This window comes from Vipera berus, assembly GCF_964194415.1.
Source record: "Vipera berus genome assembly, chromosome: 1".
Classification (NCBI taxonomy): Eukaryota; Metazoa; Chordata; class Lepidosauria; order Squamata; family Viperidae; genus Vipera; species Vipera berus.
Genome location: NC_138202.1, coordinates 257,890,754 through 258,397,860, shown reverse-complemented (window position 1 = coordinate 258,397,860; position 507,107 = coordinate 257,890,754). Strand labels below are relative to the sequence as shown.

Here is a 507,107-nt window from a genome sequence, read left to right as displayed (position 1 = left end):
TTTCAGCCATTGTAAGCGCGGCTTAATGTGGTGTGTATACCAGTTATTGTGGTCTGCAAACCATTGTTTATGGCATAGCAGAATGTGAAACATGCATTCACCTATTGCAAATAAGACTATTTTCATAAACATAGGTACATAAAGACTATTTAAACAACATGTAAATGGTACTTCAACAAACCACAATAAGTCCAACTTCAGTTTTGTGTGACACATAAACCAGATTAATGAAAGGGAATAGGAATTTATGTTGGAGCAGAGGAAGAAATCATATAGCTGGCTTTTGTTTTATGAAATGATTGTTATAATGAAGTTGGACATTGTATCCTAACAGCAGCCAGTTTTTTCTTACTCATATGCATCAGTGATTACAAAGTATGATGATGTGATAGCAATGATATGATAGTTTTGCTGCTGCATTGATGTTTGCTTGGACCTTCCTACAGCACTGAGCAGAACTTCAGCACAGTGAACCCATCCTTAGGGGTGTCTGCAAATCAAAATGTTATCAAAACGATGAAATGGACATCATAATGTCATAATGTAAGTCCACTTGCTATGTACTTGCACATGAAATTGTGCTGCAAGTGCAAAAGAGTAAAATGTATTTGTGATGTTACAGAGCATGTTTCTTCAATGCTCCCTCTTTGCCCCCTTCCCCCATGCACATCATGGAGTTAAGTACATGAATTCAAGTGAGCTTAGCTCTCCTTTGGATTGAGAGTGCTGAAGATAAATGAATATATCTAAGCAAGTAAGAAATCTCTTGAATTCTGAAATGAGTTAAATGATGTGTTCTCATACTTCCATACAAATAAACAAGGCTGCTTTCAAAGTTGCAATGGGACTGTATTTGAAGCACAAGTTTTTTCCGTCTCTTTCCAAAGATCTGAACGAATTGCACCATCAGCAATATTGTTTTCTGCTTCTTCCCGCTGTGCTGCACTCTCACAGTTGCATAAATATTATTCCTGAATTTTCATTTTTGTGCATAAAAATCAGGAGGAGTCAGGAGGCATTGAATTATCTTTCATGAAATTAAAACAGGAAATTATTGCTGATCTAATCAAAGTTATGTCATTCCAAAGTATAAGAAGTGATTGGAAAGTAGCTGCAAATAACATGTACTAAAATACTTACGCTATCTCCTTGTCAAATTTATATTAACATGGGTGGAATTGTGTATTAACAGATGGATATCTCCTTTAGCAGTAGCCCTAATACATCTAACAATAGGGTGAACTAATGACCTCACTGAAACAAAGAGGGGTATTTATCATAACTTTTTCAGATGTCAGCTTTACATCCATTAGTCTTGGTGCAAAACCATGCATCTCTTTTTTGTCAAGAATACACACACAGAGAGACAGAGAGATTAATATTTATAAAATAATTCATATAACTTCTGTTGAAAAACCTCTGTTGTGATATGATGGGTGGAGCTCAAAGGGATTTACTTTTGGAAGGGATTACACTGTGGGCATATTCTTTTCACCTTTGAAACATTCTCTCTCTCTCTCTCTCTCTCTCTCTCTCTCTCTCTCTCTCTCTCTCTCTCTCTCTCTCTCTCTCTCTCTCTCTCTCTCTCTCTCCATATTTGTGTGGTACATATGCATGTGCATGTGTGTATCATTACATACAGATACAGACACATAAGCAGAAACATTTGATTGTATATACGTACATGCTTGTAAATATTTGTAAATGCTGTTACCAATACTTCACAAGTCTTCAGTGTTAAATATTTGCTGTTCAAAGCTAAACTGCCTGAAATCTGAACTTGTGGTTTCGAAGCAGAGCCTCACATTTAATAAAATGGCTATTCTTTCATCATTGTTGGAATGGATATTTTTGTGAACAGAAACTTCTCGTTATAAAAGAAAGAGTATAATTACTCTCCCATTAAAGATTTAAATTTATCTTTTTCTGGAATACTTTTCTCTGGAGAGGGGAATGATGAATAAGCAATAACTGCATTGTTTTTATAGTAATGCAAAAAAAAATTCCAGTGCTTTGTTGTAGTGTAAGGTGACACATCACTTTGGGGATGAAAAATAGATTAAATTGGAAATTTCTGTGGATCAACTCAGTGGTTAGGAATTCTACAGGTATTTGTTTACAAGCAAGATGTTTGCAAGATCAAGGAATTTGATTGAACCATTAGGAGACAGGATATGATCAATAAGGACTATATATCCAATGGGTCAACAATGTGATCTTTTGTCTTTTTCACAGTAGAAAAAAATGAGCTAAAGCAGAATGTTTTAAGTTGTGAAAAGAGAATGGGTTGTACAGTTTGTTCACACAATTCCCCCCCCCAAAAAAAAAAGTTTGTGCAGATTCATTCCTGTTTGGGGTACTTCTGTTGATGTCACACTCCTTGACAGTTTTGTTTCCAAATGACCTCCCCACAATAGCCACCATTTTAGTCCCATACAAACTTGCAGCAGCCAATACAAGTGCAAGCCGAACCAGCTACTTAGCAATATGGGTAAAGATTTAATATCAAGCTCATCTTTAACAGGGATTTTATTAATGTCTTCAGATGTAAGAAACAGTGTGGGCTGGTTTGCAAAACAGTACCAGTTCTCTGTAATCCGAAAGTGAAGGATTGTAGCAGAAAACAATTGCAAGATTTATTGAACACTGCCCTCTTATGGACAAAGTACAAATTGCTGCTAGGTTGGCGGTGGGAAAATTGTACATATCTATATAGCCACTTGTCTTTAATGCTAGATAGTGTACTATCATAATACACTATTCCATTGTATTTCAGCCTCAGTGATCCTTTTTCTAGTACTTTGAGGCAGCAGCTTCAGTGATAAGTAAAAATCTTGCCTGGTTTCCCATCTAAATCCCTAGGAGACTCTTAGTTAAAAGACTTACCAATATATTGGCCACTCATCTTATGCAACACAACTCTTGCAGCTCACAATAGCATTGGCCATCCATTGCTTATAAGAAACAGCAACAATTGGGTGAAGTTGCATGCATAACTGCACATTTATCTACTATTATATAGCAACTATCCCACGACTCATTGTGGTGCACTGTTAACAGTTGTTGGATTTGCAAGACCCTGATAAGCCCTCTGGATGAATCCTTTGGGTTTCTCATCAGTCTGCTGCCTCTGTTCTTAGATCAGAGAATCATCCAAGATGGGTCTCAAATTATGAGGTTGTTCTTGACCCACAGATAACAAAAAAAATATTACCTTATCTTGCAAGTAGGTATGGTTTATGCTTTTGTTATGTGCTTTAGATTGTAAGCCACCCTGAGTCTTCGGAGAAGGGCGGGATATAAATGGGATTTTTTTTTTAAAAGGCATCAGGCAAAGTTAAGATGATGCAATGCAGTGGGTATAAATTATACCTTAAATAATTTTTAAAAAATCAAATAGGGCAGAGTTGAAAGTGAGTTGCAGAGAACTGATTGCTTTCAGTAGTTCTATGTTTAGGGGAATCTCAGCATTTCACCCCAGGAAATAAAAAAAGAATCTGTGCTGGGGACAGATCAGGCAATATTATTTATTCCCATATAGCCTTTTTAGGAGAGTTTCTTTCAGAGTCCCACATAGGCTGCAGGGCTTTTAAAGTTAACAGAAATACCCCTTCCTTATATCTTACACAACTATAAAATAAAATCATAGGGCTGGAAGGGACCTTGGAGGTGTTCTAGTCCAATCCCCTGCCGATAAGCAAATCTTGTGTACCTTATATTTTATATACCCTATATAATTATATATCTTGTATAGAGGGAGGGTGGGAGGGACGGAGAGAGATTGAGATTTTCCACTTTATGTCCAATCTAATTTGGCATGTTTGGCATTGCCAACCACAAGCCTGTTTCTAAGGCAGTTGGAAAACTCTGCAGTAAGAAATTGTTTCCTCATGTATCAGCAATTAAATTCTACTGAGATCAATCAGAGGTTCTCACAAGTTTGCACAGGAGTCTGAATCTGCCAGCCAAAATAAATATACACAATGTGTATAATGTAAAATACATTTATTTTGCATTGTAGTGTTAACATTCCCTAATATTGCATACTGTTCATATTTGTAGATTTGCTCAGTCTGTAGTTTGTCAAAGATGCAATAAATTACAGGTGATCATTTGAAACACAATAAAAAGTATTGTGTATTTTTATAGATCTCAATTCTCTAGCAGTTTCATAATACACATTTTCTAAATACATTTTAGTTCATTAATATAACAACATGTAAATAAGGCGTCAGCAAATAAATACGAGATAATATGTAAAAGTAATTGTACTTTGCTTTAAGACCATAATCCATGTATTTTCTAAATGTAAACCTGCTTGAGTAAAAGCACATTATATTTTGTATCTGAAATACATACTTGGCATGGTTGCATAGTTTAAAATCTTGTCAAATTCAGGCCATTACATAAGAATGTGTCAACTTGAATTAGGAAGGAATTCTTAAATCTGAAATCTTTTTTAAATTTAAATTGTTCAAAGATGTACTATTTAGGATTATTATTCTTTTGTAATCCTGCACATCTTGTAGATGTTGTTGATATCTCCTCTATTAAAGGGCCAATTCCTGAAATCTTTCTAAATCATGCAATGTTTTTAAATGTCATTTGTAAGAGAATTTGATGGTGACCCAATACTAATATATATTAAGCATTCAAAATTAAGGTCAAAATTATGCCTTTAGCAATATACAGAAATTATCATACTCATGATCTATACGATGAAATTTCAAAACAGTTGTGTTAATTCACATTTGGGATTTTTGCTTTTTCTAAATCATAGGTAATCTTACATTTTGTTTCGATAAAAATGCTTTGATAGCATTTATTTATTCATTCGGAAAATAAGAGCAGGCACAAATGGTAATTTGTGTAATGCAAATAAACAAACAATGGTATACCCTGTCACAACCTTTTTAAAAAAACGTTCTAGAGTAATTCTGATAAATTCAGTTTCAATTGGCAAATTTAAACTGTACTTGGAATGAATGATACAAATGGTTATAAAACATCCCTAATGCTCAAATCCTATTATCCTTTGATAGATACAGGACATCTAGCTGCAGATTTCCAGCTTTCCAAATGAGGTGGCTTCCTCAGTTATGATCCTCTATTCATACATATCCATTTTTAACTAATAAGCTTATATTTTCCAAGGCAAGCGGTACTTCCACAATTCTTTGTGAGTAAATATTATTGTTATACTGCCTTTGTGAAGGCTATGGGTCATGTTGCATGAACCTTGTATGTAGTAGAAATATATGTTAGCTACTACAAAGGAAATCTAGAACAAGTTCCAGAGGCCATTGACATTAGAGCTACTGCAGAAAGCAGCTGAAATGAGCACTTTAGTCTTTTATTCCTGACCCATATGAAAATTGCTAAGTAATCTAACAGCTTCATTCAGAAACCCCTAATATTGATCTAGCACTGAAAGAAAGGGGTATCTGTAACAATGACATAAGATGCATGGCACAATGGCCAATTATGACTTATTTTCCTTGGCAAATCATTCTTGGAGAACTTGAATATATAACAAAAAGAACAGTATTTTAACTCAAATACACGTTCATGAATGAACATGTATTTCATTGAATGCAAAATACTTTTTGAAAATTTGATACATGAATTTGAAATTTACACAGTATTTTAAAAAGGCAATCACTTCTAGGAATTATACATAACTTTTTAAAAAGTATTATACAGACCAAGACATTTCTGATAAGCAAAATTATCAGAGTACTTGAACTGGGCTATACCTTTCCCAATTCATATAAGATTCAGACTTTAAAACAAACGGTCTCAAGTGTTCATTCTAGTGTAAAATAAAATTGACCAGTATTATATAAACTTATTTTACATATGTTGTCACAGATAATTGTATATTCAAGTGCTTTCCGTCAATTAATTGGAAAATGATTTTTCCCACTGCTACTGCTGTGTTAGAAAATATACTTTTGGCAATCTGTTTTCAATAAATTAGAAAAAATTGCCGAACATTTAAAAAGGGGTTTTTATAATGAATTCATATATTTGGTCAAACACAATACATTGTGTAAATAAATAATCTAATTTTGTTCTTTAAAAGATATATTGCAGCCTCACACACTTTAGTAGCTTTTAAGTTAAACATGGAAATTTCAGTTCAGAATTCCTAGTATAGAAAGTTCCCTTACAATAATCGTTACAATATAAACATACTTTTCTAATTGATAAGTTCATACTAGGTAGAAAAAAAACTCCAGCAATTTAACGGCAAATATTAGCAGATAAAGCTTTCCACATCATGTCATCAACCTGTCATTAAAAAAATTAGCTGTAGTAGTTAGTTCAAGCACTGGCAACTTTTGCAATTCCACAGAAATTAAAAGGATGACGGAACTTCATTTACATAACTAGGAACAAGTCTGGATGAACTACAAATTGAAACTGGAAACCTCTTTTTAAACAGCAGAAATACTGTATTTTTCACATAACACTTAATGTTATGGTACGTAACCAGCAATGTGCTCCTAGAAGTGTTGTTTTAAAATATATTTCACCAGTTTGTCTCAAAGTGTCACAATAAAACTATATTTTCACTATTTAAATAAATAATTTTCACATTCTAAATATAACATTTACTAGGAGCTCATGTCTATAGTTCTGAAACGTCTTTTTGGCTCCAAGGAATAGAGGTAGATTTTAGTGTAGCTTGGGCATATAAACCACACCGCCAAAATCCAAAATATCACAGCTGTTTATGGATAATGGTGCAATTTTAACAAGTGCTTGAAAACTCAGAATCTGCCGTCTGCTTTAAGGTGAGAATTCAAGCTAGGTAACATTATTTTGTAACTTGTGAATAGTTGGTATTCCTGGAAACGAGACAATGGCAACACACAATAGAAAAAAAAAATAAGCACATGTTTGAGTCCATGAGTTGCTCCTTTATCTTCTTCCGCAAAACATTCCCCCTCAGGGCAGCAAATGAAGGCCACCACAAAAGTGCTCCTGTCCTTTGAGCCAATGGTTACAGCTGGAACCCCTCCATGGGCGCTTCCTGTTGCTGGAACACAAATTGCTGCTCGTTTTCATCCACTTGGGGCACAATGTTTGCATCTTCCTCTTCCACACCAAAATAATGTTCAATGAGATCAAAAGCTTTTTGGTAGATTTCTTGGTTTTCATGACTTTGAAGGATTTCAATTTTATCCAGTCCTAGAATTAAGAGACAAGTAAGATCTATGCTGCTCAATATAGTCAAGCATTGCTCAGTAATAAACAGCTCTTTATTCCATAAATGGGAAAAATAAAGACATTTCTTGACAACTCCCAGAATAGCAAACAAGAGACTTGCAAATCCAAACTTATATATTGTTACTTAACAGTAAATCTTATGTTTATTAGGAATCATTTCCCTACACAAAAGTCTACAGCATTGCACTGCAGTTGACAGTTTTTGAATACAAATATTCCCGTATTAATACTTGCTGTGGCACTGAGTTATCACTTCTTACCATATGCTTCCTCTATACGGGCACAGTAAGGATTCACTCCAATTCCATTTTGCTTTGATTCTTGTTCTCCATGTCGCAATATGTTTTCAAGTCCATTCAAGGCTACCTGGACTATTTTAGAGTCCATCACAGTCAGAAGATCACATAGAGGTTTGGTACAACCTAATGCCACTAAATAACTTTTATATAGAAGGGGGAAAAAAGAGAATGGAATATAACTAATCAGGTTTTTCTTTTTGTTGACCGTAGTAATCTACATACAAGGATGCTTTCAATAAAAAAATATTTAAAATATAACTTTGAAAACATGCTATTAAAAGAAACACACTCCTTATGTGGTTAACATATAATTTTATTCCAAAACCCAACAATGCATCTTTTCTTAAACTGACTGATCTGAAATCCGAATGATTTATGAACAAACTTTCATTTCCAACATGAGCTCATGTTATATAATTTTGTACTCATACAAAAATGTTGACACTTTAACACTGTTCCAATTGAATCAACCTATTATCAAGCATGTAAAAGTAAGAAATTAAACAAAACATTGGTTTTTCTTTTGAAGATACGTTTTTGCCAAATTGCTGTTCATGAAAATATTGAGGGGGGGGGGTAAGTATTTGCCTACCCAAGACAAGATTTCTTTTCTTTCTAGCTACTCGCATAGACAGGTTTGATTCACACATTCCCTAAGACATAGAGTGGTAATTTGTTTTTGGCTTAATATGATGCACTATGGTTTGTAAACCGTGGCGTTTGAGATAACTACATATGGGCCAGGTTTCTATTCCAGGTTTAAATGAACAATGACTGAGCAGGGGGTTGGACTAGATGACCTCCAAGGTCCCTTACAACTACTACTACTACTACTTCTTCTTCTTCTTCTTCTTCTTCTTCTTCTTCTTCTTCTTCTTCTTCTTCTTCTTCTTCTTCTTCTTCTTATTATTATTATTATTATTATTATTATTATTATTATTATTATTATTATTATTATTATTATTATTATTATTATTATTAATTAATGTGTAAGTCTAGCCAATTAGGGATTAGGTATTATTTATACTGCATTGTTACACAACAGAACTCCCAAGAAGCAGCAGGAGTAATTTGGGGGGGGGGTCCTCTGTTCTGTAATTGTGGGAACAGACAGACCTTCATGGTACTGGACAGCACCAAAAACATCCTCCCCAGGATATCTTTGGGCCACTTGCTGCCTTCAGGCATATATCAAAAATGTTTTTAATATCAGTAAATCTAGGAAGATGCAGTTTTGGCAAGTTTGAATTAATATTATTCTATTTCATGGCACATTGCATTCTTAACATGCTGCTCCTTTTTATTGTTTTATTTTGATTACTTTTTATGTCAATTGTGTATATTTTACATCATTTTTCATTTTGGTTTTTTAACTTATTTTTATAATTATGTTAAAATCTACTTGGTGGTATTTAAAACAAAGAAATATGAATATACAATATGCTGTACATATGTATGTATGTATATATGCATATATATGTATGTGTGTATATGTATGTATATACATGTCTGTGTGTGTGCACACATGTTGAGAAAACTACTCGAACAACTGGATAATATAAAAACCAACAACTGTTTAATAAACTTAGCTTTTGTCAGCTAAATGCAGTTAGCTGACAAAAGCTAAGTTTATTAAACAGCTGTTGTTTTTTATATTATCCGTGTTCGACTATTTTTTTCAACTTGAAATATGTGTGTATATATATATATATAGTGTGTGTGTATATATATATACACACACACACAAGCATATACATATATATATATATATATATATATATATATATATATATATATATATATATATATATATATATATATATATATATATAACTTCTGCTTCATTGACTATGCTAAAGCCTTTGATTGTGTGGATCATAACAAACTGTGGCAAGTTCTTAGAGATGGGAGTACCAGACCATCTTTGTCTCTTGAGAAAACTATATGTGGGCCAAGAAGCAACAGTGAGAACTGGACACGGAACCACTGATTGGTTCAAAATTGGGAAAGGAGTCCGGCAAGGCTGTATACTGTCACCCTGCCTATTTAACTTATATGCAGAGCACATCATGAGAAAGGCAGGGCTAGATGAATCAAAAGTTGGAATTAAGATTGCCGGAAGAAATATCAACAACCTAAGATACGCAGATGATACCACTCTAATGGCAGAAGGTGAAGAAGAACTAAAGAGCCTCTTGTTGCGGGTGAAGGAGAGTGCAAAACTTGGGTTGAAACTTAACATTAAGAAAACTAAGATCATGGCATCCGGCCCTCTCAACTCCTGGCAAATAGATGGAGAAGAAATGGAGGTAGTGACAGATTTTATTTTCCTGGGCTCCAAGATCACTGCAGATGGGGACTGTAGCCAAGAAATTAAAAGACATTTGCTCCTCGGGAGGAAAGCTATGGCAAATCTAGACAGCACACTAAAGAGCAGAGACATCACCCTGTCAACAAAAGTGTGTATAGTCAAGGCTATGGTCTTCCCAGTTGCAATGTATGGCAGTGAAAGTTGGACCATAAGAAAGGCTGAGTGCCAAAGAATTGAGGCCTTTCAGCTATGGTGCTGGAGAAGACTCCTGGGAGTCCCTTGGACTGCAAGGCGATCAAACCGGTCAGTCCTAGAGGAGATCAACCCTGACTGCTCTTTAGAAGGCCAGATCCTGAAGCTAAAACTCAAATACTTTGGCCACCTAATAAGAAGGAAGGACTCACTGGAGAAGAGCCTAATGCTGGGGAACCATCCGTCATCCTCAGGCTGGTGGCTTCAGCTTCCTTCTTCTGGGAGAAGCATGCTTGTATATATATGATTGTATATATATGTGTATATATATATATATATATATATATATATATATATATATATATATATATATATATATATATATATATATATATGTGTGTGTGTGTGTGTGTGTGTGTGTGTGTGTGTGTGTGTGTGTATATGATTCCCTCATGCAGCTGGTGACCTGCAGATAAACTGGTGACCTGCAGATTGATTCAGAATTCTAAGTCATTACAGTGCTGGGTGAGAAGAGTGAGGGGTGGTGGCATACAAGTTTAACAAACTATAGTTATCAATTGAATTTGTAAATAATATTCCTAACTATCAGGGAGCATCAGATTGGGAAAAGTTGCCTTACTATATGAAAAAGTTTCAATTATCAGCATTGCTGTGAATCAACTGCAATCTACTACCTAATTTGTTCAGGAGTCCCTCCTGACGTTGCATTCGTGATGGCCCATGCTGCTTCCTTTATAGTACGAAATTCAGCTTTCTGAAGAATTTCAATCAATACTGGAAATATATTTGCATCTATAACAGCCTAAAGCAAAAAATAATAATAATAATGTAATAACTCTGAAATTCTTTAAGTCAATAGACTAACCAAATACTGAACTTATAATAAACTCTCAATTTCATAGACACTCATTCAACGGATCCTGGATGTACCAGGAAAAAAAAATGGAGTTGATCACCATGTAACAAAAATATTATTGCAAAACTGCCTGAATTTATATCATCTACGAAGCAACACATACAAATAATGCAAATTGATACAATTACTTCAATTATGTAAATAAAAAAAACAATAAAAAAGAAAAAATAACAAGAAATTTGCAGTAATTATACAAGCAATCTACGTATGGGTTTACTGGACATCTAAAGGTATGGATATAAAGTTGTATTGGCTGCATAACCTCCAGATAAAGCTGCCTATCCCTTCCCACCCATCCAGCACTATTCATTGCGTGCTGGATAGATTAAACAAAAATAAATGAGGTTGAGGAACAGAACAAGACAAAAAAAAAAGGTTAAGGGTAAAAATAATTATGCGTAACAAAGACAACTGAATACATTACCTGAATTTGTGCTCTGTTTCCTGCAGTGATGTTAGATACTGTCCAGCATGCTTCTTTTCGAATAGATTCCTTGGGACTACTCAGCAAATGTAAGAGACAGGGTAATGCAGAGCAATTTAGAATTACCTAAAATAATTTGAAAGATGAAAAGTTCTGCCTAAACAATGTAAAATAAAGTAAATTCCATAAAGCTGAAACAACATAATACTTACACACTGAATTACTACTGAACACTGTATGTACAGAAAAAAGACATGCTATGCTTTCTGAAAAATCTGCTCCAGATGCCAATAAAAACTAAGCATGAAGGTACACAGATGTAACCCAAAAAGGGGGGGGGGGAAGGTACATAAGAAACTATCATTGTACCTTGGTATTCAGCTGCTTTGAAGCTCATCGATTTTGGTACTCAATACTAATTGTTTGTTTGGTACTCTATGCACAAGCTATAACTTGTCAGCGTTGGGTGCTTTGGGATTTACTTGTAGGAAAAATTTGTTTGGTACTCATCATTTTTGGTATTCCATCCTGCCTTCCAGAACCAACGATGAGTACCAGGGTACCACTGTACTATTAAATTGCTATCTATATTCAAAGAAGCAGGACATATCAAATTTTATGTGAAAGGAAAATAGCTCTAGCCAGTCCTGCAGTGCAAAGGGACTACTGCACACCACAACAGGCGACAACTCTTACAATTACTTTTATGCTTCACATTTTGCAAGTCTACTACTTTGAGATTGCAATACAATAGTTCGACAAAACAAAAAAAAGCAAGCAACAAAGCAAAGCTTGTTGGGGGCAATAAGCTGACTTTGTAATAATGCCGCTTGGGGGGGGGGGCGAAAGCCCTAATAAGCAGGCATATACATAGAATGAAGGCTACTGCTAAGCACATTGATTTGTGCTTAAATTGTAAGTCGCCCTGAGTCTTCGGAGAAGGGCGGGATATAAATGGGATTTTTTAAAAAAAAGCTAAACAAGACCAAAAATGTGCATTAAAAAAACCCCAAACACATAAACTGCCTTCCCAGTTGAATACTGATAAATTTATTTCAAGAATAATAGTTCCCATGCTCTATGTACTTCCTTAGCTTTTGGGTAAATGCCTGAATAAGGCTATGATATACCCTATATCTGATACGTTCAGGCGATAAGATTCTATTCTATCTTTCAAATGACAGAAAGATCACTGAAATAAGTTTAAAAATCTGTTTACCTGTGTTTGAATGTCATCACCAGTCACAATATTTCCCACGGCTCTTAATGCAGGCGACACGACCTTGTAGTCATTGTGCCTAAACAAGGGAATTGTTAAAACATGTTAAAGGTATAGACGCATTCTTCCTGATACCATCAGTCTTTCTACCTCTTCATATGGGGTTGGGGATCCTAATAATTCAATTATCAAAAAACTCTTTATCATATTTTATCTCGGCAGACCAAAAGTCTAGCATCATCATACCGAAGAGGCAGGACTCAATGACTTCTTCAACTGACTTCTTAAAACAGCGACATAGAAGCTGAAGAAAAGTTGGGCTGTTTTAATTAAATGCAGAGAAATCTGTACTCACATGTTAATATAAAGCATTTCTTCTGAACTGAAACACATACAGCTTTTTTAGCTTTTTTTCCAAAATTGTGTGTAATTGTTATATATGAATCTTTTTCTTTTAACATTTTAAAAAAATTAAGTATAGAATTTTTGTATACTTATAACCAAAAGACTTACTATTCAGCACTGGAAAGACAAACATATGATTCCAATCATTCAGTAGTCTGAATTGATAGATTAGCTATGATGACTTATGAATTATGACTTCTCCGTACAATACAACTTTATTTCTCTATGTATAAGAATATATGCCCTGTATGTTTTTATTTCTCTTTTAAGCCTTTTTCTTCTTTTTGTATTTAGTTAATTAACAAAAGAGGGGGGAAAAAGGGGGGGGGGAAATCTGTAGATTTTTTTTTAAGCAAAGGCTACCTCCACTAAACTTCTGAGAAATAAAATCGACAAGGAAGGTGATCAGTGCCTTCTGAATGCTGTAGTTGCATGAAAAGGAAAAAAAGGAAATTGAAGGAAATGAAATGGAAAAAAATCTGTCTGCTTGAAATAATTCAAGTGAGCTCTCAGTCTGGTGCCATACACAAATAGCAATATGTTTTTTATAAAGTCAAAAGAGTAACATCTCTACACTAGAAAACAAAATCAACAATAAAATCAACTAAAAGAAAGCCGTGAATCTCCCTGAATTGTTCAATAAAGACTAATCACTTGTAAAAATCAAGGAAAAAGTCAAGGAAACAATTGGTCCATTAGTGGGAGAAAGTGGCAAGAAGGTGACAAGCAACAGGGAGAAAGCAAAACTGCTTTAACTCATTTTTTGGGGAAAAAGTCCAACATATCAGTATCATAAAAAAGGCAAGAAAATGGTAACTGAGCACCTGGCCACACTGAATGAGTTCAAATCACCAGGACCAGATGGATTACACCCCAAGGTTCTGAAGGAACTGGCAGATGTGATCTCAGAACCTGTGAACTATATCTTTCAAAGATCCTGGAGCACTGGGGAACCATCAGAGGACTGGAAAAGAGTTTTTAAAAAGGGGGGGGGGAATCTAGGAAACTACAGACCTATCAGCCTGACCTCAATCCCTGGGAAGATTCTGGAAAAGATAATCAAGCAACGAATCAGCAAACACCTAGAGGCAAACAAAGTCATTACTAAAAGCCAACATGAATTTGTCAAAACAGATCATGCCAGACAAATCTTATTGCATTCTTTGACCAAGTGACAAAATTAGTGGATCAGAGGAATGCTGTGGATATAATTTACTTGGACTTCAGTAAGGCATTTGATAAAGTAGATCACAACCTACTACTTGATAAGATAGAAAAATGTGGGTTAGACAGCATCACCACCAGATGGATTCGTAGGTGGCTGACCGGCCATACTCAACGTGTAGTCCTCAATGGAACTGCATCTACATGGAGGGAAGTATGTAGTGGGGTGCCCCAGGGCTCTGTTCTGGGCCCAGTGCTCTTCAACATCTTCATCAATGATTTGGATGAGGGGATAGATGGGGAACCCATCAAATTTGCAGACGACACCAAGCTGGCAGGAATAGCCAACACTCCAGAAGATAGGCTTAAGATACAGAAGGATCTTGACAGACATGAACACTGGGCTCTATCTAACAAAATGAAATTCAATGGTGAAAAAAGTAAGGTTCTACATTTAGGCAAGAAAAACCAAATGCACAGGTATACTATAGGTGGTACCTTGCTCAATAATAGTAACTGTGAGAGGGATCTCGGAATCCTACAATCACTTAAATATGAGCCAGCAGTGTGCTGCAGCTGCCAAAAAAGCCAACACAGTGCTAGGTTGCATTAACAGAGGGATAGAATTAAAATCACATGAAGTGTTAATACCACTTTATAATGCCTTGGTAAGGCCACACTTGGAATGCTGCATCCAGTTTTGGTCACCACAATGTAAAAAAGATGTTGATACACTAGAAAAAGTGCAGAGAACAACAAAGATGATCAGAGGACTGGAAGATATAGAACGGTTTATAAAGAACAGTTGCTGGAATTGGGCATGTCTAGTTTAATGAAGAGAAGGGTGAGGGGTGACATGATAGCAGTGTTCCAATATCTCAGGGGCTGCCACAAAGAAGAGGGAGTCAAGCTATTCTCCAAAGCACCTGAGGGCAGGACAAGAAGCAACAGATGGAAACTAATCAAGGAACGAAGCAACCTAGAACTAAGAAGAAATTTCCTGAGAGAACAATTAATCAGTGGAACAACCTGTCTCCGGAAGTTGTGAATGCTCCAACACTGGACGTTTTTAAGAAGAGACTGGACAACGATTTGTCTGAAATGGTATAGGGTTTCCTGGCTAAGCAGGGGGTTGGACTAAAAGATCTCCAAGGTCCCTTCCAACTCTGTTATTCTATTCTATTCTTCCACTGACATAAAATTCTAACCATGCTGTGAGAAGAAAATGGAAAAATTGCTTCTTGTGTGTCTGCCTGTGTGTGAGAGAAAGAAAGTGTGCAAGTGTGTTTGGGGTGGGAAAATAACACAGAATTTTCAAATGGAATTAGTCATCGCTACTTGACTAGACCTTTAACACTGGAACACTCTGTATTGCAACATTTGGTGGCAGACTCCTTGTATCTATATACTACTTAATACAGGCACAAATTAAGCTGATAGATAAAAATAAGATGAACTGGATACGTGCCTATCTTGAATTTGCCAATTGTAGAATTCTTGCTGTCTCAGAGAAGAGAATAGAGGCAAGAAAGACAACTACCACTGCAGGTACTGCTGATATGGTATGGAGAAACTATATCTGACATGCTCCTATCTTATCCAGCATTCTCCTGCTGCAATAATTGTTTGATTTAAAAAGACTTACATCAGAAGTTCTACTAATCTTCTGCAAACCCCAGAATCGATAACTGCTTGTATTTTATCATTCGGTCCATCGGAAAGGTAAGAGAGGGCCCAGCAAGCATCTGCTAATACATCTGAGTCACTGCTAAACAACAGTCTTGATAGAACACCTAAGCAAGGACGAACCTTAAGAGTTTAGAAAGAGAGAATTAAAAATTGTAAATTTACTTTTTACTGCAAGCTTTTCCCAAAGATGAAAACCAAGATCTATTAAATTAAAAAAGCAATGACACTTTTTAAAAACACTGTATTCCTATAATTGTGTCTCTTTGTAGAATGATACATATGCCAAAATCTACAAAACACTTTATTCCACAACAACCATATTAACTTTCAAGTAGAATATCCTTAAACTATAGTCAGGGCAGTTGACCATATACAGAAAAACCAAATGAAAGTGGAACTTAGCTGTAACAAAAATTAAACAAATCTGAAAGTTTTTTTTTAACCTGGAACAAAGCCTGCATCATTCTTTAAAGAATTTTTAATTCTAAATTAAAGATACCTTTACAGAATCAATTCGAATAGATTGCTGAAGAAAAGATTACCAGTTCAAAATAGCAGTCTAACAAAATTCAGATACCTTACTCAATGCACCAAAAACAGGATAAAGTGGAATGCTTAAATCAAATTAAATCCAATATCTGGTAGGACTTATATGGTATTTGGCTTAGAAACTTTTATTTTCTGCCTTAAGAAAATCAATAGAAGAGGATTGGATTAGGCAACAGCTACCTCTTTAAGGAACTTAGTTATATACCGGTAGTAGCAGAGCACACAAATAAACAAAACTATTGCTGTAACTCTCTTCTACTGTATGCTTAGTTAAGTACTTGAAAGTGGTTTTTACATTTTTCTAAACTGTAAGAAGTATTGAAATTCAACTCTTCAAAATTCTCAGGCCATATGGCTAGCAAACTAGAATTCCAATATTAAAAGTCCACTACATTTGACAAGTTCCATCTTAGACAAAGCTGGATTAAGATGTTACTAATCTGATTTCAAATATTGTCTCTCTAACCTAGAACCTAAAGGTGTTTTTTTTAAAATAAAAATGGCAGTTTTTCTGTAGGTCTGTGCAGTATGTGTAGAGCAAACTACAGCCTACTGATGAGACCTAGAGAAATAAAAGTTAGGAATATGCTTTTCAAGTCTCAAGAAGCCCAAGCAAACCTTAGCTGGGCAATGAAAAAAATGGAGTCCATTTGGCTAAAGGGAAAAGGAATTCCTAAGAGCTTTAAAATATTTTGAACACTCTTTTATGTCACAGAACAGTATAATACCCTGGGCTAAATACAAACTAATCGAAAGTGTTATCTCTCATATAAGATAATAGGAGTGAACAGGTACAACTAATGCTGAAACTGATAGCAGAGTGGTAGTTTCTAATTATTATTATTATTATTTTATTATTATTACATTTTTACACCGCCCTTCTCCCGAAGGACTCAGGGCGGTGTACAGGGCAATAAATACAAAAACAGGATACAAAAGTTAAAAGCGAATTAAATAAATGCCCAAGGTTAAAACAATAATTAAGATGTATTTAAAACCCCAACCCTAACCCATCAGACCAGGTCAGACTGCTCAAATAGATACGTTTTTAGATCGCGCCGGAAGGAGCGAAGGTCGGGGGCCGTCCGGAGCTCAACCGGCAAGCGGTTCCATAGGTCTGGCGCGCCCACAGAGAACGCCCTCCCCCTGGGGGCCACCAATCGACATTCTCTGATCGGAGGCACCGAGGAGGCCCTCTCTGTGGGAGCGCACTGGACGGAGGGAAGTTGACGCCGGCCGCAGGTGTTGCCGTAGGTCAGGGGTGTCAAACTCAATTTCACTGAGGGCCACATCAGCGTTATGGTTGCCCTCAGGGGGCCGGGTGGGCGTGGCCAGGTGGGCGTGACCAAGTGGGCGTGACTGGGTGGGCGTGGCCAGCTCAATGCTGCTCACTCAGCGCAGCTTACTCGAAATGCCTGGGTCAGGAGAGAACAAGTTGAACCAGCTAATTTGATGTGGGGACATCTCATTGCCCCACAAGCTCTTCACCTCCCCAAACATCTGCAGCCAAGCATGTGCAGAGGATGAAAAGGGCCTTCTTCCCAAGCCCAGGCATGATTGGTAGTTTGTTAGCTCAGATGTAGATAGCCTCCTAGTCTCCAAGCTTGGAGAGAGAGAGAGTGTGTGTGTGTGTGTGTTCCTTCTTCTGCCTTGACAGATCTCTGGAGAGCAAGAGGAGGCAGGGAGCAGCACTTCCCAGTCCTGCATGAGGGAGGCTGGCCCTTCTTGAAAGGGAATCCCCATTTCCACTCATGCGTGGTAAGGATGCTGGCTTGTTGGAGCAGCCTTCCCTCATGCAGCTTCCCTGCCACCTTATGCTCCTCTCCAGAGATCTTCCCTCAGCAGCGGCCGGCAAAGTAGCTCGCACGCGAAACAAGCCCGGCAGAGGAGCCGGAGCGGCGAGCAAAGACGCCCGGCCTGGATCCTGCAAGGCCCGGCCGAGACGCGTCCCCAGCAGCGGAGCTGCTCCAGCTCCTCTGCCGGGCTTGTTTTGCATGCGAGCTACTTTGCCTGACGCTGCTGGGGGCGCGTCTCGGCCGGGGCCTTGCAGGATCCGGGCCAGGCACCTCTGCTTGCCCTCAGAAGCACCTGGCCCAGAATTGCATGCGAAAGAAGCCCGGCAGAGGAGCCGGAGCGGCGAGCAGAGGCGCCCAGCCTGGATCCTGCAAGGCCCCGGCCGAGATGCACCCCCAGCAGCCTCAGGCAAAGTAGCTCGCACGCGAAAGAAGCCTGGCAGAGGAGCCGGAGTGGCTACGCTGCTGGGGGAGCGTCTCGGCCGGGGCCTTGCAGGATCCGGGCCGGGTGCCTCTGCTCGCCCTCAGCAGCGGCCGGCAAAGTACCGTATTTTTCGGACCATAAGATGCACCGGACCATAAGTTTTTAGAGCAGGAAAACAAGAAAAAAAATTCTTTCTCCTTCTCTCTCTCTCCCTCTCTTTCTCTCTCTCTCTCTTTCTCTCCCTCCCTCTCCCATTGTCCCTTCCTTCCTTCCTTCCAGTCGCCATTAAATGGATTGGACTTCAGGCAATGCTGAGCGTTACTCAAAATACTTTACATGGGTTATTGTTTGAATTATCCTTCATTAATCCCGCAAGATGGGGTACCAGCAACTCTTTATTTTGCATCCCAGAGAAATTACGAGAGAGGATTGCAGCGGGGGTCTTGTAGAGACTCGGTTACACAGACAAAAACTATGGCTGGGCCGCTAACACGTTTATAAGCAAGCATGGCTTGTGGTTTGTCACCATTGCAGATGTAACCTGAGAATTTTCACTTTGTCTGGAATTAAAGAAACAAAACAAAACCATGGATCCCTTTTTAAAGTTCACTTGGTTGACGGCTTCCTTCCATACTCTTCCCAGCAGAGAGAAGAACATGAAACTTAGCTAACTAGATTAGGGACAGTTTGGGAACTTTTTACCAGTCAGGCCCAACTTACTGAGGCTCATTTGTTTTGCTTGTCACTTAAAACAAACTTGTGGCTCCTTGTGATGTGCAGACTTCCTTCTCTCTGAATTGCAGTTCCAGATTGTTTACCAGATGTTAAACGGGATCTCTTCTCAGAAATGCAGCTGGCCCTCTGTTTGCTTTCACTCGTTTTCCCACTGAAAATCTGAGCCACTCACCTTGCTGGTCTTTGTGCAATAGGAAATGCCCCGTGTGTGAAACGGAGCGAGGGAGATTGCCAGAAATGCGAATCGGCTGATCTCGCGCTTCTGCAAACTCCCTCGCTCGGTTTCAGCTTCCCTTGCTACAAGAGAAAGCAGGCTGAAACGAGGCAGATTGCAGCAGCGCGAGATCAGCCGATTCGCATTCCTGGCAATCTGCCTCTTTCGGTTTCAGCCTGCTTTCTCTTGTAGCGAGGGAAGCTGAAACCGAGCGAGGGAGAGTGCAGGAGCGTGAGATCGGCGTTTCTCAGCACGTGCCGATTCGTGCTCCTGGCAATCTCCCTTACTTTCCACTTGCGGAGGTTGGGGCTGGCCATACGGATCACCTTCGGACCATAAGACGCACCCTTGTTTTCCCCCTCACTTTTGGGAAAAAAAGTGCGTCTTATGGTCCGAAAAATATGGTAGCTCGCACGTGAAAGAAGCCCGGCAGAGGAGCCGGAGCAGCAAGCAGAGGCGCCCGGCCCGGATCCTGCAAGGCCTGGCCGAGATGCGCCCCCAGCAGCGGAGCCGCTCCAGCTCCTCTGCCGGGCTTCTTTCATGCACAGGCTCCTCTGCCGGGCCTGTTTCGTGTGCGAGCTACTTTGCCTGACGCTGCTGGGGGCGCGTCTTGGCCGGGGCCTTCCAGGATACGGGCCGGGTGCCTCTGCTCGCCCTCAGCAGCGCCCAGCAAAGTAGCTCACACGCGAAACAAGCCAGGCAGAGGAGCCGGAGCAGCTCCGCTGCTGGGGGCGCGTCTCGGCCGGGCCTTGCAGGATCCGGGCCGGGTGCCTCTGCTCGCTGCTCTGGCTCCTCTGCCGGGCTTGTTTCGCGTGCGAGCTACTTTGCCGGGAGCTGCTGAGGGTGAGCAGAGGTGCCTGGCCCGGATCCTGCAAGGCCCAGCCAAGACGCGCCCCCAGCAGTGGAGCCGCTCCGGCTCCTCTGCCGGGCTTCTTTCACACACGGGCTCCTCTGCCGGGCTTGTTTTGCGTGCGAGCTACTTTGCTTGGTGCTGCTGGGGGCGCGTTTCGGCCGGGCCTTGCAGGATCCGGGCCAGGCGCCTCTGTTCACCCTCAGCAGCCCCTGGCAAAGTAGCTCGCATGCGAAACAAGCCCGGCAGAGGAGCCGGAGTGGCGAGCAGAGGCGCCCGGCTCAGATCCTGGAAGGCCCCGGCCGAGACACGCCCCCAGCAGCGGAGCCGCTCCAGCTCCTCTGCCGGGCTTCTTTCACACACGGGCTCCTCTGCTGGGCTTGTTTCTCGTGCGAGCTACTTTGCTGGGGGCGCGTTTCGGCCGGGCCTTGTAGGATCCGGGCCGGGCGCCTCTGCTCGCTCTCAGCAGCGCCCGGCAAAGTAGCTCGCACGCGAAAGAAGCCCGGCAGAGGAGCCCGTGTGTGAAAGAAGCCCGGCAGAGAAACCGGAGCGGCTCCGCTGCTGGGGGCGCATCTCAGCCGGGCCTTGCAGGATCGGGCGCCTCTGCTCACTCTCAGCAGCGCCCGGCAAAGGAGCCCGTGTGCGAAAGAAGCCCGGCAGAGGCTCTTTCTCCGGCTACCTCAAGTCTGCCTTCCTGCCTGGGCATCTCTCCCCCTCACCGGCTGGGTGTTGCTCGTCCTCCCCCCCCCGCATCCCACCTCACTCCCTCTTACCTCCTACCTCCTCCTCCTCCACTTTTTTTTTGGAGCCGCAGGAGACTAATGAGATGCAAATGGTGCTGGGTTCCACCAGCCCACGTGCACTTGCCTCCTACTGAGCAAGTGCTCAGCCGGGCCGGCGCCAAGGTGGTGGGGGCCGGACCTTTGCAATTTCTGGGAGAGTTGTGCGGGCCGGATTCAATCATGTGGCGGGCCGTTTGTGGCCTGCGGGCCTTGTGTTTGACATGTCTGCCGTAGGTAATCCGGACCCATGCCATGTAGGGCTTTGTAAGTCATTACTAACACCTTGAATCTCACAGGAATGCTGGATAGCTCAGGGACAGATATGGCATGCGAGATTGACAGTGAAGGAAACTTGGACCATGAAGCAACATATCTATACACATACACAGTGTTCATGGGCAATCTGCAATGGGAAAGTGAGCTCATTGGAAGATATGGCTCTTTCATTTGAAGATACTGGAATCTTCTTATTGCTTATTACAGATCCGTGGCATGTCCCATTTCCAAAATGGGTGTGAAACAAGTCAACCCAGTTTGGAAGTATTTCAAACTTGACTTCCTAAAAGACGAATCAGTAAATTGAAAGCTTTGGGGTATTTGATATTAACCTTTAACTATAGCTCTTTAAAAACTATTCTACTAATTCACAAATGGTCATTACAATGTGCCCTATATTTAAATCTCCTTAAGTTACATTGGAACTGCACTGCTGGGTGTGCGCACGTGCCCACGGGAACATATGTGCTGAATCTGTATTTTCCTGAGCTGAGACCAGTGTAAAATAACTTCAGCTGGGACTGAACCAAAAATATTATACATAGCCACTTTCAGGATATTTCAAGTACAGCATTTATTTATTTTTTTACTCTGAAAATGAACATCAGCAGCAGGAAAGTTAATGTAATATATTCAGTCCCACTCTATGACAAAAAGAAATCCTTACCTGGACATAAATAGGTGACACTTTGGAAAAGTTTAATTTATACAAGAAGATACATTTGAACAAAACAACGTATGCTTTTTATTATTATAGCATCTTTATAGAATGAAATATAGGTCTTACCTTGCTAAAATCTGGAGGTGGGTTTTTGCCTCTACAGAGATTTGAAAGTGCCCAGACTGCATTTCTGGTAGTTGTGAGCCTGTTAGAATGTGTTAGGAGCCTGCCAAGATAATAACAATAACAATAACAATAGCAACAACATAATTTGAATGATTATTTTCATCATGTACGTGAAAATCACTTCACTTTAATTAATATAGTTATATTCAATGTTCTTCATGTAATGATGGAATAGCACTTCAGCAGCAGAACAGATACTTTTTATTCCTATTTCCTGGGATAGGAGTCAAACTGGTTTACTTGTGACCTTATCTGAGCAAATTGGGGAATGCGTGGAAGAAAACTGAAAAAGAAAAAGAGGAGTAGCTCTGTTTTGTAAGTACAAAATTGGATATAATCCACAGAAATTATTAATTTTTGGAAAAAGAATAAATTAGAAGAAACATGTTTTATTATTTTTAACCAAATAATTAGGAGAACTTTTATTCTAATAAAAACTGCTATTTAAAATATTCTAGCACCAAGAAGCTTTAGGGTCAGCATACTAACGCCAAATATATATATAACTGACATTTCAAACCTATGCATCCCCATTCAGAGGTTCTGTTGAGTCCAATGGTGCTTAATTCCAAAGAAATGAGTAGACGGTCGAAACCTTATTAATAATTACAAGGGCTGGACGGTGCTTTGGAAATAATACAATATGTTTGCAATTGTGTAAAGCAAGTATGCCTTTTCTCAAGATCACACGCCTGCCAAGGAGTTAGATGTTTAAAAGAATTGCAGATAAGTGCTGTTTCGAATCCTACCCACTCCAAAACACTTTTTTTGGAATTTGAAGCACTGATCATTAGCAACCTACCGTTCATAAATTAGCACTTAACCTGGATGCTTTAATTATGTAGCTAGGCATACCATTCTATTAACTGCCAGAGATGATCTACACTTACTGTAAGAGTGGAGGAAGTATTCCACAGCTTAATACATAATCTCTACATTCTGCATTATCTCCAGCAATATTACCAAGGGCCCACACTGCCTTAGAAAAAAAAATATGTAAATTAATATTCACAATTCTTTTAAGCCTTTTAAATACTCATCTTTACTTCTTATGCATTATACAGTTGAGAACAAAATTACCATTTATGCAGAAGTATATAAACTGTACGCGAGAGAATAGTTAACGTTATTACTTAAATGGCTTGATGTTAATATGAAGAAAAAATAACCACCATGAAAATTTAGGCCTGCCACTGAACCTCAAAACATCTTGTATTGCTAATTGCTAGAACCCCTGCAAAAGATAATGATTATTTGGGCCAAGAGCAACCACTGAAAGAATCAATGTGCCAGTTCTCACTGGTCTCAGGCATAATTGTAAATTGTTACAGATATGGAAATATCTATAACAACATATAATAGTAAACCAATTTATTTTACTCATGGAGTGGGAGAAGCAAAAAGAAATTATTCAATACAAAGCAACCAGTACAAAAGTCTTGTTCTTAATATAAAATAATCATAATTGGAGTCTGTTCAGAGTGGGTAACATCTGAACAGTCTGCATGACCCAAATCCTGCTATCCTTCAGCAACGTTAGGAAGATCAGGCTCTTCCAGCAGGCCCAGGGGCCGTTGAATCTATTAATATGTTATGATTATTTTAATATCTATATCCCTTACGCAGCTTATATTTTCTTTTTATTGCAGTTTTAACTTGTTGTGTACCCCACCTTGACTCATTTTGCCTTACCAACCCAATAAAATAATTTAATAAATAAGCGACAGCAATTTTTCTACTGCAGAATATATCTACTTTCCTGGAAATTCAAAATACTGATAATTAAGCATGAAATATTTGCCTACTGGGACCAATCTAAATAGTTTATAATTACAGGGGGGATTAGTTCATGTGCGAATTGACTTAATTCCAGTGTCCGAATGTATTTATAAACATTCCTGGTAGGGAACAGAGCTGAATCTCCCTACCAACATCACATTCAGAAGCACCAGTGGAGGCAACTTTCTGTAGGACATAAGAATGTGATAAAAGTACAGGTAGTCCTCGATTTACAGCTGCCATAGGGACCAAAATTTAGTTATTGAGTCATCAGATGACCGGACCTGATTTTATGACCATTTTGCTCTGGTCATTAAGCAAATCATGCAGTCATTAAGTGAATCACATAGTCATTAACTGAAATGCTTGTTGGAAGCTGGCTGGGAACGTTGCAGATCATAACCACGTGACCAAAGCCACTGCAACCGTCATAAACGCCAGCCAGTTGCAAAAGGTATGAATTGAAATCTTGCGACTGTGTGAGTGGTGTGAAGGGCATAACTTCGAGAACAGGTCATACGTCACTTTTTCCAAGGCTGTCATAACTTCAAACTATCATAAGTCAAGGACCAGCTGTAATTAGAGCTAATAAGGGATGAATACATAATTTCAGCATAGCAGAATTAGGAGGTGTCAGTTCTATCAAGTTCTCTGCTTGACTTCATGCCAGACTTCTTCCAGACCCAGCATAAGCACTGATTGGTAGCTAAACCCACAGTGAACCAGATCACCCATAATTTGTTTCTTCCATTTGGAAATGTAACTATCTCACAGCAGAAATTAGGCCAATGTCTCATACTTGTGCCTTTGTTTGAGCAAAGCCTCAAAAGAGCTACATCTAAGCTCTAACTGCAGGAGTGTACTTGTGATTGAGGAGGTTATTAAAGACAGATCTTCGAAATTTAGAATGAACTGCTTCCAATATAGCAATATGTTTGTACACAGAACACTGCAAGTCATTGTACAAAAAGCTTGGGGCTTTGGCTTTGAATAATGGGATTATTGCAGATAGATTTATTTCCTTGTAGCTTGAATAATCTGATTATTGTATTAGACAATATATTAGATAATAATTAGACAATTGGTCCTGCAATTTAATATTTGAAGACTCACATTTCTAGGAAAATTGGTAGATACTTGAAAGGTTTCACTTACTCTATTTGGATATTATTAACCTTTTAGATTAGGAATGATTAATGTGATGCTTAGTAAATACAACATGTATTTATTTGTATGGTTGCCCATCTCATAGTAGAAATTCATTCTCATCCATGAGCTTATATAGCAAGTATTCTTTTATTTCTGAGTAGAGAAATAACGGTATTTCATCACATTAAGTACACAGTCACTGATATGAAACAAACATACTGAAATAATACTGTATATCAAAATCCAAAACTACTGCTACATCTGTAAATTCCTAATAATGCAAGCCTAACAATATTTACATAAGTCAGTGATTTGTGTATATTTTGATCCCAAGCAAGCCAGCGTGGGACTGTAGCCTAAACATCTGAAATAAGAAAATACAATGCACAAACAATGTAACTAAAATAGTATATACTTTTTATAATATGCAAGGTATTGCACTTGTCTACGATCTGAAATAGCATTATGCGAGCGTACAAACACTGCATGTTCAACATCGTGTGTGTGTGTTTTGAACTTGTAAAGGTCCTATTCTGTATTCTAGCTTTCAGTACACTACAGATAGGAGGTTGAAAGTATTTGCTTCGAGTTTAAAGTAGCCGCAGTATCTCCAAACTGTCATAGTTTGTGGTTAAGTCAAACTCTTAACTGAGACAATGGAAAAATGGTTTAGATCACCAAGCAGCTGATTCTTTCCCTCTTGCATCCTGGTGAACTAGATGCCATCAGACAACAGTTAAAGGGAAGCACACACACTTGGAGAAGGCCACCACCAAACCCTTCATGTGATGGGTATAGACACTGTCTAGCTTACAAGCTACCCAGAGTAACTGGGTATTTATATTTATTTATGTTTTTATTCAAATATGTATTTTTTTCCTTCCCAAAATTAACTTTGAGGACCAACATTTTACAGCACAATTGAATCTGCATAATAAAAAAAATCACAAAAAGTTACCTGCTCCTGGACATCTTCATGTTCAGAATTTAAGAGTTTAATAAAAATTGGGACTGCTCCGGTTTCAATTACTACTTTGGTATGCAAGAAAGTTCCAGATGCTATATTTGTAAGAGCCCATGCTGCTTCAAACTAGAAGGTAAAAATATGACTTTTAACAGTTTATTTTACAATCAATACTCTATGCTTATTTTCTATGGGCCTTTTTCCCCCCATACCAGATTATAGCCTTCAATTGTATAAATCTCTGTGGTGAAATAACAATTTAGCATTTGCGTGGCATAAAAATCTTAAGCATACCGTACCACTTTGCCTTAATCAATCTCGCAAGATTTTAGCAAGGGTATAAATGCAGTCCTGGAGAATAGTAAAATATGCTCATACTTTAATAACATTTAAATAATTTCAAAAAACAGGAACAATTTACATTTGAAACTTTGGGAGAAACTATGGCAGCAAAACAAGGCAAACGAAAGTCCTAATCCAGTGTTGTCTCAATTTATCTACCTCTTATATCAGGGGTTACCTACCCCAGTCCGTGGACTGGCACTGGTCTGCGGCATGCCAAAAAAATGGGCCGCGCAAACAAGCAAAGTCCCATCCGTGGGATGCAGGCAGCACACCCCCTCCGGTCCATGGAAAACTTCTCTCCAAGGAACCGATTCCTGGTGCCAAAAAGGTTGGGGGGAACACTCTCTTATATTATTCAATATCTTTTTAAAAAATTATCTGCTTGTGGGAATAACATGCTCACTCTGCAACCAAATTTAAATTGTGTTCCCTCTACAAGACATAATATGAATCCGTTTAACTTATGGAACTGTTAAAATATTTAACAGATGATGGGGAAAGAGAAAGAGAGAGAGAGAAGCAAAACCTCCACTCATATTCTACCGGTAAGATATAACATTTTAATTCCTTGTCCTTTCCCCCAAATGTATCTCACATTATTTTATGAACTCACTTGAAGAGTGCAATTATCACTTTTTTCTAGAAACTTGACAAATCTCTCCACAACTCCTGGTTTTTGAATAACTTCATCAATTGGAGGATTAGGTTCTGAAATGAAAGATAAAGTTATCCAATAAAAATAATTTACGTATAAGTTCAGTGCAATGGAAAAAAAAATTAAGAAGCAAAATTAAGAGAGCGCTGAATAGCACAGCTACCATAATGAACTTGCTGGAATATTGCAGATGAATCAAATTAAAGTCCCCATTTTAAACTATGCAAGCTGACTGGTCTTAGGGAAGTCACTCTGTCTCCAAATCTAACCTAATTCACTGATGTATGGTGACATTAAAATTCTGTGAGAAAATCTCTGAGAAATAAAACAGAAAACAAATGTAAACCATCTGTCATACATAGGGAATAAGCCAAAGCACTCTGTCTGACAACTGGCTAATATGCAAGTCAAAAAAATGTGATCAGTGTGATGCTTTTAAGACACAGATGTGAAACTCGCAACGTCATGTGACGTGTGGCGACGTATTGCAACTTTTTTCCCATTGCCTGCAATGGGGTGGGCGCGGTTTCGCCATGACGCATCTGGCCCAGTTTGACACCCCTGTTCTAAGAAGTCCCTAAGCAATAGCTCCTTTTGTGTTGCTCCTTCTCAACTTTAATAATCTGTTAACCTACTATGAATGGGAAGATTTCATTTGTGAATGATGGTAATAGCCATGAAAGCATAGCTTCTAATCTCCTTTGAGCCAATGCTACTGCCATCTGTTGCCCGAATGAATCACCCACATCAATTATTATTGAATGAAGAATTATAAACTGAGGGTACAGACAGGATGCAAGAAAGCTTCAGGATGGTGTGCTCAAGGCTTTCCATACAAATCTCAAGACCTAGCAGAGATCAACAGCAGCTTAGAGGATACACTATCAAACTATACTTTAATAACAGCTGAAAGAAAGTAATCAAAACATGCTTCCCTTTAGTCAAGTGCCAACTTACACAAAAGCCTTAAAAATGAAAAGATCTGTCCTACATTTTACTTGCATTCCTGGCTGTATTTATAAACAAGGGAGGGCATGTAGGTTAATTTGTGAAAACAGACATAAAGATATTGTGCCCTTTGGGGCCAAACTTTATAGAGACTAGAGCACTTGTGTCTTCAAGCACTTATGATTAAACAATGACAATGCCTCTTCAGCCTTTAAAATTACTCTGAGGCTTAGTGCTTGGGGACTGAATCCGAAATTAACTTGTTCTAGTGCACTGCAGATATGTCTGAACTGGTGGGAAGAAGCAGTCTCTCTCTCTCTCTTTCTCTTGCTGTTTCCATCTCCATGATTTCCTCACTAAATATAGTGTTGATTTACCATATACATACTAGAGGAGGAAACCTGTGTCTGTATATATTAATTATTTCCATCAAGCAGTTATTTAATTAGCCTCTTTCCAAATTAGGCTTGCTGAGGCAAAAATCGTTTGAAAACACTTGGTAGATATAACATGGAACAAGCACATTTATTTTTTTCTAAAAAAGTAGCTAAAGAAAGGTAAGCTGAACAATCCTTAAAAAGGATTACTCTTTCCTCAAAAACAAGAGACAGAAACCCAAAAAGGGAAATTAAAAAAAAATCCCAAACCAAACAAAATAAAACTCTATCTTACACATTAAACTTCATCACAATGATAATAGTCACTGCTTTATTAATATCAATTAATATTATATCAAATACAAGATAAATTATAGTACACATTGCTTCATCTTTTAATTAGTAGAGAATATTGCCTTTTCTAGTAGGGTAAGTCACACATTTCCAAAAGCCATTCCTTAATCACTTTTAACTTCCATTTTAACTTTTATCCCACAAACAACAATCAACTTTAATTTGAGTGACATCAACAGCTTTGCCATATTAGCTAAACTAGTGGGACAACAGGAAGGAATCCATACAACGTACAAAGTGGCTCTTCTTTTCCATCTGAGGGTGGGGTTTTTTTTCCGTTTTGTAATTGGACATTTGGCATTAAATTATTCCTGTACCAATACAATCACTTGAGATTAAAAAACAAGTACTCTTAACCTGCATTGTTAAAAACTGTTTTCCAATTTAATGCAAAGACTGAAACTAAAATTTACTAAGTATTAAAAAGAAAATCACGTTTTGCTGGTTTACCTTTAGAAAGTAATTTTCTGAACTTCTGGGTTGCTGCAAGCTGTTGACTAGGATCATCTGAGAAAACCATCTGCACCATGTCACATGTAATCACATCTTCCTAAAAATGGAAAATAATTATAATTTCCTAAAGTTTTAGCCAGATCTGCAAATGTGCTTTAAGGCATGTGAGATTTCCTACCTCTAGAACTGGAACAGTAGAGCTCACATCAGGATCCTGGATTGGACTCTCCTGCATTGACTCTTCACTGGCCAGCAGAGAAACATTTCTACGTTTAAATAACTGAAAAGAAATGCAAGAAAAACACATTGTTGGGGAATTATTTGTGGGAGAGGAAGAGATGTTATATAAATCACACATACCATTTTTTTTTCCTGTTGCTTTCTCACTTTTTGATCAAGCCAAGTTTTCTCTTGAAACATGACTGAATCAACAATGCATTACTACTGTATTAGCTTTAATCCTACTTTGGGTATCCTTTTATAAAGAAGATGCTTGATGAATATTTAGGAGTATGTACTAAATTTAGGAATATACTGTATATACCGGTTGCATTTTAATTCAGTATGATGGCATTTTCAGAAAATATTATATAAGCAAAGGAAAAACAAAGCACCTGAAAGCAGGACAAGAAGCAACGGATGGAAACTAGTCAAGGAGAGAAGCAACCTAGAACTAAGGAGAAATTTCCTGACAGTTAGGACAATTAACCAGTGGAACAACCTGCCTCCAGAAGTGGTGAATGCTCCAACACTGGAGGTTTTTAAGAAGAGACTGGACAGCCATTTGCCTGAAATGGTATAAGGTTTTCTGCCTGAGCAGGGGGTTGGACTAGATGACCTCCAAGGTCCCTTCCAACTTTATTATTATTATTATTATTATTATTATTATTATTATTATTATTATTATTACTATTACTATTACTATTACTATTATTACTATTATTAATAAGTGCAATGGGAAGTATTGTGAAAGAAATAAAGAGTGCTTTGTGATTAAAAAAAAACCTAGCTCTTTTAGAAATAAGTGTTTCCAAAATATGTTAAGCATATTTCAAGAATCATCTTAGTCTCAAATACTTTCATATGCAAGGCTAAAAATGTCCCTTAAAATAAAAACTTTGGGGCAAAAAATAAATTACAGACACATTTTCAGCATAAATAGCCTAAATACAAGCAGAATAACATCTAGATAGATCTCATAGCATCTTTTTCATTCTTTTTGTAATATTATTTTTTAATCCGTTATTGAAAGTTTCAACAAGAAGATAAAAACTATCAAAAACTAATAAGAGAATAAAGGAAAATGAGGAAAAAAACAAAACTGCTGAAAGTACAGATAAAAATAGAAAGAAGCTTCTGATTCCTTTTGTAGCAAATGCAAGTAGAAATACAGTTAATGCTTACTTGATGGGTACTAAAAAAGCTCTCTTTTTCTATTATCTATTTTTTTCTAAATTCTTTTTATTCTCCACCCTCATTTCCTTCTGTATTATGTCTTTTAAGTCCAAGGGCATTTTCAGAACCTTTCAAGTTAAATAGTAAGATATATATAAGAAACAAATAAAATTATTCTGTGTCAGTAGAAAAAAAAGTTATGACAGTACATCTCTAAAGACAAGAATGAATTTAACCACTTTGCATCATCCAAGAGGGCTATTACTACTAGGACTAGGTCAACCTTCCTGTGAAAAGAATTTTAGAAACTTGCTTTCAGTGAAATTTATTGCATTGTATTTATAATGAACTATATTGCTCATATAGGGAGGAATGAATGAAGGTAGATAGCCAGGGATCAGATTTGGACCATAAATCATTTCCCCCAATATAAGCAATTTAACGGGCTTTATGACAGTCATTGCTCAGCTATGATTTAAATGAGGACCTACTTGTTCTTCCCTTTTTTGTTTCCGAAGTTGAATGCCTTCCTCTTCTCTTCGTCTTCGCATTTCTTGGGGATTGAGAGCATTGTTTTTATAACTTTTCATTCTGTAATTATCTTTTTCTGGGCTTGCCATGTTATCTGCAATAAGGAATAATAGGATTTACATCAAGCTAATGACACGGTGGCTCAGTGGGTTAGGACACTGAGCTTGTCGATCAGATGGTCGGCAGTTTGGCAGGTCGAATCCCGAGTGCCGCGTAGCAGAGTGAGCACCTGTTACTCGTCCCAGCTTCTGCCAACCTAGCAGTTCGAAAGCACGTAAAAATGCAAGTAGAAAAATAGGGACCACTACAGTGGGAAGGTAACAGCGTTCTGTGCGCCTTTGGCATCTAGTCATGCCAGCCACATGACCACGGAGACATCCTCGGGCAAGCGCTGGCTCTCGGCTTTGAAACGGAGATGAGCACCGGCCCCTAGAGTTGGAAACGACTAGCACGCATGTGAGGGGGAACCTTTACCTTTACCTTTAGAGAGTGGCAGATTCAGCAAAACTCCAAGAAAGAAGTAAGGATTATCTGAAATTCATGTTTATATTATTTGCATAAGAAAATCCCAAAGAAGCACAGAGTGTATTTTGGTGTTATGTACGTATATTGGCAGCTGATCTCATCATAAGGAGAAAAGGTTTGAATCTTGTCAGATACAACTGAATCATTTAAAAACTTCAGAGGCTCATCATCAAGCATACAGTTAGGCTGGCCAATGTTACACCAACCAGAAGCTTTACATAGATTTGAGAGATCTGTAATACAATGTCATAAATTAATCCTGGGTTAGGAGGCACAGCAACAGAAGCTGGACCAAAATTTTGTAGAGCTATGGATGATTAGTTTCAACAAATGAACCCTCAAAATCAAGAAGGATGCAACCCTCAATGTTAACAGACATGCTCCTTTTTAGGTCTGAAGCAGCTACAATGTGGAGAGAAATAATACTCAAGCCTCACTGTTTCCAAACTTAAGGGTGTTTCTCTGGAAATTCTCTGACTAAAGCATTTGAACAACTTTCACCATTACAATGGAATATACAAACTCTTCTCTCCCTAACTGGTCTTCCCTTGTCTGAACTAGACAGAGCTGGGTACTGCTCCCTAAAAGTGTTAAGCAGAGGCAAGAAAGGTGGGTTGGAGGAGTATTAAAAACTCTGCCATGAACGCTCAGTATAAAAGCTGAATTTGGGGCACTCCAAAGAAGGGTGCCCAAGCTAGTTTTTTTCCCCTTTCGGGGAGGGGGAGAAATTACTGCTAAACTACTATTCCCAGCATCCCCTGGTTTTGGCTATACTTTCTAGGGATGCTGGGAATTGCAGTTCAAGAGTTATCTAGCGCTGCATCAGCTGTTTACAGGAGTGGGGACAGATGCTCACCATTTTTTTGCATTCCTGCCCCTACACTGTAATCCCTGATCACATGTGTGAGGAATTGCTGTTAACTATTGTTTCCAGTGTTTTTTTATTTCTGCCACTGGCATTGCCATGAATTTTCTTGCACGGAGAGCAAGAAACAAAAATGCAGACAGCTGTCCCTACCCGGGTTCATTGGGCTACCTCTAAGTAAACATGCACGATTCCCACTATTACTTGCCAATTCTGCCAGGCACAAAGGCGCCAGGTCGAAGATTTGGGTGAGTGCCGCCGGCCCGGAGGAGATGGAGGGAAAATAATTGCATCGTGTGCTTTGTTATTTCAGAGAAGCTTCTCGAGCGCCGGGGAAAGGCGAAAGAGACGCCCACATCCCTGCCTCTCCCGAATAGGCTTAATTCGATTTTAATGGCCAGGCTTCCCAATTAGACTCAATGAAGCAACGCCATAGTTAATCCCGCGTCTGTCCGTCCTTCACCTCACATCCACAAACGTCCACGTACCCATCGGAGGGCGACCCCCCCAGGCGCCGCTAGCCCTCCGCCGCAGAGAAATCAGGATCGTAATTGAAGATGGAGGCCCAAAGGGCACGGAACTCCAAGCGAGGCACCGCTTCTTTTCCCAGTATGCCCTGCGCGCACGAAAGTGAAGGAGCTGCCAATTGGTTGAACTGCACCGAGTTTCCCCAAAAGCTCCATAGAGATAAGAAAAGGTTAGAGTGAGTAGATCTATAGAGATACACAGATGTAGATAGATAGATAGATAGATAGATAGATAGATAGATAGATAGATAGATAGATAGATAGATAGATAGATAGATAGACAGACAGACAGACAGACAGACAGACAGACAGACAGACAGACAGACAGACAGACAGACAGACAGACAGACAGACAGACTGACTGACTGACTGACTGACTGACTGACTGACTGACTGACTGACTGACTGACTGCTCCAAGCTAGCTCTTGGAAAGACACTTTCGGGAACAGTTGACTTTAGAGTTCATGTCCTAATGTTTTTTAACCTATCCACTCTGAAATGTAAATGCAGAACGCATCGTCTAAATACAGTCGTCTGTATTGACTGTTTCAGTTAATCGGCTTTAACTTTAAAGCCGGCAAGGAACCGAGTGTTTGCAAGCTAAGCTTTTATTGTATAGCCGCCCATCTGCTTCATTCACACAAAAAGGGAGGGTTACGAAGAGGGTTTCCTCTTCGTAACCCTGCCTTTTTGCCGCTTCCGACCGAATATTTTTTTCCTGTCCGTTAAAAACTAAAAATCTGTTGGATGATTATGTGCCTTCGAGTAATTTTCGACTCCTAGCAATCACATACATATTGTCCATGACGTTCTCCAGTGCCTAACTGTTCTTTCAGGTCTCCTAAAAGTGCACTCATCGCCAGTGTCACCGAGTCCTTCCTTCTCGCTCCTGGTCGTTACGGAGTGAAAGATACAAAAATTGCCTTTCATATTTTCCTGGTAATGACCTTTTAAAATAACACGATGGATGTTTTGTCCTAGACCAGGGGTAGGCAACGTCGGCTCTTTTATGACTCGTGGACTTCAACTCCCAGAATTCCTGAGCCAGCCAAGCTGGCTCAGGAATTCTGGGAGTTGAAGTTCACGAGTCATAAAAGAGCCGAGGTTGCCTACCCCTGTCCTAGACCAACATAGTGATTGCTTTTAATATATCATTCTGACAACCATTGATTACGTTATTCTCTTGAACGTGCTTGCTTATTTCAAAATTTATCTTTGCGCGCTGGGTAGAAATGTGGCGTTGTCTATAGAGAAGTACAGCAAGCTCGTGAAGGAGAAACCATAGAAACCCGGTAGTGACAGCTCCCATCACAGAGTAGCGGGTGCACAAGCCAAGAAGCTGTAAACGCAAAGCTATGTGCTCAGCAGTTTTGGGGAAACGAGTTTTGACGCAACGTTATTAACGGGGCCAAAACACACGTGACAGCCCATATTTTTTTAAATATGTGTCAAACTCGATCGCGTCACGTGACCTATCGTGACGTATCGCGATGTTTTTTGTCTTTTCAGAGCAGGGACGGGCGTGGCCTACGCGTGACGCCTCCGGCCCGCGGGCCGCCAGTTTGACACGCCTTATTAAAGGAACGCGCTCGCGCAGTCCCTCCATCTCCGCCTGCTTCGGAACGGCGGGACTCTTTCGGGAGGGTTTGCGATTGTTTGGCTTGGTCTAAAAGGGCGGGGCTTATTTGAATTCCGAGAAGGAGGAGCCACTCGGGGATGTCCAGCGCGCAGCCGGGTAATGGACGTGTCCAGGGGAAGTCGGCAGGGAAGTCCGCCTGTAGGTGCTCTCACTCTTCCTCCGTCTTCCCTTCCTGGTGAGTCAAGCGGGAATGCACAACCGGCCCTCCTTCGTCCTCCGACACTGCGAGGCTTGGCGGTCTGGAAACAACAGCTGAGTTCCATTTGCAGTCTCCTACCTGCCAGCACTTTACTTAAGGGGCGAAGCGCCTGCCGGTTGTTGCAGAGGTGCAAAGTGTGATTGAATTGTGTCTCTAGGGAGTCTAGGTTTTCTCACCGAGCGCTTGGAGTTTGGTGCGTCTTCCTTATGCGTCCTTCTAATGGCAACCGGATCTTGCATTTTAAGCAAAAGATGCATTAAAATAAGACGGTGCTCGGGAAGGCTCAGGGAGTCTTCCCTGTTTCCTTCCCCAAATTTGTATCTCCTCAAAATAGTCATAAGGGTGTGCAAAACACCTGCTTAGTATTGAGTCTTGATCTTGTATCTTTTTACACAGGATACCCACGGCTCCCATTGTCAGTGGACACACATATCTTGCGTCTCTTATGGGACTTTGTGTAAACTGCATCTCGGCACTATATTTTCTGCTGTTGGTTGAAGAGCTCATTGCAATGCACATGACACTCTCTTCATCCTTCTTCTTTTCCTACAGCAAACAACGTTGTGAGGTAGATTTGTGTGGCCCCAAATTTGTGGCTAAGGAAAGACTAGTCTCTTTAATACACTGCCTTGATTCTTTATACAGCAAAACCTGTTCTGTACAGATTAAAATGCCAAACTTTGACTGCCAGCTGTTTCTGGTAGTTAAGTATCAAGTTTGTTTAAGACCATCATTTTAATTGCCATTACTGTATGTCTTTGAGTAACACCATGACTCTTAATACAAAGTTAAGAATTCATGGATTTGGGGGGGTTGTTTGGCTTCTTTGATTTTTATAGGATTGGCCAGTAAAATTGTCATTTAGTCTTTAAATATTTTTTCCAATGCAGAAAGTGGTCTGCCTCTATATGAATGTCCAATATGTCACCTTATTTGTACCGATTATCCAGTTCTGCAAGAACATGTTGAATTGCACCTGGATGAATGCAGCACTTTAGAAGGTAAAATAAAGGATTCTAAAATAAGACATCAAGTAATTCAACGTGTTGATAAAGCAATATATTGTAATTGGAAAAAATGCTTCAGTATTGTCAGTTGGCTGTTTCTTCTAATACTATATGAATCTCATAGACACTGAAATACCATGCACGTAAGATACTCATTTGTGTTCAGAGTAGATAAGTAACCTACAGCTTAAATAGTTTAAATAATAAAATGTCATAGGCAGTGGAAAAAAGTTTTTAAATAACACATGCAAGCCTCTGCCTCAAAACCTTTGAGTCATTGAATCACTGTTTTTTCAATCAAGGGCCACTGAAATAAGACAATATACATTTTTAAAAGCTGTAAATTATTTTGTATATAACATGAAATCTAATAAGACAATACACATGTGATTAGCAGATTTCTAGTATTGAAAGCTAAAAATAACACTCCTTGCCCTATATAACCGTTGAGAACCACATCTCCCAAGTTACCATCCGAAATATCCATTTAAGGTTTTCCTGCTTTATCCAGCTGAGTGATAGCATGTCAGTGCTATAAGAGTTCCATAAATATATCCCTGCCTTTGTCAAATAATAAATACTATTTTTCTTAAACAAGCAATTATATTTTTTAACCTTATGTAAACAAATTGTTTTGCCCAGGAAATGAGTGATGAGTCTTTGCCTCTGAATAGGATAGTTGCATGCTATGCTATACCTTCAGAAATTTTCTAGAATTATTCGGTTCAAAACAACCTTACAAACATTTCTTCTGGAGGAAGAGAAAACATGGCTCATTTTTCTTCCTCCTGGCATCCACTGTATGCTCCCCACACTGTTGCACTGAAGCTTTCTCATATCTGGAACAGAGTTTCAGAGATGTAGGGCACAGATAAATTCCTGAATTCTTTCTCTGCTAGCTGGAATGTTTATCTCACTGAGGATGATAATTGAGCATTACTTAGGATATGAGTTAAGTTCCAGGCATGAGCATTATGGACCTTAGAAACAAACAAAGCAGTTATGACTGTGAAGAATTACATCCTGCAAGTTAACAACAGTGCTTCAAGTGTAAATTAATATAATTTACTGATCAAGTAAACCAGTTTAGATATACCGTATATGAAATAGCATAATTTCAATTTATAATTTTTGTAGTATTACACTGATGAGTAGTAATCAGAATTTGATATAAGCAGCTATATAAATGTTTTTAATAAATACATAAAATTATTTGGATTGTATTGATTGGTTCATCTTTTCATTATGTGTGTTTGAATGTAATGTGCACAATTAAGACTTTAATCCTGTGCCTCAATGAATATAGATTAATTCATACATAGAATTATGCTGCAAATTCGAAACGGTAGCTGTTGCTGAAACTATATGTATATTTTAGGAACATTAGATATTCAATTATTTGAATTGTATTGATTGGTTCATCTTTTCATTATGTGTGTATGAATGTAATGTGCACAATTAAGACTTTAATCCTGTGCCTCAGTGAGTATAGATTAATTCATACATAGAATTATGCTGCAAATTCGAAACTGTAGCTGTTGCTGAAACTATATGTATATTTTAGGAACATTAGATATTCAACATTTTGAAATATGGTAAAACTTAAATATTTTTTCACATAATAGGAAGAAACTTGAATGATCTAGAATTGGCACAACATCTTCAAAATGAAGAGGATAGGCAAAGAAAAACAGAAACGGCAAGACAAGAAAAGGCTGATTTCCAAAAGCTGCAGGTATATTTGTCTTTTAAGTGAGAAATTACATGTGCAGTAAGTATGAGTACCTATTTATTCTTCATAGATAAAGAGGTTGATATTTGGAAGCAACTGATTAAGGTACAGGTCTGTTTCATATTAAGGAACTTATTGGGTCAGTTCCGAGATGGGAGAGCATTTAAAAATTTCATGAATCATGATGGAAGAAAAGCAGAATATAAATTACTATATTAACACACACTTTGGGACGCTATACATCCTCTTCATGTGTTTTCCTTCTTACCTTATGGGAGGAGGCCACAGTTTTGATCCATATAGCATCAACCTTGTGAACTCCCAAGTTTCGTCTTTCCTCTATGTATTCAAAATGGATGTGTGTGTGTGTTTGTGTAGGGGTAGGTTTATATATTTATGTATATAGCATGTGTATAAGTGTGGTATGTATGTGTATGGGTAGATACGTACCTTTTGAGATCAGGCAACAGAATTTCATTTTTAATGTGGACCAGTGTGCTCATAGTAAAAAATGACAATAAAGCTTAAGTTACTAAATTACATGGGTGGTTGATTTTTTTTCATAATTGTTCATACAACATTTCTTCAATCAGAATAGAGCTCGAAGGGACCTTGGAGGTCTTCTAGTCCAACCCCCTATTCAAGCAGGAGACCCTATGCCATTTCTGTCCAGTCTTGTCTTAAAAACTTCCAGTGATGAAGCACCTACAACTTCTGAAGACAAGCTGTTCCGCTGATCTTTTGTGTGTGTGTGTGTGTAATGTGACGCGGTGGCTCAGTGGTTTAGGATGCTAAGCATGTCGATCAGAAGGTCGGCAGTTTGGCGGGTCGAATCCCGAGTGCCGCGTAGCAGAGTGAGCGCCTGTTACTTGTCCCAGCTTCTGCCAACCTAGCTGTTCGAAAGCAGGTAAAAATGCAAGTAGAAAAATAGGGACCACTACGGTGGGAAGGTAACAGCGTTCTGTGCGCCTTTGGCATCTAGTCATGCCGGCCACATGACCACGGAGATGTCCTTGGACAAGCGCTGGCTCTTTGGCTTTGAAACGGAGATGAGCACCGGCCCCTAGAGTCGGAAACGACTAGCACGCATGTGCGGGGGAACCTTTACCTTTAATGTGACCAAAACTGGATGCAGTATTCAGTTGATCTCTTGATTTATTAATAAAGAGGTAGGGCAAGACTTTTTGGGCCAAAGAACTCTATAAAATGCTGATGCACTTTCCAAACATAGCTCTCTATAAATAATATATTGAAGCCTTATACAGTTAATTAACTATTCTGCAATTCAGCTGTAAGTGTTCCTAGCTGTCTGTAGCTTAATACCTCAAGTCTTTTCTAGAGAGAAACGTTTCCAGTCTAATGTCTGTTTACCCCTGGATTCCATTCAGCATTGTCAGTTCTAAGGCAGTAGGGAAGCTATGATCCAAGACATCAGCAATACTGGCCCTTAAAAGAATATTTTTCTCTACCGTAGAGACAATATGGTTTAGATGGTTCTGGAGGGTACAAGCAACAGTCACTAAAAGCCATGGCAAAAGAAGTGGATTTTGGAAGAATGCAACCATCTGAATATCATAGGAGAAGAGCTGATATGCTGGAATCTCTGGCTTTAGGCATTGATGATGGAAAGTCAAAGACTTCAGGTTAGTAAGTTCTTGTTTCAAAACCTGATTCAGATGTCTAAAAAAGATTGTTATTTAAATAGCCATTCATCATTTAATATTGTGATATTCTCTAGATGCATTTAAGAAATCACTGGGTTTTTTTTCCCTCGTGCTCTCAAATTAATACAGTAAGAATACAAAATGTTCTAAAAGTGGGGATTCTTACAAACTATATTAAGGACAGTGTTATCAAAAATATTAATTCCTTGGAAATATAATTATTGCCTTCTGATAAAATAAAATCTATGGCTTAGTTTTTCATTTGATAGTCGTCATATTTATACTCTTCCTCTGAAGAAAGAACTCATTTTTCTTTTTAGTTGTAGGAACAGTGTCATTATTGTTGGGTTGTATGGTAGGGTCATTGTTGGTCTGGAAAGTTACCTTTTATGAATGTGTCTACGTTTCTGTCTAATTTATTTTGCGCCATAACTGAATTGCTGCTTTAAAAATGTAATTGTTTCAAATATGCAACATTCATTTTAAAGATATCCAATGATGGGTTGAGTCAGAAAAAGTTTTTTTTTCCCCTTGCCTAGTCTCCTTAATTAGCCACTTCATATGTTAGCATTATCTTATTATCTATAGTCCATTCCAGTCTGGACCTGAAGTACTGTTCTAAAAGGCTTGTGTTTTTTGTTTAGCATTATAAACTTTCTTACAATTGTTTGCAGTAGGAGTTGGATTACAGCATTGACAGATATATCTTTGGAAAACCTAAAAGGCCAGATTGAGGGCAGATAATCTGAAGAATCTGTGTGTAGGTGCTAAAAGTCAACACTGGCTTGATGGCACATAATCAGTCATATCTTGTAAAACTGCATAATTGAATAAATTGTAAATTAGGCTAACGTAATAATTCTCCACTTCCATCTTTTTCAAACTAGGAATTACTGAAGCATTGTGCCAGTACTATCAGAATGAATGCAAAGACATAAAACATGTATGGCTTTCTGCGGGAGTGGATCACTTTCACTGTTCTCTTGGAGACAAAGGTTGGGGTTGTGGTTATCGGAATTTTCAAATTCAGTTTTCTTCTCTTTTGAGAAATAACTCCTATAAAGACTGCTTGAAAGGTTTGTACTTTGTTACACAGCTTTCACTGTAATTAAAGCAATCTAGTTCAGACTAGATTTGCATAGGATCCTGTGTGATTTAGTATTCTTTTGATTCTGAGGTAGGGAGCATTTACTTTGGGGAAATTTCACAATATTCATAAAGGATTTCCAGGAAGAAATCAGTTCTCATCTCCCACATCAGACCTGTCTGCATGTAGACATCCCTATTCTGACATGACCTTAGCACATGGTGTGACACGTGTTGAATGTAATTGAGTAATAGCAAGAGCCAATACTTAAAAAGAAAAGGGAGTCTTCTAGGCTGAAACTTATTTTATTCATTTATATCCAGAGCCTGCAGACTCTCAACTCTTCTAGAACAATTATCAAATTTTAGATTTTCCACATTCCTTTAATAGTGTAAAGAGTTTATTTAATACTAAGCTTTTATACTGAAGTTGAAACTCAAATACTTTGGCCACCTAATGAGAAGCAAGGACTCACTAGAGAAGAGCCTAATGCTGGGAAAGATCGAGGGCAATAGAAGAAGGGGACGACAGAGAATGAGGTGGCTGGATGGAGTCACTGAAGCAGTAGGCGTGAGCTTAAATGGACTCCAGAAGATGGTAGAGGACAGGAAGGCCTTTCAGGAACGTTATCCATAGGGTCACGATGGGTCGGACACGATTTCACAACTAACAACAACAACAGCAAGCTTTTATAATATTTAATATTATACTAGCATAAATCGCCATTTTGGTCTAGTAGTTAAGGCATCAGGCTAGAAACTAGGAGACTGAGTTCTACTCTTGCCTTAATTATGAAAGCTGGCTGGGTGACCTTGGGCTGGTCACTCTCTCTCAGCCCAACACTCTTCACAGGATGGTCGTTGTGGGGAAAATAGGAGGAGGGTGGAATATTATGTATGTTTAACTTTTTTGAGTTTTGTTTTTTTAAATAAAGGCGAGATTAAAAAATCTAGGGGTTTGTAACTACTACCGCAGAACATAAAGTATTCAAATAATTAGACATTAATTCAGAATATCTATCATAAAACCCTGTTGGAACCAAATGTATTTGAAGACCTTTTTAAATGCAAGCAAGGAGGTCAGTTCCCTCAGTTCTTGAGAGAGTACATTCCAAAACTCAGTTTGAACGAAAGATAAAAAGAAAAGATTGGTAAGCACCATCGTTTTTGCAGCCCCTTTCCCAACTTCCCATTCCTGGGTTAAGATTAAGGCAAACAGCGGCTGCCCTGTCATCAACCTACATGTTCTTAGGGTTAGCAGTTCATTTACCAAAGATGCTTTTTCAGGAGGCAACTGGACTTTCTTGTTTTTCTTTGAAGGCGTTTTGCTTCTCATCCAAGAATCTTCTTCATCTCTTATTGGATGAAAAGAGAAATGTCTTCAAAGAAAAACAAGAAAATCCCGGTGCCTCCTGAAAAAAGCATCTTTGGGATAACTGACCTGGATGACTGAGAATCTCCATAGACTTCACTTACTATTTTTTAAAAAGGGAAGACATTATCCCTATATAACCTTTCCAGTCTTACTCCAAGAGAAATTTCCTCTCTTTGATATTATACCTGCTGACAGAAACATCTATCCATCAAAAGGAAATATTTTCCAAACTAAGGACATTCTACAATCTCTGAGAACAAAAATATGGTAAATTCAAATGTTCCTTTTTGAAAGGTTTTAAATGTTGCCCTCTTTCTTGTCTAGATATTTCATCTGTTCCTTGTATTCCAAAAATACAAACACAGATTGAAGATGCCTGGAAAGAAGGTTTTGATCCCCAAGGAGCTTCTCATTTCAACAGTAGATTACAAGGAACTAAAGCGTGGATAGGAGCATGTGAAATTTATTCTCTCTTAACTTTTCTCAGGCTAAAGTAAGTGTTGACTACCAAGGAAAATCTTAGTTCTGAGCCAAATATTTATATAGCATTCAGTACTAAAGATAAATAAATTTTCTGACATTTTTATGAAGTATATATTTTCAGTTCATTAATAATTGAAGAATATTTTTTTAAAAAAAGTTGAAAACAACGATATTAAAAAATAGTATCAGGATAAAACATTTTATTACATCTACACCGTAGCAGTTTCATACAAAGGGGTGGTGGTGGTATAAATTCTTAAAATAAGAGAAATCCTTTTGTAAATATAAGCTACGAAATGTGGAAATGATCTTAGAAGCCAAGATTAAGGCATTTCCAACCTGCTGACACCCAGTCTTCACAGATAATCAAATTGCGTTTAATAATTTTCTGACCTCTGTCCAGCAAAATATAGACAAGGATTAAAAATGATTACCCCTTATGAACTGGTATGGATCCTTCATTCTCTCTCCACTTAGTTGAAGAACATAAAATAAACAAACATAATACAAAATAAATAAAGGAGAGCCAGTATGGTGTAGTGATTAAGGTGTTGGGCCAGAATCTACGAGATGCTAAGTTCTAGTCCCGCCTTACACATGAAAGCTGGCTGAGGTGACTTTAGGCAGCTCACTCTCAGCCCAGTTCACCTCACAGGGTTATTGTGGAGAAAATAAGAGGAGGAAAGAGTATTAAGCATGTTCACTGCCTTGAGTTTCTTGTAAAAAAGACAGAATAAAAATAATAATAATTAATTTTACCTCCATCTATGCCCATGTTTTATGCATTAGTTTAGTTTTATGCAAGGGTGTGGTGAACAATCAGACCCACCCATGCAGAAATCTAGCTAACTAGTTTATTATGTTCTGCCTATAATACAGGAATCTTTCCAGCATGGCAGCCTATTGAGATGAATTAGATAAGATTCCAAATAACTGGGTGGGGGGGTGTTGATCCTAGCCCTTTTGTCATTGCGCATTTACCCCAGGTTAACTCTGCACTTCATCCCTCATCCTTGCCAGGCTGGGTGCTTTCCAACATCTCTCCCATCCCTTTTTCCCCCCTTCCAATCATTTCCTACCAAGTCACTAGGAGCTGGAGACAGGATGAACCAGAACTCTTTCCAAGTAGAAAAATGAATTGTCCGCAGCCCCTACAGAAAAAGAAAAATTAAAACTGGTATTTGTATCCAGCATGACAACTAAGCCAGAAATAAATGGGCTCAGCCATTGAATATAGTTGACTTTGTAGGATCACAAGGGTCTGATTTTTAATCTAAAGGCAGAATCATTGTGTGCATAGAATTTTAAAAGATGCCAGATGGCACTTATTATCTGGCTATTTATGGAGACAATTTAATTTAATTTATAGGTGTCAAATTATTGACTTCCATCAGCCTACTGGCTCTTCTGGCACACACCCTCGTTTGTTTGAATGGGTGTTAAACTATTATTCTTCGGGTAAAGATAGCAGTGGAAAGGTTATGAGTACTTCCAAGCCACCAATTTATCTACAGCACCAAGGTCAGTAGAACTCTGTCCTGGATTGATATTTTTGTAAAATATTTCTGAAAATAAAGTTCCATTCTAGTAATTTATTCTCCATGACAATTCTCTTACATGTTATGTGAATCATACTTCATCACGTTAGAAGAGCAGAATCTGGAATATTCAAATTTCATTGTTTTAAAAGTTAACATCTCAAATATTCTTGTAGTATTTCATCTAACAACATTGCCCAAGTCACGAGCAATATTTCACATTTAATCATGTCTGCAGTAAATGGAATTTAATTATTTTGCTTGCTTCTCTTTCACCTTCTCCCTGTAGAATAGCATTCAAAGGCTAAGAGCAGTCTTGTCTGAAAATTATTGTGCAATCGTAAAAGACAAAAAAAACCCTTAAGCCTTGTTTTCAGAACACTTTGACCTTGTGCCTATTGGGTTTCATGTGCTGTGTCACTATCAGCATAGTAAAACAGTCTGTTTCTCAGTGCACTTCAAGGTGCTCATAATTTCTTACAAAGCTCTAAATAGCCTTTGATCATAGAGTTGAAAGACTCTTCAACTTAAAGTCTGTTTAGTTTTTTTGAGGGATTGACAAAGACATCTTGAGCAACACTACCTTCCGATCCTGGTTTCACATTTTCTGAACACTTGTGTAATTATGTTGTAATTTATTACATGTCTTATATGGTGTTATTAGCAGCTTTAAACATGATTTGGTGGAAATCATTTCCTGGAAATAGTCAAGTGGTTTTGTTCCAAAAACAAAATGTTTAAATAAGAAGCAATTCTGTATAGCTTATTTCAACTAAGAGGTTTGTAATTGTTGCCTATGTGTGTACTGTGCATTAATATGTTTGGGTTTTGGCACTGAAAACTAGGTCATAGTCGTACCATTGTCGGAATTGAGGAAAGAAAAAACAAAAGTTTATGTCTCCTAATATTTGATCCTGGCTGTCCTTCAGAAGAAATGCAAAAATTGTTAAAAGGCATTGATGGGAACAATCTAAAATTATTTCGAAGACTTCCAGGAGGCTTAAAGCATAAGCAATATCAAATAGTAGCTGTGGATGGTGTGCTGACAGAAGAGGAAAAAGTTGTAAGTATTTCAGAACACAACCACTGGATTAATTTTATTGAGTTAGAATAAATAGACTTGTTTCTTTTAATTACTGTACTGTACTGTACTAACTTATCTATTTTGTGTGTCTCCCACTTACAAGGCTCGTAGGCAGGCTTCTCAATTCTTCACAGCACAGAAAATTCCTTGAAATTAGAATTCCTGAAGAATGAAGGAAATTGAAGGCTACAAAAGAGCTGTTGAGTGATGGGTTGTTGACAGGTTGTTGAGAGATGTACATAGCAGTTTTTAAACATTTCAAAATAAATATTGAATATTTAATTCTTATGTATGATTCCTACATGATGTTGAGTTACAAATATTATATCCTATGCTACTATGTCATTACAGATTTTGTTTTAATTTACTTGGACTGGACATGTGTGTTCAGTCTACATGAACATTAAACGGATCTCTATTCGGTATTCTAGGGGGAGGAAATCTTTTTCTGCAACAGTACCATGAGCCCAAATCAAGACTATTCATAACTCACAGGTTTCCAAATCAGCCTCACTTCTTAATTTTTAATAGCAGGAGAAACCAAAATCCTTTAAATGATTATTGCTAACAGGAAGATGTGTTTGAAAGTTAACCTAGTAGCAACAAAAATTAAATCCCACTTTTCACTGATTATCATGATTATAATGTTTTCCTATATCATGATTCATGTATATCTTATTTAATTAAATATACTGAGGTTATTTTTCCCAATATTGTTTTTAATGGATACATTCAGTATCCCAAACCTAGAAATCTTAAGGCGAGGAAATTAAAACCTTTTAAAGGAGATTCTGCTGTTTAGTTGCTGTTAATGATCTGGAATTCAGTACTTTGTATGTCTCTCTTCAGTTCACTCTCACGTTTTAGAAAACACATAATTGTGCTTTGTTAGCCCTTCCAGGTAGTCCAGACAAGATGTGCAAATATGAGGGTTAACTCTGTTCTGTAGTAAGGTTACATTAATGGAACCTTCCAAAACTGAAATTCTCCCTTCTTCTTTTGCTCTCTGGAGAATCCCTTTTGAAACTTCCCATGCCCTCTCTCCTTCTGAGACATCTTTTACACATTAGTTTACACGCCATCTGCAGCTCTTCTTCCTGACTTCCATTGCCATTCCCACACACCATTACAGCTTTGAGAAGTGAAGGCTCGCAATTGTGGTGGCTGCCAGCTTTCAGCAGTTCTGTAGTTCGATTTTCACCAGCTCAAGGTTGACTCCATCCTTTCATCCTTCTGAGGTCAGTAAAATGAGAACCCAGATTGTTGGGGGCAATATGCTGACTCTAAACAGCTTACATGTTACGTGAAAAGGGACACGGTGGCTCAGTGGGTTAGGATGCTGAGCTTGTCAATCAGAAGATCGGCAGTTTGGCGGGTCGAATCCCGAGTGCCGTGTAACAGAGTGAGCGCCTGTTACTCGTCCCAGCTTCTGCCAACCTAGCAGTTCGAAAGCACGTAAAAATGCAAGTAGAAAAATAGGGACCACTACGGTGGGAAGGTAACAGCGTTCCGTGCACCTTTGGCGTCTAGTCATGCCGGCCACGTGACCACGGAGACATCCTCAGACAAGCGCTGGCTCTTTGGCTTTGAAACGGAGATGAGCACCGGCCCCTAGAGTCGGAAACGACTAGCATGCATGTGCGGGGGAACCTTTAATTTTACTTTAAACAGCTTAGAGAGGACTGTAAAGCACTGTGAAGCAGCATATAAGTCTAGATGTGATTGCTGTTATGTGGGCAGCACTGATGAAAGCTAGGATTCTAGAAGCGTAGAGAGGGATGGAAAATTGCTTGTGTATATAAATGTATCTGATTTCCTACAGTCGGGTGATGAAGGACAGATGCAGAACAGGAAGATTGATTAGATTATGGTTATGTAAAGAAGACAGAAAAATTATTTTGATTGTATGGATAGTCTGTAATAGAGAAGCTAGTCTCTTGAAACATTTCAATTCAAATGCAATAAAACTGCCTATAGTTATTGACTGCTCCCTCCTTCTAAAACAAGTGTATTTGTCTTGGAATCCTTACATTCATGCATGTATGTTGCCTCTATTTCACACAAGCACATATACCCTGAAGATTATACTGCATGAACCTGACAAAGTGGTCTGTAGTCTGTGAAAGCTAATCCTAAAATAATTAGATAATCAAACAACGAATCAGCAAACACCTAGAGGCAAACAAAGTCATTACTAAAAGCCAACATGGGTTTGTCAAAAACAGATCATGCCAGACAAATCTTATTGCATTTTTTGACCAAGTGACAAAATTAGTGGACCAGAGGAATGCTGTGCATATAATTTACTTGGACTTCAGTAAGGCATTTGATAAAGTAGATCACAACCTACTACTTGATAAGACAGAAAAATGTGAGTTAGACAGAATCACCACCTGATGGATTCGTAGCTGGATAACCGGCCGTACTCAGTGTGTGGTCCTCAATGGAACTGCATCTACATGGAGGGAAGTACGTAGTGGGGTGCCCCAGAACTCTGTTCTAGGCCCAGTGCTCTTCAACATTTTCATCAATGATTTCGACAAGGGGATAGATGGGGAACTCATCAAATTTGTAGACTACACCAAACGCAGGAATAGCCAACACTCCAGAAGATAGGCTTAAGATATACATAGGAAGATCTGGACAGACTTGAACACTGGGCACTATCTAACAAAATGAAATTCAATGGTGAAAACAGTAACGTTCTACATTTAAGCAAGAAAAACCAAATATACAGGTATAGTATAGGTGGTGCCTTGCTGAATTTAAGGGACTGCTCTTTTTTCCCTTGCTTTGTTTCTGTCACCTGAGTTCTGTTGATAGCTGTCAAGGAGAAAATAAAATACAATGTTTTTGCTGCAACAGCAAACAAAAATTATACTGAAAGACACTCATATTCCTGGACATAGCGTCATGGCAAATTCTGGGACTGAACAGAAAAATTCAACCAGAATGTCTTAATTTCAAACTAGTTAAATAAGCTACAAGAGAGGAAATGATGAAGATCTTAAATGTACTTGAATTCCTTGACTTACATTATACTCAGCACTTGACTATTAAAATATTAAATTATTCAATTTTCAGATGGCCTTGTTTCAACATGAAGTTGTTGGGTTTTGTTTAGAACCTGTCTGGTTGGTTTTATTAAATTAAAAATAGCAATTAAGTGATTTAATTTACACTCCTATGGTTTCTGGGAAAACTAAGATGCTATAGAATTCATCTCTACAGATGAAGGGATATGTTCTCAGAATGAGATTCTACAGCAAAGATTTCTTCCTTGCTATTGCTGAAACCTCAGTAGCCAATACATTATGTGACTGCAAGATTAGAAAAAAGAAGTTGGCATTCATTTATATCCTGCCTTATTTTTATAAATAACTCAAGTTTTACTATAAAGCTGCCTTTTGCAATTAACTGGTAGTGATTTGTAAATGCTGATGGTGTTCAAGTGGTGTTCCAGATGTTTGAGATTGCACCCAAGGCACCTATAACTATTGGTACTATCTTTGTTTTCTTTTGCCATAGCCGTTCTATTTTTATTCGTATATCTTTTATATTTTGTGACTTTTCCCCACTTCTCTTATATTCTGCTGTCTCCAGGTACTGTCACATCCACTATCCAGACTTTTTTTGTCTTTCTTATTGACAGTTGTTAAGTCTGGGGGTTATGTGGCAGGTGCTTTTCTGTCCCAGAGCACTTGTTTCTTCACTTTCTATTACTTTTTCTATTTTATGGTCCCACCAGTTTTTGTTTTCAGGCAAATGGTATTTCTTGCAGATCTTCCAATGTACTGTTGTTGGTACTTTGTCATGCCGTTGTTTGTAGTCAGTTGGTCCGATCTTGCAGCAACTAAGAGGGTGGTCCATTGTTTCTTCAGCTCTTTGCAGAGGTGGCATTTGCTAAAATGTTGCTGTCTTATTAATTTTGGCTATATGCATTTGTTCTTAAGGCATGGTCTTGTGCAATCAGAATTAGCTCTTCTGTCTCTTCAGTTTTCCTGCTCTTATCCGTTGCCAGGTCTTGTTATCTGCTTGGCCTGTGACTTTATTATTATGGTTTGTTGCACAGTCAGCCAGATTTTCAGATTAGACAGTTTTATCCACCTATTGAATCCTTTCCCAAGGACCCAAAGTAGGCAGTTGTTTAATAATATTAAAGGTAACATTATTATAAGCTGTTCCAAGTAAAGCTGCCTTTCGCAACTGACTGATTTAGCAATTATTTTAGCATTAAGCCTCCACAGCTGCTGAGATTAATTCCACATACCATGTTCACATCTGAATCCCCAAATAAGTTTTAAAATCTATTTTCTAATTATGGTACACAATTTTCAAAAATAGAGCAGGCACAAGAACAATTAGGAGAAGATAATACGGGTATCATAGATATCCTCCTGGTTGTTTTCCCTAGTACAATCTTATAACACCAATTTCCCTCCCCTGTGGCTGTCCCTTACACTTAGGAATATCACCATATTTCATAAATCAATCTTCTCTTATTTTTCCTGGCCCTTAACTATTACATTGGATGAAAAGTGCTAAGCACTGAAGTTGTAACTATTGAAAAAAATCTTTAAGTGGCTACAAGAAAATTTTTTTCAATTTTGAGGTAAAGCAAGAAAATCAAACAGCTAAGTGGTGTGTTTTTTTCAGTTTTATTGATTTGTGGCCACAGAATACAATACTTAACAAGCAAGCATGTACGCACTTTATGAGAAGGATTACATCAGCTTCCTCAAACCTTTTAAGAACAAACAATGGTTGTCTTATGAAAAGAACAATTTTGCTTCTTTGAGAATTATACAGACAGCAAACTGAACAAAGGTGAGGTGTTTCCTATTTTACACACACACACACACACACACAGCCTGTGCTCCTTATTCAGGACTTTGTTTTAAACCCCCTTATCTGTTTCATAATGGTTTTTAGCAAATTTTCTTTCTGGAGAGCTGTCATGTTTTATAGCTTGTTCTTTGTCCACTCTGAGATGGCTCTGATTACATTTGCTAATTTTTGCTGATTGGGTGTCCTGTATGGCTTAATATACTAGTGCAGGGGTAGGCAATTCCAGCTGGCTCAGGAATTCTGGGAGTTGAAGTCCATCAGTCATAAAAGAGCCGAGGTTGCCTACCCCTGTACTAGTGTCTCTGTAGGGTTTTCTTTCATCAGGACTAATTCTGCTAATATTTGACTTTGGAATGAACAGAATTCTGGAATGTCTTGAAGGCTGAAAAAAAGTACAGATAAAAGGATTTCTCCCCAAGTTTTATCTTGGGATTTCACCAGGCTCCAAGAATCCAATAAAACTGAATGGAAGAGAGGAGAGGAACCCCTTTCTTTCAGAGTTTAGATTTTTTGTTTTAAGTAAGCTTCAGAATATCACATACATGCCAAATTGACAATTGTTTTTATGGAAACAAAATATAGAAGGTTCTGGCGGAGTATATAAATGGCCTCAACATAGGTGAAAGCAAAACAAAAAGGCACTTTTTCCAGGTGTCTTAACTTCTTTCAACTATGGTATTCTTAGTTGTAAGTAGCTCCATCACTTTCAAATAGGTGAATGGTTTTTTTGATAAACCTCAAAGCTTTCTTTTTAGATAGGACAGAAATATTAAGTAACTTAGCAGCTAATGCTGTGTCCAAAACACAAAAGCAGATTGTAGCAAATGGTGTCATAAAGCCTTTTTTTTCCCAGAGGGAAATCCTGAAGCAATTCCTCAAGAGTTTTTAGAGGGGTAAACTCCCTGCAAGAACTCAAGTCTTCCTAATTTTCAAGAGAGGAAACAGAACAAAGCAGAGCAATATTTTTTTTCCCACAAAAGAAAGCTTGACCTTGTTGCAAAACATGCTCCTAAGGGGTACGCCAGACGGTTAGTCTTTTTTAGGTGGTTTAAAATCTGCCGGCTGAATGGGAGGGTAGATCGCAAACTTGCTGGAATAAAGAGTAAGGGCCCACTTAGGAAGAGTGATAAAGCGGGGAATGAACCAGAAAAGGTAAGACAGTTTGGGCATCAATTCGGTAAGGATGTCCCGAATCGAAATATAATTATAGACGTCTCGCCCATCCACGTCCTTAAACCCGTAGAGACGGGCAAGGTCTGGGGTGAGGACCACCTTGCCGCTGTGCCGCATGACCTGGGGATCCGAGGCCAAGGCCACCACGCATTTCCCGCTCACTTCGGGACTCTCTGCCTTGGTCAACCGCTCCGGCAGGTCACTGAATACTTTCTCGAAACTCCCCGCTTGCTCCTGGAGCAGTTCGGTACGAACGAGCCCGGGCCAAAGGGCCACGCAGGCCACGCCGAAGGGGCGCAACTCGACGCCACAGTCAGCCGCCAGGCGGTCGCAGGCAGCCTTGCCCACCCCGTAGGGGACGTCGAACATGTAGCGCAGCCCGCCGGGCGAGGAGACGATGACAATGAGCCCGCGCCCGGCCGGCACCATAAGCCGGGCGGCATAAACCGTGCAGAAATAGTTGCCTCTCAGGCCTGCGTTGTTGACCTGGTCCCAGAGGGAGGCCTCGCTTTCCCAGAACGGCACGCCGATCTCTTTGGAGAGGGTGGTCACCGCGGAGAAAGCGCTGTTGACCAAAACGTCCAGGCGGCCGGCTTGCTCCTGCCGGACCCGCTCGAACAGCGCCGCCACCTCCTCCTCTCGGGTAGAGTCGCACACCACCGGCACGCACTTGCCCCCCCGGCCGTGCACCTCCGCCGCCGCTCGCTCCAGAGTTTCCCGGTGCCGGGAGGTGATGTAGACGGTGGCGCCCGCCTCCGATAGCTGCAGCGCGATGCCTTTCCCGATGCCCCGCGAAGCGCCGGTCACCACGCAGACGTGCCCTAGCAGAGGCTTGGTCCCGGAGGCCATGGCGGCGGCGGCGGCGGCGGCAGCAGCAGCAGCGGGGCAGAAAGGGGCAATTTGCTGAGCGGCTGATGAAAACAGGCGAGGCACGTCGCCGGCAGGGCCTTTTGTGGCTCTTGCTCAACTTCGCGACGTTCCGTCCGCATTAGAAAAGGCGGGGCCTGCCGCTGGCGTCTCCTCGGTTTGACGCAAGAGCTTGTAGTAATAGAGACGGACGGTTAAAGCAAAGGGAGCACTTGGAAGCTCGCTGTCGGGAATAACTCAGCAAGTTCTGTAGTAGTAGCACAAGCTTCAGAAGGGTGGCTGCCTTTTGTCATTTATTTAGTTAAAGCCTGCATTTCCAAAAGCCTGGGACGGTATCGGGGAAAATCCCCCTTCATGTTAGCCCCGCAATAATCATCCTGAGTTTCCAAGGCTAGGAAAAAAAACCTGTAGTCTCCAGTGCTAGTAAACCCACCTTAACTCTTAGTTTTTATGTGTTTTATCAACGGCAAGTTTTAGCCGATTTCCTCTCCCCCACCCCCAGCCCCCTATCTGTTCATATTAAATGGGAGCCCTTGGCTGAGTTAAAAAGCTTATGAAGTTTACAGTAACTATTTACCTATCTGTTTATATCCTGCCTTTATAAGTTATAAATAACTCAACATACGAACATACCTAATACTCTTTCCTCCTCCTATTTTTCCCATAATAACAACCCTATGAGGTGAGTTGGGCTGAGCAAGAAAGACTGAGCCAGTCACCCAACTGCCTTTCATACCTAAGTAGGACTAAAACTGACCACTTGCAACTTCTGGTCGAGCCTTAGGCTGACAACTAATTGGCTTACTTTGAGTTAGTCATTCTCTCAGTCCACAACACCTGACTCGAGATAAATAAGCCATTTGGTCAATTCCTATTACAATGAGTGGATTAAGATTTGATCCGAGAAAAGCAAATTCTGAACTTGTAAAAAAAATCCCATACAGAGAAATGAGCAGAATTTGTAAATACAGAAAAAGGAGGAGCAGTGCAGACATGTTATAGAATACAGAAATTGAATTAAAATTTAACTGAATCATAGTGTGGGAAGAATCCAGAGAAAGAAATATTTTGGGAAATATTAAAAAGACACAATATATTTCCCCAAAGGCAGAATATATTTCCCCAAAGGATTTTAAAGGCAGAAACCAATTTCCCCCCCCTCAAAAGTCTCTCTGCCCCAAACAGAAACCAGGTCTGCAGAAATGCTGGTGTGATAATCTTGTCAGAAAGATTGGAGCCAGGAAGCTTGGATTAGAAAGACAAAGATCCCTAGAATCAACAGTCCCTCACACAAAAAAATCCAAGTCATCAGCCACAGCCCCAGGGAACCAGGATATAACTCACCACCATCAGAATACCAGAAAGGCACCCTCAGACACAGGTCAAAATTCATGCCACAGGAACAACTCCAAACAAAAGCTCAAGAAGGTATAAAAACCCACCACTCCCACATACATGTGGTCAGCTTTCCCACAGCCCTCTTTCGTCTGGCTCTGCTCTTTAATAAACCACAACTTTCTTTCTAAAGCAGTGTCCATTTTGCTTATTCCCAGCTTGGACTGGACCCTGAAGAAGATTTTTCTTTCAATAATATTTTTTATCCATGCCTTTTATATTTTCATACTATTAGATCAAGCTGTCTTCCTACTTTGTTCTAGCACTATTATGTTTTTTATTTATGCATGCATCATCATGTACATAATAGGATGCCAGAGGGCTTAGCATGTACTGCTGTGAAAGAAGTTTCATTCATTTCATTTCATTTCATTTATTGGATTTCTATACCGCCCTTCTCCCTAGGGACTCAGGGCGGTTCACAGGGCATATATAAGTTCATCATCGACAGTCTTTTCTGTGTCTTACTAATTCAGCAGAGCAATGGACAGCCTACAATTAAAGCAATAGTCAGTTTTTACTGACAGACATATAGCAAAGAAAGCAGGATTCTAATTACAGGTAGTCCTCGCTTAACAACCATTTGTTCAGCAAAAGTTCAGTTATTGCAGCACTAAACAGATGCCTGTGCTTGAAGTTACAACCATTGCAGCTCCTCTATGGACACATGATTACTCGCATTTATGACAAGGTGCACTTCAATTCTTTTTCCATCTATCTTCTCATCCCATCTCTGCCCTTTTGGTTGCTCTGCATTTCCTCACCCCTGCCACCCCACAGTTGATCTTCACTGTCTTCTTTCTCCTGCTGCTGACTCAGCATATGTTACCTGGCCCTTCACAAGTACAGCTGGGTTAGGGAAAGTTGTTGCTGCATACAGCTTTGTGAGCTTCCCATGACTTGTGACTTCCTGGCAGTTCCTCACTGACTTTGCTTGTTGAAAATTGGTAGGAAATTGTCAGGAGATTCTGGCTTAACAACCCAAAATATTTGCTTAATGACAACAATGAAGACTGCCAAAATTGCCATCACTAAGCAATGCAGTCATGTGATGCTGTGCTTTACAACTGCACTGCTTAGCAGCAGAAATTTTAGTCTCAATTACCATCCTTAACTGAGGACCATCTATAGGTATAAGCTTAATTTGTAGCATTGGTTAAGTTGGCACTGATCCATTTGGAAAAATTTTGCTAGACGCCTTCCAAAATTGCAATATAATATTAGAGAAGTAAGGCTGCCTAAGTATACCAGTGTAAAAGGAACAAGCTTACACTCTTTCTGGTCTTTTATCAGGATAGAGTGTTTGAGGACAATCATGTCACCTGTACAGAATATTTCATGGAAAGATCAGGACACTGAGAATGGTGCCAGTGGACCTTCAGTGTAACTCAAGAATCAGTTTAGTTCTTTGAATTCCTGACCATATTTAGAATGGAATGAAACATTAATTAACCTCAAATCAGTTTCTATCACAACAGCACTTTGGAAATTGGGGTATAAAAATGATAATTGGTTTGATCAGAATTGGGCACAGATGAAAAAGCATGTAGAAAAAGTAAAAACCTCCCTTCAGAGGCCCAAATACATCTCTTAAAGAGCTTAAAGGTCCAATATAAATCTTGTAAAAAAATGGCACTGAGTCTTGATAGACATCAGTCAGAATGAGAGATTCTTCCCCTTTCTTGTATATCACCAGAGGATCAGGAAAATCACTGCCCCGACTCCAGTTAATCTAGTACTAATTCAAGCTTGAAAAAAAATATTCCAAATAGTTTTATGTAGGCCTATTTTGTGACATGAGTGAGAGCCAGCCTGATTTGAGCAAGTGCATACTTGGCCATCAGTTTCAGTGCAAGAGGCATCCTGATTGATTGAATATCTTAAAGCCAATAGGCTCCAGATGCTGATTGTGTTATACCTGAGATCATTAAAAATAATCTGTGGTGGAATGTAATACAGAGTCCCGGAAAGGAGAGGCCCTCTCCCAGAGGGTAAACAGAAAGCAAAGCTCAGAGTCTTTGATATGCAGGAAAAGGGCAAAGGCGGTATCCTTCTTAATATTTCACAAAGTATACATAGTAATGCAGGTTATTGCTTTAATCTGGCAAGATTTATATAAACATTTATGTAAGGAATCAAGAATGACACACAGAGTTACATTTGAGTAGTTTATTATGTTGACCTATTAAGGGAAATCTTATGAAAATAGTCTTTTTATTCTGAACAGTACAATGTATAAATTGCATTACAAAAACCCAACTTTTCATTTTCATTATTGTTACTCATGTAGATCTATATAGCAAGGCAAAAGGAGCAAGTTTCCACTTACAGAAAGTTATATTTACTCTCTCCTTCTTGCACCATATTGGCAGAGACAGGGTAAGGCCATCAAAGAAAATACAGCTTATCCTTAAAGACTGTGATTACCTTCTTTGGTTAATAGCCACAGTGGGCCCCAAGATCCATCATACTCACATACCAGTATTACAACATTGACTTCCTTCTCTCCACAGGACACATTACAGACTGAACAATTTAATAATTTATTCAGTGAAGAGAAGCTAGAATTGAATGGTTGATAGCCAAATGCCAAATGATCTGAAAATTCACAAGCATAAAAAGGATTAAAAAAACAAAAACAAATCATCATTACAATAAGCAAATAAATATTGGGCGTTTAAATTGCAGCCTCTGCTAACACATTTATAGTAATGCTATTATCCATTAAATCCTAAGGAACTCCTTAAATTCCTCACGATCCTTTCCATCAGAGATGATGTCAACATATATCTTTATTTTATTTTTTTTAACATTTAGTTGCACAACCTTCTCCATCTCCCAGGAATATGTAGCAGCTATAACAATTCCAACTTGCTTGTATTTCTTTTGATTAGACTGAAACCCTTAAATGTAACATTTTAAGTTACGGTTTTAACAGTTGTATAAACAATTCCACTTTCTCAAGGTTATTTTTTCTTGGGGATCATTGCTGAATGGTTGAAACAAAGAGCTTATGAAGTGAGGGATCTTGACAATCTGTCTATGCACCAGCTGCTAGCATTAAAATGGAAAAATAGTCTAATTTCTCTTTTATTGCAGATGCTCTTATGTTGGTAGGAAAAAGGCAACATGTAGAATTACTTGATTTTAAAAGGCTTAATTTTGCAGCAAATTTGGTGAGCAAAATTAGCACCTTGAGGCACTAGAGATTCCAAAGTCAGGGATAGTGATATATTCATAGTCACGTACCCAAAATCTGGTAAGAATTCTGTAATATGATACGAGCAATGTATATTTGAATTTTTTTATTATTTTTTATTAGTTTTCCAATATTACAATAATATCTTTAAAAAGCAACGTGGTGTCCGGGTTACAATAGTTCCATTTCAGACAAATACATACTATTACAAATCTCCAAGTTGTTGTAACCAATAATTACTCTTTTTACCTTTAATACATACTATCTCTTATCTAAATTAACATACTTCTCATTGCTACCCATTAGTCATTTAGTAGTTTTTTTATATTTATCAATATTTAGTATATTTTATATTTTAACTTTCCATCTTTAAAACATCAAATACCTTATATATTTTTCTAGCTTTAATTTTACATTGATATTGAAATTAAACATTTAAGATTTCTCATTTTCATATTGCTAAATAACCTCCTTTCCCTTTACACAATTTTCTCCAATACCTAGTAATGTAATCCAGTTCTTATTTATATCATTTCCATATCTATATCAGTCATACAATATTTAGAATAGTAGTCATTAAAATACCAATTGCAAGGGGGAGAAAAAAGAGGTCAATACAATATTCTTGTTTCTCATTTATAGTTTCCACATATTAAAAATTAACCAAAATTTCTTCCATTTCAACATTTAATACATCCTCTCATGTCTCTACATCCAAGTATATTATACATTCTATCACTTTTAGCATATATACATGTTAACCCATATCATTTAAACAACTCAATATTTCAATGTTAGTATTCATACATCTGTATTTTATTTTTATTTTTTTTTATTTTTTTAGTTAATCAGTATTTTTTCTACTCATCGAAACAATCTCTCGTAATCCCAATACAGTCCTGTATATTTTGGTATTATCTATTTCAGGCCTCTTAAAAATGTTCATATTTCTTCAATCTTATTCTTGCTTTCTTCCTTTGCCATGTCATTTTTCGCTTCTTTGCCTCAGGGTCATCAAAGCATTCTTGTGTTGCTATATCATATTGAAGTGGCCCTCCAGTCTCCACTTTTGAAGGATTGAAGAGTCTGCTAACAGCACCAAATCTTCTCATTATTTTCACCTCTTGATATAATTGTACTGGTCTAAATAAAAATTTTTCCATCTTTTCTCCTTTATAATCTTCAAAAGCCTGTATTTGTTGAATATTTAATTCTTCTGCCAATGTATTTGATTGTTCAATTTCTTCTGTTAAGTTCTATCCCAATAAAATATTAGTTGTAGTCACAGTTAGAGTTTGAGTTTGTTTCATTGAGATGCTTTCTAATTCTTTTCCAAAAGCTCTTATTTTGTCGCCAGCTGTAGAAAGGAACTGATAAGTTTGGTAAGATATTTCCCACATAGCATGGATTTGTTTTTGAAACTCTTCCATAGTGAAGTTTCACATCTGGTGTTCAAGGTTACTCTTATCTTGTTTTTCTTAAATATTTTCTTGGGTTTTTTTTTAAAGAGAAAGTCAGATTACAATTTCAAGTTTAGCCACTGGGTGTCCCCCAAGTACTTTGGAAATTCTTTTTTTTAGTCCATTTCTTTCTTCAACTTTTTTTTAAACACCCCTGGGCTTGCTCACCGCTTATTTGAAGGGAGGGTTGAATTTCCCCCTCCCTCTCCACAGGGGGGAAAGTACTTAGCAGCTTAATTAGGTGAAAAGAAGATGATTAAGGTATAAGTGAGGAATCTTACCATCTCTTCCACGCTGCTTTAATGTTGCCTGATGGTAAGTTTGACTTCGGCTGTCTGCAGCCTAGTAACTGGCCATATTCCTATGGCCAGCTTTCGTCCGCCGGTACAAAGGGAATTCAGGCACTAACGTGGGGGTTGCGGCTGCCCCGCATTTCTGCAAAAGCCCCTTCTGTCTGGTCACCCCTCCAGGGCTTCAGTCCTTTTAGGACCCCCCCAGCGATGTGAATCTGGACGTGGAAGACGAGAGCCATCCTCCAGACATCCATAACGGCTGACTTGGTAAACCGGAAGCCTTATATTTGAATTTCATACTGTAACTAAACTTTCTCTTTGGGAAGTTTCATTCTGCCCCTCCATAGGTTTTAAATAACATATCTTGTTGGAATTCATTCTGCAACTAGCAGACATTAATGCTGAAAGGGCATATAATCTGGTAAATTAAAACAAAAGAAAATATCTAAATAATCTTCCATTTTGGTATTCTTTACAGCAAGGGAATGCTGCATGGTTAGAATCTTGCTTTCAGGATGTTTTGAAAGTATTACAAGCAAGTAAGGATCCCCATTCTGGAGTGGGGAAACCCTACCCAGAAACAAAAGATTTATCTCTTCCTTCCCCTACCTTGATGCAAGAGAAAGGATTTTTTTCCCTACACTACAACTTGGTGCTCTTTACTATTCACCTCACCACTTCCTCTGTCTCACATTTTTAAGCAAAAAAAAGAGGTCACTGATAGCTACCTTGATCTCTAGTAGTCTTTTTAGACAGAGGAGTTTCAAAAATAGTTTTTCTGAAAAAAATGCTTTTTCTATAGTTTTATTTATTTACTTATTTATTTTTAAAGAAGAGGTAGGGGGAAATGCTGGTTTCCATCTAAGCAGGAGTTGGACCTTTGTCAGTTATTCTCTTTGCAAGAAGTGCCACATTTTTATCTCGTGAGTAGATAAGTTAGAGTGACTATGTTGATTTAGTTGGGAATTCTGTACATGTGATTATGGCCTTCATTAGTTCTCCTTCTTTCACAAATAAATGTCTCTGTTTTGAACTTCGAAACTTTGTTATAACTGAATATAGGGATTTCTTATTAAAGCCTTGCTCACAGCACAGACTAATTGATTTAATGACTATCTCTCCCACTTTGTTATTTACAAGGTTTTAAAGAATTCTCTATGCTGTGGCTTTGAACAAACAATTCCCAAGCTCCTTTCTTTCTCAAATGCTCTAGAAGGAGAAGAAGGAAAAAATGTATCTAGATAATATCAAAAGGTTAAAGTTCAGTAATGCCACCTACCGTCTTCGTTCCTTCCCTTCTTCTTTCCTCAACAAGGAACCCTTGGAAGAAGAGGTCTAGAAGTAGCAAAATAAATCATGCCTATACTATGAAATGAGTCCTACTCCAACAAGAGATAAACATAAGGCCCAGAGTTTAGAATTTAGTGTATATGGAGAAATATGTTTGAGATGCTAAAAGCTCCAAATCCAGCACTTCAGGATCACAGACTACTCATGAATTGTTGCTGGCTTTAAAATATTTTTAAATGTCAAGTGGACATTTCTAAATTTAAATTTCTAAATTTAAATTTCTAGAATATTTAATGAGAATATTTTATCTCTGGGTGATGTATAGGTATGTGAATTAGCCAAGTTCTGTTCCTGTGATGAAGAGAATCTCAGAATTCACTTGGAAATAAGTTTGACAGCACAGAATGTGCTTAGAATTATAATAAGTTTATTCTCCTCATAGGTCCTATATGAATTATTCCACCCTCAGTCTTAATCTATTTGAAATCAGACAAAATTCAAGTTATTTTTTTCTGATGGTGGTATTGTATTCTATCTTTGGTGGTGTATTGTGAATTCTAGGTAATTCTCTGAAGTTTAAAATAAGTTAATTTTTTTTTCTAGGAACTATCTGGATCCAGAATATTTTATGCTTGATTTTGTATGAAGGCCATTGGAATAGAACAAAAAATATTTCTCTATTAACTCAGGCTCCATTACTAGAGTATAACTTAATATGGATATCACCAGATCCCACTATCATATGTTATCTGCCCTATTACCTAGTTGAGTAACTAAGGTAATAAATAAATGAGTAAGTAGATATTGAATAGATTGAGTAACTAGGTAATAATTAGGTAATAAATAGCTGAGCAACTGAGCAATCGAATAAAGAGGCTGAGGGTCAAAAAGGGAAAAGTTGATCTATCTTGTTACTTTATTCTAACTATAATAGTGAGTTGGCTGATAAACTCAAGGATATTTGTATGTGTGAAAGATAAATTCAAGGATATTTTTATGTTTTCTACTTGAATGAACTGGAAGCTTATTCAGACTTAAGTCTTATACGCTTCTGGTCATGTGCATTGGATTATTCAACCAGAGAGATTTAATTACTTTTATACAAGACATTCTTCTCAACAACATTCCTAGTTTTATTTACTATGTGCTATAAATGAATTTTAAAAGGGACGCGGTGGCTCAGTGGGTTAGGACGCTGAGCTTGTCGATCAGAAGGTCGGCAGTTTGGCAGGTCGAATCCCGAGTGCCGCGTAACAGAGTGAGCGCCTGTTACTCGTCCCAGCTTCTGCCAACCTAGCAGTTCGAAAGCACGTAAAAATGCAAGTAGAAAAATAGGGACCACTACAGTGGGAAGGTAACAGTGTTCCGTGCGCCTTTGGTGTCTATTCATGCTGGCCACATGACCACGGAGACGTCCTCGGACAAGCGCTGGCTCTTCGGCTTTGAAACGGAGATGAGCACCGGCCCCTAGAGTCGGAAACGACTAGCATGCATTTACCTTTATAAATGAATTTATTCTGTTCAGTCTAAATAGAGACCTAATTGAATGAACTGGAGGAGACCAACTAGGCTTGTCTCACCTTTTCTCTTCCCCTCTATAATTCAATTGAAATAGTTTTATGCTACTGGAAGGAAGATAGGAGATTTGAAGTAAATTGTGTTGGGATGTATTAATATTTTGCTGTCTCTGATAGATAGGAGATGGCTGGAAAGTTTAAGATTATTGTCTCATAGTACAGCCAAAATTAGGAATGAAAATGGGCTCTTGCAAACTGACATTTATTATTAATAAATATCCTTTTGGACTATAAGCTTCTGCTTCTGGATTATCTTAAATGAACTTTTATTCATTCATAGGCTGTGCTGTGCTGAATAGAGTCCCCACTGAATGAACTGAAAGATACCAATAAGCTTGTCTCACTTTCCCCACACCCTGATTTTTTGATAAGGGGAGGAGAATTTGACACAGCAATACAAAACCAGCCTGTTGAATCTATAATAGCTATCATTGCATGCAAAGGGCAAACAAGGCAATACATTTATAAGTTTCTGCACATAATATAGTGGACAAGATACAGAACAAGCAATTCTCTGAAAACATTTTTTTTTTGCAAACTCAGATATATAAGGGAAAATAATTCATTACACCCACATTATCTTCTTCTCCATCTCTCTCCTACTTTTCTGACAGAACAATTAACCAGTGGAACAATCTGCCTCCAGAAGCTGTGAATGCTCCAACACTGGAAGTTTTTAAGAAGAGAGTGGACAGCCATTTGTCTGAAATGGTATAGGGTTTCCCGCTTGAGCAGAGTGTTGGACTAGATGACCTCCAAGGTCCCTTCCAACTTTATTATTATATTTTTTGCGGATCTCAGCTATATATATATTAATGGTTTTCAAAAAGTAAAAAGTACTTTCAAAAGTTCTTCCAAAAAGTAAAATGTTCATGATATACAGGTAGTCCTTGACTTACAAAAGTTCATTTAGTGACCGTTCAAAGTTACAATAGCAGTGAAAAAATGACTTATGACCATTTTTCACACTTACAGCATCCCCGTGATCATATCATCAAAATTCAGATGCTTGGCAACTGACTCATATTTATGATGGTTGCAATGTCATGTGATCACCTTTTGCAACCTTGTGACAAGTAAAGTCAACCGGGAAGCCAGATTCACTTAACAAAAGTGCTACTAACTTACCAATTGCAGTGATTAACAACTGCGGCAAGAAAAGTCATAAAATGGGACAAACTCATTTAACAAATGTCTCACTTAGCAACAGAAATTTTGAGCTCATAAGTCCAGGATTACCTGTAGTTGCTTTGAATGCAGAGAATGGGCTTAGTCCAGCTAGCAAAGGAATGCCAACAGACTTTCTTTTATATTTGAAGTAAAAAGTAGATTTATTAAGACAGACATGTCAAACTCGTGATGTCACGTGATGTCATGCAACGTATCGGGAGAGTTTTGCCATTGCCGGCAATGGGGTGGGTGCGGCTTCCGGATGATGCGTCCGGCCCGTGGGCCAGCAGTTTGACATCCCTGCATTAAGACATCTACATGACATGATAGCAGTTTTCCAATATTTGAAGGGCTGCCACAAAGAAGAGGAGGGTCAACTTATTCTCCAAAGCACCTGAGGGCAGGACAAGAAGTAACAGATGGAAAGTTATCAAAGAGAACCAACCTAGAACTGAAAATAATTTTTTGACAGTAGAACCAGTGCTTTTTTTGTAAAAGAAAAAGGTGCCGGAACTCACACATGTCATACAGCCCACCTTGCCTACCCTACAAGGTTCCATCCAAAAACGGTGCCGGAACTCCGTTCTGAGCATTCTGTGACAAAAAAGGCCCTGGTTAGAACAATTAATCAGTGGAACTGATTGCCTCCAGAGGTTGTGGGTGCTCCATCAGTGGAGGTTTTTAAGAAGAAACTGGACAGTCACTTGTCTGAAATGGTATAGGGTCTCCTGCTTCAGTAGGGGGTTGGACTAGATTAGAAGACCTCCAAGATCCCTTCTAATTCTGTTTTGACAGAAGAGAGTCTTGCTTGTATCAGAAAAATCTTCGGAAGATTTGTGACTGCTGCAATTACCATAGGAATCTAAAAGCAGGGTGCTTTGAGCTAATCACTGTCTAGAGAGTGTTAATTCAAAGACTGAAATATAAAACACATCCTGTTAATGCTCTACCACAGGGGTCTTCAAACTTTGCCCTTTTATGACTTGTGGACTCCCAGAATTCCTCAGCCAGACCCCTGGTCTACCAGCATTTACATAGCAATTAATTAAAACTGGTTTCTTTACTCACTCCATGTCCTTTGCTGGGAATTAAAGATGGACTATTAGTAATTTCAGTCTGTCTAGTGAAAATTACAGGATATGTCCTGTTTTCCACTGCTCTTCATCACTAAAATTGCAACATCCATACAAAATCAGTTTGAAGAAATCATTTTATCAACAGGCTTTGTTGCATTCTGTTAGCAGAAACCTTGAATTGCCCAATAAGTTGGTAGTGTCTACGATGTAATTTGCAGAATCATTATCAAACACTGGAATCTGAGGCTGCTGTATTATTTTCAAACATACACATAAGTTTGAGCTTTTGAATTTCACAGTGGCCTGTAAATGTCCTGCCTAGCATGTGTGCAGAATCACTTTAAAGAGATCTGAACATGAATTCTGACATGTCTGGATGTGCCCTGGGCATGCCTGTCACAAACATAAACCACAGTTTTGCATTTACAGTATTTCGTAAGAAGCCTCACGGTGCATGTTTGAACGTTAACATTTCCTGGTTTTGCTTGGAAGGGGAGGAGTAAATTTGATAAACGGGGAGGGGGAGGGGAAAGAAACAAAGAAAAACCTTCAAGGGGTTGTTTGTGTGGAAAGCTGAAGGGAGAAACTGCAAACAATCATGGCAAAAACTGGCTCATCAAAGGAATAAAAAGTAAAAAGCTTTCTAAACTTTTTTTGTTCAACCCCATTTTTAAGCTAAATCCCTGGAAGATTCTTTTCCTCTACTCCTCTACTCTTTAGCCTGCCAGTCACTCATCAAGGTAAGTCCCTTACAGATTTTGTCACCCTCTTTCTAGGCACAGGTAGCAAATTTAGCAAATTAAATTGTTAATGGAGATAGAGATTGGAGGGCAGAGGCCGAGAGTTTAGCTTCGTTCGACCGGTACCAAAACACTGCTAGGGGAGGGGAAGAGAAAGATCAACATGTTTGTTCCTTCCAACAATTTTTAAAATTCTTCACTGAAACAAGTGGGTTTGTGGAGGAGGAAGAGGTTAAAACAAGGGGAAAGTTTTGGAAAGCTTGTCTGGCAGCCGCCACCTTTGCATGCAGCAAGTTCAGTTCCCCAAAACATAGGAAGAGTTAGTCTCCTTACTGCCAATTGGTCAGGGCAGAAGCCTAGCCCACAAGCAACGGTTCAAAACATCAGGGATTCTCACACAGTCAAACATGTAGGCTTGTTTGGGAGCCCCTTCAGCAAGAGAAGGGGATGCTTAGGCCCTAATCCAGCTAAGCAGTTCCTTCCTGCTGGGCTGTTTTTGGCTTTGCAAAGCTTGTCTACCTCCTCTTTGGACTCAGCTGGGTGTCGTACTTCCCAGAGCTTCCTCATCTCCTGAGGCTGTTTGTGCTCTACTTAACAATCCCCATGTTTATTTAATGACCACACCTGAGAAAGCCAGATGTAGTCAAGTTAGATCATGTGGTGACTCAACTTATAACCACGATGACTTACGACCATAATTCAAGCTCAGATGTGGTTTATACACTCTTATTATTGGCCATTTGTGCCATACTTTTACAACTTTTTTACACTGATCTGTGGGTTAGTCTGTGCAGGAGTGTGTAGATATAAAATTTCTCAAATGGGATTATTATTAGTTTTACAGAGCAAGGAGAAAGGATTTTTACTTACTTACTATTTGTTTTATATGTCCACCTATCTCAAACGTATAATTCTGGCAGCTAAGGTAAAGGTAAAGGTTCCCCCGCACATGCGTGCTAGTCATTTCCAACTCTAGGGGCCGGCGCTCATTTCCGTTTCAAAGCCGAAGAGCCAGCACTTGTCCGAGGAGGTCTCCATGGTCATCTGGCCGGCATGACTAGATGCGAAAGGCACATGGAACACTGTTACCTTCACACCGTAGTGGTCCCTATTTTTCTACTTGCATTTTTACGTGCTTTCGAACTGCTAGGTTGGCAGAAGCTGGGACGAGTAACAGGCGCTCACTCTGTTACGCGGCACTTGGGATTCGACCCGCCAAACAGCCAAGGAAAACCGACCAACAATGAACACAGCGATGATATATGCTCAAATCTCATATTCAGGGTCCATGCCATGTTTTGAATTTTCTGTAATTTTTAATGACAGGTTTTTAGGATACAGCCCGACATCCAGGGAACTAGTGCCACTTGAGGCCTGAGTGCCAGAGATGAATTTATACCATTGGGTGGGGGGAGGCACTTATATCAGAATCCAAAATCTACTCAGTTCCTAAATCTATGAGTTAATCTATAGTTCATAGATCTTGAAAAGATCCATGAAGCTAATCTACTGCCACCTTCTCAAGAAGTATGTTTGCTCAATATGATTGTATTTCATCAAGTCTCTTGTCATCCAGGGATGTTCTCATTTGGTTTTCCCAGGGGTAATGCTGTAAAATGCTTTTGGAAGAGTAAAATAAAACAACCCCTGGATGCTATGAGAACTGTTGATAAAACCTGATACTGAAAGAAAGTAAAAAATAATGAAGACTCCCTCAATTTACTTCATAGATATTCCCATGAGACTGAGATAATATAGAAGTGATTTGTCATCACCGTTCGAACTTTTACTTACTACCACAGTCAGAATGTTTTCGCAACCTTTTTATCTGAACTGATGAAGTTTGCAGTGAGATGCAACTACCTGCCAGCATCTATTTGAATAAGTGACAATGCACTATTAAATTATTCCTTGCATAATAACAACGTATATTTTCCCATTCAGTTACACAATACATACTTTGCCCTTCCAAAATCTACAGCATTCATTTTCTGTTCCTGCATAAATGTTTGTATAAAATTGAATCTTCCTTTGAAAAATGTGTAGAACATTACCTTAATATGTAGGGGATCTGAAGGCCTGGCCTATTGGTTTATTAGAGGCTTTTGCAAGTGAGCCATGAATTTACTTCAATTGGAGCTACTCCATGTTAATTACTTTATTTTTGCCTTTGGTGAAATTACGGTAGCAGTCATTCAGCACTGGCTTTGCTATCTGTTAGCAAAGAGGTAAGAGGGCTGACTGCAAATGCTTCTTATGTAAGAAGCTCGCAAGATATGGCTGAAGAATTATTCATGTGGGCCTTTTACTAAAACAAGGAAAGGTGGCATTTAGCTTAAGCTGCTGTCAAGAATTTCCAGGAAAAATCCAGAGATAGAAACTTAATCCTTAGCATGTTAAAAAATACAACCAAGTGGTGGAGAGCTTAGCTAATTAAGTGCACCTTCCATGCTTATTCTGAGATTTATTTAGCAGCATATGTTAAATATTGAAAAATCACTCAACCCAATTTTTAAATGTGATGGTAAAGTTTGACCACACAGAATAATACTGCTCAATCTTTTAATTATAAATTCCTTTTATACATGGAACAGAAACATATATGATTAAAATTGTAAACCAGGCATGAACAATAAGATCTGCATTTCACACTTGGTAAATCCACAATTCTTCATAGACTGCTTGTGGAAACAGGCTGATTCCTCTCTTGATTCTGCTGCCAGGTTCTGCCTCTTCTACAGAAACCAATCTAATAATATATTTGTTGTGATTCCTCGCCAGCCAGTGGATCCGGCAGCTGAGTCTGAGGAATCAGATGAGGAGGAGGGGCCTGGAGTGACATTAGAGTCAGAGGAAGGCTCTGAGGAGCTCCAAGACTTACAGTCGGACGAGGAGCCTGGCCCTTCTACTTGCGCTCAGGCTGAGACACAGCTGTGCCTGAGTTGTAGAGTGATGTGGGAAAAATCCAGGATGCACGAATGCGCAGGCAAAAGAAGCATGTAGGACAGAGGAATGCAATGGGGTGGCTCCAAAGGCAAGGGAGAAGGCATTAGGAAGTCACGCCTTGGCTGAATTATAAAAGGGAAGGTGTGGGAGGTGCTGGGTGCCGAAGGCAACCGTTCGTGTTGAGGATCGAGTTTCTTTGGACTCTGTTTGCTTTGAACATTGACTCAGGTCTGTGAGAATAAAAGGGGTTGTTTTCTTGTGGTTCCTGCCTGTTTCTTGGAAGAGGGGTTTCTCCTTGTGAACATAACAAGGACTCACCTAGGCTGGGACAGAACAATATTTTGTTTTTCTTTATATTTCCAGGAAGTAAGATTTTTTTAAAAATTGATACAATATTGACCATAAACATGGGAAAAATTATCATTTGCTCTATTATATCAACAGGTCACATAATGGAACCAGCAAATACGTTCCTGTATAAACACAAAGGATGCTATTTTGTACCAGAGGTGTCATTACCTGAAAAAATAGATTCACTGGAAAGTTTTGAAATCCGAGATGATGATATATTTATAATCACCTATCCTAAATCTGGTAAGTTTAAATATGTATTCTGAGGAAGAGTTAATCTTATATCTTATAAGTTATTCAGTCCTTCAATATTTTGGTTGCTGCAACTTTGCTATGCTGTAACCAGATTTTTACATTTGGCATTTTTTAAGAAGTTGTAGTAAATGTAGGAAAATAAAGCTGCTAAATCTGAATTTTGATCATTTTTATTTTATTTTACTTTGCAGAGCTAACTTTCTCATACATCCATCAAATATTTTAGAAGAAGCAACTGTTTTTATGTTTCTCTGAAATGTTTACTATCATTTCTGATAGGAAGGTATGCTTTGCATAATTTCAGCATTGTCCAAGTAATAATGACTCTGCATGAATTAATTTAGTGGTTTATTTGCAGGCACAATATGGACTCAGAATATTGTGAGCCTGATTCTTCATGAAGGTCATCGAGATGGAACTGAAAATATTAACTTGCTTGACAGAGCTCCATGGCTGGAGAGTAATGTTTTCCACATAGATTTTTCCAGTCGCCCATCGCCTCGTCTCTTTACTTCCCATCTTCCCTACTATTTGGTACCCAAAGGATTACAAAATAAAAGAGCAAAAGTAGGACCTATTTTGCTACACTATCTGTACCCTGGGATGGACTGGGGAGCTGTCTGTCTTCTTTTAACTCTATATCTGAATGTTTTACTGACAAATATTCAAGGGCAAAAACACAATGCTACATTTTTCCATTGTGTTTGGTTGGTGCTGACAAGATTTGAAGTATGAGAAAAAATACCTCAAGCAAAACAGGGAGCACATAACGTCACGGCCAGCAGAAATAGGTTAAGAACCAAACTGAAGATCCACACAGAGAGATATTTAATCTTATCTTTTCCAAAATGATACCTCTGGATGGATTGTAACTTTTTATGCTGCATGGCTAGCTATAATCTTAACTGTCATGGCCCTGTCAGAGCCCGGATCTGAGGAGGAGGAGATGGAGTCGGGGCCGGCGCAGGGTGATGATGTAGTCCCTATGGCTCAGGAGGAATGACCTGAGGACGAGGCAGTCCCAGGTCCATTGGGCCTCGGAAGAGTAGGCAGGGAGGAAGAGAGGGCTCAGGCTGATCAAGGAAGCGGGGAGGAGATGGAAAGGGCAGGCTGCGGAGCAAAGGAGCAGTGGAACTCCGGAGATGAGCAAATGCCTCCCTCACCCGTTCCCTGAATGTGAAGAATGGAGAGAAGGCAGAGTCGGTGCAGGGCTGCACGACTACTCGGGAGTGAGAGTTAATTGTGTGAGAGCTAATTAATGTGCTCACTATAAGCCTTGCTGCCATTCTGTCTGTTTTCTTGGGTTATCTTGCTTTTCTATTTTAATTTAAAATATGGTTTTTAATCATTTATGTGTGTTTTATTTGTGTCACCATAGGGATACCATAGGGACACGGTGGCTCAGTGGGTTAGGACGCTGAGCTTGTCGATCAGAAGGTCGGCAGTTTGGCGGGTCGAATCCCGAGTGCTGCGTAACAGAGTGAGCGCCTGTTACTCGTCCCAGCTTCTGCCAACCTAGCAGTTCGAAAGCATGTAAAAATGCAAGTAGAAAAATAGGGACCACTACGGTGGGAAGGTAACAGCATTCCATGCGCCTTTGGTGTCTAGTCATGCCGGCCACATGACCACGGAGACATCCTCGGACAAGCACTGGCTCTTCGGCTTTGAAACGGAGATGAGCACCGGCCCCTAGAGTCAGAAACGACTAGCACGCATGTGCGGGGGAACCTTTACCTTTACATTTACCTATGTGTCACCAAATGTGACCAAATGCACGCAACTTAGGCGTCCTCCTGGATACACGACTCAGTTTTGAAGAGCATATAGGAGTTGTGGCCAGGGGGACATTTGCCCAGGTTCGCCTGGTGTGCCAGTTGCGCCCCTATCTGGACCAAGATGCTCTACATACGGTCACTCATGCACTCGTTACCTCCCGTATAGATTACTGCAATGCTCTATACATGGGGCTGCCCTTGAAGACCACCCGGAGGCTCCAGCTGGTGCAGAATGTGGCCGCGCGGGTTGTGATGGGAGCATCCCGATACTCCCATATTACACCCCTCCTGCGTGAGCTGCATTGGTTACCGGTTGCCCTCCGGATGAGATTTAAGGTGCTGGTTCTTACCTTTAAAGCCCTACATGGCTTAGGCCCGGGATATTTGCAGGACCGTCTGCTGCCAGGAATGACTTCCCATCACCCAGTGCCCTCACACAGGGCCTCCTCATTATGCTGTCGCCTAGACAATGTCGGCTGGCGGCCCCCAGGGGGAGGGCCTTCTCTGTGGGAGCACCTGCCCTGTGGAATCAACTTCCCCTTGAGTTCCGGATGGCCCCGGACCTCCGGTCCTTTCGTCGTGGCCTTAAAACATTACTTTTCCATAAGGCTGACCTGGACTGACAATAGGGATTTTTAAAAATGTTTTTAATATTTTATCATTGGGGGTTTAGTTTAATTTTTTTAACATTTGTATTATTGTCTTTTATTGTTGTTAGCTGCCCTGAATCCTTTGGGAAATAGGGCGGCATATAAGTCCGAAAAATAAATAAATAAATAAATAAAATGTCACTATATGAGATGGACAGCTACTCAGATAGATAGATAGATAGATAGATAGATAGATAGATAGATAGATAGATAGATAGATAGATAGATAGATAGATATTATATTCATGAACAGTTAACATATTGTGAAATAAAATAGAAATGGAGTTCTGACTTCCAGAAGACCCCCTTAGGTCTACCCAAGCTTCAAGAAAGACTTTCATCCATCCCAGTTTCTTCCTGCTCCATGAAATTGAAAGCTAGCCCTGCATTCATTCCAGTTGGAATTACTTTTTGACTAGATATTATCATTTTGTTCCTACAGATTATTTATGTGTTGAGAAATCCAAAGGATGTCATGGTTTCTACCTATCATTTTTCCAAAATTACACCTGTAAGGGAAACACCAAAAGATTTTGATACATTCTTGGAGTGGTTTTTGGCTGGCAGAGGTAAGAAGGACTTGATCATGACAATGTTTTGTCAGTTTTTGTCTTGGATAAGAGATTATGAATATATTTCAACCCATTTCCCACAGAGCAAACAACCCACCCTCTCCTCTAAGATAAAATAATAACGATTCTCTATTTTCATGCAATAATTTGTGTAAATTTTATGAAACAGTTTGTAATGGGATGAATCAGTGGAGATAAATGCAGGACTTCTAGGACAACTCATGATGTTAAAGGGTATGGGAAAGAAAAGAGAAAACAGTTTATTAAGGGAGGTGAGAAGAAGTACTAGGATCCATTTAATAAGGAGAAGAAAAATTGAGAAAGGTAAGTGGTGGTTTAAAATCAGGATGTGATTGTGTTGGGAATGGATGGACAGAATTTAAAATTAGCAAAAGTTAATATTCATTTGAAAAGTAGAGAGTTTCATTTCTCTCCTATCAGTGCCTAGTATTTTGTGGCTAAACCATGTAAAAGATGATACGCTCATAAGGGTGATTTCAATATTCTTTTCCTTTCTTATGAAGAAATGAAAAAGGTAAGATGTGTAAATGTGTAATATGAACAACCTACGTAAGGTACAAAACATAAGGTAGCTAAAGACTAACTTGAAATCATATGGAGAACATTTAAAGGTTGGAAATAGAAGAGAGCTAACTGGAATAAGTCTGATATTTGCAAATGTATAAAAAATTAACTCAGATTGCCCCAAAGATCCAAATAAGGAAAAGCAAAAGAAACACAATATAGTAGCATCTTGACAAAACTCTTGTCTTAACAAGTGAGAGTATGCAACTACATTAGTTACGGTTCCCATTCTTCTCTCTCCTCTCCACATTCAGTGTTATTAGCATGGCCCCTCAGTTGAGCTTTAGGCCTATCAGGTCATAAGGATAAATGGAAGAAATTCAAGCATTAAGAATTCAAGAGCCATGGTGGCACAGTGGTTAGAATGCCACTATGTGGGGTATTTCTGCTGACTGCTGGCTGCCAGAAGTTTGGCAGTTCGATTGTCAGCAGCTCAAGGTTGACTTAGCCTTCCATCCTTCCGAGGTCATTAAAATGAGGACCCAGATTGTTGAGGGCAATATGCTGACTGTGTAAACCACTTAGAGAGGACTATAAAAACTGTGAAAGTGGTATATAAGTCTAAGTGCTATTGCTATGCCTGAGACTGTTAGCTGGAACATTGCAGTCCCCAGCTAATCAATTGAACCAAGTGATTTTGAAGACTGCACTTATATTTATGCCAAATTCATTTCTCTCCTATCAGTGCCTAGTAGTTTGTGGCTAGACCATGTAGAAGGCTGGTACGCTCATAAGGGTGATTTCAATATTCTCTTCCTTTCTTATGAAGAAATGAAAAAGGTAAGACAATGTAAATGTGTAATGCACTATGAACAACCTTGAAGCACAGGAGGCTTTAGAAAGTGAGGAATGTGTAGAGTAACTTATTCAGGAAAGGAGCAGACAGTTAATTACAGAACACTCTTAGTTATATTTGTGAACTCCTGAAGGACTGGTGAAATTTCTGAAAAAAAGTAAATGTCATCTCTTCAAAAGAAAGGGGGAGGAAACTAGTCTGTTGTCACCTTAATGAGCAATTAATGAACAATGCGCACTTGTCAAGGTGTGCTAGAGTTCATAGAGCCAGCATGTATCCGTTGGAAACTAATGTTATAAAATTTTTTTATCTCACTCTTTGATAGAGTTACTGACTGGTAAAGGAATCCAATATGCACCTGTAATTCAGCAAAATCTTGGTCAAAGTGTCTCATCATGTTCTACTGTTTTGGCTCAGAAGAGATTGGTTCAACTCAACTGCATTTTCAAGAGAGGTCAAGGCATTTTTTTAACCTAGGTTCAGAATTGGCCAGCCTCTGATGCTGCCAAGATTGCTAAAAATATGAGTCTGAATCTTAGGAAAATTTTGGCATATAAATATATTGAGATCCAAAAATATTTGTCAGTGACTTGTCTCTTGGAAATCTTTAGTAGCAGTCCTAAGGAAGCATTTCTGTATTTAATTCATTGATATTGCTTCCTATGTGCATGTATAGTTTCATTAAAAAAACCCACAAATGACATAATTAGGGTATTTTTTTTTAGTAAGAAGTGAAAGAATTAAAGATCAGGGGAGTGAGTGGCAGCAATGATACGTGAGATATTAACAAACTTTTCCATCTTTTCTCCATTGCTGTGGACGGCCTAATATAAAGCTGTATCAAATTGCAGGATCTGAGAAGGTCTGTACTGAAAATATGCAGCTTCCTAGGAAAAAAACTAACTGAAAAGGAGGTGGATGATGTGGTGGATAAAGCTACATTTGATAACATGAAAGTGGATTCTAGAGCAAACTACACATTCATGCCTTCTGACATTGTAGATTGCAGCAAAGGAGACTTTCTTCGCAAAGGTAAACCAGTAGTAATTCATACTCTGGTTTTCATATACTTGACTTCATCTTAAACAAGGATTACTGCCTTCCTTTGAAAGACACCTCCTTAAATGATATAAACATGTCCTAACAATCACTCTATCTTCTGCTGTTTATTTATTTTATTTATTTATTTATTTATTTATTTATTTATTTATTTATTTATTTATTTATTTATTTGATTTGTATACCGCCCTTCTCCCTAAGGACTCAGGGCGGTGAACAGTGACATAAATAATAGAATGTACAAATACAGATATTGAAAACAAATTAAACCCTAATTTTGCCCAAATGTAGTAGATAGTTACCTTAAGATAATAATTACAAAAGAACCCATCAGACCAGACCGGATTGCTTAAACAGATGTGTTTTTAGGTCGCGTCGGAAGGAGCGAAGGTCAGGAGCCATCCGGAGCTCAACCGGTAAACGGTTCCATAGGTCAGGCGCGCCCACAGAGAATGCCCTCCCCCTGGGAGCCACCAGACGGCATTCTCCGAACGGCGGCACCCTGAGGAGGCCCTCTCTGTGGGAGCGCACTGGACGGAGGGACGTTGATGCTGGCAGCAGGTGATTCCTAAGGTACTCCGGACCCATGCCATGTAGGGCTTTGAAAACCATTACCAGCACCTTGAATCTTACCCGGAGGATAACTGGGAACCAATGCAGCTCACGGAGTAGAGGTGTAACATGGGAGTATCGGGAGACTCCCAACACAACTCTCGCGGCTGCATTCTGTTCTGAGTATCCCGAGATGCAGGTACGTACAGCCACTCAGTCTTGTCAGGGTTGAGTTGAAGCCTGTTCTTCCCCATCCAGACCCGAACTGCTTCCAGGCAACGGGACATCACATCCAGGGCATCACTGCTGTGGTTTGGGGTCGAAATAAAAAGCTGGGTATCATCAGCATACTGGTGATACCCAACTCCAAAACCATGAATGATCTCACCTAGCGGTTTCATGTAGATGTTGAATAGGAGAGGCGAGAGGACCGATCCTTGAGGGACTCCACAAGTGAGAGGCCTCGAACTCGATCTCTGCCCTCCTGTTAATACCGACTGCGAACGTCCCATGAGATAGGAGGAGAACCACTGGAGAACCGTGCCTCCCACTCCCAATCCCCTGAGACGCTGCAGCAAGATACCATGGTCGATGGTATCAAAAGCCGCTGAGAGGTCTAGAAGAACTAGGATGGAGGAACAGCCTCTGTCCCGAGCTCTCCAGAGATCATTTATTAGTGCGACCAATGCCGTTTCTGTGCTGTGTCCGGGCCTGAAACCCGATTGGTAGGGGTCTAGATAGTCAGTTTCCTCCAGAACCGAAGGGAGCTGATGTGCCACCACACTCTCAACAACCTTAGCAAGAAAGCGAAGGTTGGAGACCGGACGAAAGTTGTTTAATATAGTTGGGTCCAAGGTAGGTTTCTTGAGGAGGGGTCTCACCACTGCTTCTTTCAAGACGGAGGGGAAACAACCCTCACTCAAGGAGGTGGATATCACTGCCTGGAGCCAGGTTCGTGTTCCCTCTCGAGCTGAATAAACCAGCCAAGAAGGGCACGGATCTAATAAACACGTGGTGGAGCTCAGCTTCTTCATAATTCTGTCCACTTCCTTTGGGGTCACAGGGTCAAACCCATCCCATATAACATTGACAAGATCACCCATGTTCTGATCGTTAGACTCTGCCCAGTCGGAGTCTAAGCCGGTCCGAATCCGAGTGATTTTGTCCGATAGATGTTGGCAAAATTCCTCGGCATGACCCTGCAAGGGATCCTCCCTCACCTCTTGATTAAGGAGGGAGCGAGTTATCCTAAACAAGGTGGCCGGGCGGTTATCTGCAGATGCAATGAGTGTAGCGAAGTAATTGGACCTCGCTATCCTCATTGCTGCAAGATAAGATCTAGTAAAGGATCTTAGTCTTGATCGGTCGGATTCAGATCGGGTGGATCTCCAACGGCTCTCTAGGCCCCTTCTCCGACGCTTCATGTCCCGGAGCTCCATGGAAAACCATGGAGCGAACTGGGATCTGCATCGGGTCAGGGGCCGCAAGGGGACAACTAGGTTAAGTGCATCCGTGGCAGCCTTTTCCCAGGCTTCCACTAAGGCATCAACCGAGTTGTGAGCAAAGGAGGCAGGTGGAGATCCCAGTGCTGCCTGGAACTTCTCAGGGTTCATTAAGCGCCTGGGACGGAACCATCTTGATGGTTCCACAACTCCACAACGAGGAGTGGCATAGTAGAAGACCAGTCTCAGGAGGTGATGATCAGTCCATGACAGGGGTGTAATAATTGGGGAACCCCCACCAAAATCATCTAACCATCGTTTAGATAGAAAAACCAAATCAAGCGTGTGGCCTCCTACATGAGTCGGTCCCTGAATTACTTATATCAGGTCCATGGCCATCATGGAAACCATGAACTCTCGGGCTAACTCAGATGATCCTCCTAGGGATGGTAGATTGAAATCACCCAAAACTATAAACTTGGGGAATTCAACCACCAGCCCCGAGAGGATATCGAGAAGCTCAGGCAGGGCCGTTGATGTACGACTAGGCGGGATGTATATCAGTAGTACGCCTAGCTGTGACCTAGGGCCACATCTTAGGAGGAGGGATTCACATCCGGTTATTTGGACGATGGTGGCCTCCTGAGGACAAAGAGTCTTTCTTATAACTACTGCCACTCCCCCGCCTCTACCCTGAGTCCGAGGTCGGTGAAGCACTCGGAAGTCTGGTGGGCAGAGATCAACCAGAGGCACGCCACCTTCTGGGCCCAACCAGATCTCCGTAATGCAAGCCAGGTCCGTATGCTCACTTTCAATCAGATCACGAATGAGAGGGGCCTTGTTGATTATGGACCTGGCATTCAAGTACACCAACCGGAGCTCAGGTGGATGTTTATCTTTGCTCCCGGAGCCTTGGGAAGAAACCAGAGGGTTGGAGCGTCTCACCGCTTGTAGATAGCAGGGATGTAATCTTGGATCTTCCCCTTCATGGATTACTGCCTTGTCGTGGCGAAGGGGCTTGCGTAATTCAATGAAGCTATGAGCTATGCCGTGCAGGGCCACCCAAGACGGACAGGTCATAGCAGAGAGTTCTGACAAAACGTGATCCACTGGAGAAGGAAATGGCAAACCACTCCAGTATCTTTGCCATGAAAACCCTATGGACAGTACCAAAGGCAAAACGATATGATGCTGGAAGATGAGCCCCTCAGGTCGGAAGGCGTCCAATATGCTACTGGGGAAGAGCAGAGGGCTAGTACTAGTAGCACCAGAAAGAATGAAGCAACTGGGCCAAAGCCGAAAGGACGCTCAGCTGTGGATGTGTCTGGTGGTGAAAGGAAAGTCCGATGCTGTAAAGATTCTTTCTCCATAGGAACCTGGAATGTAAGATCCATGAACCAAGGAAAGCTGGACGTGGTCAAACAAGAGATGACAAGACTAAACATCGACATCTTAGGTATCAGCGAACTAAAATGGACAGGAATGGGTGAATTTAATTCAGATGACCATCAGGTATAATACTGCGGGCAAGAATCCCTCAGAAGAAATGGAGTAGCCTTCATAGTCAATAAAAAAGTAGGAAAAGCAATATTGGGATACAACCCTCAAAATGACAGAATGATCTCAGTTCGAATCCAAGGCAAACCATTCAATATCACAGTAGTCCAAGCCTATGCCCCAACCACCAGTGCTGAAGAGGATGAAATTGACCGGTTCTATGAAGCCCTACAGCACCTTATAGAACTAGCACCAAAAAATGATGTACTTATCATCATGGGAGATTGGAATGCTAAAGTAGGAAGCCAAAAGATAAGTGGAATAACAGGCAAGTTTGGCCTTGGAGTACAAAATGAAGCAGGGCACAGGCTGATAGAATTTTGTCAAGAGAATACGATGGTCATAGCAAACACTCTTTTACAACAACCCAAGAGACGGCTTTACACATGGACATCACCAGACGGTCAACACAGAAATCAGATTGACTATATGCTCTGCAGCCAAAGATGGAGAAGCTCTATACAGTCAGTAAAAACAAGACCAGGAGCTGACTGTGGCTCAGACCATGAGCTTCTTGTTGCAAAGTTTAGGCTTAAATTAAAGAAAGTAGGGAAAAGCGCTAGGCCAGTCAGGTATGAATTAAATCATATCCCTGTTCAATATACAGTAGAGGTGACAAATAGATTTAAGGAATTAGATCTGATAGACAGAGTGCCTGAAGAACTATGGACAGAGGTTCGCAACATTGTACAACAGGTAGCAACCAAAACCATCCCAAAGAAAAAGAAATGCAAGAAAGCAAAATGGCTGTCTGAGGAAGCTTTGCAAATAGCTGAGGAAAGGAGGGAAGCGAAAGGCAAGGGAGAAAAAGAAAGATATGCCCAATTAAATGCAGAATTCCAAAGAATAGCTAGAAGAGATAAGAATGCCTTCTTAAATGAACAGTGCAAAGAAATAGAAGAAAACAATAGAATAGGGAGGACCAGAGATCTTTTCAAGAAAATTGGAGAGATGAAGGGAACGTTTCATGCAAAAATGGGCATGATAAAGGACCAAAATGGCAGGGACCTAACAGAGGCAGAAGAGATTAAGAAGAGGTAGCAAAATTACACAGAAGAACTATACAAGAATGAGCTTAATGTCCCTGATAATCACAATGAGTTGGTCACTGAGCTCGAGCCAGACATCCTAGAATGTGAAGTGAAGTGGGCCTTAGAAAAGCTGAGCAACAACAAAGCTAGTGGAGGTGACAGTATTCCAGCTGAGCTATTCAAAATCTTAAAAGACGATGCAGTAAAAGTGCTACACTCAATTTGCCAGCAAATTTGGAAAACTCAACAGTGGCCACAGGATTGGAAAAGATCAGTTTACATTCCAATTCCAAAGAAAGGCAGTGCCAAAGAATGTTCAAACTATCGCACCATTGCACTCATTTCTCATGCTAGTAAAGTTATGCTTAAAATTCTACAAGCTAGACTCCAGCAGTATGTGGATCGAGAACTACCAGAAGTACAGGCAGGATTTCGAAGAGGCAGAGGAAGTAGAGATCAAATTGCTAACATACGCTGGATCATGGAGAAAGCTAGAGAGTTCCAGAAAAACATCTACCTCTGCTTCATTGACTATGCTAAAGCCTTTGATTGTGTGGATCATAACAAACTGTGGCAAGTCCTTAAAGAGATGGGCATACCAGACCATCTTATTTGTCTCTTGAGAAACCTATATGCGGGTCAAGAAGCAACAGTGAGAACTGGACACGGAACCACTGATTGGTTCAAAATTGGGAAAGGAGTCCGGCAAGGCTGTATACTGTCGCCCTGCCTATTTAACTTATATGCAGAGCACATCATGAGAAAGGCAGGGCTAGATGAGTCAAAAGTTGGAATTAAGATTGCTGGAAGAAATATCAACAACCTAAGATACGCAGATGATACCACTCTAATGGCAGAAAGTGAAGAAAAACTAAGGAGCCTCTTGTTGCGAGTAAAGAAGGAGAGTGCAAAAGTTGGGTTGAAACTAAACATTAAGAAAACCAAGATCATGGCATCCGGCCCTCTCAATTCCTGGCAAATAGATGGGGAAGAAATGGAGGTTGTGACAGATTTTATTTTCCTGGGCTCCAAGATCACTGCAGATGGGGACTGTAGCCAAGAAATAAAAAGACGCTTGCTCCTGGGGAGGAAAGCCATGGCAAATCTAGACAGCACACTAAAAAGCAGAGACATCACCCTGTCAACAAAAGTGCGTATAGTCAAGGCTATGGTCTTCCCAGTTGCAATGTATGGCAGTGAAAGCTGGACCATAAGAAAGGCTGAGCGCCAAAGAATTGAGGCCTTTGAACTATGGTGCTGGAGAAGACTCCTGCGAGTCCCTTGGACTGCAAGGCGATCAAACCGGTCAGTCCTAGAGGAGATCAACCCTGACTACTCTTTAGAAGGCCAGATCCTGAAGCTAAAACTCAAATACTTTGGCCACCTAATGAGAAGGAAGGACTCACTGGAGAAGAGCCTAATGCTGGGAAAGATTGAGGGCAATAGAAGAAGGGGACGACAGAGAATGAGGTGGCTGGATGGAGTCACTGAAGCAGTAGGCGTGAGCTTAAATGGACTCCAGAAGATGGTAGAGGACAGGAAGGCCTGGAGGAACATTGTCCATAGGGTCGCGATGGGTCGGACACGACTTCGCAACTAACAACAACAACAAATCTTGGATGTCGATAGGGTACTCTGTCTTTACACCTGCTGCCATTCCCCAACGTCGTAGGAATAGGTAATCCTACGATCTGTTCTGGAGCTCCGGAGGCAACCAGCCCTAGCTCCCCCTCCGCGTGATCAATCACAGATCTGGTCTGAATAATAGTTGATGGAATTTCCCTTGTTTCTCTCCAATCATGAAAACCCTCCCCCCTCCCTAACCTTATAAAAAATTTAGCTAAAAAATTAACCAGGGGCCTCTTATTAGGTTTGTAACCAAGGCCCCTATCCCTGCCCAGCCATCTCTCAGGGTCCCAACAATTGGGCCCTTCATCAAGAGGTAGATTGGTAAGTGAGGCGGGTTGCATCCAGGAAGGGGGGGGAACCCCTAAGAGCGAATAAGGCAGTGATGGAGTAGTTGAGATGAGTCATTGATTAAAGAAGTAAGTTCGCAGGAGGTGTCCTGTTTGCTAAAACAATAATCATGTCCGTGTAAGCCATTATTTACAAATGGGGATAGATGTTAGTAAGATGTTGAAGTATTAAGGGACTCAATATTAATTAATATTAGGTATTGATGGACTCAGTCATAGATGTTAAGTGTTCAGAAGGTAAATCTAAGGGTCTCCAGCTCACTATTAACTTATTTCAAGGGTGCTGAAGCTGTTCCAGTTTCATAAGCAAGTCAGCGGGGATCGATTCAGGTCGGTAACGGCGCCCAACAGCTGATTTAGGGTGCCAACTGATCAGCGATAGATCATAAGTCATCTGGTCAGATGGTAATTTTAAGAGTCCACAGGTAACTTTTAGCTAATTTCAGGGCTGATGAAGTTGTTCCAGTTCATATGTAGGTCATCGGGGATCGATTCAGGTCGGTAACAGTGCCCAACAGATGATTTCGGGTGCTTGCTGATCAGCGGAAGACCACAAGTCATCTGGTCAGACCCGGTCATTGCTGCCGTTGCCGCTGCCGCTGCTCTGCTCCGGAGGGGGGAGGCAAGGCTTCACACCGCAAAACGGTGCTAGTCTGCTGTTTTTGCTCTCCCCCTCCGTGTATGCACATCGGATGAAGTTGTTCTAGTCCATATGTAAGGCAGCGGGGATCGATTGAGGCTGGTAACGGCGTTTGATAGTTGATTCTGGTGCCAGCTGATCAGCGGTAGACTCAGTCATTGCTGCCGTTGCCGCCGCCGCTGCTCTGCTCCGGAGGGGGGAGGCAAGGCTTCACACCGCAAAACGGTGCAAGCCTGCTGTTTTTGCTCTCCCCCTCCGAGTATGTACATCGGCTGAAGTTGTTCTAGTCCCATATATAAGGCAGTGGGGATCGATTGAGGCTGGTAACGGCGTTTGATAGTTGTGCTAGTCTCATCACCAGCCTACATCTGAGGCAGCCATAGGTCCTTCACAGCTATACCAACGTTAAAGAAGTGTTCTCCTTGTCATTCTCGCAGATTTTTGGCATGGATATAATCTGACTGTTTCAATGACCAGTCTGTTGCCTGCATAGTCTAATGATCCTTTGGGAGTGAGATTGTTCTAGTTCACACTGGCCACTTTAGGGTGGTGGAGACACAACCTCTTCACTTTCTACCCTGGGCACTGTCCTCCAGTCTTATAACTGCAAGGTGGCAGGCTTAAAGGATGACAAAAATAGCCTCTACTTTAATTGAATACAAAAACTGTTGACATTTTTTTAATTGTTGTTTCCCAGGCACTGTTGGGGACTGGAAGAACATCATGACTGTTGCCCAGAGTGAAAAGTTTGACCGTGTCTTTAAGGAGAGGATGGAAAAGTTGCCCTTCAAGTTCTGCTGGGATATTCAGGAGGATCCTGAGCCTATTTCCAGCTCAGTGTAGGAAAACAATGTGTGATGCACACCTTCAAATGGCTGGAATCAGAGATGACCTTCCAAGAATGGCCTTTATGTAACATGGTAATGTTTAATTCTCAACTCTGCAAAGGTCATCGAACAGAGCAACATTAAATTCTGTGCTATTAATAAAAATAGAAACTGCAGAACACAATTAAAAGTACTTCTCTTTGAAATTCTTACTATCGTTTGTATTTTTTTTTATTCTAGAAATGAGAGCAAATAGACTAGAGTTTCAGCGTTTGATGTTTAGCTAGATACATACTTATCATGTGTTACAATTTGCCACATCCCAGCATGGGTTTTCTTATGCAGCTCAGGGTTTTTCTCCATTGCCTTGAGTCAGAAATAGAACTATACTGGTATAAAGTTTCTGTCCTCGTTGCTGATGCTTACCTGCATCTATTGCTTTTGTTTTGACTTGTTCCTGAATAGTGATGTCCTAATTCCAAAGGGGCCAACTTAGTCGGTGCAATATTTGGGCAGAACCTCTCAGGCATGTTCCTGTGAAAGTTCATACTGTGATTGCTACTTTGCAAGTTCCAACAACAGAAACTGAAGCACAACCTTTGACTTAATGGGCTTCTGGAGACAGCATATTGCCTATGTGGCTCAGATTTTAAGAACCAGTTATAATTTAACTCAAAAGAAAGCTCCTTTTGAGTGGGAAGAACAGCAGCAAAGGCTTTATCTGATGCCAAGGCAGCAGTAGCAGCTGCTACGCCATTAGGACCTTATTAAAGGGTGGGGGTTTTTTGCTAATGAGACTCAGCAAATGAGGAAATAAATCTACGGAGCTTGTGACAAACATAAAAACAAGTTCCTTTGGGGGTTTGGCCTGGAAAATCGCCTCATGTAAGTTATATATCGTTCAAAAGGAGCTTCTAGCATGGTACCAGAGAATGGGCAGTACATGGGGGAAATCCTTGTTCTGTAGGTGCAGCTTCCATAGTAGCCACTAGATGTGAGTTAAGTCACCTTGTTGGGTAGATAGGTGCCATTAAAATTCAATATAGAAAATAAATACTCTCAGATAAAGCACTTGCCTTTGTCAAGGACCCCAATGGGGAAATTGTTTATGGAAAAGAGTCCAGGGCAAATTTGGCAAATAAATTATATTGGACTCCTACCCAAACATGGAAGATGGCAATATACATTATCCATGGTAGATACCTATTTGGGATACCTATTAATTTACCCATGTGCAAGAGCAATCCAGCAGAGTATCTTTCAAATGTTCTGATAAGGGTGCCTGTCCGGATCCAATATGCTAATGGGAACTTTGTTGGGAAAGAGGCCGTAATAGTTTGGATCAATAAGTGGAATATCCATGGATGTATCATACTCATCATCATCTAGAGGCAGCGGGCCTTATCGAATGCCAGACTGGCCTATTAAAGCAGAAAGTGAAACAATTGACCCCCACCATACACTGTCATGGCCCCACGGTAGCCTGATTTGGAGGAGGAGGAGGAGGATTTGGAACCGGAACCATCTGACAGAGATTGCACATCTCCCTTGGCATGTTTGGAGGCCAGGGACTGAGGATGCTGTCTCAGGCTCCTCAGGCATTGGGGGAAGTGGTCAACCAGACGGAGAGCTGCAGGCCTTCACAGACACAGGAGGATCAGCTGCTGACAGGCAGTGATGCTGATAGGCAGCAGATCCCCTCTGAGGAGGAACAGCTGCCTCCTCCACTCGATCCAAGGGCACTGAGAGTAGAGCGTAGGCAAGCTCATAGAAGGGCTGCAAGGCTATTCAGGAGAAGGTCACTCCACCCCTCCTCACAAGGAACACCTGGAGTGGAGTGACTTAAGGAGAAGCCTTGGAGAGTTAGTCTATGCCAGGAACAATTACCGGTATTCGTTTTGGCTTATACTGCCCCAGCTTTGACTTGTGCCTTTTGCCTTGCCTTTTCTTGAAAACTGCTTTGGCTTTTGCTTTGCCTAGCTGTGAGGATTGACTTCTGCCTTTTGTCTTGGACCTTGTCTTGTGCACAAGAATTGCCTTTTGCCTTTTGCCTTGCCTTTGCCCTGAGGATTATCATTCATTTTGTGCCTGGACTTTGCCTGTAGAGTACAGTTTGTCTCGTGACTCACTTAGCCTGGTTGACTGGGCTTAGACCCCTGAACCTTGCCCTGTGAATATGCTCCTACTCTGTGGATCTTCTTTATAATATAGGGGCTGTTATTTGGGGGACTGAGGGTGGCTGCCTTCAGGGTAGTGTAGGGGTGGAGCCTTAGGGTCATTGGAGGGCAGTTTGCTGGAACATTTATTGAGAGTAATAAAGGACTCTCTAGAGGCCTGCCTTGCCTTGACCACCCAGGTCATAACACACTGAAGGGGTGAAGGATAGTTCTCAAACAAGCAGAATTTGAATTAAATAATCACTCTTTGTTCTGGACAAACATCTTTGCAATATATGATTGAGCTAGTTGTTCCTACACCAATAGAGCACCTTAAGGTGCAGAGAATTCAGCCATATGGAAAGCTACCCCTTCAAGCAACATCTGAGAGTGCAAGGGCAGATCTTGTAATGCCAGAAGAGGAAGTGGTGCCAGCTGGAGGGCAGGCAACAGTACCTCTAGGCATAGGGATCACAGTTCCCCATGGCATTTATGGGCAAATTGCACTTAGATCTTGTTTAGCCCTTAAAGGAATACAAGTGTTAGGAGGGGTGATGGGTGCTAATTATCAAGGGCAAGTAAAAATGCTAATGCACAATATTAGTATACTATAGAGTGCAACTAACTGGTAAAAACTTAAGTTTACCAATTGTCTAGGAAGTAGCAGATCCAAGCCAGCTTACAAGCAGAATGGACAAGGGTTTGGACTAACAGATAAATTACCTCTTTCCAGGACAAAAGTTCTGGGTAATGTAATCAACCAAATCAAACTGGAGAGAGTTTAAGTAAATGGCCAGGAGCTATTTGTTGAATTTTGCTGGCCAATAGTACTTCTCCAATATGTTTGGTTGTATCCAAGTTAAAACATAAAGAATAATATATTCATATTTCTGCAGTTAATATATCTTGGAAAAAGCATCTGTGAAAACACCTACTTGAAAATTATACTATGACGAGCCAAATTGATTTTATTTTTTAAACATAGCCAGCAGAGGGAGCTCACAAACCTGATGTGGAGATCATGTGAGGGTAATAGTCCAATGTGGGTGGGAAAGCTCTTGGGAGCTTGTAGCCCTAACTCAAGGACCATGTGAGAAACCTACTTTAGTACACGCTACTGATAAAATGGCCAGATGTGGCAGGATTATGGATAGCCCATAATGTGGAACCATCACTTGGAAGAGAAATTGAGCAGAGAACCTCATCAGATATAGGATTGAATTATCCATGGCAATATCTTGGGTCCAATGAATGAACCTTTATTGTCAAAGTACAACCATGTATACATTGAGATTGGCTGAGCCTCCCCTCGCGCCCCCACCACCACAACTCACAGTGACAACAAACCCACCATCTTGTTACACCATGTGAGCTAATTCCACACAACATTCCTGGCCTCACAAGTCAATCATACATAAAGTTATTTCCCATTCAAGAGCCTGATAGCCCATGGATAGAAGTTGTTCTTCAGCCTGTTGGTACGGCTGGCTATACTCTTGTATCTTCTACTCGATGGTAGGAGAGTAAAGAGGTACTGACCAGGGTGTGAGTCATCTCTGAGAATTTTCCTCACTCTTCCAAGGCAGCGAGCCCTGGCAATGTCATCCAGTGGTGTCAGGGGACAGCCCACGATGTTTTGTGCTATGCTCACCACTCTCTGTAATACTTTCCTATCTGCGGCTGTCAGGCCAGCATACCAAACCACAATGCAATGTGAGAGGATGCTCTCTATAGTAGACCGGTAAAAGAAGGTCATTAGCCATTGTTCTACCCTGTTCTTCTGCAAGACTCTGAGAAAGTGGAGTCTCTGTTGGGCCTTTCTAGCCACCTGGGTTGTATTGACTTTCCAGGTAAGATCTTCACAGAGGTAGACTCCCAGGAATTTAAAGGAGGAAACTCTCTCCACACAGCCCCTCCCCTGATATAAAGTGGGGCAGGTTCCTCTCTTTTCCTCCGGAAGTCTAGCACCATCTCCTTTGTCTTGCTGATGTTCAGGTGCAAGTTGTTTGCTAGACACCATGAGGATATCTTTTGTACCTCCCCCCTATATGCTGTTTCATCTCCACCTGTAATAAGACCCACTATGGTGGTATCATCTGCGAACTTAATGATCACAGTAGATGGGTCGAGTGGGGAATTAGTCTGGAATTTTTACATTGGCACAAGAAGGCAAGGTCACCCTTTAATGCTGTCAGACCTTATCTAGTTTGGGCTAGGACTCAGGGGTAGGCAACCTGGACTCTTTTATGACTCATGGACTTCAACTCCCAGAATTCCTGAGTCAGCTAAGGGTTAGGGTTAGGGTCAGCCCAGGTTGCCTACCCCTGAGTCCTAGCCCAAACTAGATAAGGTCTGACAGCATTAAAGGGTGACCTTGCCTTCTTGTGCCAATGTAAAAATTCCAGACTAATTCCCCACTCAATTCCTACCCCTGGCTTGGCCAGTCTATTTCCAACAGTGAAAAAAAATATTGCAAGAAACAAATGTACTTCATCAAAATATAGAAGTAATACCGGAGTATATCAGTTAAATTTATTGTACTACCAGTGTAACAAATCAAGGATAAGGTATGTTTTCTATGATGACAAAAAATTTCTGTGATGACTTTATTGCAGATAGGAAACATTATGAAATTAGAAGATGACATTCAAAGTTGTCCCAATGGAGAAATTGTTAAGTGGAAAAATATAATTATTGATATTGATATAAATTGGAAATGGATTAGAATAACCTGATGTGAAAAACAATATCCAATGTTAAAATTTTCAGTAATAGTTATAATTAAAGAAGCAATTATAGTTGCCCATGCATATCTTACAATCCTGATTTAATTGCTAATTATTTGTAGATCTCTCACTTTAATTCATGATCTAAATGTGGCTTTATACAGTGGTGGGATTCAAATATGTGAACAACCGGTTCTCTGTGTGGATGCCACTTCCGGAAGTCCATTCTGGGCCTGGGCAACAAAAAATTAGCTACCGGTTCTGCTGAACTAGCTGAATCCCACCACTGGCTTTGTAAAGTTAATTCTGAATTGCAAAATGGTTGTTTATGAAGTGATTGTGCAATATAGGTTTGCTTTCTGATGTCAATGTTTAACTATAAACAGTCTGGATAGAGTTCAAACCCTTCAAAGAAAAATTCCCCATGCATCTTTCCATAATCAAGAGATAAAAAGCCAGCTTCTAAATTTCAGAAGTGTCATTTTCCTTCTGCTCTGTTCAGTGCTTCATTTCTGAAAGAGATATTCAATAATCAGCCAGAAAGAACCGTAAAGGTAATTCTTAAATATATCTTCCTAGCATTAGGACAAATTATAGTAGTTTATTAGAAAAGGTTTGATTAAGATGTTAAATTAATAATTTTAAGCTTTATTTGAAAGTAGTTATGTGACATTTTACTATTAACAGGTATAGCACATACATTATTTCATTTTTTAAAAGCAGTCATGTGGATGCAACAATCAGAAAATTCATACATTTGTTTAGGATTAAACCAGTTTGATTTCATATATTAGAATGTTAAACTGATCAGTGCTATTAAAATGTATGATTAAAGAGACATGCATATAGTCATCTAATAAAATCATTAGAATATTAACTGGCTATGCACAACTATATTTGTAATTACTATAAACTAGGAATCAGAAGGAGCCTATTAGCATCTCACAAAAGTTTATGCCTTCTAATAAAAAGTTTTAATCTGGAAAGATGCTATCAGACGCCTGATTTTTTTTACTATCCCAGACTAACACTGTTCTCATACAATGTAAACAAGGAGTATTTATCCACTAATTTAGTGTAACAGAGTTCCTTTCCAGCAACAGGTCTGAAAAGGAATGGTTGCTAAGTGAACACATGATAGAAAGAAAGAGAGAGAAAATTCTCTTATACAGCTATATCAAGACTTATTCATTTATATTTCACATTTCTGAACTGGGGATTCTGGTTGATGTACAATAAAGCATCAAAATATAAAACAGTATAGAAAAATTAAAATGTTAAAGTTAAATGGTACAATTATTTATTTATTTTAAATTATAACATTTTTCAAGAATAATTGCACCCTGTTAAAATAATTTGACAAAGGCAAAGGGAGGTCTTTCTTTGTTTTTTCTTGAAAACATTTGTTGGATGAGAAGCAAAATGTTTTCAAAGAAAAAAACTAAGGAACTCCATTTGCCTTTTGAACAGCACCTTTGGGACAACCATCATGATTCAGAAATTCCATGGACATTACACTAAGAAAATAAACACTGGGTTTTCTAAATTACATGATCTCCTAGAACATTTTTAACATCAGTCTCCACTAAATTCTGCAGAACACTTTAAAATTCCTCTTTCCAACATGATATTTTTATTACTTTTTGTTAAATTAAGTTCAAAACGTTTCTCCGTCTCCTGGGAATATATAAGAGCAATAAAAATTTCATCTTCCTTGTTTTTCTCTTGATAACATTGTAGACTTTAAATGTAATGTTTTGACTTCCCGTTTCAACAGTTGTAGAAAAAATATCTGAATTTTTCCAGTTTGTTTTCTCTTGGGGATCATCGCTGAAGAAGGCTACCAAGTGTGAATTATTGAAACAAAGGGCTTATATAAAGTGAGAGATCTCAACACTCTGTTTATGCTGGTAGCATTAAGGAGGGGGAAAAACTCTAATTTCTCTTTTATTGCAGCCCTGTTATTATGGAAAAAGCAGTATATTCAGAATTATTCAACTATAAAGGATGCAATATGTCAAAAGAATTAGTGAAACGTGACCTTCTTGAGTCAGTAGAAGATTTTGAAGTCAGGGACAGTGATATATTCGTAGTCACTTATCCAAAATCTGGTAAGAATTCTGTAATATGATATGAGAAATGTATATTTGAATTTCATACTGTAACTAAACTTTCTCTTTGGGAAGTTTCACTCTGTCCCTCTTTATGTTCTAAGTAACCCTTCTTGTTGGAAATAATTCTGCAATTATCAAAAGTTAATAGATCTGCTAAAAAAGCTTTTTAAAATAAAATAAAATAAAATAAAATAAAATAAAATAAAATAAAATAAATCTGGAATTAATAGAGCTAAGTGCATCTAAGTAATCCTCCATGTTGGTATCCTTTTCTGAGCAAGGGAATTCTGTATAATAAGGATCTTGTTCACAGCATGCTTTGAAAGTATTGCAGCCAAGTAAGGATCCCCTTACTTGGAAACCCCACCCAGAAAGAAAATATTTAAGTCTTTCTTCCCCTGCTTTGACCCAAGAGAAAGAAGGAACTTTTTCTATACTACAGTTTGGTGCTCTTTACTATTCACCCCATCACTTCATCCATACTCTGACTCACATCTATCACCTCGGGAAAAAAGAGGTCATGATAGCTACCTTTTTCTTTTGTATCCAAGGGCTTTTTAGACAGAAGAATTTCAAGAATAGTTTATTTTCTCTGGTTTGGGTTTTTTTGAAAGAAGAGGTAGGGAAAAATGCTGGATTCCATCCAAGCAGGAGATGGACCTTTCTCATGCCACATTTCTAACTTGTGAATAGATATATTGCACTGATTATGTTGATTTAGTTTGGAATTTTGTGCATGTGATTGTAGCCTTTGTTAGTTTCTCTCTTCATAAATACATGCCTTTATTTTGGAACTTGGTCTGTATCATTCAAACTAGGCATTTATTATTAAAGCCTTACTCACAGAACAGACCTCATTGACTGCATGGTTCTCCCTCCCCACCTTTGATTTTTTAAGAATTTGGATAATTCTGTATGCTGTGGCTTTGACAGAACAATTTCCAAGCTCCTTTCTGTCTGAAGAGCTCTAAAGCTAAGAAGAAGGAAAAGAATGTATCTATGTAAAACCATGAGGTTGCACTTCAGTAATGCCACCTGCCATTCTCCTTCCTTCCTTCCTTCCTTCCTTCCTTCCTTCCTTCCTTCCTTCCTTCCTTCCTTCCTTCCTTCCTTCCTTCCTTCCTTCCTTCCTTCCTCAATGAGGACCCCTTGGAAGAAGAGGTCTAGAAGTAGCAAAAAACGATACTGTCACCTCCGTCTGCGAAAGCAGGAAAAACGCATAGCCGGAACGGGTGATGATTCTCAAAGGATTGCGTTTATTGTGAAAAAACGGCAAAACAAAGAAAGAGCAAAGTCAGTGTTGGCTGCTACCTGCATCCAACGCTGCTATATAGCCGCCCAGAGCACACACCCACACCCCGCCCAAACAAGCTAACCTCTGCCTCTCCCCCTATTTACACTCCACCCCTCCCCGTCCGCTCCCTTTGGCTCCCACCTTTCCCTGAGGTTCAGCGCGCTCCTCCCGCCAGGTACGTGCCCACCAAACCCTAACACTGCAGCCCCGCATCCCACCATCACCGCTCACAGCAACCACCCCCCACCCAAGGACGTTCCCTTCACGGCCCCAGGCCCCGGGCCCCTGACACCTCACCACCCCCCACGGTCCTCAGCACCACTTCAGTCCCAGTGAAGCAGGCTCGTTCTGTGAGTCCAGGCTCCAGCCACGCAATGTGGGAGGCTGGGGCCAGCAGCCGCTGTTTGGTGTCCCTGCCAGCAAGGCGCTCCTGTGCCGGTGCAGGATCCAGCGCTGGTCACGTTGGTGTGGCCTCCAGTGTCGGGCGAGGGCCTGCTCAAGAGTTCTGAGCAGGCGCGCCCTCCTCATCCAACTGGGAACCCATGGGGTAGTCCAGCACCGGGCGAGGGCCTGCTCGAGAGTTCTTAGCAGGCGCGTCCTCAGCCAGCCAGGAATCCATGGAGTGGTCCAGTGCAGGTGCAGCCAGCCGGGAATGTGCAGGCGGTCCGGGCTTGACGGGTGGCGTGTCTGCAGCAGAAACGGTAAGGTCCGTGCTTGCTGGCTGTGCAGGGTGGGCAGAGAGGGCGGGGCGTTCCAGCCAGCTGCAACCCCCCTGCTGAATGTTTGGCCTGTGGGGGTCGACATGCTGCCCCCCCCTACCAGGGCTTCTCCTGGAAGGGAAGAAGCAAAGGGTAAGTAATCATCCACCGAACCCGCAACCTTGGCTTGTTCCCCGCCCGGTTTTCTGGGGTGTTTCTGGTGAAAGGCCTGTACCAGGCGGGGAGCATGGATGTCCCCCCCACCACCCATGAGGCCTCCTCAATGGGATATCCCCTCCATAGGATTAGATACTGCACGTTACCCCTCCGCAACCTGGAGTCAAGGACCTCTTTTTTAAAAAAAATTTATAAACTTTATTAAATTTATTATTTAAAACATTGGACACGGTACAAACGGACTGACATACCTTCTTGTCTACAATATTCATATATGTATATGTACACATAAAATACACTTAAGATACATATTGATTATATATAATACAATACTTAGAACAATCAACCAATCTATAAATTCTAATAGAGACCTTCCTTTTGTTCCCACCAAAAATAAAATTTATTCCAAATTTTGTAGTAACCTGATTGGTCTTTATTTTTAATTTCCAAAGTTAATTTATCCATTTCTGCGCATTCCCAAATTTTCCTTATTACCTCATTTTCTACTGGAATTTCACTCCTTTTCCAATTCTGGGCAAATGACATTCTTGCTGCTGTAATAATATGAATCATCAGATACAACTCGTCTTTGGGGTATTTCTCTTTTGTTATGCCCAATAGGAAAAATTCTGGACTAAACTCAACTTCTTGTCTTAATATTTCTTTTAGCCATGTCCAAATCATTTGCCAAAATCTTTGTGACTTGCTACAGGACCACCACGTATGAAAATATGTACCTAATTCTTCGGAGCATTTCCAACAATTAGGAGATACTGTCTTATACATTTTGGCTAAATGAGCTGGGGGAAGATGCCATCGGTAGAACATTTTGAATAGGTTTTCTTTGTAAGATGAAGCCAGTGTTATTTTTTTATTTCTGTCCCAGAGCGTTTGCCATGTATCAAGGTCAATGCCATGTCCCAGATTTTTAGCCCAAGTCAACATAGGGTCCTTCACTTGTTCCTCGAACAGCTTATATCCCAGAAGCAAATTATATATTTTCTTTATCTGTTTATTATCTGGGCCCAATAATATTTTGTCCAAGGCCGTTTCCTGGGTGTTTATCCCCCATTCTTTTTTATCTTTCCCGAATCTTGATTGAATCTGTAAATAGGCCCACCAATCTAGTTTTATTCCTTGTAAATCTAATTCATTTCTAGACTTCAATTCCCCCTCATCATTCATGATATCCTTATATGAAATTATGTTGCCCAAGTCGAATAGATTTGGATAGACAATCGCTTCGAGAGTGGATAGCCAGACTGGTACTTTAGTATAATTGTGAGTTCTAATTTTGTTCCAAATGTTAAATAATGCTTGCCTAATCCGATGTTTTTGAAAGTGTGAAAATAATCCTTGTTTCTCAGTCCATAAAAAGGCGTGCCAACCAAATTGTAAATCATGACCTTCTAAAGTCAGTAATCTTCTATTTTTCAAAATTATCCATTCTCTAATCCAATTTAACGCCGCGGCATGGTAATATAACTCCCAGTCTGGCAATCCAAAACCCCTGTTTTCCTTTGTATCCTGCAAGTATTTCATTTTAATTCTTGGTTTTTTCCCTTGCCAAACAAAATTTAATGACAGTTTGTTCAAATTTCGGAAAAAATTTGAGTCAAGTTGTATTGGAATATTTTGGAACAAGAACAAGATTTTGGGCAGGACATTCATCTTGATAACCACAATTCTCCCCAATAATGAAAGGTTCAGGTTTCCCCATCTTTCCAAATCACCTTTTATTTGTTTCACTATTTTATCATAGTTATCTTCTTTAAGTGAAGTGCATCTAGCCGTGATATTGATTCCTAAGTATTTTATTTTTTTGACTATTTCTATGTCCATAATTCCAGCCAATTTTTCTTTTTGTTTATCAGTCATATTTTTAACAATCATCTTAGTCTTATGTCTATTTATTCTCAATCCAGCAACTTCACCATATTTAATTAATTCTTCCAGTAATTTTGGTCCCGTGTGGTATGGATCCTCCATGATAAAGACCAGATCATCCGCAAATGCTTGAAGTTTAAAAGTTTCCTTTTTAATAACTAATCCTTTTATCTGTGGATCATTTCTAATTATTCTCGTTAGGACTTCTAGTGTCAATATGAATAGCAGTGGAGATAAGGGGCAGCCTTGTCGTGTTCCCTTTTGTGTTTGAAATTTCCTAGATGTTTCCCCATTAATAATTACTTTTGCTTCCTGGTTAGTATAGATTGCCTTAATTATGTTTATAAATTTTTCACCCATAGCCATAAAATTAAGTTGTTGATATAAAAATGACCATTTTACATTATCAAAAGCCTTCTGGGCATCTAGAAATAATGCCATCTGTTGTCCGCTGTGTAGTTCGTAATATTCTAACGTATCCAGTATTACTCTAATATTATGTTTAGTTTGCCTCTTAGCAAGGAAACCATTCTGGTCTGCATGTATGAAGTCATTCAGGAATCTTTTAAGTCGTTCAGCTATGATTGTTGTGAATATCTTATAATCCGAATTGAGTAGCGATATAGGTCTATAATTTTGAATTAATGTATGGTCAGTATTATCTTTCGGGATAAGAGCTATATTTGCCTCAGACCAAGATTTAGGCGTTCTTGCATCTTCTAATACCGCATTGAACACCTCCAGTAAGGGTTGTGCTAAAATATTTTGTTGTTCCTTATAAATTTCTATTGGGAGACCGTCAGGACCCGTTGCTTTATTGTTTTTTTGTTCATTAATGGCCATTATCACCTCGGACAACCTAATTTCTTCGTTCAACATATTTCTGATTTCCTCTGTAACCTTAGGTAGTTTAGCTTTTTGGAAACAATCCTCCACTTTCTCCACGTTTACCTGACTATCATCTTTGTATAATTGCTCATAAAATTCCTGGGCTATAGTTTTTTTCTCCTCTTCCTGGTAGTGTATTCTCCCTTTGTCATCACATAGTTTACTAATCCAACTTTTCTCCTTTTGTTTTTTCAATTTATATGCAAGCCATCGGCCCGGTTTGTTTGCATTTTCAAAAAAATTCTGTTTTGTGCCTCTCATCTGTTGTGCTAGTTTCTCTTTATCTAAAATATTAAGTTTATGTTTAATTAAATCCATTGATTGTCTGACATTCTTTTTTTGTGGTTCTTGTTGGAGTATTGTTTCTAACCTTTTATATTCCCCTTCTAACCTTTTCCGTTGTTGTTTTCCCCCTTGTTCTTATTTATCATATATGCCATTGCAACCCCTCTCATTATCGCCTTGGCTGTATCCCAATTATTTTGTACAGAGGTGTCTTCAACTTTATTTTCCTTGAAGAAGAGATCTAGTTCTCTCTCCATCTTTGACTTGAAATCATCTTCTTTTAAGATTGATCTTTGTAAGGTCCATCTAGGTATTTTTTTTTTAACCTTTCCAGCTAAATTTCATGGGGTTATGGTCTGCCAAGGTACCTGTCTCAATACACACCTCTTCAACTTCGGAGTTAATTTCTTTTGTCATCCATACCATATCAATTCTAGACCATGAATTATGTCGATTAGAGTAATATGTATATTGTCTTGCCTTGTGGTTTCTTTCCCTCCAAACATCCTGAATGTTTAAGTCTCTAGCCAAATTAAAGAAGGATCTTGGTAATGTTCTTCTTTTCCTTTTCCTAATCATCTTGCCCATATAGTCCAGATTAATATCTAAAATAGCATTAAAGTCTCCTAGTAAACAAATTTCATCATGATCTATGCTACATATCTTATTATGTAGTATTTCAAAGAACTGTTCTTGATTTTGATTCGGGGCATATATCTCTACCATCATCACCTTCCTATAGTTTATTTCAACCTCAACTATCAATATTCTACCCTCTTTGTCATTATAGATTTGTTTGGCTGCCAATTTCTGATTCACATATAGTGCCACCCCTCTCTTTTTCTTTTGTCAGTCTAATGAAACGAATAGGTTCCCTAGTTTTGGTTGGGCTAGCAAATGTTTTTGTTGTTCCTTTATATGGACTTCCTGGACTGCAACGATATCTAGTTGTTGGCTAATGAGCTTATTAAAAAAATTCCGCCTTTTCATTGGCGAGTTTAATCCGTTGATATTTAAAGACAAAATTCTACACTCTTCTCCCTTTATTTTACTTATTTCTAGTTTTTGTAGATCTCGTAATCCGGGGCACTCTCGCATCTTTGTCTCTAGCTCCATGTGACTCTGTGGGCTCTCCAGGTTTATTCCTTCTATCCTCTACTCCTAAAGCTTTCCCTTCCATAGCTATCCGTCTTGTGTCTCTTTCTCTTACCACCCTTCCATCTTGATCTTCCACTTCTACTTCATCCTGGTTGTTAAAGTGGAGTTTATAGAAATCTTCTGCCTTCTCTATCGAATCCAATCTGTACCTTCTATCCTGCCATGTAACTAATCCTCATCCTTCTAGGTATCTGTTTAAGAATAGTTATTTGTTGTCCTCGAAATTCTAATGGCTCCTCTCTTGATCTATGTAGAAGTTCATTCCGGATCGATTTTTTATCCAGTCTTACATGTACTTCTTTAGGAAGGTTATGTCTCCTCGCATAATTAGTTTGAACCCTGTATGTTTCGTCAATTTCCGCCAGCATTTCCTCCTTCCCTAAACCAAGTGCCTTTGCCATTAATTCTGCCATCATATCCAGCAGATCTTCCCCTCTTTTTTCTTGAACATTTTGGAAATGTAAGTAGTGAGCAGCCTTTTCCGCTTCCAGGAAAATAACTGTTGTCTCTAACTCCTTATTTGCCTGAAGTAGTGTTTCATTTAAATCCTCTACCCTCTTCTCCTCTTTTTCCATTCTAGCTTCCATATCTTGTAACCTTTGTTCATTTTTAATTAATTGTTGTTGAATCCCTTCAAATTTATCATCTATCGCTTGAATTTTCCCCTTAAGTTCACCAGTGTCACTTCTTATTTGACCTATTTCTTTCTTCATCTCCTCATGATTTTTGGTCATTGCCTCATGCATATTTTGTAAGAGAGCATGTAAATCTTTAAAAGAATTTGAATTTGATCTTTCCCTTTGCAACATGTCTTCTATGGACTTCTGACTAGAAGGGCTTGAAGACATCCCTTGCCCCTGTGTTGTCGCCTTCTTGCCTGCGCTAGTCTTAGTTAGGTTCGGAATGCTTGTCATATTTAACCAGATTGCTTAATCACAAATGCGCTTTACAAATATTTAGTTCCTTTAACCTTATATGAACCTTTAACTATATAACAAAGGGTTATATGTAACAATTACAGCCAGATATTTATTACCAACTAAACAGATTATATAATAAAATTATATAATATATTTATCTAGATATGTTCAAAATCACGTTCCTATTTCATTTCCGGCTCCGAGATTAACACCTTTTATGTCTTTCTCTGCCACCAAAGACCAGTAGGTGTCTCACTATCCAGACTTCAGTTCCTGAATTGCTATATCACTTACTCCATCTTAAGTCCGTTAACCACCCGTGTAAACCAGCTAGTTTACAGTCTAATAACTTCCTGGCTTCCTCTTCTTGTCACTCTCGCCTAACGCCTTCTCTCAGTGCTTCTCTCGCCGCACGTTCCCTCTCCGTAAGGCACCCACTTCAAGCCAGTGCCTCTTTCCCAAGCGCTTCCTAATATTTTCAGATATAAATATTTGGATATACTTTCCGTCAGCTCCGTTGTACCGTTGTACTGCTAAGTCAGTGCTAGCTCTGTCCCTCTGTCAGGTCTTCTTGTTGGCCATTACTGGCCTCCTTCTCCCCAGTTTGCTCGCATCAGGTTTTCTCCGGATCTCTGACACGAGCCGCCGCACATGTAGGTTCTCCGGGACGCCTGGAACTTCGGCTGTCCCTACAGGACCTCCTAGGGCTCCGAAAAGCCCTCGCAAACACTGGGTGAGAGGTTGTGTGTGACAGAGAAATCCGTTCACATAGCCGCCCGCTCTGACAGCTGGCTCCGCCCCAGTCAAGGACCTCTTGTACCTCAAAGTGCTTGCCATGGACAGGCCCAGGACCCCCTTCTCCAGCCACCGGAGCAGCCATTGTGGCGGGCTTCAGCAGGCTGCTATGGAAAACCGGGTGGATCTTGCCCAGGAACCTTGGCAAACGGAGCCGTACCATCACGGGATTGATCACCTGTACCACCCGGAAAAGCCCAAGGTATTTGGGACCCAACTTCTTACAGGGCACTTGTAGCCGCAGGTACTTGGTCGATAGGTATACAAGGTCCCCCACCTTAGGGGTGTCAAACGGCCTTCGCTTTTTGTCCACCTGCCCCTTATTTGTTGCCGTGGCTCATTCCAATGCCTTCTTCATTGCGCCCCAGACCTCCTCTATCTGCCTCATCCATTCCTTGGGCTGACAGGGATCTCTGTCCCCCTGGGCACACTCAGCAATGGGTACAAAATTGCACCCGGAGACTACTCTGAAGGGGGAGAATCCAGTACTGCTGTGGACAGCGTTGTTGTAAGCAACCTCGGCAAACACCAACAGATCCACCCAGTTGGTCTGCTGGTAGGACACATAGCATCTTAGGTACCATTCCACGGCAGCGTTGGTGCGTTCTGCTGCTCCATTGGTGCATGGGTGATATGCCGAGCTAAGACCCTGAGATGACCCGATGTAGCGAACAAACTCCCTCCAGAAACGTGCTGTGAACTGCACCCCACGGTCCGATATAGTGCGCCGGGGCACACCGTGCAAACTGTAAATATGCGTAACAAACATCCATGCCAACCGCCAGGCCGATGGCAACCCCTTGCAAGGGACGAAATGCGCCTGCTTAGAAAACAAGTCGACAACCATCCAGATGACATTGTAGCCCTTGCTCTCAGGCAGCTCAATGATAAAGTCCATGGCTATATCCTGCCAGGGCCGGGTGGGGTTGGCTAACTGCTGGAGAAGTCCCAATGGCTTACCGACAAAGGGTTTGGCGGTGGCGCAGACGTGGCACTTCCGCACATAGTCCTCAATGGCGCTCTTCATGTGTGGCCACCAAAATTGCCGGTGCGCCAGATGCAGGGTCTTCAGGAACCCAAAATGCCCCACCTGCTTGGCGTCGTGGCAATGATACAGTATCCATTTTCACATGGACAAAGGTACGTACATTCGTGTCCCGTGCCAGGCCAGACCGTCCTATGCTGTCAGCAAGTTCGGGTGGGCCTGTAGCCATTCGTCCTCCCGAAGGGCCTCCCAGAGATCGTGGCACAGGCCCTCCTCTGCCGCCTGGGCTGTTTCCCCCACCCGGGCTGTCTCCCCCACCTCTGCTGGCATGAGCACCTGTACCACCTCCTCCCTTTTGCTATCGTACTGCGGCATGTGGGACAAAGCATCCGCCAGAAAGTTCCTCCAACCTGGGACGTACTTCAAATTGAAGCGAAAGCGGCGGAAGTACAGCACCCACCGGACGTGATTAGGCGACAACCGCCGAGGCGTTTGTAGGGCCTCCAGATTCTTATGATCCGTCCACACTTCAAACGGATGGGTGGCCCCCTCCAGGTGATGCCGCCACATTTCCAAGGCCCAGTGAACAGCAAAAGCCTCCTTTTCCCAGATCGCCCAGGCCCGTTCGGTGGGGGTTAGTTTTTTGGAGGCATATGCACAAGGCTGGAGCACCCCTTTGCTGTTTCGTTGAAGGAGAATGGCCCCAAGAGCAACATCGCTTGCGTCCACCTGGACCACAAAAGGCAGGTCAGGGTCCGGATGCAGCAGGATGGGTTCTTTGGCAAACAGGGCTTTGAGTGGCTCGAAGGCCCGTTGGCATGTCGTGGACCATGCCAGTTTGTGACCTGGATGTGGCTGTACTGCCAACTGTCGTGTGCGCAATAGGTCCGTAAGTGGCAAGGCAATGGCTGCAAAGCATGGGATGAACTGCCAATAAAAATTAGCAAACCCCAAAAATCTCTGCAACTGGCAACGGGTCCATGGGGCCTTCCATTGCTGAATAGCCTCCACTTTCTTAGGGTCCATTTCCACCCCGGCTGCAGATATCCTGTATCCTAAGTAATCTAGCTGCATCCTGTGGAATTCGCACTTGGACAGTTTGATGTACAGCTGCACCTCCCTTAGTTTGGTCAACACCTGTCGCACCAGAACGACATGTTCCTCCATCGTCGTCATGTAGATGAGGATGTCGTCCAGGTAGACCAAGACCCCGTGGTATAAGAAGTCATGCAAGACCTGTTTGATCAACTGCATAAACACCATGGGGGCTCCCTGCAACCCGAACGGCATCACCCGGAACTGAAAACTACCGAGGGGACAGTTAAACGCTGTTTTCCACTCATCCCCAGCCCTGATCCTGACCCGGTAGTATGCCTCCCTCAGGTCCAGCTTCATAAACACCCGACCCTTGGCCAGGTGTGCCAGCAAATCCTTCATCAAAGGGAGGGGGTAGAGGTGTTCTACACACACCACGTTGACCCCCCGGTAATCAACACACAAACGAAGGGTCCCATCCTTCTTTTCACAGAATAGAACAGGCACCGCCATCCTGGACCACGCAGGCTGAATAAACCCCCTCTCCAGGTTCTTGTTGATGTATCTCCGGAGCTCTTGCATCTCCCTTGGTGACATGGCATACATGCGGGGTTTGGGCAGCCTGGTGCCTGGCTCCAGTTCGATAGCGCAATCCATGGGTCGGTGGGGTGGCAATGTGTTGCATTCTTGCTCATTGAACACGTCCATAAGGTCAGAGTAGTCCTGGGGCACCTGGGCCTCCTGGCTGGGTCCGACCCCACAAGCTTTCTCCTGCTTCCCCGCATTTCCTGGCCCTATGAAGGTTGCTCCGGAGGGGGCTGGGGTCCCAACCCCAGACGGAGGTGCCGACAACCCCCTCCCACCAAATCGTAGGGCCCCATTTGTCACGCCATGTGAGCCCTAGGATGACCGCTTCTGTCATGGAGGGCACTACGACAAAACGCAGGGTTTCCCAATGCTCCCCCATCTCCAATCTGATTGGTACTTTTATGTGCGTTATAGGCACCCCACCCAGGAGAGACCCATCCACTTGTTGGAACCGAAGGGGAGTGGCCAGTTTTTTCAGCGTAACCCCCACTTCAGACTCCACTGCCTGGCTTATGAGGCATCGGGTGCTCCCTAAATCGATTAGGGCCTTGTATGCCCTCTTCCGTCCCATCTGAGGGCTAACCAGCACCACCGGGAACACAAAAGGGCACACCAGAGCACTTACCATCGGGTCCTCCTCCTGCTCTTGTTCCTCGGGGCTCTCATACACCGTAGGCCAGGTAGTCGTCGGTACATGCACCCGGAGGGGGGTTGTCATCCTGGGCACCTCGCTCAATATCTGGTGTGCGGCCCGTGACCGCTCCATGGTTTTCTTGGGGGTTGGGCCCCGTGCTGGAGGAGGAGGTGCTGCCCGGGCCAGTGGCAGTGGGCACTCAGCTGTTCGATGACCCGGCTGGTTGCACCTGAAGCACCGGATCGTAGCTCGTGATGTCTGAGCAGGGGTCCTTGGCAATGTCATCACGGGTTTCTGCTCCTCCGGTCTTGCCCTCTTGGTAGGCTGCCAACCACCAGGCACAGCCTCAGGCCTTCCCTGTATGTCCTGTAGCCTGATGTCCAACTCTATGGCCACCCGAAACCACTCCTGCAACCGAGCTGGAACACCGCGCACCACACACGCCCGACAAAGGGCACCGTCGAGCCCGGCCTTGAAATGGTGCACGAGGAGACGCTCCGGCCATGAGCGCAGTATCCCGGCCACCTTACGGAAATCTCCGACATAGTCTACCACTGGTCTGCCCCGCTGGTGGAGGATCAACACGTCAGCTTCAGCATGGTGCATTCAGGAAATGTCCTCGAACCGGGCTCGTAGAGCCTCCAAGAACAGTCGGACATCCCTGAGCTCACGGGCATGGTCGCTATAAAGGTCGGCTGCCCAGGCTGCAGCCTCTCCCTGCAAACAAGCTGACACCGCCACCACCATTGCCCACTGGGATGCGAAGGTCTGGGCGTACCTGTCCATATGGTTTATGACCTGACCCAGGAACATTGCCAGACGATCGGGGTGGCTGTCGTACGTTGCCGGCAGAGGTGGTGGGCCCCACACTACACCAGGGCCCCAAGGCCCCACCTGAGAGCCCAGGGTCCTGGTACCTAAAGCTGGTCATGTTGCTTGCTGGCTGGGACCTCTGTCCATTCCTGGCCAGGATCCCGGATCACTCCGCACCATGGCCACCGGGGGCCGGGCCTCAGGGGCCCTCATTTGGGACATACTCAGGCTGGGTGGACCCCGGAACCTCGGACTGGCCAACCGGAAACGAGATGGGCCAGACCGCACTGACTGGGTCCCTGCAAGGGACCACCGTCCCACATCTTGCTCGGAGTCGGTGACCGTCCAAGGAGCGGGCTCATGGCTGCCAACCTCCCCGAACCTATCCCGTAGTATGTCCATGGTTTGGCTGCTTGGGGTGGTGGAGTAGCTCCACTCCTCTCCATCATCATCCGTCAGGCGCCGCTCCCTCCATTCCAGCAGAGCCCCACTCGGCCAGGCCGCCTGTCCCTGATTGGGCCCTCTATGCCCTAGGGCGGGGCTCAGCCACCACTCCCCTCCACAGTCCCGGCTACCGGTCTCCTGGGGTTCAGCCGCGGACACCACCAGTGGAAGGGTCCTCACCTTAGGCCTCTCTGTCGGTTGGGTCTCCTCCTCCACCTCCACCACATCAAGAGGCTTTGTAGCAGCATCGGCCACCTCCTCCGTGGCAGCCATTGGAGCAGCCCCTTGCATCCCCTCTGCCATGTCCAACTCACACAGGAGGGCACACAGCAAAAAAACCCAACACTGACTTACTGTCACCTCCGTCCGCGAAAGCAAGAAAAACGCACAGCCGGAACGGGTGATGATTCTCAAAGGATTGCGTTTATTGCGAAAAAATGGCAAAACAAAGAAAGAGCAAAGTCAGCGTTGGCTGCTACCTGCATCCAACACTGCTATATAGTCGCCCGGAGCACACACCCACACCCCGCCCAACAAGCTAACCTCCGCCTCTCCCCCTATTTACACTCCACCCCTCCCAGTCCGCTCCCTTTGGCTCCCGCCTTTCCCTGAGGTTCAGCGCGCTCCTCCCGCCAGGTATGTGCCCACCAAACCCTAACACCACAGCCCCGCACCCCACCATCACTGCTCGCAGCAACCACCCCCCACCCAAGGACGTTCCCTTAACGGCCCCAGGCCCCTGAAATCTCACCACCCCCCACGGTCCTCGGCACCGCTGCAGTCTCGGTCAAGCAGGCTCATTATGTGAGTCCGGGCTCCAGCCACGCAATGTGGGAGGCTGGGGCCAGCAGCCATTGTTTGGTGTACCTGCCAGCAAGGCGCCCCTGTGCCAGCGTAGGACCCAGCGCCGGTCACGTTGGTGCGGCCTCCAGCATTGGGTGAGGGCCTGCTCGAGAGTTCTGAGCAGGCGCACCCTCCTCAGCCAACCGGGAACCCACGGGGCAGTCCAGTGCCAGGCGAGGGCCTGCTTGAGAGTTCTGAGCAGGCGCACCCTCCTCAGCCAACCGGGAACCCACGGGGCAGTCCAGTGCCAGGCGAGGGCCTGCTTCAGAGTTCTGAGCAGGCGTGCCCTCCTCAACCAGCCGGAAATCCACGGAGCAGTCCAGCGCAGGCGCAGCCAGCCGGGAACGCACAGGTGGTCCGGGCTTGATGGGCGGCGTGTCTGCAGCAGAAACGGTAAGGTCCGTGCCTGCTGGCTGCGCAGGGTGGGCGGAGAGGACCCGTGGGCAGGGCGTTCCAGCCAGCCGCAACCCCCCTGCTGAATGTCGGGCCCATGGGGCTCGACATACCTCTATTATTAAATGAATTACTCTCTATTCTTAAAAGGGACAAACGTAAGGCCTAGAGTTTAGAATTTAGTGCATATGGAGACATAGGTTTGATATCTTAAAACTCCCAATCCAGAACTTCAGAACCATAGACTACTTCATACAACTCACAATATAATCAAATACTATTCTTGCTTGCTTTAAGACATTTCTAAAAATCAAATGGGACATTTCTAGATTTTAATGAGTTTTCTCTCTAGGTGATGCATGAGTATGTCATAAGTTACATTCTATTTCTGTGATGAGGAGAATCCCAGAATTCACTTAAAAATAAGTCTGACAGCATAGAATATGGTTGAAATTATAGTAAGTTTATTCTGCTCACAGATCCTATATGAATTATTCCACCCTTGGTCTTAATTGATTTCTACACTTGAAATCAGACCAAACTCAAGTTATTTCTTCTCTTACTGATACAACCTTGGTGATATATGTAATGTGATACCTAGATAATTTCCTGAAGTTTAAAACAAGTTGATTTTCACTTTTAGGAACTATCTGGACCCTGAATATTCTATGCTTGATTTTGTATGAAGGCCATCGGAATGGAACAGAAAATATTCCCATATCACGTCGATGTGCATCCTTAGAATGCAACATATACAATGTGGATATCAGCCAGCTGCCATCACCTCGTGTCCTCATGTCACATCTGCCATATTACCTACTTCCCAAAAAACTGAGGGCCAAAAAGGGAAAAGTAGGCCAATCTTGTTACTCTATTCTAACTATAATAGTGAGTTAGCTGAAAAATACAAGGAATGTATATATATATGCAGCCCAGGATCAGCTGAGCCGCGCTCAGAGGTCGCGCTCAGAAACGCTGATCCCAGGCTCCTGCCCAGCTCACATGCTTGCGGAAAAGAGGCTGCTTGCTAAGCGAACTGGGCAGGAGCCTGGGATCAGCATTTCTGAGCGCGACTTCTGAGCACGGCTCAGCTGATCCTGGGCTGCTGCCCAGCTCACTTAGCAAGCAGCCTCTTTTTCACAAGCATGTGAGCTGGGCAGGAGCCCGGGATCAGCTGAGCCGTGCTCAGAAGTCGCGCTCAGAAACGCTGATCCCAGGCTCCTGCCCAGCTCACTTGCTTGCGGAAAAGAGGCTGCTTGCTAAGTGACATAGAGGGAGAGAAGGAAAGAAAGGAAGGAAAGAAGGAAGGAAGGGACAATGGGAGAGATGGAGGACACCCATCCCAGTCCCACTCCCCTCCACCAGAGATCCACAGATTCCCCCCCCCCCCACAGGCACCCTGCAACCTTAGTGATGAGCTGGCCACGCCTCCCCAGGCCATTGATCACATGACCCTGGCACACTGAATGTTATAAGTATGAATCAGTTGCCAAGCATCCTAATGTAAATCACATGACCCTGGGGATGCTGCAACAGTCATAAGTTTGAAAAATGGTCATAATTCACTTTTTTCAGTGCTGTTGTAACTTTGAACAGTCACTAAACAAATTGTTGTAAGTCGAGGACTACCTGTACTTTATCATTTTTTCCTCTTTTTTTGGACAAGTTTTTGACACATTGCTGGGCGACTGGTGGTACTCAGATATTGCCTTATCCTGAAAGTGGTACAATGGGTGAAAAGGTTGAAAAGCCCTGCACTAGAGAACAGATTATAGGAGACAATTTGACACCCCTGGGCTAGAGCCTTCATAGAGTCCCTTGGGCTGTCCTCAAATGTGGTTTCTTGATCAAGCTGTATGCTTATAGCACTGAAATACAAGATTTAGTAAAACCATACTGGTAATATTGCATCCAGATTTGGACCCCACAATATGAAAAAGATGTTGAGACTCTAGAAAGAGTGCAGAGAAGAGCAATAAAGATGATTAGGGGGCTGGAGGTTAAAACATATGAAGAACTGTTGCAGGAACTGGTTGTGTCTAGTCTAGTGAAGAGAAGGACTAAGAAGACTAAGAACAAGGTAGCAGTGTCCTAATATTTGAGGGGCTGCCACAGACGGGGTCAACCTATTCTCCAAAGAACCTGAAGGCAGGACAAGAAGCAATGGATAGAAACTGATCAAGGAGAGAAGCAACCTAGAACTAAGGAGAAATTTCCTGACAGTTAGACCAATTAATCAGTAGAATAACTTGCTTCCAGAAGTTGTGGGTGCTCCAACATTGGAGTTTTTTAAGAAGAGACTGGACAACCATTTGTCTGAAATGGTATAGGGCAGGGGTAGGCAACCTTGGCTCTTTTATGACTCGTGGACTTCAATTCCCAGAATCCTGGGAGTTGAAGTCCAAAGTCATAAAAGAGCCAAGGTTACCTACCTCTGGTATAGGGTCTCCTGCTTGAGCAGAAGGTTGGACTAGAAGACCTCCAAGGTCCCTTCCAGTTCTGTTAAGACCTTTTCCCTTATTCTCTGCAGAAAGCAAGATAAAGTGCAGATCTTTAACAGAACAAGATGATGAAACAGTATTTAGCAATTTGCCTTTTTTTAAAAAAAGATTGTTTTTTACCTAAATGAAAAATCTTGACATAAACACAAGACAACTTTGAGTTAATTGTGGGATCCTTGGTGCTCTCTAAGTTTGGTTGTTTTCTTGCAGACATTTCATTACCCAACTGGGTAACATCCTGAGTGCTAGAAAGGAGTGGAGTTTGCCCACTTTATGTAGAAGTGGCTTGCCCTGTCAGTGTTGCTAGGACTGTTCTTGGTAGTTCCTCAGTTAGGCTGTTGTTTACTGTAAACAACAGTGTGATTGTTTGTCTAAGTTGGTGGTTCCTTGATTAGGGTATTATTTATTGTTTCATTGCTAATATAGCCAATTACTCTATAGCCAATTACTATATCTCAATGTACTGTAATTCGTGACATGATAGTGAGAATAAAACGTGGGGGCAGTGAAATATACTTTATATCAGGAAAAGAGAAAGATTTAAATAATTTTATAAGAGGAAAAAAGAAAGATTTATATAATTTTATAAGAACATTTTTCAATGTACTTTAGAACGTATCCTCAGTTTATTATAAATAAATGTAATTACAGTATTACAGATTACATATAATATATATTCTTGCAGGTTATTTACGTGTACCGAAATCCAAAAGATATTTTAGTGTCCTATTTTCATTATCGCAACTCATTCCAAGGAATTGAAAATGCAACTAATTTGGAGGAATACATGCAAAATTTTTTATCTGGAAACGGTAAGATGGAAATAAAATCTTTAATTACCACAACACTGTCAAAAAGGGCTAGTGTGCTAGCGTGTCCCCCTGGAGTTATTGAAAGCAACAACACTCAGTTTGAAGCATTTCAGCAATAAGAGACAACTGTAGACTTAATGAATCCAAAGTGTCCTCACCCTCCAATGGGGCACCAGGCTAAATCTCATTTGCACAGTTGCTTCTCATTGTTTTGTGTGGGGGAAAAATGAAACACCCAGGAACCACCACATCTCTCTATTAAAATAAAATCCATGTCAGCCAACATAGCAATAAGAATCTATGCTAACTGTATAAATAAACACTCTGCCTCGTTCAATGCCTAACAAACCGAATATACAACAGTGGCAACGAGGATGGGATGTGCTGCTTCATCGTGAGAGCCTGAAGTCATTAGGGGGTGAGGCCAGCACAAAGCCTGGCAGGAACTACATCCCCCCCTGCCCCTCTGTCTGCCAGCAAGCCATGCTGGAGACCACCACACCCTAAGGATCCATCCTAGGGCCTACACAGAAGCCAGCAGCACAAGGCATTGTGAGCAAGAAACAAAAAAAACCTCAACATGGCAAATGTAGGAAAGCTTGAAGAATGCAACATAACACATCCAGATAGATGGGCATGCTACATTTCACATGTAGAAAACTACTTCTGCACCAACCAGGTTGACGAAGATGGATTGAAGACTGCGACACTCCTTTGTGTGTGCGGTCCCACCACCTTCAACATTGCAGAGAACCTGGTCACCCCGACATCACTTGAGTCGGTCACCTACGCGGACTTGAAGAAAAAGCTCCGAGACCACTTTGAGCCCAAATTATCTGTCATAGCATGGAGGCACACTTTTGAGCAGCGGAAGCAACAGCCCAGCGAGTCTGCAGCAAAATTTATTGCTGCTCTTCATCAAGCATCCCAACTCTGCAATTTTGCAGATTTGGAGGAGAGATTACAAGACCACTTAGTCTGCTGGACTCCAGAATCAAGAGCTCCAACAAAAACTGTTTGCCAAGGAGACTCTCTCGCTACAGGAGGCCTTGAAAGAGGTCATGGCAGTCAAAGCTGCCAGAGGGGCCGTTAAAGCATTGCAGCCCTCCAAAAGCACACCAAGCACTGAAGCCATCCAGCACGAGGACGCCGAGCGGATGGAAGACACCGACTCAGACTACAATGACAATAAGCTACGGAAGCACCCAGAAAAGGGACAGTGGCCAGCTAAGAAGGCAGTTCCATTCCTTAGATGCATGGGCTGCAGAATGCCGATTCCAAACAGCAACGTGCCGGGCATGTGGTAAACCAGGCCACATTGCCGCCAGAGGGACTGTCCACAATAAGATTCATTCAGGAGAGGTACTGGGCCCCTGGGTCAACACTGAGTAGGATTCTGCTCCAGCCGAAGGAGCGCGTTCTGCACTGGTGCCCATCGCCTTCTTAAGCAGAAGCTTAGACTCCAGGTCAAGGCTCAGCCATGTCCATCATTTCACAACGAACATTCAGGCACATATGCCATCACAACAAGAGATGGGCCAAACTCCGGCCGTCTAATCTACTGCTCACAGACTTCCAAAAGTCCCGAGTGGTGGTCAAAGATGAAGCCACACTTATGGTGCAGTTCAAGAGTTTTGAGGGTCCATTAGATGTCATAGTAGTGGAAGGCCAATGCAAAAGCCTCATAGGGTTCGATTGGTTTGATGCATTGGGCATTCAAGTAACAGGCATTCATCATTCAAGGTCATTGCAGCAGTATGCCCCCATTTCGATGATATCCTCATAGCACGGGAATCAGTGGAGATTTTGGCTGAATGGCTTAAAGCCATCCTTCATTGGTTCCACGATGCGGGACTAAAATTAAAAAAAGAGAAGTGTAAGATTGGGGTAGAGTCAACCAAGTTCCTTGGTTTCTGCATTGATGCCGCAGGCATTCATCTGGCTAAAAGCAATCCAGCAGGCCCCTAGTCCAAAATCTAAGGGAGAGCTTCAGGCCTTTCTGGGGCTTTTGAATTTTTACCATGCCTTCCTTCCAGACAAGGCTGCAGTGGCAGAGCCATTACACCGGCTCTTGGATAAAAAGGCACAGTGGCATGGACAAGCATCCACGAGAGAAGTTTAAGGGTAGTCAAATCATTGCGGTTTTTGAATTCAGTCCTCACCCATTTCAATGAGAAGCTGCCTGTCTGCATCATGTGTGATGCATCTCCCTTGTGGTTGGGGCTGTGTTGAGCCACTTAATGGCTTATGGGAGGCAGACTCCCATCGCTTACTACTCTAGGACCCTGTTGTCCACAAAGCACAACTACGCGTAAATTGACAAGGAGGCTCTGGCCATTGTGGCCGGAATAAAAAAGTTCCATGACTACTTGTATGGCCGCCAGTTCACGGTCTTCACAGACCACAAGTCACTTCTAGGGTTGTTCACTATGAACAAACAAACACCTCAAATTCTGTCTCCTCGAATGCTGAGGTGGTCTATGTTCCTTTCAGCCTACAGCTACAGGCTGATTCACAAACCAGGCTGGGAAATGGGCCATGCAGACGGCCTTAGCAAGTTACCCCTGCCACACATAGAGCCAGATCCCGCTACAGCTGCACACATCTTAGCTATACAGGACTTGCCAGAGTCTCCCCTTCATTCTGGGGATGTGGCTGGTGAGACAGCCACTGACAAAATACTTATCCGTGTGTTAAACTGGGTGCACACAGGATGGCCAGATAAATGTCCAGGGCCAGAATTCCAGAGTTTTTACACAAGGATAGATGAGCTCTCAGCTCATAAAGGTTGCATTCTTTGGGGGAGTTGGGTCATAGTCCTGAGCTCTTTAAGGCCCAGAGTTTTAGAGTCTCTGCATGAGGGACATCCAGGAATAGTCTGAATGAAGGCACACATGAGGAGCTACCTTTGGTGGCCAGGACTAGATAAAGCTATTGAGGCCCAAGTACATGGCTGCTACACTTGCCAGCAATCCAGGCCCCCGATCCTGCAAGCCACTGTCCACTGAGGAGAGGACACACACACACCATGGGCAAGAATTCACATTGATTTTGCTGGGCCCTTTCAGGGACAGCTGTTCCTGATTGTGCTGAATCTACCGGGCCTCAGAGTCCTGGTCTACTCAGCTTGGCAGGCGAGCGGGTAGACTGGGAGACCCCAGCAACCCCTAGATGTTTGGTACAGTTGTGAAGGTCACCTAAGTATTTGCAGGACTATGTCAAGCATTTGAGAGTATGAGCTATCTAGAGGGAAGGGGTGTAATGTATTGGCCTCAACTGCTGAAATCAGTTGCACAATGTGTGAAGTTAATTGCTGTACTTAAGTGAAGGATTGCTTAATGGTGTCTGCTACTGCAACCCAGACTATCTGTCTCCAGGCTGTTAATTATGTTTTGAGCAGGAAACTGTTACTTTAAACCTATTGGTTGCCACCTAGAGGTGAACTGTATATATAGCTGTTAAGCAGCTTCTAGGGCAGCATCTGTTGTTAGTTAATAAACATGCTTGCTGTTTCACCGCTCTGCCTTGTCAATGCCTAACCGAACTAAGAACATAACAGTAGCACTTAGCAATTTTTTCCATTTCCAAAGACAGGGCCTTCATAGAGTTCTTATTCTAATTTTATAATGCATGCTGCTTAAAAAGAAGTGATCCTCAAAATCATTATGAATTACTGACATTGGCTTTGTGTATAAAATATTTAAAAAAGAAATATTTCCCACATAACTCATGTGAGGAATCATAATTAACTTAAGCATTACCACTCTTATTTCCATTCTCTGCTTGAACCAACAGTTGCTATCAGTTTGGTCTTCGATCATGTGAAAGGCTGGTATACACATCAAAATGAATTTAATATTCTCATCCTGTGCTATGAGGAAATAATGCAGGTGAGACTATTCACTTCTTTTATCCTCTTACTCTTTGCTCAAGGTCGGTAGGATTGAGGTGATAGGTCTCGACAAGTAGAGATGCAGGTAAGGGCAGAGTTTATTTTTATCTATGGTTGAACATTTGTGAATGTTCTGAACATTCTAACTTTTACATTTCCAACTCTTCCAAGAAGAGTTTGGATTCTACATAAACTATTCCAGTGAGTTTGCCAAGAACTCCAGTGAGTTTGCCAAGAATATAAAAAGTTGAATGGAACTGTAAATAGGTGATGAAACACCTATAGGTGATGAGTTAGCATTAAGATTTAATAAGTGCTGAATGAATTGGATGAAATACTAATGAGAGTAATATATATATGAGAAGCACATTTGTTGAAATGATTTAGTCATATTAATCAAGATCAATTACATAACAAATATGGAGGAACAGCATATGGTTGCAGAAGAAGACAGAGAAAACAATAGTTAGATGAAGCTGATAAGATTGGAAAAGTATAATGCACGATATTGATTTAGTTTAGTTTTAACCATAGTTCTATTTCTTTCTCTCCTGCTTGCCTTATTCCTTTTGTGTGCTTTGCATAACATTGCTTGTTCCCAAAAGAAAAAAAACCATGATGGGAATGGATGCACACTGATTGATCGATTACTTGGTTTATATGGTGCCCAACTCACTGTAACATTTCTATTGAAAAGTTTTAACATACAGTTTATCTTTAACAGTCCCCCCTCCCCCTCCCCTCTCCCTCCCTCCCTACCCCTCCCCCCTCCCCCCCCGACTTCCCAGAGCTAAATACAAGGTATAGGAAAAAAAAACAATCATAAACAACCATATACTAACAACCATAAACTCTAAAATCCATCACTCTCTAGCTTATACAGGATAATACAAACCTTAATGATATTAAATATATATAGAAAAGAAAAAAGAAAAAAAAAGGAAATAAAGAAAGAAAAAGCGAAGGAAGACTTATTCAAATGCTACATGAAACTTCTTAACCCTATATTTGTTCTGGATGTACTCAACCCATTTTCTCCATTCCATAATATAACGTTCTTGCGAGTGATCTTTCAAGTAAGCCGAAATCTTTGCCATCTCTGCCAGGTCGGAAACCTTTAAAGTCCATTCTTCTATAGTCGGCAGTTCCTCTTTCTTCCAATACTGACCTATTAAAAGTCTTGCTGCCGTGATTAAATTCAACATCAGCTTAGTGTCCACAACCGTAGCATCTGTAATTATTCCCAACAAGAAGAGTTGCGGACAAAACTCTATCCTTTGCTTGAAAATCTTCTGCATATTCCACCAAATTTTTATCCAGAAGGCCTTAACCTTTTTACAAGTCCACCATACATGAAAATATGTTGCATCTTCATCACCACACCTCCAACATTTTGGTTGATAATTCGGATACATGCTTGCAAGCTTTTTAGGATCTAAATGCCACCTATAAAACATTTTATAAAAATTCTCTCTTAGATTTTGAGCTTGTGTAAATTTTACATTCCTCACCCAAATCTTTTCCCACGTGTCCATTGTAATAACTTCTTGAATATTTTGGGCCCATTTTATCATACAATCCTTAACAAGTTCTGTTTCTGAGTCAATCTCTATCAATGCAAGATATATCCGTTTAATATGTGCTGGACCCTGATTTCTGATTTGCTTTATCAGATTTTCATCAGTCATTGTAAAACCATTTTTCTGATCTTCTTTCCACCTGGCCCGTAGCTGAGTATATTGAAACCAATTCTGAACAATCTTCTCATCTCGCAAGAGACTATATGGTTTCAAACACCAGACATTTCTTTCCAAGTTTAGAATCTCCTTGTACGTAGTCACATCATGTTTGAAACCGGCATGTATATTTTCTATTGCGTGTTTTGGAATTGCCCACAATGGTATCTTGCAGTCTAGCTTATGTCTGTACTTCTTCCAAACTCTCAGCAATGCCTGTCTTAAAATATGCACTCTAAACACATTATCTACCTTCTTATCATACAACAAATATGCATGCCAACCAAACAACAAGTCGTGGCCCTCAAGATTTAATAATCTCTCTTGTGTCAAATTAATCCAATCACTTATACCTACTAACGCAGCAGCTTCATAATATAATTTAAGATTAGGCATTTTAAGACCACCTCTTTCACGAGTATCCTGCATGATCTTAAGTTTAACTCGTGGCCTTTTCCCTGCCCAAACAAATTTATTGATACCTCTCTGCCATTCCTCCAAGTTAGAATCTTTCTTAAGAATCGGTATCATTTGAAATAAAAACAAGAATTTAGGCAGGACGTTCATTTTTACTGCTGCGATTCACCCCAACAAAGACAATTGCAATTTTTCCCAACTCTCCATTTCTTTTTGGATTTTTCCCCATAATTTTTCATAATTATTTTTATATAATTTTGTATTAGAGGGCGACAAAAGCACCCCAAAATATTTGACCCTTTTGACAATCTCAAATCCAGTTAACCCTTCTAAAAGGGCCTTTTGCGATGCTGTCATGTTTTTGGCCAAAATTTTAGTTTTTTGTACATTAACTTTAAATCCAGAAACCTTCCCATATTGCATTATTATCTCCATCAGGTCCACAACAGAGCTCTCCGGCTGGGTCACTGTAACAACCAGATCATCTGCAAACGCTCTCAATCTATAATCCTGATCTCTAATCCGTATACCCTTAATTCTTTCCGAATTTCGTATTTTTACCAATAATATCTCCAATGTTAACACAAATAACAAAGGCGATAGCGGGCACCCTTGCCTTGTACCCTTCTCAATACTACATACTTCTGACAAACTATTGTTAACTATTATTCGAGCTGTTTGTTTTTGATATAATGCCCTAATTGGTTGCAAAAATTTATCCCCAAAATTCATTTTATCTAAAACTTTCATCAAAAATTGCCAATTCAATTGATCAAAAGCTTTTTCAGCATCTAAAAAAATTAGCGCCGCAGGGATCTGGTTGTTCCTTTCCAAAAATTCCAACACATCAACTATATGCCTCACGTTATTTTTCATTTGCCTACCACTAATAAACCCAGTTTGATCCCCATGAATCACCCGTTGCAGAACCCTCATCAATCTATTAGCCAGCACCTTAGCAAATATCTTGTAGTCTGTATTTAATAGTGATATCGGTCTATAGTTTTTTACTTGAGTAGCATCTTGGTCTTCCTTCGGAATCAGAGAGATAAAAGCAGTTCTCCAAGATGGAGGCACCTTTCCCCCTCTCTGGATTGTCTGGAACAATTCCTTTAACGGTTTAACCATCTCTAATTGTAAATTTTTGTAGTAGGCCGCAGTCAAACCATCTGTACCTGGCGCTTTGTCGACCTTCAACTCCTTAATTGCTGTAAATATTTCTTCTTCTGTAATCAATTGATTAATCTCCTCTTTTTGTACTTGCGTAAGAACCGGGATGCTAGCATTCTCCAAATACTCATCAATATCTTTTTCATTAATCTTCTCCTTAGCATATAATTTAGAATAAAAATCCACAAAGGCCTCCTTAATAAAATCCTGTTGAAACACTACCTTCCCCTTATGTTCAATTTTGTCTATGTTAAAAGCCCTCTGCTTTTTCCTTAGTCTATAAGCTAGCCATCTACCTGGCTTATTAGCATTGCAAAAAGTATTATGCCTGGCAAACCTCAAGTTGGTTGCCACTTGATCAGCCATTAATTTATCAAATTGTCCTCTTAATAGCTTGATAGCCTCCTTAGTCTTCACATCCAATGGATTCAAAATCAAGGCCTTCTCTTTTTCCTTAATTTCATTCTCCAATTCTTTCCTTCTAGCTTCCAAAGTACGTCTGTATTTATTATTCATATATATCAGCACCCCTCTCATATATGCCTTGCTAGCATCCCAAACCATGTCCATAGAAGTATCCTTATTCATATTAATTTCAAAAAAATCCTTCATCCGTTGTTTACATTCTTCCACATTTTTCTGATTTCTAAACAAGTTCTCATTTACGCGCCACGAGCGCCTATCTCTATTGTCCTTATTGATCTCTAACCATACTGGACTATGGTCAGAAATAGCTCTTGCACAGATCTTTACCTTCTTAATCCTAGAAAAAAAGTCGTTAGTCAGCAAAATGAAGTCAATCCTAGAAAAAGATTGATGTCTATCAGAAAAAAAAGTATAATCCTTTTCATGCAGGTGTGTGTCACGCCAAATGTCTCGCAATTCCAAATCATCCTTCATTTCAAAAAAAGACTTAGGCAGTCTGGCATGGCACGGAATACGCTTAAAAAAACCAGCCTTATCCATCTGTACGTCCAAAACGCCATTCCAATCCCCCATAAAAATAAACGATTTGTAATCCAACTGAATAAGCTTTGTATGAAGTGAGCTAAAAAAGTCAGCCTGTTGTTGTCGTTGATTAGGAGCATACAGTCCAACTAAAAGCGTTTTTTTACCTTCTAACAACAAATCTATCATTACGTATCTTCCATGCTTATCTGCTTCAATTAAGTCCGCTGTTATAGCACTTTTAACATAAACAACCACTCCGTTTTTCTTATTCATTGCAGAGGCAACGAATTGCGTACCCAATCTTGAATTCAGTAAAAACTTTTGGTCCATAGCCCTAATATGCGTTTCTTGCAAACATATAACATCAGTCTTAAATTGTTTTAAATATTGAAAAACTTTCTTCCTCTTCTGAGGCGAATTTAATCCATTAACATTCCAAGTTAAAAATTTAGTCGCCATACTTGTCGCCCCGAAGCTTCTGGAGCACCTCTTCAATGGCCCTGTCTCCTTTGGGCCGCGCTCCTCCCACTGCCTCGCTGTAAGTGCGCTTTGAAAGTTCCATAAACTTTTGCTGGTCTTGTTCTTTTATTTGTTTTGCTCTTTTTAAAGCAGCACGCGTCACCCTTAGCTCTCCAGCATCAGCCAACAAAGTTGTAATTTGATCCCTTCCAGCACCATCCTCCTCTGTCTGACCATCTTCAGCCTCATGAGGTTTTTCTTCACCAAATCCCTTTGCCGCTTCCAAAAGTGATAGTGGGGTTGCTTTTAAAACATTATTGTAGAAATCACGCGCCTGTGCCACAGTAACCAGGCGGTATCTTTTACCTTCATACATCACCACCAGCCCAACTGGAATCTCCCATCTAAACCTTATATCACGTTGCTTAAGTTCCTGCACAAGAAATGCAAAGTCCTTTCTTCTCCTTAAAATCTTTGGAGGAATTTCCTTTAAGACCAAAACTTCTTGGTCAGCAACCACTACTTTAGTATCGTAGGCAGCTTGAATAACTTCATCTCTGATTTCTCTCTTTGTAAAATGAACCACCACATCTCTAGGTAACTTCCTCTGTCTGGCAATCCATGAGTTAACACGAAAAACGTTATCCATACATCCCTTTATTTCAGATGCTGGCTGACCCAATACTGCTTCCAGGGCTTCAGAAATCAGCTGCTTTAAGTCTTCTTTAATATTTTCTTTTAAGCCTCTGATTCTAACAGCATACTGCATCTGGTGAAACTGAACAAGGCTTAACTCTCTGTCCATTTTGTCTCTTAAGTCTTCATTCTCCAATACCTTTACTTCTAGTACAGCATTTTTTTGAGTCAAATCTTCCACTTTTTCTTCCAAACCTTGCACACATTCAGCCACACTTTCCACTGTAGACAAAATGTCTACCCTCATCGCACTAAATTTCTCTTCCATCCTCTCTTCTATTCTCTCCTCCATTTTTGCCAATTTATCACCCAATGTTTCTAAAATTACCTGGGCATGTTTTTCAAGGGCATCTTGTAAATCCTTCGATGTCAATGCAGCAGGAGGAAGCAAGGCTTGCAACGATGTCTGTTGCACCGGAGAAGTTCCAGCACTCCGAAGGGTTTTTGAGGGATGTTTAGCCGCCATCTTTTACTTTCACTTGTGACGCACTTTCACTTTAAGTTTAAAAAGTCCATTAAGCTCGAGAGTAAAAATAAAGATCCTCTTCACCTTTTCCTCTTGTACCGCTCTGCCTGCTCCTTTTATTCCAGAGTCTTTCCTTCTGGCAGGGGTGGTCGCAAACGCCTGGCTCTGCTCCAAGAAATCCGGAGCAGAGACGCTGACCAGCTGGGAGCAACCCAGGCTACGGGGGAGTTCGATCCTTCAGCCGCCCAAGCTTTAAACTCAGGCGGCCCCGGAGAACTCAACCCCTACCTGGGGCCTCACCCCCTCCTCTTCTCCCGAGGAGGGGGCTTCAAATTCACCCAAACAGCTGATCGGCGCTGTTTCGGGTGAAATCTACACAGCTGAGCCGCGGGCAGCCCGAAAAGGCTGTCTCCGGCGCTCCGCTGCCACCGGAAGTCACTGTAACATTTCTAGATGAATAACAAGATATAAAACATAATACAGAGCTGAAAATACATTAATAAAACCTATAATTATTGATCTGGAAAAAAGATATAGAAATCTGTATTCGTCTATTAGAAAACTACCAAGAAAGCATTAAGATAACACTGAGCCTATTAGGATAGAGAAAAAAACAGCAGAGTATCATATAACATGTCCCCATTATATAGATACATGTCTCTGTGTGTATGTGTTTACATCTACGGTATGTATGTAAGTACATATAGTAATTTACACACACATAACTTGTTTCATCTGAAATTGATGAAGATGTAATGGGAAGTGTTTGTTGTCCAGGATCTCCATCCTTTTCATTTTCTCTGATGTTTGATTTGCATAAAGAAATGTTACTTCTTTAACCTTTAATGCTATTTTATATAGTGCTTTCACCCAGAAATCAATCCCATGCAGTTCAGTGGAGCTTACTCCAAATTAAGGGTATAGAAGATTCCTGTAGAAATATTCCAAAAGCCAATACTTCTTCTTCCAGGACCTTAGAGGCACAGTACTTCAAATATGCAAATTTGTTGGAAAAGAGCTGAGCAGCCAGGAAGTAGACAAAGTTGTGGAGATGTCTACATTAAAGAATATGAAAGCTGATCCTAGGGCAAATTGTGTGGAAATATATGAAGAATGTTTTGGACTACCAAACGTTAAGCATATACGCAAAGGTAATACTGACAGAAGAAAATCAAAACTTTGGTATTTTTCTCTCTTGCTGCTAACCATGGGACTAAATTGTTTCAGAATCCACTTCTTTTTCTCTTGTGTCCTCAAGACTTCTTGTCCCCAACGTATACCTGAGGTAGCTCTGTATCATCCTTAGCTAAAGTGCTCCAGTATTCAACGAACATTTATTCAGCGGGCAAAATTTGTATTAGTTTACCGTGAGGAGAGGGAAATTCTGCACTCACATTATCCCTGGGGTTGGGTTTAGCTCTGCTACCATTGGTCACTGGAGAGGACATGGTGTCGATTTTCCAGGCCTTGCAGGGCCATTCTGGCTTGGGTAGAGAAGAGTCCAGTTCTTTTTGAGGAGGCTTTCCCCCTGGATCTTCCAGATCTTGAAATGTAGCTTTAAAAGGGGGCTGAACCAGGCTGAGAGGTTGTATTGGTGAAAAGAAAGAGAGAGGGAAAGAAATGGGGGGGGAGAGAGAGGGGGGGAATATGGTGCTCCTGCAGCTTGAGAAATAGCTGGCTTTTCTCTGCCGTGGCCTCCCCACCCCCACCCCCCGTGAGGGGATTCCCTGCTCCTTCAGAAGGGCAGCTTTTTATTTATATAGGAATATACGAATATAGCCAGCCGTACCAACAGGCTGAAAAATAGCTTTTATCCGTGGGCTGTTAGGCTTTTAAATGGGACATAATCTCTGTGAACTTATGCAGATTTGACTTGGGAGGCCGGTGTGTGGTGTAGTTGGTTCACATGGTGTGGTAGGATGGAGGGTTTGTTGTCACTGTGTGTTGGCGGAGAGAGCACGGTGGGGAGGCTCAGCTAATCTCAATGTACACATGTTGTACTTTGACAATAAAGGTTTATTATTATTATTAGGTTTTGATTCCACTTTTATTACTTTATAAGTAAGTCAAGGCAGCAAACATACGTGATACTTTTTCCTCCTCTTCTCCACACAACAACAACCCTGTGAGGTGGGTTGGGCTGAGATACAGTGACTGGCCCAAATTCACCCAGCCGTCTTTCGTGTTGCTACAGAGAGCAACTCCATTGGGCCTTTTAGATATTAACAGAGCCCAACAGTTGACAGGTTGCCTCAAAATTCTCCCTCATGAGACAAGTCACTGTGAGTGAAAGAAAACCAGCTCAAATATTTGAATACCGGTATTAACCCTTTAATATTTCTTGCTAATCTAGAGGATTTATTACAGGTCGTCCTCATTAATTGAACACAACTGGAACGGGCAACTCTGCTTTTAAATGCTGTTAAACTGAAGAATCACACAAACATGACCGACATACAATTTTACAGCTTTTAAATCCTAACAGTTCCTAAATGAACTGAATTCAGCACAGGATAAAATAAATCCCCAATTAGTTTGTCATCCAGTAGGCTGAAACAGTCTTTTTAGAGCTTATTTCACATACCATTACTGGGTTCTGATGTGGGCATTCATAGAACTGTTTGGGCCATGCTAAGGTATGCAGTCCCATGGCCTTTATATAAATAGAAATATTGCTTCCAGATCCAATAATGCAGTAAGAGTCCATTCTGTGACCCCTTGTGCAAGAACTGATTGTTCTTGTTAAGCAAAGAACCATTTAATTTTAATCATGCTTATGTTATATATCCTCTTTCTGCTGAAAAATTGTCCAAACTAATGTATTACTATAAAAATCTCAGTTGTGACTATTGCTGAGTCCAAAACCTACACTTTTATTTACTGCCTGATGAATAAATGTGCTATGAGAGAATAAAGGTAGCAGTTGGATATTTATTTATTTATTTATTTATTTATTTGTTTTTATAAACCGCCCTTCTCCCGAGGGACTCGGGGCGGTGTACAGAATAAGGTAGGTATACAGATTGAACAATAGTGAAAAAACAATAGTAAAAACAAACTGGGACCCCAATTAGAGCTATCAGGCCAGGCCGGACTGCTGGAACAGGTAAGTTTTTAAGTCGCGCCGGAAGGTGCGGAGGTCGGGGGCCATCCGGATTTCGGTTGGCAAGCTGTTCCAGAGGGCTGGCGCACCCACTGAGAATGCCCTCCCCCTGGGGGCCACCAGCCGACATTCCTTGAGCGGTGGCACCCTGAGGAGGCCCTCTCTGTGGGAGCGCACAGGACGGTGGGGTGCTGACATTGGCAGAAGGTGCTCCCGTAGGTAGTCCGGACCCATGCCATGTAGGGCTTTGTATGTCATTGTTAGCACCTTGAACTTCACACGGAAGGCAACTGGAAGCCAGTGCAGCGCACGGAGGAGAGGTGTGATATGGGAGTATCGGGAGGCTCCCAAGAGTGTCCGTGCCGCTGCACTTTGCACCAGCTGAAGCTTCCGAGTGGATCTCAAGGGCAGCCCCATGTAGAGAGCGTTACAGTAGTCTAGGCGAGAGGTCACAAGGGCATGGGTGACTGTACGTAAGGCATCCAGGTCCAGATAAGGCCGTAATTGGCGAACTAGTCGAACCCGGGAGAAGGCCCCCTTGGTCACAGCTCCTATGTGATCTTCCAGGGAGAGCTGCGAGTCTAGGAGGACACCCAGGTTGCGGGCCCTATCAACAGGGGGTAGTAACTTGTCCCCGATGTTAAGGGATGGGATGTTCTGAGTATCCTGGCTTGCCGGTACGTACAGCCATTCAGTCTTGTCCGGGTTCAGTTGAAGCCTGTTCCTCCCCATCCATTCCCGGACCGCTTTCAGGCAGCGGGACATTACGTCGAGGGCATCACTGATGTTGTTTGGAGTTGATATTGTGAGAAGAGGAAGAAAAAATGGTGGTTCCAGAATTGTACTAGATACATAGGGCCGAAAAGATGATCAGCACTGGCAGTCGTGGGACAATCATGGTGGGCAAGTCTGTGAGGATTCAGCATCAATGCTGGGGCTCTTTTCAGGAGAACACACTACAGACTAGGATCGATAATTGATTCTTCAATCTGCTCCTTTTTCATCAGGAACTATTGGAGACTGGAAGAATATTATGACAGTATCACAAAGTGAACGGTTTGACGAAATTCTTGAGGCACATATGAAGGATATATCACTCAAATTCATCTGGGATATAAAGGAAATACAATCTACTCAGAATGGGAAGCTGCAGGAACCTCTCCAGGAGGAAGCAGAGAAGAAATGTCCAACACAACCATAATACGTATATGTAGTTTAAGCTGTTACAGTACACCTATGCATTTTCTGTATGTACCGTACATGTTTATGTGTATTGTGTCCACACTGCTTTCTGCTCAGTGTCCTTTCCTGCTTAATGGAGCAACCTTAAAAAGCATGGCTTTTGGAAACACCATCTTTTTCAAAATGTTGAAAACATCCTATAATTTATCACCACAAATGGGTCAAGATATACCAGAGTGATTTCATAAATATTTTCCAATATTAATGATGAGGTCCAACAATGTGTCCTGCCATTCTGTTGGAGGGGGAGGAAGGTCGGCATTTTTGGGGTGCTTTTGCTGCATGCTTGGGAAATAGAGAGGCAGAGATGTGGCAGACTCCCTCCCAGCTGGTTCCAGACAGGTTCGAAGGCCGTCACGCCCTGAGAGTGATCTGTTATTTGCCTTGCACCTCAGCGTTATCAAACCATCTTCTTGGTTGCCAGTGGACTGGTCAGGGTGGTTGGGATTGGGGAAAATGAAAGAATTGCTTTGTGCTTTGTGTGGGACTTTCAGAGTCTGTCTGACTCTATTGCAATCACTTTCTCTCAGTAAAAATTCTTTTGATTCAACTCAGTGGCTTCAGGAGTCTTATTTCTTGAGGGACTAGCTGGGGCAGGTCCTTACATTAGGGGGAATCTGCAAAATCAGTCAACCCGGAAAGGCGTAGAGCCCTACTGTGGGTACCAGGCACAAGATGTCAGCTCAAGACGGCAACTAGGAGGAAGCTGTGTGCTGGGGGGAATCCAGGACTCCCGCCGGAACTGACCTCTCTGAGTGGAAGTTGGGAGCCTGGGTGACTCATTGAGACCCAGGTGGTCCATAGGTATCAGAAAGAAGGTTGACTAAGAAGGAAGGGCCAATTGGATGAACCTCACACACGTTAGTCACAGTGCCCAATGACAAGAGCAGCAACTGGAGCTGAAAGAGCTCGAGGATGAGGGAGAACGTGGAGAGCCTGACCACACTGACCTACTGATGGAGCAAGCTATAAGATTCATGATGATTGCCTTCCAAACCCTCAAGGCGTGCAAATCCCATGCCAAAGGTGCTGTCAGTGAGGTCTGTCAAACTTAAGGGGAGGACAGCCAAGGGAGAGCATCACCGTTAGACACCACAGTATGGGCGCCTCCCCATTTGCAACACTCACGCCTGCGCAGGCCCATTTGCATGTGCGCATGTGCTTGCACATGGCTGTTTGCATGTGTTTGCACGTGGCTGTTTGCATGTGTGCATGAAATCATGTGCAGCCCATTTGTGCACACGTGTACAAGGCTCATTTTTGTGTGTGCATGCACACAGCCTATTTGCACACATGCAAATAGCGGTGCCTACCTCCCTTTCCTGGTTGCCAAATCAAAAAAGTTGGAGACCTATGGTCTAGACTACCATGAAGAGGTGCCAATTTGCAACTATCTGTTTCTGCATATCATTCACAAACCTTTCATCCTCATTTTTAGCAGCAACAGTTCTCTTACATGGGTTTGTTCTCTTACACAGCCTCTTCCATATCTCATGCCACCAAGTATTCTTTTTCACATTTCCCACATCTAGACACACATGTCATTCACACTTTGTAACCATTTTTTATATCTCGTCATCCACAGATATAGACATCTACTATGTATTATGGCTTTGAAATAATGCTTCTTACTAAGATAGATAAGGCAATTTATGTCTCTGCCTTTCTTGTTAATTAGGTTATTACTCAATCATGTTCTACCACCCCTTTAGCTCTTTTTTTGGAATACAAAAGTACTGATGTAAGAATGAACATTTTGATGATAGGATAGCACAAATAGTCTTAATTTAAGACTACTAATTTAGTTAAACACAAAAACTATTGACATTTTTTAAACCACTGCTTACCAGGCATTGTTGGAAGAACGCCATGACTGTTGCCCAGAATGAAAGGTTTGACTATGTCTTTAAGTAGAGGATGGAAAATCTGCCCTTCAGGTTCTGCTGGGATATTCAGGAGGGTCCTGAGCCTATTTCCACTCAGTGGAGGAAAATAATGTGTGATACACAACTTCAAATGGCTGGAATCAGAGTTGACCTTGTCATGTTTAATTCTCAACTCTGCAGAGATCATAGAACAAAGCAACATTAAATTATGTGCTGTTATTAAATATTGTAGGGCATTTGATTATTGATTTAGAAGATTTCTTTAACTGCTCAATTGTATAATCAGATGATTCCTCACTCCATGCCAGTGAATGACCTCAGCAGGTGCCTTCATGTAACATCTCCACACCAGCCATAACTAGAATTAACCCTAAAGAAAAGAGAACCACTAGAATACTATGCTTCCCATTCCCAATCCCTGAACTGTTTCTGAAGAATGTCATGAAGAGCAATAAGAGATGAAGGTGGATCGGCATCTGTGCACTACCTACATCAATAGTCTGTCTTCCCTGTTCATAGATAGATGCAAAAGATGCATCAGAACTAATGTGTAAGCTAGAATTAGCTTAGTTTATCTTCCATCTCCCACCTAGGGCAGAATAAACAGCACTACCCTAGACAACCCTCTCCTTATAACCCCTCACACTATAATCTTCTCTGAACAAGACTCCATTTCTTTTGTAAGAATCATTGTAAGTGAAGTTAGTTGACTTCCAAGAGTCAACTTCTCAGGGCTACTGATGACTGAATGACCCAGTCATTCAACCAATCATTTTGGTAGCCCCAAGTTCCACAACCACATTTTATAAGAATACCTGCTTATACTATAATATTATGTAATATTTTTAGTAACCCAGTGATTTTCCCTAAATTTAATATATAAGGCAGACATTCTTGTTATTTGGGTTTTTTTCTCCCTTTCCCTTTCCTGTTTTTTTTAGGTTTAAAGATTATTTAGCTTAACTTTGTTATTGCAGGGTATTTTGGTTCAGTTGATCCTTGACCCATTTGTTTAGCAACTGTGCAAAGTTATGAGGACATTGAAAAAAGTGACCTATGGCCAGTCCTTGTGCTTACAATAGTTGAAATGTACTAACAGTCATGTGATCATAATCTGGGCAATTTGTGATTGTACAACATGAATGTGGTCATAGCAACTCTACACTAGGACAAGATATCAGAATGCCTGAATCTACACTAATGTTTTTTAAATTTTTAATTTTGCATTCTATAGCTACTCTTTGTTAACAATAACTGAATTATAACTATATTCCATTTATCCTTTCCTGTAATATTTCATTAATAAACATATGGAAGCTTATGTTTCATATGTTTTATTGTTTGTTTCCATATAGATGGAACCACTACAAGTATTGTACATATACTTGTAGCTTCAAATAGTGCAAATACAGGTAATGCAACCACTTCATGTGATTCTTTATCCATTCTAATCAAGATCTTGCAGAATACAGAATAACAGAGTTGGAAGGAACTGTGGAGGTCTTCTAGTCCAACTCCCTGCTCAAGCAGGAAACCCTGTACTATTTCAGACAAATGATTCTAATTTCTTCTTAAAAACCTTCAGTGATGGTGTATCACAACTTCTGGAGGCTTTTACCTTAATTCTAGATTGAATCTCTCTCCATCCATTACTCTCCCTCCATTGCTGGCAGGAAACTTCTCATAAATTCTAGATTTGGATCTCTCTCCATCTATTATTCCTTATCTTGCCCTTAGGTGCTTTGGAGAATAGATTGAGCTCCTCCTCTCTGTGACAACCCCTCAAATATTTGAAGACTGCTATCACTTTACCCCAGTGCTCCTCTTCATTAGACTAGACATTTCTGCAACCGTTCATTATATGGCTTAACCTCAGTCTCCTAATCATCTTTGTTGCTCTTCTCTGCATTCTTTCTAGAAATTCAATATTTTTTGTGTTGTGATGACCAAAACTGGAAGTAATATTCCAAGTGTGGATTTACCACGTCAGTAAAAAGTGATAATAACACATCACATGATCTTGATACTATACTTCTGTTGATGCAGCTTGGGAGTGCACTGACTTTTTTGCAGCAGCAGCACACTGCAGGCTCGTACCTAAGTGATGGTCCACTAGGATTCCTAGATCTCTCTCATAACTACTGCTGTTGTGCCAAATATTATCTATTCTATACCTGTGCATGTGTTTCTTTCTTGCCTAAGCATAAAATCTTAATTTTATCACAATTGAATTGCATTTTGTTGGATAAGGACCAGAGTTCAAGTCTGTCAAGATCCTTCTGGATCTTGATGCTGTCTTCTAAAGTGCTGGCTATTTCTCCCAGCTTGGTGTCATCTGCAAGTTTGATAAGTTCCCCTTCTATTGCTTTATTTAAAAAAATTATGAAGATGTTTCAAGAGTACTGGGCCTAAGACAAACCCTGGGGGCACCCCACAGCTTGCTTCCCTCCATGCAGATGTAGTTCCATTGATGGCCACACACTGAAATTGACTGGTCAGCCAGTTACAAAACAATCTGGTGGTAATGCTGTCTATTACACATTTTTCTCTTACCAAGAAGTAGGCTGTGGTCTACTTTGTCAAATTCCTTACTGGTGTCAAGGCATCTTGTGTTCATATCATTTCACTGGGTCCACTACTTTAATCACTTTTTTCAAAGAATGCAGTAAGGTTTGTCTGGCATAATCTGTTTTTGACAAAACCATGTTGCCTTTCAGTAATAGCTTTGCTTGTTTCAAGGGGCCCACAGATCTGTTGCTTGATTAACTTTTCAAGGATCCTTCAATTCTTGGAGTAAATGGGTGCTCTATTTCGTAACAAAAGAGGAATGCAACTTCAGTTTAAATATTAGTTCAAATCCTAATCAGTTCAAGGTTTGATGAGCAGTTTTTTCCAGAGTACAAAACTTGCAGGATCAGAGTCCTAAGGAATAAGTTCCCTATTTCTACTTCAATTGTTATATTTATTATTGGAGGGAGATTTGTAAGTAAAAATATTACACTCTCAGTCCACATAAACTACAGCTTCTTTTCCATGATTTGTGGATAAATAATAATAGTATAGGACGCGGTGGCTCAGTGGGTTAGGATGCTGAGCTTGGCGATCAGAAGGTCGGCAGTTTGGCGGGTCGAATCCCGAGTGCCGCGTAGCAGAGTGAGCGCCTGTTACTCGTCCCAGCTTCTGCCAACCTAGCAGTTCGAAAGCACGTAAAAAATGCAAGTAGAAAAATAGGGACCACTACGGTGGGAAGGTAACAGTGTTCCGTGCGCCTTTGGCGTCTAGTCATGCCAGCCACATGACCACGGAGACGTCCTCGGACAAACACTGGCTCTTCGGCTTTGAAACAGAGATGAGCACCGGCCCCTAGAGTTGGAAACGACTAGCACACATGTGCGGGGGAACCTTTACCTTTACCTTTTTAATAATAGTATGGGATGGGATGGGATGGGATGGGATGGGATAGAATAGAATGGAATGGAATGGAATAGAATAGAATAGAATAGAATAGAATAGAATAGAATAGAATAGAATAGAATAGAATAGAATAGAATAGAATAGAATAGAATAGAATAGAATAGAATAGAATAGAATAGAATAGAATAATTTATTGGCCAAGTGTAATTGAACACACAAGGAATTTGTCTCCAGTGCATAAGCTCTCAGTGTACATGCAAGTAACAAGTGATAAATCATGATCCTAATCAGTGCTTTTTTTGTAAAAGAAAAAGGTGCCGGAACTCACGCATGTCATACAACCCACCTTGCCTACCCTACAAAGTTCCATCCAAAAAAGGTGCCGGAACTCCGTTCTGAGCGTTCTATGAGAAAAAAAGTCCTGATCGTAATCATAAAATACAATCATAAATCATAAGATACAATGCTCAGTGACAGTCATAGGATAATAAATAAAGCATCAACATAATTCATCAGATACAAACAAGTTGTAGTTCACATAAATATGAGTACAAGACTCCTTTTTCAATGCCATAGCCCCTTCCCAGTTCCCTTACTAGAAGGAGAAATCTAATCAATTCTGTGTTCAGGAGATCCAGTGGGGACTTATTTTGCAATGGCAGGATGATTATGTTGTCATTTTCCCTCCTTTGCCCATCTGTGGATACTTTTCATCATTGTGAAAGATTCCTGATGGGAAAAGGATGCATCCACAAGGAGGGGGCCAATGGAGAAGCAGTGTCATGCTAAAGGGACACAAGCTCTACCAGTTTTGTGTGGGTATCATCATGTCACCCTTTTGTACAAAAGAGCGGGGAGGCATGGTGTGATCCTGTTTTCTTTGTTCTGATAAAAGTGGTTCATCTTGCAGTTCCGTGTGGGAATCTAAAAAACAAAAAACATTAATATATCAATTTGGCTATATTTGCTAATTACTCTAAACTAGAATCAGAAGGAGCCTAGCAGCACTTCACAAAAGCGAGTACTCCTCCTTAAAAAGCAAGAACAGCAAGCAAATATGCAACGTTGTTGGTATGTACAAACCTAAAGTCTATTTGCATGCATTGTTGCCCTGAGTGGCCTTTATAGCCTATTGGATTTTGGGGGAAAAAGTTGAATGGTAAAGGAATTTTTACCAATTGGGATTAGTGAAACTATTTCCCAACAGCCCTCTTCTTTATGCTGTTTTCATATTTGAAAAATATGCTTCAGAGTGCAGCAGGAGTTTATGTAAAGTAGCTCTAGTCAAAACCTCTTTAAATCGATGCATCTTTTGCTGTGATCATTCAGCTGCCTGTGGAAAACATGTCTTTGCTTAAGGAGAAAAGCCACCATCTGCTTTTTTACCCATCCAAGTTCCAGTATTTATTTCAAATGTTATCATTTTTGAAACTGATATTTCTGTGGCACACTTCTAGAAAACCTGTCCCCCCAAAAAAACCTCACCCCCACCAAAGTCTAATCTTGATAAAAGTGTTTAGATCTTTTAATATAAGAACACGTTATCTAAGATATGAGAGAAGGTGATAGAATCAGCAGTTATAAAACCCTGAATCATTGGTGATTGACATTAGTCTGCATTTAATTTAATAATGAAAGACACAGTGAAACAAAGTAGTCACAATATTTGAATATAGGTATTCAGAATTGAATACAGTGACAGTGGTGGCAAACCTATGGTACGTGTGCCAGAGGCGGCACTCAGAGCCCTTTCTGTTGGCACGCGTGCTGCCACCACCACCAGCAGGTCCATCAGGCCTCCACCGCTGCCCAGAGCAGGAGCCCCGCCCAGCACAAAGGAGGCGAAGAGGCTGTCTCATGACTCACTTAGCCTGGTTGACTGGACTTACACCCCTGAACCTTGCCCTATGTGTTGTATATGTAGATTAGCAGGGGAGTGGTTTTCCACCGGCGGGAAATCCACGACCCTGGGTTGGGTGTTGTTTCTTTGGCGGGAGATCCCAGGCCGGGGGTTGGCTAGTGTCCAGCGGCTGCTGGACATATATATACAGCTACCCGGACCAGACAGTTCAGTTCGCTCCACGTGTAACCAATAAACATCACTGTTGCAACTGCTTCGCTGTGTGTCGTCGATCCGAACACAACAGTGGCGACGAAGGTGGGATACAGCGGCGGAACAGCGAAGGACTAAGCGGAAGAAAGCAACACGCGAACCAGGAGATTTGAATCGCCGTCAGCCGAAACAGCAGCCGATAACCGCAGCACAGAATCGAATATGGCACAGGTCGGCTCTCTGAAGGAATTCGACCCTAACTACCCGGAAGACTGGGAGGAATACATCGGCCAGGTCGAGGGGTTCATGCTTATGAATGGCATAACGGACGACCGAAAGAAGGCGGCAGCTCTCCTTACAATCAGCGGCACACCAGTTTACTGGGTCGCCGTAGGGCTGTGTCAACCGGCGCCGGTGGCAAGCATGTCATACACAGATCTCCTGGCCAAACTAAAGGTACACTTCACCCCCAAGAGGTCGGAACTTTACTGGAGGCGAATATTCGAAAAAAGGAATCAGAAGCCGGGCGAATTGATAACCCAATTCGTAGCTGCCATTACGGAAGCCGCCCTACGTTGCAAGTATGACAATTTAGAAATTCGGATCCGAGATAGAGTGGTCCTTGGGCTACGAGATGAACAATTACAAAATAGAATTATCGCGAAGCCCACAGGAAACTTACAGGAGGTCCTGGACGAACTACTCACGTATGAGTCTACAGGGAAATGTGACCCCCCCCACAATAGCAATGGCGCCACAGCCGAAATTAACATGGAAAGCCATGTGGACGGTGGGGAGGATGACTACCCGTGGGAATCGGACATAGACGAAATCACCCGGAGAGTCGGGAAGATGCCAGCGAGGATCAACTGCCCAGATGGCACAGACCGTTCCAGAAGACAACAAACACCATCACAACAAAGATCCATGAGGGAGAGCTCAACCCGACAGAGAGACCCCGAGGCTAAGTGCGGTAGTTGCGGCGGCATCCACCCCCGAGCAACCTGCAGATTCCGCAACGCAAAATGCAGGAACTGCGGAAAAACAGGGCACATCCAAACAATCTGCAGAAGCAGACCCCGCGACAACCAACTGCACGACATCGATGCGTGGGCCACAGGTAAGGTAACCCCCCGCCATAGTGGCAAAGAGACCCCCAGGCCACAGGCACAATCCTCCAACCGCGGGACGGGGGTGGGGGTCAACCACGTACTGAGCCCTAAATTAAAAATCGAAGTCTTACTACAGGGTATTCCCTGCAGGATGGAAGTGGACTCAGGGGCATCAGTATCAATCATCTCGGGTAGCACCTTGGCACACATCGAAGCCAGGAGTGGGCAAATGGTTCCTCTCAAACAAACACGAATCCAATTAGCCAATTTCCAAAGATCGCCCATAAAAATTAAGGGGAAGGTCACCATCCACGTTAGCTATAAAGGATTTAGGGGCCCTTTAGACCTCCTGGTCACTGAGGGCCAGAGAACCAGCCTAGTAGGCCTCAACTGGTTCAAGGCCCTAGGTATTTGGGTGGGGGGAATTAACACCGTACATCGCCAAACCCTAAAAACCGTCTGCGATAATTTCGCAGACGTATTTGATGGCTCATTAGGTCAATACAAGGGCCCCCCCATTAACTTTAACCTGGATCCAGCAATAAAACCCATCAGGCTTAAGGCCCGAAGGGTACCCTTTGCGCTTAAACAAAAAATCAAGGCCGAGTTAGAAAAGCTAGTAGGCCAGGGCGTGCTGGAACCGGTAGAAGGGGGCCCCTGGGAGACACCAATCGTCACTCCCCTTAAACCTAATGGGGACGTGAGAATCTGTGCCGATTATAAAGCTACGCTAAACTTAGCAATGAAAAATCATGCTTGGACTTCCGGTGGCGACGCGGCGCCAAAGACAGCCGTCTCCGGGCTGTCCGCTCCGCAGCTGTGTTTTTCCATCGTAAACAGCGCCGATCAGCTGTTTAGATGGATTTGAAGCCCCCTCCTTGGGAGAAGAGGAGGGGGTGAGGCCCCAGGTAGGGGTTGAGCTCTCCGGGGCCGCCTGAACTGAGAGTTTGGGCGGCTGAAGGATTGAGCCCCCCCGAAGCCTGGGTTGCTCCGAGCTGCGCAGTGTCTCTGCTCCGTGATTTTTGGAGCAGAGCCAGGCGTTAGCAACCACCCCTGCCAGAAGGAATACTTTTGAGTATAAAGATGCAGGCAGAGCGGTACAGGAGGTCAAGGTGATGTGGACTTTTATTTTTACTCTCTAGCTCAACGGATTTTATAGCTTTAAAGTGAAAGTGCGCAATAAGTGAAAGTGACGAAAGATGGTGGCCAAAACTTCTAAAGCTCTTCGGAATGCGGGGTTTTCCCCGGTGCAACAGACCTTGTTGCAAGCTTTGCTTCCTCCTGTACCTCCTCCGGCGTTGACGCTTAAGGATTTACAAGATGCCCTTGAAAAGCATTCACAATTAATATCTGATATGATGGATGAAAAGTTGAAAAAGCTGGAGGAGAAGTTAGAGAAGAAGATGGAAGAGAAGTTTAGAGCAATGAGGGTAGACATGTTGTCTATGATTGAAAGTGTAGCTGAATGTGTGCAACAGCTGGATGCAAAAGTGGAGGATCTCAGTCAAAGAACTCTATATTAGAAGCAAAGGTATTAGAGAATGAAAATATAAGGGATAAAGTGGACGGAGAATTGAGCCTCGTTCAGTATCATCAGATGCAGTATGCTATTAGAATTAGGGGCTTAAAGGAGAATTCTAAAGAAGATTTAAAGCAGCTGATCTCTGAAGCTTTGGAAGCGGTATTGGGCCAGCCAGCATCTGAAATTGAGGGAAGTATGGATAAAATTTTTCGTGTTAATTCATGGATTGCAAGACAGAGGAAGTTACCCAGAGATGTGGTGGTCTATTTTACAAAGAGAGTAATTAGAGATGAAGTCATTCAAGCTGCTTATGATACTAAATTGGTAGTTGCTGAGCAAGAAATCTTGGTTTTAAAAGAGATTCCTCCAAAGATTTTAAAAAGAAGGAAAGATTTTGCATTTCTTGTACAGGAACTTAAGAAATGTGATATTAAGTTCAGATGGGAGATTCCAGTTGGACTGGTGGTGATGCATGAAGGTAAAAGACATTGTTTGGTTACTGTGGCCCAGGCACGTGATTTTTATAGTAATGTGTTAAAAGCAATCCCCCTACCACTTCTGGAAGCTGCAAAGGGATATGGTGAGGGAAAGCTTCAAGAAGTTGCAGATAGACAGACAGAGGAGAATGGTGCTGGAGGGGATCAAGTTACAGTCTCATCGGTTGCTGCAGGAGAGCAGAGGATGACGCGTGCCGCCCTAAGACGAGCGAGACGAGAGCAAGAGCAAGACCAGCAGAAAGTTATGGAACCTCCAAAGCGTACTTACAGTGAAGCTGTGGGAGGGGCGCGGTCTAAAGAAGTTGAAGGGGTCATTTCAGATATGCTCCAAAAGCTTTGGAGTGTCAAGATTGGTGACTAAATTTCTAATTAGAATGTCAATGGATTGAATTCATCATAGAGGAGAAAGAAAGCTTTTTAATATTTAAAACAATTTAAGACTGATGTTATCTGTTTGCAAGAAACGTATATTAGGGTTGTGGACTAAAAGTATTTGTACGCAAGCTTCTAATCAACAACAAGTTGATTTTTCTTAACTTACTATAAACAAAGGTTACCTAATTGGATTATAATTTTTTTAAATTTTTTATTTTATTCTTATTGGAGATTGGAATGGTGTCCTAGACATATAGATGGATGATCTGGAACTGCGAGATATTTGGCGTGATATATGCAAGAACTATTTTTGATTATAGTTCAGTTTGGTTGGAGATTAATAAGGTTAATAGAGATAGGCGTTTTTGGCGCGTAATTGAGAATTTGTCTAGAGATTAGAGAAATGTGGGAGAATGTAAATAGTAGATGAAAGTTTTTTCTTTGAAATTAATATGAATAAGGATTGGGATTAAGAAATTTTATTTAGCATTTGAGTAAAATTCCTTTTCTGTTTTCTTCCTTTTTTTCTTATCTGTAATATTATTACTGTTTGTAATCATTTTACATGAGCCAGAGGGTGATAGAATTAATAGTTTATTGTTGATAGCATATGGATGCTTATGTTTGTTTTTCGTTTTTATACCCTGTATTTAGCTCTGGGAAGTCGGGGGGGGAGAGGTGGGAATGGGGGAGAGGGATAGGGAGGGTTAGATGGGGTGGGGGAGGGGGGGATTAAAGTTAAAATGTATTGTAAAACTTTTTAAATAAAAAAAAATCATGCTTACCCGGTCCCGACGGTGAAGCAGGTCCTTGCGATGATCCAGGACGGCGCCATCTTTGCCAAGCTCGACTTGGCGCAGGCGTATTTGCAACTCACTGTTTCCAGGGAAGCCGCAGAGGCTCAAACGATTGTTACCCACAAGGGGGCGTTCCGAGTCCACAGATTGCAATTCGGAATTGCTGCAGCTCCAGGCATCTTCCAAGAAGTGATGGAGAGGACATTAAAGGGCATACCTGGAGTATGCCCTTACTTTGATGATGTCCTGATTGCTGGAAAAACTGAAGAGATCCTAGCTGACAGACTTGAAAAGGTATTGGGGAAATTTAGAGATGCAGGACTTAAATTAAAAAAAGAAAAGTGTTTCATAGGGGTAAAATCCACTGAATTTCTAGGCTACAGGATTGATGCCCAAGGCATACATCCGACTGAGGGCAAAATCAAAGCAATCAAATTAGCCCCTGAACCAAAAAATAAAGCAGAACTGCAAGCATTTTTAGGCCTCATAAATTTCTACCACACATTCTTGCCACACAAAGCAGCCTTAGCTGAACCCCTACACAGGCTACTGGACAAAAAAAAACCCTTGGCAGTGGCAAGAAAAACACAAACAGAGTTTCCAAACACTGAAGGACATACTGTCCAGCAAATCCACAGTTACACATTTCATTGAAGGCAAACCAATTTACCTAGCTTGTGACGCATCACCCTATGGGGTGGGGGCTGTAATAAGCCACATGGATGACAACGGGGAGCAAAGGCCAATTGCATACTATTCCAGAACCCTGACCAAGGCAGAGAGGAATTATGCACAAATTGACAGGGAGGCCCTGGCCATAGTGGCTGGGGTAAAGAAGTTCCACGACTACCTTTATGGCAGGAACTTCACAATATTCACAGATCATAAACCACTATTAGGCCTGTTCACTACCGACAAACAGACACCCCAAATCATGTCCCCAAGGATGCTCAGATGGTCAATTTTTGTAGCGGCGTACACATTCACCATCAGGCATAGGCCAGGGAAGGAAATGGGTCATGCAGACGCCTTGAGCAGATTACCCCTATCAGACACAGGTACAGACCCAGCGCCAGTGGGTCAAATTTTAACACTTCAGGAACTTCCGGAATGCCCCTTGACTGCTCGGGACATCGCCAAGGCCACTAGCAAGGACCCAATACTCAGCAGAATAGCAGCATGGGTCCAAGGGGGGTGGCCCAATGAAAACCCAGACCCCAAATTTACGCCGTACTACAGAAGGAAGGTTGAAATGTCATCACACCATGGGTGTCTACTGTGGGGAAACAGGGTGGTGGTGCCAGAGGAACAGAGGGACACAGTCATCACAGAATTACATGAGGGGCACCCAGGGATTGTTCGCATGAAAGCACTAGCCAGAAGCCACATATGGTGGCCGGGGTTAGACAAGGCAATTGAGGACAGGGTAGCAGGGTGTTACCAGTGCCAGAAGTCTAGACCGGAGCAGACACACAAACCAGTACACAGGTGGGAGGCGGCTCACAACCCCTGGTCCCGCATACACATAGACTATGCAGGGCCCTTCCAAGGCCAGATCTTCTTAGTAGTGGTAGATAGTTATTCCCGGTGGTTGGAGGTAGTGTCTGTAAAAAGTATGACATCCGCCAAGACAATACAGGTCTTGCGGGGAATCTTTGCCACCCATGGGTTACCGGACGTACTGGTCTCTGACAATGGCCCTCAATTCACATCTAATGAATTTCAGGATTTCCTCAAGGCCAACTGGATTAGACACGCAACGTCGGCCCCCTTCCATCCCTCCTCCAACGGATTGGCCGAGAGGAACGTCAGGACTACCAAGGAAGCATTGAAGAGAATCATTCTGGGAGACTGGCACCAGAGACTTGCCCAGTTCTTGTTGGCTCAACACACAACGCCATGCACTGCAACGGGAAAAAGCCCAGCGGAAATGAGGTGGGGCAGAAGGTTGTCAACGAAATTAGACAGACTCCACCCTGATAGGCTGGCCGTTGAAACGGAACAGGACAGCTCAACCAGGTCACTGAACATTGGGGATTTGGTGTGGGCCAGGAACTATGGGCAAGGGGAAAAGTGGACACAAGGGGTAGTCATTGACAAAGTGGGGCCACTATCCTATATCATAGAGGGGGAAGGGGAACAACAGATCCGGAGGCACATTGATCAGCTAAGGAAAAGGTCCCCTGAGTTCACCCCGGCGGCGACTGGCGGGAATCACCTAACACATGACAACGACAATAGACTTGACCGGCGAGTCAACTCACCAACAGGCGGGGGCCCAGGGACACAACCAAGCGAGTCTGAACCACCACCTCAGGGGACCACTGAACCACAATCAACGGCCACTATAGTAACACAACAACCAGAAGAACCACAGCCAGCAATAGTTCCTCAACTGGTTGCAAGACCTGACAGGGAAGTGAGCAACAAACCGGACAGTTCACCCAGGAGATACCCTGCCAGGGTTCATAGGCCACCTACACACCTAAAGGACTATATTAGATAATAATTCTCATCTGGGGGGGAAGGGGTGTTGTATATGTAGATTAGCAGGGGAGTGGTTTTCCACCGGCGGGAAATCCACGACCCTGGGTTGGGTGTTGTTTCTTTGGCGGGAGATCCCGGGCCGGGGGTTGGCTAGCGTCCAGCGGCTGCTGGACATATATATACAGCTACCCGGACTGGACAGTTCAGTTCGCTCCACGTGTAACCAATAAACATCACTGTTGCAACTGCCTCGCTGTGTGTCGTCGATCCGAACACAACACTATGAATATGCTCCTACTCTGTGGATCTTCTTTATAATATAGGGGCTGTTATTTGGGGGACTGAGGGTGGCTGCCTTCAGGGTAGTGTAGGGGTGGAGCCTTAGGGTCATTGGAGGGCAGTTTGCTGGAACATTTACTAATAAAGGACTCTCTAGAGGCCTGCCTTGCCTTGGCCACCCAGGTGATAACACACTGAAGGGGTGAGGGATAGTTCTCAAACAAGCAGAATTTGAATTAAATAATCACTCTATTTGTTCTGGACAAACATCTTTGCAATATATGATTGAGCTAGTTGTTCCTACACCAATAGAGCACCTTAAGGTGCAGAAAATTCAGCCATATGGCAAGCTACCCCTTCAAGCAACATCTGAGAGTGCAAGGGCAGATCTTGTAATGCCAGAAGGGGAAGTGGTGCCAGCTGGAGGGCAGGCAACAGTACCTCTAGGCATAGGGATCACAGTTCCCCATGGCATTTATGGGCAAATTGCACTTAGATCTTGTTTAGCCCTTAAAGGAATACAAGTGTTAGGAGGGGTGATGGGTGCTAATTATCAAGGGCAAGTAAAGATGCTGCTGATGCACAATATTAGTATACTATAGAGCGCAACTAATTGGTAAAAACTTTACCAATTGTCTAGGAAGTAGCAGATCCAAGCCAGCTTACAAACAGAATGGACAAGGGTTTGGACCAACAGATAAATGACCTCTTTCCAGGACAAAAGTTCTGGGTAATGTAGTCAACCAAATCAAACTGGAGAGAGTTTAAGTATATGGCTAGGAGCTATTTGTTGAGTTTTGCTGGCCAATAGTACTTCTCCAATATGTTTGGTTGTATCCAAGTTAAAACATAAAAAATAATATATTCATATTTCTGCAGTTAATATATCTTGGAAAAAGCATCTGTGAAAACACCTACTTGAAAATTATACTATGACGAGCCAAATTGATTTTATTTTTAAAACATAGCCAGCAGAGGGAGCTCACAAACCTGATGTGGAGATCATGTGAGGGTAATAGTCCAATGTGGGTGGGAAAGCTCTTGGGAGCTTGTAGCCCTAACTCAAGGACCATGTGAGAAACCTACTTTAGTACACGCTACTGACAAAATGGCCAGATGTGGCAGGATTATGGATAGCCCATAATGTGGAACCATCACTTGGAAGAGAAATTGAGCAGAGAACCTCATCAGATATAGGATTGAATTATCCATGGCAATATCTTGGGTCCAATGAATGATCCTTTATTGTCAAAGTACAACCATGTATACATTGAGATTGGCTGAGCCTCCCCTCGTGCCCCTACCACCACAACTCACAGTGACAACAAACCCACCATCTTGTTACACCATGTGAGCTAATTCCATACAACATTCCTGGCCTCACAAGTCAATCATACATAAAGTTATTTCCCATTCAAGAGCCTGACAGCCCATGGATAGAAGTTGTTCTTCAGCCTGTTGGTATGGCTGGCTATACCCTTGTATCTTCTACTCGATGGTAGGAGAGTAAAGAGGTACCAACCAGGGTGTGAGTTGTCTCTGAGAATTTTCCTCACTCTTCCAAGGCAGCGAGCCCTGGCAATGTCATCCAGTGGTGTCAGGGGACAGCCCACGATGTTTTGTGCTGTGCTCACCACTCTCTGTAATACTTTCCTATCCGCAGCTGTCAGGCCAGCATACCAAACCACAATGCAATGCGAGAGGATGCTCTCTATAGTAGACCAGTAAAAGAAGGTCATTAGCCATTGTTCTACCCTGTTCTTCTGCAAGACCCTGAGAAAGTGGAGTCTCTGTTGGCCTTTCTGGCCACCTGGGTTGTATTGACTTTCCAGGTAAGATCTTCACAGAGGTAGACTCCCAGCAATTTAAAGGAGGAAACTGAAGTATCTCGGACAATGACCAGAGAGACGGCAGGCTGGGGTTCAATCGATTTATTCGCTTCAGCTCCGGACAGCTGACAAGCGGAGAAACATGTCCTTTTATAGTGAACTGTCAACACTAACAATGAATCAGGAAACCGTATTCTCCCGCCTCGAGGGCAGCGACCAATAGTCAGTCGGTAGCTTTGACAGCTCCCGGGCGATTGCGCTTGCGCGGCTTAGCCGGGGAATCCGTCAGCTGGCTGGCTTGCCGGCTGAAGGAAGGCATGTATCGGGAGCCGGCATTCTGACAGCTCACGGCTGTCAGCCAGGCTGGCTCTTGCACCTGCGCAGCCTTTTGACAGCTGTCACTGTCAGCGGCTGCTGTCGGTTGTGCGCGTGTGCGGTTTCTTCCGGCAGCCTTTTGACAGCTGTCATCTGTCAACGGCTGCCGTGTGAGAGATTCCCTGGTTCTTCTTGGGCCGGGAGATTGTTCATAGTATGTAACACCCCTCTCCCCCCCTTGATTTGAACTTTTTAACAATAAACATAGAAGTATTTTTTAACAATAAACATAGAAGTATTTAAACACAATTGTTGATCGTCGGCGTGCTTCCGGCCCATTCGAAGTCCGCGAGGTAGGCGGGAGGCCATTTAGTCCTGCTGGAGCGGCGGAGGATGGGGCCCTCTTCTGCCGCTGGCGTGTCCTCTGGGGGATGGTGGAGGTGGGGATTGTAAGTTCGGGGATGTTTGCGGCACTCCGGGGTTGTCGCCACTGGGTGGTTCAGCATCTCCAGGCAGTGGTCTCAGGGGGAGGTTTTGAAGTGACCTGGGTTGGAGCTGGTCGGTGTGTCTGTGGAGGGTGAGTCCCCTGCCGATGTCTATGGTGTAGGACAAGGGCCCTGTTTGCTCCAGGATGACACCCTGGGTCCATTTAGTCTTTCCCCCATAGTCCCTGGCCCAGACATTTTGTCCTTGGGCGAATGTTCTGGGTGGGGGCTTGTTGGCTTCTTCGGCCGCCGGTCTGTTGGGGTGAAGTCTGTCATGTCTTGTCACCAGCCAACAGCCCCAGCGCAGTTCGGCGGGGGATTTCCCGGTGGTAGAGCAGGGCATGGAGTGGTGAGCTAGGAGAAACTGGGCTAGGCGGCGGTGCCAGTCTCCTGCGATGATCTTTCAGAGGGCATATTTGGTGGCCCTCACCATGACCTCTGCAAACCCGTTGGACGAAGGGTGGAAGGGGGCCGACGTGGTGTGCCTAATACAGTTGTTCCTTGTAAAGAACTGAAATTCACGAGAGGTAAATTGAGGCCCATTGTTGGAAATTAGTACGTCGGGGAGGCCGTGTGTTGCGAAAACTCCCCTGAGAGCCTGAATGGTGGCAGCTGCTGTTGTACTGGAAACCGGGAGAACCTCCAACCACTTTGAATAGCTATCCACAATAATGAGGAAAATCTGTCCCTGGAAGCCAGCAAAGTCAATGTGGACGTGGGACCAAGGATTTCGGGTGGTTTCCCATTTGTGAATAGGGGCCTGGGGCTGTACTGGTCTGGACTGCTGGCATAGGTAACAGCCAGCTACGTGAGTTTCGATGTCCTTGTCAATTGTCGGCCACCAAACGTAACTTCGTGCCAAGGCTTTCATTTTTACGATGCCAGGGTGCCCTTCGTGTAATGGGTGTAGGACTTTGGGTCTGTGTATAGGCAGCACTATCACTCTGCAGCCCCAGAGTATACAGCCTAAGTGAGAGGTTAGCTCATGCCGTCTAGTAAAATATGGTTGGAAATTGGGGCCAGGGCTAACGGACTGCCACCCGGAGGTTACCCATGCTAGAACTCTGCTGAGGGTTTTGTCCTTGCCGGTGGTGGCAGCGATGTCCTTTGCTGTCAAGGGGCACTCTAGGAGTTCTTGAATGGCTAAGATGTGGCCCGCTGGGGCTGGGTCTGGGTCTACTTGGGGCAGGGAGAGCCTGCTTAGGCCGTCTGCATGGCACATTTCCCTGCCCGGTTTGTGAATTAATTGGTAGGAATAAGCTGAGAGGAATGTAGTCCACCGCAGCATTCGAGGGGACAATATTTGGGAAGTTTGACGGTTCCAGGTGAATAGCCCTAGTAAAGGCTTATGATCCATGAAAATAGTGAATGGCCTGCCATAAATATAATCGTGGAATTGTTTTATGCCCGCCACGATGGCCAGTGCCTCTTTGTCGATCTGGGCATAGTTCCTTTCAGCTTTGGAGAGGGTCCTTGAATAGTAAGCAACGGGCGTTTGTTTCCCGTCGCTTAAAAGGTGGCTCAGGACCGCTCCAATCCCGTATGGGGATGCATCGCACGCTATGCAAAGGGGTTTATCTTTCTTGTAGTGGGAAATGGTTGTGTTGCTTGACAGCATCTGTTTTAGTTTTTTGAAACTGTCGTCGTGGACTGCTGTCCACTGCCATGATGCCCCTTTGTCTAGTAGCCTATGGAGGGGTTCTGCTATCGTTGCCTTCCTGGGTAAGAAAGCGTGATAGAAATTTAAGAGCCCCAGGAATTCTTGGAGCTCTGTTCTGTTCTTAGGGGTTGGGGCCGCCTTGATGGCTAGGATTTTTGAAATCGTGGGGTGGATTCCTTGGGAGTCTATTCTATAGCCCAAGAACTCAGTGGAGGGGACTCCAATGGAGCATTTTTCCCGTTTGAGTTTTAATCCTGCTCTGCGGAATCTGGTTAGCACTTCGTGCAGTCTGGCTGCTAAAGTGCTTTCAGAATCCCCTGCGATGAGGACGTCATCGAAGTAGGGGCAGACCCCTGGGATTCCCTTCAGGGTTCTTTCCATGACTTCCTGGAAAATGCCAGGAGCCACTGAAATTCCAAATTGGAGGCAGGTCACCCTGAAAGCCCCTCGGTGTGTGACGATAGTTTGGGCATCAGCTGTTTCCCTACTGACAGGGAGCTGCAGGAACGCGTGCACCAGATCGAGTTTTGCGAAAATGGAGCCTGAACCAATTTCTGACAGGACGTCTTTGACTGCGGGGACCGGGTAAGCGTGGGGGTTCAATGCGCGGTTGAGGGTCACTTTGTAATCCATGCAGATCCTCACGTCCCCATTTGGCTTGACTGGTGTGACTATAGGGGTCTCCCATGTCCCGCTGTCAGTGGGTTCCAGGACCCCTAGGGTGACTAAGCGGTCTAGTTCCCTGTCAATCTTTTGTTTTAGTGCAAAGGGGACCCTTCTGGCTTTGATTCTAATGGGACCGACCTTGGGTTTGAGTTTGAGATCTATGGGGGGGGCTGTGTACCTGCCTAATGTCCCATCGAAAACATCACGAAAGTTTTGCAGACGTTTTCCAGGGTCTGGGACTGGATGCGGTTCGTCCCTTCTAGGCGGATGCCCAGAGCCTCGAACCAGTCCAGGCCGATGAGGCTGGTTCTGGGTCCCTCCGCGATCTGAGCTAGGAGGTTTCCTTGAAATTTTTTGAATTCTACTTTTAACTTAGCCTGTCCCTTTAAGGTAATGGAAGTGCCCTGAAAGTCAGCTAGTAAGATTTTTGAAGGCTGTAGGGGAATGCGGCGTTTGCACTTAGAACTGATTTTTTGGAGAGTGTCCCAGGATAGGATAGAGATGGAGGACCCTGAGTCAACTTCCATCTCGCATGGAACCCCCTGGATCTTAACCCAGATCTTAATCTTGGCCTGTACGTGATGGGTGGCACAGGGCTTCTGGCTGGAGAGAATGGATAGTACGGTCTTTTGGGGAGGGCGGGAAAACTTAGTCCTACCTGACGGAATTTCCTCAAGTTCGTGGAGGGTCTCTTGGTTTTGGCTGCGGCACGCGGAGCGGATTTGCCCGGTCTTCCTGCATCCATGGCACTTTGCATTTCTGAATCTGCAAGTGGCTCTGGCGTGGCCCCCACCGCAGCTGGCGCACCTGGCCCTGATGCCTGCAGGGATGGTTTTTTGGCCGGCGCCCCCTGGCTTGGATGGTCTGCGGCTTCCCTCGCGGCCGGCGGCCATTCGGTTGAAACGGGGAATGATCGCGTCCACGCTGGAATCAACCTCTGGGGGCTCGAAGACTGCCTCCCTGGCTTGATGGACAGATCCGCTGGGGCTGTCGCCGAACGCCGAGGAGTCTTTGCGATGGCTATCTTCGTATGCCATGATCTCCAGGGTGAGTTCTGCGAGATCCATCGTGGGCTTGGCCACCAGCTTCTGCTGAAGCCGTTCATTCTGGAGCCCGGCGATGATCTGGTCTCTGATGCGGTCCTCCAGATCTGGGAATTGGCACCTGCGGGCGGCGTGATGGACCCCTGCGATGAATGCGGTGGACGGCTTACCCGGTTGCTGTCGTCTGCGGGCGAAGTGGAGTCGCCAGTACAATTCTGACCACCTGGGCATAAAGTGCTTGCTGAGGCGTTCAGTCAGCTCTGCATAGGGTATCGTGCCGACCGGGTCCGGGCTGCAGAGTCCTACGGCGATGTCGTAGACGGCCGGTCCACTGAGGCAGAGTAGTGCCGCGGCTTTGTGGCGATCCTCCATGATTTTGTTCACAACGAGATACCCCTCGACCTGCCCCCAGTGCGACTCCCATCCCTCGGGGTGTCGGACGTCGAACTCTCTGATGTGTCCGAGGTTGGCCATAGTCTGGGTCTGCGGTACCGTTCGAGCAATTAGAAGGGTTGTCCTTGCCCTCCGCCAGTGACTTCAGCAGTGACTTGAGCGGCTGGAGGGATGGAGCTCCTTCTAGTCGTGACTTAGCTCAGTGACTAGCTCTGTTGTACTGGTATCCCATCCTCATCGCCAGTGAAGTATCTCGGACAATGACCAGAGAGACGGCAGGCTGGGGTTCAATCGATTTATTCGCTTCAGCTCCGGACAGCTGACAAGCGGAGAAACATGTCCTTTTATAGTGAACTGTCAACACTAACAACGAATCAGGAAACCGTATTCTCCCGCCTCGAGGGCAGCGACCAATAGTCAGTCGGTAGCTTTGACAGCTCCCGGGCGATTGTGCTTGCGCGGCTTAGCCGGGGAATCCGTCAGCTGGCTGGCTTGCCGGCTGAGGGGAGGCGTGTATCGGGAGCCAGCATTCTGACAGCTCGCGGCTGTCAGCCGGGCTGGCTCTTGCGCCTGTGCAGCCTTTTGACAGCTGTCACTGTCAGCGGCTGCTGTCGGTTGTGCGCATGCGCGGTTTCTTCCGGCAGCCTTTTGACAGCTGTCATCTGTCAACGGCTGCCGTGTGAGAGATTCCCTGGTTCTTCTTGGGCCGGGAGATTGTTCATAGTATGTCAGTATGTAACAGAAACTCTCTCCACACAGCCCCTCCCTTGATGTAAAGCAGGACAGGTTCCTCTCTGTTCTTCCGGAAGTCTAGCACCATCTCCTTTGTCTTGCCAATTTTCAGGTGCAAATTGTTTGCTAGACACCGTGAGGATACTTTTTGTACCTCCCCCCTATATGCTGTTTCATCTCGACCTGTAATAAGACCCACTATGGTGGTATCATCTGCGAACTTAATGATCACAGTAGATGGGTCGGATGATAACAATCGTATGTGTACAGTGAGTACAGGTAGGGGCTAAGCACGCAGCCCTGTGGTGAGCCTGTGCAAAGCTTCAGGGGTGGTGGATAAAACAGACCCAACCCTCACTGTTTGTAGCTGGTCCCTCAGGATGTCTTTAACCCAATCGCAGATGGAGGGGGAAAAATCAAGTCAGTCAGCTTTTCAAGAAGGATGCTTGGCAGAATGGTGTTGAATGCCGAGCTATAATCAATGAAAAGCATCCTGACATAGCTTCCAGGATTCTCTAGATAGCTTGCTACAGAGTGTAGAGCAGTAACTATGGCATTGTCTGTTGACCTGTTCCCCCTGTAGGCAAATTGATGTCTATCGATGTCCGGTGGGAGGCATATCCTAAGATGCTACAGAACCAGTCTTTCGAAGCATTTCATCACTACAGACGTTGCAACAGTTCTGTAGTCATTCAGGCACTCAACTGCTGTTTTCTTCGGGACTGGGACAATGGTAGCTGCTTTCAAGCATGATGGTACACAGGCCATTTGCAAGGAGATGTTAAAGATCCTTGTCAGGACCCCTGCTAATTGATTGGCACAGTTCTTAACTACTATCCCCAGCACCCCATCTGGACCTGCAGCTTTACTGGGATTCACAGCCATCAGTACAGCTTTTACTTAATGTGCACACAGGGTGAGTGACTGAGAATCAGAAGGTCGGCCAGCAGAGGCTACGGTGTCTGGTCTTTTCACCTCATAGTGAGCGAAGAAGATATTCAGCTCCTCTGCCAATGAGGCATCGGTATTAACTGTGTTCCTCGTATTGCCCTTGTGGTTGGTTAGGTGCTGCAGTCCCAGCCACACTTGCTTCGGACTGTTGTCTGCTAGGTGTTCTCCACCTTATGTTTATATTGTTGTTTCGCCATCCTAATGCCTCTTCTGAGATTTGCCCTGGCCTCTCTGTATTTGTCCCTGTCCCCTGCTTTAAAGGTAGAATCCCGGGCTCTCAGGAGTGTTCGTACCTCTGCAGTCATCCAGGGTTTGCAATTCCTGCAAACTCTAATGTACTTTTCTGTTGTCACGCTGTCAGTGCATGCTTTGATATAAGAAAGTACGGCATCTGTATATACGTTCAGGTCTTGATCTTCGAATACACTCCAGTCAGTGGTTTCAAAGCAATCCTGCAACTGACTGACAGCACCCGCTGGCCAGGTTTTAACCCTTTTCGTGACTTCTGAGTTCTTTTCCTGAGAGGAACATACTTCAGGCGCAACAGGAGTGAGAGATGGTTGGATGTACCCAGGTGGGGGAGGGGTAATGCTCTGTATGCCTGTTTCAGATTAGAGTACACACGGTCTAGAGTGTTCTTCCCTCTTGTGGAAAATTGCACATACTGCCCAAATGATGCATTTCCTCTTTTATTATTCTTATACTGTCCTTATTGTGCCTGACCCCATATTATTTATATATATTTTTCTGTATGCCTAATTGCTGCAGGGAAATGAATGATTCTTTGGATGTTTCCAAGCGTGCACTGCCAGCAAATTGTCATGAAAGTACATACAACTACTTTGTCCTTGTGTGAACAACCAATCCTTTCACAGAAACAATGACTCCCAAATATCTAAGGCAAATGCAAGAATATAACTGGAAAATGAACTTGGATGATATCAAGTCAGAAATTCTATTTTTCTGTTCCTAGCAACCAAAGTAATTTCATATTAAAGTGGTCTATTAAATAGGAATTGCAGGATATTACTAGGCACTACCACAGTGAAGGAAGATAGTACATGTAACCATACATACAATTCTTTTATATTAATTTAATTATAGCTCATCAAAATACATGCTACATATCCTTCTACAATTATTTGATTAAGAGAATGACCTCATTTAGTAATGGAAGCCTCACAAAAACATTAAATGTTATATACAGTATAACTACCTATAACATATGTTTATTTGAATCTGATTGTAATATGCGGGCAATACCTATAATTTTTGGAAACAAACCAGATACACATAATCTCTCACAGAGGCAATATTAGGTGGAATTGGTACTGGCACAGGGTTTATTAATTCGATAAATATAGTAGCTTTAAAAAAATAAGCTAACATTTTAAAATTATCATATTAAGGTGATGATTATATTGCAGATTGTCAGGCATGAATAGCCAGCTCCACATATAAAAAGTTCAATTAGCTAGTTTATTGGTCATATCTGTTTCATAGGAATTTCCCACGCTTGCGGTTTCTACCTAGACCAGGGGTAGGCAACCTGGGCTCTTTTATGACTCATGGACTTCAACTCCCAGAATTCCTGAGTCAGCTATGCTCACTCAGGAATTCTGGGAGTTGAAGTCCATGAGTCATAAAAGAGCCCAGGTTTCCTAGCCCAAACTAGATAAGGTCTGACAGCATTAAAGGGTGACCTTGCCTTCTTGTGCCAATGTAAAAATTCCAGACTAATTCCCCACTCGATTCCTACCCCTGGCTTGGCCAGTCTATTTTCAACAGTGAAAAAAATATTGCAAGAAACAAATGTACTTCATCAAAATATAGAAGTAATACCAGAGTATATCAGTTAAATTTATTGTACTACCAGTGTAACAAATCAAGGATAAGGTATGTTTTCTATGATGGCAAAAAAAATTCTGTGATGACTTTATTGCAGATAGGAAACATTATGAAATTAGAAGATGGCATTCAAAGTTGTCCTAATGGAGAAATTGTTAAGTGGAAAACATAATTATTGATATTGATATAAATTGGAAATGGATTAGAATAACCTGATGTGAAAAAAATATCCAATGTTAAAATTTTCAGTAATAGTTATAATTAAAGAAGCAATTATAGTTGCCCATGCATATCTTCCAATCCTGATTTAATTGCTAATTATTACAAAGCCAGTGGTGGGATTCAAATATGTGAACAACCGGTTCTCTGTGTGGATGCTGCTTCCGGAAGTCCATTCTGGGCCTGGGCAACAAAAAATTAGCTACCGGTTCTGCTGAACTGGTGCAAACTGGCTGAATCCCACCACTGGCTTTGTAAAGTTAATTCTGAATTGCAAAAAAGGTTGTTTATGAAGCGATTGTGCAATATAGGTTTGCTTTCTGATGTCAGTGTTTAACTATAAACAGTCTGGATAGAGTTCAAACCCTTCAAAGAAAAATTCCCCATGCATCTTTCCATAATCAACAGATAAAAAGCCAGCTTCTAAATTTCAGAAGTGTCATTTTCCTTCTGCTCTGTTCAGTGCTTCATTTCTGAAAGAGATATTCAATAATCAGCCAGAAAGAACCGTAAAGGTAATTCTTAAATATATCTTCCTAGCATTAGGACAGATTATAGTAGTTTATTAGAAAAGGTTTGATTAAGACGTTAAATTAATAATTTTAAGCTTTATTTGAAAGTAGTTATGTGATATTTTACTATTAACAGGTATAGCACATACATTATTTCATTTTTTAAAACCAGTCATGTTGATGCAACGATCAGAAAATTCATACATTTGTTTAGGATTAAACCAGTTTGATTTCATATATTAACCAGAATGTTAAACTGATCAGTGCTATTAAAATGTATGATTAAAGAGACATGCATATAATCATCTAATAAAATCATTAGAATATTAACTGGCTATGTACAACTATATTTGTAATTACTATAAACTAGGAATCAGAAGGAGCCTATTAGCATCTCACAAAAGTTTATGCCTTCTAATAAAAAGTTTTAATCTGGAAAGATGTTATCAGACGCCTGATTTTTTACTATCCCAGACTAACATTGTTCTCATACAATGTAAACAAGGAGTATTTATCCACTAATTTAGTGTAACAGAGTTCCTTTCCAGCAACAGGTCTGAAAAGGAATGGTTGCTAAGTGAACACATGATAGAAAGAAAGAGAGAGAAAATTCTCTTATACAGCTATATCAAGACTTATTCATTTATATTTCACATTTCTGAACTGGGGATTCTGGTTGATGTACAATAAAGCATCAAAATATAAAACAGTATAGAAAAATTAAAATGTTAAAGTTAAATGGTACAATTATTTATTTATTTTAAATTATAACATTTTTCAAGAATAATTGCACCCTGTTAAAATAATTTGACAAAGGCAAAGGGAGGTCTTTCTTTGTTTTTTCTTGAAAACATTTGTTGGATGAGAAGCAAAATGTTTTCAAAGAAAAAAACTAAGGAACTCCATTTGCCTTTTGAACAGCACCTTTGGGACAACCATCATGATTTAGAAATTCCATGGACATTACACTAAGAAAATAAACACTGGGTTTTCTAAATTACATGATCTCCTAGAACATTTTTAACATCAGTCTCCACTAAATTCTGCAGAACACTTTAAAATTCCTCTTTCCAACATGATATTTTTATTACTTTTTGTTAAATTAAGTTCAAAACGTTTCTCCGTCTCCTGGGAATATATAAGAGCAATAAAAATTTCATCTTCCTTGTTTTTCTCTTGATAACATTGTAGACTTTAAATGTAATGTTTTGACTTCCCATTTTAACAGTTGTAGAAAAAATATCTGAATTTTTCCAGTTTGTTTTCTCTTGGGGATCATCGCTGAAGAAGGCTACCAAGTGTGAATTATTGAAACAAAGGGCTTATATAAAGTGAGAGATCTCAACACTCTGTTTATGCTGGTAGCATTAAGGAGGGGGAAAAACTCTAATTTCTCTTTTATTGCAGCCCTGTTATTATGGAAAAAGCAATATATTCAGAATTATTCAACTATAAAGGATGCAATATGTCAAAAGAATTAATGAAACTTGACTTTCTTGAGTCAGTAGAAGATTTTGAAGTCAGGGACAGTGATATATTCGTAGTCACTTATCCAAAATCTGGTAAGAATTCTGTAATATGATATGAGAAATGTATATTTGAATTTCATACTGTAACTAAACTTTCTCTTTGGGAAGTTTCACTCTGCCCCTCTTTATGTTCTAAGTAACCCTTCTTGTTGGAAATCATTCTGCAATTATCAAAAGTTAATAGATCTGCTAAAAAGCTTTTTAAAATAAAATAAAATAAATAAATCTGGAATTAATAGAGCTAAGTGCATCTAAGTAATCCTCCATGTTGGTATCCTTTTCTGAGCAAGGGAATTCTGTATAATAAGGATCTTGTTCACAGCATGCTTTGAAAGTATTGCAGCCAAGTAAGGATCCCCTTACTTGGAAACCCCACCCAGAAAGAAAATATTTAAGTCTTTCTTCCCCTGCTTTGACCCAAGAGAAAGAAGGAACTTTTTCTATACTACAGTTTGGTGCTTTTTACTATTCACCCCATCACTTCCTCCATACTCTGACTCACATCTATCACCTCGGAAAAAAGAGGTCATGATAGCTACCTTTTTCTTTTGTATCCAAGGGCTTTTTAGACAGAAGAATTTCAAGAAAAGTTTTTCTGAAAACGATTTTCTCTGGTTTGGGTTTTTTTGAAAGAAGAGGTAGGGAAAAATGCTGGATTCCATCCAAGCAGGAGATGGACCTTTCTCATGCCACATTTCTAACTTGTGAATAGATATATTGCACTGATTATGTTGATTTAGTTTGGAATTTTGTACATGTGATTGTAGCCTTTGTTAGTTTCTCTCTTCATAAATACATGCCTTTATTTTGGAACTTGGTCTGTATCATTCAAACTAGGCATTTCTTATTAAAGCCTTACTCACAGAACAGACCTCATTGACTGCATGGTTCTCTCTCCCCACCTTTGATTTTTTAAGAATTTGGAGAATTCTGTATGCTGTGGCTTTGACAGAACAATTTCCAAGCTCCTTTCTGTCTGAAGAGCTCTAAAGCTAAGAAGAAGGAAAAGAATGTATCTATGTAAAACCATGAGGTTGCACTTCAGTAATGCCACCTGCCATTCTCCTTCCTTCCTTCCTTCCTTCCTTCCTTCCTTCCTTCCTTCCTTCCTTCCTTCCTTCCTTCCTTCCTTCCTTCCTTCCTTCCTTCCTTCCTCAATGAGGACCCCTTGGAAGAAGAGGTCTATAAGTAGCAAAAACCCGATACCTCTATTATTAAATGAATTCCTCCCTATTTCTAAAAGGGACAAACGTAAGGCCTAGAGTTTAGAATTTAGTGCATATGGAGACATAGGTTTGATATCCTAAAACTCCCAATCCAGAACTTCAGAACCATAGACTACTTCATACAACTCACAGTATAATCAAATACTATTCTTGCTTACTTTAAGACATTTCTAAATATCAAATGGGACATTTCTAGATTTTAATGAGTTTTGTCTTTAGGTGATTCATGAGTATGTCATAAGTTACATTCTATTTCTGTGATGAGGAGAATCCCAGAATTCACTTAAAAATAAGTCTGACAGCATAGAATATGGTTGAAATTATAGTAAGTTTATTCTGCTCACAGATCCTATATGAATTATTCCACCCTTGGTCTTAATTGATTTCTACACTTGAAATCAGACCAAACTCAAGTTATTTCTTCTCTTACTGATACAACCTTGGTGATATACATAATGTGATACCTAGATAATTTCCTGAAGTTTAAAACAAGTTGATTTTCACTTTTAGGAACTATCTGGACCCTGAATATTCTATGCTTGATTTTGTATGAAGGCCATCGGAATGGAACAGAAAATATTCCCGTATCACGTCGATGTCCATCCATAGAATACAACATATACAATGTGGATATCAGCCAGCTGCCATCACCTCGTGTCCTCATGTCACATCTGCCATATTACCTACTTCCCCAAAAACTGAGGGCCAAAAAGGGAAAAGTAGGCCAATCTTGTTACTCTATTCTAACTATAATAATGAGTTAGCTGAAAAATACAAGGAATGTATATATATATGCAGCCTGGGATCAGCTGAGCCGCACTCAGAGGTCGCCCTCAGAAACGCTGATCCCGGGCTCCTGCCCAGCTCACATGCTTGCGGAAAAGAGGCTGCTTGCTAACCGAACTGGGCAGGAGCCTGGGATCAGCGTTTCTGAGCGTGACTTCTGAGCACGGCTCAGCTGATCCCAGGCTGCTGCCCAGCTCACTTGCTTGCAGAAAAGAGGCTGCTTGCTAAGTGACATAGAGAGAGAGAAGGAAAGAAAGGAAGGAAAGAAGGAAGGAAGGGACAATGGGAGAGATGGAAGACACCCATCCCAGTCCTACTCCCCTCCACCAGAGATCCACAGATTCCCCCCCACAGGCACCCTGCAACCTGAGTGATGAGCTGGCCACGCCCCCCCAGGCCATTGATCACATGACCCTGGCACACTGAATGTTATAAGTATGAATCAGTTGCCAAGCATCCTAATGTAAATCACATGACCCTGGGGATGCTGCAACAGTCATAAGTTTGAAAAATGGTCATAATTCACTTTTTTCAGTGCTGTTGTAACTTTGAACAGTCACTAAACGAATTGTTGTAAGTCGAGGACTACCTGTACTTTTTTATTTTTTCCTCTTTTTTGGACAAGTTTTTGACACCTTGCTGGGCGACTGGTGGTACTCAGATATTGCCTTATCCTGAAAGTGGTACAATGGGTGAAAAGGTTGAAAAGCCCTGCACTAGAGAACAGATTATAGGAGAAAAAGCACTGTAATAAAGCAGTATTAACCTTCATCTAGGTGAGAAAAAAAGCCAGAAGTGCACACAAATTCTTAAAAGACAAAACTTCTAAGCTTTATAGTGAAGCATAAATTGGTTGGGGGGTCATACCCATTCTTTCTCAAGGTACTGAGTCATTAAGGATTTAATTATTTTAAGTGATGGCCCTGCCTGAACTGTTTGGAAATGAAATTTCACAAATGATTTTTCATGCTTGTTTTTAATGATAACCTACACAAAAAATGGCATAATTTACAATTGGAGCAGAAAAATTCCATTTTGCTATACATCAAATGATAAACCAAAACCAAATAAGAAAAAAAAGACATAGGTGATATAGGAGCAGAGTTCACAAACAGATGAATATCTACTAAATGAACATTGAATGCAAGAGAAATCTATCCCTGCCATAAACCAAAGTGGGAATAAAAACAGAAGCAAGGCAATAGCTCTCAGGAACCAGAATTATCACTACCCAATGAGAAGTCTAAGGAAGAAGTATCCCTGTCATTGGGTCCAAGAGATGCTGAGAGAAAGTTAGAGTTCAAGGAAAGGCAAGTGGAAGGCATCAAAGCTTTTGAAGGCTTTTCAGGAGCCATCAGGCTAGAGCAGACATGTCAAACTTGTAAAATCACGTGACGTCGTGTGATGTATCAGAGCTTTTTCTCCATTGCCAGCAATAGAGTGGGCACAGTTTCCTGAGGATGTGTCTGGCCCGTGGGGTGACAATTTGATACCCCTGGGCTACAGCCTTCATAGAGTCCCTTGGGCTGTCCTCAAATGTGGTTTCTTGATCAAGCTGTATGTTTATAGCACTGAAATACAAGATTTAGTAAAACCATACTGGTAATATTGCATCCAGATTTGGACCCCACAATATGAAAAAGATGTTGAGACTCTAGAAAGAGTGCAGAGAAGAGCAGTAAAGATGATTAGGGGGCTGGAGGTTAAAACATATGAAGAACTGTTGCAGGAACTGGTTGTGTCTAGTCTAGTGAAGAGAAGGACTAAGAAGACTAAGAACAAGGTAGCAGTGTCCTAATATTTGAGGGGCTGCCACAGACGGGGTCAACCTATTCTCCAAAGAACCTGAAGGCAGGACAAGAAGCAATGGATAGAAATTGATCAAGGAGAGAAGCAACCTAGAACTAAGGAGAAATTTCCTGACAGTTAGACCAATTAATCAGTAGAATAACTTGCTTCCAGAAGTTGTGGGTGCTCCAACTTTGGAGTTTTTTAAGAAGAGACTGGACAACCATTTGTCTGAAATGGTATAGGGCAGGGGTAGGCAACCTTGGCTCTTTTAAGACTCGTGGACTTCAATTCCCAGAATCCTGGGAGTTGAAGTCCAAAGTCATAAAAGAGCCAAGGTTACCTACCTCTGGTATAGGGTCTCCTGCTTGAGCAGAAGGTTGGACTAGAAGACCTCCAAGGTCCCTTCCAGTTCTGTTAAGACCTTTTCCCTTATTCTCTGCAGAAAGCAAGTTAAAGTGCAGATCTTTAACAGAACAAGATGATGAAACAGTATTTAGCAATTTGCCTTTTTTTAAAAAAAGATTGTTTTTTACCTAAATGAAAAATCTTGACATAAACACAAGACAACTTTGAGTTAATTGTGGGATCCTTGGTGCTCTCTAAGTTTGGTTGTTTTCTTGCAGACATTTCATTACCCAACTGGGTAACATCCTGAGTGCTAGAAAGGAGTGGAGTTTGCCCACTTTATGTAGAAGTGGCTTGCCCTGTCAGTGTTGCTAGGACTGTTCTTGGTAGTTCCTCAGTTAGGCTGTTGTTTATTGTAAACAACAGTGTGATTGTTTGTCTAAGTTGGTGGTTCCTTGATTAGGGTATTATTTATTGTTTCATTGCTAATATAGCCAATTACTCTATAGCCAATTACTATATCTCAGTGTACTGTAATTCGTGACATGATAGTGAGAATAAAACGTGGGGGCAGTGAAATATACTTTATATCAGGAAAAGAGAAAGATTTAAATAATTTTATAAGAGGAAAAAAGAAAGATTTATATAATTTTATAAGAACATTTTTCAATGTACTTTAGAACGTATCCTCAGTTTATTACAAATAAATGTATTTACAGTATTACAGATTACATATAATATATATTCTTGCAGGTTATTTACGTGTACCGAAATCCAAAAGATATTTTAGTGTCCTATTTTCATTATCACAACTCATTCCAAGGAATTGAAAATGCAACTAATTTGGAGGAATACATGCAAGATTTTTTATCTGGAAACGGTAAGATGGAAATAAAATCTTTAATTACCACAACACTGTCAAAAAGGGCTAGTGTGCTAGTGTGTCCCCCTGGAGTTATTGAAAGCAACAACACTCAGTTTGAAGCATTTCAGCAATAAGAGACAACTGTAGACTTAATGAATCCAAAGTGTCCTCACCCTCCAATGGGGCACCAGGCTAAATCTCATTTGCACAGTTGCTTCTCATTGTTTTGTGTGGGGGAAAAATGAAACACCCAGGAACCACCACCTCTCTCTATTAAAATAAAATCCATGTCAGCCAACATAGCAATAAGAATCTATGTACACTAGAGGAAATGTAGGTAAACAGTAATGGTGTGAACTTGGCCAAAAACAATTGGCTTGGATGAATGAAAACAATCCCAACTGAATCATTCTTTAACTCAAGGCTATAACTGTAATTGTCTTCACTGCCATGTATTTTAGTCAGCCTCTCTTGAACACAAATGAGTCTGGATGTTAATAAACCTTCCTCGCTCTGAATTCTGCATGTGGGCCTTTTCGTTTATGTTTATCAGCAAATTGTGGGGAAGAAAGACAACCATGCTTTTTTATAGGTTCTGAAAACTAAAATAGGCAATCCCTTCTGGTGTGGCTGCAGCCAAAAGCAGCCACCCCTGTCACAGACTGAAAAAGTGAGCCTCTCCTTAAATTGCTATCTTGACAGCAAAGAAAAGTTTCCTTCTCACAGCAAGCAAAAGTTTCTGAAAAGTGGAGTGTATTCCATTCTGTCAGATGCTAGCCATTTTGAACCTTACTTACAAAGCAAACAGTAAGGTATTTTCCTTGTGGACAAAGATGCAAAGCATGAACAGTTTCCAAGTTTGCTAGTATAATGTATTGGCCACAACTGCTTAAAATCACTTGCCTACATTGCTATATTGTTTAACGGTTGCTGTTACTGAAAGCCAGACTGGCTGTCTCTAAACCGATAATGAGGTTTGGGTGGGAAACTGTTACTTTAAACCTATTAGCTGCCGCCTAGAGGCTAACTGTATAAATAGCTGTGCAGCAGCCTTTAGGGCTGCTTCTGTTCTGAGTTAATAAACTTGTTTGCTGTTTCAACACTCTGCCTCATTCAATGCCTAACGAACCGAAGATACAACAGTGGCAATGAGGATGGGATGTGCTGCTTCATCGTGAGAGCGTGAAGTCACTAGGGGGTGAGGCCAGCACAAAGCCTGGCAGGAACTATGTCCCCCCCCACCGCTCTGTCTGCCAGCAAGCCACGCTGGAGACCACTTCACCCTAAGTATCCATCTTAGGGCCTACACAGAAGCCAGCAGCGCAAGGCATTGTGAGCAAGAAACAAAAGCAACTCAACATGGCAAAAGTAGGAAAGCTCGAAGAATTCAATGTAACACATCCGGAGAGATGGGCGTACCACATTTCCCATGTAGAAAACTACTTCCGCACCAACCAGGTTGACGAAGATGGATTGAAGACTGCGACACTCCTTTGCATGTGCAGTCCCGCCACCTTCAACATTGCAGAGAACCTGGTTGCCCCGGCACCAATTGAGTCGGTCACCTACATGGACTTGAAGAAAAAGCTCCGAGACCACTTCAAGCTCAATATTATCTGTTATAGCATGGAGGCACACTTTTGAGCAGCAGGAGCAACAGCCCAGAGAGTCTGCAGCAGAATTTATTGCTGCTCTTCATCAAGCATCCCGACTCTGCAATTTTGCAGATTTGGAGGAGAAATTACGAGACTGTTTAGTCTGCGGACTCCGGAATCAAGAGCTCCAACAAAAACTGTTTGCCAAGGAGACTGTCTCGCTACAGGAGGCCTTGGAAGAGGTCATGGCAGTCGAAGCTGCCAGAGGGGCCGTTAAAGCATTGCAGCCCTCCAAAAGCACACCAAGCACTGAAGCCATCCAGCACGAAGACGCCGAGCAGATGGAAGACACCGACTCAGACTACAATGACGATAAGCTACGGAAGCACCCAGAGAAGGGACAGTGGCCAGCTGAGAAGGCAGTTCCGTTCCTTAGATGCATGGGCTGCAGAATGCCGATTCCGAACAGCAACGTGCTGTGGTAAACCAGGCCACATTGCCGCCAGAGGGACCGTCCACAAGAAGATTCATTCAGGAAAGGTACTGGGCCCCTGGGTCAACACTGAGTAGGATTCTGCTCCAGCCGAAGGAGCGTGTTCCGCACTGGTGCCCATCACCCCCTTAAGCAGACGCTTAGACTCCAGGTCAAGCTTCAGGGAGTTCCATGCAAAATGAAGCTGGACACAGGCTCAGCCATGTCCATCATTTCACAATGAACATTCAGGCACATATGCCATCACAACAAGAGATGGGCCTAAGTCCGGCCATCTAATCTACTGCTCACAGACTTCCAAAACTCCCGAGTGGTGGTCAAAGATGAAGCCACCCTTATGGTGCAGTTCAAGGGTTTTGAGGATCCACTAGATGTCATAGTAGTGGAAGGCCAATGCAGAAGCCTCATAGGGCTCGATTGGTTTGATGCATTCAAGCAACCGGCATTCACCAGACACAAGCAGCAGACTTGTCTGCAGTCTGCCAAGAATTTGCAGATTTTTTCAGTTCAAGCCTAGGGGAGTACATGGGTCCTCCAATTGCCCTCAAGCTTGATCCCATGGTAACGCCAATATGGATCAAGCCTCATCAAGTGTCTTTCCCTTTAAAACCCAAAATCAACACAGGATAAGCTGGTTAGTCAGGGGGTATTGCAGCCCATAGACAGTGGGTTGTGGGAGACCCCCATAGTAATGCCACTTAAGGCCAATGGAGAAGTGCACATATGCGCTGACTGTAAGTGCACCATCAACAGGGCACTTCAACAGCACACGTAACCAGTGCCAGTTTTCAGCCATATTTTGGTATCATTGCAAGGAGGCCGCCTGTTCGCTAAATTAGATTTGGCATAGGCCTACCAACAACTGCCTGTGGATGAGGCCACAGCAGTAGCCCAAATCATTGTCATCCATCGGGGGGCCTTCAAGTTTAAGTGCCTTCAATTTGGGGTGAGTGTAGCCCCTGGGCTTTTCCAGGGAGTGATTTAGCGCACGCTCAAGGGCATTGCAGGGGTATGCCCCCATTTCGATGATATCCTCATAGCAGGGGAATCAGTGGAGATTTTTGGCTGAACAGCTTAAAGCCGTCCTTCATTGGTTCCGTGATGTGGGAGTAAAATTTAAAAAAAAGAAGTGTAAGATTGGGGTAGATTCAACCACGTTTCTTGGTTTCCGCATTGATGCCGCAGGCATTCATCTGGTGGACTCCAAGCTAAATGGCTTATGGGAGGCAGACTCCCATCGCTTACTACTCTAGGACCCTGTCGTCCGCAAAGCACAACTACATGTAAATTGACAAGGAGGCTCTGGCCATTGTGGCCAGAATAAAAAAGTTCCATGACTACTTGTATGGCTGCCAGTTCACGGTCTTCACAGACCACAAGCCACTTCTAGGGTTGTTCACTATGAACAAAAAAACACCTCAGATTCTGTCTCCTCGAATGCTGAGGTGGTCTATGTTCCTTTCAGCCTACAGCTACAGGCTGGTTCACAAACTGGGCTGGGAAATGGGCCATGCAGACAGCCTTAGCAAGTTACCCCTGCCACACATAGAGCCAGATCCTGCTACAGCTGCACACATCTTAGCTATACAGGACTTGCCAGAGTCTCCCCTTCATTCTGGAGATGTGGCTGGTGAGACAGCCGCTGACAAAACGCTTACCCGTGTGTTAAACTGGGTGCACACAGGATGGCCAGATAAATGTCCAGGGCCAGAATTTCAGAGTTTTTACACAAGGATAGATGAGCTCTCAGCTCATAAAGGTTGCATTCTTTGGGGGAGTCAGTCATAGTCCCGAGCTCTTTAAGGCCCAGAGTTTTAGAGTCTCTGCACAAAGGACATCCAGGAATAGTCTGGATGAAGGCACACATGAGGAGCTACCTTTGGTGGCCAGGGCTAGATAAAGCTATTGAGGCCCAAGTACACGGCTGCTACACTTGCCAGCAATCTAGGCCCGAGATCCCGCAAGCCCCTGTCCACCGAGGGGAGGACACACACACACCGTGGTCAAGAATCCACATTGATTTTGCTGGGCCCTTTTAGGGACAGCTGTACCTGATTGTGGTGGATAGTCACTCCAAATGGTTAGAGGTCGCACCAGTTCCAACTATGACTACTGCCAGGACCCATCCAGGAACTGTGCAGGATGTTTGCAACACACAGACTTCCAGATGTGTTAGTCTCAGACAATGGGGCTTAATTTACCGCTGCAGAATTTCAGTCCTTCCTCAGGGCTAATTTAATAAGGCACACCATTTCGGCTCCCTTTCACCCAGCCTCAAAGGGTCAAGTGGAACGCATGGTCCGAATGGCCAAGGAATCCCTGAAGTGGATCATCACAGGGGACTGGCACCACAGACTGGCAGACTTCTTACTCTGCCAATGCACAACTCCCTGCACTGCCATGGGCAGAAGCCCAGCCAAACTCAGATGGGGCCGACACTTAATCACTAAACTGGATTGGCTGCACCCTGACCAAGTTGCCTTGGACACAGCACAGCCAAAGCCACTGTGGAATTTGCAAGTTGGTGACCGGGTTTGGGCCTGGAACTACAGGCAAGGGGCTTTGTGGGTGGTAGCTGTGGTTGTTAAGGTGTCAGGGCCACTCTCACACGATGTGGTCCTGGAAGATGGGTGAGTCATTTGCTGGCACATTGACCAACTGCGTCGGAGGCTAGAGAACCAGTTACTGGCTCAGGACTCTCAAAAGGGCCATCCACAGGGGCAGCATGACAGCAGCCCAACAGAGGAGCTTGCACACTCTGACAGGACTCTCAGCTGAGGAGATGGGGGAATGGTTGTAGGTGAGTATTCCCTGGACACACAGCCTGTATCCACTGAGCAGAACCAGCAAACAGCCCTGAGCGCCATCCCGGTAGACCTTGCTTTACAACTGGACTTTGGTTTGGACCTACTAGAACAGACCAGCCAAAGGGACTCGAGTCAACCCGAATCTGCTGGGCCTCAGAGTCCTGGTCTACCCAGCTTGGCAGGCGAGTGGGTAGACTGGGGGACCCCAGCAACCCCTAGATGTTCAGTACAGTCATGAAGGCCGCCTAACTATTTGCAGGACTATGTCAAGCATTTGAGAGTATGAGCTATCTAGAGGGAAGGAGTGTAATGTATTGGCCTCAACTGCTGAAATCAGTTGCACAATGTGCGACGTTAATTGCTGTACTTAAGTGAAGGATTGCTTAATGGTGTCTGTTACTGCAACCCAGACTCTCTGTCTCCAGGCTGTTAATTATGTTTGGGGCAGGAAACTGTTACTTTAAACCTATTGGTTGCCACCTAGAGGTGAACTGTATATATAGCTGTTAAGCAGCCTCTAGGGCAGCTTCTGTTGTTAGTGAATAAACATGCTTGCTGTTTCACCGCTCGGCCTTGTCAATGCCTAACCGAACTAAGAACATAACAGTAGCACTTAGCAATTTTTTCCATTTCCAAAGACAGGGCCTTCAAAGAGTTCTTATTCTAATTTTATAATGCATGCTGCTTAAAAAGAAGTGATCCTCAAAATCATTATGAATTACTGACATTGGCTTTGTATATAAAATATTTTAAAAAGAAATATTTTCCTCATAGCTCATGTGAGGAATCATAATTAACTTAAGCATTACCACTCTTATTTCCATTCTCTGCTTGAACCAACAGTTGCTAGCAGTTTGGTCTTCGATCATATGAAAGGCTGGTATACACATCAAAATGAATTTAATATTCTCATCCTGTGCTATGAGGAAATAATGCAGGTGAGACTATTCACTTCTTTTATCCTCTTACTCTTTGCTCAAGGTCGGTAGGATTGAGGTGATAGGCCTCGACAAGTAGAGATGCAGGTAAGGGCAGAGTTTATTTTTATCTATGGCTGAATGTTTGTGAATGTTCTGAACATTCTAACTTTTATATTTCCAACTCTTCCAAGAAGAGTTTGGATTCTACATAAACTATTCCAGTGAGTTTGCCAAGAATTTGAAAATCTCTGTTTGTGCAACTAAGCAAAACTAGAGCTGATTCAGCAGGGCTTTTTTCCCCTGAAAGTGTGTAGAGAAGGGACACGGTTTTGTTCTGAAGCTTTTGGACAGATCAAGTTCCAGAAGAGGAGATACAGCAACAACACACCATTCTTCTATCCCTATTCTCTTTCCATCCTTCTTTAAGGGTTTGACAAGGGAACTATCCGTCAAGCTAGCAAACAACTTTTCAAATTCCACAAAAAGTGCAATAACTTTATTTTATATGAAATAAACTATGATTGACTGTGGCATTGCTATTAGAGGCATGGGGTAAATTAGTGCATTTGATAATTTAGAACATATGTAAATAAAGTGGTATAGCATTGAATTATGGATTTTTTTTACCCAAGTGTGGAACTTTTTCTTAAGAGTGCTAAGGGAATAGTACAAGGTTGAGTGGGGAGTAAGAGAAAGCAACATCCCTTTGAGCTGTTTAATATATTTGTATTAAATATGTTTAAGGAATTTTGTGAAATTTATAATGCATACTAACATAATGGAAGTTTATCAGTAGTTTAATCATTGAGGTACACAGACAAAATCCATATAGTACAGAGGTCACCCTAACAGATATGATGGGTTACCTAATCTGTTAGGAAAGGCTGGTAGCCAGACCTAAAGGGAACAATTATTGTGACCCTCCACATGATTGCATTGATTTTGGGTAACCCTAGGGTAGACATGTCAAACACAAGGCCCAGGGGCCGGATGCGGCCCGTGAAGTGGTTTCATGTGGCCCGCAAAGCCATCCTGGAAACAGTGAGGGAACGGCCCCCACTGCCTTGGCCCTGGCCCAGAGACCCTCCTTCTGCCAGAGACCCTCAGATCTGTCCCACTCCTGCCCAGGCCCCCATAGGCATCCTTGATGCGAACGATGTAGAGCTGGCCACGCCCACCCAGTAGGCCATACACACTCTAGCCACGCCCACTCACTAGGCCACGCCCACCCTGGCCATACCCACCCCGGCCCCCTGAGGGCAACCGCAATGCTGATGCGGCCCTCAATGAACTTGAGTTTGACACCCCTGCCCTAGGGCATGACAGTATTGAACCTTCTTTTGACTGCTTTTGACTGCTAATATAGATTTTTGTGTGTGTTGAGTTTTAACATTAAACTTAAACATGTGTGTGTGGAGGGGAGGGGAACTCATAGTAGATTCACAGAATTAAAAAACAATAAATAAATAAAACCAAATAATTTTATATAAGAAAAGAACATATATACCCTAAGGCAGGAGGGCACAACATAGAACCTGCCAAGCAGCCTTTGCTGCCTGTTGGCACTTTTTAAAAAGTAAATCAATTGACTGCTGCCCCAGAAGACATGCTGTTGAGTGACTCCAATGCTCTGCTAGCTGACAAACAGCTGATCAGTATTCCTTTGCGGTCAACAGTGATTTTTAATTGATCCATGTGGTCTCTTCTCCTCTATAAGTTATGCAGCAGTTTTCCACAACACTTTCCCACATCATTCCCCACATAAAGGGGAGTGCTTAATCCAAGCCTAAAGAGCCAAGTGTTTAGAGTTCACTTCAAAGCAGAAGAAGTTAAGAAGAGCTGAATTTCCAAGAGGATGGTGGTTCAGGGTGCAAATACTATGATAAAAAAGGCCAGCTTCCCTAGTCCTGCCAGATGACATTGCTTGTTCAACAAGTCCCAAAGAGCCAGCTCTGTCTAATCACACAGCACAGGCACTGCAAGAGATTGAGGGTCTCTCAAATACCTGGGTCAAGTAAGGTTTTGTGGGTAATACCAGTAGCCCGAATTATACTTGGGAACTTATCAGTAACCAATGCAGCTGATGAAACTGTGGTGTTACATGGTTATAACAAGGCCTGTTCATTAATGCTTCCACAACTGCAACCCCATGTAGAGTATGTTGCAATCCACAAGGTGATCAAAGCATGAGTGATGGAAGGAGAGGGCCAGTAACTACTTTACCACATGGATTTTGATTGTTTACTTTGATGGTGTCACTGATTAACCCTTATAATGTTCCCATTATAAGTTAGTACATAGGATAACTACTTTTCTGATGATATTCATAGGGATGTGAACATTCCTATACTTAGGTATGTAGACAATGCATACATACATAGATAATGCCATGTTGTTGGATAATAACTCAAATGTTTCTCATTGATTGCTGGAAGAAATGTAGAATGAGAAATATTGATTTGAAAATGAATATAAATATGGATTGAATCCTTAAAACTCTTTGAAATATTTGAATCCATGTAATTAGCAGAATTCAACTAAAGAGCAGAAAAAAAATAAAATGCACAAATGCTGATAGGTATAAAGGTAGGAGATATTATGGTACACTGACAAGAAGGAATATTTGTCAAAGAACAAAATGAAAATGACTGCATATAAGAGCATGCTTTGCTCACTTTGTTAAAAGGAATTGAGATTTGGTCAGGAGAAATATAAAAAGTTGAATGGAACTGTAAATAGGTGATGAAACACCTATAGGTGATGAGTTAGCATTAAGATTTAATAAGTGCTGAATGAATTGGATTAAATACTAATGAGAGTAATATATACGGTAGTTTAGTTTTAACCATAGTTCTATTTCTTTCTCTCCTGCTTGCCTTATTCCTTTTGTGTGCTTTGCATAACATTGCTTGTTCCCAAAAGGAAAAAAAACACCATGATGGGAATGGATGCATAGTGATTGATTGGTTAGTTGGTTTATATGGTGCCCAACTCACTGTAACATTTCTAGATGAATAACATAAGATATAAAACATAATACAGAGCTGAAAATACATTAATAAAACCTATAATTATTGATCTGGAAAAAAGATATAGAAATCTGTATTCGTCTATTAGAAAACTACCAAGAAAGCATTAAGATAACACTGACCATATTAGGATAGAGGAAAAACAGCAGAGTATCATATAACATGTCCCCATTATATAGATACGTGTGTGTGTGTGCATGTGTTTACATCTACGGTATGTATGTAAGTACATATAGTAATTTACACACACATAACTTGTTTCATCTGAAATTGATGAAGATGTAATGGGAAGTGTTTGTTGTCCAGGATCTCCATCCTTTTCATTTCCACTGGTGTTTTATTTGCATAAAGAAATGTTACTTCTTTAACCTTTAATGCTATTTTATATAGTGCTTTCACCCAGAAATCAATCCCATGCAGTTCAGTGGAGCTTACTCCAAATTAAGGGTATAGAAGATTCCTGTAGAAATATTCCAAAAGCCAATACTTCTTCTTCCAGGACCTTAGAGGCACAGTACTTCAAATATGCAAATTTGTTGGAAAAGAGCTGAGCAGCCAGGAAGTAGACAAAGTTGTGGAGATGTCTACATTAAAGAATATGAAAGCTGATCCTAGGGCAAATTATGTGAAAATATATGAAGAATGTTTTGGACTACCAAACGTTAAGCATATACGCAAAGGTAATACTGACAGAAGAAAATCAAAACTTTGGTATTTTTCTCTCTTGCTGCTAACCATGGGACTAAATTGTTTCAGAATCGACTTCTTTTTCTCTTGTGTCCCCAAGACATTGACATCTTCTTGTCCCCAATGTATACCTGAGGTAGCTCTGTATCATCCTTAGCTAAAGTGCTCCAGTATTCAATGAACATTTATTCAGCGGGCAAAATTTGTATTAGTTTACCGTGAGGAGAGGGAAATTCTGCACTCACATTATCCCTGGGGTTGGGATTAGCTCTGCTACCATTGGTCACTGGAGAGGACATGGTGTCGATTTTCCAGGCCTTGCAGGGCCATTCTGGCTTGGGTAGAGAAGAGTCCAGTTCTTTTTGAGGAGGCTTTCCCCCTGGATCTTCCAGATCTTGAGATGTAGCTTTAAAAGGGGGCTGAACCAGGCTGAGAGGTTGTATTGGTGGAAAGAAAGAGAGAGGGAAAGAAATGGGGGGGAGAGGGGGGGAATATGGTGCTCCTGCAGCTTGAGAAATAGCTGGCCTTTCTCTGCTGTGCCCCCCCCCCCATGAGGGGATTCCCTGCTCCTTCAGAAGGGCAGCTTTTTATTTATTTTGATTCCACCTTTATTACTTTACTGTATAAGTAAGTCAAGGCAGCAAACATACATTATACTTTTTCCTCCTCTTCTCCACACAACAACAGCCCTGTGAGGTGGGTTGGGCTGAGATACAGTGACTGGCCCAAAGTCACCCAGCCGTCTTTCATGTTGCTACAGAGAGCAACTCCATTGGGCCTTTTAGGTATTAACAGAGCCCAACAGTTGACAGGTTGCCTCAAAATTCTCCCTCATGAGACAAGTCACTGTGAGTGAAAGAAAACCAGCTCAAATATTTGAATACCGGTATTAACCCTTTAATAGTTCTTCCTAATTTAGAGGATCTATTACAGGTCATCCTCATTAACTGAACACAACTGGAACTGGCAACTCTGCTTTTAAATGCTGTTAAACATGACCGACATACAATTTTACAGCTTTTAAATCCTAACAGTTCCTAAATGAGGCATTTTGAATTCAGCACAGGATAAATAAATCCCCAATTAGTTTGTCGTCCAGTAGGCTGAAACAGTCTTTTCAGATCTTATTTCACATACCATTACTGGGTTCTGATGTGAGCATTCATAGAACTGTTTGGGCCATGCTAAGGTATGCAGTCCCATGGCCTTTATATAAATAGAAATATTGCTTCCAGATCCAATAATGCAGTAAGAGTCCATTCTGTGACCCCTTGTGCAAGAACTGATTGTTCTTGTTAAGCAAAGAACCATTTAATTTTAATCATGCTTATGTTATATATCCTCTTTCTGCTGAAAAATTGTCCAAACTAATGTATTACTATAAAAATCTCAGTTGTGACTATTGCTGAGTCCAAAACCTACACTTTTATTTACTGCCTAATGAATAAATGTGCTATGAGAGAATAAAGGTAGCAGTTCGATATTGTGAGAAGAGGAAGACAAAATGGTGGTTCCAGAATTGTACTAGATACATAGGGCCAAAAAGATGATCAGCACTGGCAGTCGTGGGACAATCATGGTGGGCAAGTCTGTGAGGATTCAGCATCAATGCTGGGGCTCTTTTCAGGAGAACACACTACAGACTAGGATCGATAACTGATTCTTCAATCTGCTCCTTTTTCATCAGGAACTGTTGGAGACTGGAAGAATATTATGACAGTATCACAAAGTGAACGGTTTGATGAAATTCTTGAGGCACATATGAAGGATATATCACTCAAATTCATCTGGAATATAAAGGAAATACAATCTACTCAGAATGGGAAGCTGCAGGAACCTCTCCAGGAGGAAGCAGAGCAGAAATGTCCAACACAACCATAATACGTATATGTAGTTTAAGCTGTTACAGTACACCTATGCATTTTCTGTATGTACCGTACATGTTTATGTGTATTGTGTCCACACTACTTTCTGCTCAGTGTCCTTTCCTGCTTAATGGAGCAACCTTAAAAAGCATGGCTTTTGGAAACACCATCTTTTTCAAAATGTTGAAAACATCCTATAATTTATCACCACAAATGGGTCAAGATATACCAGAGTGATTTCATAAATATTTTCCAATATAAACGCTGAGGTCCAACAATGTGTCCTGCCATTCTGTTGGAGGGGGAGGAAAGTCAGCATTTTTGGGGTGCTTTTGCTGCATGCTTGGGAAATAGAGAGGCAGAGACGTGGCAGACTCCCTCCCAGCTGGTTCCAGACAGGTTCGAAGGCCGTCACGCCCTGAGAGTGATCTGTTATTTGCCTTGCACCTCAGCGTTATCAAACCATCTTCTTGGTTGCCAGTGGACTGGTCAGGGTGGTTGGGATTGGGGAAAATGAAAGAATTGCTTTGTGCTTTGTGTGGGACTTTCAGAGTCTGTCTGACTCTATTGCAATCACTTTCAGTAAAAATTCTTTTGATTCAACTCAGTGGCTTCAGGAGTCTTATTTCTTGAGGGACTAGCTGGGGCAGGTCCTTACATTAGGGGGAATCTGCAAAATCAGTCAACCCGGAGAGGCGTAGAGCCCTACTGTGGGTACCAGGCACAAGATGTCAGCTCAAGACGGCAACTAGGAGGAAGCTGTGTGCTGGGGGGAATCCAGGACTCCCGGCGGAACTGACCTCTCTGAGTGGAAGTTGGGAGCCTGGATGACTCATTGAGACCCAGGTGGTCCATAGGTATCAGAAAGAAGGTTGACTAAGAAGGAAGGGCCAATTGGATGAACCTCACCCACGTTAGTCACAGTGCCCGACGACAGGAGCAGCAACTGGAGCTGAAAGAGCTCGAGGATGAGGGAGAAGGTGGAGAGCCTGACCACACTGACCTACTGATGGAGCAAGCTATAAGATTCATGATGATTGCCTTCCAAACCCTCAAGGTGTGCAAATCCCATGCCAAAGGTGCTGTCAGCAAGGTCTGTCAAACTTAAGGGGAGGACAGCCAAGGGAGAGCATCACCGTTAGACACCACGGTATGGGCGCTTCCCCATTTGCATCACTGACACCTGCGCAGGCCCATTTGCATTTGCGCATGTGCTTGCACATGGCTGTTTGCATGTGCTTGCACATGGCTGTTTGCATGTGTGCATGAAATCACGTGCAGCCCATTTGTGCACACATGTACAGGGCTCATTTTTGTGTGTGCATGCACACAACCTATTTGCACACATGCAAATAGCGGTGCCTACCTCCCTTTCCGGGTTGCCAAATCAAAAAAGTTGGAGACCTATGGTCTAGACTACCATGAAGAGGTGCCAATTTGCAACTATCTGTTTCTGCATATCATTCACAAACCTTTCATCCTCATTTTTAGCAGCAACAGTTCTCTTACATGGGTTTGTTCTCTTACACAGCCTCTTCCATATCTCATCCCACCAAGTATTCTTTTTCACATTTCCCACATCTAGACACACATGTCATTCACACTTTGTAACCATTTTTTATATCTCGTCATCCACAGATGTAGACATCTACTGTGTATTAATGCTTTGAAATAATGCTTCCTACTAAGATAGAGAAGGCTATTTATGTCTCTGCCTTTCTTGTTAATTAGGTTATTACTCAATCATGTTCTACCACCCCTTTAGCTCTTTTTTGGAATACAAAAGTACTGATGTAAAAATGAACATTTTGATGATAGGATAGCACAAATAGTCTTAATTTAAGACTACTAATTTAGTTAAACACAAAAACTGTTGACATTTTTTAAACCACTGCTTACCAGGCATTGTTGGAAGAAAGCCATGACTGTTGCCCAGAATGAAAGGTTTGACTATGTCTTTAAGTAGAGGATGGAAAAGCTGCCCTTCAGGTTCTGCTGGGATATTCAGGAGGGTCCTGAGCCTATTTCCACTCAGTGGAGGAAAATAATGTGTGATGCACAACTTCAAATGGCTGGAATCAGAGTTGACCTTGTCATGTTTAATTCTCAACTCTGCAGAGATCATAGAACAAAGCAACATTAAATTATGTGCTGTTATTAAATATTGTAGGGCATTTGATTATTGATTTAGAAGATTTCTTTAACTGCTCAATTGTATAATCAGGTGATTCCTCACTCCATGCCAGTGAATGACCTCACCAGGCGGCTTCATGTAACATCTCCACACCAGCCATAACTAGAATTAACCCTAAAGAAAAGAGAACCACTAGAATACTATGCTTCCCATTCCCAATCCCTGAACTGTTTCTGAAGAATGTCATGAAGAGCAATAAGAGATGAAGGTGGATCGGCATCTGTGCACTACTTACATCAATAGTCTGTCTTCCCTGTTCATAGATAGATGCAAAAGATGCATCAGAACTAATGTGTAAGCTAGAATAAGCATAGTTTATCTTCCATCTCCCACCTAGGGCAGAATAAACAGCACTACCCTAGACAACCCTCTCCTTATAACCCCTCACACTATAATCTTCTCTGAACAAGACTCCATTTCTTTTGTAAGAATCATTGTAAGTGAAGTCAGTTGACTTCCAAGAGTCAACTTCTCAGGGCTACTGATGACTGAATGACCCAGTCATTCAACCAATCATTTTGGTAGCCCCAAGTTCCACAACCACATTTTATAAGAATACCTGCTTATACTATAATATTATGTAATATTTTTAGTAACCCAGTGATTTTCCCTAAATTTAATATATAAGGCAGACATTCTTGTTATTTGGGTTTTTTTCTCCCTTTCCCTTTCCTGTTTTTTTTTAGGTTTAAAGATTATTTAGCTTAACTTTGTTATTGCAGGGTATTTTGGTTCAGGTGATCCTTGACCCATTTGTTTAGCAACTGTGCAAAGTTATGAGGACATTGAAAAAAGTGACCTATGGCCAATCCTTGTGCTTACAATAGTTGAAATGTACTAACAGTCATGTGATCATAATCTGGGCAATTTGTGATTGTACAACATGAATGTGGTCATAGCAACTCTACACTAGGACAAGATATCAGAATGCCTGAATCTACACTAATTTTTTTTAATTTTGCATTCTATAGCTACTCTTTCTTAACAATAACTTTGAATTATAACTATATTCCATTTATCCTTTCCTGTAATATTTCATTAATAAACATATAGAAGCTTATGTTTCATATGTTTTATTGTTTGTTTCCATATAGATGGAACCACTACAAGTATTGTACATATACTTGTAGCTTCAAAGAGTGCAAATACAGGTAATGCAACCACTTCATGTGATTCTTTATCCATACTAATCAAGATCTTGCAGAATACTGAATAACAGATCCTTCTGGATCTTGATGCTATCTTCTAAAGTACTGGTTATTTCTCCCAGCTTGGTGTCATCTGCAAGTTTGATAAGTTCCCCTTCTATTGCTTTATTTAAAAAAATTATGAAGATGTTCAAGAGTAGTGGGCCCAAGACAAACCCTGGGGGCACCCCACTGCTTGCTTCCCTCCATGCAGATGTAGTTCCATTGATGGCCACATACTGAATGTGACTGGTCAGCCAGTTACAAAACAATCTGGTGGTAATGCTGTCTATTACACATTTTTCTCTTACCAAGAAGTAGGCTGTGGTCTACTTTGTCAAATTCCTTACTGGTGTCAAGGCATCTTGTGTTCATATCATTTCACTGGGTCCACTACTTTAATCACTTTTTCAAAAAATGCAATAAGGTTTGTCTGGCATAATCTGTTTTTGACAAACCCATGTTGCCGTTCAGTAATAGCTTTGCTTGTTTCAAGGGGCTCACAGATCTGTTGCTTGATTATCTTTTCAAGGATCCTTCAATTCTTGGAATAAATGGGTGCTCTATTTTGTAACAAAAGAGGAATGCAACTTCAGTTTAAATATTTGTTCAAATCCTAATCAGTTCAAGGTTTGATGAGCAGTTTTTTCCAGAGTACAAAACTTGCAGGATCAGAGTCCTAAGGAATAAGTTCCCTATTTCTACTTCAATTGTTATATTTATCATTGGAGGGAGATTTGTAAGTAAAAATATTACACTCTCAGTCCACATAAACTACAGCTTCTTTTCCATGATTTGTGGATAAATAATGATAGAATAGGATGGGATGGGATGGGATGGGATGGGATGGGATGGGATGGGATGGAATGGAATGGAATAGAATAGAATAGAATAGAATAGAATAGAATAGAATAGAATAGAATAGAATAGAATAGAATAGAATAGAATAGAATAGAATAGAATAGAATAGAATAGAATAGAATAGAATAGAATAGAATTATTTATTGGCCAAGTGTAATTGAACACACAAGGAATTTGTCTCCAGTGCATAAGCTCTCAGTGTACATGCAAGTAACAAGTGATAAATCATGATCCTAATCATAAAATACAATCATAAATCACAAAATACAATGCTCAGTGACAGTCATGGGATAATAAATAAAGCAATCAACATAATTCATCAGGTACAAACAACAAGTTGTAGTTCACATACACCCGCAACAAGAGGCTCTTTAGTTCCTCTTCACTTTCTGCCATTAGAATGGTATCATCTGCATATCTTAGGTTGTTGATATTTCTCCCGGCAATCTTAATTCCAACTTTTGATTCATCTAGCCCTGCCTTTCTCATGATGTGCTCTGCATATACGTTAAACTGGCTGGGCGACAGTATAGAGCCTTGCCAGACTCCTTTCCCAATTTTGAACCAATCAGTGGTTCTGTGTCCAGTTCTCACTGTTGCTTCTTGACCCGCATATAGGTTTCTCAAGAGACAAATAAGATGGACTGGTACTCCCATCTCTTTAAGAACTTGCCACAGTTTATTGTGATCCACACAATCAAATGCTTTAGCATAGTCAATGAAGCAGAAGTAGATGTTTTTCTGGAACTCTCCATGATTCAGCATATGTTGGCAATTTGATCTCTAGTTCCTCTGCCTCTTCGAAATCCTGCCTGTACTTCTGGTAGTTCTCGATCCACATACTGCTGGAGTCTAGCTTGTAGGATTTTAAGCATAACTTTAGTAGGATGTGAAATAAGTGCAATGGTGCGATAGTTTGAACATTCTTTGGCACTGCCTTTCTTTGGAATTGGAATGTAAACTGATCTTTTCCAATCCTGTGGCCACTTTTGAGCTTAATTATCTGTAGAACAATAATGCAGGTTTAAATAATCTACACATTTCAGTTTTGATAAATAATTAGGAGCTTTAGATGTTGCTGTTGCATTTGACCACACCAAATATAATACTTTGTCACTTTTTTGAACAATCCAAATTCCTCTTATTGTGTCTTAATGTAAATGCTTCAATTTATTTAAACAATAAACCAATTTTGGGGGCCTTATTTCTATAATGGCAGGTGGCAATGACTGTACGAGATGAGCAGACTAAACTGAAAGGTGGGGCTAAACATGTTATCAGTTTGGTATCATTGCATAGCCACAAGAGACTGAAATCTAGACCTCCATGAATTCCATTGACCCTTATTTAGTGCCAATTTAGCTTTGATCATTAGTTGACCAGATTCTTCTGTATAGGTAGCACTATTCAGTGCTTTCAACTCAGCAAGTATTGAGTGTTGAATATTGACATTAATCTGGTCGACTCATTAAACTCTTCATGGACAGCTATGAAAACTCCACCATAGCATTGGATCCACAAGCTGGAATAGTGGTGAACAATTCAGAGATGAAAATTCTGCAGATGCCAAGATGACTTGGAGACTGAGTTGTGAAATATACAGTAGAGACACTATGCACCAATGATCTGTTTCTGCATATCATTCATCCTCATTTTTAATGGATAGAAACTAACCAAGGAGAAAAGCTACCTAGAATTAAGGAGAAAATTCCTAACAATAAGAACAATTAACCAGTGGATTGTGTTGTGGATATCCCATCACTGGGGTTTTTAAAGAAAAGACTGGACCTATCAGAAATAGTATAGGTCTCCTGCGAGAGCAGGGGTGGACTAGATGATGTCCAAGGTCCCTTCCATCTCTGTTACTGTTATTGGTAGTCATTAACAAAATCACAACAGTTGTTTTCAAGGAGATATGTGAACCTGGTTCTCTCTCCCAACCAGTTTGTTGCGAAAGAATGCCCAGAAATTAGGCAACCTCTGCATTTTTACTTCTCCTTTACAACTTTCTGGGTTATTCAATCTCTTTCACTCTGGAGTGTGGTCACCCAGGTTCTGTTTGATATAAATGTGGATTAATGTAGCTAGTTAAGGGTTGCTTAAAATAATAAAAGGGTTGCTTTATTATGCTATTGTGCAGTTAGGTCGGTTTTCTGATGTCTTTGTTTAATTATAAACAGCCTAGAACAGGAAGACTTTAAAGAGAAAAGTTCAGCCTTTGCATCTTTTCGTAGTCACAGACAAAAAGCTGCTTCTAAATTTCAGAAGTATCACTTTTCTTCTGCTCTGTTCAGTGCTTTATATCTGAAAGAGATATTCAATAAGCAGCAAGAAAGAACCATAAAGGTAATTCTTAAATTCTTGTTTCTAAGCTTAGGACTGATATAGCATTTTATTAGAAAAAGTTTGATTAAGATGTTAAAGTAATAATTTTAATGTTTATTTTAAAGTAGTGCTCTGACATTTTACAGTTAACTGTTATAGCACATCCTGTATGTGCTATAGGTCTGCACCAATTTGATTTCTGCATATGCTATTAAAAGAATCTATGAATAAAGATAATAAAGATTATATTAACTAGCTAGTCTGTACTACTATATCTATTTACTGTAAACCAGACATGTCAAATACAAGGCCTGGGGGCCGGATCCGGCCCGCGAAGTGGTTTCATGTGGCCCGCGAAGCCATCCTGGAAACAGTGAGGGAACGGCCCCCACTGCCTTGGCCCTGGCCCAGAGACCCTCCTCCTGCCAGAGACCCTCAGATCTGTCCCACTCCTGCCAAGGCCCCCATAGGCACGCTTGATGTGAACGATGTAGAGCTGGCCACGCCCACCCAATAGGCCATATGTACTCTGGCCACACCCACCCAGTAGGCCACGCCCACCCTGGCCATACCCACCTGGCCCCCTGAAGGCAACCGCAATGCTGATGCGGCCCTCAATGAAATTGAGTTTGACACCCCTGCTCTAAACCGACAATCTGAAGGACCCTAAAGTAGCAGCACTTCACAAAAGCTTATGCCTTTTAATAAAGATGTTGGTCTGAAAAGATGCTACCATTTCCGATTTTTTACTATAACATAGCTCTCCTAATGCAATATAAACTAGAAGTGTTTATTGATCACAGGATTCTGCTTCTACACCTACTCCTCATTTTGTGATGGAGTTACATTTGAACAACCAGATCTTTAAGTAAAATGTTCGCTAAGTGAATACGTGAGTGAAAGAGAGAGAGAAATTAAGAAAGAAAGAAAGAAAGAAAGAAAGAAAGAAAGAAAGAAAGAAAGAAAGAAAGAAAGAAAGAAAGAAAGAAAGAAAGAAAGAAGAATGCTCTCATACAGCTATATAAGTGTTACTGTCACCCTGGTGTACATTGTTTTAAAATGCATGAAATTTGGTCATAAACTGCACACATTGTATTTGTGAATGGTCAGTAACTGAGATAGGCACTAAACAAGAAGCAGGTGTACATCAGAAAAATAAGAGATCAAATATGCAATGTTGTTGTTTGGCACAAAATTAAAGTCCATTGTCTGGCATTGTTGCTCTCAGTTGCCCTTACACCTATCAAATTTTAGACAAAATATTGAATGATTTACAGGCAAAGAAAATTTTTAGCAACTGGGATTAGTGCCAAAACGATACCATTAATTGTTTTTACTACCCAGGGATAATGATTAATGATTTTTCCAAAAAATTGCTGGAGACCTGGTATAGTTGGACTAGGGAAACCTTGAACAGATGATCCTCAACTGACAAGAATTTGTTTAGTGACCACTTGAGGTTCCAATGTCACTGAAAAAACTGCCTTATGATCATTTTTCACACATACGAACTTTCCACATCCCCTATGGTCACATGATCAAAATTCAGACACATGGCAACTGATTGATATTTATGACAGTTGCAGTGTCCCGAGGTCACGTGATCATCCTTTGCGACCTTCTGACAAGCAAAGCCAATGGGGAAACCAGATGCACTTAACAACCTTGTGATAACCTAACAACTGCAGTGATTCACTTAAGCATCTGTGGCAAGAACGTTTGTAAAATCATCATAAAAACCCAACTTTTCATTTTTGTTATTGTTATTCATGTAGATCTATACCAAGGAAGAAGGAGCAAGATTCCTCTTACAGACAGTTAAGGTTACTTTCTCCTTCTTGTACCATATTGGCAGAGTCAGTCAGAATAAAGCCATCAAAGAAAACTACAGCTTATCCTTAAAGACTGTGATTACTTTCATAGTCTCATCATGTTTTAAGATGCCATTATTTTGCCAGTGTCAAAAATGTCTACAATTACTGGTCTCAATGATTACAATCCGGTTGCACTTACATCCGGCAGTATGAAATATTCTGAGAGGCTGATAAAGGACATTATTGTATCTAGCCTCCGACCAGCATTTGACTCACTTCAGTTTGCTTACCGTCCAAATTGCTCTACAGAAGATATTCAAGGTGACAATGAGGGTGCTTACTGCATGGAGGTTGAGGCTTTGGTGAACTAGTGTAAGAAAAACAGCCTAGTTTTAAATGTTGGAAAAACTAAAGAGATCATTTTTTGATCATTTTTTTTTGCCCAAGATGGCGGCGGCCACAGCTTGAGCTCCGTGCACTCCGCAACGGGCTTCAAATGGGTCAGTTTGGGAGGCCCAGCCGAGGCATGACATGGTAGGGCAATTTAAGGGGGAGTTGGACGCAGAGACATCTGCTAGGCGCTGTTTTTGGTGGCGCTAAGCCCTCCCTCCCCTTTGGATAGCAGCGCTGGCCTACCGGCCTGAAGATCAATCGTGGCTGGGCCTTGTTGCCCGGGACTTGCTGGTGGACGCTGAACTTGCTGCAGGCTTCCTCCATTTGCTGCAGGCTCCCTTCGCTTGTTTTCTCGCCGTGGACACTACCCGCTTGTTCGGAGGGGCGGCGGTGACGATTTGACGAGCTGGAGATTCAGTTGGGAGCTGGGATCAGTATCAGCTGGCAGGCGCCATTTTCAGCGGCGCGGAGCCCTCCCTCTGCCCCCGGATGGCGGCAGTGGCTTTCTGGCCTGGAAATCAGCCGCGGTTTTGCCCTGCCACCGTGGATTTGTTGGTGGATGCCTGGACTTGTTGCTGGGAATGCCTTCTGCTCGCCGTTGCACTGTGGGCACCCTCCCTCTGTTTAGAGGAATGGGGGCGACCTGACTCGGAAGATCTGACGGGAGTAAAATGACTTGAAGGTCGTCTGCAGCCCGAACCATCGTTTGGATCAGCTGTCGGATGCTTGTAGGTGGGGATGCTTTTGCCCCCCCAAATGGTGGTAGTGGCCGGTGGCCCGAAGATCGGCCATGGCCTGGCCCACCTCCTTGTGCTGGTTGCCAGGTACTACTATGACCCAAAGATCGACCATGGTTGCATTTCAATGCCCGGTTGGAGTTAAGACCTCCCTATTGATAGTCTGGATTGGACCTGGGACTGGACCGTGGTGGGAGGGCAGTCTTGGATTGGTCATCGACCGCCCCACTGGTATGAGAGACCAGTTGGGGTAGGCTTCCCCAGGATTTCTTACTCTGTCCACCCCAGGTTGGACTCCTCAGCCATAGTGAGAGGACGGTTGGGGTTTCTTTTTTGATTACCATCTCAGGTGAGAGCTGAGCTGGATTAGTGGACTGAGGTATACTTACCGGACCCAATACCACTATCATCTGGATATTATTCTACATCATTGGACTACCCATTGTTAATATTTGCCCTATGTGGATGTTCTTTTGATCATATGGCTCGCCTGCATTATTCTGGAGCCGATTTGTATGCTCTCAGGGGGGTTCCTCCCTCCGGGGTATGACCTGCCACCTTTTCTTGCATTCCCCTTAATGACAGGCCCAATTGTTGGGACCCCAAGAGGTGGTTGGGCTTAGACAGGGGCCTCAGGTGGAGACGTATTAAGAGGCCCCTGATATATTTTTAGCTGGTTATTTTAAAGGGTTAGGGTGGGGAGGGGATTATTAACCGGCACTCAGTCTGGGCCGGTTAGGGATCCTGGCAGGATTGGGTTGGGGATGGAGGCTGCTGGTTCTGTGTGTGTTGGGGTGGGGTTTCAGATCCCCACGATGATAGGGAATGGCAGCATGTGATTGCACGGAGGGCCACATCAACATCTGGGATCGCGCCCCCGATGTCTTCGAGCGGTGGCACGCTCTGACCCTCTGGTTAGTACCCTTTTGCCCGGGGATGAGGGTGATCTGGTCCCTGAGCTTAGGCTGGTCTATTTTAATGCCAGATCCATTGTTAACAAGGCTCCCCTCATTCATGACTTGATCGAGGAGGAATGCGTGGATCTGGCATGCATCACGGAAACTTGGTTGGGCTCGGAGGGAGGGGTTCCTCTGACCGAGTTATGCCCTCCAGGTTTCCATGTGCTACACCGGCCACTGGCTCAGGGTAGGTGTGGAGGGGTGGCGGTGGTTATCCGGGAGACTTTATGCCCGCGGGAGACCACCATTGTCCAGATGGCCGGGAGTGAGTCCCTCCTCCTGAGATGTGGCCCTCGGGCTCAGATGGGCTTGTTGCTCACATACCTAGCACCCAGCTGTGTAGCAACAGCCCTGCCCGAGCGGCTCGACACCCTCTCAGGGTTGGCGGTGGAGTTCCCCAGGCTTATAGTTCTGGGTGACTTCAACCTGCCTTCCCTGGGAGGGTCGTCTGAGTTAGCTCGGGAGTTCATGGCTTCCATGACAGCCATGGGCCTGACCCAAGTAATTCAGGGCCCAACTCATATGGGGGGTCACACTCTCAACCTGGTGTTCCTGTCTGGACAGTGGCTGGATGATTTGGGAGGGGGTTCACCAACTATTGTTCCCCTGTCATGGTCTGATCATCACCTGCTGCCATCCTGGAAACAGTGAAGGAATGGCCCCCACTGCCTTGGCCCTGGCCCAGAGACCCTCCTTCTGCCAGAGACCCTCAGATCTGTCCCACTCCTGTCCAGGCCCCCATAGGCACCCTTGATGCAAATGTTGTAGAGCTGGCCATGCCCACCCAGTAGGCCATACGCACTCTAGCCATGCCCACCCAGTAAGCCACGCCCACCCAGCCATACCCACCCGGCCCCCTGAGGGCAACCGCAATGCTGATGCGGCCCTCAGTGAAATTGAGTTTGACACCCCTGTCCTAAGATGTTGGAGAACCAGTCCTTTGAAGCATTTCATCACTACAGACGTTAATGCAATAGGTCTGTAGTCATTTAGGCACTCGATTGCTGTTTTCTTCGGAACTGAGACAATGGTGGCTGCTTTCAAGCATGATGGTACACAGGCCATATGCAAGGAGATGTTAAAGATCCTTGTCAGGACCCCTGCTAATTGATCGGCACAATTCTTTTCTTTTCTGTGACAGCCCCTCTAGTACTAGAAAAAGTTATCATGTCCCCCTAATCATTCTCCTCAAAAGACTAAACATACCTAACTCCCTCAATCATTCATCTCTAAAAGAATGCAAATTACCAGCTGTCTGCAACAAATATAAATCCTTCCATTTCCCCATCAGCCAGTCAGAGCTGAAGAAGCTTCTTGTAGGAGAAGTGAAACTTCTTCAAAGAAAAAAAAAGTCCAATTACCTCTGGAAAAAAGTTTTTATTTTGAAAACTATTAAAATATTTAGTAGTGATGCAATTGCTTCTATATCAAACTCATCAACATTTCTTACAATAATTTACATATGAGAAAATGAAATTCAAACTAAATAGTATTGGAATTTAACAACAGGGTGTATGATGAATAGATTTCGCTGTATGTATCTATGATTTAGCTGAATAATGAAGCAGAGTTCTTAAGGCCAAAATAATGGATGGATTTACAACTGCTTTGGAACTTTTAAAATAAAAGTCTCATGGCCATTGTCCAAAACCCATTTGAGGATTGTTTTTGTACTGCTGTGGAAAATAAAACACTGTAAAATGGGTAGCATTGTCTCTCGTTTCTTTAAAGCTATGATGAAGAGGTGGAGATGGAATAGAATAAAACAACTGATGGGTTAACCTTCTTATAAAAGGAAAATAACAGGGCCTTTTCTTCAATCTGCTTTCCCTACAGAGAACTTGAGGATGTCTCCATTATTATTAACATCCCCCGCTATCTATTTTTTTTCTTTTCCTCTTTTACCTCAGCTCTTATCGTTTGTAATGATAAGAGCAAACTCTTTTTTTAAAAAGTCATTTTCCATGATGGGGTTGACCATATAAACTTGATTAATAAATAAAATCAATAAACTAGCCTTCTAGAAAGGACATTGAACTTTTGATCCAATGTACTAACCAATTCCAAATTTTTCAAGGCGCTTAGTTAAAAAATTTCTGGATCTTCCTTAAATTGTTTTTAGAGTAAAATGGGCAGCCTATAAATTTAACAAATGAGAAATGTTTTTCACAGGTTCATATTTTCTATGAACAAACCTCAGCAGATAGCTTTAATTCCAAGTCAATTCCCAACTCCTGAAGGCAGAATGGATGGACACCAATGAATCTGACATGACTTCCTAGTTATAGTGTAAGAAGTGAAAATAGCACCTCCTTCAGGCTGGTGCAGGAACAGCTCTTGCTTTTCCTCCGTCCTTGTGCATTTTCATCTTCTGTAGGCAGAAAGAGCTGGGCACAGCTGTCAGTTGCTGCTGTGATTCTGAGCTTCCGTAGATGAGGGTTTTTGAAAGAAAAAAGTATGAATGTCTCACTCTTTCAAAACCTATCAACTCCTTGCCCCCATCATACAGCTTGTGGGTGGGTAGAGTTTTGAAAGAGAGCCAGATCCTGCTCCATAGAAGCCTCCAAAACAACCTGGGGATTTGGCAAATAGACTGCTATCTATAGAAAAACAGGAAAACAGACATGCCACACTCATTATATCTGCAAGCCCACAAACAGCTGCTCATCAAAGCAGGCATGTTCATATGAATATTTCTACCTCACATTGTTGCTCATGGCACAGAATGAAAGGGTTAGAGTTAACCTGTCAGTTCACCACCTTTCCAAAGTCCATCCTACATCACTACCTTGATGTTCTGAAGGAAGAAAGGCAGCAAAACCAGAAAACTGGATTAATAATTTAGCTGAAGACACTCTGAAAATAAGGGCATCGCCATTCAGGGACAAGCCAAAAGAGAGGCAATAGATGCAGGAAAGACAACTATAAGGTAAAGGTAAAGGTTCCCCCGCACAGGCGTGCTAGTCGTTTCTGACTCTAGGGGCCAGTGCTCATCTCCGTTTCAAAGCCGAAGAGCCAGCGCTTGTCCGAGGACGTCTCCGTGGTCATGTGGCCGGCATGACTAGATGCCAAAGGCTCACGGAACGCTGTTACCTTCCCACCGTAGTGGTCCCTATTTTTCTACTTGCATTTTTATGTGCTTTCGAACTGCTAGGTTGGCAGAAGCTGGGACGAGTAACAGGCGCTCACTCTGTTACGTGGCACTTGGGATTCGATCCGCCAAACTGCCAACCTTCTGATCGACAAGCTCGGCATCCTAACCCACTGAGCCACCACGTCCCTTTTTTTTTTTAAAAAAAATTCCATTTATATCCCGCCCTTCTCCGAAGACTCAGGGCGGCTTACAAGCTTAGCAGTAGCCTTCATTCTATGTATATGCCTGCTTATTAGGGCTTTCATACACCCCCCAAGCGGCATTATTACAAAGTCAGCTTAATTGCCCCCAACAATCTGGGTCCTCATTTTACCTACCTCGGAAGGATGGAAGGCTGAGTCAACCTTGAGCCTGGTGGGATGCGAACCTGCACTAATTGCAGGCAGCTGGTGTTACTTAAGGAGGCATTAGCCCACTGCTCCACCAAGGCTCTTTCCTTAGGACAACTATACCCCAGTATAGTTCCACTCCTAACTAAAGGCAATAGAGAAAGCTATATAAGAAAATCTCATGCTGGGACTTGTAAAAAAAATTAAGTGTATGTAGGAATCAGCTGGACATCAAATATCAAAATTCTAGTGCATTTGGCTTCATTTGCAGAATCAAAATACAAATTAGGGTTAGGGTTTCTGCAGATTTTATTATAGTTAAGATTAACACAGAATTTATTGTTGCTGTCTTCTGTGATCTTTAAAGAGTTACATAAAGGTTACAAGGTAACATAAAGACCATTCTTGGAAGGTCATCTCTGATTCCAGCCATTTGAAGTTGTGCATCACACATTATTTTCCTGCACTGAGTGGAAATAGGCTCAGGATCCTCCTGAATATCCCAGCAGAACCTGAAGGGCAGCTTTTCCATCCTCTCCTTAAAGACACGGTCAAACTTTTCACTCTGGGCAACGGTCATGATGTTCTTCCAGTCCCCAACAGTGCCTGGGAAACAGTGGTTTAAAAAAATGTCAATAGTTTTTGTATTCAATTAAACCAGAGGCTATTTATGTCACCCTGTCATCAAAATGTTTGTTCTTATACTGGTATGTGATTACATTTGGGTAGGGATGTATATTTGTAACACTTCATGGTTTCAGGAGGGGGCTATAAAGATGAAGATCAAAAGACTTCCAGATATGGTTTCCACCCTGCAATTACCTTGCTTACTATGGGTTTCTTGGAGCCTGAGAATGAGGATAATAGTTTGTAAAACATAATTAACTTGGAACATTTCACATTTCTCCATTATCAGAGGAATGCCTAGCCACCTCCTTGTCTACCAAACAGTTCTTACAAATCTGCATTGATAGGTTTTGGGCAGGAAGCTGTTACCTTACTATTTTAACTACTGTAGAGCTGGATTACAGAGGGAAGACTTGATAGAAGGGCAAAGATCTCTCTACCTAGAAGGTGTTGACTAATTCGCCTGCCATAGTAATCTCTTATTGGAAAGTCATAGAGCTAATGGTTACCAGTGAGGTTCAAATAATCTTGAATTCACCCTATTGGAACTGGCCCCATGATTAAGTGAAATGACTGATGGTTCTTTGAGCATTGTCTATGTTTGTATAGGTTAAAAAGAGGCATTTCTAAGACTGGAAGACCGTGCCCCAGGTGGAGAGTGGAGAAGTTGTGTCTCCACCACCCAAAAGTGGGTAGTGTCACCCAGAACGATCCCACTCCCAAAGGATTGTTAAACTATGCAAACAGCACATTAGTCATAGAAACCATCAAATTATACTCGTGCCCAAAATTTGTCAGGATGAAAAAGAGGACACTACCTTAACATTGGTACAGCTAAGAAAGACATATGACTGCCTCAGTTACGTGCTGGCAATCAGACTAATGCAAAATCATGGAGAGTCAGTAGAGAGGATGTAAGGACATGTTTATACAATTTAAAAAGTGCCTTTCAGATGAAGTAATTCTGGTTTCAGATGAAGCCTGCCATATTCCACAAGCATAGCCTCAGGAGTATGAATTACTACCGAGTTACCTTTGCGAAGAAAGTCCCCTTTGCTGAAATCTGTCTGATCAGAAGGGATGAATTTGTAGTTTGCTCTAGAATCCACTTTCATGTTATCAAATGTAGCTTTATCCACCACCTCATCCACCTCCTTTTCACTTAGTTCTTTTCATATATATATATATATATATATATCTGCAACTACAAGCTGGATCCTGTAATTTCTAGCATGTCTAGATAAGTATTTACAAATTCACTGTTTGTTAATCTGATGCCACGGTGGCAACAGTCTAATTTTCTGGATCCTCCTCCTTTCTTTTGAAGAAGGGGCACTTAATTTTCTTCAAAACCCCCACCAGTCCTCCAAGATTTCACAGAAATAACCAAGAGTAGTTCTATAATCATCTCTGTAACTTCATTCTACAATATCTGGTTATTCTAAACATCCCCTCATTTCTAAAGGTAAATAGTCATATTGTACTGCATGATATGTACTGTATACAACTTACCTTTTTCATTTCTTCATAAGAAAGGAAGAGAATATTGAAATTATCCTTATGAGTGCACCAGCCTTCTATGTGGTCTAGCCACAAACTATTAGCCACTGATAGGAGAGAAATGAATTTAGCATAAGCATGAGAGCAGTCTTAAAAGTAACCCAATTCAGTTCAATTTCAGTGTTCCAACTGACAGATTGTCTTAGGGATACTGTATATTCTTAATGCTTTAATTTCCTCCATTGATCCTTATGAGCCAGGAGGCCTTCAGATCAAAGCATGATTGAGGGGACCACCCTAATAACACTGGATGTGTAGTGGAGAGACAAGGAATGGGAGCCATAATAAATGTGGTTGAATATTCTCACTTGTTGGGGGGGGCATTCCATCAAGATATCCCTATTTTGTTTTGTTTACTTTTGCTTTTCCTTATTTGGATCTTTGGAGCAATCTGGGCTATTTTTAAATTTCTGCAAATTTATTTATTTGTATTTATTTGTGTTTCACCTTTATTGTTTTTACAAATAACTCAAAGGGGCAAACATATTCAACACACCTTCTTCCTCATATTGTCCCCACAACACTCTTGTGAATTGGGTTGGGTTGAGAGAGAGTGATTGTCACAAGGTCACCCAGCTGGCTTTCATGGTTAAAGTGTGACTAGAATTCAGTCTTCTATTTTCTATTCTGGTGCCTTAATCACTAGACCAAATATCAAATATCAGACTTATTCCTGTTAGGTCTCTTCTGTAATCAACCCTTAAATTCTGCTCATGGAATTACACTTTTAGATATTTAGATATATTGTTTTTTTAGATACTGCATTTAAAAAAAAAAAAACAGGTTAACTGTCAAGCTTTCAAATGAATATTAATTTTTATTAATTTTAGATTCTGTCCATCTATTTCCAACACAATCACCCCCTGATTTTAAACCACCAAACAACTACGCTACATTTTTCTCAATATTAAATGAATCCCAGTATTTCTTGTCCCTGTCTTTTAATAAACTACCTTCTCTTGCCTTACTTGCCTTTTCCAGTCACTTTTACATCATGAGTTGTCCTAGGACTCCTGTATTCTTCTCCACACATTCATGTTTGTCTAGAATTTATACAAATTAGTGAATGAGTGAATCCTTATTCTTATCTTATTTTAGGGGAGAGGTTGCATTCTTTGCTCCATGTGGGAAGTGCATTGAAATAAATTCATACTTTCTTGTCCAAGACAAAAAAAATGACATGGCATTATCACACTCAAGATCTTCTTACCTTTGCCAACCAAAAACTTTTCCAAGAACGTATCAAAGTCTTTTGGAGTTTCTATTGTGACTGAAATTTTGTGAAAATGATACATAGAAACCAAGACATCCTTTGGATTTCTAAACACATAAATAATCTGTAGCAGAAAGAAAGTAAAAAAAAAGAAACAAAAACAAGAAAAAAGACAGACTGCCACCATACATTGAATGCATCGATTAACCCTCATACAGTCATGTAACAGGCACCATTCTATCATGGGATCTTGAAGCCCGTTGATGAAACAATGTTTTCAGGACCTTCCAGAAGGCCAACAGGGCTGGGGGCAGCCTCACCTTGGGGAGAATGATGTTTCATAGGGCAGGGACCATAGCAGAAAATGCTTTCTACTTCGATGCAGCCCAACAAAACTCCCTAGTTGACGAGACCAACAACATGCTTCTCCAGCTGGACTGGATGATAGGGGAGGGGACATCCTTCAAATCACCTGTTCCCAACTCATGAAGGGCTTTAAAGGTCATAATTAACACCCTGAAACGGACCAGGAAGCAAACTGATAGCCAATGCAGTTTGCATAGCAGAAGTATAATATATGTAGTTCTTGGAGAACACACAAAATCCTATGGTGTTAATTTTGTACCAGCTGAAGCATCTCATCATCTTCAAGGGCTGTTGTAAAAAGCAGCTCCATGTTAAAGCTGTTACAATTGCCCATCAAGGAGGTGACAAGGGCATGAGTGACTGAGAGTAGCTGTCTCCTCTGAAGAGATTTGACGGCTAAAGAGATGAGAGTCAGTTTTGTCTATTATTTATGGCACCAGGCTAAAAATAAGAGACTGTGAGTTCAAGTCCCACCTTAGCCATGAGAGCCAGCTGGGTGACCTCAGAGCAGTACTCTCTCTCTTAACCCAACTCACCTCACAGGGTTGTTGTGGGGAAAATAGGAGGAGGAAGTATGTTGGATATACCATATTTTCTGGCGTATAAGATGACTTTTGAACCCCTGAAAATCTTCTCAAAAGTTGGGGGGTCATCTTATACGCCGGGTCATCTTATACGCCGGAAAAAAAACATCAGTCGAGTGTCCCTGTTCTTGCAAAGCAACTTCAAGCCTTAGTCCAGTCCCCCCTCCATCGTGACTCTCCCTTCCCACCCCCAAGAGCCTCTAAGCCCCTTCCCCTCCCCCTTGCAAATGCCAGACCCTGGGAGCGGCATGAAGCCCCTCCCCCTCACCCAAGCGGCATCTGAGCATAAGCAGAGCGCGCCCTGCTACCTGCTATCTCTCCCGGCAGATGCCCGCATCCGGCCTCGCAACCAGCCGCAGAAGCCCGCGCCCGGCTTTCCTTCCCCCCACCCGCACCCGGCTACCTGTTCCTGGGCCCCGGCCGTAGCCGCGGGCCAGCTCGCCAGCGACCAGGCCGACGAACTGGCCACCGCTAGAGGCGGGCGGGAAGAGCTTCGTATATAAAATGCCTCGAGAAGGGGACGAGCCAATCAAACGCATTGGTATTTCGGAGGAGGCGTGGCCGCGGATCAAGGAGCGCTGCCGGGTTTGGGGGGTTGAGAACGTAGTGGCGAGCTCTCGCGAGATTTTTTGGGCACCCGCCCTTGTGGAGAGCGGGCTTCAGCGGACGGGGTCGGGGGGGATCTCGGGGGAGCCGGCCGAGGGTCGCTGTTTCCGCGTGTCGGGGCCCACCGCCCCTGGCTGCCTTCCCGCTCCCTTCGCGATGGATTTGGGAGACGCTCCCCGGCGGATCGGGGAGGGAGCGCCCGTCCGCCGCCAGGCCGTTCCAAGTTTGGGGAACTTCCGGGGACTTCCGGCGGGCCGGGGAAGAGCGTTTCTGCCAGCCCATTCCAGGAACTTCCGGGGACTTCCGGTGGGCCTGGCGCCCCTCTCGCCCGCAGACCACGCAGTGGCCCTCGCCAGCCGGCCTCGGCATGGCCGCCCCAAGCCCGCCTCTCCAGCGCATCTTCCGAGCCCAGCTGGCTGACTGCCTCCTGGGCGGGACTTGGCTCCAGACGCGCGGCTGCTCCGTCTGCAAATGTGCTCTCAAATGGGTGGGTGGAAGGAAAAGCCCCTTTAGGCTTCAAAAGGGAGGCTTTGCACCATCTGCATCAGACGGGGCTGAATCAGGCTTGTGTCGGACACTTGACAACTGGCATGTAAGTGTTTTCCGGCGTATAAGACGAAAAACCTTGAAAATCTTCTTAAAAGTCGGGGGTCGTCTTATACGCCGGGTCGTCTTATACGCCGGAAAATACGGTATTTGTTTCCTTGAGTTATTTGTAAAAATAATGAAGTTGGAGAATATGTGTTACAAAAAGTTCCGCCCCTTTTTGGACCGAGATGCCCTATGCACGGTCACCCACGCCCTTGTAACTTCTCACCTGGATTACTGTAATGCTCTCTACATGGGGCTGCCCTTGAAGTGCACCCAGAGGCTTCAGCTGGTGCAAAATGCGGCCACGCAGGTGCTTATGGGAGGATCTCAATACTCCCATGTTACACCACTCCTGTGTGAGCTGCATTGGCTTCTGGTTGCCCTCCGGGTGCGATTCAAGTTGCTGGTAATTACCTTTAAAGCACTACATGGCTTAGGCCCGGGGTACTTGCGAGACCACCTGCTGCCATTGTCAACCTCCCATCGTCCGGTTCGCTCCCACAGAGTCAGCCTCCTCAGGGTTCTGGCGGCTAGGCAATGCCAGCTGGCGACCCCCAGGGGGAGAGCCTTCTCTGTGGGTGCACTGACCCTCTGTAATAAACTGTCTCCGGAGCTGCAGACAGCCCCTGACCTTCGGTCCTTCTGCCGTGACCTGAAGACATGGATGTTCCAACAAGCGGGCCTGGACTGACTATGGTTTTAAATTTGGCTTTTATTGGGTTAAATTGTCATTTATTTATTATACTCATTGTTTAATTCTTTTTTAAATTTTGTACTTTATGTTTTTCAATTTTTATTGTTGTGAGCCGCCCTGAGTCCTTGGGGAGAAGGGCGGCATATAAATTTAATAAATCTGAATCTGAAAAATGGCCATATTCACCAACTTAGCATCTTCTGGATATGTTAACATTACAACTGGGGATGTGGTACAGATTATTACAATCCACTTGGAAATGTCATTTTGAGAACAATAAGCTTAAGGTTTAAATATCTCTATATATGGATCTTCAATTTGGTTCTTAGCCTGTTTCTGATATATATATATATATATATATATATATATATATATATATATATATATATATATATATATATATATATATATATATATATATATATATATATATATATATATATATAAAGGTAAAGGTAGGTAAAGGTTCCCCCGCACATGCGTGCTAGTCGTTTCCGACTCTAGGGGCCGGTGCTCATCTCCGTTTCATAGCCGAAGAGCCAGCGCTTGTCCGAGGACGTCTCCGTGGTCATGTGGCCGGCATGACTAGACACCAAAGGCGCACGGAACGCTGTTACCTTCCCACCGTAGTGGTCCCTATTTGTCTACTTGCATTTTTACGTGCTTTCGAACTGCTAGGTGGGCAGAAGCTGGGACGAGTAACAGGCGCTCACTCTGTTACGCGGCACTCGGGATTCGACCCGCCAAACTGCCGACCTTCCGATCGACAAGCTCAGCGTCCTAACCCACTGAGCCACCGCGTCCCTAATATATATATATATATATATATATATATATATATATATATATATATATATATATATATATATATATATATATATATATATATATATATATATATATATATATATATATATATATATATACATACATACATACATATATATATATATATATATATATATATATATGTGTGTGTGTGTGTGTGTGTGTGTGTGTGTGTGTGTGTGTGTGTTTTCTGAGGTTTTCGCGGGTGCCTGTATGTGGATCCTTGGTTTTTCGGGTTTTTCCCCGCGTAGAACTAAAGGTGTAGGCGCAACGTTTCGACGGAATCCCATCCGTCATCATCAGGCTGGTGGCTTTAGCTTCCTTCTTCTGGGAGAAGAATGTGGCTGTTTGTTCCTCTTTTTTAAACTGCCAGAGGGGGTGTGTTCTGTGGAGGTGTGCTCTGATTGGGTAGGGGACCAAGTGTGTTCTGATTGGGTGGGAAAAACCCGAAAAACCAAGGATCCACATGCAGGCACCCGCAAAAACCTCAGAAAACAAATATCTTACCTCTACGGGGAGGAAATCTACCAGCTAACCAAGACCTACGAAAAACTCGAAGTACGAAGAGCTTCCATTCTGTGTGACCTCACATTCCTACGCAACTGCCGAGATCAAAATTTAATCCCCACATCCTTCCAATTGAAATTCCACTCCAACTCTGCAGCCATCAAACGCATCCTGATAAGAACTGAACTGGCCCTAATCAGAAACGAACTCCACACAAAAAGATTCCTCCTGGACCGAATCAACAGAGACCTCCTCACATTTCACCTCAAACTCAGCAACAAGATCCACCCCACACTTTGGGACAAATTCAAACAAATCGCCGTCTGGAGAGCTGAAACAGAGACTGCCTACAAAACAGACACACACACCAATAAACTCTGAAGACTAAAGGAACGCCAGAAACAAACCCCTCCTCTCCCACAGCAACACATGAAACAAACTGTGCACAACATCTCAGATAGGATTCTCACCAAAGCCGAAACCAACGTCCTGTCTAAAGGATTTAATTTTGCAGTCGCTCCCAAACACATTCCCACGGAAACCATTATATGCGGAGTCGAATCCAGCCTGACCAAAATTAACCCTGATGACGCCAACAAAATCAGACTCGAAGTTACCAACATCCTCTGCACCAGCAAACCACCCAAAAGCAACTTACCCAAAGAGGAACAGACAGCACTACTTAACCTAAAAAATGACACCAGCATAATCATTCTGCCAGCAGACAAAGGCAACGCCACGGTGGTAATGAACTCATCTGACTACCATACCAAATTATCCAACCTACTCCGAGACTCCACATACAAACTCCTCAAGACAGATCCCACCACCTACCTGGAAAAAACCACAAAATCAAAAATAAAAGCCACCCCCATCAGTGAAGAGATCCAGAAAACTATCATTCCCAGAGAAAAATCATCCAGATGTCCTAAGCTCTATGGTCTGCCCAAGATACACAAAGAAGGAACCCCACTCAGACCCATAGTCAGCTCCATAGGCTCACCTCTACAAAATCTAGCCAAATTTCTTGCCAAACAACTACAGCCTTATGCAAATTCCATCACCTCACACGTACAAAACTCATTCCAATTCATAGAGATCATAAGTAAACTAAACTTACAGCCCTGTGACCTACTTGTGAGCTTCGATGTTGTATCCCTCTTCACCCAAGTGCCAATCAAAGAAGCCTTGACAGCTATCCTAAATAAATACAACCCCCCAAAACACATCCTAGATCTGACCAACCACTGCCTATCTAACACATACTTCATCTACAATGGACAAAGATACAAACAAATGGAAGGAGCATCCATGGGATCACCCCTTTCACCTGTCATCGCAAACCTCTACATGGAACACTTTGAAACCCTCACTCTAGAAAAATCCAACCACAAACCCAAACTCTGGCTCAGATACGTAGATGACACCTTCGTAATCTGGCCACACGGCAAAGAAAAACTGGATGACTTCCTCACACACCTCAATAGCCTACACCCCAAAATACAATTCACCATGGAAACAGAATCTAACAATCAACTTCCCTTCCTTGATGTCTTAGTCTACAAGAAATCCAACGGCTCCCTAGGACACACTATCTACCATAAAAAAACACACACAAACCGCTATCTGAACGCACTCTCACACCACCACCCAGCACAGATCAACTCCATAGCCAAGACACTCATCTCCAGAACAAAATGCCTAGCTGACGAACAACACCTAAAAACCGAACTACACACTCTCACTAATGTACTAACAGCCAATGGATTCCAAAGAAACACGATTACCAACTTAATCCGAAGAGAGACACCCACAAAAACCCAAGACAGAGAACAAGAAAATGGCAAAGCCCTCCTCCCATACTTAAAAGGGACCACAGACAGAATCAGCAAGGTCCTCCAAAAACACAACATCAAAACAGCATTCTACACAGACAGAAAAATATCCACCATCCTAAGAAACCCCAAGGACATAATTGGGTTAGAAAACCAAGGAGTATACGAAATCCCATGCACCACCTGCCCCACCACATACATCGGACAGACCAACAGAAGAATAAGTGCACGCATTGAAGAGCACAAAAACTCACTCAGAAAGGGAGAACAAACTTCATCCCTGGTCCAACACTTTGTAGCCACGGGACATGAAATTGATTTTAAAAAAACCAAAACTATCGCCAAAATTAAACATTTTAACAACAGAATAATCAGAGAAGCCATTGAGATAGAAAAACGCCCCCACAGCATGAATAAACGAGATGATACCTCTCGCCTACCAGCCATTTGGAAACCCGCCTTGATTGACAGACGAGGCCCAACCACCAAGAATGATACCAGACCCAAACTCATGATAACATCACATGACATCACCACCACACAACCATTCAAAAAGCAAATCCGAACCCACAATGATAACGAGGCACAACCACAAAACAGAAACCTAACTACAGCTGCAACATCAGCCACTTTAAACCCCTCCAAACCACACAATAAGCAAACTGACACCCACTATAAAAACATGGCACCACCACAAACACGAAGCCGAACAAAGGCAGCACAACTCACCAGCTCAGGTCTGGAGCTGGCAGCTGAGACCAGCCCATCCACTCAGAACACCCCCCCACCCAATCAGAACACACCCACCATTCAAAACACACTCCCACCCAATCAGAACACACTTGGTCCCCTACCCAATCAGAGCACACCTCCACAGAACACACCCCCTCTGGCAGTTTAAAAAAGAGGAACAAACAGCCACATTCTTCTCCCAGAAGAAGGAAGCTAAAGCCACCAGCCTGATGATGACGGATGGGATTCCGTCGAAACGTTGCGCCTACACCTTTAGTTCTACGCGGGGAAAAACCCGAAAAACCAAGGATCCATATATATATATATATATATATATATATATATATATATATATATATATATATATATATATATATATATATATATACTATACCGCCCTATTCCCGAAGGAGTCAGGGCGGTTTACAGGGCAGCATAAAATACAATATAAAAATAATTTAAATTAAAATAAATTAAATTGATTCAGCCCAACAATTAAAACAATATTTAAAAGCTAAAACCCCTTCAGTCCAGGCCTGATAAATCGAAAAGCCAGGTTTTCAGGTCCCAGCGAAATGAGCGCAGATTGGGGGCAGTCTGGAGTTCCACAGGTAAATCATTCCAAAGGGCAGGCACGTCCACAGAGAATGCCCTCCCTCTGGGGATCACCCGCCAGCACTCCCTAACCGGCGGCACCCTAAGGAGGCCCTCCCTATGGGAGCGCACAGGACGATGGGAAGTTGATGCTGGCAGCAGGTGCTCCCTAAGATAATCCGGACCCATGCCATGTAGGGCTTTATAGGTCATCACCAGCACCTTGAATCTCACCCGGAGATTCATGGCATGGCATTCTGTTTTTAACACCTATTTTGTTTGCGGTATTTCCCCCCCCCCTTACACTTCCCAAACAGATTGAATCAAAATAGCATCTGCTTCTTTGTCCTTGCCTATTTATCAATAAAACATTCAGATACAGAGCTAAAAGAATAGAAGACAGACAGCTCCCCATTCCATTCCATAATGTAGCAGAATAGGTCCTACCTTTGCTCTTTTATTCTGTAATCCTTTGGGTACCAAATAGTAGGGAAGATGGGAAGAAAAGAGACGAGGTGATGGATGATTGGTAAAATCTACCTTGAAAACATTATACTCTAGCCATGGTATTCTGTCAATCAGGGTAATATTTTCAGTTCCATCTCTATGACCTTCATAAAAAATCAAGCTCACAATGTTCTGCATCCATACCGTGCCTGTGAATAAGAAATAATTAAATTAATCCACCCAGAGTCATTATTATTTGGAGAATGCTGAAGTTAGGTAGAGAAAACATTCAGAAAGAATAGTAAAAGTGTCAGAGAAACATAAAAACAATAAGTAAAGGTAAAGGTTCCCCCGCACATGCGTGCTAGTCGTTTCCGACTCTAGGGGCCGGTGCTCATCTCCGTTTCAAAGCCGAAGAGCCAGCGCTTGTCCGAGGACGTCTCCGTGGTCATGTGGCCGGCATGACTAGACGCCAAAGGCGCACGGAACGCTGTTACCTTCCCACCGTTAGTGGTCCCTATTTTTCTACTTGCATTTTTACGTGCTTTCGAACTGCTAGGTTGGCAGAAGCTGGGACGAGTAACAGGCGCTCACTCTGTTACGTGGCACTCGGGATTTGACCCGCCAAACTGCCGACCTTCTGATCGACAAGCTCAGCATCCTAACCCACTGAGCCACCACGTCCCTTCATAAAAACAATAGCCTCTTCTAAAATTTTTGAAGCTTGTATGAGAAAAAATTTGCTCTGTAGAGTAAAATAAAATGGTGAAAATGCAGATTTAGCAGCTTTATTTTACCTACATTTCCAGCTTCTAATAAAATGCCAGACGTTAAAATCTGGTTACAGCATAGTACAGTTGCAGCAACCAAAATACTGAAGGATGAAATAACAGCACTGGATAAAAGATTAAGTCTTCCTTGTAAGACATCTTTGAACTTACCAGATTTAGGATACGTGATTATAAATATATCATCATCTTGGATTTCAAAACTTTCTAGTGATTCTATATTTTCGGGTGAGGTCAGGTTTCATACAAAATAGAATCCTTTGTATTTATATAGGAACTTATCTTCTATCTCCATTATTTGATCTGTTGATAAAATAATAGAGCAACTGACAATCATTTCTACATTTATGATGCATATTGTATTAATTCAGTCATTTAAAAATCATGCTTCCTAGCAACATAAATCAAAATAAAATATATTGTTAGATTTCCTAATTAGTTAATAAGTTTTAGGAACTCAATTTACACCCATGAAAATTCCCATTGCAAAGAGTAAATTTGCTGTTCATCTTAAGAGTTTCCTTTAGAAGAGAAATTTTAATTACAGTGTTAAAAAACACACGTTTCCATTCTCTTTTCTTTTGTTTTCTTACCTTATATAGTCTCTGATAGTAATGTCTTCAAATCAATGTATTTACAATGTTTCCTCAATATTTTTTTGTATTCCCATACTCCAATATTTAAGGAAGGCTGATCTTTAATCAGTCATTGGCTAAAATGTACAATATGTTATCAAAATTGATATGTTTAGATCAGAGGACCCCAAACTTTTGGGCATCAGGGACCGGTTCCATGGAGAGAGGTTTCTCCACAGTTCGGAGGGTTGTGGTTTTGTATGCTACCTGCATTCCCCCAGATGGGGCTTTGCTTGTCTGTGTGGACCAGTTGCTGGCATGCCACGGCCCGGTACCGGTCCAAGAACCGGGGGTTGGGGACCCCTGGTTTAGATTATTTTAAGTATACATTTTTGCTTTATAAGCAATTAATGAGTGTTGATTAAACTAGACACTAGTTATTTGCAGGAACTTTGAAATGAAGAACTGAAATTTCTATACTCTGTCTGAGACCATGGAGTAAATGGAAAAGGCTCAAGGCTCCTCTCTCAAAGGCCTTCTTCATGTTCTTACCTTGGCCTCACCTCCTGCTTTGAGCGAGTTGCTTGGTAGCCCTCATCAAACCCTTCTATCTTGCCTGTCTTTCTTTCTTCCCCTAACTTCTTACACCCCTGCTGCTTTCCTGGATGTAAAATCAAAAAAGGGAAAACTGGAACAACTTCTGTAGCACCACCTTCAGACTGTATAACACTGAGGCATGTGACAGGAGCAATCAACCTTTCATTTCCCCCATGCTATCTTGGGAGCAAGAGCAATCTCTAGAGAGACAATGAGGTAAAATTTCATTTTAAAGAAAGAAAGAAAAAAGTGAAAGTTTTAAATATTAACATGCCAATCATTCTGCAGTGAATGAAATAAATACAACCTGATTTTTTTTCAAAAACCATTTTCAGCAGCTTGATTCATTAATAAGATTTATCCTTCCCTCAATACTTAAAAGGCTCTTGGTTATTTTTCAGATGTTACTTCTAAATAAATAATCAAAATAAGTAAAATATAAAACATACCAAATAAAACAATAATAAATAACAACAAAGTACCAGACTATTAAACATGATGTTGGTGTTGATGAAGCCACTCTTGTCTCCCTGGAAGAGACAATGGAAATGCCTGCCAGAGCTCAGCCTCTTTGCTGTTATGTACATTTGAACTTTTCTTACAAACAGGGAAGTTACATTCAAATCCAAATCAAGCCTGCCTACTGATATGCAACAAACTGTTTTTATACCATAAAACCACATCAGAATTTCCTTATATTTCATTATGTGATCCTGATTTATTGAAGACATGTAACATCCCATAATAAGCATAGAAAGTGCACTTAATTAGCTAAGTTCTTCACCTTTAAAATGTTTTTAACATGTTAATGATTAACTTTCTAGCTCTGGACTTTGCCTGTATAATCTTGATAGCAACTTAAGCTACCGGCATTTACCTTTCCCTCTTCTAGTAAGGGGCCCATAATTGCATAATCCGTCAGCCACAAACTGCTGGCTAGACTGACGCTTCTTACATAACGAAGCACTTGTGGTCAGCCTCTTAAGCTCTTTGCTAACAGATATCCAAACCAGTGCTCAGTGACTGCTAATTTAGCAATAGAGTGATTAACATGGAGTAGCTCTGACTGAAGTTAATTCATGGCTCACTTAGCTTATAGTTTGATGATAAGTTAATAGGCCAGGCGCTCAGATCCTCAATGTATTGAGGGCCAAATCTGGCCCTAGGTTCTGCCTCAGCTTACTTTTTCCAGTAAGCAATGGAGTTGGAAGGACATTTAAAAGCAATTTATTAGAGTACTCTGATAAGTGGGGTGTCCCTATAAAAAGGGAGAACTGGGGGAAATGACTTACATTTACTTTTATAGCTAGCACAACAAAGATATTCAAAGCAAAAGTTAATAGGTTTAGAAATAGTCATCTATTACATCACAAGAATCAAAGCATCCAATAATATGTGAGCATAGCCACAGAAAAGGACATTGTATTCTGCATAAAAGTGAAAGAAACACTTGCAAATGTAAAACATCAAAATGAGTATGGATAAGAGGCATTCTCAGAGCTTCCCAAGATTCAGCACAAATTTTGCTTTGTTCATGGAGATTAGAAAGTGAAACTGTTATCTATATATGGAATGCTCTCCTGTCAGTCCTGTTAATATATGTAAAACTAAGCAGAGGGTGGAAACAGCACTCTTGCCATCTCCTGAAGTCCTGAAACTTTAGACAAATTGTGCTCACAGTGACACACAGATTAGTGTAAGAAAATTGTGGAAGTATGAAATAAATGCCCAGTAATAAGCGTGTATACAGATGTAGTCATTGACTTACAGCCACAACTGTGCCTGGAATTATGGCCATAATTCATAACTCATTGTCACCACTTGACCTAACTCAACTACATGTGGCTTTCTCAGGTGCAGTTATTAGGTAACCATGTAGGTTGATAAGAGAAGCACAAAAACTTTCAGAATGTGTGTGTGTGGGGGGGGGGGAAGTTCTTGGGAGGCCCACCACCAGCTGTGTCCAAAAAGGAGGTAAAAAAGCAGCAAAAAGCTTTGCAAAGTCAAAGCTGAAGAAGCTTCTTGGATGAGAAGTGAAACGTCTTCAAAGAAAAACAAGCAAGTCCAGATGCCTCGTGAAAAAACACCTTTGGGATAACTATGACCTGGATGACTGAGAATCTTCATATATATCAAGCTTTGTAAAGCCAAAAACAGCCAAGCAGGAGGGAAGAGCTTGGCTAGATTTAGGGCATGAGCATCCCCTTCCAACATCAAAGAGGCTCTCAAACAAGTCTATGTGGTTAGTGCAAATGAGAAGCCCTGATCCTTTGAAGCTAGTTTGTGGGCTAGGCCTCTGTCCAGACCAGCTGGCAGTAAGGAGATTGCAGCTCTCCCCTTGCCTTTGATTTTGGGAAGCAAGCTCCATGCATGAAGGGTGACAGCTCCCAGACGAGCTTTCCAAAACCTTTCTCTTGCTTTACCCCCTCCCTCCTCTGTAAACCCATATTTTTTTCAACGAACGAAACCAAAACGAAACAAAAATGCTGGAGGGAAAAGACTTGTTTTCTCCCTTCCTCCTCCTCCAATTAGGTGCTGAAGCTAAACTCTCTGCCTCTGCCTTCCAACCTCCCTCCTGTTTAATAACTGAATTTGCTAAATTGACTATGAACAACCGTAAAGAGGGGGTTAAAATGTGTGACTTACCTTGATAAATGACGTGCAGGTTGAAGAGCAGAGAAAAAGAATTGCCGGGGCGTTGTTGTTGTTTAAGTGGGGGGTAGCTGAATGAAAATCTTTGGAAAGGTTTTTACTGCTTATCTGACTCCCTTTATGACCCAACGTCTGCCACGGCAATGTGCTATGTGTTTTAAGCCTTAACTTGCTTTGTGGGTTTTGTTGTTGTTGTTGTTGTTTCAGCTTCCTTCATCTCCCCTCCCCCAGTATAAAACACCACTCCACCCCTTCCAGCCTTCTTATGGATACATGTCAAGCTGTGATTCTGCACATCATGTTTGTTATATATATATGTATATAGGGGATGTTTCACAGAGATAGCCACTGACACCACCAGGTAGCAGGGTGCCCTGTCAGGATTGGCAGGGCAGTCTTTGGTGGGAAATCCGGACAATGAGATTGGTTCCAAGCATACCTGGCTAGGTATATAAGGGGGGCAGTTGCCCCTTTGTTGCCAAGTCTGTGCTACATCAATAAAGAATGTTATGCTGAACCCTGTTGTCCTGCGTCGTCAATCTTGGCCATGCGGTCCAGAACCCACGATCTAACAATGTTTATGACAGGCATGCCCTGGGCACATCAGTTGTGTCAGAATTCATGTTTGGGTCTGCTTAAAGTGATTCTGCTGAGTTCTAGATGTGTCAGCTACAGGCGGCTTTGAAGTTCATCAGTATAAACTTCTGTGTGCTTTTGAAATAATATAGCATCCTCAGAATCCAAAGTGTTTAATAAAGATTCTGCAGATCTTTTTGCATCATCAGACCTCACCAACATGTGGGTCAACTCAGGGCCTCTGCTAAGAGAATGCAACAAAGCCTGTTGTTGGGGTTTTGATCAAGAAAATGATTTCTTCAGACTTATTTTGTATGGATGTCGTAAACCACATTGTAACTGTAATGATTAGAGCAGTGGAAAACAGAGAACATATTCTATAATTCTCATTAGACAGACTGTGAAATGGAAAATGGTCCATCTTTAGTGCCCAGGAAAGGACATAGAGTGAATAACTGTTTTTTATTTATTGTTATGTAAAATGCCAGTGGTGCAGGTAGCACACTAACAGGATATGTTTTATATTTTACAATCTATGAATCTACATTCCCTCGACAGTGATCAGTCAAAACACCATATTTTTTATATTCCTATAGAAATTGCATGATTACAAATCTTCTGAAGATTTTTGTGATCTAGAATATAATCACAATTCTGTTCTATCAGAGAACATGTTATTTCCGTAGTGAGCTAAAGAGATGTAATTCAAGTGAAGACCGACTTGTTTGAAATTGTTGGCATGAACTGTAGGGTACAAAATGTCCAGAAAGGGCAATGCATTTTAGTTTACAATAGCAAGTTATGACACCTTAACTTTTGATGTTGATAATGATGATGAGAAATATTTTTCCAATGGCCTAAATGTGCCATTCTGAACTCCGAATTACCAATAAAATAATATATTAAAGGACAATGTATATCATTTGTGAATGGTGTTTTCATGGTATGAATCTCCTCTTCCAGGAACGAAGGAACCAATGATGAAAGCCTTCTCAAATGCATTTGGAGGAAAATTGGAGGAAAATAAATGACATTGCTATAGGTGCATATCACCAGTCATCCAACCAAGCAGAGGAAATTGATGAATTTTTCCTTAATGTGTTAGCTAAAATATGCAGAAAACACAGCTGTAGTAATGAGGGATTTTAACTACCCTGACATTCATTGGGAGACAAACTATAGCAAGTGGAAGATCAAACAGGTTCCTGACATATCTAACACTTTTGTTGCCCAAAAGCTAGAGGAAGGAACTACTAGAGCAGACATGTCAAACACAAGGCCCGGGGGCCGGATCCGGCCCGCGAACTGGTTTCATGTGGCCCACGAAGCAATCCTGGAAACAGTGAGGGAACGGCCCCCACTGCCATGGCCCTGGCCCAGAGACCCTCCTCCTGCCAGAGACCCTCAGATCTGTCCCACTCCTGCCCAGGCCCCCATAGGCACCCTTGATGCAAACGATGTAGGGCTGGCCACGCCCACCCAGTAGGCCATATGCACTCTAGCCATGCCCACCCAGTAGGCCACGCCCACCCTGGCCACACCCACCCGGCCCCCTGAGGGCAACCGCAATGCTGATGCGGCCCTCAATGAAATTGAGTTTGACACCCCTGTACTAGAGGGTCAGCTATACTGGACTTAATTCTTACCAATATGAATGAAATGATAGATAATGATAGAAGAGGTAGAAGTTGTTGGAACCATACATAATGAGCATACCATACTATACATTCAACATAATGCAAGGACAGGTAATTGAGCCAAGTCAAACTAGTGTTTTAGACTTTAAGAGAGCTGAATTCAACAAACTAAGAGAGAAATTAAGAAAGATTTCATGCATAGAAATCCTAAAGGGAAAACAATTCAAGATGGGCAGGTGGTTGGACTACTAGAAGGTCCAAGGTCCCTTCCAACTCTATGATTCTAATCTAAGAATCTAACTGACATGACCAGACTTATGTCTGAATGAGTTTCCAGTTCACCCAAGCAGAAAGCAGCTGCAACTGCCCAGTCCATTATGACCTTTATTTCAGATCCACATCACATTTGCTCGAGTTGAGATATGTTCTTGGGTGATCAAATAAAAATACTTCATAATATTTTGTAAGGGTCTTAACCCGCAGAACATATAGGATGTTCTGAATACTTCATGCTTAGCATCTATATGAAATTGCTGGATAAGGTCATCTAAGAGGACATCCTGAAGATGCTTTTTTAAAAGGCAACTGGGTGGGGTTTTTTTGTTTTTCCTTGAAGATGTTTCACTTCTCATCCAAGAAGCTCTTCTTCACTTCTGACTAAATGGTGGAGAATGGAAAGATTTATGTTCCTTGCAGTCATCTGGTTGTTAGCACTCTTTCTGAGAATTGTTGAGTCCTTTCCAACTCTGTTATTCTGTTTTTCTGATATTTCTCCTTTTATCATGAGAACAGAAAGTTCATAGATACAGGCTTTCCAGTACTATTTCTAAGAACTTCTTTCATATTTGGTTTCTTGGATTTTAAATATTCTGTCTAAATATTCTCTCTTAATATTTTAATTAATTTAGTTTAGTGACACACTTGTAAATGTATTTCTCAGTGAATCATTTGGAGGATCCCAACTTTGATTCCCCCCCCCTCTCAACAGAACAAAGTTGCCACATCAAATAGTAAACAGGATTAATGGTGCTGAAAGCTAAATTTCAGAAGATGACCCAATGTGCATTCTATTCTACCTATCCAGGCATGGATAGATTACCTAGGAGAAATTGTAATTCAGTTTAGCACTGACACTTAAGCTAATTTCATGATTGTAATTATTCAGTTTTATGCTATTTATTTTTTAGTATCTGCAAACCATTGAAAGATGTCTAATTGCATCAGACCTATAAAATAAAATAAATTTGATCAGCTTTTTAATTTTTTAAAATAATTTTATTAGTGAAGTATATCAAATGAATGAAGAATAATAATGATAATGTGTGCCAAGAAACTCTACATTGCAGTGATTAAAACGAATAGAAGGGGGGAAAGGAACATGGGAGAAAAAAGGAAAAAAGTAAGCTCCATATGATATCAAATGAAAATTCATTTGGCTCTTAAACTTATTAAACGGTATAGAAACCTCTACATTTTGACTTAGCCCATGCAACAATGTCAGTGGGTACTAGTTACAGTTGTTGAATGTAGATATTGTTGAATACCTTGGGGAGCACCTGCGGCCGGCATCAACTTCCCTCCGCCCAATACGCTCCCACAGAGAGGGTCTCCTCAGTGTGCCTCCGGTCAAAGAATGACGACTGGTGGCCCCCAGGGGGAGGGCCTTCTCTGTGTGCGCGCCGGATTTATGGAACCATCTTCCGGTTGAGCTCCGTATGGCGCCCGACCTTCGCTCCTTCCGGCGCGATCTAAAGACGTATCTTTTTGAACAAGCTGGCCTGGCCTGATGGGAGGGGGTTGGGTTTTTATTACTTTTAAATGCGTTTTAATCTATTTAAGAGTTCTGGGCACTTGTTTAATCTTTTTTTAATTTTTGTATTCTGTTTTTAACATGTATTGCCCTGTTCACCGCCCTGAGTCCTTCGGGAGAAGGGCGGTATACAAATAAAATTAATTAATTAATTAATTAATATATATATAATCAAGTGTGTTATTTCAAGACTTTTTTCCCTAACATCATCTCTTTTTAAAAAAATCAACCAATACAAAATTAGTATATCCAAGAAAAAAGGTGCTGTTCCAAAAGAGTTTTTCATTCATTATTTAAGCAACAGTTGTTTGTTGATGGAAAAATAATTGATTAACATATTTTTGTTCTCTTCTCATTAGAAAAGACATTTCTCCCAGATTCCAAAGTGTTCATTCATCTTGGAAAATATTCTGGTATATCCTGACTCATTTGGGTTGATAAATCAAAGGAAGTTATGCATATGTATACAGAAAATGTGTCAGTATATTGTAACAGCTTAAACTACACATGATTTAGTTCTGTTGTATATTTCTGCTCTGCTTCCTCCTGGAGAGGTTCTTGCAGCTTCCCATTCTGAGTAGGCTGTTTTTCTTTTATATCCCAGATGAATTTGAGAGGTACATCCTTCATATGTGCCTCAAAAATATTGTCAAACCTTTCATTCTGAGACACTGTCATAATATTCTTCCAGTCACCAACAATTCCTGATGGGAAAAAAAACACCAGATTGAAAATATGATTATTGATCCTAGCCTGCCGTGTGCTCTCCTGAAAGGAGCGGCAGCGTTGATGGTCCTGTATGATGGTCCTATCACTGCCCGTGCTAGTCATCTCTTTGGCTCTGCATATCTGACATAATTTCTGCCACCACTGTTCTGTCTTCCCACAAGATCCAGCTGATGCCTTTATCACCTCATAGCACATTCATTCATCAGACAGTAAGTAAAAGAGCAGATTTTGGAATCAGCAATATTTACAACTGAGGTTTTTATAGTAATACGTTACCTTGGAGAGTTTTTCAGCAGAAAGAGGATATATAAGCATAAATAAAAGCAAATAGTTCTTTGCTTAATAATAGAACCCTGTTCTTACACAAGAGATTCCAAAATGGACTCTTATTGCATTATTAGGTCTGGAAGTAATATTTATACTTATATAAGAGTCATGGGATTGCACAACGTAGCGTAGCCCAAACAGTTTAATGCGTGTCCATACCTCAGTTTTGGTACATGAAATGATAAGATCCAAAGCGAAAGGACTATTTCAGTTTACCTAAGTGCAAGCTGATTTTCTGAGTAATAGGGGATTTATTTTAACAAATATGGATTTCAAGATACATTTAGATCAATGGAATTAAACATTGTCCCTTTGGACCTTGTCATACAAGGTGGCCCAGTGGAAATGTCAGGATGGGGCCAGTGTCGGCAGTCTCATGCCATTACATCAGTTTAATTGTCCCATTGAGTTTAAATATCTGAGCCTATCAAGAGGTAGAAGAATTAAACACAGTTTAATCATATATTCCTTCTACAACAAGAAATGTTATAGCCTAAATATAGGAAAAAAAATCTCTCCCATGAGAACTAAATGATTTTGCTGTCAGTCTCCAGCCAAAGATACATAAAGCTGAAATTTAAACAAGCCCAGTCAACCTCAGGGTAAAATAAAGCATACGTATAGGAGGAAACACTTAAGAACAATTAAGAGTTGAAATCAGTATTCAAAAACTTTGATTAATAGTTGACCAGCAGCAGAGAGACTGAATGGTGAATCAGCACAGAGAGCATCATCTCTGACTTTGTCTCTGTCTCTCTGTCTCTCTCTCTCTGCCTCCTCTAACTCAACAGTTCCTCCCAACCTATTAGTCTCGTTCACTTCTTCAAAGCTAAATCTCAGGATGTGGAGGATAAAGGTAAAAGGCACATTGGAAAGAACTACACTATCCACTGCCTAAGCCAGAATGGCCCTGCAAGGCTCAGAGAACTGAAGCTATGGGAGCTGAGTTGATCCCATCCCCAAGGAATAATGTGAGTGCACAACAGAAAGAATGGGATAGAACAGGGGTCTTCAGACTTGACCCTTTTGTGACTTGTGGACTTCAACTTCCAGATTTTCTTAGCCAGGCATGCTGGCTAAGGAATTCTGGGAGTTGAAGTCCACAAGTCATAAAAGGGCCAAGTTTGAAGACCCCTGGGATAGAACATTTGCCTCTTCCCACAACAAACTAACATAGATCTTGCCTGCTTAGGAAGTGGAAAGTTAGTTAAACAGTGGAATAGCTAAGGATGACCTACAGCTCCCTCAGGTTCTGTATATGCTGGGGACAAGAGGAGGTCTTGTCCCCGAATTCATGAGGACACAAAAGAAAAGAGGTTTTGAAGTGTTTTTGTCCCATGGTTAGATGCAGGTGAGGCTAAAGCAGGGGTCTTCAAACTTGGCCCTTTTATGACTTGTGGACTTCAACTCCCAGAATTCCTCAGCCAGGCATGCTGAGGAAGTCATAAAAGGACCAAGTTTGAAGAACCCTGGACTAAAGTCTGATTTTGTTCTGCCAGTATTACCTTTGCGTAAATGCTGCATGTTCTTTAATCCAAAAAGTTGTTCATAGTATTTAACACAGTTTACCCTAGGATCAGCTTTCATGTTCTTGAAGGTAGTCATCTCCACAACTTTATCCACTTCTTGGCTGCTCAACTCTTTTCCAATAAATTTGCATATTTGAAGTACTGTACCTTTAAGATCCTGGAAGAATAATTATTTACTTTTGGAATACTTGTATAGGAGTCATGTATCCTCTTAATTTGGAGTTAGCTGCACTGAATTGAATGGAATTGATTTCTGACTGAAAATGTCATACAAAATAGCATTAAAGGTTAAAAAAGTATCATTTATTTCTTTATGCAGATAGCACACTGGTGGAAATGAACTATGTAAAGACCTTGGATAACAGATACTTCCCACTATATCTTCATCAATTTCAGGTGAAATATATATGTGTGTATGTTTATGTATGTATAAATAATTATATGAACATACAGATATATAAACACATACAAACCCACACACATGGATATGTATATAATGGGACCTTTTACTCTGCAATTTTCTCTCCATCCTAATAGATTCAGTATTATCCTAATGTGTTTTCTTGATATTTTTCTAATACATCAACAGGAATACTTACATGTTTGTCTTTTTGCCTTCAAATCAAATTAAAATGAGGTTTATTTATGTACGGCTAGCTCCCTATAGTGTTTTTTTTAATGTCATGTCTATTGCCTAGAAATGTTACAGTGAGTTGGGCAATATACAAATCAAGTAACTAACCAACCAACTAATCAATATATATCCAAATCTATTGTGCTTTTTCCTTTTTGAACAAGCAATGTTATGTAAAGCAGATAAAAAGAGTCAGAAGTAGTAATCCAAATTATGGTTAAATCTAGGCTATAGCAATAACTGTTTGCTATAGCTCTCCATACTCTTCTCAATCTCATTAGCTTCATTCAAGTACCTCCTCCTCCTCCTCCTCCTCCTCCTCCTCCTCCTCCTCCTCCTCCTCCTCCTCCTCCTCCTCCTCCTCCTCCTCCTCCTCCTCCTTCTTCTTCTTCTTCTTCTTCTTCTTCTTCTTCTTCTTCTTCTTCTTCTTCTTCTTCTTCTTCTTCTTCTTCTTCTTGGGATGGGTTGAGGTCTTTGGGGAAAGGCAATCCCTCAGCCCTGTCCCATGCCATGAAGGGCTTAAAAGATTAAAACCAGCAGCTTGAATTGGACCTGGAAGCAGACTGGCAACCAATGCAGTTTGTATATCAAAGGACTAACATATGTTGTTCTAGGAACATATGTAACTGCTCACACTACTGCATTCTGTACCAGCTGAAGCTTCCATAGACTCTTCAAGGGCAGACCCATGTCAAACACACTGCAGTAGTCCAATCTGGAGGTTATTAGGGCATGAGTGACAGTAAGCAGGGCATACCAGTCCTGGAAAGACTGACAAGAAAACCTGTGAAAAGGTTCAACTGAAGCCTGTTGTTCCCCTTCCAGTCCTCTGAAAAGGACCTTCTAGTCACAACTGCCACCTGTTCCTTGAGAAGGAGTCATGAGTCTAGAAGGAATTTTCAACCACAGATAAAAGTGACATCTCTATATGTCTATGCCTATTCCCTGAATCCCATTGACCTTGACCAAAGAGTGAGAGGAGAAGAGAAGTGAATAGTCTCACCTGAACCGCTTCTTCATAGCACAGGATGAGAATATTGAATTCATCCTGATGCGTATACCAGCCTTTCACATGATCAAAGACCAAACTTGAAATAACTGTTGGTTGAAACAGAGAATGAAAATAACTGGTCATTTATTATTTATTTACTTAAGATAAACTTTTATTTATTTATTTAAAACACACACACACGCGCACGCGCACACACACACACACACACACATATACAGAGAGACAGAGACAGAGAAAGACAAAGAGATATGGTGGCTCTTGAGTGTTTCATGGCACTTTGCACAGAAACCAACGAAAAGCAATTTTGCAGGATGAGATTTAGTCTGGGGGTACATTGGAGGGTGAAGACACTTTGAGTTTATTAGATCTGAAGTTGTATCATCTTTGCTCAATTGCTCCAAATCGGGTGCTCTTATTGTCGATAACTCCAAGGGACGCCATAGGAAACCAGTCCTTGGTCACAAACATCTTACCTTTTCCAGATAAAAAGTTTTGCATAAATGGCTCCAAATCAGAAGATTTTTCTATTCCTTTCATTGAATTGGTGTAATGGAAAAAGGAAACCATAACATCCTTTGGATTTCGGTACACATAAATAACCTGCAAGATACATATTTATATGTAATCTACAATAAATGCATTTATTTTTAATCAATTGGGGACTGTTTTAAAGTACCCTGAAAATATGTTCTTCTAGAATTATCTGAATCCTTACAGTGTTTCATTTTTATCCCCCCTTTCCTCTAAGAATATAAGATGATATAAAGCATATTCCACCGCCCCTCACACTTTATTCTCATTATCCTGCCATGAATTTGAGGACACTGAGATAAAGTTATTGGCTCAAAGCCATCCTGGGTTTTAAAGGGTCATCCTATGTAGTGATTTTTCATTTAAGTAAGAAATTAAAAAACATTAAAACATTAAAAAAGGCAAATCTCCAGATACAATTTCATCATCAGCTGAAGATCTGCACCTTATCTCACTTGCTGCAGAGAACAAGGGAAAGGGCCTTCTTGGATTTCAGGGCTATAAATGTACAGCTTGACTTAGAGCCCACATCTGAGAACAACACAAAGGAGTCTGTGAAGACTCTAGCCTGATGGTTTTTGAAAAGGCCTCAAAAGCTTTGATGCCTGTCATCTGCCTTTCCTTGAAGTCTGACTTTCTCAGTATCTCCTGGACCCATCGGGGGTTACTTCTTCCTTAGAATTCTCATTGGGTAGCCATAATTCCAGTCCATGAGAGCTATTGTCTTCCTTATGTTTTAATTCTTTCTTCATCCCTTATGACAGGGATAGATTTCTCTTGCATTCTATGTTCCTCGGGGACCACCAACTTCCCTCCGCCCTGTGCGTTCCCACAGAGAGGGCCTCCTCAGGGTGCCACCGGTCAGAGAATGTCGGCTGGTGGCCCCCAGGGGGAGGGCCTTCTCTGTGGGCGCCCCGGACTTATGGAATCAGTTGCCGGTTGAGCTCCGGACGGCGCCTGACCTTCACTCCTTCCGACGCGACTTGAAGACCTACCTGTTTGAACAGGCCGGCCTGGCCTGATGGGGGATGCGTTGGGGTTTTTATTGGGGATTTTTTACATTTTTCTACTGTTTTTAGTTTGGACTAGTGTTTAATTCTCTTTTTAATTTTTGTAATTTGTATTTTTATAATTTTTATATATGCCCTGTTCACCACCCTGAGTCCTTCGGGAGAAGGGCGGTATACAAATATAATAAACTTAAACTTAAACTTTAGTAGGGGTACATCGGGTTGTGGAGTCTGCTCCTATATCACCTATGCCCTTTCTTCTCATTTGGTTTTTAGCAAAAGGAATGGATTTTTTTTTGCTGTAATTGTAGATTAAGCCATTTTCCCCTTTAGGTTATCATGAAATCTTACTTACAAAAATTCAAGGATTTCTCTATTTCTTATATTTTTACATATCTATTATAGAGATAGGTAAGGTTTGATCTTACTTAGGATTCATGATAAAGACTGCACTAGTTCTAAGAATAAAATTATACAATGGCATGTCCGATGAAGATATGGGTTTCTACCGCAACTAATACATGACACATATGTTGCCTTAACAGCATGAAAATATTTTCATGAAATTTATTCTCCAAACAGTTCGGATAAGACCATCATTTCAGATAATCAAAACTTTAATGAATTAGTTGTTTGACAGAAAATTCCCAACACCAACACATTTATGCTTCACTGTAAAACTTAAAAGTTTTGTCTTTTAAGAATCTCTGTTCATTCCTGACTTTTCTTCTCAGAAAAGTAAAAAGTTAATAAAATCTCATTACAATGGCTCTTTCTTATAAAATCTGTGCTCTAATGTTTATTCCTATTTTTTCTTATATGAATATAAATATTTTGTTGTTGTTAGCTGCGAAGTCATGTCCGACCCATCACGACCCTATGGACAACATTCCTCCAGGCCTTCCTGTCCTCTACCATCTTCTGGAGTCCATTTAAGCTCACGCCTACTGCTTCAGTGACTCCATCCAGCCAGCTCATTCTCTGTCGTCCCCTTCTTCTATTGCCCTCAATATATTCACACATAAATATCTCTGTACATCTTGTCCTCGATTACAACCATTTATTTAGTGACTCTTCAAATTTACAATGTCACTGAAACAAGTGACTTACAGCCAGTCCTCACACTTAGGATTGTCACAGAATTCCCACAGTCATATGATCAAAATATGGGTGTTTGGTGGACTTCCATGTTGGTGTGCTGTGTGGTGGGCAATTTATTTTCTCCTACCAATAAACAGCTGATTTCCCCCCCCCACCAAAACTGGTTATTTAGTGGCTTGCTCCCTGTTTTTGAAGGAGACACTAGGAAGGAGCCAACATGTCCTTCAGATGATCGTGTACCTAAGGAGAAGAGGAGGTCTTGAAGACTGCAATTCTAGGTAAGGAGCAATTGGAAGGCCAGGTCTCTTATCATCTTTTCCCTTCAGATGTTCATTTTTTAAAGCATACCTGTGTTTTAATTGCACATTCTAAACCTTTTCTATTCTCTGATTTATATTTTAACTGACTAGTTGACTGCTGATCTATCTTATAACCCCTTGCTAGACTTTAGCAACTTTTTTTTCCCTGTTCTGTCATTGTTTATCATTGAAGTCTAAACCACTCTCACTTTTTCTGTAATGAAGTCAGCAGTGAAAATATATTCGCTGGCAGTGAAAGTGATCCAACAGGACTCATATTTATATTATATTTATATATTATACTTATATATTTATACTTCATTTTTTAGCTTTTTTTAAAAAAAAAATACCCTCTGATCTTTAGTTCTTAATTTTTGATGGGAAAAAATTCCCTTTTTCATCATTTTTTTTATTTTTTGGGGGAAAAAAATATCTCAATTTTTCTCCGTGGACACTGGGGTTTGATTTATCTGGTTCTCTTGTCCTTGGAAGGAACAACGTGTTTTTACCATATCCCTAAAAGGAGATAAATAATTTGAAAAACAATGCTCTCCAATATAGGGGTGCTTAACCACCTGGCAGGTATTTATGATGGTTGCAGCATGGGCTCAGGTGATCGCTCCTCTTGACTTTCCCATCCGATTTCTGCAAGCAACGTCAATGGGGGAAGTTGCATTGATCACATGATTCACTTAACTGCTACAGTGATTCATTTTAAAAACATGGCAAAAAAGATCATAAAATTGGGCACAGTGACCCTAACAACCTCCTTGCTTAACAGCAACCATTCATGGTCATAAGTTGAGGACTACTGAATTTATCAAGTAACTCACTATTAAGTTAGAATAGAGAACGAGATTTGCCTACTTTTCCCCTTTTGGCTCTCAGCTCCTTGGAAGCTAGGTAATATGGCAGATGTGACATGATGACACGAGGTGATGGGAGCTGAGCGATATCCACATTGTGTATGTTGTAATCTAGGAATGGAGCCTTAGTCGATAGAGAGATATTTTCTGTCCCATTCAGATGGCCTTCATACAAAATCAAGCATAAAATATTCTGGAACCAGATAGTTCCTAGAAAAGAAAATCAACTTATTTTAAACTTCAGGGGAATTACCCAGTTTTCACAATACTTATATCACCAAAGATGCATCACTAAAAGAAGAAATAAGTTGAATTTCATCTGATTTAAAGGGTAGGAATCAATTAAGAACAGTAGAATCATTCATGTATGAACTGTGAGCAAAATAAGCTAATTATGATACTAAGCATATTCTGTGATGTCAGACTTATTTTCAACTGAATTCCAAGATTTTCTTCAGCAGCAGAACTTGACTGTTTCACATACTGTAGCTATGCATTACCTTGGAAAAACATTCTGATTTAATGATTAGAAATATTCCATTTGAAGTGCAGAAATGTCTTAAAGCAAGTAGGAACATTATTAGATTATATTGTGAATTGCATAAAGAAGTCTGATTCTGAATACAGTCTTGGCCACCTCCCTAAAATATTTTCTTTTTTGGGTTTCCAGTTCCTGTTTTTCAGCAAAGCAGTTGGAAGATTCAGAATGCCGAATCCTTTGGCTGAAATTTCTTTTTGTTGGGGACCCTAAGGGGCCAGAACCCACCCTGAAGAGGTGGAATGAAGGAAGGAAATCCCAGGGACTTAGGAGAGATGGTGGTTTCTCTGAACAGTCCAGGAGAAACTTCCCAGAAACCAACAGAAGAAAAGGCTGGCTAACTCCATGTCCAGCCATAGCTGAAAACAACAATGGAAGCCATAAGCTTTTAAACTAAGTGGATCTTAAACAGCATGCTTGAATTTGGGTAAGAATATTGATTTTCTCTATCCTACCTATTTTCCTGAAGAAGAAAGTCCCCCAAATAATGAGATCTCCAAAGAAGGTAAGGGGGAGGGGGACTCTCCCTTTTAGTTAGCAGCTAAATTTACCCTTTAGAGAAAGAAAAAAAGACTAGAAAGACATGAAAAATGAGCAAATGCTGACACCTTCTGATGAATGAGAATTTTTTTCTCTGAACCTCAAAGTTTTTAGAAAATGCAGCTGTGTAAACAAAGTGAGGATAACAAAGCTGAAGTAAAGAATACTTTACAAAAGGAAACATATGATAAGCGACAACAATATCAAAGGACAATGATTTTAAACTACATAGAAATCCAGAATAACTTTGAGAGCATGAATCAACTTATTTCCAATTTAATTTCACTCCAAGAAATTTCCTAGGAAAATACAGTAAAGATGACTGAACAAAATTCTGAGGATAGAGACTTAAAGAAGGAACTGTATAAAATGATTACTTTACAAAGGGAAACATATGATAAGCAGCAAAAATTTCAAAGGACAATGACTTTAAACTACAAGGAAATGCAGAACAACCTTGAGAGCATGAATCAGCTTATTTTTAACCTAATTTCACTTCAAGAAATTTCTCAGGAAAATACAGTAGAGATGACTAAATATAATTCTGAGAATAGAGATTTGAAGATGGAACCATATAAAATAAAAAATTATGATTTAATCCAAATGGGAAATATTTCAACACGTGTAAGCAACTTTGAAGATAAGGAAAAGAATGAGAAAAAATTCCTTACAGGGAAACAAATGATGCAGCAAAACATATTGATTAAAAAAGGCAATGGCCAGAGAAAAAAGACTAAAATGGAAATTCAGAAAGAAGATGGAGCTTTTCAGAAAGAATACTTTAAAAAGAAACATTTGTTTGAATATGGCTAAAGAAATGGAAAAAACTTTGAAATACACTACTCTTAGAGGGATGGATTTTTTTTCTTAACTACATAATATGTTTTTTTTCCTTCTGAAAAAAGTTGAAATGATTTAAACAAAAGCAAATGTTTTAGTTATTTAAACGTGACGATAAGAAAAGCATAAAAATGTGTTTTGAATGAGAGTTAAAGGATTAGATGATTAGAACTATTGAATGGAATGCTTAATGTTTAAACAGATTAAATACATTCTTAGTTATGGTAAAAAAGAATAAGAAATTGAGGGAATAAATAGATATTAAATTAGGAGGGATACATATTTTAAGTTGTATGTTATTTTTTGTATCTCAGTGCTCTTGTCTCTTTTTCTTGTTTCCCTTTTCTTTCTTCTTTTTCTTCTTTTTTGTCTCTCTATTTTCTTGTCTCTTTTTACTTTTTTACTTATTGATTAAGAAATATAAAAGCATGAGAGGGTTTATATGGAAAAAGCAGAATGAAACCCACCAATGTAAATATAGTTAAGTGCTGAAAAGATTGTCACTTGTAAGAATATCTAGAATTTGGGGGGAGAAATAAGCTGAAATAAACACGGTAACAGGATTTATGATAAGGCAACTAAAATGATAAACAGGATTATAGAAACTATATATTTAACTGTTGTTAATTAAAATAATGAAAATTGTCTTAATCTAATGTTTTGCAAAGAAAGATACTTTGAGGAAAGGGGAAATCAAATGAAATTAACATATGGAATATAGATCATAGAAATTAATTGTTAAGGACTGTCTTATAAATGTTATCCAGACAACATTCTGTTTTACAAATTACTGAATGATTTATGTTATGTTAAAAAATTCTAATAAAATATTTATACAAAAAAAAATCTTTTTTGACTTACCAGATTTTGGGTAAGTGATTATGAATATATCACTCTCCCTGACTTCAAAATCTTCTATTGCCTCAAGGTGCTCAAGTTTTACCTTATCTGAAGCAAAATAACACCCTTTAAAATTCAGTAGTTGTGTATTTTGCTTTGCTTCTTCCATAATAAGATGGCTGCAATAAAAGAGAAATTAGAGGGTGCTTCTTTTCTTAATGCTAGAACCTGCCACATAAGCAGAGTGTCATGATATCTGAGTTTATAAACTCTTTGTTTCAACCATTTAGAGTTAGCAGGCTATTTCAGCAAGGAAGTCCCCAAGGAAAGAGAAACTGAAGAATTGGATTTTTTTTGCACAGTTACTAAAACCATAATTCAAATGTTATAGTTAAGACTTTTAATGTTCTCCAGAGAAAAACAAAGAAGTTGGAATTCTTATAGTTGCTACATAGTCTTAGGAGATGGAGAAGCTTCGGCAATTTAATGTTGGAAAAAGTAATGAAAATATATGCTGTTATCACCACTCTTTGATGGAAAGGAAGAAAGGAATTTAAGGAGTTTTTCAGAATTTAATGAAGAATGACATTAAAGGTATATTCGCAAAGCATCTAATTTAGAAAGCCCAATCATTATTTTCTTACTGTAATGTTGATTTTTTTTTAAAAAAATCCTATTTATGCCGTGTGTTTCCAGAACATTTGGCTATCAGCCCTTCAGATCTAGCTTCTCTTCATTGAAGAAGTTACTGTACTAAACATTTCTGTCCATAATGTGTATTGTGGAGAGTGTGGATTCAATGTTGCAATACATGCATGTGAAGATGATGGATTTTGGTGCCCACTCTAGCTACTAACTATGAAGGTAATCACAGTCTTTAAGGATAAGTTGTACCTTATGGGGATTATAGGGTAAAATTATAGAATAATTATTCTAGCAATAAGGATAGCTTCATTCTGCCTGTCTCTACCAGTATGGTACAAGAAGGAAAAAGTAACCCTAAATTTCTATAAGAGGAATCTTGCTCCTTCTTCCTTGGTACAAATCTACATGAGTAACAATAACAAAAATGAAAAGTTGAGTCTTTATGATGATTTTACAAACTTTCTTGCCACAGATGCTTAAGTGAATCACTGCAGTTTTTAAGTTATCACAAGGTTGTTAAGTGCATCTGGTTTCCCCATTGGCTTTGCTTGTCAGAAGGTCGCAAAGGATGATCACGTGACCCTGGGACACTGTAACTGTCATAAATATCACTCAGTTGCCATGTGTCTGAATTTTGATCATGTGACCATAGGGGATGTGGAAAATTCGTATGTGTGAAAAACAATCATAAGGCAGTTTTTTCAGTGACGTTGGAACCTCAAGTGGTCACCAAACAAACTCTTGTCAGTTGAGGATCATCTGTTCAAGGTTTCCCTAGTCCAACTATACCAGGAATCCAACAATCGTTGGGAAAATCATTAATCATTATCCCTGGGTAGTAAAAACAATTAATGGCATCGTTTTGGCACTAATCCCAGTTGCTAAAAATTTCCTTTGCCTGTAAATCATTCATTGTTTTGGTCTAAAATTTGATAGGTGTAAGGGCAACTGAGAGCAACAATGCCAGACAATGGACTTTAATTTTGTGCCAAACAACAACATTGCATATTTGATCTCTTATTTTTCTGATGTACACCTGCTTCTTGTTTAGTGCCTATCTCAGTTACTGACCATTCACAAATACAATGTGTGCAGTTTATGACCAAATTTCATGCATTTTAAAACAATGTACACCAGGGTGACAGTAACACATTTATTTATTTATTTATTTATTTATTTATTTATTTATTTATTTCCTTTCTTTATTTCTCTTCTCTCTCTCTCTCTCTCTCTCTCTCTCAGTCATGTATTCACTTAGTGACCATTATGCTTAAAGATCTGGTTGTTGAAATGTAATTCTGTCACTAAATGAGGAGTATGTGTAGAAGCAGAATCCTGTGATCAATAATTGGTTAGCTCAACATTTTACTTAATATGCAGAAATCAAATCAGTGCAAAACTATAACACATACAGGATGTGCTATAACTGTTAACTGTAAAAATGTCAGAGCACTATTTTAAAATAAAAATAAAAATTATTACTTTCACATCTTAATCAAACTTTTTCTAATAAAATGCTATAATCTGTCCTAAGCTTAGAAACAAGCATTTAAGAATTACCTTGATGGTGTTAAATGCCATCTGTAAAACATTTCATATAAGTTTTCTTTATATGCCACTGCTTTCATTAACATAGCCCTCCCCACTTTAATAGTAATTCTTTTCTTACCTTACCTTGTATAGTCTCTGACAGTCACTCATGTCATGGTCTTAAGCCAACTTATTTGTAATGATTTCTCAGTGTACTTATATACTTATAGAGTGCTCAAATATTTAAGAAAGCTGATCTTCAGTCAATTATTGTGTAAGCGGTGCTTCTGCATTCTAATCATGAGCAAGAGAGGACATAGAACACAATTAAATAATAACTCAGTTAACAAGACAAAAAACAATCTTCTGCCAGGCAGCTTTATCAAAACATATCTAACCATTCAATCCAATATAGCACAGTCAACACAAGCTGTGGAAAGGCTAACACTGACATTATCTCAGAAACCAGACAACTTTATTACAAACACATGTCATCACAGTAGCACACAAACCACTTAAACTCTAAAATTATACATTTTTGTTCCATAAATAAAAATGAGGAAAACCCTGGAAAGCATTTGAGAACAATTGTCCTATTGCACATATATATTCTTCTTGTTTAAGATACTTGAAAAGGTTGTAGTAAACTGTTTCCCACCGTGGCAACTTTAAGACATGTGGACTTCAATTCCTAGAATTCCACAGCCAACATTCTGAAAATGATGTGGTTGCCGTAGGCCATATTACTTAAGGCTGCTCCATGAAGTAAAGAGCAATACTAATGAAAGAATTATTACAACCCTCCATATATTCCCCCATATTTTCTATAAAAATCAAAAAGGGAAAAGCCTTTTAAAAAAAGAAAAAGCCAAAACACTAATAGAGAACTGCCAGTAGTTATAGTGTATACCTTTTTTTAATGAAAATTATCAGCACTTTTGATCAGTGACATCATCAAAGTAAACAAACCCACGTGGTGTTGATTACGTCAGCAGATCATGGCCCTATGCGGAAGTAACTGCCCTATTTTCAGATAAGGCGAGCGGAAGTGACGTGTTGGCCTAAGCCCATCAGGATAAGCAAGAGTAACCCTAGCAACCCTATTCTAAGATAAGACGTCTTGAACCTAAACCCATCAATAAGTCAAGGCAGTCAAGCCTCTGGGTACATGATTAGCTTAACCCTAGACTAATTCTATGGACATTCAAAACAAACAGAATAAGCTAAATAAAGTAAATAATTAACAGAGTCCTGTGTTTTTGGGAAACAAGCCCTACTTTGGGAAGCTGTGAAATAATAATAATAAAATGCTTTTTATTTCTAATGATGCTTTTAATTTTTGTGGAGTTTTAAAAATCAGTGCCTCAAAAGCAGAGGAAAAAGGAGGCCCTAAAAGGCGGCCAGGGCTTGCATATAACCCCCTTTTTTCTAAAAGGTATTTATTTCTAGGAGGTTTTAAAATCATTTTCTTGAATGCAGGGTGGAGAAAAAAAACATTTAAAACCCGCAGCTGGTTTTTGTAAAAATCTAAAGACACATATTTTGTCAATTGAGCCCTCAAATCCACATGTACATGTAACCGTACAAAGCACGGCCTTAATAAAAAAAATTCTGCACCCCGTACAGCAAAAAGACAAGGAATATTAACAAGAATTAAAATGTTCACAGGGGGCAACCAGCCAGGTGGGAAGTAGAATTGTTTGGGCATGTTAGGGCTGAGGATCTGGGCATTCATGTTTGTGTCTGATAGTAAAAAAGGAGGTTAGGCCTGGGCATGTCATACCCTGTGATTCTGGACAGGCGCAAGGCTTAAGGTCGTGTCACAGCATGTGTGGGGGAGATTGTACAGGCAGCTCTGAACAGCTAGCGATTTAATTCCGGCAGTCTTTGAAGATGGCAAATACTGGTGAAGATTTGTTTGATGTAAATTTGACCCCCAAACTTCCCAAGCGTGGGCGTAGAATAAGAAAAGGACCTGAGTTATATGGCTTCATTGAAGACAACAAACTTATAAAGCCTTGTTGTTACAGATTCTGCAAAACATGAAATGGTAAGTAAATATAAAAATTAAGAAAACAGTATTTTGATCAGTTGAAAAAGCTAGACTAATTCTACCTTATTTCCTGTTTTAGAATGGTGGAATCTCAAAAGGTGGAATCTCAAAATCTTAATATGGAATTTCACAATTCCAACAGAGTGCCAAGGAAGCCAAAAGCCTTCCACAAGCTACGTAGCATGAATGCTGTTAGGAGGTATTTAATATTAAGAAAATGTATTTTTATTGAACATATCAGAAAAAGGATTGTCTGTCAATTTGTTTGGGAAATGTAAAACAAATAAAGGGGTACTTTCTTAGCTGATGTAGAAGACTTCTATCACTCTTGTCTCATTTTCTGTCCATAAACTTATTGAAGTGTTGCTATAAAAATCAGTATGTTTTAAAGATACAAGTATACTTCTAATTTACATGCCAAGTATTTGGAACATATCATTATATGAAGGATTACGATTTACCAATAGGAAATGCAGCAAGAACAATGTTATTGCATTGTTATTGTTCAAACCTGGATTCCAATCTTAGATTGATCATATATGATTCCTTTCCATATATAAACTTACCAGAATTGTAATATTATTGTCCCACTCCAAAGGGAATGGTACTTTTTTTGTGGGGGAAGCCCCTGCGTGCTCTATCTAAGAGTTGTGCTCAATAGGTGCAATCATACCAGAAAGGTCTTAGCTGAAAAGTCAGCCTAAACCTGTTCCATAAAAATCCATTCAATATGGTGAGAATACATAATTAGAATTTCACACTGGATCAACTGTTGGCCATATTAACAAGTGTCGCATTGGATGTCATGGCTTCTGAGTATTCACTGAAAAACATACCATACAGCTCAGCTCCCTCTCTAGACTACCTGGACATGGAGCTGACGGGCTAGTGGAAGGCAACTGAAAGGAAAGAATTTGGCCAAAGGAAGAAAGGAGAATTTTATATATGCATAGAAAATGAAAGCTGTAGAGTGCTGAGGGGCCTAGTGTGGTTATTTTATCATCTGTATGGGACAACATGTGTTTCAGGCAATGTAAGGAATAATTTCATTGTGCAGTGTTGCAGTATTTGATTGAACTGCATGTTCTTGATTTGTGTAGACAATGATGACAGCTTATTTTCTGCAGATATAGCAAAGTTCAATACATTGGGTTAATAATTATAACAAAGTTGCTCATCCTAATTTTATGTAACTGCTCATTTATTCAAACAGATGCTGGCAAATATTTAACTGTCACTGTTGTGATCCCGGTCCCGGAGGGTGTTTTATCTTCACATGCTGACTCGGAGGATGATATGGAAGAGGAGGAAGCTGACACGAACAACGTGCCGGAGGGGCCGACTCCCCTTGTGAGTCAGCAAGAATTGACTGTGGCTGATGTGCTTATGGACCCCAGCCAAACTGAGGAGGAAACAGAACAGCAAGCAGAGGCCAGCAGCAGCGAGGGGGAGCCCCTATTGGATGCAAGAGTAAGATATAGAATGCGTCGTCAGCAGCAGCAGCAATTATTGCAATGTCCCAAGAGGCGTAGCTGGGAGACATAGGGCCACACCCTACAGAGTATAAAAGGCTGCGCAGGAAAGGCGTGGTGAACAATTTGTTGGTGTTTTGAGTACTGTGTAATCAAAAACTGCTCTTGAGATTTGTAAAGTGTCTGCCTCTCTGCATCTGGGCTTCAAAGCTGCTGGCCATCTGCCAAATACCTTGGAACATCACTGGGTAATCATAAAATTGATATATGATTTAACCCTTGGGAAAGAGTTAACTGTTAAAGGACCAGCTTCCGTTTGTTTAGCCTGCATTTGCTGCTGTTGGACTTTTGAGCCTCTTTAAGGCTACTTATTGGGCGGGGACAGAACAGCCACTTTAAACTTTGTCAGTTCAGATAAAATGGTTGCACAAACATTCTGATTATGATAGTCAATAAGGGATCAGAAGGTCATAACAAATCACTTCTATATTATTGTCAGCTTCATGGATATTTCCACGAGCAACTTGAAGGGGTCTACACCATTGTGTGTGAGTGTGTAGGTGGTTGGGTAGGTTGGTGTATGAGTTTTCAGTATAAAAGGTTTGATCAATAGCTCTCATACAACCCAGGGGATGTCTTGGCATGCTTTTCCCAAAGCATTTTACAGCATTAAGAGTCTTGGTGGCTCAGTGGTTAGAATGCTAATTCTGCTGACTGTCAGCAGTTTGATTCTCATTGGCTGAAGGTTGACTCAGCCTTCCATCCTTCCAAGATCAGTAAAATGAGGACCCAGATTGTTAGGGGCAATATGCTGAGTCTGTAAACTGCTTAGAGGGGGTTGTAAAGCACTGTGGAGTGGTATATACTGTATGTCTAAGTGCTATTGCTAATGCTACTACCCACTGGAAGAGCAAATGAGGACAACCCTGGAAAGCATTTGAGAACGATTGTCTTATTGCACACTAATACCACTTTACAATGCCTTGGTAAGGCCACACCTGGAATACTGCATCCAGTTTTGGTCACCACGATGTAAAAAAGATGTCAAGACTCTAGAAAGAGTACAGAGAAGAGCAACAAAGATGATTGGGGGACTGGAGGCTAAAACATATAGGGAACGGTTGCTGGAATTGGGTATGTGTAGTTTAATGAAGAGAAGGGTGAGGGGTGACATGATAGCAGCGTTCCAATATCTCAGGGGCTGCCACAAAGAAGAGGGAGCCAAGCTATTCTCCAAAGCACCTGAAAGCAGGACAAGAAGCAATGGATGGAAACTAGTCAAGGAGAGAAGCAACCTAGAACTAAGGAGAAACTTCCTGACAGTTAGAACAACTAACCAGTGGAACAACCTGCCTCCAGAAGTGGTGAATGCTCCAACACTGGAAGTTTTTAAGAAAAGACTGGACAGCCATTTGTCTGAAATGGTATAGGGTTTCCTGCCTTAGCAGGGGGTTGGACTAGATGACCTCCAAGGTCCCTTCCAACTTATTATTATTATTATTATTATTATTATTATTATTATTATTATTATTATTATTATTATTATTATTATTAATTGTTATTATATCCTTCTTGATCAAGATACCTGAAAAGTTTGTAGTAAACAGTTTCCCGCTCATTGCAACTTTAAGACACGTGGACTTCATCTCCTAGAATTCCACAGCCAACATTCTGAAAATGATGGCGTTGCCATAGGCCATATTACTTAAGGGTGCTCCACGAAGTAGAGAGTAATACTAAGAACAAAAGTGCATGCCATATACACAAGTATATATTCACAGAAATGCAGGCGTATATTGTAACAGCTTCAATCACACATATGTATTACAATGATATCCTACATTTCTGCTCGGTTTCCTCCTGGAGAAATTCTGGCAGATTCTCACACAGGAAGGTTGCATTTCTTTTATTATCCCAATAGAAATAAGACCAAAAAATATATCTTTGTTTAAAACAGTTTACCTCAGCATCTTAACTAAATCTACTCCCCACTTTTCCTTTTTTTTACATTGATACCTTCAAATTCACTTTCAATAATATTTTGCAAACTTTACGAACTACTCAAGCATTATATACAAAAAGAAAGAAAAGCAGAAAAGTGACCCACTTTCAAACCTACTTTATTTGCACAAAACAATGCATTGAAACTTGCTTTAATTACACATGTCAAACCAATAGAAAATGAACAGAACGGAAATGTTAGTTGAACACCGGAATAGCTATGGATTACATAGAGCTGCCTCAGATGCATATCGGGGACAAGAAGAGGACACTATTATGACAACACAAGAGAAAAAGAAGTGGTTTTTGGAGTGTTTTTCTTCATGGTTAGATGCAAGAGAGGAAAAGACCAAAGTTTGATTTTGTTCTATCAGTATTATCTTTGTGTAGATGCTTCACATTTATTCATCCCATAAATTCTTCATATGTTTTATTTATTTATTTATTTATTTATTTATTAGTTTTTATAAACCGCCCTTCTCCCGAGGGACTCGGGGCGGTGTACAGAGGAAGGAAGGTCTACAGATGAACAATAAAAAGTAATAAAAACAATATTGAAAACAAACTGGGACCCCAATTAACGCTATCATGCCAGGCCGGACTGCTGGAACAGGAAAGTTTTTAAGTCGCGTCGGAAGGTACGGAGGTCGGGGGCCATCCGGATTTCGGTTGGTAAGCTGTTCCAGAGGGCTGGCGCACCCACTGAGAATGCCCTCCCCCTGGGGGCCACCAGCCGACATTCCTTGAGCGGTGGCACCCTGAGGAGGCCCTCTCTGTGGGAGCGCACAGGACGGTGGGGTGCTGACATCGGCAGAAGGTGCTCCCGTAGGTAGTCCGTACCCATGCCATGTAGGGCTTTGTATGTCATTGTTAGCACCTTGAACTTCACACGGAAGGCAACCGGAAGCCAGTGCAGCGCACGGAGGAGAGGTGTGATATGGGAGTATCGGGAGGCTCCCAAGAGTGTCCGTGCCACTGCACTTTGCACCAGCTGAAGCTTCCGAGTGGATCTCAAGGGCAGCCCCATGTAGAGAGCGTTGCAATAGTCTAGGCGAGAGGTCACAAGGGCATGGGTGACTGTACGTAAGGAATCCAGGTCCAGATAAGGCCGTAGTTGGCGAACTAGTCGTACCCGGGAGAAGGCCCCCTTGGTCACAGCTCCTATGTGGTCTTCTAGGGAGAGCTGCGAGTCTAGGAGGACACCCAGGTTGCGGGCCCTATCAACAGGGGGTAGTAACATGTCCCCGATGTTAAGCGATGGGACATTCTGAATATCCTGGTTTGCCGGAACGTACAGCCATTCAGTCTTGTCCGGGTTCAGTTGAAGCCTGTTCCTCCCCATCCATTCCCGGACCGCTTTCAGGCAGCGGGACATCACGTCTAGGGCATCACTGATATTGTTTGGAGTTGAGATGAAAAGCTGGGTGTCATCAGCATACTGATGGTACCCTACTCCAAAACTGCGAATGATCTCACCCAGCGGTTTCATGTAGATGTTGAACAGGAGAGGCGAGAGGACCGACCCCTGAGGGACTCCGCAAGCGAGAGGCCTCGGGGTCGACCTCTGTCCCCCTGTCAGCACCGACTGCGAGCGACCCTGGAGAAAGGAGGAGAACCAACGCAGAACCGTGCCTCCCACTCCCAGTCCCCTGAGGCGTCGCAGCAAGATACCATGGTCGATGGTATCGAAAGCCGCCGAGAGGTCTAATAAGACTAGGACAGAGGAATGGCCCCTGTCCCGGGCTCTCCAGAGATCATTCATCAGAGCGACCAATGCCGTCTCCGTGCTGTAGCCCGGCCTGAAACCCGATTGGTACGGGTCTAGATAAACCGCTTCATCCAGGATCTGAGGAAGTTGGTGCGCCACCACGCTCTCAACAACCTTCGCGAGGAAGCGAAGATTGGAGACTGGACGAAAGTTATTCAAAGAGGATGGGTCCAAGGTGGGCTTCTTGAGGAGAGGTCTCACCACCGCCTCCTTCAAGGCAGTGGGGAAGTGACCCTCACTCAGAGAAGCAGAGATGACCGCTAGGAACCAGCCACGTGTCCCCTCTCGAGCTGCATAGGCCAGCCAGGAAGGGCACGGGTTCAGTAAGCATGTGGAGGAGCTCAACCTTCTCATAATCCTGTCCACTTCCTTAGGAGTTACAGGATCAAATTCTTCCCAGATGACGTCGACAAGACTGTCCATGTCTTGTTCTTCCATCTCAGCCCAGTTGGAGTCCAGGCCAGTTCGAATCCGAGCAATTTTATCCAGCAGATATTGACCGAATTCCTCGGCTCGACCCTGCAAGGGTTCCTCCCTCACCTCTTGGTTTAATAGGGAGCGAGTTTTAGAATGGTTAGTCCTGGGATCAGCATTCATCTTCTTGAATGTAGACATCTCCACAACTCAAAGTCAAGCGATGACCCTTCTCTTTATTCTGTAAGAAGCCTATCAATGTTGGCACCCTTAAATTTTTTTGAACAGAGGGAGGGAGCACTTGGCTGGGTGACAAAAGAGGCTTTCACAAATTACATTTAGTGTCTTGGTGAGAGGCACCTCAAGCAACTGCTAAAAGTCATTTGCAAACTTTCCAGCTGGCTTTTTTTGAGCAGAGTCAATGGGGGAAGCTAGGTTCACTTAGCAACCGCAGCAGAAACGGTTGTAACATTGGTGGTAACTCATTTAACAACCACTTCGTTTAGCGATGGAAGTTCCATCCCAATTGTGGTTGTAAGTTGAGAACTACCTGTAGCCATATTTATGTCTCCCCTTTCAATTGTAATGACAGGAGCAAGCAATCCCTGATAAGATTTACTTTTTCATGCACAGGTTCCGCGAAATCTTTTCTCTTGCTCCATTCTGAAGTTTACATTTTCCCAGTGAACATTGTTAAGCTTACCTTTGGCCCCTCAGTCTAAATCTGAGTGGAAGGAGACAATGATACCCATGTCTTAGTGCAATAGCTTTATTGGGCCAACTAAGAGCCTTGGTGGAGCAGTGGGCTAATGCCTCCTTAAGTAACACCAGCTGCCTGCAATTAGTGCAGGTTCGCATCCCACCAGGCTCAAGGTTGACTCAGCCTTCCATCCTTCCGAGGTAGGTAAAATGAGGACCCAGATTGTTGGGGGCAATTAAGCTGACTTTGTAATAATGCCGCTTGGGGGATGTGTGAAAGCCCTAATAAGCAGGCATATACATAGAATGAAGGCTACTGCTAAGTTTGTAAACCGCCCTGAGTCTTCGGAGAAGGGCGGGATATAAATGGAATTAAAATAAAAAAAATAATAATAATGGAGTAGTCCAAAATGTAATCAGCCATATAGCTCAGGATTAAGATATAAATAAGTGCTTTATCATTTTTTTTCAAGCACATACAACTGAAGCCTCCTTACTGTGCTTTATTTTATTTTATTTTTCATCAAGCTGGAAATGGACTCAGTTCATCATGAATATCACAGCAAAATATGAAGGGTGGTTTTGTATTCCTTAAAAAGATTTCACTCAAGACGACCATCAGGTTGCATTTCTCAATTCCCAAGTAGTATTTGTTACAGGGAGCAAAGAGAAAGTGCAGGTAGCAATGAGCAAAAGGACATTTCTTATTTATTTCAGAAAGGACTGGGGCAGCAAGAGATGAAGTGTGCATCATGACATCACAATGCAAATTGTGTGATTTAGATCCTCGGGTTCCAAATGCAAAGATGTGATGACAATGTTCACATCATCACTACAGGTAGTCCTCGTTTAGCAACTGCAATTGGGACCCACAACTTGGGGCTTAAGAGAAGCAGTTGTTAAGCGAAGCATCACAATGCCACAATCTTACTTCAGTTTTCCTTTGCTTTACAAAGGACATAAATGTGAGGATTGTTTGCAAACTTACTTTTTCAGCACTGTGGTAACTGTCTACGGTCACTAGACAAGGCAGTCGCTAAACAAGGCCTACCTATAGTGCACAAGTGTCTATTTTCTATTAATGGGATTATTTCCAGATAAGTTATTCGGTGTCCACTTTGAACAGAGCTGTTTTTCTCATAACAGTCTTAATGGGGAGATGACTTTCAGGGAATTCAGCAGCAGCGTGGTGATTATGCTTGTAGTCTTTTCGGCAGGCTTTTTTTTCACCTTCAGCCTTTACAGGGTAATTGCTCTTAGCAGTAGAATTTTTCTGTGGGTTCAACCATCTGCCATTGCCTAAACCTCTTTCTCCACTACTGATAATATTGACTTTCTTCCCAAGACACTTGCACCAAAGTTTTGAAACCATGAAATTATCACTAAACACAATAGTAGCATCTTCTGGCAAACTTTTTCTTGTTCTGCATCCCTTCATCTTATTGTTTTGCTTTCCAGTTTTAACATTTACCTTTAACATGGGTTTGGGGCTCCTTGGTTCTCAGAAAATTTCCATTGTTGGTCATGGATGGGGTTGCACTGCGTCAGACAGATTCAGTGCGTGATCTGCAGATTGTTCTGGATTTGCAACTCCTGCTCAAGAAGCCGATCGTGGTCATGGCCAGAGGGCCTGTCTGCAATTATGAGTTGTACACCAGTTGCACCCTTTCCTGGACCAACATGCCCTCTTCACAGTCCCCATGCTATAGATGTATCCAGTTTGGAGTACTCTTACGCATTGTACATGGGGCTTCTGGAATCTTATCCAGCAGATTTAATTAGTTCAAAATGCAGGACTTGCATAGTTCCGCACAAATTGAAATTAGTGCATGTGTCACCTGTTGTGATTGAAGGCAAAAGGAGAAGGGGACAGCAGGGGATGAGATGGTTAGATAGTGTCAGCAGTGTAATGGATATGAATTTGGGCAGACTCAGGGAGACAGTGGATGCCAGGAAGCCTGGTACGCTATGGTCCATGGGTCACAAAGAGTCAGACATGACTTAGCAACAACACCTTTTGTGGGAGCTGCATTGATTACTGATCTGTTTCTGGAGGCAGTTATCATCTTTAAACTTCTACATGACCTGGTGCCAGGATGTTTGAAAGGCCACCTTCCCTTTGTTACCCTAACCTACCAGAGCAGGAAGACAAGGTATTGGAGGTACATCTTATGGGACCGAGGAAAAGGGCCTTGTCTGTGGTGACTCCCTCCCTTTGGAATAGGATTCCCTGGAGATAAGATTGGCTCCACCTTGTTACCTTTCTGGAAGGTCCTGAAGACATGATTTTGTCAGTGAGTCTGGGGACCCCCAACTGACCCCCATCATGTATGAATTGGGTGGCTATATGAACTTGTTTAAATAATAAATAATATCACCTGATGAGACCCAGGAGATACACCTTTTCTGTTTTGGTGCCTTCCCCACCCTATCCACAGAGTGCCAAAATTTGTAGGGACGCAGGTCTCTTAGCCCTCAAAAAACAAAGCTTTAAAAACTTGCTTTTTCCCTTAGGAATTGGGCTAAGATAAGATATCAAGCAACATATATCTTCAAGGAGGTGGAAAGTATAATAAATGGCTCTGGCTGTTGTGGATATATTGGTTTTGGATATTGTGTTGTTGATATTATATATATATTTTTATTTGCTATGTTGTCTTTGTATAACACCCAATTTAGATTTCCAGGCAGTTATGGAAATCTAAATCAATAAGCAAATGCCGTACAGTATTTAATAATAACATAGAATTTAATGTTGCTTTGTTCTATGATCTCTGCAGAGTTGAGACTTAGGCATTACAAGGTTACATAAAGACCGTTCTTGGAAGGTCATCTCTGATTCCAGCCATTTGAAGTTGTGCATCACACATTATTTTCCTCCACTGAGCTGGAAATAGGCTCAGGATCCTCCTGAATATCCCAGCAGAACCTGATGGGCAGCTTTTCCATCCTCTCCTTAAAGACACGGTCAAACCTTTCACTCTGGGCAACAGTCATGATGTTCTTCCAGTCCCCAACAGTGCCTAGGAAACAGTGGTTTAAAAAAATGTCAACAGTTTTTGTATTCAATTAAAGTAGAGGCTATTTGTGTCATCCTGTCACTTGATTAGCAGCACTTGGCTGCTACTTAGCTTCTTCATACCAATAGAAGCATTAAGGATGTTCTTAGTTTTTTCCACACATTTGTAAAATAAATGATGACACAGCATAATATGTCATGTGCTGTGGTTCAACTGACTATGTACTGTATATACCTAGTTTAAAGAACTGCTATGGACCAGATGATTGTTACGATGTCCTGATATGTAAAACCTAGAACTCAAAGAGGGTGTACTTTCTTTTTCACATGACTGTATGTAAAACGTTTCAGGACTTCAGGAGGGGACTATTGGGATGAAGATAAAAAGTCTTCCAGAGGTGGTTTCCACTCTCCAATTACCTTGCCTACTATGGGCTTCTATGAGTCTGAGAAAGAGGATAATAGTTTGCAAAACCTGACTAACTTGGAAGATTGCACAGTCCTCCATTATCTTTAGCCACCTTCCTGTCTGTCAAACCATTCTTAGAAATCTGTATTAATAGTTTTGGAGCAGGAAGCTGTTCCATAATATTTTAACTAGAGCTGAATTACAGAATGAAGGCTTAATAGAAGAGCAAAGATCTCTCTAACTAGAAGGTGTTAAATGATTCTCCTGTGCTAAGTACCTTTTACTGGGAAGTCATGGAACCAATGGTCTGCCAGTGAGGTTCTAAATGATCTTGAATTCACCCTTTTGGAACTGGACCCCTGATTGAGTGAAGTGATTGATGGTTCTTTGAGCTTTGGCTATGTCCCTACAGGCTTAAAGGAGACGGTTTCAAGACTGGAGGACGGTGCCCAGGGTAGAGAGTGAAGGCATTGTGTCTTCAGAACCTTAAAATGGCCATTGTGAGCTAGAACAATCCCACTGCCAAAGGATAATTAGACTGTGCAACCAACAGAATGATCATCGAAAATGTCAGCTTATATCCATGCCCAAAATTTGTGAAAAGGAGAACACCACTTGAACATTGGCACAGCTAAGAAAGGCTTATGGCTGCCTCCAATGCAGGCTGCTGATGAGGCAAAGACAACATCCTGGAGAGACAGCAGAAAGAGAGGTTGTTGGAATATGTCCATACCACTTTAGGAAGTGCCTCTCAGAGGAAGGCAGTAATCCCAGTTTCAAATGAAGCCCGGCATGTTCCTAAAGCATAGTCCCAGAATATTAATTATTACTGGTCTACCTTTGCGAAGAAAGTTTCCTTTGCTGAAATCGAGGATATGAGAAGACGCGAATGTGTAGTTTGCTCTAGAATCCACTTTCATGTTATCAAATGTAGCTTTATCCACCACATCATCCACCTCCTTTTCAGTTAGTTTTTTTCCTAGGAAGTTGCATATTTTCAGGACAGATCTTCTCAGATCCTGCAATTTGATAGAGCTTTATATTAGGTCATCCAGAACAATGAAGAAAAGGTGGAAAGGTTTGTTGAGATCTCAGATATCATTGCTATCACTCATTCCCCCTGTCTTTAATTCTTTCTTTTCTTACTGAAAAAATTACCCTGATTAAATGAGTTGTGGGTTTTTTTAATGAAAACTATACATAGATCTAGGAAGCAATATCAATGAATTAAACAAAGAAATGCTGCTTTAGGACTTCCAGTAAATGTTTACAAAGGAACGTTTGGAGAAAAGTTTTTAGTTTACAAATTATTGATGGGACATAATTTCCCTAAGATTCAGAGTCTTATGTTCTTAGCAATCTTGGCTGCATAAGGCTGGCCAGTTCCCAGGCCAGGCTAAAAAGAAATGCCTTGGCCTTTCTTAAAAATGCAGTTGATTTGAGTCAATCTCTTCTGAGCCAAAACAGGAAAATATTACGAGAGACTTTGACTAAGCTTTTGCTAATTACAGATACTTTGTGTTAATTGGATTTCCCTTATCTACTAAGTAAGTCTATCAAAAATTAGATCAACTTTGTTTTGCCAGACTTGTTTACAGCACATGCACCCTGTGAATTTTAGCATGACAAGCCAAGTGCTCAAAAACACACCTTTTATTAACCTTTTTTGATATCAAGGTGACAGCACTCTGGTTTCCCAGATCGTCTTCCTTTTGAAGAGACAGAAACTTACTTTTCTTCAGAAACCTCACCACTCCTACAGGAGTTCATAGAAATAACCTAGAGTGGTTCTGTGATCACCTCTGTTACTCCCTATTGGAATAGGTTATCCACAGTTCACATCATTTCTAAAGCTTTCTGTGCTTAATGGTTGTTCATATTGCACTTCACAACACAAACACATCTTACCTTTTTCATTTCTTCATAAGAAAGGAAGAGAATATTGAAATCATCCTTATGAGCATACCAGCCTTCTACATGGTCTAGCCACGAACTACAAAACACTGGTAGGAGAGAAATGGATTTAGGATAAATATGAGGGCAGTCTTGAAATCACTGACTTTAGTTGTTCAGCTCAGTGCTGCAATGATCCAGCTGACCATCTGTCTCGGGGATACATTCTTAACACTTGAATTTCCTCCATTTATCCTTATGATCCGATGGGCCTACAAATCAAAGCATGATAACTCAAGTAGGGGCTATCCTAATATCACCGAATGTGGAGAGGAGAGAGAAGGAATGGAAGCCATAATTAATATGGTTGTGTACTCCAACTTGTTAAGGGTGGGTTTTTTTTGTCAACGTGCTGCTATATTGTTTCATTTCTTTGCTTTTTGTTATTTGAAACTTTGGGTGGATTGTTTGTTCTTTGTGGGAAGCAGATGGAAATATATTCATAATCTCTTATCCAAAACAAAAACTGACATTACGTTGTTACGATCAAGGTTTTCTTACCTTTGCCAGCCAAAAACCTTTCAAAGAAAGTACTGAAGTCTTTTGGGGTTTCCAGGGTGACTAACATTTTGTGAAAATGATAGCTGGAAACCAAGGCATCCTTTGGATTTCTACTCACATAAATAATCTGTAAGCGAAAGATGATAATAACTAGTAAAAAAAACAAGAAAAAAACAAGAAAAAACAGATTGACAGCAAAGCATACATAGAGTGCATCAAGTATTTCTCACACACTCATCTAACAGGCTCCATTATATCATGGGAACTTAAAGCTTATTAGCAAAACCATGTCTGAAGAACTTCCAGCAGGCCAAAAGAATTGAAGCCAACCTCGGCTTGGAGAGAATGATTTTCCATATGGCAGAGACCACAGAATAAAAGGCTTTCCTCCTAGATCCTGCCTGACAAATCTCCCTAGTTGATGGGTCCCAAAGTTCTTTTCCTGTTGGACTTGAAGGGATGTGCAGCTGCAACTTGGGAGCGGAGGTCTTTCAAACAACATGTTCCCAACTCATAATGGGGTTTAAAGGTCAAAACCAGAACTTGAATCCTGAACCAAACTGGTAGTCACTGTAGTTTCCAAAGCAGAGGTGTAGTGTATGAAGTTCTTAGAGATCACAGAAGTGCTCATGCTGCTGCATTTTGCATCAGCTGAAACGTCTGGTGACTAGGGCGTGAGTGACTGAGAGTAGGGATTGTGGGAAGGGATTTGAGGGCTAGAGATAGCATCCCTCAACTTGACATCATTCAGATATGTTAAGATAGCAAATGGCCATGGAACACAAAGTGGTGCAATCCATCTGGAAATATAAACTTAAGCTGGTCAATATTCAATTTGGTTCTTAATTATTTCTCCTGGACATAATATTCTGACGTTAACACGGTTTTGTTTGTTTTTATTTTCCTCACCCTTCAAAACTTTTAGTGTCCACCAAACATACTGGAACAATATGATATGTGTTTTTGTGCCCTTTGCCTAATTCTTAATAAAACATTCAGGGACAGAGCTAATAGAACAGAAGACAGACAGTTCCCTACACCACCTCACAAGTTAACAAAATATGCCTACTTTTGCTCTTCTATTTTGTAATCCTTTCGGTACCAAATAGTGGGGCAGATGGGAACTAAAGAGACGAGGCGAGGGGTGACTGGAAAAATCTATATTCAAACTATACTCCAGCCATGGTGCTCTGTCAATCAGGGTAATATTTTCAGTTTCATCTCGATGACCTTCATGAAGAATCAGGCTCACAATATTCTGAGTCCATATTGAGCCTGCAAATAAGGAATAATTAATTAATTCATCCATTATCAATTGGGGAACTTTGAACTTATGCAAAGCCAACCTTCCTATCAGGAGAAATAGTAAACATTTCAGAGATGTGTGAACACAATGAAGTCTTCTAAAATTGATAGATTAAACTGATGGATGGATGAGAAAAAACTAGCTATTTGCACATTTATTTCTATCCTGCTTTTATTAGTTTTAGAATTAACTCAAGGTGGCAAGCATACCTAATAATCCTTCCTCATCCTATTTTCCTCACAACTATCCTGGGTGAGCTGAGGGAGACTGACTGGCCAACGTCACCCATCCAGCAATGCATGGGTAAAATAAAAATGATGAAAGTACAGGTTTAGCAGCTTTATTTTCCCCACATTTCCAGTTTCTTATAAAATGCTAAATGTTAAACTCTGGTTATAGCACGACACAGTTACTGCAACCAAAATACTGAGGAACTGAATAACAGCATTGGATATAAGATTATCTCTTTCTTGGAAGACATCTTTGAACTTACCAGATTTAGGATATGAGATTATGAATATATCATCATCTCGGGTTTCAAAACTGTCCAGTGAATCTAAACCTTCGGGTGAAGACAAGCCAGTTGTGAAATAGATTCCTTTGTATTTAAACAGGAAATCTTTCTCTGGCTCCATTACTTTGGCTGTTGATGTAATAATATAGCAATTAAAATACTTCCTACATTTATGGTCAATATTGTATTAATTTCATTGTTTAAAAATCATGAATCCTGCTAACATAAAGAAAAACAATATTAGATTAGTTTCCCTAATTAATTAGTTTCGTGAACTCAATTTTCATCCACAAAAGTTTCCATTTCAAACAGTAAATTTGGTTTTCTCCTTGGAGTTCTGTGTAGAAGAGAAAGTTTTAATTATACTGTTAAAAACATACTAGTTGTCAGAACTTGGCTAGATGCCCAGACATTTCTTACAGACCTATCTCTTTGATATCCTTGAAATCTATGGTCCTGGAGATTGTGGCTGGAAAAAGAGAAGAATCTCTTTGGGTTGTTTTTTTCTGCAGGATGGATGATAATTAAAAGTACAAATTGTTTTGAAGCCATCTGCCTTCCTTGGATTACAAATACAGCTTGACCTGAAATCTTACAGGTCAAGCTGAGACCTTTTTATCTCTCCTATTTGATTGGAGCTTATTGGATTAGATTTTTTTTAAAAAATTGAAATTGGAAAAGAACTATCAACTTTGAACTTCTTGGTGGATTATAAAGTATGATTAAAAGATTTGAGGGCGAGGAACAAAATGACTGTTCCAAATTTAACTGAAGCTGGCAAAAAACTACCTTCTCCCTCTTCCTCTGCTTCTGCAAGTCCAGTTTATCAGAGATCAATTGATACAATGCTTCAACAAGAAAAGGCTAACAATTTCCAGAAAGAGACACAAGCGACATTACAAGGAATTCAAGAGGCAATTGCCATTAATATGGCAGCTACAACGAAAAACCATGAGGAGACAAAAACTGACCTTGAAAAAATGAACCAAAAAAATAATAATATGGACTCTCAATTTGAAAATTTTAAGAAGATGGTCAGAAAAAATGAATAAAGTATTCAAAAAAGAGAAAATAAATCAACAGAGTTCGACCAAAAACTAGAAGAATTAAAAGATGAAAATCAGAAATTGATGCAAATAAACGGAGAACTAGAGGACTCAATAGCAGTCATGGAAATGGAAAAGGCTTCTTACTTTTTATTATTTCAAAACATAATGGAAAACAAGGAAGAGGACCTTGTAGACTAGATAATGGAATTACTGGCTGATGCATTAGAAATTGGGAAACAGGAAATGAAAGGAGAATTAGATCCAATTATACTGAGTTAACTCAAATTACGTGAGAAGAAATAAAGTTCCTAGAGAAGTACATGTTAGATTTCTTAAAAGATCTATAAGAGATGAGATCCTGAGAAGAGCGAGAGATGACCCTTTGAAATACAAAGGAAAAGAAATTGTAGTCCTCAAACAGATCCCTAGGAGAATAAGAGGGTCCCAAAGAGGATATCAATTCTTAACCAGAAAATTAATTGAAAAAGGAGTCAACTTTAGATGGCTGATCCCAGAAGGGATTTTAGTTTATTGGAATATGAAAAGATATAAACTGGACACTCCACTTAAAGCAATGGAATTCTATGACAACCACAGAGCGCTCATGGAAGGGGGTGATTTTGAATATGGTACAATGAGAGAAATAAAGAGACAGGAAGAGACAGTAACAGAAGGACCAGCCAAATCAAGAGAAGAAGGAGAAACTAAAAATTCATATACAGAAGAAGGGGCAAGACCAAGAGAACAGAGACAGATAAAATCGACTAGAAGATTAAGATCCAAATATAATTGAAAGAAATGGAGAAGGAAATGGAATCCTTTGAATGAATATAAATGGACTGAAAATTACCTCAAAAAGGTAATTTTTTTACACGACTACAAAAATTACAAATAGATATAATTTGCCTCCAAGAAACACATATCAAGAGACAACACTATAAATTGTTAGAGCAACCAAAAATTGGCAAACTCCACTTAGCATTAGCACAACAAAAGAAAAGAGTGTTAGCTTTATATATTAAAGAAACAATGAACCCTAAACAAATTTATATGGATAGAGAGGGAAGAATATTAATGGTGGAAATAATGATGGAAGAAAAACAGATACTGATGGTAGCAATATATGCACCAAATGATAAACAAGAAGAATTTTATCAAAAAATACATTAAGAAATATTAGAATTGGAATACCAAAATATTTGTATAATGGGAGACTTTAATGCAATAGCTGATGGAACATTGGAATATAAAAGCACCAAAATAGGGAAGAAAGGAAGAAATATATTACCTAAAGCCTTTTCTAAAATGGCAGAAGAAATTTGCATTTAAGACATATGGAGACAAAAAAAATCCAAAAAACTGCACTATACAATTTATTCAAATGGACACAAATCATGCTCTAGAATTGATCTGATATGGATATCCTCTGAACTCAGCACTATGATACAAGAAATAGAGATAGAAACTGATATGTCGGCAGATCGTAATCCAACAAAGATGATTTGGAGAGGAACCAAGAAAAAATTAAGATGGTCACTAAACAAATCTATATAGAAAGAATTTATAAAACTAGCGACAAAGGAAATGGACTTTTTTTCAAAACAAATAAGAAAGAAGAGACATCACTTCAAAATGTGTGGGATAAAGCTAAAGCATATTTTAGAGGATTGGCTATAACTTATACTACTAAAAAGAACAAAGAAAGAAAACAACAACATTTAAAGGTGAAGGAAGAATATAGGAAATTAGAATTAGAATTACAAATAGACCACAAAAGAAAACACTTAAAAAGCAAACGGAAATAATAAAACATAAATTAAACCTTGTAGAGGCAGAAACAATGGCTCAACAAATTAAAAGGGCTAAACAGAACTTCTTTAAAAATGCTAACAAACATGGGAGATGGTTAACACATACATTGAAAAAAGAAAAAAAGAAAAAAAATGATAAACAAGTTGCAAAATTCAAAAGGTGAATTACAGTTTCATAATAATACAATAAAAAAAATCATCAAATATTTTTATGAGACACTTTATAATACTGAGGAAACTTCAAAAGAAAAAAATACAGCAGTACTTAAAAAAGCAGATCTACCAAAATTTTCAGAGAATATATATTAAATGGAAAAATATCAATGATGGAGATAACAGAAGCCATGAAAAGGCAAAAACATGACAAGACCCTGGGCCCAGATGGACTACCTGCAGCACTTTACAAATCCTTGCAAGATATATTAAGCCCAATAATGAAAGAACTGTGTAATGAAATACGTTTTGAGGCTAAAATACCAAATATATGGACAGAAACTAAAATTACTTTAATACCTAAAGAAGATTCTGACTTGTCGCAAATAAAAAATTATAGACCAATATCGTTATTAAATGTAGATTATAAATTTTTTCTCTCAATAATAGCAGAAAGATTAAAGAAATTTCTGACTGAATTTATACATACAGACCAACATGGTTTTTTTACCTAAAAGACAAATAAAAAAATAACTTAAGAATGATTCTAGATGTTTTGGAGTAATAAAAATGAAACCCACCCAGGGAAGCAGATGGCATTAATATTTCTAGATGCACAGAAGGCATTCAATAACATAAATTGGCAATTCATGTTCCAGCAATTAGAAGAAATGGACTTTGGAGAAAATTGTATAAAGATAAATGAAACAATTTATAATAAATAAACAGCTAAAGTAATTGTAAATGGAGATTTTACAGAAAATATTAATATTAAAAAATGCACAAGACAGGGATGTCCACTATCCCCATTTATATTAACACTGGAAGTATTGAATAGAAACATCAGGCAAGATATAGAAATTAAAGGACTGGAGATAAAAGATGAAAAATATAAACTACAAGCATTTGCAGATGACTTGGTTTTTATATTAAAAGAATCACCTGAAACAAGTGTCAAGCTTATTGAGAAAATAGAAGAATTTGGAGAAATGGCAGAGTTAAAAATAAATAGAGAAAGGACTAAAGTGTTAACTAAAAATCTTACAGAAAAACAAAAAAATCAACTAGCAAAAATACCAAACCAACCGCCAAATATTTAAAAAAGTTAAATATTTGGGAATCCTTCTGTTATGTTCTTAGTTCAATTAGGCATTGACCAGGCAGAGTGTTGAAAAAGCAAATATGTTTATTAACTCACAACAGAACCAGCCCTAGAGGCTGCTGAACAGCTATATATACAGTTCACCTCTAGGCAGCAACCAATAGGTTTAAAGTAACAGTTTCCCGCCCCAAACATAATTATCAGCTTGGAGACAGATAGTCTGGGGTGTAGTCAGTCCAGCTTGGTGATCAAGTGTCAGGCCCATCTGAGTTCGGCTGGGCTTCTGCCCGTGGCAGTACTGGGAGTTGTGTGTTGGCAGAGTAAAAAGTCTGCCAGTCTGTGGTGCCAATCCCCTGTGATGATCTGCTTCTGAGATTCCTTGGTTGTGTGGACCATGCGTTCCACTTGGCCATTCGAGTCTAGGTGAAAGGGAGCCAAAGTGGCGTGCATTATTAGATTAGCCCTGAGGAAGGACTGGAATTCTGCAGCAGTGAATTGGACCCCATTGTCTGAGACCAATACGTCTGGTAACCCATACATTGCAAAGATCCTGTGCAGTTCCTGGATGGTCCTGGCAGTAGTCCTAGTTGTAACTGGTGCAACCTATAACCATTTGGAGTGACTGTCCCCCACAATTAGGAACAGCTGTCCCTGAAAGGGCCCGGTGAAATCAGTGTAGATTCTTCACCATGGTGTGTGTGTATCTTCCCATCGGTGGACAGGGGCTTGTGGCATCTCGGGTCTGGATTTCTGGCAAGTATTGCAGCCATGTACTTGGGCCTCTCAATAGCTTTATCTAGCCCTGGCCACCAAAGGTACCTCCTCGTGAGTGCCTTCATCCAGACTATTCCCAGGTGTCCCTCATGCAGAGACTCTAAAACCCTGGGCCTCAACGAGCTTGGGACTATGACCCAACTACCCCAAAGAACACAACCTTTATGAGCTGAGAGCTCCTCTCTCCTTGTGTGAAAACTCTGGAATTCTGGCCCTGGACATTTGTCCAGCCATCCTGTGTGCACCCAGTTTAACAAGCGGCTAAGCGTTTTGTCAGTGGTTGTCTCAGCAGCCATGTCCTCAGCATGAAGGGGCTTGGGGCCTGTTGGATTGCTTTTAGCTTGGAGTCCGCTGGATGAATGCCTTCGGCATCGATGCGAAAACCAAGGAACTCGGTTGACTCTACCCCAGTCTTACACTTTTCCTTTTTAAATTTAAGTCCTGCGTCATGGACCCGCTGAAGGACGTCTTTAAGCTGTTCAGCCAGAATTTCTAATGATTCCCCAGCTATGAGGACATCATTGACATAGGGGCATACCCTTGGAATGCTCTTGAGCATGCGCTCCATCACTGCTTGGAAAAGCCCTGGGGCTACACTCACCCCGAATTGTAGGTGTTTAACTTGGAAGGTGTCTCTATGGGTGACAATAGTCTGGGCTACCACCATGGCCTCGTCAACGGGCAGTTGCTGGTAGGCTTGCACCAAATCTAATTTGGCAAATATGCAGCCTCCTTGCAGTGATGCCAAAATATGGATGACTACTGGCATTGGATATGTGTGTTGTTGAAGTGCCCTGTTGATGGTGCACTTATAATCAGCTCATATGCGCACCTCTCCATTGGCCTTAAGTGGGGATACTATGGGGGTGTCCCACACCCCACTGTCTACAGGCTGCAATACCCCTTGTCTCACCAGCCTGTCCAGCTCTGCATCGATTTTGGGTTTTAGGGTGAAAGGCACTTACAAGGCTTGATCCATATTGGGGTTACCATAGGATCAAGCTTGAGGGTGATCAGATGACCCTTGTACTTGCCTAGATTTGAGCTAAAGACATCAGCGAATTCTTGGCAGACTGAAGACAGGTCTGCCGCTTGTGTCCTATGAATGCTGGTGATTTGAGTGCCCAATGCATAAAACCAATCGAGGCCTATGAGGCTCGTGCATTGGCCTTCCACCACTACGACATCTAGTGGACCCCCAAAACCCTTAAATTGCACCAGAAGTGTGGCTTTGCCTTTGACCACCACAGTCTGTGACTTAACATAATTATCAGCTTAGAGACAGACAGTCTGGGTTGCTGTAATAGAAACTGTTAAACAATCCTACATTTAAATAGACCAATTAATGTCACACATTAAGCAAGTGATATCAACAGTTGGAGCTAATACATTACACCCTCTAACAGCAAGATGTGCAACTATTAAAGAAGACAACTACATAAGATTATTAAAACAAAACTAAATCTGGAAAAGTGGAAAACTCTACAACTTTCATGCTGGGGAGAATAGCAACAGTGAAAATTAATATCTTACCAAAATACTTTTTTTTATTTCAAACAATACCTGTAAGATTGGAAAAAAACCTTTTTTGATGAACTAAGCACAATAATATTGACATTTATTTAGCAAGGAAAAAAAGCCAGAATTAGACTGAAAATGTTACAAGAAGCGAAGGAAAATGGAGAACTTGGACTGCCAGACTGGACACTATATTACCAAGCAACTATATTAACTTGGGTAAAAGAGTGGATAATGCTTAGAGACAAAAGATTACTATACCTAGAGGGACATGATCTACAAATGGGATGGCATGCCTTTCTGTGGTATGGGAAGAATAAAATACATAGATATTTTCAAAATTATTATATAAGAAATGCACTTTTCTTAGAATGGGAATAAATAAATTTATATTAAATTACCTCGATAGCTTTCAACAATGGAAGCGTTTGCTTACCCAAACTTTACTAATTACAAGAAAGTTGTTACCTATAAAGATATTCTGGACAATGAAGGGAAATTGAAGTATAGACAAGATTTAGAAGAGCATTGATTTATCATGGTGGCCATATTTGCAAATTCAAACGAGATATGAAAAAGATTTTAAAACACTAGCATTTTTCAAAGAACAAACAGAATTTGATCAGATATTGCTGAAAACAGATGAAAAGCTGATTAAAAAACTTATATTTGCTAAGCTTAAAGATGGAAGAGGAACAAGTAAAAGAAACAATGATAATATGGGCAAAGAACTTTGGATATAATATAGAAATAGAAAAGCTTATGGGAAAGAAATGCTAAAATAACGAAAGTGGCAACATATAAAGGAAACTTCTACAAATTGTTTGATAGATGGCATTTAACATCTATAAGATTAGCAAAAATGTTTAAAAGTATGTCTAATAAGTATTGGAAATGTAAACAAAAACCAGGTACTTACTATCATATCTGGTGGACATGCCCCTAAAGAGCCTTGGTGGAGCAGTGGGCTAATGCCTCCTTAAGTAACACCAGCTGCCTGCAATTAGTGCAGGTTCGCATCCCACCAGGCTCAAGGTTGACTCAGCCTTCCATCCTTCCGAGGTAGGTAAAATGAGGACCCAGATTATTGGGGGCAATTAAGCTGACTTTGTAATAATGCCGCTTGGGGGGTGTATGAAAGCCCTAACAAGCAGGCATAGACATAGAATGAAGGCTACTGCTAAGTTTGTAAGCCGCCCTGAGTCTTCGGAGAAGGGCGGGATATAAATGGAATTAAAATAAAATAAATAAATAAATAAAGCAGGGGTGTCAAAGTGCCAGCCCATGGGCCGGACATGTTATCAGGAAACCGTGCCCACCCCATTGCCGGGAATGGAGAAAAAGCTTCGATACATCGCGCGATGTCACATGACATCGCGAGTTTGAAATGTCTGCCCTAAAGCTAAAAGATTTTGGTCAAGAATACACATATGGTTAGAGAAAATGATTAAAAAACATATAGACTTTAAGCCAGAATTGTTTTTGTTAGACATAATAGTAGGAAACTATAACAAAGAATGTATATATATGGTAAAGTGGGCTCAAAATATTCAAGAACAGATTCCATTGGATGTGTGGGAGGTAATTTGGGTTAGAAACGTAAAATTTACTTAAGCCCAAAACTTAAGAGAAAATTTTTATAAAATGTTTTATAGATGGCATTTGGATCCTAAAAAGCTGTCTTGTAGGTATTCTAATTTACAGCCTAAATGTTGGAGATGTGGCAGTTTGGATGCTACCTATTTTCATATTTGGTGGACTTGTAGAAATATAAAAGCTTTTTGGATTAAAATTTGGTGGAACATTCAAAAGATATTTAAGAGAAAGATAAAGTTTACTCCACAATTATTTTTATTGGGTGTTATTATAGACTGTGACACTAAAGAAATTAATTTGATGTTGAATTTGATAACAGCTGTGAGGTTATTGGTAGGGCAATATTGGAAGAAGGATTGTCTGCCTACTATAGAGGAGTGGACGCTTAAAGTGTCAAATCTAGCAGAAATGGCTAAGATTTCTGCTTACTTGAAAGATCATTCACAAGAGAGATACATTTCGGTTTGGAGAAGATGGATAGATTATATTCAGAAAAAATATGGGACTAAAAAGTTCCATTTAGCTTATGAGTAAATTTTAGATTGTTATTGTTATAATTAATTATTATTATTTTTTTTAGAAGTTGGGTATTTTAGAGTGTTGGTAATTATGTTAAAGGCGGGTTAAAGTGTATTATGTATTTGGTTTTTTTATATAGTTGATTAATGTTAGTTAGATTATGATTACTATATATTTGTAACCCTGTAATCAGCTTTGGGAAGTGGGGGAGGGCGGGTTTAGGGGGGGTTTGGGAAGGGGATAATATTGTAACTTTTTATAAAACTTTTCAATAAAAAAAGAAAGAATGTATATACTTAATTTTACATGTATTAACTACAGCAAGAATAGTATTTGCTCAATATTAGAAAAATGAAAACCTACCTATGGAGGGAGAATTAATTAAGAAAATCTTAGATTGTGCAGAAATGGACAGATTGACATTGAATATAAAAGCGAAAGAAGATTCAGTATACTTTAGAACATGGGCATTATTTATCAATGGCTAGAAAAACGAGTTAGAGAGAAAGGAATGTGATATCTCAGTAATCTTCTTCTTACTACTATATATTCAATGTTACATATCACATTCCTTTCTCACTAACTCGTTTTTCTAGCCATTGATAAAAATTATCCCATGTTGTAAAATACACTGAGTCTTCTTTCTCTTTTATCTTTAAAGTCAGTCTATCCATTTCTGCACACTCTAAAATTTTCTTAATTACAGTAGTTCTTCTTCAGCTGGTAAATTTTCATTTTTCCAATTATGGGCAAATGCAATTCTTGCTGCAGTTAGTACATGTAGAATTAAATATATACAGTCTTTCTCATAATTTGCTTCTATTATACTTAACAAAAATAATTCTGCCTTCAAATCTATTTGAGAGTTTGAGCTATCTAGGGGGAAGAGGTGTAATGTATTGGTTTTTGAGTCATTTTATCCAACCATAAGTGTATTTTTTTTTACCAGATATGGTAATGGGTACCTGGCTTTTGTTTAGATTTCCAACACTTGTTTGAAGTATTTTTAAACATTTCCGCTAATCTCACTGGTGTTAAATGCCATCTGTAAAACATTTTATATAAGTTTTCTTTATATGCCACTGCTTTCATTAACATAGCCCTCCCCTCTTTAATAGTAATTCTTTTCTTACCTTACCTTGTATAGACTCTGACAGTCACTCATGTCATGTTCTTAAGCCAACTTATTTGTAATGATTTCTCAGTGTACTTATATACTTATAGAGTGCTGAAATATTTAAGAAAGCTGATCTTCAGTCAATTATTGTGTAAGCGGTGCTTCTGCATTCTAATCATTAGCAAGAGAGGACATAGAACACGATTAAGTAATAACTCAGTTAACAAGACAAAAAACAATCTTCTCCCAGGCAGCTTTATCAAAACATATCTAAGCATTCAATTCAATATAGCACAGTCAACACAAGCTGTGGAAAGGCTAACACTGACACACTTCAAAAAATCTCAGAAACCAGATGACTTTATTACAAACACATGTCATCACAGTAGCACACAAACCACTTAAACTCTAAAATTATACATTTTTTTATTAAAAAGTTGTACAATACATTTTATTTTTAACAAACGAAACACAACCCCACCCCACCCCCTTCCCACTCCCCAACCCTCCCCAACCCCTCCCTCCCTTCCCCCTCCCCCCTCCCCGACTTCCCAGAGCTAAGTACAGGGTATAAGAATACAAACAATCATAATCTACCTTATGCAAACAATCATAAACTATTAAAACTATTGCACTTTAACTCTTATAAATTAACTCCAAACAGTATAAATATCACATCAATAATTATTCAAATGCTGGATAATACTTTTTAGTCCCATATTTACTCCACAGTATTTCTCTGTTGCAAATAGTCTTTCAAGTACACTAAAATCTTTGCCATATCCTCCAAGTTGGGAACTTTTACAGTCCATTCTTTTATAATCGGCAGTTCTTCCTTCTTCCAATATTGCCCTACTAAAAGTCTTACTGCCGTAATTAAATTCAACATCTGCTTGATATCCATAACAGTAGTGTCAATAAAAATACCCAATAAGAACAATTACAGACAAAACAAATTTACATCAATCATTAAAAAACCAATTTTCTAATCTTTTTTCCACCTGGTCTGTAATTTTCCATACTAAAACCAAGTTTATACAATCTTTCCTTCTCTTAAGATATTATACAGCTTCAAGTACCATACATTCCTTTCCAAACATAAAATTTTCTTATATGTAATCACATCATTTTTATATTTTCTATTACGTGTTTCATTATTGCCCATAAAAGTAGTTTACAAGTTAACTTGCATCTATACTTTTTCCCAAACTCGCAACAGAGCATGTCTTAAAATATATACCTTAAACACATTATCCACCTTCTTATCACACAATAGATATACATACCAACCAAATAACAAATCATGACCTTCAAAATTTCAGTAAGCACTACTACAATTCTTCCCAATTATGTTTTCATAATTATTTTAAAATTAAAACAACATAAAATATTACAAAACATAATTACATTTGAGGGTGAAAAATATATCCCCAAATATTTAACCCTTTTAACAATTTCAATTCCCGTTTACTCTTCTAAAGCCGCCTTTTATGATCCTTATTACATTATTATATCCTTCAGTTCTACAACTAAATCTTCAGGCTCGTCTCATTCGTCTAGAAGCAGCACGCCTCCTCCAATTTCTGGCCTCCTCCAATGATACTGAAATTTGATCCACTCCTGTAACTTTCTCATCTGTCTGCATTGTTCCTTCAGAACCTTGTAAATTCTCTCTGTGTCGTTGAGACTCTCCCTCACCTTTCTTCTTTGCAGATTCCAAAAGTGGTATGGGGGCTGCTTTTAAAACATTACTATAAAAATCACGTGCCTGAATCACCGTAGTAAGACGATGCCTCATACCTTCATAGGTCACCACCATACCCTCTGGTATCTCCCATCTGAACTTGATATCACGTCGTCTTAATTCTTGTGCCTAAAAAGCAAATTCCTTCCTTCTACTTAAAATTCTTGGAGGGATCTCTTTTAAAATCAAGACTTCTTGCTCAGCAATTGCAAATTCAGTATTGTAGGAGGCTTGAATAACCTCATTTCTAATCGCTCTCTTTGTAAAATAAAGCACCACATCTCTGGGTAATTTCCTTTGTCTTGCAATCCACGAATTAACACGGAAAATTTTATCTATATCTTCCATTATTTCATCTGCTGATCGCCCCAGCACTCCTTCCAGGGCCTCAGAAACTATTTTCTTCAAATTTTCTTTAGGATCTTCTTTTAAGCCTCTGATTCTAATGGCAAACTCCATCTGATGATACTGTACCAAGGTCAAATCACAATCAATTTTCTCCACCACATTTTCGATTTCTGTCATTTTTACTTCTAATCTAGTATTATTTTGACTGAGATCTTCCACTCTTTCGTCCAAACGCTCAATGCCTCCTGAGCTCCGGCTGGTGTACCTGAATGCCAGGTCCGTGGTTAACAAAGCTCCCCTCGTTAGGGATTTAGTTGAGGGTGAGCATGCAGACCTGGCTTGCATCACGGAGACTTGGTTGGGCCCAGAGGGTGGGGTCCCTTTGGTTGACCTTTGCCCACCAGGCTTCTGGGTGCTACACCGGCCACGAGCTCAAGGTAGGGGTGGGGGTGTGGCGGTGATTATCAGGGAGACCTTATGTCCACGGGAGACTACCGTTCTTCAGATAGTCGGGTGTGAGTCTCTCTTTGTGAGATTTGGTTCTGGGGCGCAGTTGGGCTTGCTGCTGGTGTACATTTTGCCTAGTCGCGCAGCGGCAGCCCTGCCTGAGCTGCTCGATATCCTCTCGGGGTTGGTGGTTGAGTTCCCCAAACTTATAGTTTTGGGAGACTTCAATCTACCATCCCTGGGAGGCTCATCTGAGCTAGCTCGGGAGTTCATGGCTTCCATGACGGCCATGGACCTGACGCAAGTAATTTCTGAACCAACTCATGAGGGAGGCCACACCCTTGACCTGATTTTCTTATCTAGACGGTGGTTGGATGATCTTGGTGGGGGTTCTCCATTTATTATGCCCCTGTCATGGACCGATCATCACCTCCTACGGCTGGTCTTCCATCTTGCCACCCCCCGCCGTGGGGGTACGGAGCCAATTAGATGGTACCGCCCCAGACGCTTAATGGATCCTGATAGATTCCAAGCGGCGCTGGGGTCCCCACCTGCCTCCATTGCTCACAACTCGGCGGATGCCTTAGTGGAAGCCTGGGAAAGGGCAGCCACTGAGGCACTTGACCGGGTTGTACCCTTGCGGCCCCTGACCCGGTGCAGATCCCAGCGAGCTCCATGGTTCTCCGCGGAGCTCCGGGAGATGAAGCGTCGGAAACGGGGCCTAGAGAGCTGCTGGAGGTCCAGCCGATCTGAATCTGACCGGTTGCGGTTAAGAACCTACATTAGGTCTTATCTCGCAGCGATGAGGGCGGCGAGGTGTAATTACTTCTCTACCCTCATCGCGTCCGCAGATAATTGCCCGGCCGCCATGTTTAGGGTGACTCGCTCCCTTCTTAATCAGGAGGTGAGGGAGGATCCCTTGCAGGGACGTGCAGAGGAATTTAGTCAACATCTGTCGGATAAAATCGCTCGGATTCGGACCGGTTTGGACTCCAGCTGGGCAGAGTCTGGCGATCAGGTCACGGGCGGTCTTGTCAATGTTATCTGGGAGGAGTTTGATTCTGTGACCCCTGATGAAGTGGACAGGATTATGGGGAGGCTGAGCTCCACCACATGCTTATTGAACCTGCCCTTCTTGGCTGGTTTATGCAGCTAGGGAGAGGACACGAGGCTGGCTCCAGGCGGTGATATCTGCTTCTTTGAGTGAGGGTTATTTCCCCACCGTTTTGAAGGAGGCGGTGGTGAGACCTCTCCTCAAGAAGCCTGCCTTGGACCCAGCTGTATTGAACAACTTTCGTCCAGTCTCCAACCTTCGCTTTCTTGCGAAGGTTGTTGAGAGTGTGGTGGCGCATCAGCTCCCTCTGGTCCTGGATGAAGCGGATTATTTGGACCCTTACCAATCGGGTTTCAGGCCCGGGTACAGCACGGAGACGGCATTGGTCGCTCTGGTGAATGATCTCTGGAGGGCTCGGGATAGGGGATATTCCTCTGTCCTAGTCCTATTAGACCTCTCGGCGGCTTTCGATACCATCGACCATGGTATCTTGCTGCGGTGTCTCAGGGGATTGGGAGTGTGAGGCACAGTTCTTCAGTGGTTCTCCTCCTATCTCCTGGGACGCTCGCAGTCGGTGTTGGCAGGGGGGCAGAGGTCGACCCCTAGGACTCTCGCTTGTGGAGTTCCTCAGGGGTCGGTCCTCTCGCCTCTCCTGTTCAACATCTACATGAAACCGCTGGGTGAGATCATTCGTGGTTTTGGAGTTGGGTATCATCAATATGCTGATGATACCCAACTTTTCATTTCGACCCCAAACCACCCCAGTGATGCCCTCGCTGTGATGTCCCGTTGCCTGGAGGCGGTTCGGGTCTGGATGGGGAGGAACAGGCTTCAACTCAACCCTGACAAGACTGAGTGGCTGTACATTCCGGCATCCCGGGACATTCAAAATGTTCCATCGCTTTCTATGGGGGGTGAGCTCTTACCCCCCGTGGATAGGGCTCGCAACTTGGGAGTCCTCCTAGATTCACGACTTACTCTGGAAGATCATATAGTGGCCGTGACTAGGGGGGCTTTCGCCCAGGTTCGCCTGGTGCGCCAGTTGCGGCCCTATCTGGACCGGGATGCCCTGTGTACGGTCACTCATGCGCTCGTGACCTCTCGCCTAGACTATTGTAATGCTCTCTACATGGGGCTTCCCTTGAAGACTACTCGGAGGCTCCAACTGGTACAGAATGTGGCCGCGAGAGTTGTCTTGGGAGTTTCCCGGTACTCCCATGTTACACCTTTGCTCCGCGAGCTACATTGGTTACCAGTTGTCTTCCGGGTGAGGTTCAAGGTCTTGGTTATGATCTTTAAGTCCTTACATGGCATGGGTCCGGGATACCTCGAGGACCACCTGCTGCCGGCGTCAACTCCCCTCCGCCCTGTGCGTGCCCACAGAAAGGGCCTCCTCAGGGTGCCTCCAGTCAGGGAATGTTGACTGGTGGCCCCCAGGGGGAGGGCCTTCTCTGTGGGTGCTCCGGCATTATGGAACCAACTGCCGGTTGAGCTCCGGACGGCATCGGACCTTCGATCCTTCCATCGCGGGCTGAAGACCCATTTATTTGAATTAGCTGGTCTGGCCTGATAGGGGTATATGGGTTTTTAATTGGTTTTTATTATTCTATCATTGTTGTATTTTAATTGGGCATTGGTTTAATTTTCTTTTAATTTTTGTACTGCTATTTATATATGCCCTGTGAACCGCCCTGAGTCCCTTGGGGAGAAGGGCGGTATAGAAATCAAATAAATAATAATAATAATAATAATAATAATAATAATAATAATAATAATAATAATAATAATAATAATAATAATAATAATAATAATAATAATAATAATACATATAGCCATGCCTTGAAATGCAGATAAGATGTCTGCCCTTATTTCTGTTAGTTTCTCTGTGATCTTTTCATCCATAACCTCAGCTAGTTTTTCTGTTAACTTCTCATCCAGCTTTTCATCCATTATCTCAGCTAGTTGTTGCAATTGCTTTTCCATAATCTCTTGCATCACATTCTGCAAATCTTTAACTGTAAGGGCTGGTGCAGGTACAGGTGCAGGGGGCAATAAAGCTTGCAATGAAGACTGCTGCACCAGAGAAGCCCCGGCACTTCTTGAAACTTTAAAAGATGTAGCCGCCATTTTCACCCACTATTGTCTGCTACGCACTTTCACTTTCAGACAAGCTTGATTGAAGTCCCCAGCCATGACAAGAGCACCCTCTGGGTGAGTTTGCTGCTGCCTGGTGATGACATCATACAGCTTAGAAAGTGTCATGTTGATATTGGCATCAGGTGGAACATAAACAGCTATAATAATTACCACAGTAATTTCTCTAGGCAGAGAGAAAGGCCTACATATAACAGTCATCAGTTCCACATCTGGGGAGCAATACGTGTATACCAATCTGCTGTTAACACACCATTCACAGTGTATATACACACACAGTCCTCCTCCTTTACTCTTTTCAGAGCCTTTATCTCTGTCAGAGCAGTGAATGACTCGACTTATCAACTCCACAGCTGCATTTGGTATCTCTGAATGTAGCCAGGTCTCCGTGAAAACCATCACACAACATTCACGGAGAAGCCTGCTTGCTGCTAACTGCAGCTGTAATTCATCAATTTTATGGATGAGGGATCTGGCCTTGCTCAAAAAAAGACTCGGCAATGTTGGTCTAAAAGGCTACCTTTGAAGTCGAATCAGAATCCCGGCTCTGCAGCCACGTTTTTGCTTTCGCTCCTTTCTCTTTCGCTTACGTCGTCTCCTCCCTCTCCCAAAGACAATCCATGGAGATCCTGGAGGCCTCACTACGCAGTTCGGTATGTTATGTGACTGCTGAAAATCACTAGTAATTTCAGATTGCCTTGCAAGCCCAATGTTTAACAGCTGTATACGTGTATAGGCTATTTTAGCCCCTTGCACTACACTGTGCACATTCATCCATATGCACATTAATCCAATCACCACACACCAGTACCGGGAGCTCAGAGCTGCTGCGTGTGAACGCGCCGCCATCTTGTGGGGGAAAAAAGAATTTCTCCTGAAGAAATTCTGGCAGATTCCCACACAGGAGGGTTGTATTTCTTTTATTATCCCAATAGAAATAAGATATATAAGAGGACTGTGAGATCTCTGAAGAAAAATAAGTTTCTGTCTCTTCAGAAGGAAGGAGGAGGATCCATAAAATTAGAGTGCTGTCAAGTTACTATTAAAAAAGATTAATAGAAGGTGTGTTTGTAGGCACTTGGTTTGTCATGCTAGAATTCACAGCATGCATTCTTGCAAATAGTTTCGGCAAAACAAAGTTGATCTAATTTTTGATAAACTTAGTAAATAAGGGAAATCCAATAAGCACAATGTACCTGTAATAAGCAAAATCCTGGCCCATGTGGTTTTGAATGCTAGAAGGTTGCTTAAGCAAGGAGCTGGCTAACAGCTCCCAGCTCCTCAGACAACCCGTCTCCAGAGCTGCCATTGGCTGCCTCTATGGCGGCAATAGGTTGCTTTAAACCTATTGGCTGCCACCTAGAGGCCAGGGTATAAATAGCTGCATTCACAGCCTTGTTTCTCGTTTCAGTTCCTGTTCTCAATAAAATCATGTTCCTGCCTGAAGTCACTTGCCTCGTCTCTTCACTCAAGCAAAGAGCCCAGTACACAACAGTACTTCCTTCTGAAATTCTTACTATCCTTTGTATTTTGATTCTACAAATAAGGCCAAATGCACTATAGTTTGTATTCATCTGAATAATGTTCTTACACAGCCTATCTTGTGGGTGGTCGAGTTTTTACTCTGGAAATGGTGTATTTTGTTTATTATCAATAGACTTGCATTTCTAATTTGCTGTTATTTACTCTGCTGATGAAGATATCAAGTAAGAGTAGTATGTTGTTTTTCTTTTTCCCTTCTGAATTTTATTCTTTCAAGATGTTGTTGATAGTGTCATCTGACTTCACTAATTGTTCCACTCTTTAGTATAATGAAGGTATTATCCACACACCAGATTCATACTTTTGCTTGTATGTGTGGGAATGCTATAGTTTCCAGATATTGCATTACAGCAGGGGTGTCAAACTTGCAACATCACATGACGTGTCCTGACGTATTGTAACTTTTTTTCCATTGCTGGCAATGGGGTAGGCACGGTTTCGCCATGACGCATCCGGCCCACAGGCCTGCAGTTTAACACTCCTGCATTACAGCATCTGCTATGACTCCTGAGAGTGGTGAGCCCAGAGTCAACAGTCAAACAAAAAACAAGCAATATCTTCAATGGCTGGGACATCCCATATATACAACTGATGATGACATGGCAGATGATGGAAGCGTCCGTATTTGGTTATGGAATCCAACAATTCAGTTCTTGGTCTAGAATAGGCCCTTCTGAGAAATTGCATCACAGGCAGTTGTCAATTTGAAAAATGATCTTGTTCTTAGCCAGCCAATTTAAAGATGTACTTTTTCCAATAGCTCCCTGTCTGTTGGGTACTGATATCTAAGACTCTCTGTTTAAATATTTCCTTTGCCTGGGGAGCCATTGAAAATAAATATCGTGTGGAAAACTCAAGCTATTAAATAATTTATATTTTTTTAGATTTTTAATTATTGAATGGCTCTGTATGGAGCAGATACCTGCTTCTTCTTTGACCATGGGGATTGACATGTTTGCATCAGTTCCTAACATGCTTCTTAAAATATGTGTCTGAACTTATTTTTTTGTAAGATCCCACAATTTCACATCATAGGCCATTGTTGGGATTATTTTTGTCCTAATCCTTTCAATACCAGGGTCTAGGGTACACGGGCAATTTTAATTAAATCATCTATATAAAGTTTTTGGTACTTGCCTTAGCTTTCATCAAACTTCTTTTAAAATGATTTGCCTTCAAACCTCTGTTGATAAAGTTTACTCCTAAATAATGAAAGAATTCACTTGTTCAACAGGCACCCCATTCAATGGCCAGTTGTATCTCACCCTTTTTTTTGCTACACACCTTCACTTTAGATTAAATTTTATTGATATCTAGAATTGAGAATGTGACAGTTTTCTCAGACCTAACTGACAAGGCACTACTTAAGCCATATCTTCAGCATTTAAAAGAATATTAATAGGTTTACCATGGATCTTTGACATATGATGTCTGATCCATACAGGAATCTTGGAATATTTTTGACATTGAGATTAAAAAGCAACCCTTTCTAATATTTTTATGAGTAAGCATACTGTGATTTAGAGAACCGTTTATACCCATGTACACTTTCAAATGGTATTTGAGTAGAGGGTCTTAACCAGGAGTAAGATTCTGGGTGCAAAAGGCCTCCTCCATTTGATAGAATGACCAGGCCCTAATTGTTTGCTTGAAACTCAGAACAAATGAAGCAAACTGTGGCTCTCTATGGGGAGGAAATTCCTATGTATGGTGATTGTGATTAAAAAATGTCCTCTTCCTTGTCCCAGTCAGATGGCATTCCTGTGGGAGATGGGTCCTAGAGGAAATTGGATGAAGATGATGAGATTGGAAAGAGTATGGAGATGTATTGTAAACTGTATATATGTAGCCTAGATTTAACCATAGTTCTATTTCTTGTTTCCTGCTTGGCTTATTATTTCTTATTCCTTTCATACGCTTTGCATAACAAGCTTCTGCGTATGTCCAAGATGGCTCTCCACTGGTTTTGAGCTTTTTAGTACGGTACGGTTTTCGGCTCTGCTGGGTGGCCATGGGGCTTTCTGCTATCGTTTTGGCCCTGTTCAGTCGGCTGAATTTCTGGTGGAGCACTGGCACCCTCCCCCATCTGGATACACCTTAGAATAACAAAGGACGGAGGAGGAGAAGCTGACCATTTAACACATTGGTGAGAGGATGCTGGAGGCTGGGCGGGGCCAACCTGACTGCTTCCTTGTTATGCCAAGCCGAGTGGAGCTGGACCGAGTGAATTTGAGCCGGAATTTGGGCTCTGCTCGTGCTGTTTGCTCTGTTGTGAGCCCCGGGTTATGGTGGACCTGGTGGTGCTGTGGTGGCTGTGGGGTCTGCCGCTACTGCTGTTCCTTCTTCTTGCCACCGCGGAGGTTGCAACTGTCCCTGTCGTTGTGCTTGAACCTGTTGGCTTGGGTCCATCGGAATTGTCATTGGGCTGCCCTCCCCCCTTCTGGACTTGTCATCTTTATTTCATTATAACTTTTGCTGGCGCCACTGTTGATTATTTTATTATCATCATGATTGTGGCTTTGGGACCTGCCACTGGCCGACTGAACTTTTCATCGATTCTATCTACTGCCACCCTCCATTGCCCAATGTTACCGCTACCGCTTTCCTTTGTATGCCAGCGTACACCTTTGAAGAAATTTACTTGCTGTGAGATTCCCCCCTCTCGCAGGAATGTCCATCTGTCTTACATAAGAACTTTCTTGATGATGGGTTGTGGGACCCTGAGAGATGGCATGCTTTAAAGAAGAGGCTGAGGGGATTTTTATTAAGATTTTTACATAAAATTTTAAGGGGACCCGGGAGTGGGGAGGCTTTAGGGATCCAATATGAACTTGGGGGAGTTCGACCTGGACAGCAGTCCAGACCATCGGACGGTCATGGGGGGAGAGTAGGGGTCTGGGGGTGGACTCAGCTCTGAGTGAGGAGGGTCTTCTTATTTTGACAGTGATTGGGAGGGGCAGAGAGTGTGGGAGCAGAGGGCTTTATCGCAATTGGGGAACGGGCAACCGCTGTCTTCAAGCGGTTGCCTGTTCCCACCCTCGTGGCTTTTCTTTCTTCCCTGGGGGCATAGGATTGCAGGGCCCTGGGCTCAGGTTGGTTTATTTCAATGCCAGGTCCATGGTGAACAAGGGTCCCCTCATACATGATCTTATTGAGGAGGAGAATGCGGGCCTGGCCTGCATCACGGAGACCTGGTTGGGCCAAGAGGGGGGTGTCCTCCTCTCAGAACTATAGGGCAGGGGTGGGGGGTGGCAGATATTATTAGGGAGAGTCTTTGTCCGTGAGTGGACACTGTCCCTCTGATAGGCGGGTGTGAGTCTCTCCTTTTGAAGTGGGGTCCTGGAGTTCAGTTGGGCCTATTGATTACATACCTGTCTCCCAGCTGTGTGTCGTCGGCCCTGCCCAAGCTCCTCGAAGTCTTGCCTGGGTTGGCGATTGAGTTCCCCAGGCTTAAAGTTCTGGGGGATTTCAATCTGCCTTCCATGGGTGAGGCTTCTGAGTTGGCCCGGGAGTTCATGGCTTCCATGACAGCCATTGACCTAACTCAAATAATTCAAGACCCAACCCATAATGGAGGGCACACACTCAACCTGGTTTTTATCTCTGGGTAGTGGATTAATGATCTGGGCAGGGGGGATTTAACTGTCCATCCCCTGTCATGGTCTGATCATTTCCTTCTCTGGCTAGACTTTCAGTACGCCACCGCCCCCCACTGCTGGGAGGCAGAACCGACCAGGTGGTTCTGCCCCAGGCACCTGATGGACCCTGAGAGGTTCCAGACGGAGCTTGGGACATTTCCTGCTCCCCTTGCCCACGACTCTGCCAAGGCCCTAGTAGAAGCCTGGGAGAGGGCGGCTGCTGGGGCCTTGGATCGAGTTGTGCCTTTGCGGCCTCTGACCCAGCGCACATCCCGGGTGGCCCCCTGGTTGACCGAGGAGCTCCGGGAGATGAAGCGCTGGAAAAGACACCTAGAGAGCTGTTGGAGGTCAAGCAGATCCGAATCTGATCAAACACGGCTAAGAACTTGCCTTAAATCTCACCTAGTGGTGATGGAAATGGCAAAGCGTGTTTACTTTTCCGCTCTCATTGCGTCTGCAGATAATTGCCCAGTCGCCCTGTTTAGAGTGACCCACTCACTGCTTAACCAGTGACCGAGGGATGACCCCTTGCAGGTAGGGCTGAGGAATTTGTTCAGTGTCTGCAGGACAAAATCGCTCAGATCCGGACTGGTTTGGATTCCGACTGGGCAGAATCTGACGGAGTGGAGAGGGCAGGTCTTGGTCATACCATTTGGGATGAGTTTGACCCTGTGACTTTGGATGATGTGGACAGGATTATGCATAAGCTGAGTGCTGCAACTTGTTTATTGGATCCATGTCCCTCCTGGCTGGTTTTGTCTGCTAGGGAGGTGGCAGGAGGCTGGCTCCAGGCAGTTATCAATGCTTCATTGACAGAGGGTGGCTTCCCCTCCGCCTTAAAAGAGGCAGTGGTAAGGCCCCTCCTCAAGAAGCCTGCTCCGGACCCAGCCTCATTGAATAACTATCATCCTGTCTTCAACCTTCGCTTTGTAGCAAAGGTGGTTGAGAGTGTTGTGGCACATCAGCTTCCACAATTCCTGGATGAAGCGGACTATCTGGACCCGTACCAGTCTGGTTTGAGACCCGGTTACAGCACGGAAATGGCATTGTTCACACTGGTAGGTGATCTCTGGCCGGCCCGGGACAGGGGTTGCTCCTCTGTCCTGGTCCTACTTGACCTCTCAGCGGCTTTTGATACCATTGATCATGATATCCTGCTGCGATGGCTCAAGGGGTTGGGAATGGGAGGCACTGTTTTACAGTGGTTCTCCTCCTACCTCTCAGGCTGTTCGCAGTTTGTAGTGGCAGGGGGGCAGAGATCTACCCCGAGGCCACTGTCTTGTGGGGTACCTCAAGAGTCAGTTCTCTCCCCCCTCCTGTTCAACATCTATATGAAGCCGCTGGGTGAGATCATCTGTGGCTTTAAGGTCGGGTATCACCAATATGCCGATGAAACCCAGTTGTTTATCTCCACCCCGAGCCAACCTAGTGATGCGCTTGACATAATGTCCCAGTGCCTGGAGGCGGTGCAGGTCTGGATGGGAAGGAACAGGCTCAGGCTGAACCCCTCCAAGACTGAGTGGCTGTGGATATCGGCATCTCGTACTGTCCAACAGGTTCCATCTCTTCAGATGGGGGGGCAGCTATTGCCCCCCTCAGAAAGGGACTGCAACTTGGGTGTCCTCCTGGATTCATGGCTTAATTTAGAAGATCATCTAACTGCCGTGACCAGGGGGGCTTTTGCACAGGTTCGCCTGGTATGCCAGTTGTGCCCCTTTTTGGACTGAGATGCCCTAGGCACAGTCACCCATGCCCTTGTCTCCTCTCACCTGGATTACTGCAATGCTGTCTACATGGGGCTGCCCTTGAAGTGCACCCGGAGGCTTCAACTGGTGCAAAATGCGGCCGTGCGGGTGCTTATGGGAGTATCACGATATTCCCATGTTACACCACTCCTGCGCGAGCTGCATTGGCTTCCAGTTACCCTCCAGGTGCGATTCAAGGTGCTGATAATCACCTTTAAAGCCCTACATGGCTTAGGCCCGGGGTACTTGCGAGACCACCTGCTGCCAATGTCAACCTCCCATCGCCCGGTCCACTCCCACAAAGTCGGCCTCCTCAGGGTGCCGTTGGACAGGCAATGCCGGCTGGCGACCCCCAGGGGGAGAGCCTTCTCTGTGGGCACACCGACCCTCTGAAACGAACTGCCCGTGGAGCTGCGTATGGCCCTTGACCTTCGGTCCTTCCGCCGTGACCTAAAGACCTGGTTATTCCAACAAGCGGGCCTGGACTGATCAAAGTTTTTAAATTTGGTTTTTTATTGGCTTAAATTGTTCTTATTTCTTATATTGTTTAATCCTCTTTTAATTTTTGTATTTATATCTTTTAACTTTTTATTGTTGTGAGCCGCCCTGAGTCCTCAGGGAGAAGGGCGGCATATAAATTTAATAAACCTAAACCTAAACATGGTTTGTTCCAAAGGAAATAGCAGAATAGGTAGAGGCATACTGATTGGTTGCTTTGTAGGTTAGTTGATTTATAAGGTGCCCAACTCACTGTATCATTCTAGGTGAACAATGTTAGATTAAAAAAATACAATACAGAGCTAAACATAGATAACAAAACATATATTGGTTGATGAGATGACAAAATCGCAAGAAACATAATATCTGTATTTCTCTATTAGAAAAATAACAAAAAACAAGTCATAATAATAATATTAGGATTTAGAGAAAATAGTGTCACATATGTATATGCATATTTGTATGTATTTACATGTATGTTTGTGCATATAGTTATTTATAAATAAAAGTGAAGGTAAAGGTTCCCCCGCACATGCGTGCTAGTCGTTTCCGACTCGAGGGGCCGGTGCTCATCTCCGTTTCAAAGCCGAAGAGCCAGCGCTTGTCCGAGGACATTTCTGTGGTCATGTGGCTGGCATGACTAGATGCCAAAGGCACACGGAACGCTGTTACCTTCCCATCGGAGTGGTCCCTATTTTTCTACTTGCATTTTTACGTGCTTTCGAACTGTTAGGTTGGCAGAAGCTGACTCTGACTGTTGTTTAATGATTTATCCCCTTGCTAAGACCCCTGTGCCTGGCCTGTATAAGTGGATACTATCACTTTTAACAGCCTTTGCCAGATAGCAGAACTCATGAAAGTACCTTTTATCATCCAGAAGTACCTTTATTTGCATGCAGAGAAGATTACAGCAAACAAGATGTGGTAGATGATGAATGGATGGTATTGCAAGATAACGGGACCTACTGTGTCTGCATGTTATGGTGGAGGGTGAAGCATGGAGGAAGAAGGAGCAGGAAGTACGTCCCAGAATGGGAGGGGTGAAAGTATGGAGTTAAGAAGGAGGAGGAAGTACGTCACAAAATGGGAGGGATTGGCTGACTACATTAGCATAATGTTGCAATTCTCCCAAACAACCACATGGTGGCAGCATGATATGCATTACATAGTTCTGACATGACAGCACACTCCCCGTCTGGTATTATGAAATACCACTATAAATCATATAACGGTAGTTATTGAAATGCAAATACATGTTTGTAATTTGCTTGTTGTCTTCAAGACCTGAAAGACATAAAGGAGGAACATGCATATATATTGCAATAATAACGACTGCCATTTCAGGCCTCAATAGTCTAGATTAAAGTTCAAATAACTTTTCTTTTAGAAGTCAGGATCCAACCAGGAAAGGCGACGAGTTCAGTCTCCAAGGAGCAAAACCAAGACAAGTTCTGTCATGGGTCTGATGAAAGTTTTTATGGTGCCTTGCCTTGCAACACACATACACATATTTTTTTCCAGTTAAAACTGATGCAAATGTAATGGGTTGTGTCTGTTGTCCAATATTTCCATATAGGTCATTACTATCAGTGAGTTATCTGCATTAAACAAATGAATGACGCTTTCCTAACTTTTAATGCTATTTTGTGTAATGTATTCAAGCGGAGGCACAGCACTTTAACTATGCAAATTTGTAGGAAAAGAGCTGAACAACCAGGAAGTGGACAATAGCAATAGCAATAGCACTAGCCCATTCAGCAGCAGCGTGGTGATTATGCTTGTAGTCTTTTCGGCAGGCTTTTTTTTCACATTCAGCCTTTACAGGGTAATTGCTCTTAGCAGTGGAATTTTTCTGTGGGTCCAACCATCTGCCATTGCCTAAACTTCTGTTTCTGCACTACTGATAATATTAACTTTCTTCCCAAGACACTTACACCAAAATTTTGAAACCATGAAATTATCACTAAACACAATAGTAGCATCTTCTGGCAAACTTTTTCTTGTTCTGCATCCCTTCATCTTATTCTTTTGCTTTCCAGTGTTAACATTTACCTTTAACATGGGTTTGGGGCTCCTTGGTTCTCAGAAAATTTCCATTGTTGGTCATGGATGGGGTTGCACTGCGTCAGACAGATTCAGTGCGTGATCTGGGGATTCTTCTGGATTTGCAACTCCTGCTCAAGAAGCCGATTGTGGTCATGGCCAGAGGGCCTGTCTGCAATTATGAGTTGTACACCAGTTGCACCCTTTCCTGGACCAACATTCCCTCTTCAGAGTCCCCATCCCATAGATGTATCCAGTTTGGAGTACTCTTAGGCATTGTACACAGGGCTTCTGGAATCTTATCCAGCAGATTTAATTAGTTCAAAATGCAGGAGTTGTATAGTTCTGCACAAATTGAAATTAGTGCATGTGTCACCTGTTGTGATTGAAGGCAAAAGGAGAAGGGGACAGCAGGGGATGAGATGGATATATAGTGTCATCAGTGTAATGGGTATGAATTTGGGCAGACTCAGGGAGACAGTGGATGCCAGGAAGCCTGGCACGCTATGGTCCATGGGTCACAAAGAGTCAGACATGACTTAGCAATAACACCTTTTGTGGGAGCTGCATTGATTACTGATTAATTTCTGGAGGCAGTTATTATCTTTAAACTTCTACATGACCTGGTGCCAGGATGTTTGAAAGGCCACCTTCCCTTTGTTACCCTAACCTACCAGAGCAGGAAGACAAGGTATTGGAGGTACATCTTGTGGGACCGAGGAAAAGGGCCTTGTCTGTGGTGACTCCCTCCCTTTGGAATAGGATTCCCTGGAGATAAGATTGGCTCCACCTTGTTACCTTTCTGGAAGGTCCTGAAGACATGATTTTGTCAGTGAGTCTGGGGACTCCCAACTGACTCCCATCATGTATGAATTGGGTGGCTATATGAACTTGTTTTATAGGGACGCGGTGGCTCAGTGGGTTAGGACGCTGAGCTTGTCGATCTGAAGGTCGGCAGTTTGGTGGGTCGAATCCCGAGTGCCGCGTAACAGAGTGAGCGCCTGTTACTCGTCCCAGCTTCTGCCAACCTAGCAGTTCAAAAGCATGTAAAAATGCAAGTAGGAAAATAGGGACCACCGCGGTGGGAAGGTAACAGCGTTCCGTGCGCCTTTGGCGTCTAGTCATGCCGGCCACATGACCACGGAAACGTCCTTGGACAAGCTCTGGCTCTTCGGCTTTGAAACGGAGATGAGCACTGGCCCCTAGAGTTGGAAACGACTAGCACGCATGTGCGGGGGAACCTTTACCTTTACTATGAACTTGTTTAAATAATAAATAATATCATCTGATGAGACCCAGGAGATACACCTTTTCTTTTTTGGTGTCTTCCCCACCCTATCCACAGAGTGCCAAAATTTGTAGGGACGCGGGTCTCTTAGCCCTCAAAAAACAAAGCTTTAAAAACTTGCTTTTTCCCTTAGGAATTGGGCTAAGATAAGATATCAAGCAACATACTGTATATCTTCAAGGAGGTGGAAAGTATAATAAATGGCTCTGGCTGTTGTGGATATATTGGTTTTGGATATTTTGTTGTTGATATTATATATATTTTTTATTCACTATGTTGTCTTTGTATAACACCCAGAGTCAGGCAGTTATGGAAATCTAAATCAATAAGCAAATGCCGTACAGTATTTAATAATAACATAGAATTTAATGTTGCTCTGTTCTATGATCTCTGCAGAGTTGAGACTTAGGCATTACAAGGTTACATAAAGACCGTTCTTGGAAGGTCATCTCTGATTCCAGCCATTTGAAGTTGTGCATCACACATTATTTTCCTCCACTGAGCTGGAAATAGAGTCAGGGTCCTCCTGAATATCCCAGCAGAACCTGAAGGGCAGCTTTTCCATTCTCTCCTTAAAGACACGGTCAAACTTTTCACTCTGGGCAACAGTCATGATGTTCTTCCAGTCCCCAACAGTGCCTGGGAAACAACAATTTAAAAAAAATGTCAATAGTTTTTGTATTTAATTAAAGTAGAGGCTATTTGTGTCATCCTGTCACTTGATTAGCAGCACTTGGCTGCTACTTAGCTTCTTCATACCAATAGAAGCATTAAGGATGTTCTTAGTTTTTTCCACACATGGCTTCTCCATTTCTTTTTGTAAAATAAATGATGACACAGCATAATATGTCATGTGCTGTGGTTCAACTGACTATGTATATACCTAGTTTAAAGAACTGCTACGGACCAGATGATTGTTACGATGTCCTGATATGTAAAACCTAGAACTCAAAGAGGGTGTACTTTCTTTTTCACATGACTGTATGTAAAACGTTTCAGGACTTCAGGAGGGGACTATTGGGATGAAGATAAAAAGTCTTCCAGAGGTGGTTTCCACTCTCCAATTACCTTGCCTACTATGGGCTTCTATGAGTCTGAGAAAGAGGATAATAGTTTGCAAAACCTGACTAACTTGGAAGATTGCACAGTCCTCCATTATCTTTAGCCACCTTCCTGTCTGTCAAACCATTCTTAGAAATCTGTATTAATAGTTTTGGAGCAGGAAGCTGTTCCATAATATTTTAACTAGAACTGGATTACAGAATGAAGGCTTAATATAAGAGCAAAGATCTCTCTAACTAGAAGGTGTTAAATGATTCTCCTGTGCTAAGTGCCTTTTACTGGGAAGTCATGGAACCAATGGTCTGCCAGTGAGATTCTAAATGATCTTTTGGAACTGGACCCCTGATTGAGTGAAGTGATTGATGGTTCTTTGAGCTTTGGCTATGTCCCTACAGGCTTAAAGGAGATGGTTTCAAGACTGGAGGACGGTGCCCAGGGTAGAGAGTGAAGGCATTGTGTCTTCAGAACCTTAAAATGGCCATTGTGAGCTAGAACAATCCCACTGCCAAAGGATAATTAGACTGTGCAACCAACAGAATGATCATCAAAAAAGTCAGCTTATATCCATGTCCAAAATTTGTGAAAAGGAGAACACCACTTGAACATTGGCACAGCTAAGAAAGGCTTATGGCTGCCTCCAATGCAGGCTGCTGATGAGGCAAAGACAACATCCTGGAGAGACAGCAGAAAGAGAGGTTGTTGGAATATGTCCATACCACTTTAGGAAGTGCCTCTCAGAGGAAGGCAGTAATCCCAGTTTCAAATGAAGCCCAGCATGTTCCTAAAGCATAGTCCCAGAATATTAATTATTACTGGTCTACCTTTGCGAAGAAAGTTTCCTTTGCTGTAATCGAGGATATGAGAAGGCGCGGATGTGTAGTTTGCTCTAGAATCCACTTTCATGTTATCAAATGTAGCTTTATCCACCACGTCATCCACCTCCTTTTCAGTTAGTTTTTTTCCTAGGAAGTTGCATATTTTCAGGACAGACCTTCTCAGATCCTGCAATTTGATAGAGCTTTATATTAGGTCATCCAGAACAATGAAGAAAAGGTGGAAAGGTTTGTTGAGATCTCAGATATCATTGCTATCACTCATTCCCCCTATCTTTAATTCTTTCTTTTCTTACTGAAAAAATTACCCTGATTAAATCACTTGTGGGGTTTTTTTTAATGAAAACTATACATAGATCTAGGAAGCAATATCAGTGAATTAAACAAAGAAATGCTGCTTTAGGACTTCCGGTAAATGTTTACAAAGGTACGTTTGGAGAAACATTTTTAGTTTACAATATATTGATGGGCCATAATTTCCCTGAGATTCAGAGTCTTATGTTCTTAGCAATCTTGGCTGCATCAGAGGCTGGCCAGTTCCCAGGCCAGGCTAAAAAAAAATGCCTTGGCCTTTCTTAAAAATGCAGTTGAGTTGAGTCAATCTCTTCTGAGCCAAAACAGGAAAATATTACGAGAGACTTTGACTAAGCTTTTGCTAATTACAGATGCTTTGTGTTAATTGGATTTCCCTTATCTACTAAGTAAGTCTATCAAAAATTAGATCAACTATGTTTTGCCAGACTTGTTTACAACACATGCACCCTGTGAATTCTAGCATGACAAGCCAAGTGCTCAAAAACCCACCTTTTATTAACCTTTTTTGATATCAAGGTGACAGCACTCTAGTTTCGCAGATCGTCTTCCTTTTGAAGAGACAGAAACTTACTTTTCTTCAGAAACCTCACCACTCCTACAGGAGTTCATAGAAATAACCTAGAGTGGTTCTGTGATCACCTCTGTTACTCCCTATTGGAATAGGTTAGCCACACTTCACATCATTTATAAAGCTTTCTGGTCGTTCATATTGCACTTCACAACACAAACACATCTTACCTTTTTCATTTCTTCATAAGAAAGAAAGAGAATATTGAAATCATCCTTATGAGCATACCAGCCTTCTACATGGTCTAGCCATGAACTACAAAACACTGGTAGGAGAGAAATAGATTTAGGATAAATATGAGGGCAGTCTTGAAATCACTGACTTTAGTTTTTCAGCTCAGTGCTGCAATGATCCAGCTGACCATCTGTCTCATGATACATTCTTAACGCTTGAATTTCCTCCATTTATCCTTATGATCTGGTGGGCCTACAGATCAAAGCATGATAACTCAAGTAGGGTCTATCCTAATATCACCGAATGTGGAGAGGAGAGAGAAGGAATGGAAGCCATAATTAATATGGTTGTGTACTCCAACTTGTTAAGGGTGTTTTTTTTTGTCAACGTGCTGCTATATTGTTTCATTTCTTTGCTTTTTCTTATTTGAAACTTTGGGGCAATCTGCTTTAATTTTTGTTATACGTCTTCAAATATCAGTCTTACTCTGGTTAGCTATTTCCATTTCCAACTCTTAAAACACTTTCTGTGTGATTTCATGTGAGTATTTGGTTCTTTAACTCAGAGTTACCTAAGTTTTCTGGCTTTGCCAAGTGGCAGGGGAGGAGAGGGGATACTTCCATGTGAGCAACCAGCAAGCACTAGTGTGTGTGCAGCTCCATTTGCACAAGTGGTGTGCATGTGTGCCAACTGATTGCACAAGTGTTGATGCGCAGATGTGTGTGCTTGCCCACCATTTTCATGGCCCAGTTGCAAAAAACCCATGGCCCACTAGTGGGGTATGGTCTAGAGGTTGGGGACCCCTGCTTTAACTAATATTGATTTGAAAAAAATATAAATACTTTAGATTTTTATTTATTTTTTATTTTTATTTTTATTACATTTATATACCTACCTGGGAAGGATGGAAGGCTGAGTCAACCTTGAGCCTGGTGGGATGCGAACCTGCACTAATTGCAGGCAGCTGGTGTTACTTAAGGAGGCATTAGCCCACTGCTCCATCCATTCCAACTCATTCACATAATTTCCTTCCATTTTCTCCTCTATATTAAATATATCTTAGTATTGCTCTTCTCTCTCCTTGTAATAAGCTCCCTTCGCTTGCCTCTTCTACCCACTTTTACATCATGAGTTGTCCTAGGCATCCTGCATTCTTCTTCACTCATCCATCCCATTATAAACTGTTTTCTTAGAGTTTACACAAATTACCGCATGAGTATAGAGAATCATTATTTGCTACTTATGTTAGCAAAGTGGGTGGATTGTTTGTTCTTTGTGGAAAGCAGTTGGAAACAAGGCTTTTTTTTCTCATAGAATGCTCAGAACGGAGTTCCGGCACCTTTTTTGGATGGAACCTTGTAGGGTAGGCAAGGCGGGTTATATGACATGTGTGAGTTCCGGCACCTTTTTCTTTTACAAAAAAAGCACTGGATGGAAATATATTCATAATCTCTTATCCAAAACAAAAACTGGCATTACGTTGTTACAATCAAGGTTTTCTTACCTTTGCCAGCCAAAAACCTTTCAAAGAAAGTACTGAAGTCTTTTGGGGTTTCCATGGTGACTGACATTTTGTGAAAATGATAGCTGGAAACCAAGGTATCCTTTGGATTTCTACTCACATAAATAATCTATAAGCGAAAGATGATAATAACTAATAAAAAAACAAGAAAAAAACAAGAAAAAACAGATTGACAGCAAAGCATACATAGAGTGCATCACGTATCTCTCATACACTCATCTAACAGGCTCCATTATATCATGGGATCCTAAAGCTTATTAGCAAAACCATGTCTGAAGAACTTCCAGCAGGCCAACAGAATTGAGGCCAACCTCGGCTTGGAGAGAATGATTTTCCATATGGCAGAGACCACAGAATAAAACACTTTCCTCCTAGATCCTGCCTGACAAATCTCCCTAGCTGATGGGACCCCAACGTTTTTTTCCTGTTGGACTTGAAGGGATGTGTAGCTGCAACTAGGGAGAGGAGGTCCTTCAAACAACATGTTCCCAACTCATAATGGGGTTTAAAGGTCATCACCAGCATCTTGAATCCTGAACCAAACTGGTAGTCACTGTAGTTTCCAAAGCAGAGGTGTAGTGTATGAAGTTCTTAGAGATCACAGAAGTGCTCATGCTGCTGCATTTTGCATCAGCTGAAACTTCTGGTGACTAGGGCGTGAGTGACTGAGAGTAGGGATTGTGGGAAGGGATTTGAGGGCTAGAGATAGCATCCCTCAATTTGACATCGTTCAGATATGTCAAGATAGCAAATGGCCATGGAACACAAAGTGTTGCAATCCATCTGGAAATATAAGCTTAAACTAGTCAATATTCAATTCGGTTCTTAGCTATTTCTCCTGGACATGATATTCTGATGTTAACATGGTTTTGTTTGTGTTTATTTTCCTCACCCTTCAAAACTTTTAGTGTCCACCAAACATATTGGAAAAATATGATATGTGTTTGTGTGCCCTTTGCCTAATTGTTAATAAAACATTCAGGGACAGAGCTAATAGAACAGAAGACAGACAGTTCCCTACACCACCTCACAAGTTAACAAAATATGCCTACTTTTGCTCTTCTGTTTCGTAATCCTTTGGGTACTAAATAGTAGGGCAGATGGGAACTAAAGAGACGAGGCGATGGGCGACTGGGAAAATCCACACGCAAAATATTATACTCCAGCCATGGTGCTCTGTCAATCAGTTTAATATTTTCAGTTTCATCTCGATGACCTTCATAAAGAATCAGGCTCACAATATTCTGAGTCCATACTGTGCCTGCAAATAAGGAATAATTAATTAATTCAACCATTATCATTTGGGGAACTTTGAACTTATGCAAAGCCAACCTTCCTATCAGGAGAAATAGTAAACATTTCAGAGATGTGTGAACACAATGAAGTCTTCTAAAATTGATAGATTCAACTGATGGATGGACGAGAAAAACTAGCTATTTATTTGCACATTTATTTCTATCCATCTTTTATTAGTTTTAGAATTAACTCAAGGTGGCAAGCATACCTAATAATCCTTCCTCATCCTATTTTCCTCACAACTATCCTGGGTGAGCTGAGGCAGTGTGACTGGCCAAGGTCACCCATCTAGCAATGCATGGGTAAAATAAAAATGATGAAAGTACAGGTTTAGCAGCTTTATTTTCCCTACATTTCCAGTTTCTTATAAAATGCTAAATGTTAAACTGTGGTTATAGCACGACACAGTTACTGCAACCAAAATACTGAGGAACTGAATAACAGCATTGGATACAAGATTATCTCTTTCTTGGAAGACATCTTTGAACTTACCAGATTTAGGATATGTGATTATGAATATATCATCATCTCGGGTTTCAAAACTGTCCAGTGAATCTAAACCTTCGGGTGAATGCAAGCCAGTTGTGAAATAGATTCCTTTGTATTTAAACAGGAAATCTTTCTCTGGCTCCATTACTTCGGCTGTTGATGCAATAATATAGCAATTAAAAATACTTCCTACATTTATGGTCAATATTGTATTAATTTCGTTGTTTAAAAATCATGAATCCTGCTAACATAAAGAAAAACAATGTTATTAGATTAGTTTCCCTAATTAATTAATTAGTTTCGTGAACTCAATTTTCATGCACAAAAGTTTCCATTGCAAACAGTAAATTTGGTGTTCTCCTTGGAGTTCTGTGTAGAAGAGAAAGTTTTAATTATACTGTTAAAAACATACTAGTTGTCAGAACTTGGCTAGATGCCCAGACATTTCTTACAGACCTATCTCTTTGATATCCTTGAAATCTATGGTCCTGGAGATTGTGGCTGGAAAAAGAGAAGAATCTCTTTGGGTTGTTTTTTTCTGCAGGATGGATGATAATTAAAAGTACAAATTGTTTTGAAGTCATCTGCCTTCCTTGGATTACAAATACAGCTTGACCCGAAATCTTACAGGTCAAGCTGAGACCTTTTTATCTCTCCTATTTGATTGGAGCTTATTGGATTAGATTTTTTTTAAAAAAATTGAAATTGGAAAAGAACTATCAACTTTCAACTTCTTGGTGGATTATAAAATATGATTAAAAGATTTGAGGGTGAGGAACAAAATGACTGTTCCGAATTTAACTGAAGCTGGCAAAAAAGTACCTTTTGCCTCTTCCTCTGCTTCTGCAAGTCCAGTTTATCAGAGATCAATTGATACAATACTTCAACAAGAAAAGGCTAACCATTTCCAGAAAGAGACACAAGCCACATTACAAGGAATTCAAGAGGCAATTGCCATTAATATGGCAGCTACAACGAAAAACCATGAGGAGACAAAAACTGACCTTGAAAAAATGAACCAAAAATAATAATAATATGGACTCTCAATTTGAAAATTTTAAGAAGATGGTCAGAAAAAATGAACAAAGTATTCAAAAAATAGAAGATAAATCAACAGAGTTCAACCAAAAACTAGAAGAATTAAAAGATGAAAATCAGAAATTGATGCAAATAAACGGAGAACTAGAGGACTCAATAGCAGTCATGGAAATGGAAAAGGCTTCTTACTTTTTATGATTTCAAAACATAATGGAAGACAAGGAAGACGACCTTGTAGACCTGATAATGGAATTACTGGTTGATGCATTAGAAATTGGGACACAGGAAATGAAAGGAGAATTAGATCCAATTATACTGAGTTAACTCAAATTACTTGAGAAGAAATAAAGTTCCTAGAGAAGTACATGTTAGATTTCTTAAAAGATCTATAAGAGATGAGATCCTGAGAAGAGCGAGAGATGACCCTTTGAAATACAAAGGAAAAGAAATTGTAGTCCTCAAACAGATCCCTAGGAGAATAAGAGGGTCCCAAAGAGGATATCAATTTTTAACCAGAAAATTAATTGAAAAAGGAGTCAACTTTAGATGGCTGATCCCAGAAGGGATTTTAGTTTATTGGAATATGAAAAGATATAAACTGGACACTCCACTTAAAGCAATGGAATGCTATGACAACTACAGAATGCTCATGGAAGGGGGTGATTTTGAATCTGGTACAATGAGAGAAATAAAGAGACAGGAAGAGACAGTAACAGAAGGACCAGCCAAATCAAGAGAAGAAGGAGAAACTAAAAATTCATATACAGAAGAAGGGGCAAGACCAAGAGAACAGAGACAATATGGGCAGAAACTAAAATTACTTTAATACCTAAAGAAGATTCTGACTTGTCGCAAATAAAAAAATATAGACCAATATCGTTATTAAATGTAGATTATAATTTTTTTCTCTCTCAATAATAGCAGAAAGATTAAAGAAATTTCTGACTGAATTTATACATACAGACCAAAATGGTTTTTTACCTAAAAGACAAATAAAAAATAACTTAAGAATGATGTTTTGGAGTAATATGAAACCCACCCAGGGAAGCAGATGGCATTAATAATTCTAGATGCACAGAAGGCGTTTGATAACATAAATTGGCAATTCATGTTCCAGCAATTAGAAGAAATGGACTTTGGAGAAAATTGTATAAACATAATTGAAACAATTTATAATAAATAAACAGCTAAAGTAATTGTAAATAGAGATTTTACAGAAAATTTTAATATTAAAAAATGCACAAGACAAGGATGTCCACTATCCTCATTTATATTAACACTGGAAGTATTGAATAGAAACATCAGGCAAGATATAGAAATTAAAGGTGCTGGTTCTTACCTTTAAAGCCCTACATGGCTTAGGCCCGGGATACTTGCAGGACCGTCTGCTCCCAGGAACGACTTCCCATCACCCTGTGCGCTCACACAGAGAGGGCCTCCTCAGGGTGCCGTCGGCCAGACAATGTTGGCTAGCAACCCCCAGCGGGAGCGCCTTCTCTGTGGGGGCACCTGTCCTGTGGAATCAGCTTCCCCTGGAGCTCTGGATGACCCCAGACCTCCAGTCCTTTCGTCATAACCTTAAGACATTTCTTTTCCAACAGGCCGACCTGGACTGATGATAATGGGGTTTTAATCTGGTTTTAAGGTTTTATTAATTGGGGCTATCGATATAGTTTAATTTTAATTTTAATATTTGTATTCTCTTGTATTTTATTGTTGTTAGCCACCCTGAGTCCTTTGGGAGATAGGGCAGCATATAAGTCCCATTAAATAAATAAATAAATAAATAAAGGACTGGAGATAAAAGATGAAAAATATAAACTACTAGCATTTGTAGATGACTTGTTTTTTATATTAAAAGAACCACCTGAAACAAGTGTCAAGCTTATGGAGAAAATAGAAGAATTTGGAGAAATGGCAGGGTTAAAAATAAATAGAGAAAGGACTAAAGTGTTAACTAAAAATCTTACAGAAAAACAAACAAATCAACTAGCAAAAAACCCAAACAAACCGCCAAATATTTAAAAAAGTTAAATATTTGGGAATCCCTCTGTTATGTTCTTAGTTCAATTAGGCATTGACCAGGCAGAGTGTTGAAACAGCAAGTATGTTTATTAACTCACAACAGAACCAGCCCTAGAGGCTGCTGAACAGCTATATATACAGTTCACCTCTAGGCAGCAACCAATAGGTTTAAAGTAACAGTTTCCCGCCCCAAACATAATTATCAGCTTGGCGACAGAGAGTCTGGGTTGCAGTAACAGAAACCATTAAGCAATTCTACACTTAAATACAACAATTAAGGTCACACAATAAGCAAGTAGGGTTCGCCTCTAGGCAGCAACCAATAGGTTTAAAGTAACAGTTTCCTGCCCCAAACATAATTATCAGCTTGGAGACAGATAGTCTGGGTTGCAGTAACAGAAAACATTAAGCAATCCTACACTTAAATACAACAATTAAGGTCACACATTAAACAAGTGATATCAACAGTTGAAACCAATACATTACACCCCTTCCCCTAGATAGCTCAAACTCACCTGCCAGGCTGGGTAGACCAGGACTCTGAGGCCCAGTGGATTCGGGTTGACTCGAATCCCTTTGGCTAGCCTGTTCCGGTAGGCCCAAGCCAAAGTCCATTTGTGAAGCAATGTCTGCTGGGCTAGCACTCAGAGCTGTTTGCCGGTTCTGCTCAGTGCATGCAGACTGTGTGTCCGGGGAGAACTCATCTACGGCCATTCTCCCATCTCCTCGGCGGAGAGTCCTGTTGGAGCATGCAAGCTACTCTATTGAGACGCTGTTATGCTGCCCCTGTGGGTGGCCCTCTTTAGAGTCCTGAGCCAGTGACTGGTTCGCTAGTCTCCAACACAGCTGGTCAATGTGCTGGCAAATGACTTGCCCATCTTCCAGGACCATCTCATAAGAGAGTGGCTCTGACACCTTAGCAACCATGGCTACCACCCACAAAGCCCGTTGCCTGTAATTCCAGGTCCAAACCTAGTCACCAAAAATTTTGTGGTGACTGGCTGTGCTGTATCCCCAGCAACTCGGTCGGGGTATAGCCAGTACAGGTTGGTGATCAAGCGCCAGCCCCATCTGAGTTCGGCTGGGCTTCTGCCTATAGCAGTGCTAGGAGTTGTGTGTTGGCAGAGTAAAAAGTCTGCCAGTCTGTGGTGCCAATCCCCTGTGACGACCTGCTTCAGAGATTCCTTGGTTGTGCAGACCATGCGTTCCACTTGGCCGTTGGAGGCCAGGTGAAAGGGAGCTGAAGTGGCGTGCCTTATTTGATTAGCCCTGAAGAAGGACTGGAATTCTGCAGCAGTGAATTGTCTGAGACCAATATGTCTGGTAACCCATGCATTGCAAAGATCCTGTGCAGTTCCTGGATGGTCCTGGCAGTAGTCATAGTTGGAACTGGTGTAGCCTCTAATCATTTGAAGTGACTGTCCACCACAATTAGGAACAGCTGTCCCTGAAAGGGCCTGGCAAAATCAATGTGGATTATTCACCATGGTGTTTCTGTATCTTCCCATCAGTGGACATGGGCTTGTGGCATCTCGGGTCTGGATTTCTGGCAAGTGTTGCAGCCATGTACTTGGGCCTCTCAATAGCTTTATCTAGCCCTGGCCAGCAAAGGTAGCTCCTCATGAATGCTTTCATCCAGACTATTCCCAGGTGTCCCTCATGTAGAGACTCTAAAACCCCAAGCCTCAATGAGCTCGGGACTATGACCCGACTCCCCCAAAGAATGCAACCTTTATGAGCTGAGAGCTCATCTCTCCTTGTGTGAAAACTCTGGAATTCTGGGCATGGAATTTGTCCGGCCATCCTGTGTGCACCCAGTTTAACAAGTGGCTAAGCATTTTGTCAGTAGTTGTCTCAGCAGCCACATCCTCAGCATGAAGGGGAGACTTCAGCAAATCCTGGATAGCCAGGATGTCTGCAGCCAGAGTGGGATTAGGTTCTATATGTGGCAGGGGCAACCTGCTTAGGCTGTCTGCATGGCCCATTTCCCCGCCCAGTTTGTGAATCAGCCTGTAGCTGTAGGCTGAAAGGAACATAGACCACCTCAGCATTCGAGGAGACAGAATCTGAGGTATCTGTTTGTTCATGGTGAACAACCCTAGAAGTGGCTTGTGCTCCATGAAGATCATGAACTGGCGGCCATACAAGTAGTCATGGAACTTTTTTATTCTGGCCATGATGGCCAGAGCCTGCTTGTCAATCTGTGCACAGTTGCACTCTGTGGATGACAGAGTCGTAGAATAGTAGGTGATCAGAGTCTGTTTCCCCTCAGCTATCAAATGGCTCAACACAGCCCCCAACCCCATAGTGAGGGGTTCTTCCCTACCGCCCTGAAGGAGGTGGTGGTGAGGCCCCTCCTCAAGAAACCTGCCTTGGATCCAGCTATTCTAAACAACTTTCGTCCTGTCTCCAACCTTCGCTTTCTTGCAAAGGTTGTTGAGAGCGTGGTGGCACGGAAGCTCCCTTTGGTCCTGGAGGAAACTGAGTATCTGGATCCATACCAATCGGGTTTCAGGCCTGGGTACAGCACGGAGACGTCATTGGTCGCACTGGTGGATGATCTCTGGTGGGCCCGAGACAGGGGTTATTCCTCTGTCCTGGTCCTTTTAGATCTCTCAGCAGCTTTTAATACCACCGACCATGGTATCTTGCTGTGACGTCTGGCGGGGTTGGGAGTGGGAGGCACCGTTTTACGGTGGTTCTCCTCCTACCTCTCGGGCCGTTCGCAGACGGTGTTGACAGGAGGGCAAAGGTCAGCCCCTAGGCCCCTTAGTTGTGGGGTGCCTCAGGGGTCGGTACTCTTGCCTCTCCTGTTCAACATCTATATGAAGCCGCTGGGTGAGATCATCCGTGGTTTCGGGGTGAGGTATCATCAATATGCTGATGATACCCAGCTCTTTATCTCCACCCCGAACCAAGCCAGTAATGCCCTCGATGTGATGTCCCGTTGCCTGGAAGCGGTACGGATTTGGATGGGGAAGAACAGGCTCTAGCTCAACCCGGCCAAGACTGAGTGGCTTTACGTACCGGCATCTTGTCTTGTCCAAGAGGTTCCATCTTTGGTTATGGGGGAGAGGTGTGGCCTTCCGTTGATAGGGCGCGCAATGTAGGCGTCCTCCTGGATTCACGACTCAGTTTTGAAGATCATATTGGAGTCGTGGCCAGGAGGGCATTCACCCAGGTTCACCTGGTGCGCCAGTTGCGCCCCTATCTGGACCGAGATGCCCTACGTACGGTCACTCATGCACTCGTTACCTCTCGGATAGATTACTGCAATGCTCTCTACATGGGGCTGCCCTTGAAGACCACCCGGAGGCTCCAGCTGGTGCAGAATGCGGCTGCGCGGGTAGTGATGGGAGCATCCCAATACTCCCATATTATACCCCTCCTGCGTGAGCTGCATTGGCTACCGGTTGTCTTCCGGGCAAGATTTAAGGTGCTGGTACTTACCTTTAAAGCCCTACATGGCTTAGGCCCGGGATATCTGCAGGACCGTCTGCTGCCGGGGACGACTTCCCATCGCCCAGTGCGCTCACACAGAGAGGGCCTCCTCAGGGTGCCGTCGGCCAGACAATGTCGGCTGGTGACCCCCAGGGGGAGGGCCTTCTCTGTGGGAGTGCCAGCCCTTTGGAATCAACTCCCCCTTGAGCTTCGGATGGCCCCGGACCTCCGGTCCTTTCGCCGCGACCTCAAGACGTTCTTTTTCCATCAGGCTGACCTGGATTGATGATGGGTTTTTAAAAGTCTTAATTTTAACTGTATAATTAATATTTGGGGCTGTTATTTAATTTTTTTTAACTTTTGTACTGTTGGTTTTTATTGTTGTTAACCGCCCTGAGTCCTCTGGGAGATAGGGCGGCATATAAGTCCCATAATAAATAAATAAATAATAAATAAATAAATAAATAAATAAATAAATAAATAAATAAATAAATAAATAAATAAATATGGGGATGCATCACACACAATGAGAACAGGCAGCTTCTCATTAAAATGAGTGAGGTCTGAGTTCAAAGAGAGCAGTGATTTGACTGCCTTGAAACTTCTCTCATGGACACTGGTCCACTGCCACTGAGTGTTTTTATCCAAGAGCCAGTGTAATGGCTCAGCCACTGCGGCCTTGTTTGGGAGGAAGGAATCGTAAAAATTCAAAAGGCCCAGAAAAGCCTGAAGCTCTCCCTTGGACTTTGGGCTTGGGGCCTGTTGGATTGCTTTTAGCTTGGAGTCCGCCGGATGAATGCCTTTGGCATCAATGCAAAAACCAAGGAACTCAGTTGACTTACCCCAATCTTACACTTTTCCTTTTGAAATTTAAGTCCTGCGTCATGGACCCGGTGAAGGACGGCTTTAAGCCATTCAGACAGAATTTTTACTGATTCCCCAGCTATGAGGACATCATTGAAATAGGGGCATACCACTGGAATGCCCTTGAGCATACGCTCCATCACTCCTTGGAAAAGCCCTGGGGCTACACTCATCCCGAATTGTAGCCACTTAACTTTGAAGGTCCCCCTATGGGTGACAATAGTCCAGGCTACCACCATGGCCTTGTCCATGGGCAGTTGCTGGTAGGCTTGCACCAAATCTAATTTGGTGAACATGCGGCCTCCTTGCAGTGATGCCAATTATGGCTGACTACAGGCATCGGATATGCATGTTGTTGAAGTGCCTTGTTGATGGTGCACTTATAATCAGCTCATATGTGCACCTCTCCATTGGCCTTAAGTGGGGTTACTATGGGGGTCTCCCACACCCCACTGTCTACGGGCTGCAATACCCCTTGTCTCACCAACTTGTCCAGCTCTGCATGGATTTTGGGTTTTAGGCCAAAAGGCACTCTACAAGGCTTGATCCATATTGATTTTCCCTAGGATCAAGCTTGAGGGTGATCAGAGGACCCTTGTACTCGCCTAGATTTGAGCTGAAGACATCAGCGAATTCTTGGCAGACTGAAGACAGGTCTGCCGCTTGTGTCCTATGAATGCCGGTGACTTGACTGCCCAATGCATCAAACCGATCGAGGCCTATGAGGCTCGTGCATTGGCCTTCCACCAGTACGACATCTAGTAGACCCTCAATACCCTTAAATTGCACCAAAAGTGTGGCTTCGCCTTTGACTGCCACAGTCTGTGACATAACATATCAGCTTAGAGACAGACAGTCTGGGTTGCAGTAATAGAAACTGTTAAGCAATCCTACACTTAAATACACCAATTAACGTCACACATTAAGCAAGTGATATCAACAGTTGAAGCTAATACATTACACCCTCTAACAGCAAGATGTGCAACTATTGAAGAAGTCAACTACATAAGATTATTAAAACTAATAAAACTAAATCTGGAAAAGTGGAAAACTCTACAACTTTCATGCTGGGGAGAATAGCAACAGTGAAAATTAATATCTTAGCAAAAATATTTTTTTATTTCAAACAATACCTATAAGATTGGAAAAAAACCTTTTTTGATGAACTAAGCACAATAATATTGAAATTTATTTAGCAAGGAATAAAAGCCAGAATTAGACTGAAAATGTTACAAGAAGCGAAAGAAAATGGAGAACTTGGACTACCAGACTGGACACTATATTACCAAGCAACTATATTAACTTGGATAAAAGAGTGGATAATGCTTAGAGACAAAAGATTACTATACCTAGAGGGACATGATCTACAAATGGGATGGCATGCCTTTCTGTGGTATGGGAAGAATAAAATACATAGATATTTTCAAAATTATTATATAAGAAATGCACTTTTCTTAGAATGGGAAAAAATAAATTTAGATTAAATTACCTTGACAGCTTTCAACAATGGAAGTGTTTGCTTACCCAAACTTTATTAATTACAAGAAAGTTGTTACCTATAAAGATATTCTGGACAATGAAGGGAAATTGAAGTATAGACAAGATTTAGAAGAGCAGGCTATTGATTTATCATGGTGGCCATATTTGCAAATTCAAACGAGATATGAATTTTTTTTTTTAAAATAATGGCATTTTTCAAAGAACAAACAGAATTTGATCAGATATTGCTGAAAACAGATGAAAAGCTGATTAAAAAACTTTACAGATATTTGCTAAGCTTAAAGATGGAAGAGGAACAAGTAAAAGAAACCATGATAATATGGGCAAAGAACTTTGGATATAATATAAAAATAGAAAAGCTTATGGGAAAGAAATGCTAAAATAACGAAAGCAGCAACATATAAAGAAAACTTCTACAAATTGTTTTATAGATAATTTGCTTCTCTTATTCTTAACAAAAATAATTCTGCCTTCAAATCTATTTGAGAGTTTGAGCTATCTAGGGGGAAGAGGTGTAATGTATTGGTTTTTGAGTCATTTTATCCAACCATAAGTGTATTTTTTTACCAGATATGGTAATGGGTACCTGACTTTTGTTTAGATTTCCAACACTTGTTTGAAGTATTTTTAAACATTTTCGCTAATCTCACTGGTGTTAAATGCCATCTGTAAAACATTTTATATAGGTTTTTTTATATGCCACTGCTTTCATTAACATAGCCCTCCCCACTTTAATAGTAATTCTTTTCTTACCTTACCTTGTATAGTCTCTGACAGTCACTCATGTGATGGTCTTAAGCCAACTTATTTGTAATGATTTCTCAGTGTACTTATTTACTTATAGAGTGCTCAAATATTTAAGAAGGCCGATCTTTAGTCAATTATTGTGTAAGCGGTGCTTCTGCATTCTAATCATTAGCAAGAGAGGACATAGAACACGATTAAGTAATAACTCAGTTAACAAGACAAAAAACAATCTTCTCCCAGGCAGCTTTATCAAAACATATCTAAGCATTCAATTCAATATAGCACAGTCAACACAAGCTGTGGAAAGGCTAACACTGACACACTTCAAAAAATCTCAGAAACCAGATGACTTTATTACAAACACATGTCATCACAGTAGCATACAAACCACTTAAACTCTAAAATTATACATTTTTGTTCCATAAAGAAAAATGAAGAAAACCCTGGAAAGCATTTGAGAACAATTGTCCTATTGCACATATATATTCTTCTTGTTTAAGATACTTGAAAAGGTTGTAGTAAACTGTTTCCCACCCGTGGCAACTTTAAGACATGTGGACTTCAATTCCTAGAATTCCACAGCCAACATTCTGAAAATGATGGGGTTGCCGTAGGCCATATTACTTAAGGCTGCTCCATGAAGTAAAGAGCAATGCTAATGAAAGAATTATTACAAACCACCATCCCCATATATTCCCCATATTTTCTACAAAAATAAAAAAGGGAAAGAGCCTTTTTAAAAAAGAAAAAGCCAAAACACTAATAGAGAACTGTCTAAGGCTCATTCCATATTCTAACCAGACACAATGTAACAAAATGCTAACCACAGACTGCTGCCGATACTGGAAAATCCCTGATGGGAAACCAATTGCCCCCCACCGCTTATTAACACATATTTGCCAACAGTTACATTCCAAGGGTCACTGTGGGGTACAGGCCATTGTAGATGCTACTAGGTGGGACTGATACGCACCTGGGGTGTATAGTGAAGCTGCACTAATACCAAGTGTTGCCAAATCTGCCAAACCAACAATGCCTAATCCAGGGGTCGGCAACCTGAAACAGTGAAAGAGCCACTCGGAACCGGTTCCCTCACAAAAGAAAAAACTGGGAGCCGCAAAGAAGGGTGCGCATGTGTGCGTATGCGCAAAACAAGAAGCTTGACAGAACAGTGGAGCCTAAGGGGAGACATTCAGCCACCCTGCCCCCTCTGCTCTCATTCAATCGCCTTTGCATGGAAAAGCTTCTCTCTCGCTCTCATTCACTCATGTTTTGTTTGCAAAAGCTTCTCTCTCGCTCTCTTATTCCCTCACTCATTCACTCATTCACTCACACTGCTCAAAAACCATTTTTCTCTTGCTCTCATTCACTCACCAACTCAAAAGGCCAGCCGCAGCACCTCCATTGACTTTCATGTGGACGCTTGGCAATTAAAACCAGTCCCGCTACTGCTGCTACTGCTTACTTTTTCACTTGCTGCTTGCTTCCGATTTAACCTGAGAATCCCCAGATGCCACTGCTGGGGGTGGAGGAGGCTGCCCGGGTTCGGCTATAGCAGAAGCCAATGGTGGAGACGGTGGAGACGGTGGTGAGAGAGATGCTGGAGGTCTGCCGCATCTCTGTCAGCCTCCGCCTCCCCCACAGAAACAAATCCCCATGCCAGCCCCCATAGCAGCAGCAAGCCCTAAGCAGTGGGCAATCGCTCCGCCAGCAGCGGCTGCTGTTGGGGTGGCCTAGTGCACTCGCTGAGACGCTGGAGCGTCTTTGTCGGCAGAAGTGGCAACACCTGCCTGCCGGGTGGAAAAAACAGAAAGGTTGGTGGCAGTGGCGGCTGCTTTTCAGGCAGCTTAGTGCCCTTGCCGAGATATGGAGGTGCTCCAGACCCGCACTCCACTCCTCTCCACTGTTGGTGACTCTGTGTCAGGGAAACAAGTTAATACTTCCCTATCAGAGGGCGATGAACCATGGTTCATTTGACATCAGGTAAAAATAAACAAAACCAAGGCATATTCTATTGTATATAAAACTTTAATTGGAAAGCTAACTAACTACATCCTCTCATCAGACAGAATACAAAGAGAAGGAAAAAAAGTAAAGTGAGAAAACTTTTGTAGACATGCGCAGTTAATAGCAGTTCTAGGCATGAAACCATAAAACGGCTGGACATTTGACAATCACCTTGGTTACACTGATAAGATTACTATGCAGCTGGCAGAGAAACAAAGTGAGATGTGCGGAGCTGACAAACACTTTAAAAAAAACAGTGACATTCTGAAAAGCTGGCCCCGACCTCCACTTACCGGAGCCCGTTGGCGGAGGTCAGGGCCGGTGGTACAGAGTTGTCAGCTGATCAGCGGCCCTTGTATGCATTCTCCCGGATCCATGGGAGCTCTGGCGACTCTGTAAGGCCAGCCCCAAACTTCACAAGTGGAAATCGAGGGAGATTGCCAGGAACACGAGATCGGCGTTTCTCCGTGTGCGCTGATCTCACGCTCCTTACAGTCTTCCTCTCTTTGTTTCAGCTTGGTTTCTGCATTTGGGACGAAGACTGAAACAGAGAGGGAGACTGTAAGGAGCGCGAGATCAGTGCGTGCGGAGAAATGCTGAATCTCGAGTCTTCGTCCCGAAATCCAATAAAGCAATCCCTGGCCCAACGCCCCTTTGAAAAATTGCAACTAGATTATATTCAACTACCCTGGACTAATGGTTTTCAATACGTCCTGATATGCAGGGACCAACTGACCCATTGGGCAGAGGCCTTTCCATGTCATCAGGCCATTGTGCTAGAAACAGCCAGGCATTTGCTAAAGGACATAGTCCCCAGGTTTGGAGCGCCAAGTGTATTGGACATGGACAGAGGGAAACATTTTGTGTCCCAAGTTATAACCTATGTCCTTCAGACCTTGGGGATCTCTTAAAGCCTTCACACACTCACACACCCAAATTCTTCTGGGGGCATTGAACAAGAAAACAGGAAGCTCAAGACTCTACTAGGGAGGTTGTGTCAGGAAACCACCCCTGCCATGGATCAAGGTACTACCTATAGCCTTGATTCACCTCAGAATGCAACCCCTACAATACCTGGGAATCTCCCTATTTGAACTGTTGTTTGGTAGACCCCCTGACACCCTGAAAGATTTAGACGCCCACTTCCTTGATCTAGAAAGAGAGGAGGTGGTCTTATCATCCTATCTTTCAGCATTGCACCAACAGCTCCACAGACTGTGGAAGAAGAGCACCTTGACCCAGACCCTACCCCTTGAGGAGAACCTTCAACCCTTTGAGCCTGGAAACTGGATCTGGATCAAGACCTTCATCAGAAAGTCACCACTGCTGCCTAAATTGAATGGACCATACCAGATCCTTCTCACCATTCACACAGCCATAAAAGTAGCTGAGAAAAACATTTGGATATACTGGACACACATCAAACTAGCAGTTTTTGACCACAGCACCAGACCAACCCCATTCCAGAAGATCCCACCCCTGCAGCAAGAGACTGATGAGTGGACAGTAAAGACTCTATTTTGCAATGGAAATGATGGGGGGGATGGAAAATTGTCTTGATGTTTTGTTTAATTTACCCTATGAAACATGTAACTGAGGATTTTGTGGAAACTAACCTGTTCCCAGAAAAAGAAAATGTATGGGAATATTTGGCCAAAGAGGTATTGAACACAACTGATTTCTGTCTACAGGGGGGCAGGTCAGTCAAGGACATCTTAGCAACTTGCCTTATAGGAGTAGCAAGATATCCACAAGCTGTTCAGAATTTTACTAAGCTTAGGGATTTTGGATTAGCACCAACCTACTCAACTATTTTTGATTTGGGACCCAGCACAAGTTTCCAGGATAGGACCGTGTTTTCTCTAAACACTGCCACAGTAACCAGGGCAGCCTTGTGTTTTAGAATGAAAGGCTGCACCTCCCTAAAGGTCAGACCCTGGACAACACGGCCCACACTTGCAACCATAATGAGGTTATCTCCTTCATGTATACACGCATGAAACTTCCCTTAGGCTGGTTTATACTCTGTGGCACTAAAGCCTTCTCTTACCTCCCTGCAAACTCTGCAGGTGGACCCTGCACTCTGGGACGATTAACAGTCTTCATGCCCTCATTGCAGGGATGACAGAAAAGGGCACTCTGACTCCTAGCACCAGACTGTGACTCTAAAACAGCTCTATTAACCACACCAGAGTATGTCGCCCTGGCAGTATCATTGGTGGGTGTGCCAGGCCTTGCAGTGTGGAATTCCAGAAACATTAACAACCTAGCCTGCATATTGGCAAAAAGTCTTAATTCAACCTCCCAAGCTCCGGTTGCTCTCAACAGGGAAGTAAGCCAAGTGTGAGAAGCAATGCTAGAGAACCGGACAGCTGTTGATTACCTTCTGCTGAGGCATAAACATGGCTGTGAAGAGTTCCGTGGCTTTAATTTAAGCCAAAACTCAGAACGTATGGAGAGCGATATAAAGGAGCTAACAAAAAAATATTGGCTATGAAAATTCTCCCTTTGATCTCTCAGGGCTTTTCTCATGGTTTTCAGACTTTCACTGGTTAAAATCCCTCCTTCTGGGAGTAGTCACAGCAATCTTTAGGAGCTCTCCTCTGTTGTCTCTGCCAATGTCCCGTCCCATTTTTAACCAGTCTGACAGGTTGTATCCCCTGCTGGACTTCAAAAATTCAAAATTCTTTTGAAAACCCTTGCAGCAAAGCAAATAGGAAAAACCCATTGACACAAATTCTTCCAAAATTCCTTGCAAAAAAATTTAACTCCTAAAAGAGATAGAATAATAGGATTAAACTCAGCAGCCCATCATCCAAAATTCCAACACAGGAAATAGCCACCAGTCACAAAGAAGTTATTCAAATACTCCTTTAGAAACACAAAATCCGTATCACACAAACTCCAAACTTCAAAGCCTCACAACCATATAAGAACCCTTCCAGACTTCCGGTGGCTCCGCGGCGACGGAGACAGCCTTCCCGGGCTGCCCGCGGCTCAGCTGAGTGTTTTTTCGCCCGAAACAGCGCTGATCAGCTGTTCGGGCGAATTTGAAGCCCCCTCCTCGGGAGAAGAGGAGGGGGTGAGGCCCCAGGTAGGGGTAGAGTTCTCCGGGGCCGCCTGAGCTTGGAGCTTGGGCGGCTGAAGGATTGAACTCCCCCGAAGCCTGGGTTGCTCCCAGCTAGCCAGCGTCTCTGCTCCGGATTTCTTGGAGCAGAGCCAGCCGTCTGCGACCACCCCTGCCTGAAGAAAGGACTATGGATTAAAAGGAGCAGGCAGAGCGGTACAAGAGGAAAAGGTGAAGAGGATTATTTTATTGTACTCTCGAGCTTGGTGGACTTTTTAAACTTTAAGTGAAAGTGCGTCACAATTGAAAGTTAAAGATGGCGACTAAACCTCCCCCTAAAACTCTTCGGAGTGGTGGATCTTCTCCGGTGCAACAATCATCGTTACAGGCGCTGCATCCTCCTGATGTATTGACACCGAAGGATTTACGAGATGCGCTGGATAAACATGCCCAGGTACTTTTGGAATCAATTAACCAATCAATGGGTGATAAATTTGCACAGATGGAGGAGAAATTGGAGAAACTGGAGGAGAGATTAGAAGAGAGGATGGAACAGAAGTGCAGCGTGATGAAGGTAGACATTTTGTCTTCAGTGCATAAAGTGGCGGAATGTGTGGAGGATTTAGATGAAAAAGTGGATGATTTGACCCAAAAGAATGCAATATTAGAAGTAAAAGTACGGGAGAATGAAAATTTAAGAGACAAAATGGAAAGGGAGTTAAGCCTTGCCCAATATTATCAGATGCAGTTTGCTGTTAGAATCAGAGGTTTAAAGGAGAATATTAAGGAAGATTTAAAGCAGCTGGTTTCTGAGGCTCTCGAAGTGGTATTGAACCAGCCAGCATCTGAAATAAGAGCAGCTATGGATAAAGTGTTCCGTGTGAATTCATGGATTGCCAGACAGAGAAAGCTGCCTAGAGACGTGGTGGTTTACTTTGCAAAAAGAGAAATCAGAGATGAAGTTATACAAGCTGCCTATGATGCTAAAGTTGTGATTGCTGATCAAGAAGTTTTGGTTTTAAAAGAAATCCCTCCAAAGATTTTAAGGAGAAGGAAGGACTTTACATTTCTTGTGCAAGAGCTCAAGCAACGAGATATAAGGTTCAGATGGGAGATTCCAGACGGGCTGATGGTGATGCATGAAGGTAAAAGGTATCGGCTGATTACTGTGAAGCAAGCGCGTGATTTCTACAATAATGTTTTAAAAGCAACCCCATCAACACTTCTGGAAGCTGCAAAGGGATCTGGAGAAGGAGAACATCAAGAGGATGAAACAGAGGATAATGGTGCTGGAGGAGATCAAGCTATAACTTCTTTGGACGATCCTAGAGAGCAAAGGGTAATGCGTGCTGCTTTAAAACGAGCAAAGAAAATAAAAGAACAAGACCAGCAAAAGTCTTCAGAATCTTCACAACATACTCATAGCCAAGCAGTGGGAGGAGCACGGCCTAAAGAAGATAGTCCTATCAAAGCTGTGCTCCAAGAGCTTTGGGAGGATATGCATGGCAACTAAATTCTTAACCTGGAATGTTAATGGACTAAATTCACCACAGAAGAGGAAGAAAGTTTTTCAATATTTAAAACAATTTAAGATAGATGTTATATGTTTGCAAGAAACGCATATTAGAGTTTTGGATCAAAAGTATTTATCGAACTCGAGGTTGGGTACGCAATTTGTTGCTTCTGCAGAGAATAAGAAAAATGGAGTGGTTGTTTATGTTAAAAGTGCCTTAACAGCAGACTTAATTGAAGCAGACAAGCATGGAAGATATGTTATGATTGAGCTGCTGGTAGAAGGTAAAAAGACGCTTTTAGTTGGATTATATGCACCTAATCAACAACAAGCTGACTTTTTTAGTTTACTACACACAAAGCTTACCCAGTTGGATTATAAATCTTTTATTTTTATGGGGGACTGGAATGGTGTTTTGGATGTACAGCTGGACAAGGCTGGAGTTTTCAAGCGCATTCCAAGTCATGCTAGATTGCCTAAATCTTTTTTTGAAATGAAGGATGACCTGGAATTGCGAGATATTTGGCGTGAGAGACATTTGCAGGAGAAGGATTATACTTTTTATTCTGATAGACATCAATCTTTTTCGAGGATTGATTTTATTTTGCTGACTAATGATTTCTTTTTGAGGACCAAAAAGGTGAAGATTTGTGCAAGAACTATCTCTGATCACAGTCCAGTTTGGTTAGAGATTGATAAGGAGAAAAGAGATAGGCGCTCGTGGCGCGTAAATGAGAATCTGTTTAGAAATCAGAGAAATGTGGAAGAATGCAAACAGCGGATGAAGGATTTTTTTGAGACTAACATGAATAAGGGTACCTCTATGGATATGGTTTGGGATGCTAGCAAGGCCTATATGAGAGGGGTGTTGATATATATGAATAATAAACATAGACGTGCAGTGGAAACTAGAAGGAAAGAACTGGAGAATGAAATAAAGGAAAAAGAAAAGGCTTTGATTTTGAACTCAGAGGATGTGCAGACCAAGGAGGCTATTAGACTGTTAAGAGGACAATTTGATAAATTAATGGCTGATCAAGTGGCGACCAATCTGCGGTTTGCTAGGCATAATACTTTTTGCAACGCTAATAAACCAGGCAGATGGTTAGCTTATAGATTGAGGAAAAAACAAAGGGCTTCTAATATAGATAAGATTGAGTATAAAGGAAGGGTTGTGTTCCAACAGAATCTTATTAAGGATGCTTTTGTGGATTTCTATTCGAAATTATATGCTAAAGAGGAAATTAATGAAAAAGATATTGATATATATTTGGAGAATGCTAGCATCCCGGTTCTTACGCAAGTACAAAAAGAGGGGATTAATCAACTGATTACAGAAGAAGAAATTTTCACAGCAATTAAGGAATTGAAGGTGGATAAAGCACCAGGTACGGATGGCTTGACTGCGGCCTATTACAAAAATTTACAATTAGAGATGATAAAACCGTTAAAGGAACTGTTCCAGACAATCCAGAGGGGGGGGGAAAGGTGCCACCGTCTTGGAGAACAGCTTTTATTTCTTTGATTCCGAAGGAAGACCAAGATGCTACTCAAGTTAAAAACTATAGACCGATATCGCTTTTAAATACAGATTACAAGATATTTGCTAAGGTTTTGGCTAATAGACTGATGAGGGTTCTGCAACAGGTGATTCATGGGGATCAAACGGGGTTTATTAGTGGTAGGCAAATTAAAAATAATGTGAGGCATATAGTTGATGTGTTAGAGTTTTTGGAAAGGAACAACCAGATCGCTGCGGCGCTAATTTTTTTAGATGCTGAAAAAGCTTTTGATCAATTGAATTGGAAATTTTTGTTGAAAGTTTTAGATAAAATGGATTTTGGGGAAAATTTTTTACAACCGATTAGGGCATTATATCAAAAACAAACTGCCCGAATTATAGTTAATAACAGCTTGACAGAAGCATGTAATATTGAGAAGGGCACAAGGCAAGGGTATCGCCCTTGTTATTTGTGTTAACATTAGAGATATTATTGGTTAAAATTTGGAATTCGGGAAAAATTAAGGGGATACAAATTGGAGATCAGGACTACAGATTGAGAGCATTCGCAGACGATCTGGTTGTTACAGTGACCCAGCCAGAGAACTCTGTTGTGGACCTGATGGAGATAATAACACAATATGGGAAGGTTTCTGGATTTAAAGTTAATACACAGAAAACCAAAATTTTGGCCAGAAATATGACAGTTTCGCAAAAGGCTCTCTTAGAAGGATTAAATGGATTTGAGATTGTTAAAAGGGTTAAATATTTGGGGGTGATTTTGTCGCCCTCTAATACAAAGCTATATAAGAATAATTATGAAAAACTATGGGGGAAAATTCAAAAAGAATTGGAGAGTTGGGAAAAATTGCAATTGTCTTTGTTGGGACGGATTGCAGCAGTAAAAATGAATGTCCTGCCTAAATTTTTATTTTTATTTCAGATGATACCGATTCTTAAGAAAGATTCTAATTTGGAGGAATGGCAGCGAGGTATCAATAAATTTGTGTGGGCAGGGAAAAAGCCACGAGTTAAACTTAAGATTATGCAGGATACTCGTGAGAGAGGTGGCCTTAAATTGCCTAATTTTAAATTATATTATGAAGCTGCTGCATTAGCAGGAATAAGTGATTGGATTAATTTGACGCAAGGGAGGTTATTAAATCTTGAGGGCCATGATTTGTTGTTTGGCTGGCATGCATATTTGTTGTATGATAAGAAGGTAGACAACGTGTTTAGGGTGCATATTTTAAGACAGGCATTGCTGAGAGTTTGGAAGAAGTATAGACATAAGTTAAGTTGTAAGATACCGTTGTGGGCAATTCCAAAACACGCAATAGAAAATATACATGCTGGCTTCAAACATGATGTGACCACGTACAAGGAGATTCTTAGCTTGGAAAGGAATGTTTGGTGTTTGAAATCATATAGCCTCTTGCGAGAAGAGAAGGTGGTTCAAAATTGGTTTCAATATACTCAGTTACGGGCCAGGTGGAAAGAAGACCAGAAAAATGGATTTACAATGACTGATGAAAATTTGATAAAGCAAATTAGAAATCAGGGACCAGCACATATCAAACGGATATATCTTGCATTGATAGAGATTGACTCAGAAACAGAGCTTGTTAAGGATTGTATGATAAAATGGGCCCAAAACATCCAGGAAGTTATCACAATGGACACCTGGGAAAAGATTTGGGTGAGGAACGTAAAATTTACTCAAGCTCAAAATCTAAGGGAGAACTTTTACAAAATGTTTTATAGATGGCATTTAGATCCTAAAAAGCTTGCAAGTATGTATCCGAATTATCAGCCTAAATGTTGGAGGTGCGGAGATGAAGATGCAACATATTTTCACATATGGTGGACATGTAAGAAGGTTAAGGCTTTTTGGATAAAAGTCTGGTGGAATATGCAGAAGATTTTTAAACAGAGGATAAAGTTTTGTCCGCAACTTTTTTTGTTGGGAATAATTGCAGACGCTACAGTTGTGGACATCAAGTTGATGTTGAACTTAATTACGGCAGCAAGACTTTTGATAGGCCAATATTGGAAGAAAGAGGAACTGCCGACTATAGAAGAGTGGACTTTAAAGGTTTCCGACCTGGCAGAGATGGCGAAGATTTCGGCCTATTTGAAAGATCACTCGCAAGAACGCTATATTATGGAATGGAGAAAATGGATTGAGTTTATCCAGATCAAGTATAGGGTTAAGAAATTTTATGTAGCATTTGAATAAGTCTTCTTTCGTTTTTTTTTCTCTTTTCTTATTTTAGTTTCTTTTTATATATATTCAATATTATTAAGGCTTGTTTTATCCTATATAAGCTAGAGAGTGTTGGATTTTAGAGTTTATAGTTGTTAGTATATGATTGTTTATGATTGCTTTTTATATATATACCTTGTATTTAGCTTTGGGAAGTTGGGGGGGGAGGGGGGGAGGGGGGGGAGGTAGGGGGGAGGAGGGAGGGGGAAGGGGGGATTTTTAAAGGAAAATTGTACCTTAAAACTTTTCAATAAAAAAAAAAAAGAACCCTTCCACTCACTCAGCTGAGGGCAGCTGACCCAGAACTGAACTGCTGAGACGTACTTCACTTCTGTCAATAAACGAGAAGAAGCCGGCTGCTTGAGAGCTGTCTCAAACAGCCGGCTTCTTCTCATCTATTTTGAACTGCAGCGGCTTCACGGGTTTTTTTTCTTTTTTCTTTTCTCTTAAAGATATAGCCTCCCATCTGGAAAGCAAGCCCCCATTTATTTTCTTCTAACACTAAGAACAAAAGTGCACCTCATATACACAAGTATATATTCACAGAAATGCAGATGTATATTTTAACAGCTTCAATCACATATATGTATTACAATTGTACCATACATTTCTGCTCTGTTTTCTCCTGAAGAAATTCTGGCAGATTCCCACACAGGAGGGTTGTATTTCTTTTAATAATAAACCTTTATTGTCAAAGTACAACATGTGTACATTGAGATTAGCTGAGCCTCCCCCCGTGCTCCCTCCCCCCAACACACAGTGACAACAAACCCTCCATCCTACCACACCATGTGAACCAACTACACCAGATAACCGGCTCCCAAGTCAATTCTGCATAAGTTCACAGAGATTATATCCCATTCAAAAGCCTAACAGCCCACGAATAAAAGCTGTTTTTCAGCCTGTTGGTACAGCTGGCTATATTCCTATATCTCCTACCGGATGGTAGGAGAGTAAAGAGATACCATCCAGGGTGTGAGTCATCCCTGAGAATTTTCCTCACTCTTCCAAGGCAACGCACCCTGGCGATGTCATCCAGTGGTGTCAGGGGACAGCCCACAATGTCTTGTGCTGTGCTCACTACCCAGCATACCAAACCACAATACCTTATGAGAGAACTCTCTCTATAGTAGATTGGTAAAAGATGGTAAAAGCCGTTGTTCTACCCTGTTCTTCCGCAAGACCCTAAGAAAGTGAAGCCTCTGTCGGGCCTTTCTAGCCACCTGGGTTGTATTAACTTTCCAGGTCAGATCTTCACAGAGGTAGACTCCCAGAAATTTAAAGGAGGAAACTCTCTCCACAGAGTCCTCCCCGATATAAAGTGGGGCAGGTTCCTCCTTTTTTCTCCGGACGTCTAACACTATCTCTTTCATCTTGCCGATGTTTAGGTGCAAGTTGTTGTTACTACACCATATGGATAGTTTTTGTACCTCCACCCTGTATGCTATCTCATCCCCACCTGTAATCAGACCCACCACAGTTGTATCATCTGCGAACTTGATTATCGCAGTGGATGGGTCAGATGATACACAATCATATGTGTATAAAGAGTACAGGTAGGGGCTAAGCACACAGCCCTGTGGCGTGCTGGTGCAAAGCTTCAGGGAGGTGGACAAAGCAGACCCAACCCTCACTGTTTGTAACCAGTCCCTAAGAAAGTCTTGAATCCAAGCGCAGATGGCGGGGGAGAATTTCAAGTCAGTCAGCTTCTCGATGAGAATGCTCGGAAAAATGGTGTTGAAAGCCGAGCTGTAGTCAACAAAAAGCATCCTGACATAACTTCCAGGTTTCTCGAGATGACTTGCTACAAAGTGTAAAGCAGTAGCTATGGCATCGTCTGTCGATCTATTTCCCCTGTAGGCAAATTGATGTTTATCAAAGTCCAGTGGGAGGCATGTCCTAAGATGTTGGAGAACCAATCTTTCAAAGCATTTCATGACTACAGACGTTAATGCAACAGGTCTGTAGTCATTCAGGCACTCGACTGCAGTTTTCTTGGGGATTGGGATAATGGTAGCTGCTTTCAAGCACGATGGTACACATTGCTCTGTACCAGCCTACTACCGGCCCTGCAGAAACGGCAGGGACAACCCCTTTACAAAAAGGCAAGAGGCTGGAACTAAGCCTGCCAAATTTATTGACATAAAACAGAGCAAACAGAGCAAAACCAAACCCGAACCATGAAACAGGAGCTATTCAAATGGTTGCCTTCAGCAAACAAGCCCTCCCACACATTCCCCTTTTAAACAGTTCAAGGCGTGGCTTCTCTCTGTCTCCTTCCGAGGTGCCCCATTGCCTTCCTCTGTTTAGTCCTGATTGACTGCCTCCTGCGTCGGGCGTCCTTGAACAGGGCCAGCTGTGGGTCATCTTCATCCATGCTGAAAGGCTCACACAGCTGGGTCTGTGTCGTAACCAGATGGGAGGGGCCTGGCTGAGGGCTCTGAGAAGCCTCAGGGCTGTTCTCTTCAGGCTCTCCAACACCCCCCTCCTCCTCCTCTGAATGGTCCGACCCAACTGCCAAACCCACAGGCTGACCCTGAATCACAACACACATGCCTTTGCAAGGAGATGTTAAAAATCCTTGTCAGGACCCCTGTTAATTGGTCGGCACAATTCCTGACTACTATCCCCAGCACCCCATCTGGGCCTGCGGCTTTGCTGGGATTCACAGCCTTCAATACAGCTCTCACTTGGTGTTCACACAGGGTGAGTGGCTCAGAGTCAGAAGGCCGGCCAGCAGAGGCTACGGGGTCTGGTCTTTTAACCTCATAGCGGGCGAAGAAGATATTCAGCTCCTCAGCCAACGAGGCATCGGTGTTTGCCATGCTCCTCATGCTGCCCTTATAGTTGGTTAAGTGCTGCAGTCCCTGCCATACTTGCCGCGGATTGTTATCTGCTAAGTGGTTCTCCACCTTTTGTTTGTATTGTTGTTTTGCCATCCTAATGCCTCTTCTGAGATTTGCCCTGGCCTCTCTGTATCTGTCCCTGTCCCCTGCCTTAAAGGCAGAATCCTGGGCTCTCAGGAGTGTTCATATCTCTGCAGTCATCCAGTGTTTACAGTTCCCGTAAACTCTAATGCACTTATCCATTGTTACACTATCAGTGCATGTTCTAATATAAGAGAGTACGGCATCTGTATATGAATTTAGATCTTGTTCTTCAAATACACTCCAGTCAGTGGTTTCAAAGCAGTCCTGCAACTGACTGAGAGCACCCACTGGCCATGTTCTGACCCTTTTTGTGACTGCCTGAGTCCTTTTCCTGAGAGGAACATACTTTGGGCACAACAGGAGTGAAAGATGGTCGGATGTACCCAGGTGGGGAAGAGGGAAAGCTCTGTATGCCTGTTTCAGATTGGAATACACATGGTCCAAAGTGTCCTTCCCTCTGGTGGAAACTTGCACATACTGTACAAACTTGGGGAGAACTGTCTTCAGACAAGCTTGATTGAAGTCCCCAGCCATGACAAGAGCACCCTCTGGGTGAGTTTGCTGCTGCCTGGTGATGATATCATACAGCTTAGAAAGTGCCATGTTGATATTGGCATCAGGTGGAACATAAACAGCTATAATAATTACCACAGTAATTTCTCTAGGCAGAGAGAAAGGCCTACATATAACAGTCATCAGTTCCACATCTGGGGAGCAATATGTGTATACCAATCTGCTGTTAACACACCATTCACAGTGTATATACACACACAGTCCTCCTCCTTTACTCTTTTCAGAGCCTTTATCTCTGTCAGAGCAGTGAATGACTCGACTTAGCAACTCCACAGCTGCATTTGGTATCTCTGAATGTAGCCAGGTCTCCGTGAAAACCATCACACAACATTCACGGAGAAGCCAGCTTGCTGCTAACTGCAGCTGTAATTCGTCAATTTTATGGATGAGGGATCTGGCCTTGCTCAAAAAAAGACTCGGCAATGTTGGTCTAAAAGGCTACCTTTGAAGTCGAATCAGAATCCCGGCTCTGCAACCACGTTTTTGCTTTCGCTCCTTTCTCTTTCGCTTACGTCGTCTCCTCCCTCTCCCAAAGACAATCCATGGAGATCCTGGAGACCTCACTACGCAGTTCGGTATGTTATGTGACTGCTGAAAATCACTAGTAATTTCAGATTGCCTTGCAAGCCCAATGTTTAACAGCTGTATACGTGTATAGGCTATTTTAGCCCCTTGCACTACACTGTGCACATTCATCCATACGCACATTAATCCAATCACCACACACCAGAACCGGGAGCTCAGAGCTGCTGCGTGTGAACGCGCCGCCATCTTGTGGGGGGGAAAAAGAATTTCTCCTGAAGAAATTCTGGCAGATTCCCACACAGGAGGGTTGTATTTCTTTTATTATCCCAATAGAAATAAGATATATAAGAGGACTGTGAGATCTCTGAAGAAAAATAAGTTTCTGTCTCTTCAGAAGGAAGGAGGAGGATCCATAAAATTAGAGTGCTGTCAAGTTACTATTAAAAAAGATTAATAGAAGGTGTGTTTGTAGGCACTTGGTTTGTCATGCTAGAATTCACAGCATGCATTCTTGCAAATAGTTTCGGCAAAACAAAGTTGATCTAATTTTTGATAAACTTAGGAGATAAGGGAAATCCAATAAGCACAATGTACCTGTAATAAGCAAAATCCTGGCCCATGTGGTTTTGAATGCTAGAAGGTTGCTTAAGCAAGGAGCTGGCTAACAGCTCCCAGCTCCTCAGACAACCCTTCTCCAGAGCTGCCATTGGCTGCCTCTATGGCGGCAATAGGTTGCTTTAAACCTATTGGCTGCCACCTAGAGGCCAGGGTATAAATAGCTGCATTCACAGCCTTGTTTCTCGTTTCAGTTCCTGTTCTCAATAAAATCATGTTCCTGCCTGAAGTCACTTGCCTTGTCTCTTCACTCAAGCAAAGAGTCCAGTACACAACAGTACTTCCTTCTGAAATTCTTACTATCCTTTGTATTTTGATTCTACAAATAAGGCCAAATGCACTATAGTTTGTATTCATCTGAATAATGTTCTTACACAGCCTATCTTGTGGGTGGTCGAGTTGTTACTCTGGAAATTGTGTATTTTGTTTATTATCAATAGGCTTGCATTTCTAATTTGCTGTTATTTACTCTGCTGATGAAGATATCAAGTAAGAGTAGTATGTTGTTTTTCTTTTTCCCTTCTGAATTTTATTCTTTCAAGATGTTGTTGATAGTGTCATCTGACTTCACTAATTGTTCCACTCTTTAGTATAATGAAGGTATTATCCACACACCAGATTCATACTTTTGCTTGTATGTGTGGGAATGCTATAGTTTCCAGATATTGCATTACAGCAGGGGTGTCAAACTCGCAACATCACATGACGTGTCCTGACGTATTGCAACTTTTTTTCCATTGCTGGCAATGGGGTAGGCACGGTTTCGCCATGACGCATCCGGCCCGCAGGCCTGCAGTTTAACACTCCTGCATTACAGCATCTGCTATGACTCCTGAGAGTGGTGAGCCCAGAGTCAACAGTCAAACAAAAAACAAGCAATATCTTCAATGGCTGGGACATCCCATATATACAACCGATGATGACATGGCAGATGATGGAAGCGTCCGTATTTGGTTATGGAATCCAACAATTCAGTTCTTGGTCTAGAATAGGCCCTTGTGAGAAATTGCATCACAGGCAGTTGTCAATTTGAAAAATGATCTTGTTCTTAGCCAGCCAATTTAAAGATGTACTTTTTCCAATAGCTCCTGTCTGTTGGGTACTGATATCTAAGACTCTCTGTTTAAATATTTCCTTTGCCTGGGGAGCCATTGAAAATAAATATCGTGTGGAAAACTCAAGCTATTAAATAATTTATATTTTTTAGATTTTTAATTATTGAATGGCTCTGTATGGAGCAGATACCTGCTTCTTCTTTGACCATGGGGATTGACATGTTTGCATCAGTTCCTAACATGCTTCTTAAAATATGTGTCTGAACTTATTTTTTTTGTAAGATCCCACAATTTCACATCATAGGCCATTGTTGGGATTATTTTTGTCCTAATCCTTTCAATAACAGGGTCTAGGGTACATGGGCAATTTTAATTAAATCATCTATATAAAGTTTTTGGTACTTGCCTTAGCTTTCATCAAACTTCTTTTAAAATGATTTGCCTTCAAACCTCTGTTGATAAAGTTTACTCCTAAATAATGAAAGAATTCACTTGTTCAACAGGCACCCCATTCAATGGCCAGTTGTATCTCACCCTTTTTTTTGCTACACACCTTCACTTTAGATTAAATTTTATTGATATCTAGAATTGAGAATGTGACAGTTTTCTCAGACCTAACTGACAAGGCACTACTTAAGCCATATCTTCAGCATTTAAAAGAATATTAATAGGTTTACCATGGATCTTTGACATATGATGTCTGATCCATACAGGAATCTTGGAATATTTTTGACATTGAGATTAAAAAGCAACCCTTTCTAATATTTTTATGAGTAAGCATACTGTGATTTAGAGAACCATTTATACCCATGTACACTTTCAAATGGTATTTGAGTAGAGGGTCTTAACCAGGAGTAAGATTCTGGGTGCAAAAGGCCTCCTCCATTTGATAGAATGACCAGGCCCTAATTGTTTGCTTGAAACTCAGAACAAATGAAGCAAACTGTGGCTCTCTATGGGGAGGAAATTCCTATGTATGGTGATTGTGATTAAAAAATGTCCTCTTCCTTGTCCCAGGCAGATGGCATTCCTGTGGGAGATGGGTCCTAGAGGAAATTGGATGAAGATGATGAGATTGGAAAGAGTATGGAGATGTATTGTAAACTGTATATATGTAGCCTAGATTTAACCATAGTTCTATTTCTTGTTTCCTGCTTGGCTTATTATTTCTTATTCCTTTCATACGCTTTGCATAACAAGCTTCTGCGTATGTCCAAGATGGCTCTCCACTGGTTTTGAGCTTTTTAGTACGGTACGGTTTTCGGCTCTGCTGGGTGGCCATGGGGCTTTCTGCTATCGTTTTGGCCCTGTTCAGTCGGCTGAATTTCTGGTGGAGCACTGGCACCCTCCCCCATCTGGATACACCTTAGAATAACAAAGGACGGAGGAGGAGAAGCTGACCATTTAACACATTGGTGAGAGGATGCTGGAGGCTGGGCGGGGCCAACCTGACTGCTTCCTTGTTATGCCAAGCCGAGTGGAGCTGGACCGAGTGAATTTGAGCCGGAATTTGGGCTCTGCTCGTGCTGTTTGCTCTGTTGTGAGCCCCGGGTTATGGTGGACCTGGTGGTGCTGTGGTGGCTGTGGGATCTGCCGCTACTGCTGTTCCTTCTTCTTGCCACCGCGGAGGTTGCAACTGTCCCTGTCGTTGTGCTTGAACCTGTTGGCTTGGGTCCATCGGAATTGTCATTGGGCTGCCCTCCCCCCTTCTGGACTTGTCATCTTTATTTCATTATAACTTTTGCTGGCGCCACTGTTGATTATTTTATTATCATCATGATTGTGGCTTTGGGACCTGCCACTGGCCGACTGAACTTTTCATCGATTCTATCTACTGCCACCCTCCATTGCCCAATGTTACCGCTACCGCTTTCCTTTGTATGCCAGCGTACACCTTTGAAGAAATTTACTTGCTGTGAGATTCCCCCCTCTCGCAGGAATGTCCATCTGTCTTACATAAGAACTTTCTTGATGATGGGTTGTGGGACCCTGAGAGATGGCATGCTTTAAAGAAGAGGCTGAGGGGATTTTTATTAAGATTTTTATATAAAATTTTAAGGGGACCCGGAAGGGGGGAGGCTTTAGGGATCCAAAATGAACTTGGGGGAGTTCGACCTGGACAGCAGTCCAGACCATCGGACGGTCGTGGGGGGAGAGTAGGGGTCTGGGGGTGGACTCAGCTCTGAGTGAGGAGGGTCTTCTTATTTTGACAATGATTGGGAGGGGCAGAGAGTGTGGGAGCAGAGGGCTTTATCGCAATTGGGGAACGGGCAACCGCTGTCTTCAAGCGGTTGCCTGTTCCCACCCTCGTGGCTTTTCTTGCTTCCCTGGGGGCATAGGATTGCAGGGCCCTGGGCTCAGGTTGGTTTATTTCAATGCCAGGTCCATGGTGAACAAGGGTCCCCTCATACATGATCTTATTGAGGAGGAGAATGCGGGCCTGGCCTGCATCACGGAGACCTGGTTGGGCCAAGAGGGGGGTGTCCCCCTCTCAGAACTATGCCCACCGGGCATAGGGCAGTGGTGGGGGGTGGCGGTTATTATTAGGGAGAGTCTTTGTCCGTGAGTGGCCACTATCCCTCTGATAGGCGGGTGTGAGTCTCTCCTTTTGAAGTGGGGTCCTGGAGTTCAGTTGGGCCTGTTGATTACATACCTGTCTCCCAGCTGTGTGTCGTCGGCCCTGCCCAAGCTCCTCGAAGTCTTGCCTGGGTTGGCAATTGAGTTCCCCAGGCTTATAGTTCTGGGGGATTTCAATCTGCCTTCCATGGGTGAGGCGTCTGAGTTGGCCCGGGAGTTCATGGCTTCCATGACGGCCATTGACCTAACTCAAATAATTCAAGACCTGACCCATAATGGCGGGCACACACTCAACCTGGTTTTTATCTCTGGGCAGTGGATTAATGATCTGGGTAGGGGGGATTTAACTATCCATCCCCTGTCATGGTCCGATCATTTCCTTCTCTGGCTAGACTTTCAGTACGCCACCCCCCCCCCACTGCTGGGAGGTGGAACTGATCAGGTGGTTCTGCCCCAGGCACCTGATGGACCCTGAGAGGTTCCAGACGGAGCTTGGGACATTTCCTGCTTCCCTTGCCCACGACTCTGCCAAGGCCCTAGTAGAAGCCTGGGAGAGGGGGGCGGCTGGGGCCTTGGATCGAGTTGTGCCTTTGCGGCCTCTGACCCAGCGCACATCCCGGGTGGCCCCCTGGTTTACCGAGGAGCTCCGGGAGATGAAGCGCTGGAAAAGACACCTAGAGAGCTGTTGGAGGTCAAGCAGATCCGAATCTGATCAAACATGGCTAAGAACTTGCCTTAAATCTCACCTAGTGGTGATGGAAATGGCAAAGTGTGTTTACTTTTCCGCTCTCATTGCGTCTGCAGATAATTGCCCAGTCGCCCTGTTTAGAGTGACCCACTCACTGCTTAACCAGTGACCGAGGGATGACCCCTTGCAGGTAGGGCTGAGGAATTTGTTCAGTGTCTGCAGGACAAAATCGCTCAGATCCGGACTGGTTTGGATTCCGACTGGGCAGAATCTGACGGAGTGGAGAGGGCAGGTCTTGGTCATACCATTTGGGATGAGTTTGACCCTGTGACTTTGGATGATGTGGACAGGATTATGCATAAGCTGAGTGCTGCAACTTGTTTATTGGATCCATGTCCCTCCTGGCTGGTTTTGTCTGCTAGGGAGGTGGCAGGAGGCTGGCTCCAGGCAGTTATCAATGCTTCATTGACAGAGGGTGGCTTCCCCTCCGCCTTAAAAGAGGCAGTGGTAAGGCCCCTCCTCAAGAAGCCTGCTCTGGACCCAGCCTCATTGAATAACTATCATCCTGTCTTCAACCTTCGCTTTGTAGCAAAGGTGGTTGAGAGTGTTGTGGCACATCAGCTTCCACAATTCCTGGATGAAGCGGACTATCTGGACCCGTACCAGTCTGGTTTGAGACCCGGTTACAGCATGGAAATGGCATTGTTCACACTGGTAGGTGATCTCTGGCCGGCCCGGGACAGGGGTTGCTCCTCTGTCCTGGTCCTACTTGACCTCTCAGCGGCTTTTGATACCATTGATCATGATATCCTGCTGCGATGGCTCAAGGGGTTGGGAATGGGAGGCACTGTTTTACAGTGGTTCTCCTCCTACCTCTCAGGCTGTTCGCAGTTTGTAGTGGCAGGGGGGCAGAGATCTACCCCGAGGCCACTGTCTTGTGGGGTACCTCAAGAGTCAGTTCTCTCCCCCCTCCTGTTCAACATCTATATGAAGCCGCTGGGTGAGATCATCTGTGGCTTTAAGGTCGGGTATCACCAATATGCCGATGAAACCCAGTTGTTTATCTCCACCCCGAGCCAACCTAGTGATGCGCTTGACATGATGTCCCAGTGCCTGGAGGCGGTGCAGGTCTGGATGGGAAGGAACAGGCTCAGGCTGAACCCCTCCAAGACTGAGTGGCTGTGGATATCGGCATCTCGTACTGTCCAACAGGTTCCATCTCTTCAGATGGGGGGGCAGCTATTGCCCCCCTCAGAAAGGGACTGCAACTTGGGTGTTCTCCTGGATTCATGGTTTAATTTAGAAGATCATCTAACTGCCGTGACCAGGGGGGCTTTTGCACAGGTTCGCCTGGTATGCCAGTTGTGCCCCTTTTTGGACTGAGATGCCCTAGGCACAGTCACCCATGCCCTTGTCTCCTCTCACCTGGATTACTGCAATGCTGTCTACATGGGGCTGCCCTTGAAGTGCACCCGGAGGCTTCAACTGGTGCAAAATGCGGCCGTGCGGGTGCTTATGGGAGTATCACGATATTCCCATGTTACACCACTCCTGCGCGAGCTGCATTGGCTTCCAGTTACCCTCCAGGTGCGATTCAAGGTGCTGATAATCACCTTTAAAGCCCTACATGGCTTAGGCCCGGGGTACTTGCGAGACCACCTGCTGCCAATGTCAACCTCCCATCGCCCGGTCCACTCCCACAAAGTCGGCCTCCTCAGGGTGCCGTTGGCCAGGCAATGCCGGCTGGCGACCCCCAGGGGGAGAGCCTTCTCTGTGGGCACACCGACCCTCTGAAACGAACTGCCCGTGGAGCTGCGTATGGCCCTTGACCTTCGGTCCTTCCGCCGTGACCTAAAGACCTGGTTATTCCAACAAGCGGGCCTGGACTGATCAAAGTTTTTAAATTTGGTTTTTTATTGGCTTAAATTGTTCTTATTTCTTATATTGTTTAATCCTCTTTTAATTTTTGTATTTATATCTTTTAACTTTTTATTGTTGTGAGCCGCCCTGAGTCCTCAGGGAGAAGGGCGGCATATAAATTTAATAAACCTAAACCTAAACATGGTTTGTTCCAAAGGAAATAGCAGAATAGGTAGAGGCATACTGATTGGTTGCTTTGTAGGTTAGTTGATTTATAAGGTGCCCAACTCACTGTATCATTCTAGGTGAACAATGTTAGATTAAAAAAATACAATACAGAGCTAAACATAGATAACAAAACATATATTGGTTGATGGGATGACAAAATCGCAAGAAACATAATATCTGTATTTCTCTATTAGAAAAATAACAAAAAACAAGTCATAATATTATTAGGATTTAGAGAAAATAGTGTCACATATGTATATTCATATTTGTATGTATTTACATGTATGTTTGTGCATATAGTTATTTATAAATAAAAGTGAAGGTAAAGGTTCCCCCGCACATGCGTGCTAGTCGTTTCCGACTCGAGGGGCCGGTGCTCATCTCCGTTTCAAAGCCGAAGAGCCAGCGCTTGTCCGAGGACATTTCTGTGGTCATGTGGCTGGCATGACTAGATGCCAAAGGCACACAGAACGCTGTTACCTTCCCATCGGAGTGGTCCCTATTTTTCTACTTGCATTTTTACGTGCTTTCGAACTGTTAGGTTGGCAGAAGCTGACTCTGACTGTTGTTTAATGATTTATCCCCTTGCTAAGACCCCTGTGCCTGGCCTGTATAAGTGGATACTATCACTTTTAACAGCCTTTGCCAGATAGCAGAACTCATGAAAGTACCTTTTATCATCCAGAAGTACCTTTATTTGCATGCAGAGAAGATTACAGCAAACAAGATGTGGTAGATGATGAATGGATGGTATTGCAAGATAACGGGACCTACTGTGTCTGCATGTTATGGTGGAGGGTGAAGCATGGAGGAAGAAGGAGCAGGAAGTACGTCCCAGAATGGGAGGGGTGAAAGTATGGAGTTAAGAAGGAGGAGGAAGTACGTCACAAAATGGGAGGGATTGGCTGACTACATTAGCATAATGTTGCAATTCTCCCAAACAACCACATGGTGGCAGCATGATATGCATTACATAGTTCTGACATGACAGCACACTCCCCGTCTGGTATTATGAAATACCACTATAAATCATATAACGGTAGTTATTGAAATGCAAATACATGTTTGTAATTTGCTTGTTGTCTTCAAGACCTGAAAGACATAAAGGAGGAACATGCATATATATTGCAATAATAACGACTGCCATTTCAGGCCTCAATAGTCTAGATTAAAGTTCAAATAACTTTTCTTTTTGAAGTCAGGATCCAACCAGGAAAGGCGACGAGTTCAGTCTCCAAGGAGCAAAAGCAAGACAAGTTCTGTCATGGGTCTGATGAAAGTTTTTATGGTGCCTTGCCTTGCAACACACATACACATATTTTTTTCCAGTTAAAACTGATGGAAATGTAATGGGTTGTGTCTGTTGTCCAATATTTCCATATAGGTCATTACTATCAGTGAGTTATCTGCATTAAACAAATGAATGACGCTTTCCTAACTTTTAATGCTATTTTGTGTAATGTATTCAAGCGGAGGCACAGCACTTTAACTATGCAAATTTGTAGGAAAAGAGCTGAACAACCAGGAAGTGGACAATAGCAATAGCAATAGCAATAGCCCATTCAGCAGCAGCGTGGTGATTATGCTTGTAGTCTTTTCGGCAGGCTTTTTTTTTCACATTCAACCTTTACAGGGTAATTGCTCTTAGCAGTGGAATTTTTCTGTGGGTCCAACCATCTGCCATTGCCTAAACTTCTGTTTCTGCACTACTGATAATATTAACTTTCTTCCCAAGACACTTGCACCAAAATTTTGAAACCATGAAATTATCACTAAACACAATAGTAGCATCTTTCTGCATCCCTTCATCTTATTCTTTTGCTTTCCAGTTTTAACATTTACCTTTAACATGGGTTGGGGCTCCTTGGTTCTCAGAAAATTTCCATTGTTGGTCATGGATGGGGTTGCACTGCGTCAGACAGATTCAGTGCGTGATCTGGGGATTCTTCTGGATTTGCAACTCCTGCTCAAGAAGCCGATTGTGGTCATGGCCAGAGGGCCTGTCTGCAATTATGAGTTGTACACCAGTTGCACCCTTTCCTGGACCAACATTCCCTCTTCAGAGTCCCCATCCCATAGATGTATCCAGTTTGGAGTACTCTTAGGCATTGTACACAGGGCTTCTGGAATCTTATCCAGCAGATTTAATTAGTTCAAAATGCAGGAGTTGTATAGTTCTGCACATTGAAATTAGTGCATGTGTCACCTGTTGTGATTGAAGGCAAAAGGAGAAGGGGACAGCAGGGGATGAGATGGATATATAGTGTCATCAGTGTAATGGGTATGAATTTGGGCAGACTCAGGGAGACAGTGGATGCCAGGAAGCCTGGCACGCTATGGTCCATGGGTCACAAAGAGTCAGACATGACTTAGCAATAACACCTTTTGTGGGAGCTGCATTGATTACTGATTAATTTCTGGAGGCAGTTATTATCTTTAAACTTCTACATGACCTGGTGCCAGGATGTTTGAAAGGCCACCTTCCCTTTGTTACCCTAACCTACCAGAGCAGGAAGACAAGGTATTGGAGGTACATCTTGTGGGACCGAGGAAAAGGGCCTTGTCTGTGGTGACTCCCTCCCTTTGGAATAGGATTCCCTGGAGATAAGATTGGCTCCACCTTGTTACCTTTCTGGAAGGTCCTGAAGACATGATTTTGTCAGTGAGTCTGGGGACTCCCAACTGAGTCCCATCATGTATGAATTGGGTGGCTATATGAACTTGTTTTATAGGGACGCGGTGGCTCAGTGGGTTAGGACGCTGAGCTTGTCGATCTGAAGGTCGGCAGTTTGGCGGGTCGAATCCCGAGTGCCGCGTAACAGAGTGAGCGCCTGTTACTCGTCCCAGCTTCTGCCAACCTAGCAGTTCGAAAGCATGTAAAAATGCAAGTAGGAAAATAGGGACCACCGCGGTGGGAAGGTAACAGCGTTCCGTGCGCCTTTGGCGTCTAGTCATGCCGGCCACATGACCACGGAGACGTCCTTGGACAAGCTCTGGCTCTTCGGCTTTGAAACGGAGATGAGCACTGGCCCCTAGAGTTGGAAACAACTAGCACGCATGTGCGGGGGAACCTTTACCTTTACTATGAACTTGTTTAAATAATAAATAATATCATCTGATGAGACCCAGGAGATACACCTTTTCTGTTTTGGTGTCTTCCCCACCCTATCCACAGAGTGCCAAAATTTGTAGGGACGTGGGTCTCTTAGCCCTCAAAAAACAAAGCTTTAAAAACTTGCTTTTTCCCTTAGGAATTGGGCTAAGATAAGATATCAAGCAACATACTGTATATCTTCAAGCAGGTGGAAAGTATAATAAATGGCTCTGGCTGTTGTGGATATATTGGTTTTGGATATTTTGTTGTTGATATTATATATATATTTTTATTCACTATGTTGTCTTTGTATAACACCCAGAGTCAGGCAGTTATGGAAATCTAAATCAATAAGCAAATGCCGTACAGTATTTAATAATAACATAGAATTTAATGTTGCTCTGTTCTATGATCTCTGCAGAGTTGAGACTTAGGCATTACAAGGTTACATAAAGACCGTTCTTGGAAGGTCATCTCTGATTCCAGCCATTTGAAGTTGTGCATCACACATTATTTTCCTCCACTGAGCTGGAAATAGAGTCAGGGTCCTCCTGAATATCCCAGCAGAACCTGAAGGGCAGCTTTTCCATTCTCTCCTTAAAGACACGGTCAAACTTTTCACTCTGGGCAACAGTCATGATGTTCTTCCAGTCCCCAACAGTGCCTGGGAAACAACAATTAAAAAAAATGTCAATAGTTTTTGTATTTAATTAAAGTAGAGGCTATTTGTGTCATCCTGTCACTTGATTAGCAGCACTTGGCTGCTACTTAGCTTCTTCATACCAATAGAAGCATTAAGGATGTTCTTAGTTTTTTCCACACATGGCTTCTCCATTTCTTTTTGTAAAATAAATGATGACACAGCATAATATGTCATGTGCTGTGGTTCAACTGACTATGTATATACCTAGTTTAAAGAACTGCTACGGACCAGATGATTGTTACGATGTCCTGATATGTAAAACCTAGAACTCAAAGAGGGTGTACTTTCTTTTTCACATGACTGTATGTAAAACGTTTCAGGACTTCAGGAGGGGACTATTGGGATGAAGATAAAAAGTCTTCCAGAGGTGGTTTCCACTCTCCAATTACCTTGCCTACTATGGGCTTCTATGAGTCTGAGAAAGAGGATAATAGTTTGCAAAACCTGACTAACTTGGAAGATTGCACAGTCCTCCATTATCTTTAGCCACCTTCCTGTCTGTCAAACCATTCTTAGAAATCTGTATTAATAGTTTTGGAGCAGGAAGCTGTTCCATAATATTTTAACTAGAACTGGATTACAGAATGAAGGCTTAATATAAGAGCAAAGATCTCTCTAACTAGAAGGTGTTAAATGATTCTCCTGTGCTAAGTGCCTTTTACTGGGAAGTCATGGAACCAATGGTCTGCCAGTGAGGTTCTAAATGATCTTGAATTCACCCTTTTGGAACTGGACCCCTGATTGAGTGAAGTGATTGATGGTTCTTTGAGCTTTGGCTATGTCCCTAGAGGCTTAAAGGAGACGGTTTCAAGACTGGAGGACGGTGCCCAGGGTAGAGAGTGAAGGCATTGTGTCTTCAGAACCTTAAAATGGCCATTGTGAGCTAGAACAATCCCACTGCCAAAGGATAATTAGACTGTGCAACCAACAGAATGATCATCAAAAAAGTCAGCTTATATCCATGTCCAAAATTTTTGAAAAGGAGAACACCACTTCAACATTGGCACAGCTAAGAAAGGCTTATGGCTGCCTCCAATGCAGGCTGCTGATGAGGCAAAGACAACATCCTGGAGAGACAGCAGAAAGAGAGGTTGTTGGAATATGTCCATACCACTTTAGGAAGTGCCTCTCAGAGGAAGGCAGTAATCCCAGTTTCAAATGAAGCCCGGCATGTTCCTAAAGCATAGACCCAGAATATTAATTATTACTGGTCTACCTTTGCGAAGAAAGTTTCCTTTGCTGTAATCGAGGATATGAGAAGGCGCGGATGTGTAGTTTGCTCTAGAATCCACTTTCATGTTATCAAATGTAGCTTTATCCACCACGTCATCCACCTCCTTTTCAGTTAGTTTTTTTCCTAGGAAGTTGCATATTTTCAGGACAGACCTTCTCAGATCCTGCAATTTGATAGAGCTTTATATTAGGTCATCCAGAACAATGAAGAAAAGGTGGAAAGGTTTGTTGAGATCTCAAATATCATTGCTATCACTCATTCCCCCTGTCTTTAATTCTTTCTTTTCTTACTGAAAAAATTACCCTGATTAAATCACTTGTGGGGTTTTTTTTAATGAAAACTATACATAGATCTAGGAAGCAATATCAGTGAATTAAACAAAGAAATGCTGCTTTAGGACTTCCAGTAAATGTTTACAAAGGTACGTTTGGAGAAACATTTTTAGTTTACAATATATTGATGGGCCATAATTTCCCTAAGATTCAGAGTCTTATGTTCTTAGCAATCTTGGCTGCATCAGAGGCTGGCCAGTTCCCAGGCCAGGCTAAAAAAAAATGCCTTGGCTTTTCTTAAAAATGCAGTTGAGTTGAGTCAATCTCTTCTGAGCCAAAACAGGAAAATATTACGAGAGACTTTGACTAAGCTTTTGCTAATTACAGATACTTTGTGTTAATTGGATTTCCCTTATCTACTAAGTAAGTCTATCAAAAATTAGATCAACTTTGTTTTGCCAGACTTGTTTACAACACATGCACCCTGTGAATTCTAGCATGACAAGCCAAGTGCTCAAAAACCCACCTTTTATTAACCTTTTTTGATATCAAGGTGACAGCACTCTAGTTTCCCAGATCCTCTTCCTTTTGAAGAGACAGAAACTTACTTTTCTTCAGAAAGCTCACCACTCCTACAGGAGTTCATAGAAATAACCTAGAGTGGTCCTGTGATCACCTCTGTTACTCCCTATTGGAATAGGTTAGCCACACTTCACATCATTTCTAAAGCTTTCTGGTCGTTCATATTGCACTTCACAACACAAACACATCTTACCTTTTTCATTTCTTCATAAGAAAGGAAGAGAATATTGAAATCATCCTTATGAGCATACCAGCCTTCTACATGGTCTAGCCATGAACTACAAAACACTGGTAGGAGAGAAATAGATTTAGGATAAATATGACGGCAGTCTTGAAATCACTGACTTTAGTTGTTCAGCTCAGTGCTGCAATGATCCAGCTGACCATCTGTCTCGGGGATACATTCTTAACGCTTGTATTTCCTCCATTTATCCTTATGATCCGATGGGCCTACAAATCAAAGCATGATAACTCAAGTAGGGGCTATCCTAATATCACCGAATGTGGAGAGGAGAGAGAAGGAATGGAAGCCATAATTAATATGGTTGTGTACTCCAACTTGTTAAGGGTGTTTTTTTTTTGTCAACGTGCTGCTATATTGTTTCATTTCTTTGCTTTTTCTTATTTGAAACTTTGGGGCAATCTGCTTTAATTTTTGTTATACGTCTTCAAATATCAGTCTTACTCTGGTTAGCTATTTCCATTTCCAACTCTTAAAACACTTTCTGTGTGATTTCATGTGAGTATTTGGTTCTTTAACTCAGAGTTACCTAAGTTTTCTGGCTTTGCCAAGTGGCAGGGGAGGAGACGGGATACTTCCATGTGAGCAACCAGCAAGCACTAGTGTGCGTGCAGCTCCATTTGCACAAGTGGTGTGCATGTGTGCCAACTGATTGCACAAGTGTTGATGCGCAGATGTGTGTGCTTGCCCACCATTTTCATGGCCCAGTTACAAACAACTCATGGCCCACTAGTGGGGTATGGTCTAGAGGTTGGGGACCCCTGCTTTAACTAATATTGATTTGAAAAAAATATAAATACTTTAGATTTTTATTTATTTTTTATTTTTATTTTTATTACATTTATATACCTACCTGGGAAGGATGGAAGGCTGAGTCAACCTTGAGCCTGGTGGGATGCGAACCTGCACTAATTGCAGGCAGCTGGTGTTACTTAAGGAGGCATTAGCCCACTGCTCCATCCATTCCAACTCATTCACATAATGTCCTTCCATTTTCTCCTCTATATTAAATATATCTTAGTATTGCTCTTCTCTCTCCTTGTAATAAGCTCCCTTCGCTTGCCTCTTCTACCCACTTTTACATCATGAGTTGTCCTAGGCATCCTGCATTCTTCTTCACTCATCCATCCCATTATAAACTGTTTTCTTAGAGTTTACACAAATTACCGCATGAGTATAGAGAATCATTATTTGCTACTTATGTTAGCAAAGTGGGTGGATTGTTTGTTCTTTGTGGAAAGCAGTTGGAAACAAGGCTTTTTTTTCTCATAGAATGCTCAGAACGTGTTGTGACTCAGGGCCAGCCTGTGGGTCCGGCAGCCGGCTCAGATGTCTCGGATGACTCAGATGAGGGGGAGGAGGAGTGTGTGGAAGACGAACCAGCTGATGATGGTTTGGAGGCTTCGCAGAGCCCCCAGCCGGGGCCCTCTTCTCAGCTGCGTGAGCCCGATAGTGCGGAGGATGATGACCCACAGCTGGCCCTGTTCAAGGACGCCCGACGCAGGAGGCAGTCGAGCAGGACCAAACAGAGAAAGGCTGTGGGACTCCTCGGGAGGAGGCACAGGGAGGCCACGCCCTGATCTCTAAATAAAAGGAGTGTTTGGGGAAGGGCTGGTTGCTGAAAGCAACCCTTCCGTTTGAGGATTCAAGTTCCAGTGTTTTTGTTTCTTGTTCTGTTATTTGAGTAATAAATCTTGGCAGATGCTTTCCAGCCTTAGACGCTCTCCAGTCTCTACTGTTTGAACAGGGGTTTGCCTTATTGCAAGGTCGGTAGCAGGCTGGTTCAGAACAGTTTGCTTTCAGCCTCCCACCCCTTACTACTACGATGGAGCAGCTTCGTGCCGAGAATGCTCAGCTCACCCAGCAACTCACTTTGCTGGCAGCTCAGGTGGCTCAACTGCAAGCTCAGGTACATGCTGCACCCCCACCCAGGAGGAAATGTCAGATAGCAATGCCGGATAAATTTGCTGGCAATCCAGAACTGTTTCCTGCTTTCCTGGGACAATGCCAGCTTTTTATCAGCGTGAGAGCAGCTGATTTCCCCACTGACCGGGATAAGGTGGGATTCGTGTTAAGCCTTCTGTCGGGGGATGCAGCTCGTTGGGGCACGCCTCTGCTGGCACAACCTAGCCCTTTGTTGGATAACTTTGGGGGGTTTTGTGACCATATGCGCCTCATGTACGAGGACCCAATTAAGGCGCAGACTGCCACCCGACGCCTGAAAGCTCTGAGGCAGGGTCAGCGCCCCCTACAGGCCTATATCAGCGATTTCCGGCTGCTTAGCCAGGATTCCGCCTGGAATGAGGCTGCGCTCGTGGATGCCTACCAGGATGGATTGTCGGAGGAGATGTTGGATGAGCTGGCCCGCGTGGACATTCCCTCAGACCTGAATGGGCTGATCCATCTTTGTCTGCGGATCGATGCCCGGCTGCAGCAGCGAAAGAGTCGCCGTGCCACCCCACAGACCCCTGCCGCCCCTGTTGTGCGTGAGCCCCCAGTCCAGAGGGAGGAGCCAATGGAGCTGGGTGCCGCCAGGTCCCGTCTATCAGTGACGGAAATGGACAGACGACGATCGGGGGGGTTGTGTTTTTACTGTGGGGACCCTGGACATTTGGCTGCTTCTTGCCCAAAGAAGCGTCAGCGGGCATCAGTGACCAAGCCTGCCCCGAGAAAGTCCCCTACTTTGCTGTCGGGAAACGGCCCGAGCCCGATCTAGGCGGTGTGATAGATCGGGCGACCCACAACGACCACACCGAGCGACGCCGTTCCGACGGTGCCTGTGAACCTCCACGGCATTTGATATTGGAGGCACGTCTGATCCTTCCTGGCAAGCCAGAGGGGATTCCGGTCCATGCCTTAATTGACTCTGGGGCTACCACAAACTTTATGGACTCGGCCTTTGTGGCCAAATGGGCTGTTCCCCAGTGTCCGGTGGATCCGCCCATGCTAGTGGAGACTATCGATGGTCGAGTGCTCCTGTCCGGGCCTATTACGGCTGCCACGCAACCAGTGTATATGGCCATCAGTTCCCATGTGGAGGCCATCCAGTTCTACATCACTTCGGATCTGCACTTCCCCGTGGTCTTGGGACTGGCGTGGCTCCGGGCGCATGATCCACAGATCTATTGGTCTCAGAACTTGGTCACCTTCCCAAGTTTGCAGTGCGTGGACCACACCCGCCATATCTGTGCTGGCCAGGTGGAGGGTTCCCCAGGGGTTTCCTTGCCTCCCGAACTGTCCGACTTTGCTGATGTGTTCAGCGAGTCAGAGGCGGATCAATTACCCCCGCACAGGCCCTATGACTGCTCCATTGATCTAGTCCCTGATGCGCCTCTCCCAGTGGGGCGTTTGTACTCCATGTCGGAGCCCGAGTTGGCTGCATTGCGGGACTTCCTGACAAAGAATTTGGCTCGTGGTTTCATCCGGCCCTCGTCCTCGCCAGTGTCTGCGCCCGTGCTCTTCGTCAAAAAGAAGTCGGGCGAGTTACGGCTTTGCTGTGACTACCGGAAACTCAACGCCATCACGGTGCGTAACCGCTACCCGCTGCCCCTCATCCCCGAGCTCTTGGACCGACTCCGGGAGGCTAAGATCTTCACGAAACTGGACCTGCGTGGAGCTTACAACCTCGTCAGGGTTCGGCCGGGTGATGAGTGGAAGACGGCGTTTGGTACTCGCTATGGACATTTCGAGTACACGGTGATGCCATTTGGCCTGACCAACGCCCCCGCTGTGTTTCAGCATTTTATGAACGACATCTTTCGGGATCTGTTGGACCAGTTTGTCGTGATTTACCTGGACGACATCCTGATTTACTCCCCGTCGCGTGAAGCGCATCATCAGCATCTCCGTCAGGTCCTGCAGCGCCTCCGGAAACATCGGCTGTTTGCCAAGTTGGAGAAGTGCCAGTTCTACCAGGTGACCATCGATTTCCTGGGTCACTGCATTTCTCCTGAGGGCATCGCCATGGAGCCGAGTAAAGTTGAGTCGTTGCAGAGTTGGCAACCCCCGCGTCGCGTGAAGGATGTTCAGCGACTTCTTGGATTTGCCAACTACTATCGAACATTCATCCCTGGCTTTGCTGCCTTGACAGCCCCCCTCACCCGGCTCCTGCAGAAGAAGACTCGGTTCCAGTGGAACGCCCCCGAACAACAGGCGTTCCAGGCTTTGAAGGACGCCTTCATGAAGGAGCCCATCTTGAAGCATCCCGACCCGCAACGGCCGTTTGTCGTGGAGGCGGACGCCTCCGACATTGCCATTGGGGCCGTGTTACTCCAGGCAACGACGCCCAGCGGTACCCTTTTCCCTTGCGTGTATCACTCTCGGAAATTGAACCCCTCGGAGCGCAACTATACCATCTGTGTTGTGACTCAGTGCCAGCCTGTGGGTCCGACAGCCGGGTCCGATGTATCGGAGGACTCAGATGTGGGGGAGGAGGGAAACGAACCGGCTGATGATGATTTGGAGGCTTTGCAGAGTCCTCAGCCGGGGACCTCTTCTCAGCTGTGTGAGCCCGAGAGTGCGGAGGATGATGACCCACAGCTGGCCCTGTTCAAGGACGCCCGACGCAGGAGGCAGACGAGCAGGGACAAACAAAGAAAGACTATGGGACTCCTCGGGAGGAGGCACAGGGAGACCACGCCCTGAGCTCTCTATAAAAGAAGTGTTTGGGGAGGGGCTGGTTGCTGAAAGCAACTTTTCCGCTTGAGAAGACTAGCTCTTGTGTTTTTGTTAACTGCGTAATTAAATCTTGGCAGAAGCCTTTTAGCCTTGGACGCTTTCCAGACTCTTCTTTTAATTAGGGGTTGCGAGAAGAGGGCTGGTTCAGAACAGTTTGCTTTCAGCCACCCACCCCTTAATACTACGATGGAGCAGCTTCTTGCCGAGAATGCCCAGCTCAACCAGCAACTCACCTTGCTGGCCACTCAGGTGGCACAACTGCAGGCTCAGGTACATGCTGCCCCCCCACCCAGGAGGAAATGTCAGATAGCTATGCCGGATAAATTTGCTGGTAAACCAGAACTGTTTCCTGCCTTCCTGGGACAATGCCAGCTTTATATCAGCGTGAGAGCAGCTGATTTCCCCACTGACCGAGATAAGGTGGGATTCGTGTTGAGCCTTCTGTCGGGAGATGCAGCTCGTTGGGGCACGCCTCTGTTGGCACAGCCTAGCCCTTTGTTGGATAACTTTGGGGGGTTTTGTGACCATATGCGCCTCATGTACGAGGACCCGATTAAGGCGCAGACCGCCACCCGACGTCTGAAAGCTTTGAGGCAGGGTCAGTGCCCCCTACAGGCCTATATCAGCGATTTCCGGCTGCTTAGCCAGGATTCCGCCTGGAATGAGGCTGCGCTCGTGGATGCCTTTCAGGATGGCTTGTCAGAGGAGATGTTGGATGAGCTGGCCCGCGTGGACATTCCCTCAGACCTGAATGGGCTGATCCATCTTTGTCTGCGGATCGATGCCCGGCTGCAGCAGCGTAAGAGTCGCCGTGCCACCCCACAGACCCCTGCCGCCCCTGTTGTGCGTGAGCCCCCAGTCCAGAGGGAGGAGCCAATGGAGCTGGGTGCCGCCAGGTCCCGTCTATCGGTGACGGAAATGGACAGACGACGATCGGAGGGGTTGTGTTTTTACTGTGGGGACCCTGGACATTTGGCTGCTTCTTGCCCGAAGAAGCGTCAGCGGGCGTCAGTGACCAAGCCTGCCCCGAGAAAGTCCCCTGCTTTGCTATCGGGAAACGGCCCGAGCCCGATCTAGACGGTGTGAAAGATCGGGCGACCCACAACGATCACGCCGAGCGACGCCGTTCCGACGGTGCCTGTGAACCTCCACGGCATTTGATTCTGGAGGCACGACTGATCCTTCCTGGCAAGCCAGAGGGGATTCCGGTCCATGCCTTAATTGACTCTGGGGCTACCACTAACTTTATGGATTCGGCCTTTGTGGCCAAATGGGCTGTTCCCCAGTGTCCGGTGGATCCGCCCATGCTTGTGGAGACCATCGATGGTCGAGTGCTCCTGTCCGGGCCTATCACGGCCGCCACGCAACCCGTGTGTATGGCCATCAGTACCCATGTGGAGGCCATTCAGTTTTACGTCACTTCGGATCTGCACTTCCCCGTGGTCTTGGGACTGGTGTGGCTCCGGGCGCATGATCCACAGATCTATTGGTCTCAGAACTTGGTCACCTTCCCAAGTTTGCAGTGCGTGGACCACACCCGCCATATCTGTGCCGGCCAGGTGGAGGGTTCCCCAGGGGTTTCCTTGCCTCCCGTACTGTCCGACTTTGCTGATGTGTTCAGCGAGTCAGAGGCGGACCAATTACCCCCGCACAGGCCCTACGACTGCTCCATTGACCTAGTCCCTGATGCGCCTCTCCCAGTGGGGCGTTTGTACTCCATGTCGGAGCCCGAGTTGGCTGCATTGCGGGACTTCCTGACAAAGAACTTGGCTCGTGGTTTCATCCGGCCCTCGTCCTCGCCAGTGTCTGCGCCCGTGCTCTTCGTCAAAAAGAAGTCGGGCGAGTTACGACTTTGCTGTGACTACCGGAAACTCAACGCCATCACGGTGCGTAACCGCTACCCGCTGCCCCTCATCCCCGAGCTCTTGGACCGACTCCGGGAGGCTAAGATCTTCACGAAACTGGACCTGCGTGGAGCTTACAACCTCGTCAGGGTTCGGCCGGGTGATGAGTGGAAGACGGCGTTTGGTACTCGCTATGGACATTTCGAGTACACGGTGATGCCGTTTGGCCTGACCAACGCCCCCGCTGTGTTTCAGCATTTTATGAACGACATCTTTCGGGATCTGTTGGACCAGTTTGTTGTGATTTACCTGGACGACATCCTGATTTACTCCCCGTCGCGTGAAGCGCATCATCAGCATCTCCGTCAGGTCCTGCAGCGCCTCCGGAAACATCGGCTGTTTGCCAAGTTGGAGAAGTGCCAGTTCTACCAGGTGACCATTGATTTCTTGGGCCACCGCATTTCTCCTGAGGGCATCGCCATGGAACCGAGTAAAGTTGAGTCGTTGCAGAGTTGGCAACCCCCGCGTCGCGTGAAGGATGTTCAGCGACTTCTTGGATTTGCCAACTACTATCGGACATTCATCCCTGGCTTTGCTGCCTTGACAGCCCCCCTCACCCGGCTCCTGCAGAAGAAGACTCGGTTCCAGTGGAACGCCCCCGAACAACAGGCGTTCCAAGCTTTGAAGGACGCCTTCATGAAGGAGCCCATCTTGAAGCATCCTGACCCGCAACGGCCGTTTGTCGTGGAGGCGGACGCCTCCGACATTGCCATTGGGGCCGTGTTACTCCAGGCAGCGACGCCCAGCGGTACCCTTTTCCCTTGCGCGTATCACTCTCGGAAATTGAACCCCTCGGAGCGCAACTATACCATCTGGGAGAAGGAGCTGCTGGCCATCAAGGCAGCGTTCGAGGCTTGGAGGCATCATCTGGAGGGGGCGCGGCATCAGATCGAGGTCCGGACGGACCACAAGAATCTGGAAAGCCTGCAGACCGCTCGGAATTTGAACCAACGCCAGATCCGGTGGTCCCTCTTCTTTGCGAGGTTTGACTTCCGGGTGCGGTACATACCAAGCGGGCACAACCAGAGAGCGGATGCTCTGTCCAGGAAGCCCGAGTACACCCGAGTGGAAGACAAGCTTCCGCCCAGGACCGTGATCCCCGTCGAGTCTTTTGCTGCGGTGCGGGAGCCGGTGGATATACGGGCTCGGATCCGGGAGGCGCAGCAGCAGGAGGCGTGGGTGGCTCAGCGGAAGGAAGAGGTGGGGCCAGATTCGCCTTGGTCGGTCACGGATGGACTCCTGTATTATCGTGACCGGCTCTATGTTCCAGGAGGGCCACTCAGGGGACTCGTCCTCAGCCAATGTCATGATAACCCGGCTGCGGGGCATTTTGGCCTGTTCAAGACTCTGAACCTGGTCTCCCGTACCTTCTGGTGGCCCCGAGTCCGACACGATGTCCAGTCTTATGTCACCTCCTGCGTCCCATGCAGGCAGGCCAAGTCAGCGACAGGGGCCCCGCCTGGTTTACTGCAGCCTTTGCCAACGCCCAAGAGACCCTGGGGGGCTGTGTCCATGGACTTTCTGACGGATCTACCCCCATCCTCCGGCTTCACGACAGTGTTTGTGGTGGTGGACATGTTGACCAAGATGGCGCACTTCATCCCCTGTCGCGGCTTACCGTCAGCTCGCGCCACTAGTCGCATGTTCATCCAACAGGTGTTCCGGCTGCACGGCCTTCCCGATAGGGTCGTCTCCGATAGGGGGGCCCAGTTTACAGCCCGCTTCTGGCAGGAGTTGATGCGGGCGTTGGACATTAAGGTTTGCCTCTCGTCCGCGCATCATCCTCAGACCGACGGGGGTACCGAGAAGGTCATCGGCATCTTAGAGCAGTATCTGCGCTGCTACGTTAACCTGCAGCAGGACAACTGGGTGGACTATTTGGCCATAGCCGAGTTTGCCTTTAACAACTCGCAGCACACCTCCACGCAGATGACACCGTTCTTGGCCAACGTGGGTTATCACCCCCAGTTTTTCCCCCTTTCTCCCGTGGACTCACCGGAGCCGGCAGCGAACGAATTCATGGCGGAGTTACAGGCGATCCATCGGTTGGTGCGACGGCAGCTGGAGAAGGCCAAGGCCGACTACAAGAGGTTCGCCGATCGGTCGAGAAGGGATACGCCTCCACTATCGGTGGGGGATCGGGTCTGGCTGTCCACCAGGAACCTACCATCCACTCGGCCGGCGAGGAAGCTGGACCACCGTTACCTTGGACCGTTCCCAGTCGAGGCCGTCATCAACCCGGTCGCCTATCGTTTAACTCTGCCACGTTCCCTGCGCGTGCACCCCATCTTCCATCGGTCCTTGTTGGTCCCCGAACAACCGGCCTGTCCACTTCGCCAAGCGGAACCTCCCCCATCAGGAACTCGTGATGGAGGCAGCACCCCCGAGTACGAGGTCGCCAGCATCAGGGATTCCCGCTGGCTGAAAGGTCGCTTCCAGTACCTGATCGAGTGGAAAGGGTACGGGCCGGAGGACTTCACATGGGAAGACGCGACCGCCGTTCATGCCCCTGCGTTGGTGACTGCTTTTCACGAACAGTTCCCATCCCGACCGCATCCGGATCGGCAGACCCGAGGGAAGGGCCCTGCGGTGCGGGATAGTGTTGTGACTCAGGGCCAGCCTGTGGGTCCGACAGCCGGGTCCGATGTATCGGAGGACTCAGATGTGGGGGAGGAGGGAAACGAACCGGCTGATGATGATTTGGAGGCTTTGCAGAGTCCTCAGCCGGGGACCTCTTCTCAGCTGTGTGAGCCCGAGAGTGCGGAGGATGATGACCCACAGCTGGCCCTGTTCAAGGACGCCCGACGCAGGAGGCAGACGAGCAGGGACAAACAAAGAAAGACTATGGGACTCCTCGGGAGGAGGCACAGGGAGACCACGCCCTGAGCTCTCTATAAAAGAAGTGTTTGGGGAGGGGCTGGTTGCTGAAAGCAACTTTTCCGCTTGAGAAGACTAGCTCTTGTGTTTTTGTTAACTGCGTAATTAAATCTTGGCAGAAGCCTTTTAGCCTTGGACGCTTTCCAGACTCTTCTTTTAATTAGGGGTTGCGAGAAGAGGGCTGGTTCAGAACAATCTGGGAGAAGGAGCTGCTGGCCATCAAGGCGGCGTTCGAGGCTTGGAGGCATCATCTGGAGGGGGCGCGGCATCAAATCGAGGTCCGGACGGACCACAAGAATCTGGAAAGCCTGCAGACCGCTCGGAATTTGAACCAACGCCAGATCCGGTGGTCCCTTTTCTTTGCGAGGTTTGACTTCCGGGTGCGGTACATACCAAGCGGGCACAATCAGAGAGCGGATGCTCTGTCCAGGAAGCCCGAATACACCCGAGTGGAAGACAAGCTTCTGCCCAGGACAGTGATCCCCGTCGAGTCTTTTGCTGCGGTGCGGGAGCCGGTTGATATACGGGCTCGGATCCGGGAGGCGCAGCAGCAGGAGGCGTGGGTGGCTCAGCGGAAGGAAGAGGTGGGGCCAGATTCGCCTTGGTCGGTCACGGATGGACTTCTGTATTATCGTGACCGGCTCTATGTTCCGGGAGGGCCACTCAGGGGACTCGTCCTCAGCCAGTGTCATGATAACCCGGCTGCGGGGCATTTTGGCCTGTTCAAGACTCTGAACCTGGTCTCCCGTACCTTCTGGTGGCCCCGAGTCCAACACGATGTCCAGTCTTATGTCACCTCCTGCATCCCATGCAGGCAGGCCAAGTCAGCGACAGGGGCCCTGCCTGGTTTACTGCAGCCTTTGCCAACACCCAAGAGACCCTGGGGGGCTGTGTCCATGGACTTTCTGACGGATCTACCCCCATCCTCCGGCTTCACGACAGTGTTTGTGGTGGTGGACATGTTGACCAAGATGGCGCACTTCATCCCCTGTCACGGCTTACCGTCAGCTCGCGCCACTAGTCGCATGTTCATCCAACAGGTGTTCCGGCTGCACGGCCTTCCCGATAGAGTCGTCTCCGATAGGGGGGCCCAGTTTACAGCCCGCTTCTGGCAGGAGTTGATGCGGGCGTTGGACATTAAGGTTTGCCTCTCGTCCGCGCATCATCCTCAAACTGACGGGGGTACCGAGAAGGTCATCGGTATCTTAGAGCAGTATCTGCGCTGCTACGTCAACCTGCAGCAGGACAATTGGGTGGACTATTTGGCCATAGCCGAGTTTGCTTTTAACAACTCGCAGCACACCTCCACGCAGATGACACCGTTCTTGGCCAACGTGGGTTATCACCCCCGGTTTTTCCCCCTTTCTCCCATGGACTCACCGGAGCCGGCAGCGAACGAATTCATGGCGGAGTTACAGGCGATCCATCGGTTGGTGCGACGGCAGCTGGAGAAGGCCAAGGCCGACTACACGAGGTTCGCCGATCGGTCGAGAAGGGATACGCCTCCACTATCGGTGGGGGATCGGGTCTGGCTGTCCACCAGGAACCTACCATCCACACGGCCGGCGAGGAAGCTGGACCACCGTTACCTTGGACCGTTCCCAGTCGAGGCTGTCATCAATCCGGTCGCCTATCGTTTAACTCTGCCACGTTCCCTGCGCGTGCACCCCGTCTTCCATCGGTCCTTGTTGGTCCCCGAACAACCGGCTTGTCCACTTCGCCAAGCGGAACCTCCCCCATCAGGACCTCGTGATGGAGGCAGCACCCCTGAGTACGAGGTCGCCAGCATCAGGGACTCCCGTTGGCTAAAAGGTTGCTTCCAGTACCTGATCGAGTGGAAAGGGTACGGGCCGGAGGACTTCACATGGGAAGACGCGACCGCCGTTCATGCCCCTGCGTTGGTGACTGCTTTTCACAAACAATTCCCATCCCGACCGCATCCAGATCGGCAGCCCCGGGGGAAGGGCCCTGCGGTGCGGGATAGTGTTGTGACTCAGGGCCAGCCTGTGGGTCCGGCAGCCGGCTCAGATGTCTCGGATGACTCAGATGAGGGGGAGGAGGAGTGTGTGGAAGACGAACCGGCTGATGATGGTTTGGAGGCTTCGCAGAGCCCCCAGCCGGGGCCCTCTTCTCAGCTGCGTGAGCCCGATAGTGCGGAGGATGATGACCCACAGCTGGCCCTGTTCAAGGACGCCCGACGCAGGAGGCAGTCGAGCAGGACCAAACAGAGAAAGGCTGTGGGACTCCTCGGGAGGAAGCACAGGGAGGCCACGCCCTGATCTCTAAATAAAAGGAGTGTTTGGGGAAGGGCTGGTTGCTGAAAGCAACCCTTCCGTTTGAGGATTCAAGTTCCAGTGTTTTTGTTTCTTGTTCTGTTATTTGAGTAATAAATCTTGGCAGACGCTTTCCAGCCTTAGACGCTCTCCAGTCTCTACTGTTTGAACAGGGGTTTGCCTTATTGCAAGGCCGGTAGCAGGCTGGTTCAGAACAGAACGGAGTTCCGGCACCTTTTTTGGATGGAACCTTGTAGGGTAGGCAAGGCGAGTTATATGACATGTGTGAGTTCCGGCACCTTTTTCTTTTACAAAAAAAGCACTGGATGGAAATATATTCATAATCTCTTATCCAAAACAAAAACTGGCATTACGTTGTTACAATCAAGGTTTTCTTACCTTTGCCAGCCAAAAACCTTTCAAAGAAAGTACTGAAGTCTTTTGGGGTTTCCATGGTGACTGACATTTTGTGAAAATGATAGCTGGAAACCAAGGTATCCTTTGGATTTCTACTCACATAAATAATCTATAAGCGAAAGATGATAATAACTAGTAAAAAAACAAGAAAAAAACAAGAAAAAACAGATTGACAGCAAAGCATACATAGAGTGCATCACGTATCTCTCATACACTCATCTAACAGGCTCCATTATATCATGGGATCCTAAAGCTTATTAGCAAAACCATGTCTGAAGAACTTCCAGCAGGCCAACAGAATTGAGGCCAACCTCGGCTTGGAGAGAATGATTTTCCATATGGCAGAGACCACAGAATAAAACACTTTCCTCCTAGATCCTGCCTGACAAATCTCCCTAGCTGATGGGACCCCAACGTTTTTTTCCTGTTGGACTTGAAGGGATGTGTAGCTGCAACTAGGGAGAGGAGGTCCTTCAAACAACATGTTCCCAACTCATAATGGGGTTTAAAGGTCATCACCAGCATCTTGAATCCTGAACCAAACTGGTAGTCACTGTAGTTTCCAAAGCAGAGGTGTAGTGTATGAAGTTCTTAGAGATCACAGAAGTGCTCATGCTGCTGCATTTTGCATCAGCTGAAACTTCTGGTGACTAGGGCGTGAGTGACTGAGAGTAGGGATTATGGGAAGGGATTTGAGGGCTAGAGACAGCATCCCTCAATTTGACATCGTTCAGATATGTCAAGATAGCAAATGGCCATGGAACACAAAGTGTTGCAATCCATCTGGAAATATAAGCTTAAACTGGTCAATATTCAATTCGCTTCTTAGCTATTTCTCCTGGACATGATATTCTGATGTTAACATGGTTTTGTTTGTGTTTATTTTCCTCACCCTTCAAAACTATTAGTGTCCACCAAACATATTGGAAAAATATGATATGTGTTTGTGTGCCCTTTGCCTAATTGTTAATAAAACATTCAGGGACAGAGCTAATAGAACAGAAGACAGACAGTTCCCTACACCACCTCACAAGTTAACAAAATATGCCTACTTTTGCTCTTCTGTTTCGTAATCCTTTGGGTACTAAATAGTAGGGCAGATGGGAACTAAAGAGACGAGGCGATGGGCGACTGGGACAATCCACACGCAAAATATTATACTCCAGCCATGGTGCTCTGTCAATCAGTTTAATATTTTCAGTTTCATCTCGATGACCTTCATAAAGAATCAGGCTCACAATATTCTGAGTCCATACTGTGCCTGCAAATAAGGAATAATTAATTAATTCAACCATTATCATTTGGGGAACTTTGAACTTATGCAAAGCCAACCTTCCTATCAGGAGAAATAGTAAACATTTCAGAGATGTGTGAACACAATGAAGTCTTCTAAAATTGATAGATTCAGCTGATGGATGGACGAGAAAAACTAGCTATTTATTTGCACATTTATTTCTATCCATCTTTTATTAGTTTTAGAATTAACTCAAGGTGGCAAGCATACCTAATAATCCTTCCTCATCCTATTTTCCTCACAACTATCCTGGGTGAGCTGAGGGAGAGTGACTGGCCAAGGTCACCCATCTAGCAATGCATGGGTAAAATAAAAATGATGAAAGTACAGGTTTAGCAGCTTTATTTTCCCTACATTTCCAGTTTCTTATAAAATGCTAAATGTTAAACTGTGGTTATAGCATGACACAGTTACTGCAACCAAAATACTGAGGAACTGAATAACAGCATTGGATACAAGATTATCTCTTTCTTGGAAGACATCTTTGAACTTACCAGATTTAGGATATGTGATTATGAATATATCATCATCTCGGGTTTCAAAACTGTCCAGTGAATCTAAACCTTCGGGTGAAGACAAGCCAGTTGTGAAATAGATTCCTTTGTATTTAAACAGGAAATCTTTCTCTGGCTCCATTACTTCGGCTGTTGATGCAATAATATAGCAATTAAAAATACTTCCTACATTTATGGTCAATATTGTATTAATTTCGTTGTTTAAAAATCATGAATCCTGCTAACATAAAGAAAAACAATGTTATTAGATTAGTTTCCCTAATTAATTAATTAGTTTCGTGAACTCAATTTTCATGCACAAAAGTTTCCATTGCAAACAGTAAATTTGGTGTTCTCCTTGGAGTTCTGTGTAGAAGAGAAAGTTTTAATTATACTGTTAAAAACATACTAGTTGTCAGAACTTGGCTAGATGCCCAGACATTTCTTACAGACCTATCTCTTTGATATCCTTGAAATCTATGGTCCTGGAGATTGTGGCTGGAAAAAGAGAAGAATCTCTTTGGGTTGTTTTTTTCTGCAGGATGGATGATAATTAAAAGTACAAATTGTTTTGAAGTCATCTGCCTTCCTTGGATTACAAATACAGCTTGACCCGAAATCTTACAGGTCAAGCTGAGACCTTTTTATCTCTCCTATTTGATTGGAGCTTATTGGATTAGATTTTTTTAAAAATAATTGAAATTGGAAAAGAACTATCAACTTTCAACTTCTTGGTGGATTATAAAATATGATTAAAAGATTTGAGGGTGAGGAACAAAATGACTGTTCCGAATTTAACTGAAGCTGGCAAAAAAGTACCTTCTCCCTCTTCCTCTGCTTCTGCAAGTCCAGTTTATCAGAGATCAATTGATACAATACTTCAACAAGAAAAGGCTAACCATTTCCAGAAAGAGACACAAGCCACATTACAAGGAATTCAAGAGGCAATTGCCATTAATATGGCAGCTACAACGAAAAACCATGAGGAGACAAAAACTGACCTTGAAAAAAATGAACCAAAAATAATAATAATATGGACTCTCAATTTGAAAATTTTAAGAAGATGGTCAGAAAAAATGAACAAAGTATTCAAAAAATAGAAGATAAATCAACAGAGTTCAACCAAAAACTAGAAGAATTAAAAGATGAAAATCAGAAATTGATGCAAATAAACGGAGAACTAGAGGACTCAATAGCAGTCATGGAAATGGAAAAGGCTTCTTACTTTTTATGATTTCAAAACATAATGGAAGACAAGGAAGACGACCTTGTAGACCTGATAATGGAATTACTGGTTGATGCATTAGAAATTGGGACACAGGAAATGAAAGGAGAATTAGATCCAATTATACTGAGTTAACTCAAATTACTTGAGAAGAAATAAAGTTCCTAGAGAAGTACATGTTAGATTTCTTAAAAGATCTATAAGAGATGAGATCCTGAGAAGAGCGAGAGATGACCCTTTGAAATACAAAGGAAAAGAAATTGTAGTCCTCAAACAGATCCCTAGGAGAATAAGAGGGTCCCAAAGAGGATATCAATTCTTAACCAGAAAATTAATTGAAAAAGGAGTCAACTTTAGATGGCTGATCCCAGAAGGGATTTTAGTTTATTGGAATATGAAAAGATATAAACTGGACACTCCACTTAAAGCAATGGAATGCTATGACAACTACAGAGTGCTCATGGAAGGGGGTGATTTTGAATCTGGTACAATGAGAGAAATAAAGAGACAGGAAGAGACAGTAACAGAAGGACCAGCCAAATCAAGAGAAGAAGGAGAAACTAAAAATTCATATACAGAAGAAGGGGCAAGACCAAGAGAACAGAGACAGATAAGATCGACTAGAAGATTAAGATCCAAATATAATTGAAAGAAATGGAGAAGGAAATGGAATCCTTTCAATGAATATAAATGGACTGAAAATTACCTCAAAAAGGTAATTTTTTGCACGACTACAAAAATTACAAATAGATATAATTTGCCTCCAAGAAACACATATCAAGAGACAACACTATAAATTGTTAGAGCAACCAAAAATTGGCAAACTCCACTTAGCATTAGCACAACAAAAGAAAAGAGTGTTAGCTTTATATATTAAAGAAACAATGAACCCTAAACAAATTTATATGGATGGAGAGGGAAGAATATTAATGGTGGAAATAATGATGGAACAAAAACAGATACTGATGGTAGCAATATATGCACCAAATGATAAACAAGAAGAATTCTATCAAAAAATACATTAACAAATATTAGAATTAGAATACCAAAATCTTTGTATAATGGGAGACTTTAATGCAATAGCTGATGGAACTTTGGAATATAAAAGCACCAAAACAGGGAAGAAAGGAAGAAATATTTAGAAAGCCTTTTCTAAAATGGCAGTAGAAATTTGCATTCAAGACATGTGGAGAGAAAAAAAATCCAAAAAACTGCACTATACATTTTATTCAAATAGACACAAATCATGGTCTAGAATTGATCTGATATGGATATTCTCTGAACTCAGCAGTATGATACAAGAAATAGAGATAGAAACTATTATCTGGGCAGATCGTAATCCAACAAAGATGATTTGGAGAGGAACCAAGAAAAAATTAAGATGGTCACAAACTTCAAAAGAAAATAAAAATAAAGCAGTACTTAAAAAAAGAAGATCTACCAAAATTTTCAGAGAATATTCAAAATATATTAAATGGAAAAATATCAATGATGGAGATAACAGAAGCCATAAAATGGCAAAAACATGACAAGACCCTGGGCCCAGATGGACTACCTGCAGCACTTTACAAATCCTTGCAAGATATATTAAGCCCAATAATGAAAGAACTGTGTAATGAAATACATTTTGAGGCTAAAATACCAAATATATGGGCAGAAACTAAAATTACTTTAATACCTAAAGAAGATTCTGACTTGTCGCAAATAAAAAAATATAGACCAATATCGTTATTAAATGTAGATTATAATTTTTTTCTCTCTCAATAATAGCAGAAAGATTAAAGAAATTTCTGACTGAATTTATACATACAGACCAAAATGGTTTTTTACCTAAAAGACAAATAAAAAATAACTTAAGAATGATGTTTTGGAGTAATATGAAACCCACCCAGGGAAGCAGATGGCATTAATAATTCTAGATGCACAGAAGGCGTTTGATAACATAAATTGGCAATTCATGTTCCAGCAATTAGAAGAAATGGACTTTGGAGAAAATTGTATAAACATAATTGAAACAATTTATAATAAATAAACAGCTAAAGTAATTGTAAATAGAGATTTTACAGAAAATTTTAATATTAAAAAATGCACAAGACAAGGATGTCCACTATCCTCATTTATATTAACACTGGAAGTATTGAATAGAAACATCAGGCAAGATATAGAAATTAAAGGTGCTGGTTCTTACCTTTAAAGCCCTACATGGCTTAGGCCCGGGATACTTGCAGGACCGTCTGCTCCCAGGAACGACTTCCCATCACCCTGTGCGCTCACACAGAGAGGGCCTCCTCAGGGTGCCGTCGGCCAGACAATGTTGGCTAGCAACCCCCAGCGGGAGCGCCTTCTCTGTGGGGGCACCTGCCCTGTGGAATCAGCTTCCCCTGGAGCTCTGGATGACCCCAGACCTCCAGTCCTTTCGTCATAACCTTAAGACATTTCTTTTCCAACAGGCCGACCTGGACTGATGATAATGGGGTTTTAATCTGGTTTTAAGGTTTTATTAATTGGGGCTATTGATATAGTTTAATTTTAATTTTAATATTTGTATTCTCTTGTATTTTATTGTTGTTAGCCACCCTGAGTCCTTTGGGAGATAGGGCAGCATATAAGTCCCATTAAATAAATAAATAAATAAATAAATAAAGGACTGGAGATAAAAGATGAAAAATATAAACTACTAGCATTTGTAGATGACTTGTTTTTTATATTAAAAGAACCACCTGAAACAAGTGTCAAGCTTATGGAGAAAATAGAAGAATTTGGAGAAATGGCAGGGTTAAAAATAAATAGAGAAAGGACTAAAGTGTTAACTAAAAATCTTACAGAAAAACAAACAAATCAACTAGCAAAAAACCCAAACAAACCGCCAAATATTTAAAAAAGTTAAATATTTGGGAATCCCTCTGTTATGTTCTTAGTTCAATTAGGCATTGACCAGGCAGAGTGTTGAAACAGCAAGTATGTTTATTAACTCACAACAGAACCAGCCCTAGAGGCTGCTGAACAGCTATATATACAGTTCACCTCTAGGCAGCAACCAATAGGTTTAAAGTAACAGTTTCCCGCCCCAAACATAATTATCAGCTTGGCGACAGAGAGTCTGGGTTGCAGTAACAGAAACCATTAAGCAATTCTACACTTAAATACAACAATTAAGGTCACACAATAAGCAAGTAGGGTTCGCCTCTAGGCAGCAACCAATAGGTTTAAAGTAACAGTTTCCTGCCCCAAACATAATTATCAGCTTGGAGACAGATAGTCTGGGTTGCAGTAACAGAAAACATTAAGCAATCCTACACTTAAATACAACAATTAAGGTCACACATTAAACAAGTGATATCAACAGTTGAAACCAATACATTACACCCCTTCCCCTAGATAGCTCAAACTCACCTGCCAGGCTGGGTAGACCAGGACTCTGAGGCCCAGTGGATTCGGGTTGACTCGAATCCCTTTGGCTGGCCTGTTCCGGTAGGCCCAAGCCAAAGTCCATTTGTGAAGCAATGTCTGCTGGGCTAGCACTCAGAGCTGTTTGCCGGTTCTGCTCAGTGCATGCAGACTGTGTGTCCGGGGAGAACTCATCTACGGCCATTCTCCCATCTCCTCGGCGGAGAGTCCTGTTGGAGCATGCAAGCTACTCTATTGAGACGCTGTTATGCTGCCCCTGTGGGTGGCCCTCTTTAGAGTCCTGAGCCAGTGACTGGTTCGCTAGTCTCCAACACAGCTGGTCAATGTGCTGGCAAATGACTTGCCCATCTTCCAGGACCATCTCATAAGAGAGTGGCTCTGACACCTTAGCAACCATGGCTACCACCCACAAAGCCCGTTGCCTGTAATTCCAGGTCCAAACCCAGTCACCAAAAATTTTGTGGTGACTGGCTGTGCTGTATCCCCAGCAACTCGGTCGGGGTGTAGCCAGTACAGGTTGGTGATCAAGCGCCAGCCCCATCTGAGTTCGGCTGGGCTTCTGCCTATAGCAGTGCTAGGAGTTGTGTGTTGGCAGAGTAAAAAGTCTGCCAGTCTGTGGTGCCAATCCCCTGTGACGACCTGCTTCAGAGATTCCTTGGTTGTGCAGACCATGCGTTCCACTTGGCCGTTGGAGGCCAGGTGAAAGGGAGCTGAAGTGGCGTGCCTTATTTGATTAGCCCTGAAGAAGGACTGGAATTCTGCAGCAGTGAATTGTCTGAGACCAATATGTCTGGTAACCCATGCATTGCAAAGATCCTGTGCAGTTCCTGGATGGTCCTGGCAGTAGTCATAGTTGGAACTGGTGTAGCCTCTAATCATTTGAAGTGACTGTCCACCACAATTAGGAACAGCTGTCCCTGAAAGGGCCTGGCAAAATCAATGTGGATTATTCACCATGGTGTTTCTGTATCTTCCCATCAGTGGACATGGGCTTGTGGCATCTCGGGTCTGGATTTCTGGCAAGTGTTGCAGCCATGTACTTGGGCCTCTCAATAGCTTTATCTAGCCCTGGCCAGCAAAGGTAGCTCCTCATGAATGCTTGTTAACCGCCCTGAGTCCTCTGGGAGATAGGGCAGCATATAAGTCCCATAATAAATAAATAAATAAATAAATAAATAATAAATAAATAAATAAATAAATAAATAAATAAATAAATAAATAAATAAATAAATAAATATGGGGATGCATCACACACAATGAGAACAGGCAGCTTCTCATTAAAATGAGTGAGGTCTGAGTTCAAAGAGAGCAGTGATTTGACTGCCTTGAAACTTCTCTCATGGACACTGGTCCACTGCCACTGAGTGTTTTTATCCAAGAGCCAGTGTAATGGCTCAGCCACTGCGGCCTTGTTTGGGAGGAAGGAATCGTAAAAATTCAAAAGGCCCAGAAAAGCCTGAAGCTCTCCCTTGGACTTTGGGCTTGGGGCCTGTTGGATTGCTTTTAGCTTGGAGTCCGCCAGATGAATGCCTTTGGCATCAATGCAAAAACCAAGGAACTCAGTTGACTTACCCCAATCTTACACTTTTCCTTTTGAAATTTAAGTCCTGCGTCATGGACCCGGTGAAGGACGGCTTTAAGCCATTCAGACAGAATTTTTACTGATTCCCCAGCTATGAGGACATCATTGAAATAGGGGCATACCACTGGAATGCCCTTGAGCATACGCTCCATCACTCCTTGGAAAAGCCCTGGGGCTACAATCATCCCGAATTGTAGCCACTTAACTTTGAAGGTCCCCCTATGGGTGACAATAGTCCAGGCTACCACCATGGCCTTGTCCATGGGCAGTTGCTGGTAGGCTTGCACCAAATCTAATTTGGTGAACATGCGGCCTCCTTGCAGTGATGCCAATTATGGCTGACTACAGGCATCGGATATGCATGTTGTTGAAGTGCCTTGTTGATGGTGCACTTATAATCAGCTCATATGTGCACCTCTCCATTGGCCTTAAGTGGGGTTACTATGGGGGTCTCCCACACCCCACTGTCTACGGGCTGCAATACCCCTTGTCTCACCAACTTGTCCAGCTCTGCATGGATTTTGGGTTTTAGGCCAAAAGGCACTCTACAAGGCTTGATCCATATTGATTTTCCCTAGGATCAAGCTTGAGGGTGATCAGAGGACCCTTGTACTCGCCTAGATTTGAGCTGAAGACATCAGCGAATTCTTGGCAGACTGAAGACAGGTCTGCCGCTTGTGTCCTATGAATGCCGGTGACTTGACTGCCCAATGCATCAAACCGATCGAGGCCTATGAGGCTCGTGCATTGGCCTTCCACCAGTACGACATCTAGTAGACCCTCAATACCCTTAAATTGCACCAAAAGTGTGGCTTCGCCTTTGACTGCCACAGTCTGTGACATAACATATCAGCTTAGAGACAGACAGTCTGGGTTGCAGTAATAGAAACTGTTAAGCCATCCTACACTTAAATACACCAATTAACGTCACACATTAAGCAAGTGATATCAACAGTTGAAGCTAATACATTACACCCTCTAACAGCAAGATGTGCAACTATTGAAGAAGTCAACTACATAAGATTATTAAAACTAATAAAACTAAATCTGGAAAAGTGGAAAACTCTACAACTTTCATGCTGGGGAGAATAGCAACAGTGAAAATTAATATCTTAGCAAAAATATTTTTTTATTTCAAACAATACCTATAAGATTGGAAAAAAACCTTTTTTGATGAACTAAGCACAATAATATTGAAATTTATTTAGCAAGGAATAAAAGCCAGAATTAGACTGAAAATGTTACAAGAAGCGAAAGAAAATGGAGAACTTGGACTACCAGACTGGACACTATATTACCAAGCAACTATATTAACTTGGATAAAAGAGTGGATAATGCTTAGAGACAAAAGATTACTATACCTAGAGGGACATGATCTACAAATGGGATGGCATGCCTTTCTGTGGTATGGGAAGAATAAAATACATAGATATTTTCAAAATTATTATATAAGAAATGCACTTTTCTTAGAATGGGAAAAAATAAATTTAGATTAAATTACCTTGACAGCTTTCAACAATGGAAGCGTTTGCTTACCCAAACTTTATTAATTACAAGAAAGTTGTTACCTATAAAGATATTCTGGACAATGAAGGGAAATTGAAGTATAGACAAGATTTAGAAGAGCAGGCTATTGATTTATCATGGTGGCCATATTTGCAAATTCAAACGAGATGAAAAAAGATTTTAAAATAATGGCATTTTTCAAAGAACAAACAGAATTTGATCAGATATTGCTGAAAACAGATGAAAAGCTGATTAAAAAACTTTACAGATATTTGCTAAGCTTAAAGATGGAAGAGGAACAAGTAAAAGAAACCATGATAATATGGGCAAAGAACTTTGGATATAATATAAAAATAGAAAAGCTTATGGGAAAGAAATGCTAAAATAACGAAAGCAGCAACATATAAAGAAAACTTCTACAAATTGTTTTATAGATAATTTGCTTCTCTTATTCTTAACAAAAATAATTCTGCCTTCAAATCTATTTGAGAGTTTGAGCTATCTAGGGGGAAGAGGTGTAATGTATTGGTTTTTGAGTCATTTTATCCAACCATAAGTGTATTTTTTTACCAGATATGGTAATGGGTACCTGGCTTTTGTTTAGATTTCCAACACTTGTTTGAAGTATTTTTAAACATTTTCGCTAATCTCACTGGTGTTAAATGCCATCTGTAAAAAATTTTATATAGGTTTTTTTATATGCCACTGCTTTCATTAACATAGCCCTCCCCACTTTAATAGTAATTCTTTTCTTACCTTACCTTGTATAGTCTCTGACAGTCACTCATGTGATGGTCTTAAGCCAACTTATTTGTAATGATTTCTCAGTGTACTTATTTACTTATAGAGTGCTCAAATATTTAAGAAGGCCGATCTTTAGTCAATTATTGTGTAAGCGGTGCTTCTGCATTCTTATCATTAGCAAGAGAGGACATAGAACACGATTAAGTAATAACTCAGTTAACAAGACAAAAAACAATCTTCTCCCAGGCAGCTTTATCAAAACATATCTAAGCATTCAATTCAATATAGCACAGTCAACACAAGCTGTGGAAAGGCTAACACTGACACACTTCAAAAAATCTCAGAAACCAGATGACTTTATTACAAACACATGTCATCACAGTAGCACACAAACCACTTAAACTCTAAAATTATACATTTTTGTTCCATAAAGAAAAATGAAGAAAACCCTGGAAAGCATTTGAGAACAATTGTCCTATTGCACATATATATTCTTCTTGTTTAAGATACTTGAAAAGGTTGTAGTAAACTGTTTCCCACCCGTGGCAACTTTAAGACATGTGGACTTCAATTCCTAGAATTCCACAGCCAACATTCTGAAAATGATGGGGTTGCCGTAGGCCATATTACTTAAGGCTGCTCCATGAAGTAAAGAGCAATGCTAATGAAAGAATTATTACAAACCACCATCCCCATATATTCCCCATATTTTCTACAAAAATCAAAAAGGGAAAGAGCCTTTTTAAAAAAGAAAAAGCCAAAACACTAATAGAGAACTGTCTAAGGCTCATTCCATATTCTAACCAGACACAATGTAACAAAATGCTAACCACAGACTGCTGCCGATACTGGAAAATCCCTGATGGGAAACCAATTGCCCCCCACCGCTTATTAACACATATTTGCCAACAGTTACATTCCAAGGGTCACTGTGGGATACAGGCCATTGTAGATGCTACTAGGTGGGACTGATACGCACCTGGGGTGTATAGTGAAGCTGCACTAATACCAAGTGTTGCCAAATCTGCCAAACCAACAATGCCTAATCCAGGGGTCGGCAACCTGAAACAGTGAAAGAGCCACTCGGAACCGGTTCCCTCACAAAAGAAAAAACTGGGAGCCGCAAAGAAGGGTGTGCATGTGCGCACATGTGCAAAACAAGAAGCTTGACTGAACAGTGGAGCCTAAGGGGAGACATTCAGCCACCCTGCCCCCTCCGCTCTCATTCACTCACCTTTGCATGGAAAACCTTCTTTGCATGGAAAAGCCCCCTCACTCTCATTCACTCATGTTTTGTTTGCAAAAGCTTCTCTCTCGCTCTCTTATTCCCTCACTCATTCACTCATTCACTCATTCACTCATTCACTCACACTGCTCAAAAACTGTTTTTCTCTTGCTCTCATTCACTCACCAACTCAAAAGGCCAGCCGCAGCACCTCCATTGACTTTCATGTGGACGCTTGGCAATTAAAACCAGTCCCGCTACTGCTGCTACTGCTTACTTTTTCACTTGCTGCTTGCTTCCGATTTAACCTGAGAATCCCCAGATGCCACTGCTGGGGGTGGAGGAGGCTGCCCGGGTTCGGCTATAGCAGAAGCCAATGGTGGAGACGGTGGAGATGGTGGTGAGAGAGATGCTGGAGGTCTGCCGCATCTCTGTCAGCCTCCGCCTCCCCCACAGAAACAAATCCCCATGCCAGCCCCCATAGCAGCAGCAAGCCCTAAGCAGTGGGCAATCGCTCCGCCAGCAGCGGCTGCTGTTGGGGTGGCCTAGTGCACTCGCTGAGACGCTGGAGCGTCTTTGTCGGCAGAAGTGGCAACACCTGCCTGCCGGGTGGAAAAAACAGAAAGGTTGGTGGCAGTGGCGGCTGCTTTTCAGGCAGCTTAGTGCCCTTGCCGAGATATGGAGGTGCTCCAGACCCGCACTCCACTCCTCTCCACTGTTGGTGACTCTGTGTCAGGGAAACAAGTTAATACTTCCCTATCAGAGGGCGATGAACCATGGTTCATTTGACATCAGGTAAAAATAAACAAAACCAAGGCATATTCTACTGTATATAAAACTTTAATTGGAAAGCTAACTAACTATATCCTCTCATCAGACAGAATACAAAGAGAAGGGAAAAAAGTAAAGTGAGAAAACTTTTGTAGACATGCGCAGTTAATAGCAGTTCTAGGCATGAAACCATAAAATGGCTGGACATTTGACAATCACCTTGGTTACACTGATAAGATTACTATGCAGCTGGCAGAGAAACAAAGTGAGATGTGCGGAGCTGACAAACACTTTAAAAAAAACAGTGACATTCTGAAAAGCTGGCCCCAACCTCCACTGACTGGAGCCCGTTGGCGGAGGTCAGGGCCGGTGGTACAGAGTTGTCAGCTGATCAGCGGCCCTTGTATGCATTCTCCCGGATCCATGGGAGCTCTGGCGACTCTGTAAGGCCAGCCCCAAACTTCACAAGTGGAAATCGAGGGAGATTGCCAGGAACACGAGATCGGCGTTTCTCCGTGTGCGCTGATCTCACGCTCCTTACAGTCTTCCTCTCTTTGTTTCAGCTTGGTTTCTGCATTTGGGACGAAGACTGAAACAGAGAGGGAGACTGTAAGGAGCGCGAGATCAGCGCGTGCGGAGAAATGCTGAATCTCGAGTCTTCGTCCCGAAATCCAATAAAGCAATCCCTGGCCCAACGCCCCTTTGAAAAATTGCAACTAGATTATATTCAACTACCCTGGACTAATGGTTTTCAATACGTCCTGATATGCAGGGACCAACTGACCCATTGGGCAGAGGCCTTTCCATGTCATCAGGCCATTGTGCTAGAAACAGCCAGGCATTTGCTAAAGGACATAGTCCCCAGGTTTGGAGCGCCAAGTGTATTGGACATGGACAGAGGGAAACATTTTGTGTCCCAAGTTATAACCTATGTCCTTCAGACCTTGGGGATCTCTTAAAGCCTTCACACACTCACACACCCAAATTCTTCTGGGGGCATTGAACAAGAAAACAGGAAGCTCAAGACTCTACTAGGGAGGTTGTGTCAGGAAACCACCCCTGCCATGGATCAAGGTACTACCTATAGCCTTGATTCACCTCAGAATGCAACCCCTACAATACCTGGGAATCTCCCTATTTGAACTGTTGTTTGGTAGACCCCCTGACACCCTGAAAGATTTAGACGCCCACTTCCTTGATCTAGAAAGAGAGGAGGTGGTCTTATCATCCTATCTTTCAGCATTGCACCAACAGCTCCACAGACTGTGGAAGAAGAGCACCTTGACCCAGACCCTACCCCTTGAGGAGAACCTTCAACCCTTTGAGCCTGGAAACTGGATCTGGATCAAGACCTTCATCAGAAAGTCACCACTGCTGCCTAAATTGAATGGACCATACCAGATCCTTCTCACCATTCACACAGCCATAAAAGTAGCTGAGAAAAACATTTGGATATACTGGACACACATCAAACTAGCAGTTTTTGACCACAGCACCAGACCAACCCCATTCCAGAAGATCCCACCCCTGCAGCAAGAGACTGATGAGTGGACAGTAAAGACTCTATTTTGCAATGGAAATGATGGGGGGGATGGAAAATTGTCTTGATGTTTTGTTTAATTTACCCTATGAAACATGTAACTGAGGATTTTGTGGAAACTAACCTGTTCCCAGAAAAAGAAAATGTATGGGAATATTTGGCCAAAGAGGTATTGAACACAACTGATTTCTGTCTACAGGGGGGCAGGTCAGTCAAGGACATCTTAGCAACTTGCCTTATAGGAGTAGCAAGACATCCACAAGCTGTTCAGAATTTTACTAAGCTTAGGGATTTTGGATTAGCACCAACCTACTCAACTATTTTTGATTTGGGACCCAGCACAAGTTTCCAGGATAGGACCGTGTTTTCTCTAAACACTGCCACAGTAACCAGGGCAGCCTTGTGTTTTAGAATGAAAGGCTGCACCTCCCTAAAGGTCAGACCCTGGACAACACGGCCCACACTTGCAACCATAATGAGGTTATCTCCTTCATGTATACACGCATGAAACTTCCCTTAGGCTGGTTTATACTCTGTGGCACTAAAGCCTTCTCTTACCTCCCTGCAAACTCTGCAGGTGGACCCTGCACTCTGGGACGATTAACAGTCTTCATGCCCTCATTGCAGGGATGACAGAAAAGGGCACTCTGACTCCTAGCACCAGACTGTGACTCTAAAACAGCTCTATTAACCACACCAGAGTATGTCGCCCTGGCAGTATCATTGGTGGGTGTGCCAGGCCTTGCAGTGTGGAATTCCAGAAACATTAACAACCTAGCCTGCATATTGGCAAAAAGTCTTAATTCAACCTCCCAAGCTCCGGTTGCTCTCAACAGGGAAGTAAGCCAAGTGTGAGAAGCAATGCTAGAGAACCGGACAGCTGTTGATTACCTTCTGCTGAGGCATAAACATGGCTGTGAAGAGTTCCGTGGCTTTAATTTAAGCCAAAACTCAGAACGTATGTAGAGCGATATAAAGGAGCTAACAAAAAAATATTGGCTATGAAAATTCTCCCTTTGATCTCTCAGGGCTTTTCTCATGGTTTTCAGACTTTCACTGGTTAAAATCCCTCCTTCTGGGAGTAGTCACAGCAATCCTTATAGGAGCTCTCCTCTGTTGTCTCTGCCAATGTCCCGTCCCATTTTTAACCAGTCTGACAGGTTGTATCCCCTGCTGGACTTCAAAAATTCAAAATTCTTTTGAAAACCCTTGCAGCAAAGCAAATAGGAAAAACCCATTGACACAAATTCTTCCAAAATTCCTTGCAAAAAAATTTAACTCCTAAAAGAGATAGAATAATAGGATTAAACTCAGCAGCCCATCATCCAAAATTCCAACACAGGAAATAGCCACCAGTCACAAAGAAGTTATTCAAATACTCCTTTAGAAACACAAAATCCGTATCACACAAACTCCAAACTTCAAAGCCTCACAACCATATAAGAACCCTTCCAGACTTCCGGTGGCTCCGCGGCGACGGAGACAGCCTTCCCGGGCTGCCCGCGGCTCAGCTGAGTGTTTTTTCGCCCGAAACAGCGCCGATCAGCTGTTCGGGCGAATTTGAAGCCCCCTCCTCGGGAGAAGAGGAGGGGGTGAGGCCCCAGGTAGGGGTAGAGTTCTCCGGGGCCGCCTGAGCTTGGAGCTTGGGCGGCTGAAGGATTGAACTCCCCCGAAGCCTGGGTTGCTCCCAGCTAGCCAGCGTCTCTGCTCCGGATTTCTTGGAGCAGAGCCAGCCGTCTGCGACCACCCCTGCCTGAAGAAAGGACTATGGATTAAAAGGAGCAGGCAGAGCGGTACAAGAGGTAAAGGTGAAGAGGATTATTTTATTTTACTCTCGAGCTTGGTGGACTTTTTAAACTTTAAGTGAAAGTGCGTCACAATTGAAAGTTAAAGATGGCGACTAAACCTCCCCCTAAAACTCTTCGGAGTGGTGGATCTTCTCCGGTGCAACAATCATCGTTACAGGCGCTGCATCCTCCTGATGTATTGACACCGAAGGATTTACGAGATGCGCTGGATAAACATGCCCAGCTACTTTTGGAATCAATTAACCAATCAATGGGTGATAAATTTGCACAGATGGAGGAGAAATTGGAGAAACTGGAGGAGAGATTAGAAGAGAGGATGGAACAGAAGTGCAGCGTGATGAAGGTAGACATTTTGTCTTCAGTGCATAAAGTGGCGGAATGTGTGGAGGATTTAGATGAAAAAGTGGATGATTTGACCCAAAAGAATGCAATATTAGAAGTAAAAGTACGGGAGAATGAAAATTTAAGAGACAAAATGGAAAGGGAGTTAAGCCTTGCCCAATATTATCAGATGCAGTTTGCTGTTAGAATCAGAGGTTTAAAGGAGAATATTAAGGAAGATTTAAAGCAGCTGGTTTCTGAGGCTCTCGAAGTGGTATTGAACCAGCCAGCATCTGAAATAAGAGCAGCTATGGATAAAGTGTTCCGTGTGAATTCATGGATTGCCAGACAGAGAAAGCTGCCTAGAGACGTGGTGGTTTACTTTGCAAAAAGAGAAATCAGAGATGAAGTTATACAAGCTGCCTATGATGCTAAAGTTGTGATTGCTGATCAAGAAGTTTTGGTTTTAAAAGAAATCCCTCCAAAGATTTTAAGGAGAAGGAAGGACTTTACATTTCTTGTGCAAGAGCTCAAGCAACGAGATATAAGGTTCAGATGGGAGATTCCAGACGGGCTGATGGTGATGCATGAAGGTAAAAGGTATCGGCTGATTACTGTGAAGCAAGCGCGTGATTTCTACAATAATGTTTTAAAAGCAACCCCATCAACACTTCTGGAAGCTGCAAAGGGATCTGGAGAAGGAGAACATCAAGAGGATGAAACAGAGGATAATGCTGCTGGAGGAGATCAAGCTATAACTTCTTTGGACGATCCTAGAGAGCAAAGGGTAACGCGTGCTGCTTTAAAACGAGCAAAGAAAATAAAAGAACAAGACCAGCAAAAGTCTTCAGAATCTTCACAACGTACTCATAGCCAAGCAGTGGGAGGAGCACGGCCTAAAGAAGATAGTCCTATCAAAGCTGTGCTCCAAGAGCTTTGGGAGGATATGCATGGCAACTAAATTCTTAACCTGGAATGTTAATGGACTAAATTCACCACAGAAGAGGAAGAAAGTTTTTCAATATTTAAAACAATTTAAGATAGATGTTATATGTTTGCAAGAAACGCATATTAGAGTTTTGGATCAAAAGTATTTATCGAACTCGAGGTTGGGTACGCAATTTGTTGCTTCTGCAGAGAATAAGAAAAATGGAGTGGTTGTTTATGTTAAAAGTGCCTTAACAGCAGACTTAATTGAAGCAGACAAGCATGGAAGATATGTTATGATTGAGCTGCTGGTAGAAGGTAAAAAGACGCTTTTAGTTGGATTATATGCACCTAATCAACAACAAGCTGACTTTTTTAGTTTACTACACACAAAGCTTACCCAGTTGGATTATAAATCTTTTATTTTTATGGGGGACTGGAATGGTGTTTTGGATGTACAGCTGGACAAGGCTGGAGTTTTCAAGCGCATTCCAAGTCATGCTAGATTGCCTAAATCTTTTTTTGAAATGAAGGATGACCTGGAATTGCGAGATATTTGGCGTGAGAGACATTTGCAGGAGAAGGATTATACTTTTTATTCTGATAGACATCAATCTTTTTCGAGGATTGATTTTATTTTGCTGACTAATGATTTCTTTTTGAGGACCAAAAATGTGAAGATTTGTGCAAGAACTATCTCTGATCACAGTCCAGTTTGGTTAGAGATTGATAAGGAGAAAAGAGATAGGCGCTCGTGGCGCGTAAATGAGAATCTGTTTAGAAATCAGAGAAATGTGGAAGAATGCAAACAGCAGATGAAGGATTTTTTTGAGACTAACATGAATAAGGGTACCTCTATGGATATGGTTTGGGATGCTAGCAAGGCCTATATGAGAGGGGTGTTGATATATATGAATAATAAACATAGACGTGCAGTGGAAACTAGAAGGAAAGAACTGGAGAATGAAATAAAGGAAAAAGAAAAGGCTTTGATTTTGAACTCAGAGGATGTGCAGACCAAGGAGGCTATTAGACTGTTAAGAGGACAATTTGATAAATTAATGGCTGATCAAGTGGCGACCAATCTGCGGTTTGCTAGGCATAATACTTTTTGCAACGCTAATAAACCAGGCAGATGGTTAGCTTATAGATTGAGGAAAAAACAAAGGGCTTCTAATATAGATAAGATTGAGTATAAAGGAAGGGTTGTGTTCCAACAGAATCTTATTAAGGATGCTTTTGTGGATTTCTATTCGAAATTATATGCTAAAGAGGAAATTAATGAAAAAGATATTGATATATATTTGGAGAATGCTAGCATCCCGGTTCTTACGCAGGTACAAAAAGAGGGGATTAATCAACTGATTACAGAAGAAAAAATTTTCACAGCAATTAAGGAATTGAAGGTGGATAAAGCACCAGGTACGGATGGCTTGACTGCGGCCTATTACAAAAATTTACAATTAGAGATGATAAAACCGTTAAAGGAACTGTTCCAGACAATCCAGAGGGGGGGAAAGGTGCCACCGTCTTGGAGAACAGCTTTTATTTCTTTGATTCCGAAGGAAGACCAAGATGCTACTCAAGTTAAAAACTATAGACCGATATCGCTTTTAAATACAGATTACAAGATATTTGCTAAGGTTTTGGCTAATAGACTGATGAGGGTTCTGCAACAGGTGATTCATGGGGATCAAACGGGGTTTATTAGTGGTAGGCAAATGAAAAATAATGTGAGGCATATAGTTGATGTGTTAGAGTTTTTGGAAAGGAACAACCAGATCGCTGCGGCGCTAATTTTTTTAGATGCTGAAAAAGCTTTTGATCAATTGAATTGGAAATTTTTGTTGAAAGTTTTAGATAAAATGGATTTTGGGGAAAAATTTTTACAACCGATTAGGGCATTATATCAAAAACAAACTGCCCGAATTATAGTTAATAACAGCTTGACAGAAGCATGTAATATTGAGAAGGGCACAAGGCAAGGGTGTCCGTTATCGCCCTTGTTATTTGTGTTAACATTAGAGATATTATTGGTTAAAATTTGGAATTCGGGAAAAATTAAGGGGATACAAATTGGAGATCAGGACTACAGATTGAGAGCATTCGCAGACGATCTGGTTGTTACAGTGACCCAGCCAGAGAACTCTGTTGTGGACCTGATGGAGATAATAACACAATATGGGAAGGTTTCTGGATTTAAAGTTAATACACAGAAAACCAAAATTTTGGCCAGAAATATGACAGTTTCGCAAAAGGCTCTCTTAGAAGGATTAACTGGATTTGAGATTGTTAAAAGGGTTAAATATTTGGGGGTGATTTTGTCGCCCTCTAATACAAAGCTATATAAGAATAATTATGAAAAACTATGGGGGAAAATTCAAAAAGAATTGGAGAGTTGGGAAAAATTGCAATTGTCTTTGTTGGGACGGATTGCAGCAGTAAAAATGAATGTCCTGCCTAAATTTTTATTTTTATTTCAAATGATACCGATTCTTAAGAAAGATTCTAATTTGGAGGAATGGCAGCGAGGTATCAATAAATTTGTGTGGGCAGGGAAAAAGCCACGAGTTAAACTTAAGATTATGCAGGATACTCGTGAGAGAGGTGGCCTTAAATTGCCTAATTTTAAATTATATTATGAAGCTGCTGCATTAGCAGGAATAAGTGATTGGATTAATTTGACGCAAGGGAGGTTATTAAATCTTGAGGGCCATGATTTGTTGTTTGGCTGGCATGCATATTTGTTGTATGATAAGAAGGTAGACAACGTGTTTAGGGTGCATATTTTAAGACAGGCATTGCTGAGAGTTTGGAAGAAGTATAGACATAAGTTAAGTTGTAAGATACCGTTGTGGGCAATTCCAAAACACGCAATAGAAAATATACATGCTGGCTTCAAACATGATGTGACCACGTACAAGGAGATTCTTAGCTTGGAAAGGAATGTTTGGTGTTTGAAATCATATAGCCTCTTGCGAGAAGAGAAGGTGGTTCAAAATTGGTTTCAATATACTCAGTTACGGGCCAGGTGGAAAGAAGACCAGAAAAATGGATTTACAATGACTGATGAAAATTTGATAAAGCAAATTAGAAATCAGGGACCAGCACATATCAAACGGATATATCTTGCATTGATAGAGATTGACTCAGAAACAGAGCTTGTTAAGGATTGTATGATAAAATGGGCCCAAAACATCCAGGAAGTTATCACAATGGACACCTGGGAAAAGATTTGGGTGAGGAACGTAAAATTTACTCAAGCTCAAAATCTAAGGGAGAACTTTTACAAAATGTTTTATAGATGGCATTTAGATCCTAAAAAGCTTGCAAGTATGTATCCGAATTATCAGCCTAAATGTTGGAGGTGCGGAGATGAAGATGCAACATATTTTCACATATGGTGGACATGTAAGAAGGTTAAGGCTTTTTGGATAAAAGTCTGGTGGAATATGCAGAAGATTTTTAAACAGAGGATAAAGTTTTGTCCGCAACTTTTTTTGTTGGGAATAATTGCAGACGCTACAGTTGTGGACATCAAGTTGATGTTGAACTTAATTACGGCAGCAAGACTTTTGATAGGCCAATATTGGAAGAAAGAGGAACTGCCGACTATAGAAGAGTGGACTTTAAAGGTTTCAGACCTGGCAGAGATGGCGAAGATTTCGGCCTATTTGAAAGATCACTCGCAAGAACGCTATATTATGGAATGGAGAAAATGGATTGAGTTTATCCAGAACAAGTATAGGGTTAAGAAATTTTATGTAGCATTTGAATAAGTCTTCTTTCGTTTTTTTTTCTCTTTTCTTATTTTAGTTTCTTTTTATATATATTCAATATTATTAAGGCTTGTTTTATCCTATATAAGCTAGAGAGTGTTGGATTTTAGAGTTTATAGTTGTTAGTATATGATTGTTTATGATTGCTTTTTATATATATACCTTGTATTTAGCTTTGGGAAGTCGGGGGGGGGGAGGGGGGGAGGGGGGGAGGTAGGGGGGGAGGAGGGAGGGGGAAGGGGGGATTTTTAAAGGAAAATTGTACCTTAAAACTTTTCAATAAAAAAAAAAAAAAGAACCCTTCCACTCACTCAGCTGAGGGCAGCTGACCCAGAACTGAACTGCTGAGACGTACTTCACTTCTGTCAATAAACGAGAAGAAGCCAGCTGCTTGAGAGCTGTCTCAAACAGCCGGCTTCTTCTCATCTATTTTGAACTGCAGCGGCTTCACGGGTTTTTTTTCTTTTTTCTTTTCTCTTAAAGATATAGCCTCCCATCTGGAAAGCAAGCCCCCATTTATTTTCTTCTAACACTAAGAACAAAAGTGCACCTCATATACACAAGTATATATTCACAGAAATGCAGATGTATATTTTAACAGCTTCAATCACATATATGTATTACAATTGTACCATACATTTCTGCTCTGTTTTCTCCTGAAGAAATTCTGGCAGATTCCCACACAGGAGGGTTGTATTTCTTTTAATAATAAACCTTTATTGTCAAAGTACAACATGTGTACATTGAGATTAGCTGAGCCTCCCCCCGTGCTCCCTCCCCCCAACACACAGTGACAACAAACCCTCCATCCTACCACACCATGTGAACCAACTACACCAGATAACCGGCTCCCAAGTCAATTCTGCATAAGTTCACAGAGATTATATCCCATTCAAAAGCCTAACAGCCCACGAATAAAAGCTGTTTTTCAGCCTGTTGGTACAGCTGGCTATATTCCTATATCTCCTACCGGATGGTAGGAGAATAAAGAGATACCATCCAGGGTGTGAGTCATCCCTGAGAATTTTCCTCACTCTTCCAAGGCAACGCACCCTGGCGATGTCATCCAGTGGTGTCAGGGGACAGCCCACAATGTCTTGTGCTGTGCTCACTACCCAGCATACCAAACCACAATACCTTATGAGAGAACTCTCTCTATAGTAGATTGGTAAAAGATGGTAAAAGCCGTTGTTCTACCCTGTTCTTCCGCAAGACCCTAAGAAAGTGAAGCCTCTGTCGGGCCTTTCTAGCCACCTGGGTTGTATTAACTTTCCAGGTCAGATCTTCACAGAGGTAGACTCCCAGAAATTTAAAGGAGGAAACTCTCTCCACAGAGTCCTCCCCGATATAAAGTGGGGCAGGTTCCTCCTTTTTTCTCCGGACGTCTAACACTATCTCTTTCATCTTGCCGATGTTTAGGTGCAAGTTGTTGTTACTACACCATATGGATAGTTTTTGTACCTCCACCCTGTATGCTGTCTCAGCATTTCATGACTACAGACGTTAATGCAACAGGTCTGTAGTCATTCAGGCACTCGACTGCAGTTTTCTTGGGGATTGGGATAATGGTAGCTGCTTTCAAGCACGATGGTACACATTGCTCTGTACCAGCCTACTACCGGCCCTGCAGAAACGGCAGGGACAACCACTTTACAAAAAGGCAAGAGGCTGGAACTAAGCCTGCCAAATTTATTGACATAAAACAGAGCAAACAGAGCAAAACCAAACCCGAACCATGAAACAGGAGCTATTCAAATGGTTGCCTTCAGCAAACAAGCCCTCCCACACATTCCCCTTTTAAACAGTTCAAGGCGTGGCTTCTCTCTGTCTCCTTCCGAGGTGCCCCATTGCCTTCCTCTGTTTAGTCCTGATTGACTGCCTCCTGCGTCGGGCGTCCTTGAACAGGGCCAGCTGTGGGTCATCTTCATCCATGCTGAAAGGCTCACACAGCTGGGTCTGTGTCGTAACCAGATGGGAGGGGCCTGGCTGAGGGCTCTGAGAAGCCTCAGGGCTGTTCTCTTCAGGCTCTCCAACACCCCCCTCCTCCTCCTCTGAATGGTCCGACCCAACTGCCAAACCCACAGGCTGACCCTGAATCACAACACACATGCCTTTGCAAGGAGATGTTAAAAATCCTTGTCAGGACCCCTGTTAATTGGTCGGCACAATTCCTGACTACTATCCCCAGCACCCCATCTGGGCCTGCGGCTTTGCTGGGATTCACAGCCTTCAATACAGCTCTCACTTGGTGTTCACACAGGGTGAGTGGCTCAGAGTCAGAAGGCCGGCCAGCAGAGGCTACGGGGTCTGGTCTTTTAACCTCATAGCGGGCGAAGAAGATATTCAGCTCCTCAGCCAACGAGGCATCGGTGTTTGCCATGCTCCTCATGCTGCCCTTATAGTTGGTTAAGCTCTGCAGTCCCTGCCATACTTGCCGCGGATTGTTATCTGCTAAGTGGTTCTCCACCTTTTGTTTGTATTGTTGTTTTGCCATCCTAATGCCTCTTCTGAGATTTGCCCTGGCCTCTCTGTATCTGTCCCTGTCCCCTGCCTTAAAGGCAGAATCCTGGGCTCTCAGGAGTGTTCATATCTCTGCAGTCATCCAGTGTTTACAGTTCCCGTAAACTCTAATGCACTTATCCATTGTTACACTATCAGTGCATGTTCTAATATAAGAGAGTACGGCATCTGTATATGAATTTAGATCTTGTTCTTCAAATACACTCCAGTCAGTGGTTTCAAAGCAGTCCTGCAACTGACTGAGAGCACCCACTGGCCATGTTCTGACCCTTTTTGTGACTGCCTGAGTCCTTTTCCTGAGAGGAACATACTTTGGGCACAACAGGAGTGAAAGATGGTCGGATGTACCCAGGTGGGGAAGAGGGAAAGCTCTGTATGCCTGTTTCAGATTGGAATACACATGGTCCAAAGTGTCCTTCCCTCTGGTGGAAACTTGCACATACTGTACAAACTTGGGGAGAACTGTCTTCAGACAAGCTTGATTGAAGTCCCCAGCCACGACAAGAGCACCCTCTGGGTGAGTTTGCTGCTGCCTGGTGATGATATCATACAGCTTAGAAAGTGCCATGTTGATATTGGCATCAGGTGGAACATAAACAGCTATAATAATTACCACAGTAATTTCTCTAGGCAGAGAGAAAGGCCTACATATAACAGTCATCAGTTCCACATCTGGGGAGCAATATGTGTATACCAATCTGCTGTTAACACACCATTCACAGTGTATATACACACACAGTCCTCCTCCTTTACTCTTTTCAGAGCCTTTATCTCTGTCAGAGCAGTGAATGACTCGACTTAGCAACTCCACAGCTGCATTTGGTATCTCTGAATGTAGCCAGGTCTCCGTGAAAACCATCACACAACATTCACGGAGAAGCCAGCTTGCTGCTAACTGCAGCTGTAATTCGTCAATTTTATGGATGAGGGATCTGGCCTTGCTCAAAAAAAGACTCGGCAATGTTGGTCTAAAAGGCTACCTTTGAAGTCGAATCAGAATCCCGGCTCTGCAGCCACGTTTTTGCTTTCGCTCCTTTCTCTTTCGCTTACGTCGTCTCCTCCCTCTCCCAAAGACAATCCATGGAGATCCTGGAGACCTCACTACGCAGTTCGGTATGTTATGTGACTGCTGAAAATCACTAGTAATTTCAGATTGCCTTGCAAGCCCAATGTTTAACAGCTGTATACGTGTATAGGCTATTTTAGCCCCTTGCACTACACTGTGCACATTCATCCATACGCACATTAATCCAATCACCACACACCAGTACCGGGAGCTCAGAGCTGCTGCGTGTGAACGCGCCGCCATCTTGTGGGGGGAAAAAGAATTTCTCCTGAAGAAATTCTGGCAGATTCCCACACAGGAGGGTTGTATTTCTTTTATTATCCCAATAGAAATAAGATATATAAGAGGACTGTGAGATCTCTGAAGAAAAATAAGTTTCTGTCTCTTCAGAAGGAAGGACTAGGATCCATAAAATTAGAGTGCTGTCAAGTTACTATTAAAAAAGATTAATAGAAGGTGTGTTTGTAGGCACTTGGTTTGTCATGCTAGAATTCACAGCATGCATTCTTGCAAATAGTTTCGGCAAAACAAAGTTGATCTAATTTTTGATAAACTTAGGAGATAAGGGAAATCCAATAAGCACAATGTACCTGTAATAAGCAAAATCCTGGCCCATGTGGTTTTGAATGCTAGAAGGTTGCTTAAGCAAGGAGCTGGCTAACAGCTCCCAGCTCCTCAGACAACCCTTCTCCAGAGCTGCCATTGGCTGCCTCTATGGCGGCAATAGGTTGCTTTAAACCTATTGGCTGCCACCTAGAGGCCAGGGTATAAATAGCTGCATTCACAGCCTTGTTTCTCGTTTCAGTTCCTGTTCTCAATAAAATCATGTTCCTGCCTGAAGTCACTTGCCTTGTCTCTTCACTCAAGCAAAGAGTCCAGTACACAACAGTACTTCCTTCTGAAATTCTTACTATCCTTTGTATTTTGATTCTACAAATAAGGCCAAATGCACTATAGTTTGTATTCATCTGAATAATGTTCTTACACAGCCTATCTTGTGGGTGGTCGAGTTGTTACTCTGGAAATTGTGTATTTTGTTTATTATCAATAGGCTTGCATTTCTAATTTGCTGTTATTTACTCTGCTGATGAAGATATCAAGTAAGAGTAGTATGTTGTTTTTCTTTTTCCCTTCTGAATTTTATTCTTTCAAGATGTTGTTGATAGTGTCATCTGACTTCACTAATTGTTCCACTCTTTAGTATAATGAAGGTATTATCCACACACCAGATTCATACTTTTGCTTGTATGTGTGGGAATGCTATAGTTTCCAGATATTGCATTACAGCAGGGGTGTCAAACTCGCAACATCACATGACGTGTCCTGACGTATTGCAACTTTTTTTCCATTGCTGGCAATGGGGTAGGCACGGTTTCGCCATGACGCATCCGGCCCGCAGGCCTGCAGTTTAACACTCCTGCATTACAGCATCTGCTATGACTCCTGAGAGTGGTGAGCCCAGAGTCAACAGTCAAACAAAAAACAAGCAATATCTTCAATGGCTGGGACATCCCATATATACAACCGATGATGACATGGCAGATGATGGAAGCGTCCGTATTTGGTTATGGAATCCAACAATTCAGTTCTTGGTCTAGAATAGGCCCTTGTGAGAAATTGCATCACAGGCAGTTGTCAATTTGAAAAATGATCTTGTTCTTAGCCAGCCAATTTAAAGATGTACTTTTTCCAATAGCTCCTGTCTGTTGGGTACTGATATCTAAGACTCTCTGTTTAAATATTTCCTTTGCCTGGGGAGCCATTGAAAATAAATATTGTGTGGAAAACTCAAGCTATTAAATAATTTATATTTTTTAGATTTTTAATTATTGAATGGCTCTGTATGGAGCAGATACCTGCTTCTTCTTTGACCATGGGGATTGACATGTTTGCATCAGTTCCTAACATGCTTCTTAAAATATGTGTCTGAACTTATTTTTTTTGTAAGATCCCACAATTTCACATCATAGGCCATTGTTGGGATTATTTTTGTCCTAATCCTTTCAATAACAGGGTCTAGGGTACATGGGCAATTTTAATTAAATCATCTATAGCAAGTTTTTGGTACTTGCCTTAGCTTTCATCAAACTTCTTTTAAAATGATTTGCCTTCAAACCTCTGTTGATAAAGTTTACTCCTAAATAATGAAAGAATTCACTTGTTCAACAGGCACCCCATTCAATGGCCAGTTGTATCTCACCCTTTTTTTTGCTACACACCTTCACTTTAGATTAAATTTTATTGATATCTAGAATTGAGAATGTGACAGTTTTCTCAGACCTAACTGACAAGGCACTACTTAAGCCATATCTTCAGCATTTAAAAGAATATTAATAGGTTTACCATGGATCTTTGACATATGATGTCTGATCCATACAGGAATCTTGGAATATTTTTGACATTGAGATTAAAAAGCAACCCTTTCTAATATTTTTATGAGTAAGCATACTGTGATTTAGAGAACCATTTATACCCATGTACACTTTCAAATGGTATTTGAGTAGAGGGTCTTAACCAGGAGTAAGATTCTGGGTGCAAAAGGCCTCCTCCATTTGATAGAATGACCAGGCCCTAATTGTTTCCTTGAAACTCAGAACAAATGAAGCAAACTGTGGCTCTCTATGGGGAGGAAATTCCTATGTATGGTGATTGTGATTAAAAAATGTCCGCTTCCTTGTCCCAGGCAGATGGCATTCTTGTGGTAGATGGGTCCTAGAGGAAATTGGATGAAGATGATGAGATTGGAAAGAGTATGGAGATGTATTGCAAACTGTATATATGTAGCCTAGATTTAACCATAGTTCTATTTCTTGTTTCCTGCTTGGCTTATTATTTCTTATTCCTTTCATACGCTTTGCATAACAAGCTTCTGCGTATGTCCAAGATGGCTCTCCACTGGTTTTGAGCTTTTTAGTACGTTACGGTTTTCGGCTCTGCTGGGTGGCCATTGGGCTTTCTGCTATCGTTTTGGCCCTGTTCAGTCGGCTGAATTTCTGGTGGAGCGCTGGCACCCTCCCCCGTCTGGATACACCTTAGAATAACAAAGGACGGAGGAGGAGAAGCTGACCATTTAACACATTGGTGAGAGGATGCTGGAGGCTGGGCGGGGCCAACCTGACTGCTTCCTTGTTATGCCAAGCCGAGTGGAGCTGGACCGAGTGAATTTGAGCCGGAATTTGGGCTCTGCTCGTGCTGTTTGCTCTGTTGTGAGCCCCGGGTTATGGTGGACCTGGTGGTGCTGTGGTGGCTGTGGGGTCTGCCGCTACTGCTGTTCCTTCTTCTTGCCACCGCGGAGGTTGCAACTGTCCCTGTCGTTGTGCTTGAACCTGTTGGCTTGGGTCCATCGGCATTGTCATTGGGCTGCCCTCCCCCCTTCTGGACTTGTCATCTTTATTTCATTATAACTTTTGCTGGCGCCACTGTTGATTATTTTATTATCATCATGATTGTGGCTTTGGGACCTGCCACTGGCCGACTGAACTTTTCATCGATTCTATCTACTGCCACCCTCCATTGCCCAATGTTACCGCTACCGCTTTCCTTTGTATGCCAGCGTACACCTTTGAAGAAATTTACTTGCTGTGAGATTCCCCCCTCTCGCAGGAATGTCCATCTGTCTTACATAAGAACTTTCTTGATGATGGGTTGTGGGACCCTGAGAGATGGCATGCTTTAAAGAAGAGGCTGAGGGGATTTTTATTAAGATTTTTATATAAAATTTTAAGGGGACCCGGAAGGGGGGAGGCTTTAGGGATCCAAAATGAACTTGGGGGAGTTCGACCTGGACAGCAGTCCAGACCATCGGACGGTCGTGGGGGGAGAGTAGGGGTCTGGGGGTGGACTCAGCTCTGAGTGAGGAGGGTCTTCTTATTTTGACAATGATTGGGAGGGGCAGAGAGTGTGGGAGCAGAGGGCTTTATCGCAATTGGGGAACGGGCAACCGCTGTCTTCAAGCGGTTGCCTGTTCCCACCCTCGTGGCTTTTCTTGCTTCCCTGGGGGCATAGGATTGCAGGGCCCTGGGCTCAGGTTGGTTTATTTCAATGCCAGGTCCATGGTGAACAAGGGTCCCCTCATACATGATCTTATTGAGGAGGAGAATGCGGGCCTGGCCTGCATCACGGAGACCTGGTTGGGCCAAGAGGGGGGTGTCCCCCTCTCAGAACTATGCCCACCGGGCATAGGGCAGCGGTGGGGGGTGGCGGTTATTATTAGGGAGAGTCTTTGTCCGTGAGTGGCCACTGTCCCTCTGATAGGCGGGTGTGAGTCTCTCCTTTTGAAGTGGGGTCCTGGAGTTCAGTTGGGCCTATTGATTACATACCTGTCTCCCAGCTGTGTGTCGTCGGCCCTGCCCAAGCTCCTCGAAGTCTTGCCTGGGTTGGTGATTGAGTTCCCCAGGCTTAAAGTTCTGGGGGATTTCAATCTGCCTTCCATGGGTGAGGCATCTGAGTTGGCCCGGGAGTTCATGGCTTCCATGACGGCCATTGACCTAACTCAAATAATTCAAGACCTGACCCATAATGGCGGGCACACACTCAACCTGGTTTTTATCTCTGGGCAGTGGATTAATGATCTGGGTAGGGGGGATTTAACTATCCATCCCCTGTCATGGTCCGATCATTTCCTTCTCTGGCTAGACTTTCAGTACGCCACCCCCCCCCCACTGCTGGGAGGTGGAACTGATCAGGTGGTTCTGCCCCAGGCACCTGATGGACCCTGAGAGGTTCCAGACGGAGCTTGGGACATTTCCTGCTTCCCTTGCCCACGACTCTGCCAAGGCCCTAGTAGAAGCCTGGGAGAGGGGGGCGGCTGGGGCCTTGGATCGAGTTGTGCCTTTGCGGCCTCTGACCCAGCGCACATCCCGGGTGGCCCCCTGGTTTACCGAGGAGCTCCGGGAGATGAAGCGCTGGAAAAGACACCTAGAGAGCTGTTGGAGGTCCAGCAGATCCGAATCTGATCAAACACGGCTAAAAGCTTGTCTTAAATCTTTTTTTATTGAAAGGTTTTTCAATACATTTTATCTTTAACAAAACAACCCCTCCCCCACCCCCCCACCCAACCCAACCCAGCCCTCCCCCCTCCCCTCCCCCCTCCCCCCTCCCTGACTTCCCAGAGCTAAATACAAGGTATAAAAGTAAAAAATAATCATAAACTACTAAACTTGGTCATACCATTTGGGATGAGTTTGACCCTGTGACTTTGGATGATGTGGACAGGATTATGCATAAGCTGAGTGCTGCAACTTGTTTATTGGACCCATGTCCCTCCTGGCTGGTTTCAGCCACTAGGGAGGTGGCAGGAGGCTGGCTCCAGGCAGTTATCAATGCTTCATTGACAGAGGGTGGCTTCCCCTCCACCTTAAAAGAGGCGGTGGTAAGGCCCCTCCTCAAGAAGCCTGCTCTGGACCCAGCCTTGTTGAATAACTATCATCCTGTCTTCAACCTTTGCTTTGTAGCAAAGGTGGTTGAGAGTGTTGTGGCATATCAGCTTCCACAATTCCTGGATGAAGCGGACTATCTGGACCCGTACTAGTCCGGTTTCAGACCCGGTTACAGCATGGAAATGGCATTGTTCGCACTGGTAGGTGATCTCTGGCTGGCCCGGGACAGGGGTTGCTCCTCTGTCCTGGTCCTACTTGACCTCTCAGCGGCTTTTGATACCATCGATCATGGTATCCTGCTGCGATGGCTCAAGGGGTTGGGAATGGGAGGCACTGTTTTACAGTGGTTCTCCTCCTACCTCTCAGGCTGTTCGCAGTTTGTAGTGGCAGGGGGGCAGAGATCTACCCCGAGGCCACTGTCTTGTGGGGTACCTCAAGAGTAAGTTCTCTCCCCCCTCCTGTTCAACATCTATATGAAGCCGCTGGGTGAGATCATCTGTGGCTTTAAGGTGGGGTATCACCAATATGCCGATGAAACCCAGTTGTTTATCTCCACCCCGAGCCAACCTAGTGATGCGCTTGACGTGATGTCCCAGTGCCTGGAGGCGGTGCAGGTCTGGATGGGAAGGAACAGGCTCCGGCTGAACCCCTCCAAGACTGAGTGGCTGTGGATATCGGCATCTCGTACTGTCCAACAGGTTCCATCTCTTCTGATGGGGGGGCAGCTATTGCCCCCCTCAGAAAGGGACCGCAACTTGGGTGTCCTCCTGGATTCATGGCTTTATTTGGAAGATCATCTAACTGCTGTGACCAGGGGGGCTTTTGCACAGGTTCGCCTGGTACACCAGTTGCGCCCCTTTTTGGACCGAGATGCCCTAGGCACAGTCACCCATGCCCTTGTCTCTTCTCGCCTGGATTACTGCAATGCTGTCTACATGGGGCTGCCCTTGAAGTACACCCGGAGGCTTCAACTGGTGCAAAATGCGGCCGCGCGGGTGCTTATGGGAGTATCACGATATTCCCATGTTACACCACTCCTGCGCGAGCTGCATTGGCTTCCAGTTACCCTCCAGGTGCGATTCAAGGTGCTGATAATCACCTTTAAAGCCCTACATGGCTTAGGCCCGGGGTACTTGTGAGACCACCTGCTGCCAATGTCAACCTCCCATCGCCCGGTCCACTCCCACAAAGTCGGCCTCCTCAGGGTGCCGTCACCCAGGCAATGCTGGCTGGAGACCCCCAGGGGGAGAGCCTTCTCTGTGGGCACACCGACCCTCTGAAATGAACTGCCCGTGGAGCTGCGTATGGCCCTTGACCTTCGGTCCTTCCGCCGTGACCTAAAGACCTGGTTATTCCAACAAGCGGGCCTGGACTGATCAAAGTTTTTAAATTTGGTTTTTTATTGGCTTAAATTCTTCTTATTTCTTATATTGTTTAATCCTCTTTTAATTTTTGTATTTATATCTTTTAACAGCATACTGATTGGTTGCTTTGTAGGTTAGTTGATTTATAAGGTGCCCAACTCACTGTATCATTCTAGGTGAACAATGTTAGATTAAAAAAATACAATACAGAGCTAAACATAGATAACAAAACATATATTGGTTGATGGGATGACAAAATCGCAAGAAACATAATATCTGTATTTGTCTATTAGAAAAATAACAAAAAACAAGTCATAATAATATTATTAGGATTTAGAGAAAATAGTGTCACATATGTATATGCATATTTGTATGTATTTACATGTATGTTTGTGCATATAGTTATTTATAAATAAAAGTAAAGGTAAAGGTTCCCCCGCACATGCGTGCTAGTCGTTTCTGACTCGAGGGGCCGGTGCTCATCTCCATTTCAAAGCCGAAGAGCCAGCGCTTGTCCGAGGACCACGAATGATCTCACCCAGCGGTTTCATGTAGATGTTGAACAGGAGAGGCGAGAGGACCGACCCCTGAGGAACTCCACAAATGAGAGGCCTTGCGGTCGACCTCTGCCCCCCTGCCAACACCGACTGCGAGCGTCCCAGGAGATAGGAGGAAAACCACTGAAGAACCGTGCCTCCCACTCCCAATCCCCTGAGGCACCGCAGCAGGATACCATGGTCGATGGTATCGAAAGCTGCTGAGAGGTCTAATAGGACTAGGACAGAGGAATATCCCCTGTCCCGAGCCCTCCAGAGATCATTCACCAGCGTGACCACTGCCGTCTCCGTGCTGTACCCGGGCCTGAAGCCCGATTGGTATGGGTCTAGATAATCCGCTTCATCCAGGACCAGAGGGAGCTGATGCGCCACCACACTCTCAACAACCTTCGCAAGGAAGCGAAGGTTGGAGACCGGACGAAAGTTATTTAGCACAGCCGAGTCCAAGGCAGGCTTCTTGAGGAGAGGTCTTACCACCACCTCTTTCAAGGCGGCGGGAAAACTACCCTCACTCAAAGAGGCAGATATAACCGCCTGGAACCAGCCTCGTGTCCCCTCCCGGGCTGCATAAACCAGCCAGGAAGGGCACAGGTCCAATAAACATGTGGTGGAGCTCAGCCTCCCCATAATCCTGTCCACTTCCTCCTGATTCACAGGATCGAACTCCTCCCAGGTAGCAATGACAAGACCGCTCGTGTCCTGATCGTCCGACGCTGCCCAGTTGGAGTCCAAACCGGTCTGAATCCGAGCGATTTTGTCCGACAGATGTTGACTAAACTCCTCGGCACGCCCCTGCAAGGGTTCCTCACTCACCTCCTGATTAAGGAGGGAGCGGGTCACCCTAAACAGGGCGGCCGGGCGATTATCTGCGGACGCGATGAGGGCAGCGAAGTAGTTAGACCTCGCCACCCTCATCGCTGCGAGATAAGACCTAATATGGGTTCTTAGTCGCAATCGGTCGGATTCAGATCGGCTGGACCTCCAACCGCTCTCTAGGCCCCGTCTCCGATGCTTCATCTCCCAGAGCTCCGCAGAGAACCATGGAGCCCATTGGGATCTGCGCCGGGTCAGGGGCCGCAAGGGTACAACTCGGTCAAGTGCCTCCGTGGCCGTCCTTTCCCAGGCTTCCACTAAGGCATCTGCCGAGCTGTGAGCAGAGGAGGCAGGTGGGGACCCCAGTGCTGCCTGGAACCTCTCAGGGTCCATTAAGCGCCTGGGGCGGAACCATCTAGTTGGCTCAACACCCCCACGGTGGGGAGTGACAAAACGGAAGACCAGCCGCAGGAGATGATGATCGGTCCATGACAGGGGCATAACAATTGGGGAGCCCCCACCAAGATCATCTAACCACCGTCCAGATAAGAAAACCAAGTCAAGGCTGAGTCAACCTGCACAAAGTTGTGGAGATGTCTACATTCAAGAAGATGAAAGCTGACCCCAGGGCTAAACACGTGAAGAATCTTTGGGATGAATGAACGTGAAGCAACTACACAAAGATAATACTGATAGAACAAAATCAAACTTTGGTCTTTTCCTCACCTGCATCTAACTATGAAGAAAAACACTCCAAAACCCATTTCTTTTTCTCTTGTGTTGTCGTAATATTGTCCTCTGCTTGACCCCAATATACATCTGAGGTAGCTCTATGTAATCCATCGCTATTCCAGTGTTCAACTAACATTTCCATTCCTGGAGGAGGCAAAATCTATGTTATTATTACTGTGATGAGAAGCAAATATTCTAGCCCATACTGTCTGTTATGCACTAACATTATCCCTGGGTGTGGGATCAGCTCAGCTCCCATTGGCCACTGGTGAAGAAGACATTTCCTCGGTTCTTTGGGCCTTACAATCCTCAAGAGAACAAGTCTCCACTTCAAAATGGAAATGGAAATGTACAATGTTGGCATACAGTATATGTTTTAAAAATCTTATTGGAGAATGTCTTGAGCAAAAGAGAAAATTATATTTATTAAAGAAAAAGATTTTATTTTATAAAGTTGAAGGCAGTGACTTAAATTTAATAAGTTAATTGGACTTAGGATGCATTTTCTATTGGTTTGATGTGTAATCAAAGAAAGTTTCAATGCATTGTTTTGTGCATACAAAGTGGGTTTGAAAATGGGTCACTTTTCTGCATTCTTCCTTTTTGTATATAATGCTGGAGTAGTTCCTAAAGTTTGCAAAATATTATTGAAAGTGAATTTGAAAGTATCAATGTTAAAAGGATGTTTAAAAAAGATGTAGATTTAGTTAAGATGCCGAGGTAAACTGTTTTAAACATATGTATATGTATGTGGAGTTAGTAAAAATAAAAACAATGATCTCCGGGATATAAGAAAAAATTCTTCTTTATTGCTGAGCTTTTGTCAACAAACTGTTGACATCATCAGAGCAAGGGCTGAATGTGTACATATGTATATGTATATGTATGTATATATAAAATTTGGATTGCTAACAAAGAATTAAAGGGAGGCTGATATAGCTATTTCAAACTTACTTGTTCTCATCAGTCAGCCACACCCTTCTGAGATTTGAACCTGAGCTGACTGCACATTAGGCAGTTGTTTTAACCTCTAGGCCACAGGCTCTTTCTTGCTTTGTCAGCTGTATCAGGGAGGGAAAAGACTAGGGGAGGAGATATGTCAAGTGGTTTTTTTATGCACCCTGTCGACCCAAATATCGGGGAAATCTTTTGAGGTTAAAACAACTGCCTAACGTGCAAGCAGGTTTGAATCTCAGAAACGTGTGGCTGGCTGATGAGAGCAAAGCATATTGAAATAACTATACCAGTCTCCCTTTAATTCTTTGTTAGCAATCCAAATTTAATATAAAATGATTGTCGCAGTAAGCGACTGCTGCCTGTGGACGGTCCTAGTTTAGGCTGATACAGGCAAAAGATTTCTCCCATATTTGGGTCGACAGGGTGCATCAAAAAAATAAAAACACTCAAGACACACACACACACACACACACACACACACACACAAACACACACACACACACACACATATATATATACATATATATATATATATACCGATGTATGTGGTGGGGCAGGTGGTGCCACCACATACATCGGACAGACCAACAGAAGAATAAGTGCACGCATTGAAGAACACAAAAACTCACTCAGAAAGGGAGAACAAACTTCATCCCTGGTCCAACACTTTGAAGCCACGGGACATGAAATTGATTTTAAAAAAACCAAAACTATCGCCAAAATCGAACATTTTAACAACAGAATAATCAGAGAAGCCATTGAGATAGAAAAATGCCCCCACAGCATAAACAAACGAGATGATACCTCTCGCCTACCAGCCATTTGAAAACCCGCCTTGATTGACAGACGAGTCCCAACCACCAAGAATGATACCAGACCCAAACTCATGATAACATCACATGACATCACCACCACACAACCATTCAAAAAGCAAATCTGAACCCACAATGATAACGACGCACAACCACAAAACAGAAACCTAACTACAGCTGCAACATCAGCCACTTTAAACCCCTCCAAACCACACAATAAGCATATATATATATATATATATATATATATATATATATATATATATATATATATATATATATATATATATATATATATATATATATATATATATATATATATATATATATATATATATATATATATATATATATATATATATATATATATATATATATATATATATATATATATATATATATATATATATATATATAAAAACAGGAAATAAAGATTTGCCCCATGTTTGGGGCCTAGCAAGGTAATCTAAATAGTTAATATTTGACACATATCTCCCCTTGCAGAAGCTAACAAAGCAAGAGAGATCCTGTGGCTCAAGAGGTAAAAACAACTGCCTAATGTGCAATCAGCCCAGGTTCGAATCTCAGAAGGGTATGGCTGACTGATGAAAACTAATAAGTTTGAAATGCATTTCAGTCTCCCTTAATTATTTGTTAGTAATTTACACACACACACACACACACACATATATAACTTTTGGCAAAAAAGTGTTAATAAGCGGTGGGGGGCAATTGGTCTCCCATCAGGGATTTTCCAGTATCGGCAGCAGTCTGCGGTTAGCATTTTGTTATATCCTGTCTGGTTAGAATATGGAATGAGCCTTAGGCAGTAGTAGTTATAGTGTATACCTTTTTTTAATGAAAATTATCAGCACTTTTGATCAGTGACGTCATCAAAGTAAACAAACCCACGTGGTGTTGATTACGTCAGCAGATCATGGCCCTATGCGGAAGTAACCGCCCTATTTTCAGATAAGGCGAGCGGAAGTGACGTGTTGGCCTAAGCCCATCAGGATAAGCAAGAGTAACCCTAGCAACCCTATTTTCAAAAAAGACGTCTTGAACCTAACCCCATCAATAAGTCAAGACAGTCAAGCCTCTGGGTACATGATTAGCTTAGCCCTAGACTAATTCTATGGACATTCAAAACAAACAGAATAAGCTAAATAAAGTAAATAATTAACAGAGTCCTGTGTTTTTGGGAAACAAGCCCTACTTTGGGAAGCTGTGAAATAATAATAATAAAATGCTTTTCATTTCTAATGATGCTTTTAATTTTTGTGGAGTTTTAAAAATCAGCGCCTCAAAAGCAGAGGAAAAAGGAGGCCCTAAAAGGCGGCCAGGGCTTGCATTTAACCCTCTTTTTTCTAAAAGGTATTTATTTCTAGGAGGTTTTAAAATCATTTTCTTGAATGCAGGGTGGAGGAAAAAAACATTTAAAACCCGCAGCTGCTTTTTGTAAAAATCTAAAGACACATATTTTGTCAGTTGAGCCCTCAAATCCACATGTACATGTAACCGTACAAAGCACGGCCTTAATAAAATTTATTCTGCACCCCCTACAGCAAAAAGACAAGGAATATTAACAGGAATTAAAATGCTCACAGGGGACAACCAGCCAGGTGGGAAGTAGAATTGTTTGGGCATGTTAGGGCTGAGGATCTGGGCATTCATGTTCGTGTCTGATAGTAAAAAAGGGGGTTAGGCCTGGGCATGTCATACCCCATGATTCTGGACAGGCGCAAGGCTTAAGGACGTGTCATAGCATGCGCAGGGGAGATTCTACAGGCAGCTCTGAAAGCTAGCGATTTAATTCCGGCAGTCTTTGAAGATGGCAAATACTGATGAAGATTTGTTTGATGTAAATTTGACCCCCAAACCTCCCAGGCGTGGGCGTAGAATAAGAAAAGGACCTGAGTTATATGGCTTCATTGAAGACAACAAACTTATAAAGCCTTGTTGTTGCAGATTCAGCAAAACATGAAATGGTAAGTAAATATAAAAATTAAGAAAACAGTATTTTGATTAGTTGAAAAAGCTTGACTAATTCTACCTTATTTCCTGTTTTAGAATGGTGGAATCTCAAAAGGTGGAATCTCAAAATCTTAATATGGAATTTCACAATTCCAAAAGAGTGCCAAGGAAGCCAAAAGCCTTCCACAAGCTACGCAGCATGAATGCTGTTAGGAGGTATAATATCTAGCATTTTATCCAACTACAAAACCATTAGTATTATTTTTTAGAAACTAAAGGGAGGAGGGGTGGTATTACGTTATTAGGGATGTTGGTGATAACCTTTTGTTTGTTTGTTTATTTCACCAGAACCGGCCTGCAAAAAAGCAAAAATGCATGGAGGTGAACTTCCCACATCCCCAGCAGGCAGCGATAGTTGTGAATCTATGCCTGTATCTCAACCAGAAGAGGAGATATGTCATTCTATGCCACCGCTACAAGCTCCTAACTCTGCAAACTCTCAGAATATGGATGATGTTTATCTGGATTTGGTGCAGGAATGAGAGAAGCCTATCCAAAATTTCAGAGCTGTGGAACACTATCATCGATATAGATTTGCTAATCTTGACCGAATCCAGTCTTTTGTAGATGCTATAGAGGCTATTCATAATGTGGTACAGACTCTTTTGAATCTGCACTTTTCTTGCAAGCAGGAAACCTACATTCACAGCTGTATTTCCAAACTTCATCCTCTTTAAGATGTGTTGATGCAGAGATTTCGATTCCCAGAATACCTAGCCAGCATGGCTATTGCTACTAATTCTAGGAGTTGAACGCCATGCAACTCAAAACTGCCAAGTTTCTTTCTTTGTTTAATTTCCATAGCCACCTATCTCAGTCAATGATTCTGAGAAGCTTACAATTAAAAAAATATACAATTAACCCTAAAAAAATTTAAAACAATCCAAATACTAACAAACTAAAAAAATCCAAATTAAATATACAGATGAGCAAGTTACATGGCCAGTTATGAAATAGTAATTCATAGCAATGTTCCATATTAACAAATAAATGGTTAGGGATTTTAAAGAATATTGGAATGTTTAGGATCTTGATATTTAATATTAAGAAAATGTATTTTTATTGAACATATCAGAAAAAGGATTGTCTGTCAATTTGTTTAGGAAATATAAAACAAATAAAGGGGTACTTTCTTAGCTGATGTAGACTTCTATCACTCTTGTCTCATTTTCTGTCCATAAACTTATTCAAGTGTTGCTATAAAAATCAGTATGTTTTAAAGACACAAGTAAATGAGCCTTGGTGGAGCAGTGGGCTAATGCCTCCTTAAGTAACACCAGCTGCCTGCAATTATTGCAGGTTCGCATCCCACCAGGCTCAAGGTTGACTCAGCCTTCCATCCTTCCGAGGTAGGTAAAATGAGGACCCAGATTGTTGGGGGCAATAAGCTGACTTTGTAATAATGCCGCTTGGGGGGGCCGAAAGCCCTAATAAGCAGGCATATACATAGAATGAAGGCTATTGCTAAGCACATTATTTTTTTATTATTATTATTATTATTATTATTATTATTATTATTATTATTATTATTATTATTATTATTATTATTATTATTATTATTATTATTATTATTATATCCTTCTTGATCAAGATACCTGAAAAGTTTGTAGTAAACAGTTTCCCGCTCGTTGCAACTTTAAGACACGTGGACTTCATCTCCTAGAATTCCACAGCCAACATTCTGAAAATGATGGCGTTGCCATAGGCCATATTACTTAAGGCTGCTCCACGAAGTAGAGAGTACTACTAAGAACAAAAGTGCATGCCATATACACAAGTATATATTCACAGAAATGCAGGCGTATATTATAACAGCTTCAATCACACATATGTATTACAATGATATCATACATTTCTCCTCGGTTTCCTCCTGGAGAAATTCTGGCAGATTCTCACACAGGAAGGTTGCATTTCTTTTATTATCCCAATAGAAATAAGACCAAAAAATATATCTTTGTTTAAAACAGTTTACCTCAGCATCTTAACTAAATCTACTTCCCACTTTTTTGATACATTCAAATTCACTTTCAATAATATTTTGCAAACTTTACGAACTACTCAAGCATTATATACAAAAAGAAAGAAAAGCAGAAAAGTGACCCATTTTCAAACCTACTTTATTTGCACAAAACAATGCATTGAAACTTGCTTTAATTACACATGTCAAACCAATAGAAAATGAACAGAACGGAAATGTTAGTTGAACACCGGAATAGCTATGGATTACATAGAGCTGCCTCAGATGCATATCGGGGACAAGAAGAGGACACTATTATGACAACACAAGAGAAAAAGAAGTGGTTTTTGGAGTGTTTTTCTTCATGGTTAGATGCAAGAGAGGAAAAGACCAAAGTTTGATTTTGTTCTATCAGTATTATCTTTGTGTAGATGCTTCACATTTATTCGTCCCATAAATTCTTCATATGTTTTCGAATGGTTAGTCCTGGGATCAGCATTCATCTTCTTGAATGTAGACATCTCCACAACTCAAAGTCAAGCGATGACCCTTCTCTTTATTCTGGAAGAAGCCTATCAATGTTGGCACCCTTACATTTTTTTGAACAGAAGGAGGGAGCACTTGGCTGGGTGACAAAAGAGGCTTTCACAAATTACATTTAGTGTATTGGTGAGAGGCACCTCAAGCGACTGCTGAAAGTCATTTGCAAACTTTCCAGGTGGCTTTTCTTGAGCAGAGTCGATGGGGGAAGCTAGGTTCACTTAGTAACCGCAGCAAAAACGGTTGTAACATTGGAGGTAACTCATTTAACAACCACTTCGTTTAGCGATGCAAGTTCCATCCCAATTGTGGTTGTAAGTTGAGAACTACCTGTAGCCATAATTATGTCTTTCAATTGTAATGACAGGAGCAAGCAATCCCTGCTAAGATTTCCTTTTTCATGCATGGGTTCCACGAAATCTTTTCTCTTGCTCCATTCTGAAGTTTACATTTTCCCAGTGAACATTGTTAAGCTTATCTTCGGCCCCTCAGTCTAAATCTGAGTGAAAGGAGAGAGTGATATCCATGTCTTAGTGCAATAGCTTTATTGGGCCAACTAATAATGGAGTAGTCCAAAATGTAATCAGCCATATAGCTCAGAATTAAGATATAAATAAGTGCTTTATCATTTTTTTTCAAGCACATACAACTGAAGCCTCCTTACTGTGCTTTATTTTATTTTATTTTTCATCAAGCTGGAAATGGACTCAGCTCATCATGAATATCACAGCAAAATATGAAGGGTGGTTTTGTATTCCTTAAAAAGATTTCACTCAAGACGACCATCAGGTTGCATTTCTCAATTCCCAAGTAGTATTTGTTACAGGGAGCAAAGAGAAAGTGCAGGTAGCAATGAGCAAAAGGACGTTTCTTATTTATTTCAGAAAGGACTGGGGCAGCAAGAGATGAAGTGTGCATCATGACATCACAATGCAAATTGTGTGATTTAGATCCTCGGGTTCCAAATGCAAAGATGTGATGACAATGTTCACATCATCACTACAGGTAGTCCTCGTTTAGCAACTGCAATTGGGACCCACAACTTGGGGCTTAAGAGAAGCAGTTGTTAAGCAAAGCATCACAATGCCACAATCTTACTTCAGTTTTCGTTTGCTTTACAAAGGACATAAATGTGAGGATTGGTTGCAAACTTACTTTTTCAGCACTGTGGTAACTGTCTACGGTCACTAGACAATGAAGTTGCTAAACAAGGCCTACCTATAGTGCACAAGTGTCTATTTTCTATTAATGGGATTATCTCCAGATAAGTTATTCGGTGTCCACTTTGAACAGAGCTGTTTTTCTCATCACAGTCTTAATGGGGAGATGACTTTCAGGGAATTCAGCAGCAGCGTGGTGATTATGCTTGTAGTCTTTTCGGCAGGCTTTTTTTTTCACATTCAGCCTTTACAGGGTAATTGCTCTTAGCAGTGGAAGTTTTCTGTGGGTCCAACCATCTGCCATTGCCTAAACTTCTTTTTCTGCACTACTGATAATATTAACTTTGTTCCCAAGACACTTGCACCAAAGTTTTGAAACCATGAAATTATCACTAAACACAATAGTAGCATCTTCTGGCAAAATTTTTCTTGTTCTACATCCCTTCATCTTATTCTTCTGCTTTCCAGTTTTAACATTTACCTTTAACATGGGTTTGGGCTCCTTGGTTCTCAGAAAATTTCCATTGTTGGTCATGGATGGGGTTGCACTGCGTCAGACAGATTCAGTGCGTGATCTGGGGATTCTTCTGGATTTGCAATTCCTGCTCAAGAAGCCGATCGTGGTCATGGCCAGAGGGCCTGTCTGCAATTATGAGTTGTACACCAGTTGCACCCTTTTCCGGACCAACATGCCCTCTTCACAGTTCCCATGCCATAGATGTATCCAGTTTGGAGTACTCTTACGCATTGTACATAGGGCTTCTGGAATCTTATCCAGCAGATTTAATTAGTTCAAAATGCAGGACTTGCATAGTTCCGCACAAATTGAAATTAGTGCATGTGTCACCTGTTGTGATTGAAGGCAAAAGGAGAAGGGGACATCAGGGGATGAGATGGATATATAGTGTCATCAGTGTAATGGATATGAATTTGGGCAGACTCAGGGAGACAGTGGATGCCAGGAAGCCTGGTACGCTATGGTCCATGGGTCACAAAGAGTCAGACATGACTTAGCAACAACACCTTTTGTGGGAGCTGCATTGATTACTGATCTGTTTCTGGAGGCAGTTATCATCTTTAAACTTCTACATGACCTGGTGCCAGGATGTTTGAAAGGCCACCTTCCCTTTGTTACCCTAACCTACAAGAGCAGGAAGACAAGGTATTGGAGGTACATCTTGTGGGACTAAGGAAAAGGGCCTTGTCTGTGGTGACTCCCTCCCTTTGGAATAGGATTCCCTGGAGATAAGATTGGCTCCACCTTGTTACCTTTCTGGAAGGTCCTGAAGACATGTTTTTGTCAGTGAGTCTGGGGACCCCCAACTGACTCCCATCATGTATGAATTGGGTGGCTATATGAACTTGTTTAAATAATAAATAATATCATCTGATGAGACCCAGGAGATACACCTTTTCTGTTTTGGTGTCTTCCCCACCCTATCCACAGAGTGCCAAATTTTGTAGGGAGGCGGGTCTCTTAGCCCTCAAAAAACAAAGCTTTAAAAACTTGCTTTTTTCCTTAGGAATTGGGCTAAGATAAGATATCAAGCAACATATATCTTCAAGGAGGTGGAAAGTATAATAAATGGCTCTGGCTGTTGTGGATATATTGGTTTTGGATATTGTGTTGTTGATATTATATATATTTTTTATTTGCTATGTTGTCTTTGTATAACACCCAGAGTCAGGCAGTTATGGAAATCTAAATCAATAAGCAAATACTGTACAGTATTTAATAATAACATAGAATTTAATGTTGCTCTGTTCTATGATCTCTGCAGAGTTGAGACTTAGGCATTACAAGGTTACATAAAGACCGTTCTTGGAAGGTCATCTCTGATTCCAGCCATTTGAAGTTGTGCATCACACATTATTTTCCTCCACTGAGCTGGAAATAGACTCAGGATCCTCCTGAATATCCCAGCAGAACCTGAAGGGCAGCTTTTCCATCCTCTCCTTAAAGACACGGTCAAACCTTTCACTCTGGGCAACAGTCATGATGTTCTTCCAGTCCCCAACAGTGCCTGGGAAACAACAGTTAAAAAAATGTCAACAGTTTTTGTATTCAATTAAAGTAGAGGCTATTTGTGTCATCCTGTCACTTGATTATTTATTTATTTATTTATTTATTTATTTATTTATTTATTTATTTAAATTTCTATACCGCCCTATTCCCGAAGGACTCAGGGCAGTTTACAGGGCAGCATAAAATACAATATAAAAGATAATATAGAATTAAAATACATTAAATTAATTAAGCCCAATTAAAACAATGTTTAAAAAAGCTAAAACCCCTTCAGTCCAGGCCTGATAGATCAGAAAAACAGGTGTTCAGGTCCCGGCGAAATGAACGCAGATGAGGGGCGGTCCTAAGTTCCACAGGTAAATCATTACAGAGGGCAGGCGTGCCCACAGAGAACGCTCTTCCCCTAGGAATAACCCGCTGGCATTCCTTAACCGGCGGTATCCTGAGAAGGCCCTCCTTGTGGGAGCGCACGGGACGAAGGGAGCTTGATGCCGGCAGCAGGTGTTCCCTCAGATAACCCGAACCCAAGGCATTTAGGGCTTTATAGGTCATCACCAGCACCTTGAATCTCACCTGAAGGGCAACCGGAAGCCAATGCAGCTCGCGGAGTAGAGGTGTTATGTGGGAGTATCGGGAAGCCCCCATCACAACTCGCGCGGCCGCATTCTGCACCAGTTGAAGCCTCCGAGTGGTCCTCAAGGGCAGCCCCATGTAGAAAGCGTTGCAGTAGTCTAAACGGGAGGTCCTGAGCACATGAGTGACTGTGCGTAGGGCATCTCGGTCCAGATAGGGTCGCAACTGGCGCACCAGGCGAACCTGGGCAAAAGCCCCCCTGGTCACGGCTCCTATATGATCTTCTAAACTGAGCTGTGAATCCAGGAGGATGCCCAAGTTGCGAGCCCTATCAACAGGGGGTAACACCTCACCCCCCCATAGTTAACGATGGACAAAACTGGTTTTCCCGAGATGCCGGTATGCACAGCCACTCAGTCTTGGCAGGATTGAGTCGGAGCCTGTTTCTCCCCATCCAGACCCGAACCGCCTCCAGGCAACGGGACATCACATCGAGGGCATCACTGAGTTGGTTCGGGGTGGAAAGAAAAAGTTGGGTATCATCAGCGTACTGATGATACCCCACCCCAAAACCACGAATGATCTCACCCAGCAGCTTCATATAGATGTTGAACAGGAGGGGAGAGAGGACCGACCCCTGAGGGACTCCACAAACGAGAGGCCTCGGGGTGGATCTCTGCCCTCCCGTCAACACCGACTGTGAACGGCCCAGGAGGTAGAAGGAGAACCACCGTAAAACAGTGCCCCCCACTCCCAACCCCCGAGACGTCGCAGCAGGATACCATGGTCGATGGTATCAAAAGCCACTGAGAGATCTAAAAGTACTAGAACAGAGGAGCAACCCCTGTCCCGAGCCCGCCAGAGATGATTCATCAGCATGACCAATGCCGTCTCTGTGCTGTACCCGGGCCTGAAACCCGATTGGTATGGGTCCAGATAATCAGTTTCCTCCAGGAACAGAGGAAGCTGATGTGCCACCACACTCTCAACAACCTTCGCCAAAAAGCGAAGGTTGGAGACCGGACGGTAGTTATTTAAAACAGCCGGGTCCACGGCAGGCTTCTTGAGAAGAGGTCTCACCACCGCCTCCTTCAAGGCGGCAGGAAAGACACCCTCACTCAAAGAGGCAGATATCACTGCCTGTAACCAGCCTTGTGTCTCCTCCCGAGCTGAATAAACCAGCCATGAGGGGCACGGGTCCAATAAACAGGTGGTAGAGCTCAGCCTCCCTATAATCCTGTCCACCTCCTCAGGAGTCAAAGAATCAAACTCAGTCCAGATAATACTACTCTCAAGACCGCTCGATTCCTCCCCATCAGACTCTGCCCAGTCAGCGTCCAACCCGGTCCGAATCTGAGCAACTTTGTCCGCCAGATGCTGACTAAACTCCTCGGCCCACCCCTGTAAGGGCTCCTCCCTCACCTCCTGATTAAGGAGGGAATGAGTTACCCTAAACAGGGTGGCCGGGCGATTATCTGCGGACGCGATGAGGGCCGCGAAGTGATTAGACTTTGCCATCCTCATCGCTGCGAGATAAGACCTAATAAAAGATCTTAGTCGCAATCGGTCAGATTCAGATCGGCTGGATCTCCAACAGCTCTCCAGACTCCATCTCCGACGCTTCATCTCCTGTAGTTCCACAGAAAACCATGGAGCCCAACGAGATCTGCGCTGGGTCAGGGGTCGCAAGGGTACAACACGGTCAAGTGCCTCGGTGGCGGCCCTCTCCCAAGCCTCCACCAAGGCATTGGCCAGGCTGTGAGTGAGGGAGATAGGTATAGACCCAAGCGCCATCTGGAACCATTCTGGATCCATCAGGCGCCTGGGGCGGAACCACCTGGTCGGCTCTGCATCCCAGCAGCGAGGGGTAGCGTATTGGAAGACCAGCCATAGGAGGTGATGATCGGACCACAACAGGGGGACAATATTTGGCGAGCCCCCTCCCAGATTATCAAACTACTGCCCAGATAGGAAAACCAGGTCGAGAGTGTAACCCCCTCCATGGGTCAGACTCTGAATTATCTGGGTCAGGTCCATGGCCGTCATGGAGGCCATGAACTCCCGAGCTAACTCTGATGACCTGCCCAGGGATGGAAGGTTGAAATCACCCAGAACAATAAGTCTGGGAAATTCAACCACCAGCCCTGAAAGGGTGTTGAGAAGCCCAGGCAGGGCCGTTGCAACACAGCTGGGTGCCAGGTATGTCAGCAACAAGCCCAACTGAACCCCAGAGCCGCACCTCAGGAGGAGCGACTCACTCCCACCAATCTGTACGACAGTGGTCTCCCACGGATATAAGGTCTCCCGTATAACCACCGCCACACCCCCGCCCCTACCCTGAGCCTGTGACCAGTGTAGCACACAGAAACCTGGAGGGCAAAGATCAGTCAGAGGGACACCTCCCTCTGGGCCCAACCAGGTTTTTGTAATCCATGCCAGATCCGCACGTTCCTCCTCGATCAAATCTCGGACGAGGGGAGCTTTGTTCACCACGGATCTGGCATTGAAATACACCAGTCTAAGCTCAGGGACCTGATCTCCCTCACCCCCGGATAAACGGGTAGCAATCGGAGGGTCGGAGCATGCTACCACTTGAAAACAGCGGGGGCGTTATCCCAGACATTGGTATGGCCCTCCGTGCGACCTCCTGCTGCCATTCCCAATCGTCGTGGGGATAGGAAACCCCACCCTATAGCCGGAAGAACCCGAGGTCCCCAACCCCAAGCCTGTCTCGCCGGGTACCGTCTCCGGCCTGGACTGACAGCCGGTTGATAAAATACCCTTATCCCTCCCACCTATATCATTCGCCCCCTCCCTAACCCCCTAAACCAACCGACTAAAAAACATAGTAGGGGCTTTTTAATTAGGTTCAGCCAACAGCCCCTATCTATGCCCAACCACCTCTCAGGGTCCCAACAATTGGGCCCGTCCTCAAGGGAGATGGAACACAAGGCGGTAGGTCACGCCCAGGAGGCAGGAACTCTCCTAAGGGCATATAAATCCACAGTGGAATAATGTAAGCGAACCATATGCCAAGGATGCTCGCATTGGGTCGTTTACAGCAGCTAGATGAGCAGAGCAGAAGAAGTTGAAAAAGATTATTAATGTTGACAAATCAGGATGGCAAAACAAATCCATTAAACCAAGCCAAGCCAAGCTGGCTCGACTTTCACCCGAGCCAGTTACAGACACAAGAGCCATAACAGTTCTCTCACAACCAATGGTACTTAAGTCCGGGCTAAACTTAGCAGCACTTGGCTGCTACTTAGCTTCTTCATACCAATAGAAACATTAAGGATGTTCTTAGTTTTTTTCACACATGGCTTCTCCATTTCTTTTTGTAAAATAAATGATGACACAGCATAATATGTCATGTGCTGTGGTTCAACTGACTATGTATGTACCTACTTTAAAGAACTGCTAAGGACCAGATGATTTTTACAATGTCCTGATATTTAAAACCTAGAAGTCAAAGAGGTGTACTTTCTTTTTCACATGACTGTATATAAAACTTTTCAGGACTTCAGGAGGGGACTATTGGGATGAAGATAAAAAGTTTTCCACTATGGGCTTCTATGAGTCTGAGAAAGAGGATAATAGTTTGCAAAACCTGACTAACTTGGAAGATTGCACATTCCTCCATTATCAGAGGAATGTTTAGCCACCTCCCTGTCTGTCAAACCGTTCTTAGAAATCTGTATTAATAGTTTTGGAGCAGGAAGCTGTTCCATAATATTTTAAGTAGAGCTGGATTACAGAGTGAAGGCTTAATAGAAGAGCAAAGATCTCTCTAACTAGAAGGTGTTGAATGATTCTCCTGCCCTAAGTACCTTTTACTGGGAAGTCATGGAACTCAATGGTCTGCCAGTGAGGTTCTAAATGATCTTGAATTCACCCTTTTGGAACTAGACCCCTGATTGAGTGAAGTGATTGATGGTTCTTTGAGCTTTGGCTATGTCCCTACAGGCTTAAAGGAGACAGTTTCTGAAGTAGCTCGAGGGTAAGGATCACGCGGAGACAGCAGGCTCAAGTTGAAACTTTATTGTGGAACCGGACAGCTGGCAGAACCGTGGCTCTGCTTTTTATAGCCAGCCGGTGGCTGGGTTGCCCAATCAGCGGGTCATCTTACTCCCGCTGGAACAGCTCGACCAATCGGTGGCGCCTCTGTTTTGACAGCTCTGGGGTCCTCGTGGTGGCTGCGCTTGCGCGGTAGGCGGCTGTGATGACAGCTGAGAGCTGTCAGCTGCTGCTCATGCACAGTAGCCGGCGGCAGCATTTTGATAGCTGTCAAAACGCTGCCGCGTGTATTCCTGTCAGGATATTTACCTCACAACGTGGTTTACATTAAATCATAACTCAACAGTTTAACATTAATACACAACACCCCTTACCCCTCCCCCGAACAGGTGTTTGCCCCCCCTTTTGTTGTTGCTTGTTGCCTGCCCTTTCGAAGTTGTTTAAATGTGCTGGTGGTTTCCTGGTTCGCCCTGAATGACGGAGAGGAGTTGTTGCACCTGGTTCCCCTTCCCCCTGTCCTGGCTGAAGAGATGGTTGCCCAGGGTCAGTTTCTGGGGGTGCTTGGCCGGTGACGTCTTGGTCTGCTCGTGGTGTGGTGGTCTGTGGAGCCCCTTGTACTCCTACTGCCGGATTTGTGAGGTCCATTAAGTTTTGGGGGCTGTGCCTTCTCAGTTGGTCGATGTGCCTTCTGATGTGACCATTACGACCAATGTCTATGAGATATGACAAGGGGCCAGTTTGGTCTATCACAGCTCCCTGCAACCACTTAAGTCCACCTGCGTAGATCCTTGCCCAAACGGTCTGTCCGTTCTCCAAGGATCGTATCGGGAGGGGTTGTTCTGCATCGGCGTTTGTCCTGTCTGGGTGCATTTTGTCGAGCCTGGTAATGAGGCGATGTCCCCACCGCAGTTCTGCCGGTGACTTCCCTGTGGTTGTGCAGGGGGTGGCATGTTGGGCTAATAAGAACTGGGCTAGCCGCCGGTGCCAGTCCCCTTTGATAATCTTCCGCAGGGCATCTTTTGTTGACCTCACCATAACTTCAGCTAGACCATTGGACGAGGGGTGGAATGGAGCCGAGGTGATGTGCCTAATAGAGTTCTCCATGGTGAATATCTGGAATTCACGAGAAGTAAATTGGGGGCCATTATCGGAGACCAAGGCATCGGGGAGGCCATGTGTTGCAAAAAGCCCCCTAAGTACCTGTACTGTGGTGGCCGTAGTGATGCTGTTGACCGGAATGACTTCCAGCCACCTGGAATAGCTGTCCACCGCAATTAAGAATACCTGTCCCTGGAAGGGTCCTGTGAAATCTAAGTGCACCCGGGACCAAGGATTCCTAGTTGTTTCCCATCTATGGATTGGGGCTTGAGGTGGGGCTGGTCTTGCTAACTGGCAGGGGTAGCATCCTGCCACATGTTCTTTGATGTTTTTATCGATGCCTGGCTACCAAACGTAGCTCTGCGCTAACGCTTTCATTTTTACTGTACCCAGGTGTCCCTCATGCAATGTGCGCAATGTTTGCGGTCTGTGTTTTTCTGGAACCACTACTCTGTTACCAAAGAGGATGCATCCCAGATGGGATGACAGTTCTTGTCTTCTAGAGAAGTATGCCTGGAACTATTGATTTGGGCATTTGTTTGGCCACCCTGTCGTTACCCAATTCAAAACTCTGCTAATGGTCCTTTCTTTGGCTGTGGCAGAGCCGATATCCTTTGCGGATAAGGGGCATTCTGGTAGCTCTGAAATTGCTAGGATGTTTCCTGCAGGAGCTGGGTCGGGGTCCTTGCCTGGCAAGGGAAGCCTACTGAGTCCATCTGCATGACCCATTTCCTTTCCCGGTTTGTGGATTAATTTGTATGTATAAGCCGATAAAAATGTCAACCATCTTAATATTCTTGGTGATAGGATTTGGGGCGTTAGTTTGTCCCACGTGAAGATCCCCAAGAGCGGTTTGTGGTTGGTAAAAATAGTGAATGGTCTGCCGTAAAGGTAATCTGCCTTGGTGGAGCAGTGGGCTAATGCCTCCTTAAGTAACACCAGCTGCCTGCAATTAGTGCAGGTTCGCATCCCACCAGGCTCAAGGTTGACTCAGCCTTCCATCCTTCCGAGGTAGGTAAAATGAGGACCCAGATTGTTGGGGGCAATTAAGCTGACTTTGTAATAATGCCGCTTGGGGTGTGTGTGAAAGCCCTAATAAGCAGGCATATACATAGAATGAAGGCTACTGCTAAGCTTGTAAGCCGCCCTGAGTCTTCAGAGAAGGGCGGGATATAAATGGCATTAAAATAAATAAATAAATAAATAAATAATCGTGAAACTTCTTCATGCCGGCAACTATTGCTAAAGCCTCCCTGTCAATCTGAGTGTAATTCCTCTCAGCCTTAGTCAGGGTCCTGGAATAGAACGCAATGGGTTTCTGTATTCCGTTTCCCATTACGTGGCTGAGGACTGCCCCTATACCATAAGGCGACGCATCGCAAGCGATGCATAGGGGCCAGTCCTCCCTGAAAAGTGTGACAGTGGAGCTTTTACACAAGAGGTTTTTCAGGTGCTGGAAGCTGGCCTCGTGTTGTGGCGTCCAAAGCCAGGGGCTTTCCTTGTCCAGCAGTCTGTGTAAGGGCTCAGCTATGGTAGCTTTATGGGGCAAAAATGCGTGGTAGAAGTTTAACAGTCCTAGGAAGGCTTGTAACTCCTGTTTGTTTTTTGGGGTGGGGGCGGATTTGATTGCCTTAATTTTGGTGTCGGTCGGGTGAATTCCGAGGGCATCTATCTTATACCCCAGGAATTCAGTGGAGGAAACTCCTATGGAACACTTTTCTTTTTGTAGTTTAAGACCGGCTGTTCTAAATCTGCTCAGAACAGTGCTTAGTCTTTCCGCTAAGTTAATTTCTGATTTGCCGGCAATTAGGACATCGTCGAAGTAGGGGCAGACCCTAGGGATTCCCTTTAAGGTTTTTTCCATTATTTCTTGGAATATCCCCAGGGCTGCCGATATGCCAAATTGTAGCCGCTTGACTTTGAAAGCCCCGCGGTGCGTTACGATGGTCTGCACATCCGCAGTTTCCTGAGTAACCGGGAGCTGCAAGTACGCCTGTGCCAGGTTGAGCTTGGCAAAGATGGTGCCAGAACGGATGGAAGAGAGGACGTCTTTAACTGCGGGGACCGGGTAAGCGTGCACATTTAACGCTCGGTTGAGGGTGGCCTTATACTTGGCGCAGAGACGAATCTGGCCATTTGGTTTAATTGGGGTGACTATAGGGGTCTCCCAGCTCCCCCCATCGGTCGGTTCCAGGACTCCTAATTTTACAAGGCGGTCCAGTTCGTCCTCAATTTTATTTTTGAGGGCGAACGGGACTCTTCTAGCCCTTATTCTTATGGGTAGGACCTCGGGGTTTAGTTTTAAGGAGACTGGGGGCCCTGTATACTGTCCCAGTGAGCTGTCGAAGACGTCTGCAAACTGATTGCAGATGGCTTGGAGGCTTGCGGCCTGTGTTGCATTCACTCCCATTATGGCGATGCCTAGGGGTTTGAACCAGTCCAGGCCGATTAAGCTTGAGCGGTCCTCCTGAGTGACTAAGATGTTGAGTAGCCCACGGAATTGTTTGAATTCTACTAGAATTCGGGCCCTTCCTTTTAGTTGGATGGGGTTTTTTTGGTAATCTGCCAGGTGTATCTGGGGGGGGGGTAACGGGATTCGTCTCCGGTTACGTTGGCAAATTTCCCTGAACATTGTTAAGGAAATCAAGGAAACAGAGGAGCCAGAATCTACTTCCATTTCCCAGGGGACCCCTTGAAGTCAGATTTGAATTTTGACTTTGGGGTTTAGGATTTGGTGGATTCCCTGTGATCCCTTGTCCCTGTCTACAGCCTGTACTAGGGGCCCTGGGGGCTTTTTGCTAGAGGCCAATGAGGGTCTCGTACCTGAGGGGGTTGCCTCAAGTTTGTGGAGATTCTCGAAGTTCTGGCTCCGGCATACGGTTCTGATGTGCCCGGATTTTTCACAATTGTGGCATTTGGCATTGCGGAATCGGCAGGTTGCTCTGGCATGGTTTTCCCCGCAGCTGGCACAGGTGGATCGCGGTTCTTTGGGGATATTCCTCGGGTAGCTGTCATTTTTGTTTCTTGACTTTCCCCCCCGGTCGTTCCGATGGGGTTGAAGTTTCTCGAATCGCCGTTGAATGGCGTCCACGTCAGTCAAATCTTCAAATTCACTGTGGTCGCTGTGGGCTATTTCATCCTGGTGCACCGATCCCTGTTGTCCGTTCCCGGCCTGTGGGAGGTCTCCTTGGTGGCTATCTTCATAGGCCAGAATTTCCCTGGTGACCTCTGCTAAGCTTAGGGAAGGCTAGGTGGTGAGTTTCCTTTGTAGGCATTCTTCCTTGAGCCCGATGACTATTTGTTCCCGGATCCGGTCTTCCAGATCCATAAAATGGCACCTCCGGGCGGCATGACGGACTCCTGCGATGAAATCAGTCACAGATTCGTCTGGCAGCTGGTGCCAACACGCAAATTGTACCTGCCAGAATAGCTCAGAGTGCATTGGCATAAAATGCTGGCAGAGACTTTCCTTCAGTTCCACGTAGGGTGCTTCAGCTACTGGCTCCAGGCTGAGGAGGCTGACGACAACGTCGTATACGGCCGGCCCGCTTAGGCACAGGAGGGCTGCTGCCTTGGGCCGGTCCTCCATAATTTTGTTGACCAACAGGAACCCCTCGACTTGTCCCATATGCGACTCCCAATGCTCTGGGTGGTGTATGTCAAACTCTCGGATATGCCCGAGGTTGGTCATACTGTCTTGGTCCGGAATAATGCTTCACGGCGGCGGTGGAAGTTATAACTTCCTTGCCTGTGACTTCAGCCGTGACTCACTCAGGGCCGTCGGAAGTTCCCTTCCCTCGGCTAGTGACTTCAGCTCGGCGAAGCAGATCCCATCCTCATCGCCAGTGAAGTAGCACGAGGGTAAGGATCACACAGAGACAGCAGGCTCAAGTTGAAACTTTATTGTGGAACCGGACAGCTGGCAGAGCTGTGGCTCTGCTTTTTATAGCCAGCCGGTGGCTGGGTTGCCCAATCAGCGGGTCGTATTACTCCCACCAGAACAGCTTGACCAATCGGCGGCAGCTCTGTTTTGACAGCTCTGGCGTCCTCGTGGCGGCTGCGCTTGCACGGTAGGCGGCTGTGATGACAGCTGAGAGCTGTAAGCTGCTGCTCATGTGCAGTAGCCGGCGGCAGCGTTTTGACAGCTGTCAAAACGCTGCCGCGTGTATTCCTGTCAGGATATTTAGCTCACAACATGGTTTACATTAAATCATAACTCAACAGTTTAACATTAATACACAACAGTTTCAAGACTGGAGGACGGTGCCCAGGGTAGAGAGTGAAGTCTTCAGCACCTTAAAATGGCCATTGTGAGCTAGAACAATCTCACTGCCAAAGGATAATTAGACTGTGCAACCAACAGAATGATCATCGAAAAAGTCAGCTTATATCCATGCCCAAAATTTGTGAAAAGGAGAACACCACTTGAACATTGGCACACCTAAGAAAGGCTTATGGCTGCCTCCAATACAGGCTGCTGATGAGGCAAAGAAAACATCCTGGAGAGACAGCAGAAAGAGAGGTTGTTGGAATATGTCCATACCACTTTAGGAAGTGCCTCTCAGAGGAAGGCAGTAATCCCAGTTTCAAATGAAGCCCGGCATGTTCCTAAAGCATAGTCCCAGAATATTAATTATTACTGGTCTACCTTTGCGAAGAAAGTTTCCTTTGCTGAAATCGAGGATATGAGAAGACGTGAATGTGTAGTTTGCTCTAGAATCCACTTTCATGTTATCAAATGTAGCTTTATCCACCACATCATCCACCTCCTTTTCAGTTAGTTTTTTTCCTAGGAAGTTGCATATTTTCAGGACAGACCTTCTCAGATCCTGCAATTTGATAGAGCTTTATATTAGGTCATCCAGAACAATGGAGAAAAGGTGGAAAGGTTTGTTGAGATCTCAGATATCATTGCTATCACTCATTCCCCCTATCTTTAATTCTTTCTTTTCTTACTGAAAAAATTACCCTGATTAAATCACTTGTGGGTTTTTTAAAATGAAAACTATACATAGATCTAGGAAGCAATATCAATGAATTAAACAAAGAAATGCTGCTTTAGGACTTCCAGTAAATGTTTTCAAAGGTACGTTTGGAGAAACATTTTTAGTTTACAATATATTGATGGGCCATAATTTCCCTAAGATTCAGAGTCTTATGTTCTTAGCAATCTTGGCTGCATCAGAGGCTGGCCAGTTCCCAGGCCAGGCTAAAAAAAAATGCCTTGGCCTTTCTTAAAAATGCAGTTGAGTTGAGTCAATCTCTTCTGAGCCAAAACAGGAAAATATTACGAGAGACTTTGACTAAGCTTTTGCTAATTACAGATACTTTGTGTTAATTGGATTTCCCTAATCTACTAAGTAAGTCTATCAAAAATTAGATCAACTTTGTTTTGCCAGACTTGTTTACAACACATGCACCCTGTGAATTCTAGCATGACAAGCCAAGTGCTCAAAAACCCACCTTTTATTAACCTTTTTTGATATCAAGGTGACAGCACTCTAGTTTCCCAGATCATCTTCCTTTTGAAGAGACAGAAACTTACTTTTCTTCAGAAACCTCACCACTCCTACAGGAGTTCATAGAAATAACCTAGAGTGGTCCTGTGATCACCTCTGTTACTCCCTATTGGAATAGGTTAGCCACACTTCACATCATTTCTAAAGCTTTCTGTGCTTAATGGTTGTTCATATTGCACTTCACAACACAAACACATCTTACCTTTTTCATTTCTTCATAAGAAAGGAAGAGAATATTGAAATCATCCTTATGAGCATACCAGCCTTCTACATGGTCTAGCCACAAACTACAAAACACTGGTAGGAGAGAAATGGATTTAGGATATTATTATTATTATTATTATTATTATTATTATTATTATTATTATTATTATTATTATTATTATTATTATTATTATTATTATTATTATTATTATTATTATTATTATTAATTTTATTTGTATACCGCCCTTCTCCCGAAGGACTCAGGGCGGTGAACAGGGCAATACATGTTAAAAGATAAAATACAAAAATTAAAAGAGAATTAAACAAAGTGCCCACAGCTATAACAATAGGTTAAAACACATTAAATAGTAATAAAACTCAACCCCATCCCATCAGGCCAGGCCAGCTTGTTCAAACAGATAAGTCTTTAGATCGCGCCAGAAGGAGCGGAGTTCGGGCGCCATCCGGAGCTCAACCGGAAGATGGTTCCATAAATCCGGCGCGCCCACAGAGAACGCCCTCCCCCTGGGGGCCACCAGTTGACATTCTTTGACCGGTAGCACCCTGAGGAGGCCTTCTCTGTGGGAGCGTACTGGGCGGAAGGAAGTTGATGCCGGCCACAGGTGCTCCCTAAGGTATTCCGGACCCATGCCATGTAGGGCTTTGTAGGTCATAACCAGCACCTTGAATCTCACCCGGAAGACAACTGGAAGCCAATGCAGCTCGCGGAGCAGAGGTGTAACATGGGAGTATCGGGAAACTCCCAACACAACTCTCGCGGCTGCATTCTGTACCAGTTGGATCCTCCAACTGGTCTTCAAGGGCAGCCCCATGTAGAGAGCATTGCAGTAGTCCAAACGAGAGGTCACGAGCGCGTGAGTGACCGTACGCAAGGCGTCCCAGTCTACATAGGGCCGCAACTGGCGCACCAGGTGAACCTGGGCGAAGGCCCCCCTAGTCACAGTTGCTATATGGTCTTCTAAAGAAAGCTGTGAATCTAGGAGGACTCCCAAGTTGCGAGCCCTATCTACAGGGGGTAATTACTCACCCCCCCATAGAAAGAGATGGGATATCCTGAATATCCCGAGATGCCGGTATGCACAGCCACTCAGTCTTGTCAGGGTTGAGTCGAAGCCTGTTCCTCCCCATCCAGACCCGAACCGCCTCCAGGCAGTGGGACATCACGTCGAGGGCATCACTGGGGTGGTTTGGGGTCGAAATAAAAAGCTGGGTATTGTCAGCATACTGATGATACCCAACTCCAAAACCACGAATGATCTCACCCAGCGGTTTCATGTAGATGTTGAACAGGAGAGGCGAGAGGACCGACCCCTGAGGGACTCCACAAGTGAGAGGCCTCGAGGTCGACCTCTGCCCCCCTGCCAACACCGACTGCGAACGCCCCAGAAGGTAGGAGGAGAACCACTGAAGAACTGTGCCTCCCACTCCCAACCCCCTGAGACGCCGCAGCAGGATACCATGGTCGATGGTATCGAAAGCCGCTGAGAGGTCTAATAGGACTAGGACAGAGGAATATCCCCTGTCCCGAGCACTCCAGAGATCATTCACCAGAGCGACCAATGCCGTCTCCGTGCTGTACCCAGGCCTGAAGCCCGATTGGTACGGGTCTAGATAATCCGCTTCATCCAGAACCAGAGGAAGCTGATGCGCCACCACGCTCTCAACAACCTTCGCAAGAAAGCGAAGGTTGGAGAACGGACAAAAGTTGTTTAACACAGCTGGGTCCAAGGCAGGCTTCTTGAGGAGAGGTCTCACCACCGCCTCTTTCAAGGCGGCGGGGAAACTACCCTCACTCAAAGAGGCAGATATAACCACCTGGAACCAGCCTCGTGTCCCCTCCCGGGCTGCATAAACCAGCCAGGAAGGGCACGGGTCCAATAAACATGTGGTGGAGCTCAGCCTCCCCATAATCCTGTCCACTTCCTCCCGATTCACAGGATCGAACTCCTCCCAGATAACATTGACAAGACCACCCGTGTCCTGATCGTCAGACTCTGCCCAGTCGGAGTCCAAACCAGTCCGAATCCGAGCGTTTTTGTCCAACAGATGTTGACTAAACTCCTTGGCACGACCCTGCAAGGGTTCCTCACTCACCTCCTGATTAAGGAGGGAGCGGGTCACCCTAAACAGGGCGGCCGGGCGATTATCTGCGTACGCGATAAGGGTAGCGAAGTAATTGGACCTCGCCACCCTTATCGCCATGGGATAAGACCTAATATAGGTTCTTAGTCGCAATCGGTCGGATTCAGATCGGCTGGACCTCCAACAGCTCTCTAGGCACCGTCTCCAACGCTTCATCTCCTGGAGCTCCGCGGAAAACCATGGAGCCCGCTAAGATCTGCGCCGGGTCAGGGGCCGCAAGGGTACAACTCGGTCAAGAGCCTCCGTGGCCGTCCTTTCCCAGGCTTCCACTAAGGCATCTGCCGAGCTGTGAGCAGAGGAGGCAGGTGGGGACCCCAGCGCTGCCTGGAACCTCTCAGGGTCCATTAAGCGCCTGGGGCAGAACCATCTAATTGGTTCAACACACCCACGGCGAGGAGCGGCAAAGCAGAAGACTAGCCGCAGGAGATGGTGATCAGTCCATGACAGGGGCATAACAATTGGAGAGCCCCCACCAAGATCATCTAACCACCGTCCGGATAGAAATACCAAATCAAGGGTATGGCCTCCCACATGAGTCGGTCCATGAATTACTTGCGTCAGGTCCATGGCCGTCATGGAAGCCATGAACTCCCGAGCTAACTCAGAAGATCCTCCCAGGGATGGTAGATTGAAGTCTCCCAAAACCATGAGTTTGGGAAACTCAATCACCAGCCGCGAGAGGATATCGAGAAGCTCAGGCAGGGCTGATAAATATGAGGGCAGTCTTGAAATCACTGACTTTAGTTGTTCAGCTCAGTGCTGCAATGATCCAGCTGACCATCTTTCTCAGGGATACATTCTTAACGCTTGTATTTCCTCCATTTATCCTTATGGTCCGATGGGCCTACAAATCAAAGCATGATAACTCAAGTAGGGGTATCCTAATATCACCGAATGTGGAGAGGAGAGAAAAGGAATGGAAGCCATAATTAATATGGTTGTGTACTCCAACTTGTTAAGGGTGTTTGTTTTTTTTGTCAACGTGCTGCTATATTGTTTCATTTCTTTGCTTTTTCTTATTTGAAACTTTGGGGCAATCTGCTTTAATTTTTGTTATATGTCTTCAAATATCAGTCTTACTCTGGTTAGCTATTTCCATTTCCAACTCTTAAAACACTTTCTGTGTGATTTCATGAGAGTATTTGGTTCTTTAACTCAGAGTTACCTAAGTTTTCTGGCTTTGCCAAGTGGCAGGGGAGGAGAGGGGATACTTCCGTGTGAGCAACCAGCAAGCACTAGTGTGCGTGCAGCTCCATTTGCACAAGCGGTGTGCATGTGTGCCAACTGATTGCACAAGTGTTGATGCGCAGATGTGTGTGCTTGCCCACCATTTTCATGGCCCAGATGCAAACAACTCATGGCCCACTAGTGGGGTATGGCCTAGAGGTTGGGGACCCCTGCTTTAACTAATATTGATTTGAAAAAAAATATAGATACTTTAGATTTTGTCCATCCATTCCAACTCATTCACATAATTTCCTTCCATTTTCTCCTCTATATTAAATATATCTTAGTATTACTCGTTTCTCTCCTGTAATAAGCTCCCTTCGCTTGCCTCTTCTACCCACTTTTACATTATGAGTTGTCCTAGGCATCGTTCATTCTTCTTCACTCATCCATCCCATTATAAACTGTTTTTTTAGAGTTTACACAAATTACTGCATGAGTATAGAGAATCATCATTTGCTACTTATGTTAGCAAAGCGGGTGGATTGTTTGTTCTTTGTGGGAAACAGATGGAAATATATTCATAATCTCTTATCCAAAACAAAAACTGACATTACGTTGTTACGATCAAGGTTTTCTTACCTTTGCCAGCCAAAAACCTTTCAAAGAAAGTACTGAAGTCTTTTGGAGTTTCCATGATGACTGACATTTTGTGAAAATGATAGCTGGAAACCAAGGCATCCTTTGGATTTCTACTCACATAAATAATCTGTAAGCGAAAGATGATAATAACTAGTAAAAAAAACAAGAAAAAAAACAAGAAAAAACAGATTGACAGCAAAGCATACATAGTATCTCTCATACACTCATCTAACAGGCTCCATTATATCATGAGATCTTAAAGCTTATTAGCAAAACCATGTCTGAAGAACTTCCAGCAGGCCAAAAGAATTGAGGCCAACCTCGGCTTGGAGAGAGTGATTTTCCATATGGCAGAGACCACAGAATAAAAGGCTTTCCTCCTAGATCCTGCCTGACAAATCTCCCTAGCTGATGGGAACCCAACGTTCTTTTCCTGTTGGACTTGAAGGGATGTGCAGCTGCAACTTGGGAGGGGAGGTCTTTCAAACAACATGTTCCCAACTCATAATGGGGTTTAAAGGTCAAAACCAGCATCTTGAATCCTGAACCAAACTGGTAGTCACTGCAGTTTCCAAAGCACAGGTGTAGTGTATGAAGTTCTTAGAGATCACAGAAGTGCTCATGCTGCTACATTTTGCATCAGCTGAAACTTCTGGTGACTAGGGCGTGAGTGACTTGGAGTAGGGATTGTGGGAAGGGATTTGAGGGCTAGAGATACCATCCCTCAATGTGACATCGTTCAGATATGTTAAGATAGTAAATGGCCATGGAACACAAAGTGGTGCAATCCATCTGGAAATATAAGCTTAAGATGGTCAATATTCAATTTGGTTCTTTGTCAGGACCCACCTCAATCCACATCTTAGGAAATAAGAACTCTTGGATGCAAGTTTAGTCCAAAAGGAAAATGTTTACTAGGATGGAATCGATTGTGGCAATACAAGACGAAATCTAACAAAGTTACATTTCAATCCTATATAAAGCATTCCCATTTCAGCCCCCTCCCCTCATCCATTTGGTCAGGCTCCCATCATTTACTTAGGTGTCAGGCCCTTCTGTGGGAAAGGAAACTCTCCTTGTTTTTATTGTTATTGCTTCTTCCTTTTCAGTTGTAAATGAAGATGCAATCCAGATCTGTCTCTCCCCCTCCCTCCCCCAGATCAAACGTTTCCCTGTTGTTTGAAGATCGCCTATTTCAATCTAAGTAACCATCCTCTCCCCCCCCCCCCCGGAGAGATGGCAGAATCCCCAGAATAAGCACAATGTTCTACCTATACATTTATGAAATGTGATATAAATGGATTCTGACATTCTTAATTATTTCTCCTGGACATGATATTCTGACGTTAACACAGTTTTGTTTGTGTTTATTTTCCTCACCCTTCAAAACTTTTAGTGTCCACCAAACATATTGGAACAATATATGTGTTTTTGTGCCCTTTGCCTAATTCTTAATAAAACATTCAGGGACAGAGCTAATAGAACAGAAGACAGACAGTTCCCTACACCACCTCACAAGTTAACAAAATATGTCCTACTTTTGCTCTTCTATTTTGTAATCCTTTGGGTACTAAATAGTAGGGCAGATGGGAACTAAAGAGACGAGGCGATGGGCGACTGGGAAAATCCAGCAAAATATTATACTCCAGCCATGGTGCTCTGTCATTCAGGGTAATGTTTTCAGTTTCATCTCGATGACCTTCATGAAGAATCAGGCTCACAATATTCTGAGTCCATACTGTGCCTGCAAATAAGGAATAATTAATTAATTCATCCATTATTATTTGGGGAACTTATGCAAAGCCAACCTTCCTATCAGGAGAAATAGTAAACATTTAAGAGATGTGTGAACACAATGAAGTCTTCTAAAATTGATAGATTAAACTGATGGATGGATGAGAAAAACTAGCTATTTATTTGCACATTTATTTCTATCCTGCTTTTATTAGTTTTAGAATTAACTCAAGGTGGCAAGCATACCTAATAATCCTTCCTCATCCTATTTTCCTCACAACTATCCTGGGTGAGCTGAGGGAGAGTGACTGGCCAAGGTCACCCATCTAGCAATGCATGGGTAAAATAAAAATGATGAAAGTACAGGTTTAGCAGCTTTATTTTCCCTACATTTCCAGTTTCTTATAAAATGATAAATGTTAAACTCTGGTTATAGCACGACACAGTTACTGCAACCAAAATACTGAGGAACTGAATAACAGCATTGGATATAAGATTATCTCTTTCTTGGAAGACATCTTTGAACTTACCAGATTTAGGATATGTGATTATGAATATATCATCATCTCGGGTTTCAAAACTGTCCAGTGAATCTAAACCTTCGGGTGAATGCAAGCCAGTTAAGAAATAGATTCCTTTGCATTTAAACAGGAAATCTTTCTCTGGCTCCATTACTTCGGCTGTTGATGTAATAATATAGCAATTAAAAATACTTCCTACATTTATGGTCAATATTGTATTAATTTCGTTGTTTAAAAATCATGAATCCTGCTAACATAAAGAAAAGCAATGTTATTAGATTAGTTTCCCTAATTAATTAATTAATTCATGAACTCAATTTTCATCCACAAAAGTTTCCATTGCAAACAGTAAATTTGGTGTTCTCCTTGGAGTTCTGTGTAGAAGAGAAAGTTTTAATTATACTGTTAAAAACATACTAGTTGTCAGAACTTGGCTAGATGCCCAGACATTTCTTACAGACCTATCTCTTTGATATCCTTGAAATCTATGTTCCTGGAGATTGTGGCTGGAAAAAGAGAAGAATCTCTTTGGGTTGTTTTTTTCTGCAGGATGGATGATAATTAAAAGTACAAATTGTTTTGAAGTCATCTGCCTTCCTTGGATTACAAATACAGCTTGACCTGAAATCTTACAGGTCAAGCTGAGACCTTTTTATCTCTCCTATTTGATTGGAGCTTATTGGATTAGATTTTTTTAAAAAAAATTGAAATTGGAAAAGAACTATCAACTTTGAACTTCTTGGTGGATTATAAAGTATGATTAAAAGATTTGAGGGTGAGGAACAAAATGACTGTTCCGAATTTAACTGAAGCTGGCAAAAAAGTACCTTCTGCCTCTTCCTCTGCTTCTGCAAGTCCAGTTTATCAGAGATCAATTGATACAATGCTTCAACAGAAAAGGCCAACAATTTCCAGAAAGAGACACAAACGACATTACAAGCAATTCAAGAGGCAATTGCCATTAATATGGCAGCTACAACGAAAAACCACGAGGAGACAAAAACTGACCTTGAAAAAATGAACCAAAAAAATAATAATATGGACTCTCAATTTGAAAATTTTAAGCAGATGGTCAGAAAAAATGAACAAAGTATTCAAAAAATAGAAGATAAATCAACAGAGTTCGACCAAAAACTAGAAGAATTAAAAGGTGAAAATCAGAAATTGATGCAAATAAACGGAGAACTAGAGGACTCAATAGCAGTCATGGAAATGGAAAAGGCTTCTTACTTTTTATGATTTCAAAACATAATGGAAGACAAGGAAGACGACCTTGTAGACTTGATAATGGAATTACTGGCTGATGTATTAGAAATTGGGAAACAGGAAATGAAAGGAGAATTAGATCCAATTATACTGAGTTAATTCAAATTAAGCGAGAAGAAATAAAGTTCCTAGAGAAGTACATGTTAGATTTCTTAAAAGATCTATAAGAGATGAGATCCTGAGAAGAGCGAGAGATGACCCTTAGAGCCTTGGTGGAGCAGTGGGCTAATGCCTCCTTAAGTAACACCAGCTGCCTGCAATTAGTGCAGGTTCGCATCCCACCAGGCTCAAGGTTGACTCAGCCTTCCATCCTTCCAAGGTAGGTAAAATGAGGACCCAGATTGTTGGGGGCAATAAGCTGACTTTGTAATAATGCCACTTGGGGTGTGTGTGTGAAAGCCCTAACAAGCAGGCATATACATAGAATGAAGGCTACTGCTAAGCTTGTAAGCCGCCCTGAGTCTTCGGAGAAGGGCGGGATATAAATGTAATAAAAAATAAAAAAAAATACAAAGGAAAAGAAATTGTAGTCCTCAAATAGATCCCTAGGAGAATAAGAGAGTCCCAAAGAGGATATCAATTTTTAACCAGAAAATTAATTGAAAAAGGAGTCAAGCTTAGAATTACAAATAGACCACAAAAGAAAACACAAAAAGCAAACGGAAATAATAAAATTAAACCTTGTAGAGGCAGAAACAATGGCTCAACAAATTAAAAGGGCTTAACAGAACTTGTTTAAAAATGCTAACAAACAGGGGAGATGGTTAACACATACATTGAAAATAAAAAAATAAAAAAATGAAAAATTGCAAGATTCGAAAGGTGAATTAAAGTTTCATAATAATACAATAAAAAAATCATCAAAGATTTTTATGAGACACTTTATGATACAGAGGAAACTTCAAAAGAAAAAAATACAGCAGTACCTAAAAAAAGCAGATCTACCAAAATTTTCAGAGAATATTCAAAATATATTAAATGGAAAAATATCAATGATGGAGATAACAGAAGCCATAAAAAGGCAAAAACATGACAAGACCCTGGGAACAGATGGACTACCTGCAGCACTTTACAAATCCTTGCAAGATATATTAAGCCCAATAATGAAAGAACTGTGAAATGAAATACGTTTTGAGGCTAAAATACCAAATGTATGGGCAGAAACTAAAATTACTTTAATACCTAAATAAGATTCTGACTTGTTACAAATAAAAAATTATAGATCAATATCGTTATTAAATGTAGATTATGATTTTTTTCTCTCAAAATAGCAGAAAGATTAAAGAAATTTCTGACTGAATTTATACATACAGACCAAAATGGTTTTTACCTAAAAAACAAATAAAAAATAACTTAAGAATGATTCTAGATGTTTTGGAGTACTATGAAACCCACCCAGGGAAGCAGATGGCATTAATATTTCTAGATGCACAGAAGGCGTTTGATAACATAAATTGGCAATTCATGTTCCAGCAATTAGAAGAAATGGATTTTGGAGAAAATTGTATAAACATAATCAAAACAATTTATAATATATAAACAGCTAAAGTAATTGTAAATGGAGATTTAAAAGAAAATTTTAATATTAAAAAATGCACGAGACAGGGATGTCCACTATCCCCATTTATATTAACACTGGAAGTATTGAATAGAAACATCAGGCAAGATATGGAAATTAATGGACTGGAGATAAAAGATGAAAAATATAAACTACAAGCATTTGCAGATGACTTGGTTTTTATATTAAAAGAAACACCTGAAACAAGTGTCAAGCTTATGGAGAAAATAGAAGAATTTGGAGAAATGGCAGGGTTAAAAATAAATAGAGAAAGGACTAAAGTGTTAACTAAAAATCTTACAGAAAAACAAAAAAAATCAACTAGCAAAAAACCCAAACAAACCGCCAAATATTTTAAAAAGTTAAATATTTGGGAATCCCTCTGTTATGTTCTTAGTTCAATTAGGCATTGACCAGGCAGAGTGTTGAAAGAGCAAGTATGTTTATTAACTCACAACAGAACCAGCCCTAGAGGCTGCTGAACAGCTATATATACAGTTCGCATCTAGGTGGCAACCAATAGGTTTAAAGTAACAGTTTTCTGTCCCAAACATAATTATCAGCTTGGAGACAAAGTCTGGGTTGCAGTAACAGAAACCATTAAGCAATCCTACACTTAAATACAACAATTAAGGTCACACATTAAGCAAGTGATATCAACAGTTGAAACCAATACATTACACCCCTTCCCCCTAGATAGCTCAAACTCTCAAATTCTTGACATAGTCCTGCAAGTACTTAGGCAGCTTTCACTACCAACCCAAACATCTAGGGGTTGCTGAAGCCTCCTGGTCTACCTGCTCACCTGCCAGGCTGGGTAGACCAGGACTCTGAGGCCCGGTGGATTTGGGTTGACTCGAATCCGTTTGGCTGGCCTGTTCCGGTAGGCCCAAGCCAAAGTCCATTTGTGAAGCAATGTCTGCTGGGCTAGCACTCAGAGCTGTTTGCTGGTTCTGCTCAGGGGATGCGGACTATGTGTCCAGGGAGAACTCATCTACAGCCCTTCCCCCATCTCCTTGGCGGAGAGTCCTGTCGGAGCATGCAAGCTCCTCTGTTGAGACGCTGTCATGCTGCCCCTGTGGGTGGCCCTCTTCAGAGTCCTGAGCCAGTGACTTGTTTGCTAGTCTCCAACATAGCTGGTCAATGTGCTGGCAAATGACTCGCCCATCTTCCAGGATCACCTCGTAAGAGAGTTGCCCTGATACCTTAGCAACCACGGCTACCATCCACAAAGCCCCTTGCCTGTAATTCCAGGCCCAAACCCAGTCACCAACTTCCAAATTTTGTGGTGACTTTGGCTGTGCTGTGTCCCCAGCAACTCAGTCAGGGTGTAGCTGGTCCAGCTTGGTGATCAAGCATCAGCCCCATCTGAGTTCAGCTGGGCTTCTGCCCATGACAGTGCTGGGAGTTGTGTGTTGGCAGAGTAAAAAGTCTGCCAGTCTGTGGTGCCAATCCCCTGTGACGATCCACTTCAGGGATTCCTTGGTTGTGTGGACCATGTGTTCCACTTGGCCGTTCAAGGCCAGGTGAAAGGGAGCCGAAGTGGCGTGTCTTATTAGATTAGCCCTGAGGAAGGACTGGAATTCTGCAGCGGTGAATTGGGCCCCATTGTCTGACACCAATGCGTCTGGTAACCCATGCATTGCAAAGATCCTGAGCAGTTCCTGGAAGGTCCTGGCAGTAGTCATAGTTGGAACTGGTGCGACCTCTAACCATTTGGAGTGACTGTCCACCACAATTAGGAACAGCTGTCCCTGGAAGGGCCCAGCGAAATCAATGTGGATTCTTCACCATGGTGTGTGTATATCTTCCCATCGGTGGACAGGGGCTTGTGGCATCTCGGGTCTGGATTTCTGGCAAGTGTAGCAGCCATGTACTTGGGCCCCTCAATAGCTTTATCTAGCCCTGATAACCATAGGTAGCTCCTCATGAGTGCCTTCATCCAGACTATTCTTAGATGTCCCTCATGCAGAGACTCTAAAATCCTAGGCCTCAATGAGCTCGGGACTATGACCCGACTACCCCAAAGAATGCAACCTTTATGAGCTGACAGCTGACAGAGTTTTCCTTGTGTAAAAACTCTGGAATTCTGGCCCTGGACATTTGTCTGGCCATCCTGTGTTCACCCAGTTTAACAAGCGGCTAAGCATTTTGTCAGTGGTTGTCTCAGCAGCCACATCCTCAGCATGAAGGGGAGACTCTGGCAAATCCTGGATAGCCAGGATGCGTGCAGCTGGAGCGGGATTGGGTTCTACATGTTGCAGGGGCAACCTGCTTAGGCTGTCTGCATGGCCCATTTCCCTGCCCAGTTTGTGAATCAGCCTGTAGCTGTAGGCTGAAAGGAACATAGACCACCTCAGCATTTGAGGAGACAGAATCTGAGGTATCTGTTTATTCATGGTGAACAACCCTAGAAGTGGCTTGTGGTCCATGAAGACCATGAACTGGCAGCCATACAAGTAGTCATGGAACTTTTTTATTCTGGCCATGATGGCCAGAGCCTCCTTGTCAATCTGTGCATAATTGTGCTCTCTGGATGACAGGGTCCTAGAATAGTAGGTGATCAGAGTCTGTTTCCCCTCAGCTGTCAAATGGCTCAACACAGCCCCCAACCCAATATGGGGATGCATCTCACACGATGAGAACAGGCAGCTTCTCATTAAAATGAGTGAGGACTGAGTTCAAAGAGAGCAGTGATTTGACTGCCTTGAAACTTCTCTCGTGGACACTGGTCCACTGCCACTGAGCCTTTTTATCCAAGAGCCAGTGTAACGGCTCTGCCACTGTAGCCTTGTGTGGAGGAAGGAATGGTAAAAATTCAAAAGGCCCAGAAAAGCCTGAAGCTCTCCCTTGGACTTTGGGCTTGGGGCCCGTTTGATTGCTTTTAGCTTGGAGTCCGCCGAATGAATGCCTTCGGCATCGATGCGAAAACCAAGGAACTCAGTTGACTGTACCCCAATCTTACACTTTTCCTTTTTTAATTTAAGTCCTGCATCACAGAGCCAAAAAAGGATGGCTTTAAGCCATTCAGCCAGAATTTCTACTGATTCCCCAGCTATGAGGATATCATTGAAATAGGGGCATACCACTGGAATGCCCTTGAGCATGCACTCCATCACTCATTCGCAAAGCCCTGGGGCTACACTGATCCCGAATTGTAGGTGCTTAACTTTGAAGCCCCCCCCATGGGTGACAATAGTCTGGGCTACTGCCATGGCCTCGTCCAAGGCAGTTCTGGTAGGCTTTCACCATATCTAATTTTGTGAACATGCGGCCTCCTTGCAGTGATGCCAAAATATGGCTGACTACTGGCATCGGATATGCATGTTGTTGAAGTGCCTTGTTGATGGTGCACTTATAATCAGCTCATATGTGCACCTCTCCATTGGCCTTAAGTGGGGATATTATGGGGGTCTCCCACACCCCACTGTCTATGGGCTGCAATACCCCTTGTCTCACCAGCTTGTCCAGCTCTGCATAGATTTTGGGTTTTAGCGCAAAAGGCACTCTACAAGGCTTGATCTGTATTAGGGTTAGTATAGGATCAAGCTTGAGGGTGATCGGAGGACCATTGTACTCTCCTAGATTTCAGCTGAAAGCATCAGCGAATTCTTGGCAGACTGAAGACAGGTCTGCCGCTTGTGTCCTATGAATGCCAGTGACTTGACTGCCCAATGCATCAAACCAATTGAGGCCTATGAGGCTCATGCATTGGCCTTCCACCACTACGACATCTAGTGGACCCTTAAAACCCTTAAATTGCACCAGAAGTGTGGCTTCACCTTTGACCACCACAGTCTGTGACATAACATAATTATCAGCTTAGAGACAGACAGTCTAGGTTGCAGTAACAGAAACTGTTCACCAATCCTACACTTTTTTATTGAAAAGTACATTACAGTACTTTTGAAAAGTACATTACAGTACATTTTAAACATAAACTCCTTCCCTCCACCTCCCCCCACACCCCCTCCCTCCCCCTCCCCCCCAACTTCCCAGAGCTGGAAACAGGGTATTGCCTCTAACAAGCTTAAGCTAAAATATGCTAACCAACTATAAATATACTTTAAATTCTATCACACTTTAACTCCCCTTAAACATAAGTAAATAATAATACATCTTATAATTCTAATATTCATTCATATGCTAGATGAAATTTTTTAGTCCCATGTTTATTCTGAATATAGTCAATCCATCTTCTCCATTCCGAAATATATCTCTGTTGCGATTGTTCTTTCAAATATGCTGAAATTTTTGCCATTTCTCCCAAGTTTGAAACTTTTAAAGTCCACTCTTCTATAGTAGGCAGTTCCTTCTTCTTCCAATATTGCAAAACCAAACGTCTTGCTGCCATTATTAAATTCAACATCAATTTGGTATCTATAACAGTACAATCATTAATAATACCCAGTAAAAATAACTGTGGAGTAAACCTTATCTTCCAAGTCTATGCCCCAACCACCGGTGCTGAAGAGGATGAAATTGACCGGTTCTATGAAGCCCTACAGCACCTTATAGAACTAACACCAAAAAATGATGTCCTTATCATCATGGGGGATTGGAATGCTAAAGTAGGAAGCCAAAAGATAACTGGAATAACAGGCAAGTTTGGCCTTGGAGTACAAAATGAAGCAGGGCACAGGCTAATAGAATTTTGTCAAGAGAATATGATGGTCATAGCAAACACTCTTTTCCAACAACCCAAGAAACAGCTCTACACATGGACATCACCAGACGGTCAACACAGAAATCAGATTGACTGTATGCTCTGCAGCCAAAGATGGAGAAGCTCTATACAGTAAGTAAAAACAAGACCAGGAGCTGACTGCGGCTCAGACCATGAGCTTCTCATTGCAAAGTTTAGGCTTAAACTGAAGAAAGTAGGGAAAAGCACTAGGCCACTCAGGTATGAATTAAATCATATCCCTGTTGAATATACAGTAGAGGTGACAAATAGATTTAAGGAATTAGATCTGATAGACAGAGTGCCTGAAGAACTATGGACAGAGGTTCGCGACATTGTACAACAGGTAGCAACCAAAACCATCCCAAAGAAAAAGAAATGCAAGAAAGCAAAATGGCTGTCTGAGGAAGCTTTGCAAATAGCTGAGGAAAGGAGGGAAGTGAAAGGCAAGGGAGAAAAACATAGATATGCCCAATTGAATGCAGAATTCCAGAGAATAGCTAGAAGAGATAAGAATGCCTTCTTAAATGAACAGTGCAAAGAAATAGAAGAAAACAATAGAATAGGGAGGACCAGAGATCTTTTCAAGAAAATTGGAGAGATGAAGGTAACGTTTAATGCAAAAATGGGCATGATAAAGGACCAAAATGGCAGGGACCTAACAGAGGCAGAAGAGATTAAGAAGAGGTGGCAAAATTACACAGAAGAACTATACAAGAATGAGCTTAACGTCCCAGATAATCACAATGAGGTGGTCACTGACCTCGAGCCAGACATCCTAGAATGTGAAGTGAAGTGGGCCTTAGAAAAGCTGAGCAACAACAAAGCTAGTGGAGGTGACAGTATTCCAGCTGAGCTATTCAAAATCTTAAAAGACAGTGCAGTAAAAGTGCTACACTCAATTTGCCAGAAAATTTGGAAAACTCAACAGTGGCCACAGGATTGGAAAAGATCAGTTTACATCCCAATTCCAAAGAAAGGCAGTGCCAAAGAATGTTCAAACTATCGCACCATTGCACTCATTTCTCATGCTAGTAAAGTCATGCTTAAAATCCTACAAGCTAGACTTCAGCAGTATGTGGATTGAGAACTACCAGAAGTACAGGCAGGATTTCAAAGAGGCAGAGGAACTAGAGATCAAATTGCCAACATACGCTGGATCATGGAGAAAGCTAGGGAGTTCCAGAAAAACATCTACTTCTGCTTCATTGACTATGCTAAAGCCTTTGATTGTGTGGATCATAACAAACTGTGGCAAGTTCTTAAAGAGATGGGAGTACCAGACCATCTTATTTGTCTCTTGAGAAACCTATATGCGGGTCAAGAAGCAACAGTGAGAACTGGACATGGAACCACTGATTGGTTCAAAATTGGGAAAGGAGTCCGGCAAGGCTGTATACTGTCGCCCTGCCTATTTAACTTATATGCAGAGCACATCATGAGAAAGACAGGGCTAGATGAATCAAAAGTTGGAATTAAGATTGCCGGAAGAAATATCAACAACCTAAGATACGCAGATGATACCACTCTAATGGCAGAAAGTGAAGAAGAACTAAAGAGCCTCTTGTTGCGGGTGAAGAAGGAGAGTGCAAAACTTGGTTTGAAACTTAACATTAAGAAAACCAAGATTATGGCATCTGGCCCTCTCAATTCCTGGCAAATAGATGGGGAAGAAATGGAGGTAGTGACAGATTTTATTTTCCTGGGCTCCAAGATCACTGCAGATGGGGACTGTAGCCAAGAAATTAAAAGACGCTTGCTCCTCGGAAGGAAAGCCATGGCAAATCTAGACAGCACACTAAAAAGCAGAGACATCACCCTGTCAACAAAAGTGCGTATAGTCAAGGCTATGGTCTTCCCAGTTGCAATGTATGGCAGTGAAAGTTGGACCATAAGAAAGGCTGAGCGCCAAAGAATTGAGGCCTTTGAACTATGGTGCTGGAGAAGACTCCTGTGAGTCCCTTGGACTGCAAGGCAATCAAACCGGTCAGTCCTAGAGGAGATCAATCCTGACTGCTCTTTAGAAGGCCAGATCCTGAAGCTAAAACTCAAATACTTTGGCCACCTAATGAGAAGGAAGGACTCACTGGAGAAGAGTCTAATGCTGGGAAAGATCGAGGGCAATAGAAGAAGGGGACGACAGAGAATGAGGTGGCTGGATGGAGTCACTGAAGCAGTAGGCGTGAGCTTAAATGGACTCCAGAAGATGGTAGAGGACAGGAAGGCTTGGAGGAATGTTGTCCATAGGGTCGCGATGGGTCAGACACGACTTCGCAGCTAACAACAACAACAACAAAACCTTATCTTTTTCTTAAATATCTTCTGCATATTCCACCAAATTTTAATCCAAAAAGCTTTAACTATTTTACAAGTACACCACATATGATAATACGTTGCATCTTCACAACCACACCTCCAACATTTAGGCTGATAATTTGGATACATACATGCTAATTTTTTAAGATCTAAGTGCCATCTATAAAACATTTTATAAAAATTCTCTCTTAAATTTTGAGCCTGAGTGAATTTTATGTTTCTGACCCAAAATTTTTTCCCAAACATCCATCGTTATTGGATTTTATCATACAATCTTTGACAAGTTCCGTTTCTGAATCTATTTCTATCAATGCATTATATATCCTTCTTATGTGTGCTTGACTTTGATCTCTAATTTGTTTTACCAGATTTTCATCTGTTGTTGTAATGCCAATTTTCTGATCTTCTTTCCATCTAGCTTGTGTCTGGCCTGCAATCCTACAATTAAATACACCAATTAATGTCACACATTAAGCAAGTGATATCAACAGTTGAAGCCAATACATTACACCTCTAACAGCAAGATGTGCAACTATTAAAGAAGACAACTACATAAGATTATTAAAACAAATAAAACTAAATCTGGAAAAGTGAAAAAATCTACAACTTTCATACTGGGGAGAATAGCAACAGTGAAAATGAATATCTTAACAAAAATATTTTTTTTATTTCAAACAATACCTATAAGATTGGAAAAAAACCTTTTTTGATGAACTAAACACAATAATATTGAAATTTATTTGGCAAGGAAAAAAAGCCAGAATTAGACTAAAAATGTTACAAGAAGCGAAAGAAAATGGAGAACCTGGACTGCCAGACTGGACACTATATTACCAAGCAACTATATTAACATGGATAAAAGAGTGGATAATGCTTAGAGACAAAAGATTATTACACCTAGCGAGACATGATCTACAAATGGGATGGCATGCCTTTCTGTAGTATGGGAAGAATAAAATACATAGATATTTTCAAAATTATTATATAAGAAATGCACTTTTCTTAGAATGGGGAAAAATAAATTTATATTAAATTACCTCGATAGCTTTCAACAATGGAAGTGTTTGCTTACCCAAACTTTATTAATTACAAGAAAGTTGTTACCTATAAAGATATTCTGGACAATGAAGCGAAATTGAAGTATAGACAAGATTTAGAAGAGCAGGCTATTGATTTATCATGGTGGCCATATTTGCAAATTCAAACGAGATATGAAAAATATTTTAAAACAATGGCATTTTTCAAAGAACAAACAGAATTTGATCAGATATTGCTGAAAACTGTGTGAAAAGCTGATTAAAAAACTTTACAAATATTTGCTAAGTTTAAAGATGGAAGAGGAACAAGTAAAAGAAACCATGATAATATGGGCAAAGAACTTTGGATATAATATAGAAATAGAAAAGCTTATTGGAAAGAAACGCTGAAATAATGAAAGCGGCAACATATAAAGAAAACTTCTACAAATTGTTTTATAGATGGCATTTAACATCTATAAGATTAGCAAAAATGTTTAAAATTATGTCTAATAAGTATTGGAAATGTAAACAAAACCAGGTATTTACTATCATATCTGGTGGACATGTCCCTAAAGCAGGGGCCGGATGTGTTATCAGGAAACTGTGCCCACCCCTTTGCCGGGAATGGAGAAAAAGCTTCGATACATCGTGCGAGGTCACATGACGTCACGAGTTTGAAACGTCTGCCCTAAAGCTAAAAGATTTTGGCCAAGAATACACATATGGTTAGAGAAAATGATTAAAAAACATATAGACCTTAAGCCAGAATTGTTTTTGTTAGACATAATAGTAGGTAACTATAAGAAAGAATGTACAGTATATACTTAATTTTACATGTATTAACTGCAGCAAGAATAGTATTTGCTCAATATTGGAAAAATGAAAACCTACCTATGGAGGGAGAATTAATTAAGAAAATCTTAGATTGTGCAGAAATGGACAGATTGACATTGAAGATAAAAGAGAAAGAAGATTCAGTATATTTTAGAACATGGGACAATTTTTATCAATGGCTAGAAGAACGAGTTAGAGAGAAAGGAATGTGATATCTCAATAATCTTCTAACTCATTTTTCTAGCTGTTGTGTAGTGGGTTCTGAAGAGTATGAATGATGCCAGCCAGATGAGTACAATCAAACAGCTCTTTATTAGGTGACGATAACTGTACTGAGGGGTTAGGGGGTACTTGCACTCTTTATATACCTTTCTGAGTAAACAGCCAACCAATCAGATTGAACCTAAATCTCCCGCCATAATTGACTCCCGCCAAAATGGTTACAGTTCAAATGCATACTGGTAGTGACTGTTATACAAGTGCTTAGGTGCTTCTTTAAACCTTAATACACAACACTAGCCATTGATAAAAATTATCCCATGTTCTAAAATACACTGAGTCTTCTTTCTCTTTTATCTTTAAAGTCAGTCTACCCATTTCTGCACACTCTAAAATTTTCTTAATTACAGTAGTCCTTCTTCAGCTGGTAAATTTTCATTTTTCCAATATTGGGCAAATACAATTCTTGCTGTAGTTAGTACATGTAAAATTAAATATATAGTCTTTCTCATAATGTGCTTCTATTATTCCTAACAAAAATAATTCTGGCTTAAAGTCTATTTGTTTTTTAGTCATTTTATCCAACCATAAGTGCAGTTTTGACCAAAATCTTTTAGCTTCGGGGCATTTCCACCAGATATGGTAATAGGTACCTGGCTTTTGTTTACATTTCCAACACTTGTTTGAAGTATTTCTAAACATTTTCTCTAATCTCACTGGCGTTAAATGCCATCTGTAAAACATTTTATATAAGTTTTCTTTATATGCCACTGCTTTCATTAACATAGCCCTCCCCTCTTTAATAGTAATTCTTTTCTTACCTTACCTTGTATAGTCTCTGACAGTCACTCATGTCATGGTCTTAAGCCAACTTATTTGTAATGATTTTTCAATGTACTTATATACTTATAGAGTGCTCAAATATTTAAGAAGGCTGATCTTTAGTCAATTATTGTGTAAGCGGTGCTTCTGCATTCTAATCATGAGCAAGAGAGGACATAGAACACGATTGAGTAATAAGCCAATTAACAAGATGAAAAACAATCTTCTCCCAGGCAGCTTTATAAAAACATATCTAACCATTCAATCCAATATAGTACAGTCAACACAAGCTGTGGAAAGGCTAACACTGACATACTTCAAAAAATCTCAGAAACCAGACGACTTTATTACAAACACATGTCATCACAGTAGCACACAAACCGCTTAAACTCTAAAATTATACATTTTTGTTCCATAAATAAAAATGAGGAAAACCCTGGAAAGCATTTGAGAACAATTGTCCTATTGCACATATATATTCTTCTTGTTTAAGATACTTGAAAAGGTTGTAGTAAACTGTTTCCCACCGTGGCAACTTTAAGACATGTGGACTTCAATTCCTAGAATTCCACAGCCAACATTCTGAAAATGATGGGGTTGCCGTAGGCCATATTACTTAAGGCTGTTCCATGAAGTAAAGAGCAATACTAATGAAAGAATTATTACAACCCCCCCATATATTTCCTCATATTTTCTATAAAAATAAAAAAGGAAAAAGCCTTTTTAAAAAAGAGAAAGCCAAAGCACTAATAGAGAACTGTCTAAGGCTCATTCCATATTCTAACCAGACAGGATATAACAAAATGCTAACCGCAGACTGCTGCCGATACTGGAAAATCACTTTTTTGCCGACAGTTACATACGTATATGTCTTGAGTGTTTTTATTTTTTTTGATGCACCCTGTCGACCCAAATATGGGAGAAATCTTTTGCCTGTATCAGCCTAAACTAGGGCCATCCACAGGCAGCAGTTGCTTACTGCGACAATCATTTTATATTAAATTTGGATTGTTAACAAAGAATTAAAGGGAAAATGTTATAGTTATTTGAAGATGCTTTGCTCTCATCAGCCAGCCACACCCTTCTGAGATTAGAACCTGCTTGCATGTTAGGCAGTTGTTTTAACCTCAAAAGATTTCCCCTATATTTGGGTTGACAGGGTGCATTAAAAAAACAAAACACTCAAGACATATCTCCTCCCCTAGTCTTTTCCCTCCCTGATGCAGCTGTCAAAGCAAGAAAGAGCCTGTGGCCTAGAGGTTAAGACAACTGCCTAATGTGCAGTTAGCTCAGGTTTGAATCTCAGAAGGGTGTGGCTGACTAATGGGAACAAATAAGTTTGAAATAGCTATATCAGCCTCCCTTTAATTCTGTGTTAGCAATCCAAATTTTATATATACATATACATATACATATACATATACATATACATATACATATACATATACATATACATATACATATACATATACATATACATATACATATACATATACATATACATATACATATTATAAACAGTTTACCTCGGCATCTTAACTAAATCTACATCTTTTTAAAACATCCTTTTAACATTGATACTTTCAAATTCACTTTCAATAATATTTTGCAAACTTTAGGAACTACTCCAGCATTATATACAAAAAGAAAGAAAAGCAGAAAAGTGACCCATTTTCAAACCTACTTTATATGCACAAAACAATGCATTGAAACTTTCTTTGATTACACATCAGACCAATAGAAAATGCATCCTAAGTCCAATTAACTTATTAAATTTAAGTCACTGCCTTCAACTTGTCCTTATAAAATAAAATCTTTCTCTTTAATAAATATAAATTTCTCTTTTGCTCAAGACATTCTCCAATAAGATTTTTAAAACATATACTGTATGCCAACATTGTACATTTCCATTTCCATTTTGGAGTGGAGACTTGTTCTCTTGAAGATTGTAAGGCCCAAAGAACCGAGGAAATGTCCTCTTCACCAGTGGCCAATGGGAGCTGAGCTGATCCCACACCCAGGGATAATGTTAGTGCATAACAGACAGTATGGGCTAGAATATTTGCTTCTCGTCACAGTAATAATAACATAGATTTTGCCTGCTCCGGGAATGGAAATGTTAGTTGAACACTGGAATAGCGATGGATTACATAGAGCTACCTCAGATGTATATTGGGGTCAAGCAGAGGACAATATTACGACAACACAAGAGAAAAAGAAGTGGGTTTTGGAGTGTTTTTCTTCATGGTTAGATGCAAGAGAGGAAAAGACCAAAGTTTGATTTTGTTCTATCAGTATTATCTTTGTGTAGTTGCTTCACGTTCATTCATCCCAAAGATTCTTCACGTGTTTAGCCCTGGGGTCAGCTTTCATCTTCTTGAATGTAGACATCTCCACAACTTTGTGCAGGTTGACTCAACCTTCTATCCTTCTGAAGTCAATAAAATAAAGATCCAGATTGTTGGGGGCAATATGTTGATTCTGTAAACCACTCAGAAAGTACTGTAAAGCACTATGAAGCAGTATATAAATCTAAGGGCTAGTGCTAGTGCTATTGCTATTGTCCACTTCCTGGTTGTTCAGCTCTTTTCCTACAAATTTGCATAGTTAAAGTGCTGTGCCTCTGCTTGAATACATTACACAAAATAGCATTAAAAGTTAGGAAAGTGTCATTCATTTGTTTAATGCAGATAACTCACTGATAGTAATGACCTATATGGAAATCTTGGACAACAGACACAACCCATTACATTTGCATCAGTTTTAACTGAAAAACAATATCTGTATGTGTGTGTGTATTTATAAATAACTATATGCACAAACATACATGTAAATACATACAAATACACATATACATACGCGACACTATTTTCTCTCCATCCTAATATTATTATGACTTGTTTTTTTGTTATTTTTCTAATAGACAAATGCAGATATTATATTTCTTGCGATATTGTCATCCCACCAACCAATATATGTTTTATTATGTATGTTTAGCTCTGTATTGTATTTTTTTATCTAACATTGTTCACATAGAATGATACAGTGAGTTGGGCACCTTATAAACCAACTAACCAACAAAGCAACCGATCAGTATGCCTCTTTACCTATTCTGCTATTTCCTTTGGAACAAACCATGTTATGCAAAGCATATGAAAGGAATAAGAAATAATAAGCCAAGCAGGAAACAAGAAATAGAACTATGGCTAAATCTAGGCTACATATATACAGTTTGCAATACATCTCCATACTCTTTCCAATCTCATCATCTTCATCCAATTTCCTCAAGGACCCATCTACCACAAGAATGCCATCTGCCTGGGACAAGGAAGCAGACATTTTTTAATCACAATCACCATACATAGGAATTTCCTCCCCATAGAGAGCCACAGTTTGCTTCATTTGTTCTGAGTTTCAAGCAAACAATTAGGGCCTGGTCATTCTATCAAATGGAGGAGGCCTTTTGCACCCAGAATTTTACTCCTGGTTAAGACCCTCTACTCAAATACCATTTGAAAGTGTACATGGGTATAAATGGTTCTCTAAATCACAGTATGCTTACTCATAAAAATATTAGAAAGGGTTGCTTTTTAATCTCAATGTCAAAAATATTCCAAGATTCCTGTATGGATCAGACATCATATGTCAAAGATCCATGGTAAACCTATTAATATTCTTTTAAATGCTGAAGATATGGCTTAAGTAGTGCCTTGTCAGTTAGGTCTGAGAAAACTGTCACATTCTCAATTCTAGATATCAATAAAATTAAATCTAAAGTAAAGGTGTGTAGCAAAAAAAAGTGTGAGATACAACTGGCCATTGAATGGGGTGCCTGTTGAACAAGTGAATTCTTTCATTATTTAGGAGTAAACTTTATCAGCAGAGGTTTGAAGGCAAATCATTTTAAAAGAAGTTTGATGAAAGCTAAGGCAAGTACCAAAAACTTCATATAGATGATTTAATTAAAATTGTCCATGTACCCTAGACCCTGGTATTGAAAAGATTAGGACAAAAATAATCCCAACAATGGCCTATGATGTGAAATTGTGGGATCTTACAAAAAAAATAAGTTCAGACACATATTTTAAGAAGCATGTTAGGAACTGATGCAAACATGTCAATCCCCATGGTCAAAGAAGAAGCAGGTATCTGCTCCATACAGAGCCATTCAATAATTAAAAATTTAAAAAATATAAATTATTTAATAGCTTGAGTTTTCCACACAATATTTATTTTAAATGGCTCCCCAGGCAAAGGAAATATTTAAACAGAGAGTCTTAGATATCAGTACCCAACAGACAGGGAGCTATTGGAAAAAGTACATCTTTAAATTGGCTGGCTAAGAACAAGATCATTTTTCAAATTGACAACTGCCTGTGATGCAATTTCTCAGAAGGGCCTATTCTAGACCAAGAACTGAGTTGTTGGATTCCATAACCAAATACGGACGCTTCCATCATCTGCCATCATCGGTTGTATATATGGGATGTCCCAGCCATTGAAGATATTGCTTGTTTTTTGTTTGACTGTTGACTCTGGGCTCACCACTCTCAGGAGTCATAGCAGACGCTGTAATGCAGGAGTGTTAAACTGCAGGCCTGCGGGCCGGATGCGTCATGGCGAAACCGTGCCTACCCCATTGCCAGCAATGGAAAAAAGTTGCAATACATCAGGACACGTCATGTGATGTTGAGAGTTTGACACCCCTGCTGTAATGCAATATCTGGAAACTATAGCATTCCCACACATACAAGCAAAAGTATGAATCTGGTGTGTGGATAATACCTTCAATATACCAAAAAGTGGAACAATTAGTGAAGTCAGATGACACTATCAACAACATCTTGAAAGAATAAAATTCAGAAGGGAAAAAGAAAAATAACATACTACTCTTACTTGATATCTTCATCAGCAGAGTAAAGAATAACAAATTAGAAATGCAAGTCTATTGATAATAAACAAAATACACCATTTCCAGAGTAACAACTCCACCACCCACAAGATAGGCTGTGTAAGAACATTATTCAGATGAATACAAACTTTAGTGCATTTGGCCTTATTTGTGGAATCAAAATACAAAGGATAGTAAGAATTTCAGAAGGAAGTACTGTTGTGTACTGGGCTCTTTGCTTGAGTGAAGAGATGAGGCGAGTGAGTTCAGGCAGGAACATGATTTTATTGAGAACAGGAACTGAACTGAGAAACAGGGCTGTGAATGCAGGTATTTATACCCTGGCCTCTAGTTGGTGGCCAATAGGTTTAAAGCAACCTATTGCCGCCCTAGAGGCAGCCAATGGCAGCTCTGGAGATGGGTTGTCTGAGGAGCTGGGAGCTGTTAGCCAGCTCCTTGCTTAAGCAACCTTCCAGCATTCAAACCCACATGGGCCAGGATTTTGCTTATTACAGGTACATTGTGCTTATTGGATTTCCCTTATTTACTAACTTTATCAAAAATTAGATCAACTTTGTTTTGCCGAAACTATTTGCAAGAATGCATGCTGTGAATTCTAGCATGACAAACCAAGCGCCTACAAACACACCTTCTATTAATCTTTTTTAATAGTAACTTGACAGCACTCTAATTTTATGGATCCTCCTCCTTCCTTCTGAAGAGACAGAAACTTATTTTTCTTCAGAGATCTCACAGTCCTCTTATATATCTTATTTCTATTGGGATAATAAAAGAAATTCAACCCTCCTGTGTGGGAATCTGCCAGAATTTCTTCAGAAGAAAACAGAGCAGAAATGTATGTTACAATTGTAATACATACTGTATATGTGATTGAAGCTGTTAAAATATACATCTGCATTTCTGTGAATACATACTTGTGTATATGAGGTGCACTTTTGTTCTTAGTGTTAGAAGAAAATAAATGGGGGCTTGCTTTCCAGATGGGAGGCTATATCTTTAAGAGAAAAGAAAAAAGAAAAAAAACCCGTGAAGCTGCTGCAGTTCAAAATAGATGAGAAGAAGCCGGCTGTTTGAGACAGCTCTCAAGCAGCCGGCTTCTTCTCGTTTATTGACAGAAGTGAAGTACGTCTCAGCAGTTCAGTTCTGGGTCAGCTGCCCTCAGCTGAGTGAGTGGAAGGGTTCTTATATGGTTCTGAGGCTTTGAAGTTTGGAGTTTGTGTGATACGGATTTTGTGTTTCTAAAGGAGTATTTGAATAACTTCTTTGTGACTGGTGGCTATTTCCTGTGCTGGAATTTTGGATGATGGGCTGCTGATTTTAATCCTATTATTCTATCTCTTTTAGCAGTTAAATTTTTCTGCAAGGGATTTTGGAAGAATTTGTGTTAATGGGTTTTTCCTGTTTGCTTTGCTGCAAGGGTTTTCAAAAGAATTTGTGTTAATGGGTTTTTTTCTGTTTGCTTTTTGCTTATGACTGGGGCCATTCTGATACATGGCTTCTGCTTTCAATAAACTTGTTGTCTCCCATAGGTAAAGGTAAAGGTTCCCCCGCACATGCGTGCTAGTCATTTCCGACTCTAGGGGCCGGTGCTCATCTCCGTTTCAAAGCCGAAGAGCCAGCGCTTGTCCGAGGACATCTCCGTGGTCATGTGGCCAGCATGACTAGATGCCAAAGGCGCACGGAACGTTGTTACCTTCCCACCGTAGTGGTCCCTATTTTTCTACTTGCATTTTCTACGTGCTTTCAAACTGCTAGGTTGGCAGAAGCTGGGACGAGTAACAGGTGCTCACTCTGTTACGCGGCACTCGGGATTCGACCTGCCAAACTGCCGACCATCTGGTTGACAAGCTCAGCGTCCTAACCCACTGAGTCACCACGTCCCTTGTTGTCTCCCATAGAAATAGTCAAAAAAATAAAATACTTAGGAATCAATATCACGGCTAGATGCACTTCACTTAAAGAAGATAACTATGATAAAACAGTGAAACAAATAAAAGGAGATTTGGAAAGATGGGGAAACTTGAACCTTTCATTATTGGGGAGAATTGCGGTGATTAAGATGAATGTCTTGCCTAAAATCTTGTTCTTGTTCCAAAATATCCCAATAAAACTTGACTCAAAATTTTTCCGAAACCTGAACAAACTGTCATTACCTTTTATTTGGCAAGGAAAAAACCAAGAATTAAAATGAAATATTTGCAGGATACAAAGGAAAACGGGGGATTTGGATTGCCAGTCTGGGAATTATATTACCATGCCGCGGCGTAAAATTGGATTAGAGAATGGATAATTCTGAAAAATATAAGGTTACTGACTTTAGAAGGTCATGATTTACAATTTGGTTGGCATGCTTTTTTATGGACTGAGAAACAAGGATTATTTTCACATTTTCAAAAACATCGGATTAGGTAAGCATTATTTAACATTTGGAACAAAATCAGAAATCATAACTATATTAAAGTACCAGTCTGGCTATCCACCCTCGAAGCGATTGTCTATCCAAATCTATTCAACTTGGGTAACATAATTTCATATAAGGACATTATGAATGATGAGGGGGAATTGAAGTCTAGAAATGAATTAGAATTACAAGGAATAAAACTAGATTGGTGGGCCTATTTACAGATTCAATCAAGATTCAGGAAAGATAAAAAGAATGAGGGATAAACACCCAGGAAACGGCCTTGGATAAAATATTATTGGGGCCCAGATAATAAACAGATAAAGAAATTATATAATTTGCTCTTGGGATATAAATTGTTTGAGGAACAAGTGAAGGACCCTATGGTGACTTGGGCTAAAAACTTGGGACATGGCATTGATCTTGACACATGGCAAACGCTCTGGGACAGAAATAAAAGAATAACACTGGCTTCATCTTACAAAGAAAACTTATTTAAAATGTTCTACCGACGGCATCTTCCCCCAGCACGTTTAGCCAAAATGTATAAGACAGTATCTCCTAAATGTTGGAAATGTTCCAAAGAATTAGGTACATATTTTCATACATGGTGGTCCTGCAGCAAGACACAAAGATATTGGCAAATGATTTGGACCTGGCTAAAAGAAATACTAAGACAAGAAGTTGAGTTTAGTCCAGAATTGTTCCTATTGGGCATAATAAAAGAGAAATACCCCAAAGAAGAGTTGTACCTGATGATTCATATTATTACGGCAGCAAGAATATCATTTGCCCAGAATTGGAAAAGGAGTGAAATTCCAGTAGAAAACGAGGTAATAAGGAAAATCTGGGAATGCGCAGAAATGGACAAATTAACTTTGGAAATTAAGAATAAAAATCAGTCAGGCTACTATAAAATTTGGAATAAGTTTTATTTCTGGTGGGAACAAAAGGAAGGTCTCTATTAGAATTTATAGATTGGTTGATTGCTCTAAGTATTGTATTATTATATATAACTGATATGTATTTTAAGTGTATCTTATGTGTATATTTACATATATGCAAATTTTAAAAAATATTGTAGACAAGAAGGTATGTCAGTCCGTTTGCACCGTGTCCAATGTTTTAAATAATAAATTCAATAAAAAAATTTTTAAAAAATAAATAAATTTGTTGTCTCCCTAAGTATTGGCAGCAGTCTGTAATTAGCAGTTTGTTATATTGTGTCTGGTTGGAATGTGGAATGAGCCTTAGGCAGTTTTCAAAAACCTGTTGGTTTTTCCTTTTTGAAGTCCAGCAGGGGATACAACCTGTCAGACTGGTAAAAAATGGGATGGGATATTGGCAGAGACAACAGAGGAGAGCTCCTATAAGGATTGCTGTGACTACTCCCAGAAGGAGGGATTTTAACAAGTGAAAGTCTGAAAACCATGAGAAAAGCCCTGAGAGATCAAAGGGAGAATTTTCATAGCCAATATTTTTTGTTAGATCCTTTATATCGCTCTCCATACGTTCTGAGTTTTGGCTTAAATTAAAGCCACGGAACTCTTCACAGCCATGTTTATGCCTCAGCAGAAGGTAATCAACAGCTGTCCGGTTCTCTAGCATTGCTTCTCACACTTGGCTTACTTCCCTGTTGAGAGAAACCGGAGCTTGGGAGGTTGAATTAAGACTTTTTGCTGATATGCAGGCTAGGTTGTTAATGTTTCTGGAATTCCACACTGCAAGGCCTGGCACACCCACCAATGATACTGCCAGGGCGACATACTCTGCTACGGTTAATAGAGCTGTTTTAGAGTCACAGTCTGGTGTTAGGAGTCAGAGTGCCCTTTTCTGTCATCTCTGCAATGAGGGCATGAAGACTGTTAATCGTCCCAGAGTGCAGGGTCCACCTGCAGAGTTTGCAGGGAGGTAAGAGAAAGCTTTAGTGCCACAGAGTATAAACCAGCCTAAGGGAAGTTTCATGCGTGTATACATGAAGGAGATAACCTCAGTATGCTTGCAAGTGAGGGCCGTGTTGTCCAGGGTCTGACCATCAGACACCTTTAGAGGGGTGCAGCCTTTCATTCTAAAACACAAGGCTGCCCTGGTTACTGTGGCAGTGTTTAGAGAAAACGCGGTCCTATCCTGGAAACTTGTGCTGGGTCCCTAATCAAAAATTGTGGAGTAGGTTGGTGCTAATCCAAAATCCCTAAGCTTAGTAAAATTCTGAAAAAGCTTGTGGATGTGTTGCTACTCCTATAAGGCAAGTTGCTAAGATGTCCTTGACTGACCTGCCCCCCTGTAGACAGAAATCAGTTGTGTTCAATACCTCTTTGGCCAAATATTCCCATACATTTTCTTTTTCTGGGAACAAGTTAGTTTCCACAAATTCCTCAGTTACATGTTTCATAGGGTAAATTAAACAAAACATCAAGACAATTTTCCATCCCCCCCATCATTTCCATTGCAAAATAGAGTCTTTACTGCCCACTCATCAGTCTCTGGATCCTTTTGTAGCCGCAGGGGTAGGATCTTCTGAAATGGGGTTGGTCTGGTGGTGTGGTCAAAAACTGATGGTTTGATGTGTGTCCAGTATATCCAAACATTTTTCTCAGCTACTTTTATGGCTGTGTGAATGGTGAGAAGGATCTGGTATGGTCCATTCAATTTAGGCAGCAGTGGTGACTTCCTGTTTTTTTTGTTCAACTTCCCCAGAAGAATTTGGGTGTGTGGGTGTGTGAAGGCTTTAAGAGATCCCCAAAGTCTGAAGGACATAGTTTATAACTTTGGACACAAAATGTTTCCCTCTGTCCATGTCCAATACACTTGGCACTCCAAACCTGGGGACTATGTCCTTTAGCAAATGCCGGGATGTTTCTAGCACAGTGGCCTGATGACATGGAAAGGCCTCTGCCCAATGGGTCAGTTGGTCCCTACATATCAGGACGTATTGAAAACCATTAGTCCAGGGTAGTTGAATATAATCTAGTTGCAATTTTTCAAAGGGACATTGGGCCAGGGACCTCCCTTCTATGTGGATTGCTTTTTTGGATTTCGGGATGAAGACTCGAGATTCAGCATTACCGATCTCGTGTTCCTGGCAATCTCCCTCGATTTCCACTTGTGAAGTTCGGGGCCGGCCTTACAGAGTTGCCAGAGCTCCCGTGGGCCCGGGAGGATGCATACACAGGGCCATTGATCAGCTGACAACTCTGTACCACCGGCCCCGACCTCCGCCGACGGGCTCCAGTCAACGGAAGTTGGGGCCAGCTGTTCAGAGTCACCAACAGTGGAGAGGAGTGGAGCGCGGGTCTGGAGCACCTTCATATCTCAGCAAGGGCACTAGGCTGCCTGAAAAGCAGCCACCGCTGCCACCAACCTTTCTGTTTTTTCCACCCAGCAGGCAGGCATTGCTACTCCTCCTGCCAAAGACACTCCAGCATCTCGGCGAGCACACTAGGCCACCCCAACAGCAGCCGCTGCTGCCATGGAGCTTGCTGTTGCCATGGGGGCGGGCACAGGGATTTGTTTCTGCAGGGGAGGCGGAGGCTGACGGAGATGTGGCAGACCTCCAGTGTCTCTCTCGCCACCGTCTCCACTGCTAAGGTCTTTGGCTTCCACTACGGCCAAACCCAGGCAGCCTCCTCCACCCCCAGCAGTGGCATCCAGGGATTCTCAGGTTAAATCAGAACCAAGCAGCAAGTGAAAAAGTAAGCAGTAGCAGCAGTAGCAGGAGTGGTTTTAATAGCCAAGCATCACCATGGAAGTCAATGGAGGCGCTGTAGCTGGCCTTTTGAGTTGGTGAGTGAATGAGAGCGAGAGAGAAATGGTTTTTGAGCAGTGTGAGTGAATGAGAGCGTGAAAGAGGCTTTTTAGAGCAAAAGTGAGGGAATAAGAGAGTGAGAGAGAAGCTTTTGCAAACAAAACATGAGTGAATGAGAGCGAGAGAGAAGCTTTTCCATGCAAAGGTGAGTGAATGAGAGCGGAGGGGGCAGGGTGGCTGAATGTCTCCCCTTAGGCTCCACTGTTCTGTCAAGCTTCTTGTTTTGCGCATACGCACACATGCGCACCCTTCTTTGCGGCTCCCAGTTTTTTCTTTTCTGAGGAAACTGGTTCCGAGTGGCTCTTTCACTGTTTCAGGTTGCCGACCCCTGGATTAGGCATTGTTGGTTTGGCAGATTTGGCAACACTTGGTATTAGTGCAGCTTCACTATACACCCCAGGTGCGTATCAGACCCACCTAGTAGCATCTACAATGGCCTGTACCCCACAGTGACCCTTGGAAAGTAACTGTTGGCAAATATGTGTTAATAAGCAGTGGGGGGCAATTGGTTTCCCATCAGGGATCTTCCAATATTGGCAGCAGTCTGTGGTTAGCATTTTGTTACATTGTGTCTGGTTAGAATATGGAATGAGCCTTAGACAGTTCTCTATTAGTGTTTTGGCTTTTTCTTTTTTAAAAAGGCTCTTTCCCTTTTTGATTTTTCTAGAAAATATGGAGTATATATGGGGGGTTGTAATAATTCTTTCATTAGTATTGCTCTTTACTTCATGGAGCAGCCTTAAGTAATATGGCCTACGGCAACCCCATCATTTTCAGAATGTTGGCTGTGGAATTCTAGGAATTGAAGTCCACATGTCTTAAAGTTGCCACGGGTGGGAAACAGTTTACTACAACCTTTTCCAGTATCTTAAACAAGAAGAATATATATGTGCAATAGGACAATTGTTCTCAAATGCTTTCCAGGGTTTTCCTCATTTTTATTTATGGAACAAAAATGTATAATTTTAGAGTTTAAGTGGTTTGTGTGCTACTGTGATGACTTGTGTTTGTAATAAAGTTGTCTGGTTTCTGAGATTTTTTGAAGTGTGTCAGTGTTAGCCTTTCCACAGCTTGTGTTGACTGTGCTATATTGAATTGAATGGTTAGATATGTTTTGATAAAGCTGCCTGGGAGAAGATTGTTTTTTGTCTTGTTAACTGAGTTATTACTTAATCGTGTTCTATGTCCTCTCTTGCTAATGATTAGAATGCAGAAGCACCGCTTACACAATAATTGACTGAAGATCAGCTTTCTTAAATATTTCAGCACTCTATAAGTATATAAGTACACTGAGAAATCATTACAAATAAGTTGGCTTAAGAACATGACATGAGTGACTGTCAGAGACTATACAAGGTAAGGTAAGAAAAGACTTACTATTAAAGTGGGGAGGGCTATGTTAATGAAAGCAGTGGCATATAAAGAAAACTTACATAAAATGTTTTACAGATGGCATTTAACACCAGTGAGATTAGCGGAAATGTTTAAAAATACTTCAAACAAGTGTTGGAAATCTAAACAAAAGCCAGGTACCCATTACCATATCTGGTAAAAAAAATACACTTATGGTTGGATAAAATGACTCAAAAACCAATACATTACACCTCTTCCCCCTAGATAGCTCAAACTCTCAAATAGATTTGAAGGCAGAATTATTTTTGTTAAGAATAAGAGAAGCAAATTATGAGAAAGACTGTATATATTTAATTTTACATGTACTAACTGCAGCAAGAATTGTATTTGCCCAATATTGGAAAAATGAAAATTTACCAGCTGAAGAAGAACTACTGTAATTAAGAAAATTTTAGAGTGTGCAGAAATGGATAGACTGACTTTAAAGATAAAAGAGAAAGAAGACTCAGTGTATTTTACAACATGGGATAATTTTTATCAATGGCTAGAAAAACGAGTTAGTGAGAAAGGAATGTGATATGTAACATTGAATATATAGTAGTAAGAAGAAGATTACTGAGATATCACATTCCTTTCTCTCTAACTCGTTTTTCTAGCCATTGATAAATAATGCCCATGTTCTAAAGTATACTGAATCTTCTTTCGCTTTTATATTCAATGTCAATCTGTCCATTTCTGCACAATCTAAGATTTTCTTAATTAATTCTCCCTCCATAGGTAGGTTTTCATTTTTCCAATATTGAGCAAATAATAATGCTGCAGTAAATACATGTAAAATTAAGTATATACATTCTTTCTTATAGTTTCCTACTATTATGTCTAAGAAAAACAATTCTGGCTTAAAGTCTATATGTTTTTTAATCATTTTCTCTAACCATATGTGTATTCTTGACCAAAATCTTTTAGCTTTAGGGCAGACATTTCAAACTCGTGACATCATGTGACATTGCGCGATGTATCGAAGCTTTTTCTCCATTCCCGGCAAAGGGGTGGGCACAGTTTCCTGATAACATGTCCGGCCCATGGGCCGGCTGTTTGACACCCCTGCTTTAGGGGCATGTCCACCAGATATGATAGTAAGTACCTAGTTTTTGTTTACATTTCCAATACTTATTAGACATACTTTTAAACATTTTTGCTAATCTCATAGATGTTAAATGCCATCTATAAAACAATTTGTTGAAGTTTTCTTTATATGTTACTGCTTTCATTATTTTAGCATTTCTTTCCCATAAGCTTTTCTATTTCTATATTATATCCAAAGTTCTTTGCCCATATTATTATGGTTTCTTTTATTTGGTCCTCTTCCATCTTTAAGCTTAGCAAATATAAGTTTTTTAATCAGCTTTTCATCTGTTTTCAGCAATATCTGATCAAATTCTGTTTGTTCTTTGAAAAATGCCATTGTTTTAAAATCTTTTTCATATCTTGTTTGAATTTGCAAATATGGCCACCATGATAATTCAATAGCCTGCTCTTCTAAATCTTGTCTATACTTCAATTTCGCTTCATTGTCCAGAATATCTTTATAGGTAACAACTTTCTTGTAATTAATAAAGTTTGGGTAAGCAAACACTTCCATTGTTAAAAGCTATCAAGGTAATTTAATATAAATTTATTTTTCCCATTCTAAGAAAAGTGCATTTCTTATATAATAATTTTGAAAATATCTATGTATTTTATTCTTCCCATACCACAGAAAGGCATGCCATCCCATTTGTAGATCATGTCCCGCTAGGTGTAATAATCTTTTGTCTCTAAGCATTATCCACTCTTTTATCCATGTTAATATAGTTGCTACGTAATATAGTGTCCAGTCTGGCAGTCCAAGTTCTCCATTTTCTTTCACTTCTTGTAACATTTTGAGTCTAATTCTGGTTTTTTTTCCTTGCCAAATAAATTTCAATATTATTGTGTTTAGTTCATCATAAAAGGTTTTTTTCAATCTTATAGGTATTGTTTGAAATAAAAAAAGTATTTTTGGTAAGATATTAATTTTCACTGTTGCTATTCTCCCCAGCATGAAAGTTGTAGAGTTTTCCACTTTTCCAGATTTAGTTTTATTTGTTTTAATAATCTTATGTAGTTGACTTCTTTAATAGTTACACATCTTGCTGTTAGAGGGTGTAATGTATTAGCTTCAACTGTTGATATCACTTGCTTAATGTGTGACATTAATTGGTGTATTTAAGTGTAGGATTGCTTAACAGTTTCTATTACTGCAACCCAGACTGTCTGTCTCTAAGCTGATATGTTATGTCACAGACTGTGGCAGTCAAAGGCGAAGCCACACTTTTGGTGCAATTTAAGGGTATTGAGGGTCCACTAGATGTTGTAGTGATGGAAGGCTAATGCACAAGCCTCATAGGCCTCAATCAGTTTGATGCATTGGGCAATCAAGTCACCGGCATTCATAGGACACAAGTGGCAGACCTGTCTTCAGTCTGCCAAGAATTTGCTGATGTCTTCAGCTCAAATCTAGGCGAGTACAAGGGTCCTCTGATCACCCTCAAGCTTTATCCTATGGTAAATCAATACAGATCAAGCCTTGTAGAGTGCCTTTTGCCCTAAAACCCAAAATTGACGCAGAGCTGGACAAGCTGGTGAGACAAGGGGTATTGCAGCCCGCAGAAAGTGGGGTGTGGGAGACCCCCATAGTAACCCCACTTAAGGCCAATGGATACTGTAGGTGCGCATATGAGCTGATTATAAGTGCACCATCAACAAGGCACTTCAACAACATGCATCCGATGCCTGTAGTCAGTCATAATTGGCATCACTGCAAGGAGGCCACATGTTCGCCAAATTAGATTTGGTGCAAGCCTACCAGCAACTGCCCGTGGATGAGGCCATGGTGGTAGCCCAGACTATTGTCACCCATAGGGGGGCCTTCAAAGTTAAGCACCTACAATTCGGGATCAGTGTAGCCCCAGGGCTTTTCTAAGGAGTGATGGAGCGTATGCTCAAGGGCATTCCAGGGGTATGCCCCTATTTCAATGATGTCCTCATAGCTGGGGAATCAGTACAAATTCTGTCTGAATGGCTTAAAGTTGTCCTTCAGCGGGTCCAAGACGCAGGACTTAAATTAAAAAAGGAAAAGTGTAAGATTGGGGTACAGTCAACTGAGTTCCTTGGTTTTCGCGTCAATGCTGAAGGCATTCATCCGGCGGACTCCAAGCTAAAAGCAATCCAACAGGCCCCAAGCCCAAAGTCCAAGGGAGAGCTTCAGGCTTTTCTGGGCCTTTTGAATTTTTACCATTCCTTCCTTCCACACAAGGCCGCAGTGACATAGCCATTACACTGGCTCTTGGATAAAAAGGCTCAGTGGCAGTGGACCAGTGTCCACGAGAGAAGTTTCAAGGCAGTCAAATCACTGCTCTCTTTGAACTCAGTCCTCACTCATTTTAATGAAAAGCTGCCTGTTCTCATCGTGTGTGATGCATCCCCATATGGGGTTGGGGGCTGTGTTGAGCCATTTGACAGCTGAGGGGAAACAGACTCTGATCGCCTACTATTCTAGGACCCTGTCATCCAGAGAGCACAACTATGCACAGATTGACAAGGAGGCTCTGGCCATCATGGCCAGAATAAAAAAGTTCCATGACTATTTGTATGGCTGCCAGTTCATGATCTTCACGGACCACAAGCCACTTCTAGGGTTCTTCACCACGAACAAACAGATACCTCAGATACTGTCTCCTTGAATGCTGAGGTGGTCTATGTTTCTTTCAGCCTACAGCTACAGGCTGATTCACAAACTGGGCAGGGAAATGGGCCATGCAGACAGCCTAAGCAGGTTGCCCCTGCCACATGTAAAACCCAATCCCACTCCGGCTGCACGCATCCTGGCTATCCAGGATTTGCCATAGTCTCCCCTTCATGCTGAGGATGTGGCTGCTAAGAGAACTACTGACAAAATGCTTAACCGCTTGTTAAACTGGGTGCACACAGGATGGCCGGACAAATTTCAGGGCCAGAATTCCAGAGTTTTCACACAAGGAGAGATGAGCTCTCAGCTCATAAAGGTTGCATTTTGGGGGGGAGTTGGGTCATAGAACTGAGCTCATTGAGGCCTAGGGTTTTAGAGTCTCTGCATGAGGGACACCTGTGAATAGGCTGGATGAAGGCACTCATGAGGCCACCGTTGGTGGCCAGGGCTAGATAAAGCTATTGAGAGGCCCAGGTACATGGCTGCTACACTTGCCAGAAATCCAGACCTGAAATGCCACAAGCCCCTGCCCACCTATGGAAAGTTACAGACACACCATGGTGTAGAATCTGCATTGATTTTGCCAGGCCCTTTCAGGGACAGCTGTTCCTAATTGTGGTGAACAGTCACTTCAAATGATTAGAGGTCGCACCAGTTCCAACTATGACTACTGCCAGGACCATCCAGGAACTGCACAGGATCTTTGCAACGCATGGGTTACCAGACATATTGGTCTCAGACAATGGGGCCCAATTCACCACTGCAGAATTCCAGTCCTTCCTCAGGGCTAATCTAATAAGTGGAAAGCATGGTCCGCACAACCAAGGAATCTCTGAAGCGGATCGTCACAGGGGATTGGCACAACAGACTGGCAGACTTTTTACTCTGCCAACACACAACTCCTAGCACTGCCACGGGCAGAAGCCCAGCCGAACTCAGATGGGGCTGATGCTTGATCACCAAGCTGTACTGGCTACACCCCGACCGAGTTGCCAGGGACACAGGACAGCCAAAGTCACCACAAAATTTGCAAGTTGTTGACTGGGTTTGGATCTGGAATTATAGGCAAGGGGCTTTGTGGATGGTAGCCGTGGTTGCTACGGTGTCAGAGCCACTCTCTTACGAGGTGATCCTGGAAGATGGGCGAGTCATTTGCCAGCACATTGACCAGCTGTGTTGGAGACTAGCAAACAAGTCACTGGCTCAGGACTCTCAAGAGGGCCACCCACAGGGGCAGCATGACAGCGTCTCAATAGAGGAGCTTGCATACTCCAACAGGACTCTCCACCAAGGAGATGGGGGAATGGCCATAGATGAGTTCTCCCCGGACACACAGTCTGCATCCACTGAGCAGAACCAGCAAACAGCTCTGAGTGCTAGCCCAGCAGACATTGCTTCACAAATGGACTTTGGCTTGGGCCTACCGGAACAGGCCAGCCAAAGGGATTCGAGTCAACCTGAATCCACTGGGCCCCAGAGTCCTGGTCTACCCAGCCTGGCAGGTGAGCAGGTAGACCAGGAGGCTTCAGCAACCCCTAGATGTTCGGGTCAGTCACAAAGGCTGCCTAAGTATTTGCAGGACTATGTCAAGAATTTGAGAGTTTGAGCTATCTAGGGGAAGGGGTGTAATGTATTGGTTTCAACTGTTGATATCACTTGCTTAATGTGTGACCTTAATTGTTGTATTTAAGTGTAGGACTGCTTAATGTTTTCTGTTACTGCAACCCAGACTATCTGTCTCCAAGCTGATTATGTTTGGGGCAGGAAACTGTTAGTTTAAACCTATTGGTTGCTGCCTAGAGGTGAACTGTATATATAGCTGTTCAGCAGCCTCTAGGGCTGGTTCTGTTGTGAGTTAATAAACATACTTGCTGTTTCAACACTCTGCCTGGTCAATGCCTAATTGAACTAAGAACATAACAGAGGGATTCCCAAATATTTAATTTTTTAAAATATTTGGCAGGTGTTTTTTTTTGCTAGTTGATTTTTTTGTTTTTCTGTAAGATTTTTAGTTAACACTTTAGTCCTTTCTCTATTTATTTTTAACCCTGCCATTTCTCCAAATTCTTCTATTTTCTCCATAAGCTTGACACTTGTTTCAGGTGGTTCTTTTAATATAAAAAACAAGTCATCTGCACATGCTAGTAGTTTATATTTTTCATCTTTTATCTCCAGTCCTTTATTTATTTATTTATTTATTGATTGATTTAATGGGACTTATATGCTGCCCTATCTCCCAAAGGACTCAGGGCAGCTAAAAACAATAAAATACAAGAGAATATAAATATTAAGATTAAACTATATCTATAGCCCCAATTAATAAAACCTTATAACCAGATTAAAACCCCATTATCATCAGTCCAGGTCGGCCTGTTGGAAAAGAAATGTCTTAAGGTCACGACGAAAGGACTGGAGGTCTGGGGTCATCCAGAGCTCCAGGGGAAGCTGATTCCACAGGGCAGGTGCCCCCACAGAGAAGGCCCTCCCCCTGGGGGTCGCTAGCTGACATTGTCTTGCCGACGGCACCCTGAGGAGGCCCTCTCTGTGTGAGAGCACAGGGCGATGGGAAGTCATTCCTGGGAGCAGACGGTCCTGAAAGTAACCCAGGCCTAAGCCATGTAGGGCTTTATAGGTAAGAACCAGCACCTTTAATTTCTATATCTTGCCTGATGTTTCTATTCAATACTTCCAGTGTTAATATAAATGAGGATAGTGGACATCCCTGTCTCGTGCATTTTTTAATATTAAAATTTTCTGTAAAATCTCTATTTACAATTACTTTAGCTGTTTATTTATTATAAATTGTTTCAATTATGTTTATACAATTTTCTCCAAAGTCCATTTCTTCTAACTGCTGGAACATGAATTGCCAATTTATGTTATCAAACGCCTTCTGTGCATCTAGAAATATTAATGCCATCTGCTTCCATGGGTGGGTTTCATAGTACTCCAAAACATCTAGAATCATTCTTAAGTTATTTTTTATTTGTCTTTTAGGTAAAAAACCATTTTGGTCTGTATGTATAAATTCAGTCAGAAATTTCTTTAATCTTTCTGCTATTATTGAGAGAAAAATTTATAACCTACATTTAATAACGATATTGGTCTATAATTTTTTATTTGCGACAAGTCAGAATCTTCTTTAGGTATTAAAGTAATTTTAGATTCTGCCCATACATTTGGTATTTTAGCCTCAAAACGTATTTCATTACACAGTTCTTTCATTATTGGGTTAAATATATCTTGCAAGGATTTGTAAAGTGCTGCAGGTAGTCCATCTGGGCCCAGGGTCTTGTCACGTTTTTGCCTTTTTATGGCTTCTGTTATCTCCATCATTGATATTTTTCCATTTAATATATTTTAAATATTTTCTGAAAATTTTGGTAGATCTGCTTTTTTTAAGTACTGCTGTATTTTTTTTCTTTTGAAGTTTCCTCTGTATCATAAAGTGTCTCATAAAAATCTTTGATGATTTTTTTATTGTATTATTATGAAACTGTAATTCACCTTTTGAATCTTGCAACTTTTTTATCATTTTTTCTTTTTCTTTTTTTCAATGCATGTGTTAACCATCTTCCCTGTTAGTTAGCATTTTTAAAGAAGATCTGTTTAGCCCTTTTAATTTGTTGAGCCATTGTTTCTGCCTCTACAAGGTTTAATTTATGTTTTATTATTTCTGTTTGCTTTTTAAGTGTTTTCTTTTGTGGTCTATTTGTAATTCTAATTCTAATTTCCTATATTCTTCCTTCAGCTTTAAATGTTGTTGTTTTCTTTCTTTGTTCTTTTTAGCAGTATAGGTTATAGCCAATCCTCTAAAATATGCTTTAGCTGTATCCCACACATTTTGAAGTGATGTCTCTTCTTTCTTATTTATTTTGAAAAAAAAGTCCATTTCCTTTGTCGCTAGTTTTATAAATTCTTTCTATATAGATTTGTTCAGTGACCATCTTAATTTTTTCTTGGTTCCTCTCCAAATCATCTTTGTTGGATTACGATCTGCCCAGATATTAGTTTCTATCTCTATTTCTTGTATCATACTGCTGAGTTCAGAGAATATCCATATCAGATCAATTCTAGATCATGATTTGTGTCTATTTGAATAAAATGTATAGTGCAGTTTTTTGGATTTTTTTTCTCTCCACATGTCTTGAATGCAAATTTCTTCTCCCATTTTAGAAAAGGCTTTAAGTAATATATTTCTTCCTTTCTTCCCTATTTTGGTGCTTTTATATTCCAAAGTTCCATCAGCTATTGCATTAAAGTCTCCCATTATACAAAGATTTTGGTATTCTAATTCTAATATTTGTTAATGTATTTTTTGATAGAATTCTTCTTGTTTATCATTTGGTGCATATATTGCTACCATCAGTATCTGTTTTTGTTCCATCATTATTTCCACCATTAATATTCTTCCCTCTCCATCCATATAAATTTGTTTAGGGTTCATTGTTTCTTTAATATATAAAGCTAACACTCTTTTCTTTTGTTGTGCTAATGCTAAGTGGAGTTTGCCAATTTTTGGTTGCTCTAACAATTTATAGTGTTGTCTCTTGATATGTGTTTCTTGGAGGCAAATTATATCTATTTGTAATTTTTGTAGTCGTGTAAAAAAATTACCTTTTTGAGGTAATTTTAAGACCATTTATATTCATTGAAAGGATTCCATTTCCTTCTCCATTTCTTTCAATTATATTTGGATCTTAATCTTCTAGTCGATCTTATCTGTCTCTGTTCTCTTGGTCTTGCCCCTTCTTCTGTATATGAATTTTTAGTTTCTCCTTCTTCTCTTGATTTGGCTGGTCCTTCTGTTACTGTCTCTTCCTGTCTCTTTATTTCTCTCATTGTACCATATTCAAAATCATCCCCTTCCATGAGCGCTCTGTGGTTGTCATAGAATTCCATTGCTTTAAGTGGTGTGTCCAGTTTATATCTTTTCATATTCCAGTAAACTAAAATCCCTTCTGGGATCAGCCATCTAAAGTTGACTCCTTTTTCAATTAATTTTCTGGTTAAAAATTGATATCCTCTTTGGGACCCTCTTATTCTCCTAGGGATCTGTTTGAGGGCTACAATTTCTTTTCCTTTGTATTTCAAAGGGTCATCTCTCGCTCTTCTCAGGATCTCATCTCTTATAGATCTTTTAAGAAATCTAACATGTACTTCTCTAGGAACTTTATTTCTTCTCACGTAATTTGAGTTAACTCAGTATAATTGGATCTAATTCTCCTTTCATTTCCTGTTTCCCAATTTCTAATGCATCAGCCAGTAATTCCATTATCAAGTCTACAAGGTCCTCTTCCTTGTCTTCCATTATGTTTTGAAATCATAAAAAGTAAGAAGCCTTTTCCATTTCCATGACTGCTATTGAGTCCTCTAGTTCTCCGTTTATTTGTATCAATTTCTGATTTTCATCTTTAAATTCTTCTAGTTTTTGGTCAAACTCTGTTGATTTATCTTCTATTTTTGAATCCTTTGTTCATTTTTTCTGACCATCTGCTTAAAATTTTCAAATTGAGAGTCCATATTATTATTTTTTTGGTTCATTTTTTCAAGGTCAGTTTTTGTCTCCTCATGGTTTTTCGTTGTAGCTGCCATATTAATGGCAATTGCCTCTTGAATTCCTTGTAATGTCGCTTGTGTCTCTTTCTGGAAATTGTTGGCCTTTTCTGTTGAAGCATTGTATCAATTGATCTCTGATAAACTGGACTTGCAGAAGCAGAGGAAGAGGCAGAAGGTACTTTTTTGCCAGCTTCAGTTAAATTCGGAACAGTCATTTTGTTCCTCACCCTCAAATCTTTTAATCATACTTTATAATCCACCAAGAAGTTCAAAGTTGATAGTTCTTTTCCAATTTCAATTTTTTTAAAAAATGTAATCCAATAAGCTCCAATCAAATAGGAGAGATAAAAAGGTCTCAGCTTGACCTGTAAGATTTCGGGTCAAGCTGTATTTGTAATCCAAGGAAGGCAGATGACTTCAAAACAATTTGTACTTTTAATTATCATCCATCCTGCAGAAAAAAACAACCCAAAGAGATTCTTCTCTTTTTCCAGCCACAATCTCCAGGACCATAGATTTCAAGGATATCAAAGAGATAGGTCTGTAAGAAATGTCTGGGCATCTAGCCAAGTTCTGACAACTAGTATGTTTTTAACAGTATAATTAAAACTTTCTCTTCTACACAGAACTCCAAGGAGAACACCAAATTTACTGTTTGCAATGGAAACTTTTGTGCATGAAAATTGAGTTCACGAAACTAATTAATTAATTAATTAGGGAAACTAATCTAATAACATTGTTTTTCTTTATGTTAGCAGGATTCATGACTTTTAAACAATGAAAATAATACAATATTGACCATAAATGTAGGAAGTATTTTTAATTGCTATATTATTACATCAACAGCTGAAGTAATGGAGCCAGAGAAAGATTTCCTGTTTAAATACAAAGGATTCTATTTCATAATGGGCTTCTATTCACCCAAAGGTTTAGATTCACTGGACAGTTTTGAAACCCGAGATGATGATATATTCATAATCTCATATCCTAAATCTGGTAAGTTCAAAGATGTCTTCCAAGAAAGAGATAATCTTGTATCCAATGCTGTTATTCAGTTCCTCAGTATTTTGGTTGCAGTAACTGTGTCGTGCTATAACCAGAGTTTAACATTTAGCATTGTATAAGAAACTGGAAATGTAGGGAAAATAAAGCTGCTAAACCTGTACTTTCATCATTTTTATTTTACCCATGCATTGCTGGATGGGTGACGTTGGTCAGTCACCCTGCCTCAGCTCACCCAGGATAGTTGTGAGGAAAATAGGATGAGGAAGGATTATTAGGTATGCTTGCCACCTTGAGTTAATTCTAAAACTAATAAAAGCAGGATAGAAATAAATGTGCAAATAGCTAGTTTTTTCTCATCCATCCATCAGTTTAATCTATCAATTTTAGAAGACTTCATTGTGTTCAGACATCTCTGAAATGTTTACTAGGCTTAGGCTTTGCATAAGTTCAAAGTTCCCCAAATGATAATGGATGAATTAATTAATTATTCCTTATTTGCAGGCTCAATATGGACTCAGAATATTGTGAGCCTGATTCTTTATGAAGGTCATCGAGATGAAACTGAAAATATTACCCTGATTGACAGAGCACCATGGCTGGAGTATAATATTTTGCATGTGGATTGTCCCAGTCGCCCATCGCCTCGTCTCTTTAGTTCCCATCTGCCCTACTATTTAGTACCCAAAGGATTACGAAATAGAAGAGCAAAAGTAGGCATATTTTGTTAACTTGTGAGGTGGTGTAGGGAACTGTCTGTCTTCTGTTCTATTAGCTCTGTCCCTGAATGTTTTATTAACAATTAGGCAAAAGGCACACAAACACATATCGGCGGCGGCGGCGGCGTCTTCGGGCCATGCTCGGGCTGCATTTTCTGACCCATTTTTGGGCTGATTGGTGGCAGCGGCGTCTTCAGCGATGGTGGCAGCAGCGTTTGTAACAGCAGCGTTTCTTTTGCCGGCGGCGGAGGTTCTGGCGACGGTGTGGCCCTCCGCTTGCCCAGGTTCCTCGTCTGCCCCTTTGAAGACCGGAGCTGCCGCACTTTGGGAGGCCGTGCTCTGGACAACCCCAACCAGTGGACTGGGGGCCTATGGAGTTGCGGCCGGGAACAAGCCTAGAATGGCGGTGCGGTGAAGGAACTGTGGTGGCAACTGGAGTGGCCAGCCACTGCCAGGCAGGAGTTTGCCATCTTATGGCCTATCCAGTCTTGCCTCGGATTTATATCTGCCTGCGTGATAAACTATCTTGCCTGTCTCCCTTTCCCCATAGGACTCAGAGGGACCTGAGCACAAGCCACGGTGGGAGAGTGGCTTGGATTTACATCTGCAGCCCCATAGAGGTGAGAGCTCTATGGGGTATGCCCTACCCAGAGTGCATACTCTGGACCACCCCCAGGAACAGAGTTGCAACCCATCGTGAGAGGATGGGGGGTGGCCTGTTCTGGGGGTTCACCCAGCTTGAGTGGCAGTGAAGCTGGGTGTTGGTCCAGATACCCACTTACCCTCCGATTCGATCCTCCTATTGAACTATTAATTATGGGACTGCCTCTCCTGGACTTTCTCGGACACTCATGCACTTTCGTTATACCAGCACGGACTTGTTCGCCCTCAGGGGTGCCCCCTCTCCTGGGTGCGACCCGCCTTTTTTACGATCTCAAACCTCGATGAAGGGCCCGATTATTGGGACCCTGAGAGATGGCTGGGCAGGGGCAGGGGCCTCCAGTATAAATCTAATAAGAGGCCCCTGGTTAATTTTTTAGCAAAATTTTTTGTGGGGTTAGGGAGGGGGTGGGAGTGGACTATGGTTGTTTGGCAATGGGGGGTGGTCCATCAACCATTGTTCAGGCCAGGTCCGGGATTGGTCGCGTGGGGGGAGAGTGGGGTTCGGTTGCCTCTGGGGCTCGGGAGCGGGTCGTGGGACTACCAATTCCCACGACGTTGGGGAATGGTAACAGGTGTATGATCAGAGGGCCGCATCGATACCGGGGAGGGCATCTCCGCTATTTACAAGTGGTGAGGCGCTCCAACCCTCTGTTTCTTCCCCAAGGTCCCGGGAGCGAGGATGTGCAGCCACCTGAGCTCCAGCTGGTGTACCTGAATGCCAGGTCCGTTGTTAATAAGGCTCCCCTTGTTCGGGATTTAGTTGAGGGTGAGCATGCGGACCTGGCATGCATCACGGAGACTTGGTTGGGCACAGAGGGTGGTGTTCCCTTGGTTGATCTTTGCCCACCAGGTTTCCGGGTGCTACACCAGCCTCGGGCTCAAGGTAGGGGCGGGGGAGTGGCGGTAGTTATTAGGGAGACCTTGTGTCCGCAGGAGACCACCATTCCCCAGATAGTTGGGTGTGAGTCTCTCTTTTTGAGATGTGGTCCTGGGGCGCAGTTGGGCTTGCTGCTGGTGTACCTTTCGCCTAGTCGCGCAGCGGCAGCACTGCCTGAGCTACTCGACATCCTCTCGGGGTTGGTGATTGAGTTCCCCAAACTTATAGTTTTGGGTGACTTCAATCTACCATCCCTAGGAGGATCATCTGAGTTAGCTCAGGAGTTCATGGCTTCCATGACGGCCATGGACCTGACGCAAGTAATTCTTGGACCGACTCATGTGGGAGGCCACACCCTTGACTTGGTTTTCTTATCTGGACGGTGGTTTGATGATCTTGGTGGGGGTTCCCCAATTATTATACCCCTGTCATGGATTGATCATCATCTCCTGTGGCTGGTCTTCCATTTTGCCACCCCCCGCCGTGGGTGTATTGAGCCAACTAGATGGGGGATGTGCTAGATGGTACCGCCCCAGACGCTTAATGGATCCTGATAGGTTCCAGGCAGCGCTGGGGTCCCCACCTGCCTCCGTTGCTCACAGCTCGGCGGATGCCTTAGTGGAAGCCTGGGAAAGGGCAGCCACGGAGGCACTTGACCGAGTTGTACCCTTGCGGCCCCTGACCCGGTGCAGATCCCAGCGAGCTCCATGGTTCTCCGCGGAGCTTTGGGAGATGAAGCGTCGGAGACGGGGCCTAGAGAGCTGTTGGAGGTCCAGCCGATCTGAATCCGACCGATTGCGACTAAGAACCCACATTAGGTCTTATCTCGCAGCGATAAGGGCGGCGAGGTCTAATTACTTCTCCACTCTTATCGCGTCTGTAGATAACCGCCCAGCCGCCCTGTTTAGGGTGACCCGCTCCCTCCTTAATCAGAAGGTGAGGGAGGAACCCTTGCAGGGTCATGCCGAGGAGTTTGGTCAACATCTGTCGGATAAAATCGCTCGGATTTGGACCGGTCTGGACTCCAGCTGGGCGGAGTCTGACGATCAGGACACGGGCGGTCTTGTCAATGTTATCTGGGAGGAGTTTGATTCTGTGACCCCTGAGGAAGTGGACAGGATTATGGGGAGATTGAGCTCCACCACATGTTTATTGGACCCGTGCCCTTCCTGGCTGGTGTATGCAGCTCGGGAGGGGACACGAGGCTGGTTCCAGGCAGTTATATCTGCCTCTTTGAGTGAGGGTAGTTTCCCAGCCGTCTTGAAGGAGGCGGTGGTGAGACCTCTCCTCAAGAAGCCTGCCTTGGACCCAGCTGTGTTAAATAACTTTTGTCCGGTCTCCAACCTTCGCTTTCTTGCGAAGGTTGTTGAGAGTGTGGTGGCGCATCAGCTCCCTCTGGTCCTGGATGAAGCGGATTATCTAGACCCGTGCCAATCGGGTTTCAGGCCCGGGTACAGCACAGAGACGGCATTGGTCGCTCTGGTGAATGATCTCTGGAGGGCCCGGGACAGGGGATATTCCTCTGTCCTAGTCCTATTAGACCTCTCAGCGGCTTTCGATACCATCGACCATGGTATCCTGCTGCGGCGTCTCAGGGGATTGGGAGTGGGAGGCACAGTTCTTCAGTGGTTCTCCTCCTATCTCCTGGGATGTTCGAAGTCGGTGTTGGCAGGGGGGCAGAGGTCGACCCCGAGGTCTCTCATTTGTGGAGTTCCTCAGGGGTTGGTCCTCTCGCCTCTCCTGTTCAACATCTATATGAAACCGCTGGGTGAGATCATTCGTGGCTTTGGAGTTGGGTATCATCAGTATGCTGATGATACCCAGCTTTTCATTTTGACCCCAAACCACCCCAGTGATGCCCTCGATGTGATGTCCCGTTGCCTGGAGGTGGTTCGGGTCTGGATGGGGAGGAACAGACTTCAACTCAACCCCGACAAGACTGAGTGGCTGTGCATACCGGCATCCCGGGATATTCAGAATATTCCACCTCTTTCCATGGGGGGTGAGTTTTTACCCCCCGTAGATGGGGCTCGTAACTTGGGAGTCCTCCTAGATTCGCAGCTTACTTTGGAAGATCATATAGTGGCTGTGACTAGGGGGGCTTTCGCCCAGGTTCGCCTGGTGCGCCAGTTGCGGCCCTATCTAGACCGGGATGCCCTGTGTACGGTCACTCATGCGCTTGTGACCTCTCGTCTGGACTACTGCAACGCTCTCTACATGGGGCATCCCTTGAAGACCACTCGGAGGCTCCACCTGGTACAGAATGCAGCCGCGAGAGTTGTCTTGGGAGTTTCCCGGTACTCCCATGTTACACCTTTGCTCCGCGAGCTGCACTGCTTACCAGTTGTCTTCCGGGTGAGGTTCAAGGTTTTGGTAATGGTTTTCAAGGCCCTACATGGCATGGGTCCGGAGTACCTCGGGGATCACCTGCTGCCAGCGTCAACTTCCCTCCGCCCTGTGCGTTCCCACAGAGAGGGCCTTCTCAGGGTGCCACCGGTCAGAGAATGTCGGCTGGTGGCCCCCAGGGGGAGGGCCTTCTCTGTGGGTGCCCCGGCTTTATGGAATCAGCTGCCGGTTGAGCTCCAGATGGCACCTGACCTTCGCTCCTTCCGACGCGGTCTGAAGACCTACCTATTTGAGCAAGCCGGCCTGGCCTGATGGGGGATGTGCTGGGGTTTTTATTGGGGATTTTTATTATTCTACTGTTTTTAGCTCGGGCTCTTATTTAATTCTTTTTTTAATTTTTGTATTCTGTATTTTTTATGTGCCCTGTTCACTGCCCTGAGTCCTTCGGGAGAAGGGCGGTATACAAATATAATAAATGAAATGAAATATTGTTCCAATATGTTTGGTGGACACTAAAAGTTTTGAAGGGTGAGGAAAATAAACACAAACAAAACCATGTTAACATCAGAATATTATGTCCAGGAGAAATAGCTAAGAACCGAATTGAATATCGACCAGCTTAAGCTTATATTTCCAGATGGATTGCAACACTTTGTGTTCCATGGCCATTTGCTATCTTGACATATCTGAACGATGTCAAATTGAGGGATGCTATCTCTAGCCCTCAAATCCCTTCCCACAATCCCTACTCTCAGTCACTCACGCCCTAGTCACCAGAAGTTTCAGCTGATGCAAAATGCAGCAGCATGAGCACTTCTGTGATCTCTAAGAAGTTCATACATTACACTTCTGCTTTGGAAACTGCAGTCACTACCAGTTTGGTTCAGGATTCAAGATGCTGGTGATGACCTTTAAACCCCATTATGAGTTGGGAACATGTTGTTTGAAGGACCTCCCCTCGCTAGTTGCAGCTACACATCCCATCAAGTCCAACAGGAAAAGAACGTTGGGGTCCCATCAGCTAGGGAGATTTGTCAGGCAGGATCTAGGAGGAAAGCCTTTTATTCTGTGGTCTCTGCCATATAGAAAATCATTCTCTCCAAGCCGAGGGTAGCCTCAATTCTGTTGGCCTGCTGGAAGTTCTTCAGACATGGTTTTGCTAATAAGCTTTAAGATCCCATGATATAATGGAGCCTGTTAGATGAGTGTATGAGAGACACTTGATGCACTCTATGTATGCTTTGCTGTCAATCTGTTTTTTCTTGTTTTTTTCTTGGTTTTTTTACTAGTTATTATCATCTTTCGCTTACAGATTATTTATGTGAGTAGAAATCCAAAGGATGCCTTGGTTTCCAGCTATCATTTTCACAAAATGTCAGTCATCATGGAAACTCCAAAAGACTTCAGTACTTTCTTTGAAAGGTTTTTGGCTGGGAAAGGTAAGAAAACCTTGATCGTGAAAACGTAATGTCAGTTTTTGTTTTGGATAAGAGATTATGAATATATTTCCATCTGCTTCCCACAAAGAACAAACAATCCACCCGCTTTGCTAACATAAGTAGCAAATGATGATTCTCTATACTCATGCAGTAATTTGTGTAAACTCTAAGAAAACAGTTTATAATGGGATGGATGAGTGAAGAAGAATGAACGATGCCTAGGACAACTCATAATGTAAAAGTGGGTAGAAGAGGCAAGCGAAGGGAGCTTATTACAGGAGAGAAACGAGTAATACTAAGATATATTTAATATAGAGGAGAAAATGGAAGGAAATTATGTGAATGAGTTGGAATGGATGGACAAAATCTAAAGTATCTATATTTTTTTCAAACCAATATTAGTTAAAGCAGGGGTCCCCAACTTCTAGGCCATACCCCACTAGTGGGCCATGAGTTGTTTGTAACTGGGCCATGAAAATGGTGGGCAAGCACACACATCTGCGCATCAACACTTGTGCAATCAGTTGGCACACATGCACACCACTTGTGCAAATGGAGCTGCACACACACTAGTGCTTGCTGGTTGCTCACATGGAAGTATCCCCTCTCCTCCCCTGCCACTTGGCAAAGCCAGAAAACTTAGGTAACTCTGAGTTAAAGAACCAAATACTCACATGAAATCACACAGAAAGCGTTTTAAGAGTTGGAAATGGAAATAGCTAACCAAAGTAAGACTGATATTTGAAGACATATAACAAAAATTAAAGCAGATTGCCCCAAAGTTTCAAATAAGAAGAAGCAAAGAAATGAAACAATATAGCAGCACGTTGACAAAAAAAAACCCCACCCTTAACAAGTTGGAGTACACAACCATATTAATTATGGCTTCCATTCCTTCTCTCTCCTCTCCACATTCGGTGATATTAGGATAGCCCCTACTTGAGTTATCATGCTTTGATTTGTAGGCCCATCGGATCATAAGGATAAATGGAGGAAATACAAGCATTAAGAATGTATCCCTGAGACAGATGGTCAGCTGGATCATTGCAGCACTGAGCTGAACAACTAAAGTCAGTGATTTCAAGACTGCCCTCATATTTATCCTAAATCCATTTCTCTCCTACCAGTGTTTTGTAGTTCGTGGCTAGACCATGTAGAAGGCTGGTATGCTCATAAGGATGATTTCAATATTCTCTTCCTTTCTTATGAAGAAATGAAAAAGGTAAGATGTGTTTGTGTTGTGAAGTGCAATATGAACAACCATTAAGCACAGAAAGCTTTAGAAATGATGTGAAGTGTGAATAACCTATTCCAATAGGGAGTAACAGAGGTGATCACAGAATCACTCTAGGTTATTTCTATGAACTCCTGTAGGAGTGGTGAGGTTTCTGAAGAAAAGTAAGTTTCTGTCTCTTCAAAAGGAAGACGATCTGCAAAACTAGAGTGCTGTCACCTTGATATCAAAAAAGGTTAATAAAAGGTGGGTTTTTGAGCACTTGGCTTGTCATGCTAGAATTCACAGGGTGCATGTGTTGTAAACAAGTCTGGCAAAACAAAGTTGATCTAATTTTTGATAGACTTACTTAGTAGATAAGGGAAATCCAATTAACACAAAGTATCTGTAATTAGCAAAAGCTTAGTTAAAGTCTCTCATAATATTTTCCTGTTTTGGCTCAGAAGAGATTGACTCAACTCAACTGCATTTTTAAGAAAGGCCAAGGCATTTTTTTTAGCCTGGCCTGGGAACTGGCCAGCCTCTGATGCAGCCAAGATTGCTAAGAACATAAGACTCTGAATCTCAGGGAAATTATGTCCCATCAATATATTGTGAACTAAAAACATTTCTCCAAACGTACCTTTGTAAACATTTACCGGAAGTCCTAAAGCAGCATTTATTTATTTAATTCATTGATATTGCTTCCTAGATCTATGTATAGTTTTCATTAAAAAGAATAAACACAAGTGATTTAATCAGGGTAATTTTTTCAGTAAGAAAAGAAAGAATTAAAGATAGGGGGAATGAGTGATAGCAATGATATGTGAGATCTCAACAAAATTTTCCACCTTTTCTCCATTGTTCTGGATGACCTAATATAAAGCTCTATCAAATTGCAGGATCTGAGAAGGTCTGTCCTGAAAATATGCAACTTCCTAGGAAAAAAACTAACTGAAAAGGAGGTGGATGATGTGGTAGATAAAGCTACATTTGATAACATGAAAGTGGATTCTAGAGCAAACTACACATTCCTGCCTTCTGATATCCTTGATTTCAGCAAAGGAAACTTTCTTCGCAAAGGTAGATCAGTAATAATTAATATTCTGGGACTATGCTTTAGGAACATGCCGGGCTTCATTTGAAACTGGGATTACTGCCTTCCTCTGAGAGGCACTTCCTAAAGTGGTATGGACATATTCCAACAACCTCTCTTTCTGCTGTCTCTCCAGGATGTTGTCTTTGCCTCATCAGCAGCCTGCATTGGAGGCAGCCATAAACCTTTCTTAGCTGTGCCAATGTTCAAGTGGTGTTCTCCTTTTCACAAATTTTGGGCATGGATATAAGCTGACTTTTTCGATGATCATTCTGTTGGTTGCACAGTCTAATTATCCTCAATCAGGGGTCCAGTTCCAAAAGGGTGAATTCAAGATCATTTAGAACCTCACTGGCAGTTCCATGACTTCCCAGTAAAAAGTACTTATGGCAGGAGAATCATTCAACACCTTCTAGTTAGAGAGATCTTTGCTCTTCTATTAAGCCTTCACTCTGTAATCCAGCTCTACTTAAAATATTATGGAACAGCTTCCTGCTCCAAAACTATTAATACAGATTTCTAAGAACGGTTTGACAGACAGGAAGGTGGCTAAAGATAATGGAGGAATGTGCAATCTTCCAAGTTAGTCAGGTTTTGTAAACTATTATCCTCTTTCTCAGACTCATAGAAGCCCATAGTAGGCAAAGTAATTGGAGAGTGGAAACCACCTCTGGAAGACTTTTTTTCTTCATCCATACAATCCCGTCCTGAAGTCCTGAAATGTTTTATATACAGTCATGTGAAAAAGAAAGTACACCCTCTTTGAGTTCTAGGTTTTAAATATCAGGACATCGTAAAAATCATCTGGTCCGTAGCAGTTCTTTAAAGTAGGTACATACATAGTCAGTTGAACCACAGCACATGACATATTATGCTGTGTCATCATTTATTTTACAAAAAGAAATGGAGAAGCCATGTGTGGAAAAAACTAAGAACATCCTTAATGTTTCTATTGGTATGAAGAAGCTAAGTAGCAGCCAAGTGCTGCTAATCAAGTGACAGGATGACACAAATAGCCTCTACTTTAATTGAATACAAAAACTGTTGACATTTTTTTAAACCACTGTTTCCCAGGCACTGTTGGGGACTGGAAGAACATCATGACCGTTGTCCAGAGTGAAAGGTTTGACCGTGTCTTTAAGGAGAGGATGGAAAAGCTGCCCTTCAGGTTCTGCTGGGATATTCAGGAGGATCCTGAGTCTATTTCCAGCTCAGTGGAGGAAAATAATGTGTGATGCACAACCTCAAATGGCTGGAATCAGAGATGACCTTCCAAGAACGGTCTTTATGTAACCTTGTAATGCCTAAGTCTCAACTCTGTAGAGATCATAGAACAGACCAACATTAAATTCTATGTTATTATTAAATACTGTACGGCATTTGCTTATTGATTTAGATTTCCATAACTGCCTGACTCTGGGTGTTATACAAAGACAACATAGCAAATAAAAATATATATAATATCAACAACACAATATCCAAAACCAATATATCCACAACAGCCAGAGCCATTTATTATACTTTCCACCTCCTTGAAGATATATGTTGCTTGATATCTTATCTTAGCCCAATTCCTAAGGGAAAAAGCAAGTTTTTAAAGCTTTGTTTTTTGAGGGCTAAGAGACCCGCCTCCCTACAAAATTTGGCACTCTGTGGATAGGGTGGGGAAGACACCAAAACAGAAAAGGTGTATCTCCTGGGTCTCATCAGGTGATATTATTTATTATTTAAACAAGTTCATATAGCCACCCAATTCATACATGATGGGAGTCAGTTGGGAGTCCCCAGACTCACTGACAAAAACATGTCTTCAGGACCTTCCAGAAAGGTAACAAGGTGGAGCCAATCTTATCTCCAGGGAATCCTATTCCAAAGGGAGGGAGTCACCACAGACAAGGCCCTTTTCCTCGGTCCCACAAGATGTACCTCCAATACCTTGTCTTCCTGCTCTGGTAGGTTAGGGTAACAAAGGGAAGGTGGCCTTTCAAACATCCTGGCACCAGGTCATGTAGAAGTTTAAAGATGATAACCAGCATTTTGAACTGCCTCCAGAAACAGATCAGTAATCAATGCAGCTCCCACAAAAGGTGTTGTTGCTAAGTCATGTCTGACTCTTTGTGACCCATGGACCATAGCGTGCCAGGCTTCCTGGCATCCACTGTCTCCCTGAGTCTGCCCAAATTCATACCCATTACACTGCTGACACTATCTAACCATGCACTAATTTCAATTTGTGCAGAACTATGCAAGTCCTGCATTTTGAAATAATTAAATCTGCTGGATAAGATTCCAGAAACCCCATGTACAATGCATAAGAGTACTCCAAACTGGATACATCTATGGCATGGGGACTGTGAAGAGGGTATGTTGGTCCAGGAAAGGGTGCAACCAGGGCTTTTTTTCTCATAGAACGCTCAGAACGGAGTTCCAGCACCTTTTTTGGATGGGTAGGCAAGGTGGGTTGTATGACATGTGTGAGTTCCGGCACCTTTTTCTTTTACAAAAAAAGCACTGGGTGCAACTGATGTACAACTCATAATTGCAGACAGGCCCTCTGGCCATGACCACGATCGGCTTCTTGAGCAGGAATTGCAAATCCAGAAGAATCCCCAGATCACGCACTGAATCTGTCTGACGCAGTGCAACCCCATCCATGACCAACTATGGAAATTTTCTGAGAACCAAGGAACCCCAAACCCATGTTAAAGGTAAATGTTAAAACTGGAAAGCAAAACAATAAGATGAAGGGATGCAGAACAAGAAAAAGATTGCCAGAAGATGCTACTATTGTGTTTAGTGATAATTTCATGGTTTCAAAACTTTGGTGCAAGTGTCTTGGGAACAAAGTTAATATTATCAGTAGTGCAGAAAAAGAAGTTTAGGCAATGGCAGATGGTTGGACCCACAGAAAAATTCCACTGCTAAGAGCAATTAACCTGTAAAGTCTGAATGTGAAAAAAAAGCCTGCCGAAAAGACTACAAACATAATCACCACGCTGCTGCTGAATTCCCTGAAAGTCATCTCCCCATTAAGACTGTTATGAGAAAAACAGCTCTATTCAAAGTGGACACCGAATAACTTATCTGGAAATAATCCCATTAATAGAAAATAGACACTTGTGCACTATAGGTAGGCCTTGTTTAGCGACTGCCTTGTCTAGTGACCGTAGACAGTTACCACAGTGCTGAAAAAGTAAGTTTGCAAACAATCCTCACATTTATGTCCTTTGTAAAGCAAAGGAAAACTGAAGTAAGATTGTGGCATTGTGATGCTTCGCTTAACAACTGCTTCTCTTAAGCCCCAAGTTGTGGGTCCCAATTGCAGTTGCTAAACGAGGACTACCTGTAGTGATGATGTGAACATTGTCATCACATCTTTGCATTTGGAACCCGAGGATCTAAATCACACAATTTGCATTGTGATGTCATGATGCACACTTCATCTCTTGCTGCCCCAGTCCTTTCTGAAATAAATAAGAAACGTCCTTTTGCTCATTGCTACCTGCACTTTCTCTTTGCTCCCTGTAACAAATACTACTTGGGAATTGAGAAATGCAACCTGATGGTCGTCTTGAGTGAAATCTTTTTAAGGAATACAAAACCACCCTTCATATTTTGCTGTGATATTCATGATGAGCTGAGTCCATTTCCAGCTTGACAAAAAATAAAATAAAGCACAGTAAGGAGGATTCAGTTGTACTTGCTTGAAAAAAATGGCAAAGCACTTATTTATATCTTAATCCTGAGCTATATGGCTGATTACATTTTGGACTACTCCATTATTAGTTGGCCCAATAAAGCTATTGCACTAAGACAGATTTAGACTGAGGGGCCGAAGATAAGCTTAACAATGTTCACTGGGAAAATGTAAACTTCAGAATGAAGCAAGAGAAAAGATTTCGCGGAACCCATGCATGAAAAAGGAAATCTTAGCAGGGATTGCTTGCTCCTGTCATTACAATTGAAAGGGGAGACATAATTATGGCTACAGGTAGTTCTCAACTTACAACCACAATTGGGATGGAACTTCCATCGCTAAACGAAGTGGTTGTTAAATGAGTTACCTCTCCAATGTTACAACCTTTTCTGCTGCGGTTGCTAAGTGAACCTAGCTTCCCCCATCGACTCTGCTCAAGAAAAGCCAGCTGGAAAGGTTGCAAATGACTTTTGGCAGTTGCTTGAGGTGCCTCTCATCAAGACACTAAATATAATTTGTGAAAGCCTCTTTTGTCACCCAGCCGAGTGCTCCCTCCTTCCGTTCAAAATGATTGATAGGCGGCTTCCGGATGGCAAGGTGACGCTGGAGGCAGCCATTTCTTGGCTGTCAGCCTCGCAGCTCCGTAGAGCCGCCGAAAACAGCGCTGATCAGCTGTTCGGCGGCTCGGAAGCCCCCACCTCGGGAGAAGAGGAGGGGGTGAGCGTCCAGGTAGGGGTAGAGCTCTCCGGGGCTGCCAGAACTTATAGTTTTGGCGGTGGAAGGATTGAGCCCCCCCCCCCCGAAGCCTGGGCATGCTCCGGACTGTGAGGCACCTCTGCTCCGGGTTTTTTGGAGCAGAACAGGGCGTTCGCAACCATCCCTGCTAGCAAGGAAGAGCTTTTGAGAACGAGGACGCAGGCAGAGCGAAGCAGGAGATTTTGGTGAAGATGATGCTTTGATCTTTAACTCAATGGACTTTGCTGAATCTGCATGTGAAAGTGCGTAGTTAACAATAGAGGGTGAAAATGGCGGCTATATCTTCTAAAGTTCCTGCCCTGAGGCAGCAGTCTTCGGTGAAAACTTCATTGTCCTCTGCATCTGAATCTGTATCAGCTTTTACAGCAAAAGATTTGCAGAATCTGTTGCAAGAGACTATGGAAAAGCAAATGCAGCAATTTGTTGAGATAATGGAGAAAAAGTTGGAGGAGAAGTTTACAGAGAAATTAAAAGAAATGAGAGCAGACATCACATCTGCAATAGAGGGCATGGTTAAAAGTATTGAGATTTTGGATGACAGAGTGGAAGATCTTGCTCAAAATGATATTAGATTGGAAGCCAAAATGACAGAAACTGAAAATGTAATAGAGAAAATGAATTATGATTTGATTTCGACACAATATTCTCAGATGGAGTTTGCTTTAAGAATCAGAGGCCTAATAGAAAATCCTAAGGAAAATTTGGAGAAAATGGTTTCTGAGGCTTTGGAAGGGGTGTTGAAGCGACCAGCAGATGAAATAATGCAAGATATAGATAAAATCTTCCGTGTTAATTCGTGGATCGCAAGACAAAGGAAACTACCTAGAGATGTGGTGGTTTATTTTACAAAGAGAATGATTAGAAATGAAGTTATCCAGGCCTCCTACAACATTGATTTTGTAATTGCTGAGCAAAAAGTTCTGATTTTAAAAGAGATCCCTGCAAAGATTTTAAGGAAAAGGAAGGAATTTGCTTTTTTGACACAAGAATTGAGACGACGTGATATTAAGTTTAGATGGCAAATACCAGTGGGGATGGTGGTGACCTATGAAGGTACGAGGTACTGTTTTACCACGGAGATTTAGGCACGTGATTTCTACAGTAATGTTTTAAAAGCAGTCCCCATACCATCTTTGGAATCTACAAAGAAAAAAGGTGAGAGAGAGTCTCAACGTTCCAGAGAGAACCTGCAAGTTGCTGAAGGGTTAACGCAGGCAGATGTGAAAGATACAGGAGTGGGTCAAATTTCATTATCACTGGAGGCCAGAAATTGGAAGAGGCGTGTTACTTCTGGACGAATGAATCAAGCCTGAAGATTTAGTCATATAACTGTAAGAGACAATAATGTAATAAGGATTATGGGAATTGGAATTGCTAGAAGGACTAAATATTTGGGGATATATTTTTTACCCTTATAAAATAATTATGTAATATTTCGTGTTGCTTTAGTTCTAAGATGATTATGGAAAGTTAATTGGGAAGATTTGTAGTAGTGTTTATTGATATTCTGTAGGTTATGATTTGTTATTTGGATGAAAAATTTTAAGCTTTTAGTTGGATAGAAGAATAGTTTTATAAAATTGATATAAATTGGTTTTTTGTGATTGAAGTTAATTTGTAATATTTTTATGGGTAATATTGGAATAGGTAATAGAATATAAGAATATAAGAATGATGTGATTATATAAAAATTTCTTAAGTTTGGAAAGTAATCTATGGTATTTTAAGTTGTATAACACATTAGGATAATGTGAATTTAAAGCTTAGTTGGAATGAGGAATAGTTTTAGACAATTGATATAAATTGGTTTATTTGAGATTGTTTTTATTGGGTATCAGATTGGAAGGTATTATTTTGTATTTGAATAATCATTGATATATATGTATGTTTGGAATTTACCTATATGAGTTAAAGTTTGATAGTTTGAATAGTTTAGGATTGTTTGCGTAAGTTAGATCATGATTGTTTGTATTTTTATACCCTGTGTTTTGGTATTAGATTGGAAAGTATTATTTTGTATTTGTATAATTATTGATATGATATATATATATATATGTTTGGAGTTTTCTTATATGAGTTAAAGTTCGGTAGTTTAAATAGTTTAGGATTGTTTGCGTAAGTTAGATTATGATTATTTGTATTTTTATACCCTGTATTTTGCTCTGGGAAGCGGGGAGGGGGGGGAGGGGAAAGGGAGGGAGGGGTTGGGGAGGGTTGGGGAGGGGAAAGAGGGTGGGGGGGAGGGGGTTGGGAGGGGTGTTTTTTTCTCTTTTTTTGGTTGGTTAAAGAAAAAATGTATTGTAAAACTTTTTAATAAAAAAAATGATTGATAGGCTTCTTACAGAATAAAGAGAAGAGTCATCGCTTGACTTTGAGTTGTGGAGATGTCTACTTTCAAGAAGATGAATGCTGATCCCAGGACTAACCATTCGAAAACATATGAAGAATTTATGGGACGAATAAATGTGAAGCATCTACACAAAGATAATACTGATAGAACAAAATCAAACTTTGGTCTTTTCCTCTCTTGCATCTAACCATGAAGAAAAACACTCCAAAAACCACTTCTTTTTCTCTTGTGTTGTCATAATAGTGTCCTCTTCTTGTCCCCGATATGCATCTGAGGCATCTCTATGTAATCCATAGCTATTCTGGTGTTCAACTAACATTTCCGTTCTGTTCATTTTCTATTGGTTTGACATGTGTAATTAAAGCAAGTTTCAATGCATTGTTTTGTGCAAATAAAGTAGGTTTGAAAATGGGTCACTTTTCTGCTTTTCTTTCTTTTTGTATATAATGCTTGAGTAGTTCGTACAGTTTGCAAAGTATTATTGAAAGTGAATTTGAATGTATCAAAAAAGTGGGAAGTAGATTTAGTTAAGATGCTGAGGTAAACTGTTTTAAACAAAGATATATTTTTTGGTCTTATTTCTATTGGGATAATAAAAGAAATGCAACCTTCCTGTGTGAGAATCTGCCAGAATTTCTCCAGGAGGAAACCGAGGAGAAATGTATGATATCATTGTAATACATATGTGTGATTGAAGCTTTTACAATATACGCCTGCATTTCTGTGAATATATACTTGTGTATATGGCGTGCACTTTTGTTCTTAGTATTACTCTCTACTTTGTGGAGCAGCCTTAAGTAATATGGCCTATGGCCATGCCGTCATTTTCAGAATGTTGGCTGTGGAATTCTAGGAGATGAAGTCCACGTGTCTTAAAGTTGCATTGAGCGGGAAACTGTTTACTACAAACTTTTCAGGTATCCTGATCAAGAAGGATATATAATAATATATGTGCAATAGGACAATAGTTCGCAAATGCTTTCCAGGGTTGTCCTCATTTGCTCTTCCAGTGGGTAGTAGCATTAGCAATAGCACTTAGACATATATACCACTCCACAGTGCTTTACAATCCCCTCTAAGCAGTTTACAGACTCAGCATATTGCCCCTAACAATCTTGGTCCTCATTTTACTGATCTTGGAAGGATGGAAGGCTGAGTCAACCTTCAGCCAATGAGAATCAAACTGCTGACAGTCAGCAGAATTAGCATTCTAACCACTGAGCCACCAAGACTCTTAATGCTGTAAAATGCTTTGGGAAAAGCATGCCAAGACATCCCCTGGATTGTATGAGAGCTATTGATCAAACCTTTTATACTGAAAACTCATGCACCAACCTACCCAACCACCTACACACTCACACACAATGGTGTAGACCCTTTCAATGGTGTAGACCCCTTCGTGGAAATATCCATGAAGCTAACAATAATATAGAAGTGATTTGTTATGACCTTCTGATCCCTTATTGACTACTGTTATCAGAATGTTTGTGCAACCATTTTATCTGAACTGACAAAGTTTAAAGTGTCAGTTAAATATTTGCCAGCATGTGTTTGAATAATTGAGCAGTTACATAAAATTAGGATGAGCAACTTGTATTACAATTATTAACCCAATGTATTGAACAGATGATAAAATAACAACACTAGGCCCCTCAGCACTCTACAGCTTTCATGTTCTATGCATATATAAAATTCTCCTTTCTTCCTTTGGCCAAATTCTTTCCTTTCAGTTGCCTTCCACTAGCCTGTCAGCTCCATGTCCAGGTAGTCTAGAGAGGGAGCTGAGCTGTATGGTACATATTTCAGTGAATACTCAGAAGCCATGACATCCAATGCGACACTCGTTAATATGGCCAACAGTTGATCCAGTGTGAAATTCTAATTATGTATTCTCACCATATTGAATGGATTTTTATGGAACAGGTTTAGGCTGACTTTTCAGCTAAGACCTTTCTGGTATGATTGCACCTATTGAGCACAGCTCTTAGATAGAGCATGCAGGGGCTTCCCCCACAAAAAGTACCATTCCCTTTGGAGTGGGACAATAATATCACAATTCTGGTAAGTTTATATATGGAAAGGAATCATATATGATCAATCTAAGATTGGAATCCAGGTTTGAACAATAACAATGCAATAACATTGTTCTTGCTGCATTTCCTATTGGTAAATCGTAATCCTTCATATAATGATATGTTCCAAATACTTGGCATGTAAATCAGAAGTATACTTGTATCTTTAAAACATACTGATTTTTATAGCAACACTTGAATAAGTTTATGGACAGAAAATGAGACAAGAGTGATAGAAGTCTTCTACATCAGCTAAGAAAGTACCCCTTTATTTGTTTTATATTTCCTAAACAAGTTGACAGACAATCCTTTTTCTGATATGTTCAATAAAAATACATTTTCTTAATATTAAATATCAAGATCCTAAACATTCCAATATTCTTTAAAATCCCTAACCATTGATTTGTTAATATGGAACATTGCTATGAATTAGTATTTCATAACTGGCCATGTAACTTGTTCATATGTATATTTAATCTGGATTTTTTTTTAGTTTTTCAGTATTTGGATTGTTTTAAATTTTTTTAGGGTTAATCGTATTTTTTTTTAATTGTAAGCTTCTCAGAGTCATTGACTGAGATAGGTGGCTATGGAAATTAAACAAAGAAAGAAACTTGGCAGTTTTGAGTTGCATGGCGTTCAACTCCTAGAATTAGTAGCAATAGCCATGCTGGCTAGGCATTCTGGGAATCGAAATCTCTAAGATGATGAAGTTTGGAAATACAGCTGTGAATGTAGGTTTCCTGCTTGCAAGAAAAGTGCAGATATTCGCAACAGCTTAGAGGCAGGAACTCTCAGTATCTCTTTCAGAAAGCTTAGGAGGCTGAGTGGCTTCATTAACCCCAATATCACCTTCAATGGTAATTTGTTCTTATTTAGTATTGCTTTATTTAGTATGCTTTATGTTTATTCATTATTTATTAAGCATTAATATCTGCAAATGACCTAGAGCAGGGGTAGGCAACCTTGGCTCTTTTATGACTCATGGACTTCAACTCCCAGAATTCCTGAGTCAGCTATGCTGAGTCAGGAATTCTGGGAGCTGAAGTCCATGAGTCATAAAAGAGCCGAGGTTGCCTACCCCTGACCTAGAGTCTTTTAAGTGCTGAGCCAAGGATAAATCTCACCAATAAATCAAACTGCTGAAAATGCTTTTTGAAAAAAAATCAGGCTGTATTTATTTCCTTCACCACTGAATGGGTTTGCATGCTAATATGTAAAGTTTTTAGCTCTTTCTTTCTTTCTTTCTTTCATCCTTTCTTATGAAATTTTACTTCATTGTCTCTTGAGAGATTGCTCTTGTTCCCAGGGTGGGGTGGGATGAAATTAAAATTGATTCCTCCTGTCACATGCCTCAATGTTATACAATCTGAAGGTGGTACTATACAAATTCTTTCCCTTTTTCACTTTATATCCACACAAGCAGAAGGGTGCAAGAGCCTTTTTCAGTCCATTGGTTGAATAAGAAAGAAAGACAGGCACAGAATCTCTTAGAACAGCAGCTCCCAACCTTTTCTATACTCCATACCCCAAGAATGGTTCTGATATATTCATACACCCCTTACAAAAGTTCAAAATGACAGCAACAAATTATGCTTATACATTATAATTTTGAAAACCCAAGTTTTCACACACCTTAGAATATCGTCTCACACCCCTGGTTGGGAACCCCTGTCTTAGAAGATAGAAGTGGGTGGTGCAAACCACCAAGCTGCTATAGGGTTCATACAAAAGGGTAAAAACATATTCTTGTTGTTAGCCTAACTACCATCATTTTGCTTCTGTAAACTGCTTAGGGATGCCATTTTATGAAGGCAGGAAGAACACGTACACAGACCCAGAGATAAGGAAAAGAGCGGGAAAAGAATAAAATGTGATTGGCTGATACTATGTCTACTGACATGTGTAACTCTTTGATTGGCTGTTACTGCCTAAATAAAGAAATGCCTGACTGACCAAGGTGTGGCACTTCTGAACACAGCTGCCAGTGTTTCAGACAGTGTTCCACCCAGCAACTTCACTTGATTAATTAAAGTATTGTTTACCTTGGAAGCCTCTGCTTGAGTCTTGTGATGTGCCCTCCTGGAACCTCAAGTTCTTTGGGTAGATGTTGACCCTTACACTGCTATCTCAAAGCAGGACGTGAGGCTAGGGTGAGAAGAGCCAGAAGGCCTCTGAGATAGGAGCCATGAACCCTCCACCCTTTTACTCCATGGTCTCAGGAAGAGTATAAGAATTTCAATTCTTCACTCCAAAATTCTTGCAAATAACTAATGTCTATTTTATCAATACCCATTATTTTGTGGAATAAAAATGTATCATTTTAGAGTTTAGATGGTTTGTATGCTATATACAACATCACAGTCTGGTTTGGAAGCATTACTGCTTCAGAAAGGAAGGTGGTGCAGAGTGGTGAGGATGGCAGAAAAGATTATTGGCAGTTCCCTCCCTTCCGTCCAGGACATAGCACATACATGTTGCTTGAGGAGAGTCCGCAAGATGGTCTGGGACACTATACATTCTCTTCACGACCTGTTTTCCTTTTTACCTTCTGGGAGGAGGCTTCATGGTATCTGAAGCAGAATATCCAGATTCAGTCACAGTTTTGTTCCATACATTATTAACCTTGTGAACTCTCAACCTTCCTCCTTCTGTTATTTATTAAAGATGGACAGTGATTAATATTTATGTTACTTATATGTAAGGGTGCAGCTCTATACATATGTTGTATATAGTATGTTTATATGTTTGTTATATATGTATACACTTTGAGAGCAAACAACTAAATTTCATTTTTAATGCGTGCCATTGTGCCCACAGTAAAAAATGACAATAAAGGTTATCTATCTATCTACTATGAGGACATGTGTTTGTAATATAGTAGTCTGGTTTCTGAGGTATTTTTGAAGTATGGCAGTGTTAGCTTTGCCACAGCTTCTGTTGATTGTGCTATATTGGATTGCATGGTTAGACATGTTTTGATAAAGTTGCCTGGGAGAAGATAGTCTTTCTCTTGTTAATTAGATTATTACTCAATCGTGTTCTATGTCCTCTCATGCTCATTTTTGGCATACAGAAGCACTGCTTACATAATGATTGACTAAAGATCAGCCTTCCTAGTTATTTGAGCACTCTACAGGAATATAGGTACATTGAGAAATCATTACAAATAAGCTGGCTAAAGGACATGACATGAGTGACGGTCAGAGACTAGGTAAAGTAAGAAAAAAATTGCAGCTAGTATGTTGTTAATAATGTAATTAAAACTTTCTCTTCTACACAGAACTCCAAGAAGAACACCAAATTTATTGTTTGTAATGGAAACTTTTGTGGATGAAAATTGAGTTCATGAAACTACTTAATTAATTAGAGAAAGTAATTTAATAATATATACATTGTTTTTCTTTATGTTAGCAGGATTCATGATTTTTAAAGAAGGAAATTAATACTGACCATCAATGTAGGAAGTATTGTTAATTGCTAAATTATTATATCAACAGCCGAAGTAATGGAGCTGGAGGAAGATTTCCTGTATAAATACAAAGGAATCTATTTCATAACTGGCTTGTCTTCACCCGAATGTATAGATTCACTGGACAGTTTTGAAACCCGAGATGATGATATATTCATAATCTCATATCCTAAATCTGGTAAGTTCAAAGATGTCTTCCAAGAAAGAGATAATCTTGTATCCAATGCTGTTATTCAGTTCCTCAGTATTTTGGTTGCAGTAACTGTGTCTTGCTATAACCAGATTTTAAAATTTATCATTTTATAAGAAACTGGAAATGTAGGGGAAATAAAGCTGCTAAACCTGTACTTTCATCATTTTTATTTTACCCATACATTGCTGGATGGGTGACGTTGGGCAGTCACACTGCCTCAGCCCACCCAGGATAGTTGTGAGGAAAATAGGATGAGGAAGGATTATTAGGTATGCTTGCCACCTTGAGTTAATTCTAAATTCTAATTCAACCCTGTGACTCCTGAAGACGTGGACAGGATCATGGGGAAGCTGAGCTCCACCACGTGTTTATTGGACCCGTGCCCCTCCTGGCTGGTTTATGCGGCCCGGGATGGGACACGAGGCTGGCTCCAGGCAGTGATAACTGCTTCTTTGAGTGAGGGTAGTTTTCCCACCGCCTTGAAGGAGGCAGTGGTGAGACCCCTCCTCAAGAAGCCTGCCTTGGACCCAGCAATATTAAACAACTTTCGTCCGGTCCCCAACCTTTGCTTTCTTGCGAAGGTTGTTGAGAGCGTGGTGGCGCATCAGCTCCCTTTGTTCTTGGAGGAAGCTGATTATCTGGACCCATACCAATCGGGTTTCAGGCCCGGGTACAGCACGGAGATGGCATTGGTCGCGCTGGTGAACGATCTCTGGCGGGCTCGGGACAGGGGTTGTTCCTCTGTCCTAGTCCTATTAGACCTCTCAGCGGCTTTCGATACCATTGACCATGGTATCCTGCTGCGGCGCCTCAGGGGGTTGGGAGTGGGAGGCACAGTTCTTCAGTGGTTCTCCTCCTACCTTCTGGGGCGTTCGCAGTCGGTGTTGGCAGGAGGGCAGAGGTCGACCTTGAGGCCTCTCATTTGTGGAGTTCCCCAGGGATTGGTCCTCTCACCTCTCCTGTTCAACATCTATATGAAGCCTCTGGGTGAGATCATTCGTGGTTTTGGAGTTGGGTATCATCAGTATGCTGATGATACCCAGCTTTTCATTTCAACCCCAAACCACCCCAGTGATGCCCTCGATGTGATGTCCCATTGCCTGGAGGCGGTCCGGGTCTGGATGGGGAGGAACAGGCTTCGGCTCAACCCTGACAAGACTGAGTGGCTGTTAGTGCCGGCATCCCGGGAAATTCAGATTACTCCATCTCTTGCTATGGGGGGTGAGCTATTGCCCCCCGTAGATAGGGCGTGCAACTTGGGGGTCCTCCTAGACTCACAGCTCTCTTTAGAAGATCATATAGGAGCTGTGACTAGGGGGGCCTTCACCCAGGTTCACCTGGTGCGCCAGTTGCAGCCCTATCTGAACTGGGATGCCTTGCGTACAGTCACTCATGCACTCGTGACCTCTCATTTGGACTACTGTAATGCTCTCTACATGGGGCTGCCCTTGAAGACCACTCGAAGGCTCCAACTGGTGCAGAATGCAGCTGCGCGAGTTGTGTTGGGAGTCTCCCGATACTCCCATGTTACACCTTTGCTCCACGAGCTGCATTGGCTGCCGGTTGCCCTCCAGGTGAGATTCAAGGTGCTGGTAATGACCTACAAAGCCCTACATGGCATGGGTCCAGATTACCTACAGCAGCACCTGCGGCTGGCGTCAACTTCCCTCCGTCCAGTGCGCTCCCACAGAGAGGGCCTCCTCAGGGTGCCTCCGATCAGAGAATGTCAACTGGTGGCGCCCAGGGGGAGGGCGTTCTCTGTGGGTGCGCCAGACCTGTGGAACCACTTGCCGGTTGAGCTCCGGATGGCCCCCGACCTTCGCTCCTTCCGGCGTGATCTAAAAACTTATTTATTTGAGCAATCCGACCTGGTCTGATGGGTTTGGGGTTGGGTTTTTAATATGGTTTTAACTATTGTATAGATCGGGCATAAATTATTTAATTGTTTTTTAACTTTTGTACTTTGCTTTTTAATATTTATTGCCCTGTACACCGCCCTGAGTCCTTCGGGAGAAGGGCGGTATAAAAATTTAATAAATATATAAAATATAAATATAAAACTAATAAAAGCAGGATAGAAATAAATGTGCAAATAAATAGCTAGTTTTTCTCATCCATCCATCAGTTTAATCTATCAATTTTAGAAGACTTCATTGTGTTCACGCATCTCTTAAATGTTTACTATTTCTCCTGATAGGAAGGTTAGCTCTGCATAAGTTCAAAGTCCCCCAAATAATAATGGATGAATTAATTTAATTATTTACAGGCACAATATGGACTCAGAATATAGTGAGCCTGATTCTTCATGAAGGTCATCGAGATGAAACTGAAAATATTACCCTGATTGACAGAGCACCATGGCTGGAGTATAATATTTTGCATGTGGATTTTCCCAGTCGCCCATCACCTCGTCTCTTTAGTTCCCATCTGCCCTACTATTTGGTACCCAAAGGATTACGAAGTAGAAGAGCAAAAGTAGGACATATTTTGCTAACTTGTGAAGTGGTGTGGGGAACTGTCTGTCTTCTGTTCTATTAGCTCTGTCCCTGAATGTTTTATTAACAATTAGGCAAAGAGCACACAAACACATATTACATTGTTCCAATATGTTTGGTGGACACTAAAAGTTTTGAAGGATGAGGAAAATAAACACAAACAAAACCATGTTAATGTCAGAATATCATGTCCAGGAGAAATAGCTAAGAACCGAATTGAATATCGACCAGCTTAAGCTTATATTTCCAGATGGATTGCAATACTTTGTGTTCCATGGCCATTTGCTATCTTAACATATCTGAACGATGTCAAGTTGAGGGTTGCTATCTCTAGCCCTCAAATCCCTTCCCACAATCCCTACTCTCAGTCACTCACGCCCTAGTCACCAGACGTTTCAGCTGATGCAAAATGCAGCAGCATGAGCACTTCTGTGATCTCTAATAACGTCATACATTACACTTCTGCTTTGGAAACTGCAGTGACTACCAGTTTGGTTCAGGATTCAAGATGCTGGTGATGACCTTTAAACCCCATTATGAGTTGGGAACATGTTGTTTGAAGGACCTTCCCTCCCTAGTTGCAGCTACACATCCCATCAAGTCCAAAAGGAAAGGCATGTTGGGGTCCCAACAGCTAGGGAGATTTGTCAGACAGGATTTAGGAGGAAAGGCTTTTATTATGTGGTCTCTGCCATGTGGAAAATCATTCTCCCAACTTCCAGTTTGCCATGACAGCCGCCGCAAACGTTGGAAGGTGAGCTCTGTCTTCTTTGTCCAATTTTGCTCCACTGGGGGACCCTGGAAAGGGTCGAAAGTTGCCCTGTAGGGGCAGCAAGCAACGAGGGGACCCCCACTGCCACCCTCCCACTTGATCTGGGCAGCCCTCCAAACCGGTGGACGAAAGACCAGCCATAGTAATATTTTTTTTAATCCCATTTATATCCCGCCCTTCTCCGAAGACTCAGGGTGGCTTACAATCTAAGCACAAATCAAATGTGCTTAGCAATAGCCTTCATTCTATGTATATGCCTGCTTATTGGGGCTTTCGTCTCCCCCCCCCAGTGGCATTATAATAGTAATATGGCCTGTCATTAGGCTGCAGACAGCCGAAGTCAAACTAACTACCAAGCACTTTGAAAGAAACCCGGATGAGACTGGGTGAGATCTGATCTGATCTGATCTTCTCTTTACCCTAAGTACTTTCTCTTCCTGTAAAAGCTGCTTGAAGTATTTTTTTCCCCTGTGAGGAGAGAGGGAAGGGAATTTCTATCCCACACTCTAAGAATTGCGGCGTCTGACTACCTAGGGGAATTAAAGCATTAAAAGAACAACTTTAATCTAATTGGATTTATATGTTCCTGAAACTTGGGGACCAAAATTTTTCCTATTTTTATTGGAGACTCTTGTTTTTATCTACAAAAAATAAATAAAATTGGAAAAAGGATTATAAAAATTTTGGACTTAAAAAACCTTAAATGGCATTGGTGACATCTTGTGGCGAAGTTTGGTATTACAAAGTATTTCCTAAAAGAGACTTGGCTTGAAGCCCAGACCTTAGATAAGACTTTTTTGACCTTGGCACTATGTGTGAGAGACTTAGCTGTAAGAGAACCACTGGGTGGCATAACTGTAAACCTTTACTGACTCTCAGAGTTATATGTGGCAAATTGCTTTCCTATCTCTTTATTTGAGGAATATTGGTCACTATATGAGATGTTGAAATACCTTTGACTATAAAATCTTGCTTGACAAATGACTTCTACTGGAAAGTCTATTTATAAATACGTGAAAGAGATGGATGAAGACCAGAAAAGATCCTTTCCATGTTGAAAGCAATACATGACACCATTCTTTCAGCTTGTGATAAAATAATACCTAACATAAAAGAGCAAGACGCCAGCTTAGATACACAAACCCAAACTTCGATTACAACCAAAGAACCAACAATGCAGAAGATAAGTGGGACAATTCAATATTAAGACAGAGGACTCCACTGACCAACAAATGCAGCTGATGGAAAATCCAGAAAACAAAGTGACAACACTGAAAATGGAAATGACTTTTTATATTAATCCAGAAGAAATTTGAGAAGGAAGAACAGATTGAATGGAAGACAAACATCAGCATGGGGAATTGGAATAAGAGGGAGACAACTTAACGAATACAAATGGGCTAGTCCTCCCCCCAAAATGGCAATCAAATGGTCTTCTATATTTATATGTAATAATTGAGGAAGATCTATTTGATGATTTAAAAGCACTAATATGGAAGCCTAGTTGGCAAAGGAAGAAAGCCAGAATAAGGTTGAAGACAACTGGGGTCTCAATCTATTAGAGGGGACTTCATATTATTAATTAGAGGGTTAAAGAGAGAAGTTGAGATAAGGGGAATTCTGGTCATTAGATTTAAAATACTTGGAAATTAGTTGAAAATAAAGACTTTATCTGTTTAATATCTAAAAATTAGACCTAAAAGGAAAAAGAAAATTAATTATTATGAATATGTTTGATTTATTGATTAACCCAGGTAATATATGTAATGGTTTTGATTTATTAGAGGAGATATTGTATTATTAAGTAGATGATGTAATATGGTGGGAAATAGATAACTGTTAGGAAATAGTACAAGATTATATTCAAATAGATAAAATGTGTATTTTGGATATTAGATTTGTTATGAATTGAGACAAGGGAAATCTTGGTTACCTAAAGCCTGAAAATTATAAATATCAAAGATTAAATTAGAATATTGATGAGAAACTAAAAATTGGGTAAAAATTAATAACAGGATATGGATTGTTTATGAAGATTGAATGTAATTACGTATAAGCTAAAAATGTATTGATAAATGTAATAATGATGTTTTACTGAGTTGACGTAATAAGAACTGTACTAGCTTGAATATGAGACAGTAAATGTTAAGGGAAAGAGAGAAGAAATATTTGATGTTGTAATTTGAGATTTGTAGTAAAGATTTTGTTATCAAATTATTGATTAACCCAGTCACCACATTGCTTTTTAAATACTTAAAATTGGATAATTAATAAAATATTATTTAAAAAAGAGAATATCATTCTCCCCAAGTTATTATCATCTTTCTCTTACAGATTATTTATGTGCTTAGAAATCCAAAGGACGTCATGGTTTCTAACTATCATTTTCACAAATTATCAGTCAAAATAGAAACCCCAAAAGACTTCAGTACTTTCTTTGAAAAGTTTTTGGCTGGCAAAGGTAAGAAGACCTTGATCGTGAAAACGTAAGGTCAGTTTTTGTTTTGGATAAGAGATTATGAATATATTTCCATCTGCTTCCCACAAAGAACAAACAATCCACCCACTTTCCTAACATAAGTAGCAAATAATTACTCATGCAGTAATTTGTGTAAACTCTAAGAAAACAGTTTATAATGGGATGGATGAGAGAAGAAGAATGCAGGATGCCTAGGACAACTCATGATGTAAAAATGGGTAGAAGAGGCAAGCGAAGGGAGCTTATTACAGGAGAGGGAAGAGCAAAACTAAGATATATTTAATATGGAGGAGAAAATGGAAGGAAATTATTTGGTGGTTTAAAATCAGGATGTGAATGGGTTAGAATGGATGGAGAAAATCTAAAGTTTTGTTTTAAATCAATATTAATTAATTAAAGCAGGGGACCCCAACCTCTAGGCCGTGCCCCACTAGCCATGAATTGTTTGCAACCGGGGCGTGGAAATGGCAGGCAAGCACACACGTGTGCACATCCCCACTTGTGCAAGCAGCTGGCACGCATGCACACCACTTGTGCAAATGGAGCTGCACGCACACTAGTGCTTGCTGGTTGCTCACACGGAAGTATCTCTTCTCCTCCCCGGCCACTTGGCAAAGCCAGAAAACTTAGGCAACTCTGAGTTAAAGAACCAAATACTCACATGAAATCACACAGAAAGCGTTTTAAGGGTTGGAAACAAAAATAGCTAACCAGAGTAAGACTGATATTTGAAGAAGTATAACAAAAATTAAAGCAGATTGCCCCAAAGTTTCAAATAAGAAGAAGCAAAGAAATGAAACAATATAGCAGCACGTTGACAAAAAAAAACCCCTTAACAACTTGGAGTACACAACCGTATTAGTTATGGGTCCCATAGTTATGGGTCTTCTCTGTCCTCTCCACATTCAGTGATATTAGGATAGCCCCTTCTTGAGTTATCATGCTTTGATCTGTACGCCCACCGGGATCATAAGGATAAATGGAAGAAATTCAAGCGTTAAGAATGTATCCCCGAGACAGATGGTCAGCTGGATCATTGCAGCACTGAGCTGAACAACTAAAGTCAGTGATTTCAAGACTGCCCTCATATTTATCCTAAATCCATTTCTCTCCTACCAGTGTTTTGTAGTTCGTGGCTAGACCATGTAGAAGGCTGGTATGCTCATAAGGATGATTTCAATATTCTCTTCCTTTCTTATGAAGAAATGAAAAAGGTAAGATGTGTTTGTGTTGTGAAGTGCAATATGAACAACCATTAAGCACAGAAAGCTTTAGAAATGATGTGAAGTGTGAATAACCTATTCCAATAGGGAGTAACAGAGGTGATCACAGGACCACTCTAGGTTATTTCTATGAACTCCTGTAGGAGTGGTGAGCTTTCTGAAGAAAAGTAAGTTTCTGTCTCTTCAAAAGGAAGACGATCTGGGAAACTAGAGTGCTGTCACCTTGATATCAAAAAAGGTTAATAAAAGATGGGTTTTTGAGCATTTGGCTTGTCATGCTAGAATTCACAGGGTGCATGTGTTGTAAACAAGTCTGGCAAAACAAAGTTGATCTAATTTTTGATAGACTTACTTAGTAGATAAGGGAAATCCAATTAACACAAAGTATCTGTAATTAGCAAAAGCTTATCATAATATTTTCCTGTTTTGGCTCAGAAGAGATTGACTCAAATCAACTGCATTTTTAAGAAAAGCCTTTTTTTTTTTTAGCCTGGCCTGGGAACTGGCCAGCCTCTGATGCAGCCAAGATTGCTAAGAACATAAGACTCTGAATCTTAGGGAAATTATGTCCCATCAATACATTGTGAACTAAAAACATTTCTCCAAACGTACCTTTGTAAACATTTACCGGAAGTCCTAAAGCAGCATTTATTTGTTTAATTCATTGATATTGCTTCCTAGATCTATGTATAGTTTTCATTAAAAAGAATAAACACAAGTGATTTAATCAGGGTAATTTTTTCAGTAAGAAAAGAAAGAATTAAAGATAGGGGGAATGAGTGATAGCAATGATATGTGAGTTCTCAACAAACATTTCCACCTTTTCTCCATTGTTCTGGATGACCTAATATAAAGCTCTATCAAATTGCAGGATCTGAGAAGGTCTGTCCTGAAAATATGCAACTTCCTAGGAAAAAAACTAACTGAAAAGGAGGTGGATGATGTGGTGAATAAAGCTACATTTGATAACATGAAAGTGGATTCTAGAGCAAACTACACATTCCTGCCTTCTGATATCCTCGATTTCAGCAAAGGAAACTTTCTTCGCAAAGGTAGATCAGTAATAATTAATATTCTGGGACTATGCTTTAGGAATGTCCAGCTCCATTTGAAACCATGTATCAACACTACAAACAAATTTGGCTGAAGCCATTTTCCCTTTGTTTTCAGTTGCCACGGATTTGGGAGGAGGGAGGAGTATTTTCTAGCTTAGTCAAAACAAGAAATTGTTCTATGGGAACCAAGGCCATTGCTGATTGCATTTTGGCGGGCTAAGGCTTCTGTTAGAAACCCTGCGCAAGTAGTTAATCAGGGAATGTGATTAATGACACTTTATTGGATTGGGAAGTTCAACTTTGTAACATTGTAATCTGTCGGGGGGGGGAAGCTTCAGTCTTGGTTTCACTTTTGATCGTGCTAATACTACAGTAGTGGCCAAAATTGTGGAAACCTTTTGGGGAAAAAAGTGTACATTTGAGGTTTGATGGCTAATAACACCACTTTATTTTGGAATAATACCATAAAATTATATCAATGGAAAGATAATTTAACCAAGAATGTAATACACCAAAGTTTGTTCAATTATCTGTATTCTATGAAAAATTATAACCAAATAGCCAGAAAAAGGAAGCACAACTTGCTTAGGTTGATATCAGGCAGCTTTCCTTCATCTGACTGTAGCCAATGAGCATGAGTATTTAGAGAGCCAATCAGGTGTCATCTTGTTTTGGCAATGAGCCAATCAGATCACAGTAGGATTCAGTTACTGATGTCATGCATTGAAGCTGAGAGGACATTTGTCAGTGTGTTATGTGATCGCTATCAAGTTGGTTGGGGTTTTTTGTGTTCTTTCATTTAGTGAGCTTGTAAAACATAATAAAATTAAAGTAATGTGCAAAGAGTTGACTGGTCGCCCAGAAAGTAATGTAAAATAGTATTATTAAGTGAACAAGGCTACATTTATAAAGAAATTAGAAGAAAAATTGGTGGAAACTTAACCAAAGTTGGCATTTCTAAGTTTTTGAAGAGGTATAAGGAGACTCAGTCACTACAAAACCACACTGGTAAAGGCAGGAAAAGGTGCACAACAGCAGGTGATGATAGAAGAATTAAGAGACTGTGCCTATGTGACAGAAGAAAACCATCTGGATGTATACAAGATGAAATGGCACAATGCAATGTGAAGTTGAGTGCAAGGACTGTTCGGTGCTGACTGCAGAAATTTGGCCTAAAATCTAGAATTCCATGAAAAAGCCACTTTTATCTCTCAAACAAAGGTTGAAAAGACTAAACTGGGCTAAAACCCATGTTACCTGGACAGAGGAACAATGGGACAGTGTTATTTAGAGTGATGAGACCAAGATCTCCCTGTTTGGTAGTGATGGCATAAAATACATAAGGAGAAGAATCAGAGAAGATTTGCATCCTGGTTGCATTACTTGTATCGTGAAACACCCAGTCAGTGTTATGATCTGGGGTTGTATGACATCAAAAGGTGCAGGCAGAATTTGTGTGATTAATGAGAATATAAATGGCCAAAAATACATTAATGAAATACTTGAGCCCAAACTGAAGCCTTCCGCACATGATCTTTTCCAAGACAATGAAGCATTTATATTTCAAGAGGATTCAGCTCCATGTCATGTTGCTGCTGTGTACAAAAAATGTTTTCAAGATAATCATATTCCACTGCTAGAATAGCCTGGGAATAGCCCAGACCTTAACACAATTGAAAATCTATGGAGCCAACTAAAGAAACTTGTTAGTCAGAAGCGACCCAGCAATAAAACCCAGTTAATAGAAGCAATCATTCAATCTTGGTTTCACATTATAACAGCTGCAGAACTAAAGGACTTGGTTCACTCCATGGGAAGATGTTGTAAGGCCATAATTCATGCTAAAGGTTACCCAACTAACTGACATGGTGATAATTTTTGTATATCTTGTTTTTTCTACATGTTTTACTTTTCTTCTTTATAACTGCTATTCTAATAGCAAATCCTTCATAAAAGTTATTGCATTACAATCTTGATTAAATTATCTTTCCATTAATATATAATTTTGTTGTACTACTCCAAAAAAGTGGTGTTATTAGCCATCAAACCTCAAATGTACACTTTTCCCAAAAGGTTTCCACATTTTTGGCCACTACTGTATGTAGCCAAATAAATATGTTCTTTAAGGAAATCTTTTTTGCCTTGGAGTTCTTTTTACTGGTCTCATCTATCGGAAACCATGACATTAAACCAAGAATCATTTTTATTTTAAAACATGGGGCCCTGAGCCCCAGTTGCCTACCCAGAACCTTTGGGAGGACAGTGAAGACTCAGGGAAGACACCAAGATGGAAAAAAAGGAGAATCAGCCATGAGCCTCAGTGCTACACCAGTAGACAGAGTGCAGGCTACTATCCAAGTGGAAAGTGCAGCTCTGGTGGCTGGAGCAAGGCCAAAAGCCCAGAAGACCCAATTGGAGTCATTGGTGCAACAAGAGGGAACCATACCCATCAGGTGGACTTGGCATTCAGAAGCGGCTCAGCCAAGAAAAAGCACCGTGAAAGCTGCCAAAGTTGAGTTCCCATTGATCTCATCCCATGGATCCCACTCGCTAGAACGGAGGAGGGCAAAGCAGTTAGCCGCCTGGAATGAAACAGGGGATTGGAAGTACCTGACCACCATCCACAGTCATTCCGTGGAACATTTAAGAGAGAAGTTTGAGGGTCTGGAGATGTGAGAAAGGAAGCCAATCACCTGTCAGATGCTCTCCACTGAGTAAGAGGACAGACATCCTCATGACTGTCCACCACCACAGTGAAGCCCTAGTCCCTTATTGATGGCTCGGACTGCCTCCCCGCTGACTAGACCAGCTTTAACTTTGAGCCCAGTGTGTCAGCAGTGTCCTGGCCATCATCGATGTTGTACCAGCCCTGACCATAAACAGCAATATGCCAGTCCTGAGCACAGCCAACGTCCTGTCAGCCCTGACCACCACAGACACCATGCCAGCCCTGATGGCTTGCAATGCCAGGCCAGTCCTTACCGATACCAACGTCGGAACAGTCCTGCTTGTTACCAGCTCCTTGCCAGACCTGATCATTACCAGTGCCAGTGGTAACCAACACCAGGCCGGACCATTACCAACGTCCAGCCAGTACCAAACCCAGCCTAAGATTTACCAATGGCTTGTATTAGGTCAGCCACCTGGCCTAATACAAGCCATCTTGGATCAGCGCCCAGTCGACCCCCCTCCCATCAAGCCCACCTTTGACGGAGATCCTGAAAAACTATCTTTCTGCCTGAACCAGGTATTCATCCACATGAATCATAATGCCTGCACTTACCCAGACCCTGCCAGTATGGTTGATGTGGTAGCAGCAAACCTAGAAGGGGAGGCAGTGGAATCAATGAATTGCCTGCAGGATGAGCAATCACCAGAGCTGTGGGATTTCAATCTGTTGATACATGGACTGAGAACCTGGTTTGAAGGTGAATCCCAAACTCTGCAGGCCGAGAAAGATATCCACGAATTGAAGCATATGGGCCGGTCGGTGAAAGAGTACATGAAAGAGTTCCGAAGGGTAGCTGGCTGGATCAGGCAGTGGCCTGAATGGTCACTGGTTCACCATTTTAAATCCGGGTTGGATCATGATTTGTTCCAGCCTTGCACCTACAAGGGAATACCCAAACAGCTGCATGAATGGTACCGTCTAGCAATAAACTTAGACATTGAGCTGAACTGTTACCAAAAACCTTCTGCACCAGCATCCAGACCAAAGCAAGACCAAGTGAGATGTCAAGCTCCTCAACGTCCCTCAACTGCCATGACCACCAAAATCACTAGAGTGCCTGCGGGACCTCTGATCAAATGCTTCAGATGCGGTCAACCAGGGCACCAAGCAGCCAATTGTTCAGTCCCCTTTCCGTGCACCTGCTGCCTCTGCAAAACCTAAGAGAGGATCCCAACGAATACTTGAGAAATTGAATTGGGCCAGCCAAGAGAAGTCACACAAGTCCTCCCCAAGGGAAACCCAAGACCCCAACTGATAATTTGCCTCCGCCTGCTCCGACGATGAAGGAGAAGATGACCTGATGGTGAGTCAGCCTGTCCCACCTTTTGCCTTCTCTGCGAGGCTCTTGGTCCCTATTCAGGAGCGCAAATGGATTTACATGTTTTAATTGACTCTGGTGTTTGATCAACCTCCCCATGGTGCTCAAACTAGGCATTCATGCCAAATTATTGCCCACACCTATGAGGTTTGAACAGGCAGACAGATCCCTGATAGGCAAAGCTCCAGCCACTCACTTGTCTGAACCAGTACACCTAGAGCTAGGGGAGCATTGGGAGTTTATCTGTTTTGTGATGGTGCCAAAAATGACTGAGAAATTTTGGGATTAGCCTGGCTGGATAAATGGCAGCCCATGACCTGGTGGGCAACAGAATGAGGACCTTAAGGCTAGCCACAGGACCTTCACCCCCCTAACCCTACCAGTGACACAGGTGAAGCCCAGAGACAATCTCTTGAAACCCTGAGAACGGCTGTAAACTCCCCTCCTGGAATACTGCTCGTCCCAAGCAAATACTGAGACTTAGCTGAGGTATTCAGCGAAACTGTGTGACATCCTGCCTCCCCACAGAGCAACTGATTGTGCTATTGAGATTTTGCTGGGAGGCAAACTGCCCAAGCCGAAGATGTATTCAATGCCCCTCCCCCACCCCTCCCCCCCATGAGTTGAAAGAACTCAGGGAATACATTGATAAGTACTTGGCTAGAGGGTTCATTTAGCAGCAAATTCCCGAGTAGCTGCCCCTGTACTTTTTAAAGAGAAAAAAGTTGGATCGCTGAGACTGTGTGTGGATTTTAAAGGGTTAAACAGGGTCATCATGGAAAATATGTATCCCCTCCCCTTAATGAAGGATATGTTAGCCCATTTGGCAAAAGGAAAGCTTTTTTTACCAAGCTAGATCTAAGAGAGCATACTATCGAGTGAGAGTTTAAAAAGGAGGCAAGTGGAAAACAGCGTTTAACAGCCCCCTGGGAAGCTTTCGGTTCAATGTTATGCCTTTTGGGATGCAGGGAGCCCCTGCAGTGTTTATGCAATTGATCCATCAAGTGCTACATGATCGCCTATACAAGGGGGTCTTAGTCTATCTTGATGATATCCTCATTTATACAGAAATCATGGCAGAACATACTAAACTAGTGTGTGAAGTACTCAAAAAACTGCTGAATGCTAAACTTTATGCAAAACTCTCCAAATGTGAATTTCATCAAACATACATAGACTACCTAGGGTACAGGATTTCCAATGAAGACATTGAAATGGACCCAGCCAAGGTTAAAGTGGTGATCAAATGGAAACCCCCACGTACCTGTAAACAACTCCAAAGTTTTTTGGGATTTGCCAATTTCTATTGGCAATTTATCCCCTCTTTTGCTGAGATTGCTTTGCCAATTACTGAATTATTAAAGATGGGGGGAAATGGAGGTAAGCCATGATCTTGTCAGCCCCTGCCATGGTCTATGGAAAGCCAAACAGCATTTGAGAATTTAAAGAGACTGTTTGCTGCCGAACCTGTTCTCAAACACCCTAACCCTGAAGAGTAGTTCATAATCCAAGCTGACACTAGTGATGTAGCTGTTGGGGCAGTTCTCCTGCAAAGAAACCAAAAGGGAGACTTGCAACCCTGTGCCTACACTTCTAAAAAAAACTAACAGATGCTGACCGAAGGTGAACTGTATGGGAGAAGGAAGCCTTTGCGGTAAGATGGGCCCTTACTTGGCGCCATTTCCTCAAGGGGAGCAAGGTGCCTTTCGAAGTATGGACTGATCACAAAAATTTAGAGGCACTGAAAACACCCCATAAACTCTCCCCAAATCAAGTTCAGTGGGCACAGTATTTTAACCATTTCAACTTCACACTGAAATACATCCCAGGGGGAAAAACCTCTTGGCAGATGCACTCTCTAGGTTGCCCCAGTATAAAAACCATCATGAAGAGATCGTGAACTCCATCATCTCGCTACCACAGACAAACTTTCAAATAACCCCAGGGGGACAACAGCAAGCAAAATCACCTGATCCCAATAGCTTGTTAATGAAAAAACTAAAAGAGGAATTGAAAACTGATTCATGGTTCAAAGAAAGACCTATAAAGCCCTAAATGGCTTGGGTCCGGGATATCTGAGGGAACACCTGCTGCCGGCATCAAGTTCCCTTCGTGCAGTGCGCTCCCACAGGGAGGGTCTTCTCAGGGTGCCGCCGGTAAAAGATTGCCGGCGGATAACACCCAGGGGGAGGGCCTTCTCAGTGGGTGCACCTCCCCTTTGGAACCAGCTGCCAGTGGAGCTTAGGACTGCCCCCGACCTCCGTTCATTCCGCCGGGACCTGAAGTCCTGGCTCTTCGAGCTCTCTGGCCCAGGCTGAGAATTTTAATTTTAATTTTAACTGGGGTTTTTATTTGTTCAGGGATTGATATATTTTTTTAAATTGTTTTTAACTTTTGTATTTTTCATTTTAATCACCCTGTAAACCGCCCTGAGTCCTTTGGGAAAGGGCGGTATATAAATATAATAAAATAAATAAATAAATAAAATAAAATCAGACCATACTGACCTATCGAGATGAGTTAGCTTGGAAGGGGTCTAAACTATATTTTCCTGAATCACTTAAGAGTCCAAGCACTCTAGCGTTGCTACGATATCAAACAAGCTGGCTACTTTGGATATATAGAGACTTTACATTTAGTCCAGAGGCAGTTTTGTTGGCCAGGTTTGAAAAAAGATGTTGAAAGCTATGTGAAAAGCTGTGCAACATGTGCAACAATGAAGAAACACCCTGGAAACCCCCCTGGACTATTGCAACAAGTTGCACCCTTCCCAACCCTGGGAAGAGATTGTCATGGACTTTATTGTGGAATTACCAGAAAGTAGGGGTAATACAGTAATATGGACTATGATTGACCTTTTCTTGAAGCAAGCTCATTTCATAGCCTGTTCTGGTGTCCCCTCTGCCCAGAAGTTAGCCAAAATGTTTCTCAAACATATCTACTGGCTCCACAGAGCTCCAAAATGGATTATTTTGGACAAGGAAGGTTCAGTTTACTGCTAAATTTTGGAGGAACTTCCTAAAACTGATTGGATCCACACAAGGACTATCGTCAGCTTTTCATCTGTCTATGAATGGAGCAGTTGAAAAAGTGAATGCAATGGTGGAACAATACATTTAGATGCTATGTGGATTACCAGCAAACGAACTGGGCTTATAATAACACAGTAAATAGAAGCACTGGACTTATTCCTTTTAAAATAGCTACTGGTAGACAGCTCATTCCCATGCCTAAATACCCATAGGACCCTCCTGCTTCTCAAACTTTAGATCAGTGGGTGGCTGCTTGGCAAACTGTTTGAGAGAATACAAAAAAAGCTTTAACGAAAGCCTCAGAAATTTACAAAGAGCAAGTGATAAAAAAGGGCTCCTCAGAAATCACACCATGTGGGATAAGGTTTATCTCACTACAAAATATTTAAGGCTCAGGTTACCTAGCAAAAAATTGGGACCAAAATACCTTGGACCTTTCCCTATAGTCCGAATTATAAACCTAGTCACAGTAGAGTTAAAACTCCCTCGCCTTTTGGAAAAGATCTACCCAGTTTTCCACTGCAATTTGTTAAGACGACTCAGGGAGTTGTCTTTAAGACCTCCTCCCAATCAAGCACCTGGTTCTCTGGTGGTAGAGGGAAAGACTCATTATGAAATAAAACAAATTCTTGATTCTCAATTATATAAAGACAATTTACAGTATTTAGTACAGTGGAAAGGGTACCCTTTATCAGAGGCCACCTGGGTAAAAAATACTGATGTAAAAGCTGAAAGATTGATATGTAGATTTTTTTTTAACAGACATCCAAAAAAACCCAGAGGAGATTCCTAATTTTAACTCTTCTTCATTTGCAGAATTTCTCTTTCTTTTAGGTTATCTGTGAACACTACGAACGAATTTGGCTGAAGCCATTTTCATTTTCAGTTGCCACAGATTTGGGAGGAAGGATGAGTATTTTCTAGCTTAGTCAAAACAATAAATTGTTCTATGGGAACCAAGGTCATTGCTGATTGCATTTTGGTGGGCTAAGGCTTCCGTTAGAAAGCCCGTGCAAGTAGTTAATTGGGGAATGTGATTTATGACACACCATTGAGGTGGGAAGTTCAACTTTGTAACAGTGTAACCTGTGGGGGGGGAAAACTTCAGTTTTGGTTTCACTTTTGATCGTGCCAATACTATGTAGCAAAATAAATATGTTCTTTTAAGGAAATCTTTTTTTTGCCTTGGAGTTCTTTTTTACTGGTCTCATCTATAGGAACCATGAAACCAGGATTACTACCTTCACCTGAAAGGCACTTTCTAAAGTGGTATGGACATGTCCCAACAACCTCTCTTTCTGCTGTCTCGCCATGATGTTGTCTTTGTCTCATCAGCAGCCTGCATTTGAGGCAACCATAAGCCTTTCTTAGCTGTGCCAATGTTGAAGTAGTGTTCTTCTTTTCACCGACAAATTTTGGGCATGGATATAATCTGATGTTTTCAATGATCAGTGCTGCTAATCAAATGCCCTTAATCCAGTGGTCTATAAAACCTGAAGTTTTAGGAGTTTGCTGGTCTCAGTAATAATCTTAGATAACCCATTGTTGTTGCCTATCAGTCTGGGAATGGTTATTTGCAAACAATTTAAAATACATCATTTTATGGTGAAGAAGTTCATTCATAAGTGGAAAACAATCAAGACAGTGGCCAATCCTCCTAAGAGTGGACGTCCCAGCAAATTCACCCCAAGGTCAGACCATGCAATGCTCAGAGAAATTGCAAAAAATCCAAGAGTCACATCTCAAACCTTACTGGCCTCAATTAGCATGTTACATGTTAAACTTCATGACAGTACAATTAGGAAAAAACTGAACAAGTATGGTTGTTTGGAAATGTTGCCAGAAGGGGAAAAAAACCCTCTTCTCTCTGAAAAGAACATTGCAGCACAGCTTTGATTTGCAAAGTTGTATTTGAACAAATCACAAGTCTTCTGGAACAGATATCTTTGGACAGATGAGACCAAAGTAGAAATGTTTGGCCACAATACACAGTACCACATTTGGCAAAAACTAAACACCGCATGTCAACACAAACATCTCATACGAACCATCAAGCACAGTAGTGGAAGATTGATGATTTGGGCTTGTTTTGCAGCTACAGGAACTGGGCATCTTGCAGTCATTGAGTTGACCATGAACTCCTCTGTATACCAAAGTATTGTAGAATTACATGTGAGGCCATCTGTCTGGCAGTGAAAGGTTGGCCAACATTGGGCTATGCAACAGGACAATGATCCCAAACACACCAGCAAATCTACAACAGAATGGCTGAAAAAGAAAAGACTCAAGGTGTTGCAATGGCCCAAAGTCCAGACCTCAACCTGATTGAAATGGTGTGGTGGGTGGTTTGTCTGACCAAGGATCACGCGGAGACAGCAGGTTCAGCTGTTCGGTTTATTGGGAAACACCAAGGCAAAAACAGTGGGGTTACAACTCCCTTATATAGTCCACAGAATGTTGGTTCCACCAATCATTGGACCCGCAGCTTCCCGCTTGTCGGCAGGGCCAATCGTCTGCGTTGGTTCTTGACAGCGAGGGACCGCGTGTGGAGCTGTCAAAAGCTGCGCCTGCGTGTTGGCTGCCGGCAATTTGACAGCTGTCAAATTGCCGCGTGCTGAACTGTCAAACGGGAGTTTACCTCACGAACCGATTTCCAACTTGCTGTAATACAACTGTTTCATGGGTTAATAATAATTGAACACTTATAACAATAACAGATAATACATATCACCCCTTACCCCTCCCCTGAACTGGTGCCGTTCCTCACTCTTTGTTGTTGTGATTTGCCCCCCCACTCGAAGTCTTGTAAATATGCTGGCGGTTGTCTTTTCCGGCCGGAGCGTCTAGGAGTTTCGACGTTCTCCTCTTCCCCTTCCCCCGGTGCTGGATTGCAGAATGTGGGGATTTGACGGGTACCGGATTGCATTTGTGGATTGGTGTGGGGAGGGGTGGGTGGAGGATTGTTTTGGGGCTGACGTGTCCGTAATTGATCTAAATGTCTGCGGATGTGTTCGTTGTGGCGGGTTTGTACAGTATAAGAAAGTGGCCCTGTTTGATCGATTATGGTACCTTGCAACCATTTAGGACCTGCTGAATAATTACGGGCCCAAACTGTTTGTCCAATTGCAAATGTTCTAGATGGGAGGGGATGTTCCGTTTCGAAGTTGCTCCTGTCCGGGTGCATCCTGTCAAGACGAGTGGTTAGTCTTCTTCCCCAACGTAGCTCCGCCGGCGATTTTCCGATGGTGGTACATGGTGTGGAGTGTTGGGCGAGAAGGTACTGGGAGAGTCTGCGGTGCCAGTCGCCTTGAACGATTTTTCTGAGGGCGTCTTTAGTGTTCTTACCATGACTTCAGCCATCCCGTTAGAGGAGGGGTGGAAGGGCGATGATGTTACGTGTTTAATAGAGTTGCCCCTCGTGAATATCTGGAATTCGCGGGATGTAAATTGTGGTCCATTGTCAGTGACAAGTGTGTCAGGGAGACCATGTGTTGCAAAAAACCCTCTTAGAGCTAGGATAGTATTGTGGGAGGTGGTGCTATGGATTGGGGCAATTTCTAGCCATTTTGAATAACTATCGACTGCTATGAGAAATGTTTGACCTTGGAAGGGTCCCGCAAAATCCAGGTGGACCCTAGACCACGGGTTCTTAGTTACCTCCCACCTGTGTGGTGTGTTTTGCGGTGGGGCTGCCCTTGTTAGCTGGCAAGGGTAGCAACCCGCGACGTACTGTTCGATGTTGGAATCTAGGTCCGGCCACCACACATAGCTTCTAGCTAAGGCTTTCATTTTTACGATCCCCGGATGGCCCTCGTGCAATGTTGTTAATGTCTTTTCCCTGTGCTTTTGGGGAACTACCACCCTGTTTCCCCATAGGAGGCAGCCTAAATGTGCAGATAGCTCATGACGCCTAACATAGTAAGGTTTGAATTCCTCTCCGGGGCATGAGTTTGGCCAACCTGCAGAGACCCATTGGTATATTCTGCTGCAAACTCTGTCCAAGGCTGTGGCAGTGGAAATGTCCTTAGCTGTCAGCGGTGTGTCAGGCAATTCTGAGATTGCCAGGATCCGCCCTGCTGGGGCAGGGTCAGGGTCAGATTCAGGCAGGGGAAGTCTGCTGAGCCCGTCAGCGTGTCCTAATTCTTTGCCCGGTTTGTGGACTAATTTGAAGGAATACGCTGATAAGAATGTTGACCAGCGTAATGTTCTGGGCGAGAGTATTTGTGGGGTTAGCTTGTCCCACGTGAATATGCCCAGAAGGGGTTTGTGATCTGTGAATATGGTGAAAGTTCTACCGTATAGGTAGTCGTGAAACTTTTTAACCCCCGCAACGATGGCAAGCGCCTCTCTATCGATTTGGGCGTAATTTCTTTCTGCTTTAGTTAGGGTCCTAGAATAGAATGCTATGGGTTTTTGTTCTCCTGAGTCTGACAGATGACTTAGTACTGCCCCGATGCCATAAGGTGAAGCATCGCAGGCAATGCAGAGGGGGAGGTCCTCTCTGAATAGTGTTACTGTGGAACTGAGGCATAGGGCATTTTTGAGCTTTTTGAAACTGGCATCGTGTTCAGATGTCCAGAGCCACGGGCGACCCTTATCTAGGAGGCGGTGCAGAGGTTCGGCTAGGGTTGCTTTGTGTGGTAAAAATGCATGATAAAAATTTAAAAGACCTAAGAACGCTTGCAATTCTTGCTTATTTTTTGGTGCCGGGGCAGATTTGATGGCTTTTAGTTTAGCATCGGTGGGGTGTATCCCTTTGGCATCGATTTTATAACCTAAAAATTCAGTTGAAGGGACTCCAATTTGGCATTTTTGTTTATGCAATTTGAGACCAGCTGTTCTGAATCTAGTCAGGACAGCTGACAAGCGCTCTGCTAAGTTTTCTTCGTTTTCACCCGCGATTAGGACATCATCGAAATAGGGGCATACCCCAGGAATTCCCTTTAAGGTTTTTTCCATTATTTCTTGAAAAATTCCTGGGGCAGCCGAAATGCCAAATTGCAAGCGTTTGACTTTAAAAGCCCCGCGGTGGGTTACTATCGTTTGCGCATCTGCGGTTTCAGGAGTTACTGGAAGCTGCAAATACGCTTGCGCCAAATCCAATTTGGCAAACATGGCGCCGGACCTGATCGACGAGAGGACGTCCTTCACTGCGGGAATCGGGTAAGCATGTGCATTTAATGCCCTATTTACTGTCGCTTTATAGTCCGCGCATATGCGGATTTGGCCATTAGGCTTAATGGGAGTAACTATAGGGGTTTCCCAGGTCCCTCCCTCGGTGGGTTCTAGGACTCCTATTTTGACGAGGCGGTCCAGCTCGTCCTCAATTTTTTGTTTGAGGGCAAACGGGACCCTTCGAGCTCGGATTCTGACGGGAGGTATGTCTGGTTTTAACTTAAGGTTGATGGGGGGGCCCGTGTAAGTGCCAAGGGAACCGTCAAAGACGTCTGCAAATTGTTTGCAGACGTCTTCGAGGGTTGCGGCCTGTACCCTGTTGATGCCTGTTAGTTGGATTCCCAGTACCCTGAACCAGTCTAGGCCGATTAGGTTTGCCCTGTTTTCTTGTGTTACTAGGACCTTGAGAGGCCCTCGGAATTTTTTGAATTCCACTAGGATTTCTGCCTGGCCCTTCAGGGGTATTGGGGACTTCTGGTAGTCTGCTAGGTTCACCTGGGGTGGTTTTAAGGGAATCTGCCTCTTGTTAATCCGGCAAATTTCCTTGAAGGTCTGCCCTGATATGAGGGTGACAGCTGAGCCTGAGTCCACCTCTAGTTCACAAGGTACCCCTTGCAGTTTGGCTTTGATTTTTACCTTAGGGGTTAACTTGAGGTTCCCCCCCCCTCTGTTTTGTTAATAGCTAGTTCTAAGTGGTTTGGGGGTCTGAACTTACTCTTGCCTCGGGGTGTCATACCTGGGGCTGTAGTTTCCACTTCGTGTAGCTCCCCCCGGTTGCGGCTCCTGCATGCGGTTTTGATGTGCCCCATTCTTCCGCAGTTGTGGCACCGGGCGTTTCTAAACCTGCAGGAGGACCTGATGTGGTTTCCCCCGCAGCTGGCGCATGTTACTCGGGGGTCCCGGTTGGAATTCTTGGGTCTTGCTGCTTCCTTGTTGTCGGTTTTTCGGTTTTGGAGTTTTTCGAAGCGGCGGTGGATTGCGTCCACATCGGTGAGATCTTCTATTTCGTCGTGGTCTCTGGGGACTGTTTCCCCGTTGGTAGTGGCCCTGGTTTGGTTTTGTTGAGCCCTGGTGTTGTCTTCCGCGTGTGTGTCTTCGTATGCCTGAATCTCTCTAGTGACTTCAGCTAGATTCAGGGCCGGTTTTGCCATTATTTTCTTTTGGAGGTGCTCATCTCGGAGGCCGATGACCAATTGGTCCCTTATCCGGTCCTCCAGGTCCGGAAAACGGCACCATCTGGCGGCCTGTCTCACCCCTGATATGAAGTCTGCAGCCGTCTCCCCGGGTTTTTGGCGACGCCTCGCGAACTGGACCCTCCAGTAGATTTCGGAGTGGGTCGGCATGTAGTGTTTGCTAAGTTTTTCTGTCAGCTCCGCGTAGGTTACCTGCGCGACCGGTTCTGGGCTACACAGACCGACAGCCACATCGTACACTGCGGTTCCGCTGAGGTACAAAAGTGCCGCCGCTTTAGCTCGGTCGTCTGTTATCTTGCTGACTAGCAGGTAACCTTCAATTTGGCCAAGGTGCGATTCCCAACGCTCGGGAAAATGAGTATCGAACTCACGAATTTGACCGAACGCTGCCATACTGTCTCGGTTCTCCTTCGGCTTGCTTGTGGTGGAAATTACAACTTCCAGTGACTTAGCTCAGAGCCTCCAGAAGGAACCCTTCCTAAGCTCAGTGACTTCAGCTAGCAAGCCTATCCCACCTTCGTCGCCAGTGGTTTGTCTGACCAAGGATCACGCGGAGACAGCAGGTTCAGCTGTTCGGTTTATTGGGAAACACCAAGGCAAAAACAGTGGGGTTACAACTCCCTTATATAGTCCACAGAATGTTGGTTCCACCAATCATTGGACCCGCAGCTTCCCGCTTGTCGGCAGGGCCAATCGTCTGCGTTGGTTCTTGACAGCGAGGGACCGCGTGTGGAGCTGTCAAAAGCTGCGCCTGCGTGTTGGCTGCCGGCAATTTGACAGCTGTCAAATTGCCGCGTGCTGAACTGTCAAACGGGAGTTTACCTCACGAACCGATTTCCAACTTGCTGTAATACAACTGTTTCATGGGTTAATAATAATTGAACACTTATAACAATAACAGATAATACATATCAGTGGGACTTCAAGAAAGCTGTACATAAACAAATGCTCACAAACTTCAGTCAATTGAAGCAAAATTGTAAAGAAGAATGAGCCAAAATTCCTCCACAGCAATGTGAGAGACTGATTAAGTGACACAGAAAACGATTACTTCAAGTTATTGCAGCTAAAGGTGGTTCTACAAGCTATTAAATCATAAATTTTTCACACACAGCTTCTCCACTTTGGCTTTCTTTGTATAAAATAAATGATGACATGGTGTAATGTCATGTTGTTCTTCTAAGGTTGATTTTTACTATGTCCTCATACATAAAACCATAGAACTTAAACAGGATGTACTTTCTTTTTCACATGACTGATTCATACACAAATTTAGTCACATAAGAAAATGTAAGAATGAACATTTTGGTGACAGGATGACATAAATACCTTCTAGTTTAATTGAATACAAAAACTGTTGACATTTTTTTAATCGTTGTTTCCCAGGCATTGTTGGGGACTGGAAGAACATCATGACTGTTGCCCAGAGTGAAAGGTTTGACTGTGTCTTTAAGGAGAGGATGAAAAAGCTGCCCTTCAGGTTCTGCTGGGATATTAAGGAGGACCCTAAACCTATTTCCAGCTCAGTGGAGGAAAATAATGTGTGATGCACATCTTGAAGTGGCTTGAATCAGAGATGACCTTCCAAGAACTGTCTTTCTGTAACCTTGCAATGTTTAATTCTGCAGAGATCATAGAACAGAGCAACATCAAATTCTATGTTATTATTAAATATTGCATGGCATTTTCTTACTGATTTAGATTTCCATTACTGCCTGACTCTGGGTGTTATACATGAAATAAAACCTCACAAAGACAACATAGTATTTAGCATCAACAAAAAAATCCAAACCCGATATAGCCACAACAGCCAGACCCATTTATTATACTTTCCACCTCCCTGAAGATATATGTTGCTTGATATATCATCTTAGCCCAACTCCTAAGGGAAAACTCACATTTTTAAAGCTTTTTTTTCCTTTTTTCTTTTTGAAGGCGAACAGACCCGCACGGCCCTACAAATCTTGGCACTCTGTGGATAGGGTGGGGAAGGCACTGAACCAGAAAAGGCGTATCTCCTGGGTCTCATCCAATGATATTATTTCTTATTTAAACAAGTTCATATAACCACCTAACTCATATACATTGTCTATAGGCGGCTTATAACATTAAAATATCAGTGTAAAAACCCATAGCTCCTCTACCCACCCCAGCAACAGTGACCATACAGTTACACCATGATTGGCTCATCAGTTGGGAGTCCCCACTCATTGACAAAATCATGTCTTCAGGACCTTCTAGAAAGGTAACAAGGTGAGGCCAATCTTATCTCCAGGGAATATTATTCCAAAGGGAGGGAGTCACCACAGAGAAGGCCCTTTCCCTCAGTCCCACAAGGTGTACCTCCATAACAGATGGGATCTGTAACATACCTTGTCTTCATGCTCTGGTGGGTTAGGGCAGGCGGCCTTTCAAACATCCTGGTATCAAGCCATGTAGAGGTTTAAAGATGATAGCCGGCATTTTGAACTGCCTCCAGAAGCAGATCAGTAATCAATGCAGCTCCCAGAAGAGATGATGTTGTTCAGTTGCTAGGTCATGTCTGACTCTTTGTTACCCATGGACCATAGCCATAGCTTCCTGGCATCCACTGTCTCCTTGAGTCTGCCCAAATTCATACCCATTACACTGATGACACTATCTAACCATCTCATTCCCTGCTGTCCCCTTCTCCTTTTGCCTTCAATCACAACAGATTTCAATTTGTGCGGAACTATGCAAGTCCTGCATTTTGAACTAATTGAATCTGCTGGATAAGATTCCAGAAGCCCCATGTACAATGTGTAAGAGTACTCCAAACTGGATACATCTATGGCATGGGGACTGTGAAGAGGGCATGTTGGTCCAGAAAAGGGTGCAACTGGTGTACAACTCATAATTGCAGACAGGCCCTCTGCCCATGACCACGACCTATTTCTTCTTTTTTTAATATTTTATTGATTTTTAACAATTACAATCTTTAGTGCTTAGTAAGCAACGTGTTGTCTGGGTTCACATTTTTAACATTAACGTCTTCAATATAAATCTGTTCAATACTGCACAATCCAGTTTTTTCCCCCTGATCCTCCTTTCTTCCCAAATTGTTTACATTTTCCCAACACTATGCAAATACCATTCTTGCTACTATTAATACATACAAAATTGAATATAAACATCCTCAGCATATTTTCTAGTTATACAAATAACAATAATATCAGTTTATAACCTCTTTTCTAACCAATTTATATTTCAAATGTATTTGCAATTAAAATCTCATTAAATCAATATCCTGTTTTTTATTTTCTTATTTTTTTTATTTTTTTTATTTAAAAAGTTTTACAATACATTTTGACTTTAATCCCCCCCTCCCCCACCCCTATCCCTCTCCCCCACTCCCTCCTCCCCCCCCCCCCGACTTCCCAGAGCTAAATACAGGGCATAAAATCAAAAAACAAACATAAACACCCCTATGTTATCAACAATAAACTATAAATTCTATCTCTCTCTAGCTCATATAAAATGAGTACAAACAATATTAATATTACAAATAAAGTAGAAAAGAAGAGGAAAACAGAAAAAGATCTTTACTCAAAATAAATTTTCTTAATCCCAGTCCTTATTCATATTAATTTCAAAAAAAAAAGGAAAAGAAAAGAAAAACTTTCACCTGCTATTTGCATTCTACCACCTTTCTCTAATTTCCAAACAAATTCTGTTACGCGCCAAAAGCGCTTATCTCTATTAATCTTAATAATCTCTGACCAAACTAAACTATAATCAAAAATAGTTCTTGCATGTATCACGCCAAATGTCTCGCAGTTCCAAATCATCCTTAAGTTCAAATAAAAGTTCAAATAAAAAGTGTATATAAAAAAAAAATTAGGCAATCTCTAAGACAACTTGTTGTTAATTAGGAGCTTACATACCCATTCTTAGTTCAACACATACTTTAAATCCATAACCCTAATATACTTTTCTAGCAAGCAAATAACATCAATCTTAAATTGTGTAAAATATTAAAAAAGAAAAAAAAACTTTCTTTCTCCACTATAATAATTTTACTCCATTGACATTCTAATCTAAAAATTTAATCAGCAATCTTAACGCCCCAAAACTTTTGGAGCACCTCTGTCATGACCCCCAAAACTTCTTTAGACCGCTCTCCTGCCAAATCTTCACTGTAAGCACACTTTGAAGATTCCATAACTTTCTGCTGGTCTTGCTCTTGCTCTCGTCTCGCTCTTCTTAGGGCGGCACGCGTCATCTTCTGGCCTCCTGCAGCAACCGATGAGACTGTGGCTTGATCCCCTCCAACACCATTGTCCTCTGTCTGTCTATCTGCAACATCTTGAAGCTTTCCCACACCGTATCCTTTTGCAGCTTCCAAAAATGATAGGGGGGTTGCTTTTAACACATTACTATAAAAATCACGTGCCTGAGCCACAGTAACCAAACGATGTCTTTTACCTTCGTGCGTCGCCACCAACCCAACTGGAATCTCCCATCTAAACTTAATATCACGTTTCTTAAGTTCCTGTACTAGAAATGCAAAATGTTTCCTTCTCCTTAGGATCTTCGGAGGGATCTCTTTTAAAACCAAAACTTCTTGCTCAGCCGCTACCAAATTAGTATCATAAGCAGCTTGAATGACTTCATCTCTAATTACTCTCTTTGTAAAATAGACCACCACATCTCTGGGTAACTTCCTCTGTCTTGCAATCCATGAATTTACACGAAAAACTTTGTCCATATTTCCCTCAATTTCAGATGCTGACTGGCCCAGTACCCCTTCCAGAGCCTCAGAAATCAGCTGCTTTAAATCTTCTTTACCATTCTCCTTTAAACCCCTAATTCTAATAGCATACTGCATCTGATTATACTGAACAAGGCTCAATTCTTCGTCCATTTTATCCCTTATATTTTCATTTTCTAATACCTTTGCTTCTAATATAGAGTTCTTTTGATTGAGATCCTCCACTTTTATATCCAGCTGTAGCACACATTCAGCTACGGATTCAACCTTAGACAAGATGTCCACCCTCATTGCTCTCAGCTTCTCTTCCATCTTCTTCTCCAATTTCTCCATTTTCTCCTCCAATTTCTCCTCCAGCTTTTTCAACTTTTCATCCATCATATCAGACATCAATTGTGCATGCTTTCCAAGAGCGTCTTGTAAATCCTTAAGCGTCAATACCGGGGGAGATGCAGGAGGAAGCAAAGCTTGCAATGAGGTCTCTTGCACCAGGGAAGACCCCGCATTCCGAAGAGCTTTAGAAGTTTTAGCCGCCATCTTCCCCCACTTTCACTTATTACGCACTTTCACTTTAAAGCTATAAAATCCATTGAGCTAGAGAGTAAAAATAAAGAGTCCACTTCACCTTGACCTCCTGTACCGCTCTGCCTGCATCTTGATAATCAAAAGTATTTCCTTTTGGCAGGGGTGGTTGCTAACGCCTGGCTCTGCTCCAAAAATCCCAGAGCAGAGGCGCTGCGCAGCTCGGAGCAACCCAGGCTTCGGGGGGGTTCATCCTTCAGCCGCCCAAGCTCTCAGCTCAGGCGGCCCCGGAGAGCTCAACCCCTACCTGGGGCCTCACCCCCTCCTCTTCTCCCAAGGAGGGGGCTTCAAATCCATCTAAACAGCTGATCGGCGCTGTTTACGATGGAAAAACACAGCTGCGGAGCGGGCAGCCCGAAAACGGCTGTCTTTCGACGTCGCGTCGCCACCGGAAGTCTTCATTTTCTTATTTAAGTTTAATTTCCCATCAATATTCAGAATATCTTTGTCAATTATGGTTTTCTCAAGATTAGTTACATTTAGGTAGCTAAGAGTTTCATTTAAAGATGCCATCCTCGTATTTTTATATTTCCCTTGTCAAAAAAAGTGCTATTCTAATTATAAATCATATCTTTCTTATTATAAAAGTCTGATTAGACCTAAGGGTTATCCATTCTTTTAATCATATTCAAACAAATATTTAATCATATAATGTCCCCTCTGGTAGGTCAAATCTTCTATTTTTTAAGTGTAACTCTAGCTTTCTTCCTTTGCCAAGTAGCTTTCCAGGCCAAGGCAATTAAATCGCCAAAGAATTTTTCCTCTATTTTTCTGAGAATTGCTTGGAATGAGGAAGACAATTTATCTAATATATTTTTAAGGAGGAATTCCTCCCACTTCTCTTCTCCCTCAGCTTCTCATTTTTTGTCTCCCCATTTTTGACATTTCCCCTAACATCTCTATAGTCTATTTTTTAAAATCTTCTTTCTTGTCCTCAAGTGTATTTTGCAGACCTAGGGGGTAAAGTGTGTTTTCCATTTTCATTATTATAGCTGAGTCTTGCAAGGTTTTGTCTATGACAGTTTGTATTTCCCTTCTTTTATATATTCTGTCTTTAAATCAATTTCCTCTGATTCATCTTCTGTATTCTGGGTTGCTTGTTCATACTGTTATTTGGGAACTTTCTAGTTGTAGATTTAAATTTAAATTTAAATACCCAACTTTTTCTTTCCACCCCGAACCAACCCAGTGATGCCCTCTCCGTGATGTCTGGAGGCGGTTCAGGTCTGGATGGGGAGAAACAGGCTTCGTCTCAATCCCGCCAAGACTGAGTGGCTGTGCATATCAGCATCTCGGGTTAACCAAGTTATTCCACCTCTAACGATGGGGGGGTGAGGTGTTACCCCCCGTTGATAGGGCTCGCAACTTGGGCGTCCTCCTGGATTCACGGCTCAATTTTGAAGATCACATAGGAGCCGTGACCAGGGGGGCTTTTGCACAGGTTCGCCTGGTGCGCCAGTTGTGTCCCTATCTGGACCGAGACGCCCTACGCACAGTTACTCATGCGCTTGTGACCTCCCGTTTGGACTACTGTAACGCTCTCTACATGGGGCTGCCCTTGAAGACCACTCGGAGGCTTCAACTGGTGCAGAATGCGGCCGCGCGAGTTGTAATGGGGGTCTCCCGATACTCCCATGTAACACCTCTACTCCGCGAGTTGCATTGGCTTCCGGTTGCCCTCCGGGTGAAATTCAAGGTGCTGGTTATCACCTATAAAGCCCTACATGGCCTGGGTCCGGGGTATTTGAGGGAACACCTGCTGCCGGCATCAAACGCCCTTCGCCCAGTGCGCTCCCACAGGGAGGGTCTGCTCAGGGTCCCGCCGGTAAGAGATTGCCGGCGGGTGACACCCAGGGATAGGGCCTTCTCAGTGGGGGCGCCTGCCCTCTGGAACCAGCTGCCGGTGGAGCTGAGGACTGCTCTCGACCTCCGATCATTCCGCCGGGGCCTGAAGACCTGGCTCTTTGAGCTCTCGGGCCCAGGCTGAGGAGACATTCATTTTAATTGGGGTTTTTAATAGTACAGGGTTGATTTAATATTTTTTAAATTGGGTTTTAACTTTTGTATGGTCGATTTTTAACTCCCTGTAAACCGCCCTGAGTCCTCAGGGAAAGGGCGGTATATAAATGCAATAAAATAAATAAATAAAATAAATAAATTAGCGATTTGCTCATTTATGTTACCTAAATTGTTTTTAATCTCATCATAATTTCTTTTTGTTTCTTCTTCATGTGAAACAATTGTCTGGTGAATTAATTGTAGTATAGAATATATCTCCTTCTGAAAGTATTTATTTTTTCTTGAAGCATCAGTCCTGCAGCTCCTTCATAAACCTGACTGGGGGCTACAAATGGAGGTGTTGGGTATATTTCGTGCCATTTTTAGCTGGGTATAAGGCCTCCATTTTGTTTTCCCCCTCCAGATATTCTGTCAAAACTTTTGTGATCTCCAACTACAAGTCTTATCTAATATCATCTTAATGGCAATAGAACAAAGTTTCTTGTAGTTTTTCTGGTCTTTATAATCCAATAGGTTCCAAGATATAAATCCAGCACTAAAAGCAATCTTTTATAATAATCCTTCTGCTCCGGCATCCAAAAATTGTCAGTCGAACCAAGTTACAATCCACAATGTTCAAAGTGTTCAAAATATTCAACCACCCTAAAAACAATCCAAAGCTCTCTCCCAGCCTCACATAACCAAAAGTCAGATTTTTCTTTCTCTCCAAGTAGTTCTTAAGATTAAATGTCGGAGCTCAGTAGGTATTTATAGTCCACGAAGCTCAGAGTGATAAGTATGCCAAAATATTTTGCTCTGTTGCCAGCTGTTCTCTATTAAGTTAGGAGTCACCGAGCAGCTAAGAAGCTAGGTTATTATCTGTTTCTCAGCTTCTTACCAGGTCAGCATCAGTCCTTGCAGTTGTAGTGCTATACTCTAATCCACCACTAGATGTCATTCTATATCCATTTTCTACTCTCAGAACAGAAGGTTGATTTCTTATATTTCACCCCAATATTTTTTCAAAGAGAAAATCTTAATTATCTCAGTTCTCAAATTTATCAAAGCTGTAGTTTAATGTTTTTTTCCACTTCAGTATTATGTATTTCTGTCCCCCATAAAAATATGAAAATGCCACTTCCATTCCTCTGGTAGAGTGGAGCTACAGTCCCATTCCTTCTCACATTCAGAGGTTTTTAGCTTCTTAGGAGCCTTTTCCAGGAAATTCAGTTGTAAAATAGTAAAGAAAGGATCAATATTCTTACCCAGTTCCAAGCACGCTGTTTACGATTGCTAGTTAGTGCTTTGTTTCTTTGGTTGTCAGTAGCTGGAGGCTGGCCACAGGGATGCAGCCAGTCTTTCCTCTGCCTGTTTGAAGAACTTTCCTCAGATCGAATGGAAAGACCACCATCTCTCCGTGATCAACGAGGCACCCTTCCTTCTTCATCACCTCTTTGGGGTGACTTTAGGCCCTTTTAGGGCCCCCAGCAGGGCAAACTCGGGTGTGGAAAGCAGAGCTCTGCCTTCCTATGTCTGTATCACTACAACATCAAACCAGAAGTCACCACAACCTGCTTCTTGAGCAGGAGTTGCAAATCCAGAAGAATCCCCAGATCACGCACTGAATCTGTCTGACGCAGTGCAACCCCATCCATGACCAATAATGGTAATTCTCCAAGAACCAAGGAGCCCGAAACCCATGTTAAAGGTAAATGTTAAAACTGGAAAGTGAAAAAATAAGATGAAGAGATGCAGAAGAAGAAAGAGACTGCCAGAACATGCTACTATTGCGCTTAGTGATAATTTCATGGTTTCAAAATTTTAGTACAAATATCTTGGGAACAAAGTTAATGGAGAAACAAAAGGTTAGGCAAATGGAATATGGTTGGATCCACAGAAAAATTCCATTGCTAAGAGCAATTACCTTGTAAAGGCTGAATCTGAAAAAAAAACTTCCAAAAAGACTGCAAACATAATCATCATGCTGCTGCTGAATTCCCTAAAAGTCATCTCCCCATTCAGACTGTTATGAGAAAAACAGCCCTGTTCAAAGTGGACACCGAATAACTTTTTATCTGGAGATAATCCATTAATAGAAAATGGACAGTTGTGCACTATAGGTAGGCCTCGTTTAGTGACTGCCTTGTATAGTGATCGTCTTGTTTAGCGACTGACCTTGTCTAGTCCCAGTCTTTTCTAAAATGTTCTTTCTAAAAGAAATGTTCTTTTCTCACTGCTCCCTGTAAGAAATGCTACTTGGGAATTAAGAAATGCACCTTGATGGTCGCATTGAGTGAAATCTTTTTAAGGAGTAGCAACCCACGCACCCACCCCCACCGCCCCGGTGAGCTTGCTGGAAATAAAATAAAATAAAGCACAGTGAGGAGGCTTCAGTTGTACTTGCTTGAAAAAAATGGCAAAGCACTTATTTATATCTTAATTCTGAGCTATATGGCTGATTACATTTTGGACTACTCCATTATTAGTTGGCCCAATAAATCTATTGCACTAAGACATGGGTATCACTCTCTCCTTCCACTCAGATTTAGACTGAGGGGCCGAAGATAAGCTTAACAATGTTCACTGGGAAAATGTAAACTTCAGAATGGAGCAAGAGAAAAGATTTCGCGGAACCCGTGCATGAAAAAGGAAATCTTAGCAGGGATTGCTTGCTCCTGTCATTACAATTGAAAGGGGAGACATAATTATGGCTACAGGTAGTTCTCAACTTACAACCACAATTGGGATGGAACTTCCATCGCTAAACGAAGTGGTTGTTAAATGAGTTACCTCTCCAATGTTACAACCGTTTCTGCTGCGGTTGCTAAGTGAACCTAGCTTCCCCATCGACTCTGCTCAAGAAAAGCCACCTGGAAAGGTTGCAAATGACTTTTGGCAGTCGCTTGAGGTGCCTCTCACCAAGACACTAAATGTAATTTGTGAAAGCCTCTTTTGTCACCCAGCCGAGTGCTCCCTCCTTCCGCTCAAAAAAATTTAAGGGTGCCAATGATTGATAGGCTTCTTACAGAATAAAGAGAAGAGTCATCGCTTGACTTTTGGGTTTTGAAGATCAGTTTCAATTTGACTAGAGAAAGATTGTAGCTTTTCAAATATAAGATTATTTTCATTTGATAACTTACTATCTTTTAAAGGAAATTAAGAGAACATTTTCTATATACTAGCTTATAGTAAGTTGTCTATTAGTGTTTTAAGATAGTTTATAGATTGGTGTTATTTCTTAAACTTAGAGTGAGGTTGTATTACTATCTCTGAAAGTCAGAGGTCACCTTTGTTATATTTGTTAAATGTATTTTTTTTCCCTTTAGGGCACCTTTATTGTGTTTTGCCATTCCTTTTCTCTTTTAGGTTGGTTTCTACTTTAATATATGATGTTGAAACTTTGTAAAGATATTATAAAAATCCCAAAAAGTTATGGGTGTCCTGGTTTTGTTATTAAGGCTCTTTTATTTGTGAATGTCATCACATTAAATAGAACTGGCATACTCCTGTCCTTAACTGATGCCAAAACAACACTGAACTTACAACAATCTGCTAACTTAGCCCAAATTTCTTGTTTCTCTCACCTGACATCTCCACCCTCCCCTCAAACATAGTGATAGTTTGAAGCCCCACCCTTTTTAGGTATGTCATGGGGGGGAGCTTTGACTGCCAAATTGTTGGCGCCATATTGATCTTTTTACTTCCCATGTGGGTACCCTGAGCATAATTATATCACAGTAGATGGCTTATTGTGATACACTTAAGAAGCTAATCTAAAAAAAGATGTATGGATATTCTGAGAAGGAGCAATTCTGAAACTACATCAGTAACACTTGTTTTTCTAACCCATATTTTAATTTCCTATCAACACATATTGCTCATAAATTTGAAAAAAGAACAGAAAGACAAAACTGGGACGTGGCAATTCTAAGAATGCTTCCCATGAATTACATTTTAGCAAGTGAGACAGGAGACCCCAAAACATTTTTTCAGTGACAATGGATTAATCTATTGTAGATACAGGTTTTTAGAGGTTTTACCCATCAGCCACACAAAACATCCAAAATTAATTTTTATATAGCACACCGACAGCTGATTTTTTGAATCTCTGATTGTAAAGACAGAGATGAACTTTAATGTTTCAATTATAGGGCATAATAGAATTTTCTTACTGAAACATTGGGAAGATGAAATATAATCTGAACTATTTCCAAAGAAGCTACTTCCAGCTTCTGGAAGTTTATTGTTCACTTTTTTTACATTTTTTACAATAAACCTGGCAGGTTTGAGGGATATGCTTCAGGAGAAAACTGAGCTTAGTGGCATCAACACAGACATCTTGTTAAACTTTAAGATTACAGCACCAGACAAAAACTATCATTCTTTTGGGAAGGTGTAAGTCTCATCCTTCTTCTAAAATAAGCATCCTATCATAATTTTGTAATCTTCAAGGTGCTGTCAAGAACGATATGTTCCAAACAAAGAAGAAAGCCAATTTCCCTTCAGAACTCTCCTCCTACAATGAATTACGGTGATTTATAATTGAAGAAGAAAAAAGCATCACCTTCAAAACTATTGTAATCCAAGCCCTTAGTAAAGGTAAAGGTAAAGGTTCCCACGCACATGTTTCCAACTCTAGGGGCCGGTGCTCATCTCCATTTCAAAGTTGAAGAGCCAGCGCTTGTCCGAGGATGTCTCCGTGATGGCCGACATGACTAGACGCCAAAGGCGCACAGGACGCTGTTACCTTCCCACCGTAGTGGTCCCTATTTTTCTACTTGCATTTTTACGTGCTTTCGAGCTGCTAGGTTGGCAGAAGCTGGGATGAGTAACAGGCGCTCACTCTGTTACGTGGCACTCGGGATTCGACCCACCAAACTGCCGACCATCTGATCGACAAGCTCACCGTCCTAACCCACTGAGCCACCGCGTCCCTTAAGCCCTTAGTACAACAATGCAATTAATTTGAGAAGAGAATTTTCTGTTTTTCCCCGAATACACAAAGAGACACAAATCTCAAATGTTAAAAGTCTGTTTATTACCTGGGCTGAAAGCCACCAGAAAAGAAGTCACTTGGTCTTAAAATACGTCCACCCTCTTCTTTGAAGAAAAAGATATCCAAATCACATGTGCATCTTTCTGGGTACAAGTATCCAACCAAACCTACGATCAGAGTAGCTAGTGGAGGGATTTCAGATTTAGTCACTATCTAGATGAACAGGGTTGTAGTCCGGATCGTCCTCATCATCCTCCAATTCCAAATCATCCATTTCCTGGAACAATGATTCATCTACTTCCACATTGTTTCCACCTGGGAGAGAGGGGAAAAAGGGAAAATAAAGATGACAGAGAGAAGAGTTGAATTCCAAACTGGGTGCTTGTAATGACCACTTAGCAGTCTGACCCAGCACGCAAAGAAGACAGAAACCAGACAGTGGACGGTCTGTATCTACACAATCAATTCAAGCAAATGGGATTGAGCTTAAATTGTGTTCTTTTATGTGACATGTAATAAATTCTGAAGGAATACTGTACAGGACCCATATAGCATGGCTCATGAGGTTAAAGAGATATCTCGATACTTGCCATTTTATCATTTTGAATAAGTAACATAAAAATTAAGGTTATTACTTTTGTTTCCAAAAAGGAGTACAATTTTCTGCAAGCCAAAAGTAGTTAAACTGTCTTCTTCAGATTGCTTTTTCAACTGCTTATGTTATGGATCCTCTGAGAAGTCTCCTGCAGTTAAACAAGCATCTTGGGAAAAGGAGTGGATATGTCGCCAGTCTATAGTTTGAGTCTGAGTTAATCACACAGGATCAATGATATACATCTCTGGACAAGGAAGAAAAAGATAACTGTGGAGCAATAGTGACACCTTCTGTCTTCCATAATTCTGTCCTTGATAATCATCAAGCTTGACGTTTATTTTGGAGGCAAAATACATACAATTAGGCATGTAAGCGATGATGGTACAATGCCAAAGCTTTTTCTGTGTGTATGCTTTCGAGTCAGTTTTGACTTCCTGCAGCTGCTTGGACTAGTCCCTGCAGTGTTCTTGGCCATTTGTTATTTGCAAAACATTTTTTTAAGAAAAAGTGCATGTGATATCAGCAAAATGGAATCCTATAAGGGACCAGAAATATTTCAAGCATTAAAACTGGTGTTTTTCAGATCTATCCTCAGTTTAAGCCACATCCAAAGTTATTTGATTTCAGCTGGCATTTAGCATTTTATATCCACATAAGTAGAGATGCTTGCTCAGTTAGCTTTTTCCTTTCTGCTAGAGGCTCATCACTATATATATATATATATATATATATATATATATATATATATATATACATATACTTATACATATACATACATATACATATACATATACATATACATATACATATACATATACATATACATATATATATATATATATATATATATATATATATATATATATATATATATATATATATATATATATATATATATATATAAAAATCCCATTTATATCCCGCCCTTCTCCGAAGACTCAGGGTGGCTTACAATGTAAAGCACAAATCAATGTGCTTAGCAATTTTGTTTAAAGGGATATCTCCCAGATTTCACATTACCACTGAACCAGAAGTAACTGCTTATTTCCAAAAGCATATCAGTAGTTTTTTTGAAGGCAAAATTTAGCCAATTGATATGAAAATACCAGTACATTTAATGGTAAATGCCAGTACATTTAGTAGTAAATAGCTTTTACCATTAAAATCATATTCTATAGCAATTAAAGTAGAAATAATAGAAGGTTACCATCTTCTAAGAACTGAATATCAGACGTATCAAGGTTATGATCTGTCTCAAACAGCTGCTTTCCTATTAAGAAATAAAAGAATTAGGTTGATTTGGAGAATGGTATAATGAACATATTTATACTTTATATTACAACTCTGAAGATAATCTTATGATGGAGTAGACGAATGAAAATGCAACTCAAATACCAAGAACTGCAGTACTTTTTGACTTTGAAGTCTGAAGAGTGGTGACTAGATAATTTCCACTGTCAGATAATATGGCGAGCTATGATTAAATTGAATTATCTTTAAACAAACACAACACATTACACCTAAGGCCTCACCCTTAGTTACAATCTGGACCTGGTCTAGATTTGTTCATGCAAATAACAACCATAGTGTGCACAAGCCTTCTCCACTCCCTTATCCCTAATATGTCTTCCTGCATACTATATTAGAGAAAATTAGGTTTTCTTTCTGTGTTTAATACAATTGTAATCTAAGACAAAAATCCTAAATTCAGGCCCCTCCTGAATTTGATAACCTTTATCTCTTACAGAACTAGGGTATGTGATATTAGCAACGTGAACAACTCAAGGATGCAGTTCCGTCCTTATTATTCAGCTACTTTGAAACTCATAGAATTTGGTACTCAACACATTTTGACATGGAAATTTTGCCCAGTACTTGTTTGATACTCAACACACAAGCTAGAACTTATGTAGATCAGCTGCCTTGTGACTCACTACTTTATTCCTTACAGGAAAAAATTGTTTGGTACCCATTGTTTCTGATAACTCATTGTGCTCCCAGAATCAATTAATGATGAGTACTGAGGTATCATTGTATTTCTTAGCAGCTCCAATAAAAATATCTATTCAAACATTTATCAATGTCAGTTGTTTAACTTCTGTATTCCTGTGGATAATGTGGACTGCTTTCTTGAACACTGATATTTTTCACCACCCAGTGTTGCATGACTAACCAATTTGATACAGCTTGTGTGGATTTAATATATCAAATGAAAAAATAAAATCCACCAGGGACAATCTAACACCAGGCACATGGCTTATATAAGACAGACTATGATATCCCACCTGTTAATTTATTTTTGCCACACTGTTCTTCTTCTTTCATCTTTTTTCTTTTGATTTCTAAAAGCTCCAAATCAAATGTTGCCTTCCAGCGAAGAAAGTTTTCAATAGTGACAGGGGTGCCATGAAAACATTGCTACACAAATGGAGAAAAATAAGATAATGTTACAAAAAATGTAACAAAGGATAATAGCAGCCTAATAATGTCACCGGCTTTCCAGGTTTGATACACCAAACCTATTCTCACATAATCAAGTAGGCAACAGAGGCAACTATAATCCCAGTCAGAACTGTTGTGAAACAGTTCTGTTGACAGTACTGATAACAATTACTTTGAGATTCTTTAATGGGAAGTGGAAAGTGGCACACAAAGATTTAAAGCAATTATCGTTGTTGTCATCATCATATCATCCTGGCTATATATTTCAAAATAAAATAAATAAATAGCACAACAAAGGAGCAAACAAACGCAACCAAGGAAAATCCAAGGCCAAAAGTAACTGTAGTCCTCTTCCTAAAAATAGGACGTTACAGGTAGTCCTTGACTTACAACTGGTCACTTAGCCACAGTCCGAAGTTACAATGGACCCCCCAAAATGGTATTTAGAATTAGAATTAGAATTCTTTATTGGCCAAGTGTGATGGGACACACAAGGAATCTGTCACCAGTGCATAAAGTGTACATACAAGCAACAGTGATAAATCATGATCGTAATCATCATAAAAATACTTTCATCATAAATCATAAGACACCACACTCAGCAATGGCCATAGGATTCTAAATAAGCAATCAACATAAATCATAGGTAAAGGTAAAGGTTCCCCCGCACATGTGTGCTAGTCGTTTCCGACTCTAGGGGCCGGTGCTCATCTCCGTTTCAAAGCCGAAGAGCCAGCGCTTGTCCGAGGACGTCTCCGTGGTCATGTGGCCGGCATGACTAGACGCCAAAGGCGCACGGAACGCTGTTACCTTCCCACCGTAGTGGTCCCTATTTTTCTACTTGCATTTTTACGTGCTTTCGAACTGCTAGGTTGGCAGAAGCTGGGACGAGTAACAGGCGCTCACTCTGTTACGCAGCACTCGGGATTCGACCCACCAAACTGCCGACCTTCTGATCGACAAGCTCAGCGTCCTAACCCACTGAGCCACCGCGTCCCTAACATAAATCATACTAGGATACTAAAAAACAATATAAATCGCAAGATACAAGTAACAAAGTTGTAGTCTTAAAAAGATGAGGAATAGGTAATAGGAAGGATGAGAAGGATAATAGTAATACAGCCCTACTAAATTGTTTGACAATGTTGTGGGAATTAGTTATTTAGCAGAGTGAGGCATTGTGTCTAGTTGTTTTGTTGTGCAATGCCAAACTCAGATTCAAAGTTCCAACACCTACACACACACACACACCACATCCTATAGTCATGTGATCACATTTTGGGCATTTGGCAACTGGTCTGCATTTATGGCTGTTTGCAGTGATCATATAACAGCAATTTACAATGGTTTTTTTTTACTAGAAACTGATGTTTACTTTCAATTTCTGGCAAAAAAAACCAATGGGTTTACTTAACTAGTTGGTGTTTGTTTAGCAACTGGGAATTTGCTTAATAACCCTGGTTATTTGCAACAATCAACACAACTTCCAACCATAATTCCAGGCTCAATAACAGTCCTAAATTGAGAATTACCTGTATGTAATTACATTATTCTATGCAAATGTATTCTTAGTCATTAGATACACTTACACACATATTGTGGTTCCATAGGTAGTTTATCTAACTAACCTGATCCAAGATTTCACATGCAGACTATGGGATTATATTGGGTCTTATTTGTCACACTATATTAATAAGCCAATTTAAAAGAGATGAGAAAGCCAAGAGACTGTCATTCAGCAACCAAAAATCAACAGAATAAATTTTTCCTATCCTCTGCTAAGGGTAAACTAATTGATTGAATAGGGCTATTTTCCTTTCATTTATGTATGGGCGTGCATGTGCACCTTTGAATCTGTTTTGACTCATGGGGATTGTTTAGACCAATTCTTACAGGGGGGGGGGTTGGCAAAGTTTTCTGCGAGTGGTTTTCCATTGGCTTCCTCTTAGGGCTGAGAGAAAGTGACTCGCTAAGGTCACCCAGATGGTTTCATGCCTAAGGCAGGACTAGAACCTATGATCTCCGGGATTGTAGCTTGCTGCCTTTAACCACTACACTTTAGCAAATACTAAATTTATCCAGATGGCAAGTATCCTAAAAGTGGACCAACCTAATCACAGGATTCTTGGCGAGGCTGAAAAAACATCCCAACTTTTATCTCACCACCATCATGTTACCCAGCTTGAGTTCAGATAATTTAGTTTATCTACTTCAACAACATTTGTAGCCATACTGAATCCCTTCATGTTTCCCACCTGCTTTCTGCAAAGAATACAAGACCGTGTGTGTGCGTGGGCGTGCGTGTATTCACTTAGTATACACACATGTACTTACACACACACATGTACACATACATGTATACAAATATATATTTCCATTAAACAGAATATTGGTCCATAAAAAGAAAATACAAGAGAGCTTTAAGCTTCTGGATTCTTAGTATTGCAACAACAAAACACAATCCATAGGTTTGTATTATATAATGTTACATGACTTTGGATGAGAAGCCTGCCATCCATCATCTATCTGTCTGTCTGCTGTCTGTCTGTTTGTATCTATCTATCTATCTATCTATCTATCTATCTATCTATCTATCTATCTATCTATCTATCTATCTATCTATCCATCCATCCATCCATCCATCCATCCATCCATCCATCCACCAATATCACCCTTTTGTTCTCCAGTGATCCTTGTATCAGACTGGAAACACTGTAAAATCAGGGTATAGATTCAAATACTGCAAATGCTACTTTTTCTTTCTTACAACAATGTGTTGATGAATTTTTATCACCTTTTCTGCCTCCTCTGCCTCTTTTTCCTTCTGTTTCTTTTCAGCTTCTATTCTTGTTTTCATTAGATCTACTATTTCATTCAGTTTTTCTTGCACAGCTGACACCAGTGTGAAGATCATTACCATACCTAGATTCTCTTCTGCCTGAAATAAAAAACGAAAATAGCTTTACTTGCAAAGAACTTAGTTGGAGTTAAAATCATAATTTCTGTTACAAAAAAATGTGTGGTAGGAATGGCTTTAAAACACAATTCAAAGTAGGTAGAAACATATAATAAACCTTGTCACCAACAAAACTTTTCAGTTTTCATTGATCTGCTGCTCATGGCAGCAAGTGATTTTGCAAGTGATTTTGGAATTTTAAAAAATGTGTTGGGTTGCCACTAAGATTTTTTTCAACCCTACAATGCATTTCAAAGTTTGTGAACATCGAAAGTTTATAGTTATTATGAAATGACATAAACACCTGTATCTTCTATAAGAAGATGTTCTAACTTCACTCCCATCTAATACCCGGTGGGTCCCAGTTTTATAAAATAAATTATGAAGTACTTATATTCATTTGTATCATCTGCAATATCTATGAACCTTTAACTTGGAAAATCTAATCATGACAGTTTTGACATAATCTTGTTTATCTTCCAGTTTTCAAGTCACATGTATTTTTACTCACTGAATAAAAGTTGAACTGCCTCTAAAGAACTACTGGAACCAAGAAAAAACCATTTGCTCTGAATATTCCTTACTTGCTCCTGCAGTAGTTTTAATAAGTCTGCAATGTCATTATTCTCAAGATTCTCATGTGCAAGCAATTCACACAATGGAACTTCATCTGGATACTTTTCTGAATAGGTGAATTTGAGGGTTGTCTGAACAGCTGTAGTGCAACAGAAAAAAAAGCAACTTAAATGTCCAACTGAAATTACTAATATTTGCAATTTAGTTAGTAATATTATCATTGCTTGTGGGAAGATCAGAAGACAAACAATCCATTCCACTCAAAACACTGTTGGGATTCCTGCTGGCAGACAGCAGATGAGAATAAGTAGCAGTTTCTACTTTCTTTTTTTAAATCATCTTTCATGGTTTTAAAAATTACTTTATTGAACTTTTAATATTCGTAGAGATGTGGATAAGCAGAAGAGTAAGAGATTCTCAATCTACTCCCAACTCTGATTCTCTCTACTAGAAGAGTTTTGTATTGGAGGACATTTTTCTCTCCATGCTAGAAGGACAAGATCTAACATATCCTTTGGTCTCCAAGTATATGAGTAAGCTTCAATTTATAAACAACTCACTTGTATTGAAACAAGTGATTTGTTTTCTACTTGTAAGTATGCATTTGAACTTTATAATCCAGGCTTTGAAAATATTATGAAATTATCTTCACTATATTCATAGAATAGAATTCTGTATTAATCAAGTGTGACTGAACACACAAGAAATTTGTTTCCGGCGCATAAGCTCTCAGTGTACAAACAACAGAGTGGTAGGTCATAGATCAGAGATCATAGTTACAATCATTAATCATAAGATACAACAAGTGATAAATCATAAATACCAATAGGAGAAGGTATTAGGAAAGATGAGAAGGATAATATCAATACAGCCTACTACATGGGTAAATATCTTTAGGCCTAAGACAGAGCTGTGGGAATTAGGTGTTCAGCAGAGTGATGGCATGGGGGGGAAAACTGTCTTTGTGTCTAATTGTTTTGGCATGCAATGCCCTGTAACAGTGTCCTGAGGGGAGGAGTTGAAACAATTTGTGTCCAGGATGTGACATCTGTAGATATTTTCTCAGCCTTCTTTCTGATTCGTGCAGTGTACAAATCCTCAGTGGAAGGCAGGCTGGTTGCAATTGTTTTTTCTGCAATTGATCCATTGCATTGAAGTCTCTAACTGTCCTGTTTGGTTGCTGTGCCAAACCAAATATCCAGGTAATATTTCTCATGTCTTGTACCACGAATCCCAGGTTTTTTGATCAATTGACTCAAGTATGAAGGTAACATGGAACTCAGTCAAACCATCATTTTCATTTTATTGGAAAGCCCCACTGAAACACCTTCAGGACAACAACTTGCCCAAACCAATCCAGCAGTTTATTTCCAAAGAAAGATTTCAACTTGAATTTTCTGCAGTAAAATCCAATATTTTCCCCAATAGAAGCATCATAGATTTCCAAGCCTTTCACTGTTTCATACTGAAATAATCTGCTCTTGCTTTCAATTATTTGTACAAAATTATTCTCTCTGAGATTTTCCCCCCCATATAAACACTGAGAGGCATTCATCTTACTTTCATCATTTTCTCCTGCTTCAGATGTCACAGTGATAGTGAAACTTGTAGGGTTTTCTGATAACACTGTTGAAGAAAAGAACAGATAAGAAAAACTATTTTTCATATGGTTTTTTTTAAAGAATACCGTTGCAAATTGACATGTAAATTTCTTTAGTTCTAAACTGCTGAAATTCTGTTCTTCACTTTAAACAAACAGATATGTAAATCTGACTTTATTTATATGCTTCTTTTTTTAAAAAAGAATTTATGCCTTCAATCAGAGTGGCCTGAAGTCAAATCCATACAGCCTGTGTACCCTCTGAGGAATAAAGAGCTAGACCACATGCTTTACAGGCAAAAACCACTGAGCTATTACCTGAACACACAGCATTTACTGAATGAATTATGAATGAATGAATGAACCTTTATTGTTAAAGTACAACCATGTATACATTGAGATTGGCTGAGCCTCCCTTCGTGCCCCCACCACCACATCTCACAGTGGCAACAAATCCACCATCTTATTACACCACGTGAGCTAATTGCACACAACACATCAGCCTCACAAGTCAATCATACATAAAGTTATTTCCTGTTCAAGAGCCTGACAGCCCATTGATAGAAGCTGTTCTTTAGCCTGTTGGTACGGCTAGCTATACTCTTATATCTCCTACCAGATGGTAGGAGAGTAAAGAGGTACCAACCAGGGTGTGAGTCGTCCATGAAAATTTTCCTCACTCTTCCAAGGCAGCGAGCCCTGGCGATGTCATCCAGTGGTGTCAGGGGACAGCCCATGATGTTTTGTGCTGTGCTCACCACCCTCTGTAATATCTTCCTATCCGCAGCTGTCAGGCCAGCATACCAAACCGCAATACAGTGTGAGAAGATGCTCTCTATAGTAGACCGGTAAAAGAAGGTCATTAGCAGTTTCTACCCTGTTCTTCCACAAGACCCTGTGGAAGTGGAGTGTCTGTTAGGCATTTCTGGCCACCTGAGTTGTATTGACTTTCCAGGTAAGATCTTCACAGAGGTAGACTCCCAGAAATTTAAAGGAGGAAACTCTCTCCACACAGCTTCCCCTGATGTAAAGTGGGGCAGGTTCCTCTCTTTTCCTCCAGAAGTCTAGCACCATCTCCTTCGTCTTGCTGATGTTCAGGTGCAAGTTGTTCTCTAAAAACCATAGGGATAGTTTTTGTACCTCCCCCTGTACGCTGTTTCATCTCCACCTGTAATAAGACCCACTACAGTGATATCATCTGCGAACTTAATGATCGCAGTGGGTGGGTCGGACAATACACAATCATATGTGTACAGTGAGTACAGGTAGGGGCTAAGCACACAACTCTGTGGCGAGCCCTTGTAAAGCTTCAGGGGGGTGGATGAAACAGACCCGACCCTCACTGTTTGTTGCCGGTCCCTCAGAAAGTCTTTAATCCAATCACAGATGGAGGGGGGGAAATTCAAGTCAGTCAACTTTTCAATAAGGATGCTTGGCAGAATGGTGTTGAAAGCCAAGCTATAATCAATGAAAAGCATCCTGACATAGCTTCCAGGTTTCTCCAGATGGCTTGCTACAGAATGTAGAGCAGTAGCTATGGCATCGTCTGTCGACCTATTCCCCCTGTAGGCAAACTGATGTTTGTCAAAATCCGGTGGGAGGCATGTCCTAAATTGTTGGAGAACCAGTCTTTTGAAGCATTTCATCACTACAGATGTTAATGCAATAGGTCTGTAGTCATTCAGGCACCCAACTGCTGTTTTCTTCGGGACTGGGACAATGATAGCTGCTTTCAAGCAGGATGGTACACAGGGCAATTGCATGGAGATGTTAAAAATCCTTGTCAGGACCCCTGCTAATTGATCGGCACAATTCTTAACCACTATCCCCAGCAACCCATTAAGAGTCTGAGAAATCCACATTGGATTATGAAGATCCTGACTCCCTTTGGATGTGAGTGGATATGCATACTGTAGTTTGATGCCACTGGATCAGTAAGCCAGATAAATATGGACACTAGATTCATTTTCCACAGTCTGAATGCTGAAGCCAGATTTTGTTGCTTGGTGTCATCATTACACTATGATACCACCACAACACTCCTTTTAATTAGTTCAGTCAAGGTATAAAGCAGAAAGCTATTGGAACACAGAGCATGAAATACATGAATTTATTATATCTTGGGCACCGAAGGAAGTAGAAGCTATGATTGCAGGATTGTTCTTTAGTCATGTTTGAAAACTCCCAGAGGAAGGTGAGATCTCAAAAGATTGGAGGAGAGCAAATATTATTCCAAATTTAAGTGGATGAGAAGGATACAAAAAAGTATGGACCTGCCAGCTTCACATCTATACTGTACTGTCAAGAGATTATTGAACAATGTACTGTATTTATAAATATCAGGTAGGCATTCTACAGCCAACAAGAACAACCTGGGGTTTATGGCAAAGAGTTCATGCCACACTAGCCTTATTTCCTTCTTTGACAGAGTTACTAACCTTACAGAAAAGGTAAATCTAATACAGGTAGTCCTCGACTTAACCGATGACAATTGGGACCAGAATTTCCACTGCTCAGCAAGGTGATGGTTAAGTGAGTGGCACCTGATTTCACAACCTTTTTTGCCACAATTGTTAAGCAAATCACTGCAGCTGTTGAGCAAAACATATTGTCCCAAAGGTGCTTTTCTCAAGAGGCAACTGGACTTTCTTATTTTTTCTCTGAAGACATTTTGCTTCTCATCCAAGAAGCTTCTTCAGCTCTGACTGGATAGTGGGCAATGGAAGGATTTATATTCCTTGAAGACAGCTGGTCATTTGCATTCTTTTAGACAGTAGTTGAGACTACTTGAAGTTTATCTGTGTCCTTAAGATCACCTGAGTGGTGCAAATGGGTGTGGAGCCTTCTTGGAACTGCTGAAAGGACTGTGCTGTAGTCTGGAGATAGATGGTGCATATCCCTCTTCTTTGACCCCTCTTTCAAACCAGTGGTGCTCTCTGTCCAAAATGAGGTTTGAAAGAGGGGTCAAAGAGGCCATCTATGCCAAAAAACTAAATAGCCCCCTCTCAAGAGAGGGGAATGGGTATGACACCATCTATCTCCAGTCTGCAACACAGTCCTTTCAGCAGTTCCAAGAAGGCTCCACACCCATTTGCATCACTCAGATGACCTTGAGGGCACAGATGAACTTCCAAGTGGCCTCAACAACTTTCTAGAAGAATGCAAATGACCAGCTGTCTGCAAGGAATATAAATTCTTCCATTCCCCACCATCCAGTGAGAGCTGAAGAAGCTTCTTGGATGAGAAACAAAACGTTTTCAAAGAAAAACAGTTGCCTCCTGAAAAAGCACCTTTGGGACAACCATCATCTGGATGACTGAGAATCTCCAGAGACATTTAGCGAAACATATCTAGCTTCCCCCATTGACTATGCTTGTTGGAAGCTCCCTGGAAAAGTTGCAAATGGCAAAATTACATTTCCCTGGGATATTGCAACCGTTGTTAATATATACCAGGTGCCAAGCAATCAAATTCTGATCATGTGACCATGGGGATGCTGGGATGGCTGTAAATGCAAGAGAGCAGGTTGCAAGTCATTGTTTTTCAGTGCTGCTGTGACTTTGAATAGTTGCTGAACGAATGGCTGTAAGCCGAGAACTACTTGTAGTCATAATACACCTGGACCTAAGCAAAACCTCTGCCGAAGTCTCCCATAACAATCTCCAAATAAAATGAGAAAATATGAGCTAGATAATACTGTTGGATGGAATCAGAACTGGTTGAATGACAGACAACATTCAGCACTAATGGTTCCATTTTAGCTTAGAGGGAAGTGTCAAATGGAGTGCCATAGGACTGTCTCCTGGGTCCTGTGCTGTTCATCATTTTTATCAGGGAACTGAATGAAGGAGCTGAAGAGGCACTTTTATCAATTTTGCAGATGACACTGAGCTGGGAGAGGTAGCTTATACTTTAGAGGAGAAAAAGATGTTTAAAAGTCTAGCCAGGCAATGGGCTGAAATGAACAGGATAAAAATTAACAAGATAAAATGTAGTTCTACGTGGGGATAGGAAATAATATATGATACAAGCCTAGGATGGGGGGGGGGGGGTGGGCAGCTGATTTGGCAGTAGCCCAGGTGAAAAGAATGTGGATGTTCTTGCCAACTGCAAGCTCAACACAAGCCAGCAGGGTGATGATGATGCTAAAATGGCAAATGCCATCTTGGGATTCACTAACAAGAGCACAGAGTCCAAATAATACGACATTATTGTTCTGCTCTATTTTACCCTGGTCAAAACAAATTTAAAGAGTTGTGTCCAATCCTGGGTACCAGGGTTCAAAATGTGACAAACTGGAGTAACATCACAGAAGGCCATTAAAATGGTGAAGGCTCCAGGAGTGAAAGGACGTGTGTACGTTTAGCCAGATGACTGAGTCGAAGTGCAATAGCAACCTTACGCACACTACTGCTTTTCCTTTGGGAACCCAAGGTGGTGTACCGAGTCCCCACAACACCATCCTTGTGAGTTAGGCTGGGCTGAGAAAAAAAAGAGACTGGTCTAAAATCACCCAATGAGTTTCTGTGAGTGAACAGACCTGAACAGTGCCTTAACCACTACACTACCGTGACTCGGGTAGAAAACGCTACCCGATCATTACGTTTTACAAGGAGGTGTTTTAAAGCGCTTTGGGTTACGACTTTACCGTCAACTTTATTCTACGCTTGCTTTTAGCATTCCAGAGGATGGTTATATCACAAATGTTTTAATAAAAGAGCTATTACATTCAAAGAGTGCAGCCTATCGAGTTTGAATGAATGACGGCATCAGGACCTAAGCAGGAATGACTTTTTAAGGGGGCCACTTCCGAGGGCATGAGTTGTACCGCCCGCTGTTCAAGCACCCCTAAGCCAAGTCACCGGAGAGCTTAAGCCTTTTCTTGCACCCTCCCCTCCCCACCCCACCCCCACTAAATTGCCGAAGAAAGAAATGAGATTAGACAAAACCATCCCTTAGTACAGTACCAAAGGAGAATCAGAGCCCGGCTCTCGTATCTCTTTCGGAAAGCTGGAAACCCAAAGCGAAGTTCAAAGAGCTGGATTCTTTATATCCAATTTTCTGGATTCTCACGAACCAGTGAACACCCGCTCGAGCTTCTCCCAACACACGAGGTGGCAACGCGACCGGTGCTGGGATCGAGTTCTGGAAGGGCCAGTCCCGAAAGAAAAACTCTTGAACCGGAAGAACGGGGCAAAAGAATCCTCACCGCATGCTGGAAACTTGCCGCTGCCCCCGTCGCCCTGCGAACCCACGCGCCGCCCAGCGCCCAGTTCCAACTCGCTGCCCTACCTGTGTAGGAGTCCGGATAGATGGCCTCCAAGGCCTCCAACTCATTGCGCTGTTCTTCCCCGTAGTCGGTCATGGTTTCCCGCAGCCGGCCATGGAACGCGCCGACCCGCAATTGCCTCCGCCAGCAGAGGGAGCCCGCGGAGGAAGACGCTGCAGCAGCCGCGAGCTGGAGGGGAGGGGGGCTGGAAAAGAGGGAGAGAGAGAGAGAGAGAGAGAGAAAAAATAGCCAGGCCAACTCTACGCACGCGCAATGCCCCGCCCGCCCTACCGCCGCAACTCCTCGGCCTGGGAGGCGATCCGTTGCTCTTCTGTTGATTGATCAGGGCTGCCTTCCCGGGGACGCAACTGATTTGCTCATTCCGCTGGAGAAAGCTGGCTTTTGCCGCCGGGAGCTTTGGAGCCGCGGCCGTGGGATTGCGATGGCTGCCTGACCGCTCTTCCCAGTGTTGTTTCGAAATCGTTATTATCTATACATGGTTTTGATCGTATAGCCCAGGGGTAGGCAACCTCGGCTCTTTTACGACTCATGGACTTCAACTCCCAGAATTCCTGAGCCAGCTTGGCTGGCTCAGGAATTCTGGGAGTTGAAGTCCATGAGTCGTAAAAGAGCCGAGGTTGCCTACCCCTGGTATAGCCATAGAAAGGTCTTGCAACCCAAAGGCGAAGGGCAATTTGAAGCTGCTCCATGCTGAAGCTTGCTTAAGTTGAGGACACTTTGGGTCTATGGAGATTCTCAGTCATCTAAGTCATGGGTGTCAGAAAGGTGCTTTTTCAGGAGGCAACTGGACTTTCTTGTTTTTTTCTTTGAAGACGTTTCGTTTCTCATCCAAGAAGCTTCTTCAGTTCTGATTGGGTGGCGGGGAATGGAAGGATTTATATTCCTTGCAGACAGTTGGTTATTTGCATTCTTTAGAGTCGTTGGGGCCATTTGGAGGTTTACCTGTGTCCTCAGGGTCACCTGAGTAGGTTGTGGAACCTTTTTGTCTGCAGGATGTTTTCTGCCCTGTGTCCTTCCACTGTTGTAGGCAGGCGCCGACTGTTGGGAATGAGTCTGTGTTGTCTGCATCTCAAACTGCGCATGCTTCCTCCCTCTCATTGTACCAGTGTTTTCCGTTATGCAGCTCAGTTTGGAACCTCTTCTAACTTTGTGCTGCCCTCAGCTCCCCTTTTAACCCCCCGAAGATGATCTCTGGCACGCACACAAGAATGTCTATGGAGATTCTCAGTCATCATGGTATATTCAGTACAGTGCAGTGAGACATGTGCAGATCTGTACACTGGGGAAACAAAGCAACCACTTCATAAATGCAAGGCACAACGTAGGAGAACAAACCCATCAGGACAAGATTCAGCAGTCCATCTGGATTTAAAAGACAAAGGCCATTCTTTTGAAGACAGCAAAGTCCACATTTTGGACAGAGAGGACTGCTGGTTTAAAAAAGGGGTCAGAAACCATCAAAATTGAACAGCCCTCTCAACAGGTGGGGAGGGATACAACATCATCTATTTCCAGTCTACAACCCAGACTTTGCAGCAGTTCCAAGAAGGTTCCACACCCATTTACTCAGGTGACCTGAGGACACAGATAAACCTCTAAGTGGCCTCAGCATCTGTCTAAAACAGGGTCTTCAAACTTGGCCCTTTTATGACTTGTGGACTTCAATTCCCAGAATTCCTCAGCTAGGCACACTGGCTGAGGAATTCTGGGAGTTGAAGTCCACAAGTCATAAAAGGGCCAAGTTTAAAGACCCCTGGTCTAAAAGAATTCAAATGACCCATTGTCTGCAAGGAATATAAATCCTTCCATCCCCCACCATCCAGTAAGAGCTGAAGAAGCTTCTTGGATGAGAAGCAAAACATCTTCAAAGAAAAACAAAGCTCAGTTGCCTCTTGAAAAAAAAATCCTAAATTGCCAGGCTCTGGCTTGAGGATAAGTTCTGAATAGCCAAATAGGTAGAATACAGAGAAATGGTATAAATCATTTATATGTAGACAACACCCACTCTTTGAACTATAACCAGATGATCAGAGATTAAAATCCAGGAAAAGCTTTAAGTGGACGGAAGGCTTCAAAGAATTTGAAACCAGAATGGACCTATAGAAAGCAAGAAAGAACCAACTCTGGATGGAACCAATGGAAGAGCTGGTACCTGTGCCTGGAGAAAGCTGGAAATCGTTGAACAGACTATTCACAGGTACAACAAGATCCAGAGACGTCCTGAAGACATGGGGCTATCCGGTGCCTTCTGCCCTTTGCAGTTGTGGGGACATGCAGATAACAACACATATGTAAACTTGCCCTTTGTGTCCTGATCAGTGTACATGCCTTATTTTAATTGTGATGCTTCTACATCATATCTCAGCGCAATATGAGAGCCCAGGCATTATGTTGTACTAGACTTCATTCATTCATTCGTTCATTCATTGTATATATTTGGCTTAATAGGTCCCATTGACAGTTCACAATTATGATTTAATCCATCATCAAATACAATTTTGCAAGGAGGAAAGGGGAGAAGGTAAAATCTATACAAAATATTCTAGAGAGATCATAGAAGGAATAGTTATGAGTGAAAAAGTAATTATGTAATTACTTCTGTGTAATTAATGTAAAAAATGTGTAATTCTAGACACATTTTACCTCGCCCAATTTATTTTTGAATAGACATGCAATGGATTGTAAGAAATCTAACCTATGATCAGTCAGTTCATGAAAGAAATGAATATGTTTGGATATATTTTTTTGTAATTATTTGCCTTGCTTTTAAACTTATGAGTTCCCAAAGTCATTTGCGAGTTGGGCAGCCTTCTAAGTGAAAATAAATAAAGAACATGTGCTAGTCATAGACATTAAGTATCTGCATGAATGTGTGATCAAAGACATGTGGTAACAGAGTGGCAGAAAGTGGTGTTTCTGAGTTTATAAATAATTTTCTCTCTTGCAGTGTGATTTTGTTCACTCAACCAAGTCAGTCAACCATGCCCTCTTTCACAAAACTTCATTATAATCTCCATTTCAATTGATTTTCCTTCCCTCCCTCCCTTGCTCAATCAATCAACATTCAGCATCAACAGTAATGTGGAACATTTTTTTCTTTTTACAATATTTTTCTAGGGCTTTCTTTTTCTTCATAATATTTTCCACCTCATGTATGGTTGGGTTCCTAGAGTTTATTATTATATCCGATTTTAGTACTTTTTGTTTTGTTTTTGATTTAATGGTAAGCATGATGTTACTGTCTTTAAATAAAATTATTTTTTAAAAGTAAAATAACATTGCCTGAACCTCACTTAAGTGTACCTTAGTTTTTTTAACAAACGATGCAGGTCAATTGCCTATTATATTGCCACAAGGAATTCACTGGTCAGTTTTAATAAATACAATCAAAATGAACAAGAAAATGTATCTTTCTTTCTGATGCACATTGGCTTATACAAATTAGTTCAACAGTTTCCAGAATAATCACAACACTGCATGCAATTCAGCATTTTAATTCTATCTGGGCTTATTTTGTGTCTTTTTCTCTTGCATTTTGTTTCTAAGCATTTTGATACTATTAATTGTACTTTTGCAAACTTCCCTGAATCTGCTGATATGTCTCCTGTTATGCATAGGTAATGCTGTTTTATTTACAGGATTCTACTTGGAAGAACTGATTTATGCATCTGATCACAATTTGGGCTAGCTCCAAAGCCAAAGTAATAGTTTTAATTTATGCTTATGGAAGCATTGATTTGCAATTTCGCCTAAAAATACAATGATCCATCCTATAGTTACTGTTCACTGAAATTGTCACAATTAGCTGTTAACAAAAAGAAGGGAAAGCTATTTAATTCACTTATTATTTATGGGTAAGATTTATAAACTGTGTCACTCCAGAAGATCGAGATGGTATACAAATTAAAAATCTATACAACTAACATAATAATAACCACAATAAAACTAAACAATAAATAGTAATGGTATAGATCTTCCTCTAATCACCAATATATTATCTCCTCCCAACCCTAGTGGGTTTCAGCTAGATGGAAGATAAAATATCTGAGAAAATCTGCAGGTAATTGGGAACATCACGGCATATTAGTTAGTGGCAGATAATGTACTGGATCTGAACTAAGTCATGTCTTAATTTTGTTGAAATCAATGAAATTTAAATGACAGACAACTTTCCCCATAGGCACACTACCTTATTCCCTCAGTAATGAAAACATTCAGAAGATTCTACAATCAGGCACAATCCATTTTAAACTCTACGTGACATGTATCCAATTCCCTGTCTTTCAGATCTTTTTCAGATTGAAGAGGAATAAATCACAGCAGTACTTCAAAGCAGCCAGATGGCAATATTCGATAACATTAAAAGGTATGATTCAGCTGACGGGAGGGTAGTCTCCATGTGGTCCATTTGTTTTCTAACATTGTACTACCTCTTAAAAGCAGACTCAGTATACTTCTAAAAATCAGCAAATATTCATTGTGTAAAAATTGGATAGAAATTGTCTTCATGAAACATTCATTATAAAGTAGGCAACTATCTTTTTTTTTTAAAGCATGGAGGTGGGGAGTCGTAGAATAAAAGGGTGTTTTTAATGAAAGCTTTACAAAAATCCTGCCTATGTAACCATTAGCCTTAGGTAAAACAGGGCAGTTATTTGCAGGATTGTGGCTAGGAAGGCAATGTTGCACCTCCCCTCCCTGTTCTGCTGGGATCTTGATCAGAAAGGAAAAGGGGCATCTGCGAGATAAAATCTAAATAGGTGACAGCAACTTCATGAAGCTTCACTCCCTCCCTAAATTCTTCTCCAAGGGCACAATGTGGCTTCAGTTATGCAATTGTGCCTACCATCTTTGTTTTGTAGACCTTTGCTGAAACTCCAGTTGGTTTGCCATACATTTTGCTGTCCAGCCTAGTTCAATGAACAAGAACAAGCAATGTGGTATCTTTGGGGCCCTACTGTTCGTTCTTGGCCCCACTTTTATATGATTGTTATTAGATGAAAATGTCTCTAGCTCAGAGTTGAGTTACAGGTAAGGCCTTGACTTACAACCACAACTGAGCCAGGAATTATGATCATAAATCATTGCTGTCATTAAGAAGAGGCACCCACACGACTGCCTTGCTCAACAACTGCAATCCCAGCTTTCCCCATTCAAATATTAAGCAACTACATGTGTCATTAAACAGAGCACAGGGTGCCTTGGGATGGGGGAAGCCCACACTCTGTTCCAGGCCCAGACCCACACTGCAGTGCTCCCCCCAGCTCACAGGTCACCTGCGCTGAGTCTCCCAGGGCTTCCCCCACCCTCTGAGGCACACCTTGCATAGCAACCCTCCCTCTCCATGAGGTGCCACAGCCTTGGGCCTGCTTCCTGCCCAGCTAGGTCCCATAGCTTTGGGCATCGCTTCATCACACCGTGCTCCACTTATCTCTTCCAAAGATCACCTTTCTGAAAAAGTGCCCAGCTGAAGCAACATGTGGCCTTCCTACAGAGGTCACCTTGTGTCCTCCTGGAAAAGGGTGCCTTTCTTGTGATTTCTCAGAAGTTCATAATTAAAATTGTTTATAAGGCTGTTTTTGATATAGGCATCTTGGACCAATTTGGGAGATTGGGGGCAGAGTGTTACTGTAGTTTGCTCCTTCCTCTGAGTCTGGTTCCTGTTAGTAGTTGAAAAATTTTCTGCTAAAGATTGGAGGAAACTCACTCAGTCCTGTAAAAGTTATCAATCCAAAGATTCCTACTAACTAAAAAGCAATTAAAAATCTATTTTCAAAGTTATCTTTGTAATTATAACTTTTAATACACTCACTATTTTTTTTAAAAAAAAGTCAATGTTGACTCTTGTTGACTGCCTAAACTGGTATCCTTGGCAAGGTATTTTCAGAAGTGGTTTGCCATTGCTTCCTTCCAAGGGCTGAGAGAGACTGGCCAAAGATCACCTAGTGTTTAACCGGGGTGGGGGGAGGACACAAGAACTCACAGTCTCCCCGTGGTTTGCATCAACATGGTTGTTATAGATGCTTGGAGGACAGCTTTCATCTTCCACGTCCAGTTTTGCATCGCTGGGAGGTCCTAAAAGGGCCAAAGAGTCACCTGGAGGGGCAACCAGCAAGAAGGGGCTTTTGCAGAAATGTGGGGGAGCTGCAACTCTCCCATTAGTGCCTGCATTCCCTTCAAACCGTTGCTATGGCCGGTCACTAGGCTGTAGACAGCTGAAGTCACACTTACCACCAGGCAATATTAAAGCAGCGTGGAAGAGACCGGGTAAGATCAGCCTCTCTTATACTTCAATCTTCTTCTTTCCACCTAAATAAGCTGCTAAGTACCTTTCCCCCTGCAGAGAGGGAGGGGGGATTTCAACCCTCCCTTCAGAAACAGCGGCGATTGAACCTCCAGAGATGATTTAAAAAGAAACATTGAAAAAACGAATTGGACCTCAACTAGAACTTTATTACTTTAAAAAAACTTGTGGACTAAAAGCTGTTGACTATTTATTCCTTACTTCCTATCTTTATTTGAAAATTTGGCTGTTTTCTTCTAAAACAAAGGAAACAATTGAAAAGAGATTAACAGGCAGTTCCCTAAAGGAAAAGAAAAGAATTTTCTAAGCACTTGGGGGACACCTTGTGGCTAAACCTGAAATTGCAATCTGACACCCTAAAAAAAGAGAAAGGGAGAGAGAGAGACTTGGTTGACACTTTAGAAAACAAGGTAAGACTAACCTTGAACACCAGATGTGAGAGTCCACCATGGAAGAAATATAAAAACAAATCTATGCTATGATGAAAATAACCTGCCAAACTTATCAGTTCCTTTCTACAGCCGGTGATGAAATAAGAGCTTTTGGGGGAAAAACTAGAAAGGGTCTTGAATAAGCAAACTCAAATTGTGACTATAACTAATAATTTATCGGGACAGAACATAACAGAAGAAATTGACCAGTCAAATACTCTGACAGAAGATTTAACTACTCAACAAGCACAGACAAGAGAAAACTCGGAGAAAAACCTGACAAATGTATGGAGGAAAAAATTTGTTACATAAAGCAGAAGGAATTTGAAGATCAAAATGAGAAACAAATGGAGGAAAAAATAGACAGTCCAGGACAATTACACCAAGAGGAGAAAATAATGAGAAGATTTGGTACCTCTATCAGACCACTCAACCCTTCAAAAATGGAGATTGGAGGGTCACTTCATTACGATACAACAATACAAGAACTCTTTGATGACCTTGAAGCAAAGAAACAGAAAATGACATGGCAAAGGAAAAAAGCCAGAATAAGATTGAAGAAGAATGGACATATTTAAGAGGCCTGAAATGGAAAATATCTAAATAGATGGGATTGTACTTGGATTATGAGAGACTGTTTTGATGTGCAGATAAAAATACTGGCTAAGGGACACGGTGGCTCAGTGGGTTAGGACGCTGAGCTTGTCAATCAGAAGGTCGGCAGTTTGGCAGGTCGAATCCCGAGTGCCACGTAACAGAGTGAGCGCCTGTTACTTGTCCCAGCTTCTGTCAACCTAGCAGTTCGAAAGCACGTAAAAATGCAAGTAGAAAAATAGGGACCACTACTGTGGGAAGGTAACAGCATTCCGTGCGCCTTTGGCGTCTAGTCATGCCGGCCACATGACCATGGAGACGTCCTCAGACAAGCGCTGGCTCTTCGGCTTTGAAACGGAGATGAGCACCGGCCCATAGAGTTGGAAACGACTAGCACACATGTGCGGGGGAACCTTTACCTTTATATATATATATACACATACATACATACATATAAGAACTCACAGTCTCCCAGTTTCTTATTTTGTGTCTTCATCACTACACCAAACTGGGTTTCTTCATTACCAGGGGGCTGAATAAATGTAATATTTAGGGGGTGTTGCAAATTTTGCAATCCCTGAGTTAAGTAGATAATTAATTGTTTAATGTATTATTTAAATAACTGATCACTTGCCATGTATGAATCATGTTCTGCCATGTTAAAAATTATATTTTGGCAGAATATTTGGAGGAATTCAGTGAGTTGTTCCCTAGACTGAACCTTGAAGTTTAGTTTAGTTTAGTTTTATTTAATTTATATACCGCCCTTCTCCCTAGGGACTCAGGGCGGTTCACAGGGCATATATAAATTACGATACAAAAGTTAAAATAAGATTAAACCAATGCCCAAATAAAACAATAATACAATAATAAAACAACAATTTTAAAAGCCCATATTCCCCCTTCAGGCCAGACCAGCTAATTCGAATAAGTGGGTCTTCAGGCCGCGACGGAAGGTTCGGAGGTCTGATGTCATCCGGAGCTCCACCGGCAGTTGATTCCATAGTGCCGGAGCGCCCACAGAGAAGGCTCTCCCCCTGGGGGCCACCAGTCGGCATTCCCTTACCGGAGGCACCCTGAGGAGGCCCTCTCTGTGGGAAGTTATGCCCTCAGGGCTCTGGTGTCTCAGCTTATGCTCCCATAACTTAGGGCAATTCTTTAAGGGTGCATTCATTGATGTTACTGGTCAAAAACATCCTCTCTTCCTTTCCTTACTGGCTTTTCTTTATCTATATACTACTAAAACTCTGTTTCCTGTAATCTTTAACTGGACAAAATGGCGCACCGTGGAGCAAAACTTTTTGAACCAAGGTACATCAAATGAACTAAATTACAGAATGCTTCCAAAATCCAGGACCCAGGACTCCCAGAGTTGAAACTTTTATACAATACTTTATGACATTCTAAAGCATTTTGTGACATAACACAAAATATCACAAACTTTTTCCTGTGGTCAACCCCTGATGTTTGATTGTACTGTACAATTCAACATGGGCTACTTTCGAGGCATATACATCTCTGAATATCTCCCTGCCTTTTTAAGAACTTTCCAAGTGCTTTAAAAGCTCTGCCATTGTGGAAAGCATTGAGGAATCTGGTAAGGAAATATCTCTGAAGTAATCCAAGGGTCATGAATTGTCTAGTAGAAATTGAAAGGGAGGAGCGTTGGCTTTTGTGGTCTAAAGCTCTACTGAGCCCTTTTGTCTCTGATGGACACACAGTCTTTGGAAAGAAAGAGATTATGGAAAAAGTGATGCAATAAGAAGCAAGGTTTTACAAATGGAAGGTGCTTTCATCTGACATCCTCACTAAAGTGTGTACTAAATTAGGGCAAATGTGCCATAAAAGCTTGCCCTAAAAGCACCTAGGAAAGCGGGGAGGAAAGATGGAGAGTAGATAATGTTGTCCTTTGCTCCTGCCATAAAGTGTTATGAACAAGGCAGAACCTTGTTAAAAGCCTCTGAAAATATCCCGCTCAGTGGCAGGCTTCAAGCAGAGGGATAGCTATTTTACATATAATTTGCAGGCTGTTTTGTTTAATGGATCAGTTAACGATCTGAGTCAGATTGTTTACTGAAGTAAGCTGGATTTCTTGCCAAACACATTTCTGTTGGAAGACTTCAGGCTTACCGAGAAGAGGAGGAGCATCAGAAAAAGCAGGATCTGTAGCATCAAGAGTTCACTACAACCAGGGTGTAGCAAGGGCAATAGGACCAGGGTTGAGGGAGAAATGGAGTAGCAAGCAACCAAAGCAGCAGAGAGAAAAAGGAATATAACACAGTACTGAAGGTATCTTCCTACTGTCCAAGAAGAATGGCACATCCAGCAAATAGAAGACCAGAGAACGCCAAAATCGTAAGACTTGCTTGTATACCAAACTTTATTGTGCTTGTTATTTTAAGGTGGTATTCTTCACTATCCCTACTGAATGCATTTTGTGAATTCAGTATACTAGCGAAGTTTTCGCTGTTTACATTTTAAATGGGGTGAATAGGAAAAAAAAGAACTCTTTTTGACCGAGCCTCCAGTTCCAGTGCTTGTGGTTATGGCTAGGATGATTTTCCAGAAAACTGAATCTATAGAAGACCTACAAAACCACTGGTATTCATCAGTTATGAGGCCACTACCATACCCTGTAGAAGTTTTGTATAAAATTATGTGGGTTGTGTGCATTTGTTTACTTCTCTTCCGTCATGTTCTCATCATATGTTAAATAATAATAACAATAACTGGCATTCATGACTGGAATGCTACTCTTTTAAAAAGTCTGAGAAAATAGATGCCTGAAATAATTCCTTCCTTTCTCTACCTACTGTATATCAGCCCTCCCTCCCTCCCTCCCTTCCTTCCTTCCTCCCTTCCTTCCTTCCTTCCTTCCTTCCTTCCTTCCTTCCTTCCTTCCTTCCTTCCTTCCTTCCTTCCTTCCTTCCTTCCTTCCTTCCTTCCTTTTTCCAAGGATCCCCAGGAAATTTCCCTTTTGGTTATGCAAGGATGTGAAGTATATTATATTTTGTTGAAGGCATGACAAGTTATGTGATTTCATCAAAATATATTTAACTGTGCAAATAGTAAGACTTAATCTCTCAGCCATACCTAGTGCAAGTAGAATCAGGGAAATAAAAAGATGTTGTTGGTTTACATTTTGTTTTGACTTTTCTGACTTGCACCTGTTTCTATGTTTAAACTTTGCTAGCTCTTTGAATCAGTTTGATACTGAATTGTCTTTTAAGATGATAAGATATTTTGTAAGGAGCTGGTTTTCAGCTGAGGCAATTTTCAGTGAGGCAACCCCCCCCCCAAACATTTCACATGTTCTGCATCTATATTTATTGAAGATGCTGTCATTTTGCCTCTCAAACAATTTCAGCTCCTGTTATTCTGGACAAGTCTTCATATTTTTTTCTTCTGAGACACCAGGTGGCAGCAGCAGGAGCAGCAGTATTTTAAAATTTTGGGTCATTTTCCCCCCCTCAAATAGAAGCAAATATCACCCATACAAACTCATACCATAGCACTATTTCTCAGTCTCAGTGGAATTCTTCGTCTTAAAATCCATCCATCTTAAAGTTGCTGAGATTGAGAAACACGGCACTACTGGTATATTATATTGCCCACAAGAAAATATGCATCTGAGTAGTCGCAATGTTGTATACAGAAATATTTTAGGTTTTAATTTACACATCCCACCTTTATTATTTTAATAAATAATTCAAAGTGACTGATATAGCTAACACTCCATTCTCCTCCTATTTTCTCCATAACAACAAGCCTATGAGATGAGTTGGGCTGGCAGAGAGTGACTGGGCCTAGTTACCAGGCCAGTTTTCATGCCTAAGGCAGGACTAGAACTCATTGTCACCTGCTTTGAGCCTGGCACATTAACAAGACTGATTCTGGTGCAAACGTAATTCCTGACTCTAGTTAAGAGCTAAATTCTCTTGTGCTTCTTATTGGTATTATTTCTCGCAAGTGGTTTATTGCTATTTTTTTTTTTGATTAGTGAGTTGCCTTTTCAATTCATCATAAATTGCTTTTTAAAAAGTAAAACAATTTTTTTTAAAAAAAATCAATATATTTTGTGCTCCCTCTTCTTTTACTTCTTTTTACGTTATAGGACTGGCATTTGCCCACCGTTTCATCCTCTGCATCAGCTCATCACATGGTATGCAGACTGACTAATGCATCTATCCTAACTTTTGTCACTGGGTCCTGGTATATTTGGGGAATTCATACTGGCAGATATGGTTGTATTATTTTTTTCAGCACAAGTGCAGTTGGGCAGTGGACAGTGCCTGGATTAACATGTTGCACTAAAGCAGGTCCCTGTGGCTGGAGTCACATTCAGACTGGATAATAATAAACTCTGATTAACAAGCCACAATCATGGGGGGCATTCAATGTCACAAAGCAAAACCACTTTTTGGATCTGTATTATATGCGAACCTAGCTTCTGTCTGGGTTCTCTGTTTTTTCAAAGATACTTATATATCCTAGAGCTCTTGCAGTAGAAGATTGTACGTTTTTCTTCAATTCTCATTTGGTATTTCCTGTGATTGACAGAGTAGGGAGCTTTTTGTGCTCACCTACGGTGCTTTGGTAGCCCAGCTGTGTAAGGATTATGAAAAGGATGAAGATGTGAACAAATGTTTGGATAGCATGTAAGTATAAGGTGGCAAGAAGCAGCATGACATTAACTTATAAATTTGAGGAAAACCAACTAGTTATTTTTTCCCTGTTTTTCAGTCTGCTTACGTGGATGTAGATATCAGCTTGCGAAACAGTTGTGAGATTCTGTTTATACTCTCCAACCTGTCTTGAAGCTGCCCATCCAATCCTCTCTATTGTTACTGAGATTGCAATGCTGCGATGATTAGTAATCAGTAAAAGCCAATCAGCGCTGCTTTCAGCTGGCCAATAGAAGTATGCAAAAATCTTCAGGCTGTGCCCCCTGAACTAGTGAAGGTCCTATTATTTTATTTACATTACGAATTTTATCCTGCCTTTTTTCTACTATTTTTTATTTTATTCAAAAGAACTTTAAAATACAAAAAATCCAAAAACAGGAAAAAAATCCCCACAAAACAATCAAGGCATTAATAAAGTGCATTAAAAGGGGGGGAATCGAACACATACATCCATGTTAACCCCCTGAATACTGATTAATACATTACTACAATATTGGTCCCCATCCCTTGTGAAACACCCTCCCAAATATTTAAACTAGTAAATCTATTTGCAAATTATTGACCTGTCATCTATATACTATATCAGTGATGGCGAACTTTTTAGAGACCGAGTGCCCAAACTGCAACCCAATACCCACTTATTTATCACCGGGTGCCAGGTGGGACGTGGCCCACTGGGTGGGCGTGGCTGTGGTGGTCATGGCAGACTGGGTGGGTGTGGCCAAAGTGGGTGTGGTCACCTCGATGTTGCTCGTGGGGAGGGATGCCTGTGGGGGCTGGACAGGGTTGGGGGAGATCAATGGGGTCTCTGGCAGGTGGGGTGGTGGGCAGGAGGCTCATCCTGCGGGGTGAGGCAAAGCAGGATGGGGGTGCCATTGCCATGGGGCAAGGTGAGGCAGGGGCCAGGGCAGCTGCTGCCTGATACCATTGGCCCCCACACACAGAGGCCAGCGAGTGCATGGGGCCTGACGGTGTCCATCAGCAGCCAGAGCCTGCCGGCTCCTTGACCAGTGCATTCTGGAGCTCCGCAACCCGCCACCAGCAGTTCAGAGAAGCTGCCTCTGAGCTGGACAGCTGGCTGACAGCTGAGGAAGCGATGCAGTGGGTTGAGGCCAGGAGGAATGGGACGGGGGGGAGGGAAACCAGCCATGCCGGCATGCATCCGGCCACGTGGGACCTCGGGCGGCTGGTTGAAGAGAGACGGTTGCCATCTCTGGGGCATGGCATGTGTGCCCACAAAGAGGACTCTGAGTGCCGCTTCTGGCATGCATGCCATAGGTTCACCACCACTGTAATATATTAAGGACAAAATAATTAACAGGAAGAACAACAATAATAAAAAAGACAAGGTTAACATTTCAATTCGCTCTGTTAACAAAATCTGCTTGTAAAAAAATTGCCATAGCATCTTATCTATGAGTTTTATCCTGCCTTTATGCTTGGAACGATGTGTGCCATGTACCAATTTATACTTATATCAACTGTCGGCAAGTCCACCTGACACCTCTTCACATTTTTTTTCTCTCTTTTCTGCTCTGTCAGGGGATACAGCATCGGCATCAGATTGGTTGAAGATTTCTTGGCTCGCTCTGCTGTGAAAAAGTGCCGCAGTTATTCTGAAACTGCAGACATAATTGCCCAGGTATCCAAAGATGATTTGCCCAAAGATCTCTCTCATGTTCCCTTTGTTACATGCATTAGACTCCAATTTGTGTGATAGAACTATTGGTGGGAAATTTGGAAATTATAATCCAAGGCATCTGAAAGATATTTAATTGGGAATGGCTATCTTAGCCTTGTGATTGCACCATTTGCCTTCAGGAACATACATCAAAATCTAACAAGTCTGTGGAAATACAAGCTTGCCTGAGTAGTTTCAAAAGAGAAGCCAAAATTCAATCTGAGGTTTAGAGCACCAAATCAAGTTTGTCAGCCAGTCCAATGGTCAGAGTTTCAGGGTTTACAAGTAGAAATCACAACACAGAACAGGAGATCAGAGAGTTGTTTCCAATGTTGACAACGACACGCAAACCTGACAAATGCCCCTCCTCACAGCGTCTCCTTAAGTCTCAGTCCCCAGGTGTGCCATGTAGAGGGAGACGGGGTGCTCTCCTCCCGAGTAGTCAGGCCTGCCTGCTTTGTTCCCTCCTTTTCTCCACTCTCCATGCTCTAGGACAAACTGCCGGCCCATGGACCAGATGCGTCATGCTGAAACCATGCCCAATTCATTGCCAGCAATGGGGAAAAACTCATGATACATCATGCAATGTCATGTGATGTCGCAAGTTTGACATGCCTGCTCTAGGATCAAGAGGGGGTAGCCCTTGCTCATCTCCTGAGCTCTCTCTCTCATGTTCTTCCTGCCCCTGTTCTTCCCTGCCTTCAAGCCGTCCCAATCCTGAAAGGCCCTGGCCTGCCTCGGCCTGCTCCTCCCCATATTCCTCTGAAGCCAATGACTCCCCCCCCCACTTGATCTCTGTTGAATATAAAAGCAAAATATAAAATCGTATTCAGCACTTTTCATGAGAAGGGGTCAAAAAAGTACATGCATTGACATAGAAAGAATTGCCTTTTTTGATTCCTGATTAGTCTGAGTAGCCTGTTGAGCTTTGCTGGTGTGTATGAGCAACATACACAAGAGTACATAAACATAACTAAGCTTTCTTCAAAGTTTTCTATGTTGATATCTTGGTTTTTGTTGTACACTGGATATTTTGGAGTCTGTATTATCTTATGTTTTTTTTTTGTTTGTGGTCACCTTGGAGAGTATTATAAAATGCAAATGACCACATTCTAGTTGGCTCTCTTAACTTAGGTGTGTATGCATTCTGTATATACGCTTGTTGATGCAGTAAATGATATATTTTGCTTCAAATATATATATTTTAATTCACTGTGTTTTTAGCACGGATCTTTTAAGAAAAAGGATTTTGTTGAGCAAGGGAAGAAATTCTAATGATAAAATATCTTTGTTATGATTCTTCTAAGCTCTGTTCTTTCCAGCATTAAACAAAGCTTAGTTATTTATTTTGATTTATTTGGGGTTTTGCTTATGGCCCAAGTCATGCTGGAATTTAACCATTGTAATTTTCCCTGTTGTGCTGATTTGAGTTCAGTGGTTGTTGAAAACTTGACAGCGGCCAAAATGGTATACCAGAAGAAGCTGCTACATTCCAATTCCAATAAAACAAAAGAGAAGATGAAGAGGCAGCAAGTAGATTGTCTTCTAGGATAGAACATCAAAGTGGCCATCACTGAGGCATTAATGAAAACAAAATACTATGTTTTCTATTCTTAGAGGAGCCTATATATTTTGAAGAAACTTGGCAGACAGCAAGAAGCCTTCAAAGAGTATAAAAGCCTCACTTCAAATCTAGAAATTATTCAACAACACAGACATAAAGTCTATCAACCAAAGAAGCTCATGCATAATTCATTCCCTGAAAATTGTTTTAGATTGTCTAGTATCACCTCACATTACTTCAAATCAGCAGAATGGTTTTCTGGTGCCTTTTAACAGGATAGGATCCTACTGAGTTTTAAACAGCAACTAAATCCCCTGTACAGAATGAACCTGGTCCGGCTAGCCTGCAAATACTGTATTGCTGTGTTTAAAAATCTGTGGCCATGTCTATTGATCCAGGATGGTTTAATTATATTCCATCAAAGTCCAAACCACACAAACCTGTATGCGAAGATAACTAAGCCATGTCACAAAGCTGATGAATAACAACAGTCAGCTCCACTGCCTTCTGTAGAGCCGTAAGTCTCATGGGGAAGTAACATTAATAAAGAAGATAAGTCACTTCTCAGACCTTAAGAGGACATAGAATATTACACAAGTGCAGCTATATATACAGTACTGTGATTTCAACTAAGGAGATAGCAGGAATACTGAATGATTGCATTAACATACCTGGAAAGGATTTGTAACTCAAGTCCAGATACAATCAAGGACCTAATTAAAGTGATGCCTCTCAACTTCTGGCTTTTTAGGTGTTGAACATAAATTTCCTGACTGAGGTCTAGATGATGTCAAGGAACTAAGAACTGATCTAACCATCATAGAGACAACTTCAGCATATATCCAATGTTATAAAATTCACTCCCTCTTTAACCAAAGGTTCAGCAGAGATTTCCGGTGTAGGAGAGAAAAGTTCAACAATCCCCAATATGCTAACAGCAGAAGTTGACCTCAAATTGAATATAGGTAGTCCTCACCTTAAGACCATAGCTGAGCTCAAAATTTATGTTGCTAAGTCAGAAATGTGTTAATTGAGTTTTGCCCCATTTTACAACTTTTTCTGCCACATTTGTTAAGAGAGTCACTGAAGTTGTTGAGTTAGTAACACGGATGTTAAGTGAATCTAGATTCCCCATTGACTTTGCTTGTCAATGGGTCAAAAGATTGCAAAAGGGGATCACATGACTCTGGGACACTGCAACCGTCATAACTATGAACCAGTTGTCAAGCACCCGAATGTAAATCACATGATCGTGGGGATGCTGCAACCACCACAAACGTGAAGAATGGTCATCAGTCACTTTTTTCAGTGCCGTTGTAACTGTGAATGGTCACTAAAGGAACTATTGTAAGTCGAGGACCACCTATACTCAGATAAGTTAAGATTAATGTCCTTGAATCTTTTGGGGGGAAAAAGGTAGTGTAGATAACTCTACACTAAAGAACAAAAGATTTGTTAGAAATTCTTCCTTCAATACAGACCAAATGTTAGATGTAGAATCTAATTTGAAAGAAACTCCCTTTGCACTAATGGACTGACAAGAATTTATTTTCTTGCGCAATCTTCTCCTGTCCTAAGAAAGATAATTGTTTTAGAAATTGATACTGTGAGACTATCTAATAAAATTAAGGTCTCCATGAGGTTTTTTTTTAAAGGCAGCCAACCTACTAGTATCTCCTAACAATTTTACAATTAGCAGAGCCCAGGTTAAAGGAAGAAATCTCTGAAGCCAAAAAAGCAGGATAAGAAGGATCATAAACCAATGCCTCTATGATAGGAGTCATCGATTCCCCCCTTTTTTCCTTCCTGCCAATTTTTCTGCAAACTGGTTCAATAGTAGCACTCAGCGTGAACTGCTACCCTCTCTGTTCTTGTGATCCTATGGTGAGAAGAAAGGACTAAGAATCTTTTTCTCTATTCCCATTGTTTCTTTTGATTCAGACATTTGAAGTGTTCCAGTATTTGCTTCACTGGAACATGGAATGCTTAAACTGGTTTACATTTTGCCTTGTCAAAGTGCAACAAACTCAGAATGTTTCCATAGAACACTCCAGATGGGATGCTTGGGTTTGAGAACTAAAACAAAACATATTTTTCTATTTTGTGCAGAACTCCAGAAAGAAGCATGACTCTAAACAGACATAGACAATAAATGTGCCTGGATTTCTTTTCTTTCTTTCTTTCTTTCTTTCTTTCTTTCTTTCTTTCTTTCTTTCTTTCTTTTTAATACAGTAACCAGGGGGGTTGTTTTCATTCAGATTGTGAATTAGTTTCTTTCCAGCTGAAATCCTGATGATCACATACACATGCTGCTCTAGAGTGAGCTTCAGAAGAGAAGAACCCCTACTGGCATCAGTATGAATTATCACTCCCCCTCCCCCCTCGCTAAAATTATGGCAAATAAAGAAATAAGTGTTGTCAACCTCATGCTAAGGAGGCTGTAAACATTAACCCTCTTGGCATTTAGTCGTTCCCTTAATGAAAATCCCGAATCCCAGTAATTGAGAGGCTGCCACAAAGAGGAGAGGGTGAACTTATTTTCCAAAGCACCAGAGGGCAGGACAAGAAACAATAGATGGAAACTAATCAAGGAGAGAAGCATCCTGGAATTAAGGAGAAACATCCTAGCACTGAAAAAAATTAACCAGTGGAACAGCTTGCCATCAGAAGATGTAGGTCCTTCATCACTAGAGGTTTTAAAGAAGAGATTGTCTGAGTATCAGTCACTTGTCTGAGATGGTATAGGATCTCCTGCTTGAGCAGGGGTTTGGCCTAGAACAGGCGTCCCCAATCCTCTGTCCGGTCCGTGGCATGTCAGCAACCAGGCTGCACAAACAAGCATAGCCCCATCTGCAGGATGCAGGCAGCATGCAAAACCATGCCCCCTCTGGTCCGCGGAAAAAACTTCCTTCATGGAACTGGTCCCTGGTGCCCCAAAGGGAAGATCTCCAAGGTCCCTTCCTGATCTGTTCTGATTGATTGAAAGTCATGGTTCATACCTATAATAAATAGAACAAATGTCCAAAAACTATTTAAGATAATTTATGGTTTGACCCAATGGTGACTGGGCACATATTTTCCATTCTATTGTCAGGTTGCTTTTAAGATGTATCTGGGTGTCACCCCTACTGTAACTTGCAACAATGCAATGGGAAATGAGTTTTCTCTCATTCTGGCCAAGAATCCCTTAGTGGACTTTGTGGAGGAGCTACCAGCAAGTCGATCATCTCTTTGTTACTGCAGCCTGCTGTCTGGGACCATCAGAGGGGCTCTGGAAATGGTGAGAAAATGAATACTGCCTCTTCCTACACTGCCCTTTTCTGCCTCCCCCCCCCCAATACACAGAACAGACTCATACTTCTTTGTTCCTAACCATGATGCTGCCTTAGTGACAATATACATGCATGACATCATGAGACAACCTCCAGTATTTGGTACTTACATTGTAAACAGCTATATAAAAGATGGAATGGGCATTGTGACATTTGTAAGGCCTTTGTTGTCTCTCTCTCACACACACACACCCCATTTCCCCTGGGGGTAAGTGATCAGCCTGATTGTGTGATTATACTACCCATAATTTTGGACCATCCTATTGTATACTGTAAATTCATCTATTATGGTTTGTAATCATGGCTTATTGTTTAGTATATAGTACAAACCTAGCCAGATAACCCTTGGCCGGTGTGTTTTTGTGTGTTTGTGTGTGCCTTCAAGTCAGTGTTGATTCCTGGTGACTGCCTGGATTAGTCCTTACAATTTTCTTGGCAAGATCTTCAGAAGTGGTTGTGATTGTTTTCTTTCTAGAGCTGAGAGTGAGTGTCCCAAAGTCACTCAGCTGACTTTGTTTCTAAGGCTCAGATTCTTCCAGCTTCTGACCTTATGCCTTAACCACTATGGTACATAAATGCCTCTAGCCATGAATTGTTACCCATGATTTATTAGATAAACCAAAACTGTCAGGGTTCACTGAAAATATTAAACTCAAAACAAATAAAATACATTAAAGGCTTAGTGTCAAGTGAAAATCCAATCAAATTTTCCTACTGATGCTATTAGCCTTTTGTAAATGTGACACTGAGGAAACATACTAGACAAGGTTGTTTGTCCTTCTAGGCTTATATGATGCTTTTCAAAGACCTTCTGTACAAATGTTTTCTATGTGGGGGATTTGTGTCTGGTGTTTTATCTTTTGAGAGTCAGTTTGGTGTTAGGGGTTAAGATACCACGGTAGAACAGGGAGGTCTTAGGTTTTAGTCAAAGCTGGATACATCCAGTTACTCTTTCTGTCCTAGAAAGAAGGCAGTAACAAACTTCTTCTAAAATCTTACCAAGAAAACTGCAGGGACCTGTCCAGGCAGTTGCCAGGAGGCACCCATGTTTTCAGCACCAGGTAAAAGCCTTATTATTTTTCCAAGCCTTACTTGGTGGAATCTCAGAATATATGTTTAACAAATAAATAAAATACCCCATTATTGTATGGATTTCCTACCATTGTAAACCTAAGTCCCTGTTACATCTATTAACTTTTTATTTGCAGATACACCTAGCAGCTGAAGTGATTTTCCTTCAAGACACTCTGAAAGGAGACGATGTGACAGAAATCCGCATCACATTCTTGAAGAAGGCTGAAACCAAGAAATACAAGCGAAATAAATGAAACTGATATCTGAAGTAATTATGTACTTAGGGTCAGCCAAGTCTTTGTAGCTGCCTACAAAGAGGAAGGACCAATCCAGGAAGGACCATCCACCCAGAACATGACTAAAAACTAACAGTTTTTCTAGTCCAAGCCATGCATGCCCAGAAGCTTGTTGGAGGAACAAGAAATTAGCATACAATCCCCACAAGGGAATGTGTAGTACTCCAAAATGTATTTATTACCAGGAATTAAATGGTGAATGTCAGTAGAATCTCTGCTCCCTGAAAAATAATCCTTTCATGTTGCTTCATATTGGAGTTGTGAGGTAAATTTCAGTGCAAGGCTGTGAGGAAAAAGGTTTTTTTAGGAGTGATAATTCTCCTGAGGAATTGCCTGAGGGAACTTTCTCAGGCCAGACAAGGGAAGTCCATGAAATGTAGTAAACAGGACTAAATACAACCCCCAACTTTTCCAGGTCCATTAGAGCTCCCTGCAATCATATCTTCCCCAAATTAATGTCAAGGTAGGCAGTGTAGAAAAATAATGCAGCCCTAAAATAAGTTCAAGATGCTTTAGAAGCAAAATGTAATAAATACTTAATAGCCCCCCTAATACTTTTCCTTCCCAGAACCCCTGACTACTTTCCTGACTCCATCCAAAGACTGCATCCTCACTTTGACGCTTGCATTTCTTGGGTTACCATCAAAATGGTGCCCACATCTTTTGTCAGGCTTCTGAGGGAAATGGCTTCTGCTTGGACTATCTCTCTTCATAAAGGGACTTGCCGATTTTTACATTTTATTTTATGCTTTGGATTTTAAGATGTGTATAATTTTGAAGAAATGGAAAGGGTGAATGAGATATGTAAATACATTATCTAAACCAAATTGCACATGAACTTAAATTATATGAGAATGTAAAATATATTTTTGGTTATGCTGTCAAACCTAAAGGACTTGTTAAATAATTGCCTTCATTTAAGATAGAGGTTTGCTAATGTCTTCTCCTGACATAACATTCAGTGAGCAAAAAGAGGATCAAGACTTAGCTAAGAAATGACTATAGCTTTCATTATGCAACTTTAGCAGAAATATGGCTTCTGAGAAATAATCTTCCCAAAGACTTCCTGAGCAAAAATTCTAGATTTTTGAAAACTAATTCCTGGGGTATTATACAAAAAAAATGAGAAATTTCACTTTCCAAGAATCCTGATTTGTAATATATGGAAGGACAGATACTGTATATATAATTGCCCTCTTTATCTGTTTATTTAACAAAAATTATAAAGCCTTTTTAATCCAAATGGACTGTTTACAAATGTAAAAGAACAATAAAATAAATAAAATAATTAACATGATGATACTCAAGTTATTGCGGTCACTCAAATAGCATTAAGGACAAAATAATTGCTGGAATATAGTTGGACCTACACATATTTCCAGAGGTAAAATATTGCACAAAATGGGGACTATTCTTAAGAAGTTCTGTTGCTGGTCCACCTCCTATGAATCCAAGAAGGGTGGACCTTTTTTCTAGTTATCACTTTTAGCTTGAATCCTAAAATATGCTTAAGAAGAATTCAGTTCTTGCATCTATGATTTCTATATTCTTGGGATATTCATCAGATAAAACGGAGTTGGGGAAAAAGGCATTTAATCTGCATTTTAGTGCAAACCACTCCAATTTGTAGCTTCTTATACATGTGATAACATTCACTGATTTGTGAAACCCAAAGTGGTGCTTTTTGAGACACAGCTTGTTTTCCCCTGAACAATTTGAAAAGGATATCCTGTCATAAAAGCAATATTATATCCTGTCATAGAATTTTTTTTAAGAAATAGTCCTGCTATGTGTCAAGCAGCTCTTCTCTTTTTAAGTTAATTTGACTTAACAGAATACTTCTCAATCTCAGCAACTTTAATATTTGTGGACTTCAACTCCCAGACACCCCTAGCCAGTGGCTGGCTTGGGGAATTCTGGGGGTGGAAGTCCACAAATATTAATGTTGCTGAAACTGAGAAATGCTAGCTTATAGGTTAGTATTCAGACCTTTCCTAAAACTTTAATGTTTGTATTTGTTTTGATTCTGGAAGCCTAGCTGAGGGTCTTTTGTTACAGACTTGGGAAATTAGGAAATATACAGTAGCATCAAGTTCCCATAGTGTTAGCTAAATCAAGTAACAACCAGCTGTAACAATCATTCATGATGTTAGTCTTTTGAAATAATAAACATCAATGTCATTAATAATCAGGACATCTGAACAAATCTTCAAAAAGCTTAACCAAGATTAAAAAATAAAACCAATTGCAGTAACACTAAGACAGGGAGATTCTCAAGCTTTATGGTGCCATGAACTCAGAACTTCAAATTGGATTCACCTTTTTCATTATTTCATTTCCACAAATTTAGGAATCTGCTATAAACATTACTTAATGAATATTAAATATTTATTAAATAAATTTAATAAATTGACATCCTTGAGAAATGCAATGGTTTGGGAGTGGACGTTTCCTACGGGGAAAAATATTTGAAATAAAGAATTCCCTTTGAGCTAGATGGCTTGTTTTAAGAAGAAAAGGTGAGAAAATCCTGCTTGTTTTACTTAGAGAATTAACACATTAAGAGAATTCATTTAATATTCTCTTGAGCATGATGGTGAAAGTAGTGAAAGTAAAAACAAAGTAAAAGTAAGACAGAGATTTTTCCCCTACTGTATTTAACTATCCCCTACTTTTACTGATATTATTTAAATATTACTGATAAGTTACATAGCAGTTTTAAAGGCCTTAATTGTTAAAGGTAAGGTAAAGGTAAAGGTTCCCCCGCACATGCATGCTAGTCGTTTCCGACTCTAGTGGCCGGTGCTCATCTCCGTTTCAAAGCCGAAGAGCCAGCGCTTGTCTGAGGACGTCTCCATGGTCATGTGGCCGGCATGACTAGATGCCAAAGGCGCACGGAACGCTGTTACCTTCCCACCGTAGTGGTCCCTATTTTTCTACTTTCATTTTTATGTGCTTTCAAACTGTTAGGTTGGCAGAAGCTGGGACGAGTAACAGGCACTCACTCTGTTACGCGGCACTCGGAATTTGACCTGCCAAACTGCCGACCTTCTGATCGACAAGCTCAGAAGGTCGGCAGTTTGGCGGGTCAAATCCTGAGTGCCTGTTACTCATCCCTTAATTGTTAAGAGGTATTAATTGCAATCCTAAACTCATTTGTCACATTGCTCTTTTAACTGGCTTGATGTAATATATTTCATGTCGAGAATCCTACTGAATATACATACAAATTTGGGAGAAATATTCACCTATAAACCACAATTATGCACATCAAGTTCAATTAAAAAATAAGTAAAAGTTACTTTCTTTATTAGATACTTAACTCCTAGTACACAGGTCGGCAACCTGCGGCTCCGGAGCCGCATGCGGCTCTTTGAGCCGTCTCTTGCGGCTCCCAGCCGCCCGGTGCGCGCGCACCTCTTCCAACGGGCAGTGGTGCGCGCGCACCTCTCCAAATAGAGAGTGGCACCGCCCGTTTGGAGAGGTGCACGCGCACCTCCCCGAATGGGCGGAGGTGCACGCGCACCTCCCCAAACCTTTGGAGAGGTGCGCGCGTACCTCCGCGCGAATGGGCAGCGGTGCCGCTCTTTCAGGAAGCTGCCGCGGCCCGTCTGCGAAGCTGCCGCTTTCGGCAGCTTGGCAGACGGGCCGTGGCAGCTTCCTCAAAGAGCGGCGCCCCTGCCCATTCCGAGAGGTGCGCGCGCACCTCTCCGAACGACTGGAGTTAAGCGCGCACCTCCCCAAACCTTTGGGGAGGTGCGCGCGTACCTCCGCGTGAACGGGCAGCGGTGCCGCTCTTTGAGGAAGCTGCCGCTTTCGGCAGCTAACCTCAAAGAGCGGCGCTGCTGCCCCTTCGCACGGAGGTACGCGCGCACCTCCCCAAAGGTTTGGGGAGGTGCGCGCGCAACTCCGGTCGTTCGGAGAGGTGCGCGCGCACCTCTCGGAATGGGCAGGGGCGCCTCTCTTTTTGAGGAAGCTGAGACGGGCCGCGGCAGCTTCCTCAAAGAGCGGCACCGCTGCCCATTCGCGCGGAGGTACGCGCGCACCTCCGGTCGTTCGGAGAGGTGCGCGCGCACCTCTCGGAATGGGCAGGGGCGCCGCTCTTTGAGGAAGCTGCCACGGCCCGTCTGCAAAGCTGCCGAAAGCGGCAGCTTTGCAGACGGGCCGTCGCCGTCGGGCAACCGGGAACCGGTTCCATCTCATTTTTAAAAAAATGGCAGCCGCGTGCGTCCGCGCATGCGCAAAAAACCTTTTTGCGCATGCGCGTGCATGGACACACGCACACGGCTCCCTCTTTTTTTAATTTGTGATGGAACCGGTTCCCAGTGGCTCTTTTTCTTTTTTAGGTTGCCGACCCCTGTCCTAGTATTTTCAAGAGGATTTCCTTTCCTCTTGGTCTTTGACCTGGAAAATTTCCTACTAAATCTACAAAAGAGACTTGAAGAACTCTGTGCCATGGGGTATAGAAAAATTGGAGAGAAATAAAATCCTACAATATTTCATTGCATTAAAGATTAAGAAATATTTTTTGATTTTACTGTTGGAAGTAAAAGGAAGAAATATAAAGTTGCTTTATTTGATCAGAGTTAAAATAGGTCTCTCTGTCTCTGTCTCTTCCCCCCACCCCACCCCACCCTCATGTTCTGGTAGTCCTTTATAGATTTTTGGTGACAACAGGATTGTAAGTTAATGCCTTATAGATTTGCTTATAAATAAGGGATGGGATATGGGATGAAGAGATATCAGCCTTAAGGAGGGTGAAGATTTATTAAATTTGCTTACACTTGCACTTACAATGAAGCCGATTGGTGACCCCCAGGGGGAGAGCGTTCTCTGTGGGCGCGCCAGACCTTTGGAACCGCTTACCGGTTGAGCTCCGGATGGCCCCCGACCTTCGCTCCTTCTGGCGCGATCTCAAAACATTCTTTTTTGAACAAGCTGGCCTGGTCTGACGGGATGGGGTTGGGTTTTTAAAACTGGTTTTAATTTTAATATGTATTGATTTTATGGGCATGATGTTTAATGGCTTTTTAATTTTTGTATTTGATTTTTATTGTGTATTGCCCTGTTCACCGCCCTGAGTCCTTCGGGAGAAGGGCGGTATAGAAATCAAATTATTAAATTAAATTAAATTAAGCCTGAAAGTCACTTCTTCATATATTTCTTTTCTTTTTTTAATATTATATACTTCTTTTTCCTTTCTTTTTCTCTTTTCCTGCACTTTTTTCTTCTATCTTACCATTTTCTCCTCTAAGTTTAGCTTGTTTTCATTTTTTACTATTGTAATTAAAATTCTTAATAAAAAGTATACTTGGAGAAGAAAAGACATGGGACAAAATTCATGATAGAGCAGAAGTTTTGCTTCTTATTAAATGAAAACCTGACAATAAGAATCATGAACACTCCAAGTAATGAAGTAATGAAATAATGCATAATATGACTATTAACAAGCCTTGATACTTGTCAGCCCTTCAAAACAGACCAGACTGGGAACCAAAGTTATGAAAGCTAATACTATTTTTATTAAAAACTGGTACTACTTTTATCAGAAGGTTACAATATTTAACTCTTACAGGCACCTTATGAGGCTAGGGAGGCTCTTGTCTGACATATTTTCTCAGATTACAGTTGTTGCTATAATATTTGGGCTTCAACATTTGCACCATCTACAAACTGCAAACAACTGGGGTATATATCTCCTGCAGCAGACTTAATGCTACCACTCTGAGATTTTTGACTGACATATTTATGGATCATACTGTAGCAACTGTCCTTAGGATTAAAGGCAAACAAGGACGAAACGTTATCCCAGGCTTTGACGCTTGGGGTTTGAAATGGTTCCAACTCAGTAGAATCAAAGAAGCTTTTAAGATTCCTCTCTGCTAACTTCGAGGCGTGTTCTTTGGCCATGGTGTCAAAAAGTTGTTGCTCCTTCTGCAGGTAGATTTTCCAGAAGGCAAGTTGGAGAATGCTGACTGGTGAGCGGCAGCGAGCAATGCAGGTAACAAGAAGGGCCACAATGAAGACCCCAGCAATCAAAATCCATCCAAACACCTTTGGAAGAAGCATAAAAATGATAATCATGCTTGCATCAAGGCACCTTGAGATTAAATGCTATCTTTCATTCAGAGGGTATATTGTAACTGATCTGCGTGGGTATTTACAATCTAGAATTCAGAGCCCTCTCGTGTAGGGAGAAAGATTAAAGCCTTGCTTCTTAATTGTTGCTTACCTCCTGATACTTATCTCTTCCTGTGTGATGCAGGAACGGCTGAAGCAACACATCAACACTTGTTTCTCTAGATTTTTTGAGCCCTAGGTACAGTAGTGGGATTCAAATATGTGAACAACTGGTTCTCTGTGTAGATGCTGCTTCCGGAAGTCCATTCTGGGCGTGGGCAACAAAAAATTAGCTACCATTTCTGCCGAAGTGGTGCCAACTGGCTGAATCCCACCACTGCCTAGATATGATTGCTATAGCAAAATTCCAAAAGGTTCTTAAAGTAGAGATGTAAAGTAAAAATGGGACTTCTCAATACAACTGGAGAGACAAGGTGGATAATTAATGGATATGAGCAGGTATGGAAGTGTAATAAAACTTTTCATCTTTTATCGTTAAGGTTGCATAAGGTGATCTGGATTTGAAGTGGAAAAAGTGATTTCAGAATGAAATAGAGAATTCTCAAGAACAGCTATTGGCATCTGCATTATTTCCAAAGCTTACACAACCATCATCTGGAGCTACCAGAAGACCCCAAGAAAGTGGATGTTTGATATAAGGACAGGGGATACATATGTGCCTGAATGAACTCCAAATCACCTTTTCTCCTTCAAATCCAGATCACTGCACAGTTGCATGCTAGAGGAAAATTCCTCTAATTCACAATGGGAGGAAATTCCCTCTGAGGCTAAGGAGGAATTTCCCTCCCAATTGCAATCAATTTCTCTGCAGGCAAGAAAATATCCAACTTTTCTCATTTCCTTATATAGCAGTTTCCCTAGCTGGAAGCAATTGGCAAAATCATGTTATCTCTAGTTTACTATTAACTATGTTGACTAAGTGGACAATATCATCAAAATGAACAAACATTTGAACTGAAACCAATAAAAAACTCCTAACCTGGCACCTAAAACCCATGAAGCAGGCTGCCAGGGAAGCATGGCTATGGAAGTCTTTAAGAATGGAAAGAAGTTGGTAAAACAGTTCTTCGTGCTATTTCAATAGTCCAGTTAGCATCTCTGGAGGGTTCTAAGTTGGGGAACCTGGCTGTTAGATACCTTGGAAAAAGCCATAAACTAACCTGTGATTGAGCTCGAAGAGTTGCGAGTATCTCCATTTCGGTAGAAGGAGAGACAGAGCTGAGACAAGGCACTTTAACCAGAATTTTGATGCATTCTTTCCCATTGTCTTTGCACACATATTTCTGTAGGATGGGGCTCCCAGTAGCAGTACATTCATAGAAACGTCCTCCCAGTAAGGCCACAGAAATCCACGTGAGAGGAGCCACAGAGGCACTGATAATTACAAATCCCATCACTTGTAAATGGCGCTGGAGGCGATTCCCATGAGGACATCTACATGGTCTGCCTTTGGCACAACATCCAGTGAGCACCTTCCAAGAACGTACACTCAAGAGCAAGCCCAGCAGAAACAGAATAAGGGCTGGCATCAGCAGAAACATACCACCATAAAGCATATTCCAGGAGTTGCATGGGCATTTGAACACCACCACAGAAAAGATGCGCTCACTACCTGCAGTCAGCAGAGACACTGCACCATAGCCCAAGACCTTCTGGTGATTGACAATGAAATCCAGCACTGGGCGAAACTTTTCCATCCTCTGATTCGGTGCTGTAATGGTCCAGCTCAGCTCTGTGATTTGTGTTCACTGTTCAAGAAACAGAAACTTCTAAAAGTCTGTTAACAGAGGAGGAAGAGATTTATAGTTCTAAAATATCTGCTCAGGAGAACACAGTTTCATTTTCATTTTCTGGGAAAAGAAAAAAAAAGGTTCATGCTGTTTTAGGTTAAGCAAATAATATCTTATCTACCCAGTAAAAAAAGAGACACAGTATTAATTTGTTAAAGCCATAGGCTGTTTAATTTCTTTCCAACCCAATAAGAATTATAGGATCATGTAATGTCAGGGTTGGAAGGGTCTTAGAGAATTCACCTAATTCAGCCTCACCTCTGTTCAATCACCTCAAGCAAAGGAGAGTCCACCACCTCCCAAGAAAATCCATTCCATTGTCAGTTAAATCTTACCATTAGGAATCCTTTTTTTCCTGATGTCCAGCTATATCTGCTTCTTCTGGTTTTGAAATAATACTGAACAATTCTACCCTGTCTGGATTAGAATTGTATGCCTAACTGTATCTCTTTTGCCCCATTCAACTTGTGATCTGCCAAGAAATGCAGATCCTTTTCATATTTATTGCTTCCAATAGAATTTCCACCTCCATCCTATACTTGTGACTTTGATTTTTTTTCCTACCCAAATGTAGGATTTGTCCCTCTTAAATTCATCTTGCTGATTCCTGCCCATTTTTCCACCCTCTGAAAATCCTCCTCAATTATACTGGATACTTTCCTTTGAGGTGTTTGCTCCGTAACTATTGTCTGGTACCTACTTATGAAGATTATCTTAATGTGTGTCTCAGCAATTCAGGCACCATATCAGGTCTGATCCTTGCTGGTCCTATATTAGCTTGAAAAAGCCTGAATCAGTCTCCTGGCTATAACATAAACTTTGTGTTGCAGTTGCCAAAAAAGCCAACAGTGTCCTAGGCTGCATTAACAGAGGAATAGCATCAAGATAATGTGAAGTGTTAATACCACTTTACAATTCCTTGGTAAGGCCACACTTGGAATACTGCATCCAGTTTTGGTTGCTATGATAAAAAAGAGACGTTGAGACTCTACATGTCAAACACAAGGCCCGGGGGCCAGATCCGGCCCACGAAGTGGTTTCATGTGGCCCGCGAAGCCATCCTGTAAACAGTGAGAGAACGGCCCCCACTGCCTTGGCCCTGGCCCAGAGACCCTCCTCCTGCCAGAGACCCTCAGATCTGTCCCACTCCTGCCCAGGCCCCCATAGGCACCCTTGATGCGAACGATGTAGAGCTGGCCATGCCCACCCAGTAGGCCATACGCACTTTAGCCACGCCCACCCAGCAGGCCACGCCCACCCTGGCCACACCCACCCGGCCCCCTGAGGGCAACCGCAATGCTGATGCGGCCCTCAATGAAATGTGAGTTTGACACCCCTCCTCTAGAAAGAGTGCAGAGGAGAGTGTTATAGGAGTTATGTTATGTTATGTTATGTTATAGGAGTTATATGCAGCTTTATCATTCATCTCTGCTGTATTTGTTTCCTGTATCACATTGCTACTCTATGATTCATCTCTACGAGCAACAAAGATGATCAGAGGATCAAAGGTTAAAACACACAAAGAACGGTTGCAGAAATTGTGCATGTCTAGTCTAGTGAAGAGAAGGGTGAGGGGTGACATGATAGCAGTGTTACAATATTTGAGGGGCTGCCACAAAGAAGAGGGAGTCAGGCTATTCTTCAAAGCGCCTGAAGGTAGGACAAGAAGCAATGAATGGAAACTAATCAATGAGAGAGCCATTTTAGAACTAAGAAGAAATTTCCTGACAGAACAATTAACCAGTGGAATAACTTACCTCTAGAAATTGTGGATGCTCCAACACTAGAGATTTTTAAGTAGAGATTGGACAACCATTTTGTCTGAAATGGTAATATAGGGTTTCCTGCTTGAGCAGGAGGTTGGTCCCTTCCAACACTGTTATTCTGTTGTTTTTTTAAGTATCATTCTTTACTTTAAATCAACAGGATGGTACTCATAGGCTTCTTCAGTTTTATGGCTATGAAGGTGCTAAAATGATGAAACAGGTTTTGTGGCATCATGATGCAAGTTCTACCCTTTTTTTTACAGTACTTTCATAACCAGATTGATGAGAATGGCATTGTGGTGAGTTGATGCACATTTTAGCATTTGCTTTTCTTGACCCCCTTCTACAGTTATCCATGGTGCTACATTTTGCATACATAAAACTTTGGATTTTATTCTCCAGTTTTGATTCCATCTGGTACCCATTCCAATCCTGCCATTATCATTTATTTTCTTAAATATTTTAATAAAAGTTAAGCAGGACAGCCTGATCCTCGTCTCACTCCTTTCTATAGCTGAACCATTCTGTTTCTTCAAACTTTGTTCTTACAATAACTGTAAATTTCCTTCGAATCAGCAAATGGATATTCTTGAAACTGCAGCATGATCTAAATTTAGTACAAAGTAAATTTCCTCCTTAAACTTTCTTGTTGTTTCCATTACTCAGTTTAAGTTAGACCCAGAGGTACATACAGGTAGTTCACAACTGACAACCACAGATAGGACCAGAATTTCCATTGCTAAGGAAGGTACAGTAGTTGTTAGGTGAATTGCATCAAATTTTATGACCCCTTTTGCTACTGTTGTTAAATGAATGACTGTTAAATTAATGACTGTTAAGTGAATCATGCAGTCATTAAGCAAATCCATCTTCTCCTATTGCCTTTGGAAGTCAGCTGTGAAGGTCACAAATGTTGAACATATGACCTTGAAGGACTGCAAATACATGTAAATACACGTCAATTGCCAAGCAGCTGAATTTTGAGCATGTAATATGGGGATGCTGTGATAGCTGTAAGTGCAAGGACCAGTCATAAATTACTATTTTCAAAGCCATTGTAACATACAACAGTTGCTGAATGAATGATTGTAAGTTGTGTATCTGCATTATCCCACCGTTGCAGTCAAAATGCTAAAAACAGTGTCATGCTGCAAGCTCTGCCCCTATAGGCTATATGTGTGACATTGTACCACTTGTAGAAAAATGGATCTTGTGTTCCAGTGCTGTAATGTTGTTTTCATCCATTTTAAATGCTCCCCATGAATTCCACCGGTTATCAGTTTCGTCTTGGATTTTACAGTTTTTATCATATTTTGTTTCTTTGCTTGCTAGTTTTTCATCCTGTTCCTCCAAGAACCCAAGGCTGCTAACATTATGACATATCTTATTTTTTTCCCCTACAAGAACCCTGTGAGGTAGACTGGGTTGCAAAAGTGTGTGTGAGTGACCCAAAATCATGATTGATCATTGGGGAACTTGAATTTCAGTCTCCCCCTGCAAAACAAGATGAGTAGTTTTGGTTCTGCCTAAATGAACTTCCTCTGTCATTTTTCAGAAACTGTGAACTGATTTAAATAAATGGGAAGTGAAATGAAAAAAGTAAGCATTCATTTGCAGGAAGAACTAAACAGCAGAAGAGGGAGGCTGTAATCAAGAGTGCAGACTGAGACAGATATTGGACAGATTCAGTTTCTGGAACCCCAACTTTGTAAAAGTGGTCAACATCTGCTAAATCAGTTCTACCAATCCCAATATAAACTAGCAGGATAATTAATTTGAAATTAATTTTAATTTTCACAATTGGTTTATCCATTGTCTGTTTTTCATGATATTTTGATAATTCGCATGGTTTTATGTCATTTATCAATAATGACATCCAAAGATCATAAGCTACAGTTAAAGAACATTGGTCACATTGTTATTAACAAGATAGTGGGGTTCCTCTTCCATCTGGGTTCATCTTCAGACAGAACTGAATATAAAGTTTTGATTACAAATGGTTTGGTTTTTGTGGACCACTGATGGCTAGATGGCCTCCTTCGATTCAAATAATATGTATTGGAGTGAAGGGAGACCTATATGGCAATTCAAAGACCTTGGTCTGGAAACCTGATTGGCAAAAAAAAAAAAAGCCAGAGTTAGATTTAAAAAATGAGTTCTTAGAGAACCATTAAAGGTTATCCTTTTAGTAATCAGTGACCTATCAGGATATAAAATAGAAAATGTTTATGAGATAGAACTAGAATGTGTTTGTGTATCTATTAGGCTTATTTTAGACATAATTTGTGCACTGACATAATGGAAATTTGGTTTATAGATCCCACGTTTGATGTTAAAAGACTTTTGATTATTCTATTTAAGAATTAAGAATTAGCTAAAATTTAAAACAGAATCTGGTTGTGTATAAATAGTTGTAGATTGATAAACATAGGCTGTGGTCCTGTCAGTGACGTGTGATATATTAGGATGTGAAACAGACAATGTTTTATTAGGTAGAACATAGCTACTCAGCTACTGTGTACATGTTAGATGCTATAGTTTTTGCTGTAATGAAATAAGGGAAATTTGGGTTGTGAATATTATTTGGGATGTTAAAGTCTTAATTTGAATAATATAATTAAAATTAAAATTAGGTAAACTTTAATAACAGGACATAGATATATCTCAATGAAATTGAACTGACATATTTTTCAACTGACCCATGCTATTTCTAGAAATTTATCAGTTTAAACTGGTGGTATGAAATGTTAAGGGAAATTGAGAAGGATGTTTTGATAAAGTAACCTGAATTATGTACTGAAAACTCTGATGCTTTCTAAATATGTAGATTTTAACTGAAAAACAAATAAAACTTGATTTAAAAAAAAGATAGTGGGGTTTACTGACATTGAAAATAGGGCAGCCATCTTATCAACACAACATTGATTGTGATGGAAAGGCCACCTGCCTCGCATGCCAGAATGCCTTATATCACTGTAGAAATAAATGATGTATCATTTTGACATATCTCAATTTTCTATGGATGCACATACAAAATATTAATCATTACTCCATACAAGAAGGAATGAAGAACTTCTGTACTTGAGCAGAATATTGTGTAATAAGCTATACCAAAGTTATTTGTCCCTTAGGAGACTTCTTAAGGGACTATGTTACTTAGTATAGCATGAGTTGTTTTTAAAATCATCTGTTTTCCTTGCTTGGGAGTGACCATGTGTCTACAGATGCTTCCTATGACATTCGCTACACTCCCAGCCACCCCTGGCTTTTAAGATAAAGGGATATACCATATACATTCATGAATAAGCTGAAAATTTTAGGTGCCAAAATGCACCCCAAAATTGAGTTTGGCTGATCCACTGATTTATATATCTGCGAATATATACAGAAATACTTTTTAAAACTATTTGTATATCTCTTACATATTTGCAAATAAGCCCGTCAAAAGATAAGCTGTTTGTTGAACTCTTTCATTAAAATACCATGAAAAATAAATCACCTGTGGATTATCCACAGATAAATTGTGAAGATTAAAACATACAAATATTTTGAAGAATGGACTAATATGCAAGTATATACGGTAACTATAGATATAGAGCTAAAGCTTGAAATAGCACTTAGCACTATTTATACAGTATACCGCTTCATAGTGCTTTACAGCCCTCTCTAAGCGGTTTAGAGAGTCAGCAAGCCCCAACAAGCTGGGTTCTCATTTTACCAACCTCAGGATAGAAGGCTGAGTCAACCTTGAGCTGGTCGGAATCAAACTGATGGCAGGGAGCAGTAAGTTAGCCTGTGATACTGCAATCTAACCAATGGGCCCCCACAGTCATCATAGAGATATAGGACAAGCTGGTGTGCTACAGAACAAAACAGCAGCCTGCAACATCATCTTCATTTCCAATGGGTTGGGGTTTCAAATAGGCCCCATGAGTTTTCTTAGAAGATAAAAGTGATGGGTGTCTGTTTGGAAATCTCCCCTCTCCTCCAATCCAGAACAAGATAAAGATAAGCAGGGGTAGAAAAGAATAACCTGCAGGATGGAGACCATAAAGAATGGCAGGTAGGCTCCTGCAAAACACAAATTGAGAATCTTATGTCCCTGATGGTAGTCATTTCGAAAATGGATAAATCTCCAGCGGCCATTTTGCAAAAGTGCCCACAAAAGTTTTCAAAATTCCAGATATGTCACCAGATCTTAAAATTGAAGATCTTGTCCTGTTCTAAAATGTGTGATAGTTGTTGTTAAGAAAAAAGCTAAATTCTGATTTTTCTTGATTAACATGATTGGAAGAAGATTCTTCTGCATATAAAAGTTATTTTTAAAAAAGCAAACTACAACATTTAATATTTCAGTGCTCAGTATTTTGCATTTATATTCCACGAGGTGGCTCCTTTGAGTCACAAAGGCCTGGATTTCTCCATTCTTATTTTAATACCAACGCCTGTCTACGGTTTATAGAATGCCTGTCTACACACAAGCACATGTACACACTAATACAAACTAATATAAAGTGAGAAGGGAAAAAAAAGGAATTAAAGAGAGCGTTCAAAATGTAAGAAAGAAAAAAAAGAAAGAAAAAAGATACAAGGAAGTGGTTTCTGATCTTCTTTACAGCAGTAACTACTATTATAAATTTACCAAATATTGTCTGGTTGCAAAATAATCTTTCTGATACTGTATAAAACCGTAAAGCATATGTTTTTTTTCTGTTTTACAAAAAAGACCATAAGGGTTTTCCAGTCAGCAGTAAACATAAGATAACTGTGGGGGGGTTTTCCGGTCAATTTGACCATCTCAGCAAGTTCTGTCGATTTCATCAACCATTCCTCCCTGAAACTTTCCATCTTCGTACATAGTATAACCTTGCTGCAAGTTATCACATACAAAAGTAAAGTTCCATGACTTTTTCCATTTTTTTATCTATCAATACCAAAAGAAAGACATCTGGTCTCAATTATATATTAATCATTCCCCCCCCCACCCCATCTCTCTCTTTCAGCTCTAGGAAGGAGACAATGGCAAACCACTTCTGAAAAACCTTGCCAAGAAAACTGCAGGGACTTGTCCAGGCAGTCTCCAAGAATCAGACAAGACTGAAGAGAAGAAAAAACAAATCTAATATTCTGATATATCCTAATGGTTAATCAGAAAAGATTTATTATTATAATAGCAGTGGGGAAAAATGTGATGAGCCAACAATGGAATTTTAAAAATTTGGAAAGGAACAGAAAAATACAGGTGATATTTTTTGTTGTGAATATTAAATTTCAAGATGTGGCTTATTCAACTTACATTGTAGTCTCTTACATAATATATGTGAAGGGTGGAAAACCTTACATATGCACATTTCAGGAAGAAATATCCTTCAGGTTCTGTTCAGATAGAAGAACAATTCTGAAAATTTGTAAAAACTTTAGCCATTTTAAAAAAAGGAAGACAACCCGACTTGGAATAAACTTTCTGCACCAATATGTAGATAAATGTTACCCAAACACAGCTGCAGTTTTGAAGTCTGTAGCCCAACAAATTAATTTGTTCTTTAAAGACAGTGGAACATCTAATATTCAGAGAGTATACCACACTGGAATCCTTAAACTTTGACTGACCTTCATTACTTTAAAGAAAAAAATCTCTTTTAGGCAGATGGAACAGGATTTTTTTTTCTTTGCTACTAATGATCTGGGGAATCTGTCCTGTTTTGAATTTAATTTTAACCAGCAAGCATATTGTAAGTCCAAACAAGGGATGAGTGGGCTGTTTGGCATTTGCATTTTATAGGACCAATGGAAGGAATGTTTATGTTTTCATTTCCTCAGGCTTAATTGTAAATGCAAAACCGGCAATGCAATGTGTGAGTCCACTAGATGCCAAATTTCCTGTCCCACCTCCAACCACCATTACCTGTATTGTGTGAAGTAGGCATTTCTTAAAAGTAGGGTTGGAGATGAAGCCACCTATTGTGCAATGGTTTCCTCTTTTTAAAAAAATCAAGTCTGTTTTGTCTTATTTTCGTATAAGTTTGGATTTTTTTTAACGTGCATGAAAATCTGTATTTAAATTGCATTTCTAATTTCTATTTTAGGTGCAATTTCACATACTGTATCAATTTCTGCAGGAAACGACCCCCACATATACTCATTTATGAGCTACGTTCTCTAACTTTCATATTTATTATTATATGTATGTATCATCTGAAATCAGCCACTAATTCTAAAGCTATTATATCACAACTGCTAGGTTATAGAAGGGACAGATTGGAATGGGTTGATAGAATGATATAATTCATTAACTGGGGTGGAATGTAGTCTGCAGTCCAAGTGGGGGTGGGCTGCTTCTCAAAGGGCAAAGAGGCAGCAGAGCTTGGGAAGTTTGGTAGGTAGGAAGAGGGTTAAGATGCCCCCCCCACCAAACAGTTCAGAGTTTAGTCAGGCAAGATTCTGTCTATAGGTGAAAAGAAACAACTTAAAAATAATTCCATGTGTCATTGTTGGTTCTTGGAGCTTGATTTTGCTTTTTGTTATTGGGAATGTGCCCAAATACCTTTACATACCCATGAGACATTTAACAAATATTAAGGCTGTAAAGTTACCCCTGAGCAACAAATTCTGTGAGGTTCATATGTAAAGAAAGAGGAATTTGTATCTTCTTTACTGAAC

The 507,107-nt window shown here is 41.8% G+C and overlaps 14 protein-coding genes and 1 pseudogene across 17 annotated transcripts; 5 read left to right on the top strand and 10 right to left on the bottom strand.

Moving 5' to 3' along the window:
- Positions 1-3,994: 3,994 nt before the first annotated feature.
- KPNA5 (karyopherin subunit alpha 5) lies at positions 3,995-33,289 on the bottom strand. Its single transcript, XM_081314092.1, has 14 exons — positions 33,175-33,289; positions 31,257-31,390; positions 29,549-29,650; positions 29,368-29,467; positions 27,197-27,291; positions 26,233-26,364; positions 23,237-23,325; positions 22,287-22,386; positions 15,833-15,996; positions 12,619-12,697; positions 11,400-11,525; positions 10,734-10,861; positions 7,497-7,675; positions 3,995-7,197 (listed from the first exon to the last, which is right to left on the bottom strand). Exons 1-14 carry the CDS (start codon positions 33,176-33,178, stop codon positions 7,010-7,012), a joined length of 1,620 nt encoding a protein of 539 aa, XP_081170218.1. The 5' UTR covers positions 33,179-33,289; the 3' UTR covers positions 3,995-7,009.
- Positions 33,290-34,876: 1,587 nt separating this feature from the next.
- Positions 34,877-47,781, top strand: ZUP1 (zinc finger containing ubiquitin peptidase 1). Of its 2 annotated transcripts, XR_014025392.1 has the most exons (10): positions 34,877-35,028; positions 35,943-36,053; positions 37,685-37,794; positions 39,266-39,434; positions 40,343-40,531; positions 42,241-42,409; positions 43,769-43,920; positions 44,783-45,000; positions 45,125-45,516; positions 46,034-47,781. XR_014025392.1 is itself a non-coding variant. In XM_081319827.1 (9 exons), the coding sequence occupies exons 1-9, from the start codon at positions 34,953-34,955 to the stop codon at positions 45,170-45,172; spliced, it is 1,242 nt and encodes a 413-aa protein (XP_081175953.1). In that variant the 5' UTR covers positions 34,877-34,952; the 3' UTR covers positions 45,173-47,781. The 2 variants fall into 2 exon arrangements, 1 of the variants encoding a protein (XP_081175953.1); XM_081319827.1 differs by having other exon boundaries at positions 45,125-47,781.
- A 1,887-nt stretch (positions 47,782-49,668) lies between these two features.
- DHRS1 (dehydrogenase/reductase 1) lies at positions 49,669-52,008 on the bottom strand. The gene has a single exon (XM_081327444.1). It carries the CDS (start codon positions 51,889-51,891, stop codon positions 50,899-50,901), a length of 993 nt encoding a protein of 330 aa, XP_081183570.1. The 5' UTR covers positions 51,892-52,008; the 3' UTR covers positions 49,669-50,898.
- Positions 52,009-63,896: 11,888 nt separating this feature from the next.
- On the top strand, positions 63,897-81,323 carry LOC308672436 (amine sulfotransferase-like). Its single transcript, XM_081335389.1, has 7 exons — positions 63,897-64,109; positions 67,500-67,649; positions 68,020-68,228; positions 70,529-70,655; positions 71,929-72,023; positions 72,891-73,071; positions 80,994-81,323. The coding sequence occupies exons 2-7, from the start codon at positions 67,508-67,510 to the stop codon at positions 81,137-81,139; spliced, it is 900 nt and encodes a 299-aa protein (XP_081191515.1). The 5' UTR covers positions 63,897-64,109; positions 67,500-67,507; the 3' UTR covers positions 81,140-81,323.
- Positions 81,324-87,893: 6,570 nt separating this feature from the next.
- On the top strand, positions 87,894-446,671 carry LOC308672421 (sulfotransferase 1C2-like). The gene is made up of 10 exons (XM_081335365.1): positions 87,894-88,116; positions 403,161-403,369; positions 408,574-408,700; positions 409,828-409,922; positions 410,816-410,996; positions 425,816-426,024; positions 429,151-429,277; positions 430,415-430,509; positions 431,390-431,570; positions 446,409-446,671. Exons 1-10 carry the CDS (start codon positions 87,972-87,974, stop codon positions 446,567-446,569), a joined length of 1,530 nt encoding a protein of 509 aa, XP_081191491.1. The 5' UTR covers positions 87,894-87,971; the 3' UTR covers positions 446,570-446,671.
- Positions 145,894-162,430, top strand: LOC308660144 (amine sulfotransferase-like; the record flags this gene model as incomplete). Its single annotated transcript, XM_081314361.1, has 6 exons — positions 145,894-146,038; positions 147,742-147,950; positions 150,907-151,033; positions 156,757-156,851; positions 160,362-160,542; positions 162,237-162,430. The coding sequence occupies 6 exons, from the start codon at positions 145,894-145,896 to the stop codon at positions 162,428-162,430; spliced, it is 951 nt and encodes a 316-aa protein (XP_081170487.1).
- On the bottom strand, positions 176,814-188,676 carry LOC308660142 (amine sulfotransferase-like; annotated as a pseudogene). The gene is made up of 6 exons: positions 188,493-188,676; positions 187,552-187,760; positions 179,765-179,891; positions 178,507-178,601; positions 178,028-178,212; positions 176,814-176,973 (listed from the first exon to the last, which is right to left on the bottom strand). The product of its transcript is annotated as an amine sulfotransferase-like (transcript).
- LOC308660141 (amine sulfotransferase-like) lies at positions 196,688-208,453 on the bottom strand (the record flags this gene model as incomplete). Its single annotated transcript, XM_081314359.1, has 7 exons — positions 196,688-196,890; positions 198,748-198,928; positions 200,409-200,503; positions 200,891-201,017; positions 204,226-204,434; positions 207,004-207,090; positions 208,417-208,453. The coding sequence occupies 7 exons, from the start codon at positions 208,451-208,453 to the stop codon at positions 196,688-196,690; spliced, it is 939 nt and encodes a 312-aa protein (XP_081170485.1).
- LOC308660139 (amine sulfotransferase-like) lies at positions 220,427-225,387 on the bottom strand (the record flags this gene model as incomplete). Its single annotated transcript, XM_081314357.1, has 6 exons — positions 220,427-220,587; positions 221,831-222,011; positions 222,901-222,995; positions 223,447-223,573; positions 224,516-224,721; positions 225,246-225,387. The coding sequence occupies 6 exons, from the start codon at positions 225,385-225,387 to the stop codon at positions 220,427-220,429; spliced, it is 912 nt and encodes a 303-aa protein (XP_081170483.1).
- LOC308672462 (amine sulfotransferase-like) lies at positions 251,885-257,810 on the bottom strand (the record flags this gene model as incomplete). Its single annotated transcript, XM_081335422.1, has 6 exons — positions 251,885-252,045; positions 253,290-253,470; positions 254,355-254,449; positions 255,863-255,989; positions 256,933-257,141; positions 257,669-257,810. 6 exons carry the CDS (start codon positions 257,808-257,810, stop codon positions 251,885-251,887), a joined length of 915 nt encoding a protein of 304 aa, XP_081191548.1.
- Positions 292,283-308,889, bottom strand: LOC308672453 (amine sulfotransferase-like; the record flags this gene model as incomplete). The annotated part of the gene is made up of 6 exons (XM_081335411.1): positions 292,283-292,443; positions 293,699-293,879; positions 294,764-294,858; positions 306,942-307,068; positions 308,012-308,220; positions 308,748-308,889. 6 exons carry the CDS (start codon positions 308,887-308,889, stop codon positions 292,283-292,285), a joined length of 915 nt encoding a protein of 304 aa, XP_081191537.1.
- LOC308660137 (amine sulfotransferase-like) lies at positions 349,337-367,288 on the bottom strand (the record flags this gene model as incomplete). Its single annotated transcript, XM_081314355.1, has 6 exons — positions 349,337-349,497; positions 359,836-360,016; positions 360,909-361,003; positions 364,883-365,009; positions 366,421-366,626; positions 367,147-367,288. 6 exons carry the CDS (start codon positions 367,286-367,288, stop codon positions 349,337-349,339), a joined length of 912 nt encoding a protein of 303 aa, XP_081170481.1.
- Positions 446,672-457,350: 10,679 nt separating the features above from the next.
- On the bottom strand, positions 457,351-471,056 carry RWDD1 (RWD domain containing 1). The gene is made up of 7 exons (XM_081314314.1): positions 470,792-471,056; positions 465,460-465,525; positions 463,908-464,038; positions 463,162-463,305; positions 460,211-460,343; positions 459,133-459,195; positions 457,351-457,645 (listed from the first exon to the last, which is right to left on the bottom strand). Exons 1-7 carry the CDS (start codon positions 470,862-470,864, stop codon positions 457,533-457,535), a joined length of 723 nt encoding a protein of 240 aa, XP_081170440.1. The 5' UTR covers positions 470,865-471,056; the 3' UTR covers positions 457,351-457,532.
- A 9,375-nt stretch (positions 471,057-480,431) lies between these two features.
- Positions 480,432-491,939, top strand: TRAPPC3L (trafficking protein particle complex subunit 3L; the record flags this gene model as incomplete). Of its 2 annotated transcripts, XM_081314491.1 has the most annotated exons (6): positions 480,432-480,473; positions 482,233-482,280; positions 482,679-482,776; positions 484,346-484,445; positions 489,143-489,328; positions 490,589-491,939. In XM_081314491.1, 6 exons carry the CDS (start codon positions 480,432-480,434, stop codon positions 490,706-490,708), a joined length of 594 nt encoding a protein of 197 aa, XP_081170617.1. In that variant the 3' UTR covers positions 490,709-491,939. The 2 variants fall into 2 exon arrangements, with proteins under 2 accessions (XP_081170617.1, XP_081170618.1); XM_081314492.1 differs by lacking the exon at positions 482,233-482,280.
- Positions 491,940-495,477: 3,538 nt separating this feature from the next.
- LOC308666900 (calcium homeostasis modulator protein 6-like) lies at positions 495,478-498,588 on the bottom strand (the record flags this gene model as incomplete). Its single annotated transcript, XM_081325893.1, has 2 exons — positions 495,478-496,804; positions 498,052-498,588. 2 exons carry the CDS (start codon positions 498,586-498,588, stop codon positions 496,385-496,387), a joined length of 957 nt encoding a protein of 318 aa, XP_081182019.1. The 3' UTR covers positions 495,478-496,384.
- Between the last annotated feature and the right edge of the window lie 8,519 nt (positions 498,589-507,107).

What these genes read in the sequence shown, in the direction of transcription:
- KPNA5 (XM_081314092.1), bottom strand. An exon ending in AACAAAAAAGGGAAGAACAA is followed by an intron (nt 29,651 to 31,256) that starts GTAGGTCCTCAT and finishes ATTTCTTTTCAG; the next exon opens with TTATTTAAACGTAGAAATGT. An exon ending in GAAACAGAGCACAAATTCAG is followed by an intron (nt 10,862 to 11,399) that starts GTAATGTATTCA and finishes TTTTTGCTTTAG; the next exon opens with GCTGTTATAGATGCAAATAT.
- ZUP1 (XM_081319827.1), top strand. Translation starts at nt 34,953, where the DNA reads ATGGACGTGTCCAGGGGAAGTCGGCAGGGAAGTCCGCCTGTAGGTGCT. An exon ending in AATTTATCTACAGCACCAAG is followed by an intron (nt 43,921 to 44,782) that starts GTCAGTAGAACT and finishes ACTGAAAACTAG; the next exon opens with GTCATAGTCGTACCATTGTC. An exon ending in TGACAGAAGAGGAAAAAGTT is followed by an intron (nt 45,001 to 45,124) that starts GTAAGTATTTCA and finishes CCCACTTACAAG; the next exon opens with GCTCGTAGGCAGGCTTCTCA.
- DHRS1 (XM_081327444.1), bottom strand. Translation starts at nt 51,891, where the DNA reads ATGGCCTCCGGGACCAAGCCTCTGCTAGGGCACGTCTGCGTGGTGACC.
- LOC308672436 (XM_081335389.1), top strand. Translation starts at nt 67,508, where the DNA reads ATGGAACCAGCAAATACGTTCCTGTATAAACACAAAGGATGCTATTTT. An exon ending in AATCACCTATCCTAAATCTG is followed by an intron (nt 67,650 to 68,019) that starts GTAAGTTTAAAT and finishes GTTTATTTGCAG; the next exon opens with GCACAATATGGACTCAGAAT. An exon ending in TACAAAATAAAAGAGCAAAA is followed by an intron (nt 68,229 to 70,528) that starts GTAGGACCTATT and finishes TTGTTCCTACAG; the next exon opens with ATTATTTATGTGTTGAGAAA.
- LOC308672421 (XM_081335365.1), top strand. Translation starts at nt 87,972, where the DNA reads ATGGAAAAAGCAGTATATTCAGAATTATTCAACTATAAAGGATGCAAT. An exon ending in AAGGTTTTTGGCTGGGAAAG is followed by an intron (nt 408,701 to 409,827) that starts GTAAGAAAACCT and finishes CTCTCCTACCAG; the next exon opens with TGTTTTGTAGTTCGTGGCTA. An exon ending in CTTATGAAGAAATGAAAAAG is followed by an intron (nt 430,510 to 431,389) that starts GTAAGATGTGTT and finishes ATCAAATTGCAG; the next exon opens with GATCTGAGAAGGTCTGTCCT.
- RWDD1 (XM_081314314.1), bottom strand. Translation starts at nt 470,864, where the DNA reads ATGACCGACTACGGGGAAGAACAGCGCAATGAGTTGGAGGCCTTGGAG. An exon ending in TGGCAAAAATAAATTAACAG is followed by an intron (nt 459,196 to 460,210) that starts GTGGGATATCAT and finishes ATTTCTTAATAG; the next exon opens with GAAAGCAGCTGTTTGAGACA. An exon ending in TATTCAGTTCTTAGAAGATG is followed by an intron (nt 457,646 to 459,132) that starts GTAACCTTCTAT and finishes CCTCTCTCCCAG; the next exon opens with GTGGAAACAATGTGGAAGTA.